This window comes from Pinus tabuliformis, chromosome 6 (assembly GCF_031772625.1).
Source record: "Pinus tabuliformis cultivar Carrire ecotype Pingquan chromosome 6, CPIR1, whole genome shotgun sequence".
NCBI classification, from domain to species: Eukaryota; Viridiplantae; Streptophyta; class Pinopsida; order Pinales; family Pinaceae; genus Pinus; species Pinus tabuliformis.
This window is the reverse complement of record NC_142292.1, coordinates 1,610,084,875-1,610,661,590: the sequence shown is the minus strand read 5'-3', so window position 1 is coordinate 1,610,661,590 and position 576,716 is coordinate 1,610,084,875.

The window sequence follows — 576,716 nt, the reverse complement described above, 5'->3', positions numbered from 1 at the left end:
TTACTGAACATAGCGACACAGAGGAGTATTTTTTGGACCAGAGAAGTGACTTACTGAGGAACAGAGGGTAGAATGGCGGTGGCAGCAATTGAAACGGTGCACAAAGCACTGCTAGAGTAAATGCTTGGCCTTAAAAACTCTCTTCACGGTGAATTATAGCAGCTTGGGTTTTAAGTCCCCGAATGCGCGGACAGATTGCAGGTTTTTGGTGAAAACTTGGATAAACAAGGCTCTGCAGGTGAATTTCGATTCAACAGTTGAAAATGGAGGCTAAACACCGGGATTTGCTGGTAAATGCTGTGTTTTTTCACTCTTTTAAACTATCTTTGGAGATTTATGGACAAAACCAGGCGCAGGAGGAATAATTCGGATAAATACCTCGTGAATTGCCGGCAATGGTGACAAATGCAGGTGGATTTGGCGCGCCAACGGTCTTCAGGTCGATTCTTGCAGGTTGGCAACAGATTGGTCGTAAAATACATGCAGAGGTGAGCAACAGTCGTTTTTTGCAAAAGTGACAAAAACGACAATTTTAGGCAAAAATATGGACTTTTGGGTTATTTGGCGCTTTTTTTGGATGACGTCAGCATGACATCATCAGGTGGGGTCAAGGTCGGATGACGTCAGCATGACGTCATTGGCTGGCGTGGCGGCCTGTGAGTGGTCCACGGGGGTGGTGAGGTGGCGGGCAGGTTGGAGCAGTGGCGGACAGGGGCGCTGCCACGGAGGTGATGTAGCAATGTCATGGGCCTGACGTGGTAGTGACGTTGGCATGGCAGGTTCACAGAAAACCAGAAACGGTAAGCGGTATGATATTGCACCGCTCTTTAAATGAAAGCGGGATTGTCAGAGGGCGGCCCGATACAATTTGGGGGTGACGCGTGGCAGAGGCCTAACGTCACCCTCTGACAAATTTCGGAAGCTAACTTTCGAACGTCGGGCCCGACCCGATATGCATGTGGGCCGTTCTATGAAAAGAGCCATATCTGACGGTCGACGGATCGCCAAGGTGCCAGGACAATACGGAAGGGGGCGGGGAATAAAATAATATTTTCTTTGGAATACGCGCCCGGCGGGGACCTTTGGAGTTTGGCGAATTTATATGGTTTCTCATTGTATTTTTATGAAAATATGTATTGCGCCCATACTTGGGTTTAAGACGGAAAAGTGGGTTTTTTATGTATTTTTGCGAATAAAGCGGGTTGGGGGTGAAAACGGGTTTTTTACAAGGTTCTTTTGCAAATGAAAGGTTAAATGGTTTAAATGACTTCTGAAGGGGGAAGAGGGGTAGGGTTTGGGTTCTTAAACTGACCAGATGTCACTTTAATCCCTGACTGTGAACATATGGCTATAATGCCAAAGGGGAAGGGATATTTATAGAATGCTTGGGGTTTATACACCATAGTGTTTATAATAGTGAGGGAAAAGGGTAACATAGGGGATTTAGATAATACGAAGTTAGAGGTTAATATGAATGGGAGAAGTGAATGAGAAGGGATAACACTGAGTTTTGTATGGAATTAACTTAGTTTAGGAAGTAGATCAAAATGAAAAGAATTTTAGACAAGAAATGTGGCTCTTAAAGAACCAAGAACCAACACAAGACCTTGACTTCTTTCATGAACACAACTGGTGTAGGGGTGTTAGCAATGAATGTGGAGGGGGAAAATGGGAAGTTAGACATGCTCCATTGTGTTGCTGCAAAATGATAGAGAAGAGGAGCTTTTCTATCCATTGATGCTTCCTTTATGTTAGACCAGCAAGATTCAGTTGAAATGAATGACATTTCTGCAACCCCATCTACCTACCCATCTACTTGTCTAGCATTTTTTGTTTCTTCATGGAGGGTGCACTTAGACTTGCAGACCCTTATGTGCCTTTTCTTTTCTTTTGGCTTTTTCTTTTGATTTTCTATCTAAGGCTACCCTTATTGCTTCCAAGGTCCCAGATTAAGCAGTTGGGAACCTTAATTCTCTACCTAACTACTGGTCTGCCAAGATTAAACAGTTTGGACAGACTTCTTTCTCTATTCTACAACAGAAAATTGAAACATGGCATGATCCAGATTAGGCTGTTGGACCATCCATCCAAAATTGAGTCAACATCAAGCTTATGTACACACCTTGTCTTCTCATGGAAATATGGGATCTTTGAATCACCAAAGCAGAGCATATTTGGAACTTTTATTTGCCAATCATGAAATATGAAACCTATTGGTATAGGTAGCTAACAGTGGCTCCACATGGGGATGGTTTTTCCATTTGAAAGACCAAGAACTGCAGGTCAGAATTCCTTGGTCCATGAGTTCTCTTACCAAACTTGGAGTACTTCTCTTTGAAATCTCAAAATTGTGCTCTTCCCCTCTTGGTGCATCTCTGAACTTATTTGCCTTTTGCTGATAATTCACAAAACTCGAAAAACTGCATTCTTTTACATGTTAACAGAAAGTAATATATACACCTGAAAGAAAGTAATATATACACCTGAGTATGTACAAGGGAGAATTAGGCTACACTCATGGATAGTAGTCAAAATAGTGCTTCAACATCCTGCCATTCACAGGACCTTCATCCAAATCAGTTTCATCAAGATTCCTAAGGAAGTAAGTATTATTTCCTTGCACTGCTTGAACATCAAATGGTCCTCTCCAAAGGGAATCAAATTTTCCATGTTTTCCTTTATCTTCCCTTCTTGAATCCCACTTGAGGACTTTATCGCCAATGTTGAAATCTTCAGCCTTAGTCCTTCTATCAAAAGCTTTTTTTAACTTTTCTTGTAAAACTTGAACTCTGTGATAAACTTGATCTCTAGTTTGCTGCAAACATATAATTTGATTTACCCTTCTTTGCACATCATTTGGTTCAGCCTGGATTTCTTGAAGAAGTTTCATGACAGGGATCCCTAGTGATGAAGGAAATTTGGCTTCTAATCCATAAACCAACTCATATGGGCTAACCCCAATTGATATCTTGGTTGTTAGTCTATCTGCCCATAGGGCATTGACAAGCTTCTTATGCCAATTCTTCTTATTTTCTTCCAACACCTTCTTTATGATGTTCACAAGGCTTTTATTTGATGATTCAGCTAGACCATTTCCTTGGGGATAGTATGCATTAGAATGGCCCAAGGTAATGTGAAATTTGTGGCAGAAATTCACCATCTTCTTAGATCTGAAAGCAGCAGCATTGTCTGTTATTATCTTATCAGGACAACCAAATCTAGAAAGGATATTGGTCTCAAGGAACTGAATGATAGTGGAATCATTTGCTTGTCTACATGGGATGGCCTCAATCCATTTGGTGAAGTAGTCTGTGGCTGTGAGGATCCATCTATGTTGGCCTGAAGATGAGGGATGAATTTCCCCAATGAAATCCAAGCCCCATTGTTGAAAAGGTCTCTCTGTAGCAATAGGCCTCAGAGGAAGTGGCAGTAACTTTCTCTTTCCCTCAAACACTTGGCATTTATGACATGAGGTAGTAAATTTCTTGACATCAGAGAAAACAGTGGGCCAATAGTAACCAGCCCTCAGTATCTTATCCACAGTGGACTTCCAATACAAGTGTCCACCACAGTCACTTGCATGAAAGTCCTTCATAACATTGTTAGTCTCATTCTCAATCAAGCAGTTTAACAATATACCCTCATGGTTTTTCCAAAGTAAATTGCCATCCATGACTCAAAATCTTGAAGCTTTCATTTTTAAGAACCTACATTTAGTTCTGGACAATCCTGGGGGAGCACACAGGTTTTGCAATATATAACAGATGTCAGAATACCATGGAGATTGTTCAAAGGCTACATTGATCTTTGGAGTCGCCAGCTCCGGTTCACTGTCCAGTTGGTTGATGTCTAAAGCTTGAAAGTTTGCCTCTGTCATTAATTTGGCCAAACCTTTCCCTTTTATCAGTTTTGTAGGTTTTATTTCAATATCAAATTCCAAGATGTTGGCAATCCATTTGCCTCTTCTGCCCTCTAGGTTTTCTTGGGTGAGTATGTCTTTCACAATGGGATTTGGCACATAAGCTATAACATGGGAGTAGAGGATGTAAATCCTAAAGTCTTTAATGGCCTTGACCAAAGCATAAGCTTGTTTCTCCATGATTTGATATTTCAGAGGTGCATCTCTAAGAGCTCTACTAAAGAAAGCAATGGGTTTTTCATTTCCTTGGTCATCTTTCTGTAATAAGACAACAGCAATGGTATGCTAGGAGGCAAAGGAGAAAATGATAAATTCTCTATCAAATTGAGGATTTGTTAAGACTGGTGTTTGTGTAAGGGCCAGCTTTATGCCTTCAAAAGCTTGATTTGCTTCTACTGTCCATTTCACTTTTGAATCCTTCTTTAGCATGTTATTTAGTAATCTGATCAATTCTGCTAGGTTTGGGATAAACCTCCTTAAGAAGTTGATCTTCCCCAAGAATGCTTGTAATTCTTTGATGTTTCTTGGGTGGGGCATTTGTAAGATAGCTTGTATCCTGTCTAGGTAAATTCTAATTCCATCCTTTGAAATGATATGCCCTAACAGCTTACCTTATTCCAAGCCAAATAGAGACTTTTTGGGATTTAAGGAAATGCCATATTTCCTACAGGTTATGAATATTTGTCTCAAATGCCTCAAGTGTTCTTGGTTAGATTTTGAGAATGGTGTGAGGTCATCTAAATAAATGACAAGAAAGTCATGAATCTCTTTGGCAAAAGCAATATCCATTGCTCTTTGAAATGTAGCCCCTGCATTTTTTAACCCAAAAGGCATTTTGACATATTTGAAGGTTCCCCATGGGGTTGTAAATGCTGTTTTGTCCTGATCATCAGGGTGAACTAGGATCTGGTTGAAACCTGAGAATCCATCAAGTAAAGAAATTCTTGACGCCCCCACTACTCTTTGCAAGATGTGATCCATCTTGGGTAAGGGGTAATTATCTTTCAAGGACACTTGATTCAAGTTCCATAGATCAACACAAAGTCTTATCTCACCAGTTTTCTTTCTTGTGGGCACCAAATTTGAAATCCAATCTGAAAACCTGATAGGTGCTATGATACCTGCTTTAAACATTTTTTGCAGCTCTTTTTCAATTAAAGGGAGAAGCATGGGATTGATCCTTCTCAATTTCTGCTTAAATGGCTTTTGATTAGGCTTGAGAGGGATAGTATGTTGGATAACAGAGGTGTCATAGGATTTTAAATCCTCATAATCCCATGCAAAGACATCTTGAAACTCTTTGAAGAGGTTAATGTATTTAGGTTTTTGATCAGGAGGTAAGGATGCAGATAATTTTATTATCTTGGGCTTTTTAACAGTTCCAATGTTGCATTCTTCAATGGCAGCATTAAGGGGCTGCATTTTTGGTTTTCTAGGGATGTCATTTGAATCAAAAATGTCCTCCAACGGAGTTAGGCCTGTTGGAAGAAAATTGTCTTTCAGCTCTATGATTTCAGCCTCTGCACCAGCTGTTTCTTCACAACTGATTTGTTGAATTTCTTGTATATTGTCTTTGTTAAAAATTGTTGGATATAGCATTTGGTTAGTTGTTTTGGGTGATATTGCCCTGTGGTTTTGTTCACTAAGTATTTGTGATTGACTTGCTCCCTCAGTGTCAATGTTTAGTCCTGCAAATTCTTGTTGCAAGGTCAAGAAATTATTTATTTGTGTATCATCTTCAAACACTTGCCAGTCTTTAACATTGTTTGGGACAGAGGGTCTGTATTTTATCTCAGCTATGAAGCAATGGCTAGGTTCAAAGGGTAGTTTACAGGTGCTTGCAAATGTGGCCAAACTATGAGCATGCAGGTTATGGGTTCTAGGAATTTTGGTAATTTGAAATTCAGTGAAGGACTTTAGTAGTTCAGCAGCAGCAGATCTATAAGATCTCAGTCTTTTGTCATTGGTGACAAAATTACCCTTTACTTGTTGGACAACTAGGTCTGAGTCTCCTAGTATTGAAACTTTTATGGCTTGTAAGGATTTTACTAGTTTGAGGCCTAGTAACAGAGCTTCGTATTCTGCCATATTGTTGGTGCACCTGAAGTTTAACCTATAGGCTCGGCCTTCTGCATGACTGTTTTCTTTATTATGTATCCAAACCCCTGCTCCTACCCCTAATATGTTGACTGACCCATCGAATTCAAGAAACCAGAGGACTTCTTGGTTAAGGGAAGAATTGTCAACTGTTGTGGGAGTTAGCATCAACAACTTGGGATCTTGGGTTACATTTGGTTTTCCTTCTTGTACAGGTTTGTTTATTGATTTCTCAATCATTATTTCTTGGACAACAACTTCTTCATTCATATGCTGATCTTGTTTGAGTGTCTGGTTTTATTCATCATTTGTGGGACCTGCATTATCATTAAAGAGAATATAGGAGTCTATGTCAGAATGGACAACATATATGGGAAAGTTTTGAGGTTTTTCTTCATTGCTGACCATGTATTTCATAAGTGACTCTCTATATAACCTCTTGGGTTGACCAAAGACTGAGATGGTGGCATATGACATGTCTAATTGTAGGGAACCTTGGAGTTTAGCCCCCCATGATCTTGATAACAACATCCCATATTTGGGTGGGATATCAGCAACTACAACGTCCATTAGAATTGTTTTGTTTGGGTACTGAACAAGGGACACACATAAGTCTTTTATTAAGCCTAAACACTTAACTTGGCTGGAGTCAAATGAGAATAGGTCCTTATATGGTCTTGTAATATCTAGATTCAATCTTTCCATGACTGATTTAGGCATCAAGTTGTGAGAGGCACCTGAGTCAAACATTGCATTGTGTAGTATCTTATCATGAACATGCAGGCTGACATAGAAAGGCAAGATCCCTGTAACTGCTGTCTTTCCATCAACCTCTGGACCGAAAAGCAATTCTGGGGTGTCATCCAATACATTGACATTATCTTTATTATGAGTAAGTTGAAGGGACTTCTTGATTTGTTGTCTATAAATGTCATGCTTGGCTAGTTCTGAAAGAGGAATAGCTACCTTCAATTTGCCAATTTCAACTTCTAAGTCAAAGGGTCTTTCAGATGGGATCTTGGTGTTGTGGGTGACAGCCTTTTCCTTGTTCACTAAGTCTTATTCTTGATTCTTTTCTTGATCTTGAGGCTTGTCCTTCTTACTCTTCTCTTGAGGAGTGTTACTTGGATTAGGGTGCAAGGGTGATGTAGCCATAGGCTGTTGTTTTGAGGGCAATGGTTCAGTGATTTCTTGAACGGTTACTTCATTTGTAACTGAATCAGTTGTGTCATTTAGCTCTGTGACTATGGCTCTTTTGGGCTGATGGCTATCCTTTGTTTTTTCAGGCTGTGTTATATTTATAGTTCTGCTTCTTAGCTTGTATTGCTTATGAACTTCATAAAAAGCTGTGTCATATCCTTGTTTAAAGTCAAATGACTCACCTGACCTGGTTTGGAATTGCTGAATGTCATCATCCTTATGATCTTATTGACTCAGAAAAACTTGCTGCTCATCATTCAGGCCCATCAGGTTAATGTGGGTGTCATCTGTTTTCTCATTAGAAGTGGATGCCTCAGTATAGTTTCCTGGAAAGGAGGTCTTATGTCTGGATCAGAACCGGCCTTGCCAACGTTTGGGTTTTGATTTCTCCTAAAATTGGGATTCCTGATAGGGTTATTTTGTGGTGCTTCCCATGATGACTTTCTCTCAACTGATTCTACTCTATCACCCAATCTCTTCATACCAGTGAGTATTGCATCCAGTTTTTGATCAAAGGCTGAGGGTTCTTCTTTGAAGGTGGTTCTCTTTTCCAATCTTGCCCTGTTTCTTTTGGCAATCAAGTTAGCCTCTACTGTGACATCAACCTTTTGGGCATCTTCAAGGGTTTCAGGGGCTCTTTCCTTCAACTGATATGCCATATCAGGGTCAAAACCATCAGGAAATTTGTACAAGGCTAAATCAGGAGGAGGTCTTAAATTCTGTGGTATTGCGTTATATACATTGTTGAATCTTGCACAATACTCCAAAACAGTCTCTTGAGGACCTCGTTTGATTGTATCATATTCACCAAGTATGTGCAGGGGATCTTTCTTTTTCTCCCATCTGTTAGTAAAGGCTTGATAAAGCTCATCAAGAGTTGTGATGGTATTTACAGCCAGCGATCTAAACCAAGTTCTTACATCCCCTGTCAGGCTCTGAACACAGATTCTCATTCTCACACTGTCATCATCTATTTCATAGTTCTCAAAATGGTCTTGCATCCTTCTGGCATGCTGAATTGCTGTGAAAGGGCCAGTGGAGTCAAAATATGAGATCTTGGAATGGTAGTCTTGAGGTAGAGCTGCAGCATTAGCAGGCAACTGCAGGGGTGCATATCTATTAGCCATATTTGTAGGATTTATAGGATTGACAAGGACAACTGGGATAACATGAACGAGTGGTACAACAGGGGTAGTGGGAACGGTAGAAACTAGAGTGTTGGTCAAGGGAATATGTGCAGTGGATGGAGGTGTGAAAGGAGGGCTTTGAGATGTGGATGGTGAACTGGGGGAATCAAGGGTAGACCGAAATAGAACCTTGATTAGAGTTGGAACAGGGTTTGTATAAGCTGTCTCAGGACTTAAATCAGCAAGAGTTTCCTGTCCTTGCTGCTTCCTAATGATTTTAGGGATTGTATTAGGATTTTCAAAAACAGTTGGTGGATTGGGGTTAGGATTTGACCTTGTATATCGCGGATTCTTCTTGGGAGCCAGCTTCTGAACTTGTTCTTGAGTATGTTTTTGGAATATTTTTGTGTCTACAAGGGCCAGACAAGATTTTGGAATGACTGTGTATATCTTAGAGCTAGCATGAAAATTGACTGAAGCAGCTTTAAGAAATATACAGAAATTAGAAAATCCTGAGGAACTCCCTAGTGGAGTCGCCAATTATGTTAACACCCAGGTTGTTCCCTTTGACTCCCAAGGGAATACGGCCGGGGTAACCACTAACCAATCTTTGGATTACAACTTCTAGCCAAACTGTAATCAGAGAGGGCTCTCTCTTTAAGGTTTGTCTCTGTTCTGTGACGATTTTAGGCTAGTTATGAGTTCAGGGTTTTGGTTTTATGTTTTGGTTGAGAGATGTCTCTTTGTACCTAAGGTGGAAGTCTTCAGGAAGTATTAGTTCATTGGGCAATGGAGTCTGAAGGCTACAGGTTGTCTGAAATATTGAGTTGAGTTGCTGAAACTGCAGGGCCATTTAAATACATCATGAAACAAAATTGAAATTGTGAATATGAAGTTTGTTTAACCCGTGAAAAGCAATTAAGAATTTTCCACTAAGCTGGGGTGTAAGAAAGAGATATATTGCACAGGAGCAAACTTGAATTCCTGAAACAACAATCACTGTGAAAGATATAGTTTGGAGGTGCAGCAGTTAAGAATTACACCTTATGACTATAACTGAAGAAAAACATTTATAACAACATAGATTGAGTTCAGGGTATTCTGTGAATAAATCCTGGAACTATTCTTTTTCTTTGCCATTAACTATGAAACACAGAAACATGAATGAGCTGTGAAAAGATAACAAAAACACATTATGAAGAGTTTTTAAGGAGAACTTATTGTGCCATGAAGTACGCAGGAATCCTGTAATATTCAGCAAAACACCACAATGCCTCAGATAACTCAGAGCTTTGGAAATTCCATCAGCTTTTGTATTAATACTCTGGAAATTTACAGCATAAGAAACTCTAGAAGAGAAATCAACCACCCCCTGCAAGCTTATGAGAGGGGGAATATATACAATTGGTCATACAAAAAAAAATCTGAATCGTTGAGTCATCTCAGAAATAAATACGTTCACCAACTATTACAGAGCAGCAGATAAGAAAGTTATTACAGCTTTGAATACAAAATAAATGCTCTTTAATTCTGTCAGAAGACTTTTTTGACCTTTTGAGGCCACTGAGTCGGTTTAGCGTTCTGAATAAATGCTGAATGATGTGCCTTTATGCTTTGTCATCCTGTAGCTTTCTCGGCTCTGTCATTTGCAGCTGTCAGTATTGATTTGGTGGCCGAATCTCTCTGCTGAGTTGGCTCATTCCACTATTCTATAATCATACTGTGTGCATCACTTTTTCTGAAGGTGATGACTTATGTTTTTTGATGAAAAAACTTGATGAAAGGCTTATGATTACAATATCATCTGTATCATTTTGGTCCACCATTCCCGTGTGGGCAGTTGATGTCTCAAAATTGCATCCAGGGTCTCATCTGCCTCTGTATATTTGTAGAAGTTTGGAGGCACTTCAAACAAATGCTTGATCTCATTCATAATAAAAAATAAATTCTCTACTCTATCATAGAGATTTCGCCCAGATGCTGCCCCTGTTTCTTCTGAAGTACCTGGTGTTACAGTGATCTGATTTGAAGCAAATGTGTTGACCCTCTTTGCATAGTTCTCATGTGAAAGTAGCCTACCTGCGCTGTTCAGTAAGCCAGGAAGACCTCTGCCTTGTAGTACTGCAAATTTGTCCATGAACTTATTAACCTCTGTCTGCATGTCCTGGCTTCTTCTTTCCAATGTTTGTACCAGGCTTCTTAGTGTCAGGACCCTCTTTATCAGCAAAATGGTTTCAGTTCTGTTGGGAATTCCCATTGCTGCCAACTGAGGACCTGTACGGTTGTTGAGCACATTAATCATTCTATTGGCTACCTCAGGCATGTTGCCTAGAGATGCCCTTGATCTCTGGACTTCTCTGTGTGCTTTTCCTATGAGCTCTATTTGCTCATGAATAGTCTCAATATATTGCCACTGATCAGTGATTGATTGGCCAATGTTGGCCCATAAAACTATCTTAAGCTCAGGCACCACTTTGTCAAGGGTGAGCTCCTTCTCCAGCTCCTTTATCTTCTCCTTAAGGGCTTTTATTTCCCTTCCTTTTTCTGCTACATTCTGCTTGGAAATGTCATATCTTTCATTGAGTTTAGCTAGACTCTCCCTGGCCTCATTTAGTTCTGCCATTTGGGCTTCTAAGGCCTGAATTTCATTCTTGAGCTTCTGCATATCCAGGCTTGGAGCCTGCTCTGTTGTTGGTGCAGTTGCTGATGTAGATGGTGCTGTCTGTTCAGTAGGAGGAGCAGTAGTCTGAGGAGGTTCCTCTAGATTGATTATTTCTGGAGGGGGCTGAGAATTTTGGCCTCCGTCCTTCTGTTGTAGTGCTGCCTGCAGTGCAGCCTCTGATTCTCCCAATTTTTCTTGTGTCTGGATCAGCTGTTTATATAATGATACCAGCATAGCTGCTGCATCTTGATCATGCCTCAGCTGGGCAACTTCTTCAGTTTGTGGGTGAATGGTTGCTGGGATCTTAATCATTTTCTTCAATGCTGCCATATCTGCATCCCTCAATTTCAACAGTGCTTGTACGGCCTTGATGTCCTTGGGATCATGCCCAAGTTCTATGATGATATCCTCCAATGCTTTGATTCGGTTGTCTTTTGCCTGGGAGGATGCTCTCTGCAACTCAAGTTGGGCCGTTGTGTTGTTTAGGTTATTTTCCAGCCTGTAGTTCACTAATGTTTTGTCTGCCAAGGAGGCATACACCATCTCACCCGTTTTCTTGTGCAATTCAGTCTGATCCATCGGGTGGATGTCCTTGGTAAGGACCTCAAGATTGGTCCTTAAGTAGTCTGCAGGTGACTGTGGCTGCAACGCGGTTGGCATAAAGTGGCTCATGATCATTTTGCCCTCCTGGACATCATATGCAGACATTAATCTCTGCTGGTTAGTGGGAGCCATCTTTAACAAGTGATTGTACATCTGTATTCTTATTGGCTCATTCCTCTTCTTTATATCAATAAACTGTTGTTTGATGCCTAGTTCACCTCCCCTTTGCTGGCTTGAGGAGCTGACTTCTCATCCCACTGTCCTTTCTTGTTCCTGCTGGAAGGAACTTGTCGAGGCTTCCATGCTTGGTGGGCCCATGCCCAAAGATTGCCCTATAGGCATTTCTTCTTCTGAGAGGGGATTTAACCTTTGTCTTTTCTCCCCTTGAGTTGTGGAGGTAGTGAGGGGAGTCTCCAGCTCTCTGTCCCTCTTTCTATTTATGTCTTCTTTTTGTGGGGTTTGGAGGACTGAGGCCTCCACTGTTGTCTCCTGCCTAGGAGGCAGAGTGTCCTGAGCCTGCTGCCCGGTGGACATTGGGGCCTCTGATGTATGCTCTTGTTGCACTGGCTGCTCTTTTCCTTGCTACCCCCCTTGTTGCTGTTGTACCTGTTGCTGTTGCTGCACTTCCTGCTACTGTACCTCCTCATGATGTACCTCCTCATGAGGTGGCTGCTCTGGCTCCATCTCTTTCTCTTTGCCTTTGCTGGAAGTTTGATCAGTAGCTTTGGCTGCTTGCTGATGTGCTGTAGAGGATGAGGCAGCTGCTCCCACTTGAGTGCCTGGAAGAGCAAATACCTGTGAACAAAGCTCTAAGTCAGCCAACTTTTGGAGATTTTTTACTGCTCTTTGACTTAGTTCTTCTTGTGTGGCAGCCTCCTCTAAGGTGCCTTCCCTCCACTTTAGTTGATTTGCATATTTTTCTATGTGAGGCAACCTTATGTGGTCATAACTGGCCAGCCTATATCCGACCCTTCTTAAACTTATGAAATGATTGGGGTCATATGGTTTCCAAAGGAAGCTGGTCTGCAAGCCAAGGGCTTCTAGCATTCTATCTGCCTCTTGCCAGCCTTCCTCCCTTTTATTGTAAATGAAGTGGCCTAATTGGTTTCTGACTTTGAGTTGTGCCTTCTTGCCCTTGCCTGAAAAATGGAGTACATCAACATTCCCAAATTGCCTGAAGTACTTGAGGGCAAACAATCTCATAGGCACATATTTGGGTAATCTGTATGGGGGCAACTCACACCCATATATTATGATGACTGTGTGGTTTTGGTAATAATACCAATTCCCAATGCTGTAAACCTTAGACAACTGAAGAATCCTCTGCATCTCATCAGTTAGTCTTGGAGGAGGTGAGCTCAGAAGCAGAGACATGGCTAGGTGTATGAAGAGGTCTATAAACTCACAATAAGTGTATGGAGAACAAGATCTGCAGTGGAGGGCAGAGGACCAATAAACCACTGACCTTGGATTGCCTTGTGCATCCACTCTTTTCACAGGAAAAGGAAAATTTTCATGCTGATAATATAAAATTAAGTGGTAGATATAGGAGGTGTATCTGAACACCCTTTCTCTTGACAAGTTCATCAATTTCTCATGTATTTTATCGGATATGTAAGTGGCATAGTCATAACAGATTGGGGACTTTCCAGGGGAAAACATGAGCATCATCACCAGCACAGTTTCATCAACAAACTCAATTGAATTATAGCCCAATATGGGACTAATAATGTCTACCAGGTCTCTGCCCAATTGGTTGAGGTATACATGAGAAATGGGAGGGTAGTGCATGGTGTCAGAGTCAATGTACAATTGATTCAGCTTGGTGACCTGAGCATCTGTTAGCTTAGCTCCTTGCTTTATCAGATCTACCAGTGATAAAGGAACTAGTTTCTTATCAGTATTGAAGTGCAACATCTCTCTGATGGCTTCAGGGGTGATATAAAAGACAACCGAACCTAAAGGGTCAAGCACAGCCCTCTAAGTGGGGTCATAGCAGTCAGCACATCGGTGGATTAGGTCAGGAAACTGGTTGACCTGAGGGAGCTTGAAGATAGGGAGGAAAGAGTCCCAAATGCCCAATACATCCATTCCACTCTCATGCTTAATCTTCAATTCATTTAGCAAGTGGATGTGGTACTTGCTATGCATTAGCATTTCCTCTGATATTCGATAATCTAGGTCTGCTAATGGTTTCCACTCCAATTCTCTTTGAGGGGAATTTAATGGAGAAATATTCAAGGCCACAGGTGCTACCGGTGCATCCATGGTTACTTTAGGACTCTGTTTGTATGTGAACTGGTGTTACTGAACAGAGCGACACAGAGGAGTATTTTTTGGACCAGAGAAGTGACTTACTGAGGAACAGAGGGTAGAATGGCGGTGGCAGCAATTGAAACGGTGCACAAAGCACTGCTAGAGTAAATGCTTGGCCTTAAAAACTCTCTTCACGGTGAATTATAGCAGCTTGTGTTTTAAGTCCTCGAATGCGCGGACATATTGCAGGTTTTTGGTGAAAACTTGGATAAACAAGGCTCTGCAGGTGAATTTCGATTCAACAGTTGAAAATGGAGGCTAAACACCGAGATTTGCTGGTAAATGCTGTGTTTTTTCACTCTTTTAAACTATCTTTGGAGATTTATGGACAAAACCAGGCGCAGGAGGAATAATTCGGATAAATACCTCGTGAATTGCCGGCAATGGTGACAAATGCAGGTGGATTTGGCGCGCCAACAGTCTTCAGGTTGATTCTTGCAGGTTGGCAATAGATTGGCCATAAAATAAATGCAGAGGTGAGCAACAGTCGTTTTTTGCAAAAGTGACAAAAAACGACAATTTTAGGCAAAAATATGGGCTTTTGGGTTATTTGGCGCTTTTTTTGGATGACGTCAGCATGACGTCATCAGGTGGGGTCAAGGTCGGATGACGTCAGCATGACGTCATCAGGTGGGGTCAAGGTCGGATGACGTCAGCATGACGTCATTGGCTGGCGTGGCGGCCTGTGAGTGGTCCACGGGGGTGGTGAGGTGGCGGGCAGGTTGGAGCAGTGGCGGACGGGGGCGCTGCCGCGGAGGTGATGTAGCAATGACGTGGGCCTGACGTGGTAGTGACGTTGGCATGGCGGGTTCACACAAAACCAGAAACGGTAAGCGGTATGATATCGCACCGCTCTTTATACGGAAGCGGGATTGTCAGAGGGCGGCCTGATACAATTTGGGGGTGACGCGTGGCAGAGGCCTGACGTCACCCTCTGAAAAATTTCGGAAGCTAACTTTCGGACGTCGGGCCCGACCTGATATGCATGTGGGCCGTTCGATGAAAAGAGCCAGATCTGACGGTTGATGGATCGCCAAGGTGCCAGGACAATACGGAAGGGGGCAGGGAATAAAAGAATATTTTCTTTGGAATACGCGCCCAACGGGTACCTTTGGAGTTTGGCGAATTTATATGGTTTCTCACTGTATTTTTATGAAAATATGTATTGCGCCCATACTTTGGGTAAGACGGAAAAGTGGGTTTTTTATGTATTTTTGCGAATAAAGCGGGTTAGGGGTGAAAATGGGTTTTTTACAAGGTTCTTTTGCAAATGAAAGGTTAAATGGTTTAAATGACTTCTGAAGGGGGAAGAGGGGTAGGGTTTGGGTTCTTAAACTGACCAGATGTCACTTTAATCCCTGACTGTGAACATATGGCTATAATGCCAAAGGGGAAGGGATATTTATAGAATGCTTGGGGTTTATACACCATAGTGTTTATAATAGTGAGGGAAAAGGGTAACATAGGGGATTTAGATAATAAGAAGTTAGGGGTTAATATGAATGGGAGAAGTGAATGAGAAGGGATAACACTGAGTTTTGTATGGAATTAACTTAGTTTAGGAAGTAGATCAAAATGAAAAGAATTTTAGACAAGAAATGTGGCTCTTAAAGAACCAAGAACCAACACAAGACCTTGACTTCTTTCATGAACACAACTGGTGTAGGGGTGTTAGCAATGAATGTGGAGGGGGAAAATGGGAAGTTAGACATGCTCCATTGTGTTGCTGCAAAATGATAGAGAAGAGGAGCTTTTCTATCCATTGATGCTTCCTTTATGTTAGACCAGCAAGATTCAGTTGAAATGAATGACATTTCTGCAACCCCATCTACCTACCCATCTACTTGTCTAGCATTTTTTGTTTCTTCATGGAGGGTGCACTTAGACTTGCAGACCCTTATGTGCCTTTTATTTTCTTTTGGCTTTTTATTTTGATTTTCTATCTAAGGCTACCCTTATTGCTTCCAAGGTCCCAGATTAAGCAGTTGGGAACCTTAATTCTCTACCTAACTACTGGTCTGCCAAGATTAAACAGTTTGGACAGACTTCTTTCTCTATTCTACAACAGAAAATTGAAACATGGCATGATCCAGATTAGGCTGTTGGACCATCCATCCAAAATTGAGTCAACATCAAGGTTATGTACACACCTTGTCTTCTCATGGAAATATGGGATCTTTGAATCACCAAAGCAGAGCATATTTGGAACTTTTATTTGCCAATCATGAAATATGAAACCTATTGGTATAGGTAGCTAACACTACCAATTGGAGGATTTTTCCTATAAAGGAAACTCATCCATGCAGAAGGAATCATCTCCTTCAGGATTGCGCAATCATTTCAAAGGTTAGTGTTGTGTGTGAGGTGAGAATCACACAGGTTGCAGCTAGAGGACCTAGGAGAAACTGCACAAGGAAATAGGAGGCTTGGAGGACTAAATGAAGGCATATGTGTTGTCTATTCTTTCTATGAGTAGCAGTGAGGGATTGTACTGAAAGCTAAATAGCTTGTGAGCGAAAGATTTGTGCAATCTTGAGATATTTCCACTTGTATGATAATACAGATAGTGGGGTTTTTAGCTGAGGCTTTCCCCAAAGAAGGCTGAAATAGGGGCAGGATCCTTGAGGTACCCAGCCTCTTTGATTAGACCTTGCTACAAGAGCCCCGACGAGGAGTAGCAGGACTGGCTGAGTGGGTAGAGACAGATGCAGATGGCAGCAGAGGGAGCTTCAACATCAGAGGGTGTTTCTAGCCCAACAAGGAGGTCAGTTGGGAGATCATTTACTTACTTCTCAGTAATTGAGTTGCAGTGTAGCAGTGCGTAGCACGATGCAACATGATGAGAGGAGGTGTAGTGCAGATGCAGTTCTGGGAGATAGGACTAATAGAAGCATGGATTCAGTAGAAGGAATTAGTGTGATTGACACAGTCAGAGTTCAAAGTGACAGAGGCTAGAGCAGTCAAATACTGAAGAGCATAGAGGTGCAGAGTTTTTAGTTGACAGAGGCAATAACAGCCAAAGACTTTGATGACAGAGGCATCATTCTGATTCAGGTTGAATATTTTTTGTGTTTCTAGAGTTGCTGGAGTAACAACACTTGAGAGAAGTGTTGCATGCAGAACATTCCAAAGGTTCAGGATCAGGTTCGAGTTGAATGCCTTTCTTGTTGAAAGGGAGTGTTGAAAATAGCTACAAGAAATGTTAAAAGTAGCATTGCTATAAATGGAATTTCAGGATATACTCCAACTCTGTTGGAAATAGAAAAAAATAGAAATGTCAAAAATAACATTGCTATAAATAGAATTTCGGGATATATTCTAATTTTGATTTGTCCTTGAATCAAAATTGAGAATTAAAATTAGAATTTAGTCTCACTAGCTGTTTGAAAAATAATTAATTAATTCATCTTGAGTTAATTAGTTGGAGAAAATCAAACATGAAGTCTTTGTGAAGACATGCAACAATTATCCCTTTGATTGAGGAAGTTATCCCTTAATTAAGAAGATAAGGATGAGTTGTATTTGAGTTGTAATTAGTTAGCTCAGTTAACTGAGTTAAGTCCAGTTAAATTAGTTCCAAATAGTTGGAGGAACTAATTGTGAGTTCAGTTAGTTAATGCATGCATGCATGAAACTTGTGTTCTCCAGATAACTAAATATTCTCTCATAAATAACTCATGCATGTCAGTTCAGACAAAGACCCAGTTGAGATTAAAGAGAGGGACATTGTACTATCAGTTGGAGGATTTTTCCTATAAAGGAAACTCATCCATGTAGAAGGAATCATCTCCTTTCGGATTGCGTTGTTATTTCAGAGGTCATTGTTGTGTGCGAGGTAAGAATCACACAAGTTGCAGTTGGAGGACCCAAGAGAAACTGCGCAAGGAAATAGGAGGCCTGGAGGACTAAAGGAAGACATATGTGTTGTCTATTTTGTCTATGAGTAGCAGTGAGGGATTGTACTGAGAGCTGGATAGCTTGTGAGCTAAATCTTTGTGTAATCCTTCGATATTTCCACTTGTATGATAATACAGATAGCAGGGTTTTTAGTTGAGGCTTTCCCCAGAGTATTCTTCTGTGTTTCATGTGTATGATTTCTTCTTCTCTGTTACATATGTTTCTATTGATCTTGCTCAAATTGATTAAGCTTCCACAAAGTTTGATAGTAGAAGTAGATCAAGTATTTTGCTTTAGTTACATTGCATTATCAGGTGATCTATAATGAAAATTTCTACATGGTATCAGAGCTAGCTGATCCATAGAGAAAGTTTTACATGGCCGAATGGGGTCAAGAATGTCAGTTTGAGCTCCTTTCCCCTATAATGATGGAACTACCTCAAGGGATAAGAACTTATCCCATGAGAAGATGATCTATTTCCCATCCATTCATCCTATATAAACCCCCTTTTTCCCAAGCACAAGCTAGTGTTAATGTTTGTGTGCTAGTGCTATTTTGGTTTGGAGTAAACAAAAAGCTATTCATAGTTGTAGCTCTCTAGTTGTGTGAGGGAGAAGTGTGTTTTTGGTTTGGAGTGAAGCCTAAAGGGAAGAGCCTTAAAACTATTTTTGTTGAGGCCATCATGGAATGCTAGCAGAAGTGTGTGGGAACCTGGTCTTGTTAGAAGAGAATGGAAACGTCAAGACAATGGCTGTAATTTCTTCTTGATTCAATATATATGCAACTATCGATTGATTTCCTACATGATTTGTCATCTTACATATTCATGGCTTAATGTTTCTTGACTTGTTAAGTAGGTTGAATTACAATTTGTCTATTATCATAGTTGTTGTTTGCTGTTGTTTACTTGTTTCAGGTGTTTGAAGAAGGAAATGAGAGATAGCTGGAGAAAGCAAGCAAAGACTTCATCAAACGGGATAAGTGTACTAACAGGTAGGCCCTCAATTGGTTCTAACCTAAGGAAATCTTCCATAGAATGTATCTGTTGTGGCTAGACCCATTATCGGGCTAGAGGAATTTTTTTGTGTCCACACTTATAAATATACTTCACCATAGATGGGTTCTAGAAGGTAGCAGTTCTACCCAACGACAAACCGTGAGGAGTGGGACTTGTGACCTCTCAGTATGGTTGGGGGATCCAGGGATCCTGGTTAGCGAGTGGATCACTCCACTTATCGATGGGTAGGATTACTATGGAGGGTGATCTAATTATTTCCCAGACTAACACATGGGGATTCACTCAAACCTTCATCATATTGTGAGGCATGTTGTTGCTCAGGATAGAGGCTAGTCATGGAGTGGCGAACTCGAGCATTGCAGAGTTTCCTTGACAGGTTGGTCATATCGCTAATTGTAATAGATATAGTGGTCGAGCATTACCAGAGAGGAGGGTTTGATACGAGCATGTTGAGAAGTAATTTATGACCAAGGTGTCACAATGTTAGTGGGATAGGTTCCTTTTGTGATGGCAAGGGGATTCTGGCATAACATGAATTAATAGTTTAGCTACCTGTAGAGGTGAGCTAGTTTCTACAAGGCAAGGTCATCCAGATCTTCCATTGGGATTCAATGATTCATTGATGGGGTGGGGAACTTCACTGGTGTGGCGAGGTGATCAACAGGAGGAGATCAGGGGAAGCTCAGGTAGATGGAGGTTCAATCCCACCAGGATTGGGTTGCATCCTGAGGAGCCGACTTTTGAAGTGCACAAGAGGGACTATTCGGTCAAACAATTTCATGAGGATATGATCAAGATATTATACTACCATGGTGCTCTACTTAGGGACAACATGTAGAGGGCGTTTGGTGCCTATGATGAGATGGACATCTACTAGAGGAAGGGATTCCTCACGCTGACCAGGATGGCATGGGATCCTGGAAGGATAGGGAAAAGATCAGGGATGGTTGGGTGGTACATTTGGGACCGCGATATTGTGTGTAGAGACTATTGAGGTCAGCTAATTGAGAGGGTTCTTATTCAAGCATTGCATGAGGAAAAACAATTTTTGGTAGGGTGGCCTGTAATGTCCCCAAGTAAATTAATTTTGCTAAGAAAAATTTCCATTTTTGCAATTCAGTTTTGGGAAATATTTTGGAACCTAAACTTCAGAAAAGTGGGTGGAGGGAGTCCCCACTTTATTTTTGGAGAGATGGAGGCTACTAACATTAGAGAAAAGGAAAAATTAAATTGGGAGTGGGATGTGGGGCAACCCAAAAAGTGGAATTCGAATCCCTTAGGAAAATCGAGCTAGGGAGAAGGAGGTTGAATTGGTGGGGCCCATAAGGAGAGAAAGGGGCAACAAAGTAGAAGTAATAGGCATCATTTTGGGGGATTTTGACAATCTGAATTTTTGAATTAGCATACTCTTGAGCTGCTTAGCCAAGACTACCAATGTTGATTAGCACAAGGATATTTCTGGGTGGAAATATCAGCTCTTTATTCGGTGGACTTAGAGTGCCAACCTAGGAGATATTTCCAAACTTAGTGGGAAGATATTTGTTGGAGTTCGTGGGAAAAATTAGCTCTTGTTTCAACCAGTTTGAATTTCCAGGACGCAGGGGCAAAAGTCGTTCCACTGAGTTGATGGAGTTTCAAAGGGAATTTTGGCTAGCAAATTAGGAGAAATTTCACCAAGGGTGGACCAAAATTTGAGGTGAATTTCAGAGATGGAAATTACTACTCCTGTGAGAGCTAAATTCACCAATTTTAGGGCCTGCGCAGAGGTGTTGTCAAACAGATTTTGTGCGGTTGTATTCACCTCATTTGTGTTGGGTTTGGGAAGGAATTTAACACATATTCCAAAGGAATTTTCCAAGGCCATTCTACAACTAATTGAGGAGGGATTGTGACATATTCAAAAATTATAGTGTGTGGGGGATGCAAAATCTGTCAATGAGGGTGTAGCAACAAATTTGGTTAATTTTGGGAGTTTGAAATTAGCCCAAACCGTTTATGGGTTTTGATGGACTAGCCTCAAGGAGTCTACTCCTAATTTTGCAGAGTTTTTGGAGGAGTTTTACTACCAATGGGGAGGAGTGAGCTTGAATTTTGGGTCCCAAGTGGTTGGTAGAATTTACCCAAACCCTTTTTGGGTTTTTGGTGGAGAGCTCAAGATGAATGTGCCAGAATTTTCTGAGCACTTTTGGAGGCTCAAACAAGTGTTTATTATAGCCAACATTCGTAGAATTTTTAGGGCAAACACATAACATTGAGGAGAAGCCTTTCCTTTGCATCCGGGTATCATTTTTCTCAACTGGGATTGTCTATATTTCTTTGGCAAGCCCAGGTGCACACATTTCATGCATTGTACTCTTCTCCATATATAATAAAATGGTTTAATTTTAGCACAGTTCCATTGTAAATTTTGGGTGTTTGATTTTGTTTAAATATTTTTGTGTTGTATGTGTACTTTTCTTTATTTATCACCATTATTTCCTTTTTGGAACATTATAGTTAGTGGGTTCATTGATTTATCTTGTGAACACACGACTAGATATGTGTTATGCAGTCAACAAGTTGAGCCAAGCTATGGTTAGGCCGACCAAATTGTATTGGAAGGCAACTAAACATGTTTTACGCTACCTCAAAGACACTACCCAATATGGATTATGGTACAAATGAATAGAGGGAGTGAAGTTGTGTGGCTTCACAGATGCAGATTGGGTAGGGAGTCCATCTGAACAAAAGAGTACATCAGGTGGAATTTTCAGTGTTGGGTCTATAACGGTTTCCTGGTACAACAGGAAGCAAATATCTATGGCACTCAGCTCGAAAGAAGTATAATACATCGTTGCTAGTCAAGTAACATGTGAGGCAATCTGGATGAGAAAGATACTTGTGGGACTATTTGGTTAGATGATGGATCTAACTATGATATATTATGATAATCAGAGTTGGCTTAATCTCTCCGAGAATCCAATATTTCATGATCGATCCAAGCATATATATTCTATATCATCATTTATGGGACTATGTGTAGAGGGAGATAATGTTGCTACAATAAATTCCGACAGAGGAACAAGATACTTACATCTTGACAAAATGTCAAATATTTTGTCAAGAGGTAAATTTGAATTCCATAGGTGCAACATAGGCATCGTTGGCAATCCCTTTCTTGCTGAGACAAAGTGTTAAGAAGTGTAACAAGAAAGTCTCAATTTGACTTTGCTTTGTTCAAATTGAGAAAATTTGAATTTCCACATCAACAGACAACTTGGTTGTAGTTAACTTGTGTGACATGGCTCTTGTCACTAAGTTAGGTTAGTAAATTTGAGTTAGAGGGCTTGAAGTTTAGTTAAGCATGTGTGGTTGCTAAATTTTAGTAATCCAGTTCATTTATATCCAGTTGTGTTCAGGTAAACTAGTTATAACAATTGATGGAACTAGTGGAAGGTCACTTGTGCAGTGGGACAATAGACTTATTCAGTGATAATCCATTTAATTGATCAATCAAATCAAAATGGCTAGTGCATGCAGAGAATTCGAGTTCCCAGTTCTGATGGAGATTCCAAGGCAATGTAACAAGTAGTTGTAAACTAGTTTGAGTGTACAGGTGTTGGATGCAGTTAGATGATCAAACCTTAGGAATTGCATAATAAATTGGAGGAAAATTCCAAAAAAGTAGGGGCTAATTCTTCAGCAATTATGCAAGGAAATAGGGGCTCAAGCAGAGGCAGAAATTGGCTAAGTACGGGTTAGATCTTCTCATTGAGCCGAGAGATAGGTTATTCACTTGTAGGCTGTGCTTAGTGCGGCCAAGCAAATTTAATACATCTCTATTCATCTTATTAATCCAAAGAGTCTTGAAGGGTTTTTCCCAGTTGGGTTCCCATAGAAAAAATATTGTGCATGTGTGTTATTTCTTATTGCATGTTTGAGATTGTTGTTCTAAATTGTGAATTGAAGTTCACAGATCAGTAAAGAAGAATTGTGTCTCTTGATTTAGATTAAAATTTCTTGAGCAGTTGCTATTGTATCACCAAATTTCTACAAATCAGTACACAACAAGAATTTAATGGCAATAGTTAGTTAATCTCCTCATAGTAAGTTATACCAAATTATCCCAATCATTGACTTTAGGGAAGCCTTTGAGAAACTAGACATGCATACTAATAACTTAATAGGTTTATTCATAAATAATGTTTCATCAATGGCCTCAAAGAGGATATTGGAGAAAAATTCAAAATGTAGCATCCTATGACTTTGTTAGAAGCAACAAAGAGGGCCCTCAAAATTGAGATGGTGAATAATGCATAAATAAAAACACCAACATTCATTCCCTGCAATTATCCTCCTTGATGTAATTCACCAAACACAAATTCTACTCATCTCTCAAATGTGCAAAGGTTGTCTTCAAGACAAATGACAAAACAAAAAATACATGGAATATGTTATAATAGTGATGAAAAATATGTTCTTGGTCATAGGCATAAAAAATAGAAATTGTACCATATTGTTATGACCACTTAGGCCTTGACTGAAGACATAACTACTAAAAGACATTGGTGTTACAAGTTGAAGATACCAAAGCTTAAACATATGCAGATACTAAAACTCCATTTCCTCTAGAAGAACCCCTATCCCTACATGCATTATAATGAATTTCAACTCCACAAGCCTTGAAACTCATGGGCTACATCAAGCACTAGAAAGCTACAGTCCTAATTGATAGTAGCAATACTCAAAATTTCATTCCTAATACATTAATTTTCACACCCAATGCAAAAATTTCAAATCATGATCACTAATGGAGATATGATTAAACGTGGGGGAAGATGTGATGATTTCAAACTCCATATGGGACACTATCAACCCAAAACCCATCTATTTTCCACTGCCATTGGTAGTTATGATATAGTATTGGGGGAAGAATGGCTATGCACTTTGGGGCCAACCATAATGGATTTCAAAGAAACAAATCTTTATTTCCCATAGGATATCAGACTTATTTTCTTCCCTTACTCACTCCCCTAAACACTTAGGGTGCATTGTCCTCCTGTATCACTCCTGCATTCCCTCCAACCTAAACTTTGGATCCATGTTATCCCACATATGCACTCTATGTGCTATTCATGTGCAACCCAAAAATTAGGTTACATATTTTCCCTCTTCATGCTTCTTATTCTTAGATAGTGTCATCAAAGAGGTTATTTGAGTGATGAATAGTAGCAAAATGACATATGAGAATGGTTTTCAAGCAAATTTATTTAAGCACAGTTGTCATCCTCTAGTTTCCCACTTGGTTTTTCTCTTCAACCATGTGGTTCATATAGGCTTTCCATCAACATGGTCACATGACATTAAAAAAAAATTGGGATAAAAATGGGCCTCAAAACAAAAATGTACTAGTAAAATCAACTTTAAAAGAACCAATAAGACTCAAAATGATGATTTCATCTCCAACGGTAAATATTTTTGGAGGAAAAACAAGAAAACTATTTTTTTAATTGTATTTTCGGCTTATCTCCTTGTATATTGACTCGAATGTCAAGTGTAAGCACCCATTGATGCAAAATTTAATTCCACATCAATGATTGCCTACACTTGACACTTAAGTAAACTTATAAGGAGATAAGTTGAAAATACAATTAAAAAAATAGGTTTCTTTATTTTCCTTTAAAAATCATAACTATTATTTTGTTGTTTTCCTTAGGGGCCTCATTTTGGACCTCAAAATTCTCGTAAGGCATCATTAACCCAATCCTCAAATCAAACCAAAGCTCAACCAAAGTATAGGATGGTCATGGCAGGCCACACATTCTTGAAGTTCTATGTTACAGTTCTCCTTTTCAAGATCTCTGTGGAGCTTGAATGAAAAAAAATTAGAGTTAAAGGATAAGCTTAATTTGAATTAGAGAACCAAACTATTTACCACATCCTTACACTCATGGCTATCATTCAGGAGGCATGATGTCGCTCTTCAAAAATATATTGTTATTTTGTATTCTTTCTAAAGCCTTTTGATTCCACCCCTATGGTAGCTTTATCCCAAATACTTAGACATTGGCATTTCATAGACCCTATTGTCAACCATTATATATGATCCATTCCTTGGCCACCTATACACAACACACAAACGATCATATTTTATTTGTGGTACCATTGGGGTCAAACAAGGTTTCCCTTGTCCCCCACACTATTTGGGATATACATCAACAAGATATAATCATTGTTTATCAAGCACATTCATAACCGTGATGGTTTCCTTATAAACCATCACTTGATTTCTATCTTTATCTTTGCATATGATCTATTCCTTCCAACCTCATTCGTAAATATATTGTAGAGACAACTACATGATCTAGCCTTTTCTATAATATTCATTAGTTAACAGTCAACCTGGGTGAAATTAAGGCCATGTTCTTCAATGCATCAAAGAATATTATCTCTTATCACCATTTCTTTTTTAAAGGAGAAGAGATAGGGTACCATTCACAGGACCTCGCTTTATTTTGATACATGCGCTTCAACCCGACATCAACAAGGTCTATGGATACTTCACCCTTCTTGACAAGCAATATTTCCAACAAAATTTTTAAGAAATATCATCCGAGATGTCACTCATGGAAAATATTTTCCATCCCACAATCCCATATGGGTCTAAGGTTTAAGGGGTAGATTTATTAGATTCTAATTGGTCTTTAAGACAAAGAGTATAGGTCATCCTCCTTCACCACATCATTAGGTGCAAATGGGCAATTCCTTAGCCCATCATCTTCATAGAGTTTATCACTCGACCGTTTTTACTTGAGACAATGTTCAATCTCATCTTACCTCTACACCATGTTTGGAGATTTGTCAATACAATAAAGAGGCATGATTGATATCCCAAATTGACCTACCATTCATCCAATGTTAGATTTTCTTGAACCTGGGTCAAATTTAATGTCCAATAAAATTTTCTCAATAAATAAATAAAATTATTTCTTCAGATCTAAAATTTATGACAAGAAATAAATTGGATTCCTAACTCAATATGCACAGAAAAAAGAAACAAACATTAAAATAATAACATAAAAAATTCTTGACAAAGTTTTACCTTGGAAACCCCAATTTGGGGAAAACCATCAAACTTGGTCTTTTTATTCAACTTTAGAAAATTGATTACAACAAGTACTTTTCAAGAAATTTAGAGCAATTATACTCATAATTTTTTTGTGATGACCAATTTTGTGCAACCTCCCTCGACCGATTGATTCATTGAATGGTCCATCTTTGTGCAACCCCTACAACCCAACTAAATCATTGGATGAGCCCACCATAATTCAACATGTACAAACATTTGTTTTTTGTCATGTATGACCCAACCAAATCGTCCCATAAATTTTTCTTGGTATGGCCTAGTTATGTCCTGTAGAATCTACCTATACGACCTAATTAATTCAACATCTTACTTTGCTACTCCCTACTCCTGAAATTATCTTGTTCATTGCTCCTCACTTTTTTTTCAATATGACTCTCTACTCTAACTAAATTCCAAGTTCTTGTGTCAATCAATTTACCTCTCCGTAAGCCTATTTCCTCTTTTATAATTTTCTGACCTAATCTCCAAAGTGATAGAGGGTTGATATCGCTTCTCCATATTTGAGGTCCACTGTAATATCTTCGAATAATAATAATAATAAATATAATATAATAAATGATAAACCATAAAAATGATAATAATGACAAATAAATAATAAAAATTAAAGAAAAAATATAATAATAAATAATAATACTATATATATATATATATATATATATATATATATATATATATATATATAAATAATAATATAAATAAAAGTAAAATCATGCATTCACATAGTCATATAAAAGTTATCTGTGAAACACTCAATCATTACTTAAACAACTATATACAGAAAAACATATACATTCTTTTATAAGAGCTTGGAGTTTAAAATATACACTGAGGTATTTTTCTTTTTCTTTTAAAGTTGTTGCAAAGTTTCAAACACGAACCCTATTCCGTGTTAAAAGGGACTTCTATAAAAAAATTAGAAGTTTATTCAGAGATGTCTTACTTGGAGGTGTTTTGACTTATGGAACATTGGCTCTTGCACCACAAACAACTCCCTACTCTCTAAGTACTTGTATTTTCAACAATAATTTTGTGAATCACTTGGATTTGGCTCTCCCCTGGTTGTGGGATTCTCCACGTGGATTCCTTGGCTTGGTATTCGACAGTGACACTATGCGTTCCAAAAAACTGAATCCCTCATCGTCGGAGAATCGGTGAACTTTGTCTTAATAATAATCTCCATCCAAATTAAATAATAGAATATATGAAGAAATAATAATAATAACGACATTTTTCTCTAAGAGAATAGATGAAGAAATAATATCTCTCATTTTTCTCACTTTTCATTAAATAGATCAAATAATGGAAATGATGTGCACGTAAGATTCCATATGTTAATATGCACTTTTATTTTAAGTTTTACTTAATTTAATATTTCTCTTAATCTAAGTCTTTCTTATTTCACTCCTTTTAATTTTTGTGATAACTTTACTTATTTTTACATTTATATATATATATATATATAGTACTACAATGTTATTATTTACTATTTTATTTATTTATTATTTATTTACTATTATTATATTTTCTTTAATTTTTACTATTTATTTACCATTATTATCTTTTCTTTATTGTTTATAATTTATTATTTTATTTTATTTATTATTATTATTTTTTATTAGGGGACATAACATATTCCCCCTCTTTAAGGAACTTCGTCCCAAAATTAAGTTGAATCGTTTAACATTTTATTTATTTATTTATTTATAACTTCATGTTTGCCCTACACCCTCTGTTGAACTAGTATAACCAACAGACATCGAAAGTTTCCATAACACTCAAGAAATCCCAAGGAATCTTTGTCATTTTTCCCACTTTCGAAACCAAGCACAAGCCTCATCGTTCTGTACAATAGCCTAAGGTTGGCCCCAAGACTCAATTATGGCTCAAACCTCATCTGCCCCAAGCCAGGCATCTGGTCTTAGTACTTAATGACTTCGGGAATCCCACAACGCTGGCCCACTCCCTCCACACTTACTAAGGTGCATAGCCCCAGGCATCAAAGTCCTTACAACCCCACCAAACTTCGACATCCCAATCCAATATCAAGCACTTGACCTACAATATCATGCACTTCCTCAATATGTTCCCATAGCCCCTCAAGAGCTATCCATCAAGAGTTATATAAGACAAAGAAACTATTGGCATATGTAGTGTTGATTGAGTAAGTCCCCAACCCATATGGTGTTACTTATTTTCCCTCACAGGTATGGGCTCCCACGAGATCATCAAATAACCCGACCCTCTCAGACCATTTGCGGATTTCCTGTTAGCCACCACATCTCAACAAGAAACCAATGCATTAGTTATAATCATAACATCATAACAAAAATAATATATGTGCCAAATCTTGCATATCATCATGATAACATAACATCATTGTTATCACATCATTATAAATAGTAAACAAATACATGCTCTTGCATGTCGTAAAATATGCATGCGATTACCACATGTTTCACATCATAAAATACACTCATAAGTTAAAAAATCAACATATTTGCATTAAAGATATATCATGACATCACATAATATATGAGCCACATGTCAATGTACATCATATCATAACATCATGATCCCTTTACATATCATATCCATCATGAGCATTCAACATCATTATCATAACAAATAAATAAATAAACACCACATATACATCATTAACCTCTCATCAAAACTATATCCATTTACCACATACCATCATATCATGAAACATCATTAATATGAGAATAATCTCTATACTTATCAAATATAGAAAGATGATACGCTATAAACATTCTTATCAATAATTAATTTCATTTACTTATATAAACAATGAATGCTAACTATAAATTAATATTATTCAACATCCCTCTAGGATCTATGTTATCTCATGAGTACTATTAGTGTCATGTTTTCATCAAGGTACCAATTACTTTTCAATAATCATTTCTTGTTCTTTCTATTAGGAAGTTAACCATTTACACCATAGGTATACTCACCTAAGTACATCGTTGAATTTCAAATGAGTCTCATCATCTTAATCCTTAATTTCTCATCAAATATTCTTCCTTCCCCAATGAAATTTTGGTGAATTTCATTGTTAATATATTACTGTTTGTACAATCATTTAAATCATCAATATCAAGTTAAAATTTCATTATCACTATACATATCGTGCTTATCTAAATGGCACACATACATGAGGTCATCCTTATTTAAGTCTTTTGTTATGCTTAATCCACCCATATGAGGGCTTGTTGTCCCCTAGTGATTTATCCATCACTCGCATAATTTTCATTGTTCATTTAAAAAGATTTGATTATCTCATCAAGTTCCCACTTGATCTCTTTTATTGTAGATTCATCCATCTTCAAGTTGGACTAGGGATTCTTCCACCTTAATTTTCACTATAAGTCTTTAGTTTAGAATTTGAAATTCTTGGAACCACTACCACCATTATCATCATGAATGCTTTGGTATGCTCAATGTGATTGGCAATAGTTTATTTCAATGCTAATGGCGCACACTAGTAAGTTGTTCAAATACACCTATTTATTAGTTTATTATCACTTCTTCTGCCAATTTATGTGTAACCATTCTCATAGTCTTAGTATATAATTTCTAATAGTATTTATTCTCAGTGTTTTCTCATTAGTTTACATAGTGCCTTTATTTTTCCAAGAGTTAAACAATCATTATCGTTGAAATACATTCCTAGTTTATCACAAGTTCTCAGAACTACCTACCTTGACACTTCGAAATTTATAGCTCATCGGTTTGACCCTTACAATTCTTGTTGATCAATCCATATATCTTTAAGAGAATTTTCTTCTCGCTTGAATCACCCCTTCACTTTTTCATATTGAATATTCATAGATATAATTTATTTCCCCCTAGTCTCAATTACCTAATATTCCATGTATACTAGCTTCAACAATGGAAACTTCTTCACTTTGTTCAATTTTAAAAATATATTATCAAATTGGCTTTAATTTCTCACCTCCAGTCATTGTGGTTTCTTTCTCTTCTCTATTATATGCACAAATTGTTGAAATTGAGAATGTTGTTACTACTTCCCAGTTAAGAATGTTTTTCTTATTCATCGTCATCATATAGGAATTCATGGGTTAATTACCTCCTTAACCCAATGCCACCATACTTTTTTTTTGCAATTCCTTAAAATGAATTTTATCAATATCATGATCAGTTAACTTCATCTATGGATTGGAATATTTTCTTCTTAGTAGGCATAATCCTGTTTTAGACTTCATAGTGATCCTTATCATGTTTTTTTATATGAAATATTTTTGTAACTCCAAGTCCATTTTCCACCAAGTGACCCAAAACATTTCTATTATGGTCCCAAATAGGTTAGTTCCTCTTGTTGATTACTTACACTCATTTGTGAAACTTCTACCCACTCATTTTTTTAATGTTTATCTATTACTCTTTTCTATTCATCTCCTCATTCTACATTGGTCATAGTTATGAAGGCTACCATTTGTTAGCTTCATTATAAAACTTACAAGTTCCTTCTTTGCCTTTATTCCCTAAGGTAACTTTATCAAATCTACATTGCTAATATTGGAAATCAACTTAGAAACTTCACTGCCTTTCTTAAAATTATTCTCTTGATACTTAATATTCCATCATATCATTATAATAATATATTTATTGTCCTTCCATCTTTGTTGCATACAATCTTAAATTATTTTTCCTTCTAGTTTCAACTTCATTTGATGTGTATTTTTAGTGAATTGTACCATTATTCTCTAAATTTTACCTCTTATAACTTCTTCACATCTTTCATTAATAGCTAATGTCTTAAATGAGTTGGGCATATTATATGATTATCACTTCATATCTAATGGCTTTGTCTTAATGCCCATAGTTAATATTTCATTACCATTATTCCCTCTTTAAATGCAACATCATGAAAGCAAAGCCATCCAATTAATCTTTTAATATGCATGAATAAGCTCCATAAATATGTTTTACTTTATCCTTTCATCATATCCGTACTAAATTATCCTAAAGTGATACATGAATAAAAGTAATTTTATGTTAAATACAACATTAATTACAGAAAGAATCTCACTATGTCAACATAAATCCATGCCATCATCTATTAAACATCACTAAACTAACTAACTAACCATATATGTATATATATAGCGAGTCTCATCACTCTTAATAACTTATTACCACTCTTCATCGTGACTTTTTCTTTGATATGCACATTCAAAAGCAAATTTAGTGAATGACAACATTTCTATTTTATATAAATAAAGTATTTAATTCAACTTAAGAAAACACATAATAATTGATTTTAATAAATAAATAATATAATATATATATATATATAAACTCACCTTATGTACATGCTTAAATATATTTAATTTGTATTCAAATAATTACTTTTATCATTCCCATCGAATATTAGAAGTAGTATAATAAATAGCACTATTTGTTTTTAATTTACTAAGTTCTTTTGATTACTAGTTTCCATCTTTATGAGAAACTACTCCCACCAAAATTAAACCTTATTATAATTTATGTATTTAAATTACATTTAAAATTGCTCAATATAAAATTTTGAATCTTACTCACAACAATTCTAGTGTAACACCACCCATATATATATTATCCATTCAACTTTTAAATTTGGCTATATTATATTATTTCCTCATAATTTTCCATACATTTATTTTTCTCATAGTTTAATGAAAAATTACATATATTTAATTATAACATATATATATATATATATATATATATATATATATATATATATATATTATCACTCCCTCCCTCTTACATCTATCCCTCCCTCTTACATTTATGGTCAACATACAATCTCAAGTTAACCCTTTTAATTTTATAAAAAATTGGACAATAAACTCAAGAGATAAATTAATTACATTATGCCTAAGGTCCAAATTTAGGAAAAAATTAAATAATTCTTGTGAGAGTATTTTGGTGATTTTTGCATGTCATGTAACTTTACCAATGAAAATTCACCTTCGAAACTACCTTTTCAACACTTACTTTTAGCAAGGAGGAGATAAAAATAATTAAACTTTGAATTAATCAGAAGGAGTTGCAGCTCACAGGTGAGAACACCACCTGGAGACTGCACTCAACAAAACAAGGAGGAGACTCTCGCTCACATTCACTCCGCCTTACATGAATGAATATTACATATTAAATACATCACTGAAAAATAGGTAGTTGTAAACAACCTCCTAAATTCTAGGAACAACTCCTAAACTAAGAAGATGTATTACAAACACATAACCATTTCTCCATTATTTCTAACTCCCCCCCTTAATGGAGAAAGGGTTATTTTGCACACCTAACATCCCTCTAAATAACCCAAACTTTACTCGCCCTAGAGGCTTAGTAAAAATGTCAGCTATATTATCACGAGTATTACAATAATCCACACAAATTTCCTTAGACTGTATCTTTTCTCGTACAAAGTGAAATTGAGTATCAATGTGTTTAGTATTCTTATGGAAAACTGGATTGTATGCAAGCTTTATTGTGCTTTGATTTTCAGTTTTGATGCTGGTTGCTGCTTTTTGTCCTTCGCCTGCATCACTAAGCAATCTCCTCAACCAAATGGCTTCACATGTAGCTGCACACAACGCCTGGTACTCTGCTTCAAATGACGATAATGCTACAGTGCTTTGTTTTTTACTGCTCCACGAAATAACCCCGGATCCAATACTAAATGCATAACCTGTGATAGATCTACGATCATCCAGGTTGCCTGCCCAATCAGAATCTGAATAACCTGCTAAAGTAACATCAGAAATGTCAGTGTATAAAATACCATAATTGCAAGTACCACTAAGGTACCTCAACACACATTTTGCTGCATTCCAGTGACTGTCGAGTGGTCTGGACATAAACTGGCTCAGCACACTAACAGAGTATGCCAAATCAGGCCTAGTTGTCGTAAGATATATCAGGCTTCCCACTAGCTGTCTATACAAAGTGGCATCCACCTGTTTTGTACCATCGTCACTGCTTAACTTGAGGTTCTGCTGCAATGGTGTTGCTGCTATTTTACACTGTTCCATTCTGAATCTTTCCAACAGGGTTTTGGCATACTTTCCTTGAGTTAGAAAAGTTTGACCAGAATCTTTCCACACTTCCAATCCTAGGCAATAATGAAGATCACCAAGGTCTTTCATTTCAAATTCCTGTGACATTTGCTGCTTGATTTCTTTGATTAAACTATTTGCATTTCCTGTTATTATCATGTCATCCACATACAAAGAAATCAAAATGATTTGCCTCTGATTATTCATCTTGGTGTACAGATTTGGATCGTTGAGGCTCCTATGGAAACTATGCTGAACAAAAAATGAATCAATTTTATCATACCATGACCTGGGTGCTAGTTTCAATCCATAGAGTGCCTTATGGAGTTTACACACTAAATGTTCCTTCCCATTTTTCACAAAACCAGGAGGCTGTACTAAATATATTTCTTCTTTTAATTCTCCATTCAGAAAAGCAGATTTAACATCTAACTGGTGTAGCTTCCATTTATGTTTTGTTGCTAAACATATTAGCATTCTAATTGTATTAAGTTTAGCTACGGGGGCAAAGGTGTCATCAAAATCAATTCCTTCCTGTTGTGAATAACCCTTTGCTACCAGTCTTGCTTTGAACTTTTCTACAGTACCCTCTGCATTTATCTTAGGTTTATATAGCCACTTACAACCTATAGGGGTTTTTCCTTCTGGCAACTCAACTAAGTCCCAAGTATGGTTTCTATATATGGATTCCATTTCTTCATGCATTGCAGCCCTCCATTCATCTGATCTACTTGCTTCTTCATAATTTGAGGGTTCTACAATATTTAAAATTTTGGACATTAAAGCATAGTCTCTGAGTTTTGCAGGTAGTCTAGTCTTTCTACCTGATCTTCTCGGTAAAGGACTCACCTCAATTCTTCCTGTTTCAACACTGTCTTGGCCTGCATCCTCACTTATTGAGCTATCTGCTGCTACTTCTTCCTGTTTCTGCTCCTGCTCCACTTCTTCTTCTTCTTCTTCATCACTGTTCAGTTCTATCAGAAATGGAATGTGGCTGTCACTATTAGAGTCTTCCTTTCCATCTCCTATCTGTTCATGAAAAATGACATCTCTGCTTGCAAACACTTTATGAGTCACAGGATTATATAATTTGTATGCTTTATATTCTGTGCCATATCCTACAAATATGCATTTCAAGGCTTTGGGATCTAGCTTTTTCCTATCTGCTTTCGGTACATGAGCAAAAGCTTTAGATCCAAATATTCTCAGATGACCAACTGCTGGTTTGAGTCCAAACAATGCTTCAAAGGGGGTTTTGAAGCCTAGACATTTGGTGGGACTCCTATTCTTTAAATAAACAGTAGTATTAATGGCTTCTGCCCAAAGACCATTAGAAATGCCCTTACCTTGAAGCATACTTCTCACGCACTCCACAAGGGTCCTGTTCTTGCGTTCTGCTACTCCATTCTGCTGTGGAGTGTGTGGCACTGTGAACTGCTGTATAATCCCATGCTGCTTGCAGAAGTTCATGAACTCATTTAACCTGTATTCCCCCCCTTGATCTGAGCGGAGAATCTTTATCTTCTTTCCTGTTTGGTTCTCTATCATAGATTTGAATTCTTTAAAGTATTGGAAAGCTTGACTCTTTTTTCTTAAAAAATACACCCAAGAGAACCTAGTGCAATCATCTATAAACAGTAGAAAGTAGTATGCACCTCCTAAAGACCTAGTCTGCATAGGTCCACAAATATCTGTATGCACTAGTTCTAGGATGTCTCTTTGTTTTCTGTTGTCATGCACAGGGAATTCATCTCTATGCATCTTCCCTAATGCACATCCATCACATTCCAGTTTGATATTATGTAAAGCAGGAAGTCCATCGACCATACCTTTATTCTTAAGCAAGATGAGATCTTGTAGATTGATATGTCCAAATCTCGGTGCCAGAGATTCTCAGCTGTTGATGTTGCTGCAACCATCGCCTGTCGTGGCATACTCCTTGCATCCAGTTTATACAAATTCCCCACGCGTACTCCTGTTGCAACAGTCTCCAATTTGCTATCCTGAATGACACATCCATTCTTGAAGAATTGTACCTACATGTCTTGGTCTGTTATCATAGAGACAGAGATCAAATTCTTTTTAATTCCTGGAACATATAGAACATTTTTGAGATGTTTGATATTGCCACTAGGTAGCTTCACAGGAATATCCCCACAACCTTTGATCTCATACCCACTGTCATCACCCAAATAGATTTTGAATCCACATGTAGAATCTTCAAGAAACTCAAAATATTCTCTCTTACCAGTCATGTGTGAGGATGCGCCTGAATCGACATACCATGTATTGTCCTCATCTCCTCTTGATGCTGAAAGTGCACATTCGACTGTAAATAGCTGAAGATCATAGCTGTGGTCTTCCTCTTCTTCAGAAAAACAGCCCTGATGCTTCTTCTGTTTGCCTCTCCTTTCATCTGTTTGCCTCTTATAACACTCTCTGATCTGGTGACCAGGCTTTCCACAGTAAAAGCATCTCTTAGCATAGTTATCATTCATACCTCTAGATGGTCTCCTTTGAAAGGAGTTGACCCCTTTCTGCTGCTGTTGTGGTTGCTGGTGCTGATGTTGGTGCTGGCGCTGCTTTCCTCTGTGTTGTCTTTTCTTTGCCATCAGAGCAAGGTCATTGCTCTGGGTCTTCAAGTTTTGTCTTTGCTCCTCCTCCTGGAGTAGAATCGCTGTCAGCTCATCAAAAGAGGGGGATTTCTCCCTCGTTGACAACCCTGAGATGAATGTCTGATATTCATCGGTCATCCTGTTCAGTGTGAGGGTAACCAGATCTGAGTCTGATACCTTTTCTCCAATGGATCCCAATTTGTCTTTCAGATCCTTGATTCTGGATGTGAATCCATCAACAGATTCATTCTCATTCATCTTTAGTGCATACAATTTTCCTTTGAGTGCGAGAACACGATTTGTGTTCTGTGTCTCATACAGACCCTTGATCGTGCTCCAAATATCTACGGCCGACTTACAATCTCGAATATGAGGGATAATGTTGTCTTTGACAGACATCTTCAGTATGACTTTTGCCTTCGTTTCTCTTTTATCCCAATCCTGTTCTTGGGTTGTATTTCCGGATCTCTGCTCATTTCCCAAGACGATCGACCATGCGTTCGCACTCTCCAGCAAGGTTTGCATTTTGAACTTTCAGTTGGAAAAATTCGTTCCATCGAGCTTGCCAGACTCATGGAGGTATGATTCCAAACTGTTGTTCATTTTCGCACTACGGAACACTCCAATTGGCCACCACCGGGCAAGTCCGATTTGCTACCACCGAACAGATCAGGAACTTCTCTGTGCCACCACCGGGCAAGTCCAATCTGCTGTCTCCAAATAGATCAGGGACTTCACCATGCCACCACCGGGCAAAACCGATCTGTCACCACTGAACAGATCACAGAGCTCTGATTCGCCACCATCGGGCAGGTCCGATCTGCTACCTCCGAGCTGATCAAGGATCCTCAATTCGCCACCAACGGGCAAATCAAATTTGCTACCACCGAGCAGAAACCTTCACGTGCCTCCATCGGGCAACTCCGATCTGCAACAACGATTGCAGATTTACAGAAAGAAAGGGATGGCGCTCAAAACAGCGCAGAACCCGCGCCAATTCCGGAAAATGAAAGTTCGCGGAGTGCAGGAATTTTGGCACGCTTAACAGCCACGGATCCGCGCCAAAATGGTATTTCTTTTCTCTGGCGCGATTTACAGTCCCAAACCCGCGCCAAATGCGCGACTGTTCCTGAAAAAACCGCGCCAATCACTGCACCTTCTATAAAAAAAAAAAAAAAATCCGCTCCGAATTTCCGCTCCAGCCCTTCCTTCGGCTCAGTGATGATCAGTCATCTGATGCCTTCTCGCTTCAGGTGTTACTGCAGCTCCACCTGATCACACAGCTATCTCTACATGTACTCCTACCAATACAGATGTGTAACTAATGATACATCCCAGAACAAAATTAAGGCTACCTCTACCCTAAGCTCTGATACCAAGATAAAAATAATTAAACTTTGAATTAATCAGAAGGAGTTGCAGCTCACAGGTGAGAACACCACCTGGAGACTGCACTCAACAAAACAAGGAGGAGACTCTCGCTCACATTCACTCTGCCTTACATGAATGAATATTACATATTAAATACATCACTGAAAAATAGGTAGTTGTAAACAACCTCCTAAATTCTAGGAACAACTCCTAAACTAAGAAGATGCGTTACAACCACATAACCATTTCTCCATTATTTCTAACTGGAAGATGTTCTGTACCACCCCCATATTGTCTCTAAAGAATACAATTTTTTCCTTCATCAAACCCATGGTCAGGATGTCTGCTAATTTCTCATCCATCAGTACATATTGTAGCTCTATGGTCCCCTTCTACATAGAATCTTGAATGAAGTGGTACCTAATTTGAATTTGTTTCAAATTTTCATGAAACACTAGATTCTTTGAGAGCTTGATACAACTTTGGTTGTCACTGTGAATCATATTCAGCTCCATTTCTTGATAAAATATCCCCATGAAAATATTCTGAATCTATATTTCCTCACAAGCTACTAAGATGGAAGCCATGTACTTTACCTCTATAGAACTCAAAGTAACTAAGGTCTACTTGGTACTAAGCCAAGACACTGCTCCTTATCCCAAGCTTAAACAACACCTAAAAGTGATTTTCTTGCCAATTGTGTTACATGCCTAATCAACATCACTGTACCCCTCTAGCATGACTCCATCCATCTGAGTATATCATAGACGATACTCAATTGTACCTCAAATGTATCTCAACACATGTTTTCCTCACTGATGGTGAATACCATGCCATATAAGTATCTTTCAATCCTACCATACCATGCCTTGGGATCCTGCTTGACTCCATACAACTCTCTCTTCAACCTGTATACATGGGATTCCCTCCCATGCACTTCAAACCCCTATAGTTTTTCAATGTAAATGTCTTCCTCAACCACACCATTAAGGAAGGTTGTCTTTACGTCCACCTGGTGAATCCTCCAACCCATTTCTGATGCAATATAAATCACTACCCTGATGGATGAGTATCTAGATGCTAGGGTGAAGGTATACTTTTAGTTAATCCCTTCCATTTTTGAAAACCCATTAGCCACAATTTGGGCCTTAAAATTTTCAACACTACCATCTGCAGTGTGTTTAATTTTTTAGACTCATTTAGATCCTACCACAAATTTTATCTCTATTTGTGGCACAAACTCCTAAAAAATGTTCTTCATGATGGAAGAGTACTCTTCCACTATAGCATCCATCCACAACTAATGCTCGAATTCTCATGGAAGTTGGAAGGCTCGGACTCCATCGACTCACTCATCAATTCCATATAGCATGAATATCATTGTGGTGCCTTGCTCTATCTGACTGAATACCCATGTACTCCTAAGCATCTCTCAGTGTCTACTCTACCCACTTGGCCTTCTTCATCCATATGTTGGAATTTTGAGCCTGAGAGAGAGGAATCCTCTACTTCTCCTCCTGCTTGGGTTGCTCATTATACTCATAGCTATGTGTCATGGTATCATGAGGTGTCTGTATTATTGATTTCTTCAATGTCTCCTACTCTTAAACATCCATTATAGATGAAACTATGTTGCAAGACCACATGAGAGCCCTTTGCTCCTCAAACTTCACTTCCCTACTATTGGAAAATCAAGGTAATTGTATATTAAAATTGATTCTCCTTACTTGATAACTACTTGTGATATTTGTTGAATTTTTATTACTTAGTTTTACTTATTCATCAAACAATTACCAAAACATGAAGGTCACAAAGACAAAAAGAATACAAGATATAGGCTCCAAGCCAGGGAAAAACCCCACAATTGGGGAAAACATGAAAATTCATATTCTTATAGAATCATATTAAAATGAGACCTCCAAGACCCAAAGATCAAGACCTCCTCCAAGCACCAAGTCATCCCTCCAAAAAATTTCCTCAAACAGGCCAAAGTTTACCAAGTGAATGATGGTTAGACTCTATGGATTATGCTTCAACTCAAAGTATCAGCCCTCTACTTTAGGTCTGCAATTTGTACCTGCAATCCTTGGCCCTGCAACTCACACAAAAACCCTAGCATACTCACACATGTGAGAAAAACAGGTAAAACATTTAAGTCTCCTTCTTCTTCCTTTAGTTTCTCTTGTTTCTTAGGACTTCACTCTGCTTTCTTTCTTGTACTATGCACATATCAAGCTTCTTTTTCATTTCTTCAAATGGGGACGAAATCTCCCTTATATATAGTTATCCAAGATAGCAAAAAGGTGCCTTAATAGGGCCAAATTATCATGGCAGAGTTGACATGGTGTTGGAGGACAAAATGACTTTACATGACTCAAAAATTAATATTTTTATTTTGTTACAAAGAGTCCAAATGGGAATTATTGAACCAAAAATCCCTAGAAGAATGAAGAACATGCATAACCTAGACTTCAACATGAAACTTGTTACCGTTCAAACTAGCAGGGGTCCTAGGATGGGTTCCTATAGAGAAACTACTACGTCAAGCGATAACAATGGAGAAATATCCCATTGTCACCTCAGCTAAATATCCTTGCTCTTCATGGAATTTCATCGATGGAGGAGTCTCGATATTAAGGAACTCACTATGAGAAATATATCAATGGGTGAAGGTAGTAATTCCAAGAGCCTATTCAAAGGAGAGACTCTAATGATAGAGATTGTTTGCTTTATAAGCTAGATGAATGACTCTCCATGAAGGGCTAAGAGGAGACCTAGACCTAGGGTTGAGGAGTAGTTATTGATGTGAGGTTCCCTAGACCAAGGAACCATAGAAGAATATGGTTTCCAAGAAATCATTTATGAAATTGGAGTGAAAGGGTTGCAGGACCACAAAGAATCCTTAGTGGACCCAAAAATGGTCAAGGGTTTGCGATGAAACTTCAAACAAAGGGGCTTGACCAACTAAGGGAGTAGAATAAGGATCAATAGATTGGATTTGACTTGAGACTTTAATACAATGATCCTTGGTAAAGCCATTAACCAAAGGAAGCCTAGGGAGAATGGTTTGCGAGCTAGGGCTTGCCAAAACTTGAGATTCCACTGTCAAAATAACTTCAAAATTGGAGTATATATCAAGGACATACCAGCACAGATCTAGACAAAATTTCATTAAATTTGGATGGTACAATGAATTTCATTTGATGCCCTAGGAATCCTACTATGGTGAGAGTTTGGAAAAGAGAAAAGGAGGTGAGAAAATTCTTCGTTTTAGTGATCACCTAGGATTAGACAATTGTCTAACCTATTGGGAAAATGGATTCAATATGATTCAATGTTTATATATAATTATACCCAATCAAGGAATTCCCCAACAACTTTGTAAGGCCCTAGGGGAAGCAACTAGGTTACGAGGAAAATTTACACTTATTTGATGCTACAATTGATGACTTATCAAGGAAAATATGAACAATCATATACCTCTAGAAAAATAATTCACGCATGAAGATATGAAAAATCCCTCACAAAGACAAGATTCAACAAATTCAAATTTAATTAAGGCAACTACTCTTACTTCATGAGTGAAAATTTCCATACATTACATATGTGGAATGAATATGAAATAGATCATAAAAGAACGATGAAATCCCTCCCACTATCTCCTATGGTGAAAGAGATCCTCATCTGGGCCCTGGATCAACTTCCAAGTGCGTGGTGCAAGAGTGGATCCAGATGGGCAAGGTGGTCCAGGTGCATTGTCATCATCCAATAGGTGGAACATGAGCAAGTAATAAATGGAATTGAATGATCCCATGAAGTGGTAATCTTCTCTTTGCTATGGTGGAGACCTGTGGCTCTCAACGCTCACCCTACAAATTCAAATATGACCCTCTAGAGGGCTTGGACGCCATATAGGGAGACCAAACCCAAGATGAAGACCCACGTACAATCATGTATAATATCCAATGTGTCCCCTCACCTTCCCTTACAGCCAAACATTAGTGAAATTGAGTAAATGAGCTTATAAATAATGGATCCAAGTGGGCATTTCATAGGGTCATGCCCTTTCATAATGGGCTTCAGAATGTACAAGTTTCTCCAAGTTCAGGAAGAATGTTAACCAAGGACCCTATTAGGTGGTTTTAACCTCTAAGGGGTCAACATGTCCATGGTACATGTTAATTTTTTCAATTGCGGTAAAATCCCACATTAGACAGGTCAGATGACCAAGATGATGCTTGCATTAAATTCCTGCTTTCGAGAGGATCAAAATGGACCTAAAGATCACTTGATTTGGTCAAGCGGAAATTAATTTTTAAATTAAATTATTAATTCATTCATTATGGAATGGGTCAGCCCTAACCACTTGGGTAACTGCTTGGTTCATTCTTAACCCCAAGTAAACCCTCAAGAAGACTATAAAAGGAAGCAACCTCAAGCTCATTTGGACACACACTCAAGTTATGTTTTTATTTCTTCTACTTTGTCTTGGCTCGCACAGGTTCATCGACAAAAGTCCTCATTGGGTCTAAGATCACAGGCGAAAGGTTCACTCTGAGTTAGGGTATTTTGGATCTTAGTTGCTGGCACAGATCTGAAGTTTTTCATCCATAGTCGCTGGCACAGAGTGGGTAAGAGAGCGACTTTAGCTCTCTGGTCACTAGGAGGTATTTCAAAGTTAGAAAATTTGCCTTCAGAAGGTTCTGATCTCTGGTCGTTGGCCTATGGTATCCCAGGGAGTGAATTTTCTTTATCAATCGCTCAGATAACACTCCATGAGTGCAATGTTCCCTTGATTAGTCACTTGAACAACCCGACAAGGGAGCGAATTTGGTTACTTGTTGTTCAAATCCATAGTCACAAGCACAATGACCTCCTCTGAGCAACTTAATTTTTACAATCACCAACATGCTGTATTTTTGAGTGCGAACCTGAAGTTTTCAATCACACACAGACAACGTTGATGTAGATCAGTGGATCTGAGTATCTCTGCTATTATAATAGATAATTAAATCTGTAGATATTGTTTATTATTACCTGCTACTGATTATATGTATTGGGCTCATTGTACTCATTGTTGTAATTTTTTATGGTGATTTACTAAAGAAGAAGAAGATTTGAAAGGGTTTCCCCCTTGTGGGGTTTTTCCCTGGTCTTGGACCAATCTGCTGTCTCTTATGGTTGTGTGTTATTGTCTTCTCTATCACTATTCCTATTGTTCATTCTTCATTTACCTTTATGATTTATTATACTACTAATAATTGGATGCACTGTTAATAAAAAGGATAAATTGGGCTAAAGTGATTGATACAACATTGAAAAATCTAAAAAATTAACATGGTATCAAAGCTATGGTGAAAGTGAAGCCCAAGAGAAGAGAAGTCTTGAATCCCTCTTCTTTAGAAAGCAGATCGCTTGATTCAAAGTCAAGATGTTGTCCTGTTATAGACATATTTGGGCATTTCAACCCCAATCTTATATGTTGATAAACCAAGGGCTCTTTAACCCCTAAAAGTGTTGTTTCATACCCTAAAGGATCATGGTCAATTGATTACATCATTCCCCAAAAGTTCCACCTGAAAAACCACTCAGAACTGGCCAAAACTGGACCATACTGACTGATCCACTGCCACGGTGCGATGCATACTGACTCCTACACTAGCTAGGTGTCATGAGCGAGAATGGACAAATGTCTGAGACAGTTTTCTAAGTGGATGCTCATGGAATCTTCTAGAAACTTCTCCTATGACACTTGCCTCTCTAAATTCGCCCAAGGATGAGTATGAGATCCAAGAAACCTCCAAGTGGAACTAAGAACAACAAAAAGTGGAATCAAAATAATAAAAAAACCAAAGATGACTCACACCCTTGCATACATCTATAAATGGATCCCTCATCTGAGAGATCTAAGGGCTGAAATTTTGTAATTTGTAAGGAAGTGTTGATAGTTTGTCTTGGAGAAAGAGCATTGTATTGTTGGGTGGTTTTTGCTTTTCATGAGGTGAAGAGGGCTTTGATGCTGGGAGGATGATGCTGGATCAGACAGCTGGGTTGTAATTCTCCATTCTATTTTAATAAAGTTCTTTGAGTTTTCCTCCATACAATCATGTATTTGTGAATGCTATTATATGTTCAATGTATTTCTGATTCTGCATTGTTTATGATCTAATAGATTGAGATGTTTTGATGGTGTTTTGTTACTTTGTTTCTGCAGGTATTCTCTAAGCGGGACAAGTAGGAGAGGAGTTGTAAGCTCTATCAAGGGGGAGAGAAATCAAGCAAGGAGTCAAGCGGAAGATCCAGGTTGGTCCCTTTGCTTCTGTCTTATCTATCATACCTAGAGGAAATCACAAATTTCTTTGATTGTTTGTTTCTAGGATATCTGCCAATCCTAGTGGGGCTAGCAGATCGAAAAGACACTAGTTTTCCTAGAAAGAAATGGCGACTCTATTGGGGAATGAATAGTTTTTTTTTTTTTGTTGATTGTTTGTTTTATAAACTATAGATGGAGCCTGAAGTTAGCCAGATAGCCTTCAAAATGCTCTTGCTCTGCAATTGAAAAGTAGATGAATGCTGCTTCAGTCAATCTCTAGTTTAGTTTATGATTTGAACATCTGGCTTACAAGCATTCTAGATTCCCTTTTGGTAGCTCAGTAAGCTCTCAAGATCATACCTCTATACTTTTCACTTTACTATCCATCATAGCTCAGCTTAAATCACTAAGATCAACTGCAAATTTGAGCCAAAACCCACTTCAGTTGCGCTCTCTGGCCCATCGCACTGGTTGTCACTGTCAACCAGTATCCATCACACTTCTCGAGTGTAGTAGGTGTGATTCATACTTGTTTATGCGAATCATAGGTGCAATAACTGACTGAACCTATTTCTCTCCTTGAAATTTGGGGTTTTTTGTCCTTGTTTTCAGTTCTGTTTGGTTGATTTGCTACTTATGAATAGTGTCTCATTACTGAAGCCTGCTTGCATTACATAGATCAGCCTCCTTTGATTAGGATTAGTAATTTTTTTTTGTGTATTTTTCCATCATTTACAATCCTTTGTTGAAAAGTTGCTTGAATCGATCTGTCGTTTTGGTGCAAAAAGTGTCGTAACTGTCGTTTTGTGTCAAAAAGAGAAGTGTCATTGAGTCTTGCTTCTCTAGATAGTCGATTGAACTTTTTATTCTGCATTTGATTTGTTTCGTTGATATTTGAAGTGTTGAAAGCTTTTTCTATTCGAAATTGAAAAGTGTCATTTAGTCTTCCTTTCTATTTTGAAAAAGAAATTGTCGAAATGTTGCTTTGAGTAAAAATATTTCAGATCTTTACTGTATTTAGTTTTTTTTTTGGCATTTTCACATTAAAGAGAATGAAAACAAATACATGCATTTGCATTTTCATTTAGACTATGTGTGAAAAATGATTTAGGAAAAGTGCATTTAGTGTGTGTTGTTTGCTCTTTGTTTGGAAGAATCGTAATCTTCTTTCCTTAGTAGCTAGGATTTTCATTGCTCGAAATAAACAACAATTGTTTATCATTTTAGACTGCATATTTAGGAATTTTAAATCTACATCACACGGTGAACCATTGAAAGGAAAAATTCTAAACAATATCAACTCTAAAATAAATTACAATGAACTTAACAACGCTTTGGAACCTAACGCAACACATCTAGAGGTCTAGGCTAGAGACGTGTTCTGACATTGTAAAATCTTGTAACTATCGTTTTCATCGAAGGTTGGGTGATTCCTCCTCTTTGATATGACAAGTTCTAGCACGGACTTGTGCTCCCCATACCGTCGAGTATATATTGGGAGACCACAATATGCTTATATCCTTTATCCATAGGAAGCCGTGTCTGGCACCCTATAGATCGCAATGCATTGAACACAGCATTCGGGAAGATTGACTGTCGTACATAAGTCCTTGGTAATTTCTCTTTAATTTATCAGCAAGGTGTATATTGCAGTTTGTGATTAGTTTGGTAATCCCTCTGTTTAGATTTCCAGAGTAGTCACTTTCATTCCTTTTCAACTCCTTAAAATAAAAGGTCCATATGAGCACTTGTCACTATTAAAAATCGAAGGGGACTAGAGTCATCTTTATCTTTTTCTTGACTCTTAAATATTGAAAAAGCAAAGTTGTGTCAAAGCGTCATTAAAATTTATTTAATTCGGAATAACATCCATGTTCCTTCGTTGATCTTAGGTTGAGATAATGGAGTCCACCAATCATGGAATCCCTCTTGAGGGGAATCCTAGTCCATTTTCTTCTTGGGGAAATATTGGTGCTCCATATATGGCCACATTGTCCCTTCCAGGAATCACAATTGGTCTGCCGGTATGGCTATTCTCAACCTCTATTATTCAAAATACCATGATTCCTTAGCAATCAAATCAGCAACCAATTGATATTGAAATTGACCCTTCGCCTTCTTCTTCATTTGTTTCTCCCTCCCCTTCTTCCTCTTCGCTTGGTGAAAATAGTGATACCAGTAACCAAGTAGATGAGAAGAAGAAGAAAGGGAAGGAGAAGAAGAAGAAGAAATCAGTTCAGTAAGGGGGCAACCATGAATCATCTGGTGAAAATCCACACACTAAATCTCCTAGATTTCCCTGCATAATTTGTAGGGGGGACCATTTTCATCGAGAATATCCATGCATCCCTTGAATCTTGAGAGAATGGTCTCCTCGTTTGCACCATCCAGTGTCATCAACCTCTGGTGATCATGTTGGCAACACACCATCAACTAGTAATAATGAAGTTCACGGACAGAAAGGAAAGGTCAAAACTCCATGTAAACTATGTGAAGGGGACCATACCCTTCCTCGTTGTCCTTTTTTGGATGAGGCCAAGAGATTCTTGCATAACCATCCTGCTTCACCACAACGACTTCCATCTGGATACAAGAAACTCTCCCCAAGTCCTTTACTAGTTGAAAATCCAACTGACATAACTCAATCGTCGGTCGAAACACCTATCGTTGAAAGTAAATCTTATAAGTCAATACCGGACCAAAGTAAATAGGTCGAGATAGCAGTTAATATAGTTTTGCCTTCATAAGTTCCACCTTCAGATGATACCATTCCCAAAGAGAGTAAGAATGATACTGTTCAAATTCTTTTTGTTACTTCAGAGTCCGATGAAATTGGGGGAAATCAGCCCATTCCTTCACAACAGGAAGAGAATCTCCCAGTTCCCACGACTCAAAGGGTTAATACAACCATTTATTTGGTACCCCCTCCAAGCAGTCTAGTTACTTCCTTTGATTGGAATCGACTAGCAAGATCCCTCCTTCCTTCTGATGTACCATTCCGGATCATAGTACAATTTTACAAAATGATCATGTTTGGCACTATCATAGATGAAGCGGCTTCAGTGAGTATCCTTTCTGTTGAGTCCCAAACTTGCATCTTCCCTATATACCTTTTCAGCCTTCTTTTCCATTTACTTGACCCACCAATTTGTCAAATCATTGCATATTAGTTTAAAAAGAGCTTATAAAATGGTTTCCTAACTATGTTTGTGACTGCTGTTTGATTTAGATTTTTGTTCAATCAGCTGCGGAAACTTCTCACTTTCCACAGCCAGCTCAAGTTTCCACAGCCATTTTGTTGAAGACTATGTTACAGGTGTCCAGTGGAGAATCCGGCCACATGGGCAAGCTGCAAATGACATGTACATGGAGCATGTCCCCTTGGTTCAACCGAATCACTCACAAACAGCCATGGTCAAAGACGGTCAAAGGAGTGGTCAAACCAAGAATTTTGCGGTGGCACAACTCTGTTTTGCCCACGTGAAGTTTTGCGTGGCAAGTTCCTCAATCTCCGGAGGTGTGCTAACACCTATGGATCAATCTGTGAACCAAATCGAACAGCCACCAATCCATAGGTTTATTTGTCATGATTACCATACTGCTAGATCTCAGGACGTGGAGATTTACGTGTCTGTTTGGCAACGTAGAATTTAGGAATCAGTTATAGCATATTTAGTTATAAATAACGTGTTATCATACACTTTATAGTTAGCTTTTTACATGTAATCTTTACCGTGTTTACGAGCCCACTGTGCTGTGCTCTATTTCTATGTTTTGGCTGCACTTTAATATATGAGAAGACAACATTCTTAAGTTCAATTTGTGACTAAGTATTGATTGGCCAAGGTTGCAGAGGGCCCTTGTACACCAAGGCTCTGTATCTACTGCATAGTTTCTTACTTGCTTTCATTATGTTACTGCTTTTATAATCATTTTATTGTATATATTACACTGTCCTGATATTTATACTAACTGTTTTTTTTTTTCACAAGATCGGTTACTCATATATTAAAAAACTAGGATAGCTAAAGCTATTACATGAGATTCAAGGAAAACATTCACAAGTAAAGTCCAAAATCGGGACGCAGCCCGTGACTTCTGTGAGATTAAGTTGAGAAGGAAATGCTGAAATAGATACCTACTATACTGCCTTACAAACAGACCATCTATAAGCTTTACTTTACTATTCATATAACTAACACCAGAACTGATTTACTGTTTCATCTCTCTGTTCATCTCCTTCTTCCTCCTTTTGGCTTGCCTTGGTGGATGCCTCCGCCTGCATGCTGTCCGTGAGTTGTTTAATATGGTTGACTGCCTCCTCTAGATGCTGGCACTTCTCCTTGAGTCCCTCAATTTCCTTCCTCTGCTTAACCAGCTTCTTTCTTTTAGAGCGACTGTCTGCTAGAAAATCATCCCTCAGCTCTTTGTGATGCTTGACAAAACGGGCTATCATGAACATATGTTGTTTACACAGAGTGCAGGTGTCATTCCCTAACACTCTGTCCAGCGGATTTCCTTGCTGCGCTGCGCCCTCCTGGGCTGGTTGCTGGGGTTTGTTTGCTGCCATAACTTGAACAGGGTAGATTAGTGAACAAAGCTTAAAGAGATGTCTTAAGTTATACCTGAGAATGGCCGAGAAGGGGAACTGAGTTGCGGAGCTCTGAATGTATGCTTGCTTTGTACTGAGGAGACAAGAGGAACTTGGGCTTCTGGTCACGCATTGAGGCACTCGAGCTTCTGGACTCGGGCTTCTAAACTCCTGAGCTTCGACACCTTCCAAGAAACGAATTCTTCTTATCTGAGACCGGGGTTGCGGTGATAGTGTGCGAGGAAAACTCGTAGGGGCCGGTATATATAGAAGAGGGGGAAGCCAAACTGGATGAAGAAGCGGGATAATGGGGTCTGCGGGCTCTGTATGCAAATCCAGTTTTTGATACGAATGTCTCAGTCCAAGGAGCCTGATAAGACTTAAGCCTACCATGCCAGGAGGGAGATCACGGGTATGACTAAAATCGTAAAAGGAGGGTGAGGGTGGAAGTGTGCGAGGAGTGGGATAAGTTCCCAAGGGCGGGCAGAAGGCATGATCGCTAGTCTGACAAAGTTCAGAGTGGCTGTGTTGATGGATTGCGTGACTGTTTGCGTGATTATGGGATATCTTTATCATATATTTTATCATTTTCGCAGACTTGACCCTGCTGTCTGTTAACCGCCTTGTTGGCAAGGGCGTCGGCCTCGTCATTATGCACCCTCAGCACATGTCTGAAGATGACATCCCCCAGATTCCGAATGTTCTCTGAGATCCTCTTTCTGATGTTGTTGAGGCCTTCTCTGTTAAAATCTTTGTCATTGACCATTGCTGAGATTATGATAGCCGAGTCTCCAATTATAGTTGGATTCTTGAGACCCAGGTTTAGAAGAATTGTTGTGCCGAGGAGGAGACTGTAGGCTTCAGCTACGTTGTTTGATGTCTTTCCCAATCCCCATTCATAGCTGCAAATGTGTCTTCTTTCTTGGTCTTTTATGACTCCTCCTGCCCCCGCTGCTCCGGGGTTGTTCTTCGATGCTCCATCAAAGAATAGAAGTGGTCGATCTTGCCTGTTTATCCATTTCCATACTTCATCTTTTGTACCCCTGAGTTTCCAATTGGCCTGTTTATGGTTGACTCTATTCTGTGCAAGAGGATTCAAGACGTGATTCACTTTGAAACTACTGTACCATTCCTTTTCCTCTTGAGTCCAACTCTCTTGATCTGGGGGAGTAATGGAGTTTGCACTTACCACCTCCAAGATGTTGGCTATGGTTTTGGCTATTACCCTGTCCATGTTAGGCCTTTTATTTTGGAAGACATGTTTGTTCCTTGAGAGCCAGAGGTTCCAACACAGAGTAGCGGGGATGCATTTCCAGAGTCTAATGATGTTATTTTTGCCCTTCTTAGTGTATGGATAGGCTCTTTTCCAGTTCTTCTGGAGGTTATGCATCTGTTCAGGGAGTGCTCTAATGTTTAGGGGTCTTGTTATCATGTTCCAGCAACTTTGGGCAAATGAGCATAATATGAAGGAGTGCTGGATTGACTCTTCTTCTTCCCCACAGAAGCTGCAGATCGAAGGTCCTTGTATCCCTCTCTTTCTCAGGTTCTCTGCTGTAAGAATTCTGCCTTTAAGTAGAGTCCAGTTAAAGTGCTTTACCTTTGGAAGACATTCGGTCTTCCAGGCAGCTGGGTATAGATTCCAGGTGACAGAGGGGTTGGAGTTTGGAGGGATTTATATCCTTCCTTTATCGTGAATGACCCTCCCCCCGAATCCCAGATATATCTATCCTCTTTGTCCTTGCTTATTGGAGCTGATCCAGATAATGAGAGCTTTAGATTGTGCCACAGAGGTTTTAATTCCAGAGGTGTATTCAGATCTCTCCAAGCCTGCCACCTATCTTGATTCCATAAGGATATATCATGCAAAGTGATTATGTGTCTCTCCTCCATCCAATTTTGCAAAGGTCTGAGCTCTTGAACAGAGGTTCTTTGATTGGAGTTCAATATTCTGTCAGTCCATATATTAATACTTTGACCGTTACCTGGGAGCTTGGAGACATTTTCCTTGAAGTGTGGCAAAACTTTCTTCACTAAACGCCACATCGGGGTGCAGGGCCTTTCAGCTATTGGGTCATTGAGAATGTTGGAATTTGGGCCTCTAAGATACTTCTTTTTGATTGCCTCCACCCACCACGAGCCAGTTCCTGTGAGGATCCTCCAGATCAGCTTGAGCCCCAGCGCCTGATTGGTGAGGCTCGGGATTTTGATAGAAAGGCCTCCTTTTTCATAAGGAAGGGTTACTTGGTCCCAGCTTACTAGACTGAACTTTTTGGTATCTTGTTTACCTCCTTGCCAAAGGAAGCTTCTCATTATGAGCTCCATGTGTTTGTGGATACTAGCAGGGGCCATAATGATTGCGTATTGGTATATTGGAAGTCCAGAAAGGACAGCCTTTATAAGGATGGTTCGGCCAGCTAAATTGAGCCAAGAGGTGCCCCAGTTTTGAAGGTGACCTCTCATTTTTTCCATGTGATTTGTCCAGACTTCTGCTTTAATGTATTCCTTCGCCAGATGCAGGCCCAGATAAGGGAAGGAACTCCAATTTTTTTGGAGAGGGATCTCCAGGATTTGGGAAATTCTTTGCTGAATCTGATGAGGCACATTCCAAGTGTAGAGCTTACACTTGCTATTATTCAGTTTGCCTCCTGAGGCTTGGAGGAAAGCATCCAGGACCTTTTTGAACCTTCTTTCCATTAGGCTGGAGGCACCCCCAATAAGTAGAGTGTCATCTGCAAACAAAGAGTGATTTATTTCCTTGATCCCTCTCTCAATGCGGATACCTGTGATTTCTCTCTTGCTGCGCAAGTTTTCTAGGTGTATACTGAGAGATTCTGCCATGATAATGAAGAGGAAGGGGGAGAGGGGGCAGCCTTGCCTCAGGCCTCTGGAGCTTCTGAAAGAGATGCTGGGTCTACCATTGATCAACGGGGCGGTCCAGGAGTCAAAGATACAAGCTCTAATCAAGCTGATAAAATTGGTAGAGAACCCGAAGTTCTTTAGGACCGAACAAAGGAAGGAGTGATCTACACGATCAAATGCGTTGGCCATGTCCAGCTTGATGATCATCCCACGCTCTCCTCTGTTGTAGCTGCTATGTATTGCTTCCTGGACTAGGATAACATTATCTATGATCTGCCTCTTTGGGACAAAACCTCCCTGATTCTCCGAGATTATAAGTGGGAGAAGATTCTTAATCCTGTTTGCTATTATTTTTGTGATGATTTTGTAAGAGACGTTACAAAGCGAGATGGGCCGGAATCTATCAAAAGATTTGGGGTTGGCTTCCTTGGGAATCAAGGCTATGTGGGAAGACTTTGTGTTGTCCCCCACTTTATGTTTTCTAAATGCATTTTTTACCATTCTTGCAAAGTCCTTCTTTATAGTGTCCCAGTGCTGTTTATAGAATGCAACTGTAAAGCCGTCTGGCCCGGGGGCCTTGTCTTGCTGCATGCCAAAGATGGTCTCTTGAATTTCTTCTATTGTGGGTTCTTGCTCCAGCTTGGTGTTATGTTCCTCTGTTATCTTGCTCTTGATTATACTTAGGAAGTCATCGCTATCCTGATGCTGGTCCGTCGAGAGGAGGGCTTTGAAGTGCGCGTGTGCTGCATTTTTTATAGCTTCTTAGTCTCTCAACTCTCTCCCCTCAACTTCAATTCTATTTATCTGATTGATTGCCCTTCTGATCTTAATATTATTGTGGAAGAAGGAGGAGTTTTTGTCCCCAGCTTTTAACCAAAGACAGCGGGATTTCATTCTTAGCTCTTCTTCCTCTATACGGTTCTGCCTGTATAGCTCTTTGTACAGCTGTTTTTCCTTGTCTAAATCCTCAGCTGTATATTGCACCTGTTCTTTTTCTTTATGCCATTTCTCCATTTCGACTTGCAGCTCTGTTTTCTTTTTCTTTTCAGCAGTTGCTTTCTCCCTAGCCCATTGCTTTATGGCTGTCCTGAGATGTTTTAACTTTGACTCCCAAACGAATTGGGGTGAGCCAATGAATTCCATCGACCACTGGTCCTTTACGAGGTTGCGGAAATCCTCATGAGAATCCTAGGCTCTATTGTATTTAAAAGGGAGAGGGCCCCAATTTGCGCCATTATCCATGGAGAGAACCACGGCCTTGTGATTCGATGCCGTGTCGTGTATTATGTGACTCCTGATAGTTTTATAGTTTACAGCTACTCCTTCCTGAACTAAGAACCTGTCAAGCCTCTCTTTTATGTTGTGTATCCCTGCTCTTCTGTTTGTCCATGTATATTTGCCATTTGTTAGAGGGGGGTCAATCAGATTAAAATGTTGAATGATGGATTCTAACTTGTCTCTGGATTGCTCAGCGTGGAAGTTTCCCCCATACTTTTCATCTATCTGCCTTATTAGGTTCAGATCTCCTCCAAGGATTACCGCACTGCTGTTCATGGTGTTGAGATCCGCTTCTAGAGTATTCCAGCAGCTTGCTTTGTCTCTGTAATGATTAGGAGCGTAAATGTTGTAGATGCGGTAAGTATCCCTGGTACTCTTGTTTTTTAGTTCAGTTCGTATCCACCAGTTGCAGAGCTGAGAGCTGATGATTTCCCATTTGTTTTTGTTCCATAAGGTTCCTATTCCACCTGAAGCTCCTGATGAGCCTATTGAAATGCCGAGGTAGTTTCTGAATCTTTGGGTTTGGAGGAGGAAGTCTTGCTCGGTGGTTTTGGTCTCCTGGATTAGGAGGATATCAGGCTTTTCCTGGCTTAAGAGGTCCTTGATTGCTTTTAGCTTTACAGGTGTGCCAAGCCCCCTACAATTCCAAGAGACCAAATTCATTATTTACCAATGTTGGGGTGGGGTCCTGATTTCTCCTTGGCCTTCTCTCCACTTCCTTTTGACTTGCCTAAGAAGGAATCCATTGGTTGTTGGGTGCCGGTTGCCATTTCTTTTGCTGCTGTTTCGTCTCTTAACTCTTTGTTTGTCTTTCGGCCAACTTTCCTAGGAGGGTCCGACGGCTGATGAGTTTCCTTGGCTTTGTTTCTTGTAAGGATTCTTTCGATGGTGGGGGGGGGGGGGAGGAGAGGAGGACTAGAGCGGGGAGATGCAGGGCGAGGGGAGCGGGGAGGGGAGGCCGGGACTTCATCTGAAAGGGTTTCAAAGGGGTTGGAAGAGGAAGGGAAGGGTGGGGGAGGAGGGGGAGGGGGGGGGGGTTGATTTGATGCTGGAGGGGCTGAGGTATTGATACCCGGGTTTGGAGAGGGCTTTTTCCTTTTGACTTGTTCCCAAGGTCCTTCAGAGTTTTCCTCATTTTGTGTGGTCTCATTTTCTTTCATCTTACTGCATCTATTAGCGAAATGACCGTATTCGTGACATACCTTGCATTTGAAGGGCAGCTGTTCGTAGTCCAGCTGTTGGATGTGCAGCCATTGATCCACTCTTAGCTTTACGGCTTCCGGCAGTCCTTTTCCAAGGTCGACTTCAACGCAGATCCTAGCGCATGCATGCATGTTTTCCCTAGGTTCCGATCTGTCTATGTATTTTCCAACTGCGTTGCCGATCGCCTTGACCGATTCATCCCCCCAGCAGTGCAGGGGCAGATGGGGGAGGCGCACCCAAACAGGGACCGCACTGGGGATATCCATTTCCGGATCGAAGTCCGGGTCCAACGATTTAGGTATAGCCCTCTTGTATCCATGAAATAGGGCCTGTTGCGAAAGATGAGTTGCTTGTCTTCCTTTGTTTTGAAGAGGAAGGTGTAGTAACCACACCCGCAGAACCGGATGGCTATCTTCCCTTGGATCATTGAATTCCAGTTACACTCCACCCATTTTTGGACTGTTTTTGGAGAAGGCCAGAGGCCTGTGAACTATCCTACCAAGCCTCTTTCAGATAAAGCTATTGCCGATTTTCTAGGCAGAGCTGGGGGCAGATTTACTTCAGGAATTTCGTCTAACTTCTTGATAAATTTTGATTGGGAGGGTCGGGATCTGGCTTCAGGGTGATTAGAAAGGAGGGCTGCAAAGGATTCCTCGGGGGTTTCAAAGGGCGGAGGGGGGGGAGCGGAACTTGCCATTGCAGGTCCGCTGCGCTCAGCAGAGGGGCAGGGCGACCAGCAGCAGGATCCCCGAAGGCGGGGTCAGCGCGGAGATGACGGGAGGGCAGGGAAGGCCCTGCCAGGCCAGGCCTGGAGGTGAGGGCGCGGGCTCAGAGATCAGAAGGCCAGGGCTCGGGGGCGCTCTCGGGGCAGCGATTTTAGCCGAAAGACTCTTATTATACTAACTGTTGTTCATCTTTTCTTTTATGCTTTCTCATGATTGCTAGTTGATCAGTATTTTTCTTTCAGGTTCTTGTAGGCAGCCCGGGCAAATTACATAGTTTTAATGACTAACGACATGAGATCATCTTGTCCTTTCTGTTGATTCATTTACTGAGTTTTAATTCCAACATTGTCATTTCTTTCAGTTTTGCTTTGCTTATTTACTTTTCTGCAACTTAGATATCATATTACTCATTTGTTTATGATTTCCTTCCTATAGCCAAGCGACTCAAATAGTGAGGAATCAGAATATTACTTGATGTAGTATGATTTAGTTTACTTTCCTGCAAGTTAGTGATTGGATTACTTATGTCATTTTCAGGGATTGAAGTATGAATAATTAGTTTAATCTTAGTTTCATTTTATGCAATTCCATTTCCTGCAATTTAGATATCATATTACTCAATTTGTTTATGATTACTTCCTATAGCCGGAGCGAGTCGAAAGGTGAAGGGTCAGAATATGAGTTGAAGTAGTGTGATTTAGTTTGATTTGCTTACAGTCTTTGAATTGTTTTGAGTTCAGTTTTTATTTTCTTTTTATACAACAGTAAGGATACTGGGCTTCATTGTCACTAGTTCACTGTTTTGGTACATTTTTATTTTCTTTTGAGAATTGATTTCATCACAGCCAGTTTGAAACCTTCTTTTTGAGAAATTTAAAGTTTGGAAAATCATTGTAGAAATCACCATTGCCATCCATACTTGACCTTCAATTCTGCCATCTCACATTAGGGAATCTACAGAAGATAAACCCAAAAACAAACCAAAAACTCAAAAACGACAAAGAACTAAGAAATTGGTTATCTTGCATATATAGTGCACTTCACTTCAGCAGTTTACGACTCTCGGATTGACATTTTAAATAGATATTTAGGACGCACTAAATTGACCAAACATTTTGGCGCCATTGCAGGGGAAGTGAAACTAGGTAGCCAATTTCTTAAAAAAAAAACAAGAAAATTTCAAGGAAGGAAAAATTGATAACTTCTCAAAGTATGCTCTCCTCTTGCACCTAGTGTGATCTGGAGGATCAAAAAAGAGAGAGTTATTGGTTTAATAATTTCTTGAGTATGCTCTCTTCTTGCACCTAGAGTGACATCGAAGATCAGAAAGAGAATTATTAGCCCGATTTGAAGAAAAATGAAAAAAATGACATGCATAGAGCAAGAGATTCTGGGGGAAGGTTTTTAGCTAGGGCCAAGAGTTCGATTTTTACAACTCCATCTACTTCTTGGAATAGACAAGAGACACCTCCGTCATCTCCAACTCACACTCCTAGCCTTAAGATTCCTAGAATTCAAGAGGCAATAGTTGAATTAGGAGACTCTCCCACACCATCCACCGAATCTAAATTAGGAAAAAACCCTTTCTTTACTTCTACAGGAAAACACATTGTAATTGAAGAAGTAGAATCACCTAAAGAAGAAGAGGGAGAAATTCCTCCTCGTTCGCCATTAGTAGAGGAACCATAGGACTCTGAAGTCTCTGAGGAAACTATCATGACGAAGGAAGTAGTAAACGGATTTGGTAGAGGTAGAGGTAGAGGAGGAGGAGGAAACAATGGAGGAGGTAGAGGTAACAATGGGGGAAATAAGGATGGAGATAACTCATTCGGATTTCCTATAGTTGATGAGGATTCTCGAGCAACAATGAAAAACATCTCACCATCTGTCCTACCAAACTTTCATGGGTTAAGAAGTGAGGATCTTGAAAAAAATTTATTTGAGTTTGAATTCGTTTGTCGAACTTATGATTATCTGGAAGACTCTCAAAAACTCAAATTGTTTCCTTCAACATTGAAGGGAGCTGCTTTGAAATGGTTCATGGGATTAGTCACTCAACCCATTAGGACTTGGAATGATTTGAAACAAACATTTTTGGATAGATACCTGGACTATTGTATGCCCACCAATCACAAGGATGAGGTATTCAAAATGGTGCAAAGAGAAGATGAAAACTTGGAGGATTTACTTGAAAGATTTCAATAGAACCTGAAAAGAGCAAAAATGAGTAACTTAGATGAGGAAACCTTGAAAGCCCTTCTATTAAAAGCCATTATAGATGAATGGATAGATATTTTGAACATGATGGGAAAAGGAGATATATCTCAACTTCCACTTCATGATATAGCAGAGCTATGTGTCCATCTCTCAAGGGGAAAATCTAAAACTGGAAAAGGGCCTAGAGATCCTTCTCTCATTAGAGCAAAAAAATCTGCAACCGGATCAGTAAGTAGGGCTGAGATTGGCAACATGCTTGATGAATTCAAAACTGATATCTTAGGGAGTCTTAGTGAGCAACTAGACACCCTTAAGATACAAAACAAGCAGAAAGCAGAAGCTGAAGCTTTGGCCATCTTTTGCCCGAAATGTAGAAAGAAACATGCTCTAAGGGAATGTCCCTTGGATGCAAAAGTTGTACAAACATGTGTGATTTGTTTAGAAAACCATGAGACCAAGGATTGTCCTTCAATTCCTGGGCTCAAAGCTGTCTTTCAAGAATATCAAAATTCAATTGAGTCTCTCTGTTTTGTTGCAAGGAGACCTTGGTAGGGGCAACAAAATCAAGGGTTTAACAACTCTATGAACTTTCATCCCCCTTGGAATCCTTGGAAACAACCTTGGTCCCAACCTCAAAATCCTTTTCAATCATGGGTACAAGGTATGAAAAATCCTTATGGGAGATTTGCTCAATTTTATCAATATCCTCCATCTTTTCAAAATCAACAAGCTCCACAACTTCCAAATCAAAATCCACAACTATCATTGCCATTTCCACAACAACAACAACCTTCTCAACAAAATCCAAATTCTCAACTCTTGCTTCCATTCCAACAGAAGACAAATAAACTACCTTCCCAACCATTGTCGAACCCCAACAATAAAAACCCTCAAAATGCTTACATGGTATAAGGACAACAATTTCCTACCTATATGATTGTTCCTCTCAATGATGTACAACTCAGATCTGGTAGAGTTTTAGATAAGCCTTCTATAGATGCTCAAAAGTAAATCATTTCTGAGGAAGATTCTCTTGAAGCCAATAAAGGTTCTGAAGCATCTCTTCAAAACCCTAGTACTCAAAAAGAGAAATAAAAAGAGTTAATCCCCACAACTCCTATAGTTGAGCAACCTGCATCTTCATCCACACCTCCTTTTCCTGAAAGATTACAAATTGACGAAGGGGTGGAAAAACAAATCTTGTTGCCTGACTATGATTTTCTAGATGAATTAAAGAATGTATGTATCAAGATTCCCTTGTTACAAGCCATTAGAGAGATTCCTATTCTAGCAAAAACAATAAAGGAGTTGAGTCTTAAAAGACCAGGAAGGAAACCGAGAGATACAAGAAGAATCCACCTGGTAGGAAAAATTGCAGATATCATGATGGGAAAAATTACTATGCAAAAGTATGTAGATCTCGGTAGTCCAATTGTCAAAAAACATATCAATGGGGTAGAAATTCCAAATACTTTGATTGATTTAGGGGCTTCTATCAACATTATGAGTAGACATACTATGGAACAACTAAAACTTCCTAATCTTCTTTTTGCACCTACTTTACTGCAACTTGCAGATCGATCAATTATTAAACCAGATGGTGTATTAGAAGACATTTCGGTATCCTTAGATTCTTGGGAATATCCAGTAGATTTCATGATTTTAACTCCCAAGAGTAATTTAGGAGGACGCCCTCTCATCTTAGGAAGACCTTGGCTAGCCACAGCTGATGCTTTTATCAGTTGTAGATCTGGGGATATGTATATTTCTGATGGTATTTCGACAAAGAAATTCAATCTGTATCCTCCAGCAAAAGCAATTATAGAAATAGGAGATAATGAGTGGGTTGATGATGAGGATACTATAAAACCTGTCTTTACCATTTCTGAAATCACTGAAGATAGTCAAATTTTGAACACATTAGAAAAATTTGAAACATCTTTAGAATATGAACACACACAATTTCCGTTAGATTCTGACATTGAGTATCTATCATCTAGACAAATGTCTCTTTTCTCTATGGAAGAGTTTGGTAGTTCCGCCATTGAGATCTTTCCAGGTAAAACATTGAATATCAACAAAAACTTGGAAAAATCACAACAGGGAGAGCTAACCAAAATATTGCAAAAACATTCTACTGCATTTGCATGGGAGTATACCGATATGAAAGGTATTGACCCTAAGACTTTAATTCATCACATCTATATCGAGGAAAACAGTAGACCAATCAGACAAACTCAGAGAAGGATGAATCCAAACCTTAGGGAGGTAGTGAAAGAAGAGCTTCAAAAACTACTCAATGTCAACTTCATTTATCCAATTTCAGATAGCCGATGGGTTTATCCTTTGGTTATAGTACCTAAAAAGAATGGTAAATGGAGGGTATGCATTGATTACAGGGAATTGAACAAAGCAAATTTGAAGGATCACTTTCCTTTACCCTTTATCGATCAGGTATTAGTTACTTTAGTAGGCAAAAAGTACTTTTCATTTTTGGATGGTTTTAGTGGCTATAATCAGATTCAAGTAGCACCTGAAGATCAAGATAAGACCACATTTACCTATCCATGGGGAACTTTTTCTTACCGAGTACTTCCTTTTGGATTATGTAATGCATCCACAACATTTCAAAGGGCAGTACTAGGATTCTTTTATGATCTAATCCATGATTGTGTAGAGGTTTATATGGATGATTTACAGTTTATGGTAATTCATTTGAAGAGGCATTAGAGAATTTGGAAAAAGTCCTTATAAGGTGTAAAGAAAAAAACCTTTCATTGAGTCATGAAAAATGCTTTATGATGTTTACTGAAGGCATTATTTTGGGACATCATATTTCGGGGGATGGGATTAAAGTTGATAGATCAAAAGTTGAAGTCATCTCCAAGTTGCCTATTCCAAATTGTCAAAAAGATGTTAGAAGTTTTCTTGGATTTACTGGATAATATAGAAGATTTATCGAAAACTTCACCAAAATATCATATCCACTCTTCAAATTACTTACAAAAGACTATGAATTCAAATGGGATCCTGATTGTCAATCTGCATTTGAAACTTTGAAAACAAGAATATCTGAAGCACCCATTTTGAGAGGACCAAATTGGAAACTTCCTTTCCATATTTCTACAGATGCTTCAGATACAACTCTAGGAGCTGTGTTGGGTCAAAAGGATTTAGTTCCTTATGCCATTTACTACACCAGTAAAAATTTGACTCCCACTGAGTTGAATTATACTGTGACTGAAAAAGAGTTCTTAGTTGTTGTTCATGCAATCAATAAGTTTAGACATTATATAACAGGCTATGAAACTTTTGTCCATACTGATCATTCTGCAATTAGATATCTAATGAAAAAACCTGTTACTAATGTCAGAGTTACAAGGTGGCTCTTAATTTTACAAAAATTCAATATTACTGTGTTGGATAGACTAGGGAAACAAAATACGGTAGCTGATTTCTTGTCTAGGATCCAAAATACTAACGAAGATTCTCTTGTAGAGGATAAGTTTCCAGATGAATATTTATTTGCAGTAACTACTAAGACTCCTTGGTATGCAGATATTGCTAACTACTTGGTTACAGGGAAGCTACCTCCACATTTATTTCCTAGTGAAAAAAGAAGAATTATTCAGGAGAGTTCGAATTATTCATGGATTTCTAACGAATTGTTTAAAACAGGGCTAGATTGTGTGATCAGAAGATGTGTTTGGGAAGATGAAATGCCTGACATCGTCGAGGCATGTCATGATGAACCATGCGGTGGACACTTTGCTGACAAAAGGACAGCCTATAAAATCCTTACTTTAGGATATTATTGGCCTTCCCTTTTCAAAGATACAAAGCAATATGTCAGAAGGTGTGACAGCTACCAAAGAGTTGGGAGACTGACTCTTTCAAATGAAATGCCATTACAACCACAGGTACTCATTGAACCCTTTGAAAAATGGGCTTTAGATTTCATTGGACCCATTAATCCACCATCTAAATAGAAGAAGTATATATTGGTATGCACTGATTATGTCACTAAATGGGTAGAAGCCAAAGCATTACCTTCTGCCACTGAAAATTCAGTTGTTAATTTTCTTTATAAGGATATTTTTACTCGTTTTGGTGTCCCAAGAGAAATTGTGACAGATTAGGGAAGTCAATTTACATCTAACTTGATGGAGAAGCTGATGGAAGAATACAAAATCAAGCACATAAAATCTACTCCTTACCACCCGCAAGCAAATGGCCAAGTGGATTCTACAAACAAAGTTCTTGAGAACATCATCACCAAAACTATTCATCTACACAGAAGAGATTGGGCAGAAAGGCTTCTTGAAGCCTTGTGGGCCTACAGAACTACATGGAGGAATACAACAGGACGTTCTCCCTATGAACTTGTTTATGGGAAAGAAGTCCTGCTCCCCATTGAGTTTCAAGTCAAGACTTTCAAGATGGCAGTTCAGTTGGGGATGAATCTATCAGAAGCCCAAAGGCACAGAATGGAGCAGTTGAATAAGCTAGATGAGATTAGATAAGAATAAAGTTTAAGAACTGATCTTGTTCAACATCAAAGAGCTAAGTGGCATGACAGATACATCAAAGAGAAAAAGTTTCAAGAGGGAGATTCGACACTACTGTTTCATTCAAAGTTTAAAGACTTCAAAGGTAAATTTCAGACCCATTGGCTTGGGCCATATGAGATTGACAAAGTCTTTAGCAATGGAGTGGTAAGAATCAAGACCATTGATGAATTTCAAACTCCTCTCATTGTGAATGGCCATCGATTGAAAATTTATCATAAGCCACTCTCAAAAGAGGAATTTGAAATTCATCAATGGTCTTGATTCTTACCGCTCCATTGCTAAAGACTTTGTCAATCTCATATGGCCCAAGCCAATGGGTCTGAAATTTACCTTTGAAGTCTTTAAACTTGGAATCAAACAGTAGTGCCCAATCTCTCTCTTGAAACTTTTTCTCTTTGATGTATCTGTCATGCCACTTAGATCTTTGATGTTGAACTAGATCAGTTCTTAAAATTTCTTCTTGTCTAATCTCATCTAGCTCATTCAGCTGCTCCATTCTGTGCTTTTGGGCTTCTGATAGATTCATCCCCAACTGAACTACCATCTTGAAAGTCTTGACTTGAAACTCAATGGGGAGAAGGACTTCTTTCCCATAAACAAGTTCATAGTGAGAATGTCCTGTTGTATTCCTCCATGTAGTTCTGTAGGCCCACAAGGCTTCAGGAAGCCTTTCTGCCCAATCTCTTCTATGTAGATGAACAATTTTGGTGATGATGTTTCTCAAGAACTTTGTTTGTAGACTCCACTTGGCCATTTGCTTGCGGATGGTAAGGAGTAGATTTTCTGTGCTTGATTTTGCATTCTTCCATAAGCTTCTCCATCAAGTTAGATGTAAATTGACTTCCCTGATCTGTCACAATTTCTCTTGGGACACCAAAATGAGTAAACATATCCTCATAAAGAAAATTAACAACTGAATTTTCAGTGGCAAAAGGTAATGCTTTGGCTTCTACCCATTTAGTGACATAATCAGTGCATACCAATATATACTTCTTCTGTTTAGATGGTGGATTAATGGGTCCAATGAAATCTAAAGCCCATTTTTCAAAGGATTCAATGAGTACCTGTGGTTGTAATGGCATTTCATTTGAAAGAGTTGGTCTCCCAACTCTTTGGCAGCTATCACACCTTTTGACATATTGTTATGTATCTTTGAAGAGGGAAGGCCAATAATATCCTAAAGAAAGGATTTTATAGGTCGTCCTTTTGTCAGCAAAGTGTCCACCGCATGGTTCATCATGACATGCCTCGAGGATGTCAGGCATTTCATCTTCCCGAACACATCTTCTGATCACACAATATAGCCCTGTTTTAAACAATTCGTTAGAAATCCATGAATAATTCGAACTCTCCTGAATAATTCTTCTTTTTTCACTAGGAAATAAATGTGGAGGTAGCTTCCCTGTAACCAAGTAGTTAGCAATATCTGCATACCAAGGAGTCTTAGTATTTACTGCAAATAAATATTCATTTGGAAACTTATCCTCTACATGAGAATCTTTGTTAGTATTTTGGATCCTAGACAAGAAATCAGCTACTGTATTTTGTTTCCCTGGTCTATGAAACACAGTAATATTGAATTTTCGTAAAAGTAAGAGCCATCTTGTAACTCTGCCATTAGTAACATGTTTGTTCATTAGATATCTAATTGTAGAATGATCAGTATGGACAAAAGTTTCATAGCCTGTTATATAATGTCTAAACTTATTGATTGCATGAACAACAACTAAGAACTTTTTTTTCAGTCACAGTATAATTCAACTCAGTGGGAGTCAAATTTTTACTGGTGTAGTAAATGGCATAAGGAACTAAATCCTTTTGACCCAACACAGCTCCTAGAGCTGTATCTGAAGCATCTGCAGAAATATGGAAAGGAAGTTTCCAATTTGGTCCTCTCAAAATGGGTGCTTCAGATATTCTTGTTTTCAAAGTTTCAAATGCAGATTGACAATTAGGATCCCATTTGAATTCACAGTCTTTTGTAAGTAATTTGAAGAGTGGAGATGCTATTTTGTTGAAGTTTTCAATAAATCTTCTATAGTATCCAGTAAATCCAAGAAAACTTCTAACATCTTTTTGACAATTCGGAATAGGCAATTTGGAGATGACTTCAACTTTTGATCTATCAAATTTAATCCCATCCCCCGAAAAAATGTTTCAAGAGAATTCTGCAATAAGGCTGGTGAAGAAGAATCCTTCTTCCCCACCAGCCTACCCTTTCTTTCTTTTAGTTAAAAAAAAAAAAAAAAAAAAATTGTATAAGACTAAAAACCAATCACAGATTGGCGGTCTTATACAGAAAATGTAGAGTGAAAATCAGGGACACTTGACACTCTATATTTTCCAAAAAAAAAAAAATTCCTTCTCTCCTTCTTTTTCCATCTTCACTCCACCTCATTTGCCATTCCACTCCATCTCCATCTCATTTTCATTTCACTTCACTCCGCTTCATCTCACTCCATTTCATTCATTTCATTCCATTTCATCAATAAATGTCCCTTTCAGGACCATTTTCACTCAGTTAGTTATTATCTAACTATCTTTGTTCAGCTAAGTGGGTGATGTGTCAATTTCCGCAGCTGGTAGCAGTTTCCGCAGCCAGAAGCAGTTTCCGCAGCCACCACTCTGTTTTTCAAATCCACAGTCAAAATGTTAGTGCAATAATCATGAAAATGTAGGTGTGATTGAGCATATGCTATGAAGACATGGAGCATCTCCAGACATCAATGAAGAGCAGTTGGTTAAAAGCTAATAAGCAACAAATAACAAGGTTTCCAAAGGTATGAGCAAAAATTTCTTTCAAATAGCAATTAAAGTCACGATTATGCATAGTTGTCAAACCATAAAATCTCTACTATGTGCAATGATCGTCATGATAGCTCCATTACCCACTACCATCCCACGATATTATTCCACACACCATGCATTCATTTCTTAACGGTTTCATGATTGATTTTCGGGTTTAAACTCATAGTTGACTGCACTTTCATACACCACCTGTAATCATGAGATGTGACCTATCTCATTACGGTTCCTCTCCACCACATTTTCCGCAGCCATTCATTAAAACATGTAACATTTCATACACAGCCGTTTAATTCAAAATCTCGACTTCACTCCATTTCCTTATCATTCTATTAAGACCATCTTCTTAACATACGTTTGCACTTCATCTTGTGAACTCACCATGACTGCTCATCCTCTGTTCTGCCTGTAATCCCGAAGCACTCCCGTTACCTACTATCCATCTACCGATTGCAGCCACTGTATTTTTGCCATAAACCCTGCAACTGAGCTACCTTCCCTTTGCTAAACCCTCACACACAATCAAATTTTCAGTTGAATTTCAAAACAGAGGAAGGAATGGAACGATTACTAAGGGCAGAAATAGAAGGACCTAAATATTTAGAAGGTCACCCTCAAGAAAAAGATTTGCTGAAGAAAGAAAAATGGTTACGCTTCATCCATTAAGGGCCATAATAAAGAGGTAACCAAAGCCTTTGCACGGTCTTTCGATGGCCAGATGGTGGAAATTGGAGACTTAAAGCTCAAGGTCACTGAAACAACAGTAGCAGCTGCCACAGGCTTACCCTAGGAAGGTGAGCGATGGTTAAAAAAAAAAGGTGTGGACGAACAGGCATGGAGAATTATGCTACGAAACCCAGGTATGGACATCGTTGTTTACAAAAGGAATTCCTGTTCATGCATTGAAAGAAGAATGGGCCAGCCTACTGTTAGTTATCCAAAAGTTTATCACTTGCGAAGGACGCTTTGGTTCAATGTACATGTACCATGCTAGATTGTTGATGAACTTCTTAGAGAGTCAAAATTTTAATTTACCTTATTTCTTACTGCTGAGTTTGAAAAATATGAGTAGTACAGTCCAAAAGCACATAGGAAATATAGAACCTCATCTATATCATCATGGACTTGTAAAGATTCTCATTGAAGACCAACTGAAGAAAAACAAAGATACTTGGGAACAATTCTTAATAAGAAATTACTTTCAAGAGCCATCTGAGGCACCTGAAAGTAGTACACCAAAGACACCGAGAAGGAGTAGGAGAAAAGAAAAGAGTGCCATAGTCCAAGACTCTCCTACTACCGAAACTCAAGAAGTTGGTCAAAAAGAAAAAGAGAATAGAACTAAGGACAAGAAAAAGAAAAAATTGAAAGGCAAAAGAAACATAGAAGAATTCTATCAATCACCTGAGCCATCTATAGAGGAGGACTATCAAACATTGTCTGAGAGATTAGTTCATCTTCAAGAACAGACTGCCATAGCAAAGAAGAAGGAAAAAGGAAAACAGAGCATAGAAGAAGGGAGTACTAGTCCACCGTATTTGAGAAGAAGCAACAGGCTTAGAGGAAGGGGGAGTAAAACACAAGTAAAATGGCCCCACTTCATTGACTTGGGTGGGGAAACACCCGAGAAACCTCCAGCTGGTTGTAGTCCACATCGTCCTCAGCCAAGTATTGAAATTAGTCCTCCACATATTGATGAAATCCCTTCTCGGCCAGAGCTAGAAAGCAGTCCTCCTCCTCCACAAGACTTTGAAGTCAGTCCAAGAAAAACACTCGAAATAGATCCCAGTCAATAGGAGGTGTATGACTACCTTGAATCTTTAGAAAAGACAGCTGCAGGCCCGAGTACCACTCTGCCCCACATGACACTAGATGCATAAGTTCAATCCTTAAAGAAAGAGGTGTTTGAATTATAGGTTCTAAATAGGTATATCAAGCAAGAAAATGAAGTACTTAAGGAGCAGAGCAAAGTAGATAAAATTATTCATGATAATACTATGCTTCATTTGGGACTATGGCAAAAGAAGAACAAGAAACTAAAGAAAAAGTGCAGAGAATTGAGCAGAGAATTGATCAATCTCAAATTCAGATGTTTGATAAGGAAACCCAGGATGGTGGTAGCACCAAGAAATAAGAAAAGAGGACTAGATGTCCTAGTAGAGGCTTCATAACATATGGATTAAAGGGGAATGACTAAAATTTTGGTTGCATGAGGACATGCAACACCTTCACAGTGGGGGTATGTTGAGTCCCAAACTTGCATCTTACCTATATACCTTTTCAACCTTCTTTTCCATTTACTTGACCCACCAAGCTACCAAATCATTTCATATTAGTTTAAAAAGAGCTTATAAAATGGTTTCCTAACTATGTTTGTGACTGTTGTTTGATTTAGATTTTTGTTCAATCAGCTGTAAAAACTTGTCACTTTCCGCAGCCAGCTCAAGTTTCCGCAACATTTTGTTGAAGACTATGTTACAGGTGTCCAATGGAGAATCTAGCCACATAGGCAAGCTGCAAATGACATGTACATGGAGCGTGTCCCCTTGGTTCAGCCGAATCACTCACAAATAGCCATGGTTAAAGACGGTCAAAGGAGTGGTCAAACCAAGAATTTTGCAGTGGCACGGCTCTGTTTTGCCCACATGAAGTTTTATGTGGTAAGTTCCTCAATCTCTGGAGGTGTGCTAACACCTGTGGATCAATCCATGAACCAAATCGAATAGCTACCACTCCATAGATTTATTTGTCATGATTACCATACTGCTAGATCTCAGGATGTGGAGATTTACGTGTCTGTTTGGCAATGTAGAATTTAGGAATCAGTTATAGCATATTCAGTTATAAATAACGCGTTATCATACACTTGATAGTTAGCTTTTTACATGTAATCTTGACTGTGTTTACGATTCCACTATGCCGTGCTCTATTTCTATGTTTTGACTGCACTTTAATATATGAGAAGACAACATTCTTAAGTTCAATTTGTGACTGAGTATTGATTGGTCGAGGTTGCAGAGGGCCCATGTACACCAAGGCTCTGTATCTACTGTATAGTTCTTACTTGCTTTCATTATGTTAGTGCTTTTATAATCATTTGCTTGTATATATTATGCTGTCGTGATATTTATACTAACTATTGTTCATATTTTCTTTTATGCTTTCTCATGATTGCTAGCTGATTGGTATTTTTCTTTCAGGTTCTTGTAGGCAGCCTGGGAAAATTACATAGTTTTAATTACTAATGACATGAGATCATCTTGTCCTTTCTGCTGATTCATTTACTGAGTTTTAATTCCACCATTGTCATTTCTTTCAGTTTTGCTTTGCTTATTTACTTTTCTGCAACTTAGATATCATATTACTCATTTATTTATGATTTCCTTCCTATAGCCAAGCGACTCAAATAGCGAGGAATTAGAATATTACTTGATGTAGTATGATTTAGTTTACTTTCCTGCAAGTTAGTGATTGGATTACTTATGTCATTTTCAGGGATTGAAGTATGAATAAGTAGTTTAATCTTAGTTTCATTTTATGCAATTTCATTTCCTGCAATTTAGATATCATATTACTCAATTTGTTTATGATTACTTCCTATAGCCGGAGCGAGTTGAAAGATGAAGAGTTAGAATATGAGTTGAAGTAGTGTGATTTAGTTTGCTTTGCTTTCAGTCTTTGAATTGCTTTGAGTTCATTTTTATTTTCTTTTTATACAACAGTAAGGATACTGGGCTTCATTGTCACTAGTTCACTATTTTGGTACATTTTTATTTTCTTTTGAGAATTGATTTCATCACAGCTAGTTTGAAATCTTCTTTTTGAGAACTTTAAAGTTTGGAAAATCATTGTAGAAATCACCATTGCCATCCATACTTGAACTTCAATTCTACCATCTCACATTAGGGAATCCACAGAAGATAAACCCAAAAACAAACCAAAAACTCAAAAACGACAAAGAACTAAGAAATCAGTTATCTTGCATATACAGTGCACTTCACTTCAGCAGTTTACGACTCTCGGATTGACATTTTAAATAGCAATTTAGGACACACTAAATTGACCAAACACTTTCTTCAACTACTTGGAAAGCACTTGGTTTGCCATCTCTTATGCCTGTTACACAAAATTTGTCAGGCTTTAACAAAGGAACCACTCGACCGTTAGGGATCCTTCCTAAGTTGTCGATAACTTTGAGAAGGAAAACCGTTCACTTGAACATGATGGTAGTCCAAGGACCATTAGATTACAATCTATTCCCCGGACGCGACTATGTTTACAACATGGAAGCTATTGTTTCAACACTCTTTCGAGTGTTGTGTTTCCCACATGAAGGCAAAATTTTCACTGTTGACCAGCTTTCATTTCCCGGTTCAAACATAGCTTCAAGTCAAACATCATCCCTAAATGGTCCTTTTGCGTCGATAATGTCTCTTCAACCTTCATTCCATCAACCTAATTACCGCGGGTAGTCCGGTGAATGTAACGAATCTTAGGGGGCATGCACCCTTATCCATTTGGCGAACGAACCCAACTGAAAAGATATGAATTTCCTTGTAAGTTAAGTGATTGGTCTGACACACCACTCACCTTTGTCTATTTGGCAGACAAAGCCAAGGAAGTGTTTTGTCTAACCGTTGACTAAAACCATCCTGCTTAACCACAGTGATTTCCATATGGTTATTGGAAACTCTCCTTTTCTCGATGCTTGGGGGCATGCAAACCTTTTTATGCAAGCTAAAAATGACCAATTTCATTTTTTAGCTTTTTAGCATTTTTTAGCTTTTTAGCTTTTTAGTTTTTTAGTATTTCAACTTCTTAGGTTAGGTGATTGGTCTGATCCACCATTCACCTTTGTCTACGCCGCAGACGAAGCAAAGGAAGTGTTTTGTCCAGCTACTGATGAAACCATCCTACCTAACCTCAGTAGTTCCTTAGCTTTCTAGTTTTTCTAGCTTTCTAGCTTTTTAGTTTTGGCGTTTCTAGCTTACATAAAAAGAAAAGCTGAGCATATGTTGTCACATGGTTCAAGCTCATTAAAAAATGAACCAGGCTATGAGCAATGTTATCGTATGGTTCAAGCTCGTTAAAAATAAACCTACCACTGAGCATATGTTCCCCCAGAGTTCAAGCTCGTTAATAAATGAACCCACCTTCGGTAAATAACCCTTGTGATCGCAATTATATCAGTCTTTTGAACCTTAGTTGTGTTCCTTCCATCACCTCCATCCTTTTGGCCAATCATACGCTTCCACTTGATCGTTTACCATTTTGAGGAACAACTACAATGAGTGGTCCTGTTAGCCACCCTCTTCACATCACCATGTTTTGAGAAGTTCCAAGCTTACCCGAAACCAGTTGCTACCCCAAATACCACTCATTCCTCAAAAACGAGTCCTCTTTAAACCCTTTTCAGACTCACTAAATATGAAAAGATTGTCGAGCTATTGGCCTTTCTAGCTCGCTAAAGTGATTGGAAGTGTCATCCTCCTGTATATTTTAAACTTTTTGAACCTGAGGGATTATCTCATGAAAAAGTTCGAGCGCTTGTCTTTTTCATCTCGCTAAAGTGATCGAAAAGTCATCCCTTTTGTATTATTTTATCCTTTTTCAGATTTAAGGGATTATGCTACGAAAAAGAATTGCTGAAGTTTGCTTTTCGTCCCTTTTCAAACTCTCTAAACATGAAAAGGACCGAGTTATCCTTGTCGCTAAACTCGTTAAAAAAAATAGCGACAAACTTGTCCACCCAGACAAGAATGAGTTTCACTGTCACTAGGCTCGCTAAAACATAGTGACAAGTTTTCCCGAAAGGAAAATTATAGAACAAGCATATGTTATCCTCCTCAAGCTTGACAAAAATAAAGAGGTATTGGTCAGCAATGACTGGGTAAAAAGGGAAGAAAACTTGAAGAATTTTATTGGTAGTAGGTCGCTCTTGAACATGACACTTTCACTCCATCACCATGATTGAGTCGGGTTGAGTTATTACGTTCACCGGTCATATCACCATTGGTCCTCCATACCATCCATATTTTGGGGCTAACACTACCAATCCATCTCAGTGTCGCCGATATGTTCAAGAGAAGTCATTCAGAGAATTCACCATTTAGTTAATGCCTCATCCACTGCAATATCTTCACCCTCCATTTTTCATGACTGCCATTCCTGAACCTTGTATCATCAGATTGTTTTCACCTCTAGAAAATCATTTGCTTCATTTCATGTCGTAGGTGTGGGATATGTTAAGGCCCTCCTATGATGGGTCACTTCTTGTCGACATTAGCTCATTATCCAAGAAGTTGACTTAGAAACAACCCTTTCAGTACTTTGAAGCTTGCATGCCTCAATGGCAAGTTTCTCACTTCCGATGACAGGTTTACATCAATGGCCTTTGACCGAAATATTTTGTGTGGTGTTTGACATCGGATCATATATTCACACCATGTGAATTGTACTGTAGTACCTTGAGGGTCATTATCATTATCGGTGATTCCTCTCGCGCTTGTTAACAACTTACATTATTGGTTGGTAATCAGGCGATGTCTTTCCATGTTCGACTTCAGGACATATTTTCACATGGATCAGCTTGTACATCGGACGAAGATTGAATGAGTTTGAAGACCCCGGAACTAGTTTCATCCATCCGGGTTGTGATATATTCAAGAATATAAAGACATCAAATGTACACAGACTCTGCACAGATGGTCATCCAAGCCAGGAATGATGACTCTACGTATAAATAATCACCAGTCTGCAACTGCAGACGATTATCTATCCTATGTACATGAAAATGAATGTATAAAGCTGAGCATGGGAATGCCCACCTCAGCTAGATCATGAAAATAATATGATGATGATGTATTGTATTGTATCTTATACAGGTCACCTTCCAGTTCGAATACCTCGGATCCTCATGATAAAGCATTTCACCCGACATCAAAAGATTTATGACTTCATGCTTTAGGGGGAAACTGCTATAGACATATTTGGGAATTTCAACCCCAATCTTATATGTCGATAAACCAAGGGATCTTTAACCCCTAAAAGTGTTGTTTCATTCCCTAAAGGATCATGGTCAACTGATTACATCATTCCCCAAAAGTTCCACCTGAAAAACCACTCAGAACTAACCAAAACTAGACCATACTGACTGCTCCACTGTCAGGGTGCGATGCATACTGACTCCTACTCTAGCGAGGTGTGATGCATACTGAAGGGGCCTTCTGTGGGGTGCGATGAGTGATAATGGACAAACGTCCGAGATAGTTTGCTAAGTGGATGCTCATGGAATCTTCTAGAAACTTCTCCTATGACACTTGCCTCTCTGAATTCACCCAGGGATGAGTAAGAGATTCAAGAAATCTCCAAGTGGAACCAATAAAAACAAGTGGAATGAAACTAATCAAAAACCCAGAGATGACTCACACCCTTGCAGACATCTATAAATGGATCCCTCATCTGAGAGATGTAGGGGCTGAAATTTTGTAATTTGTAAGGAAGTGCTGATAGTTTGTCTTGGAGAAAGAGCATTGTATTGTTGGGTGGTTTTTTATTTTCATGAGGTGAAGAGGGCTTTGATGCTAGGAGGATGATGCTAGATCAGACAACTGGGTTGTAATTCTCCCTTCTATTTTAATAAAGTTCTTTGAGTTTTCCTCCATACGATCGTGTATTTGTGAATCTTGTTATTTGTGAATGCTATTGTATGTTCAATGTATTTTTGATTCTGCATTGTTTATGATATAATAGATCGAAATGATTTGATGGTGTTTTGTTACTTTGTTTCTATAGGTATTCTCTAAGCGTGACAAGTAGGAGAGGAGATGCAAGCTCTATCAAGGGGGAGAGAAATCAAGCAAGGAGCCAAGCGGAAGATCCAGGTTGGTCCCTTTGCTTATCTCTTATCTATCATACATAGAGGAAATAAAAAATTGCTTTGATTGTTTGTTTCTAGGATAGCTGCCAATCCTAGCGAGGCTAGTAGGTCAAAAAGACACTAGTTTTCCCGGAAACATGTTCTTTACCTTCAAGGAGCATGAAAAGCTAGGTGATGCATCAAACTTTACTGCATGGAAAGTCAGATTGCATATCATAACCAAAAACCATGATGTTCTGGAATATATTCAAGGAAGTATACACCTTCAGAAGATGCTTCCTCTACACTCAAGAAAATGTACAAGAAAGGTGAGTCTAAAGCAAAGGAAACTATAGTTGATGGTTTACAGGATCATTTACTTGATTATGTTGGGAATTTAAGAAAGTCAAAAGATATGTATGCCCATATAACTAGCATGTATGAAGTCAATAACCTAAATGAGATCATTACCTTGAAAGGTCAACTCAAGGAAGTCAATATGAAAAAAGGAGAAACTATTCAATCTTACATTATGAGGATATCTCGTCTTAGGGATAAATTGCAAAGAGTTGGAGAAAATATACCTGACAGGGAACTGGTAATAGTGACTCTTAGAGGTCTCCCCTCTATTTGGGAAACCTTCATTACTACCATCAGCAACAACAATGTTCTTTCGACATATGATGAGATCATGGGAAAACTTACTCAAGAAGAATCCAGATTGATAGCAAGAGGAAGAATTCAAAAGCATGAAGAAGGAGAACCTACAACATACATCACTCATGGCAAAAGGAAGAAGAAAAGTGGAAGTTCTTCAAGGAAGCCCTTCTTTCAAAACTCAAAACGGAAGAATGAAAGATCAACATCTCATATTGAATGCTTCAATTGTCACAAGAAAGGTCATTATGCACGAGACTGTCCTAAGAAAGGAAAGAGATCACGCTACAACTATAATAACAAAGGAAGAAAAGACTATAAAAGAAAGAATTGTGACAAAAGAGACAAGAGAAGAAAAAGAGACTCCTCAAGCGATCATGAAGAACATTATCCTCGTCAAAAGAAACAGAGGGCACCTAGGTATGAAAGTAACACTATAAATAAATCTGAATACATTCTCAACTCTGCTCTTACTAGTTTTTCTGCATCGGATTTGTGGGATAGTTGGCTAGTCGATAGTGGGGCCACTCATCATTTCTTTGGTTATAAAGAAGTCCTCTCTGATATGGTAGAGAGGGAGACTAAGTTAAGGATAAGTCTTGGAGACAATTATACTCATCCTGTGAAAGGTTTTGGGTTCGTCAAGTTTTAGCTAAAGTCTGGGGAATTTGTTCTATTGCATGATGTCATGTATGTACCAGTATTAATGAAGAATATGGAATTTGTATCTGTATCGGAAGACAAATGGATGAGGGTTTCCTTCATCAAAGGTAAAGTTATATCTTGGCCTACTGATTCTGTAGGTTTTAACTCTGTACATAAATTACCTACACATGAATTCTAAAAAACAGAAAATAAACAATGGCGAGAGCATAAAACATAAAACACATATACACAGAGATTTTCCCCTGGATCCCAAAACCAGGACTACCAAATTTATTTTTCATTATGTTCCTTTCAATTTTACAATACATATATATACATGTCGAAGCATCCATAAACCCCAATCCATTAACCTTGGATTAGAGCATAACCGTAGTTCCCTTGACCGGATTTACAAAATACCATGGACAGAAAACCATCATGCCCAAAACCATGTGTGAAATCCATGCACAAAACCATAGGTAGGCCTGTCCACCTAATATAGGGTCCAAAAAAAATTCCTAGGGCGCTGCCCTAAACCACATGCAAGGGGGATACCCCCCCGGTAGTGCCCAATGCCACATACAATGCCATCTACGATGATAGTGGTATGAATAGGCTAAACCCCAATTGACGAGATTGCAAATTCAAATCATCCTTAGGTATTTTTCTCAGGTAGAAGGGTTTGGTAGAAGTGCATGTTGCCTAAGACAAGCAGTGGAACAGATGGAAACTCTTTGTTTCAATAGTGCCTCTCCATCCAAATTACTAATTTTATCTTTTAAAGGAGAGCATGTACACACTAATGAACTCGGATTATAATGACATGGAAATTTAAATACAAAATGTCCACATATAAATAAATTATTTTATTTGATAATAATAATAATTTTTATTTTAATATTGTATTCTATAAGGGAATCCTTTGTCTCAGAACATTTTTCTCCCAAGAGAATGGATGAAGGAATGATGTCTCTCATCTGCCAACATGCAATTTTTATTTCTTATTTTAAGTTTTACTTAATTTATCTATTTCTTATTTTATTCATTTTTATCTTTTAACAACTTTACTTATTTTTACTATTTTTATAGTTCTCTTAATTTAACTCTTATTTTATTTTACTTTTTGTTAACTTTACTTATTTCTACTATTTTTATCGTTTATATATATATATATATATATATATATATATATATATATATATATATATATATATATATATATATATATATATATATAGAACTACAGTATTATTATTTACTATTTTATTTATTTAATATTATTATATCCTCTTCATTATTTATTATTTATTTACTATCATTATCTTTTCTTTATTCTTTACTATTTATTTACCATTATTATATTTTCTTTATTATTTATCATTTATAATATTATTTTATTTATTATTATTATTTTTTATAATTATTAGGGGAAATTACATATATAACAACCCCAAAATTAAAATGTGAAACTATTTAGATCAATCATGTGATTAATAATCAACACACAATTATTCCACTAATTAACGCAGAATTTCAAAAAACACAAGCAAAGAAAACTTACCTGTGGCGATGATATTTCTTACTTGTGATTTTGGAGTTAAACATTATTTGAATCCTGTTAACTGCAACAAAGTTTTGGGGACGAATCTCCACCCTCAAGCCCAAAAATAACATACTATTGTCAGGGAATCCTTTGTCTCATAACACTTTTCTCTCAAGAGAATGAATAACGAAATGATGTCTTTCATCATCCATTAAATAGATCAAACAATGGAAAGGGTCTGCATGCACACATTCCATGTGTTGACATGCAACTGTTACTTCTTTACTCTAAGTTTTACTTAATTCAATATTTCTCTTGATTCAACTCTTTCTTATTTCAATCCTTTTAATTTTTTGATATATATATATATATATCTAGTACTACAGTATTATTATTTACTATTATTATTTATTTATTATTATTATATTCTCTTCATTATTTATTATTTATTTACTGTTATTATCTTTTCTTTAGTTTTTACTATTTATTTATCATTATTATCTTTTATTTATTGTTTATCATTTATTATATTATTTTTTTTTATTATTAGGGGACATAACATACCCCCTCTCTAAGGAGCTTCATCCTGAAGTTAAGTTCAATAATTTAACATTTTATTTATTTAGTTATTTATTACTTCACATTTTCCCTACACCCTCTGTTGAACTAGTATAACCAGCAGGCATCGAAAGTTTCCACAACACTTAGGAAATTCCAAGGAATCTTTTTCATTTTTCACACTTTCGGAACTAGGCATAAGCCTTGTCCTTCTGTAAAATAGCCCAAGGTTGGCCCCAAAGCTCGAGCCTGGCTCAGACCTCATCTGCCCTAAGGCAGGCATCTGGTCTCAGTACTCAATGACTTCGGGCATCTCGCAAGGCTGGCCACTCCCTCCACACTCACTTAAGGTGCATAGCCCCAGGCATCAAAGTCCTTACAACCCCACCAAACTTCGGCATCCAAATCTTTTATGAAACCAACTCAAGAAAAGATAGAAAAGATAGATCAATGCCTTAGAATTCGACCTCTTCGAGGGGGCAACCTCCTTTACATTACATAAATGAACAATTCTTGCATGATTCAAATGACAAAACCTCCTTTCTATATATAAGAGTCTAAGGAGTCACAATATAATCCAGCCGACCTAACAATAATAATATAAAGCCACAAAATAACAATAGAGGGATTCCATGGGGCACAGAAATAACAACATGGGGGTAATAGGGCACAACAATATAAATAAGGGGTATAACTACAATAGTAATGGGGCAATCACTAGTCTTATAGGGACCCAACATGCCCCTCTCCTTCAAAAAAGTTTTGTCCTCAACGCTTGAGTAGTTCTGGATACTTATGCATAAAATTCTCATTCTCCCATGTGGAATCTTCAGTGGATAAGTTCTTCCACTTGATACGATACTTTGAAATTGATCGATTTCGTAGCTGTCGAGTTCTTGTTTCTGTGACTGCTTCCGGTTCCAATATAATTTTTCCTTCCTCGTCAAGTTCTGGAAATATTGTTTGAACTGGGATCTTGTCGCCTATAACCTTTTTTAAACATGAAACATGGAAAACTGGGTGCAATTGAGAAGCTGCAGGAAGCTCCAATTTGTATGCCATAGTACCAATCTTTTGCAACACCTTGTACGGACCATAATACTTTGGTGATAATTTATTATCCTTCTTAGCTTGCTTTAGGGACATTTTCTTGTATGGTTGTAGCCATAGGAATACCCAATCACCTACATCAAAACTTCTTTCACTGTGATGTTGATCTGCCTGTTGTTTCATTCTATTTTGTGCCAACACGAGGTTATCCTTTAAGAGTTGGAGGACTTGTTGTTGATGTTCGATGTGATGTTCCACTGCCTGAACCTTAGAATTTTCTCTTAAATATGATGTGATGGATGGTGGTTGATACCCATAAAGTGCCATAAATGGGGTCATTTTTGTTGTTGTATGGAAGGAAGTGTTATACCACCATTCAGCCAGAGGCAACCATTTGACCCATTGCGTCTGTTTATCAGATACAAAACAACGAAGATATCATTCCAGACATTTGTTTACTATCTGAGTTTGCCCATCAGATTGAGGATGATAAGATGAGCTATGAGCTAACTGAGTACCAAGACAAGAAAATAATTCTGTCCAAAAATTTCCAGTGAAAATGGGATCTCTGTCACTTACAATAATCTTTGGGTTTCCATGTAGCTTTTGAATTGTTTCCATAAATGCAGTAGAAACTGTACTGGCTTTAAATGGATGTGATAATACACAAAAGTGTGCATACTTGGTAAGTCTGTCAACTACCACCATGATTACACTCTTTCCCTCAGACTTGGGTAAACCTGTGATAAAATCCATTGAAACCTCCTCCCAACGTTGGCTTGGAATGGATAAAGGTTGTAATAGACCCGATGTCTTAATTGTTTCAACTTTATTTTGTTGGCAAACCAAACATTCCACCACAAACTTTTGAATATCTGATTTAAGGCCATCCCAAAAAAATTCCTTCTTAACCCTGTGGTATGTTTTTAAAAATCCTGAGTGCCCTCCTAAGGGAGAAGTGTGCAATTCCATAAGAATCTTTTGTTTTAGCTGAGAATTATTACAGAGGTATAAGCGATATTTTTACCATAACAAATCATTTTTCCAGCTAGATGTATCAGATGTACTGGAATCTTGTTGTATCTTTCGAATAAGTGCCCACACTTCATCATTCTTCCATTCCTCCCTTGCTTCGTTTATCCAATCTGGTTGGATAATAGAAATGGCGCACAACAATGCTTCCACATCCTCATCCTTTCTTGAGAGTGCATTTGCCACCACATTTTGCTTCCCTTTTTTGTAGATGATTTCAAAGTCACAACCCAACATATTTGTGACCCACTTTTGTTGCTCTTCAGAGGATAATCTTTGTTCTAAAAAGTATTTAAGGCTATCATGATCCATTTTTACCTTAAAGTGTCTTCCCATTAGGTAGGGTCACCATTTCTTAAGTGCATGGAGTATTGCCAACATTTCCTTCTCATAAATAGCTTTGATTAAAAACTTTCCCTTGATTGGACGACTTTCAAAAGCAATGGGTCTTTCATCTTACAGTAGAACAACACCAATTCCATTTCCTGAAGCATCACATTCCACAAAAAAGGTTTTTGTGAAATTCGGTGTAGCTAAGACTGGTGCTTGGCACATTGCCTCTTTAAGATGTTCAAAGGCATTTTTTGCTTCCGGAGTCCATGAAAATGCATCTTTCTTCAATAATGTTGTTAGAGGTGCTGCTATTCTCCCATAATTCTTAACAAATTTGCGATAATACCCTGTCAACCCAAGAAATCCTCGTAGATGCTTTATGGATGTGGGGATTTTCCATTCCTTAATGGCTTTAATTTTGCTAGGGTCTACCTTAACGCCTTCATGAGATACAATATGACCCAAATATTCCACCTCTTGTACTCCAAAGAAACATTTGGATCTTTTTGCATATAATTGTTTCTCCTCCAATAGTTGTAGCACCTTGTCAACATGTTCAACATGATCCTTCCAAGACTTGCTGTAGATTAGTATATCATCAAAAAATACTAACACAAATTTTCTAAGGAATGGTTTGAAAATTGAATTCATCAAACCTTGAAATGTTGAAGGTGCATTGGTAAGGCCAAAAGGCATGACCAAAAATTCATAATGACCCTCATGAGTTCTAAATTCCGTTTTTGGAATGTCTTCAATCTTCATTCTGATTTGATGATATCCCGAACGAAGATCCAACTTAGTGAAGTAAATTGATCCATGCAATTCATCCAGTAATTCATCAATGACAGGAATGGGGAACTTATCTTTAATAGTGAGCTTGTTGAGCTCCCTATAATCTGGACACATGCGCCATGATCCATCCTTCTTGTGCACCAATACTGCTGGAGCAGAGAAAGAACTTTGACTTGGTTGAATTATACCAGCCTCTAGCATTTCTGCAACCATACATTCAATTTCACTTTTTTGGACATAGGGATATCTGTACGGCTTGATGTTTGGAGGAACACTTCCTAGAATCAGATGGATAGCATGATCATGATCACACATAGGTGGGAGACCTTTGGGAGTCTCAAATACCTTGGAATGATTGTCCAGGACTTTTTGGTGATATGGAGAAATAGATGATTCCGATGTGGAAACATCTAGTGAACATAATTGTGCAATTACACCTCTTTGCTCCTTTTTTAGAAGCTTTGTCATACCATTAGAGCTGATTATCTTTCCTGGTTTCCCTGCAATACTCCTTAATTTGACTTCCTTTCCTTCTGTAGAAAATTTGATGAAAAGTTCTTGAAAATTAAAAGCTATTGTACCCAAAGATTGTAGCCATTGGACTCCTAGTACAACATCAGCACCTCCCATTGGAATGGCAAGCATTGGGCTAGTCAATACATATTCTCCCATGGATAGATTGATATTATGGCACCTTCCAGAGAAATTTATTGTTCCTCCATTTGCAATCATCACTTGACACTCTGGTGCTGGATATAGGAAGCAATTCAATTCTTTTGCTACCCTACAATGAATAAAATTGTGGGTGCTTCCTGAATCAATCAACACTATTACCTTTTTCTTCTTGATTTGTCCTTCTATCTTGATGGTTTAAGGAGTGGTAATTCCCGCCAATGAATTACATGATATGGTTGGATTTATTTGTTCTTCATCTAGGCTTTGCTCCTGGAGTATATCTTCTTCTTTTGACCTTTCTTTCTCCTTTTCTTCTTCCTCTTCACAATCTATGTAGAATTATTTCTTCTCAGCACACTTATGACCTTTAGTGTATTTGCTATCACAACTGTAACAAAGCCCTTTTGCTCTTTTTTCTTCCAGTTTTTGTGGTGTCAACCTTATAGGTTGTGGAAGACTAGGGGCAACAACACTTCCGTCTTTATAGTTGTGAGTGGTATGCTTCCTGGTTGCCATAATTTTGGTTTCCATTTTTCTTGCTAACCTGAATGCCTTCTCTAATGAATCAGGTTCCCAAAGGCGAACATCATGTTGGATATTATCCTTTAAAGACCCTATGAACACATCAATCCTATGCTCCTATGGAATATCTTTTACCCTTATGTTCAATTTTTGTAACTCCTCAATGTGCTCCATTATTGAACCCTTTTGTTTGAGACTTATCAATTGGCTAAAAAAAGTGTTGCTTTTTGTATCTTCATAATGTGCTATCAATTCTTCCATAAAAATTACCCAAGTGATAAATTGTTTACAAGAGCAAAGCCATTGATACCATACAAACTGATTTGATTCCAAATATACAGTTGCCATACGTACCTTTTGTGTGTTTTTCACATTATTGAGATCGAAGAACTGCTCCATCTGTAATATCCATGTGGCGGGATCCTTGCCATCAAACTTCCTCATATCGATTTTTGGAATATGGTGAGTCATCAATCCTAGATTAGCATCTATGGAATCATGATTAACATTTCTTTTGTTCTCATCATGAGTTTCCTTTAGTACCCTTTCACCCTTAGGGACCATTTCTTGTAGCAACTTATTCATATTTATCTTCAATTCGTCCATGTCTGTCTTCAAATCTATCTTCAAATCATCCATCTTAGCTTCCACGTCAATCATCTTAGCTTCTACGCCTTTATTTAAACAATCCATCTTAGCTTCTACACCTTTCTTTAAACCATCCATCTTAGCTTCTACATCTTTCTTTAAACCATCCACCTTATATTCTGTTCCTTTTTGTGCAAGGGACAGTTGTTGCACTTGGTCTTGTAATTTTGATATATCATGTTGCATTTCTTCCTCTTCTTCATGAGTCATGCTAGAGATTTCAGGTTCCTTACTAGGTGTTTGCATTTTCTTTCCTCGGGGCATCAGTTACTAATAATAATGATCTACTATGCCCTTTGAATTCCTTCAAAATAAATTTTCAAACCAAGCTTAAGCAAAAAATTTAAGAAAATCTACACACCTTTTTTCACTTTGTAGGAGCTCGATATTGCCTCTGATTTATCTCTGTACTTTCCAATCATCTACTTCTGAATTTGTGAGCTGTAGTAGCTCTCTGTGTCCTCTTCCCAATGCCACAAGTCTGACCCAAATTGGATTCTCCAAGGAAGATTTATGTGAAATCTCCCACAGTGACTTGCTTATAGACTAGTTCAATAGAGCGAACTTGTACGACGTGCCACGAGTCACTGTTTCGACCTTTGGCTCTGAAACATGCATACAAGAAACTACAGTCCATCCTCTTTCTGTACCTTCTTACAAAATTTCAATCCAATCCCCAAAGAGAAAGTTATGACGATTTTCCCTAGGTCACCTATTTTGAATGTAATTCAGGAGTCTGCAAAAAGACCAACTTCCTCAGATCATATCTCTGCAAATATCATGCGAAAAGATCTAAAATTCGCTCCCAAGGTTCAGCGCGATTTCTTCTCAAATGGTTTTTTTTTGCGACTTCTAAAATGTCACATAAAAAACGTTATAGCGAAAATGCCACGATGACCTGTTTGGAGCAACGAAACCCTAGAATCCAAAGCTCTGATACCAAATGTTATGAAACCAGCTCAAGAAAAGATAGAAAAGATAGATCAACGCCTTATAATTCAGCCTCTTCAAGGGGGCAACCTCCTTTAAATTACATAAATGAACAATTCTTGCATGATTCAAATGACAAAACCTCCTTTCTATATATAGGAGTCTAAGGAGTCACAATATAATCCAGCCGACCTAACAATAATAATATAAAGCCACAAAATAACAATAGAGGGATTCCATGGGGCACAGAAATAACAACATGGGGGTAATAGGGGCACAACAATATAAATAAGGGGTATAACTACAATAGTAATGGGGTAATCACTAGTCTTATAGGGACCCAACAAAATCCAATATCAAGCACTTGGCCTACAATATCATGCACTTCCTCAAGATGGTCCCATAGCCCCTCAAGAGCTATCCATCAAGAGCTATAAAAGACAAAGGAACCATTGGTATATGTAGTGTTGATTGAATATGTCCCCAACCCATATGATGTTACTTATTCTCCCTCGCAGGTATGGGCTCCCACGAGATCATCAAATAACCCGACCCTCTCTGCCCATTTGTGGAGTTCCTGTTAGTCACCACATCTCAACATGAAGCCAATGCGTTAGTTATAATCATAACATCATAACAAAAATAATATGTATGCCAAATATTGCATGTCATCCTGATAACATAACATCATTGTTATCACATCATTCTAAATAGTAAAGAACTACATGCTCTTGCATGTCGTAAAATATGCATGCAATTATCACATGCTTCACATCATAAAATACCCTCATAAGTTATAAAATCAACATATTTCCATTAAAGATATATCATGACATCACATAATAAATGAATCACATGACAATGTACATCATATCATAACATCATGATCCCTATGCATATCATATCTATCATGAGCATTCAACATCATTATCATAACAAATAAATAAATAAACACCACATATACATCATTAACTTCTCATCAGAACTATATCTATTTACCACATACCATCATATCATGAAACATCATTAATATGAGAATTATCTCAATACTTATCAAATATAGAACAATAATATGCTATCGACATTCTTATCATGAATTAATTTCATGTACTTATATAAACAATGAATGTTAATTATGAATTAAGATTATTCAACATCCCTCTAGGATCTATGTTATCTCATGAGTACTATTAGTGTCATGTTTTCATCAAGGTACCAATTAATTTTCAATAATCATTTCTTGTTCTTTCTAGGAGGTTAACCATTTACATAGTAAGTATACTCATCTAAGTACATCATTGAATTTCAAATGAGTCTCATCATCTTGAGCCTTGATCTCTCGTTAAATATTCTTCCTTCCCCAAGGAAATTTTATTGGAATTCATTGTTAAGATATTACTGTTTGTACAATCATTTAAATCATCCATATCAAATTAAATTTGCATGATGACTATACATATTATGCTTATCCAATTGGCACACATACAAAAGGTCATCCTTATTTAAGTATTATGTTATGCTTAATCTACCCACTTGATGGCTTGTTGTCCCCTAGTGATTTATCCATCACTCACATAATTGTCATTGTTCATCTTTTATCGTAGATTCATCCATCTTCAAGTTGGACTAGGGATTCTTCCACCTTAATTTTCGCTATAAGTAGTTTAGAATTTGAAATCCTTGGAACCAATACCACCATTATCATCTATGAATGCTTTGGTATGCTCAATGTGTTTGGAAATAATTCCTTTCAATACTAATGACGCACACTAGTAACTTGTTCAATTACACCATTTATTAATTTATTCTCACTTCTTCTACCAATTTATGTGTAATCATTCTCAAAGTCTCATTATAGAATTTCCAATAGTATTTATTCTTGTTGTTTTCTCATTAGTTTACATAGTACCTTTATTTTTCCAAGAGTTAAACAATCATTATCCTTAAAATACTTTCCTAGTTTATCACAAGTGCTTAGAACTTCTTACCTTGACACTTCTAAATTTATAGGTCATCACTTTGACCCTTACCAATCATGTTGATCAATCCACTCATCATATCTTTAAGAGAATTTTCTTCTCGATTGAATCACCCCTTCACTTCCTCATATTGAATATTCATAGATATAATTTATTTTTCCCCTAGTCTCAATTACCTAATATTCCATGTCTACTAGCTTCAACAATGGAAACTTCTTCACTTTGTTCAATTTTAAAAATATATTATCAAATTGGCTTTAATTTCTCACTTCCAATCATTGTGGTTTCTTTATCTTCTCTATTATATGCACACATTGTTGAAAATTGAGAATTTTGTTATTACTTCCCATATAAGAATTTTTTTCTTATTCATCTTCATCCTATAGGAATTCATGGATTATTTACCTCCTCAACCCAACACCACCATACTTCTTCTTTTTTGCAGTTCCTTGAAATGAATTTTATCAATATCATAATCAATAATCTTCATCTATGGATTGGAAATATTTTCTTCTTAGTGGGTATAATCCTCATTTAGACTTCATAGTGATCCTTATCATGTTTTTATATGAAATATTTTTGTAACTCCATGTCCATTTTCCACCAAGTGACCCAAAATATTTCTATTATGCTCCCAAATAGGCTAGTTCCTCTTGTTGATTACTTACACTCATTTGTGAAACTTCTACCCACTCATTTTTTAATGTTAATCTATTACTCTTTTCTATTCATATCCTCATTCCATATTGGTCAAGTTATGAAGGCTACATTTGGTAGCTTCATTATAAAAACTTACAAGTTCCTTCTTTTCCTTTATTCCCTAGGGTAACTTTATCATATCTACATTGCTAATATTGGGAATCAACTTAGAAAGTTCATTTCCTTTCTTAAACGTGTTCTATTTATACTTAATATTCCATCATATCATTCTAATAATATATTTATTGTCATTCCAACTTTGTTGCATACAATCTTAAATTATTTTTCCTTCTAGTTTCAACTTCATTTGATGTGTATTTTTAGTGCATTGTACCATTTTTCTCTAAATTTGACCTCTTATAACTTCTTCACATCTTGCATTAATATCTAATGTCTTCAACAAGCTGAGAACATTATATGATTATCGCTTCATATCTAATGGCCTTGTCTTAATGTCCATAGTTAAGATTTCATTACCATTCTTCCCTCTTTAAATGCAACATCATGAAAGCAAAGACATCCAATTAATCTTTTAATATGCATGAATAAGCTCCATAAATATGTTTTACTTTATCCTTTCATCATATCCCTACTAAATTATCCTAAAGTGATACAAGACTAAAAGTAATTTTATGTTAACTACAATATTAATTACAGAAAGAATCTCACTATGTCAACATAAATCTATGTCATAATCTAGTAAACATCACTAAACTAACTATATATATATAGTGAGTCCCATCACTCTTAATAACTTATTAAAACTCTTCCTCATGAATTTTTTTTTGATATGCACATTCAAAAGCAAAGTTAGTGAATGGAAACATTTCTATTTTATATAAATAAGGTATTTAATTCAACCTATGAAAACACATAATAATTGATTTTAATATATATATATATATATATATATATATATATACTCACCTTATGTATATGCTTAAATATATTTAATTTTTATTCAAATAATTACTTTTATCATTCCCATCAAATATTAGAGGTAGTATGATGAAGAGAAATATTAATAAATAGAATTATTTGTTTTTAATTTACTAAGTTCTTTTGATGACTAGTTTCCATCTTTATGAGAACTACTTGCCATGACAAAAATTAAACCTTACTCTAATTTATGTATTTAAATTACATTTAAAATTGCTTAATATGAGAATTTAAATCTTACTCACAAAAATTGCTTAATATGAGAATTTAAATCTTACTCACAACAATTCTAGTGTAACACCACCCATATATATATTATTCATTCAACTTTTAAATTTTTATTTTAAAATTTGGCTATACTTCTAAATTTTCATACATCTAATTTTCTCATCGTTTTACATATACGGTCAAGATATAATCTCAAGTTAACCCTTTTAATTTTATAAAAAATTGGACAATAAACTCAAAAATTAGATTAATGACATTATGCCTAAGGTCTAAATTTAGAAAAAATTAAATAATTCTTGTGAGAGTATTTTTAGTGATTTTTGCATGTCATGGAACTTGACCAATGCAAATTCACCTTCCAAACTACATTTTCAACACTTCCTCTTAGCAAGGAAGGTGTTTTGTACAACCTCCATATTGTCTCCAAAGAATACAAATTCATCAAGGGGTAGTCGTTGAAATAATATAACACAACCCAACAGATTCATATATGCAAGATGCCTTTACACTAGGACCGATATTTGAGGGACTCTACAGGGTCATAGGAAGACATATCCTTGCATTGGCTCGTAATAAAAATTGCTTGAGCGAATTATGGCACACAGAATGGCTCAACTTCACTATGATTCACTTCCAAAATTGAAGAAATTGGTCTCTGGTATTCCCGATGTTCAGGCTCAACATGATGGATTCTTCCCAGGTTGTGCCAGTGGAAAGAAAACAAGGGGACCATTTCCCTCTAGTAATAAAAAAACTTATGACATTCTTCATCTCATTCATTATGATATATGTTGTCGTCTCTACTACATTACCTTCATTGGCGACTTCTCAATAAATACATGGATATATTATCTTAAGCACAAAGATGAAGCCTTCGAAACTTTCAAGGAATTCAAAGCATTGATCGAAAATCAATCAGGTAAGATAATTGAAGTCTTTAGCTCTGACAATGGAGGAGAATACATGTCAAAATAATTCATAGCATCTGCAAGAAATATGGAATCAAAAAGGAAACAATTATTCCATATACTCCTGAACAAAATGGTCTCATTAAAAGAAATAACAAATCTATATTGGAAGTTTCCTATGCTATGCTCCATGATCAAAAGATGCTAAAATTCATTTCTGTTGAAGCTACATCTACTGTGGTATATGTTTAGAATAGGGTGCCTCATGAAGTGTTGGAAAACAAGACTCCTAAAGAAATATTCACAAGGATCAAACTTGATATCAGCCATTTTCATGTATTTGGATGCCCAATATATTTTCACGTGCTGAAATACAAAAGAAAAAAATTGGATCCTCCTAGTAGAAAAGGTATGTTTGTGGGTTATTGTGATAATTCTAAAGCTTATAGAATTTATATTCCATGTCAGAGAAAGGTCAAAATTAACAGGAATGTAAAATCCGATGAAGATGCAGCTCATGGAAAAGCAAGATATCTTCCTCCACTTCCTCTTCCCAAGGAAGAGAATGATGACTGGGATATTTTGGATGGTCCGGCTACACCTCAACCTTATATGTTTGACGATCCCATAGAGCCTATGGATTAGTTAGATCCTCCTTCAAGTGATCCTCCCTCTAAGAAGAGATCACCATGGCTCTGCGACACTTAAAAAGACACTGAAAGGAATGCCCCCATCTACAGATCAATCAGAGAAAGGAAATAACCTTGCATGTATCACGGATATGTTGTTGCAATGAGTACTATGATTCATGTTGAACCATCCTCATTCGGAGAAGAAACAAAAGAACAACTTTGGAAGGATGTTAAGGCTGAAGAATATGATTCAATAATGAAAAATTATGTCTGGGATATTGTACCTACACCCAAAGGGAAATCTGTTGTGACTTCAAAATGGTTGTTTAAAATCAAGCATGGAACTGATGGCAACATCGAGAAATATAAAGCAAGGTTTGTGTCTCGTGACTTTTCTCAGAAAGAGGGAGAAGATTATGATGACAAATTTTCTCCTGTATCTCGATATACAACCATCTTCTCTATATTTTCTATTGTTGCAAGTCAGGGATGGACTCCTCATCAGATGGATGTAAAGACCACCTTCCTCCATGGCATGTTACATGAATAGGTATATGTTGAAAAAACACAAGGATTTGAAGTGGAAGACCAGAAAACACATGTGTGCAGGTTGAAGAAGGCATTGTATGGTTTGAAGCAAGCTCCTTGAGCTTGGTATGCGTGTATTGACAACTACTTAGTAAAGTTGGGATTCACAAGAAGCAATGTTGATCCCAACCTCTACTTCAAGGTAATCCAAGGTATGCCATTGATTTTGGTTTTGTATGTTGACAATCTATTTTTGACAGGTAGTGAGCCTATGATGATCAAATGTAAGAGGAAGTTAGCCTCTGAGTTTGAAATGAAAGACCTTGGTCTTATGCACTAATTTTTGGGCCTTGAAGTGTGGCAAAAGTATGGTGAAATCTTTCTCTCGTAAGGGAAATACATTGTAAATTTACTAGAAAGATTTGGAATGATTGAATGTAAATCCATGGTCACTCCTACATAAATAAATTTCAAGAAATTATGTGGAGATGTTGCAGGACTAGACTTAGAAAATCCATCTCAGTATAGATAACTGATTGGGGCTCTAATGTTCCTTGTGAACACCCGTCCAAATATATGATATGTAGTAAACACTCTAAGTCAATTTATGACCAAGCCCCGCCACTCACATTGGATACCTACCAGAAATATATTGAGATACTTGCATGGGTCAAATACACTTGGCCTGAGATATTCTACATTAAATTTTCAGCTTCATCGATATACTTATGTTGATTGGACCAGAAATACTTTTGATAGGAAAAGTACTTCCAGATGTTGTTTTAGCCTTAGATCTGCCATGATATCCTAGATGAGTAGGAAACAAAATTCTATAGTATTGAGCACAACCGAAGCAGAATATATTGCTGCTAACATGGCTAGTTGCGAGGAAGTATGCTTAAGAAATCTGTTTCGAGAGTTGTCTGAGCAGGTCCTAGACACCACAGTAATATACTGTGACAACAAGAGTGGGATCTGTTTGGCAGAAAATCATGTGTTCCATGACAATTCCAAACATATTGAAATTCGATATCACTTCATTCGATATATGGTGCAGAGAGGAGCTGTCAAGATCCAACACATATCAACAGATGATCAGATTACAGATATTCTCACCAAGGCATTACCGAGGATAAAGTTCTCGTTCTTCATAAAATAACTTGGATTGATGGATGTAGCCCCTTCGGATAAGGGGCAGCACTGATCAAGGACACTTAGCATGCTCTTCCCACCCTGCTTGAGCTCCCAAGGTGAGGAATTGAGATATAGGGCTCCTAGGGTTGAGGGATATCTAGACAATAGGGCGGTACCCTATCTGTTACCCAAGTTTGAAGAATTCTACATTGGAAAACTCAGATGACCAAGATGATGCTTACATTAAATTCCTCTTTTTGAGAGGACCAAAATTGACCTAAAGATCACTTGATTCGGTCCAGCAAAAGTTAAGTTTTAAATTATTTTATTAATTCATTCATTATGGAATTGGCTGTCCCTAACCACTTGGGTAACTAGTAACTACTTGGGTCATTCTTAAGCCCAAGTAAACCCTCAAGAAGCTTATAAATGGAAGCGACCTCAAGCTCATTTGGACATACACTCAAGTTATGTTTTTATTTCTTCTAATTTGGCTTGGCTCACACAGGTTCATCGGCGGAAGTCCTCATCGGGCCCGAGATCATAGGCCAAAGGTTCTCTCTGAGTTAGGGTATTCTGAATCTTGGTTGCTGGCATAGATCTAAATTTTTAGTTCATAGTCAATGGCACAGAATGGGTAAGAGAGCAACTTTGGATCTCTAGTCCTTGGGAGGCAGTTCATAGGGAGCAACTTTTCCTTCAGAAGGTTCTGGTCTCTAGTCGCTAGCTTCAGGTAGCCCAAGGAGTGACCTATCTTTGTCAGTCACTCAGACAGCACTGCATTAGTGCGAATTTTCCTTCCTCTCAAAGAACTTGGCAAGGGAGTGACTTTGGATATTTTTTGTTCATATCCATAGTCGCTGGCATAGAGACCTCATAGGAGTGACTTCACTGGTATAGTCACCCGCATACTGTCTTCGTGAGTGCGACCCTAAAGTTTTTTGTTGCACAAAGAGAGTGTTGATCATAGAAACCCAATTTAGATCTGGGGTTTTGACATCTCAACATCATTGATCTGTGGATCCGAGTTTCTCTACTCTATATCAGTAGATCTAAGTATTTTTGTTATTATAACAAATCTATAGATCTAGTTTGTTGTTACATGCTGCTAATTATATGTGTTAGGCTCATTGTACTCACTATTGTAACTTTTTATGATGATCTACTAAAGAAGAAGATTTGAAAGGGTTTCCCTTTGTGGGGTTTTTCCCTAGTCTTGGACCAATCTGTTGTCTCTTATGGTTGTGTGCTATTGTCTTCTCTATCACTGTTCCTATTTTTTATTCTTCAGTTATGTTTATGATTGATTATATTGCTAATAATTGGATGAACTGTTAATAAAAAGGATAAATTGGGCTAAAGTAATTGATGCATCATTGAACAATCTAAACATTTAAGAGTACATCCTTCAAATGGTAGGTGGCTTGTGATATAATGATGGAATGGAGTGGGGCATCATGGGAAGGCTCCAAGACACATGCCATAGTACAAGGATAGTTATAATAAGGGAATCCCACACATGGGTATATGAATGTAGGAGGGAGAAATCGTAGAACATGAGTTACCTAGGCCTTTATTTTTCCACCCTTCTTCATATGCCTTTTGCCTCTCATATTTTTTTTTTGTAACTACTTGGGGCTTCAGGGGATGAGAGTGTGATATGTAAGATATAGTAGTGAATACACCCTTAAGGTGGGGCAATTCATCGCCCACCAGGGGTTGGGGAAATCATGGGTTCCTTAAGGATGTAAGTGGCCAATATGAGGGGTGATGGCCACGATGATAGGGGTATAGCTCATGTTTGGATTTTTCCCATGTGCTAAATTTGTATGTACTGACCATATTTTTCATTTCATGGTACATTTTCTATTGAGAGTGGCCAAATTATGCATTTTCTTTTCTTTTCCTTGCATCAAACTTAGAGGAATTGTTCTAGGCCTAGCCCAAAGTGTGTACAAGGGGAAGGGGAGGTTAAATCCTCATGGACCCAATGGAAAAATGTGGACCTGAGTGGGAAATATTGAATGGTGTTATAATCAATGGAGAGGAGTGATGTATATGGTGTCAGGAAGCAGGACCTTGCAATCGAAATCAAGATTCCATGTAGCACCACCCCTAAAGCTAGTAGCCAATAAAGGAGATCCCTCATAACTATGATACAAGGTTAACCATCAAATTGGACAGATGATACAAGAATACAAACCAATCACACTATTTCCATCAAACCACCCCCCCCCCCCCCCCCCCCCCCCCCCCCCCGCCCCACTAAGCCATGCCCAAAAGTTTCCATGATAAGTAAAACAAAATACCCAAATACACAATGTAAAGCCATACCTTCAAGGTAGGAAGGCCCACCTTCAAACATACAATCATGACAGATGGGTGAGGGAGCATATGGTTAGCTCAGGTGGCAGAGATAACTACACATGGAGTTATCTGGTGGTTGCAAGGGGTTGTTGGCTGCCGACTGAGGACCATCTAGGAGAATTTTTTTCTCATATGGACACTACCCGTAGGTGGTGGGTAACAAAACCCATGCTTGAACAAAAATTATTTTTCTTCTTTTGCATGAAATAAAAATTGATATAAGTACAAAGATAAATATGAAGACCGAACCTAGTTACTTTTCCAACATTCCATCTTAACTAGGGAGGTATTCATAATGACTCAATAGGTCTATCTCAAGTTGAAATATTCACATAAGAAGGGATCTAGATTGATAAGCATCAATGATGATAGTATCATCATAACCAACATTGTCACATTACTAAGGCCTTGACAGGTACACCCTATCTCTCCACAAGATCAAAGCACAATGTTGGGAGGCATTCCATGGGAAACCACACTACCTCACCAAGGTAGATACTCCACCTAGGATACCCGGAATATGTCCTCCACTGGACTATTTCCCTCAAGGAAATGTCTTTTCCCCAAACCATTATTTATCAAAGTTCATGAAATTGACTTAGGATCTCAATCCTAATTCATCATAGTACATGACTCAATAATGCATGTCCAATATTTTTATCCAGTCCACCATTATTTGTATCCATGTCCATGTACTTGACTTATGATATCAATCTTGATTTGTCATTGTACCTGACACAAGGAGAACCAATTTCCATCCTTACTCCCTCTCAACTTGAGAGGAGAAATCCATTCCCACTCCCTCTCAAATAGGGAGAGTGCATCAACAAGCCTCAACTTGTGTCAAAATTAATCATACTTACCTTACATCTACTACTTGCAATAGTTGTAGCTTCATCAACCATCCCACTTATCACCAAGTTTGATCATCTTGCAACTCCTTGAAATAGGGCTCCAAATTTTCCTCCTGACAATCCATGATCATGTACTTGAGGTCTTCACCTACTACATCTTGAAATATGTCCAACACTACTTCATGCACTACACTTCTTCCTACCTTGAAGATGGTTTGTTAATTTTGGCAGATAGGGAGAAATTCCATAGCCCTCGCTTGGCTTCAAAATACTATTAAAATAAATTTATTTGTTAACTCCAAGTCGGATCTAATTATTGGAAATAAATCATTTAAATTTGAAATTTAATTCTAAAATTGAAGGTCAGACTGCCCCAAGGGGCATGTCCCTTCATTCAAAAAACAACTATAAATAGGTGTCAATGATCCTCCATTTTCTGATGATCTCATAACTTGGTCTTCTGAGAAAATGTTTGCAGCCTTAAAAGGAATATCTATGATGTTTGGTATGACACATCTCTGCATCTTAGTAAATGCATAATAATTGTGGCCAACTATCTCTACATCTGTGGTCTAATTCCCATGAAATATGTGGCCTTCTTCACCCTTTCTTATGTGGCACTTTTATGGTATCTTATGTTGCTCCCTTACAGTTTTTTGTAGCTCTATAATACCTCTCATCTGTGGCTAATTTCCCTTAACATAATTAGAATATGAAGGCAGAAGGGAGGTTAAACCTAGATCCTATGATTTAGAAATGTGTCTAGTCAATACCCATGATCTTCATGACATCATGTGACAATAATATTTTTTACTGTGCCTTGATTCATCTATATGAAAGTCCCCTTTCTTATTTTCCAACAATGGTAGTGACCTCGATATTAGTGGCATTTGCAAGAGAATCCCTAATCCCCATATATGAAAAGATATGACTTTGTTATTATGCAACATAGTAGTATGGTTAGGCTTGTCATTACAAAAGTTTGGTTAGTCTCAATTCTATGACATCACCATATGGAATCATAGTATCGTATCTTTGTTCATATGATATCTAAACATCTCATGTATGGCTCCCTCTTCATCATAGTATATATAGTATTCTTGTACAATGAATATTCTTGGTTACCTCACAGTTATATGTGCCATCCGTTCAGCTATGTGTGGCACTATACTATGTATGAAATCTCACTTTTCAGTCCAACATTATGTATGATATCGTTATAGTCCAGTAGCAGTGGTGATATGTTGCAACCCTTATAAATTGATGAAAATTTTATAGTCATGTTTACAAACAAAGTTGTGAACAAGGCAGATACAAACTATGGATAGCTTGATGTATTATGGCTCAGGATATTTTGTTCATTGTTCCTCTCTGTTGAATTTTTCAATGAAAATCTAATAGAAGAAGAAGAATTTGAAAGGCTTTTCCCCTTTGAGGTGTTTTTCCCTAGTCTCTAACTAAATCTCGGTGTCTTCTCTGTGCATGCTTTTCCTCTTGTGATCTTTTATACTTTTATACTATGATAATATTTCTATATAATTGTGAATGATGTTTGAATTCTATGGGGTAAATTTGTCATAAATAAATGCAATTATATAAAGAAAAGATCAATGCAATCCATTAGAAAATTAAACATGGACTATCACACAATTCCTTCAATTGATTATTTATTACAATACAAGGTTAGGCAATCTATTGTTCATTCAACCTTGAACAAAACTTAGCTAACTTTTCCAATCAGTATCTATTAGTCAATGCAGCTCCATAGACTCAAATATACCTTCCCTTTAGTTATTATTCTCATCTTTCCAAAATAACCAACTCTCAGGGTCTTCAAATAAACCTTATTGTCTGTCCTCTTAGATGAGTGTCCTTAGGACTTGAATACACAACCCTCTAATTTTCGTATTGTTGCTTCAAATTTATAATCCTTAGGGCACCAATCAATCTTATTTTTAATAGTGATGACTACTCAAAGATTAATGTCAAGGATTCCCAGCACAATCGACTTGATATAGAATGTCCACTACTTCACTATCCTTAGGGTTTTCACAAATCTACCCACACAATAGTGAACCAACTCTTGTGCTCAAAATATAAAGGGTTTCTTCAAGTCTTCCATCTATACAAGATCTAATTTGATCTAGCACCATTTGACTCTATCTAAGGCTTCCTTGTACCTGCAAAACACAACAAAAAATATTCACTAAAGGACCCTCTTCTTGCATAGTGGCCATAGAGAGATGTGATTTTTTTTATAAGGATTATTCAGTAACTCAACCCCCAAAATAGGCCCTTCTTTCAAATTAGAATTACAAAAAATTCACGTTCCTTCTTGACTATGATAATCCTCCTTTTTCCTAGAACCAAACCTCTATACTTTGGCCAAATGTCCTTCTCAGATATGCACTTAGGGCACACAAGGAGCACATACTTTCTACCCTCCAATAGTCACAAGATGCTCCAACAATATGTCCAATATTGGACTTTCTATCCACTAGAAAACATCAACATAAGACTCATTCAACATACCTTAATTATCTACCTTATGCTTCCTCTTAAAGTCTCGACGTGTGCTATATTTTGAAGTCTGACATGGCACTAGTTAGGGCTTATGTCTACCTTATTTCCGCCCTCAAAACTTTGCAAATTATCCTCAACATATGCTCCTCTTCTACGTTGTCACTAGGAATTATTTCACACTATTTTTCTAGGTTTATTATACCTTAGACAAACCCTAGACTAGGCATCAGTCCCTCCTCTACCAACACAGAAAAAATTTGCCTAGTTTCAGATAAATTTTCACAATAAAGTCTGCACAAAACATGCCCAAAATGCACCTCCTTCCTTCCTTGCCATATTTTACCTACTCAGCCTAATAGTCACAAGAAAAAAGCATGTAAAACATACCATATCCTTAACTTCATTAGGCTTGCTGTATGTTGAGAATTCAATAGGGAAACATATATGTTAATCCTCTCAACTTTATCAATGTTTGTGTTACCTTTTTACTTATTGTCTTTGATCTTTATTATTCCAATGTGAAATACATCAAATAGATACCAAAACAATAAGAATATTGACACAATATATAGGCTACAAGCCAGAAAATCTCTTCTTATCTTTTAGATCTTTCAATTGAAGAATACCATGACCTAAACTGAGACAAATATCCTCCAAGATCAAGTCTTCCTTGTCCTCCAACTACAATATCTTCGACTTCATAGTAAATCTGAAATTTTGCTGCCCAGCAATTGCTGCTTCTTCTCTAGGAGACTTCGATCTCCCTCTAAATACTCTTCCCTTGAATTTGCTTGCCTTTATTCAAGTGTTAGGGATAGTAGGAAACCATAAGGGACCTTCTCTTGCCTTCTTGCTCTTATTGCTTACGAAATTGAACCTTAGACTTCCTAGTGTAGAAACCCTAACTTCGTACTTCCAGAAGAATCTTCTACTCAGACTTTGCACTGCCCCAAAAGATTATGTTTCCCAAAAGAAACTACTGCCCAGATTTTGTACTACTCTAGAAGATTTTGCTACTACTACCCAGATTTCATACTGCCCCAGAACATTCTATTGCCCAGAAGAAACTTGTGCCCAGATTTCGTATTTCTCTAGAAGATTCTGCTCCCCATATTTCGTACCGCCCTATAAGATTTTGTTTCCCAAAATTCATATGAGAGATGAGTGAATGGATGATCCAAATGGAGGATGAGTTCTTCTTATATACAGGCTTCCTTCAAGGGTGGATGTGGCTCTTCATGAAGGCTGAATTGGAAACTTATGTAGACTGACTTGATCTTGGAGGTATTTTTGACATTTTCAAGACACAATAAATTTTCTTTTACAATTTACAATGTGTCGATAGAGTCTTTCATATATGACAATGAATCCTATACCTAGTGCAAACCCTAGAAGCACTCAATGGGTGCCTGACCTATATAATAAATTCCTTAGGCAAGAAACCCAAGCTCAATAATAATAATAATTTATTTTTCATTTTATATATACAAGAGCACTTTTCAAAGTTATGGAGATCGAACCTAGTTACACATTCTTCAACAATTCCTCTTAACTAGGGAGGTATTCATAAGAGGTACATGTATATTCTTAATCTGAAGAGATCTCATAAGAAGAGTCGAATTGGTAACCTGTTAACACCCAGGTTGTTCCCTATGACTCCCAAGGGAATACGGCCGAGGTAACCACTAACCAATCTTTGGATCACAGTTTCTAGCCAAACTGTAATCAGAGAGGGCTCTCTCTTTATGATTTGTCTCTGTTATGATGGTGTTTTAGGCTAGCTATTATGCTCAGGTTTTGGTTTATGTTTTGGTTGAAGGATTTCTTTCAGGTCTTAAGATGTAGTGTTTAGAGAGTAAAATATCATTGGGCAATGGAGTCTGGAGTTGTGAAATGCTTAGAAATGAAGGATTGGTGGTGCTCAAACTGCAGGGCCAATTTTGTATTTCAGACAAACAAATTTAGCTTAAATGGTGATGTATGTCAACCAACAGAAAGCAATTAAGAATTTTCTATTAAGCTGGTGAGGTGAAAGTGAAACACGCTGCACAGGAGCAAACTTGAATTCCTGTGACAAAGATCACTGTGAAAGATGTATTCTGAAAGTGTAGCAATTAAGAATTACACTTATCAAGATTGCATCTGAAGAAAACATTCATTAACAACACAGATTGAACTCAAGGTATTCATTGAATAAATCCTGAAAGTTATTATTTTTCCTTGTTGCTAAATATTTAAAGTTAGATAACATATGGATTTTAACAAAACAAAATACATAACAGAGAGAGTTATAGAGACTTATTGTATGGTGAAATACACAGGAATCCAGCAGTTTTCAACAGACACCAGAACGCATTCAACACTTCAGAAATCCGAGAAATTCCATCACTTTCTTTATTAACTTCTGAAAAGATTACAGCATAAGAACTTCTTCAGGAGAAATCAACAACAACCCTTGCAAGCTCATGCGAAGGGGACTTTATAGGAATGCTTATACAAAATATCTCAGGCATTGAGTCATCTGAGAGAGAAAATATCTTCATAAATTCGTTCAGAAAGTAGAAAAGAAGTTATTACAACTTTGAATGCAGCATAAATGCTCTTTAAGTCTGTCAGAGGATAATTTGACCTTTGGAGGTCATTGAGTCGGTTGAACCGCTTTGCTTTAACGCTGAATAATGTGTCTTTACTTTTGGCCGTGTTGTATTTTCTCGGCTCTGCCAGCTGTGTTTTCCTATTCTTGCTGTGTTGGCCAAAATATTTGCTAAGTTGGCTCAGCTTTAATCTTTGATGCATGCTGATTTTGTTTGGACTGTGCTTTGCATGACAACTGATACTTTTTTTAAAAAACAAAATTTGGTGAGTGGCTCCCTGTCTATAAAATTTTCTGTATTGTATTTGCCCACCAGTCTTGCGTAGGGAGTTGATGCCTGAGAATTGCATCCATAGTCTCCTCTGCCTCTGTATACTTGAAAAAATTGGGTGCCACATCAAACAGGTGATTGATCTCATTCATTATAAAAAACAGATTTTCTACCTTGTTGTAGATAGTCTGTCCTGTAGCTGGCCCTGTTTCTTCTGAGCTGCTGGGCTTCTCATTGATTTCACTTGTGGCAAATGCATTCACTCTTTTGGCATACTGCTCATGAATGAGCAGTCTCCCCGCGCTGTTCAGTAAGCTAGGGAGTCCTCTGTTTTGCAGTACCAGGAATTTATCCATGAATCTTTTTACCTCAGTCTGCATGTCTTGGGTTCTTCTCTCCAGTGTCTGTACCAAATTTCTTAATGTGAGAACCCTTTTGATCAACTGAATGGCCTCAGTCCTATTGGGAATTCCCATGTTTGCCAGTTGAGTACTTGTTCTATTATTTAGCACATTGATCATTCTGGTGGCAATTTCAGGCATGTTGCCTAGAGCAGCCCTTGACTTGTGAATTTCAGCTTGTGCTTTTGGGATGAGCTCTACTTTCTCATGGATTGTCTCTATATACTGCCATTGGTCAGTAATAGACTGGCCAATGTTGGCCCATAACATTGCCTTAAGCCCAGCTATAACTTTATCTAATTTGAGCTCATTTTCTAGCTCTTTTATCCTATCTTTGAGGGCTTTCACCTCCCTGCCCTTCTCTGCCACTGCTTGCTTGGACTTGTCATACCTGTCATTCACCTTGGCCAGTTTATCCCTGGTCTCATTTAACTCAGTCATTTGAGCTTCCAGGATTTGAATTTCATTCTTCAGCTTTTGCATATCCAGGCTTTGGGCCTGCTCTGTGGTTGTTGGTGCTGCTGAAGTAGATGTTGCTGTCTGTTCAGTCTGTTGAGGAGGAGGAGTAGTGATAGGAGCAGTTTCCTCAAGATTGATGACCAGAGAGGGCTGAGAGGTCTGACCCTCTTCTCTTTGTTTTAGTGTTGTTTGCAATGCTGCTTGTGCGGCCTCTGATTCTCCCAACTTTTCTTGTGCTTGAATTAGCTTCTTATAAAGGGAAATCATCAAGGCTGTGGCATCCTGCTCATGTCTTTGCTGAGCTACTTCATCTGTTTGAGGGTGAATGGTGGCTGGGAGTTTGATCTTTTTCCTTAAGGCAGCCATGTCAGCATCCCTCAACTTCAAAATCTCTTGTATTCCTTTGATGTCTTTGGGATCATGCCCAATCTCAATGATTATGTCTTCTAAGGACCTTATTCTGTTGTCCTTTGCCTGGGATGATGCCCTCTCCAACTCCAGTTGAGAGGCTGTATTATTGAGGCTGCTTTCTAGCTTGTAATTTTCTAATGTTTTGTCTGCTAAAGCGGCATACACCATCTCACCAGTCTGTTTGTGCAGTTCAATTTTATCCATTGGGTGTATGTCCTTGGCCAGGACCTCCAGATTGGTTTTGAGGTAATCTGAGGTAGATTGGGGCTGCAGTGCTGTTGGCATAAAATGGCTCATGATCATTTTGCCTTCCTGTACATCAAAGGCAGACATCAGTCTTTGTTGATTGGTGGGAGCCATTTTCAATAAATGGTTGTACAGCTGTATCTTGATCGGGTCACTCCTCCTTTTGATGTCTATAAACTGCTGCTTGATGCTCCTTTCTCCTTCTCTTTGCTGGCTGGAGGAGCTGACCTCTCCTCCCATGGTTCTGTTCTGTTCCCGCTGGAAGGAACTGGCTGAAGCTTCTCTGCTGGGTGGGCCCATGCCCATTGCTTGCCTTATTGCTATGTCATCCTCAGAAAAGTCATTCAACCTTTGCCTTTTCTCTCCCTGGTTTATAGATGATGTCAGGGGAGTTTCTCTATCCCTTTTTCTGTTTATGTCCTCTTTCTGCGGAGTTTGGAGGACCGAGGCATCAAAGGTAGTTTCTGGCCTAGGAGGCACTATGTGTTGAGCCTGTTGCTCGGTGGAAGTTGGAGTATCAACTACTCTTTCTTGCTGTAAGGGCTGCTGTCCCTCATGCGACCCTTCTTCTTGATGCAGTTCCTGTTGTTGTTGTTGTTGCTCTGTCTGCTGCTGCATTTCTTTATCCATCTGCTGCTGAGTTACTGGAGGTGGTTGCTCCTTGCCATGGAGTGATTGTTCTGTCTCCATTTCCTTTTCTTTGCCTTTGCTGGATATATTTTCAGTGGCCTTGGTAGTTTGCTGTTTGGCAGTTGAGGAGGATGCAGCTGCTCCCACTTGTGTGCTCGGAAGTGTGAATACCTGTGAACAAAGTTCAAGGTCAGCCATCTTCCTTAGATTCCTTAGTGCCCTCTGGTTTAGCTCTTCTTGTGACATGGGCTCTTCTAAGGTCCCTCTCCTCCATTTGTCTTGGTTTGCATATTTTTCAATGTGAGGGATACTATGGTGATCATAGGCAGATAACTTATATTTGAGCCTCCTCATAGTTATAAAATGATTAGGGTCATAGGGTGTCCATAGGAAACTGGTTTGCAGGCCAAGGGACTCAAGCATTCTATCTGCTTCCTTCCATCCTTGCTCCCTCTCGTTATAGATAAAATGGCCAAGTTGGCTTTTCACCTTCAACTGTGCTTTTTTGCCTTTTCCTGAAAAGTGAAGCACATCAACCTGGCCAAATTGCCTAAAGTACTCTAGGGAAAATAGCCTCATAGGCACATACTTAGGTAATTTGAATGGAGGCAAATCACATCCATATATCCTGATGACAGTGTGGTTTTGGTAGAAGTACCAATCCCCAATGCTGTAAGCTTTGGATAGCTGAAGAATTCTCTGCATGTCATCAGTGATCTCGGAGGAGGTGAGCTCATCAGCATTGCCATAGCTGGATGGATGAACAGATCTATGAATTCACAGTAAGTGTATGGAGACTCAGGTGTAGTGTGGAAGACAGAGGACCAATAGACCACTGATTTGGGATTGCCTTGGGCATCCATTCTTTTGATTGGAAAATGAAATCTCTCATATTGATGGTACAAAATCAAATGGTAAATGTAGGAGGTGTATCTGAACATCTTTTCTCTGGATAAATTCATTAGCTGCTCATGCATTTTGTCAGAGATGTAGGTGGCATAATCATAGCAAACTGGGAGTCTGACCAGAGCGAACATCAGCATCATTACCAGCACAGTTTGGTCTACCAATTCTATTGAGCTATAGCCCAAAATCAAACTAATCATATCTACCAAGTCCCTGCCCAACTGGTTAAGGTATACTTGATTCAGAGGAGGATATTGCACAGAATCAGAGTCAATGTATAACTGATTTAGCTTAGTGATTTGGGCATCTGTCAATCTATTCCCTTGTTTTATCAAGTCTACTAGTGACAAGGGGACCAATTTTCTCTGAGTTTTGAAGCAGAGCATGTTCCTGATGGCTTCAGGAGTGATGTAAAAGAGAGCAGAACCAGAAGGATCCAACACAGCCCTCTGAGTAGGGTCATAATATTCAGCACAAAGATGGATCAAATCAGGGAATTGATTGACTTGAGGCAACTTAAAAATAGGAAGAAAGGAATCCCATATACCCAACACATCTGCTCCAGTTTCATGCTTGGCCTTAAGTTCATTGAGCAGGTGGATATGGAACTTGGTCCTCATCAACATCTCTTCTGCAATCTGATAATCCATATCTGCCAAGGCTTGCCATTCCAAGTTCCTTTGAGGGGCATTCAGAGGCTGAACATTTAGTACTACAGGTGTCTCCATTGCCAAAGAGGATTCTGAATTAGGTGTAAAGTGGTTTCAATTGAGCAGGACAGTATAGAGGAGTGTCTCTTTACCAGGGAAGGTGAATTTATAAGGAACAGAGAGTAGTTCTAATAAACAGCAATTGAAATACTGTTTAAAGTTTAAATAAGACCAATGCCTGGCCTCACTCTGTCTTTCTCAGTGGTTAAACTCAGTTTAAATGAGTCTATCGCGATTGCACGAACAGAGCTTGATTTTTAGTGACAGTATGGGCAAACAAGGCTCGGCTAGTATTCTTCGAGTTCACAACTGTAAAAGGGCCAAGTGCAAGGATTTCTGCCGGTGAATTCAAGAGTTTTTCCGTTATAAGTTCTTTTGAGGGAATTTATAGACAAAGCAGGTACGTGAAGGATTTACAGTGGAGAATACCTGGTAAAGAGTAAGCAATGGTCACGGATGACTGTGGAAATGGTGCGCCGCCGGTTTCCTGGTCAGGTTCTGCAGGTTGGTAGACTTTTGGTCGTAAAAATCGCATGCAGGAGCAACGGGCGTTTTTGTAGAAAAGTGAGAAAAACGCGACATTTGGCTATTATATTGGCTTTTTGGACTTTTGGCGCGTTTTTCTGCTGACGTCAGCATGACGTCATAGGTGGGGTCAGGGCCGGCTGACGTCATAGGTGAGGTGGCAGGCTCTGATTGGTCCACGGGGATGGTGAAGTGGCAGGACAGATCGGCAAAAGGTCGAGCGCAACGGTTGACGTGATGGCATGGTGGCACTGACGTGGGATGACGTGGTGGTGACGTAGTACAGGCGGGATAACTGAAACCGGAAACAGCCAGCGGTTTCATATCGCACCGCTTATGGTACAGGGGAGGTATCTGTCAGGCGTACCTCCGACGAGTTGTGGTGGAGACGCGTGGCTGCCGAGTGACGTAACCTTTTTACGGATATCGGAAGGTATCTGTCGGATGTGAGACCCGCTCTGATATCAACGAGGACCGTCGGATCTGGGGGGCCCAATCCGACGGTTGACGGGGGAAGAAAAAGTGCTCGACCGATACGGGGTAACTGGCGGACGTCGGAGCCGCTCCGACATGGATGAGAGCCACTGGATTAGAGGCTCTCAATCGGACGGCTGTCGGATCAATGAAATGATCGGCCGATACGGAAGGGGCGGGGTTATTATAATATTCTTTTCGGGATCTGTGCTCGGTCGGAGAACCTTAGGGTATGGCTTTTGTAAGGTTTTCGGTGTATTTTGAAAATCATATATATGTGCCCGAACCATTGGCTAATCACAAAAAATAGGTTTTTGTGTATTATTCGGCAATTTAGAGCGGGTAAGGGTAAAGCAAGGTTTTTACAAGGTTTATGTTTGCAAATGGGGTGCAATGGGTTAAAAATGGATTCAGAAAGGGGGAGGAGGGTTAGAGTTAGGTTTATCAACATGACCAGGTGTCATTTGATCCCTGATATAGAACTTATTGGCTATAATGCCAAGGGGAGAGGATATTTATACAACATTTGGGGTTTATACACCATGGTGTTTATACTAGTAGGGGAAAGGTGATATAGGGGATTTATATAGTAAAGTTAGAGTTAGTATGAATGAGGGGGGTGAATGAAGGGAGAAAATACTGAGCTTATTTGTGAAACACTTAGCTTAAAGAGTAGATCAAAATGAAAAGATTTTTACACAAGAAATGTGGCTTTTGAAGGAACAAGAACCACCATGAAACCATAATCTTCTTCCATGAATCTCAGCTGATGAGGGAGTGTTAGTAATGAAATGGAAAGGGGAAGAAGGGAGGTTAGTCATGCTTTCTACTTGCTGCGACTTGATGAAGAAGAACACCTTCTCAATTGATTAACTTTGCTTTGATAAACAAAGTTAACACACATGCAATGGTAAAGATAACCTTTCTGCAACCCAAACTACTTACCCAGCTACTTGCCTAGCATTTTTTATTTCTTCTTGAAGGGTGCACTTGGACTTGCAGACCCTTACTTGCCTTTTCTTTTCTTTGGCTTTTTCTTTTGTTTTTCTATCTACTTCTACCCTTATTTCTTCCAAGGTCCCAGATTAAGCTGTTGGGAGCCTTTCCTTCTCTACCTGAACTATTTGTCTGCCAAGATTAAACAGTTTGGACAAACTCCTTTCTCTATTCTACAACTGAAAATTTAAATCATGGGATGATCTAGATTAAACTGTTGGACCATCCATTCAAAATTCAAGTCCATACCAAGCTATAAGCACAGATTGGATTCTCTTGGAAATATGTGATCTTTGAATCATCAAAGCAGAGCATATTTGGACCTTTCATAGTGTTATAGACATTTTTGTGCCTTACAGCATAGAGCATGAAATGTCAATAATCTAAGGGATCCAAAGTCCCTAAACATGTTGTTCTTACCCTTAGAGGAACAAGGTCAGCAAACCACAGCACTGCAAATCAGTTCTCCACTGAAAAACACTCAAAAACAGGTCAATTTTGGATCAAAGCAGCTGCTCCACTAAGCATCTGTGCTGAATTTCAAAAGCTCTATGGTGTACCTGCGCTGCATAGCAAGTGCAACAAAGGCTACCTGCGCTGGGCGTACTTTGACATGTGGAGGAATCTTTTTCTCAATGTGCCAGTGCCCAGGAAGCTTCCAAAAAGACACTTGATCAAAAGATTCGCCTAATGATGAGTTAAGAGCTTCTAAAACTCCAAGTGGAAGGTAGAAACTCCGAGTGAAGAACTGAAGAACAACTGGAGTTGAAGAGGACAACAAGTCACACATCAAGCTGACTTATCTTCACTCTAAAACTCTATATAAGGATCTCATCCCATGGGATCTGGAAGGCGGGAATTTAGTGCGAAGAATTGCTGTTGGTTTACAGTTGTGAGCATTGGGTGATTGCTTGAGGGAGGTGAAGAAGATATTTCTCTCTGTCGGGAAGGTGATGCTGGATTGGACCTCTCATGGTTGTATCACCGCCTGAACCTTACTTCCATATATTAATAAAGCATTTGAGGTTCTTCTATTCGCATGTGCTTCAATGATGTATTGTCTTACTTGCGTATTTGATTTATGCTAATCCTTGAATCAGTTATGAATGCATGCTTCATGTAGTTTCCTTTCTTTGTGTTGTTTGCAGGACCTCGTGTAGCTGGGCCCGTGAAAAGACTTGGAGCTGGGAGCAAGCGGCAAATAGAGGAGATTGGATCGACCATTTGCGCAAGACATCAGTAAGTGGATCTCTTCCTTTTATCTCTTGCATGTCATAAAGAAGAAACTTTAGATAGCTTTGCTGCAGCTGTTGCTAAGGAACTGTCACCCTTAGAGTGGGTTAGGGTCATTCCGAGTTGGATACTTTCCCCCACAACAGACTGGCGACTCCGCTGGGGATCGTGTCTTGTTGGTAGCTTGTGTTTCTTGCTATTCATTTCTTAAACAAAGGGAGTACCGAATCGAACTGCATTCGAGTCCTTCGAATGCAAAGTAGAGGGCAGCTACTCTAGCCCAGTGCTAGGCATGTTTATGATTTGAAGAGCTGATCCACAAGGACTCTTTTTAGCTCTTTTGTGATAGTGTTCATCTTCCTTTAATCATCCTCTAGTGTATACTTGACTGACAGCCTCTGATTTGGCCAAAAACCATTGATCTTTGAGCAAACTGTGACCCGGAATCTGAGAGAGACGAGAGTTGTCTCTTCAGTGCAGCTGCAGCAAAGGCTACCTGCATTGCAACGCAGGTCCTGAAGGGGCTACCTGCGCTGCATGTCAGATTGACAGTGCAGCACCTGCGCTGATCCAGTTTTGCCTTGTGCAACTGGGATTCCCCACTGTCTGTTGCCCAGTTTTCAGTATTGTTTTTGCAGCCTGTCGTCAACCTGTATACCCAACTGAAACTACCTTTCTTTGCCTTCATTCCGCCTCAGTTGTATGAAGAAACCGTGATTGTTCTTATTGTATTTCTTGCTGTCATTCACAGTTTCCCATAGCGAAAGTGAACTAGTCTTGCTATGACCTCTTGGATCTAGACCTATGAGAAAGTGTCGTTGTGATTCTAAGAGCTAGTTTATTGCTGTTCATAGCTGCTTGAGCATTTTCTTTCGTTATATGGTTCGAATTTCAGTATTTCTTGTGTTGAAACGAGTGAATCTTAAGGTGTTCTTTTGATTATTGGACAAACACTTGTTGCTTTCGCTTGAAATTGAATTCGAAATTATACAACATCTTTCTTTTTGTAATACATAAACATTAAGGAAGAAGAAAAGAAATACTTGCATTGTGCATGTGCATTTTGACAGTTTGCATGTCGATTTAGGAAAAGTGCATCAGTGTGTGCTCTATGATCTGTTTGAAAAGATGATGTCTTTCTTTTCCTTCAGTAGTTAAGATTTTCATAAGTTGAAAGAATTGAAAAAGCTTGCTTATCATTCTGAGACTGCATTTAGGAGTTGTATCATACATCACGTAGTGATCCATAAAGGCAAACTGCTAAGCAAGATCAACCTAAAAAGAACTGAATTTATCTAACAACGCTTTGAAACATAAAGAAACATAGTAGAGGTCTAGGTAGAGACGTGAACCGGCGTCTTTAAACATAGTGACTGTCGATCTCTACGAAGGTGGGTGATTCCTCCTGAGGGACGATAGCACTAATACAGACTTGTGCCCCCGCGTACCGTCGCGTATATTGGGGGACCCCTATAGGAACAAAGCCTTTATCCATAGGAAGCCGTGTCGGCCGCCCTACTGATCGTGATGCAGTGAACACAACATTCACGAAGATCGACCACCCGTACCGTAAAACGTATTCTGTGGTTTCGCGAAAGGTTTGGCACACCCTCTGCCTAGAACTCCAAAGTAGTTTCTTTTGGCCTTTTTCAAACTCTATAACCGAAAAAGTCCATCCGAGCATTTGTCACTTCGGGCTCGTTAATACATCAAAGGATACTAGAGTCATCTTTAGCTTTTTCTCGACTCTTAAAAAGTGAAAAAGCAAGTTGTGTCTAAAAGCGTCGTCATATAAAATTCATTCTAAGCAGAACATAATCACCCCTTATTCCTACGTTGATCTTTAGGTTGAGAACATGGAACACACCAACCAAGAGATTCCACGTGATGGGACCCCTAGTCCTTTCTCCTCTTGGGGAGAAGTTGGTGCGCCCCACATGGCCACATTGTCGCTTCCAGGACTGACAATTGGCCTACCAGTTTGGCTATTCTCAACCGCTGTAGTTCAGACCACTACGGTTCCTGAACAGTCGAGTCAACAGTTAGACCAGTCTAGAGCTACCCTCCAGCCTTCCACTTCTTATGAGCCTTCCTCCGATCCTTCTTCTTCGAAAGGTCAAGTCGCCAAAAGCGGAGCTCCCATAGAAAAGAAGAAGGAAAAGAAGAAGAAAGAAAAGAAGCAGAAGGAGCCAAAGGCACCTGGGGGCAAGCAAAAGGTATCTAACGAAAATCCACACACAGCACGGACCGGGCCCAAATCGCCATGTGTCATATGTAGAGGGAACCACCTCCACCGTGATTGTCCGAGTATTCCCCGGATACTAAGGGACTGGTCCCCTTGTTTGCACAGTTCGGAAGCGTCAACCTTTGACAACCAGGTTGAATGCTTACTGTCGACCAACGAAAGTGAAGGTTCTAGACGACGAAGGGGAATGAGACTCCCCTGCGAACTGTGTGAAGGCAATCACACCCTCTGCCATTGTCCCTTTTTAGACGAAGCAAAGAGAGTTTTGGAAGATCAACCGGTTGCACCGGTGCTACTTCCTCCTGGATATCAAAAACTCGCGCCAAGTCCTTCGTTGGTTGAAAATACAGCTATCCCGCTCATAGGGCCAGCTGAAGTGTCAGTCACTGAAAGTGAACCTACTGAATCCGGACCGGACGAAAGTCCAAAGGTCGAAACGGCAGTTGACCCGGTTCTCCCTTCAGAAGTTTCATCTTCAAACACCACTGTCACTGAGGATTCATCTTCAGTTGACACCCCTACCGAAGAGAGTAAGGATGACACCGTCCAGATTATTTTCATCAACACCGATTCTGATGAGCATCTGGGCAATGCGCCCACTCCTTTACCGCAGGAAGGAGCATCGTCAGGATCATATCCGGCCGTATATTCGGTCCCACCACCAAGCAACTTAGTTGTGTCCTTTGATTGGAACCAACTAGGCAGACCCCGGTTACCAACCAGTATACCATTTAGAATTATAGTCCAAATATACAAAATGGTGATGGCTGGAACTATCATTGATGAAGGGGCATCTGTGAGTATCCTGTCCTCTATTGCTTGGAAAGCACTGGGTTGCCCGGCGCTTTTGCCCGAGACAAGGAATCTCTCGGGTTTTGACAAAGGAACCAGTCGACCATTAGGGATTCTACCTAATGTGCCTATTACCTTGAAAGGGAAGGCTGTCAATATGAACTTGATGGTCGTCCGAGGACCCTTGGATTATAACCTACTCCTTGGACGAGACTACATATATTGCATGGAAGCAATAGTCTCCTCACTCTTTCGAATAATGTGTTTTCCATACGAAGGAAGAATGGTCAAGCTTGTAGACCAACTTTCATTTCCGGGATCACGCATCGCAAATAGTCACATACCTATCCCGAATGGTCTGCTTGATCAAGAAAGGTCTCGACCTCCGGTTTTTCTTCCTGATGAGTGCGAGTGATTCGGGAAAGAAAGGTTGGAACCCAGGGGGCATGCATCCTGGTCTGCTCTGGAGGCAGAAGAAACCTTGGGTGTAAAGTAGAATTTCCGCGGGAGAATATGACTAGTCCGTACCCCGTCCCCTCCTTCTTCTTCGTAAAACAGAAGAGCCGACAAGAGCTCTCATGCGGAACAAGGGGCAGTTAGGAATGGGGTTGTTCTGGAAAAAGATTCTTTTGTTAAAGTTATGTGGGAGGACGGGGGCCCGTTACTCACCTTTGTCTAAATAAGTAGGCTCTGCCAAAGAAGGGGATCCGTTTGCGGCAGCAAGTAGTAACCATCTTTGGATTAAAGGCAAGCCTCACCCATTAAAACAAATGTTTTAGAGGATAAGTAGGGGCAGCCTCCAAAGAAAGAGATTCTATTGCTGCAACAAATTGTAACCATCTTTGTGTAACCTAATGATAGACGTCGCCGAAGAAAGTTTCTGTTTGAAAGGATTAGCAGAACAATCTTTGGGTAACCTGAAAGAGGTAAGCCTCACCTGTTGAAAACAAAGGTTTTTAACAGAAAAGTAGGGGCAGCCTTGAAATTAGACTTACACCTGGGGGCATGCAAACCTCTTGGAATGCAAGCGCGGGCGGATTTTTAATTTTAGGTAGGACTAACCCCGCTAACCCGTAGATAAGCCGATACCCGGCTTGCACAAAGAGAGGATATGGAGCAATACGTAGGGAGATGAAGCTCTTTAAAAAATAGCGATCTTCCATGAGACCTTCCTACTTTATGACTGGTAAAAACGAGCAGTTTTGGCAAAGTTCATGCTCGTTAAAAAATAAACGCAAGATCCGAGCAGTTTTAATGCGGAAATTCATGCTCGTTAAAAAATAAACGTAAGCTTGTGAGCAAGCTTTCCCCAGAGTTCAAGCTCATCCAGAAAAAATGAACCGGTAAATAACCATTTGAGACCATAAATTCATCAGCCATAAAAGCCTTGGTCGTGTTTGTGCACCGTCACCTCCACTTTTCATTTGGCCGATCATTCACATCCACTTGATTGTTTACCTATTTTAAGGAACAGCTGCGAAGAGTGATCCCACCTAGCCATCCTTGTAATATTGCCGTGATTGGAAAATTCCAACCTATACCTGGAATCTGCTGCTATCCCTGTTTATCACTCGTTCCTCAAAATACGAGTCTTCTTTGAGCTCTTTTCACTGACTCGTAAAAAATGAAAAGTTTGCCGAGTTTTGGCCTTCCAGCTCGTTAAAAGGACCGGAAGAGCTATCCCTCCTCTAGATTTTAATCTTTTTGGACCTGAGGGATTATTGCACAAAAAGATCGAGCACTTGTCTAGTTCGGCTCGATAAAGCTATCGAACATTCATCCCTTCTGTATTGTTTTATACTTTTTCGGACTTAAGGGATTAGATGACGAAAAAGGACCCCTGGAGTCCACTTTATGTACCCTTTTCAGACTCTTTAAAAATGAAAAGGACCGAGTTGTCTTTGTCGCTGGGCTCGTTAAAAATATTAGATAGCGACAAACTTGTCTTTAGACGAGAACGAGTTTCCCTATCGCTAGGCTCGTTAAAACATAGCGATGGGCTTGCCCGAAGGGCAGGTTATAGAACAAGCATATGTTATCCTCCTCAAGCTTGACAAAAATAAAGAGGTACTGGTCAGAAATGACTGGGGAAAAATTGGGAGAACCTCAAAGCTTAATGGTAGCAAGTCGCTCTTGAACATGACACTTTTGCCTCCGTAAATATCGGGTTGGGTTATTATCATTCACCGGTCCCTTCACCATGGTCTCTCCATACCATCCATACATGGGGTAATGCTACCGATCCATCACATCAGTGTCGTTATATGTTCAAGAGATGTCATTCAGAAAGTGTCAACCGGGTCCCATCCACTACCGTACATCATCTTTCATCCTTCCATGACCGCCACCCTGAATCATATTTCACAGATCGTTTTCACCATCATCACTAACTCCGTTCCGTGTCACTGATGTGGGATTCATTAAGGCCCTCCTTTGACGGATCACTTCTTGTTGACATCAGCTCATTATCCAAGAAGTTGATCTAGGAACACCCCCTCAGTACTTTGAAGCTTGCATGCCTCAATGGCAAGTTTCTCACTCCCGGCGATAGGTATACATTAATGACCTTCGACCAGGAGACTTTGCGTGGTGTTCGACGTCAGATCCTATATTCACACCACGTGAATTGTGCTGCAGTACCTTGAGGGTCATCATCATTATCAGTGATTCCTCTCGCGCTTGTTAACAGTTTACATTATTGACTGGTAATCAAGCGATGTCTTTCCATGTTCGACTTCAAGAAATTCTCACATGGATCGACTTGTACTAGAGTGAAGATCGGACAAGTTTGAAGACCCCGGATCTAGTTTCATCCATCCGGGCTGCGATACATATTCAGGAGATAAAAACATAGACATGTGCAGCAGATGATCATCCTACTAAAAGGATGATAATTAAAAGCAGAGAATTATCAGTCTATTATCAGACGATCGTCTGTTTATGTACAACAAATGTATTTATAAAGCTGAGCATGGGAAATGCCCACATCAGCTAGATCATGAAAAGAAAGTATGAAAAGATAATGTATTGTATTGTATTTTGTTACAGGTCACCTCCCGACGATTGAATGAACTTCGGATCCTCCTAATAAAGCATTTCACCCGATAAACGACCTCATACTTTAGGGGGCAACTGTTATAGACATTTTTGTGCCTTACAGCATAGAGCATGAAATGTCAATAATCTAAGGGATCCAAAGTCCCTAAACATGTTGTTCTTACCCTTAGAGGAACAAGGTCAGCAAACCACAGCACTGCAAATCAGTTCTCCACTGAAAAACACTCAAAAACAGGTCAATTTTGGATCAAAGCAGCTGCTCCACTAAGCATCTACGCTGAATGTCAAAAGCTCTATGGTGTACCTGCGCTGCATAGCAAGTGCAACAAAGGCTACCTGCGTTGGGCGTACTTTGACATGTGGAGGAATCTTTTTCTCAATGTGCCAGTGCCCAGGAAGCTTCCAAAAAGACACTTGATCAAAAGATTCGCCTAATGATGAGTTAAGAGCTTCTAAAACTCCAAGTGGAAGGTAGAAACTCTGAGTGAAGAACTGAAGAACAACTGGAGTTGAAGAGGACAACAAGTCACACATCAAGCTGACTTATCTTCACTCCAAAACTCTATATAAGGATCTCATCCCATGGGATCTGGAAGGCGGGAATTTAGTGCGAAGAATTGCTGTTGGTTTACAGTTGTGAGCATTGGGTGATTGCTTGAGGGAGGTGAAGAAGAGATTTCTCTCCGTCGGGAAGGTGATGCTGGATTGGACCTCTCATGGTTGTATCACCGCCTGAACCTTACTTCCATATATTAATAAAGCATTTGAGGTTCTTCTATTCGCATGTGCTTCAATGATGTATTGTCTTACTTGCGTATTTGATTTATGCTAATCCTTGAATCAGTTATGAATGCATGCTTCGTGTAGTTTCCTTTCTTTGTCTTGTTTGCAGGACCTCGTGTAGCTGGGCCCGTGAAAAGACTTGGAGCTAGGAGCAAGCGGCAAACAGAGGAGATTGGATCGACCATTTGCACAAGACATCGGTAAGTGGATCTCTTCCTTTTATCTCTTGCATGTCATAAAGAAGAAACTTTAGATAGCTTTGCTTCAGCTGTTGCTAAGGAACTGTCACCCTTAGAGTGGGTTAGGGTCATTCCGAGTTGGATACTTTCCCCCACAACACATAGCCAATCATGAAATATGAAACCTATTGGTATAGGTAGCTAACATAACCCATCTATCTAGCATCATAATAACCAAAATTTTCACATAGGAAGGCATTGACTAAAAGCTTTATCTCCCCACAAGATCATAGCACAATGATGGCGAGACCAATGATATGTAGACACCATCATCATTGTCTGTCCAAGGTACATAATCCACTCGAGCGTTCACATATTATGACCTCTCGTTGGAATATTCTTATCTTGGGTATCTAATCCTCAAATAATATCGGTCCATGACTACACTTATCTTGAATTCCCTGCCACATTCTCAAAGAGTATCAAATGCCATATGGTTACCCAATTCTCCATCTTTCTTGCCAATTGAAGACAAGAATGTTGTGTCTATCTCTCACTTTCAATTAGAGAGGACAAATCCACCAAACCAAGCTTGTCCTTTAAGTATGCAATCTTCTTGTTTGGAAGTAATTTCATCAATATGTCAGCTACCTGCTCATAAATGGAGATATATTGTAGCTTCACCACACTTTTTTATGCTAGCTCTCGTATATAGTGATATTTTTTGTTGATATGCTTGGTCTTCCCATGAAACACTGGGTCCTCAGGAAAATGAATACAACTTGTGTTATCACAATGTATCATTGTAGGGTTCATCGATCCTTCAAAAAAGTCAGATAACAATTTCCTTAACCAAACTACTTCCCTGCTAACTTCACATGTTACAACATAATCTGCAATTGGATCTTGCTTTCCTTCTTTTAGCAGCACTACAAAATGTATTCTCTAGTTTCATTTTCCTTCTCACGACATTCACTCAGACTTGCGTCTGTTAGTCCTGGTCTAGTGAACGACACTTGAAGCAAAGAACCATATTTGTTACTCTCTTTCTACCAGGAATCACGTATTTATCCGAAATCCCTCTAAATCTCAAGGAGATATTTTCTATTCATGCTTCCTCTAGGATATTAGCTTCTTCTTTTTTGACATAGGAGAATCCTTTTGTGGCTTCCAACCATTTCATCGGATATATCATCAACCTCGTCATGCTTGTCACATCAAGCATCTTCACCAAGTTGAAGATTGTGTACCTACATATCTTAGATAGCAAGTACAACCAAATCTATAGAAGCATGATGTTAGTCATATCAGAATCATGGAAGCATTTCAACTTTATACAAATCAGATACCCAATTTTTTTAAAAAAGAGACATATACTCTTCAACATCTTGCTAGGGAATTTTATTATACACCCTAGACTATCTCATAACAACATTCACTCCATCTAGGATTTCAATGTTACTTCCAAAGGTATGACATACCTTAATACAATATATACCAAACCCTAGAAACAATTTAAATTATATATCTACAAAGCATCTAAAATTATTTCAAAAAAATACACATGTTATAATTCTCACTCAGGATTCATACAAATCCTAGATTTCATACGAAAGAATCAATCAAAGTCATTCATAGCTTAGTCATTATCATGACCAAATTCCACTCGGTCCAACCTCTAGATTTCCAATAAACCATCAATCAATCACAAACATGACCAAATAATACTAGGGTTAGTTGCAAACCCTAGATTTCCAAGTAATCATTAGACTCAACCAAAAATTCAAATTTCAACAATCTCTTTTATAAGTCTCAATTTATATAGTCAACATTCATCAGAGATTTCTACCTCAACTAAGGTTCAACTCCAAGACCTTAGAGTTTCATCTTCACAAATTCAACAATCTTACACAGATCTCAAATCATCATATTTTAAATATTTTTCTTTGACTAAGGTTTAACTCCATAATCTAAACAATCATTACATATATAGAGTTCAGATTGTTATATTTCACACTAGACAATGTTATTACTAGGATTTTACCATAAAATCCTAGATTTTCATTTCCAATAATCAATTAATAGATTCTAGATTGTTATATCACACATACTAGAAAATTTTAACTTCACTAGGGTTTAGCTATAACACTCTAGATTTTCAGATATCATCATCCTAGAATCTTATACAAGGACTTCCATTAAATCCTAAAACTCCTGACCATCAATTAGTAGGTCAACACATATCTAGGAATTCATAACCATACATAAGAATATCATATGTCTTAACAACATTAATACATCTTGACATAGACCATCCTAGGATTTCAGCCAAAGGACATATCTATATATGCCTAGATTTGATCATCATGCAAATACATATGTGTTAGTCAAACCAAATTCACAAATATCATTAAGAGTTAGACTCACAACCATCTTGATTACACTAGGGTTTGATCAGACATGCACACATACCAAGGAAATCATTTCTAAAGATAATGTATGGTTCTTTCTCACACATTCCACCAAACCATAATGAGCTAGGGTTCCAATGGGGAACACAAGAAACCCTACATTACCAAAACTTCGAAGGTTCGGGATTTCAGACGTTATCATTCATCCCTAACAAGTTAGGTTTTCCTAATCATACCAAATTCATAAACATGACATTATCAATAAAACTTCAACCACAATATCCCTAATCATCTTAAGGTTTTAGACATTCACAATAGCATGCCCTTTGGTTAGGGTTTTCCAGAACCTATCTAGGGTTCTACAAAATCATATAAGAGTGGGGTGAGTAGAGTTATCAAGAGATGAATCACCCAAACAAGAATCACTAATATTAAATACAGCTAGTCATAACAAGGTTAGTAATAGATCATCAAATGAATAATTATTTCAACCAATGTATTCAAACATACATTTTCTTCTTGAATAACCTTGTTTTGAGAGATCCTCCTTCTTGTAGATGTTTTTCCTAATCAAGACATCAGAGGGATAAAGGTGATTAGTATTTAATATAATCAAAATTAAATGAGTACATGAACCCAAAACTAAAAACACATGGGATACGTATCTTTGAGAGTGATTGGGGCTCCCTACGAAGATTGAGGGAAACGTACAAACTGGAACAAACAGAATGTTGTTTAGGTGGATGTTGCTTCCATATTCTAGATTTATGGATGTTGATCCAATGTGTTTCATAGGATAGCTCTTGTTGTCTCCAATTTCCACAAAATATGTAGATTTTCCTTTTGATAAGGTCTTCAATTGGTGGGAGTGACCAGTGATGTGCCTTGGTGCACTGCTATCAATCACCCAGATGTATTCATCTTGGAATTTCCTAGAGAGAGTAAATAAGACTCCTTCATCCATTTCTATGATTGATTCCTTATTTGAAGAGAACATAAGACTTCATACCTCTTTGATGTCTTCCTTGAGATGGCTTGCAATATTCTTGATGACCCTCTTCATTATAGAGGAGATCTTCATGGCGCCCTTAAAGAACCAAAGCTCGGATACCATGTTGAGAATTCAATAGGGAAATGTATATGTTAATTCTTTTAACTTGATAATAGTTTGTGTTACCTTTTCACTTATTAGCTTCTATCTTTATTATTCCAATGTGCAATACATCAAATAGCTACCAAAACAATAATAATAGTGACACAGTATATAGGCTGCAAGCCAGGGCCAAAACCTCTCCTTTTGAGGGGGAAACCCGAAAATATCTTCTTATCTTTCAGATCTTTCAATTAAAAAATACCATGACTTGGACTCAGGAAAATATCCTTAAAGAACAAGTCTTCCTCGGCCTCCAACTGCAATATCTTCGACTTCTCAGTAAATCTGAAATTCTGCTACCCACCAATTGATGCAACTGCTACTTCTTTAATGGAGACTTCGATCTCCCTCTAATTGTTCTTCCCTTGACTTCACTTGACTTTATTCGAGTCCTAGGGCTAGTAGGAAACCCTAAGGGACCTTTGCTTGCCTTTTTTCTCTTCTTGCTTCCAAAATTGAACCTTAGACTTCCTAGTGCAGAAACCCTAACTTTGTACTTCCAGAAGAATATGCTACTTAGACTTTGCACTGCCCTAGAAGATTTTGTTGCCCAGAATGTTGAAGAATCTAAGGCAAGATGACATTAATGATTCTTCTAACTATTAAAAATTCTAATGATTTCTTTTTACTTATTAGGATTATCTTCTTCTTCTTATTATTATAGTGTGTTCTTTAATCATCAAACAACTACCAAAACAAGAAGATCAACAAGATGCAAGTACACAAGATGTAGGCTCCAAGCCAAGGAAAAACCTTTCCTCTTGAGAGGAAAACCCTTCAATCTCTTATTATATATTCTTTATTGATGAATACCAAGAATATTAACCAACACTGAAGCCCTTCCAAGACCAAGATCAACTTCTTAAGAATGTGCTTGCTTCACTGCTTTCCAAACCCAACAAAATCTCTTCCAGAAACACTACTTCAACCTCCACCCACATATTTTCGGCCCTAACTACAGATATACAAATATGCCCCCCATCATAAGTTTCTACTTCACACGTGTGGACTAGAATTGATTCTTCTTTACCTCCATCTTCCTCTCTTGACTTAATTTGTCTTCTAGATCTAGAAGGGGACTTTTTTGGCCCTTCCTTCAGCTCATTTTTACCAGATTGAACCTCCACAATGAAACACTAGCTCAGAAGTAGAAACCTTGGGGAAAAGCTACATAATTTCAGCCCTCTTCCTCACATATGTGGAGATAAAGAGAGAGAGAAGAACCAAAACCACTTCTTCTCTTCCTTCTACCTTCTTCGTTTCCATTTTCTACTTCTTCCTTCGCATAAGAGACAGAGGAATGAATGTGTCCAAGTGAGGTCGAATTGTCTCTTATATATAGGTATTTTATGGGTACGAATTCCAGCTTCTAGGTCGACTTGACATGCTGGCAGGCCGACTTGGTCTTGGAAGGTGTTCAGAAATGACAATAAGAAACTACAGTTTAATTTGTCCTTGAATTAAACTGAGAATTAAAATCAAATTCTATTCTCATAACAACTTGTAAATAGTTAATTAAGTTTAATTAACTTAATTATCTTAGGAATTTTGAGTTGGAAGTATTTCTGTAGTCATGTATATGTTCTCCCTAAGTTTTAGGGGTCCATTATGAGTTTAGATTGAGTTGGAAATTAGATCACTCAGTTTACTAAGTTAACTTTAGTCAAAATAGTTCTAAATTGTTTTTGGAACTGTTATAGCTCCAAATCTCACTCTTGAGGTTTGTGATGCTGCACTCATGGCCCAGGGCAACCCCTCCTTCCAGACCTGGTCCAAAATTTAAAAAATAGTGTTTTATTCCCTATATGCGACATTGCCCTGAGCTAAACGTGTGTGTACGCGGGTCTGTTTATACCCAACTCGCATATATGTCTTAAAAAAATTAAAAAAAATCAAATCTTCTTAATTTCATGCGGAGATCGCGGGTTTTACCTGCTAATCACTTGTTAGTGCCCATGGCCCAACTGTTCTCAACGAATTCCCAACTAAAAAACTACTTTGGGAGAAGTATAAAAAGGCTTCAATGGAAAAGCCTAAAGGAAGAGAGAAGAGAGAGAAAGGTTACTATGCTGAGATTTACCTGACCAGGTCTGAAGATCCTAGTGCCTCCTGCACTTCCCCCATTTACAGGAAACCCTTGTTTCCTTGTGTGATGATGTTTATCTACTACTTGTGATATCATGGAGTAAGTCATGGAAGGAGTTTGTTAAAGGCTTGAGACTGGACGAATCCAGAGGATGGTTCCGCTTGGAGCCTGCGAAAGGACGAATCAGGTGAAATTATTCCTTTTTGTACTTTATTTGTCTATAATAAAAGAAACACTTATCTTTGTTCCTAATATAAATCTTCTTCATGTTTATGATATCCATGTTATGATTCATATATGAATGGTTGTTTAATTGCATAACTAACTACCTTTCAATATACTATGAAGATGATTTCTTTGTGATGTTTAGTCCATATATTGTTGTACTTTCTTGAATTGATTGTTTTGCAGGTTGAAGGAGCAAAAGGAACTCCAAGAGGATTTGGACCCTAGAAGGATCTTCTTGAACGAAGGACCCCCAGATACACCCCTTATTGTATAGTTTTCTTATATTAGAATTATGGCTATATGGAATGTGTGTTTCTTTGTATAGACAACCTTTGATCTGCTAAGGTATCAACCCAAGACCCTAGGGGAATTTTTCCCTTAACAGAATTGGCGACTCCACTGGGGACAACAATATTTTTGTTCATAGTTTGGGTTTATTCAAGCCAATTAGGGCTCATCTTTCTGTTTGCTTACTGTTGTTGTGTAGTCTGTTCCTGTAGGAACTTGAATTGTAAGTCTGGTCAGTGTCTTCAGACTATTTTTTGTTTTTTCTTGAAATGTTTTATATATGTTGTTTTTCTTGTTTATAGAAGCGTATATATGCATGTTTCCTTAAGTAAACCCGTGTATACATAGGTTTCCTTAGGATCAGTCATGTATACACGTAGCTGTACATCAATACAGTCGCGTATATCTTGTAATTTTCAAGATTTTTCAAATCTTTTTGTTTATGAAGGTCTATCTGCTGGTTTGATTCAGTCCTGAACAGTTACTTTTCTATGTCAGTTTTTAGTTTTACAACAAGTATCTGATTTCAAATTCTCTCTGATTTTGGAAAGTGTTGGTCTTATTGGTTTTATTGCAAGCGTCATCGTTTTGTTAAGCACACAAGATTTCTTGTTAGGAGTCTTGGCTACTCTGTTTTGCCAGAGCAGAAAGGCTGATCTCAGTCTTTGTGTCAAATCTTGTTTTGGTGACCTTTTGTGTTTGCTTGTTAAAACTACATTTTTGTGACCATCTACTTTTCTTGCTTTCGAAAGTTGTTGATTGACACTTTCTTGAAAATTGTCTTTTTGATCTTTTGGTGTTTGTTGCCAAACCTCTCATTACTGCTTTTGATTGCTAAAAGCATCTCGAAAAACATCTTTGTTGTTGAGTTTTCATCCATTTTGTGTTGTCAGCTTGCAAAGTGTTTGGTGCCGATTTTTCAATCATAAAGTTTCAGTCTTGTTGAGAGAACTTTTGAAAAGAAGCTTTTTCTTTTGCTTTTGAAGAAAATTTTTTGAAAAACTTGGTTGTGCTTTCTTGAACATTGTTTTGATTTAGTTTCTTTTAGTGAATGAAAGTGCATTTTTGTTTGTCTTGAATTTTTTTTTTTAGTGTTTAGATGAAATGAACGATTAGCAACTCATATTCTATCTAAACATTTTAAGTGGCAAATTAGAAATTGATAAACAAGTAACTTTCATTTCTTGATTTAGAGTAGTCGTAAGTATTGCATCAGCATGTACTCATTGCATTAGGATAGAGTTGCACATCTTTTTAGGCATCCATAGTTTTGTTAACTTTTGTGAGTGTGAAGCGTGAGTAAAAGAAAAGAAAAGAAAAATTTGTTGCTTTTTTGAAGTTCCTCTGAACCCAGTAGAAATTTCTTTCATCGAAAAATGAAAACAATTGAATTTGCATGTAGTTTGGTTTTTATTAATTTCTTTTGGGTCAAAACACCACTAGTTCACTTCCACTTATCCCTTGACTTAAAGAACAGCCCATTTAAAAACAAGAGCTAATTAAAATATACTAGAAATTTTTATAGTTGTCAAGTTAGACACACCAACAAGTTTTAGGATATTTTAGGGCATTGGATTAGGTGAGTGGAGAGATAACTCTCCAAGGCCATTTAATCTGTCAAACATAGGAGTCTAAATAATGAGTGAAATCCAATAGCATTAGGGGAACAGGAAAGCTCTAGATCTAGGAGTTAAGAATGAGGGTTTTTGAAGATAGGGAAGAGAGATACCCCCTCTCCTACTTGCCGGATCTAACCTCAAGACTGTTCCGCCTGGCTTCTAATACGAGTTGGTAACCTTAGTTGCTACTCCTAGGGATCTACACAGGTGGCTGCGAAGGGGAATCTCGTGGCACCTGAGGCCGATGTTGTATCACTCTCAACGGTACTACTAGAGGGCACCCTTGTGAAGCTTGGGGGCTTGCACCGGTGCAGGCTGTTGTTAGGAGGTCAGCGTAACTTCCTCTATTACCTTCGCTGGTAGGACTGGGCCATCATTATCCCAGACTATCTTTGGAAGGCCCCTTACTCCACTTTCTTGTATTTTGGTGTTCGGTCCTAATCACTTGGAGTGGAAATTCTTGGAAGTTGTTTGACTGGCTGACTTCTTTTAGGGACTTTTTAGTGAGTGCTCTTTGCTCCTTGTATATAGTTGGCTTTAGGTATTTTTGTCTAGTCACTTTTTGGACTTTGTATCCTGAGTGACTGACTTGCCACTCTGCCAATCTTGAAAGGAATTTGGTCATTCTTTCAGAAGTTGTGGAGTTGCCTCCTCAAGGGCAAAGGTTTTGATTGCCTATCTATATTCCTTGAAAGTTTATTTATACATTCCTGTAAGGGAAGGGTCTGTGAATCAGTTTGATATGGCCAATATTCCTGTGAAAACCAACCAAGGTTCCCTCCCAAAAGGGGATATTTGTGCTTTTCCTTTCTTTGGAAACATTGGTACTCCCTTGATGGCCACTTTGAATATTCCTGGGTTGAATGTTGGACTACCCATTTAGCTGTGGTCCACTCCGAATATTCCAAATGCTCTTGAAGCTTCTCAGTTGAATGCTTTATGTCAGGTGCATCACATGGGTGCTAATTGTTCATCTTCTTTCAAAGATAAATTTGGGATTCCTTTTTCTCCTCCTTCTTGTAATAAGAAATCTAAAAAGAGGAGAAAAAGGAATTCAAAGAAGAAGAATAATTATATCCCTTCATCTTCAACCTCTGCTAGTCATGTTGGAGATGAGCCTTTAGCCACTGCTAGTCATGCTGGGGGCACAAGCCTAGTCACTGCAAGTCATACTAGCACTTCATCATCAACCTCTGCTAGTCATGTTGAAGATGAGCCTTTAGCCACTGCAAGCCATGCTAGGGGCATGAGTCTAGTCACTGCAGGTCATACTAGCAAAGAGTCACCGACCTCTGCAATTCATGTTCAAGACTCTCTGCAAACCACTACTAGTCATGTTGGCGGAATGGAGGTTGATAAGAAACCTGGACGTAGAAGTTTTAAACCTAAGTTCCCTTGTAAGATATGCAAGGGAGACCATCTTACTCATTTATGCCCTGGTATTCTAGAGGTTCAAAGGATATGGTCCGAGTCGGAAAGTACTTCTACTCCTAGATCTGATATGGTTTCTCATCAATCCCATCAACCTTTGGTAGATAATGTGGTATAGCCAATGCAACCATTGGTGGATTACACTCCTCTTTTGGGGGGTGAAGTGCCTAACAAAAGAGTCTATTTGATCTCTAGTATAGAGTCTTCTGGTATATGGGGCATTCTGGTCTCTTTGAATGTTCCCCATCCAAGTTCTAGGAGTGTTTCCTTTGATTGGGATAGTCTTGTTGAGCCTCGTCTTCCTTCCGCTACACCTTTCCAAATAAAGGTCAGAGTTAATTCCATAAATGTCTATCGATGTATGGTGGATGAAGGATCCTCTACAAGTATTATATCCTCTTTGACTTGGAAAGCTTTGGGTTCCCCAAAGTTGTTGACACCTCAGAGTCAGTTGTTGGCCTATGACAAAAGGCCTAGTGAATCTATGGGTGTTCTTCCTTAATTTCGTATCACTTTAGGTGGGAAAATTGTCTTAATCAATATGATGTTGGTTGATATCCCTTTAGACTTTAATATGCTACTTGGGAGTGATTATGTATATGCTATGAATGCTATGGTGTCTTCACTCTTTCAAGTTATGTGCTTTCCTCATAATGGGAATATTGTCACTATTGATCAGCTTGCATATGATAATTACCACCCTAATTCGACTTTACTGCAAAATACCCCTTGGTTTGTTCCAAGTTTTCAAGTAGACTCTACCCTGCCACGGGTGAATTATGTGGCATTGAATCCTCAATGTTCAAATGCTTCTGAGAAGGATCCTTTGACTTATTATTCTCCTTCTTGGGACTTGATCCCAGTAGTTGACCGAGAGATTCTTCCTATAGGGATATGGGACCCCTTAATTCCCTCTTTTGATCCTTGTAGTTCTCATGATTTATTAGAACTTGATTTTCCTTCACAAGAGGAACTCTTTGAAGCCATGAGATTAGACTATCAAAGGAGTCTCTGGTCCGATCCCTACAAGGGGTTTGTCCAGAAGAGCTATTATACATAAGCTGCAAGGTTGCATGGTTCCCTATACCATATTGTATATATAAGGTACACATTTTCAAGTATTGTATTCTATAACACAAGATTTTATATGAAGTTTATATGTGGGAGGTATTAAATTCTTGTCTAGTGTTCCTATTTATGTTTACAGAACTTGGAAGATTTCTCCTTTGGAAATTTTGATGGTTGGTCCATTCTGACAGGGATTGGTTCTTGAAACTGGCATATAGGTTAGGTTTTTCCACCTGAATTATGCACTTATTAGTTTCCTTTCCCATTTTGGCCTTAGGATCGACCCCACCAAGTTATGGTGCGAAATCTTCTCATTGCTTAGAAGTATCATGACTTGTGTGGTAGAGCCTACCTTATCATGGGTGCCCTAGTTAGTACCTTGTTGTCACTTGGCACTCATGCCGATTTTTTGTCCGTAGGCTTGGGAGTCCTCTGTAGTCCCGCCATGACTTATGCGATGAAGACTCATTCCTCTTTTCTTCTTCGTTTCATTCTGGCCTTGTACCCTAGAGGCTCCTTTGTGTTGAGTTGTACTACTACATTGCATGTTGACCATTTGCACCTTTTGGCCTTAAGCTGGTTTCACTTGGACTCGTGTTTAAGCCAACTTTTGACCATGACTACTGTGAAATCAAACTTGCATGCCCTTGCCTTCTGCAACTTGACACACCTTGACCCGTGGAAGGAACACACCTTTGAGTGTCATTGACCAATTTTCACCTCCCTGCATTGAGCATAGGAATGTTCCCATACCAGGAACTAGATCATCTGTTTCACCAACACTCATTCTTTCTACTGTATTATAGCATTCTTTTATTCTTTTTCTAGATTAACAGAAAAAGACAACAAAAAAATTATATATTGCAAAAAAGAGCGGGAATGGGACAACATTTCCACTTATTGTTGGCAGCTAGAGTCAGTCGTGTCGCCCTTGAACAAAGAACTCAAAGCAAAGTCTCCTCCATTTGGGTGGGATTTAGTTCGACTTAGGTACGCCTTAACCTTGTTATTGAGTCAGTTCTCCCCTGATTGGTTATGTCTTCCAATCATATGGAGGGTTCGTTCATGCCTCCTGCATGATGGACTTATACAAAGTCATCATATGCTGCCACATAGTCACATTGAGTCGTGATTTTGTTCAAGGGAAGTTAGCCTAAGTCAGCCTCTCTGTGGTGTCTCTTGACTCATTTTTCAGTTGGAAATCCCTGGTTGTTAGTATCATGTCTATCATCACATCAACTATATTGGTCCTTTACTCGTGTTGGTTTGAGAAGGTCCCCATTGAATTCTTGTTGGCGGGTCTTGTCCTTATCAACGACGACATCTTGCTCTGAGGACAAGCCTAGAGCTACACCTTGGCCCTATTTTCATTATTGATAGGTCACCTTTTGCTCAGCATCGATCAGTATCATGGGTCTTTAACTGAGTGGTTTCCCTTGTGTTTGACATCAGCTTACATTATCACAAACTGGGATTCGTGTAGTACCTTGGTTTCCATTTGACCCTATTGGTGGATACCTCACCTCTGTGACAGCTTTCATTATTGTTTGGTTCAGAGGGTTTCTGTCGTGCGCTAGCTACATCGTGTGTACACTGGAAACGTACTTCGGTCAGGTTACTACATCTTTTTCATCTGATTCCTTCCACATTATTGGCCTACGGGTTACACTCATGCTAGATTGATGAAGGATGCCTTAATGCCTTCCTTCTTGCAGATCTTTCCCTATCGACTTTGACTCATTGCTCTAGGGAAAAGATCTAGAGTCCATTTGGCAGTACCTTGGGGTTTGCAGTCATTAGTGGCAGATCCTTCGCTATCGACAGTGGGAAACCATCATTGTCTCCTGGTCGATAGATTCTTACAGGTGTTCGACTCCAGCTCATCTATTCACACTTGTTAGATTATATTGGGTACCTTGACGCTCATTATCATTATCGGTGAGTAGTATCGCGTTTGTTAACAGTATACATCAATGACCGGTAATCAAACAATTTCTCACATGGTCGACTCTAGATCATTTATTCCCATAGTGCAAAAATGTACCACGGTGGTCGGTGAAGACCTCAGGTTGCATCAGCTTTCATTGGTTCACTTGACAGTTGCTCCTATTGCTGCTAGTTGATACCACCCTACCTTATATGTTGCAGTCATTCATGGCGACATTCTGTATGCCGGCACCTGAGTTTGCAGTGTAGTACCATCCTATTCCATCATGTTCAGTTGGTGCCTTTTGTGATCAGTCTTTGATATCAGTGATCCGATTTATTCTTCAGTATCATTGACATTCTTATATGTGATATTCAGACATGTACTTGTTTGATCATGATTATATGATCCATTATGTATTTTCCAGTTCTTTATACTTGTATACTTAGTGGATCCACTTGTACTTGATATGCAGACATGCTTTACTTTCTCTGAGCATGGGTATGCCCGCCTCAGACAGTGTTTCTTTCTGATCTCCTTTTGTGGCTTGGCAGGCTGAACTCTGATGAAGTCCTTCTCATTTTTTGGCAAATTTCCTTTCCATGTACTTCCTTAATATATTTCGGCCATCATGTACCCCTTCTAACCTCATATATTAGGGGGCATCTGTTATAGCTCCAAATCTCACTCTTGAGGTTTGTGATGTTGCACTCATGGCCCAAGGCAACCCCTCCTTCCAGACCTGGTCCAAAATTTAAAAAACAGTGTTTTATTCCCTATACGCGACATTACCCTGAGCTAAACGTGTGTGTACGCGGGTCTGTGTATACCCAACCCACGTATATGTCCTAAAACACTTAAAAAATTAAATCTCCTTAATTTCGGGCAGAGATCGCAGGTTTTACCTATTGATCACATGTTAGTGCCCGTGGTCCAACTGTTCCCAACGAATTCCAAACTAAAAAACTACTTTGGGAGAAGTATAAAAAGGCTTCAATGGGAAGGCCTAAAGGAAGAGAGAAGAAAGAGAAAGGTTACTATGCTGAGATTTCCCTGACCAGGGCTGAAGATCCTAGTGCATCCTGCACTTCCCCCATTTACAGGAAATCCGTGTTTCCTTGTGTGATGATGTCTATCTACTACTTGTGATATCATGGAGTAAGTCATGGAAGGAGTTTGTTAAAGGCTTGAGATTGGAAGAATCCGGAGGATGGTTCCGCTTGGAGCCTGCGAAAGGATGAATCAGGTGAAATTATTCCTTTCTGTACTTTATTTATCTATAATAAAAGAAACACTTTTCTTTGTTCCTGATATAAATCTTCTTCATGTTTATGATATCCATGTTATGATTCATATATGAATGGTTGTTTAATTGCATAACTAACTACCTTTCAATATACTATGAAGATGATTTCTTTGTGATGTTTAGTCCATATACTGTTGTACTTTCTTGAATTGATCGTTTTGCAGGTTAAAGGAGCAAAAGGAACTCCAAGAGGGTTTGGACCTTGGAAGGATCTTCTCTAATGAAGGACCCCTAGGTACACCCCTTATCGTATAGTTTTCTTATATTAGCATTATGGCTGTATGGAATGTGTGTTTCTCTATATAGACAACCTCTAATCTGCTAAGGTATCAACCCAAGACCCTAGGGGAATTTGTCCCTTAACAGGAACTAATAGAGGACTAATGGTCAGTTGGTGCACTAATGCATCCACTATTGCTACTCCACTTAATTGAAGATTCCCTCATGAGGAACTCATGCATGTCGGTTCAGAGAAAGACCCGGTTGAGACTAAAGTGCAAGGACATTGTACTATAAGTGGTATTATTTACTGGAGTGTAAATATCATGCATGAATCAGAGATTGATCCTATGTTTGTTTTGTGCAGTTTTATAAGCATGAATTCCATTTAAATACGGGTTATTCAGCCTAGGAATTACGCAAGAGATTAGGGGCTTGGAGAGTTTCTAAATAGGATAAGGATTTAGCTTGAGCTAGCTTGTGAGCTGAGAGAGTTGAGCATAATTGTGTGGAATTTTTCTAGTGAGAACAAGCTTTGTATATTCACTCATATTTATGATATATACAATACAGATAGTGGGGTTTTGAGCAGTGGATTTCCCCATATACATATTGTGTTATGTGCCATTTATTTATCTTCTTCTTGTTCATATTTTTTTCATCGATCTATTGACTTCCGTTGGTTGAAAGTAGAAGTAGATTCTTGTCCTTTGATTTAGTACATTGCATGAGTTTGTGAATCTACAAGATTTTCTACATGGTATCAGAGCTGAGAAAAATATACTGGAGGAGATTTCAAAGTTTTTAGTTTTGGGTTACAAGTGAAATTCAAATTTGCAATACATACTGCAGGATTAGAAGATGGCATTTTGCAGTTTGCAGCTCGAGTATGCCTTGGAAGGAAGCTCAAATTTTATAGCCTGGAGGGATAGAATGGAGGTTGTTCTAGAGGATAGTGGCTTGAAGGAATTCGTTGATCAAGAAATTCCTAAGCCAACAACATCGGATGCACATAATTTTGCCGAATGGAAGAAGTGTGTGGTGATGGTGAGGAAGATAATCCTTGAGGGAGTTGGAGACCACATTTACTCGTGTCTCAATGGAAAGGAAACTCTGTATACTATGTGGAAAGCATTGGCATACTTGTATCAGAATAATAGTGACCAAAGGAAATTGGCACTAAAGGACAAACTTTGAAAAATCAAAATGGAGAAAGGCAAGATGATTCCAAAATACTTGACCAAGTTCACTCTGTTTCGTGATGATCTTAGAAGTGTTGGAATCATGGTTTCTGAGGATGATATGGTGAGTCTTGCTCTTCTAAAACTCCCAAATATTTGACATAGTTATAAGGACTCTGTCAATGGTCGGAACAAGCTGCTGAATTGGGAATGACTATGATCGGATTTGATGCAGGACGAGATCCGGAGGAACACTAGGAATGGTTCTTCATCAAAGACTAATGATGAAGAGAATTGTGCCTTAGCGATTAAGGTGAAGAAGGGGAAATGGAAATCTTCCCATTCCAAATCAGATTTTTATCCTGGAAGTAAGAAGAAAGACATGATGAAAGTTAAGTGCTTTCATTGTCATGAGCTGGGCCATTTTGCTACAAATTGTCCACTCAAGTCCAAGAAAAAGTCCTCAGGAGCGGCGGGCGAGGCTTTGGCCTCTTAATTCGAATTGGACTTTTCCCTCATTTCATGCATGGTGTCATTAATGATGGTAAGTGTATGGTACTTAGACAGTGGAGCTTCATTCCACATGATTGGTGACAAAGAGTTATTTAGTGACATGGAGGAGAAATATCTCCAGATGCATATCGATATGGGTGACAACAGGAAGTTTAGTGTTATTGGATTGGGCACAATTACTTTTTAGAGGGAGCATGGGGATCCAATCTCCTTGAAGAATGTTATGTATGTACCCAGGTTGAAGAAGAACTTGGTATTCATTTCCATGCTTGAGGATAGAGGCTATGATGTGATCCTCTTGAAAGGAAAGGCGTTCCTTCGACACATAGCCACGGGTCAAATAAAGAAGATGGGGATTCGAGTTAAGAATCTCTATAAGCTAGAGATAGAGTAGTGTGCTTCTTTGAGCACAAAAGTAGAAAGGGTGCAGAGCCGAGATGTTGGAAAGTTGTGACACAGGAAATTGGACCACTTGCATCATGGGGCTTTGAAGATATTGCAACAAATATATACTGGTCTTCCCAAAGGTATGCTTGACCAAGTTGATACATGCAAGGGGTGTACTTTGGAAAAATAAACCAAGTCTTCCTTTCACGACAGAGACAGTCGAGTAGAGGCTATTATAGAGAGAGTTCATTCAGATGTGTGTGGACCATTCTTGATAGCATCCACGGAAAAATACATGTATTATGTTATATTTGTTGATGACTTTTCTAAAAAATGATGGATATTTTTCATGCAGAAAAAGGATCAAACTTTCACAAAGTTTTGTGATTTTAAAGCATTGGTGGAGAAAGAGTCGGGCAAGAAGGTTAATGCTCTTTGGAGTGATAACGATGATGAGTATGTCTCAAACAAGTTTAAGAACTTTTTTATAGCAGAAGGGATTAGATGAGAGTTGGCGACACCCCATAAACCTCAACAAAATGGGGTGGCCGAGAGGAAGAACAGAAGAATAGTAGGGCCAGTGAGGGTGATGTTGCATGATCAGAGCTTACCACTACACTTGTGGGTTGATGCATGCAACACATAATCTTATGTTTAGAACCGGATCCCACATCGGATACTTGAGATGAAGGCATTAGAGGAGGCTTATTCTAGTAAGAGATCATATGTTGGTCACATCAGAATTTTTGGGTCATTGGTATATTTCCATGTGACCAAAGATACACAGAAGAATATTGAGCTAACAATAGAGTTGGAGATATTTGTGGGGTACAATGATACACCTCACAACTATCGGGTGTACTTTCCAACCAGTCGGGTGACAGTGGTCCACAGGGATGTAAGATTTGATGAGGAGAAGGCCATGTGAGTTTCCCTTGAGAGGGAGCTTGAGCTACATGTCTTAAGGAGATTTTAGCTCCTAATATTGAGGAGACTCATATTGATGTGGAGTAGCCATATGTAGATAACCCGAGAGTGGAGACATCCACTCAGGTAGAGTCTTCCATAGAGGGAAGAAAGTACACCAGAGAAGCTAAAAATTTGTTGGATGATGCATGGGAAAATGTGAGAGCACCCACTTCTTAGCGCAAATAGAGGAGGTCACCTGAGGGGTACACTGGATACATGGCTCTTATGGGTGAATGTGTTGTGACAGAGTCATATTCCTATAAGGAATCAATGCAGCATCCATTTTGGGTTGATGCCATGGTGGAGGAGTATGACTCCATAGTTTGTAACAGTGTTTGGGATGTGGTCCCAAGACCGGGGGACAAGTCAGTGGTGATCTCCCATTGTAATTATAAGGTAAAGCAAGTTGCATATGGTAGTATGGAGAAGCATAAGGCTATATTCGTGGCCCGTGTATTTACACAGGTAGATGGGGTTGACTATGATGAGACCTTTTCTCCTGTTGCAAGGTACTTGTCAATCAGATCTATATTGGAAATATCGGCACAGATAGGTTGGAAGATACATCAGATGGATGTGAAGATAGCCTTCCTTAATGGCATGATTGAGGAAGAGGTGTAATAGAGAAGCATGAAGGTTTTAGACCTTTTACCATTATTTGCATGTGTGTCAACTCAAGAGAGAATTGTATGGGTTGAAGCAAGCACCCCGTGCTTGGTACAGTAGGATAGATAGCTACTTCACTAGGTTGGCCTTCACGAAGAGTGAAGGGGATGTGAACCTGTACTACATAGTGGTGGAAGGTAAATTGTTGATCATTGTACTTTATGTTGATGATCTCATATTGACAGGTGATGATCAACTGATCAAACCTTGCAAAGAGGAACTTGCAAGAGAGTTTGATATGAAGGACATGGGTATCATGCATTACTTTCTTGGCATGGAGGTATGGCAGGGAGATGGGGAGTTGTTTGTGTCTCAGGGAAAGTATGCCAATGGGATACTCAGGAGATTTTGCATGGAGAGAAGCAAACCCATGGAGACTCCTCTACCAAGAAACTGGAGGAAGGAGGATGTTACTTCAGGGGAAGTAGTGGAATATATTTTTTATAGGCAGCTTGTGGGTTCACTCATGTACTTGTTGAACACATGATCAGGCATGTGCTATGTAGTTAACCATCTTAGTCAAATGATGGTTAGGCATACCAAGTTGTATTGGAAGGCGCCAAAGCATGCGTTGAGATACCTCAGGGGAATTTCTCAATATGGATTATGGTATAGATGGAAAGATGGAGTGAATATTCAAGGCTTCACCAATGAAGATTGGGCAGGGATTCCATCCAACAGGAAGAGCACATTAGGAGGGATCTTCAATATTGGATCAGCAATAGTTTCTTGCTACAGCAAGAAACAGAGGTCGGTTACACTTAGTTCGGCAGAGGCAGAGTACATGGATGAAATTCATGTAGCATGTGAGGCCATCTGGATGAGGAAGATCCTGGTTTGTTTGTTTGGTCAACAGATGGATCCAACTTTGATTTACTGTGATAATCAGAGTTATATCAAACTCTCTGAAAATCCAGTTTTTCATGATTGGTACAAGCATATTGATATCTGATATCATCATCGTAGAGATTGTGTATTGAGGCAGATTATGATTTTAGAGTACCTTCCCATGGAGGAGCAAGATGTTGACATTTTGACAAAGGAATTTTCAATATGTAAATTCAAGTTTCACAAAGACAAGATCGGGGTAACTAATAATCCCTTTCTTGTTGAGAGGGAGTGTTGAGAAATGGAAATAAGAAATTCCAGTTTTATTTGTCCTTGAATTAAACTAAGAATCAAAATCGAATTATATTGTCATAGCAAGTTGTAAATAGTTAATTGAGTTTAATTAACTTAATTAGCTTAGAAATTTCGAGTTGGAAGTCTTTTTGTAGTCATGTATATGTTCTCCCTAAGTTTTAGGGGTCTAGTACAAGTTTAAATGGAGTTTGAAATTAGATCACTCAGTTTACTAAGTTAATTTCAATTAAATTAGTTCTAAATTTTTTTGGAACTAATAGAGGACTAACAGTCAGTTGGTGCACTAGTGCTACTCTAGTTAACTAAATATTCCCTCATGAGAAACTCTTGCATGTCGGTTCAGAGAAAGACCCAGTTGAGACTAGAGCATAGGGATAGTGTATTATCAGTGGTATTATTTACTGCAGTATAAATATCATGCATGCATTAGAGATTGATTCTATGTGTGAATTGCATAGTTTTGGAAGCATGAATTCCCTTTAAATACAGGTTATTCATCCTAATAATTACACAAGAGATTAGGGGCTTGAAGAGATATTGAATAGGCTAAGGATTTAGCTTGATCTAGCTTGTGAGCCGAGAGAGTTAAGCATACTAGTGTGGAATTGTTCTAGTGAGAACAAGCTTTGTATCTTCTCTCATATTTCTAATATATGCAATACAGATAGTGGGGTTTTGAGTAGTGGCTTTCCATAGATACATCATGTGTTATGTTCCATTGATTTATCTTCTTCTTGTTCGTATTGTTTTCATTGATCTATTAGCTTCCGTTGGTTGAAAGTAGAAGTATATTCTTGTCCTGTGCTTTAGTACATTGCATGAGCTTGTGAACCTACAGAATTTTCTACAGAAGGCTCAGTAAAATACAAAAATAGAACACACAATTTGCAAGATTCCTAATGGGGTCTTCATATTATGACAATGTCCATATTTGAATTCTTGGCCTAGGATAACCCTAGAAGCACTTTCAATTATTTATTGACCTAGAAAGCAAATTTCTTGGGCAAGAAATCCAAGCTCAATAATAATAATGATAATCATTTTTCTTTGTTTTACAAAATACAAGAATCAAAAGTCCATTTCACATTTATGAAGACCGAACCTAGTTACACTTTCTTCAACGCTCTCTCTTAACTAGGGAGGTATTCATAAATGGTACATGGCTATTCTCAATACTGAAGAGATCTAATAAGAAGAGTCAGATTAGTAATCCATATGTATAACATCATTATAAACAACATTGTCACACAGAAAATCCTTGACTAACACCTTCATCATTTTATCTCAAGGTACATACCCACATGGGTGTTCACCAAGTATGAAATTCTAGGACTATTCTTATCTCGGGTCCCCAACCCTCAAAAAATATCGGTCCTCTTTCCTACTCTTATCTTGGATTCCCTACCACATCCTCAAATAGTATCAGATGCTAGATGATTACTCAATCCTCCATTCTTTCTTACAAAATGAAGACAAGAATGATGTGTCTATATCTCCCTCTAAACTAGGGAAGATATGTCAACCAATCCAAGCTTGTTTCTAAAATACACAAGTTTCTAATTGGGAAGAGATTTTGTCAAAATATCAATAGTTTGATCATCGATGGGGATATACTCCAGCGCTAGTACACCATCTTCTACCAACTTTTGAATGTAGTGGTACTTGTTGTTTATGTGCTTCGTATTTCCATGAAATACCAGGTCCTCAAACATTATTATACAGTTGGTATTATCACAATGTATTATGGTAGGGTCCAAAGGCCCTGCAGATAGATAAGATAACATATTCCTTAACCAAGCTGCTTCCCTACTCACTTCACAGGATGAAATTTACTCTGCCTCAGCACTACTCAAAGTCATTATCTCTTGCTTTCTACTCATCCAAGAGACCATGGAGGATACCAAGATAAAACATCCTCCTATAGTTCTTATTCCATTCTTCTCGTTGCCTCCCCAATCAGAATCAATAAATCCTTCTAGACAAACATCATTTATTTTTTCATACTTTAGGAAGTAGTGGATGGTTCCTTGAAGATATCTCAGTATATGCTTGCCATCTATCCGATTATCATGTCTAGACTCCATGTGAAATTTACTAAGAATATTTACTGCAAAACATATGTCTGGCCGAGTATTCAGTAGATACATCAGGGAGCCAATCAGTCTGTACTTAGTAGTATCCACTAGACTGGATTCAAAATTCCTTAACATTTTCATGTTTGGGATCATCGAAGTTGTCATGGGTTTGCATTCCATCATATAAAACCTTTTCAATAGCTCGATCACATACTTTCCTTGTCCTAGGTATATTTCATTCAATTCCTGCCAGACTTCCAGTCCCAAATAATAATGCATAAGTCCTAGATCCTTCATATCAAATTCGGCTGCCAACATTTTCTTACACTCTTGAATTCTTTCTTCATTACTAGTTAATAGAAGATCATCTACATATAGTAGAATGATGACAGGTTCACCGTTCTCTACTTTGATGTAGAGACTGGGATCTTTCATGCTTTTCCTGAAACCTAACCTTTGCAAATATGAATCTGTTATATCATACCATGCCCTAGGATCTTGCTTGAGGCCATAAATTTCCTTCTTCAATCTGCATACATGAGTTTCTCTATCCTTTACTTTGAATCCCAATGGTTGTTATATGTAGACTTCATATATGGCACCATTCAAGAATGTTGTTTTGACGTCCATTTGATGTAGCTTCCATCCCATTGATCCTGCCAGAGATATCAAAGATCGGATCATGGTATACCTTGTTATGGGAGCAAAGGTCTCTTCATAGTTAATGCCTTCTTCCTGAGAGAAGCCTCGAGCCACGGATCTAGCCTTGAATCTTTTTATGCTTCCATATACAACATGCTTGATATTATACAACCACTTAGAGGTTACCACTAATTTCTTTTCTGATCTTGGGACAATTTCCCTGACTCCATTCTTCATAATAGATTGGTAGTACTCATTCATTGCATTCTTCCATTCTTGGTGTTTCGCTTCTTCTTCGAAAGTGGAAGGTTCCTTTTCAATGAGCTTCAACAGGTATGTTTTATATCCTGAGTATCTTTTCAGTTTCCTTATCTCCCTGAATCTTCCTCATGTGGTGTGACCTTCTACTTCTTGAAGTGTAGATGTTAACCAATTAGGTATCTTTCTTCTTTCAAGGAGAGAGATTGGTTCACTGGGAACTTCTTCTTCATGATGAGAGACTTCTTCTTCCTTATTAAATTCTTCCTCAAACATAGGAAGATCCCCCTCATCAGAATCAGATGGGAGATCTTTGGATTTCTTGAAGGCAATGCTCTCATAAAAAATTTCATCTTTGCTTACTTCTATTTGATGTCCTTCCTTTATGTAGATCTTGTAATCCTTGGAAGAGTTTCTATATCCAACGAATATTCGTTTCTTGCTTACGGGATTTGGCTTCTTTCTTTTTGTCCTTGGGAATGTGAATATATATAGGACACCCAAATATCCGAAGATGATCAATATTTGATTTCTTCCTAGTGAAGACTTATTCTGGAGTTATATTTCCAAGTGACCTATGAGGACTTCTATTTTTTATGTATATTGCAGTCTTCATTGCTTATCCCCATAGAAATTTCAGTATATCTTAATCATGGATCATAGCCTTGACACTTTCTTCTATATATCTATTCTTTCATTTGTCTACTCCATTTTTCTCAGGATTGTATGGATCTATAAGATCCCTCTTAATCCCAGCCTCCTTACAGAAAGAAATTAGTTCTTTGGAAGTATACTCGCCTCCATTGTCGGACATTAGAATCTTTATATTTCTTTCTGTATGATTTTCTACCTTTGCCTTGAATTCTTTAAATTTTATGAATACTTCATCCTTGGATTTAAGTAAATAAACCCAAGTTTTCCTTGAATGATCATCAATGAAAGTAACATAATATAGATGATCTCCAAGTGATTTAGACATGGACCACATACATCAGAGTGGATGAGATCTACAATCTCTTGAGCTCTAGATGTACCATTTACAAATGGTTTCTTTGCATTCTTTCCCAGAGCACAACCTTTGTAGACTCCTTCATGGTCTTCTTTGAGATTTGGTATCCCATTTACAATGGATTTTAGAGTTGGCAAGATCTTGTAATGAAGATGGTCCAATCTTCTATGCCAAAGTTCACACGGACTTATCTCAATGTGGGAAAGTGCTTGATTTAGAGGAGATGAGAGTCTGTAGAGTCTTCCTTCTCGAACTCGAATGGTTCTAGTTCTTTTAATGCCAAAATATTTAGCCCAAACCACTTCTTTAACATCTATAAAAGTAACTCTATCTCCTTTTTATTCTAATGATGAAACAGAAATAATATTTTTTCACGAACCTAGAACATACAAAATGTTGTTGAGATGAATGTTACCCCCTCTTTCCAACTCAATTGATGTAGATCCAATTCCTTTTACTGGATATCCCTTGTTGTCACCAAGCTCCACGGAGTATGAGGACTTCCCTTTGGATAGCGTTTTGAGTTTATTGTGATATCTAGTCATGTGTCTTGAGGCTCCACTATCTATCACCCATATATTTTCATCTTGAAATGTTATGGTGAGGGATGAGAACAATCCTTCATGTTTTGAAGATTTGAGATATTTTGAAGAGAAGAGAATATTCCATACTGCCTTGAAACTTTTCTTGATGAGACTTGCTAATGATGAACACTTGTTTTCAAGCTTCCTCATAATAGAGTTTGCCTTCTTCATGTTGGGTGCGAACTTGGCTCTAATACCACGTTGAAGAATCTAAGGCAAGATGACATTAATGATTCTTATAACTATGCTAATTGCTTGTGATGTCTTTTTACTTATTGGGATTATCTTCTTCTTCTTCTTCTTATTATTATTATTATTATAGTGTGTTCTTTAATCATCAAACAACTACCAAAACAAGAAGATCAACAAGATGCAAGTACACAAGATGTAGGCTCCAAGCCAGGGCAAAACCTCTCCTCTTGAGAGGAAAACCCTTCAATCTCTTATTATATATTCCTTATTAACAAATACCAAGATGCTTGACCAACACTGAAGCCCTTCCAAGACCAAGATCATCTTCTTAAGAATGTGTTTGCTTCACTACTTTCCAAACCCAACAGAATCTCTTACAGAAATACTACTTCAACCTCCAGCCACAACTTTTCGTCCCTAACTGCAAATCTTCAACTTCGGCCCCCTGGTAGTAGCTGCTACTTCGCACGTGTGGACTAGAATTTCTTCTTCTTTGCCTCTAGTTGCCTTGCTTGACCTAATTTGTCTTCTAGATCTAGAAGGCTACTTTATTGGCCCTTCCCTTAGCTCTTTTTCACCAGATCGAACCTCCACACACAAAAAAAAACCTAGCCTAGCAGCAGAAACCCTAGTGAAAAGTTGCATAATTTCAACCCTCTTCTTTGCATGTGTGGGGAGAAAGAGAGAGAGAGGAACCCAAAACATTTATTCTATTCCTTCTACCTTCTTTGCTACCCTTTTCTACTTCTTCCTTCACATAAGAGAGAGAGGAATGAATGTGTCCAAGTTAGGTCGAACTATCTCCTATATATATGTCTTCCAGGGGTATGAATTCTAGCTTCTAGGCCAACTTGACAGGTTGGCAGACCGACTTGGTCTTAGAAGGCTCAGTAAAATATAAAAATAATTCTTTTTACAATTTACTTCTTGAACTAGGACAACCCTAGAATCACTTTCAATTAGTGCTTGACCTATAAAAAAAATTTCTTTAGGCAAGAAACCCAAGCTCAATAATAATAATAATCATTTTTCTTTCTTTTACAAAATACAAGAATAAAAATTACATTTCATATTTATGAAGATCGAACCTAGTTACACTTTCTTCAACACAAGAAATTGTTGCCCAGATTTCGTACTTCCCCAGAAGATTCTGTTGCCCAAATTTCGTACTGCCCCAGACGATTCTGCTGCCTAGAATAAATTTCCACCCAGATTTCGTATTACCCCAAAAGATTCTACTGCCCATAATTTGTATGAGACATGAGTGAATGAATGATCCAAATGGAGGATGAATTCTTATATATAGGCTTCCTTCAAGGGTGGATGTGGCTCTTCATGTAAGATGACTTGACAACTTATGTAGGACAACTTGATCTTGGAGATATTTTTAACATTTTCAAGGCAAAATAAATTTTATTTTACAATTTACAATGTGTCCATAGTGTCTTTCATACATGAAAATGACTCCTATACCTAAGACAAACCCTAGAAGCACTCAATGGGTGCTTGACCTATAAAATAAATTCCTTGGGAAAGAAACCCAAGCTCAATAATAATAATAATAATAATAATAATAATTTCTTTTTCATTTTATATATACAAGAATACATTTCATAATTATGATGATCGAACCTAGTTACAGATTCTTCAAAATTGTATTTTCTCAATCAAAGAAATTTTCTTCTTTCAAACTTTCTTGTTTTATTGCAGGAACAAGTCCTCCATGAGCACGGATAGATTTCAAAATACAAAACTCAACTTACTCCTTGATAGCTTCGATATTTCTTGGTTAAATTATTCTATGAATGTTGCATTAAAATGGATTATATCACATCCTCCTTAGTATCCCATCTGAGCCTTCAAGTTCATTCTTTACCTGGACTACATCTCAATTTCTCTCTTACATATTCCCGATCTCCTTCAGAGTCTCAAAAAGAACTTATATCAATGCCAGACCTTGGAGGAGATGTCACACATCATTGGTATAGCTTGTATCATCCATATTATTGTCATGTTAAGGAAGGTAACCCACAGATCAAGGTTACACATGTAAAGATTCGTCATCATATACTAAGGTTATATTTATTTCCATATATCAAACAATTTTAGCTCGTATTACTGTCAGTTTATGTCCTCGGAAGATGAAACACATATCACTGTTATGACTTTGCATCATACTTGAAGGAGTACTCGTATTATTGAATGAAGAACTTGAATCATAGAAAAAATTCATAGCTTGTATTATTTTTACTATCAACCTTCTCATCGTTAATGAGTAACTTGCATCATAGTCATATAGCTCGCATTCATACCAATAAGTACCTTGCATCAAAGTAAGAGATCATTGCATCATTTATAACTTACATCACTTTTTTTAGACTTGAATTAGAACTTTGAATAGATGTTCCATAATTCATATCTTAGTTATATCTTGGAGGAGGTGACTTCAAAACCTTTGAATTGTTATCATGAAATGGAGGAAGCTTTCCATAGAAAAATATGGATCACAATATAGTATATCTTGATTTTCCTTATATATGTGAATCAAGGGTGATTTTCACTACTTAATATGGTAAATAGTATATCTTCTACAGCTTCCCACGACTCAAAAACAAAAACTTTTATATAAATTCATAGGAAACTTGAATCAACCCATAGTCATATTTGTATCAGACTTGAGATCCTTCTTGTAGTAGAATTTCTTTCTTTTCATAATTCTAACAACATGTGATCTTCTTACCTCCTTATATCAACCTTAGCTCTAAAACCATGTTGGAAAATAAAGGTAATTGTAGATTAAAATTGATTCTCCTTAATTGGTAATTCCTTGTGATATTTGTTGGATTTTATTAGTTAGTTTTATTTCTTCAGCAATAAATTACCAAAACATGAATATCTCAAAGACATAAAGAACACAAGATATAGGCTCCAAGCCAGGGTGAAACCCCACAATTGGGGAAATACCAAACAATCCTCTTCTTAGAGAATCAAATCAAAATGAGACCTCCAAGACCCAAAGACCAAGACCTCCTCTAAGCACCAAGTCAACTTTCCAAAAGTTTTCCTCAAATAGGTCAAAGCTAACCAAGTCAAATATGGTCAAACTACATAGGTTCTACTTCAACTCCAAGTCTTTGTTGTAAATTAGTTCACTACTAAGAGGGGGGTGAATTAGCAGTGAGTGTGATAATATAATTTTTATCTCTTTTTACCAAAGCACAAGATTCAATAACCCATAAGCTAAAATTATGAAACTAACATGAAATAAACATATAAAAACATGTGGAATCATCATATCAATAATGGAACAACACCATAAACAATATCAAAGATTGCACACAAGAGGACACAAATGTTTATAGTGGAAAACCCCCTCCAAGGAAAAAAAAAGCACCCACTATTGATGTTGCTCAAAGGTTATATTAAGTGTTAAACAAATTAGTACATCGAATGGCTAACCCTCACTACATGGAAGAATTGACTTCAATGACAATATTCTAGCACTACCATCTATAAAGACTCTTCTCTCATGACTCTACGAACACTCGTTTGTTGGAAGCCACAACAACCAACGAGCCTTTCCCAACTCTACTAGTTGGATTTTGGAGAAAGTTGCTTCCCGTACTGAATTTCTAGCTAGAAGGCTCCCACCTTCTCTATACATTGTCTACTATGAATCCTCAACACCTTCAATGCCTCCACGTAAACCATGTTTCATAAATTTTCAAGCTGGGCTCTCCAATCTGCTTAACATGAGCAACCCAATATCCTTTCTCTCATCTAATTTGAAAAGGTAATTTGATAAACGCATTGCTAAGCTTTGCTACATATAAACAATATGTTATACATATAAATGTAGCACTCCCTCTCTCAAACACTCACCCACTACTAAAAACCAACCAAACTTAATACTTACACACAAGTATATAGCAAACTATCCTCATCAATCTCGAATCCAACACCCTAGGCAAATACTAATGTAATACCAGTATCAAGTGTAAATACTAGGTTAGCAGAAATACCACCTGCAGATACCACTGTAATACCAATACCAAGTGTAAATACCAAGCGAGAAAAAATACCACATGAAAATACCATGATAATACCAATACCAAGTTCCAAATACCATGGTAATTTTTAACTCATGTTGGGTCTAACTAGGGAATTGATTTGCACATGCTCAAACCCTCAATTGCATGCATCTAACTAGAATATCACGGTTGTAGCTGCACAAATAGGCTTCCCTCCTAGTGGACAGAATCCTATAGTCGCACGCACGGGCATACTTCCAAGTGGCTAAGGAAGAATATAGGGAAAAATAAATTTAAAAAATTAGCATATACCTTTGCCAATCTACTCCACAACTCTTCCAACACCTGCCAACACTTGTACCATACAAGCATATGCATAAACCCATATTCCATAGAAACCATACATAAGCATAACATCTAGTCATAACTGAAGCTGCTCTAGAACCATCTGTCACACATCCTACCAGGTTGACATCAATGTCACCCATCAACTCATCATCAACGCATCTGCAACGCACTCATCTCCACACAAGCTACCAAGTTGAAATCAATGCCAATAATGAACTCATAATCAATGCCAACAGTCTTGGCCCTCTTCTTTAGGTATATAATTCGTACCTGTAATCCTCAGCCCTGTAACTCACACAGAAACATTAGCATACTCGCACGTGTGAGAAAAATAGGTCAAAAATTCAAGTCTCCTTCTTCTTCCTTGAGTTTCTCTTCTTTCATAGGCCTTTGCTCTACTTCCCTTCTTGTATTATGTACATATCGAACTTGTCTATCATTTCTTCAAATGAGGATGAAGTATCCCTTATATATAGTCATCTAGGATAGTGAAATTTTCCTCAACAGGGTCGAATTATCATGGCAGAGATAACTTGGTGTTGGAGACAAAATAAATTTACATGACTCAAAAATCAATATTTTTCTTTTGTTACAAAGATTCCAAATGGGACTTCTTGACTCAAAAATCCCTAGAATCATGAAGAACATTCTTGACCTATACTTGAGCATGAAACTTAATAACCCCCACTATTGCAACAAGAATATTACAACTCCCAAGGCTATTATCTTTAATTATCAACCTGGGGTTCATATAAACTTAAGAGGTGGTAATGTTATGTGCATAGTAGGCTAAGATCTACTCAGGCTACTCTGAAGCAATGGACTAGACCAAGGTATACAAAGACCACTCTATCAATTGAATCTATAGTTGCAAGAAAAAGAGATTGCATAAAAGGAAAGTTCTAATCTATTTTCAGAAATGGAAATGTTAATCTATTTGCAAAAATGTAAATGCTACTATAGTTAGTAGAAGTGTAAATGCTAACCTACTTGGAGAAATGTAAATACTAACCTACTTGCAGAAATGTAAATGCTACACTACTTGCAGAATATAGACATCTAATCTATTTGCAAAATATAAATGTTGCATCAAGAAACCTAGTCTACGCACAAAAATGGCAATGCTTGAAATAGAAACCCTAGCTTAAGAAGCATAAAACGGATAAAGAAATTCTAATATACCTTTCATAAAGTAAATAGCATGAAATCAACCTTTAATCATTGCATTCAAGATAGATTATATCCTAACAACGAAGTTCATTAGGTGCTTCATAAAGTAATCATGGAAATCATCATTATGTTATTCAATTCATGAACCTGTCTACTAACCCTAATTGCTAAAGTAAGTTGTAGTGGTAGAAAGGAAAATCCTAAGTGGTATTTTATGAAGAAAAGGGTAACTAGGTTTGATTTTTTTCAATGTAATTTTGATCTTTGTACTTGTCAAGAAAAATAATTATTATTTTTATAATTAATATGAATGAGTTTTTTGCTCATTCCATGGGTCTAGGAAAGTCAAAGAGTCAAGATTATATTGAAGAACTCTTCTTTAGCATTTATGTAATGTGCATGGATCAACCTAGTGTCAATTAGCCCTCCAAGACAAGCTCCATCCTCCAAAGAAGAATTTTGTCTGCAAAACCGATGTGAAAGTTAACCAAATCGGCCTATAGATGACAAGTCGGCTCAGAGAATAAGTCACATCAATTCATCATGACATATCGACTTAAATAGGTGGTTCAAACCACTATGTATAGGTGTGTGAACTCAGAGTCAAAGTAAGAAAAATATTCAGACATATTTTCTGAAGCTTTGATGGCACAGTAAGGAATCTCGTACGGAAAAAGACAAGGGTGCGGTGCTATGATGAGAAGAAGGATTCTACGATCTTGGATTGGTAGAACAGTATCCACACAAATATGATCTCGGTGCTCTGTCTCGGTGATACTCTGTCTCCTTCTTGAGGGTAATAATCTTAGTGAATTGAAGTCATGGTAATATACTCTCAACACACCTATGATGAGGAGATACAATCTCATCATTCATGTAATAAAGATATCATTCATAGTCTCGGGTTAGCTGAGTGACATATTCTCGACATCCTGAATGTAGACATAATAAAAAGAATTTAAAATGTGTCTCGGTGATCCCATCAATCTCAACAAAATTATGATGATCTCGTAGATCCTACAGGAACACTCAGTTTTGATGGAGAGTATCATGATTGGTCTCGACAAAATTATGATGACCTTGCAGATCCTATAGGAACACTCCGTTTTGATAAAGAGTATCATGATGATCTCATTATATTTCGATATATACTCTGTCTCAGGAGAAACATATCTAGAAAGAGATAAAGACCTCAATGCATGAAAAACAATTACAATCATAAGTCTTGGTATACTAGTGATGACGATATATTTGTTTAGGCATACTCACGATCTTGATGGAAGATCATAATATCGATGGATCTACAGTACTACTATATGTTATGATGAAAGATCTATATGAATGTACAACAGTGCTAGAACTTCGGTGAAACAACAATAATGATCACATCGGTGAAGCAGCAGTAATAATGATAATCTCAGTAGTGAAAAAGTAGAGGATTATTGTCTTAGCCTTGGAGTGGCTTAATTAGGTTAAGAGTCATGGCCTTCCTATTCGTCAATGAGGATCTCTATGAGAATAATTTCATGCAGTTTTTCCTCTCAAAGAGTGAGAGGTTTTTGCCCTGGCATAAATTTAACATCATGTGTCCTTCTCTCTTTTGTTTTGGTAGCTATTTGATGAACTAAAGAAGACACACTCTAATAATGATAAGTGAAGATTGAAATAAGAAAGAAAAATTGGAAAACACCTCACAAATAGTTATCATACTAAGAAGAATCACATTAACTACATTTTCCCTAGATTCTTCAACATGGTGTCAGAGCTATGGTTACAATCAGACAAAGGGAAAAAAAGAGACATTCAAGGATCAAATCTCTAGTGGGGCATCAAAGAAAGTCAAAAGGATGTCAAGATCTAAATTGTAGAATCAAACCCTGATCTTGATCAAACCCTTGATCAAAGAGTAGTTTACAACAACAAGATATTTTGTCTCCATTGTCATCATCAAAAGGCCATCAAGACACTCATCAAGTTGTCCACAAAGCAAGATAGCTAGAAGGACCTCAAAACGAAGATCACATCAGCTTGAAGAAAGTTAAAACCCTAGCAGCGATCCTGATCTATACTACAAAAGAAGAAAATATGATGAAGCAACAAATCATCTATTGATGAAAGCCTTTCGCATTTAAAAAAAGGATCATCCAAGAAGAAGTCCTCATACATCTTCTCCATCAACATGATCAAAGTGAATATTTTGTCTTCACAAGTCAAGTAAGTATAATTTTATAATCAAGTTAGGTTAAATGACTTCATGTCTACAAGGAGATCTATGAATTGGTTGGGTTATCAAAATTCCTTGCATAAGAAATGAGGATTGTAATTATCCTCATAGTTAAGAGAAGTTAGTGAATATATCAAGGTATCCTTTGAATTCATGGGAGGGAACTCTTAAGGTTCTCTCATCCCTATGTATCAAGAAAGGAGACATAAGTGAAATACTAGAAGATATATTCTCTGAAATGAAGTAAAGAAGATCATATCACTTAGACCTAATTCAAGGTATCAAAGAATGAAGGAATATCTTCATGATATCTGAATTGAAAGATCTAGGAAAGATGATAAGAAGGTAGTCATCATTGATAAGCAAGGTAATTAATGTCAATGAACAAGAAGGTTACCTCATCCAGCAATTTGTGGTCTCTATACTAGATAGAGAAAGACAAGTCGCAGACAAAAGTATTCAAGGTTAAAGAACTCAATCATGTGCAGCAAGGAAAGAAAGGTTTGGTCCTCAATCAAAGACATAATAGTATAAGGTTCAATGCTATATGGAAAGAAGTTCATATCGCCAAAAAGATGAAGGAAGTTAAAGAAAAGGGCCAAGGAAAGAGGGAGTAACAAATCTGCGCTATGAGTGAAATGGTATTCCTCACAAAAGGGGTCCTATTATAAGCTCCCAAATATTTAGATATGATCATGATAATAAGATGCATCATGGCATCATAGAAGCATTGGAAACAAGAGCTCATGGGAATCATGAAGAACAAAATCCACAACAATCAAACATTAAAGGATATAGAAGGAACCTCATTGGATATTGAAGGAAAGGAAGAACTCATCCAAGACAGGTCTCATCATACATCAATTCAAAAAGGGAATATTTTCCAGATGAGGATATGCAATATCCTCAAGATTCTCTTATAGAATCCTTATCGAATGGTTCACTAATCTAGAAGAGGAAGCAAGGTTTTCACCGAGAAATCCAACCTATGGAATTCATGGATAATGTTATGATGACATAAGAAAAGAAGAATATTAAGGGATTGAAGACAATTCAATCAAGGATGTTGAAGAAGCCTAGATGACCTAAAGGTAAAATGAGGTATGCATGCCTATATTTAATTTTATAATGTCATGTCATATGGTTGCAGGTAACATGAATCATTAATTTTATCTTAAGAATCATGATCAAGAGAAAAATGATCTTCTCCTCTGAAAGAATGCAAGAAGGCATAAGTCACACTAGATGAAATCAACATAATGTGTCCTCATATGAAGTATGAGGTAGTTGACTAACAAAATATGATTGAAATCTCCTGGAAATGAAATGTGTGAGGAAGGAAGAGATCGTGAGATATGTAAGCATGATGAAGGCGATCAAAATTCAAGAGACCAAGAAGACTTGACTAGGAAATCTCCTAGAAATATATGAAGACTATGACAAAAGTCTAAAGAAGATGAAGACCCTTGACAATGGATATCTTTGGGAGATCTGTCAACATGTATGTAGGATATTGACACCTAAAGGAAGATGTCATGATGAAGAGCCATATCGAAAGGTATAATTTGATTTAATGTTTTAATTTCTTGAATAATATATGGATGAGTTCATGCAGGGCTACTGGCACAACAATTATAAGTACAAGTACAACTAGCATTCATTTGGTAGATGGAAATTCCTTAAAGAAACTTGATGAGGAAGAAGTAGCCATATGAAGAAGGTTCCAGATATGCACCAAGAAGATCACTTTCCATAAAGAAAGGAATGACATGAAGAAATAAAGAAGGAAAGCGATCAATGGTTGTTTCGCTACAAGGAAGAAGATCAACTAAATTTCATGACATCAAGGAGAGAAGTTGATCAAGCAACTGAAGGACCCACAAAGAAAAAATTGTTGATATATAGAATAGTCCCTAGCTAAGAGGGAGCTCTGGCAGGTCCCTGATCAAGAGGGAGTTTGAATCAAGATCACCTTTGATTACAAAGGAGTGACAACTGTGTTTTTCCATGTCACGTGTCATGAACTAGACCAGGACTAACAGTCGTAAGTATAGATGAAGGCCATGAATGGAATGTAGACATATGGCAGACACAATATTCTTGTCTTCACCTTGGAAGAAAGAATGGGAGGATTGGGTAATCATCTGGCATTCGATACTCTTTGAGGATGTGTAGGGCATCCAAGACAAGAGTAGGCAAGAGGACTGATATTCTTTGAGGGCAGGGAACCCAAGATAAGAATAGTCCTGTAAGGTCATACTCAGTGAACACCCGGGTGAGAAACAATGATGAAGATTTCTATAAAACATTGGTCTTGCCAACATTGTAGCTCATGGTCTGATGGAGAGATGGAGTTGTTAGTCAAGGCCTTGCATTATGACAATGTTGATTGATATGATGCTATACATATGGCATTGCCAATTCGATTCTTCTTATGATAAATTCTTCAAATTGAGAATAACCAAGTACCATTGTAAATACCTCCCTAGTTAAGAGGGAGTTTTGAAGAAAAGGGTAACTAGGTTTGGTATTTGTCAACGTAATTTTGATATTTGTACTTGTCAATAAAAAGAATTATTATTTTTACAATTAATATGAATGAGTTTCTTGCTCATTCCATAGGTCTAGTAAAGTCAAAGAGTCAAGATTATATTGAAGAACTCTTCTTGAGAATTTATGTAATGTACATGGATCAACCTAGTGTCAATTAGCCCTCCAAGACAAGCTCCATCCTCCAAAGAAGAAGTCTTCTTGCAAAACCGATATAAAAGTTAGCCAAGTCGTCCTATATATGACAAGTCAACTTAGAGAATAAGTCACATCGATTCATCATGACATGTCGAATTAAATAGGTGGGTCAAACCACTATGTATAGGCATGTGAACTCAGAGTCAAAGTAAAAAAATATTTGGATATATTTTCTGAAGCTTTGATGGCACAGTAAGAAATATCGCATGGAAAAATACAAGGCTACAGTGTTATGATGAGAAGAAGGATTCTACAATATTTGATGGGTATAACATTCTCCACGCAAATACAATCTCAATGCTCTATCTCGGTGATACTCTATCTCCTTCTCGAGGGTATAAATCTCAATGAATTGAAGTCACATGAACATAATCTTGACACATCTGTGATGAGGAGATACAATCTTAGCATTTGTGTAATAAATATCGCATTCATAGTCTTGGGTTAGCTGAGTGACATATTCTTGACATCTTGAACACAGACATAATAAAACACAGTTATAATGTATCTCGGTGATCCCATCAGTCTCAGCATAATTATGATGATCTCACAGATCCTACTGGAACACTCAGTTTCGATGGAGAGTATCATGATCAGTCTTAGAAAAATTATGATGATCTCATAGATCCTACTGGAACACTCAATTTCAATAGTATAATCATGATGATCTCACTGTATCTCGATATATACTCTGTCTTAGGAGAAACATATCTATAAATAGATGAATTCCTCAATGCAAGAATAAAAATCATAGTCATAAGTCTCGGTATTCTAGTGATGAGGATATCTCTGTCTAGGCATACTCACGATCTTGATGGAAGATCATAATCTCGATGGATCTGCAGTACTACTATATGTTATGACGAAATATCTATATGAATGTACAATAGTGCTACAAATTTGGTGAAACAAGAGTAATGATGACATCGGTGAATCAATAGTAATAATGATAATCTCAGTAGTGACAAAATAAAGGATTGTTGTCTCAGTCTTGGAGTGGCTTAATTAGGTAAAGAGTCATGGTCTTGGTATTCGTCAATGAGGATCTCTATAAGAAGAATTTCATGTGGTTTTTCCTCTCAAAGAGTGAGAGGTTTTGGACCTAGCTGAAATCCAACATCGTGTGTCCTTGTCTTTTTTGTTTTGGTAGCTATTTGATGAACTAAAGAAGACACACTCTAATAATTATAAGTGAAGATTGGAATAAGAAAGAAAATTTGAGAAACACCTTACAAATAGTTATCATACTAAGAAGAATCACATTAACTACATTTTCCCTAGATTATTCAACAATATTTGGTCTTCCTCAATCATGGTTTCAAAGCCTAAGAGACATTATTTAGGGATAGGAGAAAAAAATCAATCTTTAAGGACAATTTTGTTCAAGTTTGGAGGGCTTCTACACAATGCTACATGATGCTATAGGATTGCCTTGTTTTGCTACAAGATTGATTATGTGAGAATTATTAGGGATAAAAAGGTAGTTTGAAGGTGGTAAAGGGTAGTGGAAGGTAGGATAACGTTTTATGTTTCCCTTCTCAAGCTTAGTACCCTTCATGGGCCCATCTTTCACAAGGAACAATACACATGGTGGCCTCGAACAAACCAAAAATGTACTCTTGGTGAACAATGTTTTGAAGGATTTTTTGATGTAGAAAGAAGGTATTTGGTGGTAGGATGAGTGTAAATGACAATGCTAACCCTAAAAATCAACAGTATTACCTAAACACGACAAAATTTCACTCAATTTTTCCAAACATCTAGAGCATGTGAATAGTGAAAATTGGAGAAATTTGAAATAACAGAGAAAGGATGAGTTGAATTTTATTTGAGATATAACTAATGAATTAACAGAAAACCTATCTTGTAGTCAACACAATACCTACATCCATAAGAGACTATGCTTCCTTTGATTAAAGAAAACTGCAAAACCAATCACAAATTTGCAGAAACAAAGATTCAAAAAAAAGACTAATATGAGATATAACGACTACAAAAAAAAGTAACTATATATATTTGGCTTGCAAACACAATTTCTCTAACCAAAACTCCCACAAGAGAGGTTATTGATAGACCTACACAAGCAATTCTCCATAAACAAATCTTGTCTAGAAGGAAAGAAAATACTTCTAGGAAAGAAAACGCATGAATAAAATACACATGAGAGAGACTATAGTCTTTGGGTTGGGCCCTAACCCAATGATACTCAACCCTTTGAAGCAAACTCGGATTCAAGATAAAAAAAAATAAAAAATATTTATCATTAACATAATATAGTTCTCAAGTACATGATAAAGGAATGTAAATGACAAGTTCAAGCTTCTAGCTCTTAGTAGCCTCTAACTTCTCTAAAGTCTCCTATTGAGCCCTTTGGCTTCCTTATTTATTAAAACTTATTTAGGGTAAAATTCCTTGGAAAGAGGGTTGCTTCCCTATGAAATCCCTAAAAAGATGGATCTATCTCTGTAAGAATCTCACAGTCCTTGAGTTCATTAGCTGTTAGTAGATCCTTGAAATAGGGTGAGTAAATAGAGGGACAAAGTTGAGTTGTAAGTGAGTAAATGTAGGGGAAAAGCCTCCTATATCTTCTCTATTTTCCTCCAACATATATTTGCATATTAAATGCACTCTTTTCCTACACATTAATCATGTTAGGCGACAAGATATGATAAACATCCTTTAGTATTCCTAATAAATGTTGGAAATAATACTGAGAGGGGGGTGAATTAGTATTATCAGATCTAACAATTTTAATTTCCCATACAGATTTATGTATGCTACTTTAGTGAAGTGAACTAGCATATACACGCGACTGTACTTAAAGCAACCAGCATATATGCAAATAACTTTTGATTTAGACAATTTATCATGTATTGAGCTTAAACTAGTATATCACAGATTTATTAGACAATGCAGTAAAATTAGAATAAAGAATAACAACAAACATGAACACCAAGATATAAGGTGGAAACCCAATGTGGGTAAAAACCACCTGTTTCTGTCATCTCTGTCTTCTTTAAATAATAATAAAATCTGTTTACAATCTTGTACTAGTGCATATTCATACTAGTATGTAGGCACTTGCCCGCAGAAGGCTACAACCTTCTCTCGTTCTCCAACTACTACTGAAAGGGAGCTACAACCCCCTAGATCTTGTACTAGCCAATATGTTTACTAGTACGTAGGTTCCAGCCTACAAAAAAGTCCACTCTTCCACCAGGGACCACATTTCATGAATTTTCAGACTGGATACTCCTGGAACACAACACCACAATCTGAATTCCATGTTTCATCCAATTTTCATACTGGACCCATCAAAAACATTGAAACTCAGAAAATCATAACTGCAATACAACCATCAAATACATCTGCATCAACCAATCACTGAAACTCAATCATCACTTTCTGAATCAACCACAATTGAATCAATCAATCACTTGACAACCCATCATCACTGTATCAAATCACAATCAATAAATTTGATCATTCAGAACACTCTCCAGAATACAGTCACCAGAACCCAAAGAAGAACCTAGAACTCTGTAATAGCAAACATAAAGAATTTTAAACTTTAAACATTATACTTCATAAGGTATACACTACTTCCATGCGTCGAACCAGCATGTATACACACTTTTACCAAAAGGAACCAGTGTATAGATCTGCAAATTCAAATTTATGATGTATACGCTACGTTGATATGTTGAACCAGCATGTATATTCTCTTTTACTAAAGCAAACCTGCATACAGATCTGTAAATGCTAACTTAAAACATCACAACTATTCTAGACTTCAGTCATACCCAAATCATCACATTTACAAAATAAAACATGTGTCAATATTCAGATCTAGATTGTTCAAGATCAAACCACATAATGATAATACTTTTAAGCCTTTATGATCCCAGTCCATCAACCTTCATTAGCCATATAGGTGCATCCTTAGATCATGTCAAGCAAACCGTCAAAATCTCATTAACCTGCATATATGATTCAACACTTCATAAGATATTCAAATCCTTGCACCCTTTGGCCTAATGATCTTCTCCTCCTTATATAGTTTTAGGCCTTTCTCAATACCATGGACCAAAACTACTTAGGACCAATACCTTGGACCAAATACCTCAGACCTATTACCTTGGGTCAAATACCTTGGACCAAAAATTTTTGGTTTTCAAGATATACGCTCTCTTCCTTCTGTGAACATGCGTGTGTACATATACGCTCCTTTTATTCATTAAACCTTCATGTATACACATCTTGGACAAGGTGAACTTGCGTATACCTCTCTTTCTTCATTCTTTGGAATTTGATCTATAATTATTTGTTGTTGACCTATTGCACTGTGATCTTTCATCTAAGTGAGTTGCCACCAAGGACAACACATGTATCATAATGCCAACAATCCCCCTTTGGACTTGATGGCAACAACAACACCAATTCACTCGCCCCCTTTGACATCAAGGGTAAAGGGTGGACCAAGATATTTTCTTCCTTTGACATACATTATGTTTTCCATGCTCCCCCTGAGTACATGTTGAATTCTCTGATTGAGCTCTCGTTTTGTACATGCTGAGATGCACTGAAACCATCCATGCTCCTCCTAAGCACAAGCAGAGTCTAAAAAAATATTTTTTAAAAGAATAACATGACTCTATAACTCAACTATGTGAGGATGACCTTCCGATCACCAATGAATCATACATACATCCATCTACCAACCAAGTGGGGATATACCAAATTTGACTCATCCACCCAACCAAGTGGGGATATACCAATTGTTTATACATGATAGAAACAATAAATATTACATCATCCATCCCATATAAAGTGGGGATACAAATTACATCATTTTTCCCGGAGGACTCATTCAAATGTATGAGAAGACATATCACACCATAGACTTTTACATGACTTAAGCAACAAATAGTATAAATATATGAAGCCATAGCTGGAATCAGCAACCATAATGCCAACAATGTTGAATGTACATGAAGGCTAATGCTCCCCCTAAACCTGTGCTACCTGTGCATTGTTAATAGGTCAATGATCAAGGCATCTTTGTTAGTCAGATAAAAATTAATGAACAAAGCATATCGATAGACATTAATCATCAATATCAGCTGAGCACCCATATCAGAGCCTACCCCACTATTTTTCTTGTCTGAAAAACATATACACTCCTTGAGCCACAGAAACTCACGTGTGTACATGACTATACTTCATGAAACACAAATATAATAACCTTTTTATGAAAAATTGGATTTAACAGTAGGATGATGCAGCAAATACTCCTAGCTTTTGTCTGAGATAATCAAATGTCTCTCTGGGAAGTGGTTTAGTGAATATATTAGCAACCTGTTCTTTGGAGGGAACATACTCCAATTTGACCTTTTGTTCAAGCACTTTTTCACATAGAAAATTGCATTTGAAGGGTATGTGCTTGGTCTTGGAGTGCATGACTAGATTCTTTGAAATACTGTTGGCACTTGTATTATCACATAGAATGAATATGGGTGGAGTACATGTGATTTGAATGTCTTGCAAGGTTTTCATCATCCAAAGTAGTTGTGTGTAGCAAGATGAAGCAGCCACATATTCTGCTTTAGCTGTAGATAACGCAATTGAATTTTGTTTCTTGCTGAACCAAGACACTAACCTGGAACCCATATAGAATGCACCACCACTAGTGCTTTTTCTGTCATCAACACTTCCTGCCCAATCTCCATTTGTATATGCATGAAGAGTAAGATCTATATCTCTAGGATACCATAAACCAAAGTTCTGGGTTCCTTGAAGATATTTGAAAATTCTTTTGACTGCCTAAAGGCGTGATTCCTTTGGATTTGCTTGAAATCTTCCAACTATTCCTACTGCATGCATGATGTCAGGTCGGGTACCTATTAGATAAAGCAGACTTCCAATCATGGATTTGTAAGTTAGTTGATGTAATATTGTTGATTCATCTTTTGAGTTGAGACTGCATCCTGTTACCATTGGGGTACATATAGGTTTAGAATCTTCCATGCCGTACCTTTTCAAGATCTGTTTGAGATATTTGGTTTATGAAAGAAAAATACCATATTTATTTTGTTGAACATGTAGACCAAGAAAATAGGTAATTTCACCAAGCAAGGACATTTCAAATTCTTGCTACATTACTAAAGCAAAATTCTGACTCTTGGATTCTTCATTGCTACCAAAAATGATATCATCAACATAAACAACAATAATTAGCAATTTATTAGTTTCAATATTTGTATATAGATTTCTATCTGCTTAACCTTTTGAAAAACCTTGTTGTTGTAGATATTTGTCAAGGCGGTAATACCAAGCCCTTGGAGCCTGTTTCAGACCATAGAGAGCCTTTTTGAGTCTGCATAAAAGTTTTTCATCATTTCCAAGAATGAATCCTTCTGGTTGTTCAATATAAACTTCTTCTTCTAAATCTCCATTAAGGAAAGCAAATTTTACATCCATTTGGTATACTTTGAATTTCTGAAAGCTAGAAAGAGAAAGAAACATCCTTATGGCTTCAAGTCTAGCAGCAGGTGCAAACGTTTCTGCAAAATCTATACCTTATTGTTGAGCATACCCTTTACAAACAAGTCTGGCCTTGTTTCTAATGACTTCTCCATTTTCATTCAGCTTGTTTTTGAATATCCATTTAGTTCCTATAATATTTTTATCATGAGGTCTAGGAACTAATTACCATGTATTATTCTTTTCAATTTGCTCAATTTCTTCATTCATGGCCTTGACCCAACATTCATCTTTTCATGCTTCATTTACATTTTGACATTCGGTGGAGGATAGTAATGCTAGATAGCTTGAGGTCTCTATAATAGTTCTTCTTGTCTGTACGCCTGCCTCTTTTTCCCCTAAAATTTGAGTTTCTTGATGATTTTTCTGAACATACCTAGACTGATTTCTTCTATCATTATCTCTTCTTCTGGTGCTTCATTGGTTTCTTCTTCAATATAATTATGATTTGATGTGGGAAAATAATCCCCATCTTCTTCATTTTTATAATCTTTGGTTTTTATCTATTTTGAATTTTTGCATGCTTCATCAACTACAACATCAATACTTTCAACAATTTTCCCAAGTCTTTTATTATAACATTTATATCCTTTACTTTGGGAAGAGTAACCAAGAAGAATACCTTCATCTGCTCTGGGCTCAAACTTACCAAGTTTTTCATCAATCCTTTTGATATAACATTTGCTTCCAAAAACATTAAAGTATTTTATAGTAGGAGTCTTACCATATCAAAGTTCATGTGGAGTTTGAGTGCTACTTACCTGAACATTTGCTTGGTTGAGAATAGTTACGGCAGCGAATGCAGCTTCACCCCAGAAAGTTGCAGGAGTTCCAGATTCATCTAGCATAGCTCGAGCCATTTGTTGAACAGTTTTGTTCATTATTTATACCACTCCATTTTGCTGAGGAGTCCTTGCGGTGGAGAATGGCCTTTTTATTCCATGTTGTTCACAAAAGTCAAAGAATTCATTCGAGGTAAATTCCCCTCCTCGATCAGATCTGAGGCATTTGATTTTTTGATCTGATTCATTTTCAACCAAAGATTTGAAGGCTTGGAATTTTTTGAATGCTTCATCTTTATGCTTTGGAAGACCTATCCAACACATTCTAGAAAAATAATCAATGAACAAAATAAAGTATTTTTCTCCATGAGGTGACTTTTTCCTTGATGGTCCACATAAATCAGTATGGACAAGTTTAAGAGGCTTACTAACTGACCCTTATTTTTCCATGAAGTGAGCTCTAGTTTGCTTACCGATTTGACATGGTTTGCATATTGTATTTTCATGGATGTTGATATCTGGAAGATCACGAACAACCTTGAATCTGCATGCTTTTCTTATTTGAGAAAAGCTTAGATGTCGCAATCTTTTATGCCACAACTAGTTTTCATCATTTTTGCTTAGATAGCACTGTTATTGTCCTCCCTAAAGTATGTATAAGTTGTTTGGAGTTCTTGTACCTTTGATCATGATCTCTCTTGTATCAAGCTCACGAACAACACATCTGTTTGATCTAAACACCACTTCATTTCCTTGATCACACATTTGACTGACACTCAACAGGTTATGCTTTAAATTGTCTAGATACATAACATTTCCAGCTTTAACCTTTTGTTTCAAGAAAACAGAGCCTTTACCTTTTATGACAATAGGAGTTTCATTTCCGAATGAGACATTCTTTTCTTTTTCTAAGGCATTATATGAGTGAAGTTTTTCTTTGTTACCTGTCATGTGTTTTGAGCATCCACTGTCGATCTACCATTGATTTTCTTGTCCTTCTGCATACAAGGCTATACCACATCTTTCTGTTTGAGATTCTTTCCTTCTCCATATCTTGGTGTTATAGACATTTTTGTGCCTTACAGCATGAAGCATGAAATGTCGATAATCCGAGGGATCCAAAGTCCCTAAACATGTTGTTCCTACCCTTAGAGGAACAAGGTCAACAAACCACAGCACTAAAAATCAGTTCTCCACCTGAAAACACTCAAAAACAAGCTAATTCTGGATCATGTCAACTGCTCCACTGAGCATCTGCGCTGAATGTCAACTGCTCCACTCTATACCTGCGCTGAATGTCAAATCTAATGAAGGCTACCTGCGCTGGGCGAGATTGGCCAAGTGGCACAGTCATTCTGCAAGGTGTCAAATGCCCAGGAAGCTTCCAAAATGACACTTGGATCAGGGAATTCGCCTTGTGATGAGTAAGAGGATCTAGATCTCCAAGTGGAAGCAAGAAACTCCAAGTGGACTCAAGAACTGAAGTATAACTGAAGTATAACTGAAGTATAACTGAAGTGGGAGAGGACACTAGTCAGCTTCATGCCAAACTCAAGCTGACTCATCCTTTCTCCAAAACTCCTATATATAGAGCTCTCTCATGAGGTCTAGGGAGGCTGGAATCTTGTGAATGTAAGGAAGTGTTGTTGGTTTGAGTATAGAACTATTGGGTTATTGCTTTGAAGGAGGTGAAGAGGAGATTTCTTTCTGTTGGGAGGTGTTGCTGGATTGGGCCTCTTATGGTTGTAACACTCTCAGAACTTTACTTCTTCCATTAATAAAGCATTTGAGGTTCTTCTATATGCATGTGTCTCTGTGGCGTATTAATGATTGTATATTTGATTTATTCTAATCCTTGAATCAATTATGGATGTATGCTTCTTGTAGTTTCCTTTTCTTGTGCTTTTGCAGGATCTTTGTGTAGCTGGGCCAGTGAAAGAGCAAGGAGCTGGGAGCAAGCAGAAAAGAGGGAAGATTGGATCAATCATTAGCGGAAGATAACGGTTAGTGGATCTCTTTCTCCTCTCTCTCACATCTCATAAAGAAGTAATCTTGAATAGCTTTGCTTTGATTGTTGCTGAGGTACTATCACCCTTAGAGTGGGATAGGGTCATTCTGTATTGGATACTTTTCCCAACAACAAATTGGCGACTCCGCTGGGGGGCAAATATTCAAAATGGATAGTGATCCTTCAAGAGTTTGATCTGGAATTTGTGAAATCCAAATCAAAGAAAGCTCTAGTTTTCGCAGAATTATTGTGCGATCTCCCATCATCGTCCAACGATGAAACATCGAAAGAGTCAATCGTGGACGAAAGTTTGTTTCTGATATCTGTAAGCGATGAGTGGTATGGAGATATCATAGTTTATCTCCAAACCCAAAAGTTCAGACCTAACACCTCTCGCTCCGAACAAAAACGTATACGATACCAAGCAAAAGACTACATGATCGTCGGTGATACACTTTACCGTCGTGGTGTCGATACAGTTCTGAGGAGGTGCCTTACCCATGAGGAGGCCGAAAAAGCCCTGAATGATTGTCATTCAGGCGCGTGTGGGGGGCATCAGTCTGGATATGCAACAGCACAAAGAATCTTACGAGCAGGATACTTCTGGCCAACCATGTTCAAAGATTGCATAACCGCAGTCAGAAGTTGCCATGCTTGTCAAATCTTTGATAGCAAAACCAGACGACCACCCGCACCTTTACAGCCGACAGTTGCTGTTGGGCCCTTCGCCAAGTGGGGCATTGATTTCATGCAATGTAACCCCACCTCGACTGGGGGGCATGGGTATATTATAGTCGTTGTTGACTATTTTACCAAATGGGCCGAGGCGATGCCTACATTGGATAACACTGGTGAAACAGCTGCCCTTTTCTTTTTCAATCATGTAGTCGCCAAGTTCGGCGTACCATAGGCTATAGTTACAGATCATGGGTCGCATTTTCACAATCACATGATGGTCGAATTAGCTGCCAAGCTAGGGCTATCTCACGACAGCTCTACCCCATATTACCCGCAAGCCAACGGACAAGTTGAGGCAATCAACAAGGTCCTGAAGCGTATGTTGCAAAGGATGATTGGGGTTCATAAAAGAAGGTGGCACCTAATCCTGTACTCAGCCTTGTGGGCTTACCGAACGTCGGTAAAGAACGCAACCGGGTTCACACCTTTTCAACTGGTGTATGGCCTGGAAGCAGTCTTACCAATCCAGTGCGAAATTTCGTCACTTAAACTCGCAATCGATCTTCTCCCCGGAACTTCAGAAGAAGAGACTCGTTTCTTGGAACTAATCCAATTGGATGAAACCCGTCGTGATGCCGCTTTGGTTAACGAAGTTCATAAGAAACGAGTCAAGGCTCAGTTCGACAAAAATGTCAAACCCCGTGTCTTCTCAGAAGGTGATTTGGTCTTGCTTTATGACCAAGAATCCGATAAATTGGGAGCAGGTAAATTCAAGTCCTTATGGATGGGCCCCTATATTGTTAAAAGGGTGTTAGCAAAAGGAGCCTACGAGTTAATGGATTATGACGGAATTCCACTGGCGCAGCCCCGTAACGGGCTGTACCTCAAGCGTTACTATGCTTAAATAGTAACCTGCATGCTTTTGTTGTATTTTGTTTTCGCTAAAGTGTTTTTTCTGGTCAAGTGATCCACCTTTTTCGTTCGTTGCAGATGTCGAACCTTATGGAGACATGTGTTGGATATGCCGACAGAGCGAGTCGTAGTTTGAGGAACCTATCCTCCGCAGCCTAGGCCATTTTTGATCCAAGCGGCGAGTTAGTAAGTTTCAGAGGTGTATGTATTGGGCAATCAACAAATAACATCGCTGAGTATAGCGCGTTGATAGAACTACTCTCTGATGCCATCACACGTGGCATACGCCGACTAATTGTCAGGCTAGACTCACAGCTTGTAATACTACAACTCAATGGTATATATTCTGTTCACAATCCAGCTATTTATCGCATGTTCCTAAGGGTTAAGATCTTGGAAAGACGATTTGATTCAATTCAATATCAACATATTTCAAGAAACTTAAACACATTAACTGACTCATTAGCAAACTATGTGTTAGATAGACATTTGCAACATTTATGAAAAGGACACATCATCAAAGATTGTACATATGGATCACATAAATCAACCAGGATAAAACCCGAAAATCAAAATACATATAAGCTGTTTATATAAGTTCATACGTAATGTTCTGTAACCAAGAAAAAATTGGTCATATGACCTAAAAACTCAAAAGGTTGCTAGGGGGCACCCTAGCCTAGTGGTGCTCATGATAGTACGTCACGGCCTGTGTGATCATGCGCAAGAGACGAGTCCATCGTCTAGGCACGCCGATAGTATGCTGATGCAGCTGTAAAGGTAACTCGTCAATTTGTACATCTGGAAGACCACGAGTAAGGCTCTCAACCAGCTCCTGCACAACTGTAAGGGTCTCAGTATCGTCAAGATCGTGAATAACAACTCTCCTAGCAGGCTCCACTGCCGGGGCAGCAACTGGTGATCTCAGACGAACTGCTAGATGAACAGGACCAATATCTGCATGCACCCAAGAGTACAATTAAAAGTCTTGATAGAATAAAGCACAACAACATTATGAATAAGAAGAGTAAACAGTAATATGGTCAAGGAGTTTACCAATGGCGCCCCACTGTTCGCGATTCGGTAGCACCAAATCCGGATCACCTCGGAAATCCATACCCACATATGGATACTCGGAAAACGCCATCTCCTGGCGCTCGAACCACCTAAAGAAGGCCTCGGTAAAAGTAATCTGAGGTTGACCAGCATGCCTAGACATGTGGTCGACCCACCTCTGCATGCGTGGCTCGGTCGGAGAAGGCAAGTCGAGTATGATGTACTGAGGCTGCATCAGTGGGATTTTCTCCAAGGTGAAGGCAGTCAGAATAGAACCAAATCCAAAGTTCTTCAGCTTCCCGTCCTTTACCTTGGTCAATTGACTTTTCATCTGAACAAGTACTGCATCACACCAGTTGAATACTTTCGGTTGGAGACACTCCAAGGCATGCTGCATATAAGATCTGTTGGCAACATGTAGAGCTGCGCTGCCGGCCATCCTACCAATAGTGAACAGAATGGACCTGAGAGCCCGATCAGTAATCTCACGGATAACAATCTTTCCGTCTCTGCTCGGCTGAGAACCTTCCTTGCAATACTGGCGGACATAATCTCTAGTGGAATCAGTCCCCCAGGCCGTACCTGACAAGGAAATGGGGGCACCTCGCCTTGACAGTCCAGTCAAGAAGTACATGTCCTCTATGGTCAAGGGGATGGCCTTTCCCCTAATCTGGAACACTTGGTTAACAGGATCCCAAGCATCAAGCATGTACTGCAGCAAAGAAATCTGTGCTCTCATACTAGAGATACGGAAGAACTTCAGCAGGCCACAGTTCCGCAGCGCGTTCACCGTGACAGGGTCATGGAGGGCAATCATGTCCTCTTCTTCATGTTCTCGTTCTCGCCATGTAAGGGACATTTTGTTCAGAGTTCCCTGCAAAGCAAACAAGAGAAGGAGTAAGTTCCTGATTTTGATGAAAAACTGGCGAAAAAATCATCAAAAAATGACCTTAAAAACTCAGTTTTTGAGCCCAGCGCAGGCAAAGAGTCTCCCACTTGCGCTAAGGGTCAGGCTGCCTTAAGGCAGCTTGACCTTCAGCGCAGGTTTCGAAAGGGGAACCTGCGCTGATCCTAGGGCGCCCTGGCAAAACCCCAAGGGCTCAGAAATACTGGAAAACAGGCATGAAACAGGAAAAGGAAACCATGAAAAGAAAGAGCTAGGGTTTAGCTCCTACCTGGTCCAGACGGTGCCGAAAATCGTCCGCAGAATCTCCCGGAATTAGCTGGTGAAAATCAAGGGGAAGAGGTACATCCAGAGCTCCAACAAACCAAATGCAAATGAAATGGTAAATGAGAGGTAAAAACACCTTTTAATGGCTTTTTACACAGTTTAAAGTGAAATATTAGGGTTATAATCTCATTTTCATGCAAATATTATTCATTTCTAACAAAGTTTGTTGCAGCAATTGAAAAAGCAGTACTATATTTGAAAAGAGAAAAGCTAGTAATGGTAAAAAATCAAAATTTGACCATATAATCGAGCAGTTTTACCGCGGAATTTATGCTCGTTAAAAAATAGAAAAGTGAGATCCGAGCAGTTTTAGCGTCATAGTTCATGCTCGTTAAAAAATAAACATAAGATTTTGAGCAAGTTTAAGCTCGTTAAAAAATGAACTTCCCGGTAAATAACCATTAAGAATGTACCCTGATCAACCGTAAAAAGACCTTGGTCGTGTTTTGCTGCAGCCATCACCTCCACCGTTCATTTGGCCGATCGTTTACCTCCATATGATTGTTTACCCATTTTGAGGAACAGCTGCGAAGAGTGATTCCACCTAGCCATCCTTGTGACACTGCCGTGATTGGAAAATTCCAACCTGTACCTGGAATCTGCTGCTATCCCTGTTTATCACTCGTTCCTCAAAAGACGAGTCTTCTTTGAGCTCTTTTCATCTGACTCGTAAAATATGAAAATTTTGCCGATTTTTGGCCTTCCAGCTCGTTAAATTGACCGGAAGAGCTATCCCTCCTCTAGATTTTAATCTTTTTGGACCCGAGGGATTATTGCACAAAAAGGTCGAGCGCTTGTTTTATTCGGCTCATTAAAATTATCGAAAACTCATCCCTTCTGTATTGTTTTATACTTTTTCGGACTTAAGGGATTAGATGACGAAAAAGGAATTTTGGAGTTAACTTTCTGTACCTTTTCAGACTCTCTAAAAATGAAAAGGACCGAGTTTTCCTTGTCGTTAGACTCGTTAAAATGATTAAATAGCGACAAACTTGTCTTTAGACGAGAACGAGTTTCCCTGTCGCTAAGCTCGTTAAAACATAGCGATGGGCTTGCCCGAAGGGCAGGTTATAGAAAAAGCATATGTTATCCTCCTCAAGCTTGACAAAAATAAAGAGGTACTGGTCAGAAATGACTGGGGAAAAATTGGGAGAACCTCAAAGCTTTAATAGTAGCAAGTCGCTCTTGAACATGACACTTTGTCCTCCGTATCACATCGGGTTGGGTTGTTTCATTCACCGGTCTCATCACCATGGTCCTCGCCAAACCATCCACATTTGGGGTAATGCTACCGATCCATCACATCAGTGTCGTTATATGTTCAAGAGATGTTGTTCAGAAAGAGTCAACCGTGTCCCATCCACTACCATACATTATCCTTCATCCACCCATGATCGCCACCCTGAATCATATCTCACAGATTGTTTTCACCTCCACTAAAATCATTAGCTCCGTTCCGTGTCACTGATGTGGGATTCATTAAGGCCCTCCTGTGACGGATCGCTTCTTGTCGACTTCAGCTCATTATCCAAGAAGTTGATCTAGGAACACCCCCCCAGTACTTTGAAGCTTGCATGCCTCAATGGCAAGTTTCTCACTTCTAACGACAGGTATACATTAATGACCTTCGACCAGAAGATTTTGCGTGGTGTTCGACGCCAAGTCCTTTATTCACACCACGTGAATTGTACTGCAGTACCTTGAGGATCATTGTCATTATTGGTGATTCCTCTCGCGCTTGTTAACGGTTTACATTATTGACCGGTAATCAAGCGATGTCTTTCCATGTTCTACTTCAGCGCAATTCTCACATGGATCGACTTGTACTTAGAGTGAAGATCGAACGAGTTTGAAGACCCCGGATCTAGTTTCATCCATCCAGGCTGCGATATATATTCAGGAAATATAAAGACATTTGATATGTACATCATTACAGCAGATGGTCATCCTACTCAAAGGATGATAATTTCAGCAGAGAATTATCAGTCTACCATCAGACGATCGTCTGTTCTATGTACCAAAATGAATTTATAAAGCTGAGCATGGGAATGCCCGCCTCAGCTAGATCATGAAATCAGAATGAAAAATGATGTATTGTATTGTATTTTGTTACAGGGCACCTCTCAGCGATTGAATGAACTTCGGATCCTCCTGATAAAGCATTTCACCCGATAAACGACCTCATACTTTAGGGGGCAACTGTTATAGACATTTTTGTGCCTTACAACATGCAGCATGAAATGTCGATAATCCGAGGGATCCAAAGTCCCTAAACATGTTGTTCCTACCCCTAGAGGAACAAGGTCAGCAAACCACAGCACTAAAAATCAGTTCTCCACCTGAAAACACTCAAAAACAAGCTAATTCTGGATCATGTCAACTGCTCCACTGAGAATCTGCGCTGAATGTCAACTGCTCCACTCTGTACCTGCGCTGAATGTCAAATCTAATGAAGGCTACCTGCGCTGGGTGAGATTGGCCAAGTGGCACAGTCATTCTGCAGGGTGTCAAATGCCCAGGAAGCTTCCAAAATGACACTTGGATCAGGGAATTCGCCTTGTGATGAGTAAGAGGATCTAGATCTCCAAGTGGAAGCAAGAAACTCCAAGTGGACTCAAGAACTGAAGTATAACTGAAGTGGGAGAGGACACTAGTCAGCTTCATGCCAAACTCAAGCTGACTCATCCTTTCTCCAAAACTCCTATATATAGAGCTCTCTCATGAGATCTAGGGAGGCTGGAATCTTGTGAATGTAAGGAAGTGATGTTGGTTTGAGTATAGAACTATTGGGTGATTACTTTGAAGGAGGTGAAGAGGAGATTTCTTTCTGCTGGGAGGTGTTGCTGGATTGGGCCTCTTATGGTTGTAACACTCTCAGAACTTTACTTCTTCCATTAATAAAGCATTTGAGGTTCTTCTATATGCATGTGTCTCTGTGGCGTATTGATGATTGTAAATTTGATTTATTCTAATCCTTGAATCAATTATGGATGTATGCTTCTTGTAGTTTCCTTTTCTTGTGCTTTTGCAGGATCTTTGTGTAGCTGGGCCAGTGAAAGAGCAAGGAGCTGGGAGCAAGCAGCAAAGAGGGAAGATTGGATCAATCATTAGCGGAAGATAACGGTTAGTGGATCTCTTTCTCCTCTCTCTCTCACATCTCATAAAGAAGTAATCTTGAATAGCTTTGCTTTGATTGTTGCTGAGGTACTATCACCCTTAGAGTGGGATAGGGTCATTCCGTATTGGATACTTTTCCCAACAACACTTGGGATTTAATGGAGTTTTCTCCTTTTAAGATGTTTGTCGAATTTTCTCCTACATTTAGATTCTTCATGACCAAAGTTGTTACAGATTGAGCATTCTATTTCATTTTCAAGAAGAAAAAAAGTTATTATAGGAACTTTTCTTGATCCCTGTTATATTCCTTTGATTTTTTGTTTCTCTAGTCATGATGGTTTTGTAAGAAACACATTGAGTAGCTTTGTGTCCAAAATTATGACATGAAAAACATTGCCCATTAAAGAAGTTCTTTCTACTATCAAATCTATTGACCTGGTGATTGTAGTTTCATTGATATTCATGTTTGGAGAAAATTGAGTATGATTTACCTGAGGTTGGTTGTGGCTTCTATTCATCCTTGGAGTAAATTGAGTCTAATTTACCTGGTGATCTTCTTTATGCCTTTGCTGATGATTGTCATATTGTTCACTGGTCTTTGCTACATCAAGATAGCTTTTGGTGGAGGTTGATGGCTTCTGTGATTGAGATGCTTCTTCAGTGTATCCAAGACCTATCTTTATCAGAGGAGAACATTGAACTTTGATAATTTCATTTAAAGTTTCTAATCCTTTAGCAAATCTAAGATTAAGAGATTTCGTTTTCTCAAGATCCTCTCTTAGACCCACAATTTCACATTCTAGTTTTTCATTGTGTTTTTCTTTTTCAACAAGTTGGTATGTTAAGGTATCTATAATCATATTCTTTTCTTCTAAACAGATTTTGAGTTTAGATATTTCTTCATGAAGGTATCCCTCTTCTAAAGCATCCCAAAATTTATCATCATCATAAGCCATGAGAAGTCTGTAATCTTGTCCAGTTTCATCTTCATCACTATTAGATAAACCATCACTATCTTCATGAGTATAGTAACTCCTTTTATTCACAAATTGTTTTCTATTCCCTTTTGCATATTCCTTTCATTTCTCAAATTTATCTTTATGAGGACATCTGGCAGCATAATGACCGACTCTGCCACAAGAAAATCATTTGAAGGGTAACTTACCTCTAAACCTTCTAGAACCCTGTTGAAGATTTTTGAAAAAGTTTACCTCATTTTATTATTCTAAAATATGTCCTAATTCATTGTGTTCTTCCTTTCCTTTTGTTGAAGATTTGAATGCGACTTCTCTCATATATGATGGTCCTCCTTTTCTCATCTCAATGGCAGTTAAGATTATGTGAAGCTGCGTCATAGTGATATTCTACATATCCTATTTTTCTTCTATGGCAGAAACTTGGGATTCAAATTTAGTAGACAAGGATCTCAAAACTTTCTCAACTAAGGTAACTTCCTTAATTTCTTCACCCAGATTCTTCATACAATTGACAACCTCATCTATATGTAGGAAGTAACTAGATATTCCTTCATCACTATGCATCTTAAGAGTTTCATACTGAATTATGAGAATTTGAAGCTTAGCATGTTTTACTTGAGAGTCTCCTTCGTAGCTCAGAACGATCTTGTCCCATATTTCTTTGGCTGATTTGAGCTGCATGGCTTTGAAAAACTATGATTATGACAGACTTTCCAATAAAGTATTGACAACTTTGGCATTGGTTTCATATTTCTTTTTACCTACCGTATTTGTAGGAATTACTGTTGGAAATGTATATCCTCCTTCCACAATTTCCCACACATCCGTTCCAACCAATTGTAGATAGGCTGTGGTTCTTATTTTAAAAGTCGCTCCCATCGAAGATTGGCAGTCTAATGGATCCCATGCTTTATTGATTAGTCATGTTGATGGATCTCCCTTCAAGCGATCAAGCTTCTTCTGAAGGACCTGCTCTGATACCAATTGTTGGAAATAATACTAAGAGGGGGGTGAATCAATATTATCAAATCTAACAATTTTAATTTCCCAAATAGATTTATATACGCTACTTCAGTGAAGTGAACTAGCATGTACACGCAACTGTACTTAAAGCAAGCATCGTATATGCAAAGAAATTTTGATTTAGACAATTTATCATGTATTAAGCTTAAACCAGTATATCAAAGATTTATTAGACAATGCATTAAAAGCAAAATAAAGAATCACACATAAGAAACACACATGAAAACCAAGATATAAGGTTGAAACCCTATGTGGGTAAAAACCACCTGTTTTTATCGTCTCCATCTTCTTTAAATAATAAGAAAATCTATTTACAATCTTGTACTGGTGCAGAATCATACTAGTACACAAGCACCCACCTGCAAAAGGCTACAACCTTCTCTCATTCTCCAGCTACTACTGGAAGGGAGCTACAACCCCCTTAGCTCTTGTACTAGCCAATATGTTTACTAATACATAGGTGCCAGCCTACAGAAAACTCCACTCTTCCCCCAAAGACCACGTTTCATGAATTTTTAGACTGGATACCCCTGGAACACAACACCACAATCTGAAGGCCATGTTTCATCCAATTTTCATACTAGACCCATCAACAACATTGAAACTTAGAAAATCATAACTGCAATAGAGCCATCAATTACATCTGCATCAACCAATCACTGAAACTCAATCATCACTTTCTGAATCAACCACAATTGAATCAATCAATCACTTGACAACCCATCATCACTGTATCAAATCACAATCAATCAATCTGATCATTTAGAACACTGTCTCCAGAATACAATCACTAGAACCCAAAGTAGAACCTAGAACTCTGCAACAGAAAACAGAAACAATTTGAAACTTTAAACATCATACTTCATAAGGTATGTGCTACTTCCATGTGTTGAACCAGTGTGTATATGAACTTTTACCAAAAGGAACCAGTGTACAAATCTGTAAATTCAAATTTATGATGTATATGCTACTTTGATATGTTGAACCAGTGTGTATACACTCTTTTACTAAATCCAACATGCGTACAGATCTATAAATGCTAACTTAAAACATCACAACTATTCTAGACTTCAGTCATACCTAGATCATCACATTTACAGAATAAAACATGCGTCAGTATTCAGATCTAGATTGTTCAAGAACAAACCACATAATGATAATATGTTTAAGCCTTTATGATCCCAGTCCATCAACCTTCATCAGCCATATAGGTGCATCCTTAGATCAGATCAAGCAAACCATTAGAATCTCATTAACCTGCATATATGATTCAACGGTTCATAAGATATTCAAATCCTTGCACCCTTTGGCCTAATGATCTTCTCCTCCTTATATAGTTTTAGGCCTTTCTCAATACCATGGACCAAAACTGCTTAGGATCAATACCTTAGATCAAATACCTTAGACCAATTACCTTAGGTAAAATATGTTGGACCAAAAACTTTTGGTTTTCCAAGATATACAAGCTTTTCCTTTTGTGAACGTGCATGTGTACGTATATGCTCCTTTTGTTCAGTAAACCTGTGTGTATGCACAACTTGGACAAGATGAACCTGCGTGTATACGCAGCTTGGTCAAGGTGAACCTGCGTATACCTCTTGTTAGTGCCTAAATCTGCCTTAGGCTAAAAGAAGGCAAAATTTAGGGTAACCACAAACCATGCTCAGCCTCGTAGCTAGCCCTACGAGGACAGGAGAGGGCTCTCTCTGGGTCAACTCAGTAAAAATACTCAATAGGGTCTGAGATGACTTAAAATGAGAACTGATTTTAGGCTAGTAAATAGATATGAAAGAGAGGTAATTGATTGAATGACTGAATTTTCTGGGCTGTATGTGACCAAAGGACAGCAGTAGCTGAGAAATTAAATCAAAGATACAGATTATTTCGTGAGGCAAGATAGGCATGAGGTTTCGCAATCAAACTGAAATGATATGGAGTGGACAGACTGTTGAGAAGCTGAAAAGGGCATATATAATGGATCCTTTTCAGACAGAAGAAGACACACTGAGGATGAATGTTTTTCCCAGGCAGAGCAATAAACTGAATTCTACCTTTCTTACTTAAAAACATTCAGCTAGAAACGATTATGAATGAACTAAAAACATAACAATTTACTCATGAAACAGTAAGAAGAACATATGCTAAACTCACACCACATGGATCTCAGGAATCAGAGCTGCATCATTTCATTAAAATCTCTGCCAAAACTGAACAATGAAAGCGTTGGGTTTGTCCTCCACACTGCTCCCAGAAATTCCAACCCTTTACAAATGATTTTCAATACAATAAATAAGCTTTGCCATGAGAAAGTGGATCGACCCAAAGTTGGGGGATTGTTTAATAATTACAAACGGAAATGAAATCCAACCATCAGTAACAGGAGCAGCGTTACATTTAATTTCTTTGATGACCAATTAAAAAAAAAATGTAGCGTAGATCTTTTGGGGTGACTATTCACCTTCCTTTTGGCCGTTTGAATAACAACTATCATTTTAATAACATGGATTTTAAATAAGATGCGCCTTTAATGAAGAGAAAACATATATTGTTAATGAACGAGCCCACCTGCAATTTTCGTTTAACTGACCCATGCGCCAATATTCAATTTCAACTGTCTTCACTTCTAAACCACAATACCATAGCCAAAAATCATTTGAACAGGCTTTGAAAAAGTTACTTGGAGAAAATCGCACTGAAAAAAATTGAATTCTCGCAGAGCGGAAGTGAATTGGCCTTTGGATCTCTGTGCGCCGCGCCAAAATATGTATGCGTCACGCCACTTTGGAGATGGTTTTGAGGCACTTCCTAAAGTTCAAATTGAGCCCAAGTGTACTTGTTGGAAAGCCCTGCCTGTCTACTTTCCAACACAAGTGGAATTTTTGGATTTGGATGCCATTTTCCCCTCCAAAACTTAAATTTCCTAAGATTGCTTCTTGTGCGTCAAAATAGGGGCAGAGAGGTCATTGTTTGGGTGTTTTTGACCTCCTAAGGACTCAAAAATTGCTTTAACTTCTTGGCCATGCACCCATAGTCATGATTTTTCATGAAAAATCCAAAAATATAAAATTTTTATGATTTGGAGCTCCCTATCAAAAGCGCGCACCAGGTGGCGCGGCGCACAGGGAGAAAAACCCTGTTTTTTGTGCAGAAAATTTCAAAATGTAAAAATGTGCTCCAAATTTCTTGAAATTTGGGCTGTACCCTCTCCATCACATGTTATGTTGGGCCAAAGAGGCCTCAACCAATATTCGGAGCCGCTCTTTCTCTTTTTTCCTCTTTTTCCTTTTTGTCACCTTCCTCAATTTCGCATTTAGGCTCCTGATTCTCGCTTTGGAGCTCATGTTTCGGGCCATGTAATGGTAATTCATGCACCTCAGCATTTCTTTTTCCCTATTAGCCTTCTCCAACAGCTTCTCCAAGTGAATTTTCACTTTCTCTAAAACATACTCCCGGTCCTCATCTCTTTTCTCCATAGGTCTACCTTGTGCTGCCATGATGTGTTGCAGGTTTTCCTTGATTAGTTGCAACTCTATCTCAACTTGCCGATCCTCAAGTTGTTTGTTCCTCTGCTCCAGGTATTTCATGTTCCATTTAGCTCTCTCCAGGTCAAGGGATAAGGCTTGGATCTCTGTTTGCTGCTCCTGGATGATCTCTTTAAGTTGCGCACTTTGTAGACCTGTATCTGGATCATCATCATGAAGGAGAATGAAGTCGGTCTCTCGTTCACCTGATGGCCCCTCATCCTGCATTGGGCTCTTGCCTCTGTCCTGTACCTATGGTGTTGATGTCGGAAGCAAGGCCCCTTCCACCCCGGGTGGAGATAACACTCGCTTGGTTGCCGCAAACAACTGCCTGGTGCTCTTTTGGTAGGTAATGAAAATCGGCACAGTAGCAGTGTGTGGGTCATGGCTTTCATGCTGATGAGAAGGTCTACCTGTCTCAAATCTAGTCTCTGAAGGTCCCTGTGAAGCTCGGAAGAAGTCACGAGAGATGAAATCATCCCAAGTGATACCCTATAAATCAAGCTGATGCACCACCAAAATCTTGACGAGAGCAAAATGACAAATGTTGTTGAACTACTGCTTAGGGGTCTTGTGTTGCACAAGGGCAGTCATCCTCTCTATGTTTCGGCATATGCAATATGGAATGTTCATCATGCGTACCCGGGTGAAATGCATGAGCAACCTGATGTGATAATCATATAACCGGGAGAAACGACCTTCACAACTGAAATACTTCATAATTAACTTCATTAGAGGGGCATATTCATCTTTAAGATATCGGAAGGGAAATACCCTCTTAAGCTATCTCAAGAAACCAGGTTTAACATATGGCTCATAATGCTGTCGGTCAGCTTTTTGTCTCTTGTTTCATGGCTCTCCAATATTAGGCATGCCGGTAGCTAATGAGATAGAGTCTGGTGTAAGTGTGAAAGTAACACCGGCCAAAGTAACTTGAGCACCATGTAAATGTAGAACAAATAGGCGAGCCAAATCATGGTGAAATTGTACATTTGCAACCTTTTCACAAAACTCATAGCATGACTGAAACTGAAAACAAGAGACGACAAGAGGGCAGGCCTGCAATTCTATGAGGGTAGTCGGTTCTTCTCTAACATGTCTACACTTTTATGAGGCCTCCGAGGTGCATGTTCTTCCGTGGGTGAGTCACTTTGAGTTTCCACCTCATAGTTGGATGAATGATCAGATGACATAATTGATGCTATGAAAACTGCTTGGAGAAATGAATGCTGGTCGCAAGACTGTGTTGGACTGCTGTTGTAATATGGTTGAAATCTAGCACGTCCAAGGGAGAAATGTAACAAGGGACCGTTAGGGAGGGAAAATATGAAGGGATTAGGAATATTATGATAGATTTTATTTAGGGCAATGTAGGAGGGTTTGGGAACTTTGCATAGAGTAGGGTTTGGGGTTTTACATTGGGCAATGGGTGAAAGGGAAATGGGGATAAGGGTTTAGTAATTTTAGGGGATAGGGAACAATGACATTCAGATATGGTATAAGGAAAAGGGGAATGAAGGAGAAAGGGACAGATGGGATGGAAGGGGAACCTTGGTAACAAAATGATGAATTTGCGACCCTTAACAGCAATTGACATAAGGATTTTTAGAGGTAGGGTTTGGAAATTTTATTTCAAACATTTGGAACCATAAACCACCATCACACAACACACAAAAATGGATGAACCACCGAGATGTCGACCTTATCTATCACGTCCAATCAATTCAATGGTGATTTGGAGGAATTTCGGGCGTTTTTTAGGTGTTAGACTGTATGCGCTGGGCCTCTTGTTCTATGCACTGCGCGCTACCGGTGTGCCGCGCCCATTCAAAATTGCATTGGAGGATCGCTCCCAATGCGCCGCGCTGGCCTAGTGTGCCACGTCACCTACTGTATGCACCGCGCTGGCCTAGTGTGCCGCGCCACCTACTGTATGCACCGCGCCTGACAAGACACCTCCAACTTTACCCAAAACGTGCGCTGGCTCACCCAATTCACTTTGAAATGCTTCTCTCCGACCTTGGCGTTTAAAATGACCTTGATCCTTATGAGAAAATCTATATAAAGACATGGAGACATGGTTTTGATTTTTTTTCTTCAAAACCCACTTTTGCAATGTTTTGTTTTGGCACTTTTTCCATGATTTAATGCAACTCTGTATTTCACATTTCCTTTTTGGATTTTTGACTAAAATGATGAAATTTTTGGAAATTTTTTGTAGGGGTAGCTGACATGGAATTTGGCAAAGGATGATTAGAATATGCTTTTGAAGGACTTCATGGTGGATAACTTTACATATTTATCATAAACATTAATTTGACGATTTCCTCTTCAAAACAGAGTTTTGAAGAGGAATCACCCTTGAGCATTATGGATGATGAAAATCTGGAGATGAAACTTGTTGAACCTCCCTCTGACCTACTAGAATTATTGGGTACTTTGAAAACACAACTTATGAAACCCTAGACTTATGACTAACATGATTTTTTTTCCCATCAAAAGACCAAATATTGACTGTCATTTAATGAACTTTGATGAACAGACCTGAGCCAGTAGGTACAAAGCATGAGAGGTAATGACTGACAAGACCCTTTCGTTAGATTATGGCATGCCCCTAGCATAATGCAGCTGAGTGAATGGAGCGAGACACCTAAAAATGAAATGCAGAAAGAGTTTTGATCTCTGATGGAGGACTGACAAGACCGACTCTAACACCTCTCTTTCTTCATTCTTTAGAGTCTGATCTGTAATTCTTTGTTGTTGACTTGCTGCACTATGATCCTTCATCTAAGTGAGTTTCCATCAAGGATAATACCTATATCATAATGCCAACAATAAACACATTATAGTTAGAAAGATGTTATCAAATGTGAGGAATGAGGTAGAAATGTGTTGAAGGATGGAAAAATAGGTCTTATTATATACCTATTAATGAGGCCCATTAAAACCCATGCTTGAACAAATAAAATTAGTTTTTTAATTTTACATAAAATACAAATTTATACAAGCACAAAGATAAATATGAAGACCAAACCTAATTAATTTTTCAACACCTACATATATTTTTTTTCCTGTGCGTTGTAATGTAAATCCTATAGGATTTTGAGGTTTTATTGTACCCCACAAGAATCCCCTTCTTCACAATAGGTTCTAACTTGGTCCTCTTTTCTTAAGGAACATGGTTTTATACTAAACAACCAACTATGTAGTGTGACAAATATGGTTTCTTTCATGTGAAATCCTCTTCAATTGTCAACCTACCTTATTCTTTCATTCTACAACCACATTCTACTAAGGTTTGTAAGGAACTATTAGTTCTCTCTGATCCCTCACTTGCACAAAAGTCCTTGAAGGCATTTGAGGTGTGCTCACCTCCATTTTTAAACTTGAGTGTTTTGGTATTTCTCCCAAATATGGTTTCCTACAATACCTTTAAACTCTTTAAACTAACATAAATCCTTTTCCTTCTTATTCATGAAGTATATCTTAGTCTTCCTTGAGAAATCTTCTATGAAGGTCACATAATGGTGGTATCCAATTAAGGATATTGTTGACATAGGCCCACACATATTTGAATGTATCATGTCCAAGATGTCGTTGGTTGTAGTATATCTACTTGGAAAGGTGGTCTCGGCATACTTTCCCAGTGCATATCCCTTGCACACATCATTTTGCTCAACCCTAAACTATGATAGTCCTATCACAATATCCTTGAGCACATTGAGTGATCCATGGTTCAGATGGGCCATCCTCATGTGCCAAAACTTTCCTAACTCTCATATGTAGCTTACCAATGCTTGTGCAAGCTCACACTGAATTTTGAATAGGTTACCTTTTCTAACTCCTATCACCTCGGCTATCCTAGAATTATTAGGTCAATTGTACACCTTACCACCCAGTCAATTGTACACCTTACCACCCTCAAAGATCACAATGTAATCCTTGTCTTCTAAGGTAGAAACATAAATCATATTTTTGGTTATTTCTTAAACATGTGGTACATCTTCCACCAAGAAGGATTTACTAAACTCCCTCTAAAACTTATTAGTGCAAACTCTAGCTGCCTTATACTTGGAATTTTCCCCAAGTTCTATGTATAATTCCATTTATTTCTCCTTCATGTTGGTGTATTAATCCTTCACTCCCATCATGTTGGAAATAAACCTCACGATAAATATACCACATGTTGGTGGTGGCTACAGAAATCGAGAGACAAGCAATGAGTGAAAACTCATTTTCAAATTTGGATGCAAATTCATCAACTTTTGTTGTAGCAGCAACCTTCTTCTTTTGCTTTCTCCTTTTCTTGTTAGGCATTGGTTCATAAAGTGTTGTAGCATATGACAAGAAAAACACTTTATATTTCTAGGATCCTTCTTCTTCTCTCCCCTAGAATTTTAACCTCATTTTGGCCTTTTCTTTACCCTCATCTTTCCCTTACTAGCTAGGGAAAGGTTATATTCCTCCTCAAATTTCTTCTTCAGGTCACCAAGTTGAGCCCCTTCTCTGATCTCTTCCTCATTGAAATCGTCCTGTTAGTGCAAGGAGTTACTCCTAGGCTGCAAAATGAGTAAGCCTTACACATCATGATTTCATTTCAAAATTTAAAAGGCCTTTTTGAGTAGTGGGATGGCTTCTGAAGGAGTTTTGAAATGATTTTGTTCCTCTTTAACTTTCATGCATTTGGAAAGATGTAGCAAGCATAAATTGCATGGTTAAGTGAGTAATATAGTGGAGCAAAGGAAAGAGAATAGGCGTCTGATAAATATCCTAAGAAATTGAGTATCTTAAGACAATCACTTCAACTACATAAACGACCTTGTAACAAACTCTGTTTCTTAGCAAGGAAAATAACAGTTAGAAAGTAAGAAAAATTATAAATTATTTCACAAATCCTTTGTGAAACCTTCACTAACATTTTCTACTTTAACTGATATTATGATTTACAAAAAACTGGATAGTAGATAAGTCATCATGAAATCCTCTTAATGATTTCTCACTCATACTATACTAGCTGCTGTAATTTATCATTTAAAAGATTAAAACAGGCTTAACAAGGGAGACAATGACTAGAAAGTAAAAACATGTATAAAGTATCTCACAAATCCTTTGTGAAACCTTCACTAACAAGTTCTACTTGAACATATATCATAATTTACAGAAAACTCGATAGTAGATAAGTCATCATCAGATCCTCTTAATGATTCTCACTCATACTATACTAGCTACTGCAACTTTATAATTCATAAAATTGGAACAAGGAAATAGACAAACCACACATTAGATATAACTTGAATCACTAAATCCTCCAACATAAAGTGCAAAAAAAGCTATTTTATTAAGCTAAGTCTTGAGGTGAACCAAAATCCAACCCTAAAATGATATTTACAAAAGATATATATAGAGAGAGAGGCGCCAACTCCAACTCTCCTAAATTGGTGGTTCCACTATTTCCTTGTTACATAGGTGTCTTTTAGATATTAAAAACATATCCCATCAAATTGTAACAGAAAGTACAGGTGTAGACAAGAAGAAGAGGAAAAATGACACTTTGCTGCTGGAAAAAAGTATTGTCTACCCCTTTTGCTACTGATTTTCTCTTTATGGACTTGACTATTAAATGACAATATGGCTTCATTAAATACAACCTTCAACAACCTCATAACTATCTCATATCCATCATCTTCCTTATCCATATTGTTATGGGTTGTTGTCTTTCAAAAACTAGCCTAGAGGTTTCAACTAACAGTTGTATATTTCTATTGTAACAGGTGCTACCAAAATTTTGGTAGCGCATTACGTGGAAAAAAAGAACGACCGTCGGAATTTAAACATATGGCTATGATTGATGATGCAGACATGTTTTAACTTTGGAAACATGGGTTTATTTAGGATCAATGTGTTGGAAATAATACTGAGAGGGGGGGGGGGTGAATCAGTATTATCAGATCAGTAAAACCTTTACAAATTTCATGCTCAGAAACATATACGCTACTTCAGTTAAGTGAACCCGCGTGTACACGCTACTGTGTCTAAAGAAACTAGCGTATATCCAGAAATCTTATGATTCAGTTAGCTTATCTTCAGTAAATGCATCAGAACATTATTAACCATATTAACAGTAAACAGGTGCAGTATAACAGAACAGATCATCACACAAAAGCCACACACATGAACACCATGATATAAGGTGGAAACCCAATGTGGGTGAAAACCACCTGCTGCAATTCGTCTCTTTCTTCTTTAATAAGAAACTTCTTTTACAATGTACTGGTGCAGTCCTTTACCAGCACGCAGGCTACAACCTGCAGAGAGCTACAACCCTCATAGCTCTTGTACTAGCCGATCCATTTACTAGTACGTAGGTGCCAACCCTACAGAAGGCTACAACCTTCACTCGTTTTCCAGCTGCTCCTGGAAGGGAGCTACAACCCCCTGGCTCTTGTATTGGCTGATATGTTTACCAGTACGTAGGTTCCGGCCTACGATCTTCTCGGGACCACGTTTCATACATTTTCATACTGGATCCATGAAACTATCACCATTGTAGTACAACCTGCATCATCAATCTCTGAATCACCCAATACTGAATCACTGAAACCCTGTCAACAACAACCAGACAACATAACAACAACCAGATCCAACTCCATCTTCAAATATCATACTTCACATTGTATACGCTACTTCGACGAACCCAACCTGCGTGTATACGCTCTTTTACCAAAACCAACCCGCGTACAGATCTGCAAATTCTAACTTATAACTTTGCAGCTATATCAGACATCAAAACCATATCATAACAATAAACTTGCGTCAACAGATCTGGTCTATCCACAGTCATACCATATGAAGATAATCATTCCAAGCCTTGAGATCTCGTTCCATCATTCATCATCCTCCACATGAGTGAAACCTTGGTTCAGATCACCAACCCATAACCAGCACTTGGATCTCACACTTCCTCAGATCTTCATCACACACACACACTCACACCTTGCTTCCTCACTTTGCCTAATGATCTTCTCCTTATATAGCCTTAGGCCCTTCACAATACCACGGTCCAAAACCATAGTAACACAATACCATCAACTTCAAAACTAGGGATCAACACGTCCGTCGAGACACCATGGTCCAAAACCATAGGCACAACTTCCAAGGACTAACCGCCACGGACCAAAGATAAGTTTTCCACATGTACGCGCTTTTACTGAAGCCAACCTGCGTGTACACGCTGATTCTCCTTAATGAACCTGCGTATATCTCTTTCTTGTCCTGTTGTACTAAGATCTATCCTCTGATTAAGTTGCCATCACCTGTACCTACCTCTGAGTGAGTTGCCATCAAGGACAACACTTGTATCATAATGCCAACAATCTCCCCCTTTGGACTTGATGGCAACCACACCAAGTCACTCTCCCCCTTTGACATCAAGGGCAAAGGGCGGACCAAGATATTCTCTTCTTTGGTATACCTTCTGCTGTCCATACTCCCCCTGAGTACCTGCTGAAATCTCCAAATGTGCTCCCCCTTTGTATATGCCAAAGTGTATCAATCTGCCCATGCTCCCCCTGAGTACATGCTGAAGTTTCTTATTTGGCTCCCCTTTGTATTAATCCATCCATGCTCCCCCTGAGCAGATGCAGGTTCTAAGACCAGCCATTCATTCAAGACCATGACTATCATTCATCATATATGATCTGTACCATAAGCAACAGCCTGCAATACCATTCCTTTGATCAAACAACAAGATGTATCATTTAGCTTCATAGACTTTATCAACAACTTCTAACCATAATGCCAACAATGCATTATTTGAATTATATGCTCCCCCTGAGCCTGTGCCATCTGTAGTTAGATCTGATCATGCATACATCAGTAATAAGCATCAAGATCTCATCATCATCAAGTTAGGATTAGACACTTCTAACATCTTACAAGTATCAAAACATCTCCAAACATCCTCAGCAGACTGTAAACGTTAACCAAGAGAGCAGATATTGGACTAAATCATATCAGACTCCTTTTCTGAGCCTATCCCCACTGAATTTCTTCAGACTGACATATACGTGATTTTGCAGTGTGAAACTCGCGTATATACGCGACTTCCCTTCATTAAACTTGCGTATGAGAATTATAACACTGAAGTTCTATACCTTCAACTCCCCCTGAGTCTGTTATGTCTGTGTTGTGCTGAGTACCCTGTGCTGTGCCACATCTTTCTGACTGAACTTCCTTCTTCTTCCATATCTTCAGGCATGTTGATGATTTCTTCATATCATGAGCTTTGTTCCTGCAATCCTTTGCTCTATGTCCAAACTTGTTACATGCATAGCATCTTACATGTTTCATATTCCTCCTATAGCAATCAGCAGCTTTGTGGCCAACCATATTGCAAGAAAAGCAATATCCATTAAAGTACCTTGAATGTGATGATCTTTCTGCATGATGGTCTTGAAACCTTCTTCTTCTACATATGGCTGCAACATGTCCAAGATTATGACATACATAACATTCAACATTATTCATGGGAGGAGTAAAAGATTTTCTTTGAGGAGTCTCTTTCCTTGATTGTTGATGGGGTTGTCCTTTCATCTCCTTGTAGAGCCTTTCAGATTTTGCATTAGAGATTCTTGTCTTACTTTGTGAACCAGATTCACCTTTAATAGACTCATGAAAACCAAGACCAGTTTTGATAGCAGGGGACCTTTGACTACTAAGAATATCATCCAAGATCTTAGTACTGTCTTGAAATCGTAATAGTTTATCTTTTTCTTCTAATTTACTTTTCAAGATTTTTACCTCAACTTGATGTTGTTCTTATTTTTCCAGACATTGCTTCTTCAAGGTCTCTTCAGCTTTCCTTCCTTCATCCAGCTGATGCCTTAGTTTGAGGATCTCGTTTTCTTGCTCTTTATTCAGTGCTAGCAGCATTTGTCGAATTCTGGAGGCACATTCCAACTGATCTTCTAATCTGATGATTTCTTCTTTGAGGGCATTCTCCCTTTTGCTAGGTAGATCTTGCTGATATATGATTTGATCTGATGCTTCATTTGCTTTTCCATCTTCAATCTGAGGTGATTCAGGTTCTGAATACTTGCTTCCACTCAACTGCAGGTTGTCATTGTTCCTTTGAGCTGTCTTCTTCTTCTGACGCGCTTTCTTCCCCATTGTTCTATGAATCTCCTTCAAGTGATCAAGCTTCTCTGAAGGCCCTGCTCTGATACCAATTTTTGGAAATAATACTAAGAGGGGGGGGGGGGGGGGGAATCAGTATTATCATATCAGTAGAACCTTTACAAATTTCATGCTCAGAAACATATACGCTACTTCAGTTAAGTGAACCCGCGTGTACACGCTATTGTGTCTAAAGCAACTAGCATATATCCAGAAATCTTATGATTCAGTTAGCTTATCTTCAGTAAATGCATCAGAACATTATTAACCATATTAACAGTAAACAGGTGCAGTATAACATAACAGATCATCACACAAAAGCCACACACATGAACACCATGATATAAGGTGGAAACCCAATGTGGGTGAAAACCACCTGCTGCAATTCATCTCTTTCTTCTTTAATAAGAAACTTCTTTTACAATGTACTGGTGCAGTCCTTTACCAGCACGCAGGCTACAACCTGCAGAGAGCTACAACCCTCATAGCTCTTGTACTAGCCGATCCATTTACTAGTACGTAGGTGCCAACCCTACAGAAGGCTACAACCTTCACTCGTTTTCCAGCTGCTCCTGGAAGGGAGCTACAACCCCCTGGCTCTTGTACTGGCTGATATGTTTACCAGTACGTAGGTGCCGGCCTACGATCTTCCCAGGACCACGTTTCATACATTTTCATACTGGATCCATGAAACTATCACCATTGTAGTACAACCTGCATCATCAATCTCTGAATCACCCAATACTGAATCACTGAAACCCTGTCAACAACAACCAGACAACATAAAAACAACCAGATCCAACTCCATCTTCAAATATCATACTTCACATTGTATACGCTACTTCGACGAACCCAACCTGCGTGTATACACTCTTTTACCAAAACCAACCCGCATACAGATCTGCAAATTCTAACTTATAACTCTGCAGCTATATCAGACATCAAAACATACCCAGATCATAACAATAAACATGCGTCAACAGATCTGGTCTATCCACAGTCATACCATATGAAGATAATCATTCCAAGCCTTGAGATCTCATTCCATCATTCATCATCCTCCACATGAGTGAAACCTTGGTTCAGATCACCAACCCATAACCAGCACTTGTATCTCACACTTCCTCAGATCTTCATCACACACACACACTCACACCTTGCTTCCTCACTTTGCCTAATGATCTTCTCCTTATATAGCCTTAGGCCCTTCACAATACCACGGTCCAAAACCATAGTAACACAATACCATCAACTTCAAAACTAGGGATCAACACGTCCATCGAGACACCATGGCCCAAAACCATAGGCACAACTTCCAAGGACTAACCGCCACGGACCAAAGATAAGTTTTCCACATGTACGCGCTTTTACTTAAGCCAACCTGCGTGTACACACTGATTCTCCTTAATGAACCTGCGTATATCTCTTTCTTGTCCTGTTGTACTAAGATCTGTCCTCTAATTAAGTTGCCATCACCTGTACCTACCTCTGAGTCAGTTTCCATCAAGGACAACACTTGTATCATAATGCCAACACAATGGGGTAAGCAACGACTGACTATGGCTGTGATTGACACCTAGCTAATACGATCAACCAAATCAATTAACCACTACCACTTGACTTGACTTATAGTTTGTGACCTATACAATCATGAAATCTCACGATTTGGATTAAATATTTCACCATTATGACATGTGGACAATCGAAAATGGTTGCATTTTCGGCTTTATTTTTTTGAAACAGGAGACGCCACCAGAAATTTCGGTAACTTCAGAAAATAAAAAAAAAATAGGTAATAAAACAAGAACGAAAAGATTGTCTGAAAAACAAGGGAGACTGTCTAAACAAGAAAATTGGGCGCTACCGGAAATTCCAGTAGCATTTTAATGTTTTTTGAAATTTACAACATTAATCCTAAAAAATAAAAATTTTAAACCTATTCATGACTTAGACTAGAACTGTGCTAACATTGGCTCCATAGGGGATATGACTCTCCCTACGAGGCTCTAATAATATTTTGCAGTTTCATTGCCTTATCATTGGGCTATGGAGTCTTATTATGAAATCACACCGGTATTTACAATGAACTCAGGCTACCAACAACCTTAGTAAAATAATTTTTTGAGAAAATTCCCATTAAATGGGCCTCCATACAATTCTATCCCATCAATATGTTGCAACTCAAAAGTATTGTTCTATAAGACATTTGAGATTTTGAAAGGACCAAGCCATAAAGCATCAAATTTTGAATGCTTACCTAGATCCTGGAACTATGCATCCCACTTCAACACCAGATCTCCAATCTGAAAATCTTCTTTTTTAGTCCTTTTATCAAAGACTTCCTTCACAGCTTGAAGATATTTTCTTCCCAAATCATATTTCTTTTCTCTCTTTTGCTACACTTCTACGATCTGATAACTTCTAGTCATGTCATTTGGTTCAGCTTCATGATCTTGCAGTAGTTTGGCTATAGGAATAGCTAATTGGACTAGAAAAACAATATCAATCCCATAAACCATTTGAAAAAGTGATGTATTAATTGACTTTTTGATTTTCTCCCTATCAGCCCATAAAGCAAATTTGAGTTTTGAGTCCCAATCTTTCTTGTTTTGCTCCAGCAACTTGGTGATGATTATTACCAAACTTTTATTAGATGATTAAGCTAAACCATTCCCTTGTGGATAGTAAGTTGTAGAATGAGTAAGCTGAATACCATAATCTTCACAGAAATTTAACAATGGTGTCGCTTTAAAAGCAACTGCATTATCTGCTACTAGTCTTGATGAACATCCGAATTTGGTTATGATTCCTTCCAGAAATTTAATGATAACTTTATGAGTGGCATTCCTAGTAGGTATTGCTTCGATCCATTTGGTGAAGTAATCAGTAGCAACAAGAATCCAACGATGCTGCCCACTTGAAGGTGGATGAATTTCACCAATGAAATCTAATCCCCACTACTGGAAAGGTGCAGAAACAATATGAACTTGAGAGGTAAATACTTCAGATGCTTTTTACTAGTGAACCTTTAACATTTTTCACATGCTCTCACCTCAACACATACATTAGAAAATAAGCTAGGCCAAAAATAGCCAACTCTCAATATTTTGTATGCAGTAGTTCTCCAATAATGATGACCTCCACAAACACTACTATGCATTTCAAATATGACCTTTTTAGATTCCTCTGGATTAATGCATCTCAACAAAACTCCTGTAGGATATTTCCAATACAAACAATTATCCTTGATGCAATACTTAATGGTTTTCAACTTCAAATATCTCACTTTACTTTTATCATAATCTCGAGGAGGTTTAAAATATTTCAGAAAATAAATAACATCTTTGTACTAGCTACACTCAACAAGCTTTGAATCTATTGTCATATTGTCAACACGTTCTAAAATTTTCCCTTCTAGATTATCATCCATGAAATTCAAACCCAACACTTTATAATTTTCTTCAGCAAGTAGTTTAGCTAATCCTTGACCTTTGATTAGTTTAGTAGGCTTTATCTCTAAATCAAATTCAAGAACTATAGTCACCCATTTACTTCTCTTTCCATCAATATCAGGTTGAACCAGTATCTCTCTAACAGTAGATGAAGGGACATAGGCTATCACTTGAGCATGCAAAATATAAACTCTAAAATATTCCAGAGCTTTAACTAATGCATAAGCATGCTTTTCCAACATTTCATACTTTAATTCTCCATATCTAAGAGCTCTGCTGAAAAATGTTATGGGCGCTTCTTTATTTTCTGAATAATTTTGTAACAAAATAACAACAATGGTGTCTTGAGAAGCAAATGAGAAGATTAAGAAAGGTTTTGAATATTCAGGACTTACCAAATGAGGTGCTTCAATGATAGCCTTTTTTATTATCTCAAATGAATTTCTAGATTCATCTGTCCACTTGACCTCTTTGTCCTTCCTTAACATATAAGTAATATGTTTCACCACTTCAGCAAAATTTGGGATGAATCTTATGAGAAAATTGATCTTACCAAGGAAAGATTGAATCTCTTTCTTGGATCTTGGAAGTGTTAAATCTTGAATTTCAATCACTCTTACCTTATTTGAGAGAAAAATGAGACTTCTTTGGATTCAAGGTGTTAGACTCCGTCTTGTCAAGTCAAATGTGAGATTGATTCTTCTTCAAAACCCTGTTTTGAAGAAGAAATCATTAATATGTAATTTGTCATGATGTTCCAAAGCTCTACAGTTCTTCAAATGATAGTGTTTTTGATGTGGATGATGAGATAATCCCTGCAAAAGTTAGAAATGGATTTACATTCTCCGCAGCTGATGAACAAGGACTAGACCATGCATTACTATAGAAAGAAGCCAAATTGGTGGCTAGAACTTTTAAGAAGGCGATGACAATAGGTTTTAGCTGGGATTCTTCTACTACTCAGTATGAAGAGCTTTATGAACAGGCTCTGGCAAGAGAAAGAGCCCAACAAGCCTGCATTTCTAGCTCCACTCAACAATCTGCTTGAAATTCATTTATGTTTTGATAATATAACAGTTTGAAGAAAACAAACATGATGGTGCAGGTTCAGCAACTGGACAAAATCAGAGTTCTCTGTCTTTATCGTATGAGGCAGCCATAGATGTAATTTCATCTAACAGCACCAATATAGCCAATGAATTTCTTATCATGTTTGAATATTTGAAGATGCTAGAGTTAGAGGATTCTTTATCGCAGCTCAAGGTTATCCATGTTGTTGGAACTAGAGGAAAGATTCGAAATATCTCAGGAAAAGTTTCTGGCAAACTTTTGGTGGTGTTGGGACCGGTTGAAGGATAATTGAACGGAGGATGTGCCTATGCCTAATTATTTCCGCCTCCCTACTCTAGTAGCATTCAAGATATTTACATCAGAGAAAGTGGAAATGGTTGAAATGACACTTATTGTTAAGGCTGATGTGCAGGGTACTGTTCAAGCTGTAACAGATACATTGAAAAGCCTGAATAGTTCACAGGTGCTTGTTAAAATTGTTCATACAGGAGTTGGGGCAATCTCTCAAGCTGATGTTGATTTAGCCCAAGCATGTGGGGCTGTCATTGTGGGTTTCAATATACGCAACATGTCAAGTTCTGTAGATGCAACAGCTTGTCAAGCAAAGATAAATATAAGGCTCCACCGTGTAATCTATCATCTACTCGAAGGTATAGGAAACTTGATTGTGAGCATGGCACCCGGCATATGTGAAACTCAAATTGCTGGTGATTAAATTTTTTTAAGCTCAAAGATAAGGAGGATTGGTGCTGCGCTTGTAGTTTATCAGTGCTCTCCTGCATTAAGCATAAACAACTTAGCTCTGCCATTGACCTCCTCAAGCAGCTGAAAGAGATGGACAGATCTCTTGTGGACATTGTTTGTGACCAGATATTTTACCTTATATGTGCAACCAATATGGATTACATGTCTTGCGCAGCCTTCTATGTCTTTGTCATGGAACATTGCTTGAGTCTCAGGATAAATTTCATTCGGGCAACATTACCTCTACTCTAGCAGACAGGTTGAGTGGTTTGTCATCACAATTGCCTAAAAAAAAAAAAACTGGACAAGACATCATTGCGGGCTTTTCCAAATCTGTTGAAGTTTGTTGCAAGCAAGATCTTAGAATATTCCAGAGATAGTGTTGCAGTTCTGCGATCCATGGGGGACGCTATGCATTTATGGAATATATGGTTGCAGGCGAAGTTAGCATAGGTTTCAAAACAGTCTCTAGTGGTCGGTTCTGGAAATCTTGTGACCGATCCTCGGTCAATTGCGTTGCATTATTTGAGGTCTAGAAAAGGATTTTTGTTCGATGTTTTTGTTATCCTCCCTTTGCCTCAGATGGTCCTCTGGGTTGCAGCCTCAGCACTTATCATGGAAGGAAAGATAATCACAGTCATGACTGTTTTCCTGATTATGTTTCTATTTCAGTATTTACCCAAGGTATATCATTCAATCTGTATATTACGATAAGTGCAGCATGTGTCTGGTTATATTTTTGGTACAATCTGGTGGGGATTTTCCTTGAATATACTTGCTTACTTCATCGCTGCTCATGCTGCTGGTGCTTGTTAGTACTTGCTTGGGATTCAGCGGTCTGCAAAATGTCCGCAAGACCAATGTGAAGCTATTGGAAGTTGTGATTTCCATATACTGGGCTGCAACAAGCCCATATATTATGGGTCATCGATGATGAAAGACACAGGAAGAGCAGCGTGGACCATGAATGACACTGTGCATTCGATCTACGTAAACAACAACGGGATTTCAACTATGGAGCTCATAAATGTGTTGTGCCTTTGGTTACTAACACAAATCGCATTGAGAAAGTATTATTCCTGATCTTTTGGGGTCTAATGACACTAAGAATATTTGGAGTTACTATGGTGGTAGTCGCGCTCAGTTTGTTTCAATTTACACAGTGCGAGGGTGTGTGCGTATTGTTCTGGACAGAGTGCGGCAGAATTGTTGCAAGTGTTACTAGATGAGTCCTGTGCTTGGCCCAAAGATGGAGCAGCGCCCCTTCTCTGCACAGCTCGAAACCAATAAGTTCACTTTCAATGTGATGGAAAAACAGATGATGAGCTTCAATCATGAGGAGCCTGAGACAGACAGGATTTTGTTCCATGATTTCCGCTAAAGATTGTTGGGATCTTTTGGATATTTTGTGGGATTGCGGGCGATGTGGCTCTTGGAAGGTGAATTGTGAGCTATTGAATGCAACCATGCAAATCGCTCTCAGTACAGTTGTCACCATGAGCTGAATCAGCAGAATGTTAGTTTAAAGGTTGTTTTATTAAAATGGCAAATGCAACGTGGCAAACTGAAAATAAGTCAAGACTATCTATCACAGCCAAAGAATGCGATTTGATTTAAGATTTCAATCCTGATCCTATGGAGATCTGCGCTCCAATTTTATCTCTTAATTGGCCAATTATCAAAAGATTTAGAGGAACGTTGTTCTATGTTTAGAATAGATGAAACGCCCTTTCATAATTTTTGTAATTGCAGTTGAAACGACACCTTTGTTGAGGGGTCGATTTGTTTTTTCTTAGCAGCATGTATTTATTATATTAAAAAATTCATTTGTAAAGAGAGAGGGGGAGAGTTCTGAGTGCTAGAGAATAGAGAGCTTACCATGTACAGTTTTTGGCAGAGAGTTTAATGAAAATACAGCTCTGACTTCTGAGATTCCTGTGGCATGATAATTTAGCATAAGTTTTTCTTGTGTTTCATATGTGATCTGTTATGTTTCATTTCACTTCATGATCATTTCTAATTGAACAAATGAAGTGTTAAGGTAGAATTCATCATTTGTATGCTCTGCCTTTAAGTTTGTTCAATATTTAATGTTTTCTTCTGTTTGACAAGGATTCATCTTCTATGCCCTTGTCAGCTCCTCACCAGTCTTGCCATCCCATTTAATCTCAATTTAATGTTAGATGTCTTGCCTACCTTGCCTCAGGGGATAATATGTGTTCTTGATTACATTTCTCTGCTCAAGCTGTTACTTTGCCCATGCAGCCCAGAAAAACCCCGTCATTTTATTAAAAACCCTTTTTTATCAATTTACTAGCCTAAAATCAGTTTCTTTTAAAGTCATCTCAGCCTCTTTTAGAAAACTTTTTTTTTTGCTAAGATAGACCAGAGAGAGCCCTCTCCTACCCCGTAGGGCTAGCTACGAGGCTAAGTGGTTTGATGTTGCCTTGAGGTTTACCTTTCTCAGCCTGAGGTGAAATTTCAAGCGCTAACATATTGGCGACCATATTGGGGAGAACATTCAATTTGCTGATTGTCTTGTCCTAGTACATGCAATCAAGGTGCAGATCTGATGCTGATGGTGGACAGCAGTCAGACACTTATGCAGGCTGAACCATTCTCCTGGCGACTCCAACTAGATCCAGACATTCCAACGCTTGCTGATCCATTTATGCAATGGTGGAGTATGTGGCAAACCCTGCCCTGTGTGAAGCTCTAAACGAATTTAGAGAATGGTTAGTGGATATTGAAATTAATGAAGAATTTTTCAGTATCTTCCTTCGTTTGTTGAAATCTCCAAAGTTCCCTTGGTTTAAAACTAGTGTCTGTGAGTTAGTTGTTGATAGAATCGAAAAGGAGATTCAATGTTTAGATGAGCAAATCCAGTCATATGATTTCCAAGACCCTAAAAAGTTCTTGGAAATCCTCCCTCCTTCGCAACAAGAAATAACAGACTTGCCTACAGATGTTTACATTGACAACGTGCAGCTGGAAGTATGTATTGCAGAGTTGGGGCAACCAACAGAATCTGGCTTCCGCGATCCAATGGCAACTTACATGGACACGTTTTTCAGTTTGATTGATGGATTAGGTTGTTTTCTACATGACCGGGCTCATTATGTGCATGAAAGGCTGCCAGCAACTGCATCTATGGCCTGGTGGAAGCTTTCTCAACCGGCATCATTTTCAGGTTTACTTGAATGGTTAATATGGCATTTTAGTATTACCTGATCTATTGTTTGTACAACGGATTAGAGTAGATTTTGTAAATAAATAAGCAGCCATAAGGGCAGCAGTTTTTTTAGTTTGCTTGAAGATTGTTTGAGTTCAGTTTCAGTTTGAAAATTAAGTCAAAATTTGTGTCGATGATGACTCCATTGCCCAATAGATGAAGGCACTGTGTGCTCTCCCAAAGTTCTGCGGTTCTTGGCACCTCCAAAAAGTGGCAGCTGCCATCCCAAGTGGAGCCGATGTTAGACTCTATCTTCTCAAGTCAAATGTGAGATTGATTCTTCTTCAAAACCCTGTTTTGAAGAAAAAATCATTAATATGTAATTTGTCATGATGTTCCAAAGCTCTACAGTTCTTCAAATGACATTGTTTTTGATGTGGATGATGAGACAATCCCTGCAAAAGTTAGAAATGGATTTACATTCTCCGCAGCTGATGAACAAGGACTAGACCATGCATTACTATAGAAAGAAGCCAAATTGGTGGCTAGAACTTTTAAGAAGGCGATGACAATAGGTTTTAGCTGGGATTCTTCTGCTACTCAGTATGAAGAGCTTTATGAACAGGCTCTGGCAAGAGCAAGAGCCCAACAAGCCCGCATTTCTAGCTCCACTCAACAATCTGCTTCAAATTCATTTATGTTTTGATAATATAACAGTTTGAAGAAAACAAACATGCTGGTGCAGGTTCAGCAGCTGGACAAAATCAGAGTTCTCTGTCTTTATCGTATGAGGCAGCCATAGATGTAATTTCATCTAACAGCACCAATATAGCCAATGAATTTCTTATCATGTTTGAATATTTGAAGATGCTAGAGTTAGAGGATTCTTTATCACAGCTCAAGGTTATCCATGTTGCTGGAACTAAAGGAAAGATTCGAAATATCTCAGGAAAAGTTTCTGGCAAACTTTTGGTGGTGTTGGGACCGGTTGAAGGATAATTGAACGGAGGATGTGCCTATGCCTAATTATTTCCGCCTCCCTACTCTAGTAGAATTCAAGATATTTACATCAGAGAAAGTGGAAATGGTTGAAATGACACTTATTGTTAAGGCTGATGTGCAGGGTACTGTTCAAGCTGTAACAGATACATTTGAAATGCCTGAATAATTCACAGGTGCTTGTTAAAATTGTTCATACAGGAGTTGGGGCAATCTCTCAAGCTGATGTTGATTTAGCCCAAGCATGTGGGGCTGTCATTGTGGGTTTCAATATACGCAACATGTCAAGTTCTGTAGATGCAACAACTTGTCAAGCAAAGATACATATAAGGCTCCACCGTGTAATCTATCATCTACTTGAAGGTATAGGAAACTTGATTGTGAGCATGGCACCCAGCATATGTGAAACTCAAATTGCTGGTGATTAAATGTTTTTAAGCTCAAAGATAAGGAGGATTGGTGCTACGCTTGTAGTTTATCAGTGCTCTCCTGCATTAAGCATAAACAGCTTAGCTCTGCCATTGACCTCCTCAAGAAGCTGAAAGAGATGGACAGATCTCTTGTGGACATTGTTTGTGACCAGATCTTTTACCTTATATGTGCAACCAATATGGATTACATGTCTTGCGCAGCCTTCTATGTATTTTTCATGGAACATTGCTTGAGTCTCAGGATAAATTTCATTCGGGCAACATTACCTCTACTCTAGTAGACAGGTTGAGTGGTTTGTCATCACAATTGCCTAAAAAAAATAAAACTGCACAAGACATCATTGCGGGCTTTTCCAAATCTGTTGAAGTTTGTTGCAAGCAAGATCCTAGAATATTCCAGAGATAGTGTTGCAGTTCTGCGATCCATGGGGGACGCTATGCATTTATGGAATATATGGTTGCAGGCGAAGTTAACATAGGTTTCAAAACAGTCTCTAGTGGTCGGTTCTGGAAATCTTGTGACTGATCCTCGATCAATTGCGTTGCATTATTTGAGGTCTAGAAAAGGATTTTTGTTGGATGTTTTTGTTATCCTCCCTTTGCCTCAGATGGTCCTCTGGGTTGCAGCCTCAGCACTTATCATGGAAGGAAAGATAATCACAGTCATGACTGTTTTCCTGATTATGTTTCTATTTCAGTATTTACCCAAGGTCTATCATTCAATCTGTATATTACGATAAGTGCAGCATGTGTTTGGTTATATTTTTGGTACAATCTGGTGGGGATTTTTCTTGAATATACTTGCTTACTTCGTCGCTGCTCATGCTGCTGGCGCTTGTTGGTACTTGCTTGGGATTCAGCGGTCTGCAAAATGTCTGCAAGACCAATGTGAAGCTATTGGAAGTTGTGATTTCCATATACTGGGCTGCAACAAGCCCATATATTATGGGTCATCGATGATGAAAGACACAGGAAGAGCAGCGTGGACCATGAATGACACTGTGCATTCGATCTGCGTAAACAACAACGGGATTTTCAACTATGGAGCTTATAAATGGGTTGTGCCTTTGGTTACTAACACAAATCGCATTGAGAAAGTATTATTCCCGATCTTTTGGGGTCTAATGACACTAAGAATATTTGGAGTTACTATGGTGGTAGTCGCGCTCAGTTTGTTTCAATTTACACAGTGCGAAGGTGTGTGCGTATTGTTCTGGACAGAGTGCGGCAGAATTGTTGCAAGTGTTACCAGATGAGTCCTGTGCTTGGCCCGAAGATGGAGCAGCGCCCCTTCTCTGCACAGCTCGAAACCAAGAAGTTCACTTTCAATGTGATGGCAAAACAGATGATGAGCTTCAATCATGAGGAGCCTGAGACAGACAGGATTTTGTTCCATGATTTCCGCCAAAGATTGTTGGGATCTTTTGGAGATTTTGTGGGATTGCGGGCGATGTGGCTCTTAGAAGGTGAATTGTGAGCTATTGAATGCAACCATGCAAACCGCTCTCAGTACAATTGTCACCATGAGCTGAATCAGCAGAATGTTAGTTTAAAGGTTGTTTTATTAAAATGGCAAATGCAACGTGGCAAACTGAAAATAAGTCAAGACTATCTATCACAGCCAAAGAATGCGATTTGATTTAAGATTTCAATCCTGATCCTATGGAGATCTGCGCTCCAGTTTTATCTCTTAATTGGCCAATTATCAAAAGATTTAGAGGAGCGTTGTTCTATGTTTAGAATAGATGAAACGCCCTTTCATAATTTTTGTAATTGCAGTTGAAACGACACCTTTGTTGAGGGGTCGATTTGTTTTTTCTTAGCAGCATGTATTTATTATATTAAAAAATTCATTTGTAAAGAGAGAGGGGGAGATTTCTGAGTGCTAGAGAATAGAGAGCTTACCATGTACAGTTTTTGGCAGAGAGTTTAATGAAAATACAACTCTGACTTCTGAGATTCCTGTGGCATGATAATTTAGCATAAGTTTTTCTTGTGTTTCATATGTGATCTGTTATGTTTCATTTCACTTCATGATCATTTCTAATTGAACAAATGAAGTGTTAAGGTAGAATTCATCATTTGTATGCTCTGCCTTTAAGTTTGTTCAATATAATGTTTTCTTTTGTTTGACAAGGATTCATCTTCTATGCCCTTGTCAGCTCCTCACCAGTCTTGCCATCCCATTTAATCTGATTTTAATGTTAAATTTCTTGCCTACCTTGCCTCAGGGGATAATCTGTGTTCTTGATTACATTTCTCTGCTCAAGCTGTTACTTTGCCCATGCAGCCCAGAAAAACACCGTCATTTTATTAAAAACCCTTTTTTATCACTTTACTAGCCTAAAATCAGTTTCTCTTAAAGTCATCTCAGCCTCTTTTAGAAAGCCTTTTTTTTTGCTAAGATAGACCGGAGAGAGCCCTCTCCTGCCTCGTAGGGCTAGCTACGAGGCTAAGTGGTTTGATGTTGCCTTGAGGTTTACCTTTCTCAGCCTGAGGTGAAATTTCAAGCGCTAACACAAGGATATACCATCTTTTCTGCATTTAACAAAAACTTGTCTTAAGTGCTAAAGGTTTTATTGACCTGAAGCTGAAAAAGTAGTAATGTCATCCAAATAGATGACCAAGAACTTGTCCTTTTCTCCAATGAATGCAAAGTCCATAACACGTTGGATAGTAGCTCCAACGTTCATGAGCCCAAATGGCATCTTTTCATACATGAATGTACCCCAAGGAGTAGTGAATGTTGTCTTCTCTCGATATTCTGGCCAAACAAATATTTGATTATACCCAAAAAAACCATCTAACATGGAAATTTTGTCTAACCCAGTTACCTTTTGAAGAATATGCTTCATCTTCGGCAATGGATAGTTATCTTTCTTGGAGCTTTTGTTAAGATTTCTTAAATCCACACAAAATATGATTTCACCACTTTTCTTTCTTACTGGTACTAGATTGGCAACCCAATCTGAGTATCTCAATGGAATAATGATTTTAGCATTCAAAAATTTCTTCACTTCTTTTTCCATCACAGGTAGCAATAGTAGACTTATTTTCCTTAACTTCTACCGGAAAGGTCTAGTACCATGTTTCAATGGTATTCTATGCTCAATGATAGATGCATCATATGTCTTAAGATCTTCATATTTCCAAGCAAAAACATCAATAAATTCACAAAACAACTTGTGATATTCCATCTTTCTTTCATCTAGTAAAGCTTTTGACAACTTCACATACCTTGGTTCTTGTGTTGTACCCAAGTTGTAATATTTTAGTTCATCATACGCTTCAGCTAACTGTGGCTTGACTGCAACATCATTCTAATCAAAATGTTTCTCAAGTTGAATTAACCCCTTGGGAATATGATTGGTGGGCAGTTGTATGATAGGCTGATCAGCAATTTGTTTTTTTAGATTTATGGAATCTTGATGATCAACATAAACGTGTGTTAGGTATTCTTCTTTATCAATGTTTAGAACAACAAACTCTTCAACAACTTCAATGAATTTTTTGATCTCCTGGACGTATTCAAAAACTTTCCAATGCTTAACATTATTAGGAATGTTAGGTCTAAACGTAACTTCCACTACATATTTCAACTTTATAGGCATTATAATTTTGAATGAGTTGGCTAAAATAGAGAGTGAATCAGCCAAAATATTACTTTCTCTTGGAACAAAAGAAATGTTAAAGGCCAGGAAGGAGTCTTCTACAATATCACATACTACATTCTAATAATCTCTGAGTCTAGGATGCTTAGTTTGATAAACATTTTTTATTTGCTAAAGAATAAGTTCAACATCTCCAAAAAAAGAAATTTCTGATATATTCATATCTTTTGCCTTTTTTAAATCAATTAACAGAGCTTCATATTCAACCACATTATTAGTTGTATCAAATCTAAGTTTGAAAGAAAAAGTGAAACTTTCCTTCAAAGGAGAAATAACAACAATCCTTGCACCAGCACCTTCTTTGGAACATGAGCCATCAAAAAACATTTGCCATACCTTCGATCCTTCATGACTGATTTAATTTTCAACGGGCTTTAAAATCTAAAAAATTTATGTAGACAAGGCAGAGTCATCCATATGTAGAATGCTTGAACCTACTCCAGTAGTTCTAGCATATATCGAATGATTAGTAGGGTCTTTTTCTTCACTAATGATATATGCCAGTTGAGCTCCTTTGTAAATTCTTCTTTGTTCTCCTCCAAAAATAGGAATAGTAGCATAAGTTAAATCCATTTGCAAGGTTCCTCCAAACCTTTTAATCCATGACCTAGAAAGTAACATACCAAATCTGGGAGGGATATCAGCTACAACAATATCCATTACCATCCCTCTCATAGGCAACTGAAAAAGACTTACTGCAAGGTCTTTGATGACACTAAGGCATTGGAATTTTTGGGAATCAAAAGAATAGAGATCTTGGTACTCTCTAGTTATCTCAAGACCTAGTTCATCCATAACTACCTTGGGCATTAAATTATGTGAAGCTCCAAAGTCCATAAGACAATTATGCAGGGTCTTTTCATGAATATTCAAAGATAGATAGAAGGGAGGGGTAGAGTCATCTTTGTATTCTACCAATGTACCTAAAATAATAGTGGGTTTATCATCTCGAAGGTTAACAAAATCAAAGACTACTTCAGTAGGTGAAGGCCGCAAAGCTTTCATAAAATTATTTTTGAAATCTTGTTTTTTCTTGAGTTCTACAAGGGGAATAAGAATCTTAATTTTTTGAATCTCATTTTCAAAATTGAAGCCAGAGTGTGGTTTGTGAGAAATTTTTACCTCAAGTGAAGGAAAATCAGACACTACCGGAATTTCCAGTTTGTCAGGTTCAGTCACTTGTTTCTCTGCTGGAATATCGGATGTTATTGGAAATTCCGGTCTGCCAAAATTTTCTGCTGAAATTTTAACTGCATCTTTATTCTTCTTTGGTTGTGAAACAGGCTTAGAAGTGTCATCAGTTTTCTTTGATCTGATATTGTATCTGCTTTTATGATTAGCTGCAATCATGGAATGATTATGACTCACTTCATTACTTCATACTCTGCTTTTGTAAGATGAATCATCCCTTCTTTGTCTCTAAGAAAATTTATATCAACACCTCTTTCCAACCCTTCAACTTCTTCTTCATCTTCAAATATAACATTCTGCAAAGGACGTCGTACCTTTTGATCATCAACATCTCTTCTTTCTCTCTGTAGAATTTGAGGAGCATTAGGTCTTCTAAATTGTAGTTTATTTGGGAAATCAAATGAAACATTTCTGGTAGTAGGTGGTCTTGCTTCCATCTTCAACTTAGAAATATCAACAGCCAATGATTTGACCATCTTGGTAAGCTCATCTAGCTTAGGATATATGTCAGAAGTTCCTGAAGTAGAAACTTCAGCTTTTTGCTTTCTTTTTTCTTTGTCAGTCCCTCCTCTGAGTTTATTAGCTATTAATATATTTGATTCTACCTCCAGTGCATTGTCCTACATTTGTGATAGCATAGCAGATCTTCTTTCTCTCAACAATAAATAAAAGTCGGGATCAAAATCGCCATCATAATTGATTTTAGCTGAAACTTTAGTAGGTATCTTGCTATACATTTTATTGAATCTCTTAGAAAAATCAGAAACTAATTCTCCTTATTTTCTTTTGATTGCACCAAATTCTGTGATATAATACAAAAAATCTTTCTTGTCAACCCATTTTCTTAAAAATGTACCATCTAGGACTTCAATTCCAATGATGCTACCAATTGTCAAAGATCTGAACCATTTCCTTACATCACCCTTAAGGCTTTGAACAAAAACTCTCATCCAAGCATCTTCATGCTCAATGTTCATATTATCAACATAAGCAGAAAAATCAGCGAGATGTTCTTTAGTTGTTACCTCCCCTTCACCATTAAATTTAGGCATATACTTGAGATAATCGCCTATAGGTAATGCATTCATAGGTTGAGGAAAAACTAAAGGAGCATACCTAGCAGCAACAATTGCATCCATTCGGTTAGGGGGTGGATTAGGACCTGCCATGGTGTGAGTTTCTGGGCTTTGTGGAATAAAAATTGGAGGATTTTGAATAGTAGATGAGGAAGCACCAACCCTCGATGTAGAGGTTGCTTGTTGACTAGAAGAAGAGGTACATAAATTTTTGTAAAATTAGGAGACAAAATTTGTTGTACTTTTTTAGGAATAGCTTTTGAGAAACCAGAAGCAGAAGAAACAAGATTTCGCTTACTCTTTTTCTTAATTAGCTTCTTAGGATCAGGGACTTGGTTTTTCAAAGGAGAATATGGGTTTTCCCTGGTTCTAGCTTTTCTTGGAGTTTTAATCCAACAATGGTGTCACCAGGTGTAAAGCAATCTAAAAGGATAGCTGGAACTGTACACCTTAGAACCAGACTTATAACTTTGTCATTTACCCAGGGATAAACTTCAATTCATCTCCCCGATAATGGTGCCAAAGTTGTTAGTGTAAGGAGTTACTCCTAGACTGCAAAAGGAGTAAGCCTTACACATCATGATTTCATTTCAAAATTTAAAAGGGTTTTTTAAGTGGTGGGATGGCTTCTAAAAGAGTTTTGAAATGGTTGTGTTCCTCTTTAACATTCATGAATTTGGCAAGATGTGGCAAGCATAAATTGCATGGTTAAGTGATTAATATAGGGGATAAGAGGAAAGAGAACAGGTAGCTGATAAATACTAAGAAACTGAGTATCTTAAGATAGTCACTTCAACTACATAAACAACCTTGTAACAAACTTTGTTTCTTGGAAAGGAAACTAACAGTTAGAAAGTAAGAAAAAAATATAAAGTATTTCACAAATACTTTGTGAAACCTTCACTAACATTTTCTACTTGAACTGATATTATGATTTACAGAAATTTGGATAGTAGATAAGTCATCACTAGATCCTCTTAATGATTTCTCACTCATATTATACTAGCTGCTGTAATTTATCATTTAAAAGATTAAAACAGGCTTAACAAGGGAGACAATGACTAGAAAGTAAAAACATGTATAAAGTATCTCACAAATCCTTTGTGAAACCTTCACTAACAAGTTCTACTTGAACATATATCATAATTTACAGAAAACTCGATAGTAGATAAGTCATCATCAGATCCTCTTAATGATTCTCACTCATACTATACTAGCTACTGCAACTTTATAATTCAGAAAATTGGAACAAGGAAATAGACAAACCACACATTAGATATAACTTGAATCACTAACCCTCCAACATAAAGTGCAAAAAAAGCTATTTTATTAAGCTAAGTCTTAAGGTGAACCAAAATCCAACCCTAAAATGATATTTACTAAAGATATATATAGAGAGAGAGGCACCAACTCCAACTCTCCTAAATCGGTGGTTCCACTATTTCCTTGTTACATAGGTGTCTTTTATATATTAAAAACATATCCCATCAAATTGCAACAGAAAGTACAGGTGTAGACAAGAAGAAGAGGAAAAATGACACGTTGCTGCTGGAAAAAAGTATTGTCTACCCCTTTTGCTACTGATTTTCTCTTTATGGACTTGACTATTAAATGACCATATGGCTTCATTAAATACAACCTTCAACAACCTCATAACTATCTCATATCCATCATCTTCCTTATCCATATTGTTATGGGTTGTTGTCTTTCCAAAACTAGCCTAGAGGTTTCAACTAACAGTTGTATATTTCTTTTGTAACAGGTGCTACAAAAATTTTGGTAGCGCATTACATGGAAAAAAAAGAACGACCGTCGGAATTTAAACATATGGCTATGATTGATGATGCAGACATGTTTTAACTTTGGAAACATGGGTTTATTTAGGATCAGTAGGGTAAGCAACGACTGACTATGGCTGTGATTGACACCTAGCTAATACGATCAACCAAATCAATTAACCACTACCACTTGACTTGACTTAAAGTTTGTGACCTATAAAATCATGAAATCTCACGATTTGGATTAAATATTTCACCATTATGACATGTGGACAATCGAAAATGGTTGCATTTTCGGCTTTATTTTTTTGAAACAGGAGACGCCACCAGAAATTTCGGTAACATCAGAAAATTAAAAAAAAATAGGTAATAAAACAAGAACGAAAAGATTGTCTGAAAAACAAGGGAGACTGTCTAAACAAGAAAATTGGGCGCTACCGGAAATTCCAGTAGCATTTTAATTTTTTTTTAAATTTACAACATTAATCCTAAAAAATTTAAAATTTAAAACCTATTCATGACTTAGACTAGAACTGTGCTAACATTGGCTCCATAGGGGATATGACTCTCCCTACGAGGCTCTAATAATTTTTTGCAGTTTCATTGCCTTGTCATTGGGCTATGGAGTCTTATTATGAAATCACACTGGTATTTACAATGAACTCAGGCTACCAACAACCTTAGTAAAATAAGTTTTTGAGAAAATTCCCATTAAATGGGCCTCCATACAATTCTATCCCATCAATATGTTGCAACTCAAAAGTATTGTTCTACAAGACATTTGAGATTTTGAAAGGACCAAGCCATAAAGCATCAAATTTTGAATGCTTACCTAGATCTTGGAACTATGCATCCCACTTCAACACTAGATCTCCAATCTGAAAATCTTCTTTTTTAGTCCCTTTATCAAAGACTTCCTTCACAGCTTGAAGATATTTTCTTACCAAATCATATTGCTTTTCTCTCTTTTGCTACACTTCTACGATCTGATAACTTCTAGTCATGTCATTTGGTTCAGCTTCATGATCTTGCAGTAGTTTGGCTATAGGAATAGCTAATTGGACTAGAAAAACAATATCAATCCCATAAACCATTTGAAAAAGTGATGTATTAATAGACTTTTTGATTTTCACCCTATCAGCCCATAAAGAAAATTTGAGTTTTGAGTCCCAATCTTTCTTGTTTTGCTCCAGCAACTTGGTGATGATTATTACCAAACTTTTATTAGATGATTCAGCTAAACCATTCCCTTGTGGATAGTAAGTTGTAGAATGAGTAAGCTGAATACCATAATCTTCACAGAAATTTAACAATGGTGTCGCTTTAAAAGCAACTGCATTATCTGCTACTAGTCTTGATGAACATCCAAATTTGGTTATGATTCCTTCCAGAAATTTAATGATAACTTTATGAGTGGCATTCCTAGTAGGTATTGCTTCGATCCATTTGGTGAAGTAATCAGTAGCAACAAGAATCCAACGATGCTGCCCACTTGAAGGTGGATGAATTTCACCAATGAAATCTAATCCCCACTACTGGAAAGGTGCAGAAACAATATGAAATTGAGAGATAAATACTTCAGATGCTTTTTACTAGTGAACCTTTAACATTTTTCACATGCTCTCTCCTCAGCACATACATTAGAAAATAAGCTAGGCCAAAAATAGCCAACTCTCAATATTTTGTATGTAGTAGTTCTCCAATAATGATGACCTCCACAAACACTACTATGCATTTCAAATATGACCTTTTTAGATTCCTCTGGATAAATGCATCTCAACAAAACTCCTGTAGGATATTTCCAATACAAACAATTATCCTTGATGCAATACTTAATGGTTTTCAACTTCAAATATCTCAATTTACTTTTATCATAATCTCGAGGAGGTTTAAAATATTTCAGAAAATAAATAACATCTTTGTACTAGCTACACTCAACAAGCTTTGAATCTATTGTCATATTGTCAACAGGTTCTGAAATTTTCCCTTCTAGATTATCATCCATGAAATTCAAACCCAACACTTTATAATTTTCTTCAGCAAGTAGTTTAGCTAATCCTTGACCTTTGATTAGTTTAGTAGGCTTTATCTCTAAATAAAATTCAAGAACTTTAGTCACCCATTTACTTCTCTTTCCATCAATATCAGGTTGAACCAGTATCTCTCTAACAGTAGATGAAGTGACATAGGCTATCACTTGAGAATGAAAAATATAAACTCTAAAATATTCCAGAGCTTTAACTAATGCATAGGCATGCTTTTCCAACATTTCATACTTTAATTCTCCATCTCTAAGAGCTCTGCTGAAAAATGTTATGGGCGCTTCTTTATTTTCTGAATAATTTTGTAACAAAAAACAACAATGGTGTCTTGAGAAGCAAATGAGAAGATTAAGAAAGGTTTTGAATATTCAGGACTTACCAAATGAGGTGCTTCAATGATAACCTTTTTTATTATCTCAAATGAATTTCTAGATTCAACTGTCCACTTGACCTCTTTGTCCTTCCTTAACATATAAGTAATATGTTTCACCACTTCAACAAAATTTGGGATGAATCTTATGAGAAAATTGATCTTACCAAGGAAATATTGAATCTCTTTCTTGGATCTTGGAAGTGTTAAATCTTGAATTTAAATCACTCTTACCTTATTTGAGAGAAAAATGAGACTTCTTTGGATTCAAGGATATACCATCTTTTCAGCATTTAACAAATACTTGTCTTAAGTGCTAAAGGTTTTATTGACCTGAAGCTGAAAATGTAGTAATGTCATCCAAATAGATGACCAAGAACTTGTCCTTTTCTCCAATGAATGCAAAGTCCATAACACGTTGGATAGTAGCTCCAACGTTCATGAGCCCAAATGGCATCTTTTCATACATGAATGTACCCCAAGGAGTAGTGAATGTTGTCTTCTCTCGATATTCTGGCCAAACAGATATTTGATTATACTCAAAAAAACCATCTAACATGGAAATTTTGTCTAACCCAGTTACCTTTTGAAGAATATGCTCCATCTTCGGCAATGGATAGTTATCTTTCTTGGAGCTTTTGTTAAGATTTCTTAAATCCACACAAAATCTGATTTCACCACTTTTCTTTCTTACTGGTACTAGATTGGCAACCCAATCTGAGTATCTCAATGGAATAATGATTTTAGCATCCAACAATTTCTTCACTTCTTTTTCCATCACTGGTAGCAATAGTGGACTTATTTTCCTTAACTTCTACCGGAAAGGTCTAGTACCATGTTTCAATGGTATTCTATGCTCAATGATAGATGTATCATATGTCTTAAGATCTTCATATTTCCAAGCAAAAAAATCAATAAATTCACAAAACAACTTGTGATATTCCATCTTTCTTTCATCTAGTAAAGCTTTTGACAACATCACATACCTTGGTTCTTGTGTTGTACCCAAGTTGTAATATTTTAGTTCATCATACGCTTCAACTAACTGTGGCTTGACTGCAACATCATTCTGATCAAAATGTTTCTCAAGTTGAATTAACCCCTTGGGAATATGATTGGTGGGCAGTTGTATGATAGGCTGATCAGAAATTTGTTTTTTTAGATTTATGGAATCTTGATGATCAACATAAACTTGTGTTAGGTATTCTTCTTTATCAATGTTTAGAACAACAAACTCTTCAACAACTTCAATGAATTTTTTGATCTCCTGGACGTATTCAAAAACTTTCCAATGCTTAACATTATTAGGAATGTTAGGTCTAAACGTAACTTCCACTTCATATTTCAACTTTATAGGCATTATAATTTTGAATGAGTTGGCTAAAATAGAGAGTGAATCAGCCAGAATATTACTTTCTCTTGGAACAAAAGAAATGTTAAAGGCCAGGAAGGAGTCTTCCACAATATCACATACTACATTCTAATAATCTCTTAGTCCAGGATGCTTAGTTTGATAAACATTTTCTATTTGCTAAAGAATAAGTTCAACATCTCCAAAAAAATAAATTTCTGATATATTCATATCTTTTTCCTTTTTTAAATCAATTAACAGAGCTCATATTCAACCACATTATTAGTTGTCTCAAATCTAAGTTTGAAAGAAAAAGTGAAACTTTCCTTCAAAGGAGAAATAAGAACAATCCTTGCACCAGCACCTTCTTTGGAACATGAGCCATCAAAAAACATTTGCCATACCTTCGATCCTTCATGACTGATTTAATTTTCAACGGGCTTTAAAATCTAAAATATTTATGTAGGCAAGGCAGAGTCATCCATATGTAGAATGCTTGAACCTACTCCAGTAGTTCTAGCATATATCGAACGATTAGTAGGGTCTTTTTTTTCACTAATGATATATGCCAGTTGAGATCCTTTGTAAATTCTTCTTTATTCTCCTCCAAAAATAGGAATAGTAGCATAAGTTAAATCCATTGGCAAGGTTCCTCCCAACCTTTTAATCCATGACCTAGAAAGTAACATACCAAATCTGGGAGGGATATCAGCTACAACAATATCCATTACCATCCCTCTCATAGGTAACTGAAAAAGACTTACTGCAAGGTCTTTGATGACACCAAGGCATTGGAATTTTTGGGAATCAAAAGAATAGAGATCTTGGTACTCTCTAGTTATCTCAAGACCTAGTTCATCCATAACTACCTTGGGCATTAAATTATGTGAAGCTCCAAAGTCCATAAGACAATTATGCAGGGTCTTTTCATGAATATTCAAAGATAGATAGAAGGGAGGGGTAGAGTCATCTTTGTATTCTACCAATGTACCTAAAATAATAGTGGGTTTATCATCTCGAAGATTAACAAAATCAAATAATACTTCAGTAGGTGAAGTCCGCAAAGCTTTCATAAAATTATTTTTGAAATCTTGTTTTTTCTTGAGTTCTACAAGGGGAATAAGAATCTTAATTTTTTGAATCTCATTTTCAAAATTGAAGCCAGAGTGTGGTTTGTGAGAAATTTTTACCTCAAGTGAAGGAAAAACAGACACTACCGGAATTTCCAGTTTGTCAGGTTCGGTCACTTGTTTCTCTGCTGGAATATCGGATGTTATTGGAAATTCCGGTCTGCCAGAATTTTCTGCTGAAATTTTAACTGCATCTTTATTGTTCTTTGGTTGTGAAACAGGCTTAGAAGTGTCATCAGTTTTCTTTGATCTGATATTGTATTTGCTTTGATGATTAGCTGCAATCATGGAATGATTATGACTCACGTAATTACTTCATACTCTGCTTTCGTAAGATGAATCATCCCTTCTTTGTCTCTAAGAAAATTTATATCAACACCTCTTTCCAACCCTTCAACTTCTTCTTCATCTTCAAATATAACATTCTGCAAAGGACGTCGCACCTTTTGATCATCAACATCTCTTCTTTCTCTCTATAGAATTTGAGGAGCATTAGGTCTTCTAAATTGTTGTTTATTTGGGAAATCAAATGAAACATTTCTGGTAGTAGGTGGTCTTGCTTCCATCTTCAACTTAGAAATATCAATAGTCAATGATTTGACCATCTTGGTAAGCTCATCTAGCTTAGGATATATGTCAGAAGTGCCTGAAGTAGAAACTTCAGATTTTTGCTTTCTTTTTTCTTTGTCAGTCCCTCCTCTGAGTGTATTAGCTACTAATATATTTGATTCTACCTCCACTGCATTGTCCTACATTTGCGATAGCATAGCAGATCTTCTTTCTCTCGACAATAAATAAAATTCGTGATCAAAATCGCCATCATAATTGATTTTAGCTGAAACTTTAGTAGGTATCTTGCTATACATTTTATTGAATCTCTTAGAAAAATCAGAAACTGATTCTCCTTCTTTTCTTTTGATTGCACCAAATTCTGTGATACAATACAAAAAATCTTTCTTGTCAACCCATTTTCTTAAAAATGTATCATCCAGGACTTCAATTCCAATGATGCTACCAATTGTCAAAGATCTGAACCATTTCCTTACATCACCCTTAAGGCTTTGAACAAAAACTCTCATCCAAGCATCTTCATGCTCAATGTTCATATTATCAACATAAGCAGAAAAATCAGCGAGATGTTCTTTAGTTGTTACCTCCCCTTCACCATTAAATTTAGGCATATACTTGAGATAATCGCCTATAGGTAATGCATTCATAGGTTGAGGTAAAACTAAAGGAGCATACCTAGCAGCAACAATTGCATCCATTCGGTTAGGGGGTGGATTAGGACCTACCATGGTGTGCGTTTCTGGGCTTTGTGGAATAAAAATTGGAGGATTTTGAATAGTAGATGAGGAAGCACCAACCCTCGATGTAGAGGTTGCTTGTTGACTAGAAGAAGAGGTACATAAATTTTTGTAAAATTAGGAGACAAAATTTGTTGTACTTTTTTAGGAATAGATTTTGAAAAACCAGAAGCAGAAGAAACAAGATTTCACTTACTCTTTTTCTTGATTAGCTTCTTAGGATCAGGGACTTGGTTTTTCAAAGGAGAATATGGGTTTGCCCTGGTTCTAGCTTTTCTTGGAGTTTTAATCCAACAATGGTGTCACCAGGTGTAAAGAAATCTAAAACGATAGTTGGAACTATACACCTTAGAACCAGACTTATAACTTTGTCATTTACCCAGGGATAAACTTCAATTCATCTCCCCGATAATGGTGTCAAAGTTGTTAGCGTAAGGAGTTACTCCTAGACTGCAAAAGGAGTAAGCCTTACACATCATGATTTCATTTCAAAATTTAAAAGGGTTTTTTAAGTGGTGGGATGGCTTCTAAAAGAGTTTTGAAATGGTTGTGTTCCTCTTTAACATTCATGAATTTAGCAAGATGTGGCAAGCATAAATTGCATGGTTAAGTGATTAATATAGGGGATAAGAGGAAAGAGAACAGGTAGCTGATAAATACTAAGAAACTGAGTATCTTAAGATAGTCACTTCAACTACATAAACAACCTTGTAACAAACTTTGTTTCTTGGAAAGGAAACTAACAGTTAGAAAGTAAGAAAAAAGTATAAAGTATTTCACAAATACTTTGTGAAACCTTCACTAACATTTTCTACTTGAACTGATATTATGATTTACAGAAATTTGGATAGTAGATAAGTCATCATTAGATCCTCTTAATGATTTCTTACTCATATTATACTAGCTGCTGTAATTTATCATTTAAAAGATTAAAACAGGATTAACAAGGGAGACAACAACTAGAAAGTAAAAACATGTATAAAGTATCTCACTCATACTATACTAGCTACTGCAAATTTATAATTCAGAAAATTGGAACAAGGAAATAGACAAACCACACATTAGATATAACTTGAATCACTAATCCTCCAACATAAAGTGCAAAAAAATCTATTTTATTAAGCTAAGTCTTCAGGTGAACCAAAATCCAACCCTAAAATGATATTTACTAAAGATATATATATAGAGAGAGGCACCAACTCCAACTCTCCTAAATTGGTGGTTCCACTATTTCCTTGTTACATAGGTGTATTTTAGATATTAAAAACATATCCCATCAAATTGAAACAGAAAGTACAGGTGTAGACAAGAAGAAGAGGAAAAATGACACTTTGTTGCTGGAAAAAAGTATTGTCTACCCCTTTTGCTACTGATTTTCTCTTTATGGACTTGACTATTAAATGACCATATGGCTTCATTAAATACAACCTTCAACAACCTCATAACTATCTCATATCCATCATCTTCCTTATCCATATTGTTATGGGTTGTTGTCTTTCCAAAACTAGCCTAGAGGTTTCAACTAACAGTTGTATATTTCTATTGTAACAGGTGCTACCAAAATTTTGGTAGCGCATTACGTGGAAAAAAAAAGAACGACCGTCGGAATTTCAACATATGGCTATGATTGATGATGCAGACATGTTTTAACTTTGGAAACATGGGTTTATTTAGGATCAGTGGGGTAAGCAACGACTGACTATGGCTGTGATTGACACCTAGCTAATATGGTCAACCAAATCAATTAACCACTACCACTTGACTTGACTTAAAGTTTGTGACCTATACAATCATGAAATCTCACGATTTGGATTAAATATTTCACCATTATGACATGTGGACAATCGAAAATGGTTGCATTTTCGGCTTTAATTTTTTGAAACAGGAGACACCACCAGAAATTTCGCTAACATGAGAAAATTAAAAAAAAATAGGTAATAAAACAAGAACGAAAAGATTGTCCGAAAAACAAGGGAGACTGTCTAAACAAGAAAATTGGGCGCTACCAGAAATTCCAGTAGCATTTTAATTTTTTTTTAAATTTACAACATTAATCCTAAAAAATAAAAAATTTAAAACCTATTCATGACTTAGACTAGAATTGTGCTAACATTGGCTCCATAGGGGATATGACTCTCCCTACGAGGCTCTAATAATTTTTTGCAGTTTCATTGCCTTGTCATTGGGCTATGGAGTCTTATTATGAAATCACACTGGTATTTACAATGAACTCAGGCTACCAACAACCTTATTAAAATAATTTTTTGAGAAAATTCCCATTAAATGGGCCTCCATACAATTCTATCCCATTAATATGTTGCAACTCAAAAGTATTGTTCTACAAGACATTTGAGATTTTGAAAGGACCAAGCCATAAAGCATCAAATTTTGAATGCTTACCTAGATCTTGGAACTATGCATCCCACTTCAACACCAGATCTCGAATCTGAAAATCTTCTTTTTTAGTCCCTTTATCAAAGACTTCCTTCACAGCTTGAAGATATTTTCTTACCAAATCATATTGCTTTTCTCTCTTTTGCTACACTTCTATGATCTGATAACTTCTAGTCATGTCATTTGGTTCAGCTTCATGATCTTGCAGTAGCTTGGCTATAGGAATAGCTAATTGGACTAGAAAAACAATATCAATCCCATAAACCATTTGAAAAAGTGATGTATTAATAGACTTTTTGATTTTCACCCTATCAGCCCATAAAGAAAATTTGAGTTTTGAGTCCCAATCTTTCTTGTTTTGCTCCAGCAACTTGGTGATGATTATTACCAAACTTTTATTAGATGATTCAGCTAAACCATTCCCTTGTGGATAGTAAGTTGTAGAATGAGTAAGCTGAATACCATAATCTTCACAGAAATTTAACAATGGTGTCGCTTTAAAAGCAACTGCATTATCTGCTACTAGTCTTGATGAACATCCAAATTTGGTTATGATTCCTTCCAGAAATTTAATGATAACTTTATGAGTGGCATTCCTAGTAGGTATTGCTTCGATCCATTTGGTGAAGTAATCAGTAGCAACAAGAATCCAACGATGCTGCCCACTTGAAGGTGGATGAATTTCACCAATGAAATCTAATCCCCACTATTGGAAAGGTGCAGAAACAATATGAACTTGAGAGGTAAATACTTCAGATGCTTTTTACTAGTGAACCTTTAACATTTTTCACATGCTCTCACCTCAGCACATACATTAGAAAATAAGCTAGGCCAAAAATAGCAAACTCTCAATATTTTGTATGCAGTAGTTCTCCAATAATGATGACCTCCACAAACACTACTATGCATTTCAAATATGACCTTTTTAGATTCCTCTGGATCAATGCATCTCAACAAAAATCCTGTAGGATAATTCCAATACAAACAATTATCCTTGATGCAATACTTAATGGTATTCAACTTCAAATATCTCACTTTACTTTTATCATAATCTCGAGGAGGTTTAAAATATTTCAGAAAATAAATAACATCTTTGTACTAGCTACACTCAACAAGCTTTGAATCTATTGTCATATTGTCAACAGGTTCTGAAATTTTCCCTTCTAGATTATCATCCATGAAATTCAAACCCAACACTTTATAATTTTCTTCAGCAAGTAGTTTAGCTAATCCTTGACCTTTGATTAGTTTAGTAGGCTTTATCTCTAAATCAAATTCAAGAACTTTAGTCACCCATTTAGTTCTCTTTCCATCAATATCAGGTTGAACCAGTATCTCTCTAACAGTAGATGAAGGGACATAGGCTATCACTTGAGCATGCAAAATATAAACTCTAAAATATTCCAGAGCTTTAACTAATGCATAAGCATGCTTTTCCAACATTTCATACTTTAATTCTCCATCTCTAAGAGCTTTGCTGAAAAATGTTATGGGCGCTTCTTTATTTTCTGAATAATTTTGTAACAAAAAACAACAATGGTGTCTTGAGAAGCAAATGAGAAGATTAAGAAAGGTTTTGAATATTCAGGACTTACCAAATGAGGTGCTTCAATTATAGCCTTTTTTATTATCTCAAATGAATTTCTAGATTCAACTGTCCACTTGACCTCTTTGTCCTTCCTTAACATATAAGTAATATGTTTCACCACTTCAGCAAAATTTGGGATGAATCTTATGAGAAAATTGATCTTACCAAGGAAAGATTGAATCTCTTTCTTGGATCTTGGAAGTGTTAAATCTTGAATTTCAATCACTCTTACCTTATTTGAGAGAAAAATGAGACTTCTTTGGATTCAAGGATATACCATCTTTTCTGCATTTAACAAATACTTGTCTTAAGTGCTAAAGGTTTTATTGACCTGAAGCTGAAAAAGTAGTAATGTCATCCAAATAGATGACCAAGAACTTGTCATTTTCTCCAATGAATGCAAAGTCCATAACACGTTGGATAGCAGCTCCAACGTTCATGAGCCCAAATGGCATATTTTCATACATGAATGTACCCCAAGGAGTAGTGAATGTTGTCTTCTCTCGATATTCTGGCCAAACAGATATTTGATTATACCCAAAAAAACCATCTAACATGGAAATTTTGTCTAACCCAGTTACCTTTTGAAGAATATGCTCCATCTTCGGCAATGGATAGTTATCTTTCTTGGAGCTTTTGTTAAGATTTCTTAAATCCACACAAAATCTGATTTCACCACTTTTCTTTCTTACTGGTACTAGATTGGCAACCCAATCTGAGTATCTCAATGGAATAATGATTTTAGCATCCAACAATTTCTTCACTTCTTTTTCCATCACTGGTAGCAATAGTGGACTTATTTTCCTTAACTTCTACCGGAAAGGTCTAGTACCATGTTTCAATGGTATTCTATGCTCAATGATAGATGTATCATATGTCTTTATATCTTCATATTTCCAAGCAAAAACATCAATAAATTCACAAAACAACTTGTGATATTCCATCTTTCTTTCATCTAGTAAAGCTTTTGACAACTTCACATACCTTGGTTCTTGTGTTGTACCCAAGTTGTAATATTTTAGTTCATCATACGCTTCAACTAACTGTGGCTTGACTGCAACATCATTCTGATCAAAATGTTTCTCAAGTTGAATTAACCCCTTGGGAATATGATTGGTGGGCAGTTGTATGATAGGCTGATCAGCAATTTGTTTTTTTAGATTTATGGAATCTTGATGATCAACATAAACTTGTGTTAGGTATTCTTCTTTATCAATGTTTAGAACAACAAACTCTTCAACAACTTCAATGAATTTTTTGATCTCCTGGACGTATTCAAAAACTTTCCAATGCTTAACATTATTAGGAATGTTAGGTCTAAACGTAACTTCCACTTCATATTTCAACTTTATAGGCATTATAATTTTGAATGAGTTGGCTAAAATAGAGAGTGAATCAGCCAGAATATTACTTTCTCTTGGAACAAAAGAAATGTTAAAGGCCAGGAAGGAGTCTTCCACAATATCACATACTACATTCTAATAATCTCTGAGTCTAGGATGCTTAGTTTGATATACATTTTTTATTTGCTAAAGAATAAGTTCAACATCTCCAAAAAAAAAATTTCTGATATATTCATATCTTTTTCCTTTTTTAAATCAATTAACAGAGCTTCATATTCAACCACATTATTAGTTGTCTCAAATCTAAGTTTGAAAGAAAAAGTGAAACTTTCCTTCAAAGGAGAAATAAGAACAATCCTTGCACCAACACCTTCTTTGGAACATGAGCCATCAAAAAACATTTGCCATACCTTCGATCTTTCATGACTGATTTAATTTTCAACGGGCTTTAAAATCTAAAAAATTTATGTAGGCAAGGCATAGTCATCCATATGTAGAATGCTTGAACCTACTCCAGTAGTTCTAGCATATATCGAATGATTAGTAGGGTCTTTTTTTTCACTAATGATATATGCCAGTTGAGCTCCTTTGTAAATTCTTCTTTGTTCTCCTCCAAAAATAGGAATAGTAGCATAAGTTAAATCCATTTGCAAGGTTCCTCCCAACCTTTTAATCCATGACCTAGAAAGTAACATACCAAATCTGGGAGGGATATCAGCTACAACAATATCCATTACCATCCCTCTCATAGGTAACTGAAAAAGACTTACTGCAAGGTCTTTGATGACACCAAGGCATTGGAATTTTTTGGAATCAAAAGAATAGAGATCTTGGTACTCTCTAGTTATCTCAAGACCTAGTTCATCCATAACTACCTTGGGCATTAAATTATGTGAAGCTCCAAAGTCCATAAGACAATTATGCAGGGTCTTTTCATGAATATTCAAAGATAGATAAAAGGGAGGGGTAGAGTCATCTTTGTATTCTACCAATGTACCTAAAATAATAGTGGGTTTATCATCTCGAAGGTTAACAAAATCAAATACTACTTCAGTAGGTGAAGGCCGCAAAGCTTTCATAAAATTATTTTTGAAATCTTGTTTTTTCTTGAGTTCTACAAGGGGAATAAGAATCTTAATTTTCTGAATCTCATTTTCAAAATTGAAGGAAGAGTGTGGTTTGTGAGAAATTTTTACCTCAAGTGAAGGAAAATCAGACACTACCAGAATTTCCAGTTTGTCAAGTTCGGTCACTTGTTTCTCTGCTGGAATATCGGATGTTATTGGAAATTCCGGTCTGCCAGAATTTTCCACTGAAATTTTAACTGCATCTTGATTGTTCTTTGGTTGTGAAACAGGCTTAGAAGTGTCATCAGTTTTCTTTGATCTGATATTGTATCTTCTTTGATGATTAGCTGCAATCATGGAATGATTATGACTCACTTCATTACTTCATACTCTGCTTTTGCAAGATGAATCATCCCTTCTTTGTCTCTAAGAAAATTTATATCAACACCTCTTTCCAACCCTTCAACTTCTTCTTCATCTTCAAATATAACATTCTGCAAAGGACGTCGCACCTTTTGATCATCAACATCTCTTCTTTCTCTCTATAGAATTTGAGGAGCATTAGGTCTTCTAAATTGTTGTTTATTTGGGAAATCAAATGAAACATTTCTGGTAGTAGGTGGTCTTGCTTCCATCTTCAACTTAGAAATATCAATAGTCAATGATTTGACCATCTTCGTAAGCTCATCTAGCTTAGGATATATTTCAGAAGTTCCTGAAGTAGAAACTTCAGCTTTTTGCTTTCTTTTTTCTTTGTCAGTCCCTCCTCTGAGTCTATTAGCTACTAATATATTTGATTCTACCTCCAGTGCATTGTCCTACATTTGTGATAGCATAGAATATCTTCTTTCTCTTAACAATAAATAAAAGTCGTGATCAAAATCGCCATCATAATTGATTTTAGCTGAAACTTTAGTAGGTATCTTGCTATACATTTTATTGAATCTCTTAGAAAAATCAGAAACTGATTCTCCTTCTTTTCTTTTGATTGCACCAAATTCTGTGATATAATACAAAAAATATTTCTTGTCAACCCATTTTCTTAAAAATGTATCATCTAGGACTTCAATTCCAATGATGCTACCAATTGTCAAAGATCTGAACCATTTCCTTACATCACCCTTAAGGCTTTGAACAAAAACTCTCATCCAAGCATCTTCATGCTCAATGTTCATATTATCAACATAAGCAGAAAAATCAGTGAGATGTTCTTTAGTTGTTACCTCCCCTTCACCATTAAATTTAGGCATATACTTGAGATAATCGCCTATAGGTAATGCATTCATAGGTTGAGGTAAAACTAAAGGAGCATACCTAGCAGCAACAATTGCATCCATTCGGTTAGGGGGTGGATTAGGACCTGCCATGGTGTGAGTTTTTGGGCTTTGTGGAATAAAAATTGGAGGATTTTGAACAGTAGATGAGGAAGCACCAACCCTCGATGTAGAGGTTGCTTGTTGACTAGAAGAAGAGGTACATAAATTTTTGTAAAATTTGGAGACAAAATTTGTTGTACTTTTTTAGGAATAGCTTTTGAAAAACCAGAAGCAGAAGAAACAAGATTTCACTTACTCTTTTTCTTGATTAGCTTCTTAGGATCAGGGACTTGGTTTTTCAAAGGAGAATATGGGTTTGCCCTGGTTCTAGCTTTTCTTGGAGTTTTAATCCAACAAGGGTGTCACCAGGTGTAAAGCAATCTAAGAGGATAGCTGGAACTGTACACCTTAGAACCAGACTTATAACTTTGTCATTTACCCAAGGATAAACTTCAATTCATCTCCCCGATAATGGTGCCAAAGTTGTTAGCGTAAGGAGTTACTCCTAGACTGCAAAAGGAGTAAGCCTTACACATCATGATTTCATTTCAAAATTTAAAAGGGTTTTTTAAGTGGTGGGATGGCTTCTAAAAGAGTTTTGAAATGGTTGTGTTCCTCTTTAACATTCATGAATTTGGCAAGATGTGGCAAGCATAAATTGCATGGTTAAGTGATTAATATAGGGGATAAGAGGAAAGAGAACATGTAGCTGATAAATACTAAGAAACTGAGTATCTTAAGTTAGTCACTTCAACTACATAAACAACCTTGTAACAAACTTTGTTTCTTGGAAAGGAAACTAACAGTTAGAAAGTTAGAAAAAAGTATAAAGTATTTCACAAATACTTTGTGAAACCTTCACTAACATTTTCTACTTGAACTGATATTATGATTTACAGAAATTTGGATAAACATTTATATACAAATCAACTAACATATCCATTCATAACGAAAAATCTTGATTAAGTCATAAAAGATTTAAACATAATACAAATAAATAAAAAGATAAATAATAATATGAATAAAATATTCATAAAAATTATAAAAAAATTTCATCCTAAGTCTAATTAATAAACCTCTCTTATCTAAATCTTGTCGGCCAAGCACTCTCCCTTATCTTCACCTATTTATTCACCATATCCCTTCTCTGACTTCTTCAATCATTCTCATCATGATGATGAACCACAGAGGCTAGTTCGAAACGTCGATGCACTAAAACCACAGATGCGATGAATCCGGAAGAGACAACCACACAGAATTCCAATCGCAGAAGTCTCAAAACCATAATTTGGATAGTAGTCATCATTAGATCCTCTTAATGATTTCTCACTCATATTATACTAGCTGCTGTAATTTATCATTTAAAAGAATAAAATAGGCTTAACAAGGGAGACAACGACTAGAAAGTAAAAACATGTATAAAGTATCTCACAAATCCTTTGTGAAACCTTCACTAACAAGTTCTACTTGAACATATATCATAATTTACAGAAAACTCGATAGTAGATAAGTCATCATCAGATCCTCTTAATGATTCTCACTCATACTATACTAGCTATTGCAACTTTATAATTCAGAAAATTGGAACAAGGAAATAGACAAACCACACATTATATATAACTTGAATCACTAATCCTCCAACATAAAGTGCAAAAAAAGCTATTTTATTAAGCTAAGTCTTCAGGTGAACCAAAATCCAACCCTAAAATGATATTTACTAAAGATATATATAGAGAGAGAGGCACCAACTCCAACTCTCCTAAATTGGTGGTTCCACTATTTCCTTGTTACATAGGTGTCTTTTAGATATTAAAAACATATCCCATCAAATTTCAACAGAAAGTACAGGTGTAAACAAGAAGAAGAGGAAAAATGACACTTTGCTGCTGGAAAAAAGTATTGTCTACCCCTTTTGCTACTGATTTTCTCTTTATGGACTTGACTATTAAATGACCATATGGCTTCATTAAATACAACCTTCAACAACCTCATAACTATCTCATATCCATCATCTTCCTTATCCATATTGTTATGGGTTGTTGTCTTTCCAAAACTAGCCTAGAGGTTTCAACTAACAGTTGTATATTTCTATTGTAACAGGTGCTACCAAAATTTTGGTAGTGCATTACGTGGAAAAAAAAGAACGACCGTCGGAATTTAAACATATGGCTATGATTGATGATGCAGACATGTTTTAACTTTGGAAACATGGGTTTATTTAGGATCAGTGGGGTAAGCAACGACTGACTATGGCTGTGATTGACACCTAGCTAATACGATCAACCAAATCAATTAACCACTACCACTTGACTTGACTTAAAGTTTGTGACCTATACAATCATGAAATCTCATGATTTGGATTAAATATTTCACCATTATGACATGTGGACAATCGAAAATGGTTGCATTTTCGGCTTTATTTTTTTGAAACAGGAGACGCCACCAGAAATTTCGGTAACATCAGAAAATTAAAAAAAAATAGGTAATAAAACAAGAACGAAAAGATTGTCCGAAAAACAAGGGAGACTGTCTAAACAAGAAAATTGGGCGCTATCGGAAATTCCAGTAGCATTTTAATTTTTTTTTAAATTTACAACATTAATCCTAAAAAATTTAAAATTTAAAACCTATTCATGACTTAGACTAGAACTGTGCTAACATTGGCTCCATAGGGGATATGACTCTCCCTACGAGGCTCAAATAATTTTTTGCAGTTTCATTGCCTTGTCATTGGGCTATGGAGTCTTATTATGAAATCACACCGGTATTTACAATGAACTCAGGCTACCAACAACCTTAGTAAAATAAGTTTTTGAGAAAATTCCCATTAAATGGGCCTCCATACAATTCTATCCCATCAATATGTTGCAACTCAAAAGTATTGTTCTACAAGACATTTGAGATTTTGAAAGGACCAAGCCATAAAGCATCAAATTTTGAATGCTTACCTAGATCTCGGAACTATGCATCCCACTTCAACACCAGATCTCCAATCTAAAAATCTTCTTTTTTAGTCCCTTTATCAAAGACTTCCTTCATAGCTTGAAGATATTTTCTTACCAAATCATATTGCTTTTCTCTCTGTTGCTACACTTCTACGATCTGATAACTTCTAGTCATGTCATTTGGTTCAGCTTCATGATCTTGCAGTAGTTTGGCTATAGGAATAGCTAATTGGACTAGAAAAACAATATCAATCCCATAAACCATTTGAAAAAGTGATGTATTAATAGACTTTTTGATTTTCACCCTATCAGCCCATAAAGCAAATTTGAGTTTTGAGTCCCAATCTTTCTTGTTTTGCTCCAGCAACTTGGTGATGATTCTTACCAAACTTTTATTAGATGATTCAGCTAAACCATTCCCTTGTGGATAGTAAGTTGTAGAATGAGTAAGCTGAATACCATAATCTTCACAGAAATTTAACAATGGTGTGGCTTTAAAAGCAACTGCATTATCGGCTACTAGTCTTGATGAACGTCCAAATTTGGTTATGATTCCTTCCAGAAATTTAATGATAACTTTATGAGTGGCATTCCTAGTAGGTATTGCTTCGATCCATTTGGTGAAGTAATCAGTAGCAACAAGAATCCAACGATGCTACCCACTTGAAGGTGGATGAATTTCATCAATGAAATCTAATCCCAACTACTGGAAAGGTGCAGAAACAATATGAACTTGAGAGCTAAATACTTCAGATGATTTTTACTAGTGAACCTTTAACATTTTTCACATGCTCTCACCTCAGCACATACATTAGAAAATAAGCTAGGCCAAAAATATCCAACTCTCAATATTTTGTATGCAGTAGTTCTCCAATAATGATGACCTCCACAAACACTACTATGCATTTCAAATATGACCTTTTTAGATTCCTTTGGATCAATGCATCTCAACAAAACTCCTGTAGGATATTTCCAATACAAACAATTATCCTTGATGCAATACTTAATGGTTTTCAACTTCAAATATCTCACTTTACTTTTATCATAATCTCGAGGAGGTTTAAAATATTTCAAAAAATAAATAACATCTTTGTACTAGCTACACTCAACAAGCTTTGAATCTATTGTCATATTGTCAACAGGTTTTGAAATTTTCCCTTCTAGATTATCATCCATGAAATTCAAACCCAACACTTTACAATTTTCTTCAGCAAGTAGTTTAGCTAATCCTTGACCTTTGATTAGTTTAGTAGGCTTTATCTCTAAATCAAATTCAAGAACTTTAGTCACCCATTTACTTCTCTTTCCATCAATATCAGGTTGAACCAGTATCTCTCTAACAGTAGATGAAGGGACATAGGCTATCACTTGAGCATGCAAAATATAAACTCTAAAATATTTCAGAGCTTTAACTAATGCATAAGCATGCTTTTCCAACATTTCATACTTTAATTCTCCATCTCTAAGAGCTCTGCTGAAAAATGTTATGGGCGCTTCTTTATTTTCTGAATATTTTTGTAACAAAACAACAACAATGGTGTCTTGAGAAGCAAATGAGAAGATTAAGAAAGGTTTTGAATATTCAGGACTTACCAAATGAGGTGCTTCAATGATAGCCTTTTTTATTATCTCAAACGAATTTCTAGATTCAACTGTCCACTTGACCTCTTTGTCCTTCCTTAACATATAAGCAATATGTTTCACCACTTCAGCAAAATTTGGGATGAATCTTATGAGAAAATTGATCTTACCAAGGAAAGATTGAATCTCTTTCTTGGATCTTGGAAGTGTTAAATCTTGAATTTCAATCACTCTTACCTTATTTGAGAGAAAAATGAGACTTCTTTGGATTCAAGGATATACCATCTTTTCTGCATTTAACAAATACTTGTCTTAAGTTCTAAAGGTTTTATTGACTTGAAGTTGAAAAAGTAGTAATATCATCCAAATAGATGACCAAGAACTTGTCATTTTCTCCAATGAATGCAAAGTCCATAACATGTTGGATAGTAGCTCCAACGTTCATGAGCCCAAATGGCATCTTTTCATACATGAATGTACCCCAAGGAGTAGTGAATGTTGTCTTCTCTCGATATTCTGGCCAAACAGATATTTGATTATACCCAAAAAAACCATCTAACATGGAAATTTTGTCTAACCCAGTTACCTTTTGAAGAATATGCTCCATCTTCGGCAATGGATAGTTATCTTTCTTGGAGCTTTTGTTAAGATTTCTTAAATCCACACAAAATCTGATTTCACCACTTTTCTTTCTTACTGGTACTAGATTGGCAACCAAATCTGAGTATCTCAATGGAATAATGATTTTAGCATCCAACAATTTCTTCACTTCTTTTTCCATCACTGGTAGCAATAGTGGACTTATTTTCCTTAACTTCTACCGGAAAGGTCTAGTACCATGTTTCAATGGTATTCTATGCTCAATGATAGATGTATCATATGTCTTAAGATCTTCATATTTCCAAGCAAAAACATCAATAAATTCATAAAACAACTTGTGATATTCCATCTTTCTTTCATCTAGTAAAGTTTTTGACAACTTCACATACCTTGGTTCTTGTGTTGTACCCAAGTTGTAATATTTTAGTTCATCATACGCTTCAGCTAACTGTGGCTTGACTGCAACATCATTCTGATCAAAATGTTTCTCAAGTTGAATTAACCCCTTGGGAATATGATTGGTGGGCAGTTGTATGATAGGCTGATCAGCAATTTGTTTTTTTAGATTTATGGAATCTTGATGATCAACATAAACTTATGTTAGGTATTCTTCTTTATCAATGTTTAGAACAACAAACTCTTCAACAACTTCAATGAATTTTTTGATCTCCTTGACGTATTCAAAAACTTTCCAATGCTTAACATTATTAGGAATGTTAGGTCTAAACGTAACTTCCACTTCATATTTCAACTTTATAGGCATTATAATTTTGAATGAGTTGGATAAAATAGAGAGTGAATCAGCCAGAATATTACTTTCTCTTGGAACAAAAGAAATGTTAAAGGCCAGGAAGGAGTCTTCTACAATATCACATACTACATTCTAATAATCTCTGAGTCTAGGATGCTTAGTTTGATAAACATTTTTGATTTGCTAAAGAATAAGTTCAACATCTCCAAAAAAAGAAATTTCTGATATATTCATATATTTTTCCTTTTTTAAATCAATTAACAGAGCTTCATATTCAACCACATTATTAGTTGTCTCAAATCTAAGTTTGAAAGAAAAAGTGAAAATTTCCTTCGAAGGAGAAATAAGAACAATCCTTGCACCAACACCTTCTTTGGAACATGAGCCATCAAAAAACATTTACCATACCTTCGATCCTTCATGACTGACTTAATTTTCAACGGGTTTTAAAATCTAAAAAATTTATGTAGGCAAGGCAGAGTCATCCATATGTAGAATGCTTGAACCTACTCTAGTTGTTCTAGCATATATCGAATGATTAGTAGGGTCTTTTTTTTTCACTAATGATATATGCCAGTTGAGCTCCTTTGTAAATTCTTCTTTGTTCTCCTCCAAAAATAGGAATAGTAGCATAAGTTAAATCCATTTGCAAGGTTCCTCCCAACCTTTTAATCCAAGACCTAGAAAGTAACATACCAAATCTGGGAGGGATATCAGCTACAACAATATCCATTACCATCCCTCTCATAGGTAACTGAAAAAGACTTACTGCAAGGTCTTTGATGACACCAAGGCATTGGAATTTTTGGGAATCAAAAGAATAGACATCTTGGTACTCTCTAGTTATCTCAAGACCTAGTTCATCCATAAATACCTTGGGCATTAAATTATGTGAAGCTCCAAAGTCCATAAGACAATTATGCAGGGTCTTTTCATGAATATTCAAAGATAGATAGAAGGGAGGGGTAGAGTCATCTTTGTATTCTACCAATGTACCTAAAATAATAGTGGGTTTATCATCTCGAAGGTTAACAAAATCAAAGACTACTTCAGTAGGTGAAGGCCGCAAAGCTTTCATAAAATTATTTTTGAAATCTTGTTTTTTCTTGAGTTCTACAAGGGGAATAAGAATCTTAATTTTCTGAATCTCATTTTCAAAATTGAAGGCAGAGTGTAGTTTGTGAGAAATTTTTACCTCAAGTGAAGGAAAATCAGACACTACCTGAATTTCCAGTTTGTCAGGTTCGGTCACTTGTTTCTCTGCTGGAATATCGGATGTTATTGGAAATTTCGGTCTGCCAGAATTTTCTGCTGAAATTTTAACTGCATCTTTATTCTTCTTTGGTTGTGAAACAGGCTTAGAAGTGTCATCAATTTTCTTTGATCTGATATTGTATCTGCTTTTATGATTAGCTGCAATCATGGAATGATTATGACTCACTTCATTACTTCATACTCTGCTTTTGTAAGATGAATCATCCCTTCTTTGTCTCTAAGAAAATTTATATCAACACCTCTTTCCAACCCTTCAACTTCTTCTTCATCTTCAAATATAACATTCTGCAAAGGACGTCGCACCTTTTGATCATCAACATCTCTTCTTTCTCTCTGTAGAATTTGAGGAGCATTAGGTCTTCTAAATTGTTGTTTATTTGGGAAATCAAATGAAACATTTCTGGTAGTAGGTGGTCTTGCTTCCATCTTCAACTTAGAAATATCAATAGTCAATGATTTGACCATCTTGGTAAGCTCATCTAGCTTAGGATATATGTCAGAAGTTCTTGAAGTAGAAACTTCAGCTTTTTGCTTTCTTTTTTCTTTGTCAGTCCCTCCTCTAAGTCTATTAGCTACTAATATATTTGATTCTACCTCCAGTGCATTGTCCTACATTTGTGATAGCATAGCAGATCTTCTTTCTCTCAACAATAAATAAAATTTGGGATCAAAATCGCCATCATAATTGATTTTAGCTTAAACTTTAGTAGGTATCTTGCTATACATTTTATTGAATCTCTTAGAAAAATCAGAAACTGATTCTCCTTCTTTTCTTTTGATTGCACCAAATTCTGTGATATAATACAAAAAATCTTTCTGGTCAACCCATTTTCTTAAAAATGTATCATCTAGGACTTCAATTCCAATGATGCTACCAATTGTCAAAGATCTAAACCTTTTCCTTACATCACCCTTAAGGATTTGAACAAAAACTCTCATCCAAGCATCTTCATGCTCAATGTTCATATTATCAACATAAGCAGAAAAATCAGCGAGATGTTCTTTAGTTGTTACCTCCCCTTCACCATTAAATTTAGGCATATACTTGAGATAATCACCTATAGGTAATGCATTCATAGGTTGAGGTAAAACTAAAGGAGCATACCTAGCAGCAACAATTGCATCCATTTGGTTAGGGGGTGGATTAGGACCTGCCATGGTGTGAGTTTCTGGGCTTTGTGGAATAAAAATTGGAGGATTTTGAACAGTAGATGAGGAAGCACCAACCCTCGATGTAGAGGTTGCTTGTTGACTAGAAGAAGAGGTACATAAATTTTTGTAAAATTAGGAGACAAAATTTGTTGTACTTTTTTAGGAATAGCTTTTGAAAAACCAGAAGCAGAAGAAACAAGATTTTGCTTACTCTTTTTCTTGATTAGCTTCTTAGGATCAAGGACTTGGTTTTTCAAAGGAGAATATGGGTTTGCCCTGGTTCTAGCTTTTCTTGGAGTTTTAATCCAACAATGGTGTCACCAGGTGTGAAGCAATCTAAAATGATAGCTGGAACTGTACACCTTAGAACCAGACTTATAACTTTGTCATTTACCCAGGGATAAACTTCAATTCATCTCCCCGATAATGGTGCCAAAGTTGTTAGCATAAGGAGTTACTCCTAGACTGCAAAAGGAGTAAGCCTTACACATCATGATTTCATTTCAAAATTTAAAAGGGTTTTTTAAGTGGTGGGATGGCTTCTAAAAGAGTTTTGAAATGGTTGTGTTCCTCTTTAACGTTCATGAATTTGGCAAGATGTGGCAAGCATAAATTGCATGGTTAAGTGATTAATATAGGGGATAAGAGGAAAGAGAACAGGTAGCTGATAAATACTAAGAAACTGAGTATCTTAAGATAGTCACTTCAACTACATAAACAACCTTGTAACAAACTTTGTTTCTTGGAAAGGAAACTAACAGTTAGAAAGTAAGAAAAAAATATAAAGTATTTCACAAATACTTTGTGAAACCTTCACTAACATTTTCTACTTGAACTGATATTATGATTTACAGAAATTTGGATAGTAGATAAGTCATCATTAGATCCTCTTAATGATTTCTCACTCATATTATACTAGTTGTTTTCATTTATCATTTAAAAGATTAAAACATGCTTAACAAGGGAGACAACAACTAGAAAGTAAAAACATGTATAAAGTATCTCACAAATCATTTGTGAAACCTTCACTAACAAGTTCTACTTGAACATATATTATAATTTATAGAAAACTGGATAGTAGATAAGTCATCATCAGATCCTCTTAATGATTCTCACTCATACTATACTAGCTACTGCAAATTTATAATTCAGAAAATTGGAACAAGGAAATAGACAAACCACACATTAGATATAACTTGAATCATAAAATCCTCCAGCATGAAGTGTAGAAAAAGCAATTTTATTAATCTGAGTCTTTAGGTGAACCAAAATCCAACCTTGAAATGATATTTACAAAATATATATAGAGAGAGAGACACCAACTCTAACTCTCCTAAATTGGTGGTTCCACTATTTCCTTGTTACATAGGTGTCTTTTAGATATTAAAAATATCTCCCTTCGAATTGCAACAGAAAGTATAAGTGTAGATGAGAAGAAGAGGAAAAATGACACTTTGCTGCTGGAAAAATTGATTGGATTCCCCTTTTGCTGTTGATTTTTCTCTTTATGGGCTTGTCTATTAAATGACCATATGGCTTCATTAAATACAACCTTCAACAACCTCATAACTATATCATATCCAGCATCTTCCTTATCCATATTTTTATGGGTTGTTGTCTTTCCAAAATTGGCCTGGAGGTTTCTACTGAGAGTTGTATATTTTTGTTAAAACAAGTGCTACCGGAAATTCTGGTAGCGCATTACATGGAACAAAAGGAATGGCCATCGGAATTTAAACATATGGCTATGACTGACGATGCAGACACATTTTAAATTTGGAAACATGGGTTTATTTAAGATCAGTGGGGTAATAAATGGTTGGCTATGGTTGTGAATGACACCTAACTAATACAATCAACCAAATCGATTAACCACTACCATTTGACTTGACTTAAATTTTGTGACCTATCCAAGCATGAAATCTCATGATTTGGATTAAATATTTTGCCATTATGACACGTGGACAATCGAAAATGGTTGCGTTTTCGGATTTATTTTTTGAAACAAGAGACATTACTAGAAATTCTGGTAACATCGCAAAACTTAAAAAAAAAAAAAAAAGGGAGACTGTCTGAGCAAGAAAATCAGGCGCTAACAGAAATTCTAGTAGTGTTTTAATTTTTTTTGAAATTTACAACATTAATCCTAAAAAATAAAAATTTTGAAACCTACTCATGACTTAGACTAGAAATGTGCTAACACATCCCACATTCTTTCCCAAGTGGTAAGGTTCTCTTGACCCTTGATGCATTTGATGAAAACATCCCACTGTTTCGTAAATCCATTCAAGGCTATACACACTAGTTTTGGTTCAAGTATTATTGAATCTCCTAAAGTCAACATTTTATCCTGTAGTTGTGTGATCCTGGTAAAATAGGAATATAAGCCCTCACCCTTGGCCATCATTGTGTTTTCTAGCTAGTCCCTGAGTACCATCTTTCGATTTTGATGATTGATTTGGTATATCCTGGTGAGCACATCCCACATTTCTTTTGATGTCTTCTTCTTGGACAGATGTGGAATAAGGTGATATTTAACTCCATATAGTCTTATCCTCTTCACCTTTTCTTCTTTCAACTCATTCAGGCCTAAGGAAATATGATTTTTCATGATTGGAACTATAGTGGTGTATACAATGCCTGACAACTTTTTTTCCTTAAGGACAGTTGTGATTTAAACCCTCCATTAAAGATAATTTAAGGACCCTTACAATTTGTATTCATAGTGAAAGTTGGTAATCATGAAATACTAAACCCTTAACAGACTCTTTTTTAAGGCTTTCTATTTTTGGAACTGGCACTTTTGTCAAACACCCCTGGTTCCATATCAAAGACTACTACTTTGATACCATGTCAGAGTTTTCTTGAACCTAGGTCAAATTTAATGTCCAATTTTTCTTAAAAAGGAAACAAAATTATTTCTTCAAATCTGAAATTCATGAGAATAAATACATTGGATTCCTACCTTAGTATGCATAGCAAAAATAAATAAACAGTAAACTAGGAACATCAAAATTTCTTGACAAAGTTTTACCCTAAAAACCCCCAATGTGGGGAAAACCAGCAAACGTTGAATTTTTATTCAGCTCCAGAAATTTGATTACAGCAAGCATCTTTCAGGAAATTTACAACATCAATAATAATAAAAATTGTGATGACCATCTCTGACCAGCCTCTCTCGACCTAGTTGATTCATTGTACGACCTAGCTCTATGCAACCTCTACAATCCAGCTAACTCCTTTTATGGCCCCAACACAATTTGGCCTACATGGCTAAGTGTTTTTAGCCTATCTATGACCTAGCTCTATGCAACCTCTACAATCCAGCTAACTCCTTTTATGGCCCCAACACAATTTGGCCTACATGGCTAAGTGTTTTTAGCCTATCTATCCCAATAAAATCAGCTTATACTACCCAGCTAAAATATCTTGTATGGCCTAACCAAATCATCCCATAAATTTTTCCTGATTATGTGTCGTTTGGCCGTATCAGGAAAAAATTCTAGGATATCCATGTTCCAATTTTGGTTCCCAACATATCCAACCATATATTATCATTAGCCACACCTAGTCTATAACTTATAAAATCATTATCCAACATACCAAAAAAATTGAAAATAGAGGGTTGGAAACTTACCTTTAGTTAGGTTTTGGTGTTAATTTCAAGCCATAATAAAAGTAGTGCCACAAGCTTGAATTGAACAAGATTAGAGAGAAATGATAGTCATTATGAAAGACATATAAGCCATTAAGTCCTTATAATCCTATGTTTCCAAGCCACAATGAAGCACACTGCCAATCCAAGGTTGATGAAGGTCCACCAATTCCAATTAAACTATGGATAAAATTACAAAGAACCAACCAAAATTTGGATTTGATATGCAATAGAGGTGGTCCAGAAGGATAAATAACCAATTTTGAGACCTAATTCAAACTATAATGTGATATAATAATAAGGCCACATAGCCAAGCAACGATTCCTTATACTTTATGGTCATTATCCCACTTAAAGGGAAAATAATGAGCCAATATGGTTAAAGAGATTGTACCAACATTTAATTTTTCATGTGTGAGGGGATTGCACAACGAATGTGTATTGGTTTTATACTTTGATACATTCCTATAGATATATTCGTAGATGATTGTATTCATTTTGTATTTGGTTCGTAAGAAGTGGCATGGTGTACACGAGAAATATCTAAATGGATAAAGTTGGTCCAACGTAATACCAACCAAATTTGGGCATGTGAAAACAAGTAGTTTGACACTTAGGATTCTTCTAGGAAGGCTTGAACACTTAGACAATATGCCTAGGCATGAAATTTGAAAAAAAGGATGGCATGATCATAGGGGCTCAAGCAGAGGCAGAATCAATGCCTAGGCAGGAGAGAGGTTTCAATTACCTTTCAATAATGCAAGAGTCAATGAATCAGTTTCAAAATGCAAGTCAAAGAGAATGGTATCCAATTAAGGATATTTTGACATGGGCCCACACACATATGAATGTATCCTTTCCAATATTTCATTGGTCATAGTATCACTACTCGGAAAGGTGGTCTTGGCATACTTTCCCAGTGCATATCCCTTTCACACATCATGTTGCTCAACCCTGAACTCTGATAGCCTCATATCACAATATCCTTGAGTACATTGAGTGATCTATGGTGCAGATGGTCCATCCTCCTATGCCACAACTTGCCTAACTCTCGGATTCATCTTACCAATGCTTTTGCAGACTCAAACTGAAGTTTTAATAGGTTACCTTTTCTAACTCCTATCACCTTTCCTATCCTAGAATTATTAGGTCAATTGTACACCTTACCATCCTCAAAGTTCACAATGTAATCCGTGTCTTCTAAGGTAGCAACAGAAATATATATATATATATATATATATTTTTCTTGAAACATACAGTACATCTTCCACTAGGAAGGCTTTACTGGACTCCCTCTTAAGCTTATTAGTGAAAACTCTAGTTTCCTTGTACTTGGAATTGTCCCCAAGTTCTATGTAGAATTCCATTTGTTTCTCCTTGGTGGTGGTGAAATAATCCTTCACTCCCATCATGTGGAAATAAATCACACTACCAATATACCACATGTTGGTGGCTATTGAAGTTCAGAGATAATTAATGAGTGAAAACTCATTTTCAAATTTGGATGCAAATTCATCCACTTCAATTGTAGCAACAACCTTCTTCTTTTTATTTCTCCTTTTCTTGTTAAGAAATTGGTTGGTAAAGTGTCGTAGCAGATGACAAGAAAAACACTTTATCTTTCTAGGATAATTCTTCTTCTCTCCCCTATAAGTTGACCCACATCTTGGCCCTTTCTTTTCCCTCATCTTGCCCTTACCATCTAGGGAAATATTATGTTCCTCCTCAAATTTCTTCCTCTAGTCACCACGTTGAGCCCCTTCTCTGATCTCTTCCTAAATGAAATCATCCCACATTCTTTCCCAAGTGGGAAGGTTCTCTTGACCCATGATGCATTTGATGAACACATCCCATTGTTTCGTAAATCCATTCAAGGCTATACACACTAGTTTTGGTTCAGTTATTATTTGTTGGTTGTGGAGCCTGATTATCTTCTTTATTTAGAGGTATCACCACATTGGACCCCAGTTTGTACTGTGGTGGAAACGTCGCTCGTAAAATGTACGTTGCAAGGGGATTTATGGGGGGTGACTATCCTTGGGAGCCCCCCCCCGGCAAGGGATCGGGGACAGCGCCCCCGAAGCTAAAAATAGGTGTAAAATTGCCTTATAAAATGTTGTAATCTCGTAGTCAATATGGGTCGTTCATTAGGTGAAGATCTAACGGTAGAAGTTATGTTTAATTTAGGGTTTTTTTCCCTAGAAGGCAACCCCTCACTATATATGAGGGAATTGTATTGTGTCTGTGTATATCTGTATTTTGAGTGAGAAAGAGAGAGGAGATTATGTGAGAGAGAAGATGGAATTACAACAGATCTGATGTAGGTTGTATCTCTTCAGTTTGCTGGATAATATAAAAGGAAGGACTAGTTGTTTCTCCATGGATGTAACCCAAATTGGTTGAACCACCTATATTTGTGTCTCTCTTGTTTTATGTGTTTTCTGTGTTTATACTTCTACAATATATTTTATGTGTTCCATTTCTCTGTAATATATAATTTTCTAACATTATTGAATCTCCTAAAGTCACCATCTCATCTTGTAGTTGAGTGATCCTGGTAAAATAGGAAGATAGGCCCTCACCCTTGGGCATCATTTTGTTTTGTAGCTAGTCCCTCAATACCATATTTTGACTTTGATAATCGCTTTGGTATATCTTGGTGAGCATATCCCACATTTTTTTCGATGTCTTCTTCTCGGACAGATGTGGAATATGGTGGTGTTTAACTTCGTCTAGAGTTATCCTCTGCACCTTTGCTTTTTTCAACTCATGTAGGTCTAAGGAAATAGGATTTTTCATGAGTGAAACTATAGTGGTGTTTACAGTGTAGTTTTTAACCTCGTACAGAAATTACCTGCATATGAATTATAAAACATAGAAAATAAACAATGCGAGAGCATAACACATAAAACACATATACTCAGATATTTTCTCCTGGATCCCAAAACCGAGACTACCAGGTTGATTTTTCATTATATTCCTTTCAATGTTACAATACATATTTGTACATGCCAAAGCATTCAATACCATGGACCGAAAACCATCGCGTCCAAAACCACGGACCGAAAACCATCGTGTCCAAAACCATGGACTGAAAACCATCGCGTCCAAAAACATGTGCAAAAATCATGCACAAAACCATAGGTGGGTCTACCCAACCTACCATAGGGTCCAAAACCGAAATTTTCCGGGGCGCTGCCCTGGACCCCATAGAGTGGGGTTACGGGTACCCCTCAAACCCCCTGTGACCCCCCCTCTAACCCCCGGTTTAACTACGTGGGCTAGTCGTGGAAAGAATATAACACAACCCAACATTCACCCACTTGTTGTTTTCTTTCCACAGGGGGCCACAAGAGAGCTTATTCATTTATCCAGCCTTGCAAATCCCATTGTTTCTCTACACCAAGAGAACTTCTCAAAGCTCACAGATTTTGTCAATGCATTTGCAGTATTCTTCAAAGTGTCCACCTTTACCAGCAACACCTTTTTGTCTTTTATCATATCCCTCACAAAGTGATACTGAACATCAATGTGCTTTGTCTTTGAATGCTATGCGGGGTTCTTTTCTAAGAAAATTGCACTTTGGTTGTCACAGTCTATCCTTATAGCTCCCTGTACTAACCCCATACTTGAACACAATATCTACAACCAAACTGATTCCTTGCTTGCATGAGTGGCTGCCATGTATTCTGCCTTTGTAGTTGATACTGCCACTACAGATTATTTCTTACTCATCCAACTGACTGCACCTCCAAATAGGTTAAACACATACCTGCTTGTAGATCTTCTCTTATCCAGATCTCTAGCCTAGTCTGCATCAACAAAGCCATGAATATCCAACATTTTGTCCAATCCTGATCTTCCTTGGTAGCACAAACCATAATCACTAGTGCCATGCAAATACCTGAAAACCCGCTTCACTATTTTCTAGTGCTCCTTCCCTGGTTTTGACATAAGCCTGCTCAATACTCCCACTGCATCTGCAATGTCTAGTCTAGTACAAACCATTGCATACATCAAGCTACTGACTGCACTTGCATATGCAACACGGAACATGTCCTCTTCATCTTCTTATGTCTTGGGACACTGTTCAGCAGATAACCTCCCACCTACAAGAATAGGAACCTTCACCGGTTTACTATCCTGTATATTAAACCTCTGCAATATTGTCTCAACATACTTCCTCTGGTTTAACCAGAGCTTCCTCTTTGTTCAATCTCTTTTAATTTCCATGCCCAAAATATAGTTTGCAACACTAAGATCTTTCATGTCGAATTTGGAGGACAATTGGGTCTTCAAATCCTAGATAATTTCTTTGTCATTTCCAACCAGAAAAATATCATCCACATACAAGACCAAATAAATAACACGGTCACCAATTAATTTAAAATACACACAGTGATCTGCTTTTCTTCTGGTGAAGCCAAGTCCCCGTATAAATGTATCAAATTTTTGATACCACATCCTTGGTGGCTGTTTTAACCCATACAAAGACTTCTTTAACTTGCATACCAGTTATTCCTTACCCTTCACTGCAAATCCTTCAGGTTACTTCATGTATATTTCCTCTTCCAAATCCCTGTGAAGAAATGTTGTCTTCACATCCATCTATTCTACCTCAAAATCAAAAGCAACAACAACAGATAAAATTAATCTAATAGAAGTTACCTTGGCAACAGGAGAAAAAATATCACCAAAATCAATTCCCAGCACCTGGGAATAACCTTTTGCTACCAACCGAGCTTTGTATTTCTCCACCTTTCCTTCTGCATTTGTCTTCTTCTTGAACACTCATTTGCTACCAATGGGTTTCCTTCCAGCCGGCAACTCCACTAGATCCCAAGCCTCATTTTTATGCAAAGATGCCATTTCATCAACCATGGCCTCGTTCCAGAGTTTTCCATCCTCTGAATCTACTGTTTCCTTCACAGTTCTGGGATCATCATCAGTAATAGATAAAGCAAAATTTGAACAGAAAGAAGTTGGACTATACCTTTCTGGCTGCCTTCTTTCTCGAACTGATCTTCTCACACCCGAAGTTTGTGGCTCTTCATCTTCTGATTCCTCCTCTGCTATAGAGTTTGATTCTTCCTTCTTAAGCTCAAACTCTATCTTCTCAAGTTCCTTTGTTTGGACTTCATGTTTAATAATATCTTTTACCTCTGTGAACACCACATCTCGGTTGTACACAACCTTCCGTGTGACTGGGTTCCAAAGCTTATAACCCTTTAAACCATACTTATAACCAATAAAGATGCACTTTTCAAATTTACTATCAAACTTGGTTCATTTCTCCTTTGGAACATGTACATATGCATCACATCCAAATACCCTTAGATGTGAAAGAGAGGGTTTCTTACCAGTCCATACCTCTTGTGGAGTCCTATCTTCCAACACTAATGAAGGTGATCTTTTAACTAGGTAACATGCAGTATCCACCGCCTATGCCTAGAATTCTTGTCCTAACCCAGCACCACTGAGCATGCTTCTTGCCCTTTCCATCAATGTCTTATCCATTCTTTCTGCAACTCCATTTTGCTGAGGTGTAGATGGAGTAGTCTTCTGTCATGCTATACCACACTTCTTACAGAATTCTTCAAATTCCTTGCTGCAAAACTTTCCACCATTATCTATCCTCAGCACCTTTATCTTCTTCTCTATCTGATTTTCTACGAGAACCTTAAATTCTTTAAACCTATCAAAGGCTTCAGATTTATTCTTAAGGAAATATATCCATGTATTCCTTGAGAAAATGATACATAGTACACAGACCTACCCAGTGATGGAACTTTCACAGGTCCAAAAACATCATTTTGCACAAGTTCTAATATCTGTTTCGCCGTCTTACTACCAGAGGGGAAACTGACCTGATTCTACTTCCCATATACACAATTTTCACAAAAATCAAAATCCAGAGAGCTATTACTCATACCTTCTACCATACCTTTACCATGAAGTATTCGAAGGCCCTTCTCTCCAATATGTCCAAGCCTTTGATGCCACAACATGGTATTCTCTCCAAAGACCACTAGATTTTCTTCTCCACTTTCAGGAACCACAGAACTATTGCACCCATCAATAACAATGCTACCTTGCAGCTTGTACAAAATTCCAATTCGAACTCCCCGCATCAATACCAGTGCTCCCCGAACCATTTTGCAGGTATCCTTTTCGAACACTGTTTTTACACCTGCATCATCCAACTTGCATACAGAAATCAGATTTTTGGCCAATGCAGGAATATGTAGAACACCTAGAAGTGTTCTAACCCTTCCACCTTGCAACTTCAACTTTACTTTTCCACGACCAACGATTCTAGCCTTCCTATCATCCCCCAAGAAGACATCATCACCATCGTATTTCTCATACTCGCAGAACCACTCTCTATGGGGAGTGAAGTGAAAGGATTCTCTTGAGTCAATCAACCATGCCTCATGATCCACATGTGTTGAAGAAGCCAAGTACACATCCCCACATTCATCTGAGGTGGTTTTCACCTCTGCAGAAGGAGCATCATCAGATCCCTTTCCTTTGTCAGGAGCTTTAGATTTACAGTCCCTTTTGTAATGCCCTTCCTTTTCGCATTTCTAACACACCACCTTTACAGGTTTTCTTGGAGATTTAGATCTCCCACTCGATGACTTATTTTTGTTTCTGTTCTGGGACCGTCCTCATACAAACAAGGCATCACCATTCTGGCTCTCCATATTTTTCCGTCTCATCTCCTCCGTCAGCAAGGATGAGACTATTTCATCAAACTGCAAGGCAGTTGCATTGCTACCTATTGCAATAACCAGACTATCCCACGAATCTGGTAGAGAACACAACAAACTGATGCACTTATCTTCATCTAAAATTTTAATATCAACATATGCTAACTGACTTACCACAGTATTAAATGCGTTCAAATGCTCTGTCACTGAGTCTCCATCTTTCATCCTCGGGTTCTACAACTTTTTTCATAGGAACAGTTTATTCACCAGAGACTTAGATTGGTACAAAGTCCCTAACTTGTCCCACAAATCCTTCGCCATAGCTTCCCTTGATACATTCAGCAATATTGAATTTGAGACACACAATCATATTGTGCTCTTTGCCTTCCGATCCAACTTCTTTCATTCTTCATTGGACACTCCCGTTGGTTTAGTACCCAGATCTACCACGATCCACTGATCTTTATCCACCAACAGATCCTCCATCTTGAGTTCCACAACTCAAAACTCTAACCATTAAATTTCTCGATCTTTATCTTTCCACTGCATGCCATCTTCTTTCACCACCAGAATCGATCTCGCAGATCTCCCACTGAACAGGGTCTACCACAGGCCCGAGCGAAACCCCTCAACAACAAAGGCGTCCCATTGAAGCGAAAACTACTCCAATACCAAATGTAGTTTTTAACCCCTGTACAGAAATTACCTGCATACGAATTCTAAAACGTAGAAAATAAACAATGCGAGAGCATAACACATAAAACACATATACACAAATATTTTCCCCTGGATCCCAAAACTGGGACTACCAGCTTGATTTTCATTATATTCCTTTCAATGTTACAATACATATTTATACATGCCAAAGCATCCAATACCATGGACCGAAAACCATTGCGTCCAAAAGCATGTGAGAAAATCATGCACAAAACCATAGGTGGGTCCGCCCAACCTAACATAGGGTCCAAAACCAAAAAAATGTTGTCGTGTTGCCCTAGACCCCATAGAGTGGGGTTACGGGTACCCCTCAAACCCCCTGTGACCCCCCTCTAACCCCCTGGTTAACTACATGGGCTAGTCGTGGAAAGAATATAACACAACCCAACATACGGTGCCCCGCAATTTTTTTCCTTAAGGAAAGTTGTGATTTAAACCCTCCATTAAAGTTAATTTAAGGACCCTTCCAATTCGTATTCATAGTGAATGTTGGTAATCATGAAATAATAAACCCTTAATAGACTCTTGTTGAAGGCTTGCAATTTCTGGAACTGACACTTTTCTCAAACACCCTTGGTTTCATATAAGAGACTACTACTCTGATACCATGTCATATTGCATAGGATTGTCATTGGTACATCCTCAATCATTGTGCATTGCATAGTCATGGTGCATAGTCTTGTCACTCTTGTCTCCTGTGGTGCTCAACTGTGCAATTCCTTGATCAAATATTTCCTCCACTACACATTGCACAATTATAGTGGATATTGGGGTCATCCCTCATTCTCTGCATTTCTTAACTTCATAATCATTAGCTTCCTTTCCTTGAGCATTATTCACTGTGCATTCTTAGTGATAAATCTTGTTAATCGTATCCTTTGTACTTGACCACCAAGCAATGTCTTGATGGAACTTCCCTTTATTTCACATCGCACAATCTCAATGGAAAGTAGGGACATCCTTCACCTCCTACAATTTTGAATTGTGCAATACATGTATCCTTTCCCTTAAGCACTGTGCATTGCACAGTCACAATGCCAAAGCCTACTCTCCTTGCCCTCTAGACTTTCCCAATGCACAATCCATACCTTGCCTCCCCCTTTCCACTGAACACTGCACAATCATAGTGTATAGAACCTTGCTCGCTTCCTCCTGACTCTCTCCAATGCACATACCTAGGCTTCTCCCTTATTTCTTGTGCATTTTCCCATAATAGTTATCCTCATATGAGTAAACAAATAATAGGTGATCTTGGGGCCGATGTTTTCTTGTCATGAGTGAACTACATTTGTAGGTGTTATCATCCTATCATGGCAAGATGATTCTCAAGGATGTCATCAAGTATAGGTTATGAGAAGGACTCTTGTGGAGATGAGACACAAAGGAGTTATCATTCGGGAGTAAAGGAAACTTGGACCAAGAAAAAGAGATGGTAAGCCATGCTGGCTTAAAATGTTTCAACACTTATCTAAGCCCTTTGGAAGTGAATATGAAGTACAAGCAAGACTTATCATGAAGAATTTTAAGTCATAGCAGAAATATAAGAGTTTGGCATTGATACAATGAAGTCTTATATCATAGTCATCAAATCATGGCTTTTCAAAGTTTCATTACAAAAGTCTTATGTTGTCCATGTATTTTTCCACAATTGTGGAATGAAATTTTGTATTTTCCCAAATGAGAAAATCTAAAATGTGTGGAATCCCAAGAGTCATGCATGGTATGTGAAAAGCCATTAGAAATTCCTAGAGTTGTGTAGAAGCTCAAAGGTCACATAGAAGGTCAAAAGTCACATGGGAGCTCAAGAGTCATGAGGAAGGTCAAGAGTCACAAGGGAGGTGTAGGATCACCTCATCATTTATAAATATACCCTCATAGCTCAAGCAACTTACTTTTTCACCTTGGCTTATCTAGCTTGGCATAAGAGAGAGTATCATTCTTTAGAGGAGAAAGTGGTGAGTTAATGTTCCACTATTGGGGCTAGTGTTGCATCATTGTAATTGTGTACTTGGGACTTTCACTTAATATTTGAAGCTCTTAGAGTCATCACACTTTCATGCATGTATCGTGGATGTTGTAAGACTATTCTTTTAATGTTTGTGGTATATGTGTGTGTTCATACATACTAAATACAAAGAACTATTTCGATGGATTTGGTATACATCTTGTAGAATGTGTGGTGTTACTTGATTTTATGATCATTTTTATCTTGTGAAATATTTTGTAGGTTATCTAATGAGTCTTTCCTTTCACTTGTGTGTCTCTTTTAGGATAGTACTATTACTTTTCTTCTAGAGGCTCACTCTTTCTTTTCCCTTCCGTGAAAGTACCTTATACACATTGCAATTATATGTTTCATAGTGTCAACTTGTTTATTTAAAAGGTAGTGTGCATACTCTCTTATGTTTTTTATTTCATCCAAGGAAAATCTGTAAGTAATGGTGGTCAGGCCTATTATCTAGATAGGGCTTCTACTCCAAACAGTGTGAGATCTAGTTGGGACTTCATGCCGGGGATACCCCCTGTGTTGGCGGACTTCCAGCACCGTCAATGGGTAATTTGGCTTCTTTCTTGCATGCTCATTTCTCCTATAATTGGCATGTCTGTTTCTCCTCACTTGTTTTTATTTCAACCCTCTACTCCAAATTAATGCCCAACTCTTGTGCCAATTGATCTACCTCTCCAATAGCATATTTCCTATTTTATAATTTTATGACCTAATCTCCAAAGTGATGGAGGGATGATATTGCATCTCCACACTTGAGATCTATGATTACGATATAATCTCAATTTGACTCTTTTAATTTTATAAAAAATGGGCCGATAAGGTCAAAAATAAAATTAATGACTTTATGTCTAAGGTCCAAATTTAAGAAATAATTATATAATTGTTGTGAGAGAATTTATGTTGATTTTTTTCATGTCATGGCACTTTACCAATGCATGATCACCTTCAAAGTAAAATTTTCAACATCCAAGTCCATTGTAGCATTTAGTCCTTAAAGTAGGTCTCAATGTTGATATAATAGAGCCTTATATCTCCTTGCTTTGGTTGGTATTATTGTGGAGCACTGGAAAGGGATGTTTTTGATGAACAATTTAGTGACTTTTCAGTAACAATTGTAACCCTTTCTGCATAATGAACCTAAAGAAATAAAGAATTTTAATAGAATGTGTGAGAATTAGTATGGAAAGCTTAATCGCTGATAATTGTTATCTTTCCATGCAGGAAAGGGTGGAAACGAAGGGCTGCCATTCGAAAAGAAAAGACAAAGGAGGAATAACTGTTGTCCCTTTAGGAGGAAACCAGATGCGAACAAGATCGAACAGATCGAAGCAGAACGACCCTGGAAAGGAAGAAGAGTTATCACTTCGGTGGAACAGGGGAAGAAAAGTAAAGGATTAACAGCTTGGCGAATCCCTCAGGATCTTTGATCCTGAGGGATCGCTATTTTGCTTATTTTTTCTACTTAGATACTTCCGTCGTTATTCTTATAAAAAGGGACAACAGTGTTAAGCAAAGGGATCTCCTTTTTCATATATGTAACTGTGAATTTCAGACTCAACTTTGATCATCGACTCTCACTAAGACTTGTTTTGCTTTACATTTGTTGATGCATTAATACAAAAGACTTGGTGTCTATTTCATTTCCGCGTCTGGAGTAATCTAAGGCGGTGTACCGTTGGAAGCTAAGGGCCCGGCTCCGAAGGACACTTGCTTTTGTATCATTATAATTTGGTTTTTGTGTGGTTTGTTTATCTTTATAGTTTGGTAATCTGATATGTTTTTCATATGCTATTCCATGCTCTGTTACGATTAATTCATTAATGGTTTCTTTCAAGAGATTTATGTAGTGACTCTATATTGTATGAGTGAATCTTTTCAGAGTTGATTGCATGTTAACAATCTAAGCCAACTGTTTTTGTTACAGAGCCTTCATATTGAATATTGCTGTATTGGATTCATTCGAAATCTCAATTATTGGAATCTGGAAGTAATGTTACTCTATTTGGAAACATAGTCATATTCTCTTTAATCATCAGATTGCGATAGTAAGTGTGTTGTGTATATATGGTTGATGATTGTTGTTCCATAATTCATTTGTGAATACTGTTCCATAAAGTATAATCCATTGAAGTTGCTTTAAGAAAGGAGACTGCTATTTTATTACAGAGTGTGAGTTTGGATCAATAGAACAAGTTTAGTTCAGACTCGCGAGGTTTAGTTCCATTTATTGTTGTTTCATTTACTGTTGTTCCATTTCAGATTTGCTGTTCCATTTCCTGTTTGCTGTTCCATTTCACTTTCTGTCGTTCCATTTACTTGCATTTGTTGTCTTGGTGTGAGAGAAGGTCTAAGGCTGTAGTGAGCCTCAGCAATCGTTGCCTAGCTCCCAGACCTATGGTCCATGCTCTAATTTCCTTTCCATCAATTTCTAGAGGGATGGGTTATCGCTTCCGTACCCTTGACTGATAAGTTGCTTTGTGTGATTTTATTCCTTTAGAGTAATTTAGTCATAAGTTTAGCATCCGTTTACTCTTGTATTTTCTAAACACTATACTACTAATCATTACTCTGACAAATAGCCTCGGATTGAGTTACTCTTTGCAATAACAAAGCGTTCCCGGATTGACTTATTAATGTGGCATAACTAGAGGTGAAAGAGACCCTTGTTACAGCTCTACATTTTGGCGCCGTTGCCGGGGAAAGAGTATAGCCATTTGTCTTTTACAGAGTAGTGTACGAATCTGCTAGGGGAGAGTTGGATTTTAAAAACGGAAGGTAAGAACCTACGTACGGAGCATGTAAAAGCCCTGCTCCACCGTCCACTTTCCTGGTAGAATTGTGGGTTGAATAGAATTTGGTAGTTTATAGAGTGCATGACTAAGTAGAAAAAGCCCGAAAAAATTATCAAACATCCAATCAAACCCGAAAAAGCCAAAGGGCCGGTGACCCTTGGCCGAACAACCTTCATAGACGAAATCTATAAGAAAACCGAATCTCAGCCATCAGTAGGGTTCAAGAAAACCAATTCTAAACAACCTACTAGCTCCCTTCAAGCCGCAGGATCACCATCTGTAGCCTTCGCTGAGGTGCATAGTCAAACTGATGAACAGGAATTTCAAGAAATTGAAAATTCTATTCCAGAACGACTACAGGAAGGGAATCTAAGCAATCTTTGTGAAGGAGAAGGGGAAACAGGAGAAGTTGAGGAGCCAAGATCTCCTCCTAGGATAATTCATCCAATAAAAAGCCTTGATAAAGGAAGCGCTGTAAAAATCATTGTTGAAGGGATTCAATCTCCTCAAGCAACAGGGACTCTCGCTATTCCAGACGAAGGAAGTGCTATTAAAACAATCCCTGTTAAGGTCGTTCCTTCTCCGCCTAAGAATACCCTCTTAGAGATCCCGGAAGGTTACTGGCACATATTCGATCCCATGGCACAGAATCAACCAAACACTCAAACTTCTACATTACAATATCCTATAGTGGATTCCGCAGCAAATGCTCCTATGAAAGCAATTCCCCTTCAACACATTCCTACATTTCACGGACTTACATCAGAGGATCCCGATGCATTTTTATTTGAATTTGATGTATTATGCAGGGGGTATGATTACACTACTGACCCCCAGAAATTAAAGTTGTTCCCTCCATTTTGAAAGGAGCAGCTTTAAGATGGTTTATGGGTTTAGGTGGTGGGGTTATAAACAACTGGGAGCAAATGAAAGAATCTTTCCTAAAGAAATATCAAGATTATTGTAGGTCTAGAGAACTGAAAGATGAAATATTTCAGATGACAGCTAGACCAAATGAAACACTAGAAGAATATGTAGAACATTTTCAGTATAATTTGCAAAGATCTCCATATGCATCATTACCTCTGCCTGATAATGTGTTAAAAACAACATTGATTAGAGGCATGAAGGAACAATGGATTGAAACAATAAATATCATGGGAAAAGGGGATATTTATCAAGAAAATTTTGCTGACATCATTGATTTATGTATCAGAAGCTCGAGAGGTAGCACAAGGATAAAACCAGCAGAATATGATCGGTTTGTCAGAGATAACAAAATATCAACAGAAGGAGTAACACGTGTAGAACTTGGAAATTTATTAGAAAATTTTAAAACCGATATCCTGGGACATTGACTACACAACTTGATATTGTGCAGGCTAAACAGAAGCAGATAGAGGCAAAACAGAATTTGGCGATCTTCTGCCCCCGATGTAGAAGAAAACACAGCCACAAGGAATGTCCAGTGGATGCAGTTCAAACATGTGCTATCTGTACAAAAGATCATCTTACTGAAAGCTGCCCCTCACTTCCTGGATTGAAGGCAGTATATAAGGAAGTAGAAGAAGAGCCAGAATCAGCATACTTCGTTAACCAGCGTCGCCAATGGAAACTAAGGCAATCAGGTATGTTTTCAGACCCAACCTCTTCTTTTCAGCCTCCACAGTATAACGCTCAGCAATATAGTATGTGGCAAAAACAATCTCAACCCCCATTTCCGAACTGGTCATCACAACCATTTCCTTCTCCAAATCCATGGATGAATCAGCCAAGCCAATTTGGTTGGCCGAATTTTCCTTACACCCCACCATATTGGCAGAATACCTCATATCCTCCACAATGGACCCCCCCTATTTCACAAAGTTCACCCTGGCAGACAAATTGTCCAAGATCGACATATCAGCCAACAGGAACTATCCCGCTCCCTCAATCGACTCTGCCAGCTTTGCAACAAAATCCCCAGACTAATCTGAGACCGCAACTCCCAGCCCAACCCAATCCTAATCCTAATAATAGGCTGGTCCAATCCCTCCAAATTATAGAATCAGCAGAAATCGGACCTGAACTGAGGGAGTGCAATGATCTTCAGTTAAGATCTGGACGTATAATAGAAACAGAGGGAGATAAAACAGTTCACATTGAAGATCAGTTACCAATAGAACAATCGTTACAACAAGAGGGTGCAAATAAGGAGCAGACTCATCATCAAGCGAATACACCCTCTCCTCCCTTCCCAGAACGATTAGTCATACCACGACCTGTACAATATCCAGACTTTGACATTCTGGGAGAGCTACAAAACCTGTACATATGAATTCCTTTCCTCCAAGCCATACAAGACATCCCTATATATGCAAAAACTATAAAAAATTTGTGCATAAAAAAACCAAGGAGGAATGTAACCACTAACCCAAGAGTCCAAGTAGTCGGTACTTTATCTGACCTGTTATCAGGAACACCCATTAAATATGAAGATCCAGGAAATCCAATCGTAACTGTTCAAATCTATGGTCAGACTCTGACTAATGCTTTAGTTGATTTAGGAGCTGCAATTAATATCTTGACAACTTCTACTTGTCAAAAGCTCGGTATTACATCGGTAGAACCCACTTCTACTCTGTTAGAATTGGCTGACCGATCTGTAGTTCGACCGGAAGGAACTCTATACGATGTCATGGTCTCTATAGATTCTTGGGAATACCCAACTGATTTCCTGGTGATTAATCCAAAAACCCGACTGGATGGACACCCGCTAATTTTAGGTAGACCTTGGCTTGCTACCGCCGATGCTTACATTGGTTGCCGGCAGGGGAATATGACCATAACCAGAGGAACAGATATTAAAAATCTAGTTCTATACCCTCCAGCACAGCCAAGTCTTACAATGATAAAAACTAACCAGCACCCTGTATCATACCTTACTGACAATATCAGATCACCATTGACTATACAGAAGGCCCTAGACTTTAAAGACCAAACAGAAGATGATGCCATCAATAACTTCGTTAGTCAAACTGAATCTAGACCTCATGCACAGTGTTTCATGATAGAGGCCGCATTCGATAGCGAACTAGAAGAAGATCCCTTGAAAGATACACATGACCAAACGATACCTGTGACTTCTGTTGCCAATATTAAAGCAGTGGAAATTGAACCAGGAAAAACTCTAAACATCAATGCCAACCTTACACCGGACCAAGAAATAAAACTCATCCATCTGTTACGGAAGCATCAAGAAGCATTTGTGTGGGATTACCCTGATATGAAAGGGATTGACCCCCAATTGTGCACTCACCATATTTATATAGAAAAAGATGCAAGACCTATCCGTCAACCGCAAAGAAGACTCAACCCTCATCTAAAAGATGTTGTAAAAGTAGAACTTCAGAAGCTTTTAGATGTTAATTTTATCTATCCTATTTCTGATAGTAAGCGGGTCTCTCCACTTGTTGTTGTACCCAAGAAGAATGGGAAATGGAGGATTTGTGTGGATTATAGAGAGTTAAACAAAGCCACACAAAAATACGATTTTTCCCTCCCATTCATATACCAAGTATTGGACACTTTAGCAGGGAAGAAATTCTTTTCTTTCCTGGATGGCTTCAGTGGATACAATCAGATTCAGATTGCCCCTGAAGACCAGGATAAAACCACCTTTACTTGTCCTTGGGGAACGTTCGCCTATAGAGTTCTACCCTTTCACCTATTTAATGCCCCTGCCACATTCCAAAGGGCTATTCTCAGCATCTTTGTAGATTTAATAAATGATGGACTTGAAGTATATGTGGATGACTTTACACCATATGGAGATGATTTTGATCCAGCTTTGGACACCCTAGAGAAAGTCCTACAGCGTTGCATTGCTACCAAGCTTTGTTTAAGCCACGAAAAATGTTATATGATGATGACTGAAGGGATCATTCTAGGAAATTTCGTCTCAACAGCTGGAATTCAGGTAGATCCGGCCAAAATTCAAATTCTTTTGCTTATCCCCACCCCACTACTCAGACAGAGGTACGCAGCTTTCTTGGATTTTTTGGGTATTACAGACGATTTATAGAACATTATTCACACATTGCTGCACCTTTATATGCATTAACTGGTAATGTTGATTTCATGTGGACAGAGAAATGCGACCACGCTTTCCAGGAATTAAAGAATCTTGTATCAACAGCTCTAGTCCTTCAAGGACCAAACTGGAATGTACCATTTCAAATCTCATCTGATGCCTCAGACACAGCAATCGGTGCAGTCCTTGGGCAGGAGGAGGATAAAAAACCATATGCTATTTATTATATCAACAAAAATTTATCCCCTGCTGAATTAAATTACACTGTCACCGAAAAAGAATTCCTCGCTGTAATACATGCTGTCAATAAGTTTAGACATTATATTACAGGCTATCCCGTTGTTTTATATATAGATCATTCTGCTATCAAATATTTAGCGAATAAGCCTGTTACAAATGCTAGAATAACGAGATGGTTAATCTTATTGTAGGAGTTCGATATCACAATCAAGGATAGACTGGGCAAGGAAAACCCTGTAGCTAATTTTCTCTCATGAATACCAAAATCAATTGAGGCAGCAGCAGTGGAAGACCAATTTCCGGATGAGCACCTGTTTGCTGTTGCTGTTCAAACACCTTGGTATGTTGATGTTGCCAACTACCTCACAGTAGGTAAGCTACCAAAACACTTAACCCCTAATGAACGTAAGCAGATTGTTCAGAAGAGTACTCAGTTTTCGTGGATCGGGGGTTATTTGTTCCACACTGGGGCAGACATGCAAATTAGGAGGTGTATTCGAGAAGATGAAATTTTCGACATCTTAAAAGCTTGTCATAACGGACCATGTGGAGGACACTTTGCCGGGAAAAGAACAGCACATAAAGTATTGCAGACGGGATACTACTGGCCTACAATTTTTAAGGATTCGAAGAAATTTGTTCAAGCCTATGACAGCTGCCAGCGAGCAGGAGGACCTGGTCAAGCCGACGAAATGCCTCTGAGGCCACAATTGGTCATTGAACCATTTGAACGATGGGCTCTTGATTTCGTTGGACCCATCAACCCATCATCAAATCAGAGAACATATATCTTGGTAGCCACAGAATATGTTACCAAATGGGTTGAGGCCGAAGCGTTGCCTAGAGCTACAGAAGATTCGGTAATACAGTTCCTGTTCCATTTGTTTGTACGATATGGCCTTCCGAGAGAAATAATTACAGATGGAGGACCACAATTTTCCGGAAACAAATTAGCTGCAACACTTAACAATTATCACGTCCAGCACAAAATTACTACCCCATATCACCCGCAGGCGAATGGGTAAGTAGGAAGTAGCAATAAGGTAATAGAATCAATTTTAACAAAAACCATTGCTTCACATAGACGTGATTGGGCCGCTCGACTACCTGAAGCACTCTGGGCTTATAGAACCACCTGGAGAAGTACCACTGGTTATTCACCCTATCAATTAGTGTTTGGGAAACAACCTATTTTCCCCATAGAATTTGAAATCCAAACACTACGAACTGCACAAGAAGTTGGCCTAGATTTAAGTGAGGCACAAATCAATCGACTACAGCAAATTAATGAATTGGATGAAATAAGGCTCTCTGCATTACAAAATACAGCACTTATTCAGCAGTAGCGAGCTAAATGGCATGATGCACTTATCAAGAACAAAGTCTTTCATGAAGGAGACTGGGCTCTGTTATATGACTCTCGGTTTCAGGATTTCCCTGGGAAACTGCAGACTCGTTGGTTGGGGCCATACGAAATCCAGAAAGTACATGATAATGGGACCCTCACTCTCATCACAATCGACGGTTCTGGATATGCATTCAAGGTAAATGGCCACCGAGTTCGTCTCATCACAAGCCACTCACTCGGGAATCCTTCTGTCAGCAGCTACGTCAAGACACTGACATGGAAATTTTAGGAGAGGAAGTAAAATCTTCCTCACCTATAATTCAGTAAGGAACGCATTTTTTTGACTTGTACATAAATTCTTATATATACGTTTCCTTAATATTTCTTTGATCTTTCTTTCTTAAGTTTGTTTTTTACAGTCAGCGTGTCTTTGTTGTTCCTTTTCCAAAAGGAACAACAATTGCTTGTTTTCGTGTTTTTGCTATTCCTTTTTCAAAAGGAACAACAGGTGTGAGTTTTTCTTGTTCCTTTTCAAAAGGAACAGCATTTTTAGGGTTTTGTTGTTCCTTTTCAAAAGGAACAGCAATTGAGAATTTTTGTTGTTCCTTTTCCAAAAGGAACAGCAGTTACTTGTTTTCGTGTTTTTGCTGTTCCTTTTTCAAAAGGAACATCAGGTGTGAGTTTTTGCTGTTCCTTTTCAAAAGGAACAACATTTTTAGGGTTTCGTTGTTCCTTTTCAAAAGGAACAACAGTTGAGAATTTTTGTTTTTCCTTTTCCAAAAGGAACAACAATTACTTGTTTTCGTGTTTTTGCTGTTCCTTTTTCAAAAGGAACAGCAGGTGTGGGTTTTTGTTGTTCCTTTTCAAAAAGAACAACATTTTTTGGGTTTTGCTGTTCCTTTTTAAAAGGAACAGCAGTTGAGAATTTTTGCTGTTCCTTTTCCAAAAGGAACAGCAGTTGCTTGTTTTCGTGTTTTTGCTGTTCCTTTTCAAAAGGAACAGCATTAGTGAGTTTTTTCTGTTCCTTTTCAAAAGGAACAACATTTGTGAGTTTTTGTTGTTCCTTTTTCAAAGGAGACAGCACTCATGATCTTCGGCTGTTTCTTTTCAAAGAACGGCATCCCAACTATTTGTTTGCATGGATTCTTCTCTTTCAAAAGGAACACCATGGCCATGTCTCTGCTCTCAGTAATGATTCATATTGAAGATGCTTTTCACCCATGATCTCTCCAGTCTTTAAGATACAGCTATACACTTATGCAATGAACATCAATTACAACATGCCGAAGTCAGCAGATCATAAGATCGCTATCTTTATAGAGCCTAGTATTGATAAGAGGACAAGAGGAGGGACATACTTACTTCTCATTTCCGTTTTCATTGACTTATTCCCATTGTCTTGGTTGGTTATCCTTATCATGGCGATTTCCCTAAAAATTTTCTCTGATTATTACTTAGGAATAAGAACAAGAGGATTTATATCTTCCTGTTGGGATGATAAGACTTCTTCCACCATTCCCACTCTTAAGGAGTTCTGAACCACCCTTATGTGTAAATAAATAAGAAAATTGATTTGCAAAAGAAAAAATGATGAATATGGATTATTAATTGTCAAATGTAGGATAGGGGGTCTCATCAAGAGCCAGCCTACCATGATCATCAGGTTGGAAGCGAAGTGTCATTCCCAATATGGCCACCACACCAGGGATATGGTCCAAAAGGTACACTAAATAAACAGAGCTTGGAACAGGGGGTCTCATCACGAGCCAGCCTGCCCACGTTTCGCACCTTCCTTGTGAATGGCATTATGGCTAGCTGGTTACCAAGCCAGCATAATGGCCTGCGTTTTGACAAAATATTTTTATACACATAAAGGATCATGGTTCCGGGGGTGAAATAAACAACTCTGCCAAGGTTATGAACACCTGTCGGCAGCAGAGCTCTGTTAATGGTATCGAAGTCATAATGGTTACACCAACAGGGATGATATTAATACCTCTTTGTCTCTTCTATCCTATTAATAATTCATATTTTATTTCCCGATGAACATATCGCACGAACACTCATTACTACCAATCATGGCAAAGGAACTGACAATGACCTATGGGGATTTCGTACGATTGACAAACGTCCCATCCCCCGGCCTCGCATCATATTACGCAGGCTCTAATGTAAAACGTGATCCACCTTTTTGCCTCGATTTCGGTATTTCATTGTCCATCTAAAACATGGCGTAATTTTATATGTTGTTCCTTTATGACTGATTACACGATGGCTATTGCTCCTCTATTTGACGGCTGGGGCAGCCTATCACATCGCAGGGGGGAAGGTAATCTCATTACTCCACGAGTTACGTGTCAGCACACCATTCGGGGTAGATAGTGTACGAAAGTATGGCATGGTTTAACGGTATGATAATTCTATTTTACGCAAAGTTGCCATCCTCAATCCATTTTTGTTGCATACTTTGTTTTTTCGCGACGATCACCTTCTCTACAGCACAGGCAGTTGCTGTTCCATTGGAAATCCTTAGTAGAACCATGGGAGGAAAGGCAGTCCAAAGCGAACCTCAGGAATTGACAGTCTCTGCTGCTGCCCGGGAGATCCTGGAAAAGGCTAGATGGTTGAATTATTTCAGTCACCTACAAGAATCAAACGAGACACTGGCATTGGAATTTCTGCAAAACTTGCAGGAGGACTACTCCATAGTGAGATAAAGGCGAATAGCGGTCACTAACAATGTAATTGTAGAAGTCTCAGGACTACTAGCCACCGGACCTGTATGGATGCTGAGGAAAGAAAGACTACAAAAGATTATGGAGATTTTTGAGGATGAAGGCCAAAGCTTGACAGTGAAGGGGAAGGGAGTTCTACCAGCAACGTTAGGAGAACCCTGGACCAAACTAGCAAGGATAGTACAGAGCTACATTACTTGCGAAGGAAGGAAGGATGTGGTAAGACCACGCCATCTTAAACTCTTAGCTATTTTGAAAGAAAAATGTTCTGTAAATCTTCCTGCACTTTTAAATTCACTATTGCATGATGCGGCCCGAAGCCTGAAAACGGCACAGCACGTAGAAGCAGTTGTTAGCCACCATGGACTGATTCAATTGATAGTGAGCCATAGTCTCACTCAACAGAAGAGCAGCTGGGAGGAGCTAGTTGCATTGATTGAGGGGAGATTGGCTGCACCATCCCCAAAACCTAAAACTTCCTCTAGCACACCAGAACGATCAGAAAAACGCAGGGAAGTGGTAGCAGGAAAACGTGTTGCTCCAAAATGTAAGCATTCTTCAAGTACACCGGAGCGACCAGAAAAACGCAGAGAAGTGATAGTAGAAAAACCTGTTGCTAGTACACCTGAACAACCAGAGAAACCAAGAAAATCAGTCTGGCTAGCTTGAATACGAGGAAGGCTGGAAAAGATTCGGGGAAGCACCAGCCAACCAATTGAGATTATAGACGAACCTCTAGAACTAGAGGGAGGACCTTCCGAAGGAAATGCTGGACAATATGGGGGCGAGCCTGAGCAAGCCGGAGAAGGAGGTGAGGAGAGAGAAGTGCACTCAGAAACAGAAACAGAAGCTGAACACTCCAAGGCAGTCACTAAGCAGGACGATCGGGAGGAGGAAGTAGTACAGCCAGAAAGCAGCCCGCGGTGAGACCTTGTGGGCGAAGAAGAATTGGCCGTAATCCTGGCCAGCTTGGGGGAATATGGCCAACCCTCCAGCCCAGCAGGTCCTCCCGATGGACCTCCAGAGGAAGACACACTTGAAGGTTCACATGCAGAAAAGGAAGGAGAAGAAAACCCGCCCGTTCATGAGGAAGAAATAAGGGACACCCACCGGGAACAATCTGTTCCCAAGGTGGTTGAAGGGAAAGTACCCCTAGGGTCCTTTGGGCTAAGACTCTACTAGACTGAAAATTGCTTATTCAAAGAAACACACACACAGCCATCATTTTTACTTTTAAGCAAATTCTAATGTTAAGGGTACGTACCTAAGGTCCTACGTTCGAGAAGGCCTTTAGGGTCCAAACCCTTCTTGGAGTTCCCTTCTTCTTCCTTTGACCTGCAAGACGAACAAATCAAAGAACACGACAGTACATGTACAAATACTTATGTATAAACCATCTTTATGCTATAAAGTTAGTTATACAAATATTTAAGTAACCACTTGCATAAGAATTCAAAACAAGAATCTCATAAGCATAAAGAAAGATTGTTTCGGGAACAAAGACGTGTTTCTTTATATATGAAGGCAAAAAAAGTACATATAACGGAAAGATATCACCTGAACACCTTCAGCAGGCTCCAAACAAAGCTTCCTCCCAGATTCGTTCCAGCCTCAAGCCTCCAACAAGAGCTCCTTCCAAGTCTTACTCAATGATGATATCAAGGATGAATGATCACCAATACACATGGAAACAAGGGTTTCCTATGCAAAATGGGGGAAGTGCAGAAAGCACCAAGGACTTCAGACCTGGTCTAAGGGGAAAATCTCAGCATAATAATCTTGCTCTCATTTCTCTCTCCCTTTGGCCTTCCCTTTGATGTCTTTTTATACCATCTCCAAAGTAGTTTTTTAGTTAGGAGTTGGTTGGGAACAGTTGGGCCACGGGCACTAACAGGTGATCCAGCAGGTAAAACCCGCGATCACCGCCCGAAAATAAGGAATTATATATTTTTTCAAGTGTTTTAATACATACACGCGGGTTGGGTATACACAAACCCGCGTGTACACGTGTTTAACTCAGGGCAATGTCGCGTATAGGGAATAAAAAACTGTTTTTTAAATTTTTGGACCAGGTCTGGAAGGAGGGGTTGCCCTAGGCCATGAGTGCAGCATCACAAACCATAAGAGTGAGATTTGGAGCTATAACAGATGCCCCCTAATGTATGAGTTTAGAAGGGGAACATGATGGCCGAAATACATTATGTAAGTACAAGGAAAGGAACTCTGTCGAAAAACCGAGGAGGACTGCACCAGAATTCAACCTGCCAAGCCACCGAAAGGAGATCAGAAAGAAACACTGTCTGAGGTGGGCATACCCATGCTTAGGAAAAGTAAAGCATGTCCGCATATCAAGTACAAGCGGATCCACTAAGTATACAAGTATAAAATGACTGGAAGATACATAATGGATCATCTGATCATAATGAGTAAGTACATGTCTGAATATCACATATAAAACTATCAATGATGCTGAAAGATGCAACGGATCACTGATATCAAAGACTGATCCCAAAAGGTACCAACTGAACATGATGGAATAGGATGGTACTACACTGCAAACTCAAGTGCCAGCATATAGAATGTCGCCATGACTGACTGCAACATATAAGGTGGAGTGGTATCAACTAGCAGCAACAGGAGCAACTGTCAAGTGAACCAATGAATGCTGATACAACCTGAGGTCTTCACTGACCGCCGTGGTACATTTCTACACCATGGGAATAAATGATCTGAATTCGACCATGTGAGAAATCGTTTGATTACCGGTCATTGATGTATACCGTTAACAAACGTGAGACTACTCACCGATAATGATAATGAGCGTCAAGGTACCCAGTACAATCTAACAAGTGTGAATAGATGAGCTGAAGTCGAACACCTGTAAGAATCTATCGATCAGGAGACAATGATGGTTTCCCACTGTCAATAGCGAAGGATCTACCACTAATGACTGCAAACCCCAAGGTACTGCCAAATGGACTCTAGATCTTTGCCCCAGAGCAATGAGTCGGAGTTGATAGGGAAAGATCCGCTAGAAGGAAGGCATTAAGGCATCCTCCATCAATCTAGCGCGAGTGTAACCCGTAGGCCAATAATGTGGAAGGAATCGGACGAAAAAAATGTAGTAACCCAACCGAAGTACGTTTCCGGCGTACAAAAGATGTGGCTAGCGCACGGCAGAAACCCTCTGAACCAACCAATAATGAAAGCTGACATAGAGGCGAGGTATCCACCAATAGGGTCAAATGGAAACCAAGGTACTGCACGAATCCCAATGTGTGATAATGTATGCTGACGTCGAACACAAGGGAAACCACTCAGTCAAAGACCGATGATACTGACCGATGCTGAGCACAAGGTGACCTATCAATAATGGAAATAGGGCCAGGGTGCGGCTCTAGGCCTGTCCTCCGAGCAAGGTGTCGTCATCGATAAGGACAAGACCCGCCAGCAAGAAGTCAATGGGGACCTTCTCAAACCGGCACGAGTAAAGGACCAATATAACTGATGTGATGATAGACATGACACTGACAACCAGGGATGGCCGACTGAAAAATGAGTCAAGAGACACCGCAGAAAGGCCGACTCAGGCTAACTTCCCTTGAACAAAAGCACGACTCAATGTGACTATGTGGCAGCATATGATGAATCTGTATAAGTTCGTCATGCAGGAGGCATGAACGAACCCTCCATATGATCGGAAGAGATAACCAATCGGGGGAGAACTGACTCGATAACAAGGTTATGGCATACCTAAGTCAAACTAAATCCCACCCATGCGGAGGATACTTTGCTTTTAGTGCTTTGTTCAAGGGCGACATGACTGACTCTAGCTGCCAACAATAAATGGAAATAATGTCCCTGTTCCCGCTCTTTTTTGGAATATTTAATTTTTTTTTTGTCTTTTTCTGATAAGCCGGAAAAAGAATAAAAGAATGCTATGGTACAGTGGAAAGAACGAGTGTCGGTGAAACAGATGATCTAGTTCCTGGGAAAGGAACATTCCTATGCTCAATGCAGGGAGGTGAAAACTGATCAGTGACACTCAGAGGTACGTTCCTTCCACGGATCTGGGTATGTCAAGCTGCAGAAGTCAAAGGTATGCAAGGTTGATTTTGCAGACGTCATGGTCAAAAGTTGGCTTAAACACGAGTCCAAGTGAAGCCGGCTCTAGGCCAAAAGGTGCAAATGGTCAACATGCAATGCAAAAGTACAACTCGACACTGATAGGAGCCTCTAGGGTATAAGGCCAGAACGAAGCGAAGAAGCAAAGAGGAATGAGTCTTCAACGCATAAGTCATGGCGGGACTACAGAGGACTCCCGAGCCTACTCAAAACGAAGCAGCATGGGCAACAAATGTCAGTGAGGTGCTAACTAGGATGCCCATGTAAAGGATGGCTCTACCATCGTGTCATGATTTAAAAAATCGGTGAGTGAAAATGGCTAACGAACCATAACATGATGGGGTCGACCCTATGGCAGATGTATTGGTCAAATGGAGGCTAGTATGCATAATGCAACGAAAAAATGGTGTCCCTAACCTATATGCCAGTGAGAACACGATACCTGCCATGACGGGTCAGCAGTCATGGAACCGTCTCGAACCGTCGAAAAATGTCCAAAATGTCCTGAAAAACAACCCAATCTCGACATTCCAAGCTCCCAAGTTAAAAGTGACATGAAACCAAACAAAATAAAATTTTGAAAAAATGTTGCATTTTCAAAACTTATAAAAAGAAATTTTGGACTTACCATTTTCACCGTTTGACTTGGAGAGCAAAAATTGTGGAGCAAAAGGAGCAAACTTCCTTGTGACTTATTCAACCATTCAAACTTGCCGAAAACTTCCAAGTAAGCACTAAACTTGTCTTGCAATTAATTGTGATAGTTTTTAGGAAGTTTAATTGATGTTTCACCGTTAGATTTTTGCAAAAAATTGATCTTCGGCGTACACGCGGGTTGGCTGTATAGAACTCACGTATACGACGGCCCTACACGCGACTGTATACAAGGGAACCCGCGTGTGCGCAACAAACTAATTTTATATACAAAACTAACGGATGAAAATGATTTTTTCTTCCAGGATGACTCTCACATGGCGTGAAAGAGAGCACTCAGTTGTTGATAATGAAGTTATGAACAATGATGAGGCATTAGATGCCTTACGGGGATGCGGGTTGCTAAAGTTCTTCAAATTTCCAAACATGAAAGCCAACACACGTTTGCTTGAGAGACTCATTGATTATTGGGATGTCGATGAGGAAGCATTCATCATTGATCAGATGCCACTCAGGGTAGAAGTGGAAGATATATATTTTATCACGGGCCTTTCCCGAATGGGAGAGGTAGTGCATTCCCGGGGTAGGACACAGAATAGCCTCAGTGTGGACGACTATGTACAGATTTACTGCCCGGGTCATCGGAAGGTCGGGAGTCAGATTTCTATTCCACATGTGGCGAGTTTGTCACTCAGGATAATCTTCTTCACCATAGGTCGGGTGAACGGATCATCCTCACTACATCAGGCATCACGGGTAAACATGAGCGTGGCAGTGGACTGTCTCACTACAGTGTTTGACTGGTGTACTCCTCTCCTTGCCAACATGAAGGAACAACTCACTTCTATCAGGAGGGGACATACCAAGAACTTTGGGTTCAGAACCATCTTATGTACATTCTTCTTCGAGAAGGTTCCCGCACTCCGCCCCATAGTAGCAGTTTCCATCAATAGTCCACGTGATCCACGTATGGGCTGGTGGGCTGACTTGATGAAACGTCTGGGGGGTGGGGAAGTCCCTCGGAATGCATTCGACAATGATTTCTTTACCTGGTGGGAGCAGCAAATCATCGCCATAGATGATTACCCCTATGTCGAACTGGATTTCCGAGGAGATCCTGATCTAGTGTTACCACCGGATGCAGCATGGGGCGAGATTGGTAAGTTTTTTATTTTTATGATTTTATGATTTTTTGGATTTTTCAAATATAATGATAAATTTTGAAAAATATTTTTTGATGAGATTCAAATGACTAATATGATGATCATGTTCCAGACATTGGGCCCGTGTGACCAGATGGATTCCTGCGGCATGGACGGCGTGGCCGAGGAGCCGAAGAAGCGGCTGCGGATGCGGAAAGGACCCTCAACAACGTCCAGCGACACTTGGCAAGACTGAGCTGCCAAGTACCGATGGCCGTGATAGAGGATCTTCCTCTAGATATGCAGCGTCATGTGGTTGGGATGCCACGTGACTGGGTTCACGTCTTTTGGCGCGTGGCCAATGTTATAGTTACATATTTAGCTGCTCATCCAGAGCCGAGGCGTTAGATATGCCTGACATGATTATGGGCATTTGAGTCTCAATTTTGTATATTTTTGGACACACATATATACACTCGAGACGCTTTGCGAGATATATATATATATATATATATACAGTTTGACTTTTTGATGCATGATTTTATGATGATGAATGATTGATATGCCAGTCTAATGCTTTATTAACGATAGAATCAGCTAACCAATTTTGAGATCTTGGAATGTGCAAATAATTAATGTAAATAAATGATCTTTGCAACAACCTCACCCTTAAATATTGGCGATATAATAATGGATCTCTAACCCGATAAATGTTGTTTAACTGAGACACTATCAATTGAGAATCAAGATATACTACCAACGAGTCAATCCCATAAGAGATTGCCTCGGATAATAAATTGATAACAGCTGTATACTCGGCCATATTGTTTGAAGCAGGACCGATACACACACCTCTTGATAACATCAACTGACCAGTTGGTTAATAAATTACCCAAGCTGGGGAAGCAAGATTCCGAGTGTGCCGACTAGCACCATCGACGAACCCAAAATAAACCAACTCATCCATCAACACCTGCGAAGGCAGACCAAAAAGTGCTGATATCAGAAAACGCTCGATAATATATGTACAAATATACATAAAATACAAAGAAGCCATTGCCTGGTAAAACTAAGCAAAATACTTCTTTAAATAGAGCCCATTTCGGGGCTCCGCCAGCTTGTTTCCTTCGAAATCAATTAACTCATACGATCCTTTTTCTAAGACTCGTTTGATAATGAATGGACTGTACCACATAGGCTTGAATTTGCCTGCCCCCAAGGCGTCCTTATCTTGGTCATAGACCAAGACAAGGTCACCTTTAGTAAAGACACGAGGACGGACAGACTTATCATACTAAGTTTTGACCCTTTTCTTATGGGCCTCATTCATCGTGGCGGCATCTCGACGCTGCTCATCGAGATGTTCCAGGTGAACTAGGCGCTCCTCGAGGCTCGAAGTCTCAGGAAGAAGCTCAACAGCCAATTTTAGAGATGGAATTTCACATTCGACCGGAAAGATAGATTCCATCCCGTAAACCAACTGAAAAGGAGTAAAACCAGTAGCCGTTTTGACGGAGGTTCGGTATGCCCAAAGAGCCGGATACAACATAATGTGCCAATTGGACCGATTTTTATCGATTGTCCGTTGGAGTATCGTCTTAAGAGTTTTATTGACCGCCTCGACCTGTCCATCGGCCTGAGGATAATAAGGGGACGAATTCTCCTGATGGAATCCTAATTTAAGAGCCAATTCGGACATTAGCTGATTTTGGAAATGACTGCCATGGTCAGTGACAATCTCCCTTGGGATACCGAATCTTGAGATAACCTGATTGAAAAGAAACAAAGTTGTCGTGTCACTGTCATTCTTATAAGTAGGCATGGCCTCAGCCCACTTCGTGAAGTAGTCTACAGCCACGATAATGTACTTGTGATTCGCCGCTGAAGGCGGATTACAAGTCGTAAAATCAATACCCCACTTAGTGAAGGGACCGACGGTGACAACGGGAAAAAGGGGAGATGGATGCGCGCGCATCTTGCGAGTAAAAATTTGACACGGGTGACAGCGTTTTACCGCTTCCACACAGTCCTTAAAGAGTGAAGGCCAAAAATAGCCGGCACGTAAGATGCGCTGGGCTGTAGCAAGCCCTGATAGATGACCACCACAAGCTCCACTGTGGCAGTCATTAAGAACAGACTCCGCTTCCTCTAAGGTTAAACAACGTCGAAGAATTGAATCCACCCCTCGACGGTATAATGTGTCACCAATGATAACATAGTTTTTAGCCAGGTGACGTAACTTGCGTCGTTCATCCTTGGAGAAAGTAGAGGGAAACTACGAAGTCTGGAGATAAACAATGATATCTCCATACCAAGGGTCTTGTGAAGAGATGAGGAATATATGTTCGTCGGGTAAATTTTCCTCATAAACAATATCCTCTCCACAAGGAAGCTCAGAAATTAGCTCTGCAAAGACCATAGATTTCTTAGACTTGGCAGACAAGAATTCGAGATCGAATTCTTGTAAAATGACTATCCATCTATTATATTTGCCACCAATCACTCGCCTACTGAGGACAAATTGGAATGGATTAACCGCCGCTAAGACAAAAGTTTTGCGTAGCAAAATATAATGACGGAGCCTCTGGACAGCATGGACAGCCGCCAAGGCCAACTTCTCAACCGGAGAATAGCGGAGTTCAGGGCCTATTAAGCCTCGGCTCAAATAATAAATCACGTGCTCGACAAGAGCATCGTCCTCCTGAACTAGAACCATACCAATGGTAGATTATGCTGCAGCGAGATATAAAAGGAAGTCTCTACCATAATCCGGTGGACTCAAAAGCGGGGCAGAGACTAATGCCTTTTTCAAAGCATCAAACGACCGCTGCGCAAAGTCGTCCCATACAAATGGGACTCCTTTTCGTAGCAAACGCATGAACCCTTTAGTGATCTCGGCATAGTTTGCTATAAACCGTCTTAAGAAATTAGCCTTCCCTTGAAGACTTTGAAGTTGACGAATTGAGGACGGGGGAGGCAACTGAACTATTGCCTCAAACTTGAAGGGATCAACCCGAATCCCTTCATTGGACACAATAAACCCTAATAGCCGACCGGATGTAACCGCGAAAACGCATTTATTGGGATTCAACCATATTTTATAGAAACGACATCGCTCAAAGACTAATCGAAGGTGACTCGGATGATCAGTTCTCTTTCGAGAGCGAGCAGCGAGATCATCTAAGTATGCCTCAATGACATGTTTGATGTCGTGGAAAGCGTATGACATGGCCCGCTGAAAAGTGGCTCTAGCATTTTTAAGACCAAAAGGCATCTTTCGATATGCAAAGGTACCCCAAGGACATATGAAGGTTGTCTTATGTTGGTCTTCAGGACGGATAGAGATTTGATTATAACCCGAAAAACCATCCATGAAGGAAAAAATTTCATTACCCGCACACTCGTCGATAATCTGATCAATGAATGGCGTGGGGTAATTGTCTTTTGGACAAGCCTTGTTTAAGTCCCTAAAATCGATGCATACGCGGATTGTTCCTTTTTTTTTGTCCACAGGGACTGGATTTGAAACCCAATCCGTAAGAGGAACAGGGTATATAAAACCCGCCCTTAGCAGCTTCTCAACCTCAGCTTTGATAGCCGCTGCTTTCCTAGGGTTAACCGGCCGAAGCCTTTGACGAATCGGTTTTGCGTTTTCGTACGTCTTGATCTCATGTTGGACTATAGAAGGATCAATGCCGGGCATTTCCTCATAAGACCAAGCAAATACATCACGATATTCCTTGAATAGGTCGGTGTAAATTTGAATTTCTTCAGGGGAACACTCAATTCCGATGAAGATATTCTTGATGATGTTAGGATCCTTAGAGATGTTTATAGGTATCGTTTTTGAAATTACCGACATATTACCTTCGGCACGTGTGTGTGTTGGAGCCAAAGGGTTCGACACCGTACAAACATCACTACCAACGAGCTCGGAGAATTTAGATTCTACTTCCTGCAATGGAGGAAGAAAATATGAACGATGGTGTAAGTCTTCCCAAGGTCGATCTATACCCATCATTACTTCGAGGATTGCTTCTTCAGAAGGTAGAACCGAATCTAAGCAGTCCAAGGCAGAGTTAGAATCAAAGCTCCAAGCGGGGGCCACATGACCATCTAACTCCTCTTCGGAAAAAGGAGTAGAATGGTTATCTGCAGAGTCTACGATAGACTGATATCTAAGCTCAGCTGCAGATATAGGAAACGCCATTCCAGTCACTTTTCCTTCAACTAATGTGGTGGTAGGTGAAGGCAAGGTCCAAGGGTCGGAAAAATAATGAGTTCGAAAGAACTCTTCTCGAGAAGACTCCTTGGATGATGAAATAGCATTGATTCTTGCAAAAGGAGAGGGAAGATCAAATGTACCCATCAATGAGGAATACATCCCTACTCCTAAATTCTCAGTCAGCGGGCGAGGGTTATCCACCAAAGGAACAGTAGAGTCGGAGGTTGCTTGAGGATCGATTGGAGAATAGTCCAATTGATCAACCTTAACGATTTTCCCCTCATAAGGAAAGCAAATGACACGAAACAGAGTCGACACGACGGCTTCCATCTCGTACACCCAGTTCCTTCCTAACAGGAGATTATAGTCTAGGTTAGCATCTACGACTTCAACTTCGATATTAACGACCTTCCCTCCAACACATATAGGAAAGGCAGGGATAATCCCATGCGGCTTGTGAGAATGGCCATCAAATGCAGTTAAGACGGTTGGTGAAGGAACAACCGAAGGTGAACCAATAGCCTTCCAACATGACATGGACATGACACATGTGGAAGCTCCTTCATCTATAACGGTGCGAAAAATATTGATTTTCCGGTATGTAGACTTTATATGAAAAGCCATGTGATGAGGGAGTCTCTTTTTGACATTTGACATGTCAAAAGAGAGCACTAAAGAGTTAGCTGGATCGACTGCTCCAATGGCGGAGAGTAAAGCACTTCTCTGAGACGGACACGACTGGAGAACCTCCAAAGCGGACATAGCACACGTGCTTTGAGCCAAATCCTCCACAATGGAGTAATTTTGGGCGGCCCTAGCATTAGGGTTAATCGTCGCGCATTTGGCGGAACCTTTCGGTATCCTAGGTATAGTCTCAACAAGAGGTCACTCAATATGAAGGTCACTACCTCCGGGAACAGTTTTATCCTTAGATGTTTCAGCTTCACCATAATCACGTGACCGAGTAGTCACATGGACGTTTGAACCCATCATAAAAACATTTGATTCTTTTTCCCCTTCCTGGTTGCCCCCTGAGGAGGTTCCAGGATTCGAATTCGCACCAGCAAGAAGTTGTTGCCCTTGGGGAAACGGGTTAGTTAACACAGCTTGCGAACTAGGTCCCTTGTTGTCCTAACAAGCGCTGAGCGTCTTCAATTCTAGGGCAGAGATGAGTTATATGGTCCCCGCTGCATAACTTGCAAGGGAACTTAACTTTCTTTCTCGACTCACCTTTACCACCACCAGCGTTGTTGCCGGATTTATTTGCATCGGGCTTCCCATCCGAATTCTTCTTCTTACCACATCCTTTCTTTTTCCCATTGGAATTTTGATTTCCTTTGGGGTTGTCGGATTGGATGGCGTTAATGGAAGAATTTTGGGAAGCAGGAGGATTAGACAATGTGACTTGGTTGTTAGAAGCAGTTTGCAAAGACAACTGTTGCAATTGATTCAACAAGTTCACTGTAGATGTGTCTACAGACCCAACGATACCGTCCGCGTGCGGACCTGGCTTCGGCTTAGCTAAATCAACCTTAGATCCAGGAGCATCTGGCAAGTACTTTTGGAGGATCCCAGACTGAGAGTAAATCAGTTCTAACTGCTGGGCCCTAAAAATGGCTTGCTCCTCAGAATAGACCCCAGACATGGAGACATCCTTGGAGATCTCAGGTTACAAAGACTTCAAAAACCACTCTAGACGGTACTCCGGAGGGATTTCGGCTTTGATGAGCCTCTTTCTCCGTCTCCATTCCTGAATGTGATCAGAAATGTGGGTTGCCTTATCCTGACGAAAGGTGGCCAGAATTTCAGTTCCGGCATCATAGCGGACAGGCAACTGGAAGTGATTTAAGAAGATATTGGCTAAGTCAGCGAACGATGTAAAGCTGCCCCCTGGCAACTCTATGTACCATTTAGCCGCATTACCAGTCAAGGTGCGTTGAAACAGTCTCAACCTAATCGAATCCTCGATGAGGGAGTTGGATGAGCACCACAAATGGAATGTGGTTACATGATCGCCCGAATCTTCACCACTCTTCCCTCCGAATTTTGGAATGTCCGAAGGGAGTTTGGTTGGGACCGGAGGCCAGGCCGGATTATATCCGATTGGGTCATTTGTTAGCTTAGTAAGATCTGGCAAGTTTAACGTTGCCAGAAATGGAAGCCTCGGAGGACCTAGGGGATTCCACCCAGACTGGGCAGAACTCCCAAAGTTCTGAAAAGATTGTCCTGGGATTTGAGAGGCACCAGGCTGCCCGAAGTGACCAGTAGAACCGGTTGAACCAAAAGGTAAGCCTTGTGGTCCAGCAAAATTCAGAGTTTGACCAACTCCTGCCGTATAACCTCCATAGCCTGCAAAGTTTCCTCCTAAAGAATGGTAAGGAGTTGATAACCCCTGATATGGGTTCCAAGCCGAAGCGAGGGGAGGAATACTTTGAAACATGCTAACCATGGTGTACGGCCTATTCCCTTGTTGGCCGATAAATGGATTCACAGTTCCTGCACTACTAACCCCAGGTTTATTCCAACCTTGGAAAGGATTGCTGCTTTGTCCTATTGAAGAAAAAGGCATGGATCCTACCGTCGGGTTGGAATGTGGTATATGACCACTTCCAAAAGGAAAACCCTGGAATGAAGCCGATCCGCCCATCATGGACGTAGCGGCACTAAGTGGAACCGATGGAATACCCTGTGATTGGGTGCCAAAAAGGAAGGAACCAGTACTAAAAGCATTGGTTTGGGCATTTCCACTCGTGGATGGAATGGAGGTAGACCCAATTAAAGACGTGCTAGCAAAAGATCCGAACAAGGAAGCAGAGGGGATGGAAATGGTTCCTCCCCCTTGCACCGATGTTGGGGTTTGCATAGTCACAACACTTGTAGAAGCCATGCTTCCAGTAGTGATCATAAATGGTAAGCGCGTAGCATAACCTGGACTCGATGGTCTATGTGACGGAGTCCCAACGTATTGCAATATGTCTGGATAACTAGATGGTAGTGGAGAATTTGGAATCACTAATGATTCTGAAAGTTCTTCTACCTCTACGTTATTCTCTGCTTAAAAGCGAACTCGAGAAAGGACTGGAGTGTCCCTCTCTTGCTCAGAAATGCCAGGCCTTGCTTGGCCGCTAATATCCCCGAGAGGAGGATCAATCCCCGATGCGTCAACCGGCGTGGGACGGACCCCACCGGTAGTATCCCCTCTGCGCCTTCTAGGAGAAGGCTCTAAACTAGGTGGCGAGAGACCACGAAGTCTTCGAGACCGTCTTGGAGACCGGTCAGCCACTTTGAATTTCTTGTTATGATCTAACTAAAGACTCAAAAAATTAAAAGCTAAGCCGACTAGGAGCACAGAGCACACACTACAAATTTTCTAAAGATACAGCCAGTCAAACAACTTCCAAGTATTTCCGCTCCGGGTGATTAGGACCGGACACCAAAATACGAGAAAGTGAATCAAAGGGCCTTCCGAAGATAGTCTGGGATGATGAGGGCCCAGTCCTATCAGTGAAGGTATCAGAGGAAGTTACGCTAACCTCCTAACAACAGCCTGTGCCGGTGCAAGCCCCCAAGCTTCGCAAGGGTGCCCTCCAGTAGTACTGTCGAGAGTGATACAACGTCGACCTCAGGTGCCACGGGATTCCCCTCCGCAGCCACCTATGCAAATCCCTAGGAGAGGCAACTATGGGTACCAACTCGTCGCAGAAGCCAGGCGGAACAGTCGTGAGGTAAGTTCGGACAAGTAGGAGAGGGGGTATCTCTCTTCCCTGTCTTCACAGACCCTCGTGCTTAACTCCCAGATCCGGAGCTTTCCTGGTCTTCCTAACGCTATTGGATTTACTCTCATTAATCAGACTCTTATGTTTGACGTTTTATGTGGCCTTGGAGAGTTAACTCTCCACTCGCCTAATCCAAGGCCCTAAAATCCTAAACTTGTTGGTGTAATAACTAAAACAAAAAGTTCTAGTGGATTGTAATTAAGCGCTTGATTTTATTAGGCTGTTCTTTAAGTCACAAGGTAATGGAGATGAAACTTGTGGTGTTTTTATGGACGCAAAAGAAATTAATAAAACTTAGCTACATTCACATGCACTTTTGTTTTCGATGAAGAGCAATTTCTATGAGGTTCAGAGGTACTTCTAATATAAACAAATTTTCTTTTTCTTTTCAGACTCCACACTCACAAAAACTAACAAAACTAAATATGCCTAAAAAGAGATGCAAATCTATCCTAATGCAAGAACTATATGTGGATGCAAGATTCAAAGACTACTCTAAAAACAAAGAAGGAAAGTTGTTGCTTTACCAAATTTTGTCTTGCCACTAAAATGCTTAGATAAGAGATGATGTGTTACCAATCATTTCGTCCAAACAATAAAAACAAGTTCTAAGATAAAAACAAAGCACTTTCACTTCGCAAAAAGGAAATCAAATGAAAAGCAAGTTTAAGAAAGCGAAACTCAAAACTTTCAAAAGATTTTCTTTCAATAAAAAAAAAAGTCTTTTTCAAAGGAAAGCTCTCAAAAATACTGACACCAATGATTGATAAATAGGCAACCAAACACTTTTGTGAATTGACACCTTTCAAATGATGAAAACTCAACAAAAATAAAATGTGTTTGAAATCGCTTTTGACAATCAAAAACAGCAATGAAAGTCCAAAAGATTAAAAGACAAGTTTCAAGAAAATGGTAACAAACAACTTTCCCGAAACGAAGGAGCAAATGTTCACAAAAATGATTTCGTCAAGCAAACAAAAGTGTCATCAAAGCAAAAATGGACACAAAGATTGAACCCAATCTTTCTACTCTGCCGAAACAGAGCAATCAAGATTCTTAAACAGAAATCTTGTGTGTCAAAAATCAATGACGCTTGCAATCAACGAAAACAAGACTAATACTCCTTATGACTAGAGAGAGTTCAGAACAAGATGCCCCCTGTTAAACAGAGGACTGTTACTGGAAAATGACTGCTTGAAACTGACCCAAACCACCAGACAAACATTCAGCGAAAAGAAAATTTATAAATCTTGAAAATTATGTAATATACGCGCCTGCAATTATGTGCAGAATGCGTGTACACGCGACTGTAACTAAGGAAACCTACGTATACGCGGGTTCACTTAGTGCAACTTGCGTATATACGCTTCTGTAATCCAGAAAAAGAGCGTATCTGAAGTCTTTCAAGAAAAATAAAAAAACACAGACTGAAAAACTGGAAAAGTTTGGAGTTCAAGAACAGATCAGACAGTCAGAGCCAACAAACATAGGGGCTGAGCCTTGATTGGCTTGAAGACTCCCAAACTAGGAACAACAAGAGTGTTGTCCCCAACGGAGTCGCCAATTCTGGTTGAAGGGAAAGTACCCCTAGGGTCCTTTGGGCTAAGACTCTACCAGACTGAAAATTGCTTATTCAAAGAAACACACACACAGCCATCATTTTTACTTTTAAGCAAATTCTAATGTTAAGGGTACGTACCTAAGGTCCTACGTTCGAGAAGGCCTTTAGGGTCCAAACCCTTCTTGGAGTTCCCTTCTTCTTCCTTTGACCTGCAAGACGAACAAATCAAAGAACACGATAGTACATGTACAAATACTTATGTATAAACCATCTTTATGCTATAAAGTTAGTTATAAAAATCTTTAAGTAACCACTTGCATAAGAATTCAAAACAAGAATCTCATAAGCATAAAGAAAGATTGTTTCGGGAACAAAGACGTGTTTCTTTATATATGAAGGCAAATAAAGTACATATAACGGAAAGATATCACCTGAACACCTTCAGCAGGCTCCAAGCAAAGCTTCCTCCCAGATTCGTTCCAGCCTCAAGCCTCCAACAAGAGCTCCTTCCAAGTCTTACTCAATGATGATATCAAGGATGAATGATCACCAATACACATGGAAACAAGGGTTTCCTATGCAAAATGGGGGAAGTGCAGAAAGCACCAAGGACTTCAGACCTGGTCTAAGGGGAAAATCGCAGCGTAATAATCTTGCTCTCATTTCTCTCTCCCTTTGGCCTTCCCTTTGATTTCTTTTTATACCATCTCCAAAGTAGTTTTTTAGTTAGGAGTTGGTTGGGAACAGTTGGGCCACGGGCACTAACAGGTGATCCAGCAGGTAAAACCCGCGATCACCGCCCGAAAATAAGGAATTATATATTTTTTTAAGTGTTTTAATACATACACGTGGGTTGGGTATACACAGACCCGCGTGTACACGCGTTTAACTTAGGGCATTGTCGCGTATAGGGAATAAAACACTGTTTTTTAAATTTTTGGACCAGGTCTGGAAGGAGGGGTTGCCCTAGGCCATGAGTGCAGCATCACAAACCATAAGTTGAGATTTGGAGCTATAACACCAGAAGAAACTCTAGAGAGAATAGGAGCAGATTTAAGGGCCAGTCGTAAACCCTCTGCTGAGGCAAGGGAAATCAAGAAATTAAGGACTAAACAGCAGAGGCTGCTGAACACTATAGCCCGGCTCCGACAGCAAATTCGGATTCTGAAAGCCAGTCTGAGGATACGAAGGACCACAAGGAAAAGAAAGAGGACCACTGCAGCAAAATCTCGTAGAACAAGAAGACGAAGGAATTATAGTCGCCCTGTTGGTCGAAACCCGGCTGGAAGATCTGCTGCTGTTCCAATTGTCACTGAAGAACAGACTGCTGTTCCAAATGACGCTGGGGAACAAATTGTTGTTCCAATTGTCACTGAAGAACAGACTGCTGTTCCAAATGACGTTGAGGAACAAACTGTTGTTCCAATTGTTACTGAAGAACAGACTGCTGCCCCAAATGATGTTGAGGAACAGACTGCTGTTCCAATTGACAATGAGGAACAGACTGTTGTTCCAATTGATAATGAAGAACAAACTGTCGTTCCAATTGGGACAGAGGGACAGGATGACGTTCCATTAACAGAGGAACAACATCAACCTTTCATTCGTGTTAAGAAAGAAAAGGAGAATAAGGAGATCCAAACAGAGGCACCGCGCTCAGGGGTGATCCGGGTTCTGAACTCCAAGCAGTATAACAAAAAGGTTCAGGTAAAACTCCCGGCCTCTACGGCCCTATGGAAAAAGGATCCAAAAACAAGAACCTTGCACAAGATGATGAAGCAAGCTCAGCAAGAAGCTGAACAATTGAAGGAACAAACAGTCCCTCGGGATGAAGAGTTGCAACAAGAACTTTGGGATATTAGTCAGTCCGAGAGCCAGGCCTTCGAAGGCTGGCAAAAGGAGCAAGAAAAGGTTGCAAAGGTAACTCGTCGATTAGATATTGTTGTTAGGCAGATGAACACTGTGTGTTCTTTGTATAATGACGTTCTGGCCTGTAGGGCCCCTGCTAAAAACTATGCTTTATTTTTGCTTGAACGATATTTACGATTAAAGATAAAAGCTGTAAGGGCAGGTGCCCCTATACAAATCAATACTGTTAATGATTTCATAGATTGTTGCAAGCATTATGGAATTAAGGTTCAAAGATTATTATGTGAATTTTACTTCCATAACCTCGTGCTAGACCAGGAAACTGATTTAAATCCTGTCCCTTTTGTTGGGGACATCCAATTGCAAGCCTTCATTTCATTCGGGGTTAATCAGCTAAAATGGCTCAGGGCTTATAACACTTTTCAGAGACAGGAAAATAGCCTAGACTTGTGGGTAAGAGCAGAGCCTAGAGACCCAGTACTGTTATGGAGAGCACATAGGAACCTTATGAGAACCCCGGGTGTTATGGAGACATTAGGACCCATGCACGAGGATCTAATCCGACAAAATCTGGAATATTTTCTTACTATTAAGGACCTCGCCATCGATTCTGCAAAATTCCGATACTAGACTTCGAACCCAAACATCCAGCTCAGGGAACTGTTCAGATATGAAAACTTTGAGCTAGCTTCCAGCCGACTGAACCTTTATGGCAAGCGTATTTTGCAAGCAGGGCCATCCTGGTTAGGGTATCGATTTCGTAGTCCAATTATTTGGCACCCTGCACCCGGATATCAGGCCTTGTATGAAATGCCTGAAGGTCAAACAAATCAGTTCTTTGATGATCTAGTTGCTCATCACGGTTGTAGGCCTCCACACGAGGTTCCCTCTCCAGCCTATTCTCTCACCGCCTTGCATGTCAACTATAATGTTTTCATGAGGGCATGAAATAGGGTAAGCAGGGGGGTGTGTGGAGCACTGGAAAGGTATGTTTTTGATGAACAATTTAGTGACTTTTCAGTAATAATTGTAACCCTTTCTGCATAATAAACCTAAAGAAATAAATAATTTTAATAGAATGTGTGAGAATTAGTATGGAAAGCTTAATCGCTGATAATTGTTATCTTTCCATGCAGGAAAGGGTGGAAACAAAGGGCTGCCATTCGAAAGGAAAAGACAAAGGAGGAATAACTGCTGTCCCTTTAGGAGGAAACTGGATGCGAACAAGATCGAACAGATCGAAGCAGAACGACCCTAGAAAGGAAGAAGAGTTATCACTTCGGCGGAACAGGGGAAGAAAAGTAAAGGATTAACGGCTTGGCGAATCCCTCAGGATCTTTGATCCTGAGGGATCGTTGTTTTGCTTATTTTTGCTACTTAGATACCTCCGCCGTTGTTCTTATAAAAAGGGATAGCAGTGTTAAGCAAAGGGATCTCCTTTTTCATATATGTAACTGTGAATTTCAAACTCAACTTTGATCATCGACTCTCACTAAGACTTGTTTTGCTGTCCATTTGTTGATGCATTAATACAAAAGACTTGGTGTCTATTTCATTTCAGCGTCTGGAGTAATCTAAGGCGGTGTACCGTTGGAAGCTAAGGGCCCAGCTCCGAAGGACACTTGCTTTTGTATCATTATAATTTGGTTTCTGTGTGGTTTGTTTATCTTTATAGTTTGGTAATCTGATATGTTTTTCATATGCTATTCCATGCTCTGTTATGATTAATTCATTAATGGTTTCTTTCAAGAGATTTATGTAGTGACTCTGTATTGTATGAGTGAATCTTTTCAGAGTTGATTGCATGTTAACAATATAAGCCAATTGTTTCTGTTACAGAGCCTTCATATTGAATATTGTTGTATTGGATTCATTCGAAATCTCAATTATTGGAATCTGGAAGTAATGTTACTCTATTTGGAAACATAGTCATATTCTCTTTAATCATCAGATTGCGATAGTAAGTGTGTTGTGTATATATGGTTGATGATTGTTGTTCCATAATTCATTTGTGAATACTGTTCCATAAAGTATAATCCATTGAAGTTGCTTTAAGAAAGGAGACTGCTATTTTATTACAAAGTGTGAGTTTGGATCAATAGAACAAGTTTAGTTCGGACTTGCGAGGTTTAGTTCCATTTATTGTTGTTCCATTTACTGTTGTTCCATTTTAGATTTGCTGTTCCATTTCACTTTCTGTCGTTCCATTTACTTGCATTTGCAGTCTTGGTGTGAGAGAAGGTCTAAGGTTGTAGTGAGCCTCAGCAATCGCTGCCTAGCTCCCAGACCTATGGTCCATGCTCTAATTTCCTTTCCATCAGTTTCTAGAGGGATGGGTTATCGCTTCCATACCCTTGACTGATAAGCTGCTTTGTGTGATTTTATTCCTTTAGAGTAATTTAGTCATAAGTTTAGCATCTGTTTACTCTTGTATTTTCTAAACACTGTACTACTAAGCATTACTCTGACGAATAGCCTCGGATTGAGTTACTCTTTGCAATAACAAAGCGTTCCCGGATTGACTTATTAATGTGGCATAACTAGAGGTGAAAGAGACCCTTGTTACAGCTCTACAATTATGTTGGACTATTGAGAAATCTATGGCATGAATAGTTAAAATATTTTTCTGCCTGATAATTTCTTATGATATGATTTTACTTCTTCTCTTATAGTATTTTATTCATTATGTTATTATTTTGTTCTTTTCATCAAGACAATTACCAATATGCACATTCAATGACAAGTGACATAGTGTGTAGGCTTGTGAGTCAGGGCCAAAACCTCTCACCTCTTGAGAGGAAATCCCAATCAAAATTCTTCTTCTATATATTCAATTGATAAGTAACAAGACCATGACAAAGACCCTTGAGTCTAGTATACTCCCAAGAAACTTGACACTAACCTTGATGCCCTGCCTCTTCCCTTTCTCGACTTTCTTCTTGATCTCGAACTGTTTTCCTCGACTCCTTCTAGAGAAAATCAATCTCTATACTTCACACTACTTCTTCTTACCTTCTCCTAGAGAAACTCGGTCTCTATTATCTCACTCGCTTCCTCTAGAGAATATTGGTCTCTATATCTCTATCTTGGTTACCCATAACAAGTATCCCAGAAGAATCCTTCCTTTGCTGACCTCAAAAGAAACTCTCCTTCTTTGACCCAGAAGAAACCTCCTTCGTTGCCCTAAAAAAAATCTTCTTCGCTGCCCCAAAAGAAACTCTCTTTGCTACCCCAAAAGAAACTCTCCTTATCCTTCTTCGCACTTCTCTTAGTATCCTATTCTTTGCACTTCTTCTTTAATGAATTATTTTCAAGTTGTATGCCTCTAAGTGAGGTTGAGTGTGTATTTATATACACCTCATCTCATGTCCTTTAGGCCGAAATGATCACTAGAGGTTAGGTCGACTTCTTCTAGTGAGTTCCTCTAGTGACAAGGTCTTGGAGGATACTTTACTTAGACAATATTGACCTTTTACAAAGTGTAACATGACTTCATTACATGATAATGACTAACATTTTATGACTATATGACAAATAAATCCTAAAGACTGTCAATGGGAGTCTTCACTCAAAAATAAAATTTGTTGCTCATGAAACTCATGAAGCAAGCAATACAATGAATTTATTTTTCTTCTTTACATCTCATTACATAAAATCATAATTACATGTCATTATAAAGACCAAACCTAGTTATACTTTTCAACACTCCCTTTTAACTAGGGAGGTATTCCTAATGGTACTTGAACTTTCTTAATCTGAATAATTTCTCATAAGAATAATTCAGATTGGTAACTCGTTTCTATAGCATCATATAAACCAATTGTTGGGCATGGAATCCCCCCATAGCATGTTTTGCGCTCAAAGCCCAAGTTTTGAGCAATATTATTGTAAAGCTCCGTGAATTGCAAGTGCGGAATGTATGTTAGAGTCATAGGGTTGTCTGCCCTAAGTTTGAATGTAATGTCGGCCTAACCATGGGACTGTATAAATAGAGTGAGGCTCTAAGTTGTAAAAAGATGAAGATGAATATAGAATCTAATGAATATAATAAGATAGTTAAGCATAGAAGAAGATTCTAAGTGCGTCTTGGGTTGTAGTAGTAGGAAGAGGCTCTGCAGCTAAGTGCGCAGAGGCCTAGTAGAGTCCGCAGGTGAGTGCGTGGACCCCTGCAACTGAGTGCGCAGGGTAGAGTTGAGTTTGTAACTGAAGGAAGAGAATAATAAAGAGAAGTTTTATCTGAATTCTGTGTATTTGTTCTGGGTTATTATATGTTTGATATCATTCACAATTATATTTTTTATTTACTACGCGCACTTGTATGAATTGTGAATATTGTTAAGTATAACTAAAAGCATACAAATAAGCTAAGTTAATCAACTACCGTCAGATGATTAGTAAGGACTTGGGTAATAACATTGTTTGGCCCCCGGGTAGGGTTGTGTGAAGGCAGTATCTCAGGCTGCGAGGTACAGGAAAGTGTGTGTAGTGACGTGCGCAACCACGACTTACTTGAAACCATCAGACATCTCCAGGGTGCAGAAACCTGGTTCTAGCACCCTCCCATACTACTTCGGGTGAGACCTTAGTCTGCGCTTCCCGGACTGTTGCCGAAAGGGACAGTAGTACCGGGATTTGTTTGGCTAAATCACCTATGAACCTGGGTTAGGCCCCAACAAGCCAAAAAATGGTTTTGTTACCAGGACCGTGATCTATATAAGGGATGTTTGATGTTATGTCACTAGAATCCAACACAGAAAGAAATTGAAGGGTGGTTGGATAGAACGATTCACGATTTCATGGCACAGGAAAACATGAATCCATGAGTATCAAAGGAATAGTGGTCGGAGCGCTATTTATATACAAAAAACCACGAAATATTCTTTGTATCCTTCTCCTCTGAGTTGTACGAGTGGATTGTGAAGCTAGCAAACAGTCAAGGAAGGTGTAGGCTCAACAAACCGACTCTGTCGACTCCAGAATTGGTGTGCATACTAGAAGAATTGGAAGATAACATCATGCACGCTATGGACCATTGGCTCAATCGGATTATAGGAGGGTTTATCACCGAGTTCGCAGTAGACACGACTGTTAGCTACATCGAGGCAGAACGACGCTTCCTCAAATGACCGCGAGGTAAGTACATTAAATCATTGAACACTTGAATTAAAATGCTATTGTGTGAAAAGCAGGTGATGTGAATAAATTGATGTTTAGGGCTATGCGAAGTGGGAAGGTCTATAGAAATGAAGGTAGCGCAGAGATAGAAAATAGCCCCTTGATTTTGCCTCGGCGGGAAAGTGAGGAAGATCTCGCGAAAGTTTCTCTGAGAAGCACAATCAGTCTTATAAGGTAGTGAATTCCACGCATACCACCCCCACCTACACCACCACTAGTTTCACCATCTCCACCCACACCACCTCCGCCACCACCATAGTTCAATATGGTGAGCATGATAAAATTTTTGGTATTCAGAGGAGTAGGGGACGAAGATTCAGACCAATTTTGGTTTGTAGTAACGGCTATATGGGAAGCACAAGGAGTCGTGGATGACAATATAAAGAAGGAAATGTTTGTAAGTGTGTTGTAGGATCATGCACTAACATGGTACATTAAGCATTCTAATGACCATCCAAACGCGGGGATCATAGATATCCAGTCCATGATGAACAGGGAATTTAGAAGGAGAAAATCAAAAACACAATCGATTATCGAGTTTAAGTAAATCGCGATGCTTCCAAGCGAAACCCCATGGGAACTGGACCAGAGACTAAAGAGTATGATTCACAAAGCCAACATGAATTTGACGGATGGAAAGCACCGCACATGGTTTGCAGCATCATTTACGCCGCATTTAAGGATGGCGCTGTCACAGCAGAAGTTATCCACCCAGGCTAAAGCTTTGGAGATTGTAATGAGAATACATGAGACCCTAATACAAGATCCTGGCCTAGGAGTCCAACAAATCCACACGAAACTACAAAATTTGTGTCTGGAAATGCAGAGTTTGAAACAGGACAGGACAACTCGACTAGAGGCAAGCGAGGAAGTATGATGCATAAAATGCAAAGGCCAGGGGCATGACAAGGACCACTATCTAGTCTTCATGAACTGCTTGGCGGGAGGAGGGCTGATGCCATTAAGACCAGAGGCACAAGAAAGACTGAGCGTGGCGCCTGCATTATGGTGCATGATTTGTCAGATAGGAGGAAAACACGCTACAGATAATTGTCACCTATTATAGAAGTATACGCAGACGTCTCAAGAATTGTTCTATAATTTCTACAGGTCAGTAGGCCATGATGAGCGCACCTGCAAAAGTTACAAGCTGATGATGGATTGTACTCATGCCTATAGAGTACAGACCGAAATGCAAGCCCTCGATCCAAATGCAAGGATGGCGTGCACTAGATTTCAGGGGCGCGAACGAGGTCGAGGTGGAATGGGACCAAGAAGGGGTCGCGAACAACTGATTTATTACAATTGCAAAGGGCCAGGGCATTATGCCTGTGATTGTACACATCTGACGAGAGAATCATGTTTATATTGTACCCAATTAGATCATGAGATGGAGGACTTTCCTACACAGATAGTGAGGTTGCATGATAAGGGAGTACTCTAGCCTCCCCCGACTCAGAACCTACAAATGATGAGGTCTGAGCCGCGCGAAGAGGACCTGAATGTAAACATCATGCTCCGAAGTGGTATCACAACAGGAGATGACAGAGGTAAGCAGCCTAAAGAAAGTGCGTGGGTTCGCAAGGCTCCTACAAAGGAACTTAAATTTTTTTTGGAGCACGTGAAGGAGACATTCATGGAAGCTAAGAAGAGCTCCACGGAGGCCTCCACTTTAGGTAGTAAGGATCAACTAGAACCGGGGATGGATCCTTCAATGCTCACTACCTTTCTGGAGACATGCATGAAGCTTTTGCACGATAGAAAGGCTGTGAAGGGACTGCAAGAACTCATCACCAAGTGCATTGGGTCAAGAGAACCACACATAGTCCAAAAACTTGGAAAGCATGCATTGCGAACAGGAAGGGAAATGAGATTGACTACGCAAATCGGAGAGTACAAAATGGATCAAGTAATTCTGGATCTTGAATCAGACGCAAATGTACTACCAAAACAAACATGGGAGCGCATGGGCAAGCCCGTGTTACAATGGTCTCCTATTCAACTGCAAATGGTGAACTAACAGAAGATCCTACCCATGGGAAGATTGCAGGGAGTAATGGTAGATATTGAAGGTGCGAGCGTGTTGGCAGACTTCGAAGTGACAGAGATTTTCGAAGAAATAATCCCTATCCCATGCTACTAGGCATCTATTGGGCCACTAATATGAATGGATTCATAAACCTGAAGAAGCGCAAAATGATTTTTGAGAAAAAGTCACTACGCGTAGTGGTACCGCTAGACCCTGTGGAAGGAGCGCGCTACACAGAATCGGTGTGCGATGATGATAGTGGTGATAATCTTGACTATATATACAAGATAACCACCTGAGAGCAGGATTGGGTGAATCCAACAACAGATGGTAGGATTTCATGGGAGCGAGAAAGCTCTTGCACTTCGGATTTAGACGAATAAATAGAATGGTGGCAGAATCAGTTACATGAGGTAACCACGCTCAATTTCAACATGATGGTAAGATCACTATGTTGCATGACAAAAGAAGTGAGGGATCTGCCTATGTATGACAAGTTGATAGCAGTGGATGATTTCCTGAAAAAAATTGAAAGATAAGTGCCAGAATAGCAGCGGTTCGATGCTCTGAAATGGGCACTGTGCGCTACGCCCACAAGATGGTGGGGTACGCATCAAAGAAGCTTTGAGGACTGGTGCAGATGCAAAAGGATGATGCACCTACGATTTGGGAAACCACAGATGCGGCTAGCAGACAAGTATGATGGACGGGATGATCCACGTGCACACCTTGTGAAATGGACCAAAGTCTATGGGGAAGAACCAAAGCCTGAATGGGTGCATTTGTTCTATCATACCCTGGATGTCATACCCATGAATTGGTATACTGAGACAAAGCTCTGCTATGGCATGAGTGAATAGGATATCTTGTGCGAAGGATTCCTGCTAACCTTCATGTTTGAAGATTGTTGGTGAGATAATGTTGATGATGCACTACAAGCAGTAAAAGATGCTATCTTCAAAATACCCCAAGAGCCAATGGAATTGCTTCAACCGAAATGGGCGACATAGCTGAGTTGCACACTGGAATGTTACAATGTAAATGTTGAGGAGCATGATGAGGACCCACGAATATTAACATTCCCGAAATGGAAGGTTGTCACGAGGTTCGAGGACCATTGATTGAGGATCCCGACATCACTGCACAACTAAAAACAAAGCAGGTAAACATTGGAACAGAGGCGGAACCAAAGTATGAAATGCTTGGAGACTATTGGGATGATGCCATGATGGATAAGGTTGCTGAGTTACTCCGTGAATACCAAGACTTATTCCCGATCAAAATTACAAATTTAAATGGGATCATTGGCGACATAGGGATGATGAAGATCACGCTAAAACCCAATGCAAAGCCGTTTAAGCAGAGACCTTACCGCTTGAATCCGAAATATAAGGAAAAGGTCTGCGTAGAATTAAAAAGATGCTCGTAGCTGGAATTATTAAGCCAGTGGAAGAATCCAAATGGGTGAGTCCTATGGTAGTACAAGAGAAAAAGTAGAAGGGAAAAATAAGAATATGTGTGTACCTCAGGAAGCTAAATGATGCATGTGTACATGACCCATTCCCCACACCATTCACAAATGAAGTATTGGAAAATATTGGCAGATAAGAAGAATACTCGTTCACGGATGGGTTCGGGGTACCACCAGATTAAGATCGCGCCGGAACACAGGAGAAAAACAACCTTTGCAATGGAATGGGGTTGCTTTAAATACACCATTTGACGTAGGTCTAGGCCTGCAATACCCAGAATCTTTCCCTCATTTGTGCATATAAACATACATCTCATCATCTTCCAAATTTTATACCTCAATGCCCGGCAAACTCGCCCACTACTATCTTCATCCTATGATTTAAAATCAGGACCCAACAATCATTACACAAAGAAAACTTATCATCATTCAAACCAAATCAAACATTCAATGCTTCCACAAGCAATCTTAATACTTCTCATTCACATATGGCTTGATTCAAGAATGCGCCCTTACTTTTCTAATTCGACCAGAATTCAAATGCCAAATAACACAATATGGTCACTCTTCTCTCATTCTATGGCAAATCGATCCATATTCAGTTTTCTCAATAATACATGGTCTTCAGTTCAACATCTGAAATCAAATCTTTGACTTGGTAAAGATATGCCTGTCCCCTTTAATACTTTCCAAATTTGATTTATTAAACCCAACACATTTGTGCATTTATTTCCAGCTATGGTAAATTACAATATTCAGGTTTTGTTACACATCAAATGTCAACAACAACTGCCACACTTTAATTTACCTTCACATTTCAGAACGCGCCTTAGATTCTGGATCTCAGCATTCGATTTATGAGATTGATATTATTTCAAAAGACCATTAGTTGTAATAAACCATACCTGGGCTATGCAGCTTTAAACCAATTGCATCAATTATCATATTGACTGTAATTTTTCTTTATGATTCCTTCTCCTAACTGCGCCTTGGAACGCCTTTACAGTCCATTCATGCCTTAGAATTCCGCCAATTCTTCTATCTCGAATTATATACCTTGTGTCTTTAATAGGTTACGAACAAATCTGATTATATCACGGATTCTACAACCCGATTTAACCATAAAACTACTGTGACAAACTCATACTTCCACAATCCAATTTTACTCACAGATCGACTGAATATGAATGTATACCTTTAAGTTCTTTTGTTGTTGCATAGTACCTCCTCTATCTCTGCTAGGATTGCAGTCGCTCCATTCTGTAAAACGTTAACACATTATAAGTATCAGCACATACAACAGTTCGTTTAGATTTTCAAAAATGATTTCACCATTCCGGAAAATGAATTGCCACAGCCGTGGAATCAATCTCCTCTTGATTGATATTCGAACCAATCCTTTCTCTGAGATGATCGATTTTTCTCCGTCCTCTGTTCAAATGTTGACTTGGGTTCTGTGCCATCCTATTTTGTTCAATGTTGTAAGTCGACCACATCTAATCAAATTTATCTTTGGCCTGATATCCAACACTCATGGCCCTTTACAAATATTGAAGGCTTATAGCCTTGCTGTTCAAGCCTACTCTCAATCTCACAACCTCTCACAATCTCAATGTGTTTTTCTCTCAAAACCCCCTCCTATTTATACAATTTAAAAAAAAATCATTTAATTAAATGCTCAATCCCTTCAATTCCTCAACAAACCCCTAAATTTCTCAACATCCCTAAATGATAGATCTTTATCCCTAAAATCCTTCAACTAATTAAATTCCCTCATATCCTTTTATTAAATAAAAAAATATTTACAAAAATCCTCACCTTTTCCTATTTTATTCAAATTAATAAAATATTAAAAATCATCACACCCCCTTTTAACATATTTACAAAATAAAAAAACGCCCTTGATGCTCCTGCATCAGACTCCCCATGTAAGAAAATTCATGACCACCTGGTCATAAGTCTGGATATTTCCTCCTAGATCCCAAATTTTATTTTGTAATCTTTCCGTGCTTGTCGATTTCTTTACTACTGTTGTTATCTGTTGTTGTCTTCCAGGTTTCCATATTTTGTGCTGTAATGCTCCACTTGCTCTGCTCTTGCAATCTTTCACTATCATTCTCCTGTTGTCGCTCCTTTTCTTTCTTTCGGCTATCTTTCTCTGGGATGTTTTTATCATTAACCTCCTTATCAACTCAATTTCTCTATCCAGTATGTCCTCTGTCTGTTGATTGTTTCCATCTCTTGATTGCTGAATTCTCATTCTTGCTTGTTCTTCACTTGTTTTGATTGCTTCCTTTTCACCCTTACTGTTGTTTTGTACCTTTTCTACTGCTGCTACTATAAATGTTGCGGCCTCCCAAACTTCCTGTCCCTCTGCAACATTCCTTTGCTCATCATCTGCAATTTCTTTTTGATTATTATTTATGACAACTGCTTTGTCATCCTTCTTCAACAATCTATCCTTAACATCCTTTAGTAGATGTTCTTCCTCTCCTTCTTCCATTTGGCTATCCACCTGTGCCAAATATGTTCCAGCGTCTGCAACAACATCTTCAATCATAAGACAATCATTATAATAAAAAAAATAAGGCCTCTGTACCTCTTTTCCCTTTAGCAACACTTCAGTATGTTGCGTTGATTTCTCTTCTTCTGTCAGCATATCAGTATGTTGATCCAAACTCAAAGAACTCTTGAGACTGTCAGCTAGTCTCTCTTCCTCATCAGCTATTTCAATGATGTCTTCTAGCATTTTTCCACTATAGTGAACTGGTTCTTTCCCAACCTCTTTATCATATTCTGCTTCAAAACTTTCATCTTTTGGAAGGTACTCTTTCACATCTTTGACAACTTCAAAAGATTGCCTATCTTCTTCCAAACCTGCAATCACACACAAATCATTAGTTTTAAAATCACAAGACCTTACGGTCTTATTTGATTCTTCAGTAATCAAGTCTTCGGGGCTGCTTCGAATCATTCATATGATTCAACTCCTCTAGCTCTTCATCACTTTCAAAAAGTAATGGTCCACTTTCTGGGTAACATATCGAAACTTCAAAATCTTCTTCAGCATCTTCCTTTTGTTGTAGCTCAATTCTTTCGAGCTTCTCTATCCTCTGCCTAGCATCTATAACCTGTTCAAGTTCCCTTAGTTCCTTTATCAACTACATATTCACCTGATGATTCCTCTTCTCGTGTAGCCTCTGCCACTTTAGCTTCTTTCTTATGACATAACCATGCTTCTGGTCTACCTCATTTCTTTGCAACATCTCCATTAACACCTCAAGCTGAACTTCTATTTCAGCCTTCTCCCTTTCATATTCCTCTTTGCTTAACTGTCTCTGTATGCCAATTGCCTTGGAATCCTTCTTCTTTTGTCCTCTGCTGTGGTTGATTTCAGAACCTCTGTTACGACTGTCACTAGTCATCATCCTTTCCATCTCTATGAGTCCCTCACTCACTTTACTATGAGTTGCACTAAAGCCTCTTCAGCAGCAAGTCCTGTCCTACCGCCACTTACCTCACCAAGCTCTCCTCACTCAGTCTTTTGGCAAGCAATTGGTTCTCTATCTCTGGAACCTCCTTTGAGCACTTCTCTTTGCTCTTCCTTGGCTTCAACTCATCTGCCTGTTCTAAGAACACAACTGTCCTCCTTTTCCAATCTCTATTGGAATTCCTCAAGGTTCTGCCACCTCTATGTTTTCACTTAGAAACTTTCACCAGCTTCCTTTATCTGTTAGCAATTGCCTTTTGGGAGTTGCAATAATACTTCAATGCAAAGACTACAATATTATATCCAAATAAAACCATATCATCTTACCTCCAAGATCTCGTCCGATCTTGTCCTTCCATTCACCTGCACTTCAATTACCTTCAGAATCTCATCATTCTTGCAAATTTGTTTCAACAAATTTTTATGCTTCCTATGCACATTTTCTCGATAACTACTGTCAATCAGATTTTAAAATCTGATCCTCTCTTCCAATCTTCTGGCAAACTTCAGTTGTCAGCAATAATTCCTTCTTTGCTGAGTTTCTTCATTGCTGCAACTATCAATCCAAATTCCATTTCTTTGTCAGTAAAACTCAAATTAAACAAACATAATACCTACATGATCCAAGTGAATTTCCATTCCTCAACATCGCTGTGGATTCTCTCTGTCTGTGCAATCTCTGCTTAATTCTACTTTACCTGTCTCTAAGAACTTAATTGTTCTCCTCCATTCTCCCAGTTGTACTCTGGTTGCTTGAATTTCAGATTAGAATCTGATCTCCTTTACCTGCATTCTATTCACTTGCAATTGTATATGCTGCATATCATATTTAAAATATGATCTTCATCATTCATTACGCATTCAAAAAATACATTTCAGTTCAACAAACCTTCTTGTCCTCATTCAGAAAATAAACATTTTTCAATTCAACAGAGCCATGCTCTGATACCAAAAATGACGCAGGGCTAGGCCTGCAATACCCAGAATCTTTCCCTCATTTGTGCATATAAACATAAATCTCATCATCTTCCAAATTTTATACCTCAATGCTTGGCAAACTCGCCCACTACTATCTTCATCCTATGATTTAAAATCAGGACCCAACAATCATTACACAAAGAAAACTTATCATCATTCAAACCAAATCAAACATTCAATGCTTCCACAAGCAATCTTAATACTTCTCATTCACATATGGCTTGATTCAAGAATGCGCCCTTACTTTTCTAATTCGACCAGAATTCAAATGCCAAATAGCACAATATGGTCACTCTTCTCTCATTCTATGGCAAATCGATCCATATTCAGTTTTCTCAATAATACATGGTCTTCAGTTCAACATCTGAAATCAAATCTTTGACTTGGTAAAAATATACCTGTCCCCTTTAATACTTTCCAAATTTGATTTATTAAACCCAACACATTTGTGCATTTATTTGCAACTATGGTAAATTACAATATTCAGGTTTTGTTACACATCGAATGTCAACAACAACTGCCACACTTTAATTTACCTTCACATTTTAGAATGCGCCTTATATTCTGGATCTTAGCATTCGATTTATGAGATTGATATTATTTCAAAAGACCATTAGTTGTAATAAACCATACCTGGGCTATGCAGCTTTAAACCAATTGCATCAATTATCATATTGACTGTAATTTTTCTTTATGATTCCTTCTCCTAACTGCGCCTTGGAACGCCTTTACAGTCCATTCATGCCTTAGAATTCCGCCAATTCTTCTATCTCGGATTATATACCTTGTGTCTTTAATAGGTTATGAACAAATCTGATTATATCACGGATTCTACAACCCGATTTAACCATAAAACTACTGTGACAAACTCATACTTCCGTAATCCAATTTTACTCACAGATCAACTGAATATGAATGTATACCATTAAGTTCTTTTGTTGTTGCATAGTACCTCCTCTATCTCTGCTAGGATTGCAGTCGCTCCATTCTGTAAAACGTTAACACATTATAAGTATCAGCGCATACAACAGTTCGTTTAGATTTTCAAAAATGATTTCACCATTCTGGAAAATGAATTGCCACAGCCGTGGAATCAATCTCCTCTTGATTGATATCCGAACCAATCCTTTCTCTGAGATGATCGATTTTTCTCCGTCCTCTGTTCAAATGTTGACTTGGGTTTTGTGCCATCCTATTTTGTTCAACGTTGTAAGTCGACCACATCTAAGCAAATTTATCTTTGGCCTGATATCCAACACTCATGGCCCTTTACAAATACTGAAGGCTTACAGCCTTACTGTTCAAGCCTACTCTCAATCTCACAACCTCTCACAATCTCAATGTGTTTTTCTCTCAAAACCCCCTCCTATTTATACAATTTAAAAAAAAAATCATTTAATTAAATGCTCAATCCCTTCAATTCCTCAACAAACCCCTAAATCTCTCAACATCCCTAAATGATAGATATTTATCCCTAAAATCCTTCAACTAATTAAATTCCCTCATATCCTTTTATTAAATAAAAAAATATTTACAAAAATCCTCACCTTTTCCTATTTTATCCAAATTAATAAAATATTAAAAATCATCACACCCCCTTTTGACATATTTACAAAATAAAAAAATGCCCTTGATGCTCCTGCATCACCATTATGTCGTTTGGATTGAAGAATGCACCAACCATATTTTCGCACATCATTGTTTCCGCGTTCAAAGAATACATCCACAAATTCTTGGAGGTCTATCTGGATGATTGGACTCTCTTCGGATTAGTTAAGAACCATGTAGCAAGCTTACGCTTGATGTTGGATACTTGCCGATGACACCAGATTGTGTTGAACCTTAATAAGTGCACATTCCTCAATCCCTTTGAAAACCTGTTGGGACATGTGGTCTGCAAGCAGGGACTGGTGGTGGTCCCTATGAAGATTGTCATTATTCTCAATTTGGAAGCACGCGAAGTGTTAAACAGCTGCGCGCTACCTTGGGACACACCAGGTACTATAGAAAGTTTATCAAAAGCTATGCCAAAATCACCACACCAATGGAAAAACTATTGAAAAGGGATGTTACATTTTGCTGGAATGATGATTGCATGAAAAGTTTAGATGTCCTGAAGGGGAAATTGGCCTCTGCTCCGATCCTATCCTTCCCAAAATGGGATGTGGAGTTTCATGTCCATATGGATGCATCGTGTATCGCGCCAGGAGCAATGCTCACACAGGAGGGCGGGGAAGGCTTGGATCACCCTATCACGTTTGAAAGTCGGAGGTTGTCCAAAGTAGAGAAGAACTATTCCACCACAGAGCACGAGGGGTTGGATATAGTGTACGCACTCCAAAAATACTGACACTATTTGCTCGAAGTACATTTCAAGATGTATATCGACCATTCCGCACTGAAATACCTGGTCAACAAGCCTATGTTGGGGGGGGGGCACATATGCAAGTGGCTCTTATTGTTCCAAGAATATGATTTTGAGGTCATAGTAAAGTTAGGACACCTTAACGTAGGACCAGATCATTTATCGCGCATTGAGACGGGTGAGGAACCCACTAATCTGGAGGAAGGATTACTTGATGCACAGTGCTTTGCAGTGCGCGTCGCGGACAGGCACTTCAAAGATATAATCATTTTCTGACAACAGGGACTGCGTCGAAGGAATACTCCATCCAACAGAAGAAGGAATTGGTGGTGCGCGTGGCATATTTTTCTATCATTGCGAGGCACCTACAAAAAATGGGAAATGATGAGATATTGTGAAGACACATACCTGAATTTGAAAGAAGTCAGATCCTCATGGAAGCACATGGGGGCACTGCAGGAGGACACTATGCAAGACGAGAAACTGCACAAAAGATTCTCCATGCAGGGTTGTGGTGGCCAACCCTACACCAGGATTCAAAAGCGCATTGTAAGGCCTGCGATATATGTCAAAGGATGGGAAAACCATTGCGGGAGGACAAAATTCCATTAAATCCACAAATGAAACTACAACCATTCAAAAAATGGGCAATCAACTTTGTGGGACTGATCAAACCTCAAGGAAATACGGGTGTGCACTACATCATCACCGCAATAGAGTATCTGACACGATGGGCGGAACCGAAGTCAGTCAAAGACTACACGGCCACTATGACTGTGAAATTTTTGTTCAAAAACATGTTAACCTGTTTTGGCTATCCGAAAATCTTAATGAGTGATTGTGGAACACATTTCCTAAATGAAACTATCAGCGTGCTCACAAAAGAATTCTAGGTGTATCATCAGGAAAGTATACCGTACCACCCACAAGCCAATGGGACTGTAGAAGCTTTCAACAAAATACTGGAGACTGTGCTGACCAAAGTGTGCAACGCGCAACAAAACGATTGGGACCTACATGTACCTGTCGTGCTATGGGTGTATAGGACAACTTAAAAGAAGATGATGGGATAGACACCCTTCCGATTAGTTTATGGCATGGAATTCATCATGCCGATGGAATATAACGTACCTAGTCTGTGAATAACAGTACTCACAGGAATGAAAAACTGCGAAGCTCTAGAGGAGAATCTCGCACAACTAGAAGAACTTGAGGAAGAATGGTTTTTGGCTATATTTCATTAGCAGGTACAAAAGTAGCGTGTAAAATCCTGGCACGACCGCCATATCAAGTTCTGCACCTTCAAGGTAAATGACTTAGTGCTGCTGTATGACAGTAAGTTTGAAAAGTTTCCGATAAAATTCAGAATGCATTGGTTGGGACCATAACTGGTTAAGGAGGTCATAGAAGAAGGTGCAGTCCATATAGTCAAACTAAATGGGGAACCCTTTGCAGGAAAAGTAAATGGAAGATGCTTGAAGCCCTACACCGGTGGGTCGGTATCTGATTAGCTAGCTGAAGCACAGTCTTCACGACCTGAGGAGCCGGACAAGGGTGCGGGACTATTAACATATGCAGCAGATGTCGGTACAAATGTAAGGAAACAATTTAGACATGGAGGTCTCAGAATAGAGGATGCATCAGGTTCAGCAAGCAGCAACTCAGTGCGTTGTAGACATCAGGACCATTTGGGACCAACTAGAGGGACTCCATGCCAAGATCATCGCGCTGATAGAGTGACTCGAGGGTGAGTCACGATGTTTGTGCTGGGGGCCTATTGGGCATGGAATCCTGCCATAGCATGTTTTCGGGCTCAAAGCCCAAGTTTTGAGTAATATTATTGTAAAGCACCATGAATTGTGGGCGCGGAATGTATGTTAGAGTCATAGGGCTATTTGCCCTAAGTTTTAATATAATGTCGGCCTACCCATGGTCCGTGAACCATGGGATTGTATAAATAGAGCGAGGATCTAAGTTGTAAAAAGATGAAGATGAATATAGAATCTAATGAATAGAATAAGATAGCAAAGCATGGAAGAAGAGTCTAAGTGTGTCTTGGGTCGTAGTATTAGGAAAAGGCTCTGTAGCTGAGTGCGCAGAGGCCTAGTAGAGTCCGCAGCTGAGTGCGCGGACCCCTACAACTGATTGCACAAGGTAGAGTTGAGTCTATAACTAAAGGAAGGGAATAATAAAGAGAAGTTTTATCTGAATTCTGTATATCTGTTCTGGGTTATTATATGTTTGATATCATTCGCAATTATATTGTTTATTTATTGCACGTACTTGTATGAATTGTGAATATTGTTAAGCATAACTGAAAGCATACAAATAATCTAAGTTAATCAACTAATATCGGATGATTAGTAAGGACTTGGGTAATAACATTCTCTGGCCCCTGGGTAGGGCTGTGCAAAGGCATTATCTCAAGCTGCGAGGTACAGGAAAGTGCGCGTAGCGACGTGCGCAACCACGGACCACTTGAAACCCTCAGACATCTCTAGGGTGCGGAAACCTGGTTTGAGCACCCTCCCATACTACTTCGGGTGAGACCTTAGTCCACCCTCCATGGAATGTTGCTGAAAGGGCCAGTTGTACTGGGATTTGTTTGGCTAAATCACCTCTGAACCTGGGTTAGGCCCCAACAAGCCAACACCAACATTGTTACATAGCAAGGCCTTGACTAATAGCTCCATCTCTCCACAAGATATGATATCAATACTAGCGAGGCCAATTATTTATAGACACTCTCATCATTGTCTCTCTCACAACATCCCCTACCTGGGTACTCAGGGTATGTTCCATGAGGGCTATTCTTATCTTGGAATACCAAGCCCTCAAAAAATATCATTCCTCTAATACTAATCTTCTATTGGATTCCCTATCTCATCCTCAAAGAGTATTGGATGTCAAATGATTACCCAATTTCCATTCTATCTTCCTAGGTGAAGACCAAAATGGCGTGTCTATCTCTCCCTCTCAAATAGAGAGGAAATATTCCAATAAAGGAATGTACCTAAGCTCCATCTTGGTTTAGTAATTTCAAGTTTCTTCCAAGTAAGAAACTTATTTTTAGGCTTCCTCTTAACTAGGGACTTGCAGAAGCTTCTCAGGTGGAGATGTTGGATCTACCCACTACTTGAAGAACTCCTTTCTTCCTTGATGTCATAAATTTCTTTTTTCATGGAGTCTTCATATTTTGGGTATTCTTCATAAGGCACATACCATCCATCCCTTTCATCCATGAGTTCTTCATGTCCTTGTTTCATCAAAAAGTGATTCATCAGTTTTCCATCCATCTTTGCTTCATGTCATGCTTCTTTATTTCATGCCATATTTTCTAGAAGGATCTTACATCCTTCAGTATGGTCCTCTTGGAAGCCATTCACATATCTTCCCTTTGGAAGTCCTACATAAGCCCATCCAAATATTAGCTCAAAACATAAGAAATTAACACTTAAATCAAAATTACATTTGTGATGGTCTTTCATCATGACATCTTCCTATAGGTATCATCATCGTGCATACATGTTGACACATCTCCCAAAGATATTCATTGTCAAGGGTCTCCATATTTTTTTGACTCTTATCAGAGTCTTCATATCTTTTTGGGAGATATTCTAGTCAACTCTTCTTGGTATTGGATGTTGAATTCCTTCTACCTTTTTTGCATATTTTCACGATCTCTTCCTTTATTTTCACACACTTCATTCTTAGGAGCTTCCAATCAAAGTTCCTTAATTGTAGTCAGCTCCTTCATGATTCATATGAGAGTATATTATGTTGATTTCATCTAGTGTGACTTATGTCTTGCTGCAATATTTTGGAGGAGGAGATCCCTTCTTCTTTTGATCATGTTTCCCAAGATGGAAATAGTGATCCATATAATCTATAACCATATGGCATGACTTTCATAATAACCTATGTAAGAATACATACCTCATTTTTCCTTTTGGTCACCTAGACTTCTTATAGAAGCTTCATCTGAAAGAGATAACTTTATCCTTTATACCCGCTTCATTGTTATGTCATCATACCATCATCCCTTGAATCCCACAAGTTGGAATTCCTTATGAAACTCTTGCTTTATTTGTAGATTGGTGAATCCTTTGATGAGGATTCCCTCAAAGAAACTTGAGGATATTTCATATCCTCACCTGATAGATGTTTCCTTATTGACTAGTGTACGATGATCCTAGTCGATGATGACCTCTACTTCTTTCTATAAGTATCACTTGAGGTTTCTAAGAGATTTTATTCCTTGTAATCAATAGAATTTATTCCAGACGTCTTTCCTACTTCCCATGTCACGAGCTCTTACTTCTAATTCTTCTATCATGATGTTATTTTCTAATATGATGCATCCTAAGTTATTTACATTGATTCATATATATAGATTACAAGTGAAAAGTACCTTCTAGTGAATAATATTATCTCATTCATAGTAAAGATCCTTTACTTCTTCCTTATGAAGATTCTTTGTCTCAGGTTCTTTCACTACTTCAGTAATATGGGCTTCTTCCCTATCCCTCTTGTCCTTATTACATTTAGGACAATCTCTTCTTGAGTGCCCAATTTCCTGACATCCATAGAATCTTATCTTAGCCATGTCATTATTTTTTTTGGAGGACAAAAATTTCCAATTTTTCCTTTTCTTCTTGTCATGGTAACATATGCTTGATTTTTCTCATTTTGTCCTACATCAACTTTTGCCTTCAGTCTGGTTTCTTCGATCTTATAGAGTGAGCATAGATCTTGAAATGGAGTAGTCTCTTTCTTCCCATATAAACTTGAAGTGAAGTTACTCCATTCTTCTGGTAGTGCATTTAATACCACTGTGGTCATCTCTCTATCAAACATGACTTCTCCCATCTCTTGAAGTTGATCTTGAATTTCTGATATCCTCATGAAGTATGAGGCTATTCCTTCTTCCTTGGGCAATTTTAGTTTGTAGACTTATTGTCTTAATGAGATTACTTCTCCTGCAGTACTTACGGAAAAGAACTCTACCAGTTTGTCATATATGTTTTTTAGTCTCCAGCTTTGATACATATGGGAATATAGATTCTATAAGAATCCTCTGGGATCTCACTTCTCCCTTCATGAATCTATCATGTTCTTGAGTATCTTCCTTTGGAAGTTGGGTTTTTGACCCCTTTATATGATCCAGGACCTCTTTCTTACTGAGATTTAGGTCTGTCCTTTTCTTCCATGAAATTTAGTTTGTAGCACCAACCAATTTATTACTTTCCTTGCAAAAATACATTTTGATATTATCAGATATAGTCATAAACTTACTTGAGTGATTGTTGCTTGCTTCCTCCTTAATATTGATGTTGATAGAGGATCTGCTTCTTGAGTGATTGATGAGAGAGATCTTGATTCACGATCCTTATTGAATGATCTAGTCTTCCTTCTTTCTTGAAGATATTTAACTCCTTTGATGATTTATAAGTGGTAATACTAGAAGTGCTTCTAGGGTTTCGATATTTCTTCTTGATTCCTTCTTGAAGATAATTTCAAGACTCTTGCTAGAGTATATTTCTAGGGTTTTCGTAGATCTTTCCCTTGTTATCCCTTGGACTTTCTATGATCCTCCTTTGAAGCTTGATTCTCATGTGTCTACTTGCTTGAATTCCCCTTCTTGACTTCAGCACCTAAGCTCTGATACCATGTTGAGAAATATAGGGCATGAATAGTTAAAATATTTCTCTGCTTGATAATTTCTTGTGATATTCTTTTACTTCTTAGCTTATAGTCTTTTCTTCATTATATTATTATTGTGTTATTTTCATCAGGAAAATTACCAATATGTGTAATAAAATACAAGTGACATAGTATGTAGGCTTGTCAATCAATTCCAAAACCTCGCACCTCTTGAGAGGAAATCCCAATAAAAATTCTTCTTATAGATCTGTAATTGATAAGTACCAAGACCATGACAAAGACCCTTAACTCTAGTATCATCCCAAGAACCTTTTCACTAATCTTGATGCTCTGCCTCTTCCATTTCTCGACATCCTTCTTGATCTCAAACTGCTTTCCTCAGCTCCTTCTAGAGAAACCTAGACTCTATACTTCACACTGTTTCTTCTTGAATTCTCCTAGAGAAACTTGGTCTCTATGATCTCATTGGATTCCTCTAGATAATCTCAGTCTCTAAATATCTTTCTTGGTTACCCAGAACAAGTATCCCAAAATAATCCTTCCTTTGCTGACCCCAGAAGAAACTCTCCTTCACTGACCCAAAAGAAACCTCCTTCACTACCCCAGAAGAAATATTCTTCATTTCCCCAAAAGAAACTATCTTCGCTACCCCAAAAGAAACTCTCTTCATTGTCCTAGAAGAAAATCTCATTATCCTTCTTCGCACTTCTCTTGGTAACCTCTTCTTCATACTTATTTAACGAATGATTTTTGAGTTGCTTGCATCTAAGTGATGCCGAGTGTGTCTTTATATACACCTCATCTCATGTCCTTTAGGCCAACATGATCACTAGAGGTTAGTTCAACTTCTTCTAGGTTGTTCTTCCATCACTGTACGCTGACTTGAAGAGGATAAGTGACAAGGTCTTGGAGGATACATTACATAGACAAGATTGACCTTTTACAAAGTGTAACATGACTTCATTACATGACAATGACTCTAACATTTTATGACTAGATGAAAAATAAATCCTAAAGACTCTCAATGGGAGTCTTGACTAAAAAATAAAACCTCTTTCCCATGAAGCAAGAAATACAATAAATTTATTTTTCTTCTTTACATATCATTACATAAAATAATAATTACATGTCATTATGAAGACCGAACCTAGTTGCACTTTTCAACATGGACCAACTTTCTCCATTTAGATATTTCTTGTGTACACCAAGACACTTCTTATGAACCAAATAGGAAATGAATACAATCATATGAGAATATATCTACAAGAATGTGTCAAATTATAAAACTAAGATGCATTCGTTGTGAAATCCCCTCACACATGCAAAATTAAATGTTAGTACAACCTCTTTAACCATATTAGCTCATTATTTTCCCTTTAAGTGAGATAATGACCATAAACTATAAGGAATTGTTGCTTGTTGTGGCTTTGTGGCCTTATTATTCTATTGCATTCCAGTTTGAATTAGGGCTCAACATTGGTTATTTATCCCTCTAGACTACCTCTATGGCATCTCAAATCCAAATTTTGGTTGGTTCTTTTTAATTTTATCCCTAGTTTAAGTAGAATTGGTGGACCTTAATTGGCCTTGGATTGGCAGTGTGCTTCATTGTGGCCTAACAACATAGGATTATAGGGACTTAGTGGCTTATATGGATTTCATAATCATTGTTATTTCCATCTAATATTGCGCAATTCAAGCTTGTGGCATTAATTTTATTATGGCTTGAAATTAATGCCAAAACATAACTAAAGGTAAGTTTGCAACCCTATATTTTCAACTTTTTTGGGATGTTGGATAGTGATTTTATAAGTTATAGACTAGGTGTTTCTAGTGAAAATATATGGTTAGCTATCTTGGGAGCCTGAGTTGGAACATGGGCATGTTAGAAGATGTCATTTGTGTGAGACCTATGAAATTTAAAAGGCACTAAGAACACATAAGGACTACATTGTTGGTAGCAAAATGTCAATAATAGAATCATCAAACAAAATTCAATCCCATGAAGAAAATAGGGATATAAAATTCATGTTTATAGTGGATACTCTTCATATTTATAAGTAAAAAATTCAGAAATTACAAGCTAATGTGCAACTCTAAGACAAATGGTCATAGGTTTGGTCAAAATAAACTTCATAGCCCACCCAATGGTTAGGTTGTATAAGGAGGAGGAAATTATTTAGCAGTAGCAAGAGAATGTAAAAATGTTGAGCACAAACTAGAATTATATGACAAATGAAGGGAATCAGTGAGAAGCCAACAATAAAATTGGTCTCATCCGGTAATGTTCTATGTATTATAAATATTTCCTATCGTTAGGGGCTTCTGTGTGAATGCATACTTGTAATATATTGAAAAAATCCTCATTGAAGAATTTATTTATTATCTGAAAATGTTAATCTCAAACTCTAGGCATTCTCAAACCATTTGGTTGAATAACCCTTTTGTATAAAATTTCATGCTAACTAGTGTGGCTACAATAATTTTCTAATGCAACAATTCTTGTTATGAAAAAATAAACCACTTACCCATGTGGGATTTTTTTATAGAATACATATACATTATGCCCAAAGGAGGGTTGAAATCGATCTAAACAAAGTGTGAAGAGTTGTGTATATAAAGACTCATTTACATTTTAGCATTACGAAGCATATTAAAAGTATATAAACCTAATGTTTGTCATTTAGCAAAGGTTTTTATAGCTCCAATAATGGTAGACTACATCAAACCAAGAGAAAATATCTTGCATAAATATGTATATAAATAGAGTTGTGAGGCTTGGATTACAATAGTGAAAACATTAATAATATCTCACTAGCTTCTAAAACCAACAAATATTGGACATAATTATCTATAGTGGTTTTAAAGGTTGTAAGTTCTCTTAGTTACTTTTTATGGACATTTATGATGGCTTATTATTTACAAGGATCACATGATTCCAATCTAAATTTTAATAATTGACACTTGTAGGTGGTCATCATGTGACCTACTATAACTAGACAAATCCATAAATAAACGACTTAAAGTGATTTAACGAACACAATTTACCCTAAAAATCATTATTTCCCATCCAATCGTGACTTTACTTAGACTTTTGGGCACTATATCTATGCAAGTGAAGATGAGAATAGATCTCTTCTATCATGTGGGATATAAATTCTCCCTTGTGTCTCCTCCTAAGTAAAGTATTAGGATTTTTGGGAATAGCCCCACCCCATCCTTCTCATTTTATAGAATTTTTTTAATTAATTTATTTCATTCTTTTTGTAGAAGACATACCTATAGAGTTCCCAAGAAGACTTGAAATCAAGGTTTGGGTACCCATTTTGGGATGAAGACTCCACATAATTACTAGGAAAGACCAAATTCTTCACTAAATAACCCCACTCATTATATAAATTCATCCTCCCCTAAATTCCAACTCACATAACCACAAAATCCATGGAACCCCATTGACCTCAAGCTAAATTTAATGCAAAACCATTATAACCCCATTATCCTTAACCTTACTCCCAGTTTGATATAACCCCAAGTGTTCTTAACCCTTGATTATTACAACCCCACTAGACCTAACCACTAATTCTAACCTTAAATATATGTAATCCCACAAACCCCTTACATTAATGCACCTAACCATTATAGCCCTATTAATTATTAACCATGATCTCCCCACTAACCCCTAATTAAACTTAACCTCAACCCCTATAAAACCACATAACCTTATATAGTGTAATAATTAACCATTATAACCTCACTAATTATTGAATCTTAAAACCTATAACTCAGTAACCCCTTCATAACTTTTATCCTAAACCCCTTAATCCCACAAACTTGAATCCAACGGTAACAAGTAATTATTATACCCCAACTAACCCTAACCCCTATAATCATTAAACATTATACATTATAATCCTTGAATCTTGAACACTATAGCCCACTAATCCTTTCCTAACTTTAATCGTGAAACCCTTAAACCCATAAAATTCAAACCAATGGTAACCTGTAACAATTATACCCCAACTAACCATGACCCCTACAACCCCATTAATCCTTACCTTATTAGCTTTTGATTTTTCATAGGTATTATAAACTGATAATTACTTCTTATGATATCTTAGGTTAACCTTTTCTTTCATTCACATTCATCATAAATTAATTACATGGAAGATATCAACAACATAAAAAAAATTCCAGTAGGATCATAAAGAGACAGTTAAAAAAGAGACACAAGCATACCCTAAGAAAAACCACATTGGGGAAAATCCCAGCAACCTTAGAGAAATTATTTAGTTCAACAAGAGATACAATCTAAGCCTTATAGTGAAAATAAATTCAACCTTAATAACATCAAAACTCAATTCAAACTTGGTCAATCTGCTTACAATTGTCCCAGAGATTTGGTCTGCCTCAAAGTTCAGTCTTTCACAGAGATCAAGGTATCAGTCTACCTCAAAGTGCAATATGGAACAGAGATCAGAGTTGGACTACCTCAATTCCGCCTGCCTCAGGTCAGTTTGGTGTAAATATTAGTGTCTTGGACTACCTTAGTTTGATATGCCTCATAGAAAATCTTAAATGAACAGAAGAGTGATCTGAAATTTCTTTCATAAAGATAAGTTCAAACAGGCATATATATATATATATATATATATATATATATATATATATATATATATATATAGATATATATATAGACACACACACACACACACACACACACATACATTGGATGAACCCAAGCAGTGTGTCTATAGGGGCAAGTTGTCCTATCCTTCTTGGAGAGCCAACTTTACATTTTGGAGTAAAATTAAATATTTGAAAATTCAAAATTCCCTCATTTTGAAGCCTACATGAAGAACATGCCTTGCATTTATTATTATATATATTCTGAGGGATAAAACATTAAGTATGAAGACTGGCCATAGCTAAAAAATTTTGCACTCCCTATTAGCTAGGGAGGTATTCATAATGACTATCAAATGTTCTCCTCTTGAAAAAATTCTTTAAGAAAGGGTTATAACAATTCACCATCAGCATCAACATCATTTAATTACCTGGTCAGCAAATCTGACTCATGGTAAATCAACAACATCAACTAGTTACTGTAATTTCAATTAGCACATCTAACCTATGGTGCGCCATAAATCTGGTAAGTACTCTTGACACATGGTATATCATTAGCATCAACTAGACATCATGATTCTAGTCAATGCCTCTAACCGGTGGTATACTGACTAGTTATGGTTCACCCTCATTCTGGTCAATCTCTTTGACTCGTGGTGAAGCCCTAGGGGCATTCCCAAGACATTTGAGTACTATATTCCTAAATCCAAAGGCCTCACTCTACGCCATGATGCTAAATGGGCTCACTCAACCTATCTGGAGAGTACTATGAGCCTGATGTTGAAAGGCACCCACTCAATTGAGTGTCTAAGACTCTAGGACCATTTCCACAAGAAGAATTATTTTCCTTCCCAGACCATTCTCCCTAATTCTGGTCAACATACTTGGCACATGTAGAATTTTTATCCCTGATGCTATCACATCAATGCTCTGAAAAAATATCTCTAATCTTGGTCAACATGACCCAAGGAGAATGATTGTCCTTGATGTTGCAATTTCATCACTCCCTATTGATAAGAGAGGCATTCTCAGTCACTCCAAGCTTTTCCTCGAAGTATATAGACTTCATCCTAGGACAGAGTCTTTGTCAGTAATCTACTTTATTGTAGATTAGTACTAGTTCCACCCAACTTCCTTATGTAAGATGTCTCGGTACTAGATATCACTGTGTTTTGACCTATCACCATGGTTTGGTTACAATAATTCTTGTTATTTATGTCGAAGAATACATTATCTCAAGAATTTAATCACTTAAGCATTTAGATGACTTCATTCCCTTTCCAATGAGCACTTACTCGCCTTCTAACTTCTACTTGTTGATGAGATACGAATTTGTTAAGTTGACAAACCCATATTCTTGTCTCTCATCAGGTTAGCCTCCATGAGCCTACATGAACTCAAATGGGTCCCATTTCCAAGAGACATGTTGTGGAGCTGTAACAAGGGTCTTTTTCACCTCTAGTTATCTCACATTACAAGTCAATCCGGGAGCGTTTTGTTATTGTAAAGGACATCTTAATTTGAGGCTATTTGTCAGGATAATGCTTTGTAGTATAGATCTAAAGAATACAAGAGTAAACGGATGCTAATGCTAAATTACTTTTGCATAAAGAAATCACACACGCAGCAACTTCGTCGGTCGAGGGTATGGAATTAATAACCTATCCCCCTAGAAACTGATGAAGGAGTATGGATCATGATCTGGGAGCATTATAGCGTCTGCTGTATCTCACAACAGTCGTGAACCTCCTCTCATGCCACTTCAATAAACGCAAGCAAGAAAACAGAATGAAACAGCAACTTCAGAAATGGAACAGCAATAAAAGGAACGGCAGTAAATGGAACAGCAGTAAAGAAACTAAGTCTCGCGAGGTCTACACTTCCAATCCTTGGCACACACTTGCATACAGAAAGGAAAGCAATCGTTTATACAGGTTTGCAGCTTGATCAAATGGAACAGCAAATTATTAAAACAGGAAACGTCAATCATATATATATCAAATGGAACAGCAAATCATTAAAGACAGGAAACGTCAATCATATGTACACGATCTGCAATAGTCACCAACAATCCATTAACCCCAATCACCTGTAGCTGAAATATTCTACTTATGAATTCTGTAATTAGTGCAAACAACTCAGATCAACAGTATGCGAAGAATCCTGAAAGTATGATATGAACTTATTACAGAGATTTATAACAGGAAAGCTACAGATGAATAAATATGAAACAACATGCAACCATAACAGATTATGAGAAACAAACCACACAAAGCAGAATTGTAATGGTACAATCAGCCAGTGTCCGTTGGAGCCGGGCCCAAAGCTTCCAATGGCGCACTGCCGTAAACTACTTCAGACGCACGGAGAAATTAACATCAAAATATTATATTAACGCATCGATGAGAGTACAAAACTAAGTCTCAGAGAGACTCAATAGTCTGAGTTCAACTGATAATAAAACTCATGAACAGAAAGTTAAAGATACAAAAGTCCTCTCTAGTTTTCAATGCTACCCTCCTTTTATACAATTAACGGCGGAGTTCATCGGTCGACAAAACGATTGATCATAGCGATCCCTCAGGATCGAAGATCCTGAGGGATCCGCTAAACTGTTAACGCTTTCCTTTACTCGGCCTGTATTTCCGAACTGGCAGTCCTTCATCTCGTTCCGGACTGATCTTCCTTGATTTACTCGACCTGGTCTGAACCTTATTTAGAATTGGAGGGACAGCCGTTATCTTCTCATCAAATCCTCGTTTTATATTGCGCCTTCCTGCTTTTACCTTTTCCTGCGTAGAGAAGACAACTGTTAGACATTGGATTATTTTAGACTCGTTCTCGTTGCATTTTCCCTACTTTATAATAAAGAAAAGATTACAACTATTGCTTAAAACATCACTAAATTGTTTATTAAAACATACCTTCCCAATGCTCTACACACCCCCCGACTTACTCTGTTTCATGGCCTCATGAAACCGTTATAATTAACATGGAGAGCAGTAAGAGAATAGGCTGGAGAGGGTACTTCATGAGGGGGTCTGCAACCATGATAGGCAACCAAATTATCAAAGAAGTAATGCAACTGATCTGCAGGCATATCATACAAGGCCTGGTACCCCGGTGCAGGGTGCCAGATAATTGGGCTACGGAACCGATATCCTAACCATGATGGTCCAGCTTGCAGAATGCACTGGCCATAAAAAGGCAATCGTTCAGCAGCCAGCTCAAAGTTCTCATATCTGAAGGGCTCCCTGAGCTGGATGCTTGGGGTGGAAATCCGATAACGGAATTTGGCAGCCTCCAAGGCGGAATCTTTAATAACCAGGAAGTATTCTAAGCTATTTCGGATCAACTCCTCATGCATGGGTCCTAGTAGTTTCATAACGCCAGGGTTTCTCATAAGGCTTTTGTGTGATTGCCATAGGCGAACTGGATCTCGAGGCTCAGCCCTGACCCATAGATCTAGGCTGTGCTCCTGCCTCTGAAAGGCATTGTAAGCCCTGAGCCATTTTAACTGGTTGACCCCAAATGAAACAAAGGCTTGCAGCTGTATATCCCCCACAAAGGGGCCAGGATTTAGATCAGTTTCCTGCTCAAGCACCATATTGTGCAAATAAAATTCACATAATAATCATTGGACCTTAACCCCATAATGTTTGCAACAATCAATAAAATCATTAACAATGTTAATCTGAATGGGGGCACCTGCCCTGACAGCTTTTATTTTCAATCTTAAGTATCTTTTAAGGAGGAATAAAGCATAATTCTTCGCGGGGGCCTTGCAAGTCAAAACATCATCATACAACGAACATACAGTGTCCAATTGTTTAATAACAGCATCTAGTTGACGTGTTACCTTAGCAACCTTTTCCTGCTCCTTCTGCCATCCTTCAAAAGCCCGACTCTCCGATTCACTCATGTTTCTCAGCTGCTGTTGCAGTTCTTCATGTTTTTCCAGAGGGATTCTTTGTTCCTCTAACTGCTCAACCCTCTGCTGCAATTCTTCGTATTTTTCTCGAGGAATCCTCTGCTCAACTTCCTGCTGCAGCTCTTCATATTTTTCTCGAGGAATCCTCTGCTCAACCTCCTGTTGCAGCTCCTCATATTTCTCTCGAGGGATCATTTGTTCCCGTAGCTGTTCAGCCTCTTGTTGGGCCTGTCTTATTTCACAGCGCAAGGCCTTGGTTTTTGGATCCCTTTCCCATAATTCCCTGGAGGCTGGAAGTTTCGCCTGGACCTTTACATTTCATCGCTTAATTCTCCCTGAAGGTGGTGTCTCGGTGTGAACTGCTCTATTTTCCCCTTCCTTCTTGACATGTACAAAGGGGTACGGTGGTCCCTCTGTAACTGGGATGTCGTCTTGTGGCTCAACTTTAATTGGAACGGCAGTTGGTTCTAATGGGCTGTTTGGAATATCAGCCTGCTCCTCTATGTCAATAGGAACGACATTCTGGTGCTCTGTTCCAGATGGAACAGCATTTTGTTCCTCAGTATTAATTGGAACAGCTGCAGGTTTGCTAGCAGAGTATTGACCTACTAGATGCCTATAGGTGCTCTATCTTCCTCTCTGAGAGGACCCAGCCGTATTTGTCCTTCTTTTTCTTCTTACAGTCCTCTTTATTCTCAAACTGGCTTTCAGACTTCGAATTTTCCACCGAAGCTGGGCTATAATATTCAGCAATTTCTGCTATTTTCTTCTCAACTTCTTAATTTCTTTTGCCTCGGCTGTGGGCACATGGGCGGCCCTCAGTTCTGCTCCTCTTTCATCGAGGGTTTCTTCCATCATTCGGGGAACGTCCTGTTCCCGACAAACATTTTCATCCTCCCCGCCATCAGCGGGTGGATTTCCTTCTGGTGTTTTAGGAACGGCTTGTTCCTGATTGGTATTCACATTTTCTTTGTCGATGACAGGGGGGTTTTCTTCCCCTGCCATTCCATCATGCAATTCGTCACGCATCTCTTCCTCAAATGGTCCTTCGGGAGGCTCTGCCGGACTGGAGGGTGAAGGATAACCTCTAAGGCTGGCCAAGATGGTGGCCATCTCTTCTTCCTCCACAGGGTTTTGTGGATGGCTACCCCCCAATTGTTCCATCTCCTTCTCCCGAATTGGCTGCTCAGCAGCTGCCTCTGGATAGCTGGTCTCGGTCGCAGAGTCGTCATCCCTATCTCCTTCTTCAGCTTCTACTTCATTCTCTGTTTGTTCCAGGTTTTCCCCAGGTATTTGTTCTGGCGCTGGAGGATCCTCTATTATTTCAATCGGCTGGCCTATGTTTGGCTGGATTTTCTCCAGCCTACCTCTTATCTTTGCCAACCGAACTGACTTTCTAGACCTCCCGGGCTGTTCGGGTGTGCTGACCGTCGGTTCCTCCACCTCCACCTTTCTGCGTTTTTCAACCTGTGCCAGAGGAATGCCTTCGCTTTAAGGTAGCAGGTCTTTCTGCGGCCAATTCCTTACGCTTTTCTGCATGTCTAGTTGCTTCAGGGGTGCATTTCTGTTTCCCTAGCTTTATGCGCTTCTTCGCCTGCTCGGTTGTGCCCGAGGGTTGCTTAGGTTTTGGCGAATCTCTGGGTTTTTTAGGTGTTTCGGAGGTGCTAGCGGGGTGCTTCGTCTTTGGGGATGGTGATTCTACTTCCCCTTCAATTGCTGTAATAAGTTCCCGCCAGCTAGTCTGTTGCCGAGCGAGACTGTATGTCACTATCAGGTGGATCAGCCCGTGGTGGCTAACCACTGCGTCTTCATGGTGTGCCTTTTTCAGGCTCCGAGAGGTATCATGCAACAATGAATTTAACAATGCAGGGAGATTCACAGCACATTTTCCTTTTAACACAGCTAAGAGCTTAAGGTGACGCGGCCTTACCACATCTTTTCGTCCTTCGCAGGTGATGTAGCTCTGTACTACCTTTGCCAGTTCGCTCCACGGTTCTCCCAGTGTTGCTGGCAGCACTCCTTTTCCCTTCACTGTCAGCTCCTGCCCTTCATCTTGGAAGAGTTCTACGATATTTTGCAGTCTTTCTTTCTTTGTCGTCCATATTGGACCTAAGTCTGGTAATCCGGTTACTTCCGCGATTATTTCCTTCTTGACTGCTATCTGCTTCCCACCTACCACTGAGTGTTCTTCCTGCAAGTTCTGCAGGAATTCCATGGCCACTATTTCGTTTGATTTGCGCAGGCGGCCAAAATAAGTTAACCACCCTGCTTTTTCTAAGATCTTCCGAGCGGCTTCGGAGACTATGAGCTCGCTCGGCTCACTTCTGATAGATTTTCCCCCCATGGTTCTGTTTCAGGGTCTAGATGGAACAGCAATGCAAAGAACGTAATTGCGGCAAAAAGAAAAGATACAGAGCATGCATGAATAATTTATCATAAATAACAACTTTTTCAAAAAATAGCATTGTCATGCCGTTAACGCATATCGTACCTCCGTATCATATCATTTCCGAATGATGTGTTAACACGTGGCCGGCGAAGTAATGAAGTCACCTCCCCCCCGCGCGAAATGATAGGCTGCCCCAGCCGTCAAATAGAAGAAGGCGGTCATTCCATCACCAAGTCATAATGGAGCAGCTTTTAAAATTTTGCCATGTTTCAGATTAGACAAAGAAATACCGAGATCGATGCGACAGATAGATCACGTTTAACATAAGCCTTCGTGATGTGATGCAGAACATAAGGATAGGACGTCTAACACTCATGGAAAGTCTGAGATTGTCATAGTCAATGCCTTTGCCATAATTGGTAATGATAAATGTTCATGTGATGTATCCATTGAGGTGTAAGATATAATTATTACGAGGATAGAAAGAAAGATTTAATAAGATCCAAATTGGTGTATATGTTTTGACTCCGATACCATTAACAGAGCTCTGCTGCCGACCGGTGTTTATAACCGTGGCAGAGTTGTTTATTTCACCCCGGAACCATAGTCCTTTGTGTAGTTTGGAAGAGCAATTCTTGTCAACATGCAGGCCATCATGCTGGCTTGGTAACCAGATAACCATGACGCCATTCACCAGAGAGGCGCGAAACGTGGGCAGGCTGGCTCGTGATGAGACCCCCTGTTCCAAGGTTTGTTTATATAATGAACCTGTTGGACCATATCCCTGGTGTGGTGGCCATGATGGGAATGCCACTTCGCTTCCAATCTTATGATCATAGTAGGCTGGTTCTTAATGAAACCCCCTATCCTGCATTTGACAAATAATTTCTTTTGGTTCTGCTGTTGCTTTTTTCTTTGAGATGGACTTTTGCTCTTGTATGGTTACACATAAGGGTGGTTCAGCCCTCCTTAAGAGTGGGAATGGCGGAAGAAGTCTTGCTATCCCAATAGGAAGATATAAATTTTCTATTCTTATTTCCAAGTAATAATAAAGAAAATTGTGGGAACGTAACATGATGAAATTTTCCAACAGGGCAGAGGAAGTGAGACTTATGGCTGAAAGAATGATGAGTGTATGGCTCCCTCCTTTGTTGCATCAATACTAGGGCTGTTATAGATAGCGATTTATGATGTGTTGATCTTGATATATCATGCCTTTTATATTTGTTGCATAAATATATAGCTGCTACTTATGGCCTCGGGACAATGTTTTCTTCTTATAGAAAGGACGAGGGCATACTATTTCTTCCTTACAAGGGAGGTTGGGAGGGTTCTTTTTGATGCAATGTCCTAAGATAACAAAATCACTCAAATGCTGCTTGCTAAAAAAAAAGAATTGAAAAAACACACAAATGTTGCTCCTTCTAAAAAAAATTCAAAAGTGCTGTTCCTTTTGAAAAGGAACAGCAAAAATTCAAAAAGTGTTGTTCCTTTTGGAAAGGAACAGCAAAACTCAAGGGTGCCGTTCCTTTTGAAAAGGAACAGCAAAACACACAAGTGTTGTTCCTTTTGAAAAGGAACAGCAAAACACGCAAGTGCTGTTCCTTTTGAAAAGGAACAGCAAAACACACCAGCGCTGTTCCTTTTGAAAAGGAACAACAAAACTCACAAGTGCTGTTCCTTTTGAAAAGGAACAACAAAACACACACTTGAAACATATATACAAAATTTACAATCTTATATACAAAATGTGATAATAAAGAATGAACTTTTTACCGATCTATAGGGGAGGAAGTTTTTGCTTCCTCTCCCATAATCTTGATGTTAGTATCTTGGCGTAACTGCTGGCAAAATGATTCCCGAGTGAGCGGTTTGTGATACAGACGAACTCGGTGGCCGTTTACCTTAAATGTATATCCAGATCCATCGATTGTAATCAAAGTAAGGGTCCCATTGTCATGGACTTTTTGAATCTCGTATGGTCCCAACCATCGAGTCTGAAGCTTCCCGGGAAATCCTGAAATCTAGAATCATATAACAGAGCCCAGTCTCCTTCGTGAAATATCTTATTTTTGATGAGCGCATCATGCCATTTGGCTCGCTGCTGCTGGATGAGTGCTGTATTCTGTAATGCAGCGAGCCTTGTTTCGTCCAACTCATTAATTTGCTGTAATCGATTTTTCTGTGCTTCACTTAAATCTAATCCGACTTCTTGGGCAGTTCGCAGGGTTTGGATCTCAAATTCTATAGGAAAAATGGGTTGCTTTCCAAACACTAACTGATATGGTGAATAGCCAATGGTACTTCTCCATGTGGTTCGATAAGCCCACAGTGCCTCCGGTAGTCGGGTGGCCCAATCGCGGCGGTGTGAGGCAACAGTTTTTGTCAAAATGGACTCTATTATCTTATTACTGTTCTCGACTTGCCCATTTTCCTGCGGATGGTATGGGGTAGTAATTTTGTGATGGATGTGATGGTTATTGAGTGTTGCAGCTAATTTATGTCCCACAAATTGTGGTCCTCCATCTGTAACCACTTCCCTTGGGAGACCATAACGTACAAACAAATGGAACAAGAACTGAATTACCGACTCCTCTGTAGCTCTGGGTAATGCCTCCGCCTCAACCCATTTGGTAACATATTCAGTTGCCACCAAAATGTAAGTTTTTTGGTTTGATGGGGGGTTGATGGGTCCGACAAAGTCCAGAGCCCAGCGTTCGAAAGGTTCGATCACCAATTGAGGCCGCAAAGGCATTTCGTCTGCTGGGCCAGGTCGTCCTACACGCTGACAACTATCACAGGCCTGGACAAATTTTTTGGCATCTTTGAAGATTGTAGGCCAGTAATATCCCGTTTGTAATACTTTGTGTGTTGTCCTTCGTTCAGCGAAATGTCCTCCACATGGCCCGTCATGGCAGGCTTTCAAGATATCAAAAATTTCGTCTTCTCGAATACATCTTCTGATTTCCATATCTGCGCCTGTGTGAAATAGATAGCCCCCAACCCACGAAAATCGATTGCTTTTCGCAATGATCTGTTTCCGTTCGTTGGGAGTTAAATGTTTTGGAAGCTTACCCACTGCAAGATAATTAGCCACATCAGCGTACCAGGGAGTCTGAACAGCGACTGCAAATAAGTGTTCATCTGGGAATTGGTCCTCAACTGCTGCTGTTTCAACTGCTTTTGGTATTCGTGAAAGAAAATCAGCTACAGGGTTCTCCTTCCCTGGTCGGTCTCTGATTGTAATGTCGAATTCCTACAACAAGATCAACCACCTGGTTATTCTTCCATTTGTAACAGGCTTATTTGCTAAATACCTAATAGCAGAATGGTCTGTAAACAAAATAACGGGATAGCCTGTAATATAGTGTCTAAATTTATTAATAGCATGTATCACAGCTAAAAATTCTTTTTCGGTGACAGTGTAATTTAATTCAGCCGGAGCCAAATTTTTGCTGATGTAATAGATAGCGTATGGTCTTTTCTCTTCTTCTTGGCCCAACACTGCACCGATTGCTGTGTCTGAGGCGTCGGTTGAAATTTGGAATGGTAAGTTCCAATTAGGTCCTCTGAGAACTGGAGCTGTAGATAGCAACTTCTTTAATTCAGTGAAGGCTCGATCACATTTTTCTGTCCACAAAAAATCAACATTTCCAGTTAATGCATGTAGAGGTGTGGCAATACGTGAGTAATGTTGTATAAATCGTCTATAATACCCAGAAAAACCAAGAAAACTGCGTACCTCTGTTTGATTAGTGGGGGTTGGGATAAGCATGAGTATTTGAATTTTAGCCGGGTCTACCTGAATGCCAGCTGCTGAGATGTGATGTCCCAGAATGAGTCCTTCTGTCATCATCATGTAACATTTTTCGTGACTCAAGCAAAGCCTGGTAGCAATGCAACGCTCTAGAACTTTTTCGAGAGTATCCAGGGCTGGATCAAAGTCATCTCCATATGGTGTGAAATCATCCATATAGACTTCCAATCCATCATTAATTAAATCTGCGAAGATGCTAAGAACAGCCCGTTGGAATGTGGCCGGAGCATTACATAATCCAAAGGGTAAGACTCGGTAGGCGAACGTTCCCCAGGGGCAAGTAAAGGTAGTTTTGTCCTGGTCTTCAGGGGCAATCTGAATCTGGTTATATCCGCTGAAGCCATCCAAAAAAGAAAAAAATTTCTTGCCTGCTAAGGTGTCCAATACCTGGTCTATGAAAGGGAGAGGGAAGTGATCTTTTTGTGTAGCTTTGTTTAATTCCCTGTAATCAACACAGATCCTCCATTTCCCGTTCTTTTTAGGTACTACCACAAGTGGGGAGACCCATTTGCTGTCAGAAATAGGATAAATAAAATTAACGTCTAATAATTTCTGCAGCTCATCTTTTACAACATCCTTTAAATGGGGATTGAGTCTTCTCTGTGGTTGGTGAACTGGTCTTGCATCTTTCTCGATATAGATACGATGTGTACATAGCTGGGGATCAATCCCCTTCATATCGGGATAGTCCCAAGAAAATGCCTCCTGATACTTCCGTAGGAGCTGGATGAGTTTGGTCTCTTGCTCAGGTGTCAGATTAGCGTTAATGTTTAAAGTTTTGCCCGGTTCAATTTGTATTACTTTGCTGTAGCAACAGAGGTTACAGGTATATTTGGGTCATTGTCATCTTTTAGAGGATCTTCCTCTAATTCGTTATCAAATGCCGCTTTTATCATAAAGCATTGTGTATACGATGTGGACTCTGTTTGATTAATGAATTTATTGATGGCATCATCTTCCGTTTGATCTTTAAAATCTAGCGCTTCCTGAACTGTTAATGGTGGTCTAATATTATCAGTAATATATGAGGCAGGGCGCAGATTGGTCAGCGATATATGAGGTGTGATGCTTGGCTGGGCTGGCGGGTACAAGATTAAATTTTTGATATCCGGTCCTCTGGTTATGGTCATGTTTCCCTGCCGGCATCCAATGTAGGCGTCAGCAGTAGTGAGCCATGGTCTACCTAGAATTAGCGGATGTCCATCTAGTCGGGTTTTTGGGTTAATCACCAGAAAATCGGTCGGGTATTCCCAAGAGTCTACTGAAACCATGACATCATACAAGGTGCCTTCTGGTCTTATTACTGATCGGTCAGCTAGCTCTAGTAAAGTGGAAGTAGGTTCTACCGATGTGATTCCAAGCTTCTGGCAGGTTGATGTTGTCAGGATGTTAATCGCAGCCCCTAGATCTACTAAAACGTTGGTCAGGGTCTGCCCACAGACTTGAACAGTGACAATTGGGTTTCCAGGATCCTCATATTTAATTGGTGTTTCTTTCCCTGATAAGAGGTCGGATAAGGTGCTGACTACCTGGACTCTAGGGTTAGGGGTTATATTTCTTTTTGTTTTTCTGCTACACAGGTCTTTTATGGTTCTTGCATATATGGGGATATCCTGTATAGCCTGAAGGAATGGAATTTTTATATACAAGTTTTGGAGTTCTCCCAGAATATCAAAATCCGGATATTGCATTTGTCTCGGAATGGCCAGTCGTTCTGGGAAAGGTGGAGAAGATGTAAGTACTTGCTGATGAACTTGGTCTTTACTTACTTCTTCTTGTTGTGACGGTTGTTCTATCGGTAACTGGTTTTCAATATGAGCGGTTCTATGTCCCTCAGTTTCTATTATTCGCCCAGATCTCAACTGAAGATCATTGCACTCCTGCAGAGCAGATTCAATCTCGGAAGATTCTATAATATGAAGAGATTGAACTGGTCGATTATTTGGGTTCGGGTTGGGTTGGGATGGGAGCTGCGGTCTTAGGTTGGGCTGGGGATTTTGTTGCAAGGCTGGCAGAGTTGGTTGAGGGAGCGGAATTGATCCTGGCGTTTGATATGTCGATCTTGGCCAGTTGCTCTGCCAGGGTGAACTTTGCGAAGTGGAAGGGGTCCACTGCGGAGGATATGAACTATTTGGCCAATATGGCAGAGGATAAGGAAAGTTTGGCCAACCAGCTTGGTTCATCCAAGGGTTCGGAGTAGGAAACATTTGAGGCGGCCAATTTGAAAACGGGTGCTGAGACTGATTTTGCCACATATTCTGTTGCTGAGCATTAAATTGCAGAGATTGAAAAGAAGAGGAGGGATCTTGATACATACCAGGTTGCCTAGGTTGCCATTGACGACACTGGTTAATAAAGTATGCTGATTCTGGTTCCTCTTCTGCTTCTTTGTACACCGCCTTCAAACCAGGGAGCGAGGGACAGCTTTCAGTCGGATGGTCCTTGGTACAAATAGCACATATTTGAACTGTATCGAGCGGGCATTCTTTCTGGCTATGTTTCTTTCTGCACCGCGGGCAGAAAATTGCCAGATTCTGTTCCGCCTCTGCTTGCTTCTGTTTAGCCTGCACAATATCAAGCTGTGTAGTTAATGTCCCCATGATATCAGTTTTAAAATTCTCTAACAGATTTCCAAGTTCCACTCGTGATACTCCTTCTGTTGATGTTCGATTATCTCTAGTGAAGCGATCATATTCTGCTGGTTTTATCCGTGTGCTGCCTCTTGAGCTCCTGATACACAGATCAATGATGTCAGCAAAATTTTCCTGATAAATGTCTCCTTTTCCCATAATATTCAACGTTTCAATCCATTGCTCCTTCATACCTCTAATCAATGCAGTTTTCAACACGTTATCGGGCAGAGGTAACGATGCATATGGAGATCTCTGCAAGTTATATTGGAAACGTTCTACATATTCTTCTAAAGTTTCATTTGGTCTGGCAGACATTTGAAAGATTTCATCCTTTAGTTCTCTTGATCTACAATAATCCTGATATTTTTTTAAGAAGGCCGCTTTCATTTCGTCCCAATTGTTAATGACTCCACCACCTAGACCCATGAACCATCTCAGAGCTGCTCCCTTCAAGGTAGAGGGAAACAGCTTTAGCTTCTGGGGATCAGTGGTGTAATCGTACCCCCTGCATAACACATCAAATTCGAATAGAAATGCATCAGGGTCTTCTGATGTGAGTCCATGAAACGTCGGGATATGTTGAAGCGGAATTGCCTTCATTGGTGCATTCGCAGCGGAATCTACTATGGGATATTGCAAAGTAGAGGTTTGGGTATTTGGCTGATTTTGCGCCATGGAATCAAATATATGCCAGTAATCTTCAGGAATTTCCAATAGTGTATTCCTTGGTTGCGGAGGGGTAATCTTAGCAGGAACTGTTTTTACAGCACTCCCTTTATCAGGGATAATGATGGCCCCTACGGTCTGAGGTGAATGAATTCCCTCAACAAGGATTTTTGCAGCGCTTCCTTTATCCGGACTATTTAAAGGCTGGTTTAGTTCAATAGGAGATCTAGGTTCCTCAATTTCCCCTGTTTCTCCTTCTCCTTCGCAAAGGTTACTAAAATTTCCTTCGTGCACTGGTCCAGGAGTCGAATTGTCAAATTCTTGAAAGTCCTGCTCCTCTGTCTGACTGTGCACCTCCGCAAAGGCTTCAGATGGTGATTCTGAGGCCTGAAGGGAACTAGCAGGTTGTTTAGAGTTTACTTTCTTATAACCTACTGATGACGGAGATCCGGCTTTCTTGTAAATTTCGTCTATAAAGGTCTTTCGTCCAAGGGTCGCCGACCCCTTGGCTTTTTCGATTTTGGATGGAGGCTTTTGATTCTTTTCTGGCTTTTTCTGCTTAGTCATGCACTCCAATTAAATTACTAAATCAATTCTGCTAGGGAAGCGGACGGTGGAGCAGGGCTTTTACATGCTCCGCACGTAGGTTCTTACCTTCCGTTTTTAAAATCTAGGTCCCCCCTAACAGATTCACACACTACCCTGTTAAAAAAACAAATGGCTATGCCCCTTCCCTGGCAACGGTGCCAAAATGTGGAGCTGTAACAAGGGTCTTTTTCACCTCTAGTTATCTCACATTACAAGTCAACCCGGGAGCGTTTTGTTATTGTAAAGGACATCTTAATTTGAGGCTATTTGTCAGGATAATGCTTTGTAGTATAGATCTAAAGAATACAAGAGTAAACGGATGCTAATGCTAAATTACTTTTGCATAAAGAAATCACACACGCAACAACTTCGTCGGTCGAGGGTATGGAATTAATAACCTATCCCCCTAGAAACTGATGAAGGAGTATGGATCATGATCTGGGAGCATTATAGCGTCTGCTGTATCTCACAACAGTCGTGAACCTCCTCTCATGCCACTTCAATAAACGCAAGCAAGAAAACAGAATGAAACAGCAACTTCAGAAATGGAACAGCAATAAAAGGAACGGCAGTAAATGGAACAGCAGTAAAGAAACTAAGTCTCGTGAGGTCTACACTTCCAATCCTTGGCACACACTTGCATACAGAAAGGAAAGCAATCGTTTATATAGGTTTGCAGCTTGATCAAATGGAACAGCAAATTATTAAAACAGGAAACGTCAATCATATATATATCAAATGGAACAGCAAATCATTAAAGACAGGAAACGTCAATCATATGTACACGATCTGCAATAGTCACCAACAATCCATTAACCCCAATCACCTGTAGCTGAAATATTCTACTTATGAATTCTGTAATTAGTGCAAACAACTCAGATCAACAGTATGCGAAGAATCCTGAAAGTATGATATGAACTTATTACAGAGATTTATAACAGGAAAGCTACAGATGAATAAATATGAAACAACATGCAACCATAACAGATTATGAGAAACAAACCACACAAAGCAGAATTGTAATGGTACAATCAGCCAGTGTCCGTTGGAGCCGAGCCCAAAGCTTCCAATGGCGCACTGCCGTAAACTACTTCAGACGCACGGAGAAATTAACATCAAAATATTATATTAACACATCGATGAGAGTACAAAACTAAGTCTCAGAGAGACTCAATAGTCTGAGTTCAACTGATAATAAAACTCATGAACAGAAAGTTAAAGATACAAAAGTCCTCTCTAGTTTTCAATGCTACCCTCCTTTTATACAATTAACGGCGGAGTTCATCGGTCGACAAAACGATTGATCATAGCGATCCCTCAGGATCGAAGATCCTGAGGGATCCGCTAAACTGTTAACGCTTTCCTTTACTCGGCCTGTATTTCCGAACTGGCAGTCCTTCATCTCGTTCCGGACTGATCTTCCTTGATTTACTCGACCTGGTCTAAACCTTATTTAGAATTGGAGGGACAGCAGTTATCTTCTCATCAAATCCTCGTTTTATATTGCGCCTTCCTGCTTTTACCTTTTCCTGCGTAGAGAAGACAACTGTTAGACATTGGATTATTTTAGACTCGTTCTCGTTGCATTTTCCCTACTTTATAATAAAGAAAAGATTACAACTATTGCTTAAAACATCACTAAATTGTTTATTAAAACATACCTTCCCAATGCTCTACACATGTCACTTCAAGAAATGTTTAATTCATATAAATACAAAAAATATCTCATAATTCCACCCATCCAACTCGATCAAGCATATAAGGAAGACATTTGATCTGAAGCAAGAAAGAGAATAAGTCACTACTCGTGAACTAGGAGTTGATCAAGGAGGAAATTCAAGGGTTTTTAATTGGGTTATGATAATATTTTTTGGTGTTTTTTGGGTTCTTAGAATATTTTTGGAGCATATCTCTAAGTAATTTGAAGCACACATTTCAGCTAAGTAATATCTAAGCAAGGAGCATACATCCGACCCTCATTCTCTCTCTCTTTTTCTCCCCTCTATGGCTCAAATCTGTGACTAGACTTCACCCTCTTCTGTGGTTTGAAATGTGCCCAAATTTTTTCCCTCTATGTCTTGGTCCTTAGGCTAGGAAAAACCTTAGACTTTGGGCCTACTACCTCTCAAAACAGTGGATGAGATTCGGCCTATGGCGAAAGAGACCTCAATTTTGGAGATTTGGATGTTGGATCTTTTGAGAGAAACCTGGGCCTTGTATTTGAACATACATTTACCACTAATTTCGGCCTACTTTGCCACAAAATTTTGAACTTGGTACAACTATCTTTGAGCATAGTTATGATCTAAATTCAAGGATCTTGAGCAGATTCTAGGAGAGGCTTTTGGACAAAACTTAGGGTCATTTGTGAAGCAAACTTATAGAAACCTCTAGTGTGTCTTTTGAGAGAAGAATTGAGTCATCTTATGAGAACATTATGATCTAAATTAAAACATAGATTAAGACCAGAACTTGAATAATTTTGTAGCAGGCCAATTGAAGTGCCCTTGGAGATCTTTGAAACCTCCCTTTGTAGACCTACTTTAGAATTTTTTGAATACTTTTGTAGTAGCATATGGAGACATCAATGGAGCAACCTCATTGAAGAAATTTTGTGTTGACTTTAAGAATGTGTTGGAGCAGATTTGTTGTGGAGATCTTAGCAGCTTCACTGAAGACTTGTTGAGCTGATATAGAGTAGGCATCCTTGTCTACACTTGGAGCATTATTGAAGGAAACCTTGAAATCATTATTGGATTCAATCATGGAAGCAACTTGGAGCATTATTGAAGGGTGTTTTGGGAGCACTATTGAAGGCATTTTTGGAGAATTGAATACTGTTGGAAAAGTGTTGGATCCTATTGAAGTAAGTCTTGAAGATATTATTTTCTTGCAAGTTTTTGGAGCTTGGATTGTTGAGAGGATTGAATTTCTCAAATTTACCAATTTGGAGCTTGGATTGTTGAGAGGATTGGAGTCCTTAAATTGACCATGTAGAAATTATGGCGTATAATTGTAAATACTCATGAAATTTAATATAAATCACAAGACATAATCCCACTGTAGTGTTCTATGGAATTTAGTTCATAATTTAGAACATCAATCACAAACATGCAATCAGAAATAACACACATGCATAGTATTTTTTTAGGGGAAACAATCTACTAAAACCCCTTATGTATGTCTGCATTAATCTGATGAATAGAGATGTATTACAATTGCTATCTCAATTTGAGCTCAATCTACAAGTGAATAACCTATCTCTTTTCTCACTAAGAAGCTTTGACCTGGACTTGGTTAATTTTTGCCTCTGCTTAAGACCCTATTTAATTTTGAAATTTCTGAGGAATATAGGACATTATTATCTAGGAATTTCCTCCAAAATTCTTGTGCAATTCCCAAGGTTGATCATCTGACTACATGCAACACCCATACACACAAGACTAGTCTACAACTGATGTTACATTGCCTTGGAATATCCACCACAACTGGGGAACTTGAATTGTTTTCATGCACTAGCTATTTTAGGTTGATTGATAAGTTAACTGGATGATCACTGAGTTATATTGTTGTCTCACTATACAACTAACCTTCCACTAGTTCCTCCAATAATTATAACTAGTTTAACTGAACTCAACTGGATATAACTGACCTTGATTGCTACAAATTAACAATCACACATGCTTAAATAAACTCCAACTCCTCTAACTTGACTTTACTGAGCTAACTTAATGACAAGATCCATGTCACACAAGTTAACTACATCCAAGTTATCTGTTGATGTGGAAATTCGAATTTTCTCAATTTGACCAAGGCAAAATCAAATTGAGTCTTTCTTGCTACATTTTTCAATGCTCCCTCTCAACAAGAAAGGGATTATCAACCACCCTTATCTTGCACCTGTGGAACTTGAATTTTCCTCTTGAAAAATCATTTTCCAAAATACCAAGATCTTGTTCCTCTATAAGAATGTATTGTAGAAACATTATTCACCTCTGCACACAGTCCCATAAATGGTGATACCAGATGTCTATATGCTTGGATCGATTGTGAAATATCAGATTCTGAGAGAGATTGATGCAACTCTGATTATCACAATAGATCATAGTTGGATCCATCATCTGACCAAACATTCCCATAATTATATTTCTCATCTAGATCATCTCACATGTTGCTTAACATGCAACCATGTAATATGCTTCTACCGGTTGAGCACCATAGATATTTGCTTCTTTTTGTACCAGGAAATAGTTGCAGACCCAACACTAAAAATCTCTCTTGATGTACTCTTTCAGTCAAATGGACTCCCTACATAATTTTCATTTGTGAAGCCACACAACTTCACTCCCCATGTTTGTTTGTTACATAATCCAAACTGGGTAGTGCCTCTAAGGTATCGTAAAACATGCTTAGCTTCCTTCCAATATAATTTGGTCAACCTAACCATAGATTGCCTCAGCTAGTTGACTACGTAACACATATCTAATCATGTGTTCACAAGATACATCAGTGAACCCACTAGTTGTCGATAAATGGTAGCATCTACCTCTTCACTTGAAGTGGCAGTCTTCTCCCTCCAGCTGATCGCCAAAAGTGTCTCCATGCGAAATATCTGCAGTATCTCATTTTCATACTTGCCTTGAGACACAAATAGTTCCCCATATTGTCAAAATTAAATCATAAACATATAAGAAAATAATAATCAATTTACCTTCCACCAAAATATGATAGAGGTTTTCATCCACTTCACTTTTTGTGAAGCCCAAACTAGTGAGATAGTTGTCAATCCTAGTGTACCAAGCACAGGGTGCTTGTTTGAGACTGTACAATGCTCATTTGATTCTGCACACATGAGACTCTCGATAAAATATCTCAAAACCTTCTAGGTTCATGATGTACACCTCCTCCTTAACAACCCCATTGAGAAATTTTGTTTTTACATCCATATGGTGGATCTTCCACCCCATCTGTGCAGCTAGTGCAAGAATTGATCTAATGGATGAATACCTTGCTACAGGAGAAAAAATTTCCCCATGGTCAATTCCCTCAACTTGAGAGAATCCTTTGGCCACAAATATGGCCTTATATTTCTTTATGCTTACATATGTTGCATGTTTAACCTTGAATGTCCATCTCGAACCCAAAGTTGATTTATCTGTCAGTATTGTGACCACTTCCCAAACATTGTTCTTCATGATGGATTCATATTCTTCCACCATTGCATCAACCCAAATAGGTTATTCAACTACTTCCTTGAAATAATATTTCTTAGTCTCTACAATCTCATTCATTATATCCATGTAGCCAATGTACCTCTAAGGTGACCTCCTTTGTCTACGCAAATTTGAAGGATCTGCCACATTCTCCCTCACATCCTACACAAGTCTATCAGCTTCCCTGGTTCTTTTTCCACCTTCTCTGGATGTATCTTCTTGAGTATATGTCTCCACTCTCTACTCCTCAATTTTTGGTTGCTCCACAACTTCTATAGGCTCCTCCTTTAGAGCTAAAAACTCCTCTTCCGGTGGGATCTGAAGCCCCCTCTCAAAAGAGCACCGCAAGTCAAGTACACCGGGTAGTTGTGAGGATTTTTGGAACCCACAAAAACTCCCAACTATGTTGTCGACTCAAGATTCTTCGTAGAATATTTGGATACATGGCATTAAACAAAGGCTTCAAAAATCTTGAAGTGAGACACATCCAGCTTTCTCCTCAAGAAATCCTCCTCCAATGTAATCATACCAAGAATCTGATGAGTACTCTAGTTCTACAAATAGACTATTGTGTTACATGCTTCTACACAAAAATGCAATGGTAGCCCTTGGTCATTTAGCATAGCTCACATTGCACCCACAATGATCTGGTTCTTCCTCTCAACTACCCATTTATGTTTTGGGTTGTGGGGTGTTGTCATCTCTCCTCGAATGTCTTCTTTCACACAAAAATTATTGAATTCATTTGAAACATACTCGCCTCCATTATCACTCTTGAGAGCCTTCACCTTCTTATCGCTATCTTTCTCAACCAGTGCCTTGAATTCTACAAGCTTGGAGAATGTCTCATCCTTCTTCTACATGAAGAATATCCAACACTTCCTTGAGAATTCATCAATAAAAATGACAAAATATTTATGTCTAGTAGTGTAGGTTGTCGAGAAAGGTCCACAAACATCACAGTGGACTCTTTCTAGGATTTCATATGCGTTGTTGTCTCGATCATGGAATGTGCATTTTGCATAATTCCCAAAGTATAACCTTTGTATGTATCTTGCTACTCAAGTGCTCCTTTCGAGAGGCCTATGGTTATTTTTTGCAAAATTTTCAAGGTTTCATGATGCAAATGGCCAAGTCTTATTTTCCAAAGTTCATCGACATCATGGCTCTGCACTTTCTTTGCCTTACTACTTAATGTGACACAATATTCCACATCTAGCTTATACAGTTTCTTCACACAAACCCTGATCTGCTTCACCTTTCCATTGGTTATGTGTCTTAGGAATTCTTTCCCTTTTCTGAAGATCACATCATAACCACAGTCTTCTAAAACCGATATAGAGATGAGATTTTTCTCTAGGCCTGGAATGAACATGACATCCTTGAGTCTAAGAGGGGATCTCGACTCATCCTGAAAGGTGACTGTATCAATCCTAGTCACACTATACCTTCCATCTTCCCCTAGCTCAATGTGCATCTGGACATCCTTCTCCTCTAGCTCACTGAAAAAAATATCTACACCCTGTCATGTGGAACAATGCACCTGAGTCTAGGAACCATACGATCCCAATCACTATGTTGGCCATGCATGCGATAAATGTGAAATCAAGCTTGAACTATGAATCTAAGGCTTCACCTGTTACTCCTCATGATTTCTTCTTGCTCAAATTTTTGTGTGGACACATCGTGGCATAGTTCCTGAATTCATGTCAATTGAAGCATTTTATTTTAGACAAGTATTTCTTCTTGCTCCCTTGGATGGATTCTGGTTTGGTTTTATTTCTTCCCTTTGCCCTTCTTTACCTTTCCAACCAATGAAATTTTTTCTTCATCATCGCCCTTGGATGAAGTCTCATCTTTGGTGTTCTCCATTATCTCCTCCTGTACCAAATCATATCATAAGCATTCCCAATTTGGTAATTTCTCCCTCCCATTCGCTGAATCGTAGTAGCTATGCCATCTTGGGAAGGCCTAGAGGAGCTAGGCTTACCAACTCATCTTCTGCAACATTAAAACCATCCCCACCAAGTTCATCGCGAACTTGTGTAAATATGCTCCTATATTGTGGGATAGTGTCATTCTTCTACATCTTGATATTTCGAAGTTTATCCTTGAGTGACACTTTTTTGTGGTCACATCTATTATGGAACAATTATGTCAGTGCCTTCCACATTGTGAAAGGAGTTTCTTTCCCATGGATATTTGAGAGAATGTGGTCTCGCACTCCCTCCAAGATTATTCTCCTTGCCTTGGCTACATATTGATTCCATTGGGCTATGTTTTGTACATCAAATGCCTATGGTTTTGAAACATACGTCTTGATGTATTATAGAAATCCATTGTCATCTGACACTGCCTCCATGCGATTCTTCCATGCAATGAAATTAGATTTTCCTTCTAATTCATACTCTTGTCTCAGCCCATTGAAGGTAATCTTCCCAAATTTGATGAGATCCTGCTACATTGAACTACAAATTCGATCCTCCTAAGAAACAAATTTAAAATTATTGTTCTAATGTGAATCATGCTCTGATACCATGTAGAAATTATGGTGTAGAATTGTAACTTCTTATGAAATTTAATCTAGATCACAAGACTCAATCCTACTCTACTACTCTGCGGAATTCAATTCATAATTTAGAACATCAATCACAAGCATGAAATAAGAAATAACACACATGCATAGTATTTTTCCAGGGGAGCTAAATCTACTAAAAACCCCTTATGTATGCTTGCATTAATCTGATGAATAGAGATGTATTACAATTGTTAGCTCAATTTGAGCTCAACTTGTAATTTAATAACCTATCTCTCTGCTCAATAAGAAGCTCTGACCTAGACTGAGTAAATTTCTTCCTCTACTTGAGCCCCTAATTCCTTGCATAATTCCTGGTGAAATTAGGCCCCTATTATTTAGGAATTTCCTCCAAAATCTTGTGCAATTCCCAAGGTTGATCATTTGAATACATGCAACACCTATACACACAAGACTAGTCTAGAACTGATGTTACACTTCCTTAGAATATCCAGTACAGTTGGGGAACTTGAATTCTTTGCATGCACTATCTATTTTGGATTGATTGATTAGTTAACTAGATGATCATTTAGTTCGAGTATTATCTTGCTATACAGTTGACCTTCCACTAGTTCCTCCAACAGTTAGAACTATTTTAACTGAACTCAACTAGATATAACTAACCTTGATTGCTACAAATTATTATGCACACATGATTAACTGAACTCCAATGCATCCAAATCCAAAAATGAGCTGATTGAGTGATAAGATCCATGTCACACAAGTTAACTACATCCAAGTTGTCTGTTGATGTGGAAATTCGAATTTTCTCAATTTGACTAAGGAAAAATCAAATTGAGACTTTCTTGCCGTATTTCTCAACAGACTAAGTTGGAGCTTGGATTTTCATAAAGGATTGGAGTCCTCACTCAAGGTTGCATAGAGGATTTGATTCCTCACCGTCTTTTATAATAATAAAAAATTGTTTTATCTCTTGTGTTTTGGTTTATTTCATGATAAAAGTCCTAACTAGCATATTATAACAATTGAAATAAATATCTATTCACCCCCCCCTTAGTATTTCCAACAATTGGAATCAAAGAAAACTTCTTCAAATAATAGCCTAATATCTAGAAGGACTTTTTAGTCATAATGGCTAGTAAGGATGCTAGGGTCCCCCAATTTGATGGAACAAATTTTACCTTTTGGAAAGCTAGAATGTAGTTCTAATTAATGTCTCTTGGAGTTGAAGTTTGGAAATTTATCACAAATGGATACAAGATCTCATCTCCTCTCCTAATATTTTAATGGGAAGAAAGAATATGTGGTAAATGCAAAGGCTTTTAATTCTATAACAAGTGGTATGTCAGATTCGGAATTCACTGAAGTGACAAATATTAAAACATAATAATAGATGTGGGACAAGCTCATTAGCATCTATGAAGGAGATGAAAAGTTCAATAAGGCAAAGCTCCAAACCTTTAGAAGGTAGTTTGAAATTCTCAAATGAATGAAGAATAAGACAATGTTGCTTAGTTTCTCCAAGTTGATGAATTTGTCAACTCTCTCAAAATACTATGTGAAGACATCAAGGTGTAGACATTTGTCTAGAAAATTTTGAGATCACTTCCATACTACTTTGATGTCAAATTATGTGCCATAGAATAATTGAAATACTTGGACAACTTGAAAATGGATGAGCTTCAAGGAATTATTATTGCATATGAAATGAGATCATGAAACTCAACTCACAAAGAAGTTACTTTCAAAGCATCGAAAACATCAGGAAAGGGGAAGAGTTGTGACTGTTACATTGATGATTATGATACTAAAACATAATAGGCACAATTTTTAAGAATCTAAAGAAAGGATCCAAACTCAAAGGTAAGTACTCTCTCATTTTTTTTAGATATGGAAAAATATGAATTTATGTTGTAAATTGTCCTTTCAAGGATGACAATGATGACGAAGATGAACCTAAAAGAAGGAAATTCAAAATGAAAGAATCAAATAAAGATATCTTCTTCTATAAACAAGATAGTGATGATTCTAATGAAGATGAACCTAATAAGAGAGGCTCAAACAAAATGAGTTTCTTCTCCAAGCAAGACAGTGATGATTCTAATGAAAATGATGATTATGCGAGAAGAAGAGAAGTATTATCCATGGCTTTCACAGATGACACAGGTAAACCTAAAGAAGAATATGAAGCAAATGTGGATGAATTGTTAATTAGTGTCATTGAAGAGAATGAGAAACTAAGGAAACATAATGGAACGTTATCACAAGAAATTATCTCTCTCAAAACCGAAAAACAAGAAGCAAAGAGGATGGAAGAAGTATTGAACAACAAGCTAAAAGAAAAGGAAGAGACCTGCAAGAAATTAGAAGCCAAATTTATCTCTCTAAAAAGAAAATTGGATAATGTCAATAAAAGCTTGAAAATTTTCCAAACCCTAGATGTCATCCCCATCACTCAAAGACCACAACATGACAAATTAGGACTTGGCTATACATGTGAATCATCTAATTCAAAGGAAAACAATAGTATTTTTGAGTATGTTGTCATTGATGTCAAATGAGTGCAAGATATCATCATTGATTTCATCGGTATGTTTGCATGCATGGATGAGATGATGCATTGATGAAACCCTATCTCTAGGGTTTGGATCCCTTGGAATAAAATCATACCTTGCACTTTCCTCACACTTTTTTATCATTTTTTCCATGATTCATGACATGAGATCCCTATAGGATAATATCTTTTTTCAAGATATTTCTATTGATATGTGGATCACTTCATGGGTCCTCTCAGTTTGAGAGATATGCATGTTCAAAATTGAAGCACCCATATTAATGGCTAAAACCCAATATATGATGACATGGAAACTCATTGGTTCATAGGCTTAAAATAATTTCATCATGGTTGGAGAACTAATTATTAAAATAATTTCCTTTATTACTGAAGGAATTTCATGAGTTACTAATAAATCATTTTTGGACCAATGTTTTGGAAAAAGGTTGTTTGTGGAGGATTTCAAAATTTATCTTGAAATTAAAAAGCACGTGACAGATTGTAACTCCAAATAAAATTTAAATTTATACCTTCCCTCCCAAAAGGAAATACAACCTCAACATTTGAAATTCAAATTTCATGAATTATTTGGGCCGACTCTATTCCTAAAAGCCTCTACGATCTCTGTAAAAATAGAGTCATTTTTCTCTCCATACAAATGAATCTAACGCACATCAAGTCGAAGTGATCTTGTTCTGAAATAATTTTGGCCCTGTGGAGAAGAGTCTAATCTTAAGGGAGGGCTAAATATTTTTTATCTATGTGATATTTAGCCCTGAGGAACAACAAAGGTTTATAATTTTATGGCTTATGGTTTTTAGGCTTAAGGGTATTGTTAGTTTTGTCAAGCTTTTGCAAGTGAATTCGCATTGGATTAAAGGGCTAAAACTTGCTCCAAACATGCTAGGAAATATTGTGATCATCCTAAGGCAATGGCTAAAACATTTATTCTTATGGTCATCTCTTAACTATTTGCCTTGGTCTCACTGGGTACTATAACATTTATGGGCACACACATTCGTGGTTTCCTATGGTATGGTTCAACCCTTGGTTAGGGCAGACTTTCATGCAATGAATTGAGCAATCCAATCTATATCTAATATAGAGATAAGCTGAATTTTTCCAATAATTATGACTTCTTTTGTGGATGAAATCATGCAGTTATGGGCTCAAAATCTTATTACAGTGTTATGTCTCTCATTGATCTGGGTTGTTAATTTGTCAATAACTTGCAGGGAATTTTTCTATTAAAATCATATTTGATAGCATTTACACCTACATTCACAAGAAAAATTTGACATTTTATATAGGTATGTTTAACTCCTGCAAATAGTGATCATTGTAGTCTTTGTCAAATTGAGTTAGGTACAAACCAAGAAAAAAGTCTATGTTGGCTATATTGCTCCATGTTCTGAAATTTCAATGGCACAATCCTGAGCATGCATCTCCTACAAACAAGACAAAGGATAGAGGTTAGTACAAGGCCATGTCTCACATCAATTCTTGTAGTTGTAAAAGTTTCAATATTACTGTTGAGGATTCCATTATCAAACTAGGAGTCTAGTGAGGGCTTCATAATCATATCCTATTTGTAGCAGTATGGTTATAATCTAGACATTCCTAAAATCTGAAGTAAATTGAGTACCATTTGTAACATTTCTTTAATGAAGATATGAAGTTTATCTAATGCATGTTCTTATACCAAGACCCCTGCCCAGATCTTGGAAAAATTGTTCTATTTTGAACTATAATTATTGAATGCATCTAGTTTTGTCTGATATTCAAAAGACAATAGCATGGATAAGTTGAAAAAGGTCCAAGGGTTTGAAAACTTGTTAACTAAAGCAGTTGTGTTAGAGGTTGTCATATTCTTGAGCCATATTTTTGAAATCTATACCATTAGAAGGATCGGCAAGTTGAAGGGAACACTAAACTTGGAAAGCATCAGAGACATGACAATGAAATTTAGTAGTAGTTGAACTTAAAGCTTTGACATATTTAGGGTACCTCGGTCAGTGGATAAGAAAAGTCATCAATTAAGGAAAGACTAAAGGAAACATTTGAGGTACAACAACCCTTGATGAATATATTTTTTTAGCAATTGAGGAAGTGAGGTTTTGGTTGGAAATTAAGGCTTCATTTTAGAAGCCTATATTTTAGCAATAAGGTATTTTTTATGACACAATGTATAAGACCAACATTTGTATAGGGTTGGTGTTCACAATAGGGCTACAGTCTATAAGAAAAAATATTGAAACTACCTATGCCATTGATGTAGTTGTATTTTCCTACTGAGTGTTGTAGAAACATGAACATGGAATTGTCACATTGAGAGCATAAGTAGACATGTTGAATCAAATATTGAGGAGTTTGCAAGTTTTAGATGACATTTGCGAGTTCCAAAGATCGCCACTTATCAAGACAGGTCTTGCATATGTTGGGGAGTCCTCATGTTGCAAGGATGAAAACCCCAATCTCACTCACATAAAGGATAAAGAGAAGCCACATGTCAAAGAATAAAATATGCCTCATGAAGAGAATCCTCATGGCAAAGATGAAGAGAAGCCCAAAATCAAAGTTTTGCACAAGTCAACCAATATCAAAAGCTAGAATATCAATGCCTAAAGGATTCAAGTTAATGCATTAAAGATGCCAAGTCATAAAAGAGCATTCAAAAGTGGAGAGATGCAAATCCTCGGATTTCCTCAAGGGAGAGACACCTTGAGGGTTTTATCAAAACTATAGAGGCAAATTTACTGGAAGAAATGACAGAGTCCCATATGCCTATGATAGCAGAAGTAACAAACCTTTTCTTTGTTGTTTATACTAGAAGTAGAGTGCTACGTATGTCACAACTTTGGCTATTTTTCATGAAATTGTAGAAGAAGATTCAACTGGACCTCACAAGACCAAGAAGGAAAGGCGTTCACCAAGAAATAATACATTATCACTAAGGTCTAGGAAAGAACACAATTTCACAAAGAATTGTCTCAAAATTGGAAGACATGATGCAACAAGAGAGCACATTATCAAGGGGATCCTGTGTAATGGAAGATATGATGTAAAAAGAGCGTATTTTTAGGGGGGGCCTAGGTAATGATACATATGATGCAGCAAAGAGAACATTGTCGAGGGGAGCCATCTCGAAGAAATATGTTGTCAATGAAAAGGATGTGTCATCCACCCTTTTCCATTGATGTCAAAGTGTTAAATTATGGTATGTTCTATGCTTATAACAGTTTACTTCTTTTTCTTATTATATTCCACCGATTAGAAATCACATGTACATAAAGTAAAGTGCAGATAGAACATTAAACGATCGACAGAAAACAAGCCAAGACAAGAGACACAAGATGTGGCGGCTAGCCAAGGACAAACCCCATAATGTGTGGGGAAACCCTTTGATCAAATCTTCTTTTATCTTCAATAATTCAGTAGAGAGAAATAGTACAATAAATCTGATTCATATCAGCAGTAGCAAACCCTAGATCAGTAGCATCAGCATTAGCGGCTTCATTATCAAACTAGGGCAGACCATATCTCACAAACCGACAGTCGGATTGACTTCATTCCACCACCAAAAGTTTCAGTTTCCAGAGGAGGTTCAGATGAACCTACAACGCAGTTCAGATGAGGAGATCTTCTAGGCCACGCAAGTCAATCTTTACTTCTGCAGTTGCAGCTTCAGTTTCAGCAATTTCCAGCTTCAAACTAGGGCAGTCGATATCTTGCAAACCGTTCGTCGGATTGACTTCATTCCACCACCAAAAGTTGCAGCTTTCAAAGGAGGTTTAGATGAACTTATAGCGCAGTTCCAAAGAGGAGATCTTCTAGGCCACGCAAGTCAATCTTTACTTCTGCAGTTGCAGCTTCAAATTCAACAGCTTCCGGCTTCACATGTGTGAGAGAGAGAGACCCATTTCAGCGCAGTAGAGAAGAGACTCATATCTGCGCAGTAGAGAGAGAGAGATGTGATGAGATGAGTGAGTCCAAATGAGGAAAAGTCCTCTTATATTTATACACAACGTTGGTGGGTGAATAGATGCGACTGTTGGGCTTCTGAGCCTACATGAGTTGTAGGTCGGCTTGATAATAATTCCATAATCAAAATAAATTCATATCTCCATGAATACTTATCGGAATTGGATGATCTTTATATCAATACTACACCTCTCGATGAGAGGAATCTAATAAAAATATTATTAACCATGAATAAGATGACCCACATGAAGTTTTGCCCTGGTTTCCAATTTTAACACTCCCTTTCAACCATGGAGAACTTCATCTGCAATCTGTCTATCGGTCGTTACTATTCATCCATCAAATGCACTGCCTTGTACAGCTTGACCCTTGCCCTGCTCTGCTCTATTTTGCCTATTCTGCTTTGTCTTGTTCTACCCTGCACTGATCTGTACTATTTTGTCCTGTTCTGCTCTGCTCGTGCATTGTTCTGTTCTACTCTGCTTTTGTCTGAATTATGAAGAAGAAGAAATGATCAAGGATGTATCATACTGACTCAAAGTCATTCTCAGAGTATGTACCACTGGTCCCAGACCAGTCTCAACCAACCCAAAGTCAGCATCATAGTGAGTACAACTCCAATGGTCCCAGACCAATATCATCCTCCACTGACTCAAAGTTAGTCTCAGAGTATGTACCACTGATCCCAGACCAGTCTCAACCGACCCGAAGTCAGCGTCATAGTATGGTACAACTCCTACCACTAGTCCTAGACCAGTATCATTGATCCCAGATCAATGGAGGTCATCCTAGCATAGGGAGTACGGTAGTTACAACGATGCGTCCATCGGTACTACTATGGTCCCTAACTTCATTTCCCTACTCATTGATCAGATGAGAGCTACTTCCCATGAGTCCCAGACTGCATGGGTAGGATGCCTCGACAGGAGAACTAATCAATCCTGTCCTAACAGGAGAACACATCAATCCTGCTAAAATTGCCATGGAGAACACATCAATCCAGGCCTCACAGGAGAACACATCAATCCTGCTACAATTTCCATGGAGAACACATCAATCCAGGCCTCACAGGAGAACACATCAATCCTGCTACAATTGCCATGGAGAACACATCAATCCAGGCTGCCATGGAGAACACATCAATCCAGGCCTCACAGGAGAACACATCAATCCTGCTACAATGTTGCCACGGGGTGTACATGTATACCACCGGGGGATAGTGAATAATCCTGTGGTCATATGTTGCTCCAAGAAGCACCCCACACCCCACTGGAGCTCTCAGAGCTCAATGCATCATACATGACCCTCATTGGAGGGTCTTTGAACAACTCCAAGTTGTTCGTGGAAAGTCAGAAATTTTACTTTCCCAAGGGGTTTTGTCAGAATGTCGGCCACCTGTTCATCTGTACCGATATGATGGAGCCTTATAGCTCCCCATTGCACCATATCTCGAATATAATGGTATCTGATATCAATATGCTTGGAGCGATCATGGAATACGGGATTCTCTGACAAACGAATCCCACTTTGGTTGTCACAAAGGATCACAGTGGTATCCAATGTGAATCCAAACAACTCACTGAAGAGCTTTCGCAACCAAACTGCCTCACAAGAAGCCATGCTAGCAGCAATATACTCTGCTTCGGCGGTGCTCAAAGCCACCGACTTTTGTTTCCTACTCATCCAGGATATCGAAGCAGATCCCAAGGAGAAACAACACCCGGAAGTGCTCTTACGGTCCTCCATATTGCCTGCCCAGTCAGCATCTGTGTATCCAAATAGTCTCACATCTCTGGCAATGTATCTTAACCCATAATTGATAGTGCCACGAAGATATCTCAGCAGATTCTTGGCACCAATCCAATGTATGTGGTGGGGTTCAACCATATGCTGGCTCAACGTGTTGACTGCAAAGCATATATCTGGACAGGAGTTCACTAAGAACATTAATGCTCCGACAAGTTGCCGATACTCGGTAGCATTTCGTAAAATAGGTCCAGCAGCACTACCACTTAACTTCTTGAAGTCAAGCTCCATCAGAGTAGTTACAGGCTTGCAATCCACCATTCCAAATCTTTCCAATATCTTCACCACATATTTTCCTTGAGATAGGAAAATTTCTTCTGGCTTTTGCCACACTTCATGTCCTAGGAAGTAATGCATCAGTCCTAGGTCTTTCATTTCAAATTCAGAGGCCAGCTCCCTCTTACATTTGTGAATGAGAGGGTCTGCACCTATTAGAAAGAGGTCATCCACATACAACACCAGTTTGAGAGGCTTGTCATCTTCAACCTTAAAGTAAAGGTTAGGATCGGCTTCACTCCTAGTGAATCCCAACTTCATCAAGTAGCTATCGATCCTCTCATACCATGCTCGGGGTGCTTGCTTCAGCCCATAGAGAGCTTTCTTCAACCTGCATACATGAGATTTTCGATCATAAATCTCAAATCCTTCGGGTTGCTCCAAGTAGACCTCTTCTTTGATCGAGCCATGCAAGAACGCAGTCTTGACATCCATCTGATGTAGGTTCCATCCTTGTGAAGCGGCAAGGGCTATGATCGAGCGGATGGTCGTATATCTGGCAACAGGTGCAAATATCTCATCATAGTCTATACCTTCCTTTTGGGAGAAACCTCGAGCAACAAAACGAGCCTTATACTTTTCCGTGCTTCCATCTGCTGCATGCTTTATCTTGTAAAGCCATTTGGAAGTAACAACAGTCTTGTCCTGGGGTCTGGGAACTACTTCGCAAACATCATTCTTTATGATAGACTCATATTCTTCGGTCATAACATCCTTCCATACTTGATGCTTGATGGAATCTGAGAATGACGAAGGCTCATTTTGTATGATCGTACTCATGATGGTCAGGTATCCTTGATACCTATTAGGTTTCTTACTTTCACGAAAGGTTCCTCGGGGTGCAGCATGTCCTTCAGCATCATCAAGTAACCCCTTAAGCCATGAAGGCCTCTTCCTAGAAGAGGAAGGCTCATATGGAGGAGGATCAATCGGATCCATGGGTTCTTCTACATCAGGCATTGATTCATCATCCTTTTCTTTCGGTTCCCTGGTGTCGGCTTCTTGAGAGCTCCTCAAAGTCGGAAGATTGATCACCTTGCTGAGAGTCATATCTTCATCAAAGGTGACATCATGACTGATTATGACTTCCCTTTGACCGGCTACCTAGATTCTATAGCCTTTAGTATTTTCACCATAGCCCACGAAAGTTCCCTTCTTTCCAGATGCTCCCAATTTATTTATTTTCTCTTTCGGCACATGAAAGTATACAGGGCTTCCAAAAATTTTAAAATGAGAAACATCAGGTTTCTTACCGGTGAATTTTTCTTCAGGAGTCTTGGAACCCAATGCTTGATGAGGGCATCGATTTTGTACATATACGATAGTGTTTGCAGCTTCAGCCCATAGAAACTTAGGAAGACTTTGATCATGTAGCATGGCCCGGACAGCTTCCATAATTGTGCGGTTCTTCCTTTCTGCCACACCATTTTGTTCAGGAGTATATGGTGTAGTAGTCTCCCTCTTGATGCCAGCCTCTTTACAAGAATCATGGAACTCATTAGATTCATATTAAGTCCCATTATCAGTTCTTAAGATCTTGATCTTCTTTTCGGTTTGATTCTCGATTAGGGATTTGAAGTGTCGGAACCAAGGGAACACTTCATCATTCTTTTTCAAGAAGTATATCCAGGTCTTTCGAGAATGGTCATCTGTAAAAGTAAGATAATATGAGTATCCTCCCAAGGAGTTCACAGGCATCATACCTGATATGTCTGAGTGAACTAGTTGTAATATATCGGAGGTCTTGCTTTGACTTGAAAGGAATGGTCCCCTTTTGAGCTTTCCTTCGGCACATCCCGGACATACACCTTCTTTCTCTACTTGGAATTCAGGCATCCATGTTACCATCTGTCTTACATCGGGTAGAGCTTTGTAATGAAGGTGGGAAAACCTCCGATGCCAAAGTTCGGACTGAAGCGTTGTGTCACAAGACATGACACCTAGCGGACTTCCACCGACTTGATATAAAGAATCAACTCGAAACCCAAGAGTGAAAGCATCTTTAACATTATTTTTCTGTATGCGTACCTTACCATCGCTGAAGGTTACCTTATAGCCTTTGTCTTCCATTGCCGAGATGGATACCAGGTTCTTTTTGAGATCAGGTACATATAATACATCTTGTAAGTGAATCATATTACCTTGATTCAGTTTAAGAGAAACATTGCCTACACCTTTCACTGGGTATTTCATGTCATCTCCAAGGACAATTTCCAGGTTAGTTTCTTTCTCTACCAGATTATAGAGTACTTCTTTGTAACCAGTGAAGTGTCTTGAGGCACCACTATCAATGAGCCAAATTCCCATTGAGTCCGAAGGAGCGGAGGTAGATAGAGCAGCTGGTAGATAATATTCAGCCTGCTTATTGTCAACAGTGTTAGATTCATACCTGGAATTTCTAGCCTTCTTGAATGGTTGCCCTTTTCCTTGATTTCCCGCATTCCTTTTTCCTTTGTTGTTGAATTTTCCATTCCTTCGATTACCATGAGAGGGATTTTGATCATCGTCACGGTGAGAGTCCTTTCTATCAGGGCATTCCCTTGCATAGTGACCTGCTTTATTGCAAATGAAACATCGTCCTTTTCTTCCACCCTTAAATCCAGCCTTTCTTTTCGATTTAGACCCAGAATTATTTCTTTTCTTAGCATGAGAAGAAAAAGCAGCAGGAGGACCTTTAGGCAAGGGCATTTCCTGCTCTTCTACCCTTGTTTGTTCTTGAATGCATCTAGCCATTAATTCCTCGAAACTAGGAATTACATTATTGTTCAGAAGAGTAGTCCTGAACACATACCATTCAGATGGTAATCCTCCGAGAGTTGTGAGTGCCATTTCTCTGTCAGTAATGGTTTCCCCAATAGATAGGAGATCGTTCTTGATCTCGTTGATTCTTAAGAAGTATGCTTGCATACTTTCATCTTTACCCTTCTTGATTTCCCTCAACTTATTTCTAAGAAACAAAACTTGATTTGCATCATTAACTTTAAATAAACTCACCAGTCTGTCGTAGATTTCCTTAGAGGTGTCTAGATCAGAGATGTAGGCCACCAAGCGCTTGTCGATAGAGTCCCGAATGATCTTCTTTGTTTTGACTTCTCCATTTTTCCATTTGTTCCAGGCAGCAGCAGATGCATTTGATGAAGGCTCAACAATATTGCCTCTTACATGGTCCAGCACTCCTTGATCTTCAAGGGTTAGATCGATAGACACCTTCCATCCGTGATAGTCAACTTTCTCACGGAGCTTGTCTTCTGCAGGAAAGAGTGTTGAGGACCCCATAGTTCTTTTAGGATAACCTTGCTAATCTTCTCTTCAATGATTGCTCTTGCTCTTGCTCGGGCTTTGTCTTCACCTCAGCTCCGATACCATGTTAAATTATGGTATGTTCTATGCTTATAACAGTTTACTTCTTTTTCTTATTATATTCCACCGATCAGCAATCACATGTACATAAAGTAAAGTGTAGATAGAACATTAAACGATCGACAGAAAACAAGCCAAGACAAGAGACACAAGATGTGGCGGCTAGCCAGGGACAAACCCCACAATGTGTGGGGAAACCCTTTGATCAAATATTCTTTTATCTTCAATAATTCAGCAGAGAGAAATAGTACAATAAATCTGATTCATATCAGCAGTAGCAAACCCTAGATTAGTAGCATCAGCATTAGCGGCTTCATTATCAAACTAGGGCAGACCATATCTCACAAACCGACAGTCGGATTGACTTCATTCCACCACCAAAAGTTTTGGCTTCCAGAGGAGGTTCAGATGAACCTACAGCACAGTTTTGATGAGGAGATCTTCTAGGCCACGCAAGTCAATCTTTACTTCTGCAGTTGCAGCTTCAGTTTCAGCAGTTTCCGGCTTCAAACTAGGGCAGTCGATATCTTGCAAACTAGTTTCAATAGTTTCAATCCCACTTCTTCACCCCTGTGAGCATCACCCGATGCAATGAGTGCTAAGTGAACTATTCAAAAATCATGAGAAATTAGTCAGTTACGACTACCTCTCATGGAAATGGTCATACGTGAATGATCTTACTTAACGCAGTTGAATCCCAAAATGATATCTAATATAATGCACTGCGTAAAAACCCCCATACTTAAATTCAAAAAGAGTCAAGGGATCTCTACTTGAATGGTTCATGAGGCACAATACTTGCTAAGGTTTTGCAAATGGGGTAGCAAGCTAAGTGGGCTTGATTGTGGAAAAACTCCACAGTTAAGCGCGCTTGAGCCAGAGGAGTTCTGGGATGGGTGACCTCCTGGGAAGTCCTGGTTACCGGGTGCAAGCCCCGGAAGTGATGATTGATGCTATGTGATTCGTTCTCCACATTTCACTAGTTTCAATCCCACTTCTTCACCCTGTGAGCATCACCCGATGCAATGAGTGCTAAGTGAACTATTCAAAAATCATGAGAAATTAGTCAGTTACGACTACCTCTCATGGAAATGGTCATACGTGAATGATCTTACTTAACGCAGTTGAATCCCAAAATGATATCTAATATAATGCACTGCGTAAAAACCCCCATACTTAAATTCAAAAAGAGTCAAGGGATCTCTACTTGAATGGTTCATGAGGCACAATACTTGCTAAGGTTTTGCAAATGGGGTAGCAAGCTAAGTGGGCTTGATTGTGGAAAAACTCCACAGTTAAGCGCGCTTGAGCCAGAGGAGTTCTGGGATGGGTGACCTCCTGGGAAGTCCTGGTTACCGGGTGCAAGCCCCGGAAGTGATGATTGATGCTATGTGATTCGTTCTCCACATTTCACTAGTTTCAATCCCACTTCTTCACCCCTGTGAGCATCACCCGATGCAATGAGTGCTAAGTGAACTATTCAAAAATCATGAGAAATTAGTCAGTTACGACTACCTCTCATGGAAATGGTCATACGTGAATGATCTTACTTAACGCAGTTGAATCCCAAAATGATATCTAATATCTTGCAAACTGTTCGTCGGATTGACTTCATTCCACCACCAAAATTTGCGGCTTTCAAAGGAGGTTTAGATGAACCTACAGCGCAGTTCCAAAGAGGAGATCTTCTAGGCCACGCAAGTCAATATTTACTTCTGCAGTTGCAGCTTCAAATTCAACAGCTTCCAGCTTCACATGTGTGAGAGAGAGAGACCCATTTCAGCGCAGTAGAGAAGAGACTCATATCTGCGCAAGAGAGAGAGATGTGATGAGATGAGTGATTCCAAATGAGGAAAAGTCCTCTTATATTTATACACAACGTTGGTGGGTGAATAGATGCGACTGTTGGGCTTCTGAGCCTACATGAGTTGTAGGTCGGCTTGATAATAATTCCATAATCAAAATAAATTCATATCTCCATGAATACTTATCGGAATTGGATGATCTTTATATCAATCCTACACCTCTCGACGAGAGGAATCTAATAAAAAAATTATTAGCCATGAATAAGATGACGCACATGAAGTTTTGCCCTGGTTGCCAATTTTAACACAAAGGGGCAGACAATCTTGGAAAGAAACGAAGAAAAGAAGCATGAAGTTAAGGGGAGCTTATATAGCACAACTTATTATACTAAGTGTGTTGGCATCAATGACAAAGGGGGAGATTGTTGAGTATGTTTTAGTTGATGTCAAAGCGAGTGTAGGATATCGATATGGATGTCCTTGGTATGTTGGCATGCATGGATGAGATTATGCATTGATGAAACAATATCTCTAGGGTTTGGATCCCTTGGAATATAGTCATACCCCACACTTGCCTCACACTTTTTTATCATATTTGACATGATTCATGACATGATACCCCTCTAGGATGATAGCTTCATGGATCCTCTCAGTTTGAAAGATATGCATGTTCAAAGATGAAGCACCCATCTTGATGGTGAAAACAACCATATATGGTGACATGGAAAATTATCATTGTTTCATGGGCTTAGAATAATTTCATCATTGTTGGAGGACTAATTATTCAAGAACTTATCTCATTATTGAGGGAATTTCATGAATTATTATTAACTAGTTTTTTAATGTTTTGGAAAAAGGTTGTTTGTGGATGATGTTAAAACTTATCTTGAATTTAAAAATCATGTGAGGGGTTTTGAATCCAAATAAAATTTAAATTTAGATCTTCCCTCCCAAAAGCAAATATGACCTCAACATTTGAAATTCAAATTCCATTAATTTTTTGGGTCGGATCTATTCTTATAAGCCTCTATGGCCTCTATAAAAAGAGAGTCATTTTGTTCTCCATACAAATGAATCTAACGCACATCAAATCAAAGTGATCTTGTTCTGAAATAATTACAACCTTATGGATAAGAGACTAATCTTAAGGGAGGCCTGAATCTTTTTTATCTTTGTGCTCTTCAACCCTGAGGAACAATGAAGGTTCATGGGTTGATAGCTTATGGTTTCTGGGCTTAAGGGTATCATTGGTTTTTTCAATTATTTGTAGGTGAATTCACATTGGATTAAAGGGCTAAAACTTGCTCCAAACATGCTCTGAAATATTGTGATCATCCTAAGGCAACAGGTAAAACATTATTATGCTTGTGGTCATCTCTTAGTTATTATCCTTGGCCTCTCTGGCTACATTAGAATTTATGGGCACATTCATTCATTGTTTCATGTGGTATGGTCTGGCCCTTAGTTAAGGCATACTTTTGTGCAATGAAATGAGCAGTCCAATCTATATCTAAGATAGAGTGAGTGTGAATTTTTCCAATAATTGCGACTCCTATTGTGGATGAAATCATGTGGTTGTAGGATTGAAATTTTTTTATATTGGTTTGTCTCTCATTGATTTCGGTTGTTAATTTATCAAGAAACTCGCAAGGATTTTAGTTATTTAAAGAATCTATGACAACATTTACACCTGCATGCACAAACGGACGTTGACATTATATATAAGTATGGTTAAGTCCTGCACATAGTGATTCTTTTAGCCACTATCAAATAGAGTTAGGTACAGACTAAGAAATAATTTTATGTCGGTTATATTTCTCCTTGCTCTAAACTTTCAATGGTACAATCCTAAGCATGCATCTCCTGCAAAAAAGATAGATGACAAAGGTTAGTACAAATTTGTGTGTCACATCAGTGCTTGTAGCTATAAGAGTTTCATTATTATTGTTGACAATTCCATAGTCAAAACAGTTTAGTCATGAGGGCTTCATCATTGTTAAATTTCCAAGACACTCAATAATTTGGTTTGGGTCTTAGAATCTCATACACAAACACACTAAAATGCCACAACAATGCTACTTTGCACTACGTAAAACAATAATAGTGAACCAACTCGTACACAATACACACTTTTTTTTCAACCCAACTTTGTTATATTAACAATATTAATACAATAATCTATGGATTATGTACCAAATATCATGGCCCGTTTACAATTTGCCCTGATATAAGAAACCTAAGGCTATGTATCAAAAACAACTATGATAATTAATCTATCCTGAACAAAATACAACTAACCTACTTATTGATGTAGTGTGCTCCTCGTCTCCTTTGAGTCCATGTACCCTGAACACTTTTGGTTGTCCTTTTCCTTTCAATATGTAGCTCCTCAATCTGCCTTTATCAATCAACACATCTCCTTTAGGTCACTGAACATATTCCCAAACAGTTTTTCCCTCTATTTTCTCCTTAATCCATCAAGGATGTAAACACATAGGGTATTCCTTCTGCCCATTACTTGATCCATTGTTTCTTTATAAAATACAAGTCTTAAGGCTATGGAGTCTTCACTCTTTCCATTGAAGAATACCCTTGCAACACAGTGAACTAGGGCTTGTTCACTAACTCTCTTCCTTTCCCTTTCTTTACTTCAAAGGCTAACCCTTTGAGCACAAAATGCCTATCCTTCTTCACAGTGACAAATATCCCTATTTTTCAACTCTACTAGGGCTACAAACACAGTTCTCTAACAACCCTCCATCTATACATGAAATTATTCCAAATATGTCCCAAACTAGACCTCCAAACCTACACTCTTTTCTCCTTGAAGATGTCCTACCAGCTCTCCAATTACTTCATATCTAAGCATTAAATCTATTAGTTTCTTGGCCCTATCTTGTAAATATTGTAATAGCCTCAAACTAGCATATAAATTCTCCCACAAACCCTAATTTCCTACGCTCTTTCTCTTAAAGGATATAACTTATCTCTAGCATGTTGTTAGGCTACTCGACCTCCTAAAACAGGGTTTCATCCACCTACAATATAGAAAAAAATTGGTCTTAAAATAGAGAGACTTCTCCTTACTTGTGCCCAGAATTCACCCTCTCAAACCGGCCAAATATCCTCCTAGTACCTATACCAAACCATGAGACACAAAGACAAAACAATCACCTTCTTTCTACTCCTTGTTCAACTCAGATGCTTGAGGTATTTGGTCTCCTAGCTTTGTCTTCACTTGAGAAAAGATGCCTTGTTGGATGATCAAATGAGGTATCCTTCCATTCTTATTTATATTCTCTTTGGTGGCAATGTCTATCCCTCTCTAGGGCACTCCTAAAGCTATGTTGACCTTAACTTTATGCCAATTAACCCACTGCATATAAACAAAATTATTTTCTCTCAATCGATCTCATCTTCCATGGGTACCTTAGTTGCCCCTTGGTCCATTAAGGGTTCAACACATGTAACAATGGTCAAACCTCCAAAATCATGCTTGGTTTCATGCCCACATCTTTGGGTGCAAAACCCACTGCTTGGGTACTTTTCCCACAAATAACTTTTTTGGTGCCAACTCACACAAGCACAGTACCCAAGGCTATGGAGTACCTCCCAAACTACAAAATTCAACACTCCCTCTTATCAAGGAAGGTACTTACACCACTAGGAAGTATCTTGTCACGATCACCATTTTTGGTGACACTGGACCCACTCCTGAGACACAACTTCAGTAACCTGAAGAATGAATTACACTCATCTTTATAGTGTCTCTACCATGAGAATCCTCTTTCTTCTTCTTCTCCTAAAATGATTTCAGTCCATCCCATGATTTTTTCTTTCTAGATATAGAACTATCCTTACTCCCCACTAACCACATGCTCTTCTTGGACTGCACATTATCCCTTTGAATCTGTAAATTTATGCTAAAACTTGGCTCCCTCTGGGCCTTAGGAACCTACACATGCTTATTCTCATGATCTATAGGCTTACTTGTCAGTTAGTATAGACCATGCTCCCTATTGCCACTTAGATTCTACAGGCAGCACGACAACAACTCAAGGTGGGGGTTGTCACTCTGATCTCTGCCTGCTCCATTCTAGTTGTCTCCCAACAACAGGCTATGGGCAGTAGTCCGTATGGAAGTAAAATGATGAAATAAAAAATGGGAAACAACTTATCCGGGAGACACATTTTATTGACTTAGCTACTTGGTTCAATTTAGCAAGAATTGAGGATTTGATTAAATTCAAAAATGAGACTAGTGCCTTATGTATTCAAAATTATTGCTTGTTACAAATTAAGACCAAGTAACCGGATGGACAACATCGTCTTAAATGATTAACTAACCTATATGATATGCAATTCCTAAGATCTAAGTTTAATGCAAGGATATTGGTTACTTTTAAGTTATATGCCTAGTCTAAATGGAACCTCCCGCTTAACTATTTTGATACTAGTATTTAGAGTAGTTTGTGGAATGGAAGCCAACGGGAAGTAAGAAGAATCTTAATTAACAATATATCTTCCTATGTTCCAACCACTTAGTGACTTCGACACTGCAGAGATTGTAGCTTTAATGACTGCAAGGTCAGTGTGTTAACCACTAAAAGGGGGTGAATCCCTCAAGCTAGATGAGAAAGGGTTTTCCTATGAGTATATCAACCAAGCTTATGCTTGGAGGTAAATTATTAGTGCAAGTTAAGCCTAGAATGATTATGCAATGGAATAGGTGAGTCTTGGATAAGATTGTTTAGTTTTTTAAGTACTTAAGTTATGATTAATCTTCAAGAGTACTTATCAATAAATTAAAAGACCATCTTATTACCTATTATCTCCATAAATCCCTTTAGGCTGAGGAAAGGGCCACAAAGGTAACCATAAACCACTATGGGCTAGAAAATTGGCCTTTCTAGCTGGAGGGGGCTCCCTCAAATAATGAACACTAAAAATTTGACTCTATAGTATATAGAGACCAGTTCTGAAAATGTTTGGATTTTCATAATGGGGGTGGTAGAGTATTCTAAGAAAAACTATTGACAGTAATAGTGATCTCCCTGTTGTGATATGTTGATGTATTTCCAACTAGCTTCATATATGGAGGCTTAATTAGTACAGTTTCGGAATGGATAATGAAATTGTAGTATACAAAAGATAATAGTATCAAGACAATTATCAAAAGAGTAGAAATAATAACATTTTATCACTGCAAATCAGATCAATGACCATCAAGAAGAAAAGACAATACCTTCAAAGGCATACATATTTCATTTGCAACTGAAATATACTCGGTTCAGTCAAACATGAGCATGTAAAATGAATTCAAGTATAATTGTCCCTTGCACCTTTAACTCGGTATAAAGAAAATATACAAGTAACAACATATAGACTGAGAGAGACTTATTACAAATACATACATACCATAATAATCTCCATAAATCGACTGGAACCCCTTCAACATTCAAGCATGATCATTAAAACCAAATCACAAGCATAACTACAATAACTCCTCTGGAAATTGAGAAACCAACAACAACCTTTATTTATTTATTCATCATAATATATAATTGATACATATGATCAAAACATGTTCAGGTTCATTGTATCTTCGATCCAATAAAGGATCGATCCAAAACTGAAATAAACATAGTAAACTGTTGTTTTTTAAATTCTTTTCCTCCATACATAAAACATAAAGCATCTTTTGTCCCTTTGGAAGAAAAAACAAACTATTTTAATACAAATTAACTTATAAAAGCCTTTGAACTAATTCACCATGATTGAAATAGAAAAAGAAAAAAAAATTGTTTTTCTGATTGTTCAAAAGCCTACGTAGCAGTTACGCGGCACTAGAAATTCATCCTTCTAGAAAAGACATGTGGCAAGATTTTGAGGAGGTAATTTAGAAACCACATGTACCCCACCCCAGAGCACAGCCATCATAGCGAGTGCGTGGTGCCTAATTATGTCAACAAAAATTGCAACAATAAGCCACCATTTGACGTGTGTAACTCCAAAAATATAACACCTGTGTAAAATATGAGATAGGTTTTGTATATGATATTTTTTTTAAGAAAAAACTCTCATTTTATTCAAATTCATCCCCAAAGCCTCAAAAATTGCTCAACATAGTATTTGTGCACTCGAAAAAATAGGATTTGAAGATGAAATAGAATCTCTCAATATGTGACACCTGTGTAAATTATGGAAGACATTATTATGCTCTGGTATGTTCTTAAGAAACACCCTTTCCATTTTCCAAAATTCGCCTCCACGTGGTCAAATGCGTTCTACAAAATGGTGACTAAAACAGTCAATTTCAGAGGAAATTGTATTGCAAAGTGTAGAAGTCCTCCATGCTTGGCATGAGTGTAGGGAGTATGATGTCTCTTATTTTATGGGGGGCGTTGCATGTTATACATGAGGGTTGTACATTTCATGATTATATGGAAGTGGTAGTGGTGTCATGGGGATAGGTTTAGAACGAAGGGAGGGAAAGGAAATTAAATGTGAATAACATGTAAATGATATGTGAAAAGTGGATAGGATGTAGATGATATATGAAGATATGAATAAATGGAAATAGAGAAATAGGGTAGGAAATAAAAGGAAGCATGACTTGATTGTACAAACATACATGACCATGACTCTCATTGACGGAGACCCTTTTAGAATTTGAATGGACCCTTCATGCAAGAAACTCAAAGATTTCTGACATTGATCTAGAGGCTATGACAGTAGTAGTAGTCATAGGCTCAACTAATCCAAACCGAAAATTAAAGGATAGGAAAAATCATTTGACGATAAAACTTATGACCCTAACCATGGCTCCAATGGGGATGGTAGCCTCCCTGTGAGGTGTTAAGTACACAATCACAGAATAGTGGCCTAAACCATTAGGTGGTGAAGTCAAACATGAAAATTGAAAAATTAACCAATTAACTGACTAAAATACATATGGAAACAGATAACTAGAATCTCAAGGGCTTCTCCTCAGGATTCAAATTCTAATGATAACCACCCATACCTGCTGAAGATATATATAAACTCATGTGAGATGATCCCTCCACTGTAGCCAATCCAACAAATGGCTACTTACTTGAATTCTTCTCAAACTTTCTGTTATAGCCTAGATCGACCTCAAGCTGAAGGGAGGAAATCGTAGGATAACCACAAACCACACTTAACCTGGTAGCTAGCCCTACCAGGTCGGGAGATGGATCTCTCCTTGTGAATTTTAGTCAAGATGACTGAATCAAATATGGATTTTAGGCTAGCTATAATAGCTCTAGGGTTTTTGATTGATTTTTTTTGGGTTTTGTTGTTGGATCAAATGGAGCAGGCAGCTTTGGGTCCGGGAAATGAAATTAGGATGTAGGGTGTTCTATAGGGCAAGGTAGGTAGATGCTTTGGCACTTGGAATTGAGTGAGATGAGAGGTATAATACTGGTGAGGAGCTGAGGAGGGCATGCAAAGATCATGTATCCTCTTCAAACTGTAGAAAACATCCAAACTAAATGGTTTCCCAAGGCAAAGCATTGTAACCAATGTATTATACCTATCTATCATGATATCATTTAGCTAGAAGAATGAATTAGATTGTGGCACACATAAGACGTGACAGAAAACTAATAACAGAAGAAGAAACTATGCAAAAACACTTTACCACAAGTATCCCACAAAAATAGCTGCAAATCCTGGTTTATTTCCTTGTCGAACTGCTGTAAAGATGTACAATGTAGCTTAGATCATCCAAGAGAGTCCAACCCTTCAAAATGACTAAGAAAGTACATAATATAGGCATCAAAAAATTCATCCTGACCTTTAGGGGTCGAATCCATGAGAAGAGGGGTAGTTTCAACCATTTCCCAACTAAGAACAAGAATATAGGCAGTGGAACAACTTGCCTCTATAAGTATGGAAACTGATTCATTGACCCCAAAACCACCTCAAACTGATGAATCTACCCTCTAATATCATTTCACACTTAAATTTACATACCATGGCATTAATTACAATCATAAATTCATCCATGAAGAGATAAAAAGTCAACTTGCAGAGAAAGAAGGGGAAAACTAGATTTTTGGGAAAATTGGCTCTATGTGTGGCGCCACTGTCCAGGTTCGTAGCGCCACTTCACAACTACTTTTGGAGGCCTTCGCCTTAGCAAAATTTATCACAAGATAGTTCATGGTAAATCTTGTTGAGTCTAATTTCCAGAACATCTTGAATTTTTCAATTTGGAGTTCATTTGCCCTGTCAAAAGTCACATCTCCCAAGATTGGTCAAAATGTGCAGAATGAGGCTGCCTAAATGCAGAGTGTTGTTGCAGTCAACTTTTGAAGGTATTCCTCAACTCCAAATTGAGCCCATGATAGATCATTGGAAATATCCTTGTGTCTATGTATCATTTGATGCATCAAGCAAGTCATTTGGTCATTCCATCTAGGAGAAAGATTGATTTTACCAAGCTCACTCCAGAGGTGCAATAACCCTCCTGAGGAAAATGATGTTTTTGACATTTCTCCCAAACCATGAAACCCATGTAAAAACTGAAAGAGTTTTTTCTTATTGGGTCAATTATTGGCAAAAACCTCTCTCACTTTTGTCAAATTCATCTTATATTTCTCAGAAACATCATTTGAGTAAAACCTATCTCGATGTGTGGAACATGGGATTTGTAGAAATGAAGGGAAATGAAGGGGACAAGGGGCTTCTAAATTCTTGAGAAAATTTTGGGAAGTAGGGAGGGATGTTAGGAAGTAGGGGAAAGTTGAATTTCAAAGATTGAGTGTGGGAAAGGGGTCCAAAAGGACAAAACACAAGCCTAGCCTAGAAAATTGTCAAATTGTAGCAATAAGCTAGGGTTTGTGGGAAAATGATGAATTTGAGGGATATCAATGATGGGAAGTGCTTAAGAAGGTACATTAAGGATAGGGGAAGGTGTATGAGCATCAGGATACAATTGTTTTTGATGATTTGACCATCCAAGAGAAATTACCTTCAAAACCCTAGGAGAGGGAAATGAACCTTACCTAAGCACAACTGAAGCACGAACAAGGTGTAAAATGACCCATTGGAACCTGAAATGATGATGACAAATTTTTGAATTATGGTACACTCAGCTGAATGGTGAGAAGGACCGATACTTGGAAAACTTTGGAAGGAGTGAAAACAAATCCTAGACCTAATACCTAGTGACCAAATTTTACTTGAAGACTCACTGAAATGAGAAAATTTGACTTTGACACCCTAAGACCACTTTGTAAGAGCATGTTTGATCACTAGTGGAAGGCTTCAAAGAGTGACACTAACATTGGCTCCATTGGGGATGGTAGCTCCTTGGAGGTGCCAAGAACACCGTAGACCAAGTAGCCTTATCCGTTGGGCATGGAGTCAGAAAAACTCAATCTGAAATTACATGACTGAATACTGATGACTCAAAGACACAAATTGACTTGAAACTGAATCAATATTAAAACACAACTAACAAACTGGAAAAGACGCTCGAAGTGGAGCTTATTCAATAAAACCTACTCTAACTGTTCCATTCATCGCATGATCAAGTGAAATGAAATAACCAATGCAACCAAGTAAGCATTCTAGTTGTTGTTTGCATTCTCCGCAATTGCTTTCTTATGAACAACAAGAGAGAACTACTGAAAGGAAACTCCCATGAAAGCTTGTAAACATATCCGTTGAATAATATGGATTCTTTATCCGACTCCAAATATACTACATAAGGATCTTGAAATTCATGTGCATTGGGGCTTAGCTCATCCAATGGATTACTTTTCTTCTCCTCATACCATGAATGCAAACCTTCATCTGATTTTTGTGACGAGACTCCTACTAATAATGACAAAGAAACCGACTACCAAATCAAGTTTGTATCAATACTTTTTTCAAGCTCACGGTTAGCTAATGGAGAAGGAATTTGTCTGCATACGTCATCCAACACATCAACTATTGGATCGTGAAAAACTTGAAAAGACTGTTGCAACCCATTTTCTATTGGTTCCAATGAGATTGCGTGATTTTCTATAGGCTGCTCATTTGAATATATACTATGCAAATTTCCCTTCAAAAACTGAAATGATTCAAAACAAAATGGTACAGAATCATCTTGCATCATTTGATCATATGTTCCAGCTTCCATGTCTTCATCTGCAACTTTACAATCAATGGCATTCGAGGGCTGCAAATCTAGATTTGAGAAGTCTTGAACAAGGATTTCATTTCCCTCTAGATGGTCAAGATCGAAACTTATTGATGGTTGATTTCTGATTGCATGAAAGTTGTCTCTGATGAACTGAAACAAAGTAAAACAAAAAGGAAAAGATCCTTCACTTACTTCAAAGTTTGTTGTACTTTCCTCCTCACTTCCATAGCTGACATACAATGGCTGATCACTGTACTCGAACTTCTAAAAGTGAACTTCCTCCTTCCACAAACCAGCTACTGATTTGTCTACAAGATTAGCTTCTGTTTGGAGAACATAATCATTATCATACTGATCAAACTTAGGGAAATCATTCGTATAAAACACATCATCAAGCATACATGTCATATCAACAGATCTCTCTTCTCCAAAATGATCTATAAAATAATCATTATTAGATCTATAACAACTAGGATAAGAAAGAAAAAAATTTGGATCAGCAACTTGTTTTTCTTCAATCAGCGAGCCATGGTCTTGAAAATCATACTCATTCCTTGTGGTGATACTTTGCATCATCTCTTCCACTGCACTTACCAAAATGTCAAGCTTTACCTCTAAAGATGTCGATTCCTCTGGATCTATGCTCTTCATCTCTTCTTCCTTCAACTTTGCCTTTTGATCAACAAATTATCCTCTACATCTACTGCACTATTCTGCATCTCTTCAAGTGTTGCAAAGTTCCTTTCCCTCAGTTGAAACTCCATTTCCGGATCAAAGGCATATGGGTATTGAAAGAGAGAGGATCTAGGAGGAGGTCTTATATTTACCGGCATCGAACAATAAACTTGGTTAAATCTGGCAGAAAAATATTGTACTGTCTCCCCTGGCAATATTTTCAACTGGTTATACTCTTCTAGAATCAAGAAATGGTTCTGTCTAACCACCCACCTATCGAGGAAAACTTTGACAATTTGATGGAAATCGGAGATGCTTGCATCAGGTAGGGTTTTGAACCAACTCTTGAATTTGCCTTGCAAAGAAAGAGCAAAAAGCCTAATACTGGCATCCTCTTCCTCAACTTCAAAAAGGTCAAGAAAAGACTCAAAATTCAGTACATGTCTTTCAGTAGTGATGCTTTCACAGTCACCATAAAATCTTGGTAGATATAGGTAATGATTTTTAGGGAAAGCATGGGATATAGGAGGTAAAATCATAGGCTTGTATTTATCTTGAATTTTACAAGGTAGAGGAATATGTATAGAAGGTGTAAAATCAGTCTTGGTCTCTTGAGGCTCATTAGTTTGAGGACGGTCATCATAAGATTCAGAAGAAGGGTCTTGATCAATATCAAAGGCATGTGAACATTTTGTATTCACAATCTTCAAAGGGAAAGAATCAAATGCAGGTCTAGGATCTTTTCTCAAATATAGTATACTTCGTAAAGCCTTCTTGAAATTCTCGGGAAAATACAATAAATAATTTATACCAAAGAATGTAATGTCTTGGATGAAATTCCATCTTGAATACCTGATCTTTCCATATTGTCCTTTCATGTTTCTGCTGGTCAGGTTCATCCTCCAGTGGAGTCCTTGGATCTAATCTCGAAACTAATTCAGAGTCGCCAGGTGAATGATTTCAACCTTCCGGTGTCTGATCATTGTCCACCATCAACAATCAAATCTAATACTTGATACATTTTGCTGAGGAACATAACACTACATTCCCCAGTATGGTCGCCACTATGTTAGAGCCTAAATCAACCTCAGACTGAAGGGAGGCAATCCTAGGATAACCACGCTTAACCTCGTAGCTAGCCCTACCAGGTCGAGGGATGGCTCTCTCCTTGTGAATTTCAGTCAAGATGACTGAATCATATATGGATTTTAGGATAGGTATAGTAGCTCTACGATTTTTGATTGATTTTGTTTGATTTTTGTTGCTGGATCAAATGAAGCAAGCAGCTTTGGGTCCAAGAAATGAAATCAGGATGCAGGGTGTTCTATGGGGTGAGGTAGGTAGATTCTTTGGCACTTGGAATTGAGTGAGATGAGAGGTCTAAGACTGGTGAGGAGCTAAGGAGGGCATGCAAAGATCATGTATCCTCTTCAAACTGTAGAAAACATCCAAACTAAATGGTTTCCCAAGGCAGAGCATTGTAACCAATGTATTATACCTATCTATCCTGATATCATTTAGCTAGAAGAATGAATTGATTTTGGCACACATAACACATGAGGAAAAACTAATAACAGAAGAAGAAACTATGCAAAAACGCTTTAACACAAGTATACCACAAAAATAGCTACAAATCCTGCTCTATTTCCTTGCCAAACTGCTGTAAAGATGTACAATGTAGCTCAGAGCATCCAAGAGAGTCCAACACTTCCAAATGACTAAGAAAATACATAATATAGGCATAAAAAAACTCATCTTGACCTTCAGGGGTCAAATCCATGAGAAGAGGGGCAGTTTCAACCATTTCCCAACTAAGAACATGAATATAGGCAGTGGAACAACTTGCCTCTATAAGTATGGAAACTGATTCATTGACCCCCAAACCACCTCAAACTGATGAATCTACCCTCTAAGATCATTTCACATGTACATTTACATACCATGGCATTAATTACAATCATAAATTCATCCATGAAGAGAGAAAAAGTCAACTTGCAGAGAAAGAAGGTGAAAACTGGATTTTTGGGCAAACTGGCTCTATGCGTAGCACCATTGGCCTGGTGCATAGCACCACTTCACAGCTACTTTTGGATGCCTTCCCATTAGCAAAATTTAGCCCAAGATAACTCATTGGAAATCTTGTCGAGTCTACTTTCCAGAACAGCTTGAATTTTTCAATTTGGAGTTCATTTGCCCTTTCAAAAGTCAAATCTCCCAAGACTGGTCAAAATGTGCAGAATGAGGCTACCTAAATGCAAAGTGCTATTGCAGCCAACTTTTGAAGGTCTTCCTCAACTCCAAATTGAGATCATGATAGCTCATTGGAAATATATTTGTGTCTAATTATCATTTAACTCATCAAGAAAGTCATTTGGTCACTCCATCTAGGAGAAACATTGATTTTACCAAGGTCACGCCAAAGGTGCAGCCACCCTCTCGAGGCAAATGATGTTTTCGGTATTTCTCCCAAACCATGAAACCTGTGTAAAACCTGAAAGATTTTTTTCTTCTTGGTTCAATTATGGACAAAAACCTCTCTCACTTTTATCAAATTCATCTTATATTTCTCATAAACATCATTTGAGTAAAACCTATCCCAATGTGTGGAACAGGGGATTTGTAGAAATGAATGGAAATGAAGGGGACAAGGGGCTTCTAAATTCTTGAGAAAATTTTGGGAAGTAGGGAGCGATGTTAGGAAGTAGGGGAAAGTTTAATTTCACAGATTGAGTGAGGGGAAGGGGTCCAAACAAGAAAAACACAGGCCTAGCCTAGAAAATTGTCAAATTGTAGCAATAAGCCAGGGTTTGTGGGAAAATGATGAATTTGAGGGATATCAGTGATGGGAAGTGCTTAAGAAGGTACATTAAGGATAGGGGAAGGTGTATGAGCATCAAGATACAAGTTTTGTTGATGATTTGACCATCCAAGAGAAATTACCTTCAAAACCCTAGGAGAGGGAAATGAGCCTTACCTAAGCACAACTGAAGCGCGAACAAGGTGTAAAATGACCCATTTGAACCTAAAATGATGATGAAAACTTTTTGAATGATTTTATACTCAACCAAATGGTGACATGTACTGATACTTGGAAAACTTTGGAAGGAGTGAAAACAAATCCTAGACCTAATACCTAGTGACCAAATTTTACTTGAAGACTCACTGAAATGAAAAAAATTGACTTTCACACCCTAAGACCACTTTGTAAGAGCATGTTTTATCACTGGTGGAAGGCTTCAAAGACTGACACTAACACTTTCCTTGAGCAGGAAGGAAAAACAAAAGAATGGCAACTCAAAATCCAGCTAAATCCAAATCCCATGGTCCATAGACAACACAAAATCTGCTTGCATTGATTTTTCCAATAAATTGGCAAAAGAATCTTCAAGAACATAAAAAATATATATTTTCTTGATAACTCAAAAGAAAAGGACATTCTTCATTTCCAACTGCTTCTTGTTTTATGTTCAGGAATTCAACATCATTCTCAAATGTAGAAATAACAGCATGTTCACTCCTCCTCTCATCCTTATTGGAAACAAGATTTGTATGGATTTGAAAATATTCAATTGAAATAGACACATCTTGTATGACAAGAATATTCAAAAATAAGTCTTCATATATTTCAACAAGAGTATTATATGGACCTTTAAAAATTTTTGAACTTGTCAATTCCAAAGATGAAAAATCATGAATATTTTTTGCATCATTCAAGGGGTATAAATCAATCTGCGCTTCTTCATTATTTTCTTGCAAATTTGGATGATTATCATCATGAATGATTTCACGGCATGCAATTTCATAGATTTGATTTTCATAAGCTTCTTCATAAGATAAAAATTGAGAAAATGAATGACATGAAGAACAAACTGATCCACTATCCTCCTCCCTTTCTTGGTAATTTTAAAATTGCTTAATATGTTCATCAAGTTCAAGAGAAAAAACATGGTGTATTACTTCATCAATCTCAAGAGAATGGACATGAATATCTACATAGACTTCCTGGTCAGTTTCTTCTTCAATTAAGGAATAAATCATTGCCTGTTGGGAATCCATCTAGATATCATGGCAATTGTCCTCTACTTTTCCTTTTGTTGTTGAAAAGGATTCTCATGAAAGGCCTCTATAATCTCATCATCCATAAACTTAGCATCTCCATAAAAAATTTCCAAATTCTAAATGAAATTCTCAAAATGATCACAACAGTTTTGAACTAGTAGCTGAGATGGGTAAGATCCTTTATAATTAAAAAAAAAAAAAAAAACTATATGAAAATGCTTCAAAGAACATAAACTAGCAGCAAGCAATCCTTCATACCATGTTATTGCGATGTTGTCCAAAGTAGCCATGAACATTTTCATCGGACAATATTCATGAAATTGAACCTTAAGTCTAGCACATGCATGTTAAACTTGACCAAATGAAGAGCAAAATCATCTCCGTTCTGATCTCTGAATTTTGGCAGATAAGTTTTCCAATCTACAAAAAGCATGAGGTTTGGAAATCCTGGGATGTGATCTCTGGGAGCATACCTTGCATCTGAATTCATTTTGAAGATGTGGAGACACCAGTGGAACTTGAAAATCTAGGTTCTTCTTGATTGGAGTCACCAAGTGAAAGTGTCAACCTTTTGATATCTAACTGATGTTCACCATCAATAATTAGATGTGATCCTTGTCATTCACACCCAGGGAAAATGTGACAGTTCGGTCCCCGACAATGGCGCCAATATGTTACCACTTTGTAAATCCATTTAGGCTAAGGAAAGGTCCATATAGGTAACCACAAACTGCTTTGGGCTAGAAAACTAGCCTTTCTAGCCGGAGGGGGATCCCTCAACTAGTTAACAGTAAAAATTTGACTTTATAGTATACAGAAACCAATTCTAAAAATGTTTGGATTTTGATAATGGGGGTGGTAGAGGGTTCTAAGAAAAACTATTGATAGTGATTGTGATCTCCTTGTTGTGGCATGTTGATGTATTTTGAATCAACCTTATATATGGAGGCCTAATTAGTACAGCTTCAGAATGGATAAAAAAATTGTAGTATAAAAAATATAAGAATATCAAGACATTTATTAAAAGATAAGAAATCATAACATTTTATCACTGCAACTCATATCAATGACCATTAAGAAGAAAAGACAATAGTTTCAAAGGAATACATATCTCATTTGCAATTTAAATATACTCGGTTCAGTCAAACATGATCATGTAAAATGAATTCAAGTATAATAGTCCCCTACACCTTTAACTCACTATGAAGAAAACAGACATGAGAATGAAATATAAAATGAGAGAGAGACTTATTCCAAAGACATCCATACCACAATAATCTCCATAAATCAACTAGAACCCCTTCAACATTTAGGCATGATCATTAAAACCAATCACAAGCACAACTGCAATAACTCCTCTAGAAATTGAGAAACCAACAACAACCTTTTTGTATTCATTCATTATAATATATAATCGATACATATGATTAAAACATTTTTAGGTTCATTGTATCTTCGATCCAAAAAAGGATCGATCCAAAACTGAAATAAACATAGTAAATTGTTGTTTTTTAAATGTTTTCCCTCCATACATAAAACGTAAAGCATATTTTGTCCCTTTAAAAGAAAAAAAGAACTATTTTAATACAAATTAACTTAAAAAATTATTTGAAATGATTCACCATGACTGCAATAGAAAAAGCACAAAAAAATGCTTTTATGATTGTTCAAAAGCCTATGTAGTAGCTGCGCAGCACTGGAAACTTCATCCTTCTAGAAAAGGCATGTGGAAAAATTTTGAGGAGGTGAGTTTGACACCACATGTACCCCACGCTAACATATTCAAAACTTGATAGGTGTCCATCATCCATTGTATGTGAGATAGTCAAATCACAACTTGCGTAGCGAGTGTGCAGTGCCTAATTCTATCAGCAAAAACTGTGAAAATAGGCCACCATTTGATGTGTGTAACTCCAAAAATATATCACGTGTAAAATATGAGATATTTTTTGTAGATGAGAATTTTTTTAAGAAAAACCTCTCTCAGTTTCTTCAAATTCATCCCCAGAGTCTCAGAAACTACTCTGCAAAACCATGACTAAAATAGAGTATTTGTGCAGTCTGAAAATAGGATTTGAAGATGAAATCGAATCTCCCGATCCATGAAACTTGTGTAAAATATGGAAGAGTTTATTTAACTCTGGTTTGTGTTTAATAATAACCTCTTTCCATTTTCCAAAATTCACCTCCATGTGGTCAGAAACTATTCTGCAAAATGGCGGCTAAAAGAGTCAATTTCAGAGGAAATTGTATTGCAGAGTGTAGAAGCCCTCCATGCTTGGCATGAGTGTAGGGAGTATGATGTCTCTTACTTGATGGGGGTGGGGGTGGGGGGGTTTGCATGTTATACATGAGGGTTGTACATGTCATGAGTATAGGGGAGTTGTAGTGGTGTCATGGGGATAGGTTTAGAACGAAGGGAGGGAAAGGAAATGAAATGTGAATAAGATGTAAATGATATGCGAAAAGTATGCATAAATGGAAATATGGAAATAGGGAAATATGGTAGTAAATAAAAGGAAGCATGACTTGATTGTACAAACATACATGACCATGACTCCCATTGACTAAGACCCTTTTAGAATTTGAATGGACCCTTCATGCAAGAAACTCAAAGATGTCAAACATTGATCTAGAGGCTATGACAACAACAATAGTCATAGGCTCAATTAATCCAAACTGAAAATTAAAGGATAGGAAAAAACATTTGATGATAAAACTTATGACCCTAACATTGGCTCCAATGGGGATGGTGGCCTCCCCGTGAGGTGCGAAGAACAAAATCGCAGACTAATGGCCTAAACCATTGGGAAATGGAGTAAAACATGAAAATAGAAAATTAACCAATTGAATAACTAAAATACATATGGCAGCAGATCACTGGAATCTCAGGGCCTTCTCCTCAGGCTTCAAATTCCAATGATAACTGCCCATACCTGCTAAAGATATATATAAACTCATGTGAGATGATCCCTCCAATATAGCCAATCCAACAAATGGCTACTTACATGAATTATTCTCACACTTTCCTTGAGAAGGCAGAAAAAACAAGAGAATGGAAACTCAAAATCCAGCTGAAGCCAAATCCCATGGTCCATAGACAACACAAAATTTGCTTGCACTGATGTTTCCAATAAACTAGAAAAAGAATTTTCAAGAACATAAAAAACTATATTTTCTTGATAACTAAAAAGAAAAGGACATTCTTCATTTCCAATTGCTTCTTGTTTTGTGTTCTGGAATTCAACATCATTCTCAAATGAATAAATAAAAACTTGTTCACTCTTCCTCTCATCCTTATCAGAAACAAGATTTGTATAGATTTGAAAATATTCAATTGAAATAGACACATTTGTATGACATGAATATTCAAAAATAAGTCTTCATATATTTCAACAAGAGTATTATCTAGACCTTTAAAAATTTATGAACTTGTCAATTCCAAATATGAAAAATCATAAATATTTTTTTCTTCATTCAAGGGTTCCAAAAAAATCTTCTCTTATTCATTATTTTCTTGCAAATTTAGACGATTATCATCATGAACAATTTCACTGCATGCAATTTCATAGATCTCATTTTCATAAGTTTCTTCATGAGACAAAAATCGAGAAAGTGAATGACATGAAGAACAAATTGATCCACTATCCTCCTCCCTTTCTTGTTCATTTTAAAATTGCTTAATATGTTCATCAATTTCAAGAGAACAAACATTTTATATTACTTCTTCGATCTCAGGAGAATGTACATGAATATCTACATCGATTTCCTGGTCATTTTCTTCTTCAGCTAAGGAATAAATCATTGCCTGTTGGGAATCCATCTGGATATCATGGAAAATGTCCTCTACCTTTTCCTTTTTCTTTTGAAAAGTGTTGTCATGAAAGGCCTCTATAATCTCATCATCCATAAACTTGCCATCTCCATAAAATGTTTCCAAATACTGAATGAAATTATCAAACTGATCACAGCAATTTTGAACTAGTAGATGAGATGTGTAAGATCCTTTATAATTTTAAAAAAAATCTATATGAAAATGCTTCAAAGAACATAAACTAGCAATGGACAATCCTTCATACCATGTTCTTGCAATGTCCTCCAAAGTATCCATGAACATTTTCATCACACAATCTTCATGAAGTTGAACCTTAAGTCTACACACATGCATGTGAAACTTGATCAAATGAAGAGCAACATCATCTCCTTTCTGATCTCTGAATTTTGGTAGATAAGTTTGCCAATCTACATAAGGCATGCGGTTTGGAAATCCTGGGATGTGATCTCTGGGAGCATACCTTGCATCTGAATTCATTTTGAAGATGTGGGGACACGAGTGGAACTTGAAAGTTTGGGTTCTTCTTGATTGGAATCAACAAGTGAAAGGTTTAGCCTTTTGATATCTAACTGATGTTCACCATAAATAATTAGATGTGATCATTGTCAATCACACCCAGGGAAAATGTGACCATTCAGTCCTGACAACGATGCCAATATGTTATCACTTTGTAAATCCATTTAGGCTAAGGAAAGGTGTTGGCATTATGGCACAGGTTTGGAGCTATGGCACAGGTGTTGTCCTTGATGGCAACTCTCTTTGGTTATAGATCTCAGTTCAGGCTTTCAGAACGAAGGAAAAGACATATACGCAGGTTCATCTAAGTGAAGTCGTGTATACGCGTGGGTTAGACGTTTCAAAGGCACGTGTGTGTATACACACACTTTCATGCAAGGAAAAGTGCGTATATGTTGGAGAACTTACCTTTGGTCCATGGTAGTTAGTCCTTGGTACTTGAACCTGTGATTTTGGACCATGATACCTCGTCAGACGTGTTGCTCCCAGGTATTGGGTCCTTAGTATTGGATTATTATGGTTTTGGACCGTGGTATTGTGGAAGGCCTAAAACTATAAAAGGGGAAGGAGATCATGTGGCAAAGCATCATCTGATTTATTGAAGATTTGATATTGTGCTAGATCTGGAATACTGGTGATTGGGTTTTGGTGCAGATCTAGATCTGAATGAAGGAGGAACCTGAGCGCAAGAAGGATAAGGTTCAGTGAAGTGCAGGTGCGTATACATGCTTTTTTTGTGAATGAAAGAAGTGTATACGCAGGTTGGTTGTGATACAGAAGCGTATACACGCAGGTTTCTGAATAGTGAAGTAGCGTACATATCTTGATTCATGTTCTAGTTGCTTTTGTTTTATTGCTGCAGTGTTTTGGGTTCAGAATTGGTGTTTGATTATAGTTACTGTGTTCTGGGTACAACGGTCAAAGAAGTGTTTATTTGATTTAGTTTTTTATTGGTGAAAAGGAGTTTGGTTGATGCAGAAATTCTTGATGTTTGATTGATGCTATTTGTGGATCCAGTCTGAAAATTAATGAAACGAGGTCCCTGAAAGCAAAGAGAAGGTTGCAGCCTTCTGCAGGTAGAAGCCTGCGTACTAGTATCTCAAGCTAGTACAAGAACTAAGGGGGTTGGAGCTCCCTTCCAGGAAAGTTGGAGAACGAGAGAGAGTTGTAGCTCTCTGCAAGTTGCAACCTGCGTACTGGTAAAGAATGCACCAGTACAAAACATTGTAAAGAGAAGTTTCTAATTAAAAAGAAGATAGAGACGAATTGCAGCAGGGGGTTTTCACCCACATTGGGTTTCCTCCTTATATATTGTGTTCTTATGTGTGACTATCTTCTGCTCTGTTTCACTGTTTCTGGTACTATTTATTTACTTCTGATTCACAGATTAATAACTGACATCTTAAAGATAAATCTAATTATAAGTCTGCTCTATGTACACGGGTTTCTTTATCTGTAGTTGCGTATATACGCGGTTTTTATTAACTGAAGTAGCGTATATTATCTGGAGTTGAAAAAGGAAATATTTGACTTGATAATACTGATTCACCCCCCCTCTCAGTATTATTTCCAACAATTGGTATCAGAGCCAGGTTCTTCAGAAGAAGCTTGATCGCTTGAAGGAAGATCGTTCATCATGAGAAACTACGAGAGGGAAGCATCAATTAGGCCACCAATTTTTGATGGGACAAACTTCGTTTATTGGAAGGTAAGAGTTACTACCTATATTCAATCTATTGGTACAGAAGTCTGGGATATCATAGATACAAGGTATACTTTTCCATCAGCAACTCCTATAGATCCGGCTGAGAAGAAGAAATATGAAACAAATGCAAAGGCGGTCAATACTCTATTAGGATGCCTATCTCAATCAGAATTTGTCAAGGTAATGCAGTTTAAATCCGCAAAAGAGATATGGGACAAGATTGTTCTAAGCTATGAAGGAGATGATCAGGTAAAACGAGCAAAACTTCAAACCCTCAAGATTCAGTATGAAAATCTCAGGATGTATAATGATGAAAGTGTGGCTAACTATTTTCTTCGTGTAGATGAGATTGTTAATTGTATGAAAAATTTGGGTGAAGAAATAAAAGAGGCTTTTGTGGTTGAAAAAGTTCTAAGATCTTTGTCCCCTAGGTTTGAATCTAAAGTTTCTGCAATAGAAGAAAAAGAGAATCTACAAAGCCTTAAAATGTCACAGCTGCACGAAATTCTAACTGCTTATGAAATGAGGAAAGGAGGTCCATCAGACAGGAGAGAAGCTGCCTTCAAGGCTTTAGGCAAAGGCGAGTACTATGAGTCGGGACACGTGTTAGAAGAAGAAGAAGAATCAAATTTTGTCAGAAATCTTCAACGGGGTACTGGACGGTTCCGATGTAAGTTACCTTTCAAATGCTTTGCTTGTGGAAGATTCGATCACTATGCTGCCAAATGTCCTCACAAGGATAAGATTGACAAAGGGAAGGAACCTGTTAGATGGAACAAGAAACAGAATGCAAATAAGAAAAGCTATTACACTCATGAAGATAGTGATGGACTTTCAAATAGTGACGAAGATGAACGAGGTAATGAGTATAAAATTTTAATGGCTTTTGAAGATGATGACTACATGGATGCTATAGATGTAGAAGGTTTTTATGAAGAGATTTCTAATCTCAAAATTTGCTTAGAAGAGAAAAATTAGATTATTGATTCTCTGCAATGTCAACTGGATGAAAGGGAAAAACATCTTGAAAATTTGGAATGTGAAATTGTTGGTCTTAGAAAGGAGATTGAGAAAACAAAAGCTATTAATCTTAAATTTGTTAAAGGATATGAAACTCTGGATGAGATTATCAATGTGCAGCGTTCTCCACTAATCAAGACAAGTCTCAGATATAATGGAGAAACATCTCAAGCATCCACCTCCAAAAGTTATCTTGATGCAGCAAGGAGGAGCGAGCAAAGGCCTAATAGAAATCATCAGGTAAATTAGGGACAGTTTACCTCAAGAACTAACAAAGACTATCAAGAAAATCAGGGGCAATCTACCTTAAGGACAAATAGAAGCTACAATTAGCCACAGGTAAAATCTTCCCAATTTGCCTCAAGAATGGATGTCAGTAGAAACTACAATCAGTTGGATGATAGATTTGATAATCGCAAGAGTTTCTTCAATGGCCAATGCTTCTCTTGCCATAACTTTGGTCACAAAGCAGCCCAATGTGTTGCCTATAAGACAATCATGACTAGAGAAGCTCAAAAACAAAGGAATATGACTGGGATCACGAAAAGGACTTATAACAACTTTTAAACCTTTGAAAATGAAGTTGAATGTTCTATTTGTAATAACTTTGGTCATGAAGATTCTGAATGCAGGAGTAGGTTTTGGAAGACAACTCAGAAGGAACAAACCTCAAGTGCCAGAACATGGAGAATGAAGGAACCACAACCAGAAAGATGTGGGATAGCCTTTTATGCAGAAGGATAGGAAAATCTATGGTATATCGACAACGGATGTTCGAAGCATATGACAGGTGATAAAGAAAAACTTGAATCATATACTGCATTAGAAAAGGGAAAGAAGGTTTCTTTTGGAAACAATACCCCTGCAGCCATAAAAGGAAAAGGCACTGCTCAGTTGAAAGAAAAGGTCAAGGCTGGAAATGTTTTGTATGTTGATGGCTTGAAGCATAATCTACTAAGTGTTAGTCAGATGTGCGATCAAGGAACCGAGGTAATATTTCAATCAAATGGATGTAGTGTTCGTGATCTTGATACAGGAAAAACAGTGATAAAAGGCAAAAGAACTCCAAATAATCTATACATATTTGAAGAAGGACAACAACAATGCTATTTGAGCAAGGATGATGAACACTGGTTATGGCACCGAAGGTTGGGGCATCTAAGCTTTTCACAAATAAGGAAGCATGCAAATACCAGGCAGTTCGTGGTCTTCCAGATATCAAAATTCCAGACAACACCATATGCAAATCATGTCAGTTTGGTAAGCAAACCAGAACTAACTTTCCTGAGAAGGAAGGATCAGCTAGCAGGCCTCTTGAGCTAGTCCATATAGATGTATGTGGTCCATTTAGGACAAGGTCACCTCGAGGAGAAGAATACCTTATATTATTCATTGACGACTTCTCCAGATTTTCTTGGTTAGGACCTATGAAGCACAAAGACGAAGCATTCGAAAAATTCAAATCCTTCAAAGCCTTGGCTAAAAATGAATCAGATTACAAAATTAAGTGCCTCAGGTCCGACAGAGGTGGGGAGTTTACCTCAAATGAATTTTTTGATTTCTGTGAAGAACATGGAATAATAAATGAATTCTCTACAGCTAGGACTCCTCAGCAAAATGGAGTGGTGGAAAGGATGAACAGAACAGTCCAACAAATGGCTCGTGCTATGCTTGATGAGTCTGGAACTCCCGCAACCTTCTAGGGTGAAGCTGCATATGCCGCGGTTGTTATTCTCAACAAAACAAATGTCCGAGTGAACAGCACTCAAACTCCTCATGAGCTCTGGTATGGTGAGACTCCTTCGGTAAAGAATTTCAAAATTTTGGGAGCAAATGCTATATTAAGAATACTGATGAGCAGCTTGGAAAACTTGAACCTAGAGCAGATGAAGGCATTCTCCTTGGTTATTCTCCCCACAGCAAAGCATATAAGTGTTACAATAAAAGACTTGGAAGAATTGTTGACAACATTGATGTAGTGGTTAATGAAAAAGGATACATCCCTAGGCAAGTAAATCATGAAAATATCGATGAGGATGAAGACTACTCTCCAAATCAGACAGATGATGAAGAAGAACCTCAAGAGGCACCAGAGGGATAGACAAGGATAGAAGAGAAGACTCCATCCAGGTACGTTCAGAAGAATCATCCAGAATCTTAGATTTTGGGGCAGAAAGAAGTAGGTGTACAAACTATAATAACAATTGCAGAAGCCTCAAGCTATTTGGCATTGCTTTCCTCCACTGAACCACAAAATGTAAAAGAGGCGTGCAAAGATGAATGTTGGGTCAAGGAAATGGATGAAGAACTTGAGCAGATCGAAAAGAACGACACTTGGGATTTGGTTCCCAGGCCAAAAGATAAGAATGTCATAAGAACAAAATGGATCTTCAAGAACAAGTTGAATGAAAATGGGGAAGTTATTAGAAACAAGGCCAGGCTTGTTTGTAAAGGGTATGCTCAACAAGAAGGAATAGACTTTGAAGAAACTTTTGCTCTCGTGGCTAGACTTGAAGCCATCCAAATGTTTCTTGCTCTCTCAAGCTTTCAGAAGTTCAAAGTATTTCAAATGGACGTGAAGTCAGCCTTTCTAAATGGAGACTTAGAAGAAGAAGTATACATCGAGCAACTAGATGGTTTCATCCTTGGGAGTGATCCAAATCTTGTATGCAAACTTAAAAAGGCTCTCTATGGGCTTAAACAAGCTCCAAGGGCTTGGTACTATCGTTTGGATAAATACCTTCATCAACAAGGTTTTTCAAAAGGATCAGCAGATAGCAATCTCTATATAAAAAATGAAAATAACAAATTGATAATACTTGTTGTGTATGTAGATGATATTATCTTTGGAAGCAATGAAGAAGCTATGAGTCAAAGCTTTGCCTTGGTGATGCAGAAATAATTCGAAATGTCTTTGCTTGGAGAACTGACATACTTTCTTGGATTGCAAATCCAACAAAATGAAGGCAGAATCTTCTTGTCTCAAACCAAGTACCTCAAGCAGATTCTGAAGAAGTATGGCATGGAAGATTCGAAACTAGTATGTACCCCCATGGTTACAAGATGCAGCCTCAGTGCAAATGATGAATCAGCAGCAGTGCATCAACCAACCTATAGATCTATGATTGGAAGTCTACTTTATTTGACAGGTACCCGACCAGACATCATGCATGCAGTGGGAATAGTTGGAAGATTTCAGGAAAATCCAAAGGAAACTCATCTTCAGGCAATCAAGAGAATCTTCAAGTACCTTCAAGGAACTCAAAACTATGGCTTACGGTATCCTAGAGATACAGATCTCACACTTCATGCTTACACAGATGCAGATTGGGCCGGAAGCGTGGATGACAGGAAGAGCACAAGTGGTGGTGCATTCTTTATGGGTTCCAGATTAGTATCTTAGTTCAGCAAGAAACATAGTTCGATTGATTTATCTACAGCTGAAGTGGAATATGTGGTTGTTGCATCTTGTTTCACTCAACTTCTTTGGATGATGCAAACCTTGCAGGATTTTCAAATCACTTGTACTCCACCTGTCTCTATCTTATGTGATAATACGAGTGCAATAAGCATTTCAAAGAATCTTGTCATGCATTCAAAGACCAAGCACATACCTATCAAATATCACTTTCTTCGGGAACAAGTTCTTGAGCAAAAAGTCAAGTTGGAGTATGTTCCTTCTAAGGAACAAGTTGCTGATATACTCACCAAACCACTGCCCAGGGAAAATTTTGAATATCTCAGACAGAAGCTGGGAGTAGTTGATGCTTCATCCTGCTATTGAAGCTTGTCTATTTCAGAGAAAAGACGGTGTACACGATTTGGATGAGGGGCATCCGCGTACATACGTCGATTTATGCAGGTGCAGTCACGTATATCGAGTTCTGAAGAAAATCAACAAGGACAGACTCTGGTTGAAGAGAGTCTGATATGGGTCTAATAGAGACCATCTGGCACAGGTTCAGGGGGATTAGATAATCTTCTAATAATGCATTGTTGGCATTACCTTAGAAGATCTTGGTTCAAGTACTCAAGCTGTTGTTGGTTTTAGGTGGAACAGAGGTAGCGAGTGAACAGAAGGAAATCTTGGATGCTGATCTGAATAATGATGGACAGATGCTGCTGCCTGTGACTTTCATAAGTCTTGTTCTAGATAATTCGTCTCTATGTCATGTATCTCTTTTTGTGGTATCTCCTTTTTGTGGTATCTCCTTTATGGTTTCAAGGTCATGTAACGACCTAGTTTGGTTTCCCCACTATGCCTGGGATGAACATGTAATGATCTTGGTTGTCATATGTAAATTTTTGATGATCCCCACTTGGTTGGGTGATGGATGTATGTATTGAGTCTTTTGGTGATATGAAGGTCTTTCATAATGTATATGTCTTGGTTCCTCTTGAAGAACATCTTTTGCAGATCTTGCCTACAGTCAGGGGGAGCATGGTAAGCACAGCAAGGCAGAACTTTCAGCATGTACTCAGGGGGAGCACAACCCTTTGCCCTTGATGACAAAGGGGGAGATTGACTTTGAGGATGTTGTGTTGCCATCAAGTCCAAAGGGGGAGATTGTTGCCATTATGGCACAGGTTTGGAGCTATGGCACAGGTTTTGTCCTTGATGGAAACTCTCTTTGGTTATAGATCTCAGTTCAGGCTTTCAGAATGAAGGAAAAGACATATACGCAGGTTCATCTAAGCAAAGTCGCGTATACACGCGGGTTAGACGTTTCAAAGGTGCGTGTGCATATACACGCACTTTCATGCAAGGAAAAGCGCGTATATGTTGGAGAACTTACCTTTGGTCCATGGTAGTTAGTCCTTGGTACTTGAACCTATGATTTTGGACCATGATATCTCGTCAGACGTGTTGATCCCAGGTATTGGGTCCTTGGTATTGGCTTATTATGGTTTTGGACCGTGGTATTGTGGAAGGCCTAAAACTATAAAAGGGGAAGGAGATCATGTGGCAAAGCATCATCTGATTTATTGAAAATCTGATATTGTGCTAGATCTGGATACTGGTGATTGGGTTTTGGTGCAGATCTAGATCTGAATGAAGGAGGAACCTAAGCGCAAGAAGGATAAGGTTCAGTGAAGTGCAGGGGCGTATACACGCTTTTTCTGTGAATGAAAGAAGTGTATACGCAGGTTGGTTGTGATACAGAAGTGTATACACACAGGTCACTGAATAGTGAAGTAACGTACATATCTTGATTTATGTTCTAGTTGCTTCTGTTTTATTGCTGCAGTGTTCTGGGTTCATAATTGGTGTTTGATTACAGTTACTGTGTTCTGGGTACAGCGGTCGGAGAAGTGTTTATTTTATTCAGTTTTTGATTGGTGAAAAGGAGTTTGGTTGATGCAGAAATTCTTGATGTTTGATTGATGCTATCTGTGGATCCAGTCTGAAAATTAATGAAACGAGGTCTCTGAAAGCAAAGAGAAGGTTGCAACCTTCTGTAGGTAGAAGCCTGCGTACTAGTAACTCAAGCTAGTAGAAGAACTAAGGGGGTTGGAGCTCCCTTCCAGGAAAGCTGGAGAACAAGAGAGAGTTGTAGCTCTCTGCAGGTTGCAGCCTGCGTACTGGTAAAGACTGCACCAGTACAAAACATTGTAAAGAGAAGTTTCTAATTAAAAAGTAGAGACAAATTGCAGCAGGGGGTTTTCACCCACATTGGGTTTCCTCCTTATATCTTGTGTTCTTATGTGTGACTGTCTTCTGCTCTGTTTCATTGTTTCTAGTACTGTTTATTTACTTCTGATTCACAGATTAATAACTGACATCTGAAAGATAAATCTAATTATAAGTTTGCTCTATATACGCAGGTTTCTTTATCTGTAGTTGCGTATATACGCGGTTTTTATTAATTGAAGTAGCATATATTATCTGGAGTTGAAAAAGGAAATATTTGACTTGATAATACTGATTCACCCCCCCTCTCAGTATTATTTCCAACAAAAGGGCCACAGAGGTAACCACAAACCGCTTTGGGCTAGAAAACTGGCCTTTCTAGCTGGAGGGGGCTCCCTCAACTAGCGAACACTAAAAATTTGACTCTATAGTATACAGAAACCAATTCTAAAAATGTTTGGATTTTGATAATGGGGGTGGTAGAGGGTTCTAATAAAAACTATTGACAGTAATTGTGATCTCCCTATTGCGGCATGTTGATGTATTTCGAATCAGCTTCATATATGGAGGCTTAATTAGTACAACTTCGGAATGGATAACGAAATTGTAGTATAAAAAATATAAGAATATCAAGACATTTATTAAAAGAGAAGAAATCAAAACTTTTTATCACTGAAACTCAAATCAATGACCATCAAGAAGAAAAGTCAATACTTTCAAAGGCATGCATATCTCATTTGCAATTGAAATATACTCGGTTCAGTCAAACATGATCATGTAAAATGAATTCAAGTATAATTGTCCCCTACACCTTTAACTCACTAATAATAAAACATACATGAGAACGACATATAAACTGAGAGAGGGACTTATGCCAGAGACATCCATACCACAATAATCTCCATAAATTTACTAGAACCCCTTCAACATTTAGGCATGATCATTAAAACCAAATCACAAGCATAACTGCAATAACTCCTCTAGCAATTGAGAAACCAAAAACAACCTTTTTGTATTCATTCATTGATCTGGAATTTATCCAGGATAAGGAATTAAAGGTATTACAAACTCATGCACATGGATGTGCCTATGTTACTTATGCAACGGATCGATAAGATTTCTAGAATACATAGGCACTGAGGCAATCAGAGAAAAACATAACAGTCAAAATGTAAACAAACAAGTTTAATAAGGAGATCACCCAATGCTCTTGGGCTATGTCTCCTGGTCCAGCCTTTCAGTGGTGGCCTCTCTATTATGTTTTCAAGCAGTTTTTTACAATCGTGAACTCAAATTGAGTCTCACTTAAATAGATGTAAGTCAGTAGGACTGGAGTGCATAGACTCTCCTTGTAGAACTCAACCTTTGAGGGTCAAAGTAGTATGACAAGCCTATGTCAAGGAGTTTTCTTGAACCTATCAAGCCTTCTGGAGTACACAAACTCTCTGACTCTACTCTGGATCTGTCTGGCTCAATGTTGCCTTCAGGTCAGCTCAGCTTCTACTCTCTGCTCTTAGCTAGCTTCGTATAACTAAATCTTGTCACTGCATTTTTGTTTGTCTTCTCAGTTTCTGCCTCTACTCTACTTCTATCAGTTCATGGCTTTTAAAGCCAGTATGTTCTTTTGACTGTTCGTTTCAGCTTCCTATCCTTCTGGTTTCTTTACTTCTGTTTGCTCGAATTCCTCTACTCTGCATCATCATAACTGGGTAATGCCTCGCAGGGAGGTGGCCATCTATATCCCAACGAACTAGTGTTAGATTCCTTGAATCATATTCGAATGGTTGTTAATTTCGTTTGCTTCAATATTTCCTGCGAACATGAATCGTTTGCCAACTCATCATCCATGTCGAACTCCAAATCCCCTTTAATTTTGCTTTTTGACTTGTCAAATCCGATCAGTCATCAGGACACATCTCCGCCATCGATATGGGCCCCCCAGATCCTACAGTCATCGCTCATATCGAGCAGGTAAGTTGCATGACGTTTACCCGTCCGATGCGAGCGGTTTTCTCTCTCATCTACCAGATGCATGTTGCTTGGTGTATGGCATCAGACGAGACTCAATCAAAACTGCTTACCGCCTCGAAGCCTTCTGATATCCTGCTAGTTTGGGGAATCCAACACTACAGAACCAAAACGATTACTTTTTTGAATTTCACAACGTTTTCGAGTCCAGGCACTTCGGGCTTTCCTTCATTGAGGGGTATGCCCTACGATATGCGATTAGTGCTTAGCGCTAATTGTGTATCAGAAACCACCCCCGTTTCATGGTTTGACCTTCGGTTTTGCCATTTTTACGCCATCGTGCATTTAACATGGGCCAACTGTCTGCACGCTCGACCAAGGGTCCTCGTTGCTTCGCTCTGGCCACAACTGCAATTGTTCCGAGGATTCCTTCTAATAGCTTGATTTTTCTAGGACTTGAATCTTTTAGCATAATTTGAAACAGTCATGAGAACTTAGAGAGCTTCTTAGGATCCAATTTGGATCACGTCCTTCCCACTAAAAAAAAGCTTTTGGACCACCAAAAGTTAGTTTTCTTTTAAGCATCAATTAAGTGAGGGTATTGCTTCCTCTCTTGCTCAATTTCTGTCCATTTCACACTGCTTGGTTTTGAACCTTTGATCCCAATCTTGAGGTACTCAACTTCTCCTCTGCACATGGTTCTCACCTTCCTATCCATAATTGTATCTTCCTGCAATTCATTAAGATATTCAAGCAACAAATAATCAATAGAATGCAATTTACTCTGCTCTTCAGGATCTTCAATTAATGAAGGTTCAAATAGTCTCAAGCTATCTGCATTAACAACTGAGTAGATGTGCATGTAAGCTGGTAAATCAAGGCGAAAAGCATTCTCGCCAATTTTCTCAAGTATCTTGAAAGGTCCATACTTTATTGGCTTCAGCTTCTTACCTTCACCTTGCATTCTGTCTTTGCTGATATACAGCCAGACTTGATCAACAACTTGGAAACTATGCTCCATCTGATGCTTGTCATGCCTTGCCTTGTACTTGGCTTGGCTCTTTTTCAACTGTTCCTATACTTCCTAGTGAATCTCTTGGATTTGTTCAATGAACTTTGTTGCCTTGTCCACATCACTGTGTCCATCAACTGCTATGTCTTTACCAAAGAGAAAATCCAAGGGAGACCTTGGTGTGAAACCAAAACAGGTCTCGAAAGGAGATCTTTGTGTAGAAGAATGTCTAACTTGATTGTAAACATGCTGCACATAACATAAATGTTCATCCCAAAGTTTGGGATGCTTGCTGCAATAGCCTCTGAGCAACTGGATCACTGTCCTGTTGACCACTTTTGTTTGGCCATCTATTTGCGGATGAAAATCTATGCTTTTCTTCAGCCTGGTGTCCATCAATTCCCACAAACTTGACCAAAATTTCCCAACAAATCGGGTATCTCGATTAGATATTATGGAAGTGGGTAATCCGAATGAACCCATACATGCTGAAAGAACAAATTTGCAGTTTGTTCAACTATAATCTGTTTGTTACAAGGTATTAAAATACACATTTTTCTGAACCTATCCACAACAACATATAAATAGTCATGACCTTTCCTAGATTTAGGTAGTCCTCCAACAAATTCCATGGAAACACTTTCCCAAGGATGAGAAAGAACTGGTAGTGGAGTGTACAAGCCTAGTTTTCTATTGTTGGGCTTGCTTTTTGCACACATGGTACACCCTCTTATATATCTAGAAATTGTCTCATTCATTTTTGGCCAATAAAAAAATATTTGCAGCTATGCAACTGTTTTACTTACATCAAAGTGACCTGATATTAGAGAAGTGTGTGCTTCTCGAATTATCTTTACTCTTTTAGTCTGTGGAATGCATAGCTTCCCAAAATGATACAAGAGTTGGTCCTTAACATGATAATCCAATTCTTCTACTTGTTTGCCTTGACTTGAAGTTGCATATACATCTTTAAAATCTATATCTTTAGCATATTGTTCAATGTAGCTCTCATGCAATACTGAATTATGCTTAAGTATAGTAGATGCATTTATAATTGGTCTGGACAACACATATGCAACTTTATTGTGTATGCCATTTTTATATCTGATGACTAAATGAAACAGTTGTAGAAAACACATCCATCTATAGTGTCTTGATTGTTGCAACTTAGTTTGGGAGTGTAGATATTGAAGTGGTTGATGATCAGTATGTATAACTATCTCTTTGCCCATTAATTAATGTTTCCACTTTTTCACACTATGTACTAATTCATACAATTCTTTATCATATGTGGGATCATTAACTACTACAGAATTAAATGTCTCGGGATGATAACATATGGGTTTACCGTGCTGTATCAACACTACTCCCATGGCATAGTCACTGGCATCCATTTGAATCTCAAATGGTCTTTGAAGATCAGGCAGTGCTAGTACTAGTGTTGTAATAATCTTTTCTTTCAAGGTGCCGAAGGCCTTTCGCTGTTTGCCTCCCCACTGAAACACCTTGTTCAATCCTGTTAAAGCATGTAAGGGAGCTGCAATTAAGGAAAAATTAGAAATAAACTTTCTCCAATATTGTGTTGCCCCTAAAAAGCTTCTAACTTCTATAGAAGGTTTGGGTCTAGGCTAGTTTACAATGACTGCAACCTTAGAGGGATCTATCTTCAATTCACCACCCCCTACTATATATCCCAAATAATTCAAATATGTTTTGCCAAATTCACATTTTAAGAGTTTAACATAAAGTTTTTCTCTTTTCAAAACATCTAGTGTCTGCTTAACATGATTTAAATGTTCTTCCCACATTTTTTTTAATATAAGAATGTCATCTAGATATACAATAACAAAATCATCAAGAAAAGGTCTGAGTACATCATTCATTACTCTCATGAAAGTAGCAGGAGCATTAGTTAAGCCAAAAGGCATAACCAGCCACTCATACAATCCCTGCTTTGTTTTGAAAGTAGTCTTCCATGCATCTTGCTCTGCAACTCTGACTTGATGATAGCCACTATGCAAGTCTAACTTGGAAAAATAAACAGCTTCTTTCAACTGATCTAATAGATCATCTATGCGAGGAAGGGGATAATGATTTTTGATCGTTATCTTATTCAATGCTCGGTAATCAATGCACATTCTCCACGAGCCATCTTTCTTTTTCACCAAAACAATTGGAGACCCACATGGTGATGTGCTAGGTCTGATGAACCCCTTCTCGAGCAACTCCTGTACCTGCTTCTTGATTTCTGCATTCTCTAAAGCAGACAACCTGTACATTTTGATGTTATGCAATGGAGCATCTCGTTGCAAATTAATATCATGTATTATTTCCTTTTTGGGTGGTAGACCTTTAGGTTCTTGGAACAATATATCATATTCTGAAACAACTTTTTCTAAATCAGCTTGCTATTTAGCATCACAACCCTCAAATACATTGTTTTTATTAGGTTCCTTTTCCTTTACAACCATCAGTAAAAATTGTTTGCACGAATTTACAATTCATTTCATCTGCCCTGAGTTTATGAGGGTATAATTATTTTGAGCTTATGAGCTCTTACAATATATTCGATTCCATCTTTAACAAGTAGATACTTGTTTAGCCCCAAGAGTTAGCTCAATTGGTCAAATCAAGTGCCTCGCCAATGGGAGGTCACAGGGTCGAATCCCGAAAGCTCTTGGGGTTAGGTCAGTAAATAGGCCGAGGGTGTTGATGCCCTTCGGGTGGTGTCCACTCAGTGTTTAAAACCCTGGACGTAGCGGCTACCCACTGACCCGGGTATCCGTGAACCAGTAAGTGAAAAAAAAGTAGATACTTTTTTTTAGCCTATAGAAAATAGCTTTTCTATCATACCAGTAAGGACTTCCTAAAACAATTCCACATATATCCAAAGGAACCATATCTAACTCAACCTCATCTACAAATGCTGACCCAAAAGAAAAATTAAGTTTACATTTTCTAGTCACTTGTAGCTTTGTTCTATCACATAACCAACCTAATGGATATGGTTTCTTGTGAGGTGTGGTTAGTAATCCCAATTTCTTTACAATTGCTTCAGAAATTAAATTTACTTGTGAGCCACTATCAAACAAAGTATCAACCTTTTGATGATTGGAAATAAATCGAATATGAAAAATCTCATGCCTTTTTCTCTCATTTTCTTCATTATCAGTAGATTGTGCAGAATTACTAGTAGATGCTTCAGAATTTTTACCTTTTATACCTGTGATTATGATTGTTGCTTCATCTCCTGAGTCTGACCCCAATTCCTTTTGAATAGTTGCAGCAATATTCTTCTTTTTTCCCTCGAAATTCTTAGGTTTTAGCTCTAGATGCAGAATCCAACAATGTTCATCATCATGCCCATCCTTCTTATAGTGACTGCTTGAAGACTTGCTTTTCTGTACAATGTTTGTCTTCCTCTCTTTCCATTTCTGTTTTCTTTTCTCCTTATTTTTGCTTGCAGTGGGTTGGGATGATCCCCCAACTTCTGGGTTCCCATTCTTACCTCTAGCTTCTAGATGCGTAGCCTGAACGGATACCTCATCTACACTAGTGGGATTAAACATGAGGATGGTGTGCCTCATGTAGATGTGTAGACCACCTATATACTTCAACAAAGTCTCAGGTGAGTCTAAGAAATTCCTAGAATCAAATATCTTTTCCTAAATTCTTGGGTGTAACCTTGTACACTTTGCCCTTTCAACTGTCAAAGAGTTTGCCAGCTCATCATGGCTTGCTGCATGTAAGCCAGTGGATAGAATTGCTTTTTAATTGCAGAAAAAAATTCACTCTAGACAGAAAGAATCTTACCATGTTTCTTCATGTCAGCTTGTGTCCTGCCTTCCCACCATACCAAGGCAATGCCTCCAAGGCATAGGCTGGCTAGCTAAATCTTACTATTATCTAAGTCAATGCTCTGCACTCTACAATAAACATCAATCTGTCTAATCCAATTATCCATATTTTCTGCATTCAACTCTCCATCATATATTGGTAAATCAAATTTAACATCTAATTTAATCAAAGATGTCTTCTTTTTATTTTCAGGGCTATTAGAAGGTGTGAGAAATTTTTCTTCTTTCCCTTTGCCTTTAGAGTGGTCATGGAGGAGAGATTCTTCTACTCCTTTGTCTTGTTTGGAGTTGGATGAATCTTCATCCTTACTTTTCCTGAATTCTCTATACATTTCCTCCACCATGGATTTCATGGTCATAAAACTATCCATGAACTGGGGGTTTGATTCCAAGGGACTTTCTTCTAACATTTTCCTCTTAGAATAGACTCTTCCAATTTTCAGGTTAGTTTCAGCCAAATATCCTTCTCCTAATTTAAGCTTTGATCTAGTTAGCATTCAAAAAAAAAATCAAACACAAGCTTGTCTAACCTTAGTAACCCTAAAGCTCTAATACCACTTGATCTGGAATTTATCCAGGATAAAGAATTAAAGGTATTACAAACTCATGCACATGAATGTGCCTATGTTACTTATGCAACAGATAGATAATATTGCTAGAATACATAGACACTAAGGCAATCAGAGAAAAACATAATAGTCAAACATGTAAACAAACAAGTTTATTAAGGAGTTCACCCAATGCTCCTGGGCTACTTCTCCTGATCTAGCCTTTCAGTGGTGGCCTCTCTATTATGTTTTCAAGCAATGTTTTACAATTGTGAACTCAAATTGAGTCTCACTTAAATAGATGTAAGTCAGTAGGACTAGAGTGCACAAACTCTCCTTATTGAACTTGACCTCTAAGGGTCAAAGTAGTATGACAAGCCTATGTCAAGGAGTTTGCTTGAACCTCTCAAGCCTTATGGAGTACACAGACTCTCTGACTCTACTCTGGCTCTATCTAGCTTGATGCTGCCTTCAGGTCAGCTAGGCTTCTACTCTCTGCTCTTAGCTAGATTTGTATAACTAACTCTTGTCACTGCCTTTCTATTTATCTTCTCAGTTTCTGCCTCTGCTCTACTCCTATCAATTCATGGCTTTTAAAGCCAGTCTGTTTTTTTGACTGTTCGTTTCTTCTTCCCGGCCTTTTGGTTTCTTTACTTATGTCTACTCGAATTCCTCTACTCTGCATCATCATCACTGGGTAACGCCTCGTAGGGAGGTGACCACCTATTTCCCAACAAACTGGTGTCAAATGCCTTGAATCATATTCGAATGGTTGTTAATTCCATTTGCTTCAAGATTTCCCGCAAATGCGAAGCGTTTGCCAACTCATCGTATACGTCAAACTCCAAATCCCCTTTAATCTTGCTTTTTGACTTGTCAAATCCGGTCAGTCATCGGGACGCATCTCCGTCATCGATCTGGGCCCCCCAATTCCTACAGTCATCGCTCATATTAGGCGAGTAAGTTGCATGATTTTTTCCTGTCCAATGTGGGCAGTTTTCTCTCTCATCCACCGGACGCATGTCGCTTGGTATATGGCATCAGGCGGGACTCAGTCAAAACTGCTTACCACCTCAAAGCCTTTCGATATCTTTCCAGTTTTTGGGAATCCAACGCTACGAAACCGAAACGGTTACTTTTCTGAATTTCACAGCGTTTTCGGGTCTAGGCGCTTTGGGGCTTTCCTTCACTGAGGAGGATGCCCTATGATACGCGATTAGCGGATAATGCTAATCGCGTATCAAAAACCACCCCCATTTCTTGATTTGACCTCCAATTTTGCCAGTTTTGTGCCATCGCACATTTACCATGGGCCAACAGTCTACGTGCTCGACCGAGGGTCCTCGTTGCTCCGCTTTGGTCAAAACTGCAATTGTTACAAGGATTCCTTCTGATAGCTTGATTTTTCTAGGACTTGAATCTTTTAGCATAATTTGAAACAGTCATGAAAAATTAGAGAGTTTCTTAGGATCCAATTTGGATCATTCATTAAAATATATAATCGATACATATGATTAAAACATTTTTAGGTTCACTGTATCATCGATCCAATAGAGGATCGATCCAAAACTGAAATAAACCTAGCAAATTGTTGTTTTTTTTAAATGTTTTTCCTCCATACGTAAAACATAAAGCATATTTTATCCCTTTGAAATAAAAACCAAACTATTTTAATACAAATTAACTTATAAAAGTATTTGAACTCACCATGACTGAAATAGAAAAAGCACAAAAAGCCGTTTTTCTCACTATTCAAAAGCCTGCGCAGCACTCGAAACTTCATCCTTCTAGAAAAGGCATGTGCCAATATTTTGAGGAGGTGAGTTGGACACCACATGTACCCCATGCCAACATATTCAAAACCTTATAGGTGTCCATCATCCATTGTACGTGAGATAGTCAAAGCACAGCCTGTGTAGCGAGTGTGCAGCGCCTAATTCTGTTTGCAAAAATAGGCCACCATTTGATGTGTGTAACTCCAAAAATATAGCACTTGTGTAAAATATGAGATATTTTTTGTAGATGAGATCTTTTTTAAGAAAAACCTCTCTCATTTTCTTCAAATTTGTCCCCAGAGTCTTAGAAACTGCTCTGCAAAACCATGACTAAAACAGAGTATTTGTACAGTCTGAAAATAGGATTTTGAAGATGAAATCAAATCTCCCGACCTATGATGCCTGTGTAAAATATAGAATATTTTATTTAAATCTGGTTTGTGTTTAATAAAAACCTCTTTTCATTTTCCAAAATTCGCCTCCATGTTGTCAGAAAATATTCTGCAAAATGGTGGCTAAAAGAGTCAATTTCAGAGGAAATTGTATTGCAAAGTGTAGAAGCCCTCCATGCTTGGCATGAGCATAGGAAGTATGATGTCTCTTATTTGATGGGTGTGAGGGGGGTGGTTTGCATGTTATACATGAGGGTTGTACATGTCATGAGTATAGGGGAGTTGTAGTGGTGTCATGGGGATAGGTTTAGAACGAAGGGAGGGAAAGGAAATGATATGTGAATAAGATGTAAATGATATGTGAAAAGTGGATAGGATGTAAATGATATATGAAGGTATGCATAAATTGAAATGGGGAAATAGGGTAGGAAATAAAAGGAAGCATGGCTTGACTGTACAAACATACATGACCATGACTTCCATTCACTTAGACCCTTTTAGAATTTGAATGGATCCTTCATGCAAGAAACTCAAATATGTTTGACACTGATCTAGAGGCTATGACAACAACAATAGTCATAGGCTCAACTAATTTAAACTAAAAATTAAAGGATAGGAAAAAACATTTGATTATAAAACTTATGACCCTAACATTGTCTCCAATGGGGATGGCAGCCTCCTTGTGAGGTGCCAAGAAAAAAATCGCAGACTAGTGGCCTAAACCATTGGGCAATGCAATAAAACATGAAAATTGAAAAATTGACCAATTGATTTGTTGGGTCCCTATAATACTAGTGATTACACCATTACTATTGTAGTTATACCCCTTATTTATATTGTTGTGCCCTTATTACCCCCATGTTGTTATTTCTGTGCCCCATAGAATCCCTCTGTTGTTATTTTTGTGGCTTTATATTATTATTGTTAGGTTGGCTAGATTATATTGTGACTCCTTAGACTCCTATATATAGAAAGGAGGTTTTGTCATTTGTATCATCCAAGAATTGTTCATTTATGTAATGTAAAGGAGGTTGCCCCCTCGAAGAGGCTGAATTCTAAGGCGTTTATCTATCTTTTCTATCTTTTCTTGAGTTGGTTTCATAACATTTGGTATCGAAGCTTTGGATTCTAGGGTTTCGCTGCTCCAAACAAGTCATCGTGGAATTTTCGCTATAACTTTTTTTCAGTGATGTTTCAGAAGTTGCAAAAAAAATCCGTTTGAGAAGAAATCACGTTGAACCTTGGGTCCGAATTTCAGAGCTTTTCGCGTGATATTTGCGGAGATATGATCTAAGGAAGTTTGTCTTTTTGCAGACTCCAGAATTACATTCAAAACAAGTGACCTGGGGAAAATCGTCATAACTTTCTCTCTGGAGATTGGATTGAAATTCCATAAGAAGGTACAGAAAGAGGATGGACTGTAGTTTCTTGTATGTGTGTTTTAGATCGAAAGGTTGAAATAGTGACTCGTGGCACATCGTACAAGTTCGCTCTACTGAACTAGTCTAAAAGCAAGTCACTGTGGGATTTTTCACATAACTCTTCCTTGGAGAATCCAATTTGGGTCAGACTTGTGGAATTGGAAAGAGGACGCAGAAGGCTACTACAAGTTGCAACTTCAAAACTGGATGATCCGAAATTACAGAGATACATCAAATTCAATATTAGGCTTCTATAAAGTGAAAAAAGGTGTGTAGTTTTTTTAAATTTTTGTGTAAGCTTGGTTTAACGGAATTCAAAGGGCATAGTAAAGCATTATTATCGGTAACTGATGCCCCGAGGAAAGAAAATGAAAACACCTTGTTACACTAAAATTTGTCACCATGACTATTTGCAGTCAGTATGGCTCCATCAATAACCATATTGTCCTCCTTGGCAAGTCTTATACCTCTGCTCCTCATGTCAAACTCCAAAAAAGAGAGAAAGCCTTTAAAAGTCAATATAACTTTGGTTACGTAGTTTCTCTTACTCTTACCTGCGTGTATGCACCTCGAGTACATAATACCTACGTACCTGTACGCTCTGTCTGTAAAGGGATGGGTGCGTACTCCTGTAAAGGTCAAAAGGCGCAAGTTTTACTTCAAAAAACTTACTTGTGGTCGATTCTAGAGCATTCTAGAAGATGATTTGACGTGGATTGAGTGCCTCCAGATGGTTCATGCATCCCAAAGAAAGAGGAACTTATCCCATGAAGAGGGGAGCTATCCCTTTGAAAGAGGGGCTTATCCCATTCATGGCGGACCTGTTTAACTTCCTCCAAAGCATTATAAATACAAGCATTGGGCCAGAGGGAGGGGAGGTTGAAAGTTGAACATTCCTAAGGGTATATGCTGCTGAAATTAGGACTCCCTTATAGAGCTTGAGAGGAGAGATTCCAATCCTTTCTTAGCTTCATTTGGAAGTGGGTGAGCTGATCAAAGTAGAGGAGAACTCTTGCTGGACCTTGGGAGGGACCTGCACAACACCAAGGCACTGGTTGTAAGGTTTCTTTTGTTTCCAATTAATACAATTAACTTCATTTTTCTCAACAAGTTGTTATATATAATTTGTTTCATAAACTCCTTGGTCTTTATGATGAATATGTTTTATTATATGAGTTATTCATGTGCTATGTAATCGTTTGCTTGTTAGTGAATGCAGGCTTCAAGGAGAAGGAGCTCATCTGGATCGAAGAGGCTTGGCTGCTACAAACAGCGTTGGACTAGAGGTAAGACTTAAACACCTGGTTGTTTTTATTTTAAATGCATATTTAGGGAAAGATATTGCTTGATTGTTTTGTTTGTCACTAGAAAAGCCTTGCTTTCTAGAGAGGTCGGTTTTGTCCGCAAAATTGACTCTTTCTGCATGACACACCTAGTAAGAAACCTGAAAGCTCTAGCATGACTCATGAAAAAGAGGAAGAAATGCTACAAGATATATCAAAATTACAAGAACAAGTGCAACAAATGTCACGCTCACAAAAGCTAACAGAAGCTAAGATAAATGGCGTGGAATCTAAGATAAATGGCGCGGAATCTAAGATAAAGGGCATGGAAGCTAAGATGGATGATTCGAAGACAGATTTGAAGAGAGACATGGCAGATTTGAAGACAAATTTGAAGACAGACATGGCAGATTTGAAGACAAACATGGCAGATTTGAAGACAGATTTGACAAATTTTCTACAATAAATACTTACTAATGGTGAAAAGGTTGTAAATGAAACTTATGATGTGAACAAAATTAATGTTAATCATGATTCCATAGACTCTAATGTTGGATCGAAGACCCACCATATTCCAAAAATCGATATGAGGAATTTTGATGGCAAGGATCCCGCCACATGGATATTACAGATGGAGCAGTTCTTCGATCTCAATAATGTGCAAAACACACAAAAGGTACGTATGGCAACTGTATATTTGGAACCAATCAGTTTGTATGGTATCAATGGCTTTTCTCTCGTAAACAATTTATCACTTGGGAAATTTTTACAGAAGAATTGATAGCACATTATGAAGATACAAAAAGCAACGCTTTTTTTAGCCAATTGATAAGTCTCAAACAAAAGGGTTCAGTAATGGAGCACATTGAGGAGTTCCAAAAATTGAACATAAGGGTAAAATATATTCCAAAGGAGCATAGGATTGATGTGTTCATAGGGTCTTTAAAGGATAATATCCAACATGATGTTCGCCTTTGGGAACCTGATTCATTAGAGAAGGCATTCAGGTTAGCAAGAAAAATGGAAAGCAAAATTATGGCAACCAGGAAGCATACCACTCACAACTATAAAGACGGAAGTGTTGTTTCCCCTAGTCTTCCACAACCTATAAGGTTGACACCACAATAATTGGAAGAAAAAAGAGCAAAAGGGCTTTGTTACAGTTGTGATAGCAAATACACTAAAGGTCATAAGTGTGCTTAGAAGAAATTATTCTACATAGATTGTGAAGAGGAAGAAGAAAAGGAGCAAGAAAGGTCAAAAGAAGAAGATATACTCCAGGAACAAAGCCTAGATAAAGAACAAATAAATCCGACCATATCTTGTAATGCATTGGCGGGAATTACCACTCCTCAAACCATCAAGATAGAAGGACAAATCAAGAAGAAAAAGGTAATAGTGTTGATTGATTTAGGAAGCACCCACAATTTTATTCATTTTAGGATAGCAAAAGAATTGAATTACTTCCTATATCCAGCACCAGAGTGTCAAGTGATGATTGCAAATGGAGGAACAATAAATTGCTCTAGAAGGTGCCATAATATCAAGCTATCCATGGGAGAATATGTATTGACTAGCCTAATGCTTTCCATTCCAATGGGAGGTGCTGATGTTGTACTAGGTGTCCAATGGCTACAATCCTTGGGTACAATAGCTTTTAATTTTCAAGAACTTTTCATCAAATTTTCTATGGAAGGAAAGGAAGTTGAATTAAGGGGTATTGCAGGGAAACCAGGAAAGATAATCAGCTCTAATGGTATGACAAAGATTCTAAAAAAAGAGCAAAGAGGTGTAATTGCACAATTATGTTCGCTAGATGTTTCCACATTGGAATCATCTATTTCTCCAGATCTCCAAAAAGTCTTGGACAATCATTCCAAGTTATTTGAGACTCCCAAAGGTCTCCCACCAATGCGTGATCATGATCATGCTATTCATCTAATTCCAGGAAGTGTTCCTCCAAACATCAGGCCATACAGATATCCCTATGTCCAAAAAAGTGAAATTGAATGTATGGTTGCAGAAATGCTAGAGGCTGGTATAATTCAACCACGTCAAAGTTCTTTCTCTGCTCCAGTAGTATTGGTGCACAAGAAGGATGGATCATGGTGCATGTGTCTGGATTATAGGGAGCTCAACAAGCTCACTATTAAAGATAAGTTCTCCATTCCTATCATTGATGAATTACTCGATGAACTGCATGGATCAGTTTACTTCACCAAGTTGGATCTTCGTTCGGGATATCATCAAATCAGAATGAAGATTGAAGACATTCTGAAAACAACATTTAGAACTCATGAGGGTCATTATGAATTTTTGGTCATGCCTTTTGGCCTTACTAATGCACCTTCAACATTTCAAGGTTTGATGAATTCAATTTTCAAACCATTCCTTAGAAAATTTGTGTTAGTATTTTTTGATGATATACTAATCTACAGCAAGTCTTGGAAGGATCATGTTGAACATGTTGACAAGGTGCTACAACTATTGGAGGAGAAACAATTATATGCAAAAAAGATCCAAATGTTTCTTTGGAGTCCAGGAGGTGGAATATTTGGGTCATATTGTATCTCATGAAGGAGTTAAGGTAGACCCTAGCAAAATTAAAGCCATTAAGGAATGGAAAATCCCCACATCCATAAAGCATCTGCGAGGATTTCTTGGGTTGACAGGGTATTATCGCAAGTTTGTTAAGAATTATGGGAGAATAGCAGCGCCTCTAACAACATTATTGAAGAAAGATGCATTTTCATGGACTCCGGAAGAAACAAAGGCCTTTGAACATCTTAAAGAGGCAATGTGCCAAGCATCGGTCTTAGCTACACCAGACTTCACAAAAACCTTTATTGTGGAATGTGATGCTTCAGGAAATGGAATTGGTGTTGTTCTAATGCAAGATGAAAGACCCATTGCTTTTGAAAGTCGTCCAATCAAGGGAAAGTTTTTAAGCAAAGCTATTTATGAGAAGGAAATGTTGGCAATACTCCATGCACTTAAGAAATGGCGACTCTACCTAATGGGAAGACACTTCAAGGTAAAAAGGGATCATGATAGCCTTAAATACTTTTTAGAACAAAGATTATCCTCTGAAGAGCAACAAAAGTGGGTCACAAAGATGTTGGGTTATGACTTTGAAATCATTACAAAAAAGGGAAGAAAAATGTGGTGGCAGATGCACTCTCAAGAAAGGATGAGGATGTGGAAGCATTGTTGTGCGCCATTTCTATTATCCAACCAGATTGGATAAACGAAGCAAGGGAGGAATGGAAGAATGATGAAGAAGTGTGGGCACTTATTCGAAAGCTACAACAAGATTCCAATATGTCTCATACATTTAGCTGGCAAAATGATTCATTATGGTACAAAGATCGCTTATACCTCTGTAAGAATTCCCAGCTAAAACAAAAGATTCTTATGGAATTGAACACTTCTCCCTTAGGAGGGCACTCAGGATTTTTAAAAACTTACCACAGGGTTAAGAAGGAATTTTTTTGGGATGGCCTTAAATCAGATATTCAAAAGTTTGTGGCGGAATGTTTGGTTTGCCAACAAAATAAAGTTGAAACAATTAAGACACCGGGTCTATTACAACCTTTATCCATTCCAAGCCAACGTTGGGAGGAGGTTTCAATGGATTTTATCACAGGTTTACCCAAGTCTAAGAGAAAGAGTGTCATCATGGTGGTAGTTGACAAACTTACCAAGTATGCACACTTTTGTGCATTATCACATCCATTTAAAGCTAGTACAGTTTCTACTGCATTTATGGAAACAATTCAAAAGCTACATGGAAACCCAAAGATTATTGTAAGTGATAGAGATCCCATTTTCACTGGAAATTTTTGGACAAAACTATTTTCTTGTCTTGGTACTCAGTTAGCTTATAGCTCATCTTATCATCCTCAATCTGATGGGCAAACTGAGATAGTAAACAAATTCTTGGAAGGATATCTTTGTTGCTTTGTATCTGATAAACATACACAATGGGTCAAATGGTTGCCTCTGGCTGAATGGTGGTATAACACTTCCTTCCATACAGCAACAAAAATGACCCCATTTATGGCACTTTATGGGTATCAACCACCATCCATCACATCATATTTAAGATAAAATTCTAAGGTTCAGGCAGTGGAACATCACATCGAACATCAACAACAAGTCCTCCAACTCTTAAAGGATAACCTCGTGTTGGCACAAAATAGAATGAAACAACAGGCAGATCAACATCGCAGTGAAAGAAGTTTTGATGTAGGTGATTGGGTATTCCTACAGCTACAACCATATAAGCAAATTTCCCTAAAGCAAGCTAAGAAGGATAATAAATTATCACCAAAGTATTATGGTCCGTACAAGGTGTTGCAAAAGATTGGTACTATGGCATACAAATTGGAGCTTCCTGCAGCTTCTCGATTGCACCCAGTTTTCCATGTTTCATGTTTAAAGAAGGTTATAGGCGACAAGCTCCCAGTTAAAACAATATTGCCAGAACTTGATGAGGAAGGAAAAATTATATTGGAACCGGAAGCAGTCACAGAAACAAGAACTTGACATCTACGAAATCGATCAATTTCAGAGTATCTTATCAAGTGGAAGAACTTATCTGCTGAAGATTCCACATGGGAGGATGAGAATTTTATGCAGAAGTATCCAGAACTACTCAAGCATTGAGGACAACACTTTTTTGAAGGAGAGGGGCATGTTGGGTCCCTATAATACTAGTGATTACCCCATTACTATTGTAGTTATACCCCTTATTTATATTGTTGTGCCCCTATTACCCCCATGTTGTTATTTCTGTGCCCCATAGAATCCCTTTATTGTTATTTTTGTGGCTTTATATTATTATTGTTAGGTCGGCTGGATTATATTGTGACTCCTTAGACTCCTATATATAGAAAGGAGGTTTTTCATTTGTATCATCCAAGAATTGTTCATTTATGTAATGTAAAGGAGGTTGCCCCCTCGAAGAGGCTGAATTCTAAGGTGTTGATCTATCTTTTCTATCTTTTCTTGAGCTAGTTTCATAACATGATTGACTAAAATACATATGGCAGCAGATCACTGGAATCTCAGGGCCTTCTCTTTAGGCATCAAATTCCAACGATAACTACCCATACCTACTAAATATATATATATATATATATATATATATATATCATGTGATATGATCCCTCCAATGTAGCCAATCCAACTCAAAATACAGCTGAAACCAAATCCCATGGTCCATAGACAACACAAAATCTTCTTGGATTGATGTTTCCAATAAACTGGAAAAAGAATCTTCAAGAACATAAAAAACTATATTTTCTTGATAACTCAAAAGAAAGGGACATTCTTCATTTCCAACTACTTCTTGTTTTATGTTTTGAAATTCAACATCATTCTCAAATGAAGAAACAGAAGCTTGTTCACTCCTCCTCTCATCCTTATCAGAAACAAGACTTGTATGGATTTGAAAATATTCAATTGAAATAGACACATCTTGTATGACAGGAATATTCAAAAATAATTCTTCATATATTTCAACAAGAGTATTATCTAGACCTTTAAAAATTTATGAACTTGTCAATTCCAAAGATGAAAAATCATGAATAGTTTTTGCATCATTCAAGGGGTCTAAAACAATCTTCTATTCTTCATTATTTTCTTACACATTTGGATGATTATCATCATGAATGATTTCACTACATGCAATTTCATAGATCTAATTTTCATAAGTTTCTTCATGAGACAAAAATTGAGAAAATGAATGACATGAAGAAAAAATTTATCCACTATCCTTCTCCCTTTCTTTTTCATTTTAAAATTGCTTAATATGTTCATCAATTTCAATAGAACAAACATGTTGTATTACTTCATCGATCTCAGGAGAATGTACATGAATATCTACATCAATTTCCTGGTCATTTTCTTCTTCAGCTAAGGAATAAATCATTACCTGCTGGGAATCCATCTGGATATCAAGGAAACTGTCCTCTACCTTTTCCTTCTGATTTTGAAAAGGGTTCTCATGAAAGGCCTCTATAATCTCATCATCCATAAACTCAGCATCTCCATAAAAAGTTTCCAAATACTGAATGAAATTATCAAAATGATCACAGCAATTTTGAACTAGTCGCTGAGATGGGTAAGATCCTTTATAATTTTCCAAAAAAACTATATGAAAATGCTTCAAAGAACATAAACTATCAGCAGGAAATCCTTCATACCGTGTTCTTGCAATGTTCTCCAAAGCATCCATGAACATTTTCTTCAGACAATCTTCATGAAAGTGAACCTTAAGTCAACGCACATGCATATGAAACTTGACCAAATGAAAAGCAACATCATCAACTTTCTAATCTCTGAATTTTGGTAGATAAGTTTGCCAATATACACAAGGCATGTGGTTTGGAAATCCTGGGATGTGATCTCAATTCATGGTAGCATACCTTGCATCTGAATTCATTTTGAAGATGTGGAGACACCAGTGGAATTTGAAAATCTAGGTTCTGCTTGATTGGATTCGCCAAGTGAAAGGTTCATCCTTTTGATATCTAACTGATGTTCACCATCTAAAATTAGATGTGATCCTTGTCATTCACATCCAAGGAAAATGTGGCAGTTTAGTCCCCGAAAATGGCGCCAATATATTATCACTCTGTAAATCCCTTTAGGCTAAGGAAAGGGCCACAGGGTACCCACAAACCGCTCTGGGCTAGAAAACTGGCCTTTCTAGCCAAAGGGGGCTCCCTCAACTAATGAACACTAAAAATTTGACTCTATAGTATACAGAGACCAGTTCTAAAAATTTTTGTATTTTGATAATGGGGGTGGTAGAGGATTCTAAGAAAAACTATTGACAGTAATAGTGATCTCCTTGTTGTGACATGTTGATGTATTTCCAACTAACTTCATATATGGAAGCTTAATTAGTACAGCTTCTGAATGGATAACGAAATTGTAGTATAGAAAATATAAGAATATCATGACATTTATCAAAAGAGTAGAAATAATAATATTTTATCACTGCAACTCAAACCAATTACCATCAAGAAGAAAAGGAAATACTTTCAAAGGCATACATATTTCATTTGCTACTAAAATATACTCGATTTATTCAAACATGAGCATGTAAAATGAATTCAAGAATAATTGTCACCTACACCTTTAAATCACTATAAAAAAAATAGACAAGATAACGAAAAATAAACTGAGAGATAAAGACTTATTCCAAATACCTTCATACCATAAGAATCTCCAAAAATCGATTGGAACCCTTAAACATTCAGGCATGATCATTAAAACCAAATCACAATCATAACTTCAATAACTCCTCTAGAAATTGAGAAACCAACAACAACCTTTATGTACTCATTCATCATAATATATAATCGATACATATGATCAAAACATGTTTAGGTTCACTGTATCTTCGATCTAGAAGAGGATCGGTCCAAAACTGAAATAAACATGGTAAACTGTAGTTTTTTAAATTATTTTCCTCCAAAAATAAAACATAAAGCATATTTTGTCCCTTTGAAAGAAAAAGCATACTATTATAATACAAATTAAATTAGAAAATTCTTTGAACTGATTCACCATGATTGAAATAGAAAAAGCACAAAAAACCGCTTTTCTAACTGTTCAAAACCCTACGTAGCAGCTGTGCAACACAAGAAACTTCATCCTTCTAGAAAATACATGTGGCAAGATTTTGAGGAGGTGAGTTGGACACCAGAAGTACCACATGAAAGCATCTTCAAAACTTGACAGGTGGCCATCATCCTTTGTACCTGAGATATTCAAATTATAGCTTGCGTAGCACCTAATTCTGTCAACAAAAACTGCAAAAATAGGCCACCATTTGACGCGTGTAACTCCAAAAATATAGAACCTGTGTAAAATATGAGATATTTTTTTATATATAAGGTTGTGATTAAAAAAAACCTCTCTCATTTTATTCTAATTCTTCCCTAGAGCCTCCGAAACGGCTCTACAAAACCATGACTAAAACAGAGTATTTGTGCAGTGCGAAAAATAGGATTTGAAGATGCAATCGAATATCCCGATAAGTGACAACTGTGTAAACTATGGAAGAACATATTTTTCTTTGGTCTATCCTTAAGAAAAACCTCTTTCCATTTTCCAAAATTCACCTCCATGTGGTCAGAAATAGTCCTACAAAATGGTGGCTAAAATAGTCAATTTCAAAGGAAATTGTATTATAGAGTGTAGAAGCCCTCCATTCTTGGCATGAGTGTATGGAGTATGATATCTCTTAGGTGATGGAAGGGGGTCTCATGCGGAAAGAGTCGTTAGTGCGGACACAACCGACCTCCCTAGAAGCAAAAGCTTTCTAGTGACAAACAAGACAAATAAAGCTACTTTTCTCTAAACATGCATTGCAATTACAAGTAATCAGGGGATCTTTAACATACCTCTAGTCCAACGCTTTGTAGTAGTCCAGCCTCGCCGATCCGGATGAGCTCCTTCTTCTCTTCCAAACCTGCATTCACTAACAAGCCAAAAGATTAAATAGCACCTGATAAACTCATAAAACAATACATATCTATCATATAGACCAAGGAGTATATGAAACAAACCATGAATAACAATCTGTTGAGAAAAATAAGTTCATTTGCATTAAAAGGTAACAAAAGGAACCATTACAACCTGAGCCTTGGTGTTGTGCAAGTCCCTCCTAGGGTCCAGCAAGAGTTTTCCTTTACTTTGATCAGCTCACCCACTCTCAAATAAGGCTAGGAAAGGATGGGAATCTCTCCTCTCAAGCTTTACAAGGGAGTCCTAATTCCAGCAGCATCTACCCTTAGGAATGTTCAGCTTTCAACCTCCCTCCCTTTGGCCCAATGCCTGTATTTATAGTGCTCTAGAGGAAGTTATTCAGGTCCACCATCAATGGGATAAGCCCCTCTTTGGATGGGATAGCTCCCCTCTTGATGGGATACGTTCCTCTTTGGTAGGGATACATGAACCATCTGGAGGCGCTCCATACACGTCAAACAAGCTTCTAGAAGGCTCTAGAAATGACCACAAGTAACTTTTTTGGAGTGAAACTTACGCCTTTTGACCTTTACAGGAGTACGCACCCATTGCTTTACATACAGAGCGTACAAGTACGTAGGTATTGTGAACTTGGAGTGCGTACACGCAGGTAAGGCTAAGAGAAACTGCGTACCCAGAGATATATAAATTTTAATGAATTTCTCTCTTTCTTGAAGTTTGACATGGAGAGCAGAGGTATGAGGCTTGCCAAGGAGGATAGTATGACAGCTGATGGAGCCATACTAACTGCAAATAGTCATGGTGACAAATTTTAGTGTAACAGATTGCCCCCTAAAGTGCGAAGCCTGAAGTAGATTAGGGTTTCATTTTTTCTAGGAAGGGTGAAGTACTTTATCATTTCAAGGATTATCTTGTGGAGAGCCCAGTCAGAACCTACAAATATTCAACACAAAATACATATATATGATCATATCATCGTTGAGGTAGGCATTCCCATACTCAGATTGAAAACTTTAACTAATTGACTATCTACTGCTCTGACACAGGAACGATTCTACAGTACATCATAATCATAGACTTTTGTAGACACAGTATGGACGCAGCCATCTGTTTATGATTAGTCTACTGTATAATGAATACAAAACTCCTCGCAGCCTGGATGGTGGCAACTAGATCCAGGGTCTTCATTTCTACTTCCCGAACAGGTACGATTCTATCCATGTGAATAAATGAGTTGATATCGAACATGGTAGAAACCACTTGATTACCAGTCAATGATGTAAACTATTAACAAGCGTGAGAGAGACCACCAGTGATGTCAATGGTTCTCAAAGTACCCAGTACAATCCATGGGATGTGAATGAATGAGTTGAAGTCGAACATTTCATGGAATCCTTCAATCGAAAGTCAATGATGTAAACTGTCGTCAAAGGCGAGAAACCTGCCATTGATGCATGCAGACTTCAAGGTACTGACGATTCCTAGGTCATCTTTCTAGATAATGTGTTGATGTCGATAGAAAGTGACCCGTTGCAGGCAAGCCCACAACACAAAATCATAGATCAAGTTGAAGAAATGTAGCTGTAAGGACTGACTCAGGGATGGTCAAAATGGATGACGAGTATTTTGCAGATGAATGTTTATTGCAGAGACCTCTTGAACACATAACGACACAACAGATGGCTTGGTGATATTTGACCCAAAGTTAATACCCGGTTAAAGACTTTCAATGTGGTTTGATCAACTGTGAGGCAAAGGATTTCCCAACCCAGGTGAATGAAAGTGTCGTGTTCAAGAGTGGTAATAAGGCTTCTTCTGAGACAAAGGATAAAAAATGGGCTCATTTTTCTCTCTTTTCCCCCACCATTTCTGGCAAGTACCTCTTTATTTTTTACAAGCTTGAGGAGGATAACATATGCTTGATTATAAGCTCATCCTTCGATGAGTCCAACTCAGTTTTGATTCGAACCCTAAGAAGGAGTGGTTCGTTCCTGTTTGTAATCGAACAGGTCCTTTACTGTGAAATTTTAACGAGTCCAGTATAGGAGAAACTCGGCGTTTTTCATTTTTAGAGAGTCTAAAAAAACTAAAGAAGACTCCAGGTTGAACTTTTTCGTAAAGTTGTGTCTCCCAAGCCTGAAAAAGTATAAAATAATACTTGAGAGAACCACTTAGTCTTGCGACCAAGGAGTACTTTCATGATAAGTGCCTCTGACCTGAAAAGTAAAAAGCGATCAAAGACACGTCGTTTTATTTCCGTATCGAGTTTGAAACGACAAAAGCCCGACAATCTTTTCCTTTTTTTACAGTCAGAAAAGAGCTACAAGGGGACCATCTTTTAATTCGTTTTAACGAGTGTAAAAGAAACGCTCGGCAATCTTTTCATATTTTAGGAGTCAGAAAAGGGCTAAAAAGATGACTCTGATGTTTTGGTTCGTGAAAATGATAATTTTCCTTGAAAGTCCTATTGTCCTGCACAAAAACGACACATTACTCATACCTGTTTAAGATAAGAAAAAATGCATTGAGAAATATCCTTCCATGGTGAAAAATAAACAAATCTAGCATTCATTTATCCAAAAAACCTATAAAAAGACTTTTTACCATGTCATTTTTACCATTTTACTGTTGAAGGAGAGAAAAGGGCTTTTGGCAAGAAACTTCCCGTGGACTTTGCGGAGAATCCGACCGTCGGAATCGAGTGCCGTCTCTTTCAGGTATTTCACAACATCCTCCTCTTTGTTTTCATCCGTTTAGAATTTCATTTCAAGCCCTATTTTGATTTTTTGAGGGCTTTGGGGTTTTAGGATCCGCCTTTCGGGGTACGCAGGTGCCCCATGGGCGACCTGCGTACCCCGACATTTTCGTTTATGGGAAAATGGCGGGAGTACGCAGCCTGCTTTTAGAACAGCTGCATCCATACGCTCTATTTATGAACGCGGGGTGCGTACTCCGCGCAAAGCGATTTCAAAACCCCAAATCTCAAAACCTAACCATCAAATTTTGATTTAATGAATTCTAATGAATGTTTTCTAGTGTGTAGATTGCCCACCATGCTTGATTGGCGCGAAAGAGAACACGAAGATGTCGATTTGGCCGCAATATATCATCAACCCTCCATTGATGCTTTGAAGGCATGCGGTCTCTACAAATACTGGGCCATACCTGGCATGAGGGCCCAGGTGCGATTCTTAGAATGGCTGGTTGAAAGGTGGAACGTCCAGGATCAATGTTTCTACATCGGAGGGCACCAGCTCGAGATAGAGCCCTCTGACATATATTTTCTCACTGGTTTGCCTAATAGGGGCGAAAAACTGACTCTGTCTGGGACTAGGCCGGGTGGCCAATCCCTTGCTAGCCTCCGGCTAGAGTGGTGCAACAATCAAAACCAGGAGAAAGGGATAGAAATCAAATACATATCCCTGCCCGAACTTATGGTAATTGCGTTTACAGTTACCAGACTCTGCGGCGCAGCCGCCTTGCACATTGCCACCGGGTCCCAAATGCGGATGGCGATAGATTGCTACCGAGGCACCATTTTCAATTGGTGTGACGCTGTGTTGGCCAATATGAAGGGCCAACTGACTAGGGCAAAGAACGGACAATTAAAGACCTTTGGCTATGGGCCTTTAGTTGTGAGCTTTTCCTTAGAGAGGGTTCCGATGTTGATCCCACAGCATCTCACAGTTCCAGCTGGGCCTCCTCGGGAGCCAAAGTTGATGTGATGGGTTACGGTGATGGCCCGACATCCTGATGAGGGAGTGGGAGTTGTTCGATTTCCTGCGGGTTACTTTCACTGGTTGGAGGACCAGGTCTTTGCGATTCAGGAATTTCCTTATGCCGGAGTAGATTTTCGTGGTGATCCGAACATGGTTCTTCCACAGGGAGAACAATGGGATGACAGAGGTATTTCATTTTCACAAGTTTTTAAATTTTTTACTTTTTATTTGTGTTTATATCGTCTCAAAACTGACAGTGACAATTTTCAAAATGCAGATGTAGGTCCACAGCGTCCGGCCAATCTCCGGCCATTCGAGAGAAGAGTACCAGTTGCACCAGCACCGGCCCCACAGGATGCGGCCGCAGAGACCTTAGCCGAGCTGGAACATGACCTAGAGTGTCTCATGGCGGACATACCAAAGACGACTATAGACGATATTCCTATCCGACTTCAGCGCTATGTGGTCGCAGTCCCAGGACCTTTCAGGAGGTTCCTGTGTAGGGTAGCGCGGGCAATGGTCTCGTATAGAGAGCACCACCAGTGATTGGCTAGTCACTTTTGTAGACACATATGACATTTTTGGTTTTTTGTACTTATCATTTTTGCCGATCATAAGGTGTTTTTCAACCTATTGTCGAAGACGATGTATATTTTTTGACACACTCCTATCTATATATATATCATTATTACCGGCTTATCTTGTTAAACATGTATGATGAAATGTTTTTTAAATTTACATTTATGATTATTGCAAATGTCTGTCTAACATTCGAGAAGCAATTGCATCTGCTAATGTATTTAATGACCTTGGAATATGTTGATATTCAATGTAATCAAATTCACGTTCCAAGAGGCGCACTCTCAAAAATAACCTTAATAACACTGGATTTCTAATGGCATATACTCTATTAATCTGTAATACAACGAGTTCAGAATCTAACCTCACTATCAAACTCTGAATCCCAAATGAAATAGATTGAGATAATAACTCAATCACTGCACTGTATTATGCAATGTTGTTTGTTGTTTGACCAAGGCTCACCCCATCCATAGAAACTAACTCGTCAGAGGGCGAATAGATAACCCATGCTGCGGAAGAGATATTCTGTGTACTATGACAAGCACCATCAGCAAATCCAATGTACGTTCGGAGAGGCGTCGACATCTGCAATATCAAGAGTAAAACCAAGATAAGCCAGAATAACGACGAAAAACACACTCTCTAAGCTAAGCACACTATCTATACTAACAAACACACCAGCTAGAAAGAAAAACTAACCTAACTAAATCTCCATACCCATCATTTAAGCATAATACGTCTTTAGGTAAAGTCCATTTCTGGGCTTACCCAAAGAGTCCCCATCAAAATCTACTAGCTCATAGGCCCCTTTTGCTAGCTTTCGCTTGACAATGTAGGGCCCATGCCACATAGGAACGAATTTACGAGCACCTAATTTATCGTTAGCTTGATCATATAATAGCACTAGGTCTCCTTCCGAAAAATTACGAGGGGTCACGTTGCGATCATAAAATTACTGTGTAAACTAAGTCAAGGTACTGTGCTTGAGCAATTACTTGCTCCTCAGTGTTGTAGGGAAAAGTATCCGACTCGGATGACCCTAACCCACTCTAAGGGTGACAGTTCCTTAGCAACAACTGTAAAGCAAACTACTGAAGGTTTTCTTCTTTATGAAAGCAAAAGAGAATGGAGAAAGCACTAACCGTTGCCTTGCGCTTAATGTCGAATCCAAACTCTCCTCTTTGGCCGCTTGCTCCTAGCTCTTTGTCCTTCTGCTCGCCCAGCTACAATGAGATCCTGCAAAACAACAAAGAAGGAAACTACAAGAGGCATGCAATCATAACTGGTTCATGGATTAGTGTAAACCAAATATGCAATCATCACAATATACAATTGAAACAAGAGCACATAGAAGAACCTCAATAGCTTTTATTAATGAAGAAATAAAGGTTCTGAGAGGATTACAACCATTGCAGGCTCCAACCCAGCAACACCTCCCAGCAGAAAGAATTGCTCTTCTTCACCTCTCTCAAACAATCACCCAATAACTCAAGAATGAAACCAACAGCATATCATTACTTTGCACAAAATTCCAGCCTCTTGAGCTCATAGGAGAGAGCTCAATATATAGATGAATTGAGAAAGGATGAGTCAGCTTGCAACTGATGTGTAGCTGCCTTGTGTCCTCTCTCTCTTCAGTTAATCTTTAGATGATCTTCAGTTCTTGAGTCCACTTGGTGAACCTTGCTTCCACTTGGAGAAACAAAGCCTCTGACTCATCACAAGGCGAAATACCTGATCCAAGTGTCATTTTTGGAAGATTCCAAAGCAATGACTCACTGTGCCACATGTCCAAACTCGCCCAACGCAGGTGGGCTTTGTTCTACCTGCTTTGCAACGCAGGTACACCATGGAGCAGTTGTGTTTCAGCGCAGAAACCCAGTGGAGCACCTGCTTTGATTTCAGGATTGCTTGTTTTTTAGTGTTTTCAGGTGGAGAACTGATCTGAGAGCTGTTGGTTTGCTGACCTTGTTCCTCTAGGGGTAGGAACATCATGTTTAGGGAACTTTGGATCCCTTGGATTATTGACAATTCATGCTTGTTGCTGTAAGGCACAAAATTGTCTATAACAGATGCCCCCTAAAGTATGAGGTCGTTTATCGGGTGAAATGCTTTATTGAGAGGATCCGAAGTTCATTCGATCTGCTGAGAAGTGTCCTATAATAAGATACAATACAATACATTATTTTTCATACATTTTTCATGATCTAGCTGAGGCGGGCATTCCCATGCTCAGCTTTATAAATACATTTTGGTACATAGAACAGACGATCGTCTGATGCTAGACTGATAATTCTCTGCCGAATTTATCATCCTTTGAAAAGGATGACCATCTGTTGCAATGATGTACATATCAAATGTCTTTATGTCCTGAATATATATCGCAGCCCGGATGGATGAAACTAGATCCGGGGTCTTCAATCTCTTCCGATCTTCACTCGATGTACAAGTCGATCCGTGTGAGGATTTCTTGAAGTCGAACATGGAAAGACATCGCTCGATTACCGGTCAATAATGTAAACCGTTAACAAGCGCGAGAGGAATCACCGATAAGGATGATGACCCTCAAGGTACGGCAGTACAATCTACATGGTGGGAATAAAGGACTTGGCGTCGACCACCATGCAAAATCTTTTGGTCGAAGGTCATTGATGTATACCTGTCGCCGGAAGTGAGAAACTTGCCATTGAGGCATGCAAGCTTCAAAGTACTGAGGGGGGTGTTCCTAGATCAACTCCTTGGATAATGAGCTGATGTCGACAAGGAGCGATCCGTCAAAGGAGGGCCTTAATGAATCCCACATCATTGACACGGAACGGAGCTAGTGATTATGATGAGGTGAAAACAAACTGTGATGTATGATTCAGGGTGGCGGTCATGAAGTGGATGAAGGATAATGTATGGCAGTGGGTGGAACAGGGTTGACTCTTTACAGAACCACATCTCTTGAACATATAACGACACTGATGTGATGGATTGGTAGCATTACCCCAATTGTGGATGGTGTGGCGAGGACCATGATTCTGCGACCGGTGAATGAAACAACCCAACCCGATGCGGTACGGAGGACAAAGTGTCATGTTCAAGAGCGACTTGCTACCATTAATACTGTGAGGTTCTCCCAATTTTTCCCCAGTCATTGCTGACCAGTACCTCTTTATTTTTGTCAAGCTTGAGGAGGATAACATATGCTTGTTCTATAACCTGCCCTTCGTGCAAGCCCATCGCTATGTTTTAACGAGCCTAGCGATAGGGAAACTCATTCTCGTCTAAAAACAAGTTTGTCGCTATTTAATCATTTTAACGAGTCTAACGACAAGGAAAACTCGGTCCTTTTCATTTTTAGAGAGTCTGAAAAGGTACGAAAAGCTAACTCCAAAATTCCTTTTTCGTCATCTAATCCCTTAAGTCCGAAAAAGTTTAAAACAATACAGAAGGGATGAATTTTCGGTTGCTTTAACGAGCCGAACAAAACAAGCGCTCGATCTTTTTGTGCAATAATCCCTCAGGTCCAAAAAGATTAAAATCTAGAGGAGGGATAGCTTTCCGGTTGCTTTAACGAGCTGGAAGGCCAAAACTCGGCAAACTTTTCATATTTTACGAGTCAGTGAAAAGAGCTCAAAGAAGACTCGTCTTTTGAGGAACGAGTGATGAACAGGGATAGCAGCAGATTCCAGGTACAGGTTGGAATTCTCCAATCACGGCAGTGTCACAAGGATGGCTAAGTGAAATCACTCTTCGCAGCTGTTCCTCAAAATGGGTAAACAAACATATGGAGGTGAACGATTGGCCAAATGAACAGATGGAGGTGATGGCATATAAACACGACCAAGGGCTTTTAATATGGCTTTCAAAGGTTACATTTCTCGAGGTTGTTTACCGGTTCATTTTTTCTGGATGAGCTTGAACTGCTAGGGAAAGATTGCTCACAATTTACGTTTATTTTTTAACGAGCATGAACTTCTGCACAAAAACTGCTCGATTCTTGCGTTTATTTTTTAACGAGCATGAACATTGCCAAAACTGCTCGATTTATACCAGTCTTTAATACAAGGAATGCTTTTAGGTGAGGTAATCTTATTTAAGGAGCGATACCTCACTAATTACTCCAATTTGGCAGGTTTTAACTTTTGCCCTTCATCCTTTCTTTATGCAAGCTGGAAACGGCTAATCCTACGAGTTTAACGGGTTAGACCTACAGGTTTAAAGGGAGGACCTAAAAATTTAAAAAAATAAATAGTCGTCCCGTGCTTGCACTCAAAAAGGTTTGCATGCCCCCAGGTATAAAGTATAATTTCGAGATTCTGCCATCTCTTTACTTATTATCCGAAAAATGGTTTTGTTTGCTGCCGCAAACTAAACTCTCTTTTCGGCGATGTCTATCATTAGGTTGCTAAGGATGGTGACTACTTGTTGCAGCAATTTCATCTCTTTCTTTGAAGACTGCCCCTACTTATCCTTCAAAACAGCTTGTTTTAATGGGTGAGGCTTGACATTCAAAGATGGTGGCTTCTTGCTGCCACAAATAGACCCCCTCCTTAGGAGAGCCCACCTCTTTAGATAAAGGGAGCGATCGCTTCGCTTCAACATAACTTTGACAAAAGAATTTTATCCTAGAACAACCCTCTCTTCCACTGCCGGACGGGGTACGGACTAGTCCATTCTTCTGCGGAAATTAACTTTATACCCAAGGTTTTCTCTGCCCGAGGCAGGCCAGGGTGCATGCCCCCTGGGTCCCAGTTCTTTTCTTTCCGAATTACTCGCATTCATCGGGAAGTAGAACCGGAGGCGGTGGCATTCCTTGAGTGAATAAACCGTTAAGGGATGGTATTTGACTATTTGCAATGCGTGATCCTGGAAATGAAAGTTGGTCTACGAGCTGGACCATTCTTCCTTCGTGCGGAAAACACATGACTCTAAAGAGTGAGGACACTATTGCCTCCATGCAATATATATAGTCTCGTCCAAGGAGTAAGTTATATGCCAAGGGTCCTTGGACGACCATGATGTTCATGCGAACTGACTTCCCTTTCAATGTAAGCGGAACATTGGGGAGAATCCCTAACGGGTGACTGGTTCCTTTGTCAAAACCTGATAGATTTCTCATCTCAGGTAAAAGCGCCGGGCAACCCAGTGCTTTCCAAGCAATAGAGGAAAGGATACTCACAGATGCCCCTTCATCAATGATGGTTCCAGCCATCACCATTCTGTAGATTTGGACTATGATTCTGAATGGGATACTGGCTGGTAACCGGGGTCTGCCTAGCTGATTCCAATCAAAGGATACAACTAGGTTGCTTGGTGGTGGGACCGAATATACGGCCGGATACGACCCTGACGATGTTCCTTCTTGCGATAAAGGAATGGGCGCATTGCCCTGATGCTCATCAGAGTCTGTGTTGATGAAAAGAATATGGACGGTGTCATCCTTATCCTCTTCAGTGAGGGTGTCATTTGAAGATGGGTCTTCAATGACGGAGTCATTGGACGATGAAACTTCTGAAGGAAGAACCGGGTCAACTGCCGTTTCGACCTTTAGACTTTCGTCTAGTCTGGATTCAGTAGGTTCATTCTCAATGACCGACACTTCAGCTGACCACTTGGGCGGGTCAGCTGGATTTTCAACTATCGAGTGATTAGGCGCGAGTTTTTGGTATCCAGGAGGAAGTCGTAACGGCGAAACCGGACGATCTTCCAAAACTCTCTTTGCCTCATCTAAGAATGGACATCTGTGGATGGCATGCTCACCTTCACACAATATACAGGGTGATCTTGGTCTCCCTCTTCGTCCTTCACTCTCGCTAGTTGACGGACTGCAATCAACATGACTGCCAGAGGTTGATGCTACCGGATTGTGCAATCTTGGGGACCAGTCCCTTAGTATCCGGGGAATACAAGGACAATCACGATGGAAGTGGGCCCCTTCGCAAATGACACATGGCGATTTAGGCCCGGTCGGTGCAGTGTGTGGGTTTTTGTCAGCTGTCTTTTGCTTGCCCCCAGTCGCCTTCGCCATAGGCTCCTTCTGCTTCTTTTCTCTTTTCTTCTTTTCCTTCTTCTCCTTGGGAGGCTGACTTTTGCCGGCTCTACCTTGTGAAGATGAAGGATGAGAGGAAGAATTGTAAGAAGTGGAAGGCTGGTGGGTAGCTCTAGATTGGTCTGACTGTTGATTCGACTGCTCAGGATTAGTGGCGATCTGGACTACATTAGTTGAAAAGAGCCATACAGGTAGGCCGATTGTCAATCCTGGAAGTGACAATGTTGCCATATGAGGCGCACCAACATCTCCCCAAGAGGAGAAGGGATTTGGACTTCCGCCAAGGTTGCTTCCTTGGTTGGTGGGCTCCATACTTTTCAACTGAAAGATCAACGTGGGAATAACAAGTGATTATGTTCCGCTTAAAATAAATTTTATTAACGACGCTTTTAGACACAAACTTTCTTTTTCATGTTTTAAGAGTCGAGAAAAAGCTAAAGATGACTCTAGTCGCCTTCGATGTTTTAACGAGCCCGAAGTGACAAATGCTCGGATGGACTTTTTCAGTTATAGAGTTTGAAAAAGGCCAAAAGAAACTGCTCTAGAGTTCTAGGCAGAGGGTGTGCCAAACCTTTCGCGAAACCACAGAATACGTTTTACGGTACGGGTGGTCGATCTTCGTGAATGCTGTGTTCACTGCATCGCGATCAGTAGGGCGGTCGACACGGCTTCCTATGGATAAAGGATAATTGCCTATAGGGGTCTCCCAATATATATGCGACGGTACGTGGGAGCACAAGTCCGTATTAGTGCCACCGACTCTCAGGAGGAATCACCCACCTTCGTAGAGATCGACAGTCACTATGTTTAACGACGCCGGAACACGTCTCTACCTAGACCTCTAGATGTTTGCGTTATGTTACAAAGCGTTGTTATGTAAATTGGATTTATTTTAATGTTGATCTTGCTTAACAGTTTGCCTTTAAGGATCACCACGAGATGTTTATAACAAATTCCTGAATGCAGTCTAAGATGAGAAGCAAACTTTTCAATCTTTCAACTTTGAAAACCTTAACTACTGAGGGAAAAGAAAGGCAAATCTTTTCACACAGATCATAGAGCACACACTAAAATGCAAATTTTTCCTAAATCGTCAAGCACACAGTCAAATGCAAAATGCACAATGCATGTATTTTCTTTTCCCTTTCTTAATGTGGATGGATACAAAAAGAAAGTGGTTATATAACTTTGATTTCGATTTAAAGCGAAAGTAAACAAGCTTGTCCAAAATCAAAAGACACCTTAAGATTCACTTGCTTAATCACTGGAAATACATGAAATCAAACCATATGAACGAAAGTAAAATGACCAACCAGCTATGGACAGCAAACAAGCTAACTCTTTAGACCAGCAAAACGCCTAACACAGGTTCAGATCTAAGAGGCCAAAAGCATGACTAGTTTACTTTTCGTTATGGGAAATTGTACATGAGCAAGAAATACAAAGAACAAGTACAATTTCGTTATATAACAGAGGCGGAATGATGGCAAGTAATATTGGTTTCAAAACAGGGCACAAGACTGACACTTAGCAGCAAAACTAAGTGAAAACAGGCAAGAGAAAGGAGGAAACCCCAAATGCACTAAGCAAATTTGGGTCAACGCAGGCTCTGCACAGTCAAACTGGCTCTCAGCGCAGGTAGCTAGTTCGGGACCTGCGTTGCAAAGCAGGTAGCCTGTGTACTACCTGCTTTGGAAAACGAGAGTTGCGTTTTCACAGTTTCCGGGTCATAATTTTCTCAAAAATGCACGGTTTTTGCTCAAATCAGAAGCATTCAGTCAAGCACATTCAAAGGGATGATTTAGAAGGTGCAAAGCTATCACTAAGAGCTTACAAGGATCTTTGTAGATCAGCTCTTCAAATCATGAATCTGCTCAGAAAATGAGCAAGAGTAGCAGCCCCTCTACTTCGCTTTTGATATAGTCAAAAGCTTTTCGATTTGGTACTCTTTTCTTCAGGAAATGAATAGCAAAGATACTACAAACACAATCAAACAGATACGATCCCCAGTGGAGTCGCCAGTTTGTTGTAGGGAAAAGTATCCGACTCGGATGACCCTAACCCACTCTAAGGGTGACAGTTCCTTAGCAACAACTGTAAAGCAAACTACTGAAGGTTTTCTTCTTTATGAAAGCAAAAGAGAATGGAGAAAGCACTAACCATTGCCTTGCGCTTAATGTCGAATCCAAACTCTCCTCTTTGGCTGCTTGCTCCTAGCTCTTTGTCCTTCTGCTCGCCCAGCTACAATGAGATTCTGCAAAACAACAAAGAAGGAAACTACAAGAGGCATGCAATCATAACTGGTTCATGGATTAGTGTAAACCAAATATGCAATCATCACAATATACAATTGAAACAAGAGCACATAGAAGAACCTCAATAGCTTTTATTAATGAAGAAATAAAGGTTCTGAGAGGATTACAACCATTGCAGGCTCCAACCCAGCAACACCTCCCAGCAGAAAGAATTGCTCTTCTTCACCTCTCTCAAACAATCACCCAATAACTCAAGAATGAAACCAACAGCATATCATTACTTTGCACAAAATTCCAGCCTCTTGAGCTCATAGGAGAGAGCTCAATATATAGATGAATTGAGAAAGGATGAGTCAGCTTGCAACTGATGTGTAGCTGCCTTGTGTCCTCTCTCTCTTCAGTTAATCTTTAGATGATCTTCAGTTCTTGAGTCCACTTGGTGAACCTTGCTTCCACTTGGAGAAACAAAGCCTCTGACTCATCACAAGGCAAAATACCTGATCCAAGTGTCATTTTTGGAAGATTCCAAAGCAATGACTCACTGTGCCACATGTCCAAACTCGCCCAACGCAGGTGGGCTTTGTTCTACCTGCTTTGCAACGCAGGTACACCATGGAGCAGTTGTGTTTCAGCGCAGAAACCCAGTGGAGCACCTGCTTTGATTTCAGGATTGCTTGTTTTTGAGTGTTTTCAGGTGGAGAACTGATCTGAGAGCTGTTGGTTTGCTGACCTTGTTCCTCTAGGGGTAGGAACATCATGTTTAGGGAACTTTGGATCCCTTGGATTATTGACAATTCATGCTTGTTGCTGTAAGGCACAAAATTGTCTATAACACTCAGTAACTACTCCGGCCTTAGCTACATCTTCAGTAATCTTTGGTAATAATGATTTAACAAACCATTCAGCTAAGATTTGGTCCGGAATAAAAACTTTCACTAACCGCCGTCGACGTCTCCATTCATGTATATGATCGGAAATATAAGTGGAGGTCGACTGTTTTAATGAAGTTAATAGCTTCGTTCCATTATCATATCTGACCGACAACTGAAAATGAGTCAGGAACGAGGTAGCTAACTGACTAAAATTGTAAAAAGAGGCCCGTGGTAACTCAATGTACCACTTGGCCGCGAGACCAATGAGCGTATGCTGAAAAAGAAGTAAGCGGATTGAATCATCCGATATGGAATTTGAAGCACACCAGAGGTGGTAAGTCATCACGTGATTGGACGGATCCTCTCCGGACTTACCTTCGAACTTAGGTATATCACTGGGCAACTTATTTGGCATTGGCGGCCAGAACGGAAGATATTGTATTGGATCGTTCGTTAGGCGCGTCAAGTCTGGTAAATCCAAAGTTGCAATAAACGGTAATTGCCGATTAGGATCCCTAAAAATTTGGGTCACAAGACCAGTCCCAGGAGGAGGATATCCAGGATAACTTGGAACAAGAATCGCATTCGGGATATTATATCCTCCTGGAAAACCAGGATTAACCGGACCGTACTGGAGTTGCTGAAGTTGTTGATAAGTGTACCCAGGATACGGTTGATACTGGTAAACCGACTGTTGGACAGCAGGCCCGTATTGGTACTGTCCCTGGTACGGTTGATAAGCGAATTGTGGTTGACTAGTGACAACCGTACTTAAACCAGGTTGTCCTGCAGGCATCTGAACCGTAGTTTGAATCGTAGATCTAGACAATGGTAAAGATGTATGAGGAGTAGTTGCAGAGACAGTAGAAACTGGAGCTGTCGATACTCCAGAAGAAAGTGTGGTGGAAGGAGCAGATGTTGCGGTAGTTGCAGCAGTCGTTCTTTGAGATGGAGTACTAGGTGCAATTGGCGGCTGAGTAACTACCGAAGTTACAGAAGTTTGAACATTAGACTAGACTGGTTGCTGGGATGGACCAGCAACTAAAGGTTTTCCAGCTTGAGATGACAACTGTATACTTGGCTGCAATACCTGTTGAACTTGCGATGGATCCCACACTATGTTCATTCTGGGGTATTGACCCATGACAGGTTGAGGATATTGAGATCCATAACCGGATTGAGGATAGGATTGATAACTGAAAGGCACAGTTCCCGTACCTTGAACATATGACTGACCCTGAGGTGGTTGATAACCTTGACTCGAGTATTGACCTTGAGGTTGATAACCTTGAGGTAAATACTGATACTGGGGTTGACCTTGACCCTGAGGTTGATACCCTTGAGGTAAATATTGATACTGAGGTTGACCCTGGGGTACATATTGAGGCTGGGGTTGACCTTGAGGAATGTATTGTACTATGGGTACATACTGTCCTTGAGGTTGCCCCCCAGACACAAGTTGTGTACCTTGAGGTTGCCCCCCAGGCATTAATTGAGGCTGCCCCCCAGGCGGTAATTGGCCACCTTGAGGTTGAGAAACGGGAACGGAACCTGACATCATGTAAATTTCCCCTACACCCAACGGTTTATTACCATTGTTTCCAGCTAATATCCCATGATCAATGGGTTGAGGAGATGCCCCCGCAAAGGTACCAGAAAGTGACTGATACCCGGAGGGAACAGAAGGACCGCCATAAAAGAAAGATTTAGGAGATTGAGTGAACACGGACGACTGACCAGACATATTTACAGGAGTATAAATACCTCCGGGTGGAAAAGGAGTTCGAGGTGGAGAAAAACCTATCCCTGAGTTGTCTAAATAATTGGTTAACTAAAGGTACCAAGTAGTACTTCTAGGAGGACTGTAAAAGATAGATTCATGCTCCCTTAGATCAATAGTAGGTTGATCTTCAAGGATAGATACGCCTAATTCTTCCTCTGGAGCAATTTCTTCAATAGCTATCAAACCAGCAGGAAGATTTTCGGTGATGACTCTTTCTACCCTAGGTGAATCCGGTGCACTAGAAGTTGGAGTAACAGGTTCAGATACTTTAGGTTCTTCGCCTATATCACTAGTAGATGAAAAACTACCAGCAAGCTCGGAAACTGCAACTGCTTCAGGATTATAACCTGTTTCTAGACCTTGGTAATCTGGATTGACTACCAACGACGATTCTCCTTCTTCAGGTGAACCTACTTTACTGCCAGTAGGAGTTACAAGGACCTTTAAATCTTCGTAATGACTCGGGACGTCTTGAGGAGGTTCACCCCGAAGTCTACGGGATTTCCTCAACAATTCGGCCACGGAAACAATCTCAGGAGACTTGCCCCCAAGTCGACGGGACTGTCTCGGTAATTCTGCCACAGTTAAAAACTTTTTAACTACTCCACACGCAAACAAAGTAAAATCTCAAAACAAACCACCTAAAGTCTCTAAAGAACCAAACAAATTTGAATCATACGCCTAAAGAATCTAGGGCGTCAAACCATGCACAAACAGTAGCCTTCCGGACCGAAAACACTAGTTGGTGATGAAGCCCAACATCGCCGAATTCAGTACAGAAGTGGAGGGTGGAACAGTTACCCCAGCAACCTACTTAATGAATAGACCGGCACAAGTTCCTCCACTTTAACCGTCTCGAGTGAAGTGAACCCCCCGGAAAATCCAAGTGAGTCTAGCCGACGTCTGCTCTAGGTACAATGGGATCTTCCCTCCACCGTCATCTCAGTAGAATCCTAAAGATAATGGTCACTAAGGTTACCAACAGCAACAAATGCACCTGGGGGAATAGTCTACACTTTGACAGCATGCAAGGGCAGAGTATCAAGCTCAATCCCCTTGCCGGCTCCTTGACAATAATCCAAGGTTTACCGACAAGTGACCCCTGGCTCCCCGACAATGGTTAATCCGAGGTTTACCATTTGTAATACGTGCGTGTCTGGCATCGTTCCCAACGAGGGAGGATTGATCCCCTCACTGGTTCGGACACGATCTCGTGATTCTCCTTTAAGAGGAGCTTTCCCAAAGTACAAATGAAACAATTGGATTTATCCTACCACAAGATGAGCTACTTGTTTGGTTTTGCTATCTTGGAGAGTTAATTACTCTCCTACTCCAAGACACTAGCCTGATCTATATTGGTGTTTCAGAGCCCTAGTAAATAAAAGTTACTAAGTTGATTTTACTTTAAGCGTTAAATTTTATGGCTTTTTTAAGACAGAAGGTAGTGGAGATAAAACTGGTACTGTTTATGCAAACCAGTGAGAAAATATATGTCAGAGGGCTCTATCTCGAGCTGGTGCCCTCCGATGTAGAAGCATTGATCCTGGACGTTCCACCTTTCAACCAGCCATTCTAAGAATCGCACCTGGGCCCTCATGCCAGGTATGGCCCAGTATTTGTAGAGACCGCATGCCTTCAAAGCATCAATGGAGGGTTGATGATCTATTGCGGCCAAATCGACATCTTCGTGTTCTCTTTCATGCCAATCAAGCATGGTGGGCAATCTACACACCACAAAACATTCATTAGAATTCATTAAATCAAAATTTTATGGTTAGGTTTTGAGATTTTGGGTTTTGAAATCGCTTTGCGCGGAGTACGCACCCCGCGTTCAGAAATAGAGCGTATGGACGTAGCTGTTCTGAAAGCAGGCTGCGTACTCCCGCCATTTTCCCATAAACAAAAATGTCGGGGTATGCAGGTCGCCCATGGGGCACCTGCGTACCCCGAAAGGCAGATCCTAAAACCCCAAAGCCCTCAAAAAATCAAAATAGGGCTTGAAATGAAATTCTAAACGGATGAAAACAAAGAGGAGGATGTTGTGAAATACCTGAAAGAGACGGCACTCGATTCCGACGGTCGGATTCTCCGCAAAGTCCACGGGAAGTTTCTTGCCAAAAGCCCTTTTCTCTCCTTCAACAGTAAAATGGTAAAAATGACATGGTAAAAAGTCTTTTTATAGGTTTTTTAGATAAATGAATGCTAGATTTGTTTATTTTTCACCATGGAAGGATATTTCTCAATGCATTTTTGCTTATCTTAAACAGGTATGAGTAATGTGTCGTTTTTGTGCAGGACAATAGGACTTTCAAGGAAAATTATCATTTTCATGAACCAAAACATCAGAGTCATATTTTAAGCCCTTTTCTGACTCCTAAAATATGAAAAGATTGTCGAGCGTTTCTTTTACACTCGTTAAAACGGAATTAAAAGACGGCCCCCTTATAGTTCTTTTCTGACCGTAAAAACAGGAAAAGGTTGCCGGGTTTTTGTCGTTTCAAACTCGATATGGAAATAAAACGACGTGTCTTTGATCGCTTTTTACTTTTCAGGTCAGAGGCACTAATCATGAAAGTACTTCCTTGGTCGCAAGACTAAACGATTCTCTCAAGTATTATTTTATACTTTTTCGGACTTGGGAGACATAACTTTACGAAAAAGTTCAACCTGGAGTCTTCTTTAGTTTTTTCAGACTCTCTAAAAATGAAAAACGTCGAGTTTCTCCTATACTGGACTTGTTAAAATTTCACAGTAAAGGACCTGTTCGATTACAAACAAGAACGGACCACTCCTTCTTAGGGTTCGAATCAAAACTAAGTTGGACTCATCCGAAGGATGAGCTTATAATCAAGCATATGTTATCCTCCTCAAGCTTGTAAAAAATAAAGAGGTACTTGCCAGAAATGGTGGGGGAAAAGAGAGAAAAATGAGCCCATTTGTTATCCTTTGTCTCAGAAGAAGCCTTATTACCACTCTTGAACACGACACTTTCATTCACCTGGGTTGGGAAATCCTTTGCCTCACAGTTGATCAAACCACATTGAAAGTCTTTAACCAGGTATTAGCTTTGGGTCAAATATCACCAAGCCATCTGTTGTTTCGTTATGTGTTCAAAAGGTCTCTGCAATAAACATTCATCTGCAAAATACTCGTCATCCATTTTGACCATCCCTGAGTCAGTCCTTACAGCTACATTTCTTCAACTTGATCTATGATTTCGTGTTGTGGGCTTGCCTACAACGGGTCGCTTTCTATCGACATCAGCACATTATCTAGAAAGATGACCTAGGAATCGTCAGTACCTTGAAGTCTGCATGCATCAATGGCAGGTTTCTCGCCTTTGACGACAGTTTCATCATTGACTTTCGATCGAAGGATTCCGTGAAATGTTCGACTTCAACTCATTCATTCACATCTCATGGATTGTACTGTGTACTTTGAGAACCATTGACATCACTGGTGGTCTCTCTCACGCTTGTTAACAGTTTACATCATTGACTAGTAATCAAGTGGTTTCTACCATGTTCGACATCAACTCATTTATTCACATGGATAGAATCGTACCTGTTCGGGAAGTAGAAATGAAGACCCTGGATCTAGTTGCCACCATCCAGGCTGCGAGGAGTTTTGTATTCATTATACAGTAGACTAATCATAAACAGATGGCTGCATCCATACTGTGTCTACAAAAGTCTTTGATTATGATGTACTGCAGAATCATTCCTGTGTCAGAGCAGTAGATAGTCAATTAGTTAAAGTTTTCAATCTGAGTATGGGAATGCCTACCTCAGCGATGATATGATCATATATATGTATTTTGTGTTGAATATTTGCAGGTTTCGACTGGGCTCTCCACAAGATAATCCTTGAAATGATAAAATACTTCACCCTTCCTAGAAAATATGAAACCCTAATCTACTTCAGGCTTCGCACTTTAGGGGGCAATCTGTTACACTAAAATTTGTCACCATGACTATTTGCAGTTAGTATGGCTCCATCAACTGTCATACTATCCTCCTTGGAAAGCCTCATACCTCTGCTCTCCATGTCAAACTTCAAGAAAGAGAGAAAGTCATTAAAATCTATATATCTCTGGGTACGCAGTTTCTCTTAGCCTTACCTGCGTGTACGCACTCCAAGTTCACAATACCTACGTACTTGTACGCTCTGTATGTAAAGCAATGGGTGCGTACTCCTGTAAAGGTCAAAAGGTGCAAGTTTCACTCCAAAAAAGTTACTTGTGGTCATTTCTAGAGCCTTCTAGAAGCTTGTTTGACGTGTATGGAGCGCCTCCAGATGGTTCATGTATCCCTACCAAAGAGGAACTTATCCCATCAAGAGGGGAGCTATCCCATCCAAAGAGGGGCTTATCCCATTGATGGTAGACCTGAATAACTTCTTCTAGAGCACTATAAATACAGGCATTGGGCCAAAGGGAGGGAGGTTGAAAGCTAAACATTCCTAAGGGTAGATGCTGCTGGAATTAGGACTCCCTTGTAAAGCTTGAGAGGAGAGATTCCCATCCTTTCCTAGCCTTATTTGAGAGTGGGTGAGCTGATCAAAGTAAAGGAAAACTCTTGTTGGACCCTAGGAGGGACTTGCACAACACCAAGGCTCAGGTTGTAATGGTTCCTTTTGTTACCTTTTAATGCAAATGAACTTATTTTTCTCAACAGATTGTTATTCATGGTTTGTTTCATATACTCCTTGGTCTATATGATAGATATGCATTGTTTTATGAGTTTATCAGGTGCTATTTAATCTTTTGGCTTGTTAGTGAATGCAGGTTTCGAAGAGAAGGAGGAGCTCATCCGGATCGGCGAGGCTGGACTACTACAAAGCGTTGGACTAGAGGTATGTTAAAGATCACCTGATTACTTGTAATTGCATTGCATGTTTAGAGAAAAGTAGCTTTATTTGTCTTGTTTGTCACTAGAAAGCTTTTGCTTCTAGGGAGGTCGGTTGTGTCCGCACTAGCGACTCTTTCCGCAATTTTGTCATTCAGAAAAAGTCGTTAGTGCGGACACAACCAACCTCCCTAGAAGCAAAACATTTCTAGTGACAAACAAGACAAATAAAGCTACTTTTCTCTAAACATGCATTGCAATTACAAGTAATCAGGGGATCTTTAACATACCTCTAGTCCAACGCTTTGTAGTAGTCCAGCCTCGCCGATCCGGATGAGCTCCTCCTTCTCTTCGAAACCTGCATTCACTAACAAGCCAAAAGATTAAATAGCACCTGATAAACTCATAAAACAATACATATCTATCATATAGACCAAGCAGTATATGAAAAAAACCATGAATAACAATCTGTTGAGAAAAATAAGTTCATTTTCATTAAAAGGTAACAAAAGGAACCATTACAACCTGAGCCTTGGTGTTGTGCAAGTCCCTCCTAGGTTCCAGCAAGAGTTTTCCTTTACTTTGATCAGCTCACCCACTCTCAAATAAGGCTAGGAAAGGATGGGAATCTCTCCTCTCAAGCTTTACAAGGGAGTCCTAATTCCAGCAGCATCTACCCTTAGGAATGTTCAGCTTTCAACCTCCCTCCCTTTGGCCCAATGCCTGTATTTATAGTGCTCTAGAGGAAGTTATTTAGGTCCACCATCAATGGGATAAGCCCCTCTTTGGATGGGATAGCTCCCCTCTTGATGGGATAAGTTGCTCTTTGGTAGGGATACATGAACCATCTGGAGGCGCTCCATACACGTCAAACAAGCTTCTAGAAGGCTCTAGAAATGACCACAAGTAACTTTTTTGGAGTGAAACTTGCGCCTTTTGACCTTTACAGGAGTATGCACCCATTTCTTTACATACAGAGCATACAAGTACGCAGGTATTGTGAACTTGGAGTGTGTACACGCAGGTAAGGCTAAGAGAAACTGCGTACCTAGAGATATATAGATTTTAATGACTTTCTCTCTTTCTTGAAGTTTGACATGGAGAGCAAAGGTATGAGGCTTGCCAAGGAGGATAGTATGACAGTTGATGGAGCCATACTAACTGCAAATAGTCATGGTGACAAATTTTAGTGTAACAGATTGCCCCCTAAAGTGCGAAGCCTGAAGTAGATTAGGGTTTCATTTTTTCTAGGAAGGGTGAAGTACTTTATCATTTGAAGGATTATCTTGTGGAGAGCCCAGTCGGAACTTGCAAATATTCAACACAAAATACATATATATGATCATATCATCGCTGAGGTAGGCATTCCCATACTCAGATTGAAAACTTTAACTAATTGACTATCTACTGCTCTCACACAGGAATGATTCTGCAGTACATCATAATCATAGACTTTTGTAGACACAGTATGGACGCAGCCATCTGTTTATGATTATTCTACTGTATAATGAATACAAAACTCCTCGCAGCCTGGATGGTGGCAACTAGATCCAGGGTCTTCATTTCTACTTCCCGAACAGGTATGATTCTATCCATGTGAATAAATGAGTTGATGTCGAACATGGTAGAAAGCACTTGATTATCAGTCAATGATGTAAACTGTTAACAAGCGTGAGAGAGACCACCAGTGATGTCAATGGTTCTCAAACTACCCAGTACAATCCATGAGATGTGAATGAATGAGTTGAAGTCGAACATTTCACGGAATCCTTCTATCGAAAGTCAATGATGTAAACTTTCGTCAAAGGCGAGAAACCTGCCAATGATGCATGCAGACTTCAAGGTACTGACGATTCCTAGGTCATATTTCTAGATAATGTGCTGATTTCGATAGAAAGCGACCCGTTGCAGGCAAGCCCACAACACGAAATCATAGATCAAGTTGAAGAAATGTAGCTGTAAGGACTGACTCAGGGATGGTCAAAATGGATGATGAGTATTTTGCAGATGAATTTTTATTGTAGAGACCTCTTGAACACATAACGACACAACAGATGGCTTGGTGATATTTGACCCAAAGTTAATACCCGGTTAAAGACTTTCAATGTGGTTTGATCAACTGTGAGGCAAAGGATTTCCCAACCCAGGTGAATGAAAGTGTCGTGTTCAAGAGTGGTAATAAGGCTTCTTCTGAGACAAAGGATAACAAATGGGCTCATTTTTCTCTCTTTTCCCCCACCATTTCTGGCAAGTACCTCTTTATTTTTTACAAGCTTGAGGAGGATAACATATGCTTGATTATAAGCTCATCCTTCGAATGAGTCCAACTTAGTTTTGATTCGAACCCTAAGAAGGAGTGGTCCGTTCTTGTTTGTAATCGAACAGGTCCTTTACTGTGAAATTTTAACGAGTCCAGTATAGGAGAAACTCGGTGTTTTTCATTTTTAGAGAGTCTGAAAAAACTAAAGAAGACTCCAGGTTGAACTTTTTCATAAAGTTGTGTCTCCCAAGCCCGAAAAAGTATAAAATAATACTTGAGAGAACCGCTTAGTCTTGAGACCAAGGAGTACTTTCATGATTAGTGCCTTTGACCTGAAAAGTAAAAAGAGATCAAAGACACGTCGTTTTATTTCCGTATCGAGTTTGAAACGACAAAAACCCGGCAATCTTTTCCTGTTTTTACGGTCAGAAAAGAGCTATAAGGGGACCGTCTTTTAATTCCATTTTAACGAGTGTAAAAGAAACGCTCAGCAATCTTTTCATATTTTAGGAGTCAGCAAAGGGCTTAAAAGATGACTCTGATGTTTTGGTTCGTGAAAATGATAATTTTCCTTGAAAGTCCTATTGTCCTGCACAAAAACGACACATTACTCATACCTGTTTAAGATAAGCAAAAATGCATTGAGAAATATCCTTCCATGGTGAAAAATAAACAAATCTAGCATTCATTTATCCAAAAAACCTATAAAAAGACTTTTTACCATGTCATTTTTACCATTTTACTGTTGAAGGAGAGAAAAGGGCTTTTGGCAAGAAACTTCCCATGGACTTTGCGGAGAATCTGACCGTCGGAATCGAGTTCCGTCTCTTTCAGGTATTTCACAACATCCTCCTCTTTGTTTTCATCCGTTTAGAATTTCATTTCAAGCCCTATTTTGATTTTTTGAGGGCTTTGGGGTTTTAGGATCCGCCTTTCGGGGTATGCAGGTGGCCCATGGGCGACCTGCGTACCCCGACATTTTCGTTTATGGGAAAATGGCGGGAGTACGCAGCATGCTTTCAGAACAGCAACGTCCATACGCTCTGTTTCTGAACGCGGGGTGCGTAATCCGCGCAAAGCGATTTCAAAACCCAAAATCTCAAAACCTAACCATCAAATTTTGATTTAATGAATTCTAATGAATGTTTTCTGGTGTGTAGATTGCCCACCATGCTTGATTGTCACGAAAGAGCACGAAGATGTCGATTTGGCCGCAATAGATCATCAACCCTCCGTTGATGCTTTGAAGGCATGTGGTCTCTACAAATACTAGGCCATACCTGGCATGAGGGCCCAGGTGCGATTCTTAGAATGGCTGGTTGAAAGGTGGAACGTCCAGGATCAATGCTTCTACATCGGAGGGCACCAGCTCAAGATAGAGCCCTCTGACATATATTTTCTCACTGGTTTTCCTAATAGGGGCGAAAAACTGACTCTGTCCGGGACTAGGCCGGGTGGCCAATCCCTTGCTAGCCTCCGGCTAGAGTGGTGCAACAATCAAAACCAGGAGAAAGGGATAGAAATCAAATACATATCCCTACCCGAACTTATGGTAATTGCCTTTACAGTTACCAGACTCTGCGGCGCAGCCGCCTTGCACATTGCCACCGGGTCCCAAATGCGGATGGCGATAGATTTCTACCGAGGCACCATTTTCAATTGGTGTGACGCTGTGTTGGCCAATATGAAGGGCCAACTGACTAGGGCAAAGAACGGACAATTAAAGACCTTTGGGTATGGGCCTTTAGTTGTGAGCTTTGCCTTAGAGAGGGTTCCGATACTGATCCCACAGCATCTCACAGTTCCAGCTGGGCCTCCTCGGGAGCCAAAGTTGATGCGATGGGTTACGGTGATGGCCCGGCATCCTGATGAGGGAGCGGGAGTTGTTCGATTTCCTGCGGGTTACTTTCACTGGTTGGAGGGCCAAGTCTTTGCGATTCAGGACTTTCCTTATGCCGGAGTAGATTTTCATGGTGATCCGGACATGGTTCTTCCACAGGGAGAACAATGGAACGACAGAGGTATTTCATTTTCACAAGTTTTTAAATTTTTTACTTTTTATTTGTTTTTATATCGTCTCAAAACTGACAGTGACAGTTTTCAAAATGCAGATATAGGTCCACAGCGTCCGGCCAATCTCCGACCATTCGAGAGAAGAGTACCAGTTGCACCAGCACCGGCCCCACAGGATGCGGCTGCAGAGACCTTAGCCGAGCTGGAACAGGACCTAGAGCGTCTCACGGCGGACATACCAGAGACGACTATAGACGATATTCCTATCCGACTTCAGCGCTATGTGGTCGCAGTCCCAGGACCTTTCAGGAGGTTCCTGTGTAGGATAGCGCGGGCAGTGGTCTCGTATAGAGAGCACCACCAATGATTGGCTAGTCACTTTTGTAGACACATATGACATTTTTGGTTTTTTGTACTATCATTTTTGCCGATCATAAGGTATTTTTCAACCTATGATCGAAGACGATGTATATTTTTTGACACACTCCTATCTATATATATATCATTATTACCGGCTTATCTTGTTAAACATGTATGATGAAATGTTTTTTAAATTTACATTTATGATTATTGCAAATCTCTGTCTAACATTCGAGAAGCAATTGCATCTGCTAATGTATTTAATGACCTTGGAATATGCTGATATTCAATGTAATCAAATTCACGTTCCAAGAGGCGCACTCTCAAAAATAACCTTAATAACACTGGATTTCTAATGGCATATACTCTATTAAGCTGTAATACAACGAGTTCAGAATCTAACCTCACTATCAAACTCTGAATCCCAAATGAAATAGATTGAGATAATAACTCAATCACTGCACTGTATTCTGCAATGTTGTTTGTTGTTTGACCAAGGCTCACCCCATGCATAGAAACTAACTCGTCAGAGGGCGAATAGATAACCCATGCTGCAGAAGAGATATTCCATGTACTACGACAAGCACAATCAGCAAATCCAATGTACGTTTGGAGAGGCGTCGACATCTGCAATATCAAGAGTAAAACCAAGATAAGCCAGAATAATGACGAAAAACACACTCTCTAAGCTAAGCACACTGTCTATACTAACAAACACACCAGCTAGAAAGAAAAACTAACCTAACTAAATCTCCATACCCATCATTTAAGCATAATACATCTTTAGGTAAAGTCCATTTCTGGGCTTACCCAAAGAGTCCCCATCAAAATCTACTAGCTCATAGGCCCCTTTTGCTAGCTTTCGCTTGACAATGTAGGGCCCATGCCACATAGGAACGAATTTACCAGCACCTAATTTATCGTTAGCTTGATCATATAATAGCACTAGGTCTCCTTCCGAAAAATTACGAGGGGTCACGTTGCGATCATACTGAGCTTTCATCCTTTTTGCGTGAGTCTCGATTGCCAATGCAGCATCACGTCGAGTCTCATCTAATTTAGCTAAGTATAATAGACGCTTTTCCTCTTCGGAAGTAGCTGGAAGTAATTCGATAGCCATTTGAAGTGATGGGATTTCGCATTCAATGGACAACACTGCTTCCAAACCATAAACTAGTTGGAAAGGAGTGAACCCTGTTGATGTTTTCACTGAGGTTCGGTACGCCCAAAGCGCTGAAAATAACATGTTGTGCCAATTCGACCGATGAATACCAATGATTCGTTGGATCATGATAACTAGAACTTTGTTGATGGACTCAACCAAACCGTTTGCTTGGGGATAATAAGGAGTAGAACTATCATGACGCAAACCAAGCTGGCTTGTAAGTTCTATCATCATAATGTTTCGAAAATGGCGCCCATGGTCAGTGATTATCGCTTGTGGGACACCAAACCTAGCAATAATATGATTGAATATGAAAATCGCAGCTGTCTTGCCGTCAGCCTCGAATGTAGGCATCGCCTCGGCCCACTTAGTAAAATAATCAACCGCAAGGATGATATACGCATGCCCCCCGGCCGAGTGAGGGTTACATGTAATAAAGTTGATACCCCATTTAGCAAAAAAACCAATGGTAATTATAGGGTGGAGAGGAGCAGGTGGTGCGCGCATCTTGTGATCAAACACTTGACAGTTGTGGCATTTTCGGACCGCAATGATACAATCTTTAAACATGGACGGCCAGAAGTAGCCAGCACGCAACACCTTCTGGGCTGTGGCATACCCAGACATATGACCACCACATGCTCCAGAATGACAATCATTCATAACCCTTTCTGCCTCTTCATGAGTTAAGCAACGACGAAGAACCAAATCCGCCCCACGACAATAAAGAGTATCTCCAATAATTTTGTATTGTTGGGACTGGAATCGAATTTTTCGGCGTTCCGACTTTGAAGCTTCGGGCCGAAAGGATTGGGTTTGGAGATAGACGATTATATCCCCATACCACGGATCTAAAGTGCTGATGAGAAACAGAGATTCATCCGCAATGGGTTCCTCTACCACAGTTTCCGTGTCAGCACGCGGGAAGTCACACATCAATTCCGCAAAAACTAAAGATTTCTTAGACTTAGATTTTTCAAACTCCAAGTCGAACTCTTGCAAGATAACAATCCATTAAGATTACTTGCCCCCTAGCAATTGTTTAGTCAAAATGTAAATCATAGGGTTGCAATCTGAAATGACTGTAGTTTTACGGAGAAGAATGTAATGACGAAAACGCTGGACAGCCTGAACAGCTGCCAGGGCCAATTTCTCCACATGCGAATATTTTAGCTCAGTGGGATTTAACGTCCTACTAAGATAATATATCACATGTTCCGTGTCGAATTCATCTTCCTGTACTAAGACCATTCCAATAGTGGAATGAGCGGTGGCGAGGTACAAAAAGTAATCCTGGTTGTAGTTGGGAGGATGCAGCAACGGTGCATGGGTCAACGCGTGCTTTAGCGCATCAAAAGATTTCTGAGCTATCTCATCCCAAGAGAATTGAGCATTTTGTTTCAACAACCAGGTAAAACCCTTGGTAATCTCGGCGTAGTTAGGAATGAATCGGCGTAAAAAGTTTGCTTTCCCTTGCAAACTTTGGAGTTGGCGCAAACTCGAAGGAGGAGGAAAATTGATGATAGCTTCGACCTTCGAGGGATCGATGCGAATGCCGGCTTTTGAAACGACAAATCCCAAAAATCGTCCCACTTCAATGTAGAAAACACATTTGTGTGGGTTCAACCGTATACGATAATGCCTACACCTCATAAAAATTGCTCGTAAATGGACAAGGTGATCAGCTCGACGTAAAGAGTGAGCGGGAAAGTCATCGAGATACGGTTGCACAATGTGTTTGATGTCATGCATAATACATCGCCCTTTGAAAAGTGGCTCCGGCATTCTTAAGCCCAAAAGGTAGTTTGCAATAAGCAAATGTCCCCCATGGACAAATGAAAGTCGTTTTTGGTTGATCGGCAGGTAGAATATTGATTTGGTTGTAACCGTAAAAACCATCCATAAAGGAAAATATTTCACTGCCGGCACAATCATCAATTATTTGGTCGATATAGGGCATGGGATAGTTGTCCTTGGGACAAGCACGATTGATATCCCTATAGTTGATACATATTCTTATTGTTCCCTGCTTCTTGTTAACCGGAACAATATTCGATACCCAATCCGTTAACGGGATCGGATAAATGGAACCTGCTTTCAACAGCTTCTCAACTTCTGCTTTAATTGCAGCCGCTTCCCAAGGGTGGATCTGACGCAGACGTTGCCGAACGGGTTTAGCATCCGGGTAAGTCTTGATCTCATGAACAACAATAGAGGGATCAATTCCTGGCATTTCCTCATAGGACCAGGCAAACACGTCGCGGAATTCTTGAAATAGGGCCTTGTATGTTTGAATTTCGTCCTCTGAACACGAGGCACCTATATGAATGTGTTCAACAATTCCAGGCTTCACTGAAATGTCAATGGGGATAGTACGAGAAACATTTCCCAAATTCAGCTCTGAATCAGGATGTTTCATTGGACTCTGAGCGTCTTTGACATATTCAGCTGTAAAAATTGACGAGAAATCGTTTTCAAAACGATCATCCTTAGGTAAAAACGAAGATCTATGATGGAGATCTTCCCATGGTAAATCGTATACGCACAGGACTTCACAAAGTTTCTCGTCAGATGACACAACTTCGGGAAATGTTATTAACTCCGAGGATGATGCGAAAAATGATTCCTCGCGGACCACATTCATTTGGTCGATTTGGGTTGAACTTGGGTCGGAAAAAGACTGCACGGCCTCATAAGCAATTTCATATGGACTTAAAGGCATTGCATCACCGAATGAGTCTATCTCAGATTCAGATGGGACAATCCAAGGATCATCATAAATAATAGTGTCTGAAGTAATCATATGAATGGATGCGAATGAAGGGTCTGCGTTGATCGGAGGAAAAGGAAAAGTTCCCAGTAAACCGGAATCTTTAACTAATCCTACGCCAACATCCTTATAGGGGATAGTCGTTTTACCGACATGCTGGATACTCTCTGAAGAGGCTGGGTCAGATGAAAAATAAGCCAGCTGGTCTATTTTCATGATCTTGCCATTATGTGGAAACTTTATGACCCTGAAGACCGATGAAACGACCGCTGTCATAGCGTAAGACCAACTTCGACCCAACAGAAGGTTGTAGTCTAGAGAGGCATCAACCACCTCCACATCTAGACTAACGGTTTTTCCTTCAACCCTTATAGGCAAATCCTGCAAAATGCCAAACGGATGGAACCCACGGCCATCAAAGGCCTTAAGAATAGTCGGGGATTGGTTCAGCGAAGGAGAACCAAGCGATCTCCAACACTTAATCGACATAATACACGTGGAAGCTCCCTCATCAATTACAGTCCAATGAATAGGCCTGTTTTTGACTATCACTGGAATCTGGAAAGCCATCTGATGAGGGAGACGCGGTGTACTATTTTCTAGATCAAAGATTATCAGGTTCGGGTCCTAAACATCAACAGCTCCTATAGCCGAAAAAAGTAATTTTCGCTGTGTTGGGCATGATTGCAGCACTTCTAAAGCCGACATTGCTGAGGGTGAAACAGCTAAATCCTCAACAATGTTGTAATTTTGGGCCGCTCTCGCATGTGGATTGAAAGCAGACCTTCGAAGTACACCCTTTGCGGGCGGTTTTATTACTAGGTCAGGGTTAGGTTTCTCGATATGTAGTGGATCGGAACCGGGAGCTGAGGTTGATGGATTTGAACGAGAAGATTCTGCTTCTTTCGATCCATCAACAGGACTTTTACTACCATAATCGTGAGACCGAGTCGCAATCCTTACATGAGACATCATCAATATGGGTTCTTCAGTGGCACTCGAGGAAGAACCTATCATCTTACTCTCCTACTTTGGAAATGGATCTTTCAAAACAGCAGGAGTTGAGGAACCTTTGACGATTTTCACAACCTCGGCCCGATGGGGGCAATCTCTTGTAAAATGATCCTCTTCACAAATTAGACAAGGATATCGAGGTTTGCACTTTTCGTCATTGGATTCCGACTTTTCTGTTTTCTCCTTTGGAGTCTTGTCTACTTTACCCTTCTTCTTACCCTTCTTCTTTCCACCGTTTTTTTATTTAGCCGTAGATGACTCTACAGCGTGAATATCGGCGGAAATTTCAGGAGAAGACTCTCCTGTCGGGGAATCTGGTAAGGTTATAATGGGCGAAGAATTCTTTGAAGATTTCTTCTTGCTTTTAGTAAATACCGAACCAATCATGCCATAAGCAGCATGAGATCCCGAAGGAGCAGCAACGATTTGATTTGACTTTGGAAGATCTGGGATCTTTTCATGTAACGTACCTGACTGAGTGTAAACTAAGTCAAGGTACTGCGCTTGAGCAATTACTTTCTCCTCAGTAACTACTCCGGCCTTAGCTACATCTTCAGTAATCTTCGGTAATAATGATTTAACAAACCATTCAGCTAAGATTTGGTCCGGAATAAAAACTTTCACTAACCGTCGTCGACGTCTCCATTCATGTATATGATCAGAAATATAAGTGGAGGTCGACTGTTTTAATGAAGTTAATAGCTCCGTGCCATTATCATATCTGACCGGCAACTGAAAATGAGTCAGGAACGAGGTAGCTAACTGACTAAAATTGTAAAAAGAGGCTCGTGGTAACTCAATGTACCACTTGGCCGCGAAACCAATGAGCGTACGCTGAAAAAGACGTAAGCGAATTGAATCATCCGATATGGAATTTGAAGCACACCAGAGGTGGTAAGTCATCACGTGATTGGACGGATCCTCTCCGGACTTACCTTCAAACTTGGGTATATCACTGGGCAACTTATTTGGCATTGGCGGCCAGAACAGAAGATATTGTATTGGATCGTTCATTAGACGCGTCAAGTCTGGTAAATCCAAAGTTGCGATAAACAATAATTTCCGATTAGGATCCCTAAAACTTTGGGTCACAAGACCAGTCCCAGGAGGAGGATATCGAGGATAACTTGGAATAGGAATCGCATTCGGGATATTATATCCTCCTGGAAAACCAGGATTAACCGGACCGTACTGGGGTTGCTGAGGTTGTTGATAAGTGTACCCAGGATACGGTTGATACTGGTAAACTGGTTGTTGGACAGCAGGCCCGTATTGGTACTATCCCTGGTACGGTTGATAAGCGAATTGTGGTTGACTAGTGACAACCGTACTTAAACCAGGTTGTCCTGTAGGCATCTGAACCGTAGTTTGAATCGTAGATCCAGACAATGGTAAAGATTTCTGAGGAGTAGTTGCAGAGACAGTAGAAACCGGAGCTGCCGATACTCCAGAAGCAAGTGTGGTGGAAGGAGCAGATGTTGCGGTAGTTGCAGCAGCCGTTGTTTGAGATGGAGTACTAGGTGCAATTGGCGGCTGAGTAACTACCGAAGTTACAGAAGTTTGAACATTAGACTGGACTGGTTGCTGGGATGGACCAGCAACTAAAGGTTGTCCAGCTTGAGATGACAACTGTATACTTGGCTGCAATACCTGTTGAACTTGCGATGGATCCCACACTATGTTCATTCCGGGGTATTGACCCATGACAGGTTGAGGATATTGAGATCCATAACCGGATTGAGGATATGATTGATAACTGAAAGGCACAGTTCCCGTACCTTGAACATATGACTAACCTTGAGGTGGTTGATAACCTTGACTCGAGTATTGACCTTGAGGTTGATAACCTTGAGGTAAATACGGATACTGGGGTTGACGTTGACCCTGAGGTTGATACCCTTGAGGCAAATATTGATACTGAGGTTGACCCTGGGGTACATATTGAGGCTGGGGTTGACCTTGAGGAATGTATTGTACTATGGGTACATACTGTCCTTGAGGTTGCCCCCCAGACACAAGTTGTGTACCTTGAGGTTGCCCTCCAGGCGTTAATTGAGGCTGCCCCCCAAGCGGATATTGGCCACCTTGAGGTTGAGAAACGGGAACGGAACCTGACATCATGTAAATGTCCCCTACACCCAACGGTTTATTACCATTGTTTCCAGCTAATAACCCATGATCAATGGGTTGAGGAGATGCCCCCACATAGGTACCAAAAAGTGACTGATACCCGGAGGGAACAGAAGGACCGCCATACAAGAAAGATTCAGGAGATTGAGTGAACACGGACGACTGACCAGACATATTTATAGGAGTATAAATACCTCCGGGTGGAAAAGGAGTTCGAGGTGGAGAAAAACCTATCCCTGAGTTGTCTAAATAATTGGTTAACCAAAGGTACCAAGTAGTACTTCTAGGAGGACTGTAAAAGATAGATTCACGCTCCCTTAGATCAATAGTAGGTTGATCTTCAAGGATAGATACGCCTAATTCTTCCTCTGGAGCAAGTTCTTCAATAGCTATCAAACCAGCAGGAAGATTTTCGGGTATGACTCTTTCTACCCTAGGTGAATCTGGTGCACTAGAAGTTGGAGTAACAGGTTCAGATACTTCAGGTTCTTCGCCTATATCACTAGTAGATGAAAAACTACCAGCAAGCTCAGAAACTGCAACTGCTTCAGGATTATAACCTGTTTCTAGACCTTGGTAATCTGGATGGACTACCAACGACGATTCTCCTTCTTCAGGTGAACCTACTTTACTGCCACTAGGAGTTAGAAGGACCTTTAAACCTTCGTAATGACTCAGGACGTCTTAAGGAGGTTCACCCCGAAGTCTACGGGATTTCCTCAACAATTCGGCCATGGAAACAATCTCAAGAGACTTGCCCTGAAGTCGACGGGACTGTCTCGGTAATTCCGCCACAGTTAAAAACTTTTTAACTACTGCACACGCAAACAAAGTAAAATCTCAAAACAAACCACCTAAAGTCTCTAAAGAACCAAACAAATTTGAATCATACGCCTAAAGAATCTAGGGCGTCAAACCATGCACAATCAGTAGCCTTTCGGACCGAAAACACTAGTTGGTGATGAAGCCCAACATCGCCGAATTCAGTACAGAAGTGGAGGGTGGAACAGTTACCCCGGCAACCTGCTTAATGAATAGACCGGCACAAGTTCCTCCACTTTAACCGTCTCGAGTGAAGTGAACCCCCCGAAAAATCCAAGTGAGTCTAGCCGACGTCTGCTCCAGGTACAGTGGGATCTTCCCTCCACTGTCACCTCGGTAGAATCCTAAAGATAATGGTCACTAAGGTTACCAACAGCAACAAATGCACCTGGGGGAACAGTCTACACTCCGACAGCACGCAAGGGCAGAGTATCAAGCTCAATCCCCTTGTCGGCTCCTTGAAAATAATCCAAGGTTTACCGACAAGTGACCCCTGGCTCCCCGACAATGGTCAATCCGAGGTTTACCATTTGTAATACGTGCGTGTCTGGCGTCGTTCCCAACGAGGGAGGATTGATCCCCTCACTGGTTCGGACACGAGCTCGTGCTTCTCCTTTAAGAGGAGCTTTCCCAGAGTACAAATGAAACAATTGGATTTATCCTACCACAAGATGAGCTACTTGTTTCGTTTTACTGTCTTGGAGAGTTAATTACTCTCCTACTCCAAGACAGTAGCCTGATCTATATTGGTGTTTCAGAGCCCTAGTAAATAAAAGTTACTAAGTTGATTTTACTTTAAGCGTTAATTTTATGGCTTTTTTAAGACAAAAGGTAGTGGAGATGAAACTGGTGGTGTGTAGACTCGACCAAAATCCACTAAAAAGATGCACTTAGGATGATTTACACTAATTTTTCCTTTTTCAATGAATTTCTTAGCTAAGAGAGTTGGAGAATGCAAATTCGAAATAGAAACACCTTTCTTGGCAATGAAAACAAAGAAACAAACTCTTTTTCTTTTCAAAACATACGACCCATGACCAACTATTCACTTCACGAAAATTCCTTTTCTTTCAAAGACACAAATGCTACCAAAGCAAACTTTCCTTCAAAAGATATTTTTGTATTTTTCCTAATTAATAAAGCATGTAAAACTTACTTTAACAAAAATCAAAGTTAAAAAAGCTATGGCAATCAAATCAACTCAATTTCACTCAAAATCAAATCTAAGAGAAATAAATATAAAAGTAAATCTAACGAGTCAAAAGCTTACTAAAGATGATTCTTGGATGTTTTACTCAGTCAAAATGTATCTAAGGACTAGTGAATGCAGAACCAAAAACTAGTCAAAACAAAAAATCAAAATCTTTTTGTTCTTTTCTCAAGAATAAAATTCAAAGTTCAAATAACAAACTTTTCGAGATTTGCAAAGATAAGACACAATGGTAGGTCTCTCACAAGGGTGAATTCTATGACAGGCCCGACTCCTAAGAGGACTGACAAAACCAAGGAGATCCAAAGTTTGACAACCTCTAACGCCAAAGTCACTACAGGACCAGTTAAAAATCAAACCCTAAGGCAAAATCCCTATGAATTTTACTAAAACCCTCGACACTAACGGAACAAATTTAGGTGAAGATTTATGGCAGAAAACTAATGGATCTGGGCAGAAAAACAAATTAAAAACAAAAAGTAAAAGGCAAAAAAGAAGGAAAATGAAATTTTCTTAGTTTTGACAGGGTACGCAGGCGACCTGTTTGCACAGGTGCGGGTACGCTCTGTGCACAAAGCAACAGTGCGTACAGGTACGCACTGTGCTACACTCAGAGGCTGCATACTTCGAGCAAAACAAAGAAAAACTAAAATCTAATTTAACCCTAAGCTAGCCCACCCAAATACACAGTCAGACAGCCAAAAATCAGAAAACAAATAACTTTTCTCAGATCAAAAGTTCATACAAAGGAAAAAACATTCACATTAATGGATTCCCCAGTATGGTCGCCATTTTTTCATGCGGAAAGAGTCGTTAGTGCGGACACAACCGACCTCCCTGGAAGCAAAAGCTTTCTAGTGACAAACAAGACAAATAAAGCTACTTTTCTCTAAGCATGCATTGCAATTACAAGTAATCAGGGGATCTTTAACATACCTCTAGTCCAACGCTTTGTAGTAGTCCAGCCTCGCCGATCCGGATGAGCTCCTCCTTCTCTTCGAAACCTGCATTCACTAACAAGCCAAAATATTAAATAGCACCTGATAAACTCATAAAACAATACATATCTATCATATAGACCAAGGAGTATATGAAACAAACCATGAATAACAATCTGTTGAGAAAAATAAGTTCATTTGCATTAAAAGGTAACAAAAGGAACCATTACAACCTGAGCCTTGGTGTTGTGCAAGTCCCTCCTAGGGTCTAGCAAGAGTTTTCCTTTACTTTGATCAGCTCACCCACTCTCAAATAAGGCTAGGAAAGGATGGGAATCTCTCCTCTCAAGCTTTACAAGGGAGTCCTAATTCCAGCAGCATCTACCCTTAGGAATGTTCAGCTTTCAACCTCCCTCCCTTTGGCCCAATGCCTGTATTTATAGTGCTCTAGAGGAAATTATTCAGGTCCACCATCAATGGGATAATCCCCTCTTTGGATGGGATAGCTCCCCTCTTGATGGGATAAGTTCCTCTTTGGTAGGGATACATGAACCATCTGGAGGCGCTCCATACACATCAAACAAGCTTCTAGAAGGCTCTAGAAATGACCACAAGTAACTTTTTTGGAGTGAAACTTGCGCCTTTTGACCTTTACAGGAGTACGCACCCATTGCTTTACATACAGAGCATACAAGTACGCAGGTATTGTGAACTTGGAGTGCGTACACGCAGGTAAGGCTAAGAGAAACTATGTACCCAGAGATATATAGATTTTAATGAATTTCTCTCTTTCTTGAAGTTTGACATGGAGAGCAGAGGTATGAGGCTTGCCAAGGAGGATAGTATGACAGTTGATGGAGCCATACTAACTGCAAATAGTCATGGTGACAAATTTTAGTGTAACAGGGGGGCGACGTTTGCATGGCATACATGATGGTTGCACATGTAATGATTATAGGGGAGTGGGGATAGGTTTATAATGAAGGGAGAGAAAGGAAATGAAATGTGAATAAGATGTAAATGATATGTGATAAGTGGATAGGATGTAGATGATATATGAAGGTATGCATAAAGGTAAATAGGGAAATAGGGTAGGAAATAAAAGGAAGCACAAGTTGACTGCACAAGCATACATGACCATGACTCCCATTGACTCAGACCCTTTTGGAATTTGAATGGACCCTTCATGCAAGAAACTCAAAGATGTCAGACAATCTGGGGGTTATGACAGCAGAAGTAGTCATAGGCTCAACTACTCCAAACTGAAAATTAAAGGATAGGAAAAAACATTTGACGATAAAACTTATGACCCTAACATTACCAAGAGTGTGTCAAATTATCAAGTGCAAATACCAAACTATGCAAAGATAAACATCTAGCAAGATTACAATACTTAATCCACAATCAAAATTCAGGATACCAATGTGTTTAAGATGGACAGATTAATGTGTTTAAGAATTATCCAATAATTTCTTTAGCATTGCTCCAAATACAATAATTCCAATCACAAATATTCAAATAATTATCTTATTATTTGATGCCAACTAAGAGATAAGATGCCCAAAGAAGACTTAAGATATTTAACAAGATTATAGCTTATATGAGTGGTTTTCGTGCCAAAATAACAATTTCATCTAACACAAGACAAGTAATTGTTAGACTTCAATAGCATAAACTAAAATGAGCGTATTAGATCTGAAAAAGTCACTTATGTGATAGATAGGACAGAAGAAAATATATCACTTCAGACCAAGAAATTATCAAGCATATAAAACTGAAAATGACCAACAAGATGGCTAATGACTTTTTAATTGATAAAGAAACTTTGCCAAGGTAAAATGATGAATTTTTAGCCCTCTTAATATGTGTTATTTAGAAAATATCAGATCTAATTATACATTTATGTAGAGATATCATTCAATATAAATTGGGGATCTATACCCAAAACACTTAAATGTTAAGACAATATGTGATGAGCCCCAATATTGCGGCAAGAATGATGCAACTCCCAAAGCCACCAACTTTACTTTATCAAACTGGGGTTTCGTACAAACTTAGAGGTGACAATGTTATATACACAGTAGATGCCTTATTCTACACATGCCATCATCAATTGGGTCACTTGATCATTAGGGTTCTAGACCATTCCTCTACTAAAATGAAAGGAGTCTAACTATCGAAAGTAGAATGTGAAGTCTAGTCCTAGTGCAGAGAAGGTAAATGCTTTAACACTCAGAAGATGAAACATGTCAACTTGTAAATGGTATGAAATAACACTAATCTTATGCTACTTTGCAGAAAGGAAACTATGCTAAATTTCACTCAATCATCTAGCTATCAGGGTTGCTTGAAAACAAAAGATTATTCTACCATTTCATAATTCAAGAATGCATGCATTGACTATCTAATTCACACTTGCAGAGTAAATAAAGTTCTAATTGCTAAATTCAGAAATCAAAGAACTAATGTTATCTGATCTTGCAGGAAGGAAAAGGAGTGAAAGGACTGGTCTAGGTGGCACTTCTGGTCATGGAGTCCAAGTTGAGGGGTGGAACTACTCCTAAAATAGGCTAAGCTATCATTGCAGGTCAAAATAGGGTCAAAACAAGCTGCTACAGGTGAGCTACAGGATGTTGCTACAAGATGTCCTGTACTGCTATAAGAAGTTGGCTTAGAGGTTTTAGAGAGCCAGAATGGTGATATGAAGTGTTGGAAGGGTGTATGATAGTTGGGGACAGTGTGGGGAAGGTGATAATCACCCTTAGCCAAGCCCAGTGCTTCAATAAGGTCAGGTTTGGATAAGATGGCTTGCTCATGGTGACCTGGAAACAGAGGTTTGGAACACGGGTTTGCATGCATCAACAGAAGGGGGAGAGTACCTAAATGGAGTTGGTGGAAAGGATCCTTGCCTACAGATCAACAATCCTAGCATAATACCTGCACTTATTACTTTTCATTTGCAAATTGTTTTATGTCAATATGGAAAAGATGAATTGAATTTGGAAAAAACTAATCTCACTTCTGCCAAGAAATTAATTGATGAACTGAAATATCATCTAAGCTACAACAATTAGGAGAAGAAAACTAAAAAGTGTAACTCTTTCCATGAAATGATAAACTATGATCTAACTAATGCTACAACTTGATTGATGCAATTGACAAGAAATTAAACTCTATTTTTGGGTTGTGAGAGTGGGGTCCTGTAATCATGATCCCATGAGGGAGATGAGATAGGGATCATTGTTACAATATTTTTGATGTATTCTACTCTATTTTAGTGCAACAAATAATTTATCCTCTAAGCTAATGGAAGCATGAATAAACCAACAACTTAATTAATCTTTTAAGCTAAAAGAGTGTTGGCCCTCATTTTTGGTCTAGTTTTGCTTAAGAAAACATACTTAATTTCTATATTTTCCATCCATTTGCCATCACATAAACCTCATTTTGATGTATTTATGCATATTCAGGTATATAAATTTAATTTTAAAATTTTTAAATGTTTTTATGAAAATTGAATTTCAAGTGCATTTTTGGATAGAATCAAAAATTCTCGTAATGGCTACATGGATGTCATATTTGCAGGACACTTGGGAAAGAGCTAGATAAATTTCTAGAAATATTGGGAACTATGATTGAAATAACTCATTTTTGTTCGCTCAAAACAAGCTTAAATGAGCTCGGTCAAAGTTGGTCAAACAGGACCAGACATTCAAGAAATCCCTAGGAAATAGGGCAGTTTTATGATTTCATGGGATTTTCCATATTTTTAGTGATAGGATTGATGAGTTCGACTTGGATAGGTGGGATATGGATAGATATAGTTGTTAGAGATATTTTAGATCTATTTGTTTCATATTCTTCTATTTGAGCCAAAGCATTGAAAGCTTATGGTATGTAGAATTTGTATAATTTTATATTGAGACATCTGAATAATTTGAGTTAATTTGAGGAACCTGTTCTACCTTCATTTTATTTTTCAATGGTGTGGATGATTGACTGAACTTTTAATAGCTGATAATCTCTTCAAGTTTGCAAGGCAAGAGTGGAGGGCCCCCACTCCAAGCTAAGTACACTTCATGGTTAATCTAGCTTGATTTTCATAAACTAGTTTGCTTCGGATTTGTTTACTTGATTTGAAGTATGATGATTTATGTTTGTTGATGAATCTTGGTTTATTTATCATCTTTATATCAAGGGACAACCCAATGTTCAATTTGAACCCTCCTTCTATTGGATTAATGAATAAGAACTAAAATTCATCTTTCTTGTTTTCAAGTAATTTTATGAAGTTCTAGTTTTCTAACAATGGTATTATGATGAATGAATTTGTGATGAGAAACAACAAGGAAATCCTAAGTTAGGATCCTCTTTCATTATTTATTTATGCATCTTAAATCTATTGTCAATTAGTGGGTTTTTTATTTCAATTTCATGAATTAATATTTTGGAAGAAGGACACAATTGGTTCTCCTAAGTTAGGAGCCACTTCATCTCACATATATTTGTTAAAATTGGCAACCAGGAAAAACTTCATGTGGGTCATCTTATTCATGGCTAATAATATTCTTTTTAGATTCCTCTCGTCGAGAGGTGTAGGATTGATATAAATATCATCCAATTCCGATAAGTATTCATGGAGATATGAATTTATTTTGATTATGGAATTATTATCGAGCCGACCTACAACTCATGTAGGCTCAGAAGCCCAACAGTCGCATCTATTCACCCACCAACGTTGTGTATAAATATAAGAGGACTTTTCCTCATTTGGACTCACTCATCTCATCACATCTCTCTCTCTCTCTACTCCGCAGATATGAGTCTCTTCTCTACTGCGCTGAAATGGGTCTCTCTCTCTCACACATGTGAAGCCGAAAGCTGTTGAATTTGAAGCTGCAACTGCAGAAGTAAAGGTTGACTTGTGTGGCCTAGAAGATCTCCTCTTTGGAACTGTGTTGTAGGTTCATCTGAACCTCCTTTGAAAGCCGCAACTTTTGGTGGTGAAATGAAGTCAATCCAACGAACGGTTTGCAAGATATCGATTGCCCTAGTTTGAAGCCGGAAACTGCTGAAACTGAAGCTGCAACTGCAGAAGTAAAGATTGACTTGCGTGGCCTGGAAGATCTCCTCTTTGGAACTGCACTGTAGGTTCATCTGAACCTCCTTTGAAAGCCGCAACTTTTTGTGGTGGAATGAAGTCAATCCGACGAACGGTTTGCAAGATATCGACTGCCCTAGTTTGAAGCCGGAAACTGCTGAAACTGAAGCTGCAACTGCAGAAGTAAAGATTGACTTGCGTGGCCTAGAAGATCTCCTCTTTGGAACTGCGTTGTAGGTTCATCTGAACCTCCTCTAGAAGCTGAAACTTTTGGTGGTGGAATGAAGTCAATCCGACTTTCGGTTTGTGAGATATGGTCTGCCCTAGTTTGATAATGAAGCCGCTAATGCTGATGCTACTTATCTAGGTTTTTCTACTGTTGATATGAATCAGATTTATTGTACTATTTCTCTCTGCTGAATTATTGAAGATAAAAGAAGATTTGACCAAAGGGTTTCCCCACACATTGTGGGGTTTGTCCCTAGCTAGCCGCCACATCTTGTGTCTCTTGTCTTGGCTTGTTTTCTGTCGATCGTTTAATGTTCTATCTACACTTTACTTTATGTACATGTGATTGCTAATCGGTGGAATATAATAATAAAAAGAAGTAAACCGTTATAAGCATAGAACATACCATAACTTAACATGGTATCGGAGCTGAGGTGAAGACAAAGCCCGAGCAAGAGCAAGAGAAATCATCGAAGAGAAGATTGGCAAGGCTATCCTAAAAGAACTATGGGGTCCTTAACACTCTTTCCTGTTGAAGACAAGCTACGTGAGAAAGCTGACTATCACGGATGGAAGATGTCTATCGATCTAACCCTTGAGAATCAAGGAGTGTTTGATCATGTGAGAGGTAATATTGTTGAGCCTCCATCAAATGCATCCGCTGCTGCCTGGAAAAAATGAAAAAATGGAGAATTTAAAACAAAGAAGATCATCCGGGACTCTATCGACAAGCACTTTGTGGCCTACATCTCTGAACTGGACACCTCCAAGGAAATCTATGATAGACTAGTGAGTTTATTTAAAGTTAATGATGCAAATCAAGTTTTGTTTCTTAGAAATAAGCTGAGGGAAATCAAGAAGGGTAAAGATGAAAGTATGCAAGCATACTTCTTAAGAATCACCGAGATCAAGAATGATCTCCTATCTATTGGGGAAACTATTACTGACAGAGAAATGGCACTCACAACTCTTGGAGGATTGCCATTTGAATGGTATGTGTTCAGGACTACTCTTTTGAACTATAATGTAATTCCTGGTTTCGAGGAATTAATGGCTAGATGCATTCAAGAAGAAACAAGGGAAGAAGTGCATGAAATGCCCATGCCTAAAGGTCCTCCTGCTGCCTTTTCTTCTCATGCAAAGAAAAGAAATAATTCCGGGACTAAATCAAAAGGAAAGGCTGGACCTAAGGCTAGAAGAAAATGGCGATGTTACATTTGCGATAAAGCAAGTCACTATGTATGAGATCATGAGCATCATGATGAATGAAATCATGGACATGGGCATCATGATGCTAATCATGATTAGAGAAGCATGGTACAGTATGCAGTGGTGCAACTCGAAATCCCTCTGATGGCAATCAAAGGAATGACAAATTCAACAGCAAAGGTAAGAGGAGAGTTGGGAATCAAGGAAGAGGACAAGCATTCAAGAAGGCTAGAAATTCCAAGATGTATTAAATGCACCTGACCTCAAAAAGAACCTAGTGTCCATCTCGGCAATGGAAGACAAAGGCTACAAGGTAACCTTCAGCGATGGCAAGGTATGTATATGGAAAAATAATGTTAAAGATGCCTTTACTCTTGGGTTTAGTGTTGATTCATTATATCAGGTCAATGGAAGTCCGCTAGGTGTCATGTCTTGTGACACAACTATTTAGTCCGAACTTTGGCATCGGAGGTTTTCCCACCTTCATTACAAAGCTCTACCCGATGTAAGACAGATGGTGACAGGGATGCCCGAATTCTGAGTAGAGAAAGAAGGTGTATGTCCGGGATGTGCCGAAGGAAAGCTCAAAAGGGGACCATTCCCCTCAAGCCAAAGCAAGACCTCCGATATATTACAATTGGTTCACTCGGGCATACCTGAGGTTGGCATTAAGAGGGAGACTACTACACCACATACTCCTGAGCAGAATGGTGTGGTGGGAAGGAAGAACCACACGATGATGGAAGCTATCCGGGCCATGCTAAATGATCAAAGACTTCCAAAGTTTCTATGGGCTGAAACTACAATCACCGTCGTATATGTACAAAATCGATGCCCTCATCAAGCATTGGGTTCCTAAACTCCTAAAGAAATGTTCACCACCGGTCAAAGGGAATTCGTGATTAGTCATGATGTCACCTTTGACAAAGATATGGCCCTCAGCAAGGTGGACAAATCTGCTGACTTTGAGTAGCTCTCAAGAAGACGACACTAGGGGACCGAAAGAAAAGGATGATGAATCAATTCCTGATGAAGAAGAACCCATGGATCTGATTGATACTCATCCACATGAGCCTTCCTCTTCTAGGAAGAGGCCTTCATGGCTTAGGGGGATACTTGATGATGCTGAAGGACATGCTGCACCCTGAGGAACCTTCCATCAAAGTAAGAAACTTAATAGGTATCAGGGATACCTGACCATCATGAGCACGATCATACAAAATGAACCTTCATCATTCTCAGATGTCATCAAGCATTAACTATGGAAGGATGCTATGACCATAGAATATGGGTCTATTATGGAGAATGATGTCTGGGAAGTAGTTCCCAGACCCTGGATAAAACAATTGTTACTTCAAAATGGATTTACAAGATAAAGCATGCAGCAAATGGAAGTATGGAAAAGTATGAGGTTCATTTTGTTGCTCGTGGTTTATCCCAGAAGGGAGGTATTGACTATGATATTTGCACCTGTTTCCAGATATACGACCATCCGCTTGATCATAGCCCTTGTGGCTTCACAAGGATGGAACCTACATCAGATGGATGTCAAGACCGCGTTCTTGCATGGTTCTATCAAAGAAGAGGTCTATGTGGAGCAACCTGAAGGATTTGAGATTTATGATTGAAAATATCATGTATGCAGGTTGAAGAAGGCTCTCTATGGGCTGAAGCAAGCACCCCAAGCATGGTATGAGAGGATCGATAGCTACTTGATGAAGCTGGGATTTACTAGGAGTGAAGCTGATCCTAACCTTTACTTTAAGGTTGAAGATGACAAGCCTCTCATACTGGTGTTGTATGTGGATGACCTCTTTCTAACAGGTGCAAACACTCTCATTCACAAATGTAAGGGGGAGATGGCTTCTGAATTTGAAATGAAGGACCAAGGACTTGAAGTGTGGCAGAAGCCAAGGGAAATTTTCCTATCTCAAGGAAAATATGTGGTAAATATATTGGAAAGATTCGATATGATGGACTACAAGCCTGTGACTACCTCGAGGATCTTAACTTTTAGAAGTTATATGGTAGTGACGTCGGACCAGACTTGGGAAATGCCTCTGAGTTTTAAAAACTCATTCGCATTGATGTTCTTGGTGAACGTCCATCCGAACATATGTTTTGCAGTTAGCATTGTGAGCTCATATTTGGTTGAGCCTCACTGGATTGATTCCAGGGATCTTCTGAGATGTCTTCAGGACACAATCTCTCATGGATTAAGATACACTGCCGGAGATGTGAGACTACTTGGATATACTGATGTTGATTGGGCAGGCAGTGTGGTGGACCGTAAGAGCACTTCCGGGTACTGTTTCACCTTGGGATCTACTTCGATATCCTAGATGATCAGGAAGCAGAAGTCGGTGGCTTTGAGCACCGCCGAAGCAGGATATATTGTTGGTAGCATAACCTCGTGTGAGGCAGTCTAGTTGCGCAAGCTCTTCAGTGAGCTGTTTGGATTTACATTGGATACCACTGTGATTCTATGTAACAACCAGAGGTGGGATTCGATTATTGAGGAATCCCGTATTCGTCAATTGCTCCAGCAGATAGACATCATCTAGGATATGATAAGTCGATGAGCAAGGAAGCTCCATCACATTAAGATGATGTACAGGTTGATACACCTTGTCAAAGCCCCGAGGAAAGATCTAATCTGTGATTTTCCCTAACGACTTGGAGTCGGAAAGAAACCCTTGTACAAGGGTCCTGCATGTTGCATAGATTGAGCTCTGGGAGCTCTGAGGGCTTGCGGTTCCTACTGGAGCAACATATAACCACAGGGTGACTCACCCTCCCCTGGTGGTGCACACTGGAACAAGATGATTCACTCTCTTGTGGGACAAGATGATTCCCTCTCTTATGGAACAGCATGATTCGCTCTCCTGTGTAGTAGGATGATTAGTTCTCCTGTGAGGCCTGGATTGATGTGTTCTCCATGGCAGCCTGGATAGATGTGTTCTCCACAGTGATTGTAGCAGGATTTATGTGTTCTCCTATGAGGACAGGATTGATTAGTTCTCCTGTCGAGGCATCCTACCCATGCAGTCTGGGACTCATGGGAAGTACCTCTCATCTGATCAATGAGCAGGGAAATGAAGTTAGGGACCATAGTAGTACCGATGGATGCATCGTTGTATCTATTGTACTCCCTACGCTAGGATGACCTCCATTGATCTGGGATCAATGATACTGGTCTGGGACCAGTGGTAGGAGTTGTACCATACTATGACACTGACTTCGGGTCAGTTGAGACTGGTATGGGACCAGTGGTACATAATCCGAGACTGACTTCGTGTCAGTGCAGTACTGGTCTGGGACCAGTGAGAGTGGTACATACTATGACGCTGACTTCGGGTCGGTTGAGACTGGTCTGGGACCAGTGGTACACTCTCTGAGACTGCGATACTGGTCTGGGACCAGTGGTAGGAGTTGTACCATACTATGACACTGACTTCGGGTCGGTTGAGACTGGTCTGGGACCAGTGGTACATACTCCGAGACTGACTTCATGTAAGTGCAGTACTGGTCTGGGACTAGTGAGAGTGGTACATACTATGACGCTGACTTCAGGTCGGTTCAGACTGGTCTGGGACCAGTGGTACACTCTCTGAGACTACGATACTAGTCTGGGACTAGTGGTAGGAGTGGTACTTACTATGAAGCTGACTTCGGGTCAGCTGAGACTAGTCTGGGACCAGTGGTACGCACTTTGAGACTGACTTTGAGTCAATGGAGGATGATACTGGTCTAGGACCAGTGGAGTTGTACTCACTATGACGTTGACTTTAGGTTGGTTGTGACTGGTCTAGGACCAGTGGTACATACTCTGAGACTGACTTTGAGTCAGTATGATATATCCTCGATCATTTCTTCTTCTTCATAGTTCGAACAAAAGCAGAGCAGAACAAAACAATGCAAGAGCAGAGCAAAACATAGCAAAACAGTACAGATCAGTGCAGGGAAGAACAAAACAAAGCAGAATAGGCAGAATAGAGCAGAGCAGGGCAAGGATCAGGTTGTACAAGGCAGTGCATTTGATGGATGAATAGTAACGACCGATAGACAGATTGCAGATGAAGTTCTCCATGGTTGAGAGGGAGTGTTAAAATTGGCAACCAGGGCAAAACTTCATGTGGGTCATCTTATTCATGGCTAATAATATTATTTTTAGATTCCTCTCATCGAGAGGTGTAGGATTGATATAAAGATCATCTAATTCCGATAAGTATTCATGGAGATATGAATTTATTTTGATTATGGAATTATTATCAAGCCGACCTATAACTCATGTAGGCTCAGAAGCCCAACAGTCGCATCTATTCACCCACCAATGTTGTGTATAAATATAAGAGGACTTTTCCTCATTTGGACTCACTCATCTCATCACATCTCTCTCTATCTACTGCGCAGATATGAGTCTCTTATCTACTGCGCTGAAATGGGTCTCTCTCTCACACATGTGAAGCCGGAAGCTGTTGAATTTGAAGCTGCAACTGCAGAAGTAAAGATTGACTTGCGTGGCCTAGAAGATCTCCTCTTTGGAACTGCATTGTAGGTTCATCTGAACCTCCTTTGAAAGCCGCAACTTTTGGTGGTGGAATGAAGTCAATCAGACGAACGGTTTGCAAGATATCGACTGCCCTTGTTTGAAGCCGGAAACTGCTGAAACTGAAGTTGCAACTGCAGAAGTAAAGATTGACTTGCGTGGCCTAGAAGATCTCCTCTTTGGAACTATGTTGTAGGTTCATCTGAACCTCCTTTGAAAGCCTCAACTTTTGGTGGTGGAATGAAGTCAATCCGACGAATGGTTTGCAAGATATCGACTGCCCTAGTTTGAAGCCGGAAACTGCTGAAACTGAAGCTGCAACTGCAAAAGTAAAGATTGACTTGCGTGGCCTAGAAGATCTCCTCTTTGGAACTACGTTGTAGGTTCATCTGAACCTCCTCTAGAAGCCGAAACTTTTGGTGGTGGAATGAAATCAATCCGACTGTCGGTTTGTGAGATATGGTCTGCCCTAGTTTGATAATGAAGCCGCTAATGCTGATGCTACTGATCTAGGTTTTGCTACTGCTGATATGAATCAGATTTATTGTACTATTTCTCTCTGTTGAATTATTGAAGATAAAAGAAGATTTGATCAAAGGGTTTCCCCACACATTGTGGGGTTTGTCCCTGGCTAGCCGCCACATCTTGTGTCTCTTGTCTTGGCTTGTTTTCTGTCGATCGTTTAATGTTCTATCTGCACTTTACTTTATGTACATGTGATTGCTAATCGGTGGAATATAATAAGAAAAAGACGTAAACTGTTATAAGCATAGAACATACCATAACTTAACAATATTTCATAAGTGAATTAGAAATTACTTAATTAGATTTATCTTTATAATATGTATTTCCTCAATTCTTCATATTTTATCTTCTAACCTTGACTACATCTGATATCCATACATTTTGGAGATGCCTCCAAGTTCTACAAACCTGGATTGATAATGAAATACTTGTGTTAATTTACTCCATAAATTAGCCCAACATTTTTGCGTCATTTTTGGGGAGGCATTCATCAACATAGTCAATTAGAAGATAAAAAGAAAATTTAAAAAACCAAACAAACAAATAAACAAAAACAATAAAAATTTAGTTATGTTATGTTTATTTTAGTTTTGCTTCTTTATGCATAGATATAGAGATCAGGAAGATAGATTCATTAAGCAAAACCACCCAAAAATTCAACCATCAGAACTAACTACATCATTTGCTGGTAAACCAACTCTAGAAGAATTAGAGGAGAAACAAAGAACATAACAAAGTTTAACTTTAATTGAAAGAAAAACCTTGTTATCTTTGGAAGTAAAAAGAAAACAAACTCCAAAAGAAACACCAACTTTAGAAAAAAAAAAATGAAACAAGGAAAATTGTTAAACAAATAGATCAGCCCATTTTTTAACCCATAAATCAACCTATTTTCGAAAACAAACAACAAATTGAATCTCAAGTTGATATAATAATTGAAACTATGATGAAAGAAGGGCAAGGATCCACTATCCTCACTCCAAAACAAAGACTTCAATATGAAAAACAACAGAGAGAATGGAGAAGACAAGGAGAGGAACAGGAAAAAAGAGAAGTCGATAGAAAGAGAGAAGAAGAAAGAAAAACAGAGTATGATAACAAAAGACTAAATTATAATGAACAAGAAAATATTGATGATCAAGAAGCTACTTTTGGCTTTCCAATATTAGATACAAGTGCAATATTAGGAGAAGAAGTGAAAATGAAAAACATTCCACCTTTTGTATTTCCTAAATTTTATGGAATGTCAACAGAAGATCCTGACTCATTTATGTTTGAATTTGATATCTTGTGTAGAACTTATGGATACATAGATGACACACACAAGTTTCACCTTTGTCCTGATACTTTAAAAGCAGCAACATTAAAATGGTTCATGGGTTTAGGAGAACGCACAATCACTTCTTGGGATGACATGAATAAAATATTTCTCAAAAAGTATCAAGGCTACTGTAGGCATAGGGACTCAAAAGAGGATGTTTTTAGAATGAGACAACAAGAAGATGAAAGTATAGAAGAATATTAGGAAAGATTTTCTTGCAATCTTCAAAAATCTAAACAACACTCTCTGAACTCAGATACCATCTGCTCAATCTTTCTAAAAGGTATAAGAGATGAATATCTTAACATTTTGAATGTAATGGGCAAGGGTGATATTTCAAACTTTCCAGTTCATGAAATTTCATATCTATGTCAAAAATATTCAAGAGGAAGATCAAAATATGGAAGGAGAGATATTAGTTCAAAAGCTTCAAAATCATCAGCAGGAAGGGTAAGAAGAGCAGATATAGGGATCTTGCTAGAAAACTTCAAAACAGATCTTCTAAGCACATTAGGGACACAAGTAGATGTTTTAAAATCTAACAAAAAGAAAGAAGAACAACATAAAATATTAGCAATCTTTTGTCCCAAATGTAGGAAGAAGCACCAATTGAGAGAATTTCCTTTCGATAGTATTCATGTTTGTGACCTTTGTACAGGAAACCATTCAACAGAAAACTATCTAAAGTTGAAAGAATTGCAAATGAATCCAATGGAAGAAGTACAAGGAGCATAAGGCTTTTACTATGTGGCACCAAGAAGGCCTTGGCAGCCAAGGATTCCTCAGCAATTCCCTCAACAAAACTATCAGTATCCTCCTCAAAATTCTTGGAATACCCCAATGTCATGGAAAGCTTGGCCTCCACAACAATATCAAAACCAACCTACACAAGGTTGGAGAGGATATAGTTATGGAAACTATCCACCTCAACAAATGTATCCTCGACAATACCAACAGAAATATCAGAAAAATAATCAATAGCCATTTCCATACCAAAAGTTTCAACAGTATCCACAATCCATGCCATTTCCACAACAAAATCTTGCACCGCTACTAACTCAATCATAGAAGCTTCAGCTGCCTTCAAATCAGCCTAGACCAACTCAACTACCAGCTCAACTAGTAGAAAATCTGAGTAACAAAATGGATAGACTTTCATACAATGTGAAAGAAGCAACATATTTTCCAACATACTCCATTCTTCCCATAAATGATGTCCATTTAAGGTCTGATAAAGTACTACATAATAATTCTCCTCCAATCATAGAAGAACCAGTTGAATAAGGAGAACAACCTAAAGCATCACATTTAGAAAATCAAAGTCATAAAGGAAAATTTGTAATAACTCAAACACCACCCTATCCGGAGAGGTTAGTAAAGCAGAAAATTCAAATGTCTCTCACTAAATTTGATATTTTGGATGAATTAAAAAATGCTTATGTCAAAATTCCTTTATTACAGGCAATAAAATAAATTCCAATTTATGTTAAAACAGTAAAGGATTTATGCATCAAGAAAATTGGTAAAAAGAAAAATGATCCTACTACAATCCAAGTTATTGGAAAACTAGCTAGCCTCGTGTCTACAAAGACAACAGTTGAAAAATATGTTGACCCTAGTATCCCTATGGTTACTATTTCAATTAATAATTTTTCAGTTCCAAACACTTATGGGATCAGTTATAAACGTTATGACTATAGAGACCATGAAACATTTAAACTTAAAGAATATTAGATCTACTACTACCATTTTAGAGTTAGTAGACAGATCTAAGGTTATACCAGAATGAATATTAGAAGGTATCATAGTCTCTCTGGATTCATGGGAGTATCCTATAGACTTCCTCATTTTTCAGCCAAAAACAAACTTAGGAGGACATCCTCTAATCTTAGGCAGATCGTGGTTAGCCACTGTTGAAGCCTTTATAGGGTGCAGATTGGAAAGTATGATTATTGCATAGGAGGATGAAAGAAAGAACATCACACTTTATTCTCCAGCACAAGCACCTTCTTTGTTATCATGTCTTGAAGGATAAGAACAACAGCAAACTAAATCAGTTCTCAGTATTAACCAAGTCTTTGACCTTAGAGAAGAAGAGGAGAATGAAGATCTATTAGATTTTTTCATCTTAGAACTAGATATTTCAAAGTAGCTTAGAGTAACCCAGTATGAAGCTAAAAGTAATCTTTTGAATCACTGTTTTTAGGAAACCTGCACAATTCAATCATTGCAAGATTCATTCACAAATATTTTTTCTGTTAATACAATTACCAATTCAAAAATTAAAACTATTGAGATTTATCCTGGAAAACATTTGAATATTGGTAATAACTTACAAGCATCGCAAGAACAAGAGGTAATAACATTGTTAAAGAAATATTCAAAAGCTTTTTCCTGGGATTACACAGACATGCAGGGGATTCATCCCAACACATGTATCCACCACATCTATATTGATGATCATATCAAACCAGTAAGGCAACCTTAAAGGAGGATGAACCCCATGATGAAGGAAATAGTGAAATAAGAATTACAGAAACTGCTACAAGTTGGATTCATCTATCCTATTTCTGACAATCAATGGGTTTCTCTATTAGTAATAGTGCCAAAAAAAATGGGAAGTGGAGGATATGTTTAGATTACATGGAATTGAACAAAACCAATTTAAAAGATAATTTCCCGCTACCATTTATTGATCAGTACTAGATTCATTAACTGGGAAGAAATAATTTTATTTTCTAGATGGAGTTAGTGGGTATAGCCAGATTAGGATAGCATTGGAAGACCAATACAAAACAACATTTACTTTCCCATGGGGAACATATGCATACAATGTTTTGCCTTTTGGGTTATGTAATGCACCTGCTACTTTCCAAGGAGCAATCCTTGCAATATTTGTTGGCCTGATCCATGAATGTGTAGAAGTCTATATAGACGATTTCACTGTATATGGAAACAATTTGACGACTGTTTGAAAAATCTTGAGAAAGTTATGAAAAGATGCATAGAGAAAAATCTATCCCTAAGTAATGAAAAATGCTAAATAATGTTGACAGAAGGGATAGTGTTGGGGCACCATGTTTCTTCATCAAGAATTAAGGTGGACCCAACAAAAATACAAGTCATTGTGAATTTAATACCACCTACAACTCAAAAAGAAGTAAGAAGTTTCTTGGGTTATGTAAGCTACTATAGGAGATTTATTGAAAATTTCAGTAAAATAGCTCTACCCCTATTCAAATTACTGGAAAAAGATATTGAATTCCAATGGAAAAATCATTGTCAAAATGCATTTCAATTATTGAAAGAAAAACTATCATTTTCCCCCATTCTTCGACAACCAAATTGGTCTTTGCCATTTCATATCTCCACTGGTGCATCTGATACAGCCATAGGTGCATCACTTGGATAGAAAGAAAACCAGTTCAATTATGCTATATATTTCATAAGTAAAAAATTAACACCAACAGAATTGAACTACACAATCATAGAAAAATAGATGTTAGTTGTAGTACATGCAGTAAACAAATTTAGGGATTACATAACAGGCTATGAAGTATTCATTCACACGGACCATTCATCCATCAAATACTTAATGAATAAAGCAATCACAAATGGCAGAATTATAAGATGGCTCTTCTTAATGTAGGAATTTAACATTACAATTCAAGATCGACCAGGTAAAGGCAATCAAGTAGCTAATTTCCTTTCAATCCTTCATACACCTGGTGATGTGAATCATGTTTATATAATTTCCCATATGAACATCTATTTGCAATAACTGTCAAAACACCATGGTTTGCAGATATAGCAAACTATTTATCCTCTAGAAAATTACCATCCCAGTTCACAAAGAAACAAAAATGAAAGATAATTATAGAAATTTCTAAATATAGTTGGGTCAATGGTGATCTCTTTTATACTAGCTCTGATCTAATAATAAGAAAATGTGTTAGAGAAAATAAAATATTAGAAATTTTGAAAGCATGTCATGACGAGCCCTGTGGTGGTCATTTTGTAGACAAGTGAACAGCTTACAAGGTGCTAAAACTTGGCTACTACTGGCCAGCAATCTTCAAGGATTCCAAAGAATATGTCAAAAGGTGTGACAGTTACCAAAGAGTAGGAAGGCCAATAACATCAAACGACAATACCACTTAAACCATAAGTGCTCATAGTTCCATTTGAACAATGGGCTCTAGACTTTGTGGGACCAATAAATCCACCTTCAAATGGAAAGAGGTACATCTTGGTATGTATTAACTATGTTACTAAGTGGATTGAGGCATAGGTGGTAGCAAGAGCAACAGAAGACACAGTAGTCACATTCCTCTTCGAGGAAATATTTGTCATATTTGGAGTACCAATACAGATAGTAGCTGACCAAGGCACACAGTTCACTTCCAAACTTGTTCGTGATCTTACAGAGAAGTACAAGATCAAACATAGAAAATCAACTCTATATCATCCTCAAGCAAATCCACAAGTAGAGTCAACAAACAAAGTCCTGGAGAATATCATGACAAAGACTGTACAAATGAATAAAAAGGACTGGTCAAATAAATTGAGGATGCACTATGGGCATACAGGATAATATGGAAGAACACAACTGGTTTCAATGCATATCAGTTAGTATATGGAAAAGAAGTCATGTTACCCATAGAATTCCAAATACACACATTCAAGTTAGCAACAAAGCTGGGAATGGAATTATCTGAAGCACAACAACAGCGAGTAATGGAATTAAATAAACTCGATGAAATAAGACAACAAGCAGTGGAGCACACAACTCTTGTGTAGCAACAAAGGATAAAATGGCATGATCGATTCATCAAGAACAAAACATTCAATAAAGGAGACTAGGCATTATTATTTGATTCCAAATTTAAAAATTTCAACGTAACGTTTACAACTCATTGACTGGGGCCATATGAGATAAAAGATATCTTTGATAATGGAGGAGTCAAAATAAAAACAATTGATCAAGAATCTATTTCATTTGTAGTTAACTGACATATGCTTAAAGTATACAATAAGCCTATCAATAAAGAAAAAATTATGAAACAAATATCAATAGATACTAATTTGGAAATAATGGAACAGCATAGAAATATGCCTTCCATTATTCCAGAAGAATAAAAAATAAAAGAAAAAAACAATAATAAAAATAAAATAAGTTTGCTTGTGAAAACCCAGGCAACTAGCACAAAGCAAACTTGAATTCATAGAGGAAAACCAACTAGTTTGGCATGTATGAATTATCTATCTTGTTTTACTCTAACGTCAGTTTGATTTTGCAGAATTAACCCTCCAAAACAATACAACACTTAAGGACAACTCTTCACATAAGCAAGAGGGATTTTGCAAAAAGAACTCAGTTTGAGCAGCTGAAAGTTTGAGCAGCTGAATTGAAGAAGGAAATTGAATTGAATGTCAGAAGGGTCCTGAAATAGCATTGGAAACATTGTGCAGAAGGGACCTGAAATGTCACAAGAAACATATATTATATGACAAATTTTTCATACAAAAACACATTTCAGAAGGGACCTGAATCATCAAGTACAAATTGCATAAGGGACCTAAACAACATTAACATTCAATGATCCTGAATCAATGATGGATGCAAAAACATGAACCAGGAATAAGTCTACATTGAAATCTATCCTTGAAGACCCATCAAAGACATTAGCATCTATCATCTGACCAGAAGACATCATCAAATACTTTATGGGATTAAAGTACACTGAGTAAAAAGTTTTTTTGTTCTTGAAATTTCAAACTCCAAATACCACATATTCATTTCATACTCCAAATACCACATATTCATTTCATATTCCATATACACATCATATTAACCCTAGGTATTTTCTTAGAAGCAAATGGATTAGAAATGGAGAGTCCAATAGTCAAACCCTAGACCTACAAAACCATACCAAAAGTTAGTATCATAAATTTAATTGTAAATATGACCTTAACATGGTCATTTTAAAATTAAATTGCAAATATTGAAAAGCGCATATTATGAAATGACATAAGTCAAAAGAAATCGAAATAATGCATTTCGATAAGACATAATCAAAGAGTATTAAAAACATGATACCATGGAGTGTAAGGTTATCATAACACAATGAAACAAATAATGTGATGCCATGCACATAATGCAACGAAACAAACATTATGAAGTTGTATTATGATATGTTTCGGTGGCATGATACATTGGGAATGGATATGAAGTGGAGGTATGATGAAGTTCAATGGGCATAAGGCCATGCAATGGAGCTATAATGAATTTCAAAGGGCACGGTGATCAAACCATAATACACTGTGAATAGGTACGAGATGGAGTAATAATATGAGTCGGTGGACATGCAAAGGTATGGCAGTATGAGTATACGGTGATATAAGTAAACAACAGTCAAAGGTTATGGTAATGAGTAAAGCCAAAATGTGGAGGTATACACCATGGGTAAGTACGTAGGACAGCCACGAAGGCATCACAGTCAGAGGTTGAAGCATACGGGAACACTTAAATAAATTTGAAAATGCAACAATACAACATTTCAACCAAAACAACATCGTGAGCCTCTGCATTCAACCAAACTCATACTGTGCACCTCTGCCATTTTTACACATAGACCTTTGTAAAACCACTTTCTCTCCACCATCATAGCCATTTGCAGGCTCAGGGAGGATGGTGAATTTCATGTAAGTTATTGGAACGCATTCGAATGTCCAGTGAAGAATGGTTTGACAGAGAAAATGTAGAAACAAAGGAAATCAAACTGAGAGAAGGGAAGTAAGAAATATAGCAGTGGGAAATCAGAGAGATAAGAAGAATAAGCAGAGTTGACTGAGGGATAAGCCGAGAGATCTGGCAATTGTGTAAGAGCAAGTGAAATTGACTGAGAAAGATATTGTGAGAAATAAGGTAAGAGAAAAACTTGATTTGTTTTAATAAATGCAATGGATGTTTTGATGAGTAAATCTCAGGATTTTTAATGAAACACCAGTTTAACTCCAAGTTATAAGATAATGTTTCTACCACTGTTTACGATTTTTCACTATCATCATTCATTTAGACTCTACCACCAATAAATACATAATGTTTTAAGTGGAGTTTAACAGTAGGAAACATTATGAAACGCAGGGAGATACGGCCATGACTCAGAGGGAATCACAGCATTTCACCACAAGCAGGTAAATTGATTCAGATCTTCTATGTTTAATCATGAAATAGTTGAGTTGGTTGATGAAACAGAGTGTTGAATAAATAGTGAACTAGTTGTTGTTTGATTGCACAAATAGTGAGCTCAAAAACTACTTCAGTTTGACATATAAATGAATTTGTTAACCATAGGAAAGAGTTATAAACAAAAATCAAAAGAAGGAGCTATGTAATGATTTTTTTTATTTAAAAAAAAAAAAATCAAATCAAAACAAAGTTTCGATTTTCGATTTCTTTTTCTATAAAAAGTGAATGTAATGGATGATATGCATAATAATATTATTTCATTTACATGTAAAAAGCAGAGTTTTTGATGAAATGGAACAGAACAGAGAGTGGTTTTTGTATCAAAGAATAAGCAAGATGTATGTTTTTTTTGTTTTTCTGTTAGAAAATTATATATTACAAAGCAATGGAACACATAAAATATTGCAGAAATATAAACACAGAAAACGCATAAAACAAGAGAGACACAGATATACGTGGTTCACCTAGTTTGGGCTACATCCACGGAGAAACAACCAGTCCTTCCTTTGGTATTATCCAGCAAACTGAAGAGATACAACCTACAGCAGATCTATTGTAACACCCTCTTTTCTCTCTTTCTCACTCAAAATACAGATGTACATAGATGCAATACAATTCCCTCATATATAGTGAGGGGTTGCCTTCTAGGGCAAAAAACCCTAACTTAAACATAACTTCTACCATCAGATCTTTGCTTAATGAATGGCCCAGATTGACTAGAAATTACTATAGTTTTACAAGGCAATTTTACATCTATTCTTAGCTTCGAGGGTGCTGCCCCCGAAACCCCCCGCCAGGGGGGGCTCCCCAAAGGTCGCAGCCGCCCCCCCTGGACCCCCCCTACAACGAATATTTTACGGGTGGTCCAATGCACTGATACCTTTGAATACAGAAGATAATCAGGCTCCACACCCAACAATCTCCCACTTGGAGACTGATTACAGCAACTCCATTGGTGCTTCATTTGTTGGACAATGACTCCTCTTTGGAACTGGCTATTTCTCACCTTCTTCATCATACTTGAAGACCAATTGAAACTGAGAAAATTCTCAGTTTCTCCCTGGTTACAACTTTTGTTAGCATATCTGCAGGATTCTGGCTAGTGTGTATCTTTTCCAGCTTCAACTCTCCATCTTCCAACACTGATCGTATGAAATGGTACTTGAGTTGTATGTTTTTAGTCCTAGAATGAAATGTTGAGTTCTTTGCAAGATGAATGGCACTTTGGCTATCACTGTATAACGTGCCCATATCATGCTCCTTACCCAATTCACCCATAAACCTTTGTAACCAAATTATTTCTTTACTAGCCTTTGTAGCAGCAACATACTCTGCTTCTGTTGTTGAAAGTGCAACAACACTTTGGATTTTCGAAACCCAACTAACAGTTGTTCCACCTACAGTATATACATATCCTGTAGTGCTCCTCCTATTATCTCTGTCACCTACCATATCTGAATCAACATATCCCTGTAGAGAAATGTTTGAACCACCAAAGCATAATGCTTGATTTGTGGTACCTTTCAAATATCTGAGAATCCATTTCACTGCCATCTAATGTTCCTTTCCTGGATTTTTCACGTACCTGCTTACAATTCCCACTGCATGTACAATATCAGGCCTTGTGCAGACCATTGCATACATTAAGCTTCCAACTGTTGATGCATATGGAACTTTAGACATATAATCCATGTCTTCTTAGGTCTTTGGTCACATTTCCTTAATAAGTTTGAAATGGCTAGCAAAAGGTGTACTAACTGGTTTTGCATTGTGCATATTAAATATTTTCAACACCTTTTCTATGTACTCATTCTGAGACAATGTTAATTTACGATTTTTCCTATCTCTAGTTATTCTCATACCAAGGATTTGTTTTGCAGCTCCCAAATCCTTCATTTCAAATGAATTTGCCAATTTTCTTTTGACCACATTTATTTCCTGCATGTTAGACCCTGCAACAAGCATGTAATCCACATACAATAACAATATAATATAGCTGCCATCATTTTGCTTTTTCATATAAACACAATGATCAGAGTGACATCTAGTATAACCTTGTTCAGACATAAACTTGTCAAATTTTAGATACCACTGCCTTGGAGCCTGTTTTAAGCCATACAATCTCTTCTTCAACCTGCACACTAGTTTCTCCTTCCCTTTCACCTCATATCCTTGTGGCTGCTGCATATATATCTCTTCTTCCAAATCCTCATGGAGAAAGGCTATCTTTATATCTAACTTCTCAAGATTCAAATCTTCAACTGCTACTAGACTTAAAATAGTTCTGATTGAAGTCATTTTAACAACAGGAGAAAATATTTCATCAAAATCAATACCATTCTTCTGTGCAAACCCATTCACCACAAGTCTAGCTTTGTACCTTTGTTTTCCTCCATATTTTTCCTTTAGCCTATAAACCCATTTTTTCTCCAATGTAGTTTTACCTGCAGGCAACCTGACTAAGTCCCAAATCTGATTATGCATTAAGGAGTCCATATCTTCTTTCATGGCTAACTCCCACGTCTTCCTGCTTTAAACCTGCATTGCTTCTTCATAACATTCGGGTTCACCAGAATTAGTCAACAATAAATAATATAATGAAGGAGAGTATCGTTCAGGGGGTATACTTATCCTAGTAGATCTTCTAACACCACTTTCAGGTGTTTGGGGTGCCTATTGCTGTTGTGGTGGTTGCTATTGTTGTGGTTGTTGATTATTATTATTTTCAGGCACCTTTACTTTTTTAGTGATCTCATCAAGAACTATGTATTCCTTGTTTTCTTTTTCCTGTTTCTTTTCTTGCAACTGATTCTTATACAAAACCTTTTCATTGAATATTACATCTCTGCTCCTAATGATTTTGTGATTTTCATAATCATATAACCAATAACCAAAATCATTAACACCATATCCAATAAAGGTACATCTCTTTGATTTTTCCTCAAGCTTTGTTCTATTTTCTTTATTAATATGGACAAAGGCCTCACAACCAAAAGGCTTTAAAAAGGAGTAGTTTACCTTGTTACCTATCCATGCTTCCCCTAGAACACCACCATCCAAGGAACTTGAAGGCCCTCTGTTTATTAGATAAACAGCAGTATCTACAGCATCTGCCCAAAATTGTAAAGGCAATCCTGCATGCAATCTCATGCACCTTGCACGCTCCATGATTGTTTTATTCATCCTTTCTAACACACCATTTTCTTGTGGTGTTCTTGGAACTATCTTCTCTCTGTGAATTCCATGCTTTGAACAGTACCTATCAAACTCTTTGTTGCAATATTCACCTCCATTGTCTGATCTGAGACACTTCAATTTCTTTTCTGTCTCAATCTAAACCAAAGCTTTCCATTTCTTGAAAGTATCAAATACATCAGATTTATTCTTAATACAATAAATCCAAGTTTTTATAGTTGCATCATTAATAAAAGTAACATAATAATGATAGCCACCAAGAGATGATACTTGAGTAGGTCCCCATAGATCTGTATGCACAAGCTCTAATTTTTTTCTCTTCTTTTCTTTCCCAACTCTGAGAAATATAACTCTCTTCTGTTTTCCATAAATGCAATTCTTACAGAAGTCCAAATCAACATTCTTCAAACTTGGCAACAAATTCCTTGAGTGAAGGATCTTCATCCCCTTCTCACTCATGTGTCTGAGCTTATGATGCCATAATGCTGCATCTGCTCCTTTGGAAGTTAAAGCATTAACAGAGTTAGAAATACCATTGCATAAATACAATGTACCAACCTTTTCGCCTTTTGCTATTACTAAGGCTCCTTTGGTAACCTTCCAAGCTTTATTTGTGAAAGTTGTCACACAACCTTCACTGCCTAACTGCCTTGTTGAAAGCATATTTTTCTTCAGCTATGGAGCATGCCTTACCTCCTTTAGTAGCCATTGGTTTCCATTCTGCTGTTTTACAAGAACCTTACCCATTCCAATAATTTTACAGGGTTTATCATCAACCAAATGGACTTGTCTAAAATCTCCTTGAACATAGTCATGAAAGTATTTCTTATCAGGTGTTGCATGGAATGAGGCCCCTGAATCTACAACCCAGGAATCAGTAATATTTTTGAAAGAAAGAATCAAAGCATCTTGTAACACCTCACCTGTCACATTTGCTTCATGATTGTTTTCTTGTTGTGCATCTCCTTCTTTTCCCTTCCGAGATCTACAGTCTTTCTTTAAGTGTCCTTTCTTTCCACATTTCCAGCAAACTATCCCCAATCTGGACTTGGATCTGCCTTTCCTTGATTTACTGTGATATCCTGAGCTTTTTCCTCTTTCCATTTTTCTTCCCCTAGACTCTGCACTCAAAGCATTACCCGATGTCTCACCGAAGCTTTTCCGTCGCATTTCCTTGCTAAGGATAGCACCGACAACATCATCAAACTTTAAAGTACTAGATCCAGAAACAGAGTTACTAATGGCCATTATTAAACCATTCCAACTTTTTGGCAATGAGCACAAGAATAATAGAGTTCTAACTTCATCATCAAAGTTTACCCCTACAGAACTTAACTAACTTGTAACAATATTAAAATCATTTAAATGGTTTGCAACAAATCCACCTTCCGACATCTTCATATTAAATAATTGTTTCATAAGAAATACCTTGTTTGAGGCTAAGGGTTTTTCATATAGTTTCGCCAATGCCTTAATCAAACCCTCTTTCATTGTTTCCTTCGAAATGTTGAAGGCGACCGACGCTGCGAGGCACAATCGTACTATTCAGAGTGCCTTTCTATCGAGAAGGTTCCATTCTTCATCTGTCATACCCGTCAGCATCTTTTTTTTTCGCCCAATGGTAGGTACAGATCTTTCTGATACAGATAATCTTCCATCTGTATCTTCCACAACAAGAAGTTTTGGCCGTTAAATTTCTCGACCCTAAACTTACCATCTTCCGCCATTGCTCCCACTCGAACCAAGAACCCTTCTTTCCTGCGAGTTTATCAGCCAAATAGACCTTCGGCTCTGATACCAGTTGTTAGAAAATTATATTTTACATAGCAATGGAACACATAAAATATTACAGAAATATAAACACAGAAAACACATAAAACAAGAGAGACACAGATGCACGCGGTTCACAAAGTTTGGGCTACGTCCATGGAGAAACAACCAGTCCTTCCTTTGGTATTATCCAGTAAACTAAAGATATACAACCTACAGCAGATCCGGTGTAACACCCTCTTTGCTCTCAATCTCCTCTCTCATTCTCACTCAAAATACAAATCTACATAGATGCGATACAATTCCCTCATATATAGTGAGGGGTTGTCTTCTAGGGCAAAATACCATAAATTAAACATAACTTCTACCGTTAGATCTACTTAATGAATGGCCCAGATTGACTAGAAATTACTATACTTTTACAAGGCAATTTTACATCTATTCTTAGCTTCGAGGGCACTGCCCCCGAAACCCCCCGCCAGGGGGGGCTCCCCAAAGGTTGCAGCCGCCCCCCCTGGACCCCCCCTGCAGCGAATATTTTACAGGAGGCGTTGTCGCCCCATTTCGAACTGGGGTCCAATGCGGCGGTACCTTTGAATACAGAAGATAATCAGGCTCCACACCCAACATTTTCATCTACAAAGAGAAATGTTTTGAAAAGAAAAATGACTTATTGTTGTAGCAAAACAAAGATTAAACAAGCTTGAATTCATTGTTTCTGAAGAGTATCAGGAAGAAGGTAAGCTCTACTACTACAATGTATATGATCCGGATCTTGGGAGGAGGCCCCTAAGATCTAAAAGATTGAAATGGATCTTTGGGGGGGGGCAAGATCTGAAAAATTGAAATGCCAGAAGAAAAATAAGAGAATTCCCAATAAACATAACCACAAAGAATTTTTTTATTAAAAACAGAAAATAAATGTAAAAGCTACATTGTGGTGGACAAACTATTATTTTACAAAATGTGACTTGTTACTTATAGTATTTTTTAGTTACAATACTACAGATCAATTCCATGGGTGATGATACCATGGGTGGATGTCACAATACCATGGATCAATTCCATGGGTGGATGTCACAATACCATGGGTCAATTCCATGGGTGAATGAATACCATGAGTGGATGTCACAATACCATGGGTGAATGAATACCATGGGTGGATAAATACCATGAGTGGATGCCACTTACAATACCATGGGTAAATTCGATGGGTAGATGAATACCATGGGTTGATTCCATTTTCCATTCAGATCATTCCTCCTTCCTTAAGAAGCAATGCTCCCCATTGCATGAAGTTCCCTCATGCAAAGCCTTTTTTGAATATGAAGAACCACTGAAGAGAAGGGTTTTATGTAGTTAACCCATAACCGTGATGAACGAAGATCCGAGGATAGAGATACCCTGTAATGCTTGTGACCAATTGTGATATTGACAGTGCGCGGCCTAGCAAATGGACTTCGATGAAGTGTGGGGTTGTGGATGACCCATAACCATGATGAACGAAGATCTGAGGATAGAGATACCCTGTAATGCATGTGACCGATTGTGATATTGACAGTGTGAGGCCTAGCAAATGGACTTTGATGAAGTGTGGGTTTGTGGATGACCCATAACCGTGATGTTGGTTGTTGATGAAGTAGCAAGTGCCTACATAGCCTGGGGTGGGAGGGCACGTCTCCAAATAACCCAAGTTGAATGCTATTATGCTGAAACTGATGAATGTGAAGCAGGTGTCTACTAAAGTGGGGTGGGAGGGCACGTCTCCAACGGGAACCTGCTCCGAATGCTGCTCCAGAATTAAAATGGACATAACTCAGTTAATATAACTCAGGATATTTATTATAACCTGTTTTTGGAAGCAGAATGAACATTTTTCATCTTCCCATGTGTTGTAAATCTTTAGCTAGACACTCTAAAATCTCAGATTCGCGCTGCAACTTTTCTGTCGTCACAAAAATTCTAAAAAAATAGTTGATTTTAAATCAGCGATATCTCCCACATCCGAACTCCGATTCGACCCATTTTTTTTTGAACTTGAGTGATTTTTTTGGAGGAGCTCATATATATAATCATTTTTCTGAAATTATGCATCAAAATTGCAAAAAAAATATAGGAGAGTTGTCGTCTACGAATTACTGTCATAAACATTTTTGCATCATAGCTAATTTTAAATCAGCGATATCTCCCTCATCCGGACTCTGATTCGGCCGATTTTTTTTAATTTGGTTAATTTTCACAAGGAATCCAAATTTGTAAACTAAAGTACAATTGGGCCATCCCAGCACCCAGAGTTCTAGTCCTTAACGACTTACAATAGCCTACTTGATTACTACTTTATTTGCAACAACAACCAACTAATTGAATCATCAAGGTCAAGAAGAAAGGTCAGGTCTCAGGAAGCAAGCAATTCAGGCCTGGCAAGGAAGGAAGGCCAGGAAGAAAGAAAATGGAGAACCTTATGCCCACTTTTGACACAGAAAAAGAAGGCGACGATAGGCCCGAAGAGATTTATCGCTCACCTTCCCCAAAGAAGTGAGGGACTCGGTCGAGGTTACGAGGTCGAGGAGGTCTTAATTTGTTTTTTGTAAATTTTGTACTCAATGTTTCAGATCTGATCTGCAAATTCACCGCCCAAAAAAAATCCTAAAAAAAAAAATAAATAAAATAAATAAATAATTAAAAATTAAAAAAAAAAAAAATCAAAATCAAAATCAAAAAAAATCTTTCTGCTTGGCCCAAGAAAGTGCTCTGTGGAGATCGTAGCACATGCCTGAAGTTTGTTGAATATTGCTGCAAAAATTTAAAACTGAAATATGCATTAAACCCTCATTCCCATGGAATCATAACCTACTTTGATACCATTGATATAGATCTTGGGCGGAGGCCCCCATGATCTAAAATATTGAAATGGTTCTTGGGGGGGAGGCCCCCAAGATCTAAAAAATTGAAATGCCAAAAGAAAAATAGGAGAATGTCCAATAAACAAAACCACAAAGAATTTTTTGTATTAAAAACGGAGAAAAACTGTAAAAGCTACATTGTGGTGGACAAACTATCCTTTTACAAAATGCGACTTGTTACTTATCGTATTTTTCAGTTACAATACCACGGGCCATTTCCTTGGGTGAATGAATACCATGGGTGGATGTCACAATACCATGGGTAAATTCCATGGGTGGATGTCACAATACCATGGGAAAATACCATGGTTGGATGTCACTTACAATACCATGGGTGGATAAATACCATGGGTGGATCCACTTACATTACCATGGGTAAATTCCATGGGTGGATGAATACCATGGGTTGATGCCATTTTCCATTCGGATCAGTATAACTGAATCAAGAAGATCTGTATGCATAAATGATTTTTATTTTCATTTTTAAAATGAGATTGATGTCAATAGAGGGATATATCAATTGGTTTTCAGAAAACATGACTACAAGAATAGAACCAAAATTCCAGATTGAGCAGTGGAAGAAAGAAACAATAGAAAAACTATATCAAGTTGGGCTTATAGGTTTTCTTCAGAGGTTTAATGGGCACAATGAAAGTATAACTAGGGAGTTTGTAAATAACTATGCCCAAGACCAAACTATGGTAGGAAACTTAATCATTCCATTCACTCCAAAATACATCTCTCAAGCATTAGATCTACCATTGACAGGAGAAAACTATCATAAAGGTCTACACTTCAAAGAGAAAGCATGGACTTTCTTCTTAGATAAGAACAGGAAAGGAGCCTTTGATAGAACTAAAGGCATACCTAGGGAATGGTTCAACGAGCCTTGGGGAGAGTTAGTTTTGATCATTCAAAAAAATTTCACATGTGATAAAGGCCATAGTGTGGCACATCTTTACCATGTCAGACTACTCCAACATATCAAAGGAGAAACAAAAATTAACTTGCCATGTTTCTTCTCCGGGAATTTGATCAAAATGATAGAGTCAATGAAAAATGAAACTAAACCAAAATAAGCTCAAGTTTATTGTTGGGCGATTTAGTTGTCTGCTAAATCACTGTCATTTAATTTATCAATCCGAGGAATCGTAAACTTAGAGGCAAACCAATATATATGGGACCTTAGATGAAACCGGTGTAAGAAGTTTGTTTAGAATGGAAATGCATATTACAAATCTAAACTATCAGATCTATTCTATGAAAGCATAAAAATAATGTTTGATCAATGGAATTATTCTACTTTAGAAGATAGAGAAGAGTCTCTTGTTCAAGAGTCCTGGTTGTCCTTCTACCATCTTTCTATAATAACATTGCCAAACACCTAAGAAAGCAGGAAAGAAGGCATGTAAATGAAAGCAAGTAAATATTGTTTTCAGTTCAGTTCTTAATGGAAAAGAGTCTCCTAACTTAGGAGGACTTGATTTCTCTAGATACTGAAAGGGAATCAATATTCACATAAATGTAATCTAGGAAAGCATAAGAGAAAGTAAATCTTATTTCAATTTAATCTAGCTCATGAAGAAGGGACTCCTAACTTAGGAGTTCCTGGTTTTCCTTCTCACATCAAACTAGCTATTGAAAGGAGATCAACCTTCACACAACAAAACATGGCCACAACATGAATTCATATTGAAATTATCTACAATTATTTACAACAAAGAAATAAGATGAACATTAGAATTGAAATTAGTATATTCACAACATTATTCTACAACAAAGTGCACTTATCTCAGTATGGGGATCCTTCCATTCCTCAATGAGCACACATGAGCAATTATCACACCTTAAGAATCAAACAACACTCATAACTCATGATTTGGAGAAAATGGTATTATTCATGTTGAATGAACATAAATCTAATGCTAATGAATAACTGATAATTGTTCTCTCTCTCCTCTCCTTCATTACATGATTTGGAGGATGCTCCTCTTATTTATACATGAATTAGGGATATCTACTCAATAAATGTAGATCCCTTAAATATCTACTAGACCCACACTTGTCTCAACTTATCCCTAAATACTAGAAACAAATCCCATGACACATCAGAATCTCCATGATCTTTCTCCTTGGAATATGGTCCACCTCTTGAGTTGAAATTCGAATTTGATCTTAGGAGGCCACATAAGGGTGCCTTGGAAGCTTCCAAATGATCTACACATGTCATCAAACTCAAGCCACTTTTAGGTATAAGAAAATGCATGTTATTTCTCTAACTTTTAATCATAAATTCACTCTAAATACATGAAATTAATAACTTTGGAAAATGAGAATATAAACTCATATGGTAATGGAAATATAGGGTTATGTAATGATAATATGGTGAAATGAGATGACAAAATGAGGATAAAAGGTGAAAATTAAGGTTAATTTGGAGGCCCAACATACTCCCCAACTTAAGTTATTGCATGTCCTCATGCAATCTATTGCATTGACCGTGATTTGATCTTTTGAATTGTCTTGCTTTTACATGAACTCTTGCTGATGTCGATTTTTTTTTTTTAACTTCACGTAATTTTCTTTTTAACAACTTTGTCCTTTTTGCAAAGTCTTCTCTCTTAAAAACATTTGCTTGCAACATATTATTTTGGTTGGTTCTTGTGTGACAACCAAAATTTGTTTAGTATTGATTTTTGTGTAGCAATACTTTCATTATTTTTGTGTTGCATCAAAAGACTTTGAAAACATTTAATCGAGTGCAACATATTAGTTTGGTTGGTTCTTGTGTAACAACCAAAATTTACTTAGTATTGGTTCTTGTGTAACAATACTTTCATTGTTTTTGTGTTGCATCAAAAGTCTTTGAAAACATGTAATCAACCTTTCTTTCTTTGATCATTATTTGCAAAACATGTAACATTTGAGTCATAATGCAATAGTAGTTGTTTGGAAAAAGTATGTTGGTTAGAAAAAGTATGTTGGGTAGGATGATATGTGTAGAAAGGATATATATGACATATGGAAGGTGATAATGGAATATGGATGTGAATATGAACATGGTGAAACATTTTCCAAAAATTATAATTTTAGTATTAAAGGAATTGTATGATAAAAAGCTATGAAAGAACATACCTTTACTTACCTGAGTGGACAAGTTGTGTATATGTAGAAATGTGTAGCTCCTGCTGCTGAATCATGGAATGAAGAATACAAGAATGTGATCTGTGTCTTGGTTGCATATATGATGGATGAAGTCGAGAATGTAGATCCTTTATTACTGCTACTGAAACTATTCCAAAGTAATCTGCTCCTGAGTCATATAGTCTTCATCTCGTCCCATATCGTGGCACAATTCTTTCCATGTGAATGAATGTGTCGATGTCGAACATGGAAAGAAGTCATTGGATTACCGACCATTGATGAATGTCGTTAACCAATGCGAGGCAAACTCACCATTAATGTCAATGAGTGCCAAGGTACCCAAGTACATCTTGCGAAGTGCGAATGAATGAGCTGATGTCGAGCCACTTGCAAGATCCAACAAACAAGGGACATTAATGTATTGCCATTGTTCGTTGGCGAGAAGACTTGCCATTAGGGCATCCAAGCCTCAAGGTACTAATAGTGACTCTAGTCTTTATCCCAGATAAGGTGCTGAGGTCGATGGGTCAAGACTTGTTGAAAGGTGGGCCTTAAGGAATCCCACATCAGTCAACGTGAGTTCGTACAAATGATTGGTAGGACTATAGATACAAGATGTTATGGTCAAACAGTTTTTATGGCAAGGAAATCAAGGTAATGTAGAGATATGGATGGTTTATTCATGAGGGAAAAAGATGAACTGAATGGAGGTAAAAATGTATGCGACTCAGAAAAGTAGACATGTATGAAGTCATGATGGATATGGCAATGAATCAATGGACTTTGATGAGGCTTTGAAAGAGAAGCGTGGGAAACAAATCATGACAACAAAACATTTCTCTGTAGCCACAAATGTCACGACATTTGTAATTAACTCCTTCAAGCTTCAATAATGAATGTGATTTCGAAAGATCACATCTACATGGACTTGGATCATCGCGCACCTGTAAAATCTTAGTACAAATCTTGCATGAAAATTGTGAGAGCTTTTTGAAAGATATAAAATGCAAGAATGAGTATGAATGCTTAGCAACCAAAATAAAATGAAATTAATTTTTTTACCTGTTGCCTTTGCACGCTAATTCCCAACTCCAACAAGACAAGTTAGCATAAAATGTTTTTCAGCTCTTATGAAATGTCCATTTGCAATTTTTTAATTGTTTTGTTTTGTTTTTTTTTTTTTTTTTTTTTTTGTTTTGTTGTTTTTTTTAATAAAACTAAAATTTGTTTTGTATTATTTTAAAAAAAATAAAATAAAATAAAATAAAAATAATAAAATCACACAAATTTGTTTGGGGTTATTTTGATTTTTTCTTTTTTTAAACTTGATAACAAAATATATCAAACTTAATATAAGAATCAAAAACAATATATCAAACATAAGTATTAATATAATTATAATCATATTAATATATTAATATAAATAATATAGTAATATATTAATACAATCGTAATTCATATTAATACAAATCAAATATTATCAAAAGATATCAATCATTAATAAATTATATCTAAATATATACAAAAACAAATCAAAACAAATCAATCATTATATATATATATATATATATATATATATATATATAACTAATAATATACAAATCAAAATAAATCAAGTCATTAAATAAAAATATATAAATATAAAACAAAAATAAAAAAATAAAAATAATATATTACAATAAATACAAAACAAATTTAATCTAATAATGGAAAAGAAGAATGAGGGTCGCTTGAATCTTCTTTTCATGGATGTCTCTCCCCTTGTTTCAACACTGAGTCAATACCCTTTGTAGAAAAGAAACAAACACCTCTGTAAAAAACTGAGCTCTGCTTTGAAATAGAAATACATAAGAAAAATATCTTAATGTAATCTCAAGATATTGTTCTTCTGCTCCTTGTATATTCACCATGCAAGCCAAGATTCAATAACTAATCTTCAGGACTGTGCTAATCATCATAAAGAAACTTGCTGCTCACTGTGCAATGCTTTGTATCAACCCCTGTACTGCTTTATATAAAGTCACTAAAAATAAGCAGTGCATTTCCTCAAATGGCTCGGCCTTTATATCTATGAAAACTTGAAAATCAAACAACTCTCGGCCTCATATATATATGAAAACTTTGAAAATCAAATAGCACATTTAAATAGGATGGGATTTAAATGGCTTGGCCTTTATATATATGATAACTTGACAAACAACAACGCATTTAAATGCTCAGCCTTTTGAAAACTTTGAAAAACATTAGCACATTTAAATGGCTCACCCTTTTTGGAAACTTTGAAAAACAACAGCGCATTTAAATGCTCAACCTTTTGAAAGTCTTTGTTATACCTTGCATACCAATCCCCTGTATCAACAAAACTCACAGTCTACGTGTTTGTTCGCATTACAAGTTGCTTCCCTTTAAAAACATGCAACGTATCGACCATACAATCAATAAAATCAACCAAACAATGCAAAACAAAATCGGCTATATAAACACATCAAAAATCGCATTCTCGGTGCTAGAAAATATGAATCTGCCTCCTCTGTTATATAAGCTCTGTTTCAATTTGCAAAAATACACATGCGAGATTATGTTGTTGACGTGTTTTGCATGCAAAAATATGGTTGGATTGCTGCGCTGTTTTTCATAATTTGCGTGCCTTACCCAGCGCCTTGATTTATGCAACTACACCGAATCACGTTTCCTTATCACAACTTCATTAATACACTGCTGTTCATCTAACCCTTAGATTTATTAGCTTCTGGAATCAATGGTGTAGTTTTGGCATTTACCTGGCTATTGGCGAGTTCTGAGGATTGTTAAATGGCGCTCCAAATCCCTGTATCGTCGTTTTGCTGACTGCGTTATCCCGAGATTCTGGAAACCACATGGCTGTATTTCATATCATTTCTCACTTATTTGTTGACTGCCTCTTCTGCGCAATTCCTGGAGTTTGTTGGAGTGCTTCAACCACTCGGCGAAGTTTTTAACTCATGTTAAAACCGATGCCTCTTCTCCTATTTCTTTTGTTGCTCTAGCTTATTCAATTATAGTTCCAGGCCTTTTTTTACTTAGCATTTCTCCCTACGTTTTTTTATGGCTCCGGCTTATTCACACGGTGAAAGGATCAATTACTGAGCTGGGTTGCATTTTAATTATGGAAAATAACATTACCTTCCAAGTAATTTTCTGTTCTGCGTCATTCATGGTTGCATCCTTCCTGTGGCCACGTTGCATAATAGCTGAGAGAGTGTGTTCTGCGTAGCTGTAGCTCTGCACAGGGCTTTTGACCAAAACGTTTTTTACTCAAGCTCAAAGCTTATACACTAATTTATTGTTCAACGCTTCATTGTTTTCTCTGAGCCTTCAAATAGCTGTGATGGCAAAGATGATTTACGGTTTTGAGGTTTCTGGCTTCAAAGATGGCGGAGCTCTCTCTGTTAAATGCACAGGGTTTTTTTCTTTGTTGTTTCAAAACGTTTTTACCATGTCACTGTTTTATTGACTGTAGCTTACCGGAACGCTGTGCACATATTTATTTATTTTGATAGCCAGCAAGATATTTTCCTTCCCTGGGATTTCTCTGCCTGATTCTAGGGATTCTCTTCGTAATTAATGGCTTAAATCCCAGTCAACTCCGCTTGCTCCATTTTTCACAAATTTCTCTTTTCTGCTTTTAAAATTTCTCTGATCTGGCAGCGACTTGAAAAAATTTCTGAGTTATTAACTGGTGTTCCTCTTCATTCTGCGGATTTTTTTGGAATTTGTTGGTGAGCTTGGTTAAATTGGCTAGAAAAGATATCGACTTGTAATCCTCTTTGTTAAAACCAATTTTCAACTTCCCTACTTATATCCACACTTCTTCTTCAGCATTGTACTCTGCATTTCTCTCAATTCCGGTTTCTCTCACAAGGTTTTGACTATACACCATGTTGAACTCTCTTTCCTGAGCTTATTTTGAGCTGTGATGGTGAAAGAGATATGTAATGCAGGTCTGGAATATGCAAAAAAATGTAATACAGAGCATTGTAATTGCTTTTCAGAGCATTTGAATTTTATTTGACCGTTTCAATTAGGCTAACTCAATGCCCATTGTATCTGAATGCGCCCTAGCTGAAGATGTTGTGATCGGTCATCTGCCACAAGGAATTCAAATCCTTCCATGGCCAGCTCTTGAATCTGCTCGGGGTGCTGCAAGTTGCCTGTGGGCCTGAAATGTTAACGGAAAACCATGCAGATCCAAGGCAACTCTATTTTCTCTTTCACTGTCCTAGTGAGAAATGGTTGTTTTTCTTTGGCTGGTATTTTGTTTTTTATGTGTTTTTTTTTTATTCTTATTTTGTTTTTAATTTTTATGGTTTTTTTTGGTTATTTTTTTCTGTTTTTTTTATTGTTTTGTATTATTATTAAGAAAAATGATTTTTTTTAATTTGATTTATTTTCTAATGTTCTTTCTAAAAAAATGATTTATTTTTGTTTTTTTTTATTAGTAAATCATTTTTTTTTGTTTTTTTTTTTTTAACTAAAAAAAATAAAATAAATTCTATTCCTAGGTACTATTAAAATAAATAAATAAAAGTAAAAAGAAATTAAATTTATTCATAAGAAATTTTATGTGAAAATCAATTTTTTTTTTAAATTGATTTTTGTTTTTTTTTTTTAATTAAAAATGAAAACTAAAAATTTTTCTAAATTTATTTCTAAAGAATTTTATTTTATTCTATTTTTTATTAAAATCAATTCTTTTATAAATAAAAGAAATTAATTTTTTAAATCAAAATCTTTTTTTTTTAATTAAAATTTTATTCTAACCCTAAAAAAAAACTTAGGATTTTTTTTATTGATTTAAGATGATTTTTTTTTTTTAAGCAAATGGAGACAAGTATATTGCTACCCTGAAAACATTTATAAACATGCTACTTTCTGATCCTCGAGATCGTACAAAGACGCAGGAGGAGAGCATACTTATTCAAACTGAAAATATGATCCTACCTACTCTATGCTAATTGAAAATTACAAACTATTACGTGTAATTAAATTTCCAATGTAACCATTCACGCAATAGTAGTAAAAATATATTCATTTCCAATTTCCCAATTTTAAAATGAAAATATACAAGGATGATCGAATCTAGTTTTTGTGAGTATGATCTAATGAAATAAAAACAAAATCGATCTAACCTTGTACTTGTTTGAAACCATCGAAACCACTTGTCGATAAGGCTTTCATAAGCGTGATTTCCACTCTCATTCAGATCATGCTGCAACTTCTCTTCGTCCTCCTCAATTTCCTGTTCAAATAATTGTTCATCGTTAGATATACAGGATGATTCTTCAAATGTTAATTCATTGTTTTCTTCTAAAGGAGTAGTTAAGCTTTTGGCTGCTGTCAAGATCTCTTCTTCGCAAGAAGAGGAGATCCTAACATTTGCTAGGATCTGAGCGAGCTGTTCCAAACTTATACTCATCATTTTTCCATATATACATATGGATCTTTATTGTGTTTTTGTTTTTTTTTTTTAATGGGGGGGTTTTTGATTTGCGTTCTATTTCTATGTTTTCTATATGATAATAAACTTAAATGAAAATTCCTAAATGCAATTAACCCTAAATGATCCTAAATAAAAATTCTTCCTAAACAATCTTCTTAACTAGCTTACATCTAAGTTTGTTTTCCCGGCAACGGCGCCAAAATGTTGGGCGATTTAGTTGTCTGCTAAATCACTGTCATTTAATTTATCAATCCGAGGAATCGTAAACTTAGAAGCAAACCAATATATATGGGACCTTAGATGAAACCAGTGTAAGAAGTTTGTTTAGAATGGAAATGCATATTACAAATCTAAACTATCAGATCTATTCTATGAAAGCATAAAAATAATGTTTGATCAATGGAATTATTCTACTTTAGAAGATAGAGAAGAGTCTCTTGTTCAAGAGTCCTGGTTGTCCTTCTACCATCTTTCTATAATAACATTGCCAAACACCTAAGAAAGCAGGAAAGAAGGCATGTAAATGAAAGCAAGTAAATATTGTTTTCAGTTCAGTTCTTAATGGAAAAGAGTCTCCTAACTTAGGAGGACTTGATTTCTCTAGATACTGAAAGGGAATCAATATTCACATAAATGTAATCTAGGAAAGCATAAGAGAAAGTAAATCTTATTTCAATTTAATCTAGCTCATGAAGAAGGGACTCCTAACTTAGGAGTTCCTGGTTTTCCTTCTCACATCAAACTAGCTATTGAAAGGAGATCAACCTTCACACAACAAAACATGGCCACAACATGAATTCATATTGAAATTATCTACAATTATTTACAACAAAGAAATAAGATGAACATTAGAATTGAAATTAGTATATTCACAACATTATTCTACAACAAAGTGCACTTATCTCAGTATGGGGATCCTTCCATTCCTCAATGAGCACACATGAGCAATTATCACACCTTAAGAATCAAACAACACTCATAACTCATGATTTGGAGAAAATGGTATTATTCATGTTGAATGAACATAAATCTAATGCTAATGAATAACTGATAATTGTTCTCTCTCTCCTCTCCTTCATTACATGATTTGGAGGATGCTCCTCTTATTTATACATGAATTAGGGATATCTACTCAATAAATGTAGATCCCTTAAATATCTACTAGACCCACACTTGTCTCAACTTATCCCTAAATACTAGAAATAAATCCCATGACACATCAGAATCTCCATGATCTTTCTCCTTGGAATATGGTCCACCTCTTGAGTTGAAATTCGAATTTGATCTTAGGAGGCCACATAAGGGTGCCTTGGAAGCTTCCAAATGATCTACACATGTCATCAAACTCAAGCCACTTTTAGGTATAAGCAAATGCATGTTATTTCTCTAACTTTTAATCATAAATTCACTCTAAATACATGAAATTAATAACTTTGGAAAATGAGAATATAAACTCATATGGTAATGGAAATATAGGGTTATGTAATGATAATATGGTGAAATGAGATGACAAAATGAGGATAAAAGGTGAAAATTAAGGTTAATTTGGAGGCCCAACATTTATCATCAAGGACTTATAAAAATTCTTGTAGAACATCAAGTGAGAACTCAGGGTATAATCTGGAAAGCTTTTTTTGTCCAAAATCAACATGAAGAACAGGTCATAGAAGGGCAGTAAAAAACATATCAGGAAACGAGAGGCATAATGAATTCACCACTCTATCTAAGAACTAGATCTAAGAAGCAACACAACATTGTCATGATTGAGAAGGAGACATCCTTCATATCCACTCCTAGGAGGCATAGGAGAAAGAGCCCAACAGAAACAAGTAGCAAAGAACCTGAAGTACAGATTGTAGAGATAATTTCTACAGAGAAACAAGTAGAAGACATAATTGAAAGATTGAAGAAAGAAACATTAGAAAAAGACTCATACTTTGATAATGTAGAGGCCACATCATTTGCCAAGAATACACAGGAATTAAAAAAAGATTTACAATTGAGCAAGATAAAAGAACTGACAGGTCAGTTAGAAATAAACATAATCTTAGAGAAACACTTGAAGAAAGAAAATAAATCATATAAGAAAAATAATGCAAAGTTATTCAAGGAGAATGATAAACTAAATGAGGTGGTAGGCAAACTGAAAAGAAATAATGATCTACTTTGAAAACAAGTTTTCATGTGGCTCAAAGATAAACACCTGTGGAAAAAAAAAAAGTATGAGAAACAAAAGGTCAAATCTACTATTTACAAGGAAGAACAGTACAAGGGGATAGATTGTCTTCTAGAGGCAGCACAACGAGAAGCATGAGGGTCAAGCACAAGGTTTACAACAGAGGTCAGAAGATCCAAGAGGAGAAAACAAGCATGAGGACATGCTTGTGAATCAGCAAGGGGAATATGTTGGCCCTCGTTTTTGGTCCAATTTTGCTTAAGAAAACATACTTAATTTAATTTTGCAACTTTTAGATGTTTTTATGAAAATTGAATTTCAAGTGAATTTTTGGACAGAATCAAAAATTCCTGTAATGGCTACATGGATGTCATATTTGCAGGACACTTGGGCCTAGATGGATACATTTATAGAAATATTGGGAACTAGGATTGAACTAACTCATGTTGTTTCAGTCAAAACAAGCTTAAATGGACCCGGTCAAAGCTAGTCAAACCTGACCAGTCATTCAGGAAATCCCTAAGAAATAGGGCAGTTTTATGATTTCATGATATTTTCCATATTTTTATTGATAGGATGGATGAGTTCAACTTGAATAGGTGGGATATGGATAGATATAGTTGTTAGAGATATTTTAGATCAGTTTGCTTCCTATTATTCTGTTTAAGCCAAAACATTGAATGCTTATGGTATGTAGAATTTGTCTAATTTTACATTGAGACATTTGAATACTTTGAGTTAATTGTAGGAACCTATTCTACCTACATTTTGTTTTCAATGGTGTGGATGATTGACTGAATTTTCAGTAGCTTATAATCTCTTCAAGTGTGCAATGCAAGGGTGGAGGGCCCCCTCTCCAAGCTAAGTACACTTCATGGTTAATCCAGCTTGATTTTCATAAACTAGTTTTTTTCTGATTTGTTTACTTGTTTTGCTTCAAATTTGCTTCTTGATTTGATATATGATGATTTATGTTTGCTTATTAATCTTGGTTTATTTATCATATTTATATCAAGGGACAACCCAGTGTTCAAGTTGAACCCTCATTCTATTAGATTAATGAATAAGAACTAAAATTCATCTTTCTTGCTTTCAAGTAATTTTATGAATTTCTAGTTTTATAACAATGGTATTATGATGAATGAATTTGTGATGAGAAACAACAATGACCTCCTAAGTTAGGAGCCTCTTTTATTTATGCATCTTAAAGATATTGTCAATTAGTGGGTCTTTTATTTCTATTTCATGAAGTAATATCTTGGAAGAAAGACACAACTGGTTCTCCTAAGTTAGGAGCCACTTCATCTCACATATATTGCATAAGTGAATTAGAAATTACTTAATTAGATTTATATTTATAATATGCATTTCCTCAATTCTTCATATTTTATCTTCTAACCGTGACTACATCTGATATCCATACATTTTGGACATGCCTCCAAGTTCTACAAATCTTGATTGATAATGAAATACTTGTGTTAATTTACTCCATAAATTAGCCCAGCAAAGAGACATCAATAAACTGCAGCAACTAATCAACATTCTAGCCTAAGAGTATAGATACAAGAGAGTAATTTTTGTTGCTAGAGTTGGGCCCTAACCTAAGATCTTAAGCCCTCTAAGTCAACTCAAAGCTATATCAAAACAAAACTTATCATTATCATTCAAAAAGTGGCAAATACATCATAACAATAATAATCAAATGTGTTTTAGCTTAATGGCCTCTTAGCTACAATAAAACTTTGAATCCTAATGAGTCTCTTATCTGGTTTATTTATACAAAAATGGAGCTACCAACGTCCCCCTAGAAAATAGGGATATTTTCTCCCTAACTCAAGAATATATGAATCCAACTCTTCCTTGACTTGCACTGGCTCGGCTACCAATGAACTTGTCCTGCTTGGCTGCCAATGACAGCGAATTGATGAGATAAATTGGGGGATCTTTGACTGATTCGAGGAACTAAAGAGGTGGACCACCTCCTAGAATCTATATTGTGTTGGGTTGTGTTATATTCTTTCCACGTAGTTAACAGGGAGTTTGAAGGGCACCCATAACCCCACTTTATGGGGTCTAGGGGAGCCCTGGAAAATTTTGGATTTGGACACTATGTTAGGCTGGGCGAACCCACCTATGATTTTGTGCATGTTTTTCGCACATGTTTTTTTTTGCAGCGAAGGTTTTTCGGTCCATGGTATTGGACGTGATTTTTTTCGGTCCATGGTATTGGACGCTATGGTTTTCAGTCCATGGTACTGGATGCTTCGGCATGTATAAATATGTATTATAACATTGAAAGGAACATAATGAGGAATCAATCTGGTAGTCCTGGTTTTGGGATCCAGGGGAAAATCTCTGTGTATATGTGTTTTATGTGTTATGCTCTCGCATTGTTTATTTTTTGTGTTTTAGAATTCGTATGCAGGTAATTTCTGTATGGGGTTAAAACCTACATTTGGTATCAGAGCATTTTTGGCTTCAAGGGGACGCCTTTGTTGCTAAGGGGTTTCGCTCGGGCCTGTAGTAGACCCTGTTCAGTGGGAGATCTGCGAGATCGATTCTGGTGGTGAAAGAATATGGCAAGCAGTGGAAAGATAGAGATCGAGAAATTTAATGGTCAGAGTTCTGAGTTGTGGAAACTCAAGATGGAGGACCTATTGGTGGATAAAGATCAGTGGATCGCGGTAGATCTGGATACTAAACCAACGGGAGTGTTCGATGAAGAATGGAAGAAGTTGGATCGGAAGGCAAAGAGCACAATACGATTGTGTGTCTCAGATTCAGTATTTTTGAATGTATCAGGGGAAGCTACTGCGAAGGCTTTGTGGGACAAGTTAGGGACTTTGTACCAATCTAAGTCTCTGGTGAATAAACTGTTCTTGTGGAAAAATCTATATAACCTGAGGATGAAGGATTGAGACTCGGTGACAGAGAATCTGAACGCATTTAATATTGTGGTAAGTCAGTTAGCATATGTTGATATTAAAATTTTAGATGAAGATAAGTGCATCAGTTTGTTGCGTTCTCTACCAGATTCGTGGGATAGTCTGGTTATTGCAATAGGTAGCAATGCAACTGCCTTGTAGTTTGATGAAATAGTCTCATCTTTGCTGACGAAGGAGATGAGATGGAAAAATATGGAGAGCCAGAATGGTGATGCCTTATTTTTATTAGGATGGTCCCAGAACAGAAACAAAAATAAGTCATCGAGTGGGAGATATAAATCTAGAAGGAGATCTAAATCTCCAGGAAAACCTATAAAGGTGGTGTGCTAGAAATGCGGAAAGGAAGGCCACTTTAAAAGGGACTGTAAATCTAAAGTTCCTGACAAAGGAAAGGGATCTGATGATGCTTCTTCTGCAGAGGCAAAAACCACCTCAAATGAAGGTGGGGATGTTTACTTGGCTTCTTCAAGTACACATGTATATCATGAGGCATGGTTGATTGATTCAGGTGCATCCTTTCACTTCACTCCTCATAGAGAGTGGTTTTGTGAGTATGAGAAATATGATGGTGGTGATGTCTTCTTGGGGGATGACAGAAAGGCTAGAATCATTGGTCGCGGAAAATTAAAGTTGAAGTTGCAAGGTGGAAGGGTTAGAACACTTCCGAGTGTTCTACATATTCCTGCATTGGCCAGAAATCTGATTTCTTTAAGCAAGTTGGATGATGCAGGTGTAAAAATAGTGTTTGAGAAAGATACCTGCAAGATGGTTTGGGGAGCACTGGTATCGATGCGGGGAGTTCAGATTGGAACTCTGTACAAGCTATAAGGTAGCACTGTTATTGATGGGTGCAATAGTTCTATGGTTCCTGAAAGTGGAGCAGAAAATCTAGTGGTCTCTGGAGAGAAGACCATGCTGTGGCATCAAAGGCTTGGACATATTGGAGAGAAGGGCCTTCGAATACTTCATGGTAAAGGTATAGTGGAAGGTATGAGTAATAACTCTCTGGATTTTGATTTCTGTGAAAATTGTGTATATGGAAAGCAAAATCGGGTGAGTTTCCCCTCTGGTGGTAAGAGGGCGAAACAGATATTAGAACTTGTGCATAGTGATTTGTTTGGACCTGTGAAGGTTCCATCGTTGGGTAAGTCTGTGTACTATGTATCATTTGTAGATGACTTCTCAAGGAATACATGGATATATTTCCTTAAGAAGAAATCTAAAGTCTTTGATAGGTTTAAAGAATTTAAGGCTCTCGTGGAAAACCAGACAGGGAAGAAGATAAAGGTGATGAGGATAGATAATGGTGGAGAGTTTTGCAGCAAGGAATTTGAAGAATTTTGTAAGAAGAGTGGTATATCACAGTAGAAGACTTCTCCATATACACCTCAGCAAAATGGATTTGCAGAAAGAATGAACAAGACGTTGATGGAAAGGGCAAGAAGCATGCTCAGTGGTGTCACGTTAGGACAGGAATTCTGGGCAAAGGCGATGGATACTGCATGTTACCCAGTTAACAGGTCACCTTCATTAGCGTTGGAGGATAAGACTCCACAAGAGGTATGGACTGGTAAGAAACCCTCTCTTTCAAATCTGAGGGTATTTGGATGTGATGCATATGTACATGTTCCAAAGGAGAAAAGAACAAAGTTGGATAGTAAATCTGAAAAGTGCATCTTTATTGGGTATAAGGATGGTTTAAAAGGTTATAAGCTTTGGAACCCAGTAACAAGGAAGGTTATGTACAGCCGAGATGTGGTGTTCAGAGAGGTGAAAGATGTTATTAAATATGAAGTCCAACCAAAGGAACCTAAGAAGATAGAGTTTGAGCTAAAGGAGGAAGAATCATACTCTACAAAAAAGGAGGAATTAGAAGATGAAGAGCCACAAACTCCGGTTGTGAGAAGATCAATTCGAGAAAGAAGGCAGCCAGAAAGGTATAGTCCATCTGCTTTCTGTTCAACTTGTGCTTTGTTTGTTACTGATGATGATCCCAGAACTGTGAAGGAAGAAATGGATTCAGAGGATGGAAAACTCTAGAAAGAGACCATGGTTGATGAAATGGCATCTTTGCACAAAAATGAGGCTTGGGATCTGGTGGAGTTTCCGGCTGGAAGGAAACCCATTGACAGCAAATGGGTGTTTAAAAAGAAGACAAATGCAGAAGGAAAAGTGGAGAAATACAAAGCTCGTTTGGTAGCAAAAGGTTATTCCCAAGTGCCAGGAATTGGTTTTGGCGATATTTTTTCTCCTGTTGCCAAGGTAACTTCTATTAGATTACTTTTATCTGTTGCTGCTGCTTTTGATTTTGAGGTAGAACAGATCGATGTAAAGATGGCATTTCTTCACAAGGATCTAGAAGAGGAAATCTACATGAAGCAACCTGAAGGCATTGTGGTGAAGGGTAAGAAAGAACTGGTATGCAAGTTAAAAAAGACTCTGTATGGGTTAAAATAGTCACCAAGGATGTGGTATCAGAAATTTGATACATTTATATGGGGACTTGGCTTCACAAGAAGCAAAGCAGATCACTATGTGTATTTTAAATTAATTGGTGACTGTGTTATTTATCTGGTCTTGTATGTGGATGATATGTTGTTGGTTGAAAATTACAAAGAAGTTATCTAGGATTTGAAGACCCAATTGTCCTCCAAATTCAACATGAAAGATCTTGGTGCTGCAAACTATATTTTGGGCATGGAAATTAAAAGATATCAGGCAAAGAGGAAGCTTTTGTTAAACCAGAGGAATTTTGTCGAGACAATATTGCAGAGGTTTAATATGCAGGATAGTAAACTAGTGAAGTTTCCTATTCCTGTAGGTGTGAGGTCATTTGCTGAACAGTGTCCCAAGACACAAGAAGAGGAAGAGGATATGTCCCGTGTTCCATATGCAAGTTTAGTCGGTAGCCTAATGTATGCAATGGTCTATACTAGACCAGACATTGCACATGCAGTGGAAGTATTGAGCAGGTTTACGTCAAAACCAGGAAAGGAGCATTGGACAGCAGTGAAGCGAGTTTTCAGGTATTTGCGTGGCACTAGTGATTATGGTATGCGCTACCCAGGAAGATCAGGATTGGACAAAGTGTTGGATATTCATGGCAACCACTCATGCAAGCAAGGAAGCAGTTTGGTTGTATAGATTGTGTTCAAGTATGGGGTTAGTACAGGAAGCTATAAGGATAGACTGTGACAGCCAAAGTGCAATTTTCTTGGCAAAGAACCCTGCATATCATTCAAAGACAAAGCACATTGATGTTCAGTATCACTTTGTGAGGGATATGATAAAAGACAAAAAGGTGTTGCTGGTAAAGGTCAACACTTTGAAGAATACTACAGATGCATTGACAAAATCTGTGAGCTCTGAGAAGTTTTCTTGGTGTAGAGAGACAATGGGCATTTCAGGGTTGGGAAAATGACTAAGCTCTCTTGTGGCCCTCTATGGAAAGAAAACAAGTGGGAGAATGTTGGGTTGCATTATATTCTTTCCATGTAGTTAATGGGGGTTTGAAGGGCACCCTAACCCCACTTTATGGGGCCCGAGGCAGCGCCCAAGAAAATTTTGGTTTTGTACCCTATGTTAGGTCAGGCGGACCCACCTATGGTTTTGTGCATGTTTTTCGCACATGTTTTTTTTTGGAGCGATGGTTTTTCAGTCCATGGTATTGGATGCGATGGTTTTTAGTCCATGGTATTAGACACAATGGTTTTCGGTCCATGGTATTGGACGCGATGGTTTTCAGTCCATGGTATTGGATGCTTCAGCATGTATAAATATGTATTATAACATTGAAAGGAACATAATGAGAAATCAAGCTGGTAGTCCCGGTTTTGGGATCCAAGGGAAAATCTCTGTGTATATGTGTTTTATGTGTTATGCTCTCGCATTGTTTATTTTCTGTGTTTTAGAATTCGTATGCAGGTAATTTATGTATGGGGTTAAAACCTACATCTTGCTTGTCTACTCCAATTTCTTACACTCAAATCATCTCAAAAGTGCTCCAATTCCTACAATTAACACACATTATGCCACATGACATAGTAATAGATCTTTACTCCTCACACTAAGCATAATATAAAAAAATTGTAGATAAATGTGAGTAAAAGATAATTTAATAGGTTGGAGGATAGCATTGTGACTCATATAATATACCTATTGATGAGCCTCATCATCACCCCTACTGAAACTATTGTTCATCCTCTGAGCAACCTAGTCATCTATGTCCATGTCCTTCATGGCCCTGGTGGCCTCTCTGACATCCCAAGATTTTGTATATGGTGATTCTTCCTAAGGATACAAGCATGCATTCTTCTCTATTTCTTCCCATTTCTTCCTTTCCTCTTCTTCCTTTCTTCCCTCCTGTAAGCCCAACAACAAAGGTGGATTTATTTTAATTCAAATCCAGTTGATCTTCACTCTTTGCATTGCCTTCTTGTACATAGGTGTTCCATCCAATGCATTTCTTAATCTCTCGGGAGAGTGATACTCCTGGATCTGAAGACTGTGTGGCAGGGTATTCCATATTCTCTTACATGCTTGTTGTCTCTCTACCCCCAAAAACATTAGAGTGTCCTAAAAATTGGAGATGGCCTACTCTTGGATAGCAAGGTATCTAGGTGCCATCTTAGCATCATTGTAAATGATGTTGTGATTATTGATCACAGTCATGGAACTTATCTACTCTGCCCTGATGTAGAGGGGTTCTCTTTCTTCTTTTATCAATAATCTCTTCACCTCCTCAACCCTGGCCTCCTCATGACACAACCAAGATGCAAGAGCCATTAATTGCAAGTCTCCCAACTTGGAATTGGGATCTAAAACATTCATGTCAATTAAGGTGAGGTTGTGTAGGTAGAATTGAGCTAATTTGGCTCTATCTACAGGGCTACTCTTATCACACAACTAAATGAATTTCTTATAGTCTTGGAATGGCATGGTCCCATGTTTTGCTAATGTCTTAATCTAGAACTGCAACCATTAGTCTTTGAGAAAGAGTGCATAGGATTTGGGTGACAGTCTGCATTGAAGTGCCTCCATAGAGAGGCTTGTCATTGTGGCGAATTGGGTCTCATTTTTTTGTAGTTTCTTCCTCAACCATGTATTCTCTACTTGTATTTGTGTTCCCATATAGTACTCTCTATCCCTTAACTCACTCAACTCCTTTCCCATTTCTAAGAGATTTTCCTCCATAAGGCCCAGATCTTCCACTTTCTTGGATTTGAAAATTTGCATCCATCTATGTGTCCTTTCTCTTTCTGCCTCAAGTTCAAAGAAGAGAGGGACTGTAAATTTTTGTGGTACCACTCTTCCTCCTTCAATGAACTTGTAATAGGAGCTCAAATCGGGTTGTTAACTAGGCTCCTGTAGCTCTTGAAAATATCTCTCAAAGGTTCTTAGAGACCCTGCCCCCTCCTGTAGTTGTTGTGTTTCCTCTTTGCCTTATTTATGCCCTTTTTTCTCTTCCTATAGAATTTTCTACTCTTCATGTACCACTGTTTCTGTTTCCTGTAGCAGGGTCTATGTTTCCTGCAGCAGGCCTTTCCCTTTTTGTTGGAGTGTGATAGGTTCCTTAGGCTACTTAGAGGAGGTTGACCTGGTGAGAGGCCTTCTTACAGAGGTGATGGGAGTCTTTGAGATAGCTCTAGGGGATGTGCCTTTCTCAACTTTCATCTCAAAGGCCTATAGATCCTCTCTTTTACTTGGTGATTACTCAATTATAATAGGGGTCTTTTTGGGAGTTTGAGGGTTACCCTTTTTAATTCTAGTGCTTTTCCTTGTTTTGAAGTAGAGGGGAGATTGCCTCTGCTTTTTCTTCTTAGGTTTGATTGGTGTGCTCAAGGCAGTTAGGACAGTAGTTGCCTCCTTTTTAGGGTGCTCAGGAGATAGACTTCTATGCTCTGGGGATACCTCCTCTTCTCCAGGTGTAGTGATTTTCTCTAGACTTAGTTCTTCATGTTTGTAGGCTGGTTGTAGATGTTAAGGATAATCATTCAAAATGAGAAACTATTCCTTCAAGTTCAGTTGGAAATTCTTCTCAGGTTTCCTTTGGAGTAGTCATCAAACTCCAATTTTAGTTATTCTTCTAAAATAGCAGAACTATTTAATTTACCCAATATATGGCAAACCTTCAAAATTTCCACGGAACCGAAAGGAATTAAAACCGCAGTTTGTAACCTTATCGCGTCCGAAATTTAAATTAACTCTCATGCATCTTCCGACGCGATCACTGTCAGATTTGACATGTATAATCGAACAGCTATCATGTCACCCACTCGTTAACTAGCTTGGTCGATCTCCACCATCAATCAATATCGCTTGATCCAACGGCTATCGCGTCATCTCGTGTGAAATCTTGCACAATGCATAACAAATTGAGACCACGCGAGAAAAGTGGTTTTCCCATGCTATGTGTCAACCCCTCAGGTTAATCGCATGAATTTGAAAAATACCATTTACCACTTTGAGACCACACGAGATACTGCTTACAGCTATGAAGACCGCTCTTCTATTTTTCACGTGGTTTTAATCTCTGCCATTCCTCTTCCATCGATATAATCCGTCGATCTGGCCGATCCGATAGTTTCTTTTCTTCTTATGGGTTTCTCGTGAATTTGTCAGGTTTCCTCGTTCCACCAAGACTTAGCACTTCTGCCAAGTTTAGTCTGTCTCTAAATTATTTTCTATGATCTTAAAACATATCCATGATATTTCAATGCACAGTGAGTGAATATTTAGATGCGACCACACAAGATTATACAAAATCTAATTCTAAAAGGCCCAAACTAAAAATCAACAAAACTCAAAAATATTTCGAAGGAAATTAAAACCTCCAGGATTTTACCATTCATGCATAATATTCACAGATATACAGAGAGATTCCAAATTTTACATTCCAATCTTCCACAGCCAAAATCTCATTCTACTAATTCAAAATTTACATAAATACCTGTACATACAACAATCAGATCCTAAATCAATGGATCAAATCTGCCTAATCCTAGATAATACCTAATCTGCATGATATTCTCCTCAAGAATCTCAACTAAGCCTAAATACTTGAATTAATTACAAGATAATTCAAATCCCCGAATTCTAGCTCAAATCCTATCTAGAAATATTTGTAAAGTGATAGCTAAAGGATCCCACTCCTTTGCTTGTAAATTTTTTTTTGTATTTTTCGAATAAAATTTGAAGTCTTTTGTCTTCAAGCCTCATGCTCCTGCATCAGACTCCTAAGGACAAAATTCTTCATGGACTCCTGCCCATGAGCTCTTCTACAGAACTACCCAACTTCTATAGCATGGCATCTGTCATCCAGGTAGCATCAGCAATTGGTTGATCCTTCCACTTGATCAAATACTGAAAATACTCTTGCCCTCTTGTCTTTTTAAACAATCTCTTGTCTAAAATCTTTTCTGGCTGCAATGCCTTTGCTATAGGTAATTGTTTTACCCAATCAACCTCTTGTTCTTCTTTATCTTCTGTTGTATCATCTACATTTCTATTTTCATACCTATACAAATCAGTAACATTGAAAATTGGAGATATTCCAATGTCGGGGGGTAATTCAATTTCATATTCATTTGTAGAAAATTTCCTCAAGACTCTCCATGGTCCTATTTTCTTAAATTTTAACTTGTTATACTCCCTTTTTGGAAATATTTCCTTCCTCGAGTGTGCTAAAACCAAATCTCCAACCTCAAAATTAACCTCTCTCTTCTTCAAATCTACTCTGCTCTTGTACTTTATGTTGTTATCATGTAACTGTTGTTTTACCTGTTCATGTATTACTTGAATCTTCGAAGAAAAATCTTCTCCTTTAACACTTCTTGTTTCAGCTTTTCCCAAGTCTCTTAATTCAAGCACTCCTCTTAGGTGCATTCCATAAACTATATAGAATGGACTTTTCCCTGTACTCCTATTAGGAGAATCATTATAAGCATATTCATCCTGTGCCAAAATTTGATCCCACTGTTTTGGATGTTCACTTGCAAGACTCCTCAGGAGACTACCCAAGCTTTTTTTTACAACTTCAATCTTTCCATCAATCTACATATGATAAGCTGAACAGAAACTCAGTTTAGTATCAAGTATCTTCCACAAGGTCCTCCAGAAATGAGCAACAAATATGGTTTCTTTGTCTGAAACAATGCTCTTAGGTAACCCATGCAACCTTACAATCTCCTTAAAAATAATTTAGCAGCGTGAGTAGCATCATTTGTTTTATAACATGGAATAAAATGTGCCATTTTAGAAAATATGTCAACCACAACATAAATTGAATCATTTCCTCTTTGAATTTTTGGTAAACCCAAAACAAATTCCATACTTACCATATCCCAAGATCTATCTAGAATAGGTAATGGAACATACAAACCTGTGTTTTGGCTCCTTCCCTTTGCATACTAACAGACTTTACAATTTTTTACATACTTCTCCACTTCAAATCTCATATTTGGCCAGAAATAAAACCGATTCAACTACTCATAAATCTTGTCTGCATCAAATGTCCTCCAAGTCCACCACTATGTTTCTCCTTATTTAAATTTTCCCTCATAGAGCAATTTGGTATGCACAGTTGATTTCTTTTAAACAACAATCCTTCTTGCAAGAAAAAATTCGGCCACTTACTTCTGTCTAACAAAACAGGATTTTTACAAGCTTCAAATGCCTCTTTAAAATCTAAATCTTTCTCATACAATTCTTTAAGAAAATCAAAACCCAACACTTGAATTTGACTTTCTTGAACTAAAATGTTTTTTCTACTTAAGGCATGTGCTACCTTGTTTGATTGTCCATTTATATGCTTCAATACAAAATTAAAACCTTGAAGATATTCTACCCATTTTGCATGTTTCTGACTAAGCTTTGGTTGTTGCATAATGTATTGTAATGCATGATTGTCTGAATAAAGTATAAACTCCTTAGACATCAAGTCACGTCTCCATGTTTTCAATGACTGCACAACTACATAAAATTCCTTATCATAAAATTCAAACTCTCTCTAATAAGTCCTTTATCTAACAATTCTTGAACCTATTTTCTGATTTCTTCATTTTCTCTGGGAGTCATCATGTAAGCTATTTTATTTGGTAGATTTTCCCCTGGAATCAAATCTATATGATGACTGATTTTTCTAATGGGTGGTAACTCATTAGGAAAATCATCTACAATGATATCACAATAATTTTCCAGCATCTCTTGAATTTCAATTGGAAAATCAAAAAATTTAGTAAAAGTAATTATTACCTTGGGTTTGCAAATCAATGCAAAATTTACCTCATTGTCTTCAATCTACTGCAAGTATTATTTTCCACTCAGCAATAGGGTCTTTGGATCAGATTTTCTTAATGCATCATGTTCTTCCATAGGCAGCAATGTATGATTAATACCATCTTTACCAAATTTTTATGTGTTCTTTTTCCCATAATGCATAGCTCCTCTGTCATACTACCAAGGTCTTCCCAACAATATGTGACACACATCCATAGGCATCACATCACACAGAATTTTATCTTTGTATCTGCCCAACTGCAACTCCACTTCACATTGTTCATTCACTAAAAATTGATGTCATTTTTGAAGCCATGACACCTTGTAAGGTGTTGGATGTTTCTTTGTCTTTAATTTCAACTTTTCCACCACTTCTATAGAGACCAAATTATCAGTGCTACCACTATCAATTACCATTTAACAGCATTTTCTTTGAACCTTTCACACAATCCTAAACAAAGTCTTTCTTTGCGCTGGTTCAACAACTTCTTTTGTTGGCTTTAACAAAACTTTGTTAACTACCAAAGATTCCCCTTTCTCTGGTACATTTTCTTCTTTTGGCATCTTTGCTGCTTCCTCTTCAGCCTAAGCAACAATTACATTTCTCTGATTTATTCCTGTGTTTTCTGGGCACTCATAGGCTCTGTGTCCCAGCTTGTTACATCTGATTTATCTTCCTTTGCCTCTGCCTCCTCTTCCTCTGGAAAAAATCCTTTTGCCACTTGCATCACCTTTTGTGGGTGTATGTTGATTCGAGCTGCTGCTAACTCCATCTTTAGGTGTTGTAGAGCTTCCTTTACCACCTTGACTTCCTCTTCCTCGGAAATACCTCTATTTCTGGTAGATTTCTTCCTCATAAGTTTTTCTTCAGCCTTCAATACCATCTGATAAGCCTCTTCTACTGTTTTAGGAAATAGCACACTTATCTCATCTTGGATCTCCATTCTGAGACCATTTATATATCTTGCAACCTTCTCATCTGTATCTTGAATTTTTCCAGCTCTTATGCTCACTTTGTAAAATTCCTCTATGTATTCTTTCACTGTCAAAGACCTCTATCTAAGATTCTGCATCTGTCTAAATAATGACTGTTGATAATCACTTGGCAAAAACTTACCTCTCAACTTTGCCACCATCCTATTCCAATTTTTAATTGGCTTCTTACCAAGTCTCCTTCTTTTTGCCTGCACTCCATCCCACCAAAGTGTTGCATGTCCTTTCAATTTTGTGACAGCAAATTTCACTCTCTTTCCTTCTTCCATTTCTTCATAATCAAATAATTTATCCATGTCATTAATCCAGTCTATCAACTCCTCAGGGTTTAAACATCCTATATAAACTGAAACCTCAAGTCTGGGTTTAGATGTGGAACCCAACACTGATTTAAAGAATCTCATTTTAGGAGTAACCTCTATAGGTTCCTCTTCTTCTATAGCTTCAACTTTAGGCTCACTGACATCTCCAGCACCTGCATCTCTTTGATTTCCCATTTCCACTGCTTCTAATCTAGCTTGCATATGTTGCATAGCTTCCAACACTTCAGCATTTGCAACTAGTCTTCCTCTTCTTTGACCACCACCACGTCTTCCTCCAACTCTAAAATCCATGTTGGATTCCTTTTTCTAATCTTTAAGATCCTGCTCAATGTCAATAGGTTGCTTTGATACCATTAATGGTGGGTTGGTTGCAGGTGTCAAGGATAATCTTTCAAAACGAGAAACTATTCCTTCAAGTTCGGTTGGAACTTCTTCTCGAGTTTCCTTTGGAGCATCAGTCATCAACCTCCAATTTTAGTTATAGAAGAAATATTTAATTTACCCGGTATATGGAAAACCTTCAAATTTTCCACGGAACCAAAAGGAATTAAAACCCCAGTTCGTAAACTTATCACATCTGAAATTTAAATTAACTCTCATGCATCTTCTGACACGATCACCTTCAGATCTGACCGTCTAATCAAATGGCTATCGTGTCACCTGCTCGACAACTAGCTTGGTCAATCTCCACCATCGATCAATCTCGCTTAATCCAATGGCTATTGCGTAATCTCGCATGAAATCTTGCATGATGCATAACAAATCGAGAGCACGTGAGAAAAGTGGTTTTCCCGTGCTACGTGTCAACCCCTCAGGGTAATCACGTGAATTTGCAAAATACCATTTACCAATTTGAGACCACATGAGACACTGCTTACACCTACGAAGACCTCTCTTCTATTTTGCACATGATTTTAATCTCTGCCATTCCTCTTCCATCGATATTGTCTGTTGATCTGGCTGATCTGTTGGTTTCCGCTCTTCTTCTCAGTTTCTCGCAAATTTGTCAAGTTTCCTTGTTCCGCCAAGACTTAGCACTTCCGCCAAGTTTAGTCTATCTCTAAATTATTTCCTGTGATCTTAAAACATATCCAGGTTATTTCAATGCACAATGAGTGAATATTTAGATGTGACCACACAAGATATACAAAATCTAATTCTAAAGGGCCCAAACTGAAAATCAACAAAACTCAAAAATATTTCGAAGGAAATTAAAACCTCCGAGATTTGACCATTCATGCACAATATTCATAGAGATTCCAAATTTTACATTCCAATCTTCCACAGCCAAAATCCCATTCTACTAATTCAAAACTTACATAAATACCTATACATACAACAATCAAATCCTAAATCAATGGATCGAATTTTCCTAATCCTAGATAATACCTAATCTACATGATATTCTCCTCGAGAATCTCAATTAAGACTAAATACTTGAATTAATTACAATATAATTCAAATCCTTGAATTCTAGCTCAAATCCTATCTACAAAGATTTGTAAAGTGACAGCTAAAGGATCCCACTCCTTTTCTTGTAAACTTTTTTTGTATTTTTGGAATAAAATTCGAAGTCTTTTGGCTTCAAGCCTCATGCTCCTTCACCAGTTTTTATCCTCCTCTTCTTATTCCTATTTTTCTTCCTCCACATCTTTCTTTTTTTGTGTTTCTTCCTCTATTTTCTTTGCCTCTTTGTCTTCTTCCTCTTCTGCTTCTGATTATTCCTCCTATTCTTCTTCTACTTCTTCCTCTTCTCCTTCCTCTTCTCTTCTAAGTGCAAGGACCTGAGTGTCAAGGAATCCTTCTTTGTCCATGACTCTGAATGTTGACCAAAGGACAGGAACTCTTAATTTATTCAAAGCATCTTCCACTATTAATCTGATGAGGCCATGGTGTCTTAAGTGTTGTGGTTTTCCCTCTTTCACCTTCCGGCTCATGTTCATGATGGATTGTAGGAGGAAATAAGGCACGCTGAGTCTTTGGGCCATGGTCAATCTTGCTCGAAATAGAATTTCATGGAGCAGTTTGAGCCAGTAACCATAGACTACACTTAGTCTCCCTTCACAAGAGATTAACTTAAGGATGTGGTAGGTCACCTCATCTCAGGGATATGGGAGGCTCTCCCTTCTAACTCCATTTTTATCTTCAATTGGTTTTTTGTCATCAATGGGGAAATTCTTCTTAGCAAGGACATTGTTTGATTTGTCCTCTTTCCTCCACCAGGCCCCTAGGGGAAGTTTTGTCTCCCTGCTAATCAGCTCAGGAGTAATGGTAATGGATAATCCTCTCACCATAGTGGTAGCACTAGTTCTTCCTTGAGGGTTTAGGGCCATGGAAAACTCATAAGTGATATCATCATCATATCCTTTTAGCAGCTCAAAGAAACCTAACCATTGATGCCTCCTGAAAATGTCCACTACAGGGGGATGAAGATGAATTCTATTAGTATATGTAGGTTCTCTTCTATTGAACCCCCCTCCCATCTTCTTCTTTGTTTTTAATTAGGTGTAGGATGGTTTTTCTATGGTAGCCCCAATATGAACTCAAAGGTAACAAAGGGGTGGAACATCTAATTTATGACAATTATGTGTATCCTTGGTATTTTATAGCAAAATATTTTAATACGCAAGATGATTGTAATTACTAAGAGAGTACAAGGTTCTCCAGCATGCAAATCATGGACAAAAGAATGAGAGGGCCACTTACTTTTCACTATCAGGCATGGTGTAATGAAAATTGAATACCAACTCGACCCTAGGTAGTGTTTTTGCACCCTTGGAGGCTCCATATGGCAATTTTTGTGCTTCCTACAGCTTCCTGTAGCCTCCTGCACTTGTTGTAGTTTTTTCCTATAGCCTCTGCAGTTCCTATAGTTGTTTCCTAGAGGACTGACAGAGTAGGGTTTGATTCTCTTAGTAGCTTCCCAAGCTCGGCCCTACCTCAATGGATTTTGAAATGAGCAAAAATGCAAGGAATTTTGAGCTTTATTTTATTTGTGGCTAGGGCTCGGAGCGTTGTGATAGTTGGCAGTGGTACGCGTTTTCCTCATTCGGACAATTGGCCCACCTTGGGTGATCATTTTCTCTAGCCTCATAATTAACACCCACTCCCTCTTAATTGATTTCGGCTTCCTGCTTAACTAATTTGACTGATGTGACACTCCTATGTTGCATGATGGCTAATGGATCATTTTTTATTCATTAGTTGAGGGTGTCCAAGTTAACTGGACACCTCCAGGTTACAAAAAAAAACTTTCCTTCGAGAAGTTGGGGTTTCTACAGATCTTCCTTGACATATCTGCGAGGATCTGAATGGACAAAGCACTGCATAATCGACCTACAAAGGACCTACTGAAAGAAGCAATGAGTGGAATGGCACGGGGGGAGAGATCCCCTCCTACTGAAATATTTCAGCAGGTGAATCTAGTCAATATGGAGCAACCAGCAGCAGTGGAGGAAGAGGAAAAGGAATATTGATATTGGGAGCTAAATGGAAAGCGGGCTTGGGAGGTAAATTCTTGTCGAGGGCTGCTAAAAAACCAAGATTCATTATCCCAAATAACAAGCTAGAGGAATATTGAAAATACATGAAGGACCATGCCCTTATCTGCAAATTCATCGGGGCCTGGCCAATTGAGAAGGAACTGATCAAATGGATCCAACAGTGGTCGCAGCCGAAACAGCGCATTGATCTCAAGCTTTGGGCAAAAGGGTTTTTCACAATGATCTTCTCTAACCTGGAAGACAAAGAGAGGGTTTTTGAAGATGGGCCTTATTTCTTTAACAACGCAGGTCTTTTAATTAGACATTGGGAGGAATGTTACAACCCAAACCAAGAAAATATCTTGGCAACCTCAATCTGGGTTCAGTTATTTGGCCTACCAATGGACTTTTGGGATCCAGAAATCCTGGAAGGAATTGGTAACGCTATTCGAACCTTTGTCAAAGTGGCAAATTCTACACGAAAATGTAAATATACTTCTTATGCTCAGAGCTCTGTGTACATGAATATCACGGAGCCACTCCCAGACTATATAGAAGTGGAATACCATGACGAGATATGGCAACAACCACTAGACTATGAACATATTCCTTTCAGATGTTGCTGATGCCATGAATATGGACACTTGTACTGGGCTTTCCTGCTAAACCAGAAGGAGAACCCCCCTACAGAGAAAAGGGCAGGGGAAATGATGGCAAAGGAAGATGGGGAAGGTTTTCAGGAGGTGCAAAGGAGGAAATGGAGCCAGAGATAGATAAGGAACCAAAGAGAAAGTCAAAATGAGAAAGAAAAAAGAACCCTTAATCAGTTTTTTGTTCTCCAGGAGGATGAAATGGGGGAGCTCACACCTGATAGCACCATGGAAACGGAAAGCCAAAAAGAAAAGGAACCAGAGGGAAATAAGCTAAAGAATAAGGAGGCAGGAGCGAGCCAAGGAAATGAGGATACCATGCAAATGATGGAGCAAAACCTAATGGAGATTGGTAATCCGAAAGAGGACCTGAGTGCTGAGGAGAAAGTGATGAAATGTTTGTTGCAATAATGGGGGTGTTATCACTCAGGTTGTTCCCAAAAGTTGTAAGAAAGGGAATACGGTCGAGGTAACCACAGACCAATCTTTTAGATACAGATTCTAGCCAATCTACATCCAGAGAGGGCTCTCTCTTTATAGTTTAGCTTTGTTTTGAGATATATTAGGCTAGCTATGAAGTACAAGGATTTTGTTTTGAGTTTTGGTTGGAGGGATGGAGATTCAATAGAACAGTGAGGTAAAACTGAAAAGTTTCAGTCCATTGGGCATGATGGAGTCAAAGAAGGATAGCTTCCTAGATTAGGTTTCTTATCAGAGGAGGTATCACAGAGCAAGGTACTCAAATATGGAACAATTTATAGGCTGGAATCAGATGGAATGGAGTCAATTGGGTGAAGGGCAGTTAAGAATCCTTCATCATATTTGACAGAGGGAAAATGGATGATTACTGCTAAGGAGCAATTAAGAATTCCTTAGAAAATATTCAAGATGAAAGAATCAGGGGAAACAAGAGAAATTAAGAATTCACTGTTTATTCTAATTCTGAAGAAAACATAGAAAACAAAAAAGATTGACAACAGAGTGCAGTCAAGCAAATTCTGAATTATTCTTTTTCTTTATTATTGAGATCATGAAACATGGATGATATAGAAAACAAAGAAATTGTAAAACACAAGTTAGAAAGGACTCATTGATCCATAAGATGATTCAAGAAGTCTGTAACATGGTCCTTAACATCGATTCCTTATCTAGTAAGCCATACCAAAATGGTTCCAACAGCCTTTTATTCCAGAAAACTTCAGTATTACAGTCATAAATTATGAACACCTACCAACCCCAAATACTTCATCCGGGGGGGTATTTATACAAAAATATCTAATATCTTACAAAATATCTAATAGAAATAATATCTGGTGATGATTAATGCGTTTTACAAAGATAGAGACAGACAATCTCGAAAACAGGAGAACAATAAATTGATGTTGTGCTGGTTGTTCCATCTTTATGAGATGTACCATAGGTAGGTGCTGCGAGTCGGTTTACGGCCGTCTTCCACTGATACTCTGTGTTGGTTGCTCCATCCTACGTCAGATGTTCTTCAACTCTGATGTGATGCGCTTTGACCCACATGACTCTGATTCATTTATGTTCTCCGCATTATAGTAGATGGTCCAAAATTTTCAATTGATCAAAGATACCGAAGATAAGTTTATAAAATCTCTAACATACTTTGCCACCACTGTGGTCCTGGTAATTTATGTCTCTGAAGCTTCCTTAAAGTTTCGTCAGTCTCTATGTATCTGAAGAAATTAGGTGAGATGGTGAACAGATGCTCTACCTCGTGCTCAATGTAGAATAAATTTTCCAGGCTGTCATATAGGGATTGGCCAGATGGAAGTGCCTTCTCTCCTGAAGTACTTGATGATGTATTAACTTGATCAGCAACATATTTATTCAACTTGTGTGTGTAATCTACATGTCTCATCAGACGATCATTACTCCCCAAAGGACTTGGCAGATCTTTTTTATGCAAGACTGTAAACTTTTTTGTTAAAGAATCAATCTCCACTTGCATGTCCTGGCATCTCCTTTCCAAAGTTTGCATCAGAGTTCTCATGGCTAGAACTCTCTTGATTTCTAGAATGGTGCCTGTTCCGTCTCTGATTTCCAGTGCCTCCAGTTCTTCATTGGTCTTAGTGTTCAAAAAATGTATTAGCCGGTTATCTTGTTCAGGCATCTGTCCGAATAAAGCCCTCTCCTTTTGAATCTCTACTTGGGCCGCTCTTACTAGGTCAATCTACTCATAGATGACTTGGATAGATATTCACACATTACTAAGGGAATGATTGATGTTGGTCCACAAAATTCCTTTGATTTCTACTAAAGGTTTATCCAGAGAGAGATCCTTTTCTAATGCTCTCACCTTGTTCTCCAATGTTTTGACCTCCCTTGTTTTCTCTGCCACATTCATTTTGGATTTATCATAATTCTTTTCCACCCTTGCCAATTGCTCTTTGACCAGTTTCAATTTTGATACTTGCAACTTTAATTCTTCCATGGCTTTTATCAGCTGTTTTGTACTCATAGTAGTATTGTTGCTTGGTGTTGTTGATGTTGCTGAGGCACCTGTGATGATCTCTGTTGTTGATGCCAGGATAGTGGGAGGCAATGATGATATAAGTGTGGAGGGGGTAGTAGTGACTGTTGGGACTACTTCAGGTGGCTGGGAGGTCGACTCTCCCTACTTTTCTTTTAGATATTTCTCCAATGCCTACTCTGTCTCACTCAATCTCTCATTCAGTCTCATGAGCAGGTCCATCATGTCCTCTTCAGATTTCTATTGTACAACTTCTGCAGTCTGTGGATGCATAGAAGGAGGCAGTTTCAGCTGTTTTCTGAGGGCAGCAATGTCTTCTTCTTTCTTCTTCATCAGTGCCTTTATGCCTTTAGCATCTTTGGGATCATGTCCCAGTTCAATGATGATCTCCTCCAAATAATTTATCTTGTTGTCCTTAGCAAGAGAAGAGGCTTTCTCCAAATCTAGTTGAGCAGAGGTGTTGTTCAAGGAGTTTTGTAATTTATGAGCCAACATTGCTTTATCATCTAGTGTGGAGTAGACCATCTCTCCAGTCTATTTATGAAGCTCAATCTAGTCCATTGGATGAATATCCTTGGCCAAGACCTCCAAATTTTTCCTGATGTAATTAGCTGATGATTGTGGTTGCTGCACCTTGGGCTTAAAATAACTCATGATCATTTTTCCCTCCTTAATGTCATAGGCAGACATCAACCTTTGTTAGTTTGTGGGGGCCATCTTAAGATACTAGTTATAAATCTGCAGCCTTAGTGGGTCGTTTCTAGCCTTTATCTCTGTGAACGTCCGTTTGATGTCAGAGACCTGCTTACTTGGTGGCCTAGTGGATGAAACTTCCACACTATGCTACCTTTCTAGCTCCTGCCTATGTGAGCTAGTTGATGTTTCCACCACCGGGGATGTCTGTTGGCTGGCTATCTTTTCCCCTTTTAAACTTTCAGTTGTTTCTTCAAAGATTTCCTCTTCTGATAGAGGATTGAGTCTTTGCCTTTTTCCCCTAGTTGTTCTGCAGGCCCACTGATAGGTGTGGCTTCTTCCCTGCCTCTTTTCTTGCCTCTTTCCTCATTTAGAGGAGTCTGTAATGCAGGAATCTCTGCTGCTTTGGTTTGGACTGGAGGAATTTTCCCCTGCTGATCAGTCATTGCTTGCTGCTCCGTGTCTGCCACTTCCTTGCCCTTAGAAGACCCTGTAACTAGTGTGCTGGTTTCTTGTACAGGCTGTTGTGAAGTTCCAGCAGAGGATGTACCCACTCTGGTTTGCTGAGGCAACTTGAAAGATACCTGTCCAAAAGAGTCCAGGTCAAGGGTCTTTTCAAGATATTTCATAGCTTTTTCCATCTTTTCTTGTTCAGTAATTTCTTCTATTAATGTACCCTCTACCCACTCATCCTGATTAGCAAACTATTCAATTTCAGGGATCCTATGATGTATATAAGTCGATAGCCTGTTTCTTACTTTTTTGTCACTTATAAAGCTATTTGGGTCATATGGCACCCACCAGAAACTTTTCTTCAATTTAAGGTCTTCCCCTAATATCTTATCAGCATCTTCCCATGCCTTCGTCTTATGGATGATAAAAGGGCCTAACTGGTTTTTTATTCTCAGCTGAGCCTTTTTCTTTGCATTGCAAAAGTGGGTTAAATCTGCATTGATAAGCTGCCTGAAATACTCCAGTGAAAATAGTCTCATGGGCACATATTTGGGCAGCTTGAAAGGGCACAGTTCACAGCCAAATATTCTAATTTCCATATGATTTTGGTAGAGGTACCAATCACCTATCTTGTATTGTCTAGAAAGCTGTAAAATCTTCTTTATATCACCAAAGAGCCAAGGAGGAGGAGCTCCTATCAATAGAGTGGAGGTTGTATGCACAAACAAGTCAATGAATTCACAATAGGTATAAGGGGATTCACAAACATTGTGGAAGACTGAGGTCCAAAAGATCACAGACCTCCGCTCTCCTTTGGAATCCAATTTCCTGATGGGAAATGAAAAGCTGTCTGGCTGATAATATAGCAGAAGGTGGTATATGAATGCGGTGTACTTGAAGACTCCTTCTCTGTCTAGATTTATGAATTTCTCATTGATTTTTTTGGCAATGAAAGAGGCATAATCATATTTGACAGCAGGGGGCTCTCCTGGAGTAAACATTGACAACATAACTAAGATGGTATTATCAACAAATCCATTGGTTTTGAATCCCAAGATAAAGGATATGATGTCAAGAATAAGCCTGCATGTTTCAGTGAACCAGGAATGCACATAGGGAGGTGGGCTTTAGGGCTGGCAATCTGGTTTCATGAATAATTGAGCAATCCGGGTTATTTATGAATTGGTAAATTGAGATCCTTGCTCAAGAAAAATCCCATGGAAAGAGGAGCAAGGGTCTGAGTGGGATGGAAGTGTAACATCTCATTGATAGATTCAACAGTTATGTAAAAGAGAACAATTTGGGATGGGGTCATAACTGCTTTACTGACACGGTCATAGTTGGCACAACATTGGTGAATAATATTTGGGAACACGTTGACTGAGGGAAGGTAATACCTGGGAAGATTAGATTCCCATATTCCATAGATATCAGAGTTTCTTAGATGACTATTCCTAATTCGATAAAATGCCTGGAGATGGTTCATATCACCAGATAACTCTTTTATTTGAAAATATTTTTCAGCCAAGGGTAACCAATCCAGGTCTTTATGAGGCGCATTGAGGGGCGCCACGTTCAGGGCTATGGGAGCTTCCATGTTTGGTTCTTGTGTTTTCAAACTGGAGGTCGGGCTTCTGTAGGAAAATGGGAAAAACAGCAGTTCTGGGTGTCTTTCTCTGAGAGCTATGGACTGAATTTACTGGAATTTGGCTTTGCTGGGTAAAATTGACTGAGGAAAAATGAAATTATAGGTTCGGGAGGAAATTTGGGTAAATACCTATGTTTATAAGGCAAAACAGTGCAATTCACAGGTTGACCGACGAGTTGCAGAGCACGATGTTGAAATTTGTTGGCCGGGTGCTGGATTGGACGCTCGAGCAATCAACCGGACGTGTTTTGCATGTAAACAGTTCACAGAGAAAATGAATGAAAATGACATTTTTCCCGACAATTTAACAAAATTTGGCTTTGGCGAGTGATTTTGGCATTAATTAGTGGTATGACGTCATCGGGATGGGACGTCCTGTCTTTTAGCGCAGGAGTGGTAAGAGGTTTCCTCCCGCACATCTAATGGGGTCAAGCAGTTTTGGGCGTGGAGGCAGCGAGAAAGGCGGGAGGTCGACACGCGTCCTGGGTACGGGCGCAATACCACCCTTTCCCCGGGCGGTAAACTTCGGCGGTGGAGCGGGTCACGATATAGATCTCGACCGTCGGATGCGAGGCCAAGATCTGACATGCGGTCAATGGAGGTGCAGGGGGGGTTAATGTGCGGGGGGCCCGCTCGTATTAATGTTAAATTAACGATATCATGCACGATTTTATTGGTTATCAGGGTTGTGGTTTAAGTTATAAATTAACCAGATGTTAATTAATTCTTGTGGGCGCGGCAGGTTAGGTTATTTAAAGGTTTCAAATAAACCTTTAAATCCCAATAAGTGGATATATGGTTATATATCAACCGAGGGCGGGAATATTAGAATATAGGGATTTTAACATATTAATAATACGGGAATGGGTAACTTATACAAGGGATTTGTATAATAAATGTTAGTTTGTTAACATGAAACCTTTTTGAAAGTAATTGGGCGCTAAGTATAATGTTGGAAAACTTAGGAAAAATGGGAAAACGGGGATTTACACAAGAAATGTGGCTCTTTGCCTAAAGTAATAATGTGGTTTTACTTAGGCCTTTTTATGAAATGAGATGGAGTGATTTAGAGATATTAAGCAGATCTTAATATCCTTGGGGGGAGATTAGTAAGTAATTTGGGAGAAGTGTGAAGGGAAGTTAGTCATGCCTCACTTGAGTTGTACTTGTGATAACAGTAAGATGAACATTTTGAGAGACAAAATCAATCATAAGTTTCTTTCTGCAACATCAAAACTGCCTACCCAGTCTACTGTGCCTAACATTTTCTTCTTCTTTTTCTTTGGGTGCATTTGGACTGGAAAACCCTCAACAATCTTCTTTTCTCTTCATGATAAGCCTATCTAAATCTGCACTTATTTCTCCCAAGGGCTCAGATTTAGCAGTTGAGCTCCTTTGTTTCTCTACATATCTACTTATCTGCCAAGTTTAAACAGTTTGGACAAAGTTTTATTCTCTATTTCTAAAACAGGAAATTGAAACATGAACTAGCCAAGATTAAGATGTTTGGCCATTCATCACTAGTGGCATAAATCAACAAGCTACACACCATCATATTATTGCAAAAATAGAATAGTAGTGGCATTTTGGAATTGCACACTTTCCTGGTCTATTTGATTTGGGGTTCATTTCTTTCATTTTTTGACCATTTCATTCTTTTTTCCCTTTGATCTTTCTTTTAGGGCATACCCTCTTTACATTTTTTAAATTTTCTGATTTTTTGACAATATGGAAAACCTTTACAACAAGAAAAGGTATGTACATATTGCAGAGCTAATCAATTCAATCATGAAATATGACACCTATTGGTATAGGAGCATAACAAGGGGAATTTGGATGAACGGTTCATCCCCGAAGACCAAAAGCAACTTTACAAGGAAACCTTCAATCAGTATAAAGACAAACAGGGCTTAGCGATCATAGCCCAGCAATACCATCTAGGGTCTCATGTTAGTCAAGGGCAAGACACATGAACCCAAGGAAAAGGGGGAAAGAAGTGGGGTAGGAGAACAATGAACGAATCCATCCAGATGGTTGGAGAGCTACTAGTAAATTCTAGAAGAGTAGTTCCATTGTCAGAAGTCTTTCAACAACCCTTAAAATTGTTGAAATGATTATTACATCATGGAACATTAGAGGCCTCAACAGCAGAGGCAAATAGAGGTACCTTAAAGAGAGATTGAAGAAAGATAAGCCCAGTATCATGATAGTACAGGAAACCAAAATTAGTGAAATAAAACTGAAAGGGATTCTGGAAAACATTAAACCCGAGTATTAGTTCATGGCCCAATACGCAAGTGGAATTGCTAGGGGATTAGCTATTATATGGAATCCTGAAGAAGTTTGGTTTGAAGACTGGGTCAACCTTCCAAGAATTTTGTCATGTAAATTATAAAACATTGGTTCCAAAGAATGGGTGTTTCTCACTGGGCTTTACGGACCTCATATCCCAAGAGAAAGAGGAGCTTTCTTACAAAATTTGGAAAACATGAGAAACCTTTACCCAGAGGACCTGTGGATAGTCGGAGGGGATTTTAATATGATCACAACCCTAGCAGAGAAGAAGGGAGGAATGTGAAGGGTGGATGCAGATATGGAAGCCTTTAGTGAAACCATATCAAATTTGCACCTCATTGACATGCCAACAATCAATGGTGTTCATACCTAGAACAATAGAAGGGGAGTGATACATCAAATCACATCTCGATTAGATAGGTTCCTAATCTTGGAGCAAGTCATAAGCAGAGATATATTCATGGAAGCCTCTATCCTCCCATTTATGGGGTCGGATCGTTGGCCGATAAGACTAGAATTGGACCTGAAAGCAAGACCTAAGAATCGACCCTTCAGGTTTCAAGCCTTTTGGCTAAGAGATCTAGGCCTCATTAAAATAATTGAGGTGATCCAAGTTGACTCAACTCCCAGATTTAACCAATATATTTTGCTTATGTGATGTGATTAGAATTGAATTTAAAAGAGCATAAAGGAACATATATGCATGATGTAAAGAAGAAGGAACATGACAAGAATCAATAACATAAAACACAAGACATTGATAATGGATTTTGTCCAAGAGGGACTACATCTCCAAGCCCCGGTGTCAAGATGGTGTAGGTCGTTGTATTAAGTGTTGGAAAGAGTGATGATGTACATGCATATGGTTTATCTATCATGCAAGGAATATGCCCTCATGCATGAGTGGATCCAAGAGATGCTCCGCTACAGGAACTCTCATTTAAAAAAGGACTCCTATCAGCATGACATAATTTTGCGTATGTTAATAATGAGCATCCTGCCAACATGGCATCAAAGGGATCTCAATTCAACATACATGGCAACACATGAGTGTCCCGTCAAAATGGAGACAAAGGGATCTCAATCAAAACATGACAATAAGTACATCTCACATCAAGAAAAAAACAAGATCCCACATCAAACATCAAACTGGGATCTATACAGCACAATGAATCTCAAGCAAAGAGATAAAGAAGTACATGATCACACTGCATATACCTCTCATCAAGGAGTTATATGAAGAAGAGGATGATAAACTATTGGATCTGGTTGTACCATCAATCTCACAGTGTCGAATATCATGGAAATGACTACTCGCACATTGAATGCTGACACCTTCACTCCACTTTGAAAAGTTGTTGAAAAATGGAATGATCAAATGGAAAATTTGATTACACCATAATATTTGTGGCATCGAATAGTGTAAAATTGACTGTCAAATTTCTAAATTCTAACAAAGTGAAAATCTGGGGCTATAGGAATCTTTTAGATTCCTCAAAGATTCCCTCCTTTGGGTCATCTGAAGATCTGTTGCTCAAATCAAAATTCTATCTGTTCCATCAAGATACTTGTGAAATTCTGAGAAGAATGAGTATGAATTTGGCAGCATTCTGACTCTAGCAAATTTCAACCTCCAAGGAATCTGGAAGATTCCCTCAAGATTCTCGAAGATTCTCCTCTGCTGTGAATCTGAAAATCTGCTACTCAAAAGGCGAATCCGACCTTGCCATGGAATTCCCTGCGAAAATATGAGAAAATTTATTGTAAACTTGATTACATTCTAATAAAAAGAATTTTTACCTCCTAGGCAATCTTAAAGATTCTTCAAAGAATAAGAATGAGAATATTCCCTAGAATAGTTTGGGCATCTGCCTTGTTTTCTATGCCCAGCGCAGACCCTCTCTCTGCTACCACACCTCCGCTCCATCGCTCTCCTGTTCGTTGTTCCATCCTCCCCCGTGCAAATGAAAATGAAGTTTTAAATGCATTTTGTGGGCGGATATTTCCAAGGGAACCTATTGGCATAATAGTGGTGCCCTATGTTGGGCAGGCAGAGGTCACAAGGTCGAACCCCCTACCCTACCGTTGCATAATTTTGGCACGAATTTTAATGTTGGTTTAACTATGCTTTAATTGGTGTGTTGACCCCTTTACGTGGAGGCAGTTTGTTTTGGTAATCATGAGGCAGTTTTGGGTTAGTGTGATGTTTGGTTGGGTCGCCCGTGGAGTGGGCCGTCAACGTGGCCAGGCGGGTTTGATTCCCACCAGCCCATAACCATATTGGGTTATGTGGTGCATGGTATCGGCCGAGTCCACCGGGGGTTACCCGCCCATTAGATAACGTAATATGTGGTGTTGGTTGGGGTGGTTGGGCCGGCAGGGGTCATGTCCTGTCGGCCCTTTTTTAATAGTTAAAATTTGTCATATATTCAAATCGACCGGTGGGTGGCGAGGGTGGTGGCCCACTACCCATATATATATATATATATATATATATATATATATATATATATATATATATATATATATATATATATATATATATATATATATATATATATATATATATATATATATATATATATATATATATATGGGTATATCGATTTGAATATACATTATTTATGGTTAATTAATAGCCATTTTCAAATCTTTCAAAAATAAGGGATATTGGGCAATTTAAAGAGGCCACAATTTCACCCGCTTTTGGGAGCTAGGTTTCATGCCCTGAGATCAATCAAATTTTAGGACACTTAAACTTGGCCCATAGCCCAACTTTGACCAAAACTTTGATTAGCTCTTTCTCCCTCATACGAGCTCAGATTTGAGTGTCATTCGCACCATTGGAATCAAGGCGACGAGCACTTCGATTTAGTGTTGGTTTGGGAGCGTTCTGGCCACTTTGAATTTTGACCCTTTTTTAGTCCTCTGGGACTTCTGCCTGTGTCCAGAGCCACCTAGAACAATCCTCCCCACTAAGGAGCTTTTGGTCCTCCAAAAGCATAAAAATAATCTGCCACTTCTTTGTACCTTGTCTGCACTTACAAATGTTTGATAAGTCACCCTTCCTTCTCCTTCACCTTTGTCCTTCGGAGCCATAAGTGATGAGCCAACACCTACAACCTCTGCAAACCTGTAGTACATTGTTTTTCAAATTACATGCTTGACTTACACGACCAAATAATGACCCAAGAATCCCATACTTGCCATCAATTCATAACACATACTCCATGGTCAAGTTTACATCAAAATGGAAACAATACCCCAGCTACGAAAATCAAGGCCAACATATCATTGTTGCTTCAACAAGTGATGGAAAACACATCATCACTGCACATGATTTACAAAGATAAGTCCAAACACTATTTTTATTTTGACAATTGATGGAAACACAACATCACATTCAGAGTTTAAAATTCAACACAAAATAAGACCAGACATCATTGTTAAGTGATGGAAAACACATGCAACACATGATTCGAAAAAAATAAGACCATGACATCTTATAATGCCTAGAAGAACCATTTCTCACTTATCAATGTGAATGGGTCGTCTCCTTGTGGTACATTCACTGGTTGAACAACCGTTTCATCTAGTTCATGCACTAACACTTTGTCTTTAATGAATTGCTCTAGATGGAGCCTCCAACAAGTGGCTCTTTGATGGCCAACTCTGTTGCAATGATTGCAATACATCTTCTTCCTCCAGATCTGCATAACATGTTTCTTTACCTGCTGTTGAGAGGGTCTTTCATGCCTCCTTGTTTTGTGTGTTGCTATTCTTTTCCAGCACTCAACAAATGTAAGGTTATGTAATCCACAAAAAGTACATGCTTTTCAATGCCTTGATTTATGTCCATCATTAACAAGATTATAATCGAAATTAACATTTGAATATCGAGAATGGTTATACCTTTCCTTGCTGCCTCTGGTGTCATTATGGCGATGAGAGCTTGCCTCAGCTCTTTCCCTGCAATGGGAAATGCCATGGGATTATGGTGATGTGTTCCCATCATTCTCCTTCCTCGATGATTTCGACAATGTCTCAGAAGAATCTGACACCTTCAAGCATTCTCCTTCGGTGTATCCCAAGCCTGCAAATCGAGGTCTTTGCACAACCTCCAATGGTTGAGTTATGCCTTGGTTATTAACACCAATTTCTTTTTCCTCCTTGTACCTCATCCTGGTAAGGAACCTCATTTTTTCCCCTATAATTGGTATCTCCACATTCCCAACACAAATCATACTATGTGAAGACGAAACTAAAGGGAAATCAACATCTTTTACCTTCATTTTCGAGTTGGAAAGAACTGATGAGGGTTTCTCATCATCTGTTGTTGGTGGTTCGCTAGTTGTCTCGACGCATTCCCCAACTTCTTTTGCGACATACACAAGTCCTACCTCACGGGGTAATTCATCTACATTGATGGGGTTGACAATGCCTTTGCCATTAATGCCCAAGCCTTTTCCTTCATACCCCATTTTCTTCAACAATTTGGAGCCAATTCTCGTGGTATGATTTTCAAAAATAGCGAAATCATCATCAGGAAACATACATGAAGATGGAGAATTACCTTTTACCTCACATGGGTCATGCTGCAGCTTTTCCAAGGCCTCATCCTTAGCTTGTAGCTGTTGTAGAAAACCATGTTTCTCCTCTTTCTCTTCCTGTAAAGCATCTTCAATTCAGCATTCTCTGCTTGAAGACTCTGGTTGTTGTGCTTTAGTTCTTCTAGGGCCTCTTCCGTGGCTCGCAACTGAAGCTGAACTTGTTTCTTTTCCTCTGTCTCTTTTTGTGGAGCTTCATACGTTATTTCCACCTTTTGGGAAATTCTGAGCATGGTTTTGTACATCGCTTTTTCATCCTCCATCATTGCACGTTGCATTATTCATGCTCGCAATTCACATCCACGCAAAGACTGCTCTGATACCAAACTTGATTCGAGTTGACTCAACTCCTGGATTTAACCAAGATATTTTGCTTTCGTGATGTGATTAGAATTGAATTTAAAAGAGCATAAAGGAACATATATACATGTTATAAAGAAGAAGGAACATGACAAGAATCAGCAACATAAAACACAAGACGTTGATAATGGAGTTCGTCCAGGAGGGACTACGTCTCTGGGCCCTAGTGTCAAGATGGTGTAGGTCGTTGCATTAAGTGTTGGAAAGAGTGATGATGTGCATGCATGTGTTTTATCTATCATGTAAGGAATATACCCTAATGTAGGAGTAGCTCCAAGAGATGTTCTGTTGCAAGAACTCTCATTCAAAAAAGGACTCCTATCAGCATGACAAATTTCACGTATGTTAATAACGAGCATCCCGCCAACATGGCATCAAAAAAATCTCAATTCAAACATACATGGCGACACATGAGTATCCCGTCAACATGGAGACAAAGGGATCTCAATCAAAATATGACAATAAGTACATCTCACATCAAGAACAAAACAAGATCCCACATCAAACATCAAACATGGATCTATACAGCACAATGCATCTCAAGCAAAGAGATAAAGAAGTACATGATCACACTGCATATACCTCACATCAAGGAGTTATCTAAAGAAGAGGATGATAAACTATTGGATCTGGTTGTACCATGAATCTCGCGGTGTTGAATATCATGGAAATGACTCCTCGCACATTGAATGCTGACATTTGCACTCCACTTTGAAAAGTGGCCAAAAAATGGAATGATCAAATGGAAAATATGATTACACTATCAGATTTGTGGCGTCGAATAGTGTAAAATTGACTGTCAAATTTCTGAGTTCTGACAAAGTGAAAATCTGGGGATACATGGATCTTTTAGATTCCCCCTAGATTCCTCAAAGATTCCCCCTTCTGGTCATCTGAAGATCTACTACTCAGATCAAAATTTTGTCTGTGTCATCAAGATCCTTGTGAAATTCTGAGAAGAATGAGTATAAAGTTGGCTACATTTTGACTCTGGCAAATTTTAGCCTCCAAGGAATCTGGAAGATTCCCTCAAGATTCTTGAAGATTCTCCTCCACTTGTAATCTACAAATATACTGCTCAAAAGGCGAATTCAACCTCGCCATGGCATTCCCTGTGAAAGTCTAAGAAAATTGACTGTAAACTTGATTACCTTCTAATAAAAAGAATTTTTACCTCCTAGGGAATCTTAAAGATTCCTCAAAGAATCTACATGAAATATTCCATAGAATATTCTAGGCATCTGCTTTGGTTTTCGTGCCCAATTCGGACCCCCTCTGCGTTTCCATGCCTCCACTCCATCTCTCTCCCATTCATTGTTATGTCCTCCCCCGTGTAAATGAAAACGAAGGTTGAAATGCATTTTGTGGGCAGATATTTCCAAGGGAACTTGTTGGCGTAACGGTGGCACCCTATGTTGGGTAGGCAAAGGTCACAAGGTCGAACCCCCGGCCCTACCGTTGCATAATTTTGGCATGGATTTTAATGTTGGTTTAATCGCACTTTACTTGGTGTGTTGACCCCTTTACGTGAAGGCGGTTTGTTTTGGTAACAGTGCAGTAGTTTTGGGTTAGTGTGATGTTTGGTTGGGCCACCCATGGAGCGAGCCGACCACATGGCCAAGCGGGTTCGATTCCCAATGGCCCATAACTATATTGGGTTATGTGGTGCGTGGTGTGGGCCGAGTCCACCAGGGGTTGCCCGCCCATTACATAATGTAATATGTGGTGTTGGTTGGGGCAATTGGGCCAGCAGCCCTCTTTTTAATAATTAAAATTTGTCATATATTCAAATAGACCGGTGGGTGGCGGGGTGGTGGCCCACCACCCATATATATATATATATATATATATATATATATATATATATATATATATATATATATATATATATATATATATATCTATATATATATATATATATATATATATATATATATATATATATATATATATATATTTTTTTTCGTTAATTAATATCCATTTTCAAATCTTTCAAAAATAAGGGATATTGGGCAATTTAAAGAGGCCACGATTTCGCCTATTTTCAAGAGCTAGGTTTCACGCCCCGGGGTCGATCAAATTGTAGGACACTTCAACTTGGCCCATAGCCCAAGTTTGACCAGAACTTTGACTATGTTAGGTCCCTATAATACTAGTGATTGCCCCATTACTATTGTCGTTGTATCCCTTATTGTTATTGTTGTGCCCCTATTGTCCCCATATTGTTATTATTGTGCCCCATAGAATCCCCCTATTGTTATTTTTGTGCCTTTATATTATTATTGTTAGGTCAGCTTGGTTATATTGTGACCCCTTAGACTCCTATATATAGAAAGGAGGTTTTTTTATTTGAATCATCTAATAATTTTTCATTTATGTAATGTAAAGGAGGTTGCCCCCTCGAAGAGGCTAAATTCTAAGGCATTGATCTATCTTTTCTATCTTTTTGTGAGCTAGTTTCATAACATTTGTCTTATCATCCTCAATCTGATGGGAAAACTAAGATAGTAAAAAAAAATTTGGAAGGATATCTTCGTTAATTTGTATCTGATAAACAGACACAATGGGTCAAATGGTTGCCTCTATCTGAATTGTGGTATAACACTTCCTTCCATACTGCAACAAAAATGACCCTATTTATGGCACTTCATGGATATCATCCACCATCCATCACATCATATTTAAGAGAAAATTCTAAGGTTCAAGTAGTGGAAGATCACAACGAGCATCAGTAACAAGTTCTCCAACTCTTAAAGGATAACCTCACCTTGGCGTAGAATAGAATGAAACAGCAGGCAGATCAACATCATAGCGAAAGAAGTTTTGATGTAGGTGATTGGGTATTCCTACGACTACAACCATATAAACAAATGTCCCTCAATAAAGCTAAGAAGGATAATAAATTATCACCAAAGTATTATGGTCCTTACAAGGGGTTGCAAAAGATAGGTACTATGGCATATAAATTGGAGCTTCCTGCAGCTTCCCTAGTGCACCCAGTCTTCCATGTTTCATGCTTAAAGAATGTTATAGGTGACAGGATTCCAATTCAAACAATATTTCCAAAACTTGATGACGAAGGAAAAATCATATTGTAACCTAAAGTAGTCAAAGAAACAAGAACTCGACAGCTACAAAATCGATCAATTTCATAGTATCTCATCAAGTGGAAGAACTTACCCATTGAAGATTCCACATGGGAGGATGAGAATTTTATACAGAAGCATCGAGAACTACTCAAGCATTTAGGACAACACTTTTTTTAAGGAGAGGGGCATGTTAGGTCCCTATAATACTAGTGATTCCCCCGTTACTATCGTTGTTGTATCCCTTATTGTTATTGTTGTGCCCCTATTGTCCCCATATTGTTATTATTGTGCCCCACAGAATCCCTCTATTGTTATTTTTGTGCCTTTATATTATTATTGTTAGGTCACCTTGGTTATATTGTGACCCCTTAGACTCATATATATAGAAAGGAGGTTTTGTCATTTGAATCATCCAAGAATTTTTCAATTATGTAATGTAAAGGAGGTTTCCCCCTGGAAGAGGCTGAATTCTAAGGCATTGATTTATCTTTCTATCTTTTTATGAGCTGGTTTCATAAAAAACTGGCTCTTTCTCCCTCATACGAGCTTGGATTTGAGTTTCATTCCCAAAGTTGGAATCAGGGTGACGAGATCTTCAATCTAGTGCTGGTTTGGGAGCATTTTGACCACTTTGAATTTTGACCCTTTTTTAGTCCTCTAGGACTTTTGCCTATGTCTGGAGCCACCTGGATCATCAGGAGTCATGGAAAATGAGTGAACAGCAAGGAAGGAACTGCATGCTACCTTCTAGTTGAAACTCAAATAATTAAAGAAGAAAATCAGGAAATGAAACAAAGAAGAATTTGGACACATCATTAAGGACCAAAACGAGATAAACAAGTGCATGACGAAAGTACAACAACAAATCATACAGGAAGGGAGATCTCAAGAGCTTGTCCAAGAAGAAGGAATGCTAATAAACCTAATGGAGGAAAGAAGAAAACAGGAAGAGATCCTCTGGAAACAAAACTCTCAGGTAAACTGACTACGGGAAGGTGAGAAAAATACAAGATTCTTTCATAAAGCCATGGTTCATGCTATGGGGTAAAATTCACGGTGTATGGAGAATGAAAACTAACCACAAAGGCCTTCTCGGGACCTTCGACAGACTGTAATATTATCTGCAGATGCTACCAAGTTATACACATGTTCATAGATAGATATCAATTAACGAAGTATGGGAAGAGTATTACCTCAAGTCTTATTCTAGATTTGTTTGGAGATCGCAATGAAACCAAGAGGAAATCCCTCAAAGCCATCTCCAAATCAATTTCTGCACAAATGAAAGGCAAACACAATCACTGCATACAACCTTGAAAACTGATATATAAATACACAATGAACATATATTTGCATACAACTTAAACTACTCATACAAACAAGTATTGAATGAACAAATTAATGAACAATGTTACTGACACCATGGAGTAGCGAACACAACTGCAGCTCTATATTGATAACGGAAGAGTGATTACAACCATCTATTGTATCAATCTTCCTTTGCCCATTCTGCTTCTCTCTCTCTCTCTCCCTTCTAGCTCACTTCTTCAGATATGAGACGGATCTCAACAGCTTAGTAGGCTATCCTTTCAAATGCTCTGACCCCTTTCACAATGACCATCCCATTGCTTATGTAGCAATCGAGTTAGGGTTGCCAAGCTCCTCATAGAGTTCACTAGGGAAAAAGCAATAAACTTGCTCTGCTTTTCAGCTCTTTCCCATTTGCCTCCTTTCTTCAAAATAAAATAGGTCGATTTTAGATATTTTCTTACTTTTCTTGAGTGTTTTTAGGAACAAATATCTAGATATTTATGAGTCAATTTGTTCCTTTGACCCTTGGAATTGCTCTTAGTTTCATTAACGCTGCCCCTAGACTAACAATGAGTTAGTAGGGTCACTAACGCACCCTTAGGCTTGGTAACACACTTTATAAAGCAGGTTTTCAGTGTGCAACCAGTGTTAGTGTGGAGTCAAGGCTTGTAATTGTGGTCTTTGCTTCAGTCATCATGTCTTTCCCCTCTGAGTTGATGAGGAGGTAATTTTGTTGTATAATAGATGCCCCCTAAAGTATGAAATCAGAGGCTGCGATGATGGCTGAAATACTTTACTTAAACTGTAATTTTTCTGTCGAAATGAGAGAGAGAGAAGCTTTGGGCGGCAAGGGAAACCTGATACAACACATATATATATAACTGCTAAAATCATGTCCTGAGTCAGGTATTCCCATGCTCAGTAGCTATGTCAGAGTGATTTTCTCCAAAGAGATATGACGATATTAGCCACCGATAAGCACAATGTTGGTCCAATGTCATAATAGTATCATCCTGAAACAGCTGTCTCCAAAAAATAATATGCGCAACTTGGGAGAGGAAACAAGGCTGAATGATGCAAGCCTCTACCTAAGGTCTTGATTTCCACTTCACCAAACAGCATAGATCGATACATGTGAAAAATATGTGTTGATGTCAAACATGCACGAAATCATCTGATTATCAGTTAATAATGGAGACCATTAACAGACGCAAGGAAGGCCACCAACAATGGTGATGGTCTCCAAGATGCACAGTGCAATCTAACGAGTGTGAAAGATGTCTTTGTCGTCGAACACCCGTAGAATCACTTAACCAAGAGCCAATAATGAGAACCACTAATCAAACACAGGGTAACCTGCCACTAATGTTTGCAAGTACCAAGGCACTGAATGTGTTTCTGGGTTATCTTCTTAGATAGAGTGTTGAAGTCGATAGGAAGAAACCTATCAAAAGGTAGGCAATAATGTGTGCTACATCAATCGACATGAAACAGGACAAGAATGATTTTGTTTTTTGAGGAATCTTTTGAGAATTTGGGTCTAAACAACAGAGGGCATGATGAAAGGATATGTTTGATGGTTTGATGGAGGAAACAAATGGGTAACCCTTGAACAATAGAATGCGCGACAACAGTTTTAACCAGACATCACTAGACTCATGAACACTACAGAATGTTAGGATACAGAGATGCAATTACATCAGGGTATATAGGCTAAACTCATAGGATGGTAGGGTTTATATTGAGAGGCCATCAAAAGGAGGTTTATCTGAGGGAGTGCCATGTTCAAGGGAACGACTGCTGCCAAACCACACTTTCTAATATGGAATACAGTTGTATTGTCCACTTTCCCCGTCTAATTAATTTAATGAGTCCAAACGGGTAAACTCATTGATCTTTTCATATTTAAAGAGTCTGAAAAAGACAGCAAAAAGAACGACTCTTTGCCCTATCTGATTAGTTTAATGAGTCCAGACAGGCAAACTCGTCAATTTTTTCATGTTTTAAGAGTTTGAAAAGTATCGTAAAAAGAGTGACTCTATGTCTTGTCTGTGTAATTTAAAGAGTCTAGACATAATACTAAAGTAAACTTGAATGATATGCCTGATATCATGAAACGCGTAGTCCATGGCTCTTTGAAAAGTCGCTCCAGCATTCTTTAAACCAAATGGGAGTTTTCTATAAGAAAAGACACCCCAGGGGCAAATGAAGGCAGTTTTATGCTGGTCTATGGGTTTTATAGCAATCTAGTTATAACCTAAGAATCCATCCATGAATGAAAATGATTCACAACCAGCGCAGTCGTTGATGATTTGGTTTATGAACGGTGTATAATTTTCATGTATATCAGGCATATCATTCAAGTATACTTTTTGAGGTAGAGCCCATTTATGGGTTCCTTGAGTGGGACTCCTTCCTAGTCCTGCAATTCATATGCCCCTTTTGAGAGGACTTTCTTAACGATATAGGGACCTAGCCATAATGGTTGGAGCATTCCTGCCCCCAAGAGATCATGTTTCTGATCATAGAGCAAAACAAGGTCACCCTCTTGGTAAGAACAAATATTAACCTTTTTGTCATATTCGGATTTCACCCGGCGCTTGTGAGCTTTTAGTGCCAATTAGGCAGCTCGACATGTTTTTTCCATATGATTAAGATATAGTAAGTGTTCCTCTTCGGTAGTAGTGTCGGGAAGGAGCTCAATAGCTATTTTTAGGGAAGGGATTTGACACTCAATTGGTAGAACTGCTTCTAGGTTGTATACGAGTTGAAAAGATGTAAAGCCTATGGCAGTCTTTACTGAAGTTCGATACGCCCATAGCACCAAATATAACATTTGGTTCCAATTGGTTTTATGGTTTCCTACCAACCTTTGGATCATGGTTTTTGAGACGCCATGTACGGCCTCCACTTGACCATTAGCTTGGGGGTAGTAGGAGGATGATTGATCCTGACGAAAACCAAGCAATGATGTTAAATCATACATCATATGATTCTAGAAGTGAGATCCATGGTCTATAATGATTGTGCAGGGTACACCAAAACGACAGATAACCTGATTGAACAGGAATAGCGCCGCAGTTTCTCCATCGGTGTTGTAGGTAGGAAGGGCTTCGGCCCATTTCGTAAAATAGTCCACAGCTACTATGATATAGTTGTGTCCAACAGAGGAAACGGGATTACAGGTGACGAAGTCTATCCCCCATTTGGCAAAAGGGCCAACGGAGATCATCAGGTGTAGTAGGGCCAGTGGGGCATGCATTTTCTTTATGAATACTTGACAAGGATGGCATTACTGAACAGCCTTGACACAATCTTTGAACAAGGTTGGCCAGTAATAGCCTGTGCACAATATTTTATGTGCAGTAGATGTGCCAGAAAGATGACCACCACATGCCCCAGCATGGCAATAATTTAAAATGTGCTCTGCCTATTCATGAGTGAGGCAACGCCAAATAACTGTATCAGCACCGCGATGATATAACGTATCGTTGAGCACCAGATAGTGTCACGCTTGGTGACGGATGTGACGACGGTCACTTGTCGTGAGTTTGGGGAGGAACCATTGTGCTTGGAGGTAGACAAGAATGTCTCCATACCAAGGATCGATGGTGTCAATAAGATAGATAGCCTCATCTAGGAGAGGGTCATGGGAAATCTCATTCGGATCGATGATGGGAAGATCCGACAAAAGTTCGGTGAACACTAAGGAGTTCTTTTCCTTGGTAGTTGTGAAAACCAGATCAAATTGTTGGAGGACTACTATCCATTTTGAATATTTTCCTCCAATTACTTGATGAGACAAAATATGTCTCATGGGATTCTCCAAGGCAATGACAATGGTCTATCGTAGCATTATGTAGTGTCAGAAACGGTTTACAACAAAGACGACTACCAATGACAGCTTTTCCACATGCGAATATCTGAGTTCAGGCCTAGCCAGGCCTTTGGACAAATAATAGATCACATGTTCACTCCAGTCATCGTGTGTTTGAACCAAGACCATTCCAAGGGAGGATGGCGAGGCTGCCAGATAAAGAAGAAAGTCGCGGCTATAATCGGGAGTGTTGAGGAGTGGGGCTAATATAAGCACCTTTTTCAGGGCATCAAATGATCGTTGAGCTTGATCATCCCACAGATACGACACTCCTTTCTTAAGTAGGCCCATGAAGCCTTTCATCAATTTTGCATAATTCACGATAAATTGTCATAAAAAGTTTGCTTTCCCTTGCAAACATTGGAGCTGAAGAATAGATTGTGGTTCCGACAATTGAACAATTGCTTTTACCCTAATCCCATACTTGGAGACAATGAATTCAAGTAAGCGTCCAGACTCGACGAAGAAAACACATTTATGCAAATTCAGGGGGATGTTGTAAAACCAAAACCTTAGAAAGATTGCTCTTAAATGGTTGAGGTGCTGCTTTCGTACCTTGGAATGGGCTGGAAGGTCATCCAAGTAAACTTGAATGATATGCCTGATATCATGAAACGCGTAGTCCATGGCTCTTTGAAAAGTCGCTCCAGCATTCTTTAAACCAAATGGGAGTTTTCTATAAGAAAAGACACCCCAGGGGCAAATGAAGGCAGTTTTATGCTGGTCTATGGGTTTTATAGCAATCTAGTTATAACCTGAGAATCCATCCATGAATGAAAATGATTCACAACCAGCGCAGTCGTTGATGATTTGGTTTATGAACGGTGTCAAATAATTTTCCTTAGGACACGCGGCATTCAAGTCTCGATAATCGACACATACACATATGGTTCCTTGTTTTTTATCCACATGAACCAGATTGGAAACCCATTCCATTAAAGGAACAGGATAGATGAAACCATCATGTAACAATTTTTCCATTTCATTTTTTATGGCTGCTGTTTTGCGGGGATGGACTGGTCGAAGTCTTTGATGGATAGGTTTTGCATTATCGTAATGCTTGATCTCATGCTCAACGATAGACAGATCTATGACGAGCATTTCCTCATAAGACCAGGTGAATACATCGGAGAATTCCTTAAATAGGCAGGTGAAGCTTGCAATTTCCTCAGGATTGCAATCAGCTCCAATCTGGATGTTTTCCACGATGCCTGTCTTGATAGAAATATCGATGAGCAATGTCTTTGAAATATTTCCCATGTTTCCTTCCACCTCCAAAGTCTAGATTGTGGTATAGGGTGAGGAAACAATTTCTGGTATGTCAGGAGATAGGATTTGAAGAGGCATCGTGTCTGAATTGGATATCAAAGCACGATGATGCCAATCCTCCCAAGGTCGCTCTACTAAACTCATGATTTCTCGAATAGCTTCATCCATAGGTCAGACTTGATCGAGTAGATCGAAAGAAGGCACGGTTATGGAAGGGACAGTGGTAACATTAGCCATAACCAATGTGACCGGAGAGGCGGATGTGGATTGAATGGCTTGGTAGGCCAATTTAGCTGGTGATAATGGCATCTCTTCTCTGAATGTGTCAAGGTATGAAGGAGCTGGTAGGATCCATGGATCGGTCAGTTCATGAGGAATAGATGAAATTATGTTGACTGAGTGTGAAACCTTGGGCGGCTGAAGAGAAAAACAACCCATGAGGGAAGAAGCCTTCAGTAGACCGTTACCTAAACTGACATAGCAGTCAGTTCCACCTCCTACTAGAGGTACGGAGCCACTTGGTAATGGTGAATAATTAGGGGTGCAGAAAGACAATTCATCTAGCATAATTAGCTATCCATCCAATGGAAATAGGCTGATGCGAAAGACAATAGATATGACGGCCATCATGGCATATGTCCAACTGCGACCCAGTAAGAGATTATAGTCAAGTTTTTTGTCTACGACTTCTATGTCCACCGTTACGGTTTTCCCAGACAAAGTGATGGGAAAACTAGCTAGGTATCCTTTTAGGATAAAGGTGTGGCCATCGAAAGATTTTAGGGAGTTCGACGACAAGGATAGGGTTGGAGAACCTAGGGCAAGCCAACATGAGGCCGACATGACGTAGGTTGAAGCACCTTCATCGATGATATTTCTGTGTATACCTTTACCTTTCGAAGTTATATGCACCTGGAATGCAAGCTAGTGAGAAAGGGGAGGCTTACACTTGTTCATGTTGAAAATAGCAAGCATGGAATCCTTTAGGTCAATACCACCAATAGCTGAAAGCAAAGCTTTCTGTTGTGTTGGGCATGTTTGTAATACTTTGAGCACCGACATAGCCGATGGGGCTTGTGCTAAATCCTCTACAATGTTGTAGTGTTGGGCAGCACATGCAGATGTATTGTGTGTTGTGTGTCGAAGTGCCCCTTTTGGGGGTCGAATTACAAGGTCCTCAACCAGCTTTTCGATATGCAAATCATTGGGTGGCGGTGGTTTTTGACCTGAGGATGGTTCTGCTACAGGAGCGACAGGAGCTCCATTAGATTTGGCTCTTGTGGTGAGTTCTACCATTTCAAATGTGTAAATGGTAGAAGATCCTTCACCAACCGAAGGATGTTGTGAACCATCATTGCCCCCTTGCGGGGGTTGCGGTTGGTTTGCAATAAGATTTTGCTGTTGTTGAGTGGGAAAAGGATTTCTAAGGACAGCGGGGGTCTTACTAGAATCCCTTTTGGCAAGGTAGTCTGTGAATTCCTAAAGCAGTGGACAACACCAAGTCATGTGGTCTTCAGCACAGAGTTTTCATGGATATCTGGTGAGTTTATCCATTTCCTCATCAACAGGTGCAGCGGCCTTCTGTTTTTGGTTTGGCTGCTTGGGTGACTACTCTTCAGAAGGAGCGGTCTTTTTCTTAGTCTTCTTGTTCTTGCCACTAGATTTTTGTGTAAACTGCACAGAGTTTATCGCAGTGGCTGGAAGAACAGTCGTATTAGTAGAGGGGTCCACTGCCATCTTGGCAATGTGACCACTGAGTTGTTTTATAGCGGCCCCGGAGGTTGCGCCGACAATCCCGTCGACGTGCACTCCAGGGTGCTGATTGGCAGAAGCATTGGGGTTACCAGGGGCATGGGGGATTATGTCGTAAAGAGTGCTAGATTGTAAATATATCAAATCTAAGTGTTGTGCATGATGTATGGATTGGTCTTCTGTGACCGCACCACCTAGAGCGACATCTGTAGCGATTTGCGGGAGTAAGGACATGCAAAAACAATCTGTTACGAGAAAGTCTGGGAGGGGAGCTTTGACTAATCTCTACCTACATCTCCATTTATGAATATGATCAGAGATGTGGGGGGCGGTATCCTAACAAAATGAAGTGAGGAGCTCTATCCCAATCTCATAGCGGATAGGTACCCGGAAGTGCTTTAAGAATTCCATCGCTAAAGTGTCAAAGGTGTTTACTGACATGCATGGTAACTCAATAAATCAATTTGCTGCGTTGCTAGTGAGGGTACAGGGAAAAAGACATAACCAAACACTATCATCCACCATAGAGTTTGAAACACACTAGAGATGGTAGGTGGTGATATGGGTGCCCTGATCCTCCCCTTTTTTTCCATTGAACTTTGGGATGTCCATTAGTATTTTATGCGGGATCAGTGGCCATTGTAAGTTGTGATAGATGGGGTCGTTTGTTAGCTTGTATAAGTCAGGTATATCCAATGTTTCCAAGAAAGGCAGAGAGTTAGGTGCCCCCTAATCGGACCATGGTGATGACGGATGACTTGAGGAGCTTTGCGCTCCTCCCATTGTTTGGTTCCCCATATTATACATGGCTTGCGTGGTGTAGCAGGTGCTCTGAGGTATGGTGTTGTAGAGTGGATTTCCATGAGGATTTTGATACTGGGGTATAGAATTCCCCCAGTATAAGCGGTTCCCCCTTGACTCGTTTGAATATGTGAGTAGGGTGCCCCCATGAATTGGTTGGGAATCCCTTGAGGATTCCCGCTCGACACAGAACTAACCATTTGTCCTTGATTGACAGAGGGAATGCTCATGTCAATTAGTGACTGACCATGCATGCCTGAGAATGGAGGGGGAATTGTTACGTTCCCTACTGACATGTGCATATTGGGAACCCCCCCGGGTATATGAATATGGGGGTTTGAACTGTAAATTGGTGGTCGACCATATTGTTGGTAAATGGGAATCGCGCCCATGATGCCACATGGAGCATTGTATGTGGCACTTGTCGAAGGTATGCAGTTTGACACCATAGGGGTGGAACCTGACATCTGTTGGGTTCCACTCGTAGAGGGTATCATGTGAGTGGTTATACCTGGGACAAACGGGATAGCGGGATCCGACATTACTGGTGTTGTGGAGACTGTCAACTGGGAAGTGGTGAAGGACCAAAAGTTTCCCTAAAGTCCCACATCTATAAGTCATTGACAGGATAGATGGAAATGTTCCACCTACTGAAGTAGGAAGTGCAGGGACCATAGGAGCCAAGACAGGTTCCAACGGATTTGTGAGCGGAGGGTTAAAGGGAGGAAGAAATCCTTCGGTAAAGAAATCCTCTGGAAAACTTGAATCGTCGGTTGTCCACACAGATCATGTGTGAGATCTAGGAGACTGATCCCCCGAATATGGGGAATCTGATTTAGTGGAACTCAGCGGATCTTCCACAATGAGTGGAGGCAGTCCTAACAATCGTCTAGAGTGACGACGAGGGCCGGATGTAGCCACAGTGACCGTTAATTTTTATCAAATAGATTTTATCGTGATATTCGTTTAAAGTCTCAAAATGATAGCACTCAGGTACCTAAAAATATCTAAAAAATACACTAAATATATCAATCAGCAAATAGATGGAAATTGCCTTGTCTGATAAGCACCGATCACCAGAGATGAAACCCAGTATCTCAATGAATAACAGAAAAGGATGGCCAAATGTATAGTTACGGTTACTCTAGAGCTTCACCCAAACCTTATATTGAGGGGCCAAGTACTCTCGTGAAGACGAGCACCCTCCCAAAAATTGAAGGTAGAGTAGATCCATCCGTGTTAGGTACCAGGATAACCTGTCCCAGTCACCTTATGTAAGTCCCTATAATTCTGGCCACTAGAGATACCTCAGATCACAGACACGACTGAGGGGGTCATAGTCATAGATATCACGCTGTGTGGGTAGGATCAGTTCCAAAATCCCCGAAGGGACCCCCAATACACAGAATACCCAAAGGATTTGTAAGAGAAGGCGGGCTACCTTCACTTACAGTCTGATGTTGTCTCGTATTTCACTCCACTTTTACTGGAGTGGTCCCAGTAGTAAGTGCAGAAGGAATTTTTTGCTCGTTTAATGACACTATTTTGGTTTTCGACCTTGGGCAGTTCACTCACATGCTTATCCCAAGATCCTAGTCTAACTAATGCTGGTTTTCTCAAAAGAGTTACTGATTGTTTTTGGGTAAATTTTATGTGTACTTGATTATTGTCTTCGATAGGGGAGTTGACGTATGAAATATGGTGAGACTCTTGACTCAATAAATCATGCAAAAACAATGCTTTGAAAAAAAAATTCAATTTGATGCAAACAAGTTGTATTCTACATATTCATATTTTTCACATATTCATAGTTTCTTCCATGCATCTTCAGTCTTTCAACACATGCATAACCAAGGGATTCTTTTCCAATGTTTCGTAACAACTACTTATAACCAAAATGAAGCAACTTATAACTATTTAAACAGAAGGATGAATGAAAATGATGAGTCTTTCTTTCAGAAAAAATGTTTTTAAGAGAGAAAAACCAAAACTTTTTCCTAAAAATAAATTTCTAGGACACCAATTTTGCTGACAAAATACAGTTACAGATCTTATTTCAGCCCATGAGAAGATTTTCCATCCCTTTTGGTCCACAAACACTGCTGAAAATCAAGGTATTGGGAGACTAACGCTCTGTAACAGTGGCTACAGAGAGTTAGTAGGTCCACTAACGCTCCCTGTGAACAGGCACAGTGCTTTATAAAGCTCTGTGTAGCCTGCTAACCTATGTTAGTGTGGGAAATCAGTCAAAAAGAGGGCTTTCAAGATCAGTTTCTAAGATGAATGTATACAAGTAAGATGTAGCAAGATTCTTGGTGGATCAGAAAAGGATTTGAAGAAGTATAGGGAGCTCTTAGAAGGAGGAGAGAACCGAGAAGAGTCTGGGTAAACCGGGAACTAGATGTATAGTCCCTAGTGAAGTCACCAATTTTGCTATGGGGTAAAATCCACGGTGTATGGAGAATGAAAACTAACCTCAAAGGCCTTCCCAGGACCTTCAACAGACTATAAGATTATCTGCAGATGCTACCAAGTTATACACATGTTCATAGACAGATATCAATTAACAAAGTATGGAAAGAGTATTACCTCAAGTCTCCTTCTAGATTTGTTTGGAGATCGCAATGCAACCAAGAGGAACTCCCTCAAAGCTGACTCCAAATAAATTCCTACACAAAGGAAAGGCAAACACAATCACCGCATACAACCTTGAAAACCAATATATGAATACACAATGAACATATATTTGCATACAACTTAAACTACTCATACAAACAAGTATTGAATGAACAACTTAATGGACAATGTTACTGACACCATGGAGTAGGGAACACAACTGTAGTTTTGTATTAATAACAGACGAGTGATTACAACCATCCGTTGTATTAGTCTTCCTTTGCCCCTTACGCTTCTCTCTCTCCCCCTTCTAGCTCACTTCTTCAGATATGAGATAGATCTCAACAGCTTAGTAGGCTATCCTTTCAAATGCTCTGACCCATTTCACAATGACCCTCCATTGCTTATGTAGCAATTGAGTTAGGGTTTCAAAACTCCTCATAGAGTTCATTAGGGCAAAAGCAATCAACTTTCTCTGCTTTTCAGCTCTTTTCCATTTGCCTCCTTTCTTCATATTAGAATTTCTCAAAATAGGTCGATTTTAGATGTTTTCTTGCTTTTCTTGAGTGTTTGTAGGAACAAATATCTAGATATTTGTGAGTCAATTTGTTCCTTTGACCCTTGGAACTGCTCTTAGTTGATGAGGAGGTCATTTTGTTGTATAACATTTCATCACCGACAGCACAATAGAATCTACTCCTTGAAAGATGAGGAAGGGAATCAAAGAGTCCAACATGAAGAGATGGAGGAGCTCCTTGTACACCACTTCAAAGACCTCCTCTCAAAACCCCTATAAAATAGAATGGAAGCCATCCAAAGAATTACACAACACATTCCCCAACTAGTAACTTGGTATCAGAATCTAGCCCTAATGTGTGTTGCTACCCTGGACGAAGTGGAAGAGATAGTCAATGGAATGCAGAAGAATAAAGCCCCAGGACCTGATGGGTTCACTGTGGAATTCTATCAAGCCACTTGGAAATTCATGGGACAAGATATCCTAGAGGTAGTAGAGGAATCTCGTCGAAACCAAAAGGTATGCCCCAGTTTGAACTCTACTTTTATAGCTTTGATTCCTAAAACTTCGAAATCTGAAGATCCTCAAGGATTTTGTCCTATTGCCTTATGTAATGTTATTTACAAAATCATTGCTACTCTTATTGTAAAATGGCTAAAACCTCTATTTTCGAGCCTTATCTCTCCAGAGCAAACAGGATTTGTAGAAGGTAGGAAAATCCTGGATGGGTTCATCACTTCTCAGGAAGTTGTTCACTCTCTCAATATTCAAAGGCTTCTAGGTATGATGACTAAGTTGGACTTATCCAAGGCCTATGCTATGCTTATTTGGGTATATCTATTGGTTATTCTCAAAGCCTATGGATTTTCCCAAAGATGGATAAAATGTATCCTTGCCATGATCTCCTCCCTTGTCATCTTTTTTCTTTTTAATGGGACTCCTACCTCTTCTTTTAATCCAACCCAAGGCCTATTGGCTTATTAGTGCCTGACCCAAGTTCGGAAGTGTTTTAGCCAAGCAAATCCCACACTATCGGCCCTTTAGGCAACAATCCGCGAAGCGCGGACCGAAGTCTCACCCAAGGTAGTATGGGAGGGTGCTGGAACCAGGTTTCTGCACCCTAGGGATGTCTTGATGAGGTCTTGAGGGATTGTGAACCAATCTACACATGTGTGCTATTCTGCACAGCTGTTTGGCCCTCACGTAGCTCTGCGACGAGGCACTTCCTAGATTCCTTATTATTATTACGTTATTATAGATCTGATCTAAATCTTAAGGCCTTTAATCAAGCATTCAATAGTTATAACCAGCGCACACAACCATAAATCTTAAAGATATGTATAAAACCACAACATAAGAATAAACACATAGATCTGCGACCAATGGCACAATATTTCAGCAACACTTATCTTTATTAATCTTCTATTCAGTACAATCCAATTCCACCCTGTGCACTCAGCTGCAGGGGTCCGTGCACATAGCTATGGACTTTACCAGGCCTCTGCGCACACAGTTGCAGAGCCTAATATAACTACTACCTACCATGACTCGGACTTATAGACTCGGAGCAATCTTGCTTTTACAAACCCATACACTTCAGATCTTAACCAAAGCTGCCTTCTACCCTTAGAGCCTCACTCTATTTATACATTCCCATTGTTCGTAGACCATGGGCAGGATGACTCGCTTTCTATTATTTTACATTATTTTCAGGTGGACAACCCTTTTGACTTGACCCATTACAATTCGCGCTCTGTGCACTTCACGGAACTTTTACAATATCAGTACTCAAAATTGTGGGCTTTAAGCCCCAAAGTTGTTATGCGGGGGATCCGCTACCCAACAGGCCCCCAACACAATCATCATGACTCATCCTGAGTCACTTGTCAATGGAGCAAGATGCGCTGCCAAGGCGTCGCAGCCCACCATCCCTGCAAGTGATGCACTACATTCTATTGCTCCATCCTTGCCTCCTACAAAACTCCTTCAAGCTCTTGCTCCATTGAATCTACTAATTATCACTGATAATGCTCATTCTGCTCTGCTTGGTTAACACAAAGAAACCCCTCATAGGATTTTAGCTCTAGCTAAGGCGCCAAAGGCGGGAATTCTTTGTGCCAAAGCAACAAGTTTCCGATCTCTGGTCTAGTATACGCACTGTCTAGTGAAGCTTGTGTTGCATTTTTGCACAAGATATGTTGTTGTCCATGAGATCCCAATCTTCAAGGTGCGTCAGAGACTAATTATTAACTGAAATTCCATCATTTGTCTCAAGATTTACCATCTTTCCCTTATCTTTCAGGGATCACCTGCCAGCCCGTGGTTTAGGCAACAGCATTTGGACCAATCCTGCTACTTGTCTAAGAATTTCCAGTACATCCCCTACCGTCGATGTTGAGCCCGGCGCGACGTCCACGACTGTTGACATCACACTATCCAGAAGGTCTTGCATCTCTTTTGGCAATATTAAAACCCCCGGGCTTACTCCCTGATCGTCGAAGTTCAACGGTTCCATACCTATTGGAAGGCACAATAGCTTAATTCTCCAGATACCACAGATTGTTCGGTGGATGCCCCGATGTGATTTATAGGCCTGTGGAAATTCAAATTTAGTCGTTCCCTCCTTTTCTGGCTCATTAATGTTAGGACTACAGTAGATCGTTTTAAGTTTGGCTCGTACGTCGTCTCTTAATTGCCCGTCACCCACTCCTTTTCACTGTAACTCGGACATCTTGTCATGAACAGTGACGGCAATGGTCACCTCCGTGTTTATCCACAGAGCAGCACAACCCCTTCTATGCAAGCGCGACCCTTGTGACATACCGATCCACGCCCCTGTTGTCATGCAGCTTCCTAATAGACTGTTTTACCGTCTCACGCTCTCTTTTAACTATCAGGAGCGGTGAGACTGTGCTTCAGTCGGTTAGTCAATTAGTCGGCCCCCCATGTAGGGCTTCAGGCAACTACCATTTATTTTTCCTAGGAAGGGCTCCCCATTTAGTTTGACAAGTTGGATCGTGCCTCTATTTGTGACCTCTTTTACCACATAGGGTCCTAACCAATGCATTCTAAATTTTCTAGGAAATTTTTTGAGCTTACTATCATATAGCAATACTAAGTCATTTACTTTGAACGTGCGCAACTTGATATGGCGACCATGCCAAGCTTTCTCATGTTTTTTCTGTACCTGTTGATGGAATCCTACAAAAAATCGTTCTTCATCAAGTTCTTCTATTTTCGCAAGCCTGTCTTCCAGAGATTCATGATTCGCCATGCCTATCATCACTGTGATCCACAGACTGGGTACAATGTATTCCATTGGCATAACTACTTTTGTGCCATAGACTAACCTGAATGGTGTCTAACCCATTAATTTCTTGCACGTGGTTCGATAAGCCCATAATACAATAGGTATACACAAGTCCCAATCGTTTCATTGCGCGTTACACACTTTAGTCAACGCATGCTCAAGAATTTTGTTAAAGCATTCTACTATCCCATTGACTTGTAGATGATATGGCATGCTTTGTTGATGATACACCTGGAATTCTTCGGTGAGTGTGCTAATAGTTTCGTTTAGGAAATGTGTTCCACGGTCACTCAGGAGAATTTTCGGACTTCCAAATCGTGTTAGCACATTTTCGAACAAAAATTTCATAATCATGGCTGCCATGCAGTCCTTAACTGGTTGTGATTCCACCCATCATATCAGGTACTCAGTCACAGTGATGATGTAGTGTGCACCTGTTTTCCCATGAGGCTTGATCGGCCCTACAAAGTCTATAGCCCATTTTTTGAATGGTTGCATCGTCATCTGTGGATTGAGTGGCATCTCATCCCTTCGTGATGGTTTCCCAGTCCAATGACAAATGTCGCAAGCGCAATAATATGCTTTCAATTCTTGATGTAGGGTTGGCCACCATAGTCCATCGCGAAGAATCTTTTGTGCGGTCGCCCGTCCCGCATAGTGTCCTCCTGCAACCCCCCCATGTTCTTCTGTGAGGATCTGTCCTCGTTCAAATTCTGGTACATATCTTTGTAATATCTTGTCATTCCCCATTTTATAGAGGTGCCCATCGATGATAGAAAAATCCGTCGCTCATATCACCAATTATTTCTTCTGCTAGACTGAATATCTCTGTGGTGTCGTCCTTGTGGTTAAGAAATGGATTATATCTTCGAAGTGGTCATCCGCAACCCGCACAGCATAGAGTTGTGCGTCAGGTAGTCCTTCCTCCAAATTTGTTGGCTCCTCGCCAGTCTCAATTCTGGATAGGTGATCTAGTCCTACATTTAAGTGTCCTGGTTTTACGATGACCTCAAAGTCATACTCTTGAAACGAGAGAAGCCATCTACATATGGCCCCCCCAACACAGGCTTATTCACTAAGTATTTCAGCGTGGAATGATCAGTATACATCTTAAAGTGCCCACCCAGCAAATAGTGGCAGTATTTCTGGAGTGTGTATACCATCGCCAGTCCTTCGCGCTTAGTAGTAGAATAATTCTTTTCAGCTTTGGATAGCCGCCAGCTTGTGAACACGATCAGGTGATTTAGGACTTATGCACCTTCCTACATAAGTATAGTACCCAGCATGATACATGATGCATCAACATGCACATGAAATTTGATATCCCATTTTGGAAAGACCAGAATAGGAGCAGATGTCATCTTTTCCTTGAGAACCTCCAGACTTCTCTTACATTCCTCATTCCAAAAATATGTAGCGTCCTTTTTTAACAATTGTTCCATTGGTGTCGTGATTTGTGCGTAGCTCTTCATGAACTTCTGATAGTAACCAGTGTGTCCTAATGTGGCGCGCAATTGTTTGACACTTCGTGGCGCTTCCAGATTGAGAATAACAGCTATCTTTGCCAGGTCCACCATCAATCCTTGTCTGCTGACCACATGGCCTAGAAAATGTCCAAAGGGGATGAAGAAGGTGCATTTCTTGAGATTCAGGGAAATCTGGTATCGGCGGCAATTATCTAGCATCAACCGTAAGCTCGTTATATTGATCCAGGTGGATATTGGTGGCCACCTGCCAAGTCCACCTGGACCCCCACCATTGTCTTTCTCAGCATTTTCAGTTTCCTTAATTGTAGCACAACTTACTATTTTTAGCAGTTTTTCGGGTCCTGAACTTCCGGAGCCGTTTTGAGGCCCTAAACGACGTTTTTTGGGGAATCCGGGGGCAACACGAGTCCATGGAATGGACTGGTGTTGCCCGTTCCAACAATGATAGTGCTTGGATAGATCTTTCTAATGAGCTATTGTACGCGTCAAACGGAGATCATATGCCAAAGTTACGACCCCGGGAAGTTGATGTACCAACTTACCCCCAAACGGGGCCCACAGTTTGGCGTTTCATCTCCTAGGGTTAGGTTTTGGAATGTTAAGGGTTTTTCCATTGTTTCTCAACAATAAATAGGCCTTCGAGCCTCATTGTAACACAGTTCAGAGGCATGTAGCCATCACATCTCTTCTCAGAGATAAGCTACCATCGCCCTAGCTAGTTTATTGCCATTTCTGTTTGTAAGCATATTTCAGTATTTTCCATTAATGAAATGAAGTATTATTTCCGCTGCATCTTTGTGTATATGGTTATCTCTGTAATTTGTTGCATTCCTGTTTAAATTCGGATCAGTGGTATCAGAGCGGTCTGCTTTTTCTCTGTTTTTCTTTGCATGTCCCCAACAAGGTCGGGATATAAGGAGTTAGGGCTTGAACTGGTTGAACCTTTGCAAGACCAGCCTCGCAAATCCCGACGGCCTCCCATGGTGGACGAGAAGAAAGACGAGGGGGCAGGAGATCCCATCAAAATCTTGCTCGAAGAAGCGCTCGAGCGACAATGGAACGCGATGATGGACAGCTTTGCACAGATCCTTCAGCAGCTACCCAGAAGCGGCGCATCGGCTTCCAGCAGCTCCTCTGGAAACGCCACACCCTTTAAGGTACAAGTTAATTTTGAAATCCCCATATTCGAGGGTCAGATAGACGCCGATGCCGTAGATAAATGGTTAAATCTGCTAGAGGGTTATTTTTCTGTTCATGAATTTTCGAGTCGGGAAAAGATTGTTTTTGCTCTTCTCAAAGCAGCCCCCCACGTCAAGGACTGGTGGGAAACCTACTGCGAGCAGAAGGATGAAAGTACTGGCTCACTATTTTCAGCCGCACCCACCTGGGATTCGTTCCGGGATGCCATCAAGGAGCAGTACTACCCTGTCGGAAGCTATGAGGATGAATACATAAAGTGGACCACGCTGCGGCAGGGAAGGGACCAAGACGTGTCGAAGTTCACCAATCTTTTCCATACCCTTCGCACAAAGTTGGGTATCAAGGATTTGGAGCAACATTTGATACTCAAATACCGTGGCTGCCTGCACAAGTACATCCAGGAAGAAATACAGTTCCTAAACATCCCCTCACTCGGCGCAGCATACCGGTATGCCGTCAAGGTCGAGCAGAAGTTTAAACAAAAGAAGCGAGACTTTGGATCTGCGAATCCAAAGCAGGGGAAAGGTGCCCCTAAACCACAGAACAAAGGACAAAGCCAAGGCGGGACAGCCCAAGACAACCAGCCGAAACTGCAAGCAAAGAGCAACGCCGCGAAGCCGAGAAAGGACACTGGAAAATGGTGCGAGTTCCATAAGAGCTCCACTCACAACACAAGTGAGTGTCGGGCCAAGCAGTCACTGGTGGCTGAGCTAAAGGTTTCAGAATCAGATGCATGTTTCGACTCTGAGTCAGAACCCGATAAGGGGTATGAAAAAGGGAAGCAGATCATTGATGCGGATCCCAGCGCCACTGTTGCTACCGCAAAGATCCAGAAAAATGAACCCGAAGATCCAGAGGAGGAGGAGCGTCTCTTCCACTCCCAGATGTGGGTAAAGGGCTCCCCGATACAGTTCATTGTTGATAGCGGGAGTCAAAAGAACCTCATTTCGGCAGAGGTCGTGAAGCGGTTGGGCTTACCGACCACAGCACATCCACAACCATACACCATTGGGTGGCTTCACCAAGGGCGAGATATTCGCGTGAGCCAGCAGTGTCGCCTTCCATACAACATCAAGCCCTTCACGGATGAGGTATTGTGTGACATTGCTCCCCTTGAAGTTTGTGATGTATTACTAGGACAACCATACTTGTGGAAGCGATATGCTGTGAATGAATCAAGGCCCCGTGCTGTTATTATTACATTGGGAAATAAGTTGTTCAGGATACCAGAGGTAGCACCACCTGCCGCCATCTCTTTGATTACTGCAAAACAATGCAGTAAGATCATTTCCAAAACCAGGAAATTTGTTTTCCTGATGATACGCCCTCAAGGGAAGAAGAAGACAGTGGCCGTGACCTCCAAACGGGGTCCCTCTACACGGCAGCTACAGATGGACAAGATTGTGGAGGAGTACGAAGACATCTTCACCTCCCCGGCAGGGGTTCCTCTGCACTGTCAAGTCAAGCACTCCATCGATCTGACCCCAGGTGTGCCGCTACCCAATGGACCAATTTATCGGCGCTCCGTTCTGGAGAACAATGAAATCAAGAGGCAGATTCAGGAGCTCCTGCAGAAAGGTCACATCCGTCCGAGTTCTTCGCCCTGTGGGAGCCCGATAGTGTTGGTACAGAAGAAGGATGGGACGTGGAGACTCTGTATTGACTATCGGGCGCTGAATAAGATCACTGTCCGTAATAGGTACCCGATCCCGCGGATTGATGACCTCCTAGAGCAACTAAAGGGGGCGAAATATTTCAGCAAGATCGATCTGAAGTCAGGATATCACCAGGTACCAATTGAACCCTCAGATGTGTGGAAGACTGCCTTCAAATCCAAGGAGGGCCTCTTCGAATGGTTGGTCATGCCTTTCGGATTGACGAATGCTCCTGCAACCTTTATGAGGCTAATGGATGACATCTTGCGGCCATTCACCAACTCCTTTGTAGTAGTATACTTGGATGACATTCTGATCTTCAGCCAGAGTTGGGAAGAGCACCTCCACCACATCCGACAGGTTCTCCAAACACTGCGGCAACACAAGCTATGTGCCAATTTGGAGAAATGCACTTTTGGCATGACCGAGGTTCAGTATCTGGGATACATCATTGATGAACAGGGGGTGCATGTCGATCCAGCCAAAGTCCAAGTCATTCGGGATTGGCCCTCTCCAACCACTCTAACAGAGCTCCGCAGCTTTCTAGGTCTTGCCAACTTCTACCGTAGGTTTGTGTTGGGATTTTCTCATATTTCTTGGCCCTTGAGTCAAGTCACCAAGGGCGGGGCGAAAGCAAAATTCTTTTGGTCTGAATCTCAACAGAAGGCATTCAGGGAGTTGAAGGATCGCCTCTGCACGGCACCAGTGCTCGCGTTACCAGATTTACAACAACCATTTGAGGTCGAGACAGATGCCTCTGACTATGCTATTGGGGCAGTCCTTACTCAACATGGACATCCAGTGGCATATCACAGTGAAACACTTTCAGACACAGTCCGGAAGTACCCCACTTATGATAAAGAGATGTATTCCATTGTACAGGCCTGCCGACAATGGAAGCATTACATTTTGGGGAAGGAAACGGTCATCCACACAGACCACCGACCTCTGCAGTTCATACAGACCCAAGGGAAATTGCAGAATGATCGCCATCAAAAGTGGTCTACATACCTGCAACAGTTTCACTTGAATATCAAGTATAAAAAGGGCAGCACCAATAATGTTGCAGATTGCCTCAGTCGACCACCGATCAAGGCGCTAACCACCGTGCTCAACTCTTGCGAGCACGAGACTTATGATTGGCCACTTCTCTACAAAAGCGACCCAGAATTCGGCCACACATACCAGACACTCTTGGAGGGTCGGCAGGTTGCAGATTTTCACCTCCAGGATGCCCTATTATGCCACCTTGGTCACCTTTGTGTTCCTTCAAGCGAGCGTGCCAAGATGATTTGGGAAGCACACTACAGTCGGGCTGTTGGGCATTTCGGGGTCGAGAAAACAGTGGCAGTACTGCAAAACTATTTCTATTGGCCGAATCTTCGACAGGATGTTGGGAAGTACATCCGATCATGTACTGCCTGTGCCATTTCCAAACCGACCATTAAGAAGCAAGGCCTCTATACCCTGTTGCCTACCCCTAGTCGACCTTGGGAATCCATCTCCATGGATTACATGTCAGGCCTTCCTTCCACTAAGCATGGAAATGACTGTGTTTTTGTGGTCGTCGACAGGTTCTCAAAGATGGCCATTATGATGGCCTGCAAGAAGAATATCACAGCAGAAGCCACTGCTAAACTCTTCTTTGAACGAGTGTGGGTGCACTTTGGGATTCCACAGTCTATCATCTCAGATCGGGACAGTCGGTTTCTCAGCACCTTTTGGTCCAGTCTCTGGTCAATGCTGGACACCAAACTCATGAAGTCCACAGCCTTCCATCCTCAAACTGATGGCCAGACAGAGGTTGTCAATAGGATGATTGTGCACATTCTGCGCATGTATAACTCAAAGCATCCACGCACATGGGACGAGAGCCTCCCCTACGTTCAGCACAGCTACAACCGAGCTCTTCACAGCTCCACTGGCCATAGCCCTTTTCAGGTGGGTTTGGGATTCCAGCCACTATGCCCCATTGATGTGGCCATGCCACTTGCAGCTACTCACATGAATTCAGCTCATGTCCAGTCCGAAACAGATAAGGCCACCAGCTTCATTGAGCGCATCCAACATATTCGCCAGCAGGTCCATGACATTCTTGAGAAATCAAATGCCAAGTACAAGCAGCGACATGATCAACATCGGATGCCACACAAGTTTCAGGTGGGCGACAAAGTCTGGTTGCATTTGCAAAAGGAACGCCTTACTGGAGCCTATCGGAAATTGAGACCACTCCGATATGGTCCTTACACCATTACTAAGGCTATGGGAGACAATGCATTTGAGCTCAGCATTCCCCCATTCCTTGGCCTGCACCCAGTATTTAATGTGGACCGCCTTCGGCCATACTTTCCACCATTGCTAGACACATCCGACATTGCAGAACAGCTCAAACCCACAGAATTAAATCCAGATTGCATGGAACAAGCTGCAACTGATCGGATCATGGACATACAGATCAATAACACTCGCCAACAGAATATCCAACTGTATCGAGTTGTCAAAGCGGGCCAACTCCTTCAGCAGGGCAAGTGGCTCACCAGGGAACAAGTTCAGCAGAAGTTTCCTCATCTCATGGAGGAGCTCAACGCAATGGGGACCATTGCTTCCTAAGGGGGGAGGAATGATCCAGGTGGATATTGGTGGCCACCTGCCAAGTCCACCTGGACCCCCACCATTGTCTTTCTCAGCATTTTCAGTTTCCTTAATTGTAGCACAACTTACTATTTTTAGCAGTTTTTCGGGTCCTGAACTTCCGGAGCCGTTTTGAGGCCCTAAACGACGTTTTTTGGGGAATCTGGGGGCAACACGAGTCCATGGAATGGACTGGTGTTGCCTGTTCCAACAATGATAGTGCTCGGATAGATATTTCTAATGAGCTATTGTACGCGTCAAACGGAGATCATATGCCAAAGTTACGACCCCGGGAAGTTGATGTACCAACTTACCCCCAAACGGGGCCCACAGTTTGGCGTTTCATCTCCTAGGGTTAGGTTTTGGAATGTTAAGGGTTTTTCCATTGTTTCTCAACAATAAATAGGCCTTCGAGCCTCATTGTAACACAGTTCAGAGGCATGTAGCCATCACATCTCTTCTCAGAGATAAGCTACCATCGCCCTAGCTAGTTTATTGCCATTTCTGTTTGTAAGCATATTTCAGTATTTTCCATTAATGAAATGAAGTATTATTTCCACTGCATCTTTGTGTATATGGTTATCTCTGTAATTTGTTGCGTTCTTGTTTAAATCCGGATCATATATGGTTCTTAACTAACCCAAATATAGTCCAATCATCGAAATATACCTCCAAAAACTTATGTATGAATTCCTTGAATGCAGCTACCACTATGCGCGAGAATATTGCCGATGTGTTCTTCAATCCAAAGGGCATAATAGTGTACTAAAAATAGCCCCATTCGGTTGTGAAAGTTGTTTTACTCCTATCCTCCGATGTGATTTTGATCTGGTGGTACCCTGAGAAACCGTCCGTAAATGAGTATGCTTCTTGTCCACCAACATTTTCCATTACTTCATCTGTAAATGGCGTCGAGAATGGATCGTGAACACATGCATCGTTGAGCTTCCCAATATGCCAACATTCGTCTTCTTCGTCTAAATCCGAGGGGCAGGAATCTACGCGCTCCCACGGTATTCTCCCCTTCGCAGTCAGATTTACCCAATCCTGATATCGCGCAGTTATTTTGTAGATACAATCCAAGTCATCATCACTTCCATCATTGCACACGGGTTCAGTGTAGCACGCTCCTTCAGCTGAATCTAGTGGAATAACTATGCGTAAGGACTTTTCTCAAATATCATTTTCTGCTTCTTTAAGTTGATGACTCCATTCATATCTGTGGCCTAGTCTATTCCTAGAAATGTGGGGTAAGGGTTGTTGTCATCCACAATTTCTATTACCTCAAAGTCCGTTTGTGTGCTTGCGCCTTCTATATCCATTGTTACTCCTTGCAATCTACCCATGGGAAAGATCTTTTGTTGGTTCACCATCCATAATTGAATACGAGACCACTGTAATGCGAGCCTGCCCATGCATTCCCATGTCTATTTAGATAGCATATTCGCATCCGAACCCAAGTCCAAGATGACTTGATCCATCTCAAAGTCACCAATCTGTGTCGTCAATCGCATTTCCCGCCTAGTGCGCAAAGCATGCCTTCCAAGTTTACGGACCACGCGCAGTTCACCTAACCCTACACACTTGGTTATTAGCTCTTGTAATCCCTTAACTACATTATTGTCGCGTAGCAGCTTTATGCATGTCTCTAAAAAGGTAGTTAGCATAGAGGGATCCATTTCCAGCTCAGGTTGATCCTTACTACCTGAAGTAGAGACCTTCGCAAAGCTCTTCTTAGCTTCCATAAATGTCTCCTTTGCGCGTTCCAAGTCAAACTCAGGTTGCTTTATAGGGGCCTTGCGAACCATGTATTTTCTTTAGGTTGTTTCCCTTTATCTTCCCCTGTGCATGTGCCACTACTGAGCATCATGTTCACATTGGGGTCTTCTTCGTGCAGCTCAGACCTCGTCATTTGGGTGTTCTGTGTTGGCATAGGTTTTTCTACCATTTTCTCACGTATCTGTGCTATCAGCGTGGGACAATCTATCATTTTGTGATCGAACTGTTCACAGTATGAACACGATATTCTATTTGGGTTGGTACAGTTGCGAGCGTAGTGCCCCGATCCTCCGTAGTTATAACAGATTAGTTGTCTGTGGCCCCTTCCTGGCCCCATTCCCCCTCGTCCTCATCCACACCCTTGAAATCCAGCACGCACCATCCCCGTGGCTAGGTCAAGGCCTTGTGTCTCCATCTGCATCCTGTATGCAGGTGTCCTATCCATTAACAATTCATAACTTCGACAGTTTTGCTCATCGTGACCTACTGATCTACAAAAATTGCAAAATAGCTGCTGGGGGGTCTGTGTAAACTTCTGTAATAGATGATAGTTGTCTGTCATGTGTTTTCCTCCCACCTGAAAGATCGCGCACCAGATCGTGGGCACCACACTTGTCCCTGCCTGTACCTCTGGTCTCAACTGTATTGGTCCCCCCTGCCAAATAGTTCGAGAATACCAGACAATGATCCTCATCATGGCCCTGACCTTTACATTTTATGTACCACACTTCTTCTCGTGCTTCTGGCCAGGGCACCCTATCCTGTTTCAAACTTTGGATCTCCAAGCATAGGTTTTGTAGTTGCGCGTGGATCTATTGGACTTCCAACCCAGGATCCTGTATCAGGGTTTCATGCAACCTCATCACTATTTCCAGTGCTTCTACCTGGGTTGAAAGCTTCTGCTGCAATAGTGCCATCCTTAGATGTGGTGTCAAAGATGCCACAAACCACGCGTGGTGTTGCACATCCATCAACATCATGTTAGCCTCACGGATTGTACTCTTCAGTCTCTGATCCAGATCCCAAGGGGTTTCGCCTAGAAGCATCGCGATCTCCTTGAATCTGATGATCGACTACGTCTTTGATTTCATCCTGCTAAATTCTTTGTTTAATGCAATCTGGATTTCCGCGATTTCGGCGTTCGTATGATCATTCGAGTGCTTAATATACCAAGTCAGCGAGTGATCCTGCAGCGCACTTACCAAGGTGGCATTTTTAATGTTATCATCTGTAACTCCATTCACTTCCCATACTACTCTTACTATGAACCAAAACTGATCTAGTTCTTCGCTCCCTAATCATCTGAATACAGGCAACTTGATCACACTCGCCATGCTAAACCGCTGGTTTGGTGGAGGTGGTGTGGGCGAAGATGGGGGTGAAGGAGGTGACACGAGTGGTGGTGTTAGCGGAGATGATATCTATGGAATGTGTTGCCTTATCAAACTGACTGCACTCCTTGGAGAATCCTAAATGCGCTCTTCCTCGTCCTCTCGCGGAGGTGAAATTAACGGACTGTTTCCTAACCCTTCGTGTTAGGCCCCTATTCTACTAGTGTAACCCCTTATTGTTATTAGTACAACCCACTTATTATATTGATGTACCCATGTAGTTCCCATATTGTTACTATTGTGCCACATAGAAGCCCACTATTGTTATTATTGTGCCCTTACATTATTATTGTTATGTCGGCTTTGATTATGTTATGACCCCTTAGACTCCTATATATAGAAAGGAGGTATTTTCATTTGTATCATCCAAGAATTGTTCATTTATGTAATGTAAAGGAGGTTGCCCCCTTGAAGAGGCTGAATTTTAAGGCGTTGATCTATCTTTTCTATCTTTTTCTTGAGCTGGTTCCATAACATTTGGTATCAGAGCTTTGGATTCTAGGGTTTCGCTGCTCCAAATAGATCATCGTGGCATTTTCACTATAACTTTTTTTCTGCGATGTTTCAGAAGCTAAAAAAAAAAACCCATCTGAGAAGACATCACGTTGAACCTCGGGTCTGAATTTCAGAGCTCGCGCTATATTTGCGGAGATATGATCTGAGGAAGTTGGTCTTTTTGCAGACTCCTGAATTACATTCGAAACAGGTGACCTGAGGAAAATCATAATAACTTTCTCTCTGAGCATCGGATTGAAATTTCGTAAGAATTTTTAGAAAGAGGACGGACTTTAGTTTCTTGTAGATATTTTTCAGAGCCAAAGGTCAAAACAGTGACACGTGGAACTTCATACAAGTTCGCTCTTTTGGAAAGGTCTATAATCAGGTCATCTTGGGAGATTGTGCATAACTCTTTCTTGGAGAATCCAATTTGGATCAGACTAGTGGCATTAGAAAGAGGACACAGAGGGCTACTATAGTTCACAACTTCAGAACTTAAAGATCCAAAAGTACAAAGTTACAGTCGTTTAAAGATCAAGCTCCTAAAATCAAGAAAAAGCAAGATGAAGAAGTTTGATGGCAAGGATCCGGTAAATTGGATACTTCAGATGGAGCAATATTTTGATCTACATGGTGTACCACTGTTACAAAAGGTATGTATTGCATCTTCATATTAAGAACCGGATCATTTTTTATGGTATGAAGGGCTTTGTTCTCGTAAACAACTTGTTACGTGGTCAATTTTCACGGAGGAAATGATAGCACATTATGAGGATACAAAGAGCAACACCTTCTTTAGAGCAACACCACAACAATTGGAAAGATTAAAAGGGCTTTGTGACATAGTGGAAAGCAAAATTATGGAAACCAGGAAGCATACCCCTCAAAACTATAAAGATGGAATTGTTGTTTCTCCCAGCCTTCCACAACCTACAAGGGTTACACCACAACAATTGGAAGAAAAAAGAGAAAAAGGGCTTTGTTACAATTGTCATAGAAAATGCACTAAAGGTCATAAGTGTGTTGAGAAGAAATTATTTTACATAGAATATGAAGAGGAGGAAGAAAAGGATCAAGAAACATCAAAAGAAGAGGAGATACACTAGGACCCCACCCCAGAGAAAGAAGAAATGAATCAGACCATATCTTGTAAAGCATTGGCAAGAATTACCACTCCTCAAACTCTCAAGATCGAAGGACATATCAAGAAGAAAAAGGTGCAAGAAGTGAAAGATCACATTGAGAAAGAAGAAATGAATCCAACCATATCTTTTAATTCATTGGTCGAAATTACCACTCCTCAAACTATCAAGATAGAAGGACATATCAAGAAGAAAAATGTTCAAGAAGTGAAAGATCACAACGAGCATCAAGAAATGAATCCGACCATATCTTGTAAAGGATTAGAAGAAATTACCACTCCTCAAACTCTAGAGATAGAAGGACATATCAAGAAGAAAAAGGTTCAAGCAGAGAAATATCACATCAAGCATCACAAACAAGTTCTCCGACTTTTAAAGGATAATGCCACTTCGATGCAAAATCAAACGAAACAACAGGTAGATCAACATCGTAGTGAAAAATGTTTTGATGTAGGTGATTGGGTATTTTTACTGCTACATCTCAATCAAGCTGTTTATGAGAAGGAAATGTTGGCAATACTACATGCACTTAAAAAATGGCAACCTTACCGAATGGGAAGACTCTTCAAGGATGAGGATGTGGAAGCATTGTTTTGTGCCATTTCTATTATCCAACCAGATTGGATAAATGAAGCAAGGGATGAATGGAAGAAGGACAAAAAAGTATGGCCACTTATTCAAAAGTTGCAAAAGATCTCAATTCAAACAATATTGCCAGAAATTGAAGAGGAAGGAAAAATCATATTGGAACCTGGAGCAGTCACAGAAACAAGAACCCGACAGCTACAAAATCGATCAATTTCAGAGTATATCATCAAGTGGAAGAACTTACCCGTTGATGATTCCACATGGGAGGACAAGAATTTTATACAGAAGCATCAAGAACTACTCAAGTGTTGAGGACAACGCTTTTTGAAGGAGAGGGGCATGTTAGGCCCCTATACTACTAGTGTAACCCCTTATTGTTATTAGTACAACCCACTTATTATATTGATGTACCCATGTAGTGCCCATATTGTTACTATTGTGCCACATAGAAGCCCACTATTGTTATTATTGTGCCCTTACATTATTATTGTTATGTCGGCTCTGATTATGTTATGACCCCTTAGACTTGTATATATAGAAAGGAGGTATTTTCATTTGTATCATCCAAGAATTGTTCATTTATGTAATGTAAAGGAGGTTGCCCCCTCGAAGAGGCTGAATTTTAAGGCATTGATCTATCTTTTCTATCTTTTTCTTGAGTTGGTTTCATAACACTTCGACACCTTTGTAGGCCCTCCCACTCCACGTCGTTCCACTCATTAATGGATTTGCATCACCCGCAGGATTTGATGTACCTAACTCATTGTCCCTTGAGAAAACACTGCTCAGCCTCGTTGTAGCTCACAGTTGTGTCTATCGTGAATTCAATGATAACCCTCCTATTATCTTATCCAGCCAATGATCTACTGCTCGTGCAATTTTATCTTCAGATGCCTCTAGCCTGTGCACCAACTCTCAAGTCCACACTGACAGTTGATTGAGTTTCCACCTTCCTTAACTATCAGCTAGCCTCACGATCCACTCATACAGTTCTGACGAGAAGGACACAAAGAAGATCTCGTGGATTTCTGTGTATATGTAGTGATCTATCCACCTCTTCTCAGATATCTGCAGAGTTTTGTTTTCCTGTACCATGAACTCGTGAAGCTTCTAATCCAACCAATCTTCAATCTCTTTCTTCATAGGGTTCCAGTGTTCCGACATCAGACATCCTTTAGGCAGATCCCGGTCCTGGCAACAAAACCATTTGTTGGCTTATTGGGTCCAGACCTAGGTTCGGAAGTGTTTTAGCCAAGCAAATCCTGGACTACTGACCCTTTCGGAAACAATCCACGAAGCCCGGACTAAAGTCTCACCCGAGGTAGTATGGGAGGGTGTTGGAACTAGGTTTCTGCACCCTAGGGATGTCTTGATGAGGTCTAGAGGTGTTGCGAACTGATCTACGCACTCATGCTATTCTACACAGCTATCTAGCCCTCACGTAGCTTTGCAACGAGGCACTTCCTAGATTCCTTATTATTATTACGTTATTATAGATCTGATCTAAATCTCAAGGTCTTTAATCAAGCATTCAATAGTTATAACCAGTGCGCGCAACCATAAATCTTAAAGAAATGTATAAAACCACAACATAAGAATAAACACATAGATTTGTGACCAATGGCACAATATTTCAGCAACACTTATCTTTATTAATCTTCTATTCAGTACAATCTAATTCCACCCTGCGCACTCAGCTGCAAGGGTCCGCGCACATAGCCGCGGACTTTACCAGGTTTTTGCGCACACAGCTGTAGGGCCTACTCTAACTACTACCTACCACGACTTGGACTTACAGACTCATAGCAATCTTGCTTTTACAAACCCATACACTTTAGATCTTAACCAAAGCTACCTTCTACCCTTAGAGCCTCGCTCTATTTATACATTCCCATGGTCCACGGACCATGGGCTGGCCAACTCGCTTTCTATTATTTTACATTATTTTTGAGTGGACAGCCCTTTTGACTTAACCCATTACAATTCGTGCTCCGCGCAGTTCGCGGAACTTTTACAATATCAGTACCCAAAATTGTGGGCTTTAAGCCGCAAAGCCGTTACGCAGGGGATCCGCTACCCAACAAGGCCTAAGGCAAGGGGACCCAATATCTCCTTTCTTGTTTATCATTGCAATTGAAGGGCTAGGTTGGTATATAAAAAATGAAGTTAGAGAGTCTATTCTTAGAGGCCTAAGGATGTGGGCAATGACCTAGCCATCACCCACCAAAAATTTGTAGATGATATCATGCTTTTCTACCAGGTCTCCTTGAAGGAAGCCCGCCGAATAAAGGAAATTCTTAGCACTTTCATGGAAGCTTCAGGGATAGGGATAAACAATGAAAATTCTTATATTTTCTTCTTTAACACCCAATGGAATGTGAAGACCCATCTTGCTAGGATCCTATGGTTTATCACTAGAAATATTCCGTCCAAATACCTTGGTATGCCCCTATCAGATAACCCTCTAATATTATCTTGTTAGCAACAAATCCTACAAAAATTGCAAGGAAAGCTAAGTTGTTGGGCCTTTAGATTCCTCAACCTAGCTGGCAAGATGGTCCTTCTTAAAGTTGTGCTACAATTGATACCCATTTACCAACTTTCAAGCATGGAAGCCCCCAAAGGGGTGTGTTCAAAAATGGTGGATATCTTTAGGAAATTCCTATGGGGAGGGGCTCAACATATCATAAAGCGGGCACTGGTATCCTAGAAAGGCTTGGAAAAAAATAAAATGGATGGCAGGTTAGGTCTCAGAGACCCCTATATCTTGAATCAAACAATGGGAGAAAAACTCTGGTGGCGATGGATTGGAGGTGGAAGGGACCTATGGAAACAAATATGGACAAGAAAATACAATATGCCTGAGAGAACAGAGGATATATTGAGATATCGAGACCCTCCAAAAGGATCAACAGTGTGGAACTTGGCAGCCCAAAATAGACATCTTATAAACCAGCATGCCTTTTGGGAGATACGTAATGGCAGAACAACAAGATTTTGGATGGACTCCTGGCAACAAAGGGAACGAATGATAGATAGGCAAGATCTCAAGGACATATACCAATATACCAGTGACAAGAATATACACTTGGTAGAGAAATTCTGGAAAGAGGACCAAGGAATGGGAAGCTGGAGGAGATGGAAGAAGAAGGAAGACTCGGACCAGGCCTTGGAGACTAACCAATGGACAACTCTAGACAAAGAACTGAGATCAAGACAATTAACGATCTGAAATGACCCAAATATTTTGAGATGGGGGCATACCACAAAAGGAACCTTCACCATAAAAGAAGCTTATGACATCCAAGCAAGACAAGGTCAAGATGGGCAAGACATCATTTGGAAAAAAATATGGAAGGGAGGATGGTGGCCCAAGGTCACCCATTTCCTTTGGATGGTTTGTAAAGGATGGATTTTGACCTAGGATCAATTGCAGAAAAGGGGATTCCAGGGTCCTTCCTTTTGTTGGCTCTGTCACCAGCACAGAGAATACATGGAACACATACTAAATACATGCCTGTTTTCTGAGAAGAAGTGGAGGCAAATGCAAGGATTTTTGAAAAGAATGGACCAAGATCAAAATAGTATCAAGGAAACAATACTCCACTGGAGGAGCCATATATTCTCAAGCTCGGTATTAATCGATCATGGGACTTGGCCTTAGGATTTGATCTATAGGCAATATGGAAAGATTGAAACCACATAGTCTTTAAGAATAAATCCACAGCTCAGGAGAAGGTGTGGAAAGGAATAGTCTAGAACATCAAGGAAACAATTCTAGCTAAGAAATGGCACCAAGAAGATTGGTAAGTGTCCCCCCAAGAAGATCGTATCCTCCAGAAACTCAACCTATCACCAGAAATGATAGCTTCTTTGGCCTGGAAAAAAAAAACTGGGCAGGCTCAACATCCCGGACTCACTTCATTCATACTCGATAAGGATTCATGAAGCTTAATTTCGATGGAGCGTTTAAAGGGAACCCAAGAGAGGAAAGCCTTGGTGGTCTCTTTAGGGATCCCCAAGCCAACACCTAGCTAATTTATGTTAACTCATGTGAGATAGCCAGCAATAATGAGGTGGATTTTGCAGCAGCATGACAGGGACTTCTAATCGCTGCCAAATTGGGGTATCGAAACTTAGTGGTGGAAGGAGACTCAAGACTGGTCATAAACACATTGGAAAAATTGAACAATGGCACCAACTAGGACAATCTCAACCAAATCTAGAGGAGAACACGTCTCATCCAAGAAATAGGGGAAATAATTCAAAATTTTGACTACATTCTGGTCAGGCATGTTAGAAGAGAGGGGAATTTTCTTGGCAAATGGGGATGCGATCACCAAAACAATATGTTGGAGAAATGGTGACCAGTTCAACCTTGGGATGAAAAATTCAAAACCCTGGGGGAAATACTGGAGCAATATCACAGGAAAATCCAGGATAGCATCCCTCTAGAAACTCAAGACCCAGATCGGGGTGTGTGCTGGCAGTTGGGATAGCATGTCATATTAATGATAGGTACCTCTGAGACAAGTATTATCGTCCCCCACACACCCAAGGTGATGGGTGCAGTGACCCTTGGCATGAGTGCATGTAAGGGTGGAGGTAAAGGTGGCAAGACAGAAGGCGAGGTAAGGCGTAAAGGCAAGCATGGCAGGAAAGAGAGCATCGTTAGAGTTTTTTCCTGTGGAGGAAGGAGGTGCTACAGAGGAACGAGAAGGCGATAGCCCTTGTGACACCAAGCTTAGAGACGACTTGCAATTCAACTAGGGTATGATTTTTTGCCTTTCTCCTCCACTAAAATTATGTTATGGTTGGGGTTTTGCTAGTGTGAGAGGGGGGTATGTAGGAAGATTACATGGGGGGTTGAGAATTGTTGGTGTTGATGGGCAAGGAAATTGGTGGAAATTTCCTGGTTCTGCATCTATATCATGTGCCAGTTGGGTATTTCCTATGGTAGTTGTTGGGATAACCTTATCCTATATGGCTTGGAGAACCCGGGTTCCATAAACCACATTTGGTGTGGGACTAACCGTAGCAGGCAAATGAGTGAGGGAAATGAGATGGAAGATGGGGGAAGGAAGGAATAGTTGACAAGGTGCATGGGAGGTAGACCTTACAGTTGCAGCCAAAGCAATTGAGTTAATGGGAATTACCTTCAGGATTATGGCAAAGCCAAAGACCGCGAATGGAAAGTTAAATGGGAGAAAGCAAGTGACAGTGCTATCATTTCCTGGGCAGAGGGAGCAGGGTTCCCAATTTATTCTTGGAATTCTGCTAGGATGAGGATGGGATTGTGCACTTGGTTTAGGCAGGGGGGGCTCACTTGACTGTGATGGGAAGTTTTTGGGCATGGAGAAGGGGGAGCGACAGCTGGAGGCTAGAGCCAGTCCCAACGCAAGGTCTGATCTCCGGACCACCGCAGCTTTGGGCTGAGAGTGCAATGGGAGAGAAGAAGCATGGTGTGGCTCACTGTGTTGCCAAAAAAATACAGGAAAGGTACCAAACTACAGTGATTTGTTTTGGATTAACAAACTATTTTTGTCAACAGGTCTCAGGAAATTTGGATATGGTTCGGCCTGCAAGAGAATGAGGATGAGGAAGGCATGGCCAGGCTCCTAGGAAGGATAAAGAGCCAAGCACGTCGGAGCCTTGCAGGGGAAAAAATTCAGTAGAACACCTTATCATGAAGCGGTTGAGGCTTACTATGAGGGGACTAATGAACGAATCAAAAAATTGTTAGAAGAGTGGGAGGAGGAAATAAAACAACGCAGTGAAACAGAGGAGGATATGGACAACTGGAGGACTTTAGTTCCAGACCCAGGCAACATCAGAGGAATAATTATGCAGTTCAAACAGACCTTATACCTCTATTGGTTGATGAAGAGTCGATTGGGAAAATCAATGGAAATAATTTATGTAGGAATGGCAGTGAAACTCCAAGGTATGCCGACCTACAAGCAAGACTTGCAGAAAATTCAATTCCAGCTTCATAAGAAAGACCTTAGGTTGGATATAATTGATCACCACATCCCATCCATCCTGGAACTAAATGAGATTACTGGTGCAATGGCCAAGGACTTGGCACCTATGGAATCGGCCTCGGAGGAGCAAAAGGGCTAGTCACCTCCCCATATTTACTTTTGTTTTATGCTGATAGCATTTAATTTTTGGCATGCAAATATAAGTTTAGATAGATATCTAGTGTATGGACATGAAACAGATATCTATATATATATATATATATATATATATATATATATATATATATATATATATATATATATATATATATATATATATATATATATATATATATATATATATCTTGGCTAGGGAGATTAAGACTATATTGTTTTTGGATGGATTACAATGTGGATAGGTGACTAACAGACTTGGTTTCCCTCCTGGGAAAGTTGAGGCCACATAGCCAATCTATGTGGTGTAAATTTTCCTTTGTTTAATAGAAAATGAAATGGTCTGCCAAGCTTAAAATAAAATATAAAAATAAATATAAAAAAAATAAATAAATAAATAAATAAATAAAAAAAATCCTTCGACATTCATACATTTTTCATTATTTTACACCTAGGGAGAAGCTTAGAGGTTACCATACATGTGCCTACCTTGTGCTCGATCGATGCATGTTGGAGTGTTGGACCTCTTGTGTTGTGGCTCAAGAATTCATCTTGTTGTCCCTTTTCTCTATTATACTTTTTTTGATCTTGTGTATTTTCTTGTTGATGTTGTTCATCGGTGTAGGTGCTTTGCTGATATCCTAGGTGTTGTTTATGTTGATATTGTGGATTCCTGCTTGGAATGGAAATGTGTTCTAGGATGGTGCTACCATCCCCTCAATTTGGATGGGAAGAAGAATTAGGTTTCAGATTTATCATCATAGTCACACATGCTGCTATAGGAGATCCTATAGCGGCCATTTTTTTCTTCTTTTCCAAGGGATTTTCTTTAGAGGAGTGTAGGAGTTGAAGGATGAAGTTAGATTCTTGGTAGGGTAGTGAAGGGTTGTGGAAACAAATGAAATTTCCTCTTTGTTTCTTTTTGAAAAGAAAAAAAAATAATGAGACAAGGCTTAGGTGTGGCTTTAAGAAATGGTGATTTTTTTTTTGGATCGGGTATGCATGGAGGATGGGTGAGTGGTTGGATCAAGGTGAGAGGATTCTAGCTTGCCTGGGGTAGGCCATGCTTGATGATTTTCTTATCAGATCCTCATTCCTATAGAATTTCAGGACATCTTGTAGTGCTATAGAATATTCCTGTAGCAGTTATAGGACATCCTGTAGCAAACCAGAGAGGGCCTAAAAATGGATTTTGGGGGGCGAAGGATGAGTGAGAGTGGCAAGGACATGGTTTCCATGGATGTTATGGAGTAGATGGAGGTAAAAATGGAATGGAACTCGAGTATGTTTTCCCTAGAGTTTTGAAACTTGCCATTATCCTCAAAACCTGCAAAAATGACAGAAAATATTTATGGACAGGTTGTAGTCCCTTTCATGGCATTCTTCTTTGTTTTTTCTTTTCTTTTTTCTTTTTCTTTTTTGAGAGACACACAAGTTTCCTTAAGGGAGGTTTTCAACTTGCATCTCTGCCCTCAGCACCTCAAGGGAGGTTTTCACCTAGGGATCTTTTATTTTTTCTTCTTTTTTCACTCTTGGGATGCCTCAAGGAGGTTTTCAACCTAAGACTTAGCCTTAGATGCCTCATGGAGGTTTCCATCTAGGCCTCTTATTTTTTTCTGTTTTTATCTTTCTTTATTTTTATTTTTCTCACAAACAAAAACAGTGTTTAGGAGTGTTGTGACTTGGAACTTAGGACACTCCAAATCAAATTCACCTCCTTGCTGATGGTGTTGATGAACTCTTCCTTGGAAGGAGGCTTCCTGTAAACCTTCAATTTGTAGCCATTGACAAGCAAGGTAATCCCTTACTTGTCAATGGTCCTAATCAGAACAACAACATTGTCATGGAATTTCTCTATCAGGTATGGGCCCAACCACCTTGTCATCAATTTTACTTTGAATTCATTGAACCTCAACTCATATAGTAGAGCCCAATATCCTTCTTAAAATACCTTGTCCTTGATATTCTTATCATTCCAGCGATTTCTTTGAAATTGAATAACTTCAGTGTGTAGGAGGGATTTCATTATGAATTCATCCAACCCATCTAACTGGAGCATCCTCTCTTGTTGTGCCTCTGTAACATCTAAATCCAATTGTGTTTCCATTCTCAAGGTGTTGTATTCAAACTCAATGGAGAGTAGAGCCTTATTTCCATAGACTAATTCATAACGGGTGAAACCATTAGTGGTCTTCCAAGTGGTATTGTAGGCCCAAGTGGCCTCCAGTAATCTGTCTGCCCAATCCTTTCTTCTATTGCTCACAACCTTGGTGAGGATGCCTTCTAGTGCCTATTGGTAACCTCTACTTGTCCATTGGCCTGAGGATGATAGGCAGTAGATTTTCTATGTTTGATATGATGTTTCCTTAAAAAATTCTCGATGAGATGAGATGTTATGTGAATTGAGCTCCCTGATTGATGACTAGATCTTTGGGGTACCCAAATTTGTAGAACACATTCTCCCTCAGGAACTCAACCACTTTCTCCTATGTTTTTACCTGACAGCCTTTGGCTCAACCCACTTTGTCAAATAGTCAGTGCATACAATTATGTACTTTTTTTTGCCCTAAGGATGGATCAATTGGCCCAATGAAATCCATGCCCCACTTTTCAAATGGCTCTAAAGCCAACTGAGGTTGTAAGGAAATTTCATCCTTGGGAGTAGGTTTCCCCATCCTTTGGCACTGATCACATTGACTAGTGTATCTTCTTGCATCTTGGTGGAGAGTGGTCCAGTAGTAGACAGCTTGTAGAACCTTGAAAGTTGCCCTCTTAGCAGCAAATTGACCTCCACAAGGCCCATCATGACAGGCTAAGAGGATGTCAAAGACCTCCTCTTCCCTGACACATCTACTCAAGGTTTTATCTAGTCCCAGCATGAAGAGTTTTCCCCCAATCCAATTGAAAGGGGTACTCTTCCTTAGAATTCTGCTCTTCTCCCTGGATGACAGATTTGGAGGAAACTCTGCAGCAACTAGGTAGTTATCTATGTCAGCAAACCATGGAGAGAGAACTGAAATAGAAAATAAGTGTTCATCTGGTAATTGATCATCAACCATCCCTTCCTCACCTGCAGGTAAAGCAAGTCTAGACAAAAAATCTACAACTACATTTTCTTTACCTGGCTTATCAATGATAGTTAGAAAATTGTTGTAATAAAAGCAACCATCTAATAATTCTAGCATTCATGTCAAGATTGTTCATTAAGTACTTGATAGTTGCATGGTTAATATGCATAAGGGTTTGACATACAGTGATGTAGTGTTTGAACTTATTTAGAGAGTGGACAACAGCTAGGAGTTCCTTCTCGGTTAAAGTGTAATTCAATTCATCCTTAGACAGATTTTTTCTAATGAAGTAAATGAAATAATGCAATTTGTCATCTATCTAGCCTAGGGATACTCCTACAGATTTTTCAGATGCATCAGCATGGATGTGGAAAGGAAGAGCCCAATTTAGGCCTCTAAGTATGGGTGCAGTAGTCAATTTGTCTTTCAATATTTCTAGGGCCACCTAGCAACTATCTGACCAACAAAATTTAGAGTCCTTGGCCAACAATCCAAACAATGATGAAGCTACTTTCTAAAATCTTTGGTAAACCTCCTATAATATACAGCTAGACCCAAGAAGCTCCTAACGTCACTCTGCTTTTGAGGATTAGGGACACTTTTTATGATGCCTTTTTTTTAGGTCCACTTGTATTCCCTCTTGAGATATTGCATCGCCCAGGATAGTCCTTGCATTCATCAAGAATTAACACTTCTCAACACTAAGAGAGAGTTTCATTTCAATGCACTTCTCTAGGAATTTCCGAGGGTTAGAGAGAGCCTCTAGGAAGTGACACCCATATGGAGTGAAATCATCCATGTATATCTACACAGAGTCATGGACTAGCTAAGAAAATATGCTCATAACTACCCTTTGAAAAGTCGCAAGGGCATTAAATAATCCAAAAGAAAGGACCCTATAATCAAAGGTGCCCCAAGTACAAGTGAATGTAGTTTTATCCTAGTCCTATAGGTTCATTTGGATCTGATTGTAACCACTAAACCCATCCAAGAAATAGAAGAACTTATTCTCTGCAAGACCCTCCAAGACTTGATCAATGAAAGGTAAAGGGAAATGGTATTTTTAGTGGCTTTGTTAAGTTCTCTGTAATCCACAGAGATCCTCCATTTTCCATTTTTCTTTGGGACCAATATTAGAGGAGACACCCACTCACTATACGAGATGAGGAAAATGAACCTTTATCCAACAACTTCTGCAATTATTCTCTTACTATGTCTTTAAGGGATGGGTTCATCCTCCTTTGAGGTTGGGGCATTGCTTTGCATCCTTCCTTGATGTAGATGTGATTATTACACACTAAAGGATGCACTCCCTTCATTTCTCTATAGCTCCAGGCAAAGGCATCTAAGTTCTCTCTCAACATGTCACACAACTTCTCTTCTTGATTGGATAAGAGAGGTGAGTTGATCTTCAAGGCTTTAGATGGACCAAATTCTACCATTTTGATATGTGCGGGACTTGGGTCCACCAAGCATAACTCGGTCCAGGGATTACCCTTAGATTCCTTCACAATCACATCAAGAGGCATGGCGTTGGTGGATTGGTTTTGGATGATTTGGTGAATAAGGTCATCTTCATCAGGTTGCCCCCCTCCTATAATAGCATCTAGGGTACAAATTGGATGGGATGTGGTATGATACACTTCATCTTCCTCCTCCTCTTCCAACCATAGGGGTAAGTCATACTCAAGGGATGGTTGAACAGGAGGGTACAATACCAAATGTTTAGACAAATGCCCATTCTTAATGGTCATTTTTCCAACTCTGCAACTTATGTAAGCATCAAAAGCGGTTATCCATGGTCTTCCAAGGATGACACGATATCCATTGAATTCGGTTTTGGGCTGGAGAACCAAGAATTTAGTAAGATACTCCCAGGAATCAATAGATACCATTACATTTTCAACAACTCCCTCAGGAGCAACTGCGCAATTTGCAGCACTGTTGTGGTCTTTATCAACGATCCTTGTAGGTTTAGCTTGAGCATAGTTTCCTTAATCATCACATTGATGGTAGCTCCAAGATCAATCAAGGTTTGGGGGACAATGATTCCATCAATGTGCACATCTAACACAGAAATTCCAAGGTCTAGATACTTTGGGAAAATCACTCTCCCCAGCATTAGATCAGACAATTGACCAATGGCATTGACCATAGGGGTGTCTTTCTTTCTCCTCCTAGGATGTTTGAAACATTTCTCCTTTATAAGGTTGTTGTAGATGGGAACATCCTTGATAGCTTGGAGGAGTGGGATTTTAACACACAAATTTTTCAATTCTCACATAAGTTCAGTCTCTTCTGTGGTGTGTTGCTTAGAATGGATCTATCTTTCAGGAAAAGGAGGTGGATTGGATTTAGGAACACTCTCTTCTTTTTCCTCTTCAAGCTCCTCAAGTGGAGATGGAGGTTGGTTATCTAGGAGCACTCTTCCAAACCTGAGGTTGATTTCTTGAATCTCCACAGCATACGCAGGGTAAGATGTCTCTCCAATATAAACATGTTGTGCCTTCTTGTTGTTCGGGTTCAGATTTGATTGAGCAGACATCTGGGGCTGCTTACGTGGAGTAGAATGAATGAGTTGTGATTGAGATGGAGGTGGAGGAAGTAAAGCAAGGGGTTATTTGAATTGAGGCCTCCAACCCTATGATGTGGGATTCCACTGAGGATGTGTAGAAGCATATGACTAAAATGGTTGATTGGAAAGTTGGGGTGGATACTTAGGTGCATAAGGCCAAGGAGAAGGTGTGGTCCATGAAGGATGAGTAGGAGAATACTAAGGGGGCAAGGGTGCATTTTGTTTGGGATGGTAATAGGAATAGGATGCACCTTTTATTCCTTGCTAGTATGGCCAAGGTCCTTGAGGTCTCCTTTGATTGATGTAACAAAGTTGTTGAGCCCCACCTTCTGCCCCTTGGTATACAACTTTCAATCCAGGCAAGAAAAGGCACTTATCTATGGAATGGTTTTCCTCACAGACCGAGCATATCTCTATAACATTTAATGGACATTCATTTATGGGATGTCTTCTAGTGAATTTAGGGAAAAAGATAGCTACGACTCTCTTTGCTTCCTCTTGCTTCCTCTTGACCTGCATGGCATCTATTTGTAGAGAAAACGTGTGCAACATTTCACTTTTAAATTCCTCCAACATGTTTCCAATTTCATTCTTGATATATTTTTTGGAGGAAGAGGAACTAGCAAGAGCTTGACTAGACCTACCCTTCTTCATGGCAACCCTAGAATGGTTTTTGAATCATTGCCTTGACGTTGTCATAGGATAATTGATAAAGGTCCCCTCTAGACAGCATGTTTAAGGTTTCCAATATGTCCTCCCTGGTTCCTCTAAGAAGGACTAACTTGAGTGATTCAGGATCAAGGGTGCATCTTTCCCTTTTACAGCTAAGTTAGAACATTTCCTCATTGCCTTCTATGGATTCATCTGGTCCAAGAGTCATCCTAAATATTTCCTCTTTGGTTTCCTTGGATCTACAATAGTCCCTATACTTCTTTTAACTTAAAGGATTGTTGCATTTGAGCCCAAGCAGTGATGACATCCCCAGGTAGACCCATGAACCGGCGCAAGGTTTCATCCTTAAGGGTGGATGGGAACAAATTCAACTTATGTTCATCAGATGTATAATCATAAGTTCTACACACAACAGCAAACTCAAACAAAAAGGTATCAAGGTCCTCTGAGGTTAAGCCACGTAAGTGAGGAAGGGCATAAGGGCTTATGTTTTCCAACCTAGCATCTCCATTAGTTTCTCTGATGGGAAAAACACCCTTATTTCTATTTTCATTCATGGTGTGGGTATGTGGAATGGTTTCTTCTTCTTCTTCCCCAATAGGTTCTTCAAATATATCAGGTTGTTCACCTAAGGGGTCCTGTAACTCCCCTGTAGTCAAAGAGGGAAGTTGACAGTCATCGAAGAAGAGTGAAGGTTGATTGTTTGATGGTGTGGGGGTATTTGGCAAGAATTTCCCTAAAGTGTCTCTACTCCTACGAGGCATGAAAGAGATTTTTTCTTTTTATGTGTTTTTCAAAATCAATTGTAAAACAGAAAGGAAAGAAAGAATAACATCTACCTACTGAATGAAAAATAGAAAGAAAAGCATAAATTACATCTACTTAGACACCTCCTAGGCAACGGAACCAAAAAGTGATGAGCCCCAGTATTGCAGCAAGAATGTTGCAACTCCCAAAGCTACTAACTTTACTTTATCAACTCGGGTTTTCGAACAAACTTAGAGGTGGCATTGATGGATACACAGTAGATGCATTATTATACTCATGCCACCCTCAACTCGGTCACTTGATCATTAGGGTTCCATACCATTCCTCTATTGAACTAAAAGCAGACTAACTACTAAAAGCATAATGTGAAGTCTAGTCCTAGTGCAAAGAACAAAAAATGCTCTTACACTCAGAAGATGAAAGTTGTCAACTTGTAAATGTTATGAAATCACACTAATATTATGCTACTTTGCATAAAGGAAACTATGCTAACTTGCATGCAATCATCTAGCTATTAGGGTTTTTTGGAAATAGAAGATTATTCTACCATTTCATAATTGAAGAATTCATTCATTGACTATGTAATTCGCACTTGCAGAGTAAATAAAGTTCTAATTGCTAAATTTAGAAATCAAAGAACTAGTGTTATATGATCTTGCATGAAGGAAAAGGAGTAAAAGGATTGGTCTAGGTGGAACTTCTGGTCATGGAGTCCAAGCTGAGGAGTGTAACTACTCCTAAAATAGGCTAAGCTATCATTTTAGGTCAAAACATGTTCAAAACCGGCTGCTTCAGGTAAGCTATAGGATGTTTCTAGAGGATGTCTTATACTGCTACAGGGTATCCTCAAATGATACAGGAAGTTGGATGAGAGTTTTTTGAGAGAAATAATGGTGGTATGAAGTGTTGTAAGGGTGTATGATAGTTGGGGACAGTGTGGGGAAGGTGATCTTCATCCTTGGCCAAGCCCAGTACTTCAAGAAGTCCCATTTTGGCTAAGATGGATTGCTCAGGGTGATCTGGAAACATAGGTTTGGAACATGGGTTGGCATGCATCAACAAAAGGGGGAGAGCACCTAAATCGAGCTGGTGGAAATCATCCTTTCCTGCAAATCAACAATCCTGGCATAACACCTGCACTTATTACTTTTCATTTGCAGATTGTTTTATGTCAATATGGAAAATATGACTTGAATTTGGAAAAAACTAATCTAATTGTTGCTAAGAACTTGATTGATGAATTAAAATATCTTCTAAGCTACAAAAATCAGGAGAATAAAAATAACAAGTGTAACTCTTTCCAATAAATCATAAACAACTATCTAACTAATGCTACAACTCGATTGATGCAATTGACAAGAAATCAAACTTTGTTTTTGGGTTGTGAGAGTGGGGTCCTCTAATCATGATCTCATGAGGTAGATGAGATAGGGGTCATTATTACAATATTTTTTTATTTATTCTACTCTATTTCACTACAACAACTAATTTATCCTCTAAACTAATGGAAGCATGAATAAACCAACAACTTAATCAAACTTTTAACCTAAAAGAGGCATGCATAAACTGCAGTAGCTAATCAGCATTCTAGCATAAGAATATAGTTACAAGAGAGGAACCTCTACTGCTAGGGTTGGGCCCTAACCCAATAGCTTCAACCCTCTGATTCAACTCAGTGTTGGATCAAAACAGAACTTATCATTATCATTCAAAAAGTGGAAAATACATCATAACAATAACAGTCAAATGTGTTTCAGCTTAATGGCCTCTTGGTTACAATATAACTTTGAATCTTAATGAGTCTCTTAGCTGGTTTATTTATACAAAATTGGAGCTACAAACAACCCCTTAGAAAATAGGGATATGTTCCTCCCTAACTCGAGAATAGGTGAATCCAACTCTTCCTTGATTGCATTGTCTCGACTACCAATGAAATCGACCTGCTTGGCTACCAATGATACTTAATTGATGAGATAAAGTGGGGGATATTCGACGGATTTGAGGAATTAAAGAGGTGGACGACCTCCTAGAATCTCTATTGCTTATCTACTCCAGTTTCATGCACTCAAATCATATCAAAAGTGATCCAATTCCTGCATTGAACATACATTAGGCCACATGACATAGTAACACATATTTACTCCTCACACTAAGCATAATATAACAAAATTTGTAGACAAAATTGAAAAAAGATAATTTAATAAGCTCAAGGATGGAATTGTGACCCATATAACATACATATTGATGAGTCTAGTCATCATCCCCTTACTTAAACTATTTCTCATCGTCTGAGCAATCTAGTCATTTATGTCCATGTCCTTCATGGCCCTGGTAGCCTCTCTGACATCCCAAGCCTCTATAGATGGGGTCTCTTCCTGAGGATAGAAGCCTACATTCTTCTCTATTTCTTCTCATTCCTTTCCTCTAATTCCTTCCTTTTTTAATCTATGATAACTCATTTTTTCCCTTTGTTTTCTGAAAACTCTAGCTGCAATGATCCATTTTTTAACTCTAACCGTAAACCCTTTGTTTTTCCATCTCTAGTCATGTTTCCCCCATTCCCCTTTGTAATTTCTTTAAAACCTTAATAAAACATGTCGTAAACCTTTTAAAAGGTTGGGACCCGTAGTTTATATTACAATCATCCTTTTTTCCCTTATGCAAAATCATATCTGTCGTGCCCCTCATCCGCTTGCAATTGAAATATCGCAAATCGCAAAGTATTTCTTCCATCGTTGATATCACAATTTCTCCTCGCCAATTGTTATATCACATAACCCCCCTCCCCCCAATGATTGTGATATCACAAATCTTCTGCCGATATCATATATTGCAATTTTCCACTGATTATTATTCCTGTTACCACTCCGCTCTCCGATTGCAATAAAGACCCACCCACTGATTACGATAAAGACATTCCTGATATCGCAATATTTCCCCCTCCCCGCCAATCGCATAAAGTTCCATCCCCCCATTGATTACGATGTCACAATCAGGGATTGCATAAACATAACTCCCTCCTCCACTGAACTCCCTTCTGACTTGCTATTGTGATGGATCCAAAATATTATGTATTATTGTTTTGAGTAATTCCAGGTCTGGCTTATAGGAAAATCACCTTAAAATCAGTGTTAAAGCTCCTTTTTCTTTCTGATCGAGTATTGTGATTGCGATGACCATAGGCCCAGATCAAATTAGCCTAGAACAATGGCTTAGATTAATGAACATTAAAATATCCATCCCACTTCCGCTCAGTGGGACACCAAGGGAAGTTTTTCAACAACATGGTCATCAAAGAGTTCAGCAAGAAAGAGGATAGAGGAGGTGTTTTTTTCGGCAAATATCCAGGTGCGTGGTCATCAAAGAGACAACAAGAAAACAAGATAGAGACATAGTGGGATAGTAAAGGCACTTTCAAACACGTTTCAAACAGCAAATAGCATGCCTATTAGCAGGATAAACAATATTACTCATTTAAAAGCCCAAAAACAACATAGCAAAATTGGAAAGACCGGATGCTCTGAATTTCCATAAATACAGCGCCAATGCTACAACAGTTTTATTTTCCTAAAAAATTGTAAATGTTAGATAGGCTTTGTTCATATGAATTCCATTTGTATTCGAATTCTGTTGTAACAGAAATCCCTATGAAGTCTCAATTTTTTATTAATCGGATAGGAACATGTCTCTAGAACAATGGATTGAATCTAGCCCAGGTGGCAATATATGAAAAGAGATCTTTCTCTATAAATAAGTAGATTTATGACGTTGAGAAGGGTTGGTGGGGAATGTGAGAAACTAGCCTTCTGTAATATTTTGTTCTTTTAATAAAAAATCTACAGCACTATGCTTTTGTACCTAAGATTCTTATTATGGATTTTATGAGTTTTTATTCTGTTGTTATTTGTTTTACATAGTATCTTGATTACTTGAAAATCTGTAAAACAACTCCAATTTCCTTCATTTACTGTGTATGTCTATGGATGTCCATTTCTATCAATATTAAATCCATATGTGCTTGAGATTCCATTAAACATTGTTGTTGATCATAATCTGTTTTAATTTGAATCCATGCCCAATGGTGGAAATCATCACATTTTTCTTCACCTACAAAATCACAAAAAGAGATCAGAGTTAGTCATCTGAATTTTGAGTTTATCAAAAGTCATTTTATAAATATTTTGAGAGATCCCTCTGAGATTGAAGGACTAACTTCCAGTCTAAAGTTGGTTTTAAATAGTTACACTTGATTAAAGGTTGATACAGCCCAACCTGTCCTAGCCCAGTGATACACCTTCCATCCTGTAAATCCAACAGCAAAGGTGGACTAAATTTAAGTCCATTCTAGTTGATCTTCAGTCTTTGCATTGCCTTCTTGTACAGACTCGGTGTTCTACCCAATGCATTTCTCAATCTCTCAGGAGAGTGATACTCCCATATCTGAAGACATTGTGTCAGGGTATTCCATCTTCTCTGACATTATTGTTGGCTCTCTGCCCCCAACAACCTTAGAGTGTCCTCAAAATGCGAGATGGTTTTATCTTGGGTAGAAAGGTATCTAATTTCTAGCTTATCATAATTGTAAATGATGTTATGATTACTGATCACAGCCATGGAACTTCTCTTATCTGCCTTGATGTAGAGGGGAACTCTTTCTTATTTTATCAATACTCTTTTCACCTCCTCAACCCTGGCCTCCTCATGACTCATCCAAGATGCAATATTCATCAGTTGCAAGTCTCCAAACTTGGCATTGGGATCCCAAGCATTCATGTCAGTTAAGGTGAGGTTGTGTAGGTAGAATTCAGCTAATTTGTCTTTTTCTTTAGGGCTACTCTTATCAAACAACTCAATGAATTTCTTATAGTCCTGGAATGGCATGGTTCGATGTAGTGCTAATGTCTTTATCTAGAAATGAAATCATTGGTATTCGAGGAAAAGTGAATAGGATTTGGGTGGAAGTCTAAATTAAAGTGCCTCCATAGAGAGGCTTGCCATTATATCCAACTGGGTCTCCTTTTCTTGCAGGTTCTTCCTCAACCATGTGTTTTCTTCTTGTAGCTATGTTCTCATTGTGTACTCTCTATCCATTAACTCACTCAACTCCTTTCCCATTTCTAAGAGATTTTCCTTCATAAGGCCCACATCTTCCACTTTCTTAGATTTGGAAATTTTCATTCATCTATGTGTCCTTCCTCTTTCTACCTCAAGTTCAAATAAGAGAGGGACTGCAATTTTTTGTGGTATCACTCATCCTCCTTTGATGAACTTATAATAGGAGCTCAAATTGGGTTGTGGACTAGGCTTCTGCAACTCTTGAAAATCTCTCTCAAATGTCTTAGAGAAGCTGCCCCCTCTTGTAACTATTGTGTTGCCTTTTTTCCCTCTTTCTTCCCCTTTTTCTCTTCCTGTAGCATTTTCTTCTCTTCCTATACCACTCTCTGTGTTTCCTGTAGCATGGTCTTTGTTTCCTATAGTAGGTCTTTCCCTTTTTGTTGGAGTATGATAGGTAACTTGAGATGCTTATAGGAGGTTGACTTGGTGATAGGCCTTCTTACATAGGTGATGGAAGTATTTGAGATGGCTCCAGGGGATGTGCCTTTCTAAACTTTCATCACAAAGGCCTCTAGCTCCTGTCTTTTACTTGGTGATTACTCAATTATAATAGGGGTCTTTGTGGGAGTTTGAGGCTTCCCTTCTTTAATTCTAGTGCTTTTACTTGTTTTGAAGCAGGGGGGAGTTTTCCTCTACCTTTTCTTATTAGGTTTGATTAGTGTTCTCAAGGCATATAGGAAATAAGTTGCCTCCTTTTCATGGTGCTCAGGAGACGGACTTCTCTGCACTGGTGGTACCTTCTCTTCTCCAGGTGTAGTGGTTTTCTCTGGACTTGGTTCTTCCTAATGCTCCTCCTTGTCTTCTTCCTGGTTTTCTTCTTCCACCTCTTCCTTTTTCTATGTTTCGTCCTCTATTTTCTCTACCTCTATGTCTTCTTCCTCTTCTACTTATACCTCTTCATCCTCTTCTTCTTCTTCTTCTTCTTCTTCTTCTTCTTCCTCCTCTTCTCATTCCTCTTCTCCTTCCTCTTCTACTTATACCTCTTCCTCCTCTTCTTCTTCTAATTCTTCTTCTTCTCCTCCTCCTCCAAGTGCAAGGACCTAAGTGTCAAGGAAGCCTTCCCTGTCCATGTCTCTGAATGTGGGCTAGAGGACAACAACTCTTAAGCTATTCAAAGCATCTTCCACTATTAATTTAATGAGGCCATGGTGTCCTAAGTGTTGTTATTTTTCCCTCTTTCACCTTCTGGCTCATGTCCATGATGGATTGTAGGAGGAAATAAGGTACACTGATTTTTTGGGCCATGGGAAATCTTGCTCAAAATCTCAGTTCATGGAGCAGTCTGAACTGGTATCCATAGTCTACACTTAGTCTTCCTTCACAAGAGATGAACTTAAGGAAGTGTTAGGACACCTCATCCCAAGGATAAGGGAGGATCTCCCTTCTAACTCCATTTCTATCTTAAATTGGTTGTTCATCATCAGTGGAGAAATTATTCTTAGCAAGTGCATTGTTGGATTTATACTTTGGCCTCCACTAGGCCCCTAGGGGAAGTGTTGTCACCCTGATAATCAACTTAGGAGTAATGGTAATGGATAATCCTCTCACCACAGTGGTAGAATTGGTTCTTTCTTGACGGGTTTAGGGCCATGGAAAACTCATAAGTGATATCATCATTATATCCTTTTAGAAACTCAAAGAAACCTAACCATTGATGCCTCCTAAAAATTTCCACTAAAAGGGGATGAAGGTGAATTCTCTTAGTATCTATAGGTTCTCTTCTATTGAACCCCCCTCCCATCTCCTTCTTTGTTTTTAATTAGGTGTAGGAGGGTTTTTCTATGGTAGCCCCAATATGAACTCAAAGGGAACAGAGGGTAGAACCTATAATTGATGACAATTATGTGTATCCCTTGTATTTTATAATAAAATACCTCTTTTAATCCACAAGATGATTGTAATTACTATGATAGTACAAGGTTCTCCAAAATGAAAATCATGGATAGATTAATGAAAGGGACACTTAATTTTCACTGTTAGGCCTACTGTAATGACAATTGAAGACCAAATAAACCCTAGGTAGTGTTTTTGCACTCTTGGAGGCTCCGTGTAGAAATTTTTGTGCTTCCTGTAGCCTCCTGCACTTCTTATAGTTGTTTCCTCTAACCTCTACACTTCATGTATTTGTTTCCTGTAGGACTAACAGAGTATGGTTTGATTCTATTGATATCTTCCCAAGCTCGGCCCTACCTCAATGGATTTCAAAATGAGCGAAATGCAAGGAAGTTTGAGTTGTATGCTATTTTTGGTTAGGGCTCGGAGCATTGTGATGGCTGGCAGTGGTACGAGTTTTCCTCATTTGGATCAATGTCCCACCTTGGGTGATCATTTTCTCGAGCCTCGTAATTAACACCCACTCCCGCTTAACTGATTTGACTGATGTGACACTCCTATGTTGCATGATGACTAATGGATCACTTTTTGTTCACTAGGTGAGGGTGGTCAAGTTAACTAGAAACCTCTAGCTTATAAAAGACTTTCCTTCGACATTCATATATTTTTCATTATTTTATACCTAGGGGGAAGCTTAAAGGTTACCATACATGTGCCTACCTTGTCCTTGATCGATGCATGTAGGAGTGTTGGACCTCTTGTGCTATTGCTCAGGAAGTCATCTTCTTGTCCCTTTTTCTTGTGATACTTTTTGTGCTCCTATGTATTTTCTTCTTGATGTTGTTCATGGTTGTAGGTGCTTTGCTGATATCCTAGGTATTGTTGTTGTTGTTGTTGTGGAGTCCTACTTGGAATGGCAAGGTGTTCCATGATGGCGGTACCATCCCCTCAATTTGGATGGGAATAAGAATTAGGTTTCAGGTTTATCATCATAATGGCACAGGCTTCTATAGGAGATCTTGTAGCAGCCCCTTTTTTCTTCTTTTCCAAGGGATTTTCGTCAAAGGAGTGGTGAGAAGGAGTGTAGGGGTTGAAGGATGAATTTATAGTCTTGTTAGGGTATTGAAAGGCTTTGGAAACAAAGGAAATGTCCTATGTGGCTCTTTTTGAAAGAAAAAAAAAATGAAATAGGGCTTAGGGGTGGCTTTAAGAAATTGTGAATTTTTTTTTGGATCAGGGATGCATGGAGGATGGGTGAGTGGTTGGATAAAGGTGAGAGGTTTCTAGCTAGCTGGGGGTAGGCCATGCTTGATAATTTTCTTATTGGAGCCTTATTCCTATAGAATTTTAGGAAATCCTATAGTGCTACACGATATTCCTATAGCAGTTACAGGACATCCAGGAGCAAACGAGAGAGGGCCTAAAAATGTATTTATGGGGCCTGAGGATGGGTGAGAGTGGGAAGGACATGGTTTCCATGGGTTTTATGGAGTATATAGAGGGAAAAATGGAATGGAGCTCGAGCGTCTTGTCCCTGGATTTTTCAACTTTCCATTATCCTCAAAACCTGCAAAATCACAGAAACTATTTATGGAAAGGTTGTAGATCCGTGTCATGGAATTCTTATTCTTATTTTTTCTTTTTTTTTAAAGAGAGACACACATAAGCTACCTCAAGGGAGGTTTTCAACCTGCTTGTCTACCCTGGGTGCCTCTAGGAAGGTTTTCACCAAGGGATATTTTATTTTAACTTCTTTTTTTCACTCATGAGCTGGCTCAAGGAGGTTTTCAACCCAAGGGTTGGCCTTAGATGCCTCATGGAGGCTTTCATCTAGGCCTCTTTTTTTTTTTCTCACAAATAGAAACAGTGTTTAGGGATGTTGTGACTTGAAATTTAGGACACTCCCAATAACATTCGCCTCCTTGTTGATGGTGTCGATGAACTCTTCCTTGGATAGAGGTTTCCTGTAAACCTTCAATTTGTAGCCATTGACAAGCAAGGGAATCCCTTCCTCGTCAATGGTCTTAATATGAATAGCTCAATTTTCATGGAATTTCTCTATCAGGTATAGGCCCAACCACCTAGTCATCAACATTCCTTTGAATTCCTTGAACCTCAATTCATATAGCAAATCCCAATCTCCTTTTTGAAAGACCTTGTCCTTGATATTCTTGTTATGCCAGACCTTTCTTTGCAATTGAATAACTTTAGTGTGTAGGAGGGCTTGCATTTTGAATTCATCCAAGCCATTTAACTAGAGCATCCTCTCTTGTTGTTCCTTTGTAACATGTAAATCCAATTGTCTTTCCATTCTCAAGGTGTTGTATTCAAACTCAATGGAGAGTAGAGCCTTTTTCCATAGACTAATTCATAAGGGGTGAAACTAGTAGTGGTCATCCAAGTGATATTGTAGGCCCAAGTGGCCTCCACTAATCTGTCTGCCTATTAATTTTTGTTGTTACTCACAACCTTGGTGAGGATGCCTTCTAGTACCCTATTGTTGACCTCTACTTGTCCATTGGCCTGAGGATGATAGACTGTAGATTTTTTGTGCTTGATATGATTTTTCCTTAACAAATTCTCAATGAGATGTGATGTCAATTGACTCCCTAATTAGTGACTAGATCTTTGGAGTACCCAAATTTGTAGAACACATTCTCCCTCAGGAACTCAGCCACTTTCTGCTCTGTTTCTACCTTGACAAACTTTTTCTTAGCCCACTTTGTCAAAAAGTTAGTTCATACAATTATATATTGTTTATGCCCTGAGGATGGATCAATTGGCCCAATGAGATCCATGCCATACTTGTCAAATGGTTCTAAATACACTTGAGGTTGTAAGTTCATTTCATCCTTGGGAGTAGGTTTCCCCATCCCTTAGGACTGATCACATCGACTGGTGTATCTTCTTTCATCTTGGTGGAGAGTGGGCTAGTAGTAGCCAGCTTGTAAAACCTTAAAATTTGTCCTATAGGCAATAAAGTGACCTCCACAAGGCCCATCATGATAGGCTAAGAGGATGTCAAATACCTCATCTTCCCTAGCACATCCCCTTGAGATTTGATATGTTCCATCTTGAATAGATTTCCCCCAATCCAAGTGAAAGGGGCAATCTTCCTTAGAATTCTGCTCTTCTCCTTGGATGATAGATTTGGAGGAAACTCTGCAACAACTAGGTAGTTAGCTATGTTAGTAAACCATGGAGAGAGAATTGAAATAGAAAATAAGTGTTCATTTGGTAGTTGATCACCAACCATCCCTTCCTCACCTGCAGGAAAATCAAGTCATTTTCAGGCCTGAATGTCCCAAAAACTCATGTGTGGGAAGAAAAGAGGCCCTCTTGGGCTAACATCTTGGCTCTGGAGGACTTCCAGGGGAAACATAGGGTCTTACAGGGCAGACACAAGGGCTTAGGAGAATGACGTAGGGCTTGGAGAGGGCGAATCCACGCCTAGGAGCCCTAAAGCTTAAACCCCTGCTTCTGGAAAAATTATTTTCTTCAGATCTTCAATTTCACTGCAAAATATTTAATGGTTGGTCTTGAAAAAAAAATTAGAGGTTATATCTTACCCTCAAGGGCCTAGATCTAGCTCTTCTTACTTGAGCACACCTGCAAAAATTAAAATTAAAATACCCAACACCCTAATATGTACTAAAACATCTCAAACCTCAAAACCCCACTTAGGAAAAATAATTTATAAAATATATTATACAAAGTTATTTACAAATGTACAAATATACAATTCTTTTGAAATAGACATTATGAAATATATTTTTTTATAATTTTTTGTTAGAAAATTGTATATTACAGAGCAATGGAACACATAAAATATTGCAGAAATATAAACATAGAAAACGCATAAAACAAGAGAGACACAGATATACGTGGTTCACCCAGTTTGGGCTACGTCCACAGAGAAACATCCAGTCCTTCTTTTATTATGTTATCCAACAAACTGAAGAGATACAACCTACAGCAGATCCGCTGTAACACCCTCTTCGCTGTCAATCTTCTCTCTCTTCCTCACTCAGAATACAGATATACATAAACACAATACATTTCACTCATATATGTGAGGGGTTGCCTTCTAGGGCAAAAGCCCTAAATTAAACATAACTTCTACCGTCAGATCATCCGCCTAATGAACGGCCCAGATTGACTAGAAATTACTAGACTTTTACAAGGCAATTTTACATCTATATTTTAGCTTCAGGGTACCGCTGGCCCCTGGACCCCCCAACTGGGGGGGATTAGCCCCCCCCCCCGAACCCCCGCAGGAGGGACAAGTCCCCCCCGCGTGGAGGGGTGTACAGTCTTCCTGGGGTATACATCTGGCTAAAGCCTTTGAATACAAAAGATAATAAAGCTCCACACCCAACAATCTCCCACTTGGAGACTGATTATAGCAACTCCATCGCTGCTTCATTTGCTAGACAATGACTCCACTTTGGACCTAGTTGTTTCTCATCTTCTTCATCATACTTGAAGACCAATTGAAACTGAGCAGATTCTCAGTTTCTCTCTAGTTACAACTTTTGTTAACATATCTGCAGGATTCTGGCTAGTGTGTATCTTTTCTAGCTTCAGTTGTCCATCTTCCAATGCTGACCGTATGAAATGGTACTTGAGCTGTATATGTTTATTCTTGGAATGAAATGTAGAGTTCTTTGCGAGATGTATGGCACTCTGGCTGTCACTGTATAACCTGCCCAAATCCTACTTCTTGCCCAATTCATCCAGAAATCTTTGTAACCAAATCATTTCTTTACTAGCCTCTGTAGCAGCAACATACTCTACTTCTGTCGTTTAAAGTGCAACAACACTTTGGATTTTTGAAACCCAACTGGTAGTTGTTCCACCTACAGTAAACACATACCCTATTGTGCTCCTCCTGGTATCTCTATCACCTGCCATATATGCATCAACATATCCTTGTAGAGCAATGTTTGAACCAACAAATCATAATGCTTGATTTGTGGTACCTCTCAAATACCTGAGAATCCACTTCACTGCCATCCAATGTCCTTTCCTGAATTGTTCATGTACCTTCTTACAACTCTAATTGCATGTGCAATATCAGGCCTTGTGCAGGCCATTGCATACATTAAGCTTCCAATTGCAGATGCATATGGAACTTTAGACATATGAGCCATTTCTTCCTGAGTCTTGGGACATGCCTACTTACTTAATTTGAAATGGCTAGCCAAATGTATGCTAACTGGTTTTGCATTCTGCATATTAAACCTTTTCAACACCTTTTCTATGTACTCACTTTGAGACAATGTTAATTTGTGATTCTTCCTGTCTCTAGCTATTCTAATACCAAGGATTTGTTTTGCAGCACCCAAATCCTTCATTGCAAATGAGTTTTCCAATTTCCTTTTGAGAAAATTTATTTCCTGCAAGTTAGAATCTGCAACAAGCATGTCATCTACATACAATAACAATATAATATAGCTGCCATCATTTTTCCTTTTGAGATAAACACAATGATCAGAGTGACATCTAGTATAACCTTGTTCAGACATAAACCTGTCAAATTTTAGATACCACTACCTTGGAGCCTGTTTTAAGCCATACAAGCTCTTCTTCAACCTGCACACTAGTTTCTCCTTCCCTTTTACCTCATATCCTTGTGGTTGCTGCATATATATCTCTTCCTCCAAATCCCCATGGAGAAAGGTTGTCTTTACATCTAACTGCTCAAGATGCAAATCTTCAGCTGCTACTAGACTTAAAATAGTTCTGATTGAAGTTATTTTAACAACAGGAGAAAATATTTCATCAAAATCAATAACCTTCTTCTATGCAAACCCCTTCACCACAAGTCTAGCTTTGTACCTCTGTTTTCCTCCATCTTCTTCCTTTAGCCTGTAAACCCATTTATTCTGCAATGTTGTTTTACCTGCAGGCAACCTGACTAAGTCCCAAGTCTGGTTATGTTCTAAGGATTCCATCTTTTCTTTCATGGCTTGCTCCCACTTCTTCCTAGTTTCTACCTGCACTGCTTCTTCATAACATTCTGGTTCACTAGAATTAGTCAACAATACATAATATAATGAAGGAGAGTATCGTTCAAGGGGTCTACTTATCCTGGTAGATCTTCTAACACCACTTTCAGGTGTTTGAAGTGCTTGCTGCTGTTGTGGTTGTTGTTCTGGTTGTTGATCTTTATGATTTTCAGGCACTATCACTTTTCCTGTGATATCGTCAAGCACTGTGTATTCTCTGTTTTCTTTTTCTTGTTTATTTTCATGCAACTGATTCTTATACAGGACCTTTTCATTGAATATTACATCTCTGCTCCTAATGATTTTGTGATTTTCATAATCATATAGGCAATAACCAAAATCATTAACACCATATCCAATAAAGGTACATTTCTTTGATTTTGCCTCAAGCTCTGTTCTATTTTCTTTGTTAATGTGGACAAAAGCTTCACAACCAAAAATCTTTAAAAATGAGTAGTTTTCCTTTTTACCTGTCCATGCCTCCTATGGAATACCACCATCCAAGGAACTTGAAGGCCCTTTGTTTATTAGATAGACAGCAGTATCTACAGCATCTGCCCAAAATTGTAAAGGGAATCCTGCATGCAATCTCATGCACCTTGCACACTCCATGATTGTCCTGTTCATCCTTTCTGACACACCATTTTCTTGTGGTGTTCCTGGAACTGTCTTCTCTCTGCGAATTCCATTCTCTAAACAGTACCTATCAAACTCTTTGCTGCAATATTCACCTCCATTATCTGATATGAGACACTTCAACCTTTTCCCTGTCTCATTTTCAACCAAAGCTTTCCATTTCTTAAAAGTATCAAATACATTAGATTTATTTTGAATACAATAAATCCAGGTTTTTCTGGTTGCATCATCAATAAAAGTAACATAATAACTAGAGCCACTGAGAGATGATACCTGAGCAGGTCCCCATACATCGGTATGCACAAGCTCTAATTTTTCGATCTTCTTTTTTTTCCCAACTCTAAGGAATCTGACTCTCTTCTGTTTTCCATAAACACAATTCTCACAGAATTTTAAATCAACATGCTTCAAACCTGGCAACAAATTTCTTGAGTGAAGAATCTGCATCCTCTTCTCACTCATGTGCCCGAGCCTATGATGCCACAATGTCGTATCTTCTCCTGTAGAGGTTAAAGCATTAACAGAATTAGAAATACCATTGCATAAATACAATGTACCAACTTTTTCTCCTTTCGCTATTACCAGGGATCCTTTAGTGACCGTCTGGGTTTTATCTGTGAAGGTAGTTATGCAACCTTCACCTCCCAACTGCCCTGTTGAAATCAGATTTTTCTTCAGATCTGGAACATGCCTTACCTTCTTCAATAGCCATTGATTTCCATTTTGCTTTTTTATGAAGACTGTACCCATTCCAACGATTTTACAGGGTTTATCATCACCCAATCGAACTTGTCCAAAATTTCCTTGAACATAATCATGAAAATGTTTCTTATCAGGTGTGGCATGGAATGAGGCCCTTGAATCTACCACCCAGGCATTAATAATATTTTCTAATGAAAGAATCAAATCATCTTGCAACACATCACCAGTTACATTCGCTTCATGATTAGTTTCTTGCTGCGCATCTCCTTCTTTTCCCTTTCGAGACTTGCAGTCTTTCTTCAGATGTCCTTTCTTCCCGCATTTCCAGCACACTATCCCCGATCTGGACTTGGATCTACCTTTTCTTGACTTACTGCAATATCCTGGGCTCTTTCCTCTTTCCATTTTTCTTCCCCTAGTCTTTGCGGTCAAAGCATTACCTGATGTCTCACCAGAGCTTTTTCGTCGCATTTCCTCGCTAAGGAGTGCACCGACAACATCATCAAACTTTAAAGTACTAGATCTAGAGACAGAGTTACTAATGGCCATAACTAAACCATTCCAACTTTCTGGAAATGAGCACAGAAATAACAGAGCCCTAACTTCATCATCAAAATTTACCCCTACAGAACTTAACTGACTTGTAACTGTATTAAAATCATTTAAATCATCTGAAACAGATCCACCTTCTGACATCTTCATATTAAATAAACGCTTCATAAGAAATACCTTATTTGAGGCCGAGGGTTTTTCATATAGTTTGGCCAATGCCGACATTAAACCCTGTGTTGTCGTTTCCTTTGAAATATCAAATGCTACTAACGCCGCTAGGCACAGCCGTATTGTTCCAAGTGCCTTTCTGTCCAGAATATCCCATTTTGTGTCTATCATACTCATTGGCTTCTTTGTCTTTCCGCTCAATGGTAGGTACAGATCCCTCTAATACAGATAATCTTCCATCTGCATCTTCCACAACTGGTAGTTTTGGCCGTTGAATTTTTCGACCCTAAACCTACCATCTTCTGCCATTACTCCCACTCGAACCAGGAACCCCTCTCTCCTGTGAGTTTATCAGACAAATAGACCTTTGGCTCAGATACCAGTTGTTAGAAAATTATATATTACGGAGTAATGGAACACATAAAATATTGCAGAAATATAAACACAAAAAATTCATAAAACAAGAGAGACACAGATGTACATGGTTCACCCAGTTTGGGCTACGTCCACGGAGAAACAGCTAGTCCTTCTTTTATTATATTATCCAGCAAACTGAAGAGATACAATCTACAGCAGATCCACTGTAACACCCTCTTTGCTCTCAATCTCCTATCTCTTCCTCACTCAGAATACAGATATACATAGACACAATACAATTCCCTCATATATAGTGAGGGGTTGCCTTCTAGGGAAAAAAAACTAAATTAAACATAACTTCTACCATCAGATCATCTTCCTAATGAACGGCCCAAATTGACTAGAAATTACTAGACTTTTACAAGGCAATTTTACATCTATTTTTTAGCTTCGGGGGACCGCTGGTCCCCGGACCCCCACGGGGGGGACAAGTCCCCCCCCCCCCGTGGAGGGGTGTACATTCTTCCTATGGTATACATTCGGCTGAAACCTTTGAATACAGAAGATAATCAGGCTCCACACCCACCATTTTTTTGATAAATGCCTAAGTTTACTTCAAAGAATAGATGCAAGCTACAGCCTTTGTGAAGTTAAATAAACCATACAAATATTCGAAGTCCAAATAGCCTGTTATTGGGATACAGCTAGAATGGAGTGGGTGGGGATCATAATGACAGCCCCCAGCTTGAGCAATTGTCATGGTGCCTATACAATTTGAGTGACAACATTTTTTGGCATCGTTTTTTATGAGAATTTTATCTTTTTCTTGGCGCTTCAATGAAATTGTTCCTAATCTTATAATCATTTTTTGAATTCATTAGCCTGTCAAGCGGCACAACATTTTTTGGTACCCTTCATTCCATCAGTCTTCATATTTTCATCACCTTATCCTTTCTTATCTCACTAATACTTTCATATTTTTTCATCCACACCATTAGAACTTGGACATTTAGGATGGTTTCCTATTTGGTTGGCAACTCCACTTGTTCAACCATTCACAAAAGCTTACTCTGAAGGAATATTGGCAGCGTGGTTAACCCCACTCCTGATCCTGAAAAGGTTCTAAGAGCCCGGTTAAACAAATTACATTCTAGAGAGCGACTAAATTTTCTCGAACAAGAATCTTCCTTGATATCCATTTTATTTTCATTAATCCCATAAAACAATACATCATGGGTGATTATTACAGGCCTTGCAACTTCAAAATATCCAAGGGTATCCTCACAACCTTCTAGATGAGTCTACCATGAGCAAGCTCCCGACCTTTCAAGGAAACAATGCCATAAATGTTGAAGCTCATATCAAAAGTTCAATACATTTGTGCAAAGATTTTCTCATTCCACTGCCTACTTCCATAAATATGTCATGATGAAATTATTTGTTTTTTCATTAGAAGATAATTCACTTGACTGCTTTCATGATAAAGAGGATAATGCCTTTGACTCTCTAAGATCCCTCACTGATGTATTCAAAGACAAATATGGGGATAAGTGGGAATGAAATTACCTATTCAAAGAGTTAAATACTATAAATAAAAGAGAAAATGAAACAGTCGAAGAATTCAATCAAAGGTTTAATGGTCTTCTAAGGGATATGACTCGAGATTATAAACCTCCCGATAAAATAGTTTTGGAGAAGTATCTTGAATCTTTCAATGGTGACACTCAGTATGATATTATACATGCCAAGCCTACCACTTTAGCCATTGCTTGGAGTATAGCTGAAGAATTGGAAAAAGATAGGAAGGTTTCAGGTATATCAGAGGTCCCAGGTTTTGATGGAGGTCCAGTTAAATATAAGGGAAAATAAATTAAATAATAACATCTAGACCCAGTTAAAAAGTTAACTCAAGTTATTAGAGAAATGAAAATCAAACATTCCAGAAAAATGAGTGATATACAGGCTAGAATGACTCAAATGCAAAAGATGCAGCTTAGAAGTAACAATTTGGGGCTAAAAATGGTATCAGAGCTAGCTCCTTTTTAGCTTTTATGCCCTTTGTAACTCCCTATTATGCTCCTCTGCTCTCCATTTAAAAGCGTTGCTCCATACAAAGCCTACCCCATACAATGCACTGCTCCATACAAAGCCTGCCCCATACAATGCATTGTTGCTCCATACAATACGCTGCTACATTCCTCTGTTGCAACGTCTCCCCAGAAGATGCATAGCTTCTACATCAGGAAGCCCTTTCATAGCATAAACTATAGTTTTCATTTTTAATGCTCTACGCACATCTATGTTACGTGCAATGAGAAGCAATCTCACTTTCTTCGCTTTATTCATATCCTTGGGCAAAAGCCGCCCAAGCTCATCCTACCCCAAAATGTTATCAATGTAAATAAAGGCGGGCACCTTCTCTAACATTCCGACCAGTTCTAGCTGTCCATCCCCATGCTTTCTAATATCTGGAACCATCTCTCCATGTTCCATCAAATCTTTTAAGATCAATCTCTGCAACTCTACTATCTTTGGAGCTGAATCGATATTTTCGAAGAGTTGAACTATGGAATATTGATGAATTGAGGGAGACCGAACCTTCCACGTGCCCTGGTTCGAATGATTAGAATCAGTTCCACTGCCTCTTGTTTTTGCAGAGAAAGTGTGGAAGATCGGAGCAGCCGCAGGGATTTGGAAAAGCTGATTGAAAATATTTATCAGGAAGAAACATTTTGTTTTGTTTAATCTCCTTGTAGTTCTGGCTCGAGTAGCTAAGCGGAGGAGTAGTATTTCAATTTTGAGCCTTTATTTTACAATTATATGCTCCTTCCAGTTTTGGTTGATGAGGGCCTTACATCTTCGTGTTGCAGTGGTCATAGTGCTTGGCAGATTCTTATAGCTTATGAAACATGTATCCGATTATGTTTGCATGAATGTGTTTTTATGCGTGATGCTCTTGGGTTTTCTCCAAAAGGAAATGTTGAAAATGTTTGTGGCTTTTGGATATTTTTTACATCATTTTAATACATGCGCACCGGTAGCTATACTGTTTTCCCACACCGCCTCACTGGCTATGTATGTTTTTTAGAAAATGTCGAATGTTGCTGCAATAACCATATGGGTTGAGATTTTGTTAAAATAAAATAAAAATCAAAAGCACATTTTTTCCATCAAAAGCACATTTTTTCCATCAAAAGCACATTTTGCCAGCAAAAGAAGTATTTTTTTAAAATACGGTACATATTTTTTTTTTCCAGCAGAAGTATTTTTCTATCAGCAGAAGTATTTTTTTTACAGAATGCATTCAATCATATCCATGGTGGGAATAGTTCTCACTGGCAAGAAGAACTATCCTGAATGGTCCCGGATGATAAAGCACACCCTCATTTTCAATGAGTTGTGGAAAGGAGTGTGTGTCGGAGACGGGGACAATGAACCAGTATAGCCTACCTTAGACAAGGAGCTTGTCATTTGGGAAAACAAGAACAGCAAAGCTTATGCATTAATCACAGCATCTGTAAATGAAGAGGTGAGTCACCATATTTCGTCATATTCAACTGCCTTTGAAGCCTTACAAAAGCTGAACGAACTCTATGACTCACATTCTGCACTTGAAGTTGTTCAACTCATGATTAAACTCTTCACTCTTGAACTCAAAATAATGATCCTCTTGCTCTTGCATCTGAAGTAAAATCTATAATGCATGATATCAAATCCACTAAGGTTGAATTGGATATTCCTCTTATCACTTTTCTCAAGGCACTTTATCCTACTTACTCCAATTATCTTGTCATTGCAAGCAAATGGAAATCTCAAAGATATCACCTTTGACTCTCTTGTGAAAAAGTTTGCTGAAAGAGAGAAATCTTTTGGAAAGAAGACAGCCCCTGAATCTTTTGAAGAGGCTGTGTGCCTTGCTCATAAAGAAAAGCATCCTACTCAAGATTCTTCAAGAGGAAGAGGTGGTTGAATAGGAAGAGGAAGATATTTCAGAGGCAGGGAGGCAGACATTCTCGAGGAGAAAAGGCAAATTTTCACTGCATTCGCTACAAAATAAATGGATCACATGATGCCTCTACATGCAAGCTACCATGGGACAAAATTGAGCAAAAAGAAACAAACAAAAAGGTAAAACGGATGATACAGACAAACGTAAAGAACCTGAATCCGCTCACTATGTTGTGGCACAATGTAATATTGGAGTAAATGAAGATTTATTTAATGCTTCACTTGCTTCTTGGAAAAATGATTGGTTGCTTGATTCAGGAGCAACTGCCACATGACTCATAGAAAATATTTTTTTGAATAATTTACTGACAATGTTGATGGAGCAGTATACTTTGCAGACCAATCAAAAATCAAGCCATCAAGGCTTGGCACAATCAGGCTTAAACTGCCTGGTCTTCCAGACTTTCTTTTGCATCATGTTCTATATCTCCCACAGCTCAAGAGAAACTTGTTGTCCTTGGTCCACATCTGCCAACAAGGTCACTCCATTGATATGTTTGATGGCAAGCTTGAGGTAAGAAAAGCATCTAACCACTCACTTGTCATGAGGGGAATAGAAGAAGAAAGGCTTCTCAAGTTGCAAGGAACCTCTGCTCGTGCACAACATTTCTCATACAATTCTCATCATGAAGAAGGTACACTTCCATCGAGTTTATTATGGCATGCTAGATTTGGACATTTGAACTATGACAGCCTCCGCTTGTTGAAGAAAAATGGTGTTTCTGGTTTGCTTACAATTCCTAGGAAACTTAAGCAATGTGATGCTTGCATTCTAGAAAAGCATAGAAAACATCTTTTCATGATTCACATTCAAGAGCACATAGAAAACTTGAACTCATTCATTCAGATTTATGTGGTCCAATGCCTGTTCCTTATGCAAATGGAAATAAATATATGATGACATTTATTGATGACTACACCAGAATGTGTTGGGTTTCTTTATTGAAGAACAAATCTGATGCTTTTCAAACATTCAAGAATTTAATTAAATGGATTGAAAATGATGCACAATCTCATATTGGGTCTATTCGCACTGATAATGGAAAAGAATACACATCAAATGAATTTGAAAACTATCTTCGCCAACATGGGATCAAACATCAAACAACTGTGCCTTATAATCCCCAACAGAATGGTGTAGCTAAAAGAATGAATAGGACAATCTTAAATATGGTAGGATCCATGCTCTTCTTCAAAAATGTAAAGATAATGTTTTGGGCTGATGTTGTTCTATGTGCTGCATATATAAAGAATAGATGTCCATCTAGTGCTATTAGAAACAAGACTCCTTATGAAATGTGGTATGGACATGTTCCTTCAGTAAAGCATCTCAGGGTCTTTGGTTCCACCTGTTATGCCTTGATACCAAAGGTACATAGAAACAAACTTTCTGCTAGAAGTCATAAGTGTATCTTCCTGGGGTATTCAAACACCTCCAAAGCATACCATCTCTATGATGAATTAAATAAAAAGTTTGTTGTATCTAGAGATGTAATTTTTCTTGAATCATCCAAAACTGACAATGTTGTTGAGCAGAAACTTGATCGCTTGGATAGGTTCGCAAAAGCAAAATCATTTCAAGAATTTGATAATCAGATTCCACATCTTGAAGGGGGGATTCCTATACTAGATCAACATGTGGAATATTCTTCAGAGGAACACTCTCCCCCGCATGAAACTCCAACAATAGATGATGCTTTAAGTGATGTGATTGATAGAATTGGGAGACTCAATCTTGATTCAGTCCCAACTCAATCAACAAAGCATCCTAGACCATTTGAGAAAGGTCCCCCAAAGTGGCTGACAAAGACACTTGAAAGTGTTCATCCTGATGAAGTTGGAAAGGCAGGAACTAGAAATTCAAACCGGCAAAATGGAGGTGATGTAGATGACTCTAATTCACCTGTTGATATGGACGTTTCTTATGATTGTGAATTGAACTTGTCTACATATTTTGAACCAACTTCCTTCAAAGAAGCTGCTTCTCATGATGAATGGAAAGAAGCGATGCAAAAGGAGTATGATGCCCTCATAAATAACGGCACTTGGAAGCTGGTTGATCCTCCATTAGGAACCAAACCAATTGGCTGCAAGTGGGTCTACAAGAACAAATATAAAGCTGATGGCTCACTTGACAAGCACAAATCTAGGCTTATGGAAAAAGGTTTTTCACAGAAGGAAGGGGTCGATTATGAGGAGACTTTTTCCCCCACAACAAAATGGGCTACCATCCGGACACTATTTGCACTAGTAGCTCAGAACGGTTGGAAATTCCATCAAATGGATGTAAAAACTACTTTCTTAAATGGAGATCTAAAAGAGAATGTTTTTATGTCTCAGCCTGAAGGATTTTCTATGAAAGGACATGAACATAAAGTATGCAAACTTGTGAAGTCCTTGTATGGCCTCAAACAAGCACCGCGAGCCTCGTATGAAAAACTAACTAAGAATCTTCTAAAACTCAATTTCAAACATTATGATCTTGATGATGCAACTTTATTTGTCAAGAAAGTTGGCAAAACAGTTGTATATCTTGTGGTATATGTAGATGATCTTTTGATGACAGGGAACAATGAAAGCTCCATTGCATCCATAAAGAAGGAATTGGGGAAAATTTTTGAAATGACTGATTTGGGCTATGTTCATTACTATCTTGGCATTGAAGTAACCCAACATCCGAAATCCATATTTCTTTCTCAAAAGAAATATATTGGATATCTTTTGAATAGGTTTGGCATGACAGAATGCAATCCTCTTACTACTCCAATGGAACAAAACTTAAAGCTCACATCTATTAAAGGAAAATAATTTGAGGATGCAACAAAGTATAGACATCTTGTAGGAAGTCTCAACTACCTAACTACTACCAGACCAGACATTTCGTTTGTTGTTGGAATCCTCTCCAGGTTTATGCAAAAGCCTTGTGAGGGACATTGGTCTGCTGCAAAAAGAGTTCTAAGGTACTTGAAGGGAACTCAAGACTTTGGAATCAAGTATACACAGGTGGACGACTTCAGCTTGATTGGATACTCTGATTCAGACTTTGATGGAGACAAAGAAACTGGGGTATCTACTTCAGGATATGCTATGAGTCTTGGATCAGGAGTTGTCTCCTGGAGATCACGCAAACAATCAGTTCCAATAGATTCCACAACAGAACTAGAAAACGTGGCAGTAGCTGAAGCAACAAAAGAAATTGTGTGGCTCAGGAAAATTCTTGAAGATTTGCAGGTAAAACAAGTACAATCAACTCCACTCATGATTGACAATACCTCTACAATAAAATTGGCCAAGAACCCAAAGTTCCATGATCGAATGAAGCACATCAATACTAAATATCATATTATTCGACATCATGTTGAGGCCAAAACAATCCATCTCCGTCATTGTTCCACAAATGAGAAAATTGCAGACATCTTCACCAAAGCGCTTGGAAGAGAAAAGCTTGAACGATTCAGAATGATTCTTGGACTCACCAACATCCTTTCAAATTAAGGGGGGAATGTTGACAGCTAATCCTCATGATTGGGTGAATATAATGTAAATAGATAAATAAATAATATGAACAGTCATTGGGAGATGAACTGAACAGTCTCTCCCTCATGTATTTAATGAAGACCTACCTGAAGGAATACACACGAATCATTTTTGCCTTGAGGAGTTACTACCTGGTCTGACAAAAAAGAAATTCTCTTAATGAAAAAAGACCTCCTAATCCTCAAATAAATATGTTCAGAAGGGAGTTCCATTTTCCTTTAGAGGTGTTAACACCCAGGTTGTTCCCTATGACTCCCAAGGGAATACAGCTGGGGTAACCACTAACCAAGCTTTGGATTACAGTCTCTAGCCAAATTGTAATCAGAGAGGGCTCTCTCTTTAAGATTTATCTCTGTTTTGTGAGGATTTTAGGCTAGTTATGAAGTGAGGGTTTGGTTTGAATATTAGTTGAATGATATCTTTCAATACCTAAGATGTAGTGTTCAGACAGTTGTAATTCATTGGGAAATGTAGTCTAGAGCTGTGAATTGTTTGAAATGCTTAAGTGGGAGTGTTCAGACTGCAGGGCCTATTGGGTATTCCAACAAACAAACTTAAAACTGTGGTGATGATGTATGATTAGCCAATGGAAAGCAATTAAGAATTTTCCACTAAGCTAGTGGTGTGAAAGTGAAATATATTGCACGGGAGAAAACTTGAATTCCTGAAACAAGGGTCACTGTGAAAGATATATTCTGAAAGTGCAGCAATTAAGAATTACACTTATCAAGATTATAACTGAAGAAAACATTCATTAACAACATAGATTGAGCTCAGGGTATTTCATGAATAAATCCTGAAGCTGTTCTTTTTCTTTTCTGCTAAATACTAGAACTTAGAAACATGTATGGATTGTAAAAGACTGAAACACATAACGAAGAGAGTTACAGAAGAATTATTGTATTGTGAGATGCACAGGGATCCTGCAACTTTTAGCAAACACCATGAACACATTCAAACAGCTCAAAACTTGAGAGATTCCATCACTTCTTTTATTAAACTCTGAATAAATTACAGCATAGGATCTCTTCAAGAGGAAATCAACAACCTCTGCAAGCTTATGCGAGGGGAAATTTATACAATCGGTTCCAAAATATCTGAACCGCTGAGTTATCTAATAATTAAATATGTTACCAACTTTTACAAAATATCAGAAAAGCAATTACTGTTGCTATTAATACAAAATGAATGCCCTTTATATCTGTCAGGAGATACTTTGACCCTTGGAGGTCACTTAGTCGGTCTGAACGTTCTGCTTTAATGCAGAAAAATGTGCCTTTATGGCTGTTGTGTTGTAGCTTTTCGGCCCTGCTGTCTGCAGTTGTCACTAATGCTTTAGTGGTCGGATCTTTCTGCTGATCTGGCTCAGCCCATTCCTCTCTCATCCACCGTGTATGCATCACTTTTTCTGAAGGTGATGACTTATGTTTTTTGCTGAAAACTGTGCTGGAAGCCTTTAGATTTACAGTATCTTCTGTATCATGCTAGTCCGCCATTCCTGTGTGGGTAGTTGATGTCTAAGAATTGCATCCAAAGTCTCATCTGCCTCTGTGTATTTATAGAAATTGGGAGGCACTTCAAACAGGTGTTTAATTTCATTCATTATAAAGAATAAATTCTCTACCCTGTTGTAGAGACTTTGTCCTGTAGCTGGCCCTGTTTCCTCTGAGGTGCTGGGCATTTCAGTGATCTGATTTGTGGCGAATGTGTTGACCCTCTTGGCATACTACTCATGTGTAAGTAGCCTTCCTGTGCTGTTCAGTAAGCCAGGGAGACCTCTGTTTTGCAATGCCACAAATTTTTCCATGAATCTGTTGACCTCTGTCTGCATGTCCTGGGTCCTTCTTTCTAATGTCTGTACCAGGTTTCTTAATGTCAGGACCCTCTTTACTAACAAAATAGTCTCAGTCCTGTTGGAAATTCCCATAGTTTCTAACTGAGCACTTGTTCTATTATTAAGCACATTGATCATCCTGTTGGCAACTTCAAGCATATTGCCTAGAGAGGCCCTTGATCTCTGAATTTCCTTCTGTGCTTTTGCAATGAGCTCCAACTGCTCATGAATTGTCTCAATATACTGCCATTGATCAGTGATGGATTGGCCAATATTGGCCCATAGCACTGTCTTGAGCTCAGCCACTACTTTATCCAGTTTGAGCTCCTTCTCCAGCTCCTTTATCCTGTCTTTGAGGGCTTTTATTTCCCTGCCCTTTTCTGCCACAGTCTGCTTGGATTTGTCATATCTTTCATTTACCTTGGCTAAATTCTCCCTGGCCTCATTTAATTCTGTCATTTGAGCTTCTAGGGCCTGAATCTCATTTCTCAGCTTTTGCATGTCCAGGCTTGGGGCCTGCTCTGTTGTTGGTGGTGGTGCTGAGGTAGAAGGTGCTGCCTGTTCTGTTTGTTGAGCGAGGGGAGCAGTAGTTGGAGGAGCTTCCTCAAGGTTAATTATTTCAGGAGGAGGTTGAGATGTTTGACCTCCTTCCTTTTGTTGTAATGATGCTTGCAATGCTGCCTGTGCAGCCTCTGATTCACCCAGCTTTTCTTGAGTCTGGATTAGCTGTTTATATAAAGACACCAGCAAAGCTATTTCATCTTGATCATGTCTCAGCTGGGCAACTTCATCTGTTTGAGGGTGAATTGTTGCTGGGATTTTGATCTTTCTCCTCAAAGCTGCCATGTCTGCATCCCTTAATTTCAATATTTCTTGTATGCCCTTGATGTCCTTGGGATCATGTCCAATCTCTATGATTATATCTTCTAAGGACCTGATCCTGTTATCCTTTGCTTGAGAGGATGCTCTCTCCAACTCAAGTTGGGCAGCTGTATTATTTAGGCTATTTTCTAGCTTGTAGTTATCCAGTGTCTTGTCTGCCAAGGAGGCATACACCATCTCACCCGTTTGTTTATGCAATTCGATTTTGTCCATTGGGTGGATGTCCTTGGCAAGGACCTCAAGATTGGTCCTCAAGTAGTCTGATGGGGACTGTGGCTGCAATGCAGTTGGCATGAAGTGACTCATGATCATTTTGCCTTCATTAACATCATATGCAGACATGAGCCTTTGCTGGTTGGTGGGAGCCATTTTCAACAAATGATTATATAGTTGTATCTTTATTGGCTCATTCCTCCTCTTTATGTCAATGAACTGCGGTTTGATGCTCAGTTCACCTTCTCTCTGTTGGCTTGAGGAGCTAACTTCTCCTCCCATCATCCTCTCTTGTTCCTGCTGGAAGGAACTTGCTGAGGCCTCCAGACTTGGTGGGCCCATGCCCAAAGATTGCCCCAAAGGCATTTCCTCTTCTGAAAGGGGATTCATTCTGTGTCTTTTCTCCCCTTGAGTCGTTGTTGTTGTGAGGGGAGTCTCTCTGTCCCTCTTTCTGCTTATGTCTTCTTTTTGTGGGGTTTGGAGGACTGAGGCCTCCACTGTCATTTCTGGCCTAGGAGGCATTGTGTCCTGAGCCTGCTGCTCAGTGGAAATTGGGGCTTCAGCTGCCTTTTCTTGCTGTAATGGCTGCTCTTTCTCTTGCTGCCCCTCTTATTGTTGTTGTACCTGTTGTTCTTGCTACTGTGCCTCCTCATGAGGTGGTTGTTCTGGTTCCATCTCCTTTTCTTTGCCTTTTCTTGAGGTTTTCTCAGTAGCTTTAACCGCTTGTTGATTTGCTGTGGAGGAAGATGCAGCTGCTCCCACTTGAGTGCTTGGAAGAGTAAACACCTGTGCACAAAGCTCCAAGTCAGCCATCTTTTGGATATTTCTAACTGCTCTTTGATTTAATTCTTCTTGTATAGCAGCCTCCTCTAAGGTTCCCCTCCTCCATTTTGCTTGATTTGCATATTTTTCTATGTGGGGCAACCTTACATGGTCATAACCAGACAGCCTATACTTGACCCTTCTTAGAGTTATGAAGTGATTGGGGTCATAAGGTTTCCAAAGGAAACTGGTCTGTAGGCCAAGGGATCCTAACATGCTGTCGGCTTCTTGCCAACTTTCCTCCCTTTTGTTGTAGATGAAGTGGCCTAATTGGTTTCTGACCTTGAGTTGTGCTTTCTTGCCTCTGCTTGAAAAGTGCAGCACATCAGCATTCCCAAATTGCCTGAAGTATTCCAGGGCAAACAATCTCATGGGCACATATCTGGGCAATCTGTATGGGGGCAGCTCACACCCATATATTCTGATGACTGTGTGGTGTTGGTAATAATACCAATCCCCGATGTTGTATGCCTTGGACAGCTGAAGAATCCTCTGCATCTCATCAGTTAGCCTAGGAGGAGGTGAGCTCATGAGCAGAGACATGGCTGGGTGGATGAAGAGGTCTATAAATTCACAATAGGTGTATGGAGAAACAGATCTGCAGTGGAAGGCAGAGGACCAATACACCACTAACCTTGGATTTCCTTGTGCATCCACTCTCTTCATAGCAAAGTGGAACTTCTCATGTTGATAATACAAAATCAAGTGGTAGATGTAGGAGGTGTATCTGAACACCCTTTCTCTTGGTAAGTTCATCAATTGCTCATGTATTTTGTCAGATATATAAGTGGCATAGTCATAGCAGATTGGAGACTTGCCAGGGGCAAACATGAGCATCATCACCAGCACAGCCTCATCAACAAATTCAATAGAATTATAGCCCAGAATGGGACTGATCATGTCTACAAGGTCCCTACCCAATTGGTTTAGGTAAACATGAGAAATGGGAGGGTACTTCACTGTGTCAGAGTCAATATATAATTGATTTAGCTTGGTGATCTGGGCATCTGTTCCAGCCTCATGTTTAATCCTCAACTCATTCAGCAAATGAATTTGGTACTTGATGTGCATTAGCATTTCTTCTGCTATCTGATAATCCAGGTCTGCTAGAGGCTGCCACTCCAATTATCTCTGAGGGGCATTTAGAGGAGCAATATTCAATGCTACAGGAGCTACTGGTGGATCCATGGTTACTTTTAGGATTTATGTCGTTTATAAACTGGTGTTACTGTGCAGAGCAACACCACAGAGTTTTCTTTGAACAGAAAGGTAAATTACTGAGGGACATGGATAAATGGTCAATTGCAGCAATTGAAATACTGCTTAAAGGATGGATAAGACAAATGTCTGGTCTTAAACTCTTTTTCTCAGCAAATTGGTACAGTTTGGGTTACCATTTCGCGATTGCGCGAACAGAATGCAGTTATTGGTAAAAAACTCTGGCAAACAAGGCTCAACCGGTGAATTTCAACCTTAGAGTGTAAATGTGGGCTAGGCACAAGGGATTTGCCAGTGAATTATAAGTTTCTCAGTGTTTTAAGCTTTCTTGGCAATTTACAGACGAAACCAGGTGCAGGAGGGATTCACAAGGATAAATACCTGGTATACAGAGAACAATGGACACGAATGCAGGTGGAAATGGCGCGCCAGCGGTCTCCAGGTCGAGTTCAGCAGGTCGGTGCGCAGTTGGACGTAAAAGCCATGCAGAAAAAACAACAGCGTTTTTGGCAAAAAGTGCAAAAACGCGAAATTTTGGCCAAAATATGGATTTTTTGGAACATTGGCGCCTTTTTGGATGACATCAGCATGACGTCATCAGGTGGGGTCAAGGTCGGATGACGTCAGCATGACGTCATCGGGTGATGTGGCGGCATAAGAGAGGTCCACGGGGATGGTGAGGTGGCAGACAAGTGGAGCAATGGCGGACGGGGCATACCGACACGGCGTTGACGTAGCAGTGATGCTGGCAGTGACGTAGGCAGGACGGATTAACCGAAACTGGAAGTGGTTAGCGGTTTCATATTGCACCGCCTTCCATACGGAAGCAGAATTGTTAGAGGTACCTCCGATACGATGTGGGGGTGACGCGTGGCAGAGGCCTGACGTCACCCTCTGACAGATATCGGAAGGTATCTTTCGGACGTCGGGGCCGGTCCGATATGCACGAGGGCCATCGGATAAAAAGGGCCTGATCCGACGGTCGACGGATCGTTGAGCTGGTCGGACGATACGGATGTGGGCGGGATTAAAATAATATTTCTTTTGAAATTTGCGCCCGGCGGGACCTTTGGGAATTTGGCGATTCATATGGTTTTTTCAATGTTTTTACAAAAATGCGCATAGCGCTAAGACTTTGGGTAAACGGGAAAAAGTGGGTTTTTGTATGCTTTTTGCAAATAAAGTGGGTTATGGGTAAAAAGGGGTTTTTTACAAGGTTTTTTAGCAAATGAAGGGGTTAATGGTTTGGATAACTTCTGAAGGGGGACAAGGGGTAGGGTTTGGGTTCTTAAAGTGACCGGATGTCACTTTAATCCCTGACTGTGAACATATGGCTATAGTGCCAAGGGGAAGGGGTATTTATAGCATGCTTGGGGTTTATACACCATAGTGTTTATAATAGTAGGGAAAAGGGGAACATAGGGGATTTAGATAATAAGAAGTTAGGGGTTAGTAAGAGTGGGGGAAGGGGTGAAACACTAAGTTTTTGTATGAAATCAACTTAGTATAGGAAGTAGATCAAAATGAAAAGAATTTTTAGACAAGAAATGTGTCTCTAAAGGAAACCAGAACCAACATAAAACCTTGAATTCTTTCATGAACACCACTGGTGTAGGGATGTTAGTAATGAATATGAGAAAGGGAAAAAGGAAGTTAGACATGCTCCATTGTGTTATAGCAAACTGATAGAGAAGAGGAGCTTTTCTATCCATTGATGCTTTCCTTGTTTTGACCAGCAAGATTCAGTTGGAAAGGAATGACATTTCTGCAACCCCATCTACCTACCCATCTGCTTCCCTAGCATTTTTTTGTTTCTTCTTGGAGGGTGCACTTGGACTTGCAGACCCATATGTGCCTTTTCTTTTCCATTGGCTTTTTCTTTTGATTGTCTATCTAGCACTACCCTTATTGCTTCCAAGGTCCCAGATTAAGCAGTTGGGAACCTTAATTCTCTACCTAAGCTACTGGTCTGCCAAGATTAAACAGTTTGGACAGACTTCTTTCTCTATTCTACAACAGAAAATTGAAACATGGCATGATCCAGATTAGGCTGTTGGACCATCCATCAAAATTGAGTCAACATAAAGCTATATACACACATTGTTTTCTCATGGAAATATGGGATCTTTGTATCACCAAAGCAGAGCATATTTGGAACTTTCTTTGCCAATCATGAAATATGAAACCTATTGATATAGGTAGCTAACAGTGGCTCCACATGGGGATGGATTTTCCATTTGAAAGGCCAAGAACAGCAGGTCAGAATGCCTTGGGCCCTTGACTGCTTTTACCAAAGTTTGGAGTATGCTGCTTTGAAATGCCAAACTTGTGCTCTTCCCATCTTGGAAAATCTCTGAACTTATTTGCCTTATGCTGATACCTTATAAACTTGAGAAACTGCAGTTTTACATATTTAACAGAAAGTAATATATACACCTGGATATGTACAAGGGAACCTCAGGTTGCACTTATGGATGGTAGTCAAAATAGTGCTTCAACATCCTGCCATTCACAGGACCTTCATCCAAATCAGTTTCATTAAGACTTTTAAGGAAGTAAGTATTATTTCCTTGTACTGCTTGAACAACAAATGGTCCTCTCCAAAGGGAATCAAATTTTCCATGTTTTCCCTTATCTTCTCTTCTTGAATCCCACTTGAGGACTTTGTCTCCAACATTAAAATCTTCTGCCTTGGTCCTTCTGTCAAAAGCTTTCTTTAACTTTTCTTGCAAAACTTGAACTCTGTTGTAAACTTGGTCTCTAGTTTGCTGTAAACATATAATTTGATTTACCCTCCTTTGCATATCATTGGGCTCAGCTTGAGTCTCTTGAAGTAGTTTCATAACAGGGATCCCTAGTGATGAAGGGAATTTGGCCTCTAATCCATAGACTAGCTCATATGGGCTGACCCCAATTGATCTTTGGGTTGTTAGTCTATCTGCCCATAAGGCATTCACAAGCTTCTTATGCCAATTCTTCTTATTTTCTTCCAGAACCTTTTTTATGATGTTCACCAGGCTTTTATTTGATGATTCAGCAAGGCCATTTCCTTGAGGATAGTATGCAGTAGAATGGCCCAAGGTAATGTGAAATTTGTGGCAGAAATTTACCATCTTCTTTGATCTGAAGGCAGCAGCGTTGTCTGTTATTATTTTATCAGGACAACCAAATCTAGCAAGAATATTGGTCTCAAGGAACTGAATGATAGTGGAATCATTTGCTTGTCTGCATGGAACAGCCTCAATCCATTTAGTAAAGTAGTCTGTAGCTGTTAGAATCCATCTATGTTGGCCTGAAGATGAAGGGTGAATTTCCCCAATGAAATCCAAGCCCCATTGTTGAAAAGGTCTCTCTGTTGCAATAGGCCTCAAAGGAAGTGGTAGTAACTTTCTCTTTCCCTCAAACACTTGACATTTATGACATGAGGTGGTGAATTTCTTGACATCAGAGAAAATAGTGGGCCAATAGTAACCAGCCCTCAGTATTTTATCCACAGTGGACTTCCAATACAAGTTTCCACCACAGTCACCTGCATGAAATTCTTTGGTGACATTGTTAGTCTCATTCTCAATTAAGCAGCTTAACAGTATACCCTCATGGTTTTTCCAAAGCAAATTGCCATCTATTACACAAAATTTTGAAGCTTTCATTTTTAGGAACCTACACTTAGTTCTGGACAATCCTGGTGGAGCACACAGGTTTTGTAACACATAACATATATCAGAATACCAAGGGGATTGTTCAAAGGCTACATTGATCTTTGGAGTCGCCAGCTCCGGTTCATTGTCCAGCTGGTTTATGTCTAGGGCTTGGAAGTTTGCTTCTGTCATCAGTTTGGCCAAACCTTGCCCTTTTATTAGTTTTGTAGGTTTTATTTCGGTGTCAAATTCTAAAATGTTGGCAATCCATTTTCCTCTTCTGCCCTCTAAGTTCTCTTGAGTAAGTATGTCTTTCACAATTGGGCTTGGTACATAGGCTATAACATGGGAGTATAGGATGTAGATACTAAAGTCTTTAATAGCTTTGACCAAAGCATATGCTTGCTTTTCCATGATCTGGTATTTCAGGGGTGCATCTCTAAGAGCTCTACTAAAAAAAGCAATAGGTTTTTCATTTCCTTGGTCATCTTTCTGTAATAAGACAACAGCAATTGTGTGTTGGGAAGCAAAGGAAAATATGATAAATTCCCTATCAAATTGAGGGTTGGTTAAGACTGGGGTTTGGGTGAGGGCTAGTTTGATACCTTCAAAAACTTGATTTGCTTCTACTGTCCATTTTACTTTTGAATCCTTTTTTAGCATGTTGTTGAGTAATCTGCTTAATTCAGCCAAATTTGGGATAAATCTCCTTAGGAAGTTGATTTTACCCAGAAAGGCTTGTAATTCCTTTACATTTCTTGGATGAGGCATTTGTAAGATGGCCTGGATTCTGTCTGGGTCGATCCTAATGCCATCCTTTGAAATGATGTGACCCAACAATTTACCTTCTTCCAAACCAAACAGGGATTTCTTGGGATTTAAGGAAATTCCATATTTCCTACAAGTTATGAATATCTGCCTTAGATGTTTCAGATGTTCAGGGTCAGATTTTGAAAATGGTGTAAGGTCATCTAAGTAGACCACAAGGAAATCATGGATCTCTTTGGCAAAAGCAATATCCATTGCTCTTTGAAAGGTAGCCCCTGCATTTTTCAATCCGAAAGGCATTTTCACATATTTGAAGGTTCCCCAAGGGGTTGTAAAGGTTGTTTTGTCCTGATCATCAGGGTGAACTAGGATCTGGTTGAAACCTAAGAATCCATCAAGTAGAGAAATTCTTGAGGCCCCCACTACTCTCTGCAAGATGTGATCCATCTTAGGTAAGGGGTAATTATCTTTCAAGGACACTTGATTTAAGTTCCTTAGATCAACACAGAGCCTTATTTCACCAGTTTTCTTTCTTATAGGGACTAAGTTTGAAATCTAATCAGAAAATCTGATTGGTGCTATGATGCCAGCCTTAAACATTTTTTGTACCTCTTGTTCCATTTCTGGGAGAAGCATAGGATTGATTCTCCTCAATTTTTGCTTAAAGGGTTTTTGATCTGGTTTGAGAGGGATAGTGTGTTGAATTACAGAGGTGTCATAGGATTTTAAATCCTCATAACTCCATGCAAAGACATCCTGGAACTCCTTGAATAGGTCAATGTATTTAGGCTTTTGATCAGGAGGTAATGAAGCAGACAGTTTTATTATTTTGGGTTGTTCAGCAGTCCCAATGTTACACTCTTCTATGGCAGTGTTGAGGGGCTGGATTTTTGGTTTGCTGGGAACATCATTGGAGTCGAAAATGTCTTCTAATGGAGCTAAGCCTGTTGGAAGAAAATTGTCTTTCAATTGTATAACTTCGGCTTCATCATCAGTTATCTCTTCACAACTGTTTTGTCCAAGTTCTTGTATATTGTCTTTGTTGAAAATTGTTAGATGTAGGATTTGGTGAGCTGTCTTAGGTGAAATTGGCTTGTTATTATGTTTACTCTGTATTTGTGATTGACTTGCTCTTTCAAGTATTTGTGATTGACTTGCTCTTTCAGTGTCAATATTTAGTCCTGCAAATTCTTGTTGTAAGGTCAGGAAATTATTTATCTGTGCATCATCTTCAAATACTTGCCAGTCTTTGACATTGTTTGGGACAGAAGGTCTGTGCTTTACCTCAGCTGTAAAGCAATGATGGGGCTCAAAAGGTAACCTACAGGTGCTTGCAAATGTGGCCAAGCTATGAGCATGCAGGTTGTGGGTCCTGGGAATCTTGATAATTTGAAATTCAGTGAAGGACTGTAGTAGTTCAGAAGCAGCAGATCTATAAGATCTCAGTCTTTTATCATTAGTAACAAAATTTCCCTTTACCTGTTGGATAATCAAGTCTGAATCTCCCATAATTGAAACTTTTATGGCTTGTAAAGATTTTACTAGCTTAAGGCCTAGCAAGAGAGCTTCATATTCAGCCATATTGTTGGTGCACCTGAAGTTTAACCTATAGGCTCGGCCCTCTGCATGACTGTTTTGTTTGTTATGTATCCAAACCCCTGCTCCTGCCCCTAACTTGTTGACTGACCCATCAAATTCAAGAAACCAGAGGACTTCTTGTTCTAGGGGAGACTTAATAACTTGTCTGTGATCTGGGATCATAAGTTGAAGTTCTGGTTTTTCACCTGGTTTGTCTTCTAGGACAGTCTGATCACTTGCTTGAATTAGCTTGATTTCTAGAGCAGCAGCTTGTTCATTAATATCCTGGTCTTGCTCAAGTGTTTTGGTTTCAACATCATTATTTGTAAGACCTGTATTGTCATTGAAAAGAATATATGAGTCTATATCAGAATGAACAGCATATATGGGAAAATTTTGAGGTTTTTCTTCACTGCTGACCATGTATTTCATAAGTGTTTCTCTGTATAGTCTTTTTGGTTGCCCAAAGACAGAGATGGTTGCATATGACATGTCTAGTTGTAGGGAACCTTGGAGTTTAGCCCCCCATGATCTTGATAACAGCATCCCATATTTAGGTGGGATATCAGCAACCACCACATCCATGAGAATTGTTTTATTTGGGTACTGAACAAGGGACACACATAAGTCTTTTATCAAGCCTAGACACTTGACTTGGCTGGAGTCAAATGAGAATAGGTCCTTATATGGTCTTGTAATGTCTAGATTCAATCTTTCCATGACTGATTTGGGCATCAAGTTGTGAGAGGCACCTGAATCAAACATTGCATTGTGTAGTATCTTATCATGAACATGTAAACTGACATAAAAAGGTAACATACCTGCAACGGTTGTTTTTCCATCAACTTCTGGACCGAAAAGCAATTCTGGGGTGTCATCTAACACATTTACATTATCTTTATTACGAGTTAGCTGAAGGGACTTCTTGATTTGTTGCCTATAAATGTCATGCTTGGCTAGTTCTGAAAGAGGGATGGCTACCTTCAGTTTGCCAATTTCAGCTTCCAAGTCAAAGGGTCTTTCATATTGAACCTTAGTGTTGTGGGTGACAACATTTTCTTTGTTTAGTAAGTTTTCTTCTTGATCCTTGTCTTGATCTTGAAGCTTGTCCTTGTTACTGACCTCTTGAGGAATGTTAGTTGGGTTGGGCTGCAAGGGTGATGACTCTACTGGTTGCTGTTTTGACGGAGAAGTTACAGCTATTTCCTCAACTGTTACCTCATCTGTAATTGGGCCAGTTTTGTCACTTGGTTCTGTGATAATAGCTTTCTTAGGTTGTGTTGTGTCCTTTGTTTTGTCAGGCTCTGTCACATTTATAGTTCTGCTTCTTAGCTTATATTGTTTATGAACTTCATAAACAGTTGTGTCATATCCTTGTTTAAAGTCAAATGACTCACCTGACCTGGTTTGGAATTGCTGAATGTCATCATCTTTATGATCCTCTTGACTTAGAAAAACTTGCTGCTCATCATTCAGGCCCATCAGGTTAATGTGGGTGTCATCTGTTTGTTCATCCGAAGTGGATGCCTCAGTATAGTTTTCCTGGAAAGGAGGTCTTATGTCTGGGTCAGAACCGGTCTTGCCAACGTTTGGGTTTTGATTTCTCCTAAAGTTTGGATTCCTGTTAGGGTTATTTTGTGGTGCATCCCATGATGACTTTCTCTCAACTGATTCTACTCTGTCCCCCAATCTCTTCATGCCAGTGAGTATTGCATCCAGTTTTTGATCAAAGGCTGAGGGTTCTTCTTTGAAGGTGGTTCTCTTTTCTAATCTTGCCCTGTTTCTTTTGGCAATCAGGTTAGCCTCTACTGTGACAGCAACCTTTTGGGCTTCTTCAAGGGTTTCAGGTGCCCTTTCTTTTAATTGATATGCCATATCAGGGTCAAAACCATCAGGAAATTTGTACAAGGCCAGATCAGGGGGAGGTCTTAAATTCTGTGGTATTGCATTATATACATTATTAAATTTTGCACAATACTCCAACACGGTCTCTTGAGGACCTCGTCTGATTGTGTCATATTCACCAAGTATGTGCAGGGAATCTTTCTTCTTCTCCCATCTATTGGTAAAAGCTTGATAAAGGTCATCAGGGATTGTGATGGTATTTGTAGCCAGTGATCTAAACCAAGTTCTTACATCCCCTGTGAGGCTTTGAACAAAGACTCTCATTCTCACACTGTCATCATCAATTTCATAGTTCTCAAAGTGATCTTGCATCCTTCTGGCATGTTGAATTGCTGTGAAAGGGCCAATGGAGTCAAAATATGAGATCTTGGATTGATAGTCCTGAGGTAGAGCTGGAGCATTGGCAGGTAACTGCAGGGGTGCATATCTATTAGCCATATTTGCAGGATTTAGAGGGTTAACAGGGATAGCATGAATGACTGGTATAACAGGGGTAGTGGGAAAGGTGGAAACTAGAGTGTTAGTCAAGGGAATATGTGCAGTGGATGGAGGTGTGAAAGGAGGGCTTTGAGATGTGGATTGTGAACTGGGGGAACCAAGGGTAGACCGAAATAGAACCTTGATTGGAGTTGGAACAGGGTTTGGATGAGCTGTCTCAGGACTTGAGTCAGCAAGGGTCTCCTGTTCCCGCTGCTTCCTAATGATCTTGGGGATGGTATTAGGATTTTCAAAAATAGCTAGTGGATTGGGGTCAGGGTTTGACCTAGTGTGTCTAGGTTCCCTTTTAAGAGCCAGCTTCTGAACTTGTTTTTTTTATTTTTTAGGATATTTTTAGAACTGTTTCAAGGGACTGCTCAAATTTTTAGAACCACTGTCTATAGCCAGACAACATTTGAAAAATAAGTTGTCCCCAGTTGAGTCGCCAATTATGTTAACACCCAGGTTGTTCCCTATGACTCCCAAGGGAATACAGCCGGGGTAACCACTAACCAAGCTTTGGATTACAGTCTCTAGCCAAACTATAATCAGAGAGGGCTCTCTCTTTAAGATTTATCTCTGTTTTGTGAGGATTTTAGGCTAGTTATGAAGTGAGGGTTTGGTTTGAATATTGGTTGAATGATATCTTTCAATACCTAAGATGTAGTGTTCAGACAGTTGTAATTCATTGGGCAATGGAGTCTAGAGCTGTGAATTGTTTGAAATGCTTAAGTGGGAGTGTTCAGACTGCAGGGCCTATTGGGTATTCCAACAAACAAACTTAAAACTGTGGTGATGATGTATGATTAGCCAATGGAAAGCAATTAAGAATTTTCCACTAAGCTAGTGGTGTGAAAGTGAAATATATTGCACAGGAGCAAACTTGAATTCCTGAAACAAGGGTCACTGTGAAAGATATATTCTGAAAGTGCAGCAATTAAGAATTACACTTATCAAGATTATAACTGAAGAAAACATTCATTAACAACATAGATTTAGCTCAGGGTATTTCATGAATAAATCCTGAAGCTATTCTTTTTCTTTGCTGCTAAATATTAGAACTTAGAAACATGTATGGATTGTAAAAGACTGAAACACATAACGAAGAGAGTTACAAAAGACTTATTGTATTGTGAGATGCACAGGGATCCTGCAACTTTTAACAAACACCATCAACGCATTCAAACAGCTCAGAACTTGAGAGATTCCATCACTTCTTTTATTAAACTCTGAATAAATTACAGCATAGGATCTCTTCAAGAGGAAATCAACAACCTCTGCAAGCTTATGCGAGGGGGAATTTATACAATCGGTTCCAAAATATCTGAACCGCTGAGTTATATGATAATTAAATATGTTACCAACTTTTACAAAATATCAGAAAAGCAGTTACTGCTGCTATTAATACAAAATGAATGCCCTTTATATCTGTCAGGAGATACTTTGATCCTTGGAGGTCACTTAGTCGGTCTGAACGTTTTTCTTTAATGCAGAAAAATGTGCCTTTATGGCTGTTGTTCTGTAGCTTTTCGGCCCTGCTGTCTGCAGCTGTCACTAATGCTTTAGTGGTCGGATCTTTCTGCTGATCTGGCTCAGCCCATTCCTCTCTCATCCACCGTGTATGCATCACTTTTTCTGAAGGTGATGACTTATGTTTTTTGCTGAAAACTGTGCTAGAAGCCTTTAGATTTACAGTATCTTCGGTATCATGCTAGTCCACCATTCCTGTGTGGGTAGTTGATGTCTAAGAATTGCATCCAAAGTCTCATCTGCCTCTGTGTATTTATAGAAATTGGGAGGCACTTCAAACAGGTGTTTAATTTCATTCATTATAAAGAATAAATTCTCTACCCTGTTGTAGAGACTTTGTCCTGTAGCTGGCCCTGTTTCCTCTAAGGTGCTGGGCATTTCAGTGATCTGATTTGTGGTGAATGTGTTGACCCTCTTGGCATACTACTCATGTGTAAGTAGCCTTCCTGCGTTGTTCAGTAAGCCAGGGAGACCTCTGTTTTGCAATGCCACAAATTTTTCCATGAATCTGTTGACCTCTGTCTGCATGTCCTGGGTCCTTCTTTCTAATGTCTGTACCAGGTTTCTTAATGTCAGGACCCTCTTTACTAACAAAATAGTCTCAGTCCTGTTGGAAATTCCCATAGTTGCTAACTGAGCACTTGTTCTATTATTAAGCACATTGATCATCATGTTGGCAACTTCAGGCATATTGCCTAGAGAGGCCCTTGATCTCTGAATTTCCTTCTGTGCTTTTGCAATGAGCTCCAACTGCTCATGAATTGTCTCAATATACTGCCATTGATCAGTGATGGATTGGCCAATATTGGCCCATAGCACTGTCTTGAGCTCAGCCACGACTTTATCCAGTTTGAGCTCCTTCTCCAGCTCCTTTATCCTGTCTTTGAGGGCTTTTATTTCCCTGCCCTTTTCTGCCACAGTCTTCTTGGATTTGTCATATCTTTCATTTACCTTGGCTAAATTCTCCCTTGCCTCATTTAATTCTTTCATTTGAGCTTCCAGGGCCTGAATCTCATTTCTCAGCTTTTTCATGTCCAGGCTTGGGGCCTGCTCTGTTGTTGGTGGCGGTGCTGAGGTAGAAGGTGCTGCCTGTTCTGTTTGTTGAGCGAGGGGAGCAGTAGTTGGAGGAGCTTCCTCAAGGTTAATTATTTCAGGAGGAGGCTGAGATGTTTGACCTCCTTCCTTTTGCTGTAATGCTGCCTGTGCAGCCTCTGATTCACCCAGCTTTTCTTGAGTCTGGATTAGCTGTTTATATAAAGACACCAGCAAAGCTGTGGCATCTTGATCATGTCTCAGCTGGGCAACTTCATCTGTTTGAGGGTGAATTGTTGCTGGGATTTTGATCTTTCTCCTCAAAGTTGCCATGTTTGCATCCCTTAATTTCAATATTTCTTGTATGCCCTTGATGTCCTTGGGATCATGTCCAATCTCTATGATTATATCTTCTAAGGACCTGATCCTGTTATCCTTTGCTTGAGAGGATGCTCTCTCCAACTCAAGTTGGGCAGCTGTATTATTTAGGCTATTTTCTAGCCTGTAGTTATCCAGTGTCTTGTCTGCCAAGGAGGCATACACCATCTCACCCGTTTGTTTATGCAATTCGATTTTGTCCATTGGGTGGATGTCCTTGGCAAGGACCTCAAGATTGGTCCTCAAGTAGTCTGATGGGGACTGTGGCTGCAATGCAGTTGGCATGAAGTGACTCATGATCATTTTGCCTTCATTAACATCATATGCAGACATGAGCCTTTGCTGGTTGGTGGGAGCCATTTTCAACAAATGATTATATAGTTGTATCTTTATTGGCTCATTCCTCCTCTTTATGTCAATGAACTGCTGTTTGATGCTCATTTCACCTTCTCTCTATTGGCTTGAGGAGCTAACTTCTCCTCCCATCATCCTCTCTTGTTCCTGCTGGAAGGAACTTGCTGAGGCCTCCAGACTTGGTGGGCCCATGCCCAAAGATTGCCCCAAAGGCATTTCCTCTTCTGAAAGGGGATTCATTCTGTGTCTTTTCTCCCCTTGAGTCGTTGTTGTTGTGAGGGGAGTCTCTCTGTCCCTCTTTCTGCTTATGTATTCTTTTTGTGGGGTTTGGAGGACTGAGGCCTCCACTGTCGTTTCTGGCCTAGGAGGCACTGTGTCCTGAGCCTGTTGCTCAGTGGAAATTGGGGCTTCAGCTGCCTTTTCTTGTTGTAATGGCTGCTCTTTCTCTTGCTGCCCCTCTTGTTGCTGTTGTACCTGTTGTTGTTGCTGTTGTGCCTCCTCATGAGGTGGCTGTTCTGGTTCCATCTCCTTTTCTTTGCCTTTGCTTGAGGTTTGCTCAGTAGCTTTAACCGCTTGCTGATTTGTTGTGGAGGAAGATGCAGCTGCTCCCACTTGAGTGCTTGGAAGAGTAAACACCTGTGCACAAAGCTCCAAGTCAGCCATCTTTTGGATATTTCTAACTGCTCTTTGATTTAATTCTTCTTGTGTAGCAGCCTCCTCTAAGGTTCCCCTCCTCCATTTTGCTTGATTTGCATATTTTTCTATGTGGGGAAACCTTACATGGTCATAACCAGACAGCCTATACTTGACCCTTCTTAGAGTTATGAAGTGATTGGGGTCATAAGGTTTCCAAAGGAAACTGGTCTGTAGGCCAAGGGATCTTAACATGATGTCGGCTTCTTGCCAACCTTCCTCCCTTTTGTTGTAGATGAAGTGGCCTAATTGGTTTCTGACCTTGAGTTGTGCTTTCTTGCCTCTACTTGAAAAGTGCAGCACATCAACATTCCCAAATTGCCTGAAGTATTCCAGGGCAAACAATCTCATGGACACATATCTGGGCAATCTGTATGGGGGCAGCTCACACCCATATATTCTGATGACTGTGTGGTGTTGGTAATAATACCAATCCTCGATGCTGTATGCCTTGGACAGTTGAAGAATCCTCTGCATCTCATCAGTTAGCCTAGGAGGAGGTGAGCTCATGAGAAGAGACATGGCTGGGTGGATGAAGAGGTCTATAATTCACAATAGGTGTATGGAGAAACAGATCTGCAGTGGAAGGCAGAGGACCAATACACCACTGACCTTGGATTTCCTTGTGCATCCACTCTCTTCATAGCAAAGTGGAACTTCTCATGTTGATAATACAAAATCAAGTGGTAGATGTAGGAGGTGTATCTGAACACCCTTTCTCTTGGTAAGTTCATCAATTGCTCATGTATTTTGTCAGATATATAAGTGGCATAGTCATAGCAGATTGGAGACTTGCCAGGGGCAAACATGAGCATCATCACCAGCATAGTCTCATCAACAAATTCAATAGAATTATAGCCCGAATGGGACTGATCATGTCTACAAGGTCCCTGCCCAATTGGTTTAGGTAAAAATGAGAAATGGGAGGGTACTTCACTGTGTCAAAGTCAATATATAATTGATTTAGCTTGGTGATCTGGGCATCTGTTCCAGCCTCATGTTTAATCCTCAACTCATTCAGCAAATGAATGTGGTACTTGCTGTGCATTAGCATTTCTTCTGCTATCTGATAATCTAGGTCTGCTAGAGGCTGCCACTCCAATTGTCTCTGAGGGGCATTTAGAGGAGCAATATTCAATGCTACAGGAGCTACTGGTGGATCCATGGTTACTTTTAGGATTTATGTCGTTTATAAACTGGTGTTACTGTGCAGAGAAACACCACAGAGTTTTCTTTGAACAGAAAGGTAAATTACTGAGGGACAGAGGATAAATGGTCAATTGCAGCAATTGAAATACTGCTTAAAGGATGGATAAGACAAATGTCTGGTCTTAAACTCTTTTTCTCAGCAAATTGGTACAGTTTGGGTTACCATTTCGCGATTGCGCGAACAGAATGCAGTTATTGGTAAAAAACTCGGCAAACAAGGCTCAACCGGTGAATTTCGACCTTAGAGTGTAAATGGGGGCTAGGCACAGGGGATTTGCCGGTGAATTATAAGTTTCTCAGTGTTTTAAGCTTTCTTGGCAATTTACAGACGAAACCAGGTGCAGGATGGATTCACAAGGATAAATACCTGGTATACAGAGAACAATGGACACGAATGCAGGTGGAAATGGCGCGCCAGCTGTCTCCAGGTCGAGTTCAGCAGGTTGGTGCGCAGTTGGACGTAAAAACCATGCAGAAAAAACAACAGCGTTTTTGGCAAAAATTGCAAAAACGCGAAATTTTGGCCAAAATATGGATTTTTTGGAACATTGGCGCCTTTTTGGATGACGTCAGCATGAGGTCATCAGGTGGGGTCAAGGTCGGATGACGTCAGCATGACGTCATCGGGTGACATGGCGGCATAAGAGAGGTCCACGGGGATGGTGAGGTGGCAGACAGGTGGAGCAATGGCGAACGGGGCGTACCGACGCGGCGCTGACGTAGCAATTATGCTGGCAGTGACGTAGGCAGGACGGATTAACCGAAACCGGAAGTGGTTAGCAGTTTCATATCGCACCGCCTTCCATACGGAAGCGGAATTGTCAGAGGTACCTCCGATACGATGTGGGGGTGACGCGTGGCAGAGGCCTAATGTAACCCTCTGACAGATATCGGAAGGTATCTTTTGGACGTCGGGGCCAGTCCGATATGCACGAGGGCCATCGGATAAAAAGGGCCTGATCCGACGGTCGACTGATCGTTGAGCTGGCCGGACGATACGGATGTGGGCGGGATTAAAATAATATTTCTTTTGAAATTTGCGCCCAGCGGGACCTTTGGGAATTTGGCGATTCATATGGTTTTTTCAATGTTTTTACAAAAATGTGCATAGCGCTAAGACTTTGGGTAAACGGGAAAAAGTGGGTTTTTGTATGCTTTTTGCAAATAAAGCGGGTTATGTGTAAAAAGGGGTTTTTTACAAGGTTTTTTAGCAAATGAAGGGGTTAATGGTTTGGATAACTTCTGAAGGGGGAAAAGGGGTAGGGTTTGGGTTCTTAAAGTGATCGGATGTCACTTTAATCCCTCACTGTGAACATATGGCTATAGTGCCAAGGGGAAGGGGTATTTATAGCATGCTTGGGGTTTATACACCATAATGTTTATAATAGTAGGGAAAAGGGGAACATAGGGGATTTCGATAATAAGAAGTTAGGGGTTAGTAAGAGTGGGGGAAGGGGTGAAACACTAAGTTTTTGTATGAAATCAACTTAGTATAGGAAGTAGATCAAAATGAAAAGAATTTTTAGACAAGAAATGTGGCTCTAAAGGAAACCAGAACCAACATAAAACCTTGAATTCTTTCATGAACACCACTGGTGTAGGGATGTTAGTAATGAATATGAGAAAGGGAAAAAGGAAGTTAGACATGCTCCATTGTGTTATAGCAAAGTGATAGAGAAGAGGAGTTTTTCTATCCATTGATGCTTTCCTTGTTTTGACCAGCAAGATTCAGTTGGAAAGGAATGACATTTCTGCAACCCCATCTACCTACCCATCTGCTTGCCTAGCATTTTTTTGTTTCTTCTTGGAAGGTGCACTTGGACTTGCAGACCCATATGTGCCTTTTCTTTTCCATTGGCTTTTTCTTTTGATTGTCTATCTAGCACTATCCTTATTGCTTCCAAGATCCCAGATTAAGCAGTTGGGAACCTTAATTCTCTACCTAAGCTACTAGTTTGCCAAGATTAAACAGTTTGGACAGACTTCTTTCTCTATTCTACAACAGAAAATTGAAACATGGCATGATCCAGATTAGGCTGTTGGACCATCCATCAAAATTGAGTCAACATAAAGCTATATACACACATTGTTTTCTCATGGAAATATGGGATCTTTGTATCACCAAAGCAGAGCATATTTGGAACTTTCTTTGCCAATCATGAAATATGAAACCTATTGATATAGGTAGCTAACAAGAGGATTGGATAGAATTTATGTATAATAGTCGTAGCGTTGAAACTCTTAATTTGAGCAATGTCAAAAGTGAGAATGAGGATTGGCTTGAAGAAAAATCTACACAGGACATCGAAGAAGAAATTCCTGATATCCTAAAGATCAATCCATATTTCAATTTAGGGGAATGGATTAGCCATGTAAGAATAGAGGTTACTATTAAGGGGTTGATCAATAATACATCTCAAGGGAGTGAAGTCAAATAAATTATCAAGCCCCATCAAGAAAACTCGCCTGAAATAGAATGTCAAGCTCCCCTACCATGCTCACCATGTAATAATCTTGATAAATTTGAAAAGGTCTCAGAGAGGGTCTCTCCACCCAAAGATTATATGAGAGAGCCTATTGTAATGCAATCCAACATTGGGAATTATGATGTCCTTTCTTATCCCATGGCCTTGCCTAATAATGAAGAAGAGTCTAAGGAGAAATGCACATGAGTTTTGACGGTGCTCACTCTAAAACTGGAAAAGGGGCTGGAATCGTTTTGACCTCACCTTCAAGGCATATTTTTAAATTTTCTTTCCAGTTAAAGTTTGAGACAACTAACAATATAGTTGAATATGAAGCTTTGTTAATGGGCCTTGAAATAGCCAGAGATCTCGTAATAAAATCGTTAAGTGTGAAGTAGATTATGATCTTGTCATCAAACAGGTTAAGGGTATCTTCTCATGCAAAAGTTATAGACTTAAGAAGTACAAAAATGTCATATGGGACGTTATGGAATTATTTGGTGCATTTGGACTACAAATCATCCCTAGAGAAGAAAATGGCCAGGCTGATGAGTTGGTTGTAGACACTTCTACCTTCGAAATTCCTGATAATCTAATAAATAATAAGGCCACGATAGAATTTGTTTTGGGCCCTCATTCCTGGATAATGTTGAGAATTGGCAAGTTTTTGATGATGAAAAACAAATCATCTACTTTCTTAATCATTTGGATGAGTTTTAATATTTTCAAGCTTGTCCCAAAGAAGAGGGATCTAATGCCAAAAGTAAAGATATGGTAAACCCCACTTTCAGGAATATGGTGGCAAGGGAACAACTCTTTAATAGGAATGATGCCACCAAGAGGGTTAATGATAGGAACATGGATCCTAGTCAATTCATTGAAGTTAACATTGGTTTTCCTGAAAATCCAAAAATGGTCAAAATAAGTAAAGTGGTTTTTGTTGGGTTGTGTTATATTCTTTCCACGACTAGCCGACGTAGTTAATTGGGGGGTTAGAAGGGGGGCAGAGCCCCCCCTTCGTTGTGACGATTGCATAGTGAGGGGTGTCACAGGGTGTTTGAGGGGTGTAGGTAACCCCACTCTATGGGGTCCAGGGCAGCACCCTGGAAAATTTAGGTTTTAGACCCTATGTTATGTTGGGCAGACCTACCTATGATTTTTTGCGTGATTTTCGCACATGGTTTTGGACGCGATGGTTTTTGGTCCATGGTTTTGGATGCGATGGTTTTCGGTCCATGGTATTGGATGCTTCGACATGTATAAATATGTATTGTAACATTGAAAGGAACATAATGAAAAATAAAGCTGGAAGTCCTGGTTTTGGGATCCAAGGGAAAATCTCTGTGTATATGTGTTTTATGTGTTATGCTCTCACATTGTTTATTTTTTGTGTTTTAGAATTTGTATGCAAGTAATTCCTGTACGGGGTTAAAACCTACAATTTTCATTGGAAAAATATGGAACTCCGATGAACGGGAAAAAAGTGAAGGGGAAGGAACTCGAAGTCGGAACCGCTATTGACACCACACTCTCTCACTCAGCATTAAGGTTCAGGTAAGAGCGATTTTGGTTATAGTGAGAAACAAGCTGAGCAGCCACAGGATTTCCCCTTGTTACACACGTTGCAGGTGTCGGCACTGGTTTTCAAGGGTGATCGGTCTTTTTTACTAGCACAAGCACATGCATTTTCTCGGTCAGAAACTTCCATCCCCTTATTCTTTCTACCAGCATCTGATTAGTGGTTAGTGCGTCCTTATCACAAAGCAGCAGGTTACCTGGGCGCTACCCGTCGCGGCTTAAAGGTTTGTGGCTTGTGCTCTACCTGCAACGGTTACACGGGTTCGTTGGCCTGTGGTTTTTGACCCGTTTCCTTTCGGTTATCGCAAAGTTGTCGGGGATGGAGGAGGGTTACGAGGAGGAACTTGTTGACTACTCCTCAGACAGCTACTCTCAAACCGAGATTTTCGTGACATCCCGTCTGCAAGCCCAAGAGGGTGTTAGACCGGCTATCACCTCTTCACCGGAAGAATAGGTAAACCAAAATGGTATAGGGTTGGCAGACATGGAAGTTTCACTACAAGGGTTGGATATTGCTCAACTGACCGTGGCGGTTACGGAGGGCTTTATAAGCCTTGTAGAAGGCACCAGCTCACCCTTCCTATCTATCCCGTCACCATCAGACCTTCTTGCCTGGAGCGGACAGCAACTGCAAGCAGATGGACTCCAGAACAGAGAGGGATTCACTACATCTACATCAAGGGACTTGGGGTTTGGCCATATAGCGTTGAACGCTACCCATGGAATAGTAAATTCCCTAACCAGCAGGCCCAAACCATTCTAGGATGAATTTGCACATTTCGACCCAAGAAGTAATGTTCGGCCATCTGGTTTTTTTGAGGGGCTGGTGAACAAAGAGCTGGAAGGGGAAGAACACAGGGATTCGGACCCAAAAGACAGCCCGGCGAGACCTGAAAGTCATCAAACAGCCATTCAAGATCCGAAGGCTAAGGCGGGCAAGTAGTCAAAGCTCTCCAAGACAAGGGAAAGGGGACGGATGTTAGTGTTTGGAGAAGGTATAGGCATGGATAAAGCAGCACTAACAGAGAGCACAGTTTTGGTGGGGCGTGTCAGAGGCAGAAACTACTCGTCGGGCCGACTAAAACGCTGGACAATGGAAGTCTGGGGGAATGTACTGGAACAACTCCCCGTGGTATTGGCAATGTCCAGGGGATGGTTCACACTAATTTTCTCTGAACCAGATGATGTGAACTGGGTGTTGACTCGCTACTGGCATTTGGAGATGACTCTCGTGCTCCTTAAGCGATGGACAACTCTATTCGACCCGGAGAAGGAGAGTATAGGTGCAGGGCCGATTTGGGTTTGGTTGCCAAGCCTCCCATTACAATTTTGGTTTGAGGATATCTTTAGAATCATTGGGGATGATCTTGGCACATACCTAGACCACGATAGATCATACATGGACACTAGAATTTTAGCAATGGCCTGCATTCTCATTTATCTGGACACAAGGGATGGTCTGGTCGAAAGCTATCATTTTCAGTTGGGGACCACTATCCATTGGTAGGAATTGGACTACAAAGGCATTCCCTTCAGATGCAGGAGATGCCACGAAGTTGGTCACCTCTACAAGTCTTGCCCTTTGGTCACTGGGAATAGGCCAAACCCCCCGAGAAGTTTCGTAGCTACTTATACTCAAATGGATATGGGGATGGAGGAGATCAAGGCTCGACAAGCTAGACTATTGAAAGGACTAGACAAGCTTCCTATAGTTCCCCCAGATTAAGCAAACTGGAACTCAGAGGATCTGATCACCAGGGCTCGCTCAAGAGAGGGCTTGGGTTTCACAGGTACCACCTCTCCCCCTCATATTCAAATTTCCACTGATTGTATATTTCCTGTTTCTGATTCTAAGAATACAAAATTGGTTATAGCTTCCTCCCCTCCCAAGATGAATCGTGCATGCTGCCCAATGATCCCTACACTTGATCCCATCCTAAACACCCCCTGCACTACTATCAAAATTATTCATGATAGTATTTAGCCCCATGTACCACCTGGGGATTTTACCTCTGGATCCTCCCATCGCTATAACCTACACTCCATTCCTCCTCTCTCCATGCCTTTGGATTTGAGGAGGACCCAATCCCACCTCTCCCCCCCAAGGCACCCCAAGGTAAGCAATCTCGCATCTCCAAAGCAATCAAAAGGGCGAGCCTCGAGGTGGCCTCAAGAATTCAATCTCCCATAGATCAGGTCCTTAGAGCAAAGGGGAACCCTACAAAAGTGGACCCATGAAAGGCCTCTCCTTCAACTATAGGGGTTTAGCCAGCCCTGATAAAAAACTGGCACTAAAAATATTGTGTCCGAATGAAATATTGGACTTCCTAATGCTTCAAGAAACCCTAGGAGATGGCCCCTCGGTTCTCCAAACCCTAAAACCCTTTTTGCCCGACTAGGAGTTTTTCTTCTTAGATGTGAGAGGGCGCTTGGGGGGATGCACTCTAGGCTTCAACAAAATCTCAATCAAAATCTCAAATGTTTGGGGCAGGCAGGGTTTCCTGGGTGCAGACATCATTTCCAACTCTCTCAACATCACAATGAGGATTTTCAATATCTACGGCCCCTGCCATCACCGAGAGGCTTTCTGGGAAAGCGTATTACACATCAGAATTTATGCAGTTTGAGAACCTAATCATTGGGGGAGATCTAAATTTCTCCCTGGGGCTGGCAGAATCATGGGGGCACAGGGCTCAATCAGATGTTTTAATGGGTTTTTTTGAGAAGCTGTTGGATGAACATGAACTCATTAGCATTGACTATGCTCGCAAAATGCCAACGTGGAGGAATCGCAAAACTGGGGAGGATGCCCTAGCCCATTGTTTAGACAGATTCCTCATCAAACTGCCCCTATTAAACCGTCTAGCCTAAATTCGCTAATGGGTTGGCTCCGGGGGTTGTTCAGACCACTCCCCAATTTTCCTAGAAATTGAAGATGCAAATAGTAAGCCAGGCTCCCCCTTCAAATTCAATGCAGCATGGCTCAACGAGGAAGGATTCCAGGAATTGGTTAAGGAAAATTGGACCCACTGCAGCCAGGAAGTTGGGTTGCCTCCAACTTCAGTCATTTCAAATAACCTCAATTGTCTTAAAGGAAAAACTATAGCTTGGGTCAAGGCAAGGAAACAAAAAGATGAAGAGAAGTTGGTCAAGATCGAGGTGGAACTTGCTCAGCTAGAATCAATGGGGTTGAATAGTTATGCATCTCTACAAACAAAGGAACAGCTTATTAATCTAGAGAAAGAAAATATTAAACTCTTGAGAAGAGTCGAGGAGACCTGGTGTCTAAAGAGCAGAGCTATTTGGCTAAAATCTGGAGATGAAAACACAAAATTCTTTCAACAATTTGCCAGAGGCAAGAGAGGAGTCAACACAATATGGGAGTTGAAGGACCAGCATGGGAGAGAGGCCAACACTTTTGCACAACTTGCGGATATGGGGGTTCGGCATTTCTCAACCATCTACAAAAGCCCAAGGGGGGCAAACATAGCAGAGATCCTTCGGGTGGTAGAGGTTGTCCCTTGTTTTGTTGAGGATGATGAAAGGGAGGTGTTGAATATTCCCATCACACTGGAGGAATTGGAGGCAGCTCTAAAAAGTCTTGTCAAAGACAAGAGTCCAAGGTCAACTGGCTGTCCCATTGAATTTTATATCACATTCCTTGAGCTAATAAGACAAGACCTCCTTCTGGCCATAGAAGAATGCAGAACTTCATGAAGAATGTTGGAAGCTTTCAACTCCACCTTCATCGCCCTCATTCCCAAGGTGGACAAGCCTCAATCCTTTGATGATTTCAGGCCCATCTCCCTCTGCAACTGCATTTACAAGATTACCTCCAAGATTATTTCACTCCGCATAAAGCCAATCCTCTCCAGGATGATCTCAAAGGAACAATTTTCCTTCCTCAGTCACCGCCATATCCATGAGGCCATAGGCACCACTCAGGAAATGCTTCACTCCATCAAAACCCACTCTAAAAAAGCAGCCATTCTCAAGATTGACTTATCTAAGGCTTTTGACAGAGTAAACTGGACGTATCTACAGCTCATGCTCACCCACATTGGGTTTCCTCACCAATTCATCAAATGGGTGGGAAGTTGTTTCACCATTGTTTCCTTCAGCGTCCTAATCAATGGGGCAGCATCTAATTTCTTCCATGTTGAGAGAGGACTCAGACAAGGTTGCCCTCTCTCCCCAATGTTATTCCTTCTAATTATGGAAGGTCTCAGTAGGCTCCTAAAATCAGCAAGAATAAATGGCACTCTGGGAGGAGTGGAAATCAATGACAGGACCATTATTTCTCACCTTCTATTTGTTGATGATGTTCTAATTTTTCTAAATGGCTCCTTTAGAGATACCTCTTGTTTCAAGTCAATTTTATCTCTTTTTTGCAAAGCAACAGGAATGGAGCCGAACTTCGACAAATCAACAATCATTTTCAGCTCCTGTCTCCCAAATGAACAAAGATATGCCTCCCAGCACTTCGGGTTCGTAAGGCAGGAGCTGGAAGCTGGACTGAAATATCTGGGTTTCAGGCTAAAGCCAAATGGGTACCGAATTGCAGATTGGTCGTGGATGCTTCCAAAAATTGAAGCCCGAATAAATATTTGGCAGTAGAAGTGGCTCTCTAGGGCTGGCAGACTCACCCTCATAAAATCAGTCCTTGAGGCAATTCCAGTCTACTGGATGTCTCTGGCTTGGATCCCTAAAGGCATTCATCGTAGAATCAAGCAGATCTGCTGCAGATTCCTCTGGTGTGGCCAAAAAGCAGGTAAAACTTTCGCTTGGGTCAAATGGGAAAGGATAGAAAAACCCAAGAAATGGGGAGGTTGGGGCCTTAAGGAACCCCAGGACTTTGCAAAGGCCCTAGGAGCAAAATTGGGTTGGAAAATCATTACCTCGAGCAGCCTTTGGAAGGATGTAGTTTACAACAAGTACATTTATCCCCTATCAATTTCAGAATGGATACGTAGCCCCAGCCACAATCCCATGGGGGTCTCAATCATCTGGAAGGCCATCACACACTCCATTGATATCATAAAACAAGGCCTAGCATGGAAAGTGGGGGATGGCTCCCAAATCAGAATTGGCTCTGATGCCTGGGCAGGAAGCAGAAATGCCCATATTCTGCCAAGAGAGATGAGACAGGAACTCACGGCAGCAGGGTTCTCACAACTTGCACACATCTCGGCGGAGGGGCAGCGTGAGTGGCCAAATATGCAATGGCGGGATTTTGAGCATCTGGGCATAAGCGGTAGATGGAGCAGGGAGTGGATGAGGTTCGTTGGGGCGCTGGAGGAAGCAAACATCAGGATCTCAGCAAAAGAGGACAAGCTGATATGGGCCAAGGACCCCACCGGCATCTACTCTCCAAAGGCTGGGTTCGCAGCAATCATGGAAACTCGAGCAATGGGAGTTATCAGCTGGTGGTGGAGATTCATTTGGAAGCTGAAAGCCCCCCATAAAGCTTGGCTACTCATATGGACTATCCTTTCAAATAAAATTCCCACAGACCAAAACCTGAAAAATCGAAACATCCATGGCCCTTCCAGATGCAGCCTATGCAAAGCTGCCATTGAGGACACAGATCACCTCTTTCTCCATTGCTCAGTATCGGCTGATATCTGGAATATCATCACCTCAACACTCTCAGTTCACCTTCGTTGGACAGGCCAAAATGTAAATGAGGCATGGCAGACATGGTAGTCAAGTACTGCCAATCAGAAATTAAAAAACTTACCTCTCATTATATGCTGGGGCATATGGATTATTCGAAACCATAGAATTTTCCAGGATAAAGATATTTTGGGAGCGGCAGTCTGCAACCATATGATGGCCATTTATAACTCAATCCCTGAGGAACCGATCCAGCGTCCCCCTCGGGAAATAATCCCAGAAGTAATTGACAGAAGTCAGCCATGGGCGTACTTCGATGGCTCGGCCCAACTGGAGGGTTGCGGGGGAGGGGCAGTCCTACATCTAAATGATTCAGTGAGCTTCAAAATAAAAGTGGGATTAGGGAGAGGCACAAACAACTACGCGGAACTAAACAGTCTTAGACATCTCCTCCTCTTTGCCAGGGAAAAACACTGTCATAACCTTCAAATTTTTGGAGACTCTCAGCTCATCATTAACTGGATAAATGGGATCTATATCTGTCACTTGCACACACTCAGAGACTTGGTGGAGGAAGCTATTGTATTAAAATCTCAGTTTGAGTCTTTTGTCTGCTCTCATATCTACAGGGAAAGGAATGAAGTCATTGATCTTCTTTCCAAAGAGGCCGCGCAGCTGACCAGAGGACAGTGGTTGATTCAGGAGTACAGGGATGGAGACTTTTTCCAGATCTACCATAGGCCTTTCATCGAAGAGGTGGTTCATTCTCAGGACTGATCCATGTGATCATCCTAGTTTTTTGCTTTTGTTTATTTATGCTATATAGTTTTTACAATGCAATTACGGTTTAAATACAAACCTAGTTTATTTTGACCCTTCAAGTTTAATGAAGGAAGATATGTAAATATAATGCTCATAACATCTGGACTGACACTCTGCTGATAGTAGTGAAAGCATTTCTCACATGCTGGCTTATAACATGTAATTTTCTTAAATTTCTTAATGAAAATTACGCTTTTTCCTTGGAAAAAAAAAAAAAAAGTAAAGTGGTTTCCGAAGAAGAGAAGGAAAATTTGATTGATTTGCTTATTGAATACCATGATGTCTTAGATTTTTCATACGCTGAACTCAAAGGTTACATAAAGGATGTTATAGAACATATTATTCGCTTGAAAGATGAAGATGCTAAACAATTTAAGCAAAAAGTTAGGATAATTAATCCTAAGTTAGCTCCTCTTGTTCAAAAAGAATTGCAAAAAATGCTCACTGCAGGTATCATCACTCAAACTTGGCATTATTCTTGGTGCTCCAATTTGGTGATTGTTAGAAAAAATAATGGTACTATCAAATTGTCTGTGGATTTTCGAAATCTTAAATTGGCTTGCAAAAAATACAATTATCCTTTGCCTAATATGGAAAACATGCTTCAAAGGATAATAGGATCTAGTATGATGTCATTGTTAGAAGGATTTTCTAGCCACAATCAGGTTTGGGTTAAGGAGGAAAATAGACACAAAGCTATATTCACCACCCCTTAGGGTACTTTTGAATATCTTAGAATGCCTTTTGGGTTAACAAATGCAAGGGCTACTTTTTAGGGGGCTATGGATTATTATTTTAAGGAATTGATTGGAAAATTTATTGAAATTTACCAAGATGATCTCATTGTCTTTTCAAAGGATGGTAAGACTCATATAAACCATCTCAAGCAGGTTGTTAACAGGTGCCAAGAATTTGGCATATCTTTAAATCCCACCAAATATGTGTTTCAGGTCACCGAAGCAAAATTACTCGGACACATCATTTCTAAAGATAGTATCAAGATTGACCCTGAAAGAGTTGAAGATATTCAACACATCCCTTTGCCACATAATCTTAAGTCCCTTCATTATTTCCTGGGAAAAACAAATTTTCTAAGAAGATTCATTCCCAACTACACGGAAATTTCTAAACCTATCCAATGTTTGCTAAAAAAGGATGCAAAATTTGTATGGAAAGATGAGGGTAAAAGGGGATTTCAAGATATTAAATATGTTATAGTTAAAGCTCTTGTTATGGTTAGCCCAGATTATTCAAAGTATTTTATGGATTTTTCATTTGCACCTGAAGATATTATAGCAAGTGTCCTTTGATCGAAAAACAAAGAGGGTCATGAGCAATCGATAGCCTTCATAAGGAAATACTTGCAAAATTCAAAACTGAAGTACAGCATTACAGAAAAATAGGCTTATGCATTGGTCAAATCCCTTAAGCATTTCATAACATATATGGGTTATTCCAAGATTATTGCATTTGTTCTGCACTCTGCCATCAAGGATATATTAACTCAAACTAACTGCTTAGGAACTTATGCCAGATGGGTAACTAAAATTCAGGAATATGGCCTTGAGATTAGACCAGACAAGCTTGTCAAAGGTCAAGGATTAGCCTAGATGTTGACAGAAAGTAATGAAAATCTTTAGATATGGTGTCCCATAATGAAATAATTAAGCCTTCTATCTACCCCGAACTTCAAAAGTTGGAAGGGATCGAATGGTGTAAGGACATTATTTATTATTTGATAAATCTGACATGCCCAGATCACTTAGTATCTCATAAATAGAGGGATCTCTAGATAAATGCATCTAAATATTATATTATGAAAGATGGCCTTGGATGGAGAAACCTAGATCGGATAATCCTTAGATTCATTGATGAAGATGAAGCTAAGAAGCTTATCACTGAGTTCCATGCAGGATTTGTGGGGGGCACGTTGTAGCAAACCACGGCCCACAAGATTTTTCATGCAGGATATTATTGACCGACCATTTTTTCAGATGTGCATACATTGTTAGAAGATGTCAAGAATGATAACTTTTCACAGGAAAGCATAAGTTAGCAGAATTGCCTCTTCAACCAGTCGTAACTAAGGCTCCTTTTCAACAATGGGGGTTGGATTTCATTGGAAAATTTAGCCAAAATTCTAGTAATGGTTATTCTTGTATTTTTACTGCAACATATTACTTTACGAACTGGGTTGAGGCCATCCCAATAAAGCATGCCACTAAGAAGGTTGTCATGTATTTTCTTGAGAATCATATTATCACTCGATTTGGTGTTATAGCCAAAATTAAGACTGATAATGCCAAAGGTTTTAGCTCTTCCGAGTTTTCTTCTTTTTTCTTCAAGCATGGAATTATTCTATCTCATTCTTCGAATTATTATCCCCAAGGAAACGGTCTCACCGAAGCAATTAACAAAAACTTGATCGTTATCCTTAAGAAAATTGTGGGGGATAATAAGCGATCTTGGGACAGTAATATCAAATATGCAATATGGGTGGACAGAATCACGAATAAAAGAGCTACTAGGAAGAGTCCTTTTGAACTTGCGTATGATTTTGAATTCACTTTGCCTGCACATCTCAAGCTTCCAACCTATTAGCTCCTTGAGCATTTTACAAAAGACAAAGATGTGGTACAGAAAATAACTGATAAAATTATGGAACTTGATGAAGCCTATAGAAATACTTTCGATAACATATGTCTGAGCTAGGCCAAAAAAAATAATGGTTTGACAAGTCATTGCAGAATAGATCTCTACAGATTGGTGATATGGTTTTATTATGGGATCACAAAAATGAGAATCTCAATAATCATGGAAAGTTCGATAGTCTATAGCTTGGGTCGTACATCATCAAAGGGATCGCAGGGGAAAATTATTTCTATTTGAACACTTTGGAATATGATCATGTGGACCTACTAGCAAATGGGTGGATGATCAAACTATACTACAAGGATGGCCCTATTAGTATCTCTGACCCTTCTCTTTTTACTTTATGTCATTATCTAGGTTTTATTTCATTGCATTTATATTTTGTGGTTTCTAGTTTTTTGGAGTAGATTTTTTCCACTCTAGCAGATATACTATATATGCATGATGATTTTGATTATGAATGGATATCTATTTGATGGAATTTTGTTTTCTTGGATGTAGGATTCTTGGGTTCTCACATTAATTCTTACAAGTAACATGTCCCCATATGGAGCCATATGTTGCACACTTTTTGTCAAAGTTCCAAGGAAGAAGACATGCCAAATTTTTTCAAAGGATCGGATCATCAATCATCAGTTTTATTTAGTCATTGTAAACCCATTCTGCAAACTCGTAATGTAAATGATGCTAGTAAGATCGTGTATGTATGTAACAACCTAGGTAAGCCTATTATTTTAGCGAGAGTTTCATCCTAGGAGGTTTTTCGTCTCACTGATTCATTTGTGTTTCTAAATATAGATTGTCGGCAGATTTTTTCCCTCCAACCTCACCCCAAATATAGGGTGGTATTATTCTTCAAAGTCTTAGATAAGTCCTAGCGTTTTAGTCGAGTCTTATGTAGAAGTTATTTGGGAATAATTTAAGCTAATTGGCTAAATTATTTTATTACAAATCACTTGGTCTACTAGATCATATTGTGTCGTAGAATTGGGTGTGTACTTTTAGGGTCTATACGGAATGGGTGTTCCCCTTTTGAGGGTTGAATGTAAAAATATTATGTAACAAATATTTTATTGCATGGTCCCTCATACTTAGACACCATGGCTAAAATATTAGAAGGTGGAAAAAACATGTAATCCCATCACGTGTCAATTAATTAATTTTTCTTTCAAAAAATTAAATTAATCCTTAGATAGAAAATTAATCAATTAGAGTCAAAGTTAGACTCCTAGAGAAATTTAATTCTCCAAGTGGAAAATTTTATGGGTATCAAAGAAAATAATTTTTGGAGGCCCCCGCCAAGGTAATATTGGAAATTTCAAGAAACATTAGACCCTTGAACCTTGGTAGTTAAGTCAAAGTCAATTTTGTTAGGAAATTAGCTCAAAATAATTAATTTTGTTATTTTGAGCTAATAAAAAATGGTTTAAATGAGAAATTCAAAAATTTCTCAAAAATAAATATTTTTGATGGTACATATGAAAATATGATCAAATATTTTTCGACAACCAAGATTATTTTGGTGGGGATCAAGCCAGCTAGCCATTATTTTCCACTTGGAGGATTTATCTATAAATTTGGAGTCATTTGAGTCTAAAACCATCTGATGTTTTGCTAAGAAAACTCTGTGGAAAAGATGATGTAACGCTATTGTCTCGTTGGAAATGTTTTCTGAATCATAATAAAGACTTTGGGGTGCAATTCATGGTGTTTATTGTCTACTTATTTGTGGTATTTGTTGGGTACGGGAATTCCTATATTGTGCTTAAAAAAAACTAAAGTTTGTTTTTCATTAGATGGTGATAAGAACCTTCTATTGGTATTTTTTGGGTCTACCTTAGGTGATCTAATTCGCCATATGTCTAACAATATTTCTTGAAGAAGATATATAGTGTTTGTAGGTTCCCGAGTCCTTGGGCTCGAAGTTCACAAACTGTGGACGTAGGATGACCTTGTTTGGAATCTCAATATTTTTATGCTTTATTTAACTTTGCAAAGGTTGTAGCTTGCATCAATTCTTCAAAGTACACATCCATTTATCAAAAAAAATCTAAAAAAAATATTTCAAAAGTATTGTATATTTGTACATTTGTAAATAACTTTGTATAATATATTTTGTAAAAAAAAATTAATTGGGGTTTTAGATTTTTTGTATATATTAGGGTTTTGGGTATTTTTATTTTCATTTTTGTAGGTTTGATCAAGCAAGAAGAGTTGGATTATATATATATATGTATATATGTATGTATATGTATATGTATATGTATATGTATATGTATATATATATATATATATATATATATATATATATATATATATATACGTATATATATATATATATATATATATATATATATATATATATATATATATATATATATATATATATATATTCCCTTGAGGATAAGATCTAGCCTCTTAAAAAATTCCAGGGCAAACCATTGAAAGATTTGCAGCAAACTGAAGATCTAAAGAAAACAAAAAAAAATAGAGTTGGGGTTTCAAGTTTTAGGGCTCCTAGCAAGGATTTTCCCTCTCCAAGGCTAGTGTCTTCTTCTGTTAAGTTATGGTATGTTCTATGCTTATAACAGTTTACTTCTTTTTCTTATTATAATCCACATATTAGCAATCACATGTACATAAAGTAAAGTGCAGATAGAACATTAAACGATTGACATAAAACAACACAAGACAAGAGACACAAGATGTGGCGGCTAGCCAGGGACAAACCCCACAATGTGAGGGGAAACCCTTTGATCAAATCTTCTTTTATCTTCAATAATTCAACAGAGATAAATAGTAAAATAAATCTTATTCATATCAGTAGTAGAAAACCCTAGATCAGTAGCATCAGCATTAGCGGCTTCATCATCAAACTAGGGCAGACGATATCTCACAACCCGACCGTCGAATCAGCTTGATTCCACCACCAAAAGTTGCGGCTCCCAGAGCAGGTTCAGATGAACCTACAGCGTAGTTCAAATGAGGAAATCTTCTAGTCCACGCAGGTCAATCTTTAACTCTGCAATTGCAGCTTCAGTTTCAGTAATTTCCGGCTTCAAACTAGGGCAGTCGATATCTTGCAAACCGTCCGTCAGATTGACTTCATTCCACCACAAAAATTTGCGGCTTTCAGGAGATCCAGATGGACCTATAGTGCAGTTCTAAGGAGGAGATATGATGGTCAACATTGGTCAAACTTTGGATCTGCAGTTGCAGCTTCGGGTTCAACAGCTTCCGACTTCACATGTGAGAGAGAGACCCTTTTCTGCGCAGTAGAGAAGAGACTCATTTTTGTGCAATAGAGAGAGCGAGATGTGATGAGATGAATGAGTCAAAATGAGGAAAATTCCTCGTATATTTATACACAACGTTGGTGTTTGAATAGATGCGACTTTTTGGCTTCTGAGCCTACATGAGTTGTAGTTCGGCTTGATAATAATTCCATAATCAAAATAAATTCATATCTCCATGAATACTTATCAGAATCGGATGATCTTTATATCAATCCTACACCTCTCGACGAGAGGAATCTAATAACAACATTATCAGCCATGAATAATATGACCCACATGAATTTTTTTCCCTATTTGCCAATTTTAACACTCCCTCTCAACTAGGGAGAACTTCATTTGCAATATGTCTATCGGTCGTTACTATTCATCCATCAAATGCACTACCCTGTACAGCCTATCCCTTGCCTTGCTCTACTCTATTATGCCTATTTTCTTTGTCTTGTTCCACCCTGTACTGATATGTATTGTTTTGCTTTGTCCTGCTCTGCTCTTGCATTGTTCTGTTCTGCTCTGCTTTTGTCTGAATTATGAAGAAGAAGAAATGATCGAGGATGTATCATACTGACTCAAAGTCAGTCTCAAAGTATGTACCACTGATCCCATACTAGTCTCAACCAACCCGAAGTCAGCATCATAGTGAGTACAACTCCACTGGTCCCAGACCAGTATCATCCTCCACTAACTCAAAGTCAGTCTCAAAGTGTGTAGCACTAGTCCCAGACCAGTCTCAATCGACCCGAAGTCAACTTCATAGTAAGTACCACTACTACCACTGGTCCCAGACCAGTTTCGCAGTCTCAGAGAGTGTACCACTGGTCCCAAACTAGTCTCAACCAACCTGAAGTCAGCGTCATAGTATGTACCACTCTCACTGGTCCCATACCAGTACTGCACTAACATGAAGTCAGTCTCAGAGTATGTACCACTGGTCCCAGACTAGTCTCAACTGACCCGAAGTCAGTGTCATAGTATGGTACAACTCCTACCACTGGTCCCAGACCAGTATCATTGATCCCAAATCAGTGGAGCTCATCCTAGCATAGGGAGTATGGTAGATACAACAATGCATCCATCGATACTACTATGGTCCCTAACTTCATTTCCCTGCTCATTAATTAGATGAGAGGTACTTCCCATGAGTCCCAGACTGCATGGGTAGGATGCCTCGACAGGAGAACTAATCAATCTTGTCCTCATAGGAGAATACATCAATCCTGCTACAATCGCCATGGAGAACACACAATCCAGGCTGCCATGGAGAACACATCAATCTAGGCCTCACAGGAGAACACATCAATCCTGCTAAAATCGCCATGGAGAACACATCAATCCAGGCCTCACAAGAGAACACATCAATCATGCTACAATCACCATGGAGAACATATCAATCCGGGCCTCACAGGAGAACACATCAATCCTGCTACAATGTCGCCACGGGGTGTACATGTATACCACCAGGGGATAGTGAATCATCCTATGGTCATATGCTGCTCCAAGAAGCACCCCGCAACCCCCCTAGAGCTCCCAGAGCTTAATGCATCATACATGACCCTCATCAGAGGGTCTTTGAACAACTCCAAGTTGTTCTCGGAAAGTCAGAAATTTTACTTTCCCAAGGGTTTTTGTCAGAATGTCGGCGACTTGTTCATTTGTATCGATATGTTGGAGCCTTATAGCTCCCCACTGCACCATATCTCGAATATAGTGGTATCTGATATCGATATGCTTGGAGCGATCATGAAATACGGGATTCTCTGAAAAATGAATCCCACTCTGGTTGTCACAAAGGATTACGGTGGTATCCAATGTAAATCCAAACAGCTCACTGAAGAGCTTTCGCAACCAAACTGCCTCACAGGAAGCCATGCTGGCAGCAATATACTTTTCTTCGGTGGTTCTCAAAGCCACCAACATATGCTTCCTGCTCATCCAGGATATCGAAGCAGATCCCAAGGAGAAACAACACCCAGAAGTGCTCTTACGGTCTTCCACATTGCCTGCCCAATTAGCTTCTGTGTATCCAAATAGTCTCACATCTTTGGCAGTGTATCTTAACCCATAAGTGATAGTGCCACGAAGATATCTCAACAAATTTTTGGCACCAATCCAATGTATGTGGTGGGTTTCAATGTTGACTCAACGTGTTGACTGCGAAGCATATATCTAGACAGGAGTTCACTAAGAACATTACTGCTCTGACGAGTTTCCGATACTCAGTAGCATTTCATAAAACAGGTCCAACAGCACTACCGCTTAACTTCTTGAAGTCAAGCTCCATCGGGTAGTTATAGGCTCGCATTCCACCATACCGAATCTTTCAAATATCTTCACCACATATTTTCCTTGAGATAGGAAAGTTTCTCCCGGCTTCTACCACACTTCAAGTCCTAAGAAATAGTGCATCAGTCCTAGGTCCTTCATTTCAAATTCAGAAACCAACTCCCTCTTACATTTGAGAATGAGAGAGTCTGCACCTGTTAGAAAGAGGTCATCCACATACAACACCAGTATGAGAGGTTTCTCATCTTCAACCTTAAAGTAAAGGTTAGGATCGGCTTCACTCCTAGTGAATCCCAGCTTCATCAAGTAGCTGTCAATCCTCTCATACCATGCTCGAGGTGCTTGCTTCAACCCCTAGAGAGCCTTCTTCAACTTGCATACATGAGATTTCCTATCAAAATTTCAAATCTTTCGGGTTGCTCCACGTAGACCTCTTCTTTGATCGAGCCGTGCAAGAACGTCGTCTTGACATCCATATAATGTAGGTTCCATCCTTGTGAAGCGGAAAGGGCTATGATCAAGCGGATGGTCGTATATCTGGCAACAGGTGCAAATATCTCATCATAGTCTATACCTTCCTTCTGGGAGAAACCACGAGCAACAAAATGAGCCTTATACTTTTCCATACTTCCATCTGCTGCATGCTTTATCTTGTAAAGCCATCTGGAAGTAACAACTGTCTTTTCCTAGGGTCTGGGAACTACTTCCCAGACATCATTCTTCATGATAGACTCATATTCTTCGGTCATAGCATCCTTCCATACTTAATGCTTGACGGCATCTGAGAATGATGAAGGCTCATTTTGTATGATCGTGCTCATGATGGTCAGGTATCCCTGATACATATTAGGTTTCTTACTTTCATGAAAGGTTCCTCAGGGTCTAGCATGTCCTTCAACATCATCAAGTAGCCCCCTAAGCCATAAAGGCCTCTTCCTAGAAGAGGAAGGCTCATGTGGAGGAGGATCAATCGGATCCATGGGTTCTTCTACATCAGGCATTGATTCATCATCCTTTTCTTTCGGTTCCCTTGTGTCGGCTTCTTGAGAGCTCCTAAAATTCGGAAGATTGTTCACCTTGCTGAGAGCCATATCTTCGTCAAAGGTGACATCATGACTAATTACGACTTCCCTTTGACCGGCTACATAGATTCTATAGCCTTTAGTATTTTCAACATAGCCCACGAAAATTCCCTTCTTTCCAGATGCACCCAATTTATTTCTTTTCTCTTTCGGCACATGAAAATATATAGGGCTTCCAAAAATTCTAAAATGAAAAACATCAGGTTTCTTACCGGTGAAATTTTCTTCAGGAGTCTTGGAACCCAATGCTTGATGAGGGCATAGATTTTGTACATATACGACGATGTTTGCAGCTTTCCTTCTGCACATCCCGGACATACACCTTCTTTCTCTACTTGGAATTCAAGCATCCTCCGATGCCAAAGTTCGGACTGAAGAGTTGTGTCACAAGACATGACACCTAGCAGACTTCCACCGACCTGATATAAAGAATCAACTGGAAACCCAAGAGTGAAAGCATCTTTAACATTATTTTTCCATATACGTACCTTGCATCGCTGAAGGTTACCTTGTAGCCTTTGTCTTCCATTGCCGAGATGGATACCAAGTTCTTTTTGAGATCAGGTACATATAATACATCTTGTAAGCGAATCATATTACCTTGATTCAATTTGAGAGAAAAATTGCCTACACCTTTCACGGGGTATTTCATGTCATCTCCAAGGAAAATTTCTAGGTTAGTTTCTTTCTCTACCAGATTATGGAGTACTTCTTTGTAACCAGTGAAGTGTCTTGAGGCACCACTATCAATGAGCCAAATTCCCATTGAGTCTGAAGGAGCGGAGGTAGATAGAGCAGCTGGTAGATAATATCCAGCCTGCTTATTGTCAACAATGTTAGATTCATACCTGGAATTTCTAGCCTTCTTGAATGGTTGCCCTCTTCCTTGATTTCCAGCATTCCTT